Genomic DNA, 536,020 nt, shown 5'->3' with positions numbered 1-536,020 from the left:
ATCGGTGATATCCGTCAGTCGCCAGAAGTAAGTCACGGCTGGCTTGTTCTGTCAGAAGAATAAATCCCGACAACTCTCCTTCCATGTGTTTAATAAATCTCTTTGCCAAGTGACTCCAGCTGGCATAAGAAAATATTACTTCACCATGCCATTGATGTTTTAGGGTATGATAATAATGCAACCTTTCATTCAACTTATAATCCTCTCAGAATCGCTAAGATACCGTATACACATATAATAAAGAATAAAACAGGATACAACGGGAACTGGGTGATCAAATTTGAGTGATACTACCATACTGTCTACCACTCTCTCCACTACCAGTCGAATACATCAGGAATTATCCGCGCATGACCAACTGATATTCGTCGTCCTTTCGTTGAGGGATCGTCCAGAGACCTATAGTCCCAATTTACACTGTGAACAGGTGTTAGTTTAAAGAGAGCAGGATAGGCTAAGAGCAAAATAGAAATAAATCTTCTATTAGCGAAGGCAGTCGGCAGGATCCCAGAGTTGACAATAATTAGCACACTCTTTCAAACTATAGAAGAAATAGCGGCCCTTAATCATATATATCCAGAATATAGCGGGAGGAATATTTATAGGCAAGAATCAGTTAAAGTATATAATTAATTCATAGAAGAGTGTCTTACAACTAAATATACTATTAAGCAGAGAATTTTACAACATCTTATTCAGAGCAGATTATAATTAAGAATATAGAAATTATCTTATAATCAAACTTAATGAATTCATTATTGGAGCTAGAAATCGATACTAAAATAATCCAAGTAGTTGACTACGAAATCAAGATAGCCCTAACCTATAATCTAAAAGAAAGTTTACTTCACTTATATAAATAGCTCGAACCGCGGAAAAGATAAGAAACAAGAAGAATAAAGAGTGACTGGATATTCAACAATGGGATAGTCAAACGATCCGGCAAAGAGATCCATTTTTCATCTGCTCAAATGACTCACTACCCACGCAGTGGTGGCACCAGAGCAGATTGTCCGGATCGTACTTTTGCTTGATCGACAGCATTCGGGGATAATTGGGTCCCCAGAATGCCCATTGCCAGCCGGGCTCCTAAGAGTTGGCCTGATACTAGGGTCAGCATCATAGTCCGTGTAGATATCCGGAAAAGCTGTCAAGTGGAAGTGAAGCATACCTCAATGTAGTATACGCCAGAATCTGGGGCCAGCTGTCTCATGGCATACCCGGTCCCATTCGTCATGGTGATAATGGCTGTCTCAGCAGCTGAATTAGGGAGTCCGTCGGTCCACGACACACTACTGATCATGTGAACAAAGGCCTTTCGCCATGCCGGGTTTAGTGCGCTATCAACTTCTCTATGACTGATAGTCGTAGTCCCGGAGAGGGAAGGACTGGAGACGCCGTCCTATTAAACGCGATTGTTAGTTAGTACCATCTTCGTAAGCAACAAGCGCAGAGGCACCTACAGGGTAGCCTTTATCTCGAGTTCCAATAATTTCAAGCGTCTTTGCAAACATTTCAGTATCTTCAACCGCCCTCCGAGATAGGAGGCGAGTCGCCCTGACTCCACGAGTTGTACCAGCATCCCCACCGGCTGGGTAGAGTTTCTCGATTGAATACCAAGCAGGCATCCAGGAGGATAAGAAGGAGGACTCCACAGTGGCATTATACGTGTCGAAGTGAATCTTCAGTGGCGCGATTAGTCGGTCGATTGAGCCCGTGTCTGTCGTGTTTAACTGGAACATGGTATATTGGAAACTGTAACCGCTGGCAGTGTAATACCCCATTACACCAGCATCCTGAAGCTTAACCATCTCTCTGTGGATGCTAGCAATAATCCTCCACCATGTCGTAGACGATGTCCCGTTTCGAGCACTCATACTCACTGTGGCTGTTGACAGGGATGGCACAGGGTAGACCTTGACTGTAAGGCTCAGAATGACACCAAAGCTACCACACCACCTCGGATGGCCCAGAATATATCACTGTTCTGGCATTCATTGGCAGTAACGATATCGCGCTGTGAAGTGACGATGTTCGCCTCGATGATGTTATCGGCACCCATGCCGTAGACTCCGGTTAGAATACCGTGGCCGCCGCCAGTTGCCCATCCGGTAACGCCGACGTCCTAGTACACGTTTAGTTTAATAGAAATTTGTGATCAACAATAGCTTTGTGCATACCATGTTCGATCCAACGACTGTTGTCAGGTTTCTCTTCGCCAGGTACTGGAGGATCTCGCCATCTTGAACACCGGCGCCAACAATTGCTGCCCCGAAAGGGCTCTCAGCTGAACGGCATTTAGTGGGAGTGAAGTACCGATGAATTTCGATGTGTTTCATGTGGTGTGTCCAAATACTAGTTTGGTCAGCCATCCATTTTGGATTCTTCCGTCAGAGGAAATCACGTACGATAGACTTCCATACCCCGAGCTACGCAATAGTTAGATAATTACCATAAATGTAGTGTAAATTAACACCTACCTCTTCTCGGGGTTGTGTCCAGTATTTTTAATAGTGAGCCTGATATTATGCTTGTTCGCAAATCTCAAAGTGGCTTGCACGTGCTGTGCCATCGTTGCATTCGCAACATAAGGAGAGAGGTATCCCAATGAACAGCCCTGATCGCCAGTATGCGCATCGCCAGAGACACTAGTGCCGTTCGCGTAGATTGGAGTACAAGTATTATTGGACCAAAATGGATCCGAAACCGTAACAGGATTGGAAGAGTGGTAGCGTGAGTCGGACCATTCTCTGATCAACTTTTCACAGGCAGACTCGTCGTAATTTGGCTGATATTTGTAGCAGACGGAACTAGACTTCCGCATAACCCAACTTGGGTCGAAGATCTCGACCCAAAACCCAATCCAATTTGGATCCGGATTAAACTTTTTTAACCTAGATTCAATCATCAAAATATAATATTGTTTTTTATATCTATTTAGATTATATCAACTATCGCTATATGTTTGTAATATAAATCTTTTAAAAATTTAAAAAATGACTTTATATTCTTTTAAATTAAATCAAATTTATAATTAATTATGAATTAAAAAATTATAATTAAAAAATTAAAAAAGTTTAACATTGAAACTTAATATTTTAATTAACAATTATAAAAATATATATTATATCTCAAGAATTTTGTATATATTCTATTAAATATGTCAAGGTGCGGGCTGGCGGGGGTGATAGAGCTGATGGCAGGCAGGCAGGTAGGCTAATAGCTCACAGTATCTCTGAATTGCTACAGGGTCAAGCTATATACAGGCTGATAGACAAGACGTAGCTCGAAGAGCTACAACAGGATCTTCAAGCAAGCGGGAAAATATGCAGATCTCGGAACGGATAATATGGTTTTCCGGGCCATAGTTAGAAGATGTTTCAGGCATCAAGATCTGCACCGTGACAGTACGCCCCCCTTCTATGGCCGAGCTCCGTGAGGCTGAAAGAGACCAGACTTATCAGAATATCGGCGGTAATAGTTCTGAACGATTTGTTTTGCATATTCAAGATATTCAACAGGTTCAGCAGTAAGATCCATGTATTCGATCCATTTGACAACATAGATCAGGCGGCAGTCGCGGCCGCAGCGGTCCCAAAACGAATCAAAGATATCTTCGACTTCCCATTTCTCCAGTTCATTGACTTCCACATGCGGTGGTGGAGGATGGTGTTGGCCAGGCAGAGATTTTGGACAGACAGAAATAAATAGATTAACATTAAATACAGGGTGTATTTTCATGCTGAGCGGGAGTTCCAGACAATAAGTGTGCAAATTAATAACTTTTTCAACACGATATGGGCTCAAGGTATTCCAATCCAGCTTTTTGCTAGGTCGTAAAGTTTTGATATGGCGAGCATCTAGCCATACTAACTGATCTTTTTTGAATCTTCGGACGGAACGGCATCGTTTATCAGCTTGTTCAACATAACGGATCTGAACTGATAACATTTCTGCACGAGCAAATTCTGTAATAGCTTGCATTCGAATAACAAATTGTTCTGCATCTCAAACAACGGGTCGATTGCGATCACAATGATTCTCGATAAGTACTGGTTCAAATCCCATACGAGGATGGAACCCGTAATTCGCAAAAAAGAAAGTTGTCTTGATAGATTCAGAATGCGTAGTGTTTAAGACAAATTCAGTCAAAAAAAGTCAGGTACTCCAATCATCTTGCAGATAATTCACATAAGCTCGCAAATATTGTTCTAACATGACATTCACATGCTCAGTCTGACCATCAATCTCAGAATGATAGACAATTGATAACTTGTTGATGATATTCAAACGTTTGATCAAATATTTCCAGAATTGAACAATAAATTGAAGATCTTTATCGAACAGGATCGACTGAAATAACCCATGTAACTTCCATACATGCTGCACGTACATCGCGGCTACAGCTGGGGCATTGGCAATTAAATTGCATGAAATCAGATGTTTCATCTTAGTTAAGCAATCCACAATAACTAAGATCGCGTTGTAGCTCTCGTTCTCAGACAAATGCATGATAAAATCCATAAAAATATCTTTCTAGACGTGTTTAGATACAGGTAGAGACTTCAAGATATCTTGTTTCGTTTCACGAAACAAGATTATGCAACGGCAGATGTGACAATTTATTGTCCACTGAACCATATATTTATACATGTTAAGTCAGTAATAATCTTGAAACAAAAGTTCGTACATTCGAGCTCTTTCTGGATGTTCGAACACAAATTTGTTATAAATCAGACAAATTAGATCTGTTTTTAGCTGGTCATCGTCAGAGATCCATAAACGATTCTTGTAGAATAAAAAACTGCTTCTTCGCTCGCAGACGGTCAAAGTGATTCTTAAATAATAATCTTTATTTGTAGTTAAGGTCTTTAGAATATCTCGGATCTCTTTATCTTTTTTATAGATTTCATGTAGGCGAAATTGTATTTCAGAAGATAGTTGCAGACTTTGTTTATTTTCAAAAATAACAATTTTTCGAGTTCGGGCTCTAATAATAGAGACTAATCGATCAGAAATCTCATCTATATACGAGATTTCGAGATTCTTAGGTGAATTAACTGGTTCAGACGAGCTTGTTAATTCAAACGAACTAGTTGATTCAGACTGGTTGGTTGATTTAGGCGAGCTGGTTGATTCGGGCGGGCTGGTTCGTTCAACCAGATTAGACAGATCAAGATTTTCACGTTTTAGAACAATTTAGCTTTGATATAACAGACGCTCATCTCTCTCCTTGAAAAAATCTTTTGACCTTCTGGTTAGATTATCAGATTTTATTTCGTATTTTTCAGATCAATAAACAATTTTAAAATTAAAACGAAACAAAAATTCGGATCAACGGGCTTGACGGTGGTTCAAGAGCTTTATCGACATAAAATATTCTAGATTGCAATAATCAAAGATAACTTGAATGAATGAAGAAGCTCTTTCGAGCTTGAAGTGCCATTCTTTAAAACATCGAATAATAGCGAGTAATTCTTTGTCATAAATCTCATAATTGCATTCAGCTGAAAAATGTTTCTTTGAAAAAAATACAATAAGATGTAATATTCCGTCATCTCCGTATTGAGATAAAACTCCAGCAGACATGTAGTCAAAGACATCAGTTTTCAAAATAATGTCACAGATTCAGTCAAATGATTGCAAGATCGAGACATCAATGAAAGCTTTCTTTAGATCATTTAAAGTTTTTTGACAGATAGATGTTCATTTCCACGAGACATTTTTTCGAATCAGGACAACAAACGGGGCAATAAGTTTTGAAAAATCTTTAATAAACCGACAATAAAAATTGTTAAATCTCAGAAACGCTTGTACATCTGTTACACAAGTAAAAATGAATCAATTAACAACTGTGTCAACTTTTGCGAAATCCATTTGGATGTCTTTCCAATCGATAATCAGGCTTAAAAACTTAGTTTCGAGAATTGCAAACTCGCATTTAGAGAGCTTTGCATACAAGTCAGCGTCTCATAACTTCTGAAGAACTAGACGAACATGCTTCATATGTTTGAAGTGGGTGCGGCTATAGATCAGAATATTGTTCAAATAAGCAGTACAGAAAATATCAAGGTAGTCTCGCAAGATATCGTTTATATATTGCTGGAATGTTCCAGAGGCCTCTATCAGTTCAAAGGGCATCATTAGAGATTTATATAGATTTAAATGGGTTCGAAAGACAGTCAACCATTCTTGTCCATTTTTAACACGGAAATTGTTAAACGCGCTAATAATATCGATCTTAATAAAGTAACGCATGCCTTTGAGATTATTCAGGATCTCTTTTACAAGAGATAGCGAATATCGATCTTTGATAATAATTGCATTTAGAACTCGATAGTTGACACAGAAGCGCAGGCCTCTGTCTGGTTTTTTTATAAATAGGACTGAAGATGCAGCAGGTGAAGAACTTGAATGAATAAATTTTTTTTTTAGATTTTTTAACAGTCATTCTCAGAGCACTGAGAATTCCTTTCGAGACATACCGTAGAGTGACCCAAACGGGGGTCTTTTTTTTTGATTCAAAGATAATCGTATGGTCGTAATCTCGATGTGGGAGAAGTTTTTTCGTTTTTTTTGAAAAAAAGATATCTGCAAAGTCTTTAAATTCATCTAAGAACTCAGATTCAGATAGTTTAAAAATAATCTGAACTGCTTCATCAATTTGTTCAACTGTTAAAACATAGACTTTATCTCCTCTGCGGGCGTACGCAGCGCAGGCAGTTAATGAGACTATTTGAAAGTCTCGATCTCTTAAAAATTCGGAAGTCTTTAGATTTATGAATCTGACTCGGGCAAAGACATCATGCAAGATTCGGATTTTAACAGATCGAGCTGAAATATTGCAATGTTTCTGACAATATAGACTAGAAAATTGGAAAATATATTTTGCAAAGCTCATGCGAGGATTATGAATCTTTAATTATGATAAATCAATAATAACAGAAAAATGTGTTAGCTGAATAATTAAAAATGGGACATTCTTTTTGACGTGATCATGGATCTTTAGAATCATGCGGGTATAGTGAATAATAACGCCAGCTTTGTTCTCACGGTCATCAAAACCCACTATAGGCTTAGGCTTGTTCAAGGGATATAAGGTCAGGTGGTGGGCTTCGGCTCAGCTCTTATTTATAACACGGGATATAGAACAGCCAGTGTCAAACATAGCGTAAATGGCAATCTCGCCCTGTCCGGGATTCAGAATAATAGAAATAATTAATAAGTCAGTCCTTCAGAATTCTTTTTCGATTGAAAGTCCTCTAATAGCAGTTTCAGATATTTGATATACTCACACAGAAAGATCCGTCTGGCTGCGACTTAAACCAGACTGATTTTTTTTAACTGTTCGCTCGGATCTGGGGAATATAATCGTTCGGACTGGAACATAGCGCGGGATTGGGGGGCCTAAATTGGAGAAGATACAGGCGGGTTTTGGAACATAAGGTGCGGTACAGAAACAGGTGACCATCTTTTAGAAGATGAAGCAGTCCTAGAGAACGAGACAGAACGGGCAGTATAGTTGATTTGATAAGTGTGATTATCGGGCTCGAAACAGTCTCTAATAAGATATTGGCTAAAGCTACAACAGAAGCATTCATCCCGTTTTCTGCGGATTGAATCACGGAATCTAGAGAACGAACGACATGTGAAAAAGAGATCTATAGCATCGAGATCAAAAATAGCTAAAATGAATTTAGATGTTTCAACAATAATATTCCAAAATAAACTTCTGAAATTTTCGGTGATAAGACGGCACGAGAAGTTTTGAATACCAAAAATTGATTTTCAAAACTGATTTCGAGTATATTGTTTGCGGCGGTTTTCGAGCTTTTGTAAAAAAATAGCAAGATCGATATAGTTGTCAATAAAAAATTTTTGATGTATTATCATATCTTTCAATTCTTAATTTATAACTTTCTCAAAAAACATAAAAAAATCATCTTCAGCGATTTCTCCCTCCATAACAAGGCGTTGAAATTCAGCAAAAAAAACAAAAAATTCTTGGTTCTTTTGCTGCAGACTATAGAAAGCAATTTAAATGTTATGAACGCGATTTGGATTACCATAGACTCGGTTCAGTATCTTCAAAATATCAATATAGTCATTCAATTGGCAGATTTCGTCTTTGATGTACGATAAGACCTAGGCATAGGACAGCCCCTTTAGACGATTAGAAACATAGATCATGCGGGTTTGAGATGTCGGGAAACAGTCGCGATTAATAATTATTTTTTTCTTAATCTGGAAAATAAAACAACAGAAATCTGATCGGATACTTTCAAATTTATCGAGATCGGGTAGACGTTCGGAAAGATAAGCAGAGACAAAAGATCCGAGATTGATTGATATAGACGTTTTCATTGAAGTAACTGAAAATTTTTTAACAAATGATTTAAAGATCTGGGCCAGAATGTTAACTATCGATGTAATTATCTGAATAGTCTGATTTTGTTCTTTTATAGCTTGATCTCTTTTTTTAAAAATCATATTGCGGGCACTTATGGCTTCAGCCAACTAATGGGTCATCTTCATTTCTTTTTGCTGAAATTGTTCAGTCTAAAAAACTAATAATAATTCTTTTTTATTGAAATCCTGGCCGGCATTTACTGCATAAAAATGAATCTTTTTATAATAGCTATATCATTCCGAAACATGTTCAGCAATATGCTGGGCTAGTTCTTCTGGATTGTTCGGAAAAGACGGGGGATTCGGGATAGCTGTCATTTTCGGGCGGACACTAGTTCTAAGAATGAGAGCTACGTAATGTCAAGGTGCGGGCTGGCGGGGATAATAGAGTTGATGACAGGCAGGTAGATAGGCTAATAGCTCACAGTATCTCTGAATTGCTATAGAATCAAGTTATATACAGGCTGATAGACAAGATATAGCTCGAAGAGCTACAACAGGATCTTCAAGCAAGCGGGAAGATATGCAGATCTCGGAACGGATAATATGGTCTTCCGGGCCATAGTTAGAAGATGCCTCAGGCATCAAGATCTGCACCGTGACAAAATAAATATTATATTTTTTTCAAAATTCACATTTATATATTTTTAACTAAATAAAAACTGTTTCAGTCTATAATATTTCATCTAATTAAAAATAATTATCCTTTTTTTTATTATATTCTTCTATTGCTAATTATTACTAACTATTGTTGATTATTGTTAATTATTGTTGATTATTAAAATATTGATGTTGATAAACAATTTCAAATAATTTATATATGGATTTTATCGAGATTTAGAGATAAATTAAAATTTTTTAAAAATCTGAAAAAAAATTGAGATGGGAATTGGATTTTTTTGGATGTTTTGGATTATTGTTGAATTATTGTTAAATTTTTTAGATTTTTTAGATTAGATTTATAAAAGGATAAATCTTATAAATTAATTAAATTTTATTATATTTATATATTATCTTTTTAAAATTAATATATGATTTTTGTTTTAATCTATTTCTTACTTCTAAAATCAATTTATTTTTAAAAATTATTATTTAATAAATATTTATTTTTTTTCTTATTTTTTCAATTATTTACTAAACTAATTGATCATATCGCAAAATCAATATTTTGATTTTGCATTTTTTTTATAATAAAAAATACATAATTTCAATTATTAATATTATCAAATCATTCAATTATTTTATTTATTAATTAACACATATTTAATATCTTTGATCAAGATTTTTTTTGATTAAATATTTTTTTAATATTTTTTTAATATTTTTTTTTTTACACGCGTTGAATTTAATTGAAAAAAGGTCTTTTTTTTATAATAAAATGATATACAATGATTGAATGAAATAATAATTTTAAATTGATTTTGAAAAAAAAAATAAAATTAATTGAAAATTAACACAATATACAAAAATTTGAAATGATTATTATCAAATTATTTATAATGTAAATAATGTGTTAAAGATTATATATCAACATTGTAAAACTATTTTTAAACATTTATATATTATTAGTTTAAAAACAAAAAACAGAATACAATATTATAACATATTAATAATATAAAAGTATTTAAAAACAATTATATATTTAAAAAATAAACGAGAAAAAAGAATAGAAATAATTAAATTTTTAAAAATGATATATGTTTTTTTATATTTGCGGATTCTTTTATGAAAATCTATTTTTAATTATATTTATTTTGTTAATTTATTTTATATATTAATATCAAAAAAATTGTTTGTTGATATATTTTTTTTGTAAAAAATTTAAAAAAAAATATTTTATAGTTTTTTGTATTTAATCGACTTTTATTTTATTTTATCAAATATCTAACATTTTAATAATTTATTATTTAGATTTATTGTATTTTATTATTATCAATAATTTTTTTATTGATATAATCTGTTATCAATTAGAAAATCTTATTTAAAATTGACAAAAACATATTTTTTAAACATTATTTGTTAATTCAAAAATATCAATCGTATTAAATTATTAGATATCTCTATTTTTGCAAATCTTTATAACAATTATAAATTATTTTATTGATATTAATTGGATCTATCACAAAATTTTATTTAAATTTAAGTTTTTGTACAAAACATATATTAATATAAATTTAAATAATGTTATTTTCTAAATGTTTATGAAATATAATTTTGAATTATAAATATTTAAATTAATAATAGATAATATATTTAATAATAAAATTTTGATAAATTTTCTTTAATAAATTTTATTAAATAATATTATTATTATTCAAATTTTATATTTTGTTTATATTATTCAATTATATCTCAATCAACTTCTTGATCATATTAAAATAATTTTATTTAATAATTTTGTTATAACAATTAACAAAATAAACAAAAAAACAATCAAGATTAATTTAAACAAACGTATAGTATCAAAAATAAGAAATATATTATATTTTAAATAAGATTTATTATTTCACAATTTATATAAACACAAATTTTTAACATCAAAAAACATTTTATAATCTTTAAATATTAAACATGAAATTAATATTTATTTAAAATATAAAAATTTAGTGAAATTCAATTTTTTTAATATTTTATTAAACAAAATATTTATGTAATATCTTTGCATCATTTTGTGCAAAATATAATTGCAAAGAAATATTATTTTAAAATAAAAAAGAATATTAGATTAATTATTTTTTTGATATTATTAAATCATTTTTTGATTATACAATTTAATTATTAAAAATTCAAAACATTATAATGCATTATGTATTTAAAATTTGTAATAAATTCTTTAAACATTTTGAGCAATCAATAAAACAATTATGATGAGATCATGAAAACATGTTTTAATAAGAATAATAAATATTTTATATATTAAAAATTAATTAAATGAAATTAAATAAGTATTATTTTTAAATTAATTATATTCAAAAATATATTTATATAATTAATACAATGTTGATATTAATAAACAAATTCAAATTTTTTTTATAAAGACTTGAAATCATAAATGATATAATATCTATTGCAAATTTTTTTAATAAATTCTTATTCTATATTAAAAACAATTTTTAATTTTTAATCAACCTTTAAACAGATTTCATTCAATAATTTGACTAAATTCAAAATTTGATAAAATATTAAATAAAAATAAAATACAATTAAACATAACAATTAATGAAATAATTTAATATTTTAATAATGATATATTTAAATTAAATTTTTGTTAAAATATATTAATTAATTAATAAATATTATTTTTATTGCATTTTTTGCGTTTTAAAAAAAACATTAAATTCATTTTTTAATGATTATTATTTTTGCATAAAATGCATTTTCTTTCTTTGTAACAAATACAAAAATTAAATGATTTTTTAATATTATTGGAAATATTTATTATTATTATTGAAAAAAAATAAAATTGCAAATAATTAAAAAATTAATGATGTTTTTTTCCACATTAAGATTTAATATAAAAAAACAAAAATTGAAATTTTTCGAAAAATTTTTTTTTATAAAAAAATAGAATTTATAAAAAAAAGAATAAAAAATCTAACAAAATTGAAATAAATTTAATTAATGATATTGAAAAATAGAATATTATAATTAATGATAAAACAACATTAAATAAAATATATGAAATATATGAAACAAATAAAATTTAAATATCGTTATTTAAAAACAACATTCAAATATAAATTTCAAAACAAAAACATAAAAATTATGATAATAATATTTTTGAATATTATTAATTAGATTTTAAATACAAATTAAAATACATGATATTTTGTTTTTTAATTTTTTGATATATTATAATTTGTTTCGTTTTTGTTTTTTGTCAATTTAATTATAAAAAAAATATGTAATATTATTAACAAAAAATATATAATTTATATAATTACGGGCTTTGACATATATATTATGTTTATAATTCAAATTAAGATTTTAAATCCAGATTGGATTATTTAATTTTAATCCGGATCTAACGCTAGATCAGAATCTTTGATCTAAAACCCAACCCAGCCCGGATTGGGTCTGGGTTGGGTCCGGGTTATGTTGGGTTGTGCGGAAGTCTAGACGGAACCGGGTGGGATTGTCTTGATGAGGCGACCTGACACAGTTGCATTCAATGCAGGCCATTCAGAAGCAGAGGGCCAGCAGGGGTCTGAGGGAGCCTAATTTTTCTGTTCGCTTGCACTTCATGCTGCTCAACACTGGGCAAAGGTACGTACGCATTTGCATTGTGGGCGGGCGGTAGCCACACCGTGTACTAGTAGCCACAGGGGCAAAAATGAATAGGCCCGCATCCCTAGAATATTTGCAAGTGAGATTCAGCTTTTTCCTTGTTGAAATCGAAATGGATAGGGTATCAGCCGATACTGGTCACTGGGTGTCTGGCCCTAAATACTCGGGTTTGTCCATTCGTACTCGTATCTTCAGCGACTCATTAGTTAGCATGGCGTACATGCATTGAGATCTGCCATACTTGGAAACACATTTCTAAGGCGATGGGATTGAAAGCTCCACTTGGTCAGTGAAGACCGGCTGCATCGTCGGGACCTCTACGCTTTGAAGAAAGTCCCCGAGACTAGACCTCTTCAACTCCCACGGGACCGGTCCCATGGGACTAGTCCCACGGGACTATATGGGAGTGCATTGGGACCAAAGGTTAGTCCCACCAGTGGGACTAAGACCCCTATGTATAAGGACCTTGGGTCTCTAAGGGGTTTGCGATAGGTGTGAAAGGTAATAATGACTAAGAAACAGGTGTCGCGAGGTATCATTTCAAGAATAAGGTCAATATGGTAGATTAACGCTGAAGAAGCCAACGTGGTTCTTCCGCGAGGATGGGTTCTATGTGTGCGATGACTCAGCCCGCAGCTGAGTCATCCGCGAATGGTCTTGTAGCTAGATATATATCGCGAGGGTCTTACAACTGCCCCCCCCTTTCAAAGGCCTTGGTCCCTCAAGGCCAGCTCGCGAACCCCCAGTTCGCAATTGTAGGCTTCGTAGCTTTCTCTCTGCCAGCAACCCTTAAAAAACCTCCCGCGAACGCCAAAAACCCGGTGGGAAAAAATGTGCGGCCTCGCGATAGGAAAAAGGTATTGTCTATGATTTTGCGACTGTTTTCCGCGATCTCCTGTGCATCAGTCTGATTCAACCTTCGCGAAGAGGTGGCCGGCGTCTCGCGATTTCGCGAGGGAGTTATATAGAAGTTTAACCTTTGACTGCTAGGCAGCGTCCGGCTCTACCCTCCTATAACACGCGATGGTCTTTGGCTGCTCTGAACGTCCGATCCTTTCGCTTGCTTCCTCCTTTTCGCGGGATTCTTGGCTGACCTGGCTTAGACCTCCTCCGCGGAGGAGAATGTTCCTTCTGCCGCCGGCCCCGCCGCCCCCGCCGCCACTGCTGCTGCCGCCCCCGCCGCACCCTCCGCCATCGTGCCCCCCGCCCCCTGGGTCGCCGCCCCCGTCCGCTTCGTGCGGACCCGGGGTCGTCGTTTTCGTCTGAGCAACATCTCGCTCTGCCCCGCAATTCCACGGGCGATCATCGCAGGACCTCCTCCCGCTCTTCCGGGCACTCCCAGAAAGGCTTGGGACAGACCGGTTCTATCGGTCGCGACGCACAAAAAGTGGGCTTCGATCCATTTCGTCGAACTGCCTCCCGCAGCCTGGTTTCGCCGGGCCACGCGGCGCAATCCCGTCGCGATCCCTGGTCTCCCCCCATGGACAAAACGCCAGCCTCTGTCGTCCCGCGAGTGCCGCTGGGTAAACGCGCCGGTCTTGCGTTCTGTATTTTGGTGCGGCTTCGCAAGCCTGGATCAGTTGGTAAAACGTGCGCAGATGCGAGAGGCCTTTTTGATCACCCGCGCTGGACAGCAGCCTTCTGATGAACAGAAATGTGAATTGTGTCGCAATTCGTCTGATTCCGTGACGTTTGCGGCGTGTATCTCTGAGGGACTGGGACAGAAATGCAACAACTGCATCTATAACGGTCACAAGCCGTGTTCGCTCCAACGTTAGCTGCGGCAGTTGTTCTGTTTCTATTGAATAGTACTGGACTTCTTTCTGCGGTGATCCGTGTCTCGCGCGTGAGGCGGAAACGGAGGATCATATTGGGCCTGTACCGCGAGTGTGCTTTTTGTTTCTTTTCCCGCGACGGCCATGTTTTTCGTTTTTATTAATTCAATACTGGGGTTTTTGCCGCCGCGAAAATATTCCTTGTAGATTTGTAAATGTTGTAGATTCTTATGAGATTCTTCAATGATTTTCGCATAGCTTGTTCACTTGACTCTGACCTTCGCGGGATCCTTTATTTCTGACTTTAGAATCTTGTTTATTTGGTATTCCGTTTCGCTCTTGTTCGCGAGACGTGTTTCATACCGTTCGCGAGTGTTCACATTCTTCATTTCACGATGTTCGCGAAGCATTGATATATGAAAAACGTCGTGTACGCGAAGGCCCGGCGGAAGGTTCACGCGATAGACGTTTTTGTCTATTTTTTCAACTATTCTTCGCGAACCGATTCGCAGCTGATTTAGCTTCTTGTTTGATCGCACTCGCAATCAGTTTGTGTTAGAAATCCACACATGATCTCCTACCGCGAACACTTTTTCAACTCATTTTGAATTGTAATGTTTCGCTTGTTGGTTTTGAGCCTTCGCAATTTCCTTTTGGGCTTCTTCGCGAAGTTCTTTCATGCGCAACACGCGGGTATGCACATCTTCTTCAATCCTTTCGCGGATTAGCGAGTCGATCGCGATCGCCTTAGGATCTGTGCCGTAGACTAGCTGGAACGGAGTTCTTTTGATAGACGCCTGTTTCGCGTTATTGTACGCGAACTGCGCGAGAAGCAAATAGTCTATTCAGTCATCTTGCGAGAAGTTAATATATTCTCGCAAATATTGTTTTAATATATTATTCAACCGCTCCGTTTACCCATCCGTTTGCGAATGGTAGGCAGTGCTCATCAAATATTTGATTCACAAACAGTAGATGAAGTCTGACCAAAAGCCTTTCGCGAATATGCTTTCGCGATCAGTAACTATCGTTTCTGGCACTCTGTGAAGGCTGAAGATTTCGTGAATAAAAATATACGCGAGTTTCTCTCCCTTCAACGCCTTTCGCGTTGGAATAAACTAAATCATTTTGTTCAAGCGGTCCACGACCACTAACACCGTATCATATAGTTTTCGCGAGTTTTCCAAGTTCTCGCGTTTTACATTCGCGGGAAGTCCCGTAATAAAATCCATCGTGATTTCCTGTCAAGGATTCGCTGGAATCGGTAAAGACTGTAGCAAATCGTATTTCTTTTTTTTTTGTACGTGAGAGTTCTGGCAGACTCCGCAGGCTCTCGTATATTCCACAACAAACTCGCGGAGCTTTGGCCAAAAGAATTTTCGGCTCATTAGCTCATAGGTCTTCTTTTCCGCAAAGTGTTCTGCGATGAAATCGTTGTGCAGCTTCGCGAGAATCTCTATCTTTAATCAGTAGTGATTTAGAACGTACAGTTTTCTTTAATGGTAAAATAGATCCTTCCGCAATTGCCATCTTCTTCATGATCGCGGGATGCTCTTCGTCTGCGAAGGGTCTCTGCCGCAATCATCAAATTCCTTGATCGCCTTCCAGACTTGCTGTGCGAATTCATTTTTTGCAAAGAGCTTCAGAAGCTCTTCGAATAGTCTTTGCGAGAGATCGACACGATATGGCCTTTCCTCCTCGCAAGCCTCGCGCAACTCTTTCTGCGAAAGCTCCATTTTTAAGAGACCTCTGCCTTCAATAGAATGCACAATTGCGAGCCATTTTCTCTTTAATTGGGCTTTCGCGACATCGTCGCTTCTGTCTCGTGCACAATTCACGCTTGCAATAATCTCTGAGACTAGATATTCGCTCGCAAATTCCAGTTGGTCATTCCTGCCTCGCGTTTCTTTGACGCTTGCAATTCAGATTTCACCCGCGATATTCTCCGAGACTGGACGCTCGCTCGCGAGCCCCAATTGATCTTTCTTGTCTCGCGTTTCTTTAATGCTTGCAACACGGGCCTCGCCTGCAATATACTCCGAAACTGGACGCTCGTTCGCGAGTCTCAGTTGATCTAGCAACTTGCGCTTCGCGCGTTTGTTATATTCTTCCCGGTCCTTCTCGCGTTGATCGTTCCGCAGATAATCAACTCTTCGCGAAAAACCATTTGCAGAGTTGAGCTTTTCTGCGTGATAGATGATTTTGAATTGGAATCCAGCTAGGAACTGTAATCAGCAAATCTGCATTCACGAAAGTATCTTGATCGGCATTTGGAAAACACTGAGAGCTTTGTGATCCATGATCATTTACATCTTTTACGATGCCCCTTGGAGATAGTGTCGCCATTTTCTAAAGGCTTCCATTATCACGAGGAGCTCTTGCTCTCCCGCGATATAGTTCCTCTCCGCGGCTATAAACTTTCGCGAGAAAAAGGTCACCGGCCTCCAACTTCGATCGCTGAGATGGAATTGCGTCAAGATCCCGCAAAGCCCATTTTTCGAAGTATCTGTCTTGACTCGCGAGATCAATTCTTCCACGAAATGATTCAATCTAATCATTTCCGCGAATCATTCTTTTAGTCGGTTCACGGCTTCGCGAGTCTCCGGAGTCATAATATTCCCTCAATCCTTGACCGTTCGTATCGCTTCACCTTCAGATTTGCAAAGGAGATCCGTCAATGTGATTGTTATTCTCGCGTAAGCGTAAATGAACCTACGGTACCAGTTCGTGAATCTTAAGAATGCTAAGATATCGCGAATAGTCTCTGATATCGGCCAGTTTTGAATGATAGTCACTCGCGAGGGCTCCATCTCAATCCTGTTAGGCGTAATGATATACTCTAGGAAGTTGATCTTCTGTGTCGCGAAAATGCACTTGCTCCGTTTACAGTAAAGTCCTATCTCGCGTAAACAGCCAAGCACCTCGCGAACGTGTTCGCGATACACATTTTTATTTTGTGAAAAGATGATGATATTATCGATATACATCACCATTATAATATCTAATAAGTCGCGAAATACCCAATTCACATATCTTTGGAATGTTGCAGGGGCATTTGTTAAATTAAAAAGTATCATTAAGTATTCGAACAGTCCATATTTCGTGCGAAATGCTGTTTTCCATTTCTTTTTTTTCGCGATGCGAATACAGTTATACGCGTCGCGAAGATCCAATTACGTGAAAATCATTGCTTCTAACAATCTCGCGATAGTCTTGTTTATGAGTGGGAGTGAATAACAGTTCTTTCGCGAGATCTCATTTAATCCGTGATAGTCCACGCACACGCGGACTCCTTCGTTCTTCTTGGGAACACACAAGAGTGACGCACTCGCGAAAAACTTTGACAGTTGGATTCATCTTTTCACGAGCATTGTTTGAACATACTCGCGAATCGCTGCCATCTCCCGCGGAGAATGATGATAGAGTGATTCAAAAAAAGGATCCTTTCTTTCCGCGAGGTCGATTTTGAGGTCTATCCCTTCACAATGAAGCGGAAGTTCCTGAGATTCTTTCTCTAAAAAAACATTCGCGAATCCCTCGCATCATTCAAATAGATCTTCTCCAGTGTTTTCTTCCTCCGCGGTGACTACGTTGACCCAAAATAGTCAATTTGGATCTTCGCGTATTGCTTTCATAAAGTCTTCCACGGAGATCTTGTCGATTTCGATTGATTTCTCGTGAAAGATGCATTCTTTAATCGCCTATCGCGTTTCTGGATTATGAATCTTCAATCAAGACATTTCTAACAGCACTTGTTTTACATCTAGAGATATCACCGCGAGTATTTAAAACTTTTTTTGATTATCTTGCGAATCTTGTAAGTCAACCTTGATCTCCGCGATACTTTCATTTCGTAATTTCTTCTTATTTATCGTTCGTGTGAATATTTGATGCGGAAGTATTCGCCATCCGGTTTACTTCGCGAGTAAAGACGGCACCACATTTACTTGATTTCCGTTATCAATCAAGGTTTCGCGATCCATAGATATCTCATTAGGCAACATTATCTTAATTGACAAGAACATGCGTTCCGCGATAAGTTGATTTTTGTTTTAAAATAATCTCTTCGCAAGAAAAAATGCTATAGTCGCGAGCTTTTCACTTCACGTTGTCTTCGCGCCTCCTTCCTTAAGGCGCCTCGGACAATTCACGCGAATATGTCCGGCTTCTCCGCAGTGGAAACAGCCTTCGATGAAAGATTTATTTATCTGTTGACCCTTTACTTTTCTTACTTAATAGCTGATTATATGCGAGAAGCCTTTTGTACTCTTCTATTGTGTGAATCCTTTTGAGCTGCCTCCGCGAATCTGCATCGGTCGCAGTGAATTGCTATACTGCTTGCTCCCTTGGCTCGCGAAGATTCCTTTATGTGTGATTATCCGCGGATTTGCCGCTGGCAGGCTCGGTCGGAGTTTTGCGATAAAAGATATCAATTCCGTCGATGTATTCGGGAATTGATTTTGCTCGCGAATCTTTTGTCGAATCGTGAAAAGAAAGGACTCGTAAAATAAACGGAGTAAGATATTCTTTGCGGAGAATCCTTTTGATCTTAGTTCGCTTCACTGCTCGCGTCATCTATTAAGATATGCGAATTCCTCTTTTTCATCATGCGGTCGCATGCGAAGGGCCTTTGTCCATATTACATGCTGCCTATCCGCAGGATCCTTTAACTGCCTTAATAAGAACTGGCAAAGACTTTCCCAATTTTGCGAAGGGTTGATTTCTTTCTCGAGTTCCTATAGACCTTGTAGGGTAGTGTCCAAATACATTATCACAAAATTAAAATAATCTCTTTTCACGAGCTGATTTGTCTCCTCGAATTGTTTAATCTTTCGCGTAAATTCGCAATAATTCTTATAGGTTAAGATTCGGTACTGTTCCTCCTTGGAAGATAGTCGCGAAAGAAGAGATTGTTTCGGCGGAAGTGTCGCGTAAATCTGGGATTTTGCTCGCGCGTGCTTTCGCGAAACTGATACGGTACCTCGCTCAATGATTTCGATGTATTCGACTCGCTTGCGGATAGTTTCAATTGCTTCTGCTCTCTCGCGAAGCTCATCCAGAAAGAGATTCGCGTAATTTACCATCTCTTGGTCGTCCTGGCTCGCGATCGGGATGCCAGCTTCGGTCGCCGATATTGGTAATCGCGAATGGCCGGTCCCTTCGCTAAGATTAAGGATGATTTGATTATCTCTCTCTTCGCGAAGGTAATGAATGCCTTACGGCGAGTTCCCGCGAGACTTCGTATGCTGACGTGTCGTCTTTCTTGGTTTCATTATCTCTAACGGACGTATCGCGAAGTTGAGCGTTAAAATTATAAGGATCTTGGGTCTCTAAGGGGTTTGCGATAGGTGTGAAAGGTAATAATGATTAAGAAACAGATGTCGCGAGGTATCATTTCAAGAATAAGGTCAATATGATAGATTAACGCTGAAGAAGCCAACGTGGTTCTTCCACGAGGATGGGTTCTATGTGTGCGATGACTTAGCCCGCAGCTGAGTCATCCGCGAATGGTCTTGTAGCTAGATATATATCGCGAGGGTCTTACAATTTTGATGTCTTGTTGACGAGTTTCGCAATGTTGTAGTGATTGTGGAATAGTTGGATATACAATTCGAAATTGCTTTAGTAAATAGCTATCTTTTCATATATTTATCTAGTCAATTTAACGGAATTGATGATTGAATAGCTTCATTTAGTAATGGGTGCGACGCAAAACTCGTTGCTCGCCCATATTCGTTGCTCGCCTGTTGATTACGTTAACCTTTTTTGTTTACATAATCAACCAGACAGAGGCAAAAAGAAAATAGAAAGCAAAAACATACAACAGCCGGGATTCGCTGGTGGTCACCCACCCAACTACTAACCGGCCGGCGTGTGGCTTAAGTACGGCTGAGCGGACGGGAAGCCCTGTTCTCCACACCCTGTGGTCGTATGTATTCGGTGTCACTCGAGTGGTGGTATAGAAAACTATCAAAAACATTGAGTCCCAGTGAAAACATGACGTGTCCTACACAATGTAAAGACAAAAGTACTCAACTATGCTAATATCACCTATAAAATTTGTACTGGAGAGGATACCTAACAAGGTATACTAAAACAGTCATGTCAGGTGAGAGGGCTCATTGATAAACATGTCCTATATGCATTTCCTTTTTGGTATTGTGCTACAAGATTTCTGCATTCACCTCGCCTAGTTATGGGAGGGCAACGAAGGAACAAGGTAAAGAGAAACCATATGGGCTCGTACCAGTTATTGCATGCTTTCGACTGGTTCTTTCCTTTTATCTCCGCACGCTAAAGCAGTTATAATAAGCAAGGACTACTATTAAAAGCCCTGGTAATAAGTATAATACACTACTGCCATTTGCCATGCCGTGAATAGCACTTCGGGCCGGTCACGACACAGGGCGAAGGTTTCAAGTGAATAGCAGATCGTAATTAACAAACTAAATAAATACAAAAGGTGTAGCTAGAGATGTATCCTTGGGAACCCAAGATATTGAGTCAAAATCGAATCGCGAGTAGCACATTCATTCATTGACCAAAAGGAAAGAGAAAAGCATATAACGGCGTGCCGTGCGGGGAAGGAAGTTATGGCCAGAGATTTATATGGAGTAGCTATTGCGCCATTCCTGCATTAGGGCTATACGATGTTGTGATTCAGGATCGATATTGCTACCCATCACTAGTTTGTAGGCAATTTTGACACGCTCTTGCGACATCGGCTTTCTTGTCAAGAATATATTAACAGTTATCAGGTCCCGAGAGCGACAAAGTAGGTCAGCTTCAGTAACTCAATGCTGAAACACCAATCACACCGGTACCGCGATTATGGAAAAAGGAGCCACCCTCTCTACCAATGATCCGTCCGTAACCCAATTAGACGCCCAAGTCGTCGAAGTCCTCCACGCAGAGGCCACTCCAAAAGAAGAGAAGGCAATTCTTCGGAAAATTGATATGCAGTATGTCGGCCTTTCTAGCATGATTTCTCGTACGGCGTTCTGGTGATAACTCACAGTATATGCTAGCATCATACCAGTTATGGCTGTATGCTACATGCTTCAGTACATGGACAAGGTTACTTTGGGTTACGCCACCCAGTTAAACATAAGAGCAGATCTTGTAAGTGCAAAAACAATTCCTTTGAAAATGTATCAAAACGACCTGCCTCTAATGAGCTTTTATCCTTTAGAACCTCCGAGGTAGCGAATATAGCTGGTGCTCATCCGTCTTCTACTTTGGGTATCTCTTCTGGAGCTGGCCGAGCAGCTACATCTCCGTTCGCTTCCCGCTGGGCAAGTACCTGGGGGCCTCCGTGGCCCTCTGGGGCGTGGTGCTAACCACCCACGCGGCCTGCACCAACTTCGGCGGCCTGTTAACCGCCCGTTTCTTCCTAGGCGTCACCGAGGCAGCGGTGGCGCCGGGCTTTTCGCTCATCACGGGGATGTTCTACAAGACCTCGGAGCAGCCGTCACGTATGACACTGTGGTTTCTCGGCAACGCCGTCGCCAATGTCGTGTCCGGTCTCATCGCGTACGGAATTGGCCGGATTGACTCGCATATCGCCGCGTGGAAGTTACTCTTTATAATCCTCGGTGTGATTACCGTCGCGTATGGCATTTTCCTGGGGCTCATTCTCCCCGACTCGCCCTCGAAAGCCTGGTTCTTGACCGCCGCTGAAAAGAAGATCGCACTGCACCGGACCTTGGAGAACCGGACTGGTGTGATGGATGAAGGGGACTTCAAGGTCTCCCAGATGCTGGATGCACTGACGGATCCACAGGCCTGGTTGCTGGTTGGTTATAGTCTCACTCAGAATATCCCGAATGGAGGGTTCAGTTCGGTATGTACAGCACAACATACATACAAGACCTCTTACTTCTCTGTCCCGCATGTGCATACCTTTGCAGGACTGACACCGCTGACTGCAAACCCAAACCAAAGTTCAGCAGCATAATCATCAATGGCTTTGGCTTCAGTGAGCTCAATTCCCTTCTCCTCTCAGCCCCCAGCGGTCTTCTCCAGATCCTCGCCATCGGCGGCATCTGCCTCGCGGCCACCTACGTCCCCAAAAGCCGGATCATCACGATGATCGTAGTGATCGTGTTTGCGCTCGTGGGCGTGATTCTGATGAACACCTTACCTGATTCCAACCGCTGGGGACGCTGGGTGGGGATTTTCCTGTTGGGCCCGTTTGCCACTAGTATTCCCATCTCTTTGAGTCTGATCACGTCGAATGTCGGGGGTTTCACGAAAAAGGCAACCGTCTCGGCAATGGTGTTTCTCGCGTATTGTACGGGGAATATCATTGGACCTCAGTTGTTCTTTGCTGATGAGGCTCCAAAGTATCCTGTAAGTTTGCTGTTGTGTGTGCTGTGCATGTGCGTGTGTTTGTTTGTTTAGTTATTTGCCCATGAGCTCGTCGCCCCATCACCATTCCCCTTCGTTCTGTCTCCTGGAATGACTCACCGAACCAACAATGTATAAAATAGACCGGACTGAGAGGAGTTCTAGCTGGATTCGCTCTAGCAATCTTCTTCCTCATCCTTTTATATATCTACTACGAGTACGAGAATCGACGACGCGACAGGAAATACGGCCCCCCTAATCAGGAAGCCGCAGAGGATTACGTGACAGAGGACAGTTTGAATCGTACCGACAGACAAAACCCGTCTTTCAGGTATACATTATAAGTTGGAGAAGGGGGCCGAGGATTACATCCCTTTGGAGGAGCAGAAGGACCTCAGACGCCTCGTCTGCCGGTGCCTCACTTATTTTAGCAATGGTAATATCTCTATGGCCCGCTCAGGTGGTGAAGGTGTCTGGTGTATATCTTGGCGACAAGGATAGCAGAAAAGACGCAAACAAAGGAGCGCGGTTCGCACATTTCGCACAGCTACGACGCAGGTTCATAAAATCGGTTAATCTCATATGGGCAGCCGCAGCCTACGGGGACTTTCTTTGACTGGCCAAGGTGTCAAATACAATTAGGATGAAGCTCTCGTTTCGAAATATGGCACGAAGAACGCAGGACAGTGGTGCAGAACGTCTGAATTATCCCTGCAACATCTCGGACCAAGCCCACTAGTTAAGTCAAATAAAGACCCGATCTGCGAGTCTAAAAGTATGCCATGGCCCCCGGACTTTGCTCGGGCTTTGATCGATGGACGACACCGGGAATGCTCCACCGACTGCTGGCATGCGGATGGTCGGTTGTTGGCCGAAAACTGCATATAAGCGAGAAAATTGAGACAATCCCACACTCCACATGCCGTGCACATCCGGGATATGGTTTGCGCCTCTGCACCTTCTCGCTATTTGTGTATTTTATTCCTCAGAGAGTCATTCCGAATTAGGGACGTGAATCGAACTTGCCGGCTAGGGCGACTGATCGATCGCGATTTGTTGTGGGGCGGAATTCCGTCTCGGCACTCATAGTTCGGTAATCATTCCTGCCCCTTTCTCACCACAACAACAGTTCCAGCAGCTTGTGACGATGCACAAAGCCTTAGACTACCACTGTATGACAGATACGTGGCCCAACAGTACGGAGACCTTGCTTTCAAGCCCAAATGTTGGTCTGATCTGTACCCTTCCCATTCTTCACCTACCAGCGTGTGCCATTTCTCAGCTGGATCTTCGGGCCCACAGTCTCGCAAGGCTATCATGGCGCTAGTGCCGAAGATCTTCTAGATCGGGCACTTGCGAGTCACTAAATGGACCTGATAGTTTGTTTTCTACGGACGCCACCGGTCGAAAACTCAAGATGTGGCCGACCCATCGTCTCGGCGCCCCCATTAGGGTTTGCATTGTAGACAGTTTTAAAGACTCAGAGAGACCCCCTTCCCTTCCGCGCCGGTCGGAAGTTTTTGCATTGAATTTTTAGACGTCCAGCATGGCGCGTTTGCAATTTCTGCTGGCTCTGCTGGCGTCCTTGGTATGCCTCGTGTCTCAGGCGCGTGGACATGACCAGCTGGTCAAGCGTACCGGTAACACAGTGCGCTTCGAGGTTGTTTTGACATGGGAGGATTGGGCGCCCGCCGGTATCTCTAGGAAGACCATCCTCACGAACGGCCAATTCCCGGCACCGACATTGGAATTGCGACAAGGAGACGACGTGGAGTTTTTGGTCATCAACAAACTTCCCACCGCAACAACTGTTCACTTCCACGGTAGCCCCATCCTCCTTGACTTCGAAATGCTTCGCTAATACCAATTAAGGAATTGAGCAATCTGACACACCCTGGTCGGATGGTGTCCCCGGTCTTTCGCAAACGCCCATACAGCCTGGCGACCAATTCCTCTACAAATGGACGGCGACGCAATACGGCAGCTACTTCTATCACGCCCACCGCCGTGGACAGGTCGAGGATGGGCTGTACGGCGCGATCTATATCCAACCCCAAGATACGGTGGAAAAGCCCTTTAAATTCATCACCAACAACACCAACGAGTTGCGAGCAATTAAAGCAGCAGAGGAGAAAACCCGCCCGGTCCTACTCTCCGACTGGCGTCAGCTTACCTCGGAGGAGCTGTGGCATGCCGAGGAAGCCATGGGACGTGACTCGTTCTGCGCCAATGCTCTTCTCGTGAACGGCAAAGGCAACATTGGCTGTCCTGGGGTGGATTTCTTGAATGCCCATGCCACGGCCGCTATGAAACAGGTGCTGGGTAACAGCAGCAAGCTCACGGACATTGGGTAAGGCGGTATTCATGTCAGTTAGGCAACCAAGAAAGACCTTCTGACCGTAACAGATGCATGCCCCCTACCCTCACGAGCTTGCAAGGCAACTTCCCGCACAATCACAGCGCAATTCCGCCATCCGTCTTCTCGGGCTGCACCCCTTCGCAAGGTCAACACGAACGTCTTTTGGTCAACCCCATCGAGAAGTACGCCAGCTTCGACCTGCTCAGCTCAGCCGGCGTGTCCACAATTACCTTCTCGATCGACGAGCACCTCATGTACGTCTACGCAATTGACGGCCGCTACATTGTTCCAACCCAGGTCAGCGCCATCACCATCTCTAACGGCGGCCGCTACTCGGTCCTCGTGAAACTGAACAAGCCGGCGGGCGACTACACGGTGCGCGTCGCCAACACAGGCGTGAACCAGCTCCTCAACACAACTGCCACCATGTCTTACACAGCACCTCTCAAGACCAAGAAAGGCCCCTCCATCCCCCAAATCGACATGACCGGTGCGCCGCTATCCAAGAGCGCCACCGTTCTGGACGAATCTATTATCGTCCCCTTCCCGGCCATCATGCCGTCCCAAGACGTCGTCGCGACACACATCCTCAACATCGCGCGCTACAACGCCTCCTACCGCTGGATCCAAGGCGGTTCTAACTCCAGCTACCCTCTCTCCCTCGAGGACGCCTCGCCACTCCTCTTCTACCCGCTCACCGCAAGCGAGCAAAAGGACCTTACCATCTCCACGAAGAACAACACCTGGGTCGATATCGTCTTCGCCGTCACAGGGCCCATCCAACCGCCTCACCCGTTCCATAAACACTCAAACAAGTTCTTCGTGCTTGGCCAGGGCAATGGGGTATGGAACTACTCGACCGTCGCCGAAGCAGCACAGCACATACCCGAGAGCTTCAATTTCGTGAACCCGCAGATCCGAGACACGTTTGTGACGCCGCCGGCAGCAACGGGGCCGACGTGGCTCGCGATCCGGTACCACGTTATTAATCCGGGCGCGTTTTTGTTGCATTGTCATATTCAGGTGCATTTGAGTGGGGGCATGGGTTTGGCAATGCTGGACGGGGTGGATGAGTGGCCTGAGATTCCGGAGATGTATTGGGAGACTGCGAAAGGGTAGATAGGCAGGAGTGTGCCTCTTTGTTCTTGACTTCTTTCGGTTCTACTTCTTACATACTTGTTGAGACGATATATACTTCTTAATAAGACACGATTAAACGACCTAACCTGCCGCGCTACCACTCGAAGTGTTTGCTTCTCAGATCAACCTGCAGAGACCGAAGTTGATACTGAATGGTGTCCCCACCACCAGGATTGACACCAGTTTACCAAATCGCTTACTGGTCCGTACCTGCCCTACTTAAATGGAAAGCCGATGAAGATTGCTTTCGGCATGCCGGTGCAAGTGCTGCTTGATCCTAGCCGTCTCCGTGTTGTTCTTCAGCTTCCCAGGCGAGCCACCCTCGTTATTCTCGCATTTGCCCTCACCATTGCATTTATGGTAGATGGACATGGAGCTACCACCGCCACAGAACTGGGCTTTATCGCCCGAGCATGCCATCTGGCAATTTCCCATAAAACCCTTTTTCGGACGCCGATCAGCCGGGATCGAATTATCGCAGTAGCACCTATTAAGCATCAGCGACTGCAAAGTCTTTTCCGCGTACCAGGAGTAACCTACTCAGATGAATATTCCAGGCCAGCGTAATCGAAGCCTTTGCTAGTGCAGAATTCCACGCAGCGCTCCACAGTCATTTTGTCGTCGCGAGTTGATTCCCCTGCGAACGTGCGATTGTCATACTTGTCTATTCCACAGCCCACGTATTCCCATGCCTTCTCAGTGAGGTCAGTGAAGTATGGAGCCGCCTTGCCTATGGGAGTTGTGGTGCAGGAAACATGCTCAGCCCGCTCCGGTCCATGAGTCACCGGATTACAACCGGGGAGCTTCTCGAGGATGCCGTCAATCTGCTCGTCGACATAGGAGGGTACACTACAGGCTTGGCACTCCTCGCCGGTGAAGAATTCGAAAACTGATTCTCCGTCGGGGGTGAGACAGTCCTCAATGCGCCCACTGTCGTTCAGACAGACATCCACCGCCTTCTGCAAGACATCCACATCCCACCCATTCACCTAGAGCCATATGTCAGTTTGAAGGAAAATGCTGTAGTAATGGGATCACGATACGTACAAAGTCGGCATGCATTCCATATCCCGTTGGATCACCGTGAGCAAAGACGAATGGCTGATTTTCTCCATACCATTGATCGGAGAATTTATTTGTTTGCCAAATAACCTCATAGAAAAGCGACACCATATGTACCGGGTGGGTTTTGGGACAAGCACCATTGTTATAAGCGCCAGAGACAGGATAGGCCATATGAGAGCGGTGATCAGGAGAATCGAGATTCTTTCCATCCCAACAGGAAGGGAAGAACAGTTGCACACGAAGGCCGTCGGGACAATTGTAATCAGGGAAAGCGTTTGTCTCCGACTTTGCAGGGCCATTATAGTCCAGACAGACATAGCTAACCGCCTGAGATTCGAAGTCATCGGTATTGTTCCGCTTCATGGGGTCGCCCGCGAGCATTCGGAATCCTTTGGGGAAGGCATGAAGTTTGTCATCATTCGGGCCAGGTCTCTGTCTAGTGCCACACAGTGTCAGTTTGCTTTCATTGCGCTGTTGAACACAAAAATACAGGAGAACTGGATGACCAACAAATAATATACCGTCATCCCGCCGGTCATCCCATCTCCATCACCGGCCTGGGAAACGCTGATGAAGCTCCCATTTTCGGCGTGGTAGTAAAGCGTAGGCGTCCAGTAATTAGACAGATCCTGCTTGATTGGACAAGACGAGCACTGTGATGCTCGCGCATCCTCATAGTCCATATCAAACGAGAAACCGCTGCCCCCTGAAATTGTGTGCACATGGGCAGCCACAGCTCCCGGGTTCACGATGGGATCAGCACGCTCTTGGACCAAGCGACTCGGACAAGGCATGCGAAAGAACGCTTCCCCTGGGGCAACCAGCAAAGCTGAAAGCCACAGAGGGGCACTTTGGAACGATATCGCGCGCATTTCGAGGAATTTGCAGGGTTTTGTTTTTCAGCAGCCAGCTGCCTAATCAAAGGTCTCCGAAAAACGAAATATGGTTGAGAAACGAGTGCATAAAATTAAGGAAGCCAGGAAGTCAAGGAACAAAGGAGTGACGAGAAACGTAGAACCAGTCTTCCATGTCGAATTCGTACCTGAGCCGGGCAGGCAAAGCTATTTATCATGAGCCCAGTAAGGCCTCCATTTTGCATATTCGATGCAACATAATTTGCACTGTGTAGAACACTAGAACATATCGGAAGCGCTTGGACGGTATTCCGAGATTACTCAACATCGCCCTGTGATGATCCACCCTGTGGGGTGAAAATGATCGATTGGCTGTCAGAGAACACGAAGGATGAAATAAGGGTCCTCTAATTTCTCTTACTCTCGGCGAACGAGACCACTTTCTCATATAGGCATGTCGGGCGGCATTTTTTGAGTTTAGCTAACGGCTTACCGGCTGCCGAGTGACTGCAGGGTCGTATTGGCGCAGATACTCATCCACACAATGCCATATAAAAAGGAGTCAACTCACGACCAATACCAGCTCGTCAGCTCATTTCATTTTTCGCTCCTTTCTCTCTTTTATCTGTCTCTTTTCGTATCCTCTCCTTTGCTGCTGGTCAGCCGGAACTCGTTAGTCGCTCATTGAAATTATTCAAGTTTGATTTGTTATTGTTTCTCAATCATGTCTCGACCTATTGCTCTCCTGGCCCTGGCTGCCGTAGCCAACGCCCATGTGGCTGCTTGGGCGAAAGGCATGTACTGCCTGAACGGCACTTCCGGCGAGGAGGACCAGAACACCAACACCGCTGTAGCTCCATTGTTCCAGCTGGAAAAATCGGAGTGGTGGTTCCAGCATGATCGTGGCTGCGACAACGCTCCTCCAGCGGATGGTGACAGTCTTGAGCTTCCAGCCAACGGAAACTTCACGGTTGAGCTGGCTCACAACCGTGCCTTCACGACTCTGTCGTTTGATGGCCAGTTCGTAACTAATTGGCCAGATGGCGAGGATCATCCAGAGGACTGGAGTGGTCCCGGTAACCCATCTGACTGTATTCAGGATGACGGCGCCATGCACACGAACAACCAGACTATGGCTGGTGGCACTGCCTTTGCCATCAGCTACGAATCTGACATGGCTCAGGTCACTATGGAGAACCTGGTCGTTTTCTCTGTTCTCGAACAGTAGGTTGCCTTACTCTGCTTCCCAACCAGATATTGTTTGTATTAACCGCTCCTCCTCTCTGAAGCACCCCCTGGAAGCGCCTGGCAACCTACGAGGTCCCTGACCTCTCTGAGTGCCCATCGGACGGATGCACCTGTGCATGGCTCTGGGTAAGATTATATATCAGACCCTCGCTCTTTTCAAGGAATCCCTCCTAACATTCTACAATAATTCAACCAGGTCCCCATCGGATGCGGCCAACCAAACATGTACATGCAGGGCTTCAAATGCCATGTTACCGGCGCGACCTCATCGAAAACCCTCAGCTCCGCACAACCTCCAAAGTACTGTGCCGACGACGAATCCGAGTGTGTTGAGGGTGCAAAGCAGATGATTGCGTGGAACCGTGAGTATTCAAGATGGAATACTGATCGTCACATCTCTAACTTATTTGATTGCAGAAAAATCCGGCGATAACGTCAAACCCCTTGATGGAGTGACCCCGACCTATAGTGAAAGCTGGGGCTGGCAGCCCGGTATGTAATGATCGCTTTTGCTCCTCACACTTACGAGAGCTTGGTTGCTAATCGGCATTGAAATTCTCTAGGCGCCCAGCACGACATCTTCAGCGATGGCCAGTAATTCAAGATTACGTGGCGGGTGGGCCTCCGACGTTGACGATGACATTGAGACCTACTTCCGTACACGGCTTGGCCTTTGTTGTCAAACAGCCGTATGCCTTACTATTCATCTTATTTTGGTTGATACGATCCGAATCTTGCGCTTAGATATAGCCTCCAGTGTGAGGTGTGCATTCTCTCCTAGAAGACAAGTTTTAATTAGACATATTCAATGGTCCATCTGTTCTGGACAAAAATAAAATTAACTTGCTCTCTGTTTACTGTATACGAATTAGGAGATGCTCATAACATCTTTTGGTTGTTAACCCAGCTATTGCAGAGAGAATATAGCGCTTCCGCTGAATTTGTTGATGAAACAGTGGTGCGTGTTTAAAGACCAACAAGGCATTAAGGCACTAACTATTCCGAAGCAAGTTAGTGGAGTGCTGCTCTAGGTTAATTTTGCCGTGGTGGCAAACACGCCCCGTGTGGAAATAGGCCCACCAAGACTCAATCTTTTAATACATGCGAATGACAATATTTGGCTCAAACATGACAACAGCTTTCTCACTGATAGAAACCTCTACGCAAACATCAAGAAACTTATTCTCAATGGGACTTTGCCGGGCGCATTTTGCTTGGCTGGTTATGTGACTGTTTCAACATGAAGATAACGTGAAAATATATTCTGGCAAGACAATAATTAGCTGGCGACGTATGAGAGTGTAATTGTATTCATGTCTAACGTCTCAGATGTAGCAACACGCCACTTAAACAAATCCTTGAAAATACTCATCGACCCACTGTCTGGCCTGATTTCCTTCCTCAACAGTCCAAGATCCAAGAGCACCGGCATACCCATCTGGTCTTACAACAACAACGCCAACCTTCCCACTGTCTAGCTCTCCCATCCATCTCTCTGTGCAGCCCCTTGTATCGCCGTTATCTAGATACATGGTCCAGCGACTCTTCCGAAGTGCCTCTGGTAAATCAGCAATCTCGAACTGGGCTTTCTCTGTTTTCGTGACAAGGGCATATGTGACCAGGTCCGAGATCGGGGTATATCGTTGCGGTTGCAAGAACTCATCAGAGGGCGCATATCCTCGGGGCTTCTCGGCATAGGATTGTGCAGCTGTTGATGCCAAACTGCCCACTGTCGTATCGCCTTGGCAAACCGTTTCCAGAAACCCCATTCCCGCTCTCACATCAGGAACAAAAAAGTATAGTCTGAACTGTCCCAGCATCGGGATGTCGATTTGGATATCCACCGGATTCGCGTCGATGTACCGTGTCACCCTAGCTGGAATCATCGAGGCACCGGGCTTTAATTTACCCTTCCCTATCCCTTGCGCCGTTAGCATTCCAGGACTATACTCCGCACCAATGCCAGAAATGAAACGGATGTTGTCGTCGAAATTCTTGGCAAGTGCTTCATCCCCCCGCGCGAAGGCCTCGCAGTGCCCAGCGTCGAAGTTGATCAGGTCAGAGGCGATCTTCCGTCTTTCCTCCTCATAAGTAGAGAGTAGCGATGGGGATGCAAGGCCGCGAACAACCAGGTTCAGTTTCCAAGCCAGGTTAAAGGCATCGTGCATGCTCGTGTTCGCCCCTTGGGCCGCAAGGGCGGAATGTACGTGTCCAGCCTATCTCCCTGTTAGATCATACAACCCATGGAATCGTATACGCTGAAGATACTCACATCACCTGCGATGAAGATCCTCCCCTCTGCATCGCTAAAATGTCTCGCGACACGCTGACCAACAACGTAGTTACCAAACCACTCGATCGTCTTCCACTTTAGAGAGAATGGGTGCATGGCGTCTGCTGCGCGCTTCATAACATACTCTGGTGTCGCCATCTTTCTGTCGACGCGCTCCCCATCGGTCGAAGATAATTGCACATACAGTCGGGTCATGTTGCGCTCTCGCGGAATCCACAAGATCGACCCTGCAGTGTGCGATCGGACGGCGACCTTGCTCCAGAGATCAGGGAAGTCGGTTTCAATCACTCCTATTTAGTCATAGCGATCGTCAGAGTAAACCCAACAGTGTGTAGAACATCGACCGGACATACCATCAAGAACACCCCACGAGGCATTCGTCATATCTCCCTCCAACTGCGTGTCGGGGATGAACTCTCGCACTTTCGACCGCGCACCGTCACACCCAATCAGATAATCAGTCAAAATTGTCTTCTTCGTTCCATTGGGTGCATTCTCATATTCCACGCGCAGCTTCCCGCCTGGTAACCGCTCGCATCCAACAAACGGACTGCTCCGTCGTACACCCACCCCTCTATCCTCCATATCCTGGATCAAAATATCCTCAATCATCCCCTGATGCGCTAGTAGAATGTACGGATCCGCAGCGCCGACGAGATGGTCTGGATAATGCGTTTTGCGACCGGTTCGATGAAGGGAGGAGTCTGGAGTTGATTCCTAGGGTTTGCCATGTCATGCATCAGTCTGGCCCTTACGCTAAGTAACTTCAGAACATAAAATGGAGGTGGGATACCCAAAAGGCAATGTCATGCACTCTCGCTGCGTTCTTGAGCAATGGGTCTGCCAGTCTCAATTGACGAAATGTTTCGATGGTCTTTGGCTGCATGCCGTCTGCTTTTCCTGTAGAGGTTTTGTCGGGGCGGTCGTCGAAGAGGACGGTGTTGATGCCGTAGCGGACCAGGTTGCATCTTTTCTTGTTAACTTCACGATCGCTTGCCTCTTTGTTGCCTTCGAGTTTGAGTGCAATGATTCTGTGTCGGACGGAACACTTACGCTAGCATTAACCCCGAGGGCCCTGCGCCGACGACAACGACCGTCGTGGACTCCTCGTGAAGGCCGTTCTCTGAGCTGGGAGACATTATTCCTTTGTCTTTCGGTTCAGCATAAATTGACTGTAGCGATAGGAGATTGAAAGACGCGAGGAAGATTTTATTTCAAAGAAGCTATACGAGCGAGCCAGATTTGGAGTAAAGTGACTTCAGCTAAACCAGCTAGAGTTGGAGAACATCGACCGGGAGATTCCCCTCACCCCCACCCTTGGCCCCCCTTGCGTGCATAAGTGGATGGACTCTTTCCCTCTCACAAGCTCCCACGCTAACTACCCCACACATAGATAGACCCTATCGAGTTGATTGATAATCCTCTCCCGATAGATAACACTCGATATGATCCCTGTCAAAGTAGCCTACCACTTCGTCACCCCCCCATCCACGACAATATCTGCCCCGGTCATGTATGCGCTTGCGTCGCTGGCCAGGAAAACGCACGCCCCCATGATATCGTCGGGTTCGGCAATCCGGCCGTTCATCGCGTCGGCTTTCCAATTTTCCACAAGATGGGGGAACTAAATATGTTAGCCGAACATAGAATGATGGCCATCCGAAAGCAGAAACTTACCGCGGCCGTCATCTCGGTGCGGACATATCCTGGAGAGATTGAATTCATTCGGATGCCCTGTCACAGCCTCTGTTAATATTTTGGTCCCAGAAATCCGAAGAAGCAAGCATATTGACAACTCACATAAGGCGCCATCTCCTTCGCAATAGCCGGACACATCGCCCTCACAGCCCCTTTGGATCCACAGTATGCGCTACAAAGCTGATCTCTGACGGCAACGTGGCTCGCCATGCTCGCCACTAGGACAATACTGCCATGTTTGGTCCCGTTGGCGATCATCTGCTTCGCTGCTAATTGGGCCGTGAAAAACAGACCCATCACATTGATTGATAATAGGTCTTGGTGGTCTTTGAAGGTGAACTCAAGGAACGGGAGGTGGCGATTAATCCCAGCACAGGGGACGCAAATGTCCAGGGCATTGGAGAAGTCAGATTGGAAAGCTTTGAAGGCGTTTTCGAGAGACTCTTGAGAGGAAACATCGACTCTGCAGTACACAAAAGATTTATTAGTGGGCGACGTCGGTTTGTAGAGAAGGATGGTGGGAAACGGACTTGTAGAATGCTGTGCGAATACCATAGTCCTTTTCCATAGAATGAAACCCTTCGCTTGGCTCGATAATATCAAACACAGCTACATTGGCCCCAGCTTCAGCGAGCCCTCTCGCGAACGCCAGGCCACAGCCTCGAGCACCGCCAGTGACGAGTGCAGTGCGACCGGTTAGAGAGAACTGCTCGGTCAGCAACCACTATCGTCATAGTCCTGCAAGGGGCCACTTACTCGAGACATGGTGGTAGACAATGTGTAGCTTGATCTTACGATACTCTGGACATCTCTCCGACCTCTCGAGGTAGATATACGATGCCTCCGTACACCCCATCCTGATAAGCGACTAACCCCCATCTTTGGCACGTAGGACAGGCACAAGGTACCATACCGAAGATAAATTGAGAGGCAGCAGCGATGCTGAACTTGGGCAGAATCAAACTCAGATTTCAATCGATCCACGAAAAGAGAGGGCACAATGGCACCACCAATCCATGTCAAGCAAAAAGAGCACCGCGATGAGTCTTCGCGGTTACAGGTACGTTTCCATCCCCTCCCTACCGCTCGTATTCCCCTCACGACAACAGCTGAGCCGGAATCATAGACCATCATCGTCGGAGCTGGCCTTGCCGGCCTCGGCGCCGCAATCAGCTGCTCCCTCGCCGGTCACGATGTTCACATCCTCGAAGCGGCCCCCGAAATCAAGGAAATCGGCGCTGGCATCCAAGTCCTTCCCAACTCCTCTCGCATTCTTCAACACTGGGGTCTCGGCGAGACGCTGAAACCATACATGACCTACCCTCGAGTATGCAATTTTATCGGATGGAAAGGAAACCACATTTCTGCTCTAGACTTCCACGCGTCGGAGAGTCAATACCCGGGGACATGGTATCGTGATTTTCATCGTGCGGATCTCCACCGGTGTCTAGTAGAGCGGGCGCTCGAAGTCGGCGCCAGGATGACTTGCAATACGCGGATTGAAGACGTGAGAGTGTCGCCCGGAGGCGAAACAGCGACTGCTGTCGCTGCGGACGGGCGAGAATGGACGGCCGATTTGGTGATCGGTGCGGATGGAGTGTTTGGCAAGTTGACAGAGGCTTTACTGGGACGGGAAGATCCACCGGTCAAGACGGGGGATCTTGCATATAGACTTCTATTGTCGACGGAGGAAATGCTGAAGGATCCAGAGCTGGAAGGTTTCGTGACAGACCCGCAGGTAAATTATTGGCTCGGACCGGATGCGCATGCTGGTATGTACATTGCGTTGACACCCGAAAGAGGAGAACTAACAAGTAAAGTGAACTACGTCCTCCGCGGAGGCGACCTCTTCAACATGGTTCTTCTCGTACCAGACGATATTCCCGAGGAGTCGCTCGCATCGACAGTTGCAGGGAACGTGGAGGAGATGTGCGCGTTATTCGAGGGATGGGATCCACGGTAAGCGCTGCCTGACACTGTTCTCTCCAGTCTTGATTTACTAAGTTGCTAGGATCCAAAAACTCCTCAAGCTGTGCCAATCCGTCCATAAATGGCGACTCTGCATCCGCTATGGCGACCATGACTGGACCCATCCCTCCGGAGCATGGGTAATGCTCGGCGACTCTGTTCACGCTACGCTACCATATCTAGCATCCGGGTACCAATCTTCCCTCTATCCTAATGTGTTATACTATGAGAACGCCAAACTAACATTAATACACAACAGAGCCGGAATGGCTTTTGAAGACGGCGCCGTCCTCGGTGAATGTCTTTCCAGACTCCCCAACGCCCCTGGAACATCCAAGTCCTCACTTGAATTTCTATCGGCAAAACGCTACGCACTATCAGTGTTCGAGAAGTGTCGCAAACAGCGCACAAAGATGGTCGTCGAGAGAGGAAACACGCAACAGTATCTCTACCATCTTCATGACGGACCGGAGCAGGAAGAACGGGACCGTAAGATGCAAATGGTGCCGACGCCGGAAGGCGAGGCTTTGGCGTGGCGAGATCCGGGTCTGGCGCCGAAGCTGCTGGGATATGATCATATTGCTGATGTAAGTGTTCTTCATTTTGCCTGGCCGTGATTGGTGATACCTTGAGACTGACTATGACATCAGGTCGCTGAGAAGTGGGACGAGACACATGTAACGGAGACAGTAGACAGATCTGCACGATTGTAAGTCGTATATCTACTTGCTAGATAGAGGAAAGAGGATTGATTACTTGCTTAGTTGAATAGATATATTTAACTATCTATACAGATGAAATAAAAGCCTCCAAAACACGCTCTCACCTTCCGGGGTTTCCTTGTACTTTCGAATACAGTAGGTATCATGTGAGAAAAAACCACATTTATTCCCATCTTATGGGTAGGAGCGCATTGTTCAGTCTATCTTATAAAGGTTCGTCAACTGTTTCCGGATACCCACACTGTGACCCACAGGTAAGACATAGCGTGTTTCGCCCAAGGATCTTTAAGCACAGGCCCTTTTGGGCAACAGGAAACACATCGCACATGGAACAAAACTAGAAAACCTGTCCATATAGCGCACCCCGCGATTTTGAGAAACGAAAGCGATTCTTGTCGTCTGAGACGACGGATACACTCCGAGTGACCGATTTCAATTACCAGGATTGGCCATTTTCGGTCTCTTCCTTGAATTTGTCGTTGTGGAAACAATGATCCATTTGGCTCTTTTGAATAAGGGCCTTCCTTGACTCGCCCTGCGCCGCCAAATATGATTTCTTCGTCAATGTTTATTTTGAGCAGATGGTGTTAGAGTATTCTTTCAAAGGTCCGACTTGCAATCTCGTGATGGTTAGAAGGGAGTGTCAGGATTGATTGTTTCAGATCGGCACTATAAAATATTCTGCTGGCCTTAAGGGCCGCAAGTGTGGAAGCTCCACCAGCCTTTCGACAATCTCGGGACTGACGTCGGATATAACAATATATGGGCTATCCATATTCCGTTTAACGACAGATTGGATGGCTTTCACGTTCGTGGCCACCTAATTGGGGGTCCCCGAAGGGAGCTCCGAAAGAAAGTTGTCAGGCATAGTCGATGATGTTGCTTGAATGAAGTCGGGAGTATCGATCGGAGGTTATCTCAATTTAGGGTGGTGGTGAGTCACAACATCATCATCAACAGGTAATTCACCGTGTAATGACGTCCGCCGATAACCCTTGTGCACGCGAGTTTGTTATGGTCTTGAAAAAAGGCCTTCCATAGCCCAGTATACAGAGAAAGTTCAATATTTTCGTAGCCTGAGAGAGTTGCCTAGTTGTTGTTCTAGAATCTCAAGTTTTGGAAACTCATCATTTAACACGAGAAAATAAACTTCTGGGCTATAACCGGATCACAGGTCCGGTAAGAAGTCATACGATTCGTTGGAAAGAAGAAGATGCTCCCTGTAGACTGGCAAATGCCACATCCCTAGCCATGCCAAAGAACCCTATTCCTAGATGGCGGAAGCAAGAAATCGAGCATCTGTTTGGAGCACTTAGGCGTTAGGAAAGGTCTACAAGCCGCGCATTAACGCCAGCGACAGGCCCGATGAATCGTTAAGAGATTCGAATCCCATCTATAATACGTGGAGTAGGAACTTAGATAGAATTTGCCAATAGCTTAAGGGATTCGTCTTTGAATGACTAGACCGGCATGTCATATAGGGGACAGGGGGCAGAGGCTGATACGAATGGCAGCCTTGTGCCAAATTGCAACGCGAAACAGGAAGTTCATGAAAGAGATCTACAGAAAGACACTGAACCAAAGCGAGTGTAGAATTTGAGATCCTTCAAAGCATAAATCACTGATAGTAAACATTGGGACACCTTGTTGACAAGACAACCGGAAAAAGCAACGAATCCAGCAAACCTGGCCACCTGTGATTAAATTAAAAGTGACACCAATCTTTCCCTGACACTTTCTCCATTTTGCAGAACTGCACATCATTAGATTGGAATGTGGGAGCAACTTGGTCATGATGGGTGTAAATATCACTTGTCATAGTTATACGGATTAGCCACGGTGTCCCTTAACGGTGGGCTGGTGGATCTGTGAGTGCGAGGAGGGCGAAGAGCGCGAGGTGTGGGAAGATGAACTTCGACTGGAAGATTGCATAGTTATCCAGAGTGTGGCGACTAGGAGCATAAAGAAACGCATTGTAGTGGCCGGTGGAGGTGGTACGGATACGATGGTATTTGCAAATTTGACGGGCGGATTAAATTGAGTGGAGAACGATATGCTACGACTGAGGAGTGCAGAGGAATAATCAATCTTCTAATCTCCAGGGAAACTGTGGTTGATGAGCTGCACTTTATAGACAAGATTGAGGGACCACAACGAGTAGGGCATAATTACGGTATTGCGTGATGAATGTAGCACTCAGAGTAGTCCAGACCGTGCCACAAACTCTCTTTTCCTACATGCGCGTCAGAGGTTAACGCTTGATTGATATTTTTGTTGGACTATCTCAGCATCCTGACATCACGACGGAGAACAAGAGCCTGTAGGAAAGGTATAGTCCCGTGGGCGAGTGTCTGAGGAATGAGTTAGATGATGACTTGCTGTTCTGTCCCTGAACTTACCCCCGTTAGTGGAATACCACACACTTCTCGAATAGCTTTGATCGGCGGTTTATGTACTTCTGTTCTCAAGTCCAGGGAATTTGGGATTGCATGCAAGAATAATGTCGGTCACATGGAGACAGCTTACCTATCACATGTATTTCCTTTACATGTAGGAGATACATGACGGTATAAGTCAATGAGCTGTAGTTTCATGGCACAGATCGTTTCTTAGGCCCTAGTATTAGGTTGTGTGGCTTTCAACTGTTACATCTGAATGTTTCCTGACGAGTGGATGAACCTAGATGACAGGGTTGTGTTTCCACTTAGTGTCGGTCCGGGCCACCACGGGAAGTTTTCCGGTCCAATCGATCGTCAGCTTCCGTTGAAGAAACATCAAATGGGCACCTCCTTAGGTTTGTATGAAAGCGTGGCTGAAAGTCTCACGAATCGTCGGCTTTCGTTGGTTTCCGAAGTGACGTGTTGTTGATCTTTCTAGCAGACAAGTAGCATATCCCCCTACGCCAGCCCACTCACCCAAACTTACACATACTGTGTATTTTATCCATAGCCGCTTCTGAGCGTGGTCGCTTTCGGTACCTGGAGTACTGTGGAAAGCCTGGATGCCTGAGGGAATCTGCCATTCCCTTCGCCAAGGCATATTCTTGTAAATCGATTGTGCGCTTTCTTGTCGTACCTTTTTCTCAGCGATCATGTTTCGCCAAGCGCTATGTACAGCTATATTGTTGGACGTAGTCGCTAATTTGACCGAATATGAATGTGGATGAATTATGCAGACGTTCCAGGGGCCGGGTGCATCGCAGTGATCAAAAATGACGTGCTAAGTAAACTCGTTGAGAAATGAATACTGAAGTGATTGAACTGACTGATGGAGGAAGCGAGATCTACCACGATGTTGCCTACGTTCAAGGTGCCTTGGGAGGGGCAAGCAAACGGCTTGGCTGCTTGCCTCAGGCACTCACACTTGGGAGAACACCATATCCACAGAGTATACACGATAACTCTACGAAACGTGAACGATATCAGGTGAGATAGAACACCATTGAAGTAACAACTTTCACTATAAATGTCAATTGAAGAACGAACTGAACAGATGCCGCGATCGACCCGAGCCGAGATCCGAAACCGAAATGCGGGGAAACTATATATCCATCGGATTTGAAACGATGGCTGTCGCGGGTCACCGTCTACCCTAAGTATCGATTCAAGAAAGGCACGATGAACTTCGACGTCCCGTTCGATCTGACCCAGTTCCTTGGAAGCCTTGAGTCTGTCATTAATACAGAGATCCTTCCCCTTCAGCATTCAGATGATAACAACCGCTTCTTTGACCACCGGCGTGAATTTTCTCGAACGGATTGGAGAAAGGGCGGGCTTCCAGCGATAGAATGGGAGATTCTTCTCAGTATGTAGTTTACCATTAGATGGCTCTACAAAACGTGGAAATGTCTAACTTTGAACTCCAGCGAAAGCTCGGTCCATCGCAGACAAAGCGGGCTTCTATCGCTTCGCCCTTCCCAGCATCTATGGCGGAAAGTCCCACCCCCAAACTAACCTCTGGATGGCGGTCATCCGGTACCACCTTGCGTCTCACCCAGTCTACGGCGGCGGATTGGGATTAGCCAATGATCTACAGAACGAACACAGCGTAGTCGGGAATTTTCCCGATATTCTGATGATCCATCATTTCGGATCGGAGGAACAGCGCCGCATACTCATTCCTCTACGTCTTGAAGGCAAATTCCGAGCTACGTTCGGGCTCACGGAACCTTGTCATGGCAGCGATGCTACGTTCATGAACACGGTCGCAAGTCAAGTTCCGGACGGGTTTCAAATCTCCGGTACAAAAAAATGGCAGACAGGCGCGCATAATAGCACGCATTTCATCATCTTCGCGAGGACTTCGGGCACACCGGGTTCTAGTCGGGGGATAACGGCATTCCTTGTTCCCCGCGAGACGAAGGGGGTGGGGATTGTGAGTTACGAATGGACGATGAATATGCCGACCGATCATGCGACCGTAACTTTAGAACGGGTTTTCGTGTCACCCGAGGCTGTGCTGGGAACTGTTGGCGAGGGATTGGCGATCGCGCAGACATTCGTGCATGAAAATCGACTCCGACAGGCGGCTAGTTCGTGTGGTGCGGCAAAGTTCTGCCTGGATCGGAGCATTGAGCGCGCGAAGAACAGGAAAATTTGGGGCGGAAAGAGCCTGTCCGAGAACCAGGGCATTCAGTTTCCAGTCGTTGAGTTGGTGACGCAGGTTGAGATGCTCCGACTGCTGATTCTGAAGACTAGCGTGGATATGGATCGGGTAGCTGGGGAGGCGGAGAGCGAGGGGAGAAAGCCTTGGGTGGAGATCGAGAAGAAACTGAGCGATAAGGTCGCAATGTGCAATTTTTGGGCTAACAGATTAGTTTGCGAGGCGGCGGATAGGGCGATTCAGGTATTTTGCAGACTTTTTCTGTTCTGTTCATTATTCGAGCTGGTGAAGAAGGCGGTGCTAATGCGGGCAGATCCATGGGGGAGATGGATACTCGCGCCATTATCCATTCGAGCACATTTATCGGCATTTTAGAAGGTATAGAATTACGGAGGGGTCGGAAGAAATCCAGATGAGAAAGATTGCGGGGTCTCTGTTCGGATTTAGAGAGGGAAACAGGGAGAAGAAGCTGTGAATTCCATCTAGTGGATAGTACGGAGTAGTGGACGGGGCTATGTTGGCAGCAATAATGAGGGGCTGGGAGCTCCTGGGAATGCTAACAGATTGTGACTCATATTGCGGTGAGAAGTGGGAATCGCTCTGTTTTTACCTGGGGAATAGGAGAATAGCATATCCGAAGAAAGCGACGAGCAAACATCCTATTCCAGCGAGAAGCATTTGGGTCTAGCGAAGCGATGACTGATCACCGACTGTTGAGATGGTCTGTGATGTCATCTATCGTCCCACCACCCAGAACAATGCATTGTTCAGCATTAAATCAGGCCTGATCCTAATGCCTCATAGACCTTCCTTATTAATCAAGGCCACAAGAGACGCCCTAGTAGTCACATCCAATGATATCCGGGCATTCTAGGAAGCCTATCGAACACATTGCAGCCGATGATAGGGCAGCCATACCCAACCACACAACGAACAACAGCGCATCCGGTGCCTGACTAACTCCTCGCCTAATGCGCTGGGTAAAAATAGATCCACGCTTCGCAAATCCCTGACAGAGGATCCCTGGTCTGTCCTGGCACCTGCTCTGCCCGGATCTGAAACGACTCGCACAGACCAGTTTCATCGGGGTCTCGTCAGTCGTGGCAGCGTTTCAGACTCGAGGCCTCACTAGCTGCCCAGATTAGGCAAGTAAAATCATGTGAATTTTGGCTCGACTATCGAATCATCTGCCCACTCTTCTCGACCTAGTGAACTAGTCACCAACGGTGCGAAATGGCTTGGTTAGGCGGACATGGCGGCCCACAAGTAGCGGTGAAATAGCATCACGCCTACCTGTCGCCTCATCATAGGTCTACCATAATTGAATCCGGCGAAATTCCCCCTCTCATGGTGGTCGCCCATTCTGTGCCTCACGAAGGAAACGATGCTGTTGCCGGCCTTGCGACTGCCATGGCTCAATCGGTGGTTTTGTCAGTCATTGCCAGCTGGATGCGAATACGCGTCGATAAATAATGGATGGTCGGAACTCGACTTGGGGGAGGATAGAAATTCTCCTATCTATTATTCTCCCTTACTTGGACGTACATAACATCTCTTTGAAAGCTCGAGCTCTTTACTGTCTGTCGTTCTCTTTCTTCCCCCGTTTCGGAGAAAGAAAGACAAGAACAACCTGCCAGTTCACCTCCTACCTTATGCTCTCTGTTCTCCTTGATTTCCTTGCGCAACTTTGTCCTTGTCGTCGCTGTCAGAGCATGGATTGCTCCATTGCCAGACAATCCCGATTTCCATTCTTCTTTCCTATCTGGTCGTCTTCGTCTAAACGGTCGCAGCCAGAATCCGCCGTTTCGGTGTCAACGCAGACCCAGACGCCAACCACACAACAAGCTGTTCCCAAGATGGGGATCACCTCGACATTGCAGAGACGTTCGACGGAGCGCGAGCGCTCAAGTCGTGACGCTGCCAGAAAGGATGTCACCGATGGCATGGAGCGACTTGTCGGTCTGGACAATGTGAAGAGACAGTTGAACGGTGTGCAGAGCTACGTGCAGATCTGTCGCCGACATGGTCGTGATCCGCGCAGTGAGTGGTACAATATCGCAATGCAGGGTAACCCGGGCACAGGTATGATTCCTCTCATCTCATTGAGACACATATACTAACGGCACCAGGCAAGAGCATTGTCGCTCGGATATATGCCAAGATGCTCTATTCCATCGGCATCGCCGACGCAGAGACTGTGAAGGAGACCTCGGGCTCGGAGCTGGCTTCCAAGGGCCCAGAGGGAACTCAGCGTCTCATCCAGGATATTGTCGACGCCGCCCCTTCTACTCAAACTGCCGGTGTTATGATTGTCGACAACCCTCAAACGCTCGACAACTCGACCGACAGTGCGTCTGCCGAGCAGACCCTCTCCTACATGGTGGAGGCCATGGAGCGCCCGACAAACCGCATCATCGTTGTCTTCACTGGTTACCCCGAACAGATTGCCGCCTTCCTGCGCGATCACCCTCGCATCCAGCGTCTGACCTGCAGCACGCTAAATTTTGCCGACTTCGAACGCCCCGATCTCTTGCAGCTGCTGGGTCGTCGCATTACGGGTGAATACCAGGGTCGCATGCAGGTCGAAGGTGGTCTCGAAGGCCCCTATATGCAGGTTGCTGCGCGTCGGCTGGCTCGAGGACGCGGCAAGAAGGGCTTCACCAACGCTCATGCTGTTCGCGACCTCGTCGCCCATGTCGCTCGCCGTCAGGCTCAGTATCTGACTGACCAGACCGGTGGCATGGATGAGGTCGACTACTTTTTCTTTTCCCGTCAGGATCTCTTGGGCCCTAGTCCCGCGGATATTCGAATGCAGAGCGAGGCCTGGCAGCAACTACAGGGCCTTGTCGGACAGGAAGCTGTCAAGGCCTCCGTCCGAGAAGTATTTGACACTCTCGAGGAAAACTACTCGCGGGAGCTGCGCAATCAGCGACGACTCCCCGTGCGGTTGAATCGCGTCTTCACCGGTCCGCAGGGCACTGGAAAGTCCACGGCCGCGAAGCTCTACGTGCAGGTGTTGGCTGATCTGGGACTGCTGAGTGATGGAGAAGGTATTCTCTCCGCCTTTGGCTTCCATGAAAACAAGCTGACAACCACAGCACCGGTCAAATCTCTCTTCGCTCTCGACAACACCCACTCCGACACTCTCATCATCGAGGTCGATAGCCTCGATGGCACCACCGTCGCTATCCCTCCTCGTTATCCCCAGGACGTGCTGGACATTCTGACGACCGAGTTGACCAAGCCCCGAGTTTGTACCGTCCTCATCGGTTCCACATCCGCCGTCAAATCGCTCCTCTCGCAGCTCAGCAAATCCACGGTAGGCAAATTCGAAGGCCAAGTCGTGCAATTCCATCGTCTTACGCGCGAGCAAATGGAACAGCTCTTCCAGTCCAAGGTCCAAGATAACGATATTGACTCAACACCTGAGGCCTTCCAGGCGGCCATGGATATTCTCGACAACGCACGTATGCGTCGCGACTTTGACAACGCGCGCGCCATCGAAAGACTTGTCGCGGTCGCAAATCATAACTTTGAGGACCGACGCGCCAGGGCTAACGAGCCAGTCGAGCGAGTCCTCCAAGCTGAGGACTTCCAGCCCGATCTGGTTGGCGGGCATACCACGTTGGCGTTCCGCGATGAGTTGCGGTATTCCATCGTCCCGGATGATATCATCTCCGTTCTGAAGAGATATCATAACGAGATGAAGGCAGCTTGGATGCAGGGTGTTGAGCCCAGCGCGCGTATTCCGTACGCCTTAGTGTTCAAGGGTGCACCTGGTAAGTTAACATCATCTTTCCTATTCTTCATTTTCCTTTCCTTCCACTGAATGGCCGCTGACTATTCCGCGACCAGGGACCGGAAAAAGAACCGTCGCCCAGCAGCTTGCCATCCTCTACTACAAGATGGGCGTCCTCGAAACCAGTGACCTCGTGGAATGCTCCATCAGCGACCTTACCCACTTTGTTGGTCAATCGCCCCGAGCTCGCTCCCAACTCGACCTCAGTCGTGGCAAGGTCCTCTTCATCGAAGACGCCCACCGTCTCGGTGACAGCGAGTCTACCCTCCAAGCTATGGACGAGCTAGTCTATCTGCTCCCCAAGCACGCCGGACAGACGGTCGTCATTCTCGCCGGTCCAGCCGCCGAGATGGATCATCTGCTGGCCAACCGTCCTCGACTCGCCAGCCTCTTCCAGGAAGAGATTGCCTTCCGGAACCCGACGCCCCGCGAGTGTCTTCGTCTACTAGACAGAAAGCTCGACGAGCAGGGCGTCCGAGGCCCGAGAACGTTCTTGACAGACCCCAAGGACCCTACCCATCGTGAGTTCACTCGCGCTGTCCAGATCCTATCCATGTTCCCTTGTTGGAGCAACGAACGGGACATGGACGTGTTGGTGCGATGGATGGTCTCGGCCTGTATCAAGGACGTGCCTCTTGATAATTCCAACAACGAGAAGAGCAGCAGCAGTGCAGCACAGGTCAAGTTGGTCTTGACCGACGAGCAAGCCATGTCTTGCATGATCAGATTGTTTAATCTGAAAAGAGACCGGTTGCGATTCAATCAGGATCCTAAGGCCAGAACCTTGCCTCGAATCCTCTCTCAGCCTAGAAGCACGGAGAGAGGTGGTGTCAGGTTCCCTGTCTAAGGTGTATACTAACATGCTCACCTTATCACTCGCTCATTTGTGATTATGTGTGCTTTTTGATGACGACTTGATGATGGCGTTGTGGATGTGTGATTGTTTTCTTTTGTTTTGTGTTACGTCCTGACCACAGTCACTCCTTTGACAACCTTTCCTTTGTATACTGCTTTACTTGATGTTATTTGCATTCCGGATTTATCGTTTCAGACTGTTTACATTGTTTGGCCAAATTGCGTTTCAAGTTTCTTGTCTGGAAAATTTGTTGATCGAATTATTCCACCCTCACTCATTACATTAACCTTTCCTTTGTTTTTCTTTTGTACTGGTCAGCATTGCATGGATGTTAGGGCTTTTTTATCTATTTCATTCTCATATATCATATCAGACTGTCGAGAACCAGACTCGCTAAATGAACATGTTACGTTGCTACTACACTTTGACTCTTCCTTCAAATGATCATTTCCGAATTATGCCATTGTATGCTCATCTTGTCGTTTATGAATCATAAATATCTACCTCTCCAATACGCCTCTCTCCCCTGATCAACACCGAAATATTTCGTATGAAACTAAGATGTTAAAGTAAGAGAACTGGAAATTCCACCTCCCTCATGCCACAACTTAGACTCGGCCTTCCTCTCCCACATCCCCCTTGTCTGTTAATCCCGCGCTTCTTTGCAGAGTCCACTCCCTCCTCTCCTCTCCACCACTCCTTCAGAAACTTCAAACTCTTAGTAAATATATCGCTTCTCCATCTCTCATGCGTCTTCTTCAACTTGGTCGCAATAGCACCCCGGTGTTCTTTTTGTATTGCACATAAACCCACAACAACGACAGGCCAGCAGATGAACCCGTCAGACGGGGATTCAGGGAGATAGGATAGGTATGTGATGAATTGGGAGACTAGGGATTGGATATATCGATCGGAAATGGAGGTTGATGGGGCGATGGTATATCGGAGATAGATGACACAGGCGAGACGGTAGCATTCGAACGTTATTCCGTCGCTCAGGGTTTCTGTGTTCATGTCCGAGGTTGGGATGAATGGTGCCTGGGTAGTTTGGAGTTGCGTTTCTGTTGCGAGAAGTTTAGATTTTGTTTTTGGATCGAGTTCCCCGTTAAGGGAAGTTCGTGCTGATGGTAATTGAGATAGGAGAATGCTGACTCGGAAGACGACGAATAATGCCTTCTGGGATGTTCCTAGGATAGCCCCGCCTTGCAGGTACTCCATTAGACCCGGGGTTTCGAAGATTTGGTTGCCTTGGTGCAGTGAGAGGGATGAGGCGTGTGAGAAGGCTGTTAGGGAGAAGAGGTAGCAGAACATTTCTAGTAGGAATTTGCGTAGTTCGGAATTAGCTGGTACCGTGTGTAGGCGTTGCGTGATAAGTGTTGCAGCGGCATTGATGTGCGGAATGAGGCGCTCTGAGGAGGTGTAATTTTGAGTCTGGTTAGGTAAGTTATAATGTGCATCACATATGAATAAAACGTTACTTCCCATACCTCATGTAAACAGAACAATAGGACAGCCAGAAGGTTGTGATCTGTTCGAGTGAGGGCATACGATTAGTACGTGCCCTCGTCACATGTACGAAAGTCACGACCCCGACGAGCCCTAACAGAAACAAAGGAATGGAAGCAAAGGCACAACCTACCGGAGACATCCTCTCTCGATCCCTGTATTCCAACAGCCCCTCTGAGCCCTTCAACCGCTGCCCCATAGAACTCCACCGCGGCCGCCTGAACCCGCACATCGAATGGGTCGTACTTGACCAAATCCCCGGCCGCAACCATCAACACACAGTTCGAAATCAACGGGCTCTCCATCGTCTCGGGAAACAAATGACCCAGGATGCGCGTACGTCCGTTCCCAATCCGGCTCGTCAGCCAGGTTGGCCCGAAATGCGAGAAATGAGTCAGTAGCCGACGCACCAGCTGATCACTTGGCGTCGCGAATACGGTCACCATGGCGGCTAGCTCGGGCGATAGACGATTGCCACCGTCTGCGAGATTCTGTCGTCGTCGGGGCCGTCGTGTCTGTGGGGCTTGGCTGCTGTCGGGGGATTGTTCGGGCCATGTGCAGGTCAGATTGTTGCGCTGGCAGCCATTACAGACGGGGTGCGTCTCGTCGCATTTCTTCTTGCGCCGGCGGCAAGAGCCGCAGCCTGTCTTGGAGCGGGAGGGGAGCCCGGAAGTTGAGATAGGTGCACGTGGCTGTGGCGGCATGCTGGGGACGGATTGTGCGGGATACTGGGTGAGATGAGAAGCTGATGGAATTGTAGGAACGATCAACGAAGAGAAGATGGCGAATGCAGATGGCAACAGCGCGGCTGTTAACTGGCCGTATCGGGTTTAGTGCGTCGGTTAAACCCCCGGATAAAGCGCTAGGCTCGGTGGGTCTGCGACTAGTATTGGTGTTGATATCCACTGCGATGTCCATAGCATGGCATCATCCTGTCGCGGATTATCGCTGGATATAACTTTTCGTTCTGGTCTCTGGGTCTAGTCCAATCTTATGGCAACATGGCTCTATCTTGGCTTTGCGTAAATGATTTTTTAGTATTTTTTATCATGTTTTCGTCAGTAAAATATCTGTGAGCTTGCAAGAAAGCAAGGTAGATAAATCTTAGCGCGCTTCCCCTGAATCCATGAATCAACACGAGCTTGTGTCAAAATCAATAACACTATGGAAGTTGGAGCCCGAGAAGAAGGACCTGAAAGAGAATCCCATGAGCGGTTACCTCAAGACACACAAGTAATAGACCCAACGGCTGCATCTCAACGATGGAATTACCCTCGATCGAATGTTTTACGCATTGCGACAACCTTCTGGTCATTTCTGGTCATGGGAGCAAACGATGCCGCTTACGGAGTGAGAGCCCATTTGATTTTGAACAGAACGGACTGCAAAACTGACAAAAATAGGCTCTGATCCCATATGTCCGTTCACCGTTCCTCTACATTAACAACCTCTAACGATATGCAGCTCGAAGAATACTACGACATTAGCTACATGGTCGTCTCTTGCGTTTTCCTTTCACCTCTCGTCGGCTACGTCCTCGCCGCACTCGTGAACAACAAGCTTCACGAAACTATCGGTCAGCGCGGAATTTCCCTCATCGTTCCTCCGTTCCGACTAGTTGCATATGTTCTTAGTTGCGTTCATCCGCCATACCCAGTTCTTGTGGTTGCATATATTTTCGCAGGAATAGCAAATGGACTGGCAGAGGCAGCGTGGAACACCTATCTCGGGAATATGGATAAATCAAATGAGATCTTAGGTCTCTTGCATGGTGTCTATGGTCTCGGGGCAGTGATCAGCCCGCTTATCGCGACCAATTTGATCACGAAGGCAAATGCACCTTGGTATTACTTTTATTTCTTCATGGTACCTCCCTGATCCCTTTTGACACCAATTGCGATGACATGCTAAAGCAAGACAGATTGGTATTTCCGTGATTGAAGGGATCATCTCGCCAACAATGTTCTGGCAATTTACCGGCGTGGCATTCAAGAAAGCCCATGCAGACGCAGGAGACGCCAACGGTGCCGGGTTGAAAGATGCGCTTTTCAAACGCCCTGCAGCTCGCGTTTCCTGGCTCTGCGCCGTTTTGCTACTGCTCTACGTTGGTGTTGAAGTGTCCATCGGGGGTTGGATCGTCACCATTATGATTGACGTGCGAAAGGCAGCCGCGTTCCCAAGTGGAATGACAGCCACGGGCTTTTGGTTGGGTATTACAGTTGGGAGAATGGTGTTGGGGTTCGTTACGGCGAAGATTGGGGAGAGGATTGCTACTTCAGTATGGTTGACTTCATCCGGGGCTTTTTTTATGTCCGTGTCTAACTCATCATTGCGTTTGCTAACTGTGAAGTAGATCTACATCACCTGCTCTATCGCTTTCTCGCTAGTTGTCTGGCTCGTGCCGAACTTCTACGCATCTGCCGTGGCTGTCTCTATACAGGGCTTCTTCCTCGGCCCATTATTCCCCGCTGTTGTCGTTGTCATGACCAAGCTGCTACCGAAGCATCTGCATGTTACATCTATTGGGTTCGTCGCTGCTTTTGGGGGTGCTGGTGCCGCTGTGCTGCCTTTTGTGGCCGGTGGCATTGCGCAGGGATCGGATGTCAAGTCTTTGTTACCGTTCATCTTTGCGGTTTCGGTCGGAATTTTGATTTTCTGGTTGGGGTTGCCGAGGTCGAAGTCTTGATTCAATCTATCGTGGGATATATAAGACGAAAGGAAGATTCCCGGCTTGGTGGATGTAAATACCAAGGTGCAGTAGTATGAGTGATAGGAGCATACCCAAATGATACAGCACATCATGTATACTAGGACTACCAAGGTAAGCCTGAAAGGAGTGATCTCATTTTCATCATAAAGCTGTTCTAGCATCTTTGTGTCTTCTGCTGCTGCTTGATGGCCATTTTTACAGGTCCATGCAAGGGTGGTCATGCCGCTGTCATCTTGCTCTGGAAGGAGGCCGAATCTATCCCTTGAAATCAAAAGCTGCAGGGCGTGGGCATGCCCATTCTTGGCGGCCCCGTGTAGTGACGTTTTCCTACTATTATCGACCTCGTGCAGTAAGGACTCTCCACCCATGTTGGAAAGAAGCTGTATCATTTCACGATGACCCTGTTTGGCTGCCCACGAAAGCACAGTAAGCATCTCAGTTGAGGCCTCTGAACAAACTGCTGCTCCATCCAGATGGCCCTTGCCAAACTTATAAGATCGCGGTCATCGAATTGAAAAGTGACACCGATGGGAACAGGGTACATCAATAAATCATCGACACAGATGGCAAGCGGCGCTCCTGTAGTGACATGGTCATCGTTCACGAGAGTCACAGTTACTTCCGCTGTTAATTGTGGCGATGGTGATTGAGAACGAAGATGATAGCTGTGGGCCGGAGCCACGGTTTCCCATTTTTCGATAACTATGCGGGGGCGAGACCGGTCAATAGAGAGAAGGATGACAACCTTGACAAGACCACCCGAACGGCCTAGCCACCACCGACCATCGAGTCTGAGCCGACTGAAACACTCAGAGTATCCAACCTCCAATACGACCGTAGGCCACTTCATGTCACGGACTGGTATCACCCGGAGGGGGTAATAAGACTCATCAGGCTCCTTTGCGTAGCCGCCATCTCTCACCTTCCCCGACCCAATGAACCTCACCTCTTCAGTCAGGCCATGGAAACGGAGATGGCCGTCAAGTATTCGGTTAAAGGCCCTGCTGGCTGTCTCATGGATGACGGATGGTGCCTTGATGATCAACTTTCTCAGATTCTCGTCGTAAAAGATCTTGGACGATTTCGCGACACGTAGGTGGGGAGAGTCGACCAGTCTTTCCACAATCTGTGGGCCGATGTGCTCAATGACGATGTAAGGATGATGACTATTGCGACGTACGGCGGACTGGATGGCTTTCACTGTACTTGCAATGACTCGGGGAGTCTCCGAGGGTAGCTCACCCAGAAAGTCGAATTCCCACATGATGAGAGATGAAAAGGGAAGCTCGATCTCCCGCTGGACTTAGGCGAGGTCCCGTGGCCAGAGCCCTAAGCGAAGGTTTAAAATGCCTGCCTGCCTGAGAGGATTGTTCCTTCCTGAAGCTCAACTTTTGGATTCTCATACAATTCACTATGTGACAGGAACAGTGAAATGGTATTGTCAGGAGTGGGTCCCGCACACTAGCGCAGGCTAACCGAACCAATGACATGGCGGCCTTTAAGATACCGTAGTATGGCCGTTACCATAGACAGATGTCTGCCTCAGGTATGTACAAGACCTCAGGGAGAGACACGGACTCCACAAGTACGGTGTTAACACAAGGCCGGGTGGGCGAGGGAGACTTTTCTTGGACGATTGTGGCAGGTGTGTACTGCACCGTTTGGCCAAGGCTCCGTGGTCATTTCTATATCCATCTTGCTTCTACTAGCCACCGTTCCTGACCGGGTTGGACCCTGCTGAGCTGTCTTGACAATCCAAGGCCTGTGTGGGCTGGTGGATAAGGTCGGATTTAGAGCCACCATTTAGAATCGGCATAAAAATAGCGCCCCGCATCATTCGTTGCTTTCCGGGCTACTACTGCCACGGTAGGCCCTGATAGAAATGGGGCAGCGGGTCTCCGGCAAGTTTGTCCGTAGGGATGCCATGCGGAATCATCAGCAAGGGAAATGAGATACTATAGTTAATACAGGTAGACATTTGAGAGATGACTTGGGATGTGATTGAAAGGTTGATAGAAATTGTTGCCAAAAATGGATTAGGGCGAAGAATCGGAGTTCAGTAAGAATACAGGTTCGATCTTAATATAGCAGCAAACTAATAGCCGAAGGAGGCTTCCTGATTGAATCATTACAATCATTATGTAGGTCTAAGATATCCATACTAGAATAAAGTTGAAAGAAGGGGAGATAGATTCGAACCAAGCGAGTGCAATATTATCGCACCATATCAATCAATCGACATTCGAGAATGTAACGAATGGACCGGGGAAGATGGATGTTCCGACAGGGGTCGCGCGCGATAGGATTCACGAGCTGATGAAGTATTCGGCTTGAGCACATTCTTCAACCCCTGACCAAAATTCAGAATACATCGGATCACCGATAGGACCATCAGGGTTGTAAGAGCCAGCGCCATGAAAGCGAAAAGCAACATCATGTCCTTGCCGTCGGTTTTCGCACGGTGACTGTTGCCGAACAGAATGATAATTCGGCTTAGGAGATAGGCTATCATGGCAACGTAACAGACCTATAGCCGCGAAGGGTGGTTATTGGAACGCTTCTTGAACAGTGAATGAGAAAGCCCTTGATACTTACAATGACACATATCATGGCGATTTTGCGTTCGGATCGAACAAAGTATAGTCCGGAAAACATGACCATCAGCGTAGCTGGTATGATAGCCATCGTAAGAGAGTACTCGGGTTCGTCGAAGTGAACATCGATCAAGTTATATTGCAGGATGAAGCCTATAATAAAATAGAAATCGACCTTGAGAAGAACGACGTAGATCTGGGCATTCAGAGTTAGCTACAACACAAATACAGAAATTACCAAGTGTCATTTTACTTCATAGGCTCGATGCCGCACTTTTGTCTTTGCGTCCCCATTGATAGATCTGTAAAGTTCCCACACGAACTGGTGATGTAGCTGATAGGCCAAAGGCCATAAAAGCAAGCTACATAGCCCGATAATTGCTGGGGCCGCAAGCTGAGCCGGCTTAACTTGGGGCCAAATGTCTCGATCCAAATCCACGAATGGCCGGAATTGCCCGTCATAGATGAGAGGGAGGTGGTGGATTGCTGCCCGAATGTGCTTGTATTGCATTATCGAGTAAGCCAACCCGCAGGTATTACTAGCACAGATCGCGAAAAGAAGAATCTCGTTCTTATGATAGACTGCGTCGATTCCAAGGATCGATAGATAAAGGCAAGCGAACAGTAGAATCCCTAAGTTCAGAGGTGTGATATACGAGATAGTGATCTGGATGATATTGGGATGTACCCATGATGCCCACTGTGCTAGAGTGAAACTAAAGTAGCTATTCGTTAGGTAAATCACCCATGGTCCCCGGAGATTACACTTACATCTCTAAAATCAAGATGGTCACCGCTTGTATTGTGAGAGCGCCACAGAACAACCACTCGGCTGTCGTCCTGGGCTTAAACATGGTCGTTCAATTAAAGCCGCGAGAGTGATGGACTGATAGGGAACAGTTACTGAGAGGAGGGCAATTCATTTAATTCTAGTTAGTAGGGTAGTGAAAAGGAGAGAGTTCCATTCTTGGACTAAGAAAAATAGGACAAACACTAATCTGTGGGCCCAACAGCCTTGAACCGTGGATGATCAACTACCGCTTTTTTTTTTTTTTGCCAAGGAATAGCTAGGTAGACATCCTCAGACTTTCGATCACTGCTCCTCCACCACCTGTAAAGAAGCCTGAGGTCGGTCAGCAGCGCGGTGTCTACAGCAAAGGCCTAGAATTATCCGTCTGTCAGTGTGTATCATAGGTTTCTTCAACCAATAACCAATTTGAGCCGTAGCATCAAACCAGATGGGCTGAAGGCTTAGAGATTAGACATGGAAAATGGAATAGCCGCAGATCTTCGATAGATAATTCTTCTAGCGCTGTACTTGAGCATCTAATGATGTGGAATGAAGGTAGTCATAGACTCAACGTGCCACAAGACAAGCCCCCCCTCTGGGCCTGCAGACTGAACTTGGTTCCAAGTGCACTTTGAACAGCTACATTTCCTATAATCTCCACATGGAATTGTGACATTATATATACCTTGCACACATGGACCAGAATTCTAATAATAGTAATCTATCCAATCTCGTAAGTGTGCCCTATCTTACTGGGCAGGTTACAGGGTCGGCTAAAGCCGTAGGATGTCGAAAGTGGATCAATCAGGCCGATGGCTGGCTGACTTGGTGGAGATACAACCAACATCCGCCAATGGTTCGGTATTCTTGACAAAGGTTCCAGCATGAAACATTCATTGTGGATAGGACCTCGTTGATGTCACCTTAACGTGCTTGTAGCGCTTTACGTCTCGAACGAGTGAACAAGATCTGGGATTGACATGGTTCGGGAAATCAAGTCGAGCCATTTTGCCGGTGTCCGTTCCGCGTCATTGGCTTGCCATCTACGGTATTTCTATCCCTTGGTGTGCTCTACCGAGGATACTACCATCTCTACTATATTTAGATTGCCTCCGGCTTAGCAGCGACTATCTTTACTATGTCCGTCAGACTCGCGTATTTTCGAGAACAGGATGACAGCACTGACAGATGGTTGTAAGGCATTGACCAGGCGTCGTGGACACATGGCATAGGATGTATTCAATACGCCCAATTTTGTCATGACTACTTGTTGGCCAACTCTCACGGTGTCCAACGTTCCTAGTTAGTGGCTTGATTTCTCGGTCCTCAGACTTAACATGGTATAATTGGGTATCGTCGGCCTGGACTACTCCTCATTCACTTTTAAGAGTGGGTGAATATCGGAGAACATGAGTCCGGTAGGATTCGTCCTCTAGGCTAAGAAGAAGCAATTCAGATCAAAGTATTGGGTCACTTACATGGTTATATCCGGCTTTCTCAGCGCATGACAGCATACCGTGTCAAGAAAGCGTTATGATACCCTCCAACATAGTCAATTGGATGTATATTATCCCACCTACCAACGAAGCCTTTTGATGAACCTACTTAGATGCAGACAGTGTTTCGGTTACTTGACTAGTTCACGTTCACCTGTCGCATAGATATGGCTCTAGAACTACATCCCTGTCATGCGGAGTGAGACAAAATTGGTCTGGTGGGCCACAACCATAAGAATCCTTCAAATTGAGACACAAAAGTGACTAGCGTTATCCGATATTCTGACTCGCATGTATGCCAGATGATATAAATTCATCGTCCTACTAAGAATTCAGAAGATGCCATTTCTGTGATTTTTATCACGATTGATAATAAGTTCCTACTGCCTGACTCAAAGAAAAGCAACATGGATGGCAATTCAATCAAGCCGCGGTTTACTGACTGGCTGCGCCGATCTTCCAGCCAGACGAGTTCCGAGCCGCTGAACGCGGAACAGCAAATCATGGATTTTCTAGGGGCAGGCTCTAGACATGAAATCTCTAGCGAGGCCTATGAGCAACCACCTGCGTATGGACCAGGGAAATTGGCCATGCCACACCAAGCGGACAGCATTCACATACGCCGTGAGCTTTTATTCTCTCTTCCATAAACACCATACATACCCCCCGCTGTGTGATACTAACGAGCCCTTTCTCTCCAGAACGCCATGACGAGCCCGAAATCGTGTATAAAGCCCTCCCTCCTCCCCTTCGATCCGCTTCACAGCCTCCTATGCTTCCCTCTCCGAGTTCTGTCGGCCATCCCCTTTGGAAGGAATCACGACCGAGCACTACTTCCCCATTCCGGCACTGGGAGAGAGGATCCAGTGTTAGCAAGGTGGCTGTCAATACTGGATTGCATGAGTGTCTCAGTGACTTATTCCAGCCATATGTCGAAACAACCAAGCCAGCACAAGAAATCACAATCGACGACTGGCTGAGAGCAGCGATCTGGTGGGCTGTTCGTGGAAAGGTCATCCTAACGCGTGCACAAACCTCGAGTGACTCAAACTTCTTCACTGACGAAGAGGATGTCATTTCATCAACGGAGATAGCACAAGGTCTGATTGACCTAGGCAAGGCATGGTGGATATGTCACCAGGTCATTGCCCAAGATGACTTTCGAATCATTACTACCGACCCTCGAATCAAAAGCACTCCTCGGGGCGCCCTTCTCGATCAGTACCGCTGTGTCCTCAAATATCTGCGACCGTACGATAGACAGTTGGAAACCACCTTCCTAGGGCGCACAGACTTGGGTCAAATGTTGGATCTTGAGAAATCCATTTGGGTCTTCTATGCGCCCGCCACGTCTTACGATGCTGCCATTCTCAATGACCAACGACTCGCCGCCTGGAGCATACCCCTCGCCTTTGGCGACACAGATGACTTCTTTCACTACGCAAGTGAGTTTGTTATGGTGACCTTGTTTGCGCAGGAGGAATACTCACTGGCACACTCATTTCACTGCATGTTCTCAATTATCCGAACCCGCTCCAGCTGGCAGACCCTGGGTGTGATAGCAAGCCAAACACACCTTGTGCACATCACGATTCAATCAAATGGAAAACAAGGGCCAAAATGGAACGAGATTGAATGGGACGTGGGGAAACTTTCGATGCTCGTCAAGCTTCGCCATGGTCTTTTCCTTGACGTCAAATTCACGGAGGAAAATTTCAAACAGTTCTGGGAGGCAGCTCATCAGACCGTGTTGGCCGAGATAGACATGGTTGCCGGGCAGGATGAAGAGATTCTCTTCGATGAGGCTCTTAAGTGTTGTCATTATATCAACCACGACAAGCCCATCGAGTTTCCTGCCAAGCCTGTAAAGGAATGTCGTGCGCGTCTTTTCAAAAGAACCGCTACAGTGTCTTCAGGACCCAACAACCGTCGAGCACACCGTGGTTATCGCCTGTTCATCTCGACTCCTCCACACATGAAGACAATGCACCAAGTATCTCATGTCTTGGACAATGCATCTCCCGTGGTGTATAGCCTGTTGGATGCTGATGACGGCACTCCTGGTCTGTTATTGCAAATAGTTGAGGACGGTCAAAAGCGCTCCGTGTTCCTCTACTTTCATGATGCTGAATCGCGCACTTTGACACACTCGCTTCTTATCGACCTAGTTCCCGGTCCCGGCGAGACTGCTCTCCGAACGTTTCCCGTTGGCTCATATTTTATCCTCGAATGCCAAACGCGGGAGCCGGGAGCCCAGGGCGCTCGTAATCTTGAGTTCGGTGAAAGCCTAGCGTCAGTGATTGAACAGGCGCAGGAGCCTGAGTTTACCTCCAACCCGTATGGGAAAACAACTCTGTCGGAGACCTTGCGAGTCATCGTTGAATCGGACTGGGGATCTATTACGGACCGCATCAACATCGGTGAGCAGAAATACGAACAATGTATAATCCATGGACTCTTCTGACCGTCAATTGACACACAGGGCCTGGTGAATTAACGATCGGTCTATCGGTCCTCGACAATACTGTCCTCCATCTGCATCGACACCCACAGCAAGACCTCACCATCACAGTTGCTCAGGGCCTGGCCAGCGATGATCTTCAGAGCAAGGTCGCCGACGTGCTTCAAGCAGTTCAATCAGGACCCACTATACGAAGAATCAAATTTGAAACGGAAAAGGGTGAGAGTCCTCCACGTACTAGGTACATACCATTGCGCACAATCTAACCACAAGCCAATCAACAGATTTGCATCAATTCCAAGAAGCCATCACTGGATACAAAGTCATCTTTGACACGTGTGTATATCCCCTCATATATCTTCCAGGGCATTACACTGACTTTCACCTCTCTCGTCTAGCGTCGCGACCCGCTTCTTTATTACACGACGTCGGAAACTCCTCTCGACCCTGAAACACTGGGACGCCAATATAACTCGCATTCAAGTCGTGCAACGTGGCACAAAGATACAAATAGTTGCTTTCTTCCATCAATTCAAACTCTGGAAATGCATAAACTTCGCCGTGAAGAACATGGACGAGTTCGAAAGGGTCGATCGAAAGGGTGAATGGGGAGTGCGGATCAAGGAAGCGAAGTATGCGCCGCCAGCGGCAGACTCGGGGGTTTCCTGGTACGGATTTGTCTGTTTGGAAGAGATGGAATATCCGACTGAACATGACGATATGATTGTCATGTTTGGCCAGCCAACGGGTGAGTTCTCTCTCTTACCTCTCCTTCCTGAGACTTTGATCTTTGACTATGATTCTATTCATCGGTGAGCAGCCTTCAGTCTGAACTCATACTAATACTTTTGTTTTCTGATACATAGTCCGGGAAAGGTTCGTTGCCTGCCTGCCTGGGTCAGTTGGAGATGCGCCAAAGGGAATGTTATGTTGGTGACAGTTGATAGAATTTGTATCTACCAGGCGATAGAACGTGGGCATTCTCCAGCTTAATTCATTGGCATATATATATTGCCTACATAATATCGACATCGCAATACAACTCTGCTGTCCAATATGTTTTTTCCTCACAGTAGCTGCATGAAATGCCTGATTTGTGGTCGCGCAATGGGGATATCGAAGATGCCCATTGGTCAGCTTCAAGTCACAGACGTTGACGAAGCAGCGACGACGTCAAACATACCAGGAAGTGTTTCCTCGATCGGTTCAGCCAGACTTGCTCGTCCAGTTACCCCCGCGAGATTTGCCACATGATCGCCGAGATTACTACTCCCTGCTGGTTCTTCGTCGTTCTTGGTTCAGTCCATCGATTGATGAACTTGGTGCTGGTGGCCCATGGAGCTGGGTCTGAGCCACTCCACGTTCAACAAGAGCTCTGGGTGTTTAAGGTAGAACACCAGGGCGTTCCTTACGTATCGAGAGTCAGCAATAAACATATCCCGTTAAGGGAAGACACTAAGCAATGCCGCATCAATTTGCCATCTCAAGTCCCGTTCTCTGTCGACTATGTGGGTGTACGCGCAATTCAATTCACGAGTCCAGATTCGGAAGCATCGCCAGACGGAGCTCCAGCGTACAGAATTATCATTAGGCACACATACATGACTGACCACTGCTAGTCCGTAATAGCACCAACCACCTTTCCCAGTATCCCACCCCTTTTCTCCCCCTTCGCCTCTAAATCTCTATCCGAGTAGAACCGCCTCAACCCGTCAAGGTCAATCGTACTGGCATCGATCCACCAAGATCCCCGATAATAAATTCTCGCCCCAAGATAAATCACAACGATTGCAACCACACTAACATAGTTGGCAAAGAAGTCCTTTGCGTTCGGATTACCACCCAACGGCCACAAGCTAAGATAGAATTCCGCAATAATGAGCAGAATACACCACAACAGACCCCAGTATGCGCCGTATGGATACGTCCATGATTTCCAAGGGAGCTCGGATGGGTGGCGGCCTTGGAGCCTCCAGGCGTACCGCATCCGAATGTGGGAGAGGCAGATCATACCCCAGCCGAAGAGCGTGAAAAGGGAGGTGAGGTTGGAGAACCAGGTGAAGACTTCAGCGCCGCTGTTGTTGACGTTGAGATACGCGAGACCACCGCCGATGAGGAGCGTGATCCCGAGGCCGGCAAGGGGACGACCTGCCTTATCGGCTTTGCCGAGAATCTGGTCGTGTATTAGCCTCTACTCAAAGAAGATGGGTATCATGATATGAGTTGGCAAGCATACTTTAGGAGCAATGTTAAGATGAGCCATACCCATGAGTGTACGAGCTCCACCATACCCGGAGATACTTCCGGTTGACACGACAGAGATAAAGATGACAGCGTTCATGATATGAGCCAGAGGAGCTAACCCGGCGTTCCGGTAGGCGATAACGAAGGGAGAAGCGTTGACACCTGAAGCACCGAATAGATCCTCGTTCATGGGGTCCACTGTGATAGTGATCATGAGCGAACCCAAGACGTAGAACAGCGACAGACGCAACCACATCGAGCCCACTGCGCGCGGGACCGATTTGCGCGGGTTGGTGGTTTCGGCGGCGACGAGAGCGCAGTTCTCGGATCCGGACATGGCGAAGATGCAGGTCGGCATCACGGAGAGGAACCCTTTGAAGCCATTGGTAAATGGCTCGGAGTTCCAGTATCGGAACCCGATGGGGCCTTCGGCGGGAGCGCCTCCTGCGGATACGACTGGGTGATGTTAGGGCTAATGTTGAGGCAACGAACAAGGCTGAACTCACCGATGAGCGATATGATGACGACAATGATCCACGAGAACTTGATTGTCGATGAGATCACCTCGATTTCGCCGAAGAACTTGACGCCGACCACGTTGATGAGGATAATCACCACCCAGAATATACTAATCCACGCCGCGACATGCACTTTATCCGTCCAGAAGGTCAAGACAGTATTCACAGCCTAGCTCCAATTAACACAGGTCATGGCATATGAGTAAAAGTACCAACCTGCAGCTCATTTGCAATGACAATGAAGTAATTAAACCAATATGACCATCCCAGCGCGAACGCCGCCGAGGGGTCGACAAACATGGAAGTCCACTGCACAAAAGCCGACGGGAGAGGATACATGACAGCCATCTCGCCAATGGAGTGACTGACCGCCCAGATCATGGTACCAGAGAGGATATAACCGATGAATATGGCAGCAGGGCCTCCGTTGGCCAGCGACGTGCCACTGCCCAGCCAGAGACCCATACCAATGGAAGAACCCAGGGCAATCATGGTGATATGCCGGGTGGACAGCGTCCGATGCAACTCCGTTTCAGCTCCATGGTCGACATCGGAAACCCAACCTGAAGCAGTCGGCTCCACTGTCTTTTCGGTCGTCTTGTGGCTCGAAGAGTCGAATGCAGCCATGCTGACTGGCTGTCACTTAGAGAGGGTAGGTTGAGAGTCGAAAGAGACAGGTAGGGGAAAAAGGAGAGTAAAGGAGCGACAGCGAGCACTGAGGAAATTAAATCATATACCACACATACTCAAGACCAGCTCGTGGCAAGAAGGCTTTCTTGGCGGGATTGCCATGCGATAAGACATCTTGTCCGGAGGCTTAGCGTTGCGGGTTCTCAAAGGCTGGAGATAACCACCATTTTCTGGACGTCCCATGTCTACCAATTGCGGAGCGTTATTTGTTATCAGCCACTATCTAAGGTGGCTTTCTCGCCCCTGACGAGCCAACGGAAACTTGGAGCGTACCTAGCTGATGGCGAAATGTGCCATCATTCGTGACAGGAGGTCTGTGGTTCCATGTTACATTTGACATCATGATAACACGGCTCTCCGTATTTCTTGTTCCTCCCCATATTGGTGTGCTACGCGCCTTCTTGGAAACTTTGATAGCTCTTGAATTCAACATTCAACAATAAAGTATTTCGTGAAATGGTGTCGTAGGCACTTCAATATTGAAGGACTTTTCTACTTGATTTTTCATTCAGAACCCCCTTTCCCCATCCCCCAGCTATGCACAGAACTCCCAATCTCTTTGCTAGTTTATGCAGAGATGAGTGTTGAATATCTCTGATCCAGGATTATTGTTCTTGTCTTAGCTCCGTCGCGCGAAACTAATCTAACTTATCCAGCGGAGATGTAACCTTGATAAGATATCACAATAATGCCCCCATGGGTGTCATCAGCCACCTTACTGATGGTGGAACTCAACCAGCTAATAGAATACCAAAGCTCATGTGCACATGAGCCTCCGTCGCGTACCATCGGTTATGTCCGGATATCATGGTGATATCTTGCAAACACCTCTGCCCGGCCTAGCCGCACTATATCCAGGAGGATTCAATTCTATACAAGTCTAGATGAACCTACTGCATTGCTTATCTGGCAATGTTACATCGTACCATCGCCCTGTCCTACCACATAGCCACTGAGTCCTTTGATTGGGGAACAGAGGTTCGTGTTCAGAGTATTTATCTATGGTCTAATCACTCTTACACGTGGGACCGAACCTACTGTACGGACCCTGCATTTTGGGGGAGATAGAGTGAATATGTGGTAAATGATAACTCAATTCTTTATAGCTTTGTGCAACTTTTTCAAATAGCACTAGATTCAAGGGTCGGTGTCGTGAAGATGGCCACGTCCGAATCTATACATTGGCAGCTCCGTGCGCACAATAGCCAATGGCTAAAGTTCTTTCCATCTCTGTTAATTTCCGCAGCATCAGAGAGATAATAGTAAGCTACTAGATGAGCCGACATCAGTTTAAGCTGTTCAATTCGTTCATGTTGTGTTCACTGTCTTATAGCTAGACTACAGATTGGTCTCTTTGGATTTGACGAAGTGTGTGTGTACGTGATCCCGGTCAATCTCAATCATATCCATGGAGAGAAAAGCTGATGAAGCGCCCTGGATATCTCAAACTTGAGCGCTTTCCGAAAATCTTATTCTACTCAGTAAGAAATGTGTTACCTCCGAATCCTTTGTCTTTAAAACCATGGGGCATCCAGCAAATATATCTTCCGCACTTTCAAAAGCCAAAAAAATGAATACAGTTCTACAAAACTACCAAACATTCATTCTACACTGACAGCCTTATAGGAAATGAGTGTAATGTAACAGCAACACTTATATGCTAACGGTAATAAATTTAAGATGATTACACACCGTCTGTAGAATTGTTGAGAAAAAAACAGACAAACAAGGCAGCAAGGCACTCAAAACACGGTTCGGCATTATCCACCTCCTCTCACCGCCTTCCCGGCCCTCTTCTGTCGGTGCCTGCATGCCTGAGGCAGCACGCCAAGCATTCGCGTTTGTTTACGCGTAGGAAATGTGCTCATTATGTCCGCATAATTATTTATGTTCATTGATCTGTCTTCTTATGCACCATCTTTGAGTATCCTGAGGTACCGGAGCGCTTGCTGTCTTTTTCTTTAGGTCTTTTTATAAGCAGAACTGACATTAGGGACCGCAAAAACGCAACTGAGCCCGCATCAAACCGGGTTGAACCGTGGACATCTCTGGACCGAAATCTGCAGCAGCCTGGCGATTCAAGAACTGCCCGAAACCGCACCAACAATAAGTCCACCTTCCTGTGAATTGCCTTGAGTGATCGAAGTGGATAGAAAACGATGACAAGATACATAGTGAAAAATAAAAATAAAAATAAAAAATAAAAAAATAAAAAGGCCAAGACGACACTACAACCTTCATTGTATCGGACCTTTATCATACTGGCTAGTCATATAAACTGTGCCAGTTGCCAATGTACCCGAAATCGACGAGCGAAAAACCCGTAATGTCACCGCAGCAAATGAGGAAGTTTCAAGAAGTTGGGCATATGAGGTAGACCAGGAGATAGTCCCCTTTTGAGTCCTATGCATCTAATTTGTGCCTTCTTGGGGGTTTCTTCCGTCGTTTGAACTAACATTTGCGTTACATTCATGCGGTAGTTTGCACATACGATGAACCTCGCCGAATTAATAGACTGAAAATAAGAATTGAAGTTACCGGGGCCAAAGGCGAGCAAGCTGCGAAAGAGCAAGGTGTTTATTCGAATGCAACTATCAGGGCTAAATCACTCAGGAGAACTTCAGTACGCCTGGATTTCGAAACGTGAAACTGCTAAACTAGATATGGAAAAAGATTCAATACCAAAGTAAATGAACTTGTAAGTGATTGGGTGAGGTCAATTTATTAACTACTAGGAGGTTCTAGAAGCAACAGGTGTGGTTCAATATGCCCCAGTTCTGGATAAGCGGATAAGCAAGACGCAGCAACAGAAAAAGACAATATGTACATGTACAATATTATAATATGGCACAAGTCAACAATAGATGTGACAGATATGGCATGCACGGCGAACCGGACATTTAGTCTCGAAGACCAGCGACCAGCTTGTCACCAAGCTCCTTGATACTTTCCTCGAAGGTCTCGGTGTCATCGGTGGTCCAGTCAGCCTCGTCGCCAGGAACAGCATCCTTACCGGTGAAACCGATGTAGAGGACATCGTCGTCACCATGACCATTGTCACCGGTAATGCCATCATCAGGGTAGCACAGCTGTGCCAGAGAGATGGATGCCTCACCGGTGGAATCTTCACCGTTGGTGTCACCCCAGATACCGTAGTACTAACACAAGTCAGTGTCTTGTCTCACATCACAACTTACACAGGGAAATGACCTACCAGCTGATCACCACAAACAACAGCCATCACACTCAGGGGCTCCATGCCATACTCTTGAGGATCGAAATCCGTGTTACCAAACACGACATACGGATGAACATTCGCGTCCAAGTCATCAATGCCATATTGGCTCAAGGAATCCATGAAGGCAGTCTGGCTCTGACCAGTCTGATCATTGGCGCAGTCACCATCGGTGTTGTTGGCCCCATCGCAGTCCACGTCCATGTTATCGTATTGGCCACCGTTGCTGGAGCTGTGCAGGAAGATAGCGCCGTCAATGTCGCCGCAGTAGGAGAAGCTGTTTTCGCCGTTGATGCCGTCGGTGAAGCCGCCGGCGAGTTTATTGTCACAATTGCCAGACTAAACTGTTAACTTGGCACCTTGGAAAGCAGAACCAGGTAAGTGGGGGGTACCTTATGATTCTCATAAATTCGTCTCAGATTGTCAGGCACATCGTATGCCGACACCAGGCCGGTGGAGAGCAGAGCAGCGAGAGTAGCGTAACGCATGCTGTCAGTGACAGTCAATCAATGAGCAGTGAACCGAATCTTGGATACTTTCCATGAACACAGCGAACCACTGACGTATTTATACCTTTCCATCGTACCCCTCGCGCCCATAGAACAAGCCTAGCCCAAGCATCTGACGCACCATTCCACATCGGGGATATGGATACCTTCAAGTCCGCCTCCAATGAGAACGATCACGGAAGGTCGATCCACCGGGCGATCATCCCGTCGCTCCGTCACTCCATACCCGAAATAGCGTCAGCCTTGGAGCTTGACGAACTTTGAAACCACCAGTCTGGGGGCGATCGCGCCGAAATGAGTAGGGTAGTGCGAAAGGACGAAAAGGGGGCCAAATAAGCTCGTATTGGGGCAGGACGGATTTGACGTTTCCGGAATATGGTCCTCGCTTAGATTCTGGGGGCCGGCTAGGGGTTCGTTAACTAACATAGATACCACGTGCGATGTTGAATCTCTCGAGAGAATTTTATGCGATGGAATGATCTGAGTGGAAAGCCCACACACATCATGGCTTAAGATTAAACGTTTGAACCGTACGGAGGATAATCAATCGCCGTCATTCTGAAACAGATCTAGTCCACTAGCCATCGTCCTAGCCTCGACTTCACATGATAGCGAGGAACGACCACGTTCGTACGAGCGCTATTATAGTAGCAGCATTGGTGTCTGCTAGCGCTTGTTTCATAGTATTGTTAACAGCGATATGGGCCTGTTTACGTCTTTTCGATAGCTCGATGTTGCGTCTTGCGGGTTAGCGATATTTCTGTTCCATTCCTGGTTGATTTGGCGGAGCGACTTTGGAACAAAATCCGTGCTAGGGAAGAGAGGTAATGGGCTTTGCCCCACTCAGGAGGAAAGCGAGGATCAGCATAGTTAGAGATAACCTTGTAAGGACTCATTTTCACGCAAACCATTCCTGGATAAAGTGAGATACAATAGCTGGATTTATTAATGGAAAAAGAAGGAAACGAAGGGTTGGTAGGCAGTTGTGGGGAGAGAGACGAAGGTGGGGATAGGCGAAGCCAGAGGTGTAGAAGGTAAGGGGTTGAAAGGAAGAAAGAAGGAAATATAGAGGTATAGTGAAGGTAGTGAAAAAGATGAACTATGCCTCTGGTTAGTAGCTGTAGTGAGTACGTTATCACGAAGATGGTGCCGGGCCTCTTCCAAGAGAGCAGCTTCCTGATAGGCGGTCATTCCCGATACCCGCCGAGAACAAGCAAGTGATGTATTTCTTCTGTTACTACTTGAAAGAATTAAGAAGTATGTTCTCCCACCGACTCGACCAGAACTTGATTGGTAAAGAGCTAGGTAAGAAAGAACAAGCACCGACGTCAGATGTCAGTCAACCCCACTAGGGTATGGAAGATCAAGCGAGGGTGGTGTGCTAGCATCCGGAATTTGATCCCGAAGGCTGCTGTGGCATGCTTTCAGGGTTGTTATTCAGGTTTGATTAGCCGTGACCTGATTCACATCTCTCCAAGGTATCCAGAAACTTGGATGTCTGGCAGTCTCTGTTGTATTGGCCCTTATTCTAGAAGGTCTTCTTCATACATCATACATGTCTATAGATATAGCCGCCCTCCGTCAAATAACGTAAATATGCATACTAGTCCCGCACGTCCCGCAATACCCGGTCATCAGCTCCACTGAGTCCACCTTCGCATTGATATCTTTGGGACTCTGGCAGAACGATCAAATATTGAAGATATTGCGCATGCCTCAAGAGACGATCCAATCTAGGCAGTGTTGGAATTCACAACGACACAAATTCCATGTTTAGATACTCACGTACAATTTGTGCAAATCAAGACAGGATAAGTCCCCTGTAACTTCCTTATTAACACACTTTCTGCTAGCAATAGTTATAGACAATACTCCGTAGATACGTCCAACCTTCAGCTACCAATCGCTGGCCGAAGAGTCCACTAAAACGCACCATCACGGGATCCACTCCCCGCAACTTCTCGAAGCGGATGGATGGCTGCCTGGGGCAGAGAGACCCACCGCCCGTTTTCCTCGGGCAAGATATCTTTTCCTCTCCGGCGTCGACTCTTCTTTTCGTCCTTCCTCACAAGTTCATGATTTCCCTAACCCCTTTTTATGCTCAGTCAAAATCTGAAGAATACTGAGCATCACATTGTGAGACATTCTTGACGTCTACCTACCAATTCATGTATCACCAGTCCCTAGTCTCTGTTGATACAAGAGCGGTGACTCATGTGTGAAGGGTACAATCGCGCTTATTAGATCTCGGAAAGCCCGGTAGGTAAAAGACTGGAAGATTCCTGCAGGATGCCTTCGTAAATCACGCAATCTCCTGCTCATAAGCAAGGGCTTTTGCCGCGGAAAAGCTTGGGAAGCATGTCATATATCTGCTGAGCCGATTGCTGATCATCAAGAAATTAGACCGTCTGAGCGTCTTAATATATCGTCCAACGAGGACCTGACCATAGCAACAATGCTCCTACAAGTGGCGCAGAGTTTGCTGAACAGCCTCACCCCGACTGTTCTTCTCTATGGCACCACCGCTCTTCTCATCCTACTCGGCTGCGGCCTAACCATTGTACTCCAATCCAGCAATGCATCGACCATCCGCAGACAGCTCAAACACCTGAAGCTGCAAGGCATCAGTCCGTCAAATAGTAACATGACCGACCAGTACGACAGCAAATATGCGATTCCAGAGGACACCAACGCGGTACCAAAAGAGCCCATCCGAATCAAATCCATCTACATCCATCCTATCAAATCATGCGGACCGATCGAGCTGGATCGTGCGCTCCTGACTAAGACCGGATTCCTATACGATCGATGCTTTGCCCTGGCCACAGAAACTGCATCCCCCGGTTCTCCTCCGGAATGGAAATTCATCAGTCAGCGCACCAAACCGACCATGTCGCTAATCCAAACCTACCTATGGACTCCCCATGGATCGAGCGATCCGAACGACCCGCTCGTACAAGCAGGTGGCTGCTTAGTTGTCACCTTCCCAGACCCAGATATTGACAGTCACCCCTTGCGCTGGATCGACCGACTCGACTCTTTTGTTCACACCGGCAATCTCAACCCGACCCCGGAGATCTCATTCATCGTTCCCCTGCACCCAACCCCAAAACAAGTTTCCTCATACGACATCAGCCTCCAGGAATTTGGAATCCACGGTCGCACCGCCTCAGGACTCAACATCTCTGCCCTCCCCGGCATTGTAACTGCGCTTCCGAAGCTGAAACGGTTCCTTCGCATCCCAGACTCCCAGCCTCTCGCATTACTAAGATGCACGCCGGACACGCTACTACCAACGACCAAGAACCTCGCTCCGCTGGAACATATCGGCTCGCGAGCTGTCCACGGATACACTGACCAGCAACCGGTCAATATCAACAGTGTATCCTCCGTGCATGCCGTCTCGGCATTGTTACCACCCGAGAACCAGCCCCTCAACGCGCTGCGCTTCCGCGCTAACATCTGGACCACCGGATCCGTGGCCTACGACGAAGAGACATGGAAACGGTACCGCATCATCCCCAAACGACAGACCAGTTCACCACAAGCCGACAGATACGCCGACGTATCCCCAACCCTCTCAGTAGTATGTCGTACCTCGCGATGTACCATGCCCAACGTGAACCCCGACACCGGAGTCTTCGACACCGACGTGGCCCCTGCGGGACGGAAAAAAGGAAAGCCTCAGCCCAGCACGACGCTGGTGGCGCATCGCACGGTCGAGACGGGGAATGCATCCGCGCTGGGGTATCTGGGAATGCATTGTGTGCCGGAGGATTCGGGGTTGAAGGAGGCGGAGAGGCAGGGACGGGGTTTGGTTGTTAGTGTTGGGGATGAGATTGAGGTTTTGGAGAGGGGGGTCCATGTTTATGGGTCGACCGGGAGTGATTATTAGAGTATATTAAGATAAGAGTCCCGATATTTTATCTTCGATATATCATGTATACTTTACACGGTTTGAACTATGGAAGTGCATATGAAGAGGGACATTTATAGAACCATGATGAATAGCAAGTGTTATCAGTGAAGGAGGTAGTTAATTCCTATAGTATCAATCATAAGCACCAATCAAGCCTTGAACACATACATGGACCATGGATTTACGACCCAGCATTCAGATATAGATGAAGGGCTGCCATGCTTAGTTCTAGGAGCCAGAAAGTGGCGACGTGAACATTTGTTTAAAGAATTCCGAGCAAACTCGTGTCACTTGACTTGGGAGATAGTTTTACTATCGAGCACCAATTGACTCCTACAGCCAATAACAGTACGCTCAGACAAAGCATATCTTACAGCGAACAAATTGGAAAAGTATAACTCGTCAACATCATCTCAAATGCATTACACTATACAAAAAGCGGACGCAGCTCTATCCCAAACTACTCCATCTTCATAAGATCACATCATCACTATACAAATCCCCAGATCCACAGACACCAAAAAGATGAAATTAAGCCATCTCCTGATGACTCGCCTCAACCGCTTTCTCCTCAGCCACACTATGCTGCCTCCTCTCAACCTCCGCCGTGAAGGTATCCTTCGTCGTGGCCGTCTTCCAGGCACTAATATTGGAGTCAAACATCGCATCAATTTCCTCCAGCGAGCGGTTCGACGTCTCCGGATACAAGAAGAATACGTGGAAGGTCATCACGGTACAGAAGACACCGAAGATAATGTATGTCTTCCATTGGATGTTGGTGAATGCGGGCGCGACGAAGTAGGCTAGGGCGAAGTTGAAGATCCAGTTTCCTGCGGCGGAGAGACCGACGCCCTTGGCGCGGTATTTGAGCGGGAAGACTTCGGAGGCGTACACCCATGCGGTGGGGGCCTATTGGAATCAAATACGTTAGATGTGGTTTTTGAATCGTTACGTGTGGTGGGGGATGGAAGGAAGGGCATACCCAGGTGAAGCCGTAAACACCAACGAAGATGTAGGAGCATGCAATGACACCCTTTCCGGGGGCGCCTCCAATAGACCATCGCAGGTTCTCGTTGCCGTCGATCGAGTCGACGGGGTGGCCGTATGTGGCCATGATACCGGCAATAGCGAAGTGGAGGGCCAGGCAGAGGATGGAGCCGCTAAGAAGAAGGAGTCGACGACCGATGCGATCAATGTAGGGGAGGATGACACCGGTAGTGACGAGGAAGATAACGTATTGGATGGCGGACGAGTAAAGGGCCGTGTCACCGGACTGTGTCTGGGTTAGCTGGACATTTCGTCTATGTGTCGAAATCGAAAAGCAACTCACCATGTTGGCCATCTGGAAAATGTACACGACATAGTACATAGCGACGTTACCTCCCAGCAGCTGCTGCCAGACCTGCACACTAACACCGCACAGAGTTCGCTTCCACATATTGGGTCCGAAGAGGGCGAGGAAGGTGACATCCTTCGACTCGTGAGCCACACGGACAGCCTCCTGCACCTCCTCGAACTCCAACTGAACGACGGGGTTGTTGCGGTCGCCGTGTCCATGCAGCGAAGCCAGGGTATCGTGAGCCTCCTCCCATCGCTCCTTTCCGGCCAACCAACGGGGCGACTCAGGGAAGAATGGCAGCGCAAGCAACAAGATCAGACCAGGAATGGCCTGGATACCCCAAGCGACACGGAACGAGGAAGCGCCAGCAAGGCCCTGTCCACAACCGTAGGAAATGAGGTACATGATCAGGATACCCCACTCGATAGCCCATTGCTGAATACCGACGATACGACCACGAATGCGGGCGGGAGCCAACTCGGCGAGGTAGACGCAAACCTGGGACGAAGTGACACCGACTTGAGGATAGGGTTAGCGCAAGCCACATTGACAGGGGAAGGACGCCTCTTCCGTACCGGAAAGACCGCTAATGACTCGGCCAGCGACTAAGTGCGCCACGCTGTGTGCGCTACATTGGATAACGGCACCGATGATCCAGACAATACAGGCAACCATGAGGGACATGCGTCGACCGAGGTGATCGGATAGCCAACCGGCTCCGATAGCACCGGCGAAAGAACCCGCAGACATAGACGCGGTGATCTGATTCGGTCAGCGCGAAATTATGCAGGATAAAAGAAAGAATGCCAGAACTTACACCACCCTGGAGATTCGAGTCGGGATGGTTGAAATAGTCGAGGTACTGTTGCGTGCCGATCCAGGCACTCATGGAACTACACGAGTCAGCATTTCCCTGGCAAAAAGAGACATCAAACGTACCTGACATCGAAACCGAAGAGAGCACCGCCAATGGTGCCAAAGGCAGCAAGGACTGTATTGCATGAGCACGACCGATCAAGATTGTGCAAGACTGTCAAACCTACCGTAAATATTCGTAATCCGATACATGGTGGCAGCTCTACCTCACAAGATCGGGCTGATCGCAAGAACAAAAAAAGTCGGCGCCAGGGGAGCTCCAAGCGAGCGATCTTTTATACGACGAACGCTCATACGGGATCGCATGGCTGAACTTGGCATCCGCGCCCGTTTGAGAGCAGCCGGATTCCGGGGTGGTGCAAGACACGTATGGCGTTCGGCCGGCGGCACCACTGGAACGAGCAAGGATCGGCTTGGAGGGAATGTGGAGGTCCGGGGAGACATGGGGAGGATGGGGAAACGAGCAAATCAAGGACTCTGGGGGAGGAGCGCCAATGCGTCATGAGTGGGGAGAGTGCACCCTCTTGTCCAGTCGGTTCATTCTGGACGGAGATTTTCCCAGTTAGGTGTTAGGGAGAGGCGGATGAATGTTGAATTAACCGAGTAGATGAGACCCTGCCCGGTTGCATTTAAGGGAAATTGCAAGACCGCATGGACTAGTTATAGTGATCCTTTGAGAGAATGTACGGTTAGAACATCCAGCTGGAGCATCAATCAGGGCTTGCGATGCCCAGTGACCGGGAGAGCCTGACTGCCTGAGAAGACAAGGAAAACACCTGAGGCATCAGTTGATGGCTGACAAAGCTCCTCTCCGCGATTTTTCCACCAATAGATAGCAGTGTTTCCACGTGATTCTCCGCGTCTCGGGCAGACCCGGTTCTTTTCCACTGGCGAACCAAGGAACGCCCATGCTCTGGGATGGAGTCAGCTCAATTCTCCGTCCTGGTTAAATACATTTAAGCGAACTTCGCCGAGAGGTCTGGACTGGACCCTGGCAATGGCATCCCGAGAGAAGATGCCCGTGCACCCTGACATCCCCGGACTCTCCTCCCGCGTTCTGATTTCAACTGGGTCTTCCATGACGTGTACTCATCCAGGTCTGTCCACGAGGAAAACCCAGCTGTTGCGGTCTGCTTCACTCGATTACCTCGCACGTCGCTAGTGCGCGATTCGGTCGTCGTCCGCCGTACGCGTTTGCCCGAATTCCGATATCGTCGGTATGCCTCCGACGCCAATCTCACCAGCTAGCCATAGTCATCCTAGTATGGCGCCTTCTACGTCGGTGGTGTCGAATCCAATCTGAGAATTCAACGCCTCCGAAGCCCTTGTTACGCCTCATAAAAGCCTCTTTTCAGCACCGGTCCGAATCGTCTCCTCCGTTGAGATGCATTCGCTCCGATCCAGTCTCCGAATCAGCACCCCGATGCGCTCCGTATCGGCATTGGCATCGGTATCGTAACCGCCATACGGAGTCAGGTACAGGTGCTTAGAACGATCATCTCTTCCGATCGTGACGATCCCTATACGCTTGATGTCACTGATGAGCTTGTACTGCCGAGTGCTCTTCCGTGGCCGAATCCACTTCGGTCGCATCGACCGGGACGATCGTCTCGATGGCCGAAGCATCACTCGGTCGGAAAATGTCTCGTCTGGGCTGCATGATGCCGTTTCCATCCTACCTGTGCCGAGAGAAACCGGCCAGATACCACGCTCAACTGTTGGTCTTGGAATGTACTCTGGGGGTAGCTTGGCCTGCTGAAACGGGTGGGATATACCCACTTTGATGCGTCTCTGCGGGACGGATAGTAGGTCTCACGAATGGCGTCATCGAGTTGGCTAAATGCAATGATATGTGGGAAATCCGTCGACTTGTCCGTCCTATAACATTCTGCGACTAGGATTTGGTTAAACGGCACCCTCATTCCGCCACGTTGGCTGCCAACGTCCGGGTTACCGAGAGCCAGAATTTACTTTGCCGATCAAGGATACCCCTCTGTTACTGTCCTCCACGATAGATGCAGATATGAGAAGATAGACTTGCAATCTCATTGACTTGGATTGGATTTCCACAGTCTTGACCATGAGAATTATCAGGGCTTGACTCCACAATGAACCTAGGCACTCCGAAACTGAAAGTCTAGACACATCTTCAGACCACCATTTGCATTCATCTGCCGCAAATATCTATTGACTCAAACCTCGAAAACAATGCTATCCCACATGAATCCTCTCCACTTCGTCGACTCCGTCACCTCAAAGTCTACCGTGTTCCATCCCTCGCGCAGCTTCCCCTCTGGCACGTCAAATTCGAACAACCGCCACTCTCCCGCCGTGGTCGCAGAACGATACATGCCCGGATCATTCGGCAGAGTCGTCAGGTTTCCGATCGGGCTGTCCGCGTCTCCATTCAAAAGAATCCGCGACTTGGTACCGGATGAATACCCGGCCAAAGAGACAGTCAACAACGCAGACGCTTTCGCGTTCTTCTTATCGACCGGGAACTTAATACTCCAAGTGCCCTTCGCCGACTGCCCAAAACACCAGTCCGAGGTCTTGCTCTTGCCAACGGTATAGACCAGATCCTCAGGACACTCCTCAACAAGAGCATGCTGATACGGCGCCCCACCATGCTTGAAACCCAAAGACTTTCGATCAAAATCACCCACCTGGAAGAGCCTCTTCCGCTCAGAAATCTTCCACTGCAACTTGCCTAGCTGGGTTTGCTTGTCCTTCTTCACCGTCACACCGTTCTGCAGGAACGACGTCGTCACGTCCCGGATCTTGCCCCCGTCCGACCACGCTTGCAGTCCATAGTCGCCCGCACGTACATGCTTGAAGGTAAAGCGGCCTTGGCTGTCTGTTTTCTCGGTGTAGTAGTAATCCGAGCCCATGTCTAGCGCCGTCTTGCTGGGGTTGTTATCGCCCAGGAACACAGACGCGCCGGCGGCAGGTCGGCCGTCGGAGAGGAGCAGTCGTCCGGACACGGAGCCGCGGGTGTGATAGGCCTCATCCTTGAACCACTTGTAGGGCCAAGCTTGTTCCTCTTTCCTGGCTCGGGCTGCAGCGTCGGATTTTGAGCCATCGTTCTGCTATGGTTAGCTCCATTCATATTCTCGTCCATAAGCATGAAGATAAAACAGGAAAAGGAACAGTACAGTACGGAAAGGTGTAAAAAGAACTTACCAAATACCACAACCACGGCCCCCAAACCTTCCCATCGGGGAACTCATCCACCGCAGAGACCTGAAAATGCGTCCCATGAATCATATTCAACTGAACAGCATCACCGGTCGCGCTCTCGCGATGCACAGTAAGTTCCTGCTTCAGGTGATTCCCGTTATAATAGTCTTTCCCAGGATTAATATACCACGACCCGAACTCCTCTCCATAGACACCATAAAAGTCCAAATCCCGAACCCACGCACTAAAGTCGTACTTGGTGATATAAGACCCGTCGGCGCGCTGCCACGTCTCGTCCTGCACCTTCGTGGAGACAGGATACTCGGCGAGGTCGGGGAGTGGGCTGTCCTTGATGTTTGTGCGGCCGTTCGGGAAGGATCCGTTGTCGAGACGCCAGAGGGTTCGGAATTCGCCGAGAGTGGGAAGGTCGTGGTTCACGAAGTATTGGTATGCGCCGGCGAGTTGGTCGAAGATCACCCAGTGGAAGTCGCCTTCGAGGGCGGTGAATTTCACGTCGAGGTAGTTGGGGCCGCGGTGGTGGATGCTGGCGGATGTCCAGTTGAGGTCGGATTGGGCGCCATCTTTTGCCATGTTAATTAGGTGGTCTGTTTGGTTTGGGGCCAAGGCAAAGGTAAGAGTGATGGGGAAGTACTATAGCTAACGTAGTGGCCCCAAGCATTACCGACCAGATCCGTATCCTTGTAGAACAGCTTCACGCCGTACTGTCGTCCGATCGTCACATTCCAGAGATCATTTCCAATAACGTGTGCGGTGTCATTGATTTTCTGAAGAAACGGCTTCGCCTGGACAGTACCAGCGCTGAATAGGGCCAAAGCACCCAATGCAGAGAGAGAATACATCATGAACAGTTACCCACTCTGTCTTTCTCTGTGAACAACACCCTCCAACCCTGAACTCGCCGCACTATTTATACCTCAGAAAACAGTGGAGAAGGAAGCAAACAATACCCCGACTCGGCCTACATTACCGCGAATTTGCGGGGGTGGAGACACGCCATTTGGATAATTGGATACCAGTGGTGGAAGAAATTGACGGCTCGTCAGGCACGGACTTGGCGTGGGGAAGGGCGGAATTACACAAACAAGAAAGGCTTAGTTCTTCGGTTGACCAGTAAGTGTACTCCGTATGCAAACAGTCTACATTGCAGGGATATGGTTGGTTCATCCTCCATGGCATGCCCCGTCCTCCCACCCTGGCTCCGTTCCTAGATAACGACCTAATCCTAACTCGCCGACGAAGATGCCGGCAAGAACGGCGCAGAAAACGCCCACGTTGAAGGTCATGACGGCGAGCATCCTGCACCATGATCAATTAGCATAAGATGCTACTCAGAGAGCAGCCGAGGAAAGAAACAAGGAGAGGGCCAGCCACGTACAAAAAATACCCAATCCCCGCCTTGACAAACTCCAAGACCGAGAAAGGCCCATCTTGACGAATACTCCATGCTCGACTCGCCTGCCATCGTTTCTGCGTTGGGAAGGCCTTTCGGAGCCTACTTAACGAAGAGGCTGTCGCATCATCTGATTCTTCAGTATTTTCGTGCTCCTGAGGGAAATGATCAAGGCGTTCTTCTTCATCGATCCGCATATACCGCGGCAACGGGCTTAGTCTTTCCTTTGCGATTCGAGAGCCGGCCCTGCGTGGGACAGCGCTAAGGGTCACGGTATGAGTCGGTGAGGGTTGTCGATTGTCATTTTTCCATGATCGCTCCAGTTGGGATTTCCAAGCTGTGAGAAAGCGGTTGAGGATAGCTAGGAGGAAGAGGAATAGGAGAGTGAGGACGTAGGACGGGATGGAGGTGGTGGTCCAGCCGGTGAAGAGGATCGTTACTTGTGTGCTGGTTGTGAAGACGGTCGGCATCGACATCGACATTGACATGGACGATTCATGGTGAGAGTTGGAACTGGTGGTTGGACTGGAAATGTCGGTGGTTCTTGTGTGTTGGTGGTGATGGTGCAGTTCCATGTTTATATCCATGTTGCGTTATGGTTATCGAGGACCTCAAGAGGGATGGGGTGATTTTAAAGGAAGAAACAGAATAATTGTATTTTTGATCGCGTGCCAGTAACCAGTCGTCCAGCACTTAACATTGAGCATCCAAAAAAGGTAAGCATGTAGCGTGCATAAAGCACCTGCGCGGGATTGAGCACATTTGAGGATATTCGTGGCCAACCACATGCGGCTATATACAGGCGGAGCAAGCTTACAGGAGCTTTCCACGATCATATCATATGTTCGCTTCTGTTTCAAATACACCTTCAGCATAACTCGTCTTTCTTCATTTGACGATCATATCCCGGACAGTGCCAAATCCCGCAAATCTGCTCTTCACCTGAGGCGGTTCAATCACCGCAATTTCAATCTATCGAGAATGTCGGCAGCCGCACAGACATAAATCAAGCTGCTACCTATCTCTCACCTCTCGATTCATTTGCTATCTCACTGCCAAACACAAACTGTGGGTTAGCAAATTAGCAGATATATTATTACAATCCCTTTTCTATTCGTATAGCAAATCCCCCGACGCCGTCATGATTTCTTTTCGATTGCCACGAATTACACTGTCCTTCTTTTCTCCGAATCCGGTCCCATCGTGCGGGTCCCCAACGACCCGTTCCAGATACTCGAAAAAATATAGCAATCGGAGGTATGTTATACTTAAGCTCTTGCTGCTTCCTGGTCCATTGTGTGTTGGTTCACTATAAATCAAAAGACCCTCGTTTTTCATCTCGAACTATCAGCTCTCATGAATATATTTCTATTTTCTATCATTCTCACACCCTATGTAAGTCTTTGATGGTAAGTTCTTGACTGCGATATTTAATTGACGTCAAGTAGGACTATTTATTCACATTTTCAAACGCTCACAATGCCAATGCATCTTGACATTTTAAGATGTCTTGCCGTGAATTTCATTTTTATCAGGATGCACAAAAAGTCAATAAACCATTTTTGGCCCTTCTACAAATTTATTATCGTCTCTTCAAACAATTTCCTATCGTTTCCCTTTCTTCCTTCCAGAAGCAGGGTCTGCAGTTAATATTAATTCATGGAAATCAATCCCTAGGTTCACAAATTTCGCGTATCTCTGTTAGCAACCCCCCTTTTTTCCCCGACCACCAACTGCTGAGATGGTAGGGGTCCCACTGTTATATCTCTGATACGTCTACAATTGCACAAATCCTTACTACTCATTTCATGAGGCTCAACCATGGCAAGTCAGCGTACGCCAAGAATCGAATATTGACACACGTTTCAGTCCCATCCTTCACCCCTGTCAACCTATGAAACCACAATAGCTGAATACCGGGCTCTCGTCTCCTGCAAATCCGACTCTTCCTACACAGCAGCTTGCGTTGATCAAAAGCTAATTTTGATGCAAGTTTGTAAGCATCTTATCATATATATTATATACATGTTCCCACCAAGACACCATCCACAATTCACAACCAAATATATACAACGCCTCCAAATCCAACCTACTCCCTAACAAACCTCTCCCTCCACGACACCCCCTGCCGAAACCCCAACAGATCTCTCATCTTCTGATTACTGATCGGTGCCTCCCTCCCCACCAACTCCCTCGTCACCGGCACAGCCGGACAATGCGTCCGCAAAAACTCCCCTGTCTGGACATCATTCGTAATCTCGTCATTAACCGCATTGAATACCTGAAACCCCAGCCCATCCGTCTTCAAACACGCCTCAAACATGCCCCCCATATCGCCCGCATCAGTATATGACCACCCGTGAACCTTGAACTTCTCCGGCTCCTTCACATACTCGCAAAATCTCCCCTGAAACTCATCCGGAGTAACGATCGCCCCCAGCCGTAAAACATAAACATCAGCACCGAACCGTCTCGCAAAGCTCCTCGCAACATTCTCACTCGCAACCTTCGACATCCCATACACATCCATGGGATTCGTATCGGCAGTCTCATCTACCGGAAACGACGGGAAGTCCACATCCCCATCCGCATACGTCACGCCATACGTGCAGATCGACCCCGCGAGAACGATCTTCCTGACTCCCGCACGACAGGCCGCCTCGAGGATATTATACGTAGAGAGGACGTTTCCGCGAAACGTCTCATTGTCAGGGACCATCATGTTGCGCGCGTACCCGGCGAGATGGATCACGGCGTCTGGGACGGCGGTGGTGGGTTCGTGGAAGGGTTCGGAGAACGTGAAATGCGAGTGCATGGCGGAGAAGACTTGGCCGGCGTCGGTGAGGTCGAGGCGGAGGGTGTGGACTTTCGAGGCCAGCGGTGGGGGAAGAGGGGCGAGGTCGAGGTTGAGCAAGGAATGGTTTTGGGAGAGGAGGTGGGTGATGAGCGATTGGCCGGCTTTGCCGGAGCCGCCGGTTATTAGGATCCTCATTGTAAATTTGGAGGGAGTGTTCTGGGTCCTGAGGATGGAGGAAATGGGAAATCCGGAGAGTGCCTCGGCAGACGCGGGGTCCTCGTTTTTATATCCGGAGATGGAGACGAGAAGTGGATTAGAGGGAAGATGTGGGGAAGAGAGAGAGCTCAGATCCACGGATCGGCTAGGATTCCGGGTAAAGGAACACACCAGAGTGCTACTGCAGACTAGCAACCAGTCAAAAGTACTGTACACTCCTCATAGATCGTAGAATGCACTCTACACGATAGATGTTCTCCGTATCACCTCACTGAATCTGCAGGGATACAATTAGGGCTGACCTCAGCTCATGTGACCCACTCCGCCCCTCCAACGCAGACAAACGGAGCAAACACCGTCTTATCTACCGGCCACCTTTTCTCTTTTTTACCCCTCAATGATTTATTCCCAGACCACGAGACCGTCCCAACCCTAAACATCTTCCAAAAAAATGTCCCGACCCCGAATCGCCTGCTTCCACGGCGGCGGCTCCAATTCGACCATCTTCTCGATCCAATCCGCACAACTCTCGGAACTGCTCTCGGAATACGAATTCGTCTTCTTCGACGGCCCGTTCGAGCGCGGCCCGGGCCCCGGCGTACTCCCCGCATTCCGCAACGACGGGCCTTTCCGCTCATGGTTCACCACCGACCCATCGGGGATCGAGGTTTCAGATGGCAGCGGCTTCGGCGACGGCGAGGAGGACGGCATCGAGCGGATCTATAGGCTCATGGACACCAAGGGACCTGGCGGCGAGTGGGTGGGGGTGATGGGGTTCAGTCAGGGGACGAGGCCGGCGGGAGGGGTATTGTTGGATGTGCAGACGGGGAATAGGAAGTCGGGGCGCGCATCGCGACGGAATATTCGATTCGGGATCTTGTGTATGGGTGGGGGGATGCCGATGGAGTCGGGTGAGTTATACTCTTTCCCCATATGTCATATGCCGTGTGCCTTGTGCCTTGGCTGTATTCAAACTCCTCTGTCCTCGACACCAAACACCTTAACATCACCTGCTAACAATAATTATTCAAAAGAAAACCAACACCCCACAACCACCCTCATCACCCTCCCAACCCTCCACGTGCACGGTCTAAAAGACATGTTCCTACCTCTCGGCCAGCACCAACTCACCACATACTACGACCCGTCCAGCGCGACTCTCTACGAAATAGACTATCACCATGCAATGCCATGGGTGCGCTCGGAAGTGGAACATTTTGCAGAATTGATTCGGAAGATGGATCGTGAGACGCGATAGTATAGACCACCTAAAAAGTTTGAAGTTGTGTGGGATCGTATAGAACAATATATGTAGCTATACATTGTTGGATTGCTAGCTAGCATAAGTCGGGATAGATAAGGATCTACCTTTCATTCACACCTAGAGGCTCTATGGCTCGCCACTCCAGAACCAACTTTGTCTACTTACCTAAACTGTGGACTGGCAAACCAATTAGTTAAGACAGCCAATCTCAGAAATTCGGACATGCTTATCGGTTATACTACCCGACAGAGCTCGTTTCAAGCTTTGATAAAACTGTAATAGTAGCGGCACTACTAATCCAATGGAGAAAACTTCACATCGTGTAATGTTTATGCTGTTGCAAAGTGTCCAATCAGAAATCGGACCTTTTCGGGAAGTCAAAGACAAAGGGGCAAATGACATTTCAGAAGAACGGCTATGAAAATAGTACTGAGCACTCATGATGGATTATCCTGATGTATCCGCCCCGTCATATTCCGCAAGACATAAACCTGACCGAACATATCCGTAACATCGACGTACACCCTCAACATTCTAAAACTATCCGGTGATTTAGTAACATTGCCCAAACGATCCAAAGCCGGCTGCATACAGCTGCGCTCGAACTCAGCGATCTCCATGAGCTGCTTCTCCAAAGCCAGCGAGACATGGTGCCCCTTATCATATCGTTGCAACCGGCGAATGACTGCAAGAGAAAAAAGCATTGTTGAATAGCGAGGAGAAAGTTCCATTTGTCCTTGACGTTCCTTGCTTTCCATATTTCTAGCAGGTATGTCGTAACCCGTTCGATCTCGTCAACATACTTCTGAGCATTTCGTGATGCCACCAAAGGACGTTGCAATTTGCACTGAAGCTTGGGTTCCGCTCGAGGTCGGAGGTTTTGAAGCACAGTCCCGACCTGAAATACTCGATCATGGGGACGAAGTCGACATCAACGCCGAAGAATTCAAGGGTCATCAATGCCCTTGCGGTGTCACCAGCATCGGCTAAACCACCTGATGCAAACCCTGCCACGCCGTTTTGACTCTCGAGAGTCTTCTGCAAATAGTCTTTCACGTCGCTGAGAAATGCAGTTTCGGCTGGTTTTGGTGGCCCAGAAACCATGAAAAGGGTCGAAAAGGCCTATCCCGTAATATTAGTGCTGTACAAACATGATCAATTCATGAATGTGAGTACTGACCCAAGAGAGCTCAAAGATGCTAGTTGGAAACCCACTAGTAACACCGCCTAGTCAAACTCTGCCCGTCTCCCGTATGCATCCAATGTCATCTTGGTCGTTTTCCGCCTCCCTGTGAGTAATAAAAGTCATCACCCCGTGTGGGGCGGCCTGTCGATTGCTGCCGGTAGAGAGTCAATGCTAGGACAGTTTTTCAAGCCCCTCAGCCACCTATCTCGGGCAAGGGGAAAAGATTGGGAAAACAACTGGCGCACAGGGGTGGGACAAGCGAGACACGAATGCAACCATAGCCACAAGCCTTGGCTTTGTTAGCTTGGCTTACCAGTGCACTACTAATTTTTTTCTTTGTTCTCATAACTCCCTCCAAGCTACCAGAGGTTCTTTTTCGTCTCCTGTTATTTACGTGGCACAATTAAAGCCCTATCAGAGTTTTGGGTTCACGGAGTCCGCAGCTTCCCTGGCGCCGGACTTGTTCGGCGGACGAAGAGGATCAATATCCATGCATCAGGGAGCCATTGAGGACTTGCCGTTTGATCAGTATCTAATTGCGTCCGAGGCAGTGTCAGATATGCGCTGCCACTGAAACCCAGAACATATGGAATGTGCGATGCTCTACAGGGACAAACAAATCTTAGAAAATTGATCCTATCAAAGAACTAAAGAAAAGGATAAAATAAAAAGTCATTCTGAGGCCCCATAGAACCGTGCTTGACATAGCGATTACGTCAATTCTCCTGCTCACTGCCCCTCGGCCTCTTTCGCCATCACCTCCTCAAATTCCTTGATGTTATTAACCCCCTTGGGCATTCCAATGACAGTTAACCCCTGTTCTTCCATAAGCTTTTCCCTTTCCCGAATAGCCTCCTGCCATGACTCGCGCGATTCCATACGCCTCTGCCACGCCTGCACATTCGGGTACGGCGCCAGAGGATCCTCACCCTCCGGGGTCAGCAGCGTGTTATTCAGTCTGGAATTCCAAGGCAAGAAGGCCAAGTCGGCAAAAGTGCATTTATCGCCGACAAGCCATGTCCGGCCTTCCAGTGCGGTATTCAGGACCCCCAAAATGCGGTGGACCTCATTGACATACCGTTCGATGGCAGAAGGCAGGTTCTCGGGGTGGAGCACGTTGAACCTATTACGCGGCGAATTCTTGGGTGAGTAGCTGGTTTCCTTGGTCTTTCTGTTCCGGTGTACAAGGGCTATCTTACCATCCACATTGCCCGAAGTAAGGGCCTTGTCCACTCATCTGAAAGTGAAGCCACTGATTCAACTGATGTTTCTCCTTTAGGGAGGTGTAGGTAAGCTTGTGCTTGGTATCGTAGACCTCCTCAAGATACTGCAGTATGGCACCTGACTCCCAAAGGACCAAGTCGGTGTTAGGATCGACAATCGCTGTTCCAAGAACGAAGGTAACGCCCGGGTTTGCAGTCAGCCCTGGTCATCCATCAAATGTTCCCACTGCAGAGATAACGAACCTGGAACGCGCCCGTTGGGGTTAAGGTTGGTGAATGGCGGCTTCTTCACGTCTTCGAATCTAAACGAGTGAATCTCATAGGGCACTCCCAGTTCTTTCATGACAGTGATGACCTGTAACAGCATTAGCAGTAACGCCTCGAGATCGCTCTATCACCACACGCACCTTCCATGAGTTTGGGCCGGGAGCTAGATATAGTCATCGTGGCTATACATTAGTTTGCCTGTGGCACTTGGAGGGAAAGAGGGACACGAGGTAAGCCAGTCCGGAGCAAGCAACCTGTTGGAAGGGACGTACGTGTCAACCAGACCGTGATTGGCTTCGTCATGGTGGGGGGCTGTGGTTGCAATGGCCGGGGAGGGTCGCGGATGAGATTTGGACGAGATGAGGAAGCCGGGAATGCGAAGGGCTTTTAATACACAATCAAACCATAGAGGGACATCCAGAATGAGTTGGGTGAGGGGGGTGGCTATGATTCGGAATACATCCCTACGGCGCTAGGTATTTAAGGGCAAAAGAAAGTACAGTTCCGGTCTTCCGACTTGAAGTAATAATTGGTGCTTACCGCGCACCACTCCGTACTCTGTTCATGACTCCGTGCTAGTGCTATATCCACTATCCCAGTCCTTATCGATCCCTTTTTGTCTCCATGGGCCCACCCACAACACCAGCCCCACCGTTTCCTAGGCTTCAGTGACAGTCCCAATTTGTGGGTACAACAAAATAGAGCCCTGAACCAACAGGAGAAAATGATTTCAAATAGTACGGATAGATCAAATGCAAAGAACAAAGAGGTTCTGAAACAAACATAATTGAGTTTTATAGAAGCTAATATATCAAGCTAACGAAGTCTATTCCCTGTGGCCAACTGCGGCCGACCCAAATATTCGAAAAACCAGCATTTGGCTGACACCAAGGCTGAAATGATACCAGGTGATACCTTCCAACATAACGTACTTTCGTATTCGATTCTATATTAATACAATATCTGTCAGAGGCAAATAAAGCAACCGTTATTAGCGACCGAGGCAGTTGTAATACTAGAAGAAGCAAGTATGCATGAAGTAATCATCTTCCATCCTATATCAATACACGTGTATCATATATAAAAGGTAGTCTCTAAAGTCAAAGCGGTTTAAATCAAAACCCAAGCAAGGTAAGAATGAATAACAATCCAAGAAGAGTAATGTGAGGCCAAGATAATCTGGCTTACAGCCAGAAGTCTCTCAAACAACCAACATAGTCTAAACAAACCTCCCAGCCCGTTTAGAAGTAGAGTAAGAGCCGGAAATACAAGCGCCATTCCCCCAAAAAGCATTTGCAGCCGATATCCAAGTGGTGGCAGGAAGAACGAGGTTATCCGGGGTATAGAAGAGACGGCAGTCAGCAGCCTCGTAGAGGAACTGCAGCGGCATTTCGTCGTCGCCTTCACGGTAGGCATTCTGAATGTTAAACGCCAACGTATTGAATTTCAGGGAGAAGCGATCGGGTATGGAAGCGTTCAGGCGGGCGTGCTCCTGGTGAGAGAGCACTGGCTTACCATCCGCTTCGGCCTGGAGGGCAGCCCTGTTGGCGGCCTCCCGGAGTTGAAAGAGGCTTCGCGCTGTACCAACAGCGCAGCCCTTGGAGCCGCCGATAGCCTGCATAGGTCCCTGCTGGGGACGACCGCCAAAGGTGATACTCTTGACACCGCCGACGGTTTTCATCAGCTCGGAGAAGATGGTGCACGTGGATGTGCAGAGGCCGTCAGTGAGCTATATTGAGAGAGAATGTTAGCAACGACGGGTAGAAGAAATACAGGTTTTCAAGGGATGGAAGTTACCAGAAGGATATCTTCCGCAGCGAAAGGAGAGGAAGTCTCATTCTGCTTGACAATGCCATAGCCGCGAATGACTGAATACCAATTCGAGGCGCTCAGTTTGAGATTGGAGAACAAACTAGTCTGGTTGGATTGCGCCAGCTTATGGGGACCGTAGAACTCCTCCCAGGACTGGAAGGTATAGGTCTGGTTGGGAGTAACCAGGTTTGGGATTGTGAAGGGAAATCTACCCGCCAGCTCAGAGCCTTGCGGGAGCTTGCTCATAGCCTTTCCATAAAGGTTAAGAGCCTCATGGGCGCGGAGACGAGCTGCGGTGTAAATATCCTTGTCGGGGAAGAAGAGTTTGAACAGGTCCATTCCGCTCGCAATGAAACCTCCGCCGTTGTTTGATAGATCAATGATGAGCTTCTTCTTCCCAGCCTTCTTGGCCTCCTGGATGAACTGGGTCGCGCTGTTTGCAAACGCCAGCGGTTCATCGTTGCCCTTTTCGCTTGTGGCAAAAGAGGGGACCAAGAGCACGGCCAGATCTTTCCATTCCGGGTCCTCCGGGAAATAGCCAGATATCAGGTTATACGGATCCCGCATGACCGCCTTGGGCAGGAACGGTGAGGCAGGCAAGGCAGGCCAGGCAGCGGCGGTTGTCAGGTCTGCCTCTGCATCACCCTCCTGGCCGAATGAATCCGGCGGGATAATACAGTAGTCTTGAAAGAGAGTTCGACTGTCGGTATAGTTGAATCTGTACTTGGCAGTTGGCATTGATTGCACGTGTACCTTCTTTCCGGTTCCATTGGCCCATTTGACGTCAAATTCGACATGACCTGCCAGGAATGCCGGATCGGCGCTCCAAGACCCAAGCATATTCATATTCTCTGGGTACCGGGTAAGTGAGTCAAAAACCTTATTATACCGGGCATCCGGATCCTGATAGGCTTGGTGGTGAGAGATATTTTTGAGGTAACTCTCTGCCTTCTCGCCGTTGATTGAGACAATTGGAGAGACAAGGTCAGAATGCTCGGCAAGCAAATAGACATCGCCTATGCAAAGTATTAGCCAGAGCTCTTTCGTGAAAAGAATAATAATAACACCCGAAAAAGAACGTACTGAAGTCGTAGATTTCTGGGATTTCCAATCCATCCGAAGAAACCGAGGCAATCTGAGTTGGGACAGTGAATTGGAAAATTCTCTGAGAGCAGCCACTGTATACCAGATGTCCATCGTTGGCAGATGCCAGTAGTCGCTGAAGAGCTGTATCAAACTCAAACTGGCTACTGAACTCTTGCTTCAGGGCCTTTTGGTGCAGGTGGTCCAGCTCTCCCAACAAGTCGACGGCAGGAGACAAATACCCGGAAGGAGGGTCTGTTGAGAACTTTAGTGTCAAGGCCTACCATATAAGGGGGGTAACAATGCCTTACTCTTGAGCGTGTCGATAGTTGAATGCCACTGCAAGTTCTTCTTGACCTCAGTCACAAAAGCGGCAGCGCGGCGAGGATCAAATGGCAGCGAGAGAAGACATTGATGAGCCAGATAGGGCGAAACGTAAGGGACGGCTAGAGTATGGTTAGCCTCTGAACTCGACTCAAATCGACTTCGTTCGATGCTTACTTCCGTTCAGGGCAGCGCTTTCTTCAACTTGCTGAGTGACCAAGGCACATGGTTCTTTTGAGGCGGTACTAGGGGCAGCAATGACTGAGAGCGCCTCTGTGAGGGCTAAAAGAACGGAAATCTTCAAGAACATTGTGAAACACAACTTTTTGCAGCGGATGCATGAATTGTCTGGATGAATCAAAACACAGCACCTCCCATCAAGATATCATGGGCTCTTATATCCTTCCTGGCATCCTCGACCAACGAAGTCATGAGGCTATGGCAGGGTATTTCGGTGGATATCCATCCTTTTAGCAACACTGCGTGGATACCTGGATTGGTACATATCTTGGTATACTAATATGGAGACTCTAATTAGACTGTTGTAGCCACCTCGGGCGATCACCAACGGGCAGAGGCCGTTCAAGTCCACGGATTGGCGTGGCGCATTGCTCTGTTTCGGCGGAAAAGCTCTTAAGCTAGTCATGGCAAGTTAAAGAGAGAGACCATATAGTGCAATGGCACAAATGAAGTCTGGGCATTGCACGCGGATAAAAGGGGCTGTCTGAAGGCCATCATGAGTAGGGAGCCACTGACAACCATGAATACCACTGTGGATCAGTACTGGTTAATCACAGGAAAAAACGGACGATTGCTTTTCTACGATCGAGATGCCGAAATGCTCAACCGGTTCCACATGGTCATAATAGAAAATACGCGAGATGTTTTGAGCCGATCAACGAGGTTGGGGGCTGTGAAAAGAGCGACCACTGCTGCGGGGGGTGTGTACACCGTAGGGCTGTTGGTATCCTGGATCCGTGGACTAGTCACTTCTAGTGGCTTTAGCACGAACCCTTAGCGTTAAACCACTGTCAAAAGGAGTATGACTTAACATGACTCCAGTCTCGAGGCCTCGACAGGGGTTGTTGTTGGCGGTTTTTCAACCAGAAGGAACAACCCCCTGCAAAGAAGCTTTCAGGCCAACCCCAGCGATGGTAAAATCACTTTTACGCCAGTAATCCAATCCTTTCGTTTTCGTGTCGTAGTTTATGATAAATGTTAAGCACCAAAGCTATTTCATGTTCCGGTTGATGGCCAAAGGCTTGGCTAATCTACTGCAGTGGAGCCCCGGGTTTCTGCCAGGCTGTGCTGCTTTGTTTGTTTGAAAAAGCTATAGTATAGTATAGTCTATACTATCTATCACATAGACTCGTTTGCCAAGTTATCCCTATTCACAAGGTGTACGCACGGAATCTTCCATTCATGAACGGAGTGGTCCTCATCCGCCCTATTCCGTTTGTGCTCCCTGCACTGCCGCCACCAAACAAGCCAAGGACAATCCATCATAATTCAGATAGAAATTTGACAGTCTACTCCAAAGCACAGCCCAGAATAGCTTGAGTCGCCTACAAGCCGAATAGCCTGCATAATCCCCTTCGCCTTCTTCCGAAGGAACATGGAAATTGTAAGATCCCTGGCATGTCAACAGTTAGTATATCTGCAATCTAAATTATGTCGACTGTGGCATTCATCAAGGTCTCTAACGAATGATCTATATGGGGAGATGACGGGATCACACATATCAAAGGGGCTTCTCATCCGGAGAAGTTTGGGCTGTTTACCATCCTAAAAGCACTAGTTATTATTAGTAACTCATAACATACGCCACCTAAGTATTTATTTGACTCTAGCGGTGTACACAGTCACCCAAACTACTCCAGTTTCTCGGCTAGTCGACTTCAAATTATGACTCTATCTATCACAGCTGAGGTTCTGGGGGAAGTTAATGTTCATTTCCAAGCCAGACAAGCCCTTCAGAAGGCTCCATATTCCCTACGCACTACCCCAGTCAATCTTCCCTTATCTCGGGTCTCCGCTGAGGCTCTTTACCGAAGCATTGCGAGTCTCCGAGCAGGTCTACTCTCAGGCCATTACGATTTATGGCTGCATATCAGGTAGCCTCGCGGAAAGTGAGGTGTTCGGTAGTAAATTCGAAAATAACGTGCCGTTCCTTGTGGATCACGGCGGAGCACGGGCGCTCAAGTCAGCCCATTCGACCGAGTTTGTTTTGATTTGCACATCATCTTTCCGGTCTCTGGCAACGAGCTGGCGCAGCTGAGATAGGCCATCTGTACTATGTATGGCTACATGCAGATTCAGGGGATGGGAAATTGGTGGCTTGTAATGCTAACCGCAGAAGGTTGCTTCAAAGCGGTCCGTTGGTCTCTGTGATCCTTCTGTTTTTCCAGTGAAGCTGAAATCCCCAGTGTGAAGTGATTGCTGCCCACCGTTGCATTGTTGGCCGGTCTTGGAATGGGTATCCCCCCTGGACACATCTGGGGGTTATCGAGACGTCCGCGGAAATTCCCATCTCATACTTTGCTTTCGAAATTTCTCAGTCTTATAGAGAGGCCTTGCCGTACGTGTTTTTATCTAAGACGACCTTTTACCTTTTTTAACGACAAGCCGGCTATTCGTCGACAATTCCGGGTATCTACTTCCTCCAACCTTCCATTCATTATTCAGAGATCCCAAGACATTCTTCTTTGACGCTCCTAGGGCAAGTGCCATGTTCTCTATCTGACAAGCCCATTTACCTCAATTTTTATCCCGTGGTTCCAATGTCGGTGATATATAAGCAGAGCTACCTTGACTCGATCGAAATGTAACTCGCAAATTCATCACCCTCTGCCTACGGCGAAATCAGCGCTGCAGTCTTTAACATTCCAGAATTCCCATATCCTGTGAAATGGCAGATCTGGGCAATACCACGCGTTCCTACGCAAAGCTCTACAGTACCCCTGAGCAGATATCAATCAACAGGAACACCTTCTCCCTTGAGACGTCGTCCATTACAAGCCATGAACTAATTCGCTGCTTCCCTAATTCCCAGATATGAGATGGTACGGCCACAAAGAATGACGAATAGTATGGCTAGCTTTACCCCTAAAACTTACTCAAGCTCTTTATTCAGTACTTGAACTGACTCAACGACTCGCAACAACGGTTGAGTCCATTGTCCATTGAAATAGCTATTCAATAAACTGTCATGGTGAGGTCCATCGCTTACTCTTCAAAATTGACTCGTCTCGATACAGATTCTTACTCGTCTCGATCTATTCATTCAGTTTTGTTTAGTGCTCTGGCGACCGACACCACACCTTCACATTTGATCCTCTTCGAGCGGTTTCTCCTCTCTCTCTTCCCTCTCCTTCTTCTTCCTCAATCTTTCGATCCACTCCACGGTAGACTCATCTGCATCCCAAACGAGACGCCATGTATTCCTATCCTTAAGTTTCAGATCCACATACTCCTCCATGAGCCTCCTCTCTCCAGGTTGCAAAAGATGAAGTCTCTTCCGCCAAATATCACAAACATCACCATCTTCACATATAGTCGAGCCAAAGAACCGCCCGTCAACCTTCTCCCAATATATCGCGTCAAAAGCAAAATTATTCCTCGCAGCATACATGATCCAAAAGTCACCACTTCGCCAACTGTCTCGCATCCGACCAGAAAGCCGCTGTCCTTCAACTAGCAGCCCCTTCTGGATCGCCTCGTCTTCGCATTTTGCCATCGCCACCAGAAAGGTTTCCAGCGCTTTCCCATACTCAACACACCAGTCATCAAGTCCGTTCGGCCAATCCTCCGGCTTCCTAAGAAGAAGCCACCAAGGCGGGGCATGCGAAAATTCGACCGGAGCGGTATATGTAAACTCCCAATCCACGACTCCAGTGATACATTGATTTTCATCGACTAGAACATTTTTGGGTCGGAAGTCGTCACACCAGATAGGAAAGGGACCGTCATCATGGAAGATGAATTGCTTTCTGGACTCCTTGTCCCGAACGAGTTTCCGGAAGAGAAATCTCGCCACGAACTTGCGCCGGAAGGTATCCGCTAGAGCATCTACGTCGACATCCGGCGAGATATCCGCCTCGTTTCTCTGACTGATGAGGTGTTGAAGGTGCAATTCTGCAAGAGCCTCAAAGTACGAGGATGCTTTTTCGTACGTTGTTGTCGGGAGTTGCGATCGGGGTAGGGTCCCCAGTTGCACGATTTCGTTCATGGAGTAGGACAGAGGTCGATGCAGCACATCCCACGTAAAATCGCCATTCTTAGCAATGGATCCGATCCGATTAAAGGAGAGTGTCGATAACGAAAGCACAATCTTCGCTAGTTCTCCGTAGAGCGCTTGCAGCCTAGCCGGTTTCAGCTCCGGGTTGAGTACTGGAGGTTCTCCTATTTCGCGCACAGGACTCTCAAGCAAATCACCCATACTTCCAGTGTGGTTGACATAGTCCATAATAATGAAGGGACCCAAGTCTGAGGGACTCTCTTTCGTCTCCGTCCAACGAACCACCGAAGGCATGGGGATTGGGATCTTGTCTGAAGTTTTCTCCGAGACATATTGCATGACCCAGACTTCATTGAGAACTTTCTCTTCCGGAAGCATGACAGCGCCGGGCACTGGGAACCGGATAACAGCGCCGTAGTTGTTCGTGAACTCCATCTTGAAGCAGGTATTGAAACCGCCTGTGTTCAGGAATTCGAAAACAGTCCATTCAAGGTCGCTGAATTGCTCAGAGAGAATGACACCAATGTCGTTGTAGACGTCATCGTCGGTGCGAAGCAGTTCAGGCCAGTCCTCCCAGATCTGGGTGCTTATTGCCCAAGCAACATCATCGTAGGGTTTACGGGTGAGCATTTTCCGGCTGAGGCGCCCGGATGAATTGGAGGTTGACAGAGCTGTGACAGTGACAAGGACAAAGAGACTCCAGAGCCCCGCGGTGACCACGATGCATGAGCGAATATGAGCAGCTCACAACTGTCGTGCTTCCTTAGCGCCTCGCCCGGCGGCTATTTGGACGGAGGAGCAGACCCAATTGCGGCTTCTCGCACTGTCGCATCTTCTCTGGCATTCATATTGATCGAGTTAAAATCAATCGGGGGATACTTCTAGCATCTTTGGAATTGATTGGTGAGCCCAGCTGCGTGAGACTGCGCGATCCTTTTGCTCGAACAAGCGATGGACCACAGCGTGTCTTGGCTAACATCGTCGCGAAAGATATAGATTGGGGATGTCGAGGATTTGTAGTCTCGAGGGCACATTCTCAATAGTCATGCAAAACAAGAAAATAAGCTCATCGTAGTAAGGTCTGAGACATAACAGGGTGATTCTCATGCGTCCCTGCTTCTGCGCGGTCACTGACTCAAATCAATCTATTTTTATTATCGGTTCAAATTCAAGATCCAAATCGACGTTAATAGAAACGTACCAGCAGCGAAGGCAAAACTCCCAACCCTATATCGTCTACTCAATACGAGTCAGTCCTCACAATAATGGAGCGTAGTTGCCTGGCACAAACCAAGCCTCCCAGTGAAGCGAGCAAAAGAATGACGAGCTGGCGTCGCGACAAGGCAACTTTGACGAGGGAGTCTGACACGAGCCATCCGACCGATGAATCAACAAACGGTTCCCGAGATTCGATGGCTGATTCGAGTCTCATGGTTCTGATTGCAGGGGTTGGGTTGTGACATCATCTGTTAATCACCACCAAGCCAATCGACACGGTTGTCATGTCGTCGCGGGTTCTGGAAGGGATCTAGACCATTGTATATTGTTGGTTGTAGGGATGGACCAAACGCCATGTGCTCGTCAGCATCCCCCAAAAGATAACTTCCATGGAGGGCCGATGTTTGGTTAGTGAGATCCGGGAATCAGTTTCGAAAGTCATAACAGTCCAATGGTTCTCACGAGGGCACCAATAAAAGTGTATTCATTGGAGTGGTACGAACGATTGACCAGATCCTGGCCAATCCATACACCACAGCCTGTAATCTCAAACAGCCGAATAGTCGATGAGGGACAGACTGTATGGATTAAATCTGCAGGGTATGGACACAGCTCAGAGCAATTCCCGAAGAAGGCGACTGCTTTGACCCCACTAATTTATTCGAAGATACTTGGTTCTGAGGTCTTGACTCGCAGTTTCGATCGTTTGCAGCCCCAGGTGTCTGCTTTCCCGATCCGTCACCGAGCCATCTGTTCATTGCCTCAGGCATCCAGAAAACGACCACGACGTCATGCATCGGCCGCCGCAGAATGAAAACAGTGAAAACAAGGCAATAGGGCCGTGGCCCTACTCTGCCTCTCCACCCGAGAAACCTATAAATTGCCCGTTCGCAAACCACTGAACATGAATTCTACATCTCTCGACCAGGAAAATGGCCGGTTCGCAATCGCCATTCAGCCATCTTGCTCACCCACGCCAGTAGGCTTCGGATCCCTGCAATTGCGCCTAACAGGTCACGACACGGCCCCGCCCAGGCCGACGCCGACGCCGACGCCGCCCGCCAGCGGTCGGCAAAGCACGGCTGGCCTCATGGCACTGCCAGGGATATGGGATGGACTGAGTCCCCTCCGCTAGCTAGACCAAATGAGGCATTAAGCTAGCATAGGGACCGACCAACCATCTCCTGTACACTAACAATGGTACGTTCAACTCATACTTATTTCCTCCCCTGCCTTCTCAGTTTCAGTGATGATACCTTTCATCCCTTTTGTTCTCTGAAAATGAATAATTCACACATGTGGAAAAAACTTTTACCTTTCAAGACGGGTCTCTGAATCTTCTGGGTTTGCTTTTATGTTTGCTCTCAATTACTTGGGTTGCCATATTGCTTCGTGTCCATTGAGGCTAACCAGATGTTAAGATTCCTTTCAGGTATTCGGTAAAAACGTCGGTCGCATTGATTTTCTCTCGTGATGTTTTTGGGCTTGGACTATTGGCACAGCCGAGATAGAATACTGCATCAGATACGTAGACATTTTCCAACAAGAAGGTTGTTTATTTGGCTTTAGGGCAGCAAATTAAATTTCTGATCATAAGTTCCGTCCGAGCTTTATAAAGATTCTATCGTACTCCGTAGAACCGACACCTCGGAAAGCGGTAATTCTTGGCGCCTCAGGCAAGCAGGCTAGCAGGCTAAACAGCCTCAAACCCAAATTAACTCGCCTTAACCAAAAATCAAGAATAGTATAACTAATTGATTACTCAGAATTCGCACATCTACGGCCGGCACGCTTGACAGTTCCTGTGAATGAGACCAGCAGCTAGCAGTAATTGACTTACATACCGAGTTAACCCCTACGGCTATACGATTATATATAATGGCCGCTCCGGAGATCTTTATAAGCTTTTTGTTTCTTCACTCCTTTGAGTTGTCTCAAGATTAGTTATACATGTTACTGGTCAAATTATTCTCATAGAGCATCTCTCATTTCATTATCTCGGAAAAGGTGTTTGTCCCAATCGGAACCTGACTGGCATTGATTGCTGTATTCCACCCGGTACCCACGCATCCGGGACATTCTTAGGTTAAACTATAGACATGTCGGATTTTGCCGCGAGCCTCCATTAGACTACTATATAGAACTAGGAACTGCTACTATTGAGAATAGTTTACAGGAGGGAAGAAGAACGTATGATAAATCTCCGTCCTCATTCTGGGTGTGTTATTTGTGCGTCATACGCTGAATGACGATGTTCATACATCATAGGTAACAAACTAATCGAAGGGCTACTTCAACTCCAAACTTGGCCTTCACGGGTTCCTGACGATAATTCCTCCGCAGTGTTTGAAAGAATCACTAGAGCTACCATGAAAGCGATCGTTGTTGAGGAATACGGTGCCATTGACGCCCTCAAAGCCAAGGAAGTCCCGGACCCAGGGGAACCCAAGGGTCGCGATTTATTAATTAGGTAATTGGCCAACGGACAGCGCATTCAATTCAAAATAGCTGAGTAGGTACGCTGATAACATATATGATAGGGTCGAAGCATGCTCCGTGAATCCCATTGACATGAAGGTCCGGGCTGGGAAATACGACGACTATCCAGGTATGTATATACATGTCTCTGTCGGCAGCACAGCGACAAGATCTCGGCTCCTATAACATTAGTACGAATTACTACGATAAGGTTCCCCGTCCATATCAAATCCTCGGCTACGACGGCGCAGGGACAGTCCTAAAAGCCGGTCCGGAAAGCACCATCTTCCGACCCGGCGATGAAGTCTTCTACTCAGGCAGCCCAATTCGACAAGGTTCGAATGCCGAGCTTCAACTAGTCGATGAGCGCTCAGTCGGACATAAGCCTCGGAACTTGGACATGGCCGAAGCAGCCGCAATGCCGCTCACGTATGTCACCGCGTACCAGGCACTCGTTGAGCAACTGAAGATCGAGAAGGGGGAGAAGGCAGCTCTGTTTATCATCAACGGCGCTGGTGGTGTGGGGGCTGTTGCGAGCCAGATAGCGAGACACGTTCTTGAACTACCGGTTGTGATTACAACAGCGTCGCGGCCCGAGAGCGTGGAGTTCACCAAGAAAATGGGCGCAACTCATGTCGTTAACCACAGGGAGGACGTGGTGAAGCAGATCCAAGATCTCAACCTCGATGTTCCGCTGAAGTATATCTTCATCACCCACTCGACCGACCAATACATGGATGTCTGTGCCAAAGTCGCCGTGCCATTCGGCGAAGTCTGTTCGATTGTGCAAGGGCAGGCAAAGATGTACGGCACCGAGTTTATGGCGAAGTCTTTGAGCTTTATATGGTGTCTTATCGGGACCAATCCAGTTTATGGTGTCAACGTGGAGTCTCACCATCAGATCTTGGAAGAGTTAAGGCAGTTCTTGGAATCAGGCAAGATTTCTTGTCATTTGACGCAGCGACTTCCGTTGACATTGAATGGTCTTCGAGAAGCACACCGGGGCATTGAATCTGGGGGGAGCATTGGGAAGGCTACTGTGGTCATCGATACTAAGAGCAATGATGACGCCTTCCGTTAAGCCGAAGGAGTACAGTCTGAGAGTCAATGGTGGATGATTTGTCGCCCTAAAGGTGATTGGAGTTAGATATACATTTACAAGTGTAAAAGTCAAAAGCTATTAGCGTCTTGACTATATAGCTATTATAGGTGTGATTAATGAACTGGCTACTTCAAAGGGCAGCAAGAGTTGATCACTTATTTTTGTTATCCAACCTAATTTATATTTTTTTTCCATTTCAATTGTGATGTCTAGTAATTTCCTCCAGTTCTATATACTTTACAGAAAAGCACGCAGTGGTATCCCTCGTATAATGAATAAAATCAACAAAACATGAAGTCTTATTAAATGTTAGCAGAGTTATTAGTGAATATTCACCTTGCATGAACCGCGGGCCGAGTTGAGAAAATACCAAGCAAGGGATTCTGCAGCCTCACCCCTCCGCAGAAGTACTCATCGATCTCCAGATATCGATGTCGCCCACAAATCCTCCGTCAAGAACATGAGCGCGTCCAATACCTGGGGTAGTATTGACATTCTCGTGACCAGATTGCCGGGCAACGAGTCGCAATACTCGGGGGATGATTGGTCGAAACCCTGGATTCCAGATCGGATTGTCATTCCCGGCCGGCTGTTTGGAATCCGTCGTCGACCACTCCGGTGAATACATGTGTGGCTGGGGTCTTATTATTAGCAAGTGCTGCCAGAGAGGCTGTCTTCTGAGTTTCTCTGTTTCGACTTTCGACAGCGACTTCGACCCGACGAACCGCCACCGTGGATGCAGTAGATCCTGCAACCCGAACTTGCATTTTGGAATCCTACTAACCTGCCGATTATCAGCTTGACTATCTACTCTTTTGTTTCTGAATCACACTCTCTCCTCTCTTTATCAGCTTATACATTCATCCCAGCAAGACGCGTCGAGTAGCGAGCCCACTCCGCCCTTGCTCGACCGAGATACCCTTTCTTCTTCAACAACCTTTCGTTTCCGCCCAATTATCAATGAAGTGATAGCTATCCAAGATCTGCCACCTGTCTACGACGCGTAAAGACCATCTACCACTATCGACCGGACCTATCCACGAATCTATCGATCCATCTCCCCAGAGCATGGCCCTGGTTCGTGACCCCGCCTTCTGGCGTCGCTTCTCGCGCGCCATTCACATGGACGAGGAAGCAAAGTCTTCGGAGAATAAAGACGGAACTTATAACTCGTATGCTTTGCCAAATTCCTTGCATCGTTCTGTCATGACCTGCCTTTTCTCATTGTATCTTATTTCACCTAACCCATGAACCTTTACCTCTTACCACTGTACTCCATCAAATCATCAACTTATACCTCTTTTCCTCCCTTGTTCTCTAAATGTTAATCTAACTGAAACAGGGATACATGGATCCAAAACCAACGACGAAAAAGCCGTCGTTCGATAATCTGCGGCGTGGTTCTCGTCGTCCTGGTCGGCTTGCTGATTGCCGCCGTGGCCGTTGTTCTGTGGTACTTCATATCTCATGATTGGCTGCGCGACCATAAAGATGAGGACGGAGATACATCTTCGTAGCATTTGTGGGGGTTTTTGATTAGGCATGGCGTTTTATTGTCAGTGACTGGGGCTGGCATGGTTATGTTCTTTGTGTGGAAAGAATGGTCGGTGAGATTTGACGCTGCAGATAACCTACTAGACTGCAGACAGGTCCGATGAGCTGGTCTCATTTGGGAGCGTTGCGGTGCGGAGTCTATTGCCTTAGTTTGGTTTGCGATGGCGATAGAAATACCCTACGTGTTCTTGTATATCTTATCTAAACGATTTGGTCGTACACTCTTTCTCCAAGTAACTCCCAATCTAGTGACTGCCTTCCTGATAGGCAATTCACTGCCTGAGAGATCAGGTATCCAAGCGGACTTCTGTCCGCTGCACCGCAAGGACCTGCCCGATCGGGCCTCGCATCCCCGGCTCTCGGCAACTGCAGGGTCACGTGTCGTCCACGTCGCCGGTTGTACAGCGTCTCGATCTTTATTTCTACTTCAATTTCGTCTTCCAATCTCAACCAAAGGGATAGATAGGAACAGGGAATCGACCGTATTTGTTCCTGCATATCATTGCCTGAAATCGAGGTTCATCGCAGAGATAACAATCAACAATCAAGGAACAATCGGCGATCTCCACCCTGGGCGGCGCTTATCAGCGGGTCTTATCGCTTCTCCGCACGGGGTCTCTGTCCCCGCAATAAAAGGGAGCTCCTCCTCTCGTCTCGGTCTTTGTCACGATTACACCTGGAAAGTAGCTGGCTAAGAATCTCTTCAGCTTGATTGAGCTGCCACAAGCCACCATGCTGCCGCCCTTTGATTACTTTACCTATCGGCGCGTGCGGTAAGTCCTCCTCTCCTATTTCATCCCTCGAATCACAACAACAAACCTACATTATCAGTACTAACGCATGCTAGCACCCTCAAACGCAACGAACGCGCCGCCCGTTTCGCCTCCCTCCCAGCTCACTACCACGCTGCCCTCACAAGTCACGACAAGTCCCTCCTCACCCAACCCATCGCGAACCTCGTCCACTCGGTCCAGGACCATTCGCTCAGCCCCCTCGACGTCCTCCACACGTACGGCAAAGTCGCCGTCCAAGCGCAGGAGAAAACGAACTGCATCACGGAGCTACTTCTTCCAGAGGCGGAAACCTGGGCGGAGTCGGAAATCAACCTGCAGGGTCCGCTGGCCGGCGTGCCTGTCTCCCTGAAGGATTCGGTGCAAGTGAAGGGGTTCGACACCTCCCTTGGGTATACGAAGTTAGCGGGGAAACCGTACGCTGAGGATGGGGTGATGGTTAAGTTGTTGAAGGATGCGGGTTAGTACCATGGTTAATTCCCTACTAGAGTGGAGAACATGGGATCGTACTGACATTTGAATGACTAGGGGCCGTACCATACGCCAAGACAGCTCTTCCGATCACGCTCCTCTCCTTTGAGTCGGCCAACGCGCTATGGGGCGCTTGTCGTAACCCCCATGTCCCCGAGTACTCACCCGGCGGGTCTACGGGCGGAGAGGCAGCGTTGCTGGCGCTCGGGGGTCGCATTGGGATCGGATCGGATGTGGCAGGGTCAGTACGGGTGCCTGCGGCATGGAGTGGGATTTACTCGCTACGGTGCAGTACAGGACGGTGGCCCAAGGTGGGCGTGAATACGAGTATGGCGGGCCAGGAGGGCGTGGCGAGCGTGTTCAGTCCCATGGCGAGGACACTGAACGATCTGACGTATTTTACCAAGGCGATCGTGGGGATGGAGCCGTGGAGGTATGATTATACGGTGCATCCGATCGCGTGGCGGGAGGAGCAGGAACGGGAAGCGAAGGGCAAGAAGTTGCGGATTGGGTTGATGGCTAGCGATGGTAAGGCTCATTCGGCGTTGATCTATGGCTCTGAGTTGAGAGATTCTAACGTTGATGCAGGGGTCATCCCTCCTACTCCGGCTATTGAACGCGCCGTGTCCACCTCCGTGGCCGCTCTGACTGCGGCCGGACATACCGTGTCGGAGATCACGCCTCCGGCGACCGCGGACCCCTTCACCGGCCTGAATCTGGCCTCGCAGCTGCTCAACTCCGACGGCTGCGTCACTTTCAACTCGCACCGTCACAGCTTCGAGCCTTCCGACCCCGGAGCGGACCAACTGACCCTGATTGCCAAACTCCCTCGTTTCCTCCGCTACCTGTACTCTCTCTACGTGCAATACATCCGACGCGACCCGGCCTGGGCGACGCTGATCCGCGCCTTCAGCCCCAAGACCGCCGCTGCTCAGTGGAAGCTGGTCGCCCAGCGCGAGTCCTTCCGCGCCACCTGGCACGCGTGGTGGGACGCCGAGCCCCAACGGTACGACTTCATCCTGTGCCCAGCCAATGCGACCCCGGCACTCCCACACACGGCGATGCGCGACGCCGTATCCTCGTGCGGATATACTTTCCTCTGGAACCTACTCGACTACTCCGCGGGCGTCCTGCCCGTGTCTCACGTCGACGCCAAGAAAGACGCCCTGACTCTGCCTTACAAGAAGGCACTCAAGCAACTCGGCAGCGACCATGCCCTTTCTCGCGGAGCCTGGAAGCACTACGACGCGAAGAAGATGGCTGGCCTGCCGACGGCCGTGCAGGTTGTGGGTCGCAGATGGCAGGAAGAGAAGGTGTTGGGATACATGGCGGCAGTAGAGGAGGCGTTGGAACAGTATCACGACGCGGAGACGGGCGAGGGAGGAAAGTACGCGTTGATTGAGCTGGATTAACTTGACAAGCTTACCTAGGTAAACAAACAGCCAGGCATATCCTTTATTATTTCAATTTTCCTTGCCCCGTTTCCCGCTAGATGACAGTGACCAAGGCGTTAATCAATCAACCAATGACATTGGAAGATTAATGCGGGTCTGGGCCAGTCCACTAGCTACCACCTTGGACCTTAATTCTGTAGTTCTCGGTGGATTTTGGAAGTCAAAAGAGATCGCATTAACAGTGATTGCTCGCGGAGGATAAGTTGAGTTCGATGCCTCGGTCACATGCGGCATGCGACTCGGGGAAGGTTAGCCGGCCACCGGTGCCTTGGAACGGGTGGAACGGGAGCTGTCATATTTGTCCTCCACTTGACTTAGCTGTCCAGGAATATGAGTGATTATCTACCTCGAATCGAGTCATTTATCACATGTTATGGTATTGATAAAGGGGATTACCAATGAAGATCTTCTGAAGAAAAAAAGAAAAAAAATCACCCACAGTGAACACCTACAACCCCAATCGTTACACCAAAATAAAGACGCGCAAACTCGCCGATATCAAACTTCCGCCACTGCAGCCATCCATGGCCGTGGTAACCCTCCGCAGTCTCGACGAGTCTTTCCGGCGTTAAGCTTTCGCCGACGTTGGCGATCCCGACCGGCCAAGCGCGCGGGTCACGGGGCAGCCGCCGGCGCCTCCGACGTCGTTCGCTCCTTCCTCTTTCCTCTTTCCTCGCGCTCTTTCCCGTTTGGCCCAACCTTATCACCGGCCGTCCCTCCTTTCCTTCTTTTCCTTCCTGTTCTTCCTTCCTTCTTCATCTCCCCCTCCTGGTCCTTGTCCCCTCGGCCCCTGCGCTGCCTTCGCTTCGACTTGCCTTGCTGACTTTTCGGTCTGGGTTTTCTTGTCTCCTCTTTTCTTTGTCTCTCCTGGCCTAGCTCCCCGTTCTTTTCGCGCAAACCCCCCGGCTGCGAATTGTTTTCCTTCGCCACGTCGCCTTCCCGGTTTCTCGATCGATCTTGCACAATCTGTTCCTCCTCCCAGATCTCCTCTCGGGCCGCATGATGCTGGTCCCAGCATCTGCTCCGTCCCTTCGCCGTATTCTATACTCCCTCTCTTGATGGGCAATGCCCGGAGAAGAAACTTGACATGCCGCCGAACAAAGGTGCCACCGGGCGCAAAAAGGATGCGATTCATTTCGTCAATGCCAGACCCTCCTCCGAGAACGAGCGACTTCGCATCCGCCGCCTCGTTCGCGCTCATGTAGGACAATGGATCTCCGACCAGACCAAGGACCGATCGGACACCGCAGAGACCCAATTGAAGGAACATCATGAGAAATCCGTCGATCTCGACACGGAGGAAACGCTCTTTCCCTCATCTTCGCCGTCGGGTTCGTCGTCCCGCTCGCCGGAATCCAACACCTCCAATAGCACCTCGCTTGTTCGAACCATCGATCAGAAGAATGCGCGCCAGACCACCCCGAAAGCTCGTGCCTGCCCCGTACATACCGATGCCATGGCTAGCACATTCGATAGCAGCTTCGACCACAACAAGTTGGCCCGGGGATCACTGTCCATGTCCGACAGTCCTAGCCCGTCCCCGCCTGGAGAATATGTGGAGTCCTTTGGTGCCAATGTCCTAGACCCTTTTCACACCTCTCCTTCCAAATATGCGCCCGATCTGGTCAGCGCATGTGAGCGATACTGTGAGTTCGATGTGCAAGGCACCGCTCGCAACTCAGCGAATAACTAATCACTCGGTAGGTCTGAATGTCTTGTGGCCTGGACTAACGCCCGGCCACGGCAACGATGACTCCAGCGTGCTGGCTAGTTCGAATTGGTTTCCTCTCTCTCTTAATGACCCGACGTTGTTTACCGCGTTTCTTTTCGGCTCCCTGTCGCATCAGAGAGTGCAGTGGATCAATGGCTGGATCCCGAAGGACTCCTTTCGACCCCGGGACCAGCAGCTGCTTCAGCTGTGTGAGTTCGAGACCATCAAAATGATCAACCAACAGGTCAGCATTCCAGGTCGAGCCGTGTGCGATGCCGTGATTCTCAGCGTTATCTGCATGGCACACAACGCAGCCGACGAGAACGACGAGCGCCTACAGCGGCGGACCCCATTCCACGCGCCGATGCGAAGATTGCAATGGCTGGATGTCTACGGAAGCCTCCCGCCGAATATTGTGCACGTGGAAGGATTGGTTCAAATGGTCAAACTCCGTGGTGGCTTGGAGCAGATCACACTCCCCGGATTGGCCCCGATCTTATCATTGTAAGGAAGCCAGACAGAGTTCGAGAATCTCACTGACTCAATCCAAGTTCCGACATTGTAACTGCGACAACCTATCTGGTCCCGCCGGTCTTCTCGTACATCCCCCTGAGTGACGATCGAAGGAACATGTCTCTACAGACGTTACTCGGCTACGACCCGGTCGAGGTGGAGCGACAGTACGGTCATCTACGACAGCTTGGCCTCACGGAAGAATTACTGAACCTCTTCTATGCTATGCGGGTGTACATGAACAATGTGGATGGGATTCTGCATAAAACGATCAAGGGTGACAATGCACTGCTCGCCGACCAGCGCAACTTGATCCAGCATACCCTCCAGGCTCTGCCTCCGGCCATCCAGACCGAAGCGTATCCGTCATTCCCTGACCAGGGAGTTGTCTACGAAGCGAGTCGTCTTGCAGCACTCGTCTACAGTGTGGGCGTCGTCTTTCCTCTGCCCGCGCAGAGCTCGCCACTGGCCCGGTTAGCCCTGTTCCTGAGAGGAACCATTAACAACTGGCGGTCCAAACCCACCTGGACGCATCCTCAAGCTCTCGTGTTGATCTTATGGGCCTTGACCCTGGGTGGAATCGCCTCGGACAACCGGCCGGAACGAGAATGGTTTGTGCAAGTCCTGGGTCAAACGCTCCGAGAACACCATATTTCCACCTGGGCTGAGCTCCGCACCATGCTAAGGATGATCCTGTGGTACGACACAGCCTGCGATGAAGCGGGTCGAGCACTATTGTTCGAAATTGAGATGGCATTCATGTCTTTTTGACCTGTCTACAACCTGTACAACACATTGTTCCATCGAACGAGGGGCCCATTACACGATGCAAACAATGCCTAGAGTGTCTTCGACGTCACACTTTCGAGTCAAATTCTAACCCCAACAGTTAAGACATTCATTTCCCTTGGGCTCGGTTGAATGCAAACTCGTCAAACATGGGTTAGTCCAGCCTGACCTAAAGACTGTTTTGAGAGAGTTCGAGAGTCTAACCCTGTCAATTCTGAGCATAGCGATTGAGTCAGCCCCGGCGAAGCTTGGAAATGACAAGAATGCACATGAATTATGAGTCACGATGCATGAGCCAAAATGAAAATATGTACAGCCAGGAAAATTTTGCGCAATGATCATGCCCACTTGGTTGGTATACACTTCAACACACCATTATGTATGTGGATTTGGCTACTGTTAATGGTGGATTTCTTCCAGTTAATATTTTATCTACATATATACCTTTCTGATTATGCTGTTACTGTCACTGACTGAAACCTCGGTGGATGACTACTAACTGATAAGTGGGTAATAACAATGCCTACAAACATGAAATCAAATTTAAAATAAATCTAAGCGTCACTGATAAGAAAAGATGTCTCTGTAATGTACATCTCATTACATCCCCTTCTCCTTTCCTAACTACTCCTGATCCATCTATTCACCCAGCAAGAGCATATAGATAGGCATTCCCAATGCTTGAAACATCTCTCTCCCCATTTGCTTACTTACTGAGCCCATCCTTTGCCATGACACTCTTGAAGTAGGTCTTGCTGGTACTGTGGTGATATAAATAAATGTATTGTCCTACGAACCGAGCATATTCCAACGGGGAGCCCGGAACCCTTATGACTGACTTCCCATAGGGCGCTAGGGATGTGTCAAGCTCCAAATGTGTATATAGATAGAGAACACGATTCCAGCAGACAATCACGAATCAGATCCCTGTGTGTAAACTATGTTAATAGGACCTGGATCCTGTCCCTGGGTATGGCCGAATTTGTTGATGTTGGGGTTTAGGTATGAGATGATATGGTATACAAGAATGTTTGTCTATTGATCGGTATGAAAGACCTCATCTCGTTCTTTCTATATGGATTATTTCCAGCTCACTGCCCTGGTCTAGATATCCGTGATATTTTCGTTCAGTTATTTATTCATTGTCACCTTTTACGCTCTAGGGCTTTCATTCATCCTCACAAGTCTAATACAGATCCATGTTTTGGAAAGGAACCTCGGAGGAGAAGATGGTAAAGCAGACACTGTGTTCCTTTTTTATCATTTATGAAATAGACTTAATGGCTTTCTAGAGATCAAGTTTCTATATAGAGTACTCAGGGCGAGGGTAGAGGTGAAATCGTCTATTTTACATCCCGGCTCTAATAGAAATCGACGCTGTATTCTCTGTTCCTCGATTATGCAGTAGGCTTCTGGGAGTTCCATGATATACGGTCTGTTCTTTTATAAAATCACCAAGACAGTCTATTTTCCTTGGTTGTTTCCCTGTAGATTTATCTCTTTGGAGCAAAATTATCTAAGTGCTTTCATAATTTTCCATCTGAAGATAGTCTACAAGACACCATCGATATACTATCATTCCTTAATGACCGATTGATCGAGTTCACTGCGACTAATCATGCTAGATTATGAACCCCCAGAGACGGAGAGGAATGAAAACAAAAAGCAAGAAAGACCGCAACCCTACAGGTCTGAGTACGCATCCAACCGGATACTCTAAGCAAATATGACCATAGACCTGAGTAGGTATATCAAGGTTCCTATTTTGGGAATCTACACGAAGAGAAATGGCTGCTTTCACCTTCAGCGGCGCAGTAATATCCCTCCATCACCTTCTCATGAACGTCACACCCACCCATCCCGTCCATGCAAGCAAGCAAGCCCAATCTAAGATTCATGAAACGAACCCGCAGACAAGAAAGACACGCAGAGCATCCACCCACCACCTACAGAGTAGTTACTCTGTACATACGTGACGCTCCTAAGTCCGTGCCATACCACTACCAAACCAAACCAGAACAGCCCGCATCCGAGGGAAAATCCGAGAGAGAGGAGAAGGCAAGCCCATTTCGCCGAGTTTACCCCGTTAGTCTCGCCCAGAACCTCCGTGGTATTCTGCCACTCACTTACGGTATACGGAGACTCCGCTCTTTACTGTCTAGGACAGAGTAGGTAGGTCCTCCGCCCCGCTGGCACTGCATGGCACTGCGCTAGTTGATGGTTATCAATGACTGATCCATTACTCAGAAAAGTGGCTGTTGCTTAGTGCTGTGAGTATCCGATAGAGAGACGGGTATAGACGGGGACAGGGGAGGATGTGCTGATTAATCCTTGGTATTGGCGCAGGCCTTTACTTATCATTCATAGCTAATCCTCTGCGGGGACTTTACGAAGTACTTGGTAGAGTATGGAGTAGAAAGTGCACCTTGGCGAGGAGGGAAAAAGAAGAAAAAAGGACAGGTGGTTTGGTTCGGGCCAGTTTGCCACAATCAACACGATCCACCACTTATGAGCATCAGAAGGACCAGTCGTCGATCGGGTCAGAACCTGATCCTGAGCGAGACTTGAGCCCTTGAAACGAATCGTGCGTCCCCGTCCGGATCATGCCCGCGATCAACTGAAAGATCACTCCGAGCTGGGTAAGTCCGCCTGTCTGTCTCATGGAAAAGGTCTCCAGCGCGGAGCGGAGCATATACCGTTTGTATATCCGTGGTGCGTACGGTGTACAGTCGTTTTAGGGCCATCGCCTATCGGAAAGAGATATGCACAAATCGTAATTCTTCCGTAGGACGGTAGCTCCTGCGTACCTGTAGCCACAACGGAGAAGGTCCCCACAGTGAAGACCCTGGCAGATGTCTGACCTGACCCGAGTGACTAGACAAGATCCGGTAAAGAAAGCACATGGGGACGGAGGCTACTTAGAATTGTGGTTGGTTTTCTTTTCTTTGTTGGCAGGAAAGCGGCGAAAAATCAAAATCAAATAAACAAGCTTATCGGGACAAGCGGTTAAAACCCACCATCTAGTCCACTTAACAGCACTCGTCGAGGATCCGGATAGGTTGTAGTTAGTCTCGGTCTGCGTAGTGGTTGGGTAGTTACGGATTGTCTCACTGTCATTTAGCCATGTCTATCACTGCGTCGACATCTGCCAGAATCAGGATCAGAATCTGGACTTTCATCTAGCCGGTCCGGTTGGGTCTACGGAGTGTGGCTGATGGCTATGGATCACATCGTCACAATCACAATCACATCATTGCATCCTGGAATCAGACCATGCATGTCACCCTTTACGGAGACAGTTGTGGTAGACCGAGTTCTGGACCTTTCTTCTTGCCATCCTCACAACATCCAATTCCTTCGATCTATCAACATACACAGTATGTCCACAGAATATGTATACATACATCTACCCATTTACTCTACATTTGCAGCACTTAATACACTCTGCCTCGCAACGAGTCACCCGATTGACATACTCCGTAGGAGGACCGAGGAACTTAGGAAACGGAACCCATCATCAACCGATCTACAGTCTACTCCATACTCCGGACCTAGGATCAAGAATCTGCAACGCCGGATCACATCCGTACCCAGATATCTAGACCGCATACCGCTCATCCCCGAGCGCGGTTCCATGGAACGCAACCTGCAGGCCGCGAGACACAGCCCGTGAAGAATCTCACTCTCAAACAGCCGGACTTACCTAATGATATGCGACTCTGCGCGTCCATGAGAGCAGATAGATGAGCATGAGCTAGCTGACACGAGAGAAGGCGCGAAATCGAAACTGAATGGACAGAACAGGGCAGATAGATGCGAGAACTGCAGATGAAGGTTATCCTGACACAGACCAGCGTTTGATGAGTCTAGGTCTCGGACGAAGACACGGAGCGGAGGACCGCCGATGAACTGAACTAGACCGTCTGTGTTCTCTACATACGGAAAGCTCCGTAGGGGTCCATCTTGGTGCATTTGTTTGAGACTTCAACGAGACGATCAGGATGAGGTGCGGTAGAGATGGACTAGTTGGACTGTACACACTGTATGCTTGGGTGAGGGCTTTTACTACCAGACTTTGCATTATTGAAAATTCTGCCATTTTTTGCCCTTCTCTTTTCTATATTTCTCTTGTTCATTATGATATATAATAAGTTCGAAATCTTACAAATAACGTGAGGAACGTATGCCTGCCAGACCGACGGAATCTGGCCCGAGATTGCGCATCCTGTGGGGGTTTTCCCGACGCTCCATCAACCAGATGACTAACACTTGCCCTAACCTTTTCCAGTAGAAGTACGGAGAGGTGGGGGGTGGAGCTGTGTACGGTGGAGACTAAAAGGTGGAGGGCAAGAAAAAAAGAGAAGAAAAAATAACCTGATACTGATGCTATTCTTAGGGATGACAGTCAGGAACTAAGCAGTTAGCGCATCAAGATGCGTAGACTAGCATGCTCCTTTAATGTTATTCGGTTTGGAGACTCCGGCATTAGTTCTGTTGCCGGTCTGTTGCCGGTCTGGTTGGCGGAGATAATTACTATTTTTGATATTCATGCTGTGTGCCGGAGAGATCTTCGTTCCTTGCGTTTACCTAATTACTGGTAGGATTGGGGAATAGGATTAGGTTTGCACGATTGGGTTAGATACGTACCTTAATTGCTCAGATCTATGCATATTGATACTCAGCATAATAGATAGATAGCATGGAAACTGAGCATAGGATATACCAAATACCTACAGACTACTCCGTCCGTGCCTGCTTCTGTAACACTGACAACCCTGACAACTGCCAGCTCACCCGGTCATGTTTCACCTCGCCAATCCTTCTGATGTCAGGCTTCTCGAGCCCCACACGACACGAACCGGCCCCATCAAGTCTGACGTGGGGCTGCCCCGCATGGCGACAATCCATGTGGGATCTTTCTGGACGCTGTGGTAGACTTACAGAGACTGTCTCAGTCTACTTTTGTTCGATTATGATATCGGGAAGTAGAACAAGGCTAATCTACAAGCCCGTTGCGACGATCGTCGGGTCTGCCCGCCTTAGTGATTTTACTGGGATTTTCCCATCTTATTTCTTTTATTGAAGCATACTTAAAATGCTGTTAGTGTTGTGGACTGTCTAACCTTAGACCTATCAAATCCTCGACGCTAGTTCCTTAGCGTACCACACCGCTAGTAAAGTCAACTCCAATCATCGATTCGAACACTGATCGATGATGATTTGCTGCGGATCTTGAATCCGCGGAGAATCTCGGAATTCGGATTCGTGATTTTCATTTTTTTTCATTTTTTTTTCCTAAATGACTATATTGACGATGCACTGCCCTTGCAGGTGTTCGTTCCTTGGGTTGAAGAACGTGGGACACGAAGGATAGCTTGATAGGGTAAGTTTGACGTTGAGTCGATGAGAATGGGGAATGAATTGTCTTTGCTTTTTTTTTTGTCTCCTATTGTGACTTGAAATATTGATTATTCGACACCATTAGGTCATGGGGCCATGCACACGATACTGCTTTTATTTGGATTTTATTTATTTTTATTTTTTTCTTTTTCTGTCTCGTCGTCCCAATCCTCGAACTGCTGATCGATCTGGTTGGATCGGGCCACCCTCCGTATCGGGTAGAATAGGTATATACTCCGGTTGGGTGGGTTCGTTGCTCATCTGCTGTCTCCTTCTTTTCTCTTGTTCTGTCTGGCTCTCTTTGGTTGTTTGGAGGGTTGGTGTTCATGCATGGAAAGTGCGGAACAAATGATAATAGAAAAAAAAAATGTATTAACCAAAATTGAATCCAGCGTGTCCTGTCCGGTCGTCGTATACTGCGTAGTGTGTAATTTGGTTATAGCGTAATAGCAAAGTCGCTGCGATGATAGGCAGTAGGAAGTAGGTATAGGTATAGGTATAGATATAGTATAGGTTGTGTAGTAGGGAGAAGGAAGTGAGTGTGATTGTGTCATCACGCATGCCAATCGTGACTGAACTTCTGCATGGCAAAACTCCAAGGCCAGCCGTTTTCGGCCTCCGTGCGACGAAGCAGATCGAGAAGGGTGTTTTGCGCCAGGGGATCGCGAATCCAGGAACCGCCTATAATGTGTGACCCGAGAAGAAAATTAGCGTGAGTTTGTTTGTTGGGGTTGGGTTTGAGTTGGGGTTGCTTAAGCTTTTTTTTTTTTTTCTTCCTTTGTCGAAGAAAAAAAAATAAATAAATGAACCAGCAAACTTAAAAATTTGCAAGACAATAATAGGAAAAAGGGGGAAGGAGGAAATAAGGTTATTAGTGAGAAAAAACAAAAAGGACAAGGGTCCTTTTTATTGATTGTTTGTCTTACACTCACAGGCACAGAGAGCGTGGCAGGCCATTATGCGCACGGGTGGATCGTCTTCGGCAGATAGAGCAATGCCGAAAATGATGCCTAAGTTTTTCATCACCTCATCCTTTGAGGCGGAGGGTTCGTTAGTATAGAACATTTCGCAAGGTTTCCTGTAATACCAACGTACCGACATTCTTTTCGAATCGAGACTGGATTCCGACCCTCCCATCGTGTGTAGCTCATGTTGGTGGATTAATGCCTTGGTCATGCAAATATGCTGGACCGCCGTAGCTGCTCGACGTTAGTATAACTCGGTAAACACTAATCACAAAACAACACCCCACCACAAACTCACCATGAGCCGAACTAGTAAACCAGACTAGAGGAAATGGTCTTCCAATACTCGTATTCGCCGGAGAAAAATGCAACGGCTGGAAACTCTCCGGCTTCCCGGCCTCCCAGGCACAAATCTTCCGCTTCAGCGCCTCGCCGTCGATCGTGTCCATGTGGAGCGGATGCGTAGCCCCGTAGCAATAGTTGATGGTTTCCGCCAATAGCCAGATCGCCTTGTGCGACCAGTCCCGGTCACTCGGGACGGTGGTCTGCCATCGCTGGCTGAGTTTCTCTTCGAATGGACTGATGGTCAGTCGTAGCGGGTTGCGGTACGCTAGGGCAAACTGAATGTCTTGTTTCACGAAAACCCAGAACGAGGCCTCCGCGAGGCCGCCAGAGATGGCGCAGTCGACGTGTGAACTAATGTACACCGACCCGGCAAGTAGGTGTCGTTGAAGGTCACTGGATGGAGTGTGTGCTGTTTTTGTTTGGTTTGTTAGAAAACCGGCCACGGTGGAATACGCAGGAGACCCACAGGATAACTGCTCGAAGAATCGTAGTATGACGGTTGACGCTAGGAGGATCTCGATGCTGATTTTGAAATCACTGTTTTCAAGGACCGGGAGGAGAATGGCGATGCAGCGCTCGTGATACCCGTCCGCTGCATTGGATGGGATGGTGTTGGTGGTGTGAGAGAGATGCCGAGCGGCGATGGCGAGACAGGCATACAACAACAGAGCACACGACGGGGCGCGTTCGACGACCATAGTAGAAAAATGCCTCTCATGATCGCACACATCCATCTATCTCAAGTTAGTCATGTTTTCGAGCTTGTTTTCTCTTTCCTTCTCCCTGAGCCGTCCGAGAGAGAAAAAGGGGACGGAGACCATACCCATGCTCCCAAGGTATTCCGGAAATGCCTCAACAGCAAGGCCTCGTTAAAATCATTCAACTTTTGGTTATTACCGAGATTTTCGGATGAATAGAGATGGTTAAACATGACAGCTCGTGATTCAGCTACCGGCTGCCCCCTTTGTGCGCCCGGGTCCACCGGCGAGACTGCTACTCGCGAGACAGCGAGTCGGGGAGGGGCAATAGAAGTAGATGACTGACTTTCAGACGCTTCTCTCAAATATGAAGGGGATGCTGCCGATGAAACGACGTGGTAGTCGGCAGCTGTTCGGTCTGTCTCGTCCTCAAAGGCAACTACCTAGTATCAGCGGGTCCGGGACGACCACAAACAAATGACGAAAAACACATCAATCATGAAACAAACCTTCCGAAGGCGTGTGAACCCAGATCTGATCATCCGGAAACGACAAGTCGCTCTCCCCGTATCGAGGGGGGCCCCTTTGTCGTAAAGACGGATTCTGGCCGTGTCGAAATGTGACTTCTTCCGGCTTCGCGGGCGCAGGAATACACTGCCGTCCCGATCGTTGACAACGTAGGCATTCAGTTCCAGTTTTGTCACCTATATCCTGAATGTTAGGGGAAGGTTAAACGTCAAATAAAGAGGATATTTGGTGGAGATGGGGGAGATGGGGGAGAGGGATTGTTGGTTTTCTTGATGGGGATTTACATTTCAGATGGCGCTGACGGCAAGTGAGACTAAGACAAGAGGAAGAGAAGGGTATTAGATAAGATGCTGACTATACCGCAGGAACAGACAAAAACCAGAAAGAAGTCAACGAGAGTCAGGGCAATTTTACTACTTACCATCCCCTCATCACGGTGTCGTCAAGTACTTCCGCTGCTGTCAATTCTAACAGCCATGGATCATCGATGAAAGCATCAACGCCACTGGTGAAGGAAGAGATGCAACTGATTATCAAGATGATACGAGAAAAACCGGAGGTTGAACCCCAATAGACAGAAAACAAGAAGTGGGAGAAGGGGGAAAGGGAAGGGAAAAAGGAAGGAAGAGGAGGACAGAGGAGGAGAATTAACCCCGACTAATATGCAGCTAAAGGTGACCGCTTTGGTGACAGCAACAGCGAAGGCGATGGAACGAAAATAATGTTAAACGGTTAAAATGCCCAACCGGACGGATGGTTCATTCAGAGTGGAGGTCAAGAGGGCTTGATCAGTGGCAGACTAGCATCGGAGGTGACTTGCGACTCTAATAAAAATAAAATAAGGAAAAGTGGAAATAAGAATTAGAAAAAAATAACCATTAAACAAGCTAAGAAAAAAAGAAGACACCTGAAAACCCAGAAAAAATAATAAACAGCACCACTGATAAACAAGATGAAGACAGCCAGAAGATCGTAATTCTTGGCGGCAATCCAGACTTTCAGGCTCCAGGGGCTAGAGACTGGAGACGAGACTGGAGACTCTAGCACAGAGGCACCGAAGCAGGGCTGTTCCATCCGACAGCAATAGGATAGAAGAGGTATGGTGGCACCGTGGCAGCTTAAGTCGGAGCCACAATTGATAATCCGCTCATCCCATCCCCTTCTTGAAACGGGATAGCCAATCGACTCAAGCTTCAGGGATACGGAGCCCTGGGTGTTAAATTGTTTCTCTTCGTGCCCGGCGAGCGCGTGCGATTGACAGACCCGCCCTCTGATCCCTTCTAGAAGTGGCAAATTTGGGATGAGTTAAATGTGAGGCCATGCGAACCAGAGTCTTCTTATTGGACTTGGGAGGGCCGGCAGTTCTCACCATCCCCCCTCTCCTTGGGTGCTTTTCCTTCCTGGGGTCATAATTTGAATGCCTGATTGTCAATAATGGGCACTCTGGGCCTCTGGGCCTCTGGCAAGTCTCCAGGAGACGGTCGCCGGGCCGGGTCTTCACGCTTAACTCCCTTGGGCTTTGTCATTATGTTTATGTTATCTGTTTTTATGATTCGTCTTTCATGCATGGTCCCTGACTGATTAGAGCCTGACACTAAACCATCCCCGTAAAGGGCCTTAGCGGTGTTCACACGTTGCCTTTGATCGCCTGAAGATTTTGGTGAATGGAGGGACAAGCCAAGCCGTGGACTTTCCCGTTATTAATCAATCTCTCTGTTTCGGTTTATTTTGCCTTTTGTTTCCTTTTTTTTTTCGTGATTTTCTTTTTTGTGTTTTTATTTCTCACGCATCCACTTTTATGCGCGTCGAGCGGTGGTAAACCCACGGTTGCCCATTGCGGCCGGCCGGCCCCCCTGCTAGTCAAAGTTGATCTGTCTTGAAACCTGCTTTATTAATGGCCAAGTCCACCCTCCCATAGGCCATCTTTCACTTCATCCGGACCCGCTAAGAGGTCCCATGTGATTGATGTACTCGGAGTAGCGTGAGTGTCTAGTCCTTTTCGAGTGGTGAGCACTCTTGCCGGCGTGTGCCCTAGCTAGCGTTTTGGGTGGCATGCAACATCATTACGGAGTAGAAGGTCAGTATCTTGGCCTAAGGATCTTGGCTCTGTCTTCTGTCGTGCAGCCAGGGACCAACAATGTCAAGGGCGCAGGACGGTGGCGGCTGTAGCCAGAGAGAGCAAAGATCTTCACAGCGCAGGTCAGTCAACTACTTTCTGATGTACTCGCAACGCGCCTAAAAGGTTGCCCAAATCCAATTAGGAATAGTGTACCAGAGTCGGATCCGGAGGGGAAATACAAAGAGGCAAAGACACGGAAAGAAAAGAAAAATATGAGAATGAAAATGATAGTAAAAAGGATAAAGAAAATAAAAATAAAATAAAGTGAGCTTCTCCGAACCTGCAAACCACCAGAACCACGGCTCAACTTAAGATGGCAGTCCGCCAACGGCGGACAAACCCCGACAGAATGGTCATCACTCCATCCGCCGCTGTGAAGACGTCGGACTCGGCTTCGGAGACTGCAGAACATCGACTCGAGGTCTCTGGTGGATCACAGTTGCTGAGCATATTAGAGACTCTGCCCAATGGCACAACAGTCCGTAAGTCAGCTATGGGCCGATAAGCTAAAGACGGGTGACCCTGTCCCGTTGGTTCAGTATCGGACAGAGTCCGTTCGGCATGGAGCCAGAAAGATCAGGTTGAGGATCTCTTCCAGCCACTTGGATAGGAGCTTGGTCATAACGAACGGAGATCTGGTCGTTGTGGCGTTGGACGGAGATACGAGGGGTCGTCATCGTATGGAATTGGAAGAGAAGAGAAAGCAGAACATCGAGAGAAACAGAGAGAAGAGGCTCACCGCCAACTTCTGCCCACTTCTCAGGCATCCGTTGCTGCCAAGATTTCCAGGCCGCCAGGGACTGCTGACTCAACTCCGGGGAGAAAAGAGAAGTCACGTGCACCGATCTCCGCGCTGTCGTCGAGTCGCCGCCGCTTCTTCCTGCATCCTCCCAGCCACCCGCGTTGTTGAATTCCATCGGAAAATGAGATTCCATCATCTTGGCTCATGATGCCGGCCATGTCATCTCCATCGGCCTCCTATCTAGCATTTTTATTCTAGCTTACCATCGACATTCAATTCCATCTCCGTCATTCTTCCCTGTCTGTACCATTCCTTCCCCGCACCAGTACCTTGTAAGAAGACCAGGGGCGCTCCCGATTGGAGCTTGGGGTCTTCCTTGACGTGATACAAGACTCGTCGGAGCTGCTCAGGGAACTTCATTCTGACAGCCTCTCACTTTTCATCCTTCGACGGCATTCGTCGCCGGCATGTCTCTCAACCGTCTCTCCTATCTAGAGTCGTGGGTGCAAAATCCCGCTTCTTTCCGTCGTCGACCTCGCGAACAATCTCCTGGAGATGAGTCTGATGACGATGAGCTAGCATACCACGACCTCCCCGAACCCTCCCTATCGTCCTCGTTTCCTTCGACGTATAGTCATCATTCCTTCCGGCATCGCTTGAATTTCAACCCCTACGCTGGACCCGGCTGGAACGAGCCCTCCGTAGATGAGGCCAATGCCGACAGAATCTCCACGCGAAGAGAGCCGCTGAATGTCCCTGCGCCAGAGCAAGAGATTCAACCCGAGAGAGCCGAGCCGATCCCAGAGGCTAAACCCCTGGATTGGAATGGCTTGGAAACCACTGGAGCATTCGAGGTTGGGCGCACTCGGCGAATCTGTAAGCTTAATGTGACTTTGGTAGCTGTAACGCGACTGATGTTCCCTCAGTGCAGGTTTGTATCGCGATACTGTACTGCTTCTTCTCTGCGGGGATTGTCTTCGGATTCGCCGCGATCAAACCGGTTTTTCTCAAAGAAGGCGTCTATCGTAATCAGTGCTCTACCGAAGAGCTGGAAGGGGGCCAGGCCGTATGCTATGGACAGGAAATCCGGTGCGTTCTTCCGATCGATCAGATGGTGCTGTCAACTAATTAAACAGTCTGAATCTGATGTTCACTATTGCGGCTGTCGCAACTAACGTTTCAGCCTTGCCTGTGGGCACCATTTTGGATACCTATGGTCCGCGTGTATGTGGCGTATTGGGATGCGCTTTTCTCATTCTGGGATCTCTGCTTCTTAGTCTAGCTTCTACCGTGCCTTTCGATGCCTACATTCCTGGCTATCTCGCTCTTTCCTTAGGCGGCCCATTTGTGTTCATTTCCTCGTTTCAGCTGTCCAACACCTTCCCTACACACTCGGGACTTATATTATCGTCGCTGACGGGTGCATTTGACGCGTCCAGCGCTCTCTTCTTAATCTTCCGCCTGACAAATGAGGCCAGCGATGGACATTTCACATCGCAGAAATTCTTCCTGGCATACTTGGTTGTGCCATTGTTCATACTAGTTGTGCAATTAACTATCATGCCAGCCACCTCGTACAAGACCGCGGGGGAACTTGTTCAGCAGGCTGAGGTGCATATCTCCGCAGAACTGAACGACCGGGTTGACGCTGCGATCCAAGACCGCAACGAGGGTGAACGGCAGCGCAACGACCGTCGCGTTCGTCGCCGAAGCATCGTCAGTAAGATTCAAGACCTCCTGGCCGACGGCGACGATGACGCCGCCTCCATCATCGCAGACCCGATCCTCGGCACCGCTCCCGCCGAGGACGCCAACGGCTCCGCACAGACCCGTCTGCGCCAGCAGCAGCAGCAGTCGCAGCATTCCAACACGCATACCGCCGGTGGCGTCTGGGGCGCATTGCACGGCCGCTCCGCCCTGCAACAGATCCGGTCCCCATGGTTCGTACTCATCACGCTATTCACGGTCCTCCAGATGCTCCGGATCAACTACTTTGTTGCCTCTCTGCGCCAGCAATATGAATACCTCTTCGGCTCGCGCGACGCCGCCCGCCGCCTCAATGAATCCTTCGACTTCCTGCTCCCCATCGGTGGCCTCCTCTCCATCCCCTTTATTGGCACCATCATCGACACCGCCAGTACCCCGTTCGTTCTCCTTGTCCTCGCCACGACGGCCACCGTCATCGGTATCCTGGGGTGCATCCCAGATAGCCTGCAGGCCGGATATGCGAACATCGTTCTTTTCGTTATCTACCGTCCTTTCTACTACACTTTAGTGTCCGACTACGCGGCCAAAGTCTTCGGCTTTCAGACCTTCGGCAAGGTCTACGGGCTGATCATCTGTCTCGCTGGACTCGGCAATTTCGCCCAGGCAGGGCTCGACGCCGTCACGTTCAAGACGTTCGAACGGAACCCGATCCCCGTGAACATCGTTCTCACCGGGTCGACCTTCGTCGTTGGTTTCGCGTTGGTCGTGTTCGTCTGGCAGAAGGCCCGAAACATGGCTACCACAGGTCCGGGGGGGTCCGGTCCGGATGGAAATCTAGAACAAGGCGTCTTATCCGAGGGGATCTCAGCACGAGATTGGGAACATGAACCTTTGTTGCAGCGACGGATCTCGCCTGCTAATCATCATGGAGAAATGCCTTCTTACGGAACGACGACAATTTCAAACGCATTATAGATACCCATGTATCTTCTAGCGAGTGTTTGTTTTCCTTCCATTTTTCTCTGGATTCTTTGGGTTGTTTTCTGAATATCACTTTTTGTATCTTTCCTTTTGTATACGTATACGGATGACTGTTTGTTTGTTTGGTTTTGCTTGTTGTGTTTAGTCTACTACTAAGTCTGCTATAAATTAAATATTTCCCTCCTCATTCTCAAGTGCTTCTCGAGGGTATAATCCCCACCAAAAGATAGCAGATAACTCAGATACATGAAAAGGTAAATCCAGGAGGGGTATACAGAACACTTCATCCATAGAAAATACCCTTAATTCTTGATATATCACCACCATAGCCCCTAACACCGCCACACGCCCGGATTGAATCTTATTGTGTTCAGACAATTGCTGAGATTTACCTGATCTGCCAGGTAAGATAGCTGCAGTTAACTAAAACACATGACACAACAACATGTTAGCTAGTTACTTTTCACAATAGAGATGAGTAGGTTTAGATTCGATTCAGATTTGTCATATACTTGCTCCGTATTCTCCTACCTCTTCACCTCTTACCTATCGAAGAAACAATACATCACCCTAGCGATATAACTCTTCATCGATCTATTAACTTACCGTATGTATATCAGACAATATCAAGCAGGCAATACGATACCTCATGTACCTAGCTAGCTAGCTAGTTAGTCCCCGTGCCATCAGCTATATATACCGAGACCAGGCTACTACGGAACAAAGTAAACACTGTAGTCTGTTGTATAATGTGCTGTATATAATTACCAAACCTATATCCACATATACATATCTGGATCTGGATCTGGACACAGACATCCCATATTAGTTAGACATAAAAACCGAGAATCAAACTGAGAATCAAACCGAAACCGAAACTGAATAAAAAGGCGAGTTTTCTTGTGCCTCCACTATGTACTGTATCTTGTGTATCTGCCCAGCGCTTATACCTATCTATTCCTTCCAAAATCTACAACGAAAAGTATTTACAGACACTGATCGAAATCAAATAATATACATATATAACTCCTCCTTATAAGTCCACCATATTTACATACAACCCTACCAATCCAACCAACCCACCCCACTCCATAACTCAATCCAATTTCCAACTCAGAATCAATGAAAGGATCAATAAAACCCCATCCCCTCCCCTCCCGTGCCGTTAAAATCAGCCGGAAAATTGAACACCCCATACCCGAACATACCCTCCAACGCGAACAGATTATCCGGATCACCTCCAACTTGCAGGCCAAGTTCAGGAAGAAAGAAGCCTGGTGTGGGTGTTGTTGTTGAGGGACCGGTGCCGGAGAGGTCGAGGTTATTATTAGGATTGTTAGGGTTGTGGGTGTTAGGGTCTGGATAGGATGATGAAGAAGGGGGGAGGTCTTGGTAGGGAGATGTGAAATGGGGGTTATTGTAGTATTGTCTTGGTGTGGTGGAGGGGTATTGGGTCCAGGGTTCAGAGGAGGAGGTGGTTGTAGTGGTGGAGGGGTCGAGAGATTGAGGGAGGAGGGTGGATGATTGAGACTGGGTAAGGGAATCAGATGTTTGAGGGGTATATGGGGTTTGGCCTCTGCCGTAGGCGAGATGAGCGTGATTTTTCGGTTCGCCCATGGCGACTTCGCTGAGGAGATGGAGGGGAGTAGTGCCGGGTTTAGACTGTGATTGTTAGCTGCTGTATAGATTGAACCTGACGAAAGACATACTTGGTTCTGTTCATCTGGCCCGTCTTGCGATAACACAACGCTGCGCTTCCCGCCCAACCCTTCCTGAAGAGCAGGGATTTGGTCCTTTCGCTTCGCAAACCAGCTGCGAAGCATGCGGAGCACCACGCAGAATTTATTCGGGGTGCGGCCCCCGGGAAGCTCGCCGGCATGGTGGTAGTGTTGGATCACTTTGTCGATGTAATATTCCACCCGGAGACTAGACGGGTCGATGACCTGTCCGATGCGTGTTTCTGGAGCAGACACCAACGAAAATAACTTGATGAGAGCCACGACGGCGAAAGACGTGCGAGCCAGAGCAACCACAGGTAAGGCGATGAGATCCTTCCCGTCGATGGCACAAATCGTGTCCAATGCCTGATGAATAGCCGTGAGACAGATACTCAGCGCGTTCATGTGAGCTGCACTGGTGGGACTCGAATAGTCTTCCGTCTTCGGCTCATCGTTCACTTCCATGTGCATGGCCCCTTCATGCATGTACAGATCGACAATACATTCGGCTTGTTTGAGCATGGGAGAATCATAAGGCCGCGCCTCCCTCCGCCACTGCTCCAGCTGCTTTTCGAAAACCTTGAGCGTATACTGAAACTTCGGGTCGGCAAAGGCAATATTAGCAGTGGTTTCATCGCCCACAAACTGCATATTAATCTCCTCGATGATATGTGCCAGTTTAGCCCAGTGGACCATCACTTTATCCGTGGGAAGGGCGTCGGGCGATCTCTCGAGAACCTCCACACATTCATCCATGTACGAGCTCCAACGGACTAGAATGGGCCGTCGCAAGGAAGTAGACACCCTGTCACTGTTAACGTCATACCTTAACCCAGATGGAAGAAGAGACATACTGCACAGCAACAAAATAACAACCCAACCAAGCACGTCTCGCCTCAGGCGAATCCGGATCCTGACCCGGCGTCTTCTTCTGCATCAGATCCTTAACCAGACTGAAATGTTTATTCCTCGCCCCAACCTTCCGATACATGCCGATATCAATGCCCACCGTCAGGGCCAGATGGCTGAGCTGGTAGAATTTCAACTCTTCAAAGTTATCCGGCGGAGCGTACCAATTGCAAGTGACGAGCAGACCCTGCATGATTTCGAGAGACTTCTCGCCGCGCACGATGATGCGGTCTGCGATGACTTTGTAGAAGTCGTTGACTAGGGGGAGGTGCAGATCGGGCTGGATGGGACCGATGGCGGCGGCAATTATGGCGTGGAGAAGGAGGGGTTTGGACCGGCGGACGTCGGTCATCGTGGTGCCCAAGGGGAAGACGACCATCGGGATGCTGTTGGCCATTTGGTTGACATATCGATTGAACGCTTCCGAGGCGACTTCCACACTCACGAGGCCCCGGTCGATCACGTCCACGAAGTCGCTCGTCTCTGGCCTAGGCGCCAGTTTCGAAGGAGATCGCCATTGGCTCCCACGGTCTACATGATCCGAGCCAGGACTCGCATGCCCATGCCCGAGGATCGACTCGTTCCGCGCATCCTTGATCTCTCCGCCATAATGCCGTTTCATCCCAGACAAAACCATATGCGGATCTTCCGTCGCCGAGCCAGCAACCTGCGTCGTCGGACCCAACCACCTCCTCCCCGCATGTTCCTCGCGCGGCAACTCCACCGGCGCCACCGGCGTCTGTTGCTGCAAGGGATCCTGCCCATGCGACGCCTGCAAACTAGCGGTCAAAGCATCAATCTTCCTCTCCAGCTCCGCGACCCGACTATCCGTTTTCTTCTGGCGCTTACGGGTCGGCACCGTGACGACACAGGACCGTCTCGCCTTAGCGCAGCGCTTACACGAACCATTCGGATTATTCACGTCAGGCTCACACCGGACCTTCAGCTGCCGACAAGCCTCGCAGGCGCGCGGACGCTTCAAATCGGCATACGGATCGTTCGGATCGACCGGCTCCGCTCCCGACGGACCTCCCTGATACAACGAGTGGGCGGACGACGCGCCGTAGTAGTTCACATCATTGGTAGTCGCAGAGGCGGCGGCGGAATGGACATGTTCGCCGGAGAAGTGGGACGGCGGGTCGGGATATTCGCTAGTAGTGCGGGACGAGGAGGCGCTGAGGTTGGCATGCCTGGTGGGTGGGGAGGGAGCGGCAGCATAGGCATGGGAATGGGGATGAGAATGCGACTGCGACTGCGACAAGGCGGGCGCATCAGAGTGACCGTCGCGCAGGCGCGGATCGATCTCCATCGGCTGCGGGGGCGGAGATGTCAGCTCGGCTGATCCGACCAGGTCGCATCACCAGGAATGAGAAAATCCAACCAGTCCAGCCAGCGGTGCATACTGCATACCAAGACAACGACAAGACCAGCGGGCACACGAAAAAGGAATAGATCAGATGCAGACAGGGAGACGGATTCCTTCGGCTTACCAGAAGAGGGCGCAAAGGCCGTGTCTCCGGAGGGTGGAGGAGGCCCTGAGAGTCGGAGAGACGGTCGGGTCGGGGACCGATGACCGATCAGACGGTGATCCGGAGGTTAACCACGCAGCGAGGAATGGGAAAAGCGGGTTCTGACGTTGACGGGTCCGATGAAGCGGGGAATTGTCATCGATGATAAAAACCCAAGCTTTGGGGGGAAGAAACGGTGCATTCGTCCTGCATCAGCGAGAAAGAGAGGAAGAAAAAGAAAAGAAAAGGGAAAAGAGGAGGAAAAAGCAGGTGACCGACGGATCCTTCGCGGCCTGACCACCTTCCCGTTTGGGGTGTGGCAGCCTGAATGGCGGTTCTGTTCGACACTATGAATATACTAAATATACATGATTGTATATTCATCCGGAGTGGTTTTCTTTTTCTGAATTCTTAACCCGAACTAGAGTAGAGACCGACCGACGTAACTGAACCACCACACCCACAGCAAATTGGCAGATTGCAACGGGCAAATTCCGCGTCAACGCAGACATGAGTAAAACCCCCCGCTTAAACGATTCTAAACAAAAACGATCCCCCATGAAATAGAAATGCCGGAGAAAAACAAAAGACCAGCAGGTTCAACGCCATTTACTCAATATCCAGTGAGAGTACCCAAAAGTGAAACCAAATACGAGTCCAAGCTCATGAGACCTTATGCACGGGACACTCCTTCTTCCGCTCAAACCATTCCACGATGCATCGCTTATGGAACTTGCACAGACATTCCAGACGCACCAGCGCCTGGCCAACTTCGTAATCCTCCATACAGATGGTACATTCCTGCGTGGACCCGTCGTGGCCCAGACAATCCTTCTCCGTCGCCGTGAACGCCAGCATGCGCACCGGCAACGCGGGCTGCGAGACCGGACTACCGCTTTGCGACGGCGAGCGCGTCTGTCGGCCGTGACTCTGGATACACCCCCGGATGTGGGCTTCCCGGAGAGTCTCGTTCCCGTCGGCGCCCAGGGGAGGAAGTTCGTGGTCGCAGATCGGACAGAGATCGCGCTCGTGGACGCGGCGACTACCATGCGAGGTGGAATGGTGGCCGTACAACGACGGCGCAGGCTGAGGGATTCCCGAGTGGTGCGGAGCGTAAACTGCATGCGGAGGCGCCCCTATCAAAGGGGGCAGCCGACCCGACATGGACCCGTAATTCATCGAACGCTCCGGCAACTGAGATCCAAGCGAACCTCCTAAGCTGGCAAAGGTTGATGAATAGTCATTCGATCCTACCGTTCGGCGGCCAGGCCGGGAAGAGAAGTTGTCATGCTGCTGTCGGTTAGTTGCTCGTTCCACCTGGAGGTCGAGTATTCTTTCGAGATCCAGTACTCACAGTTGCAGTATAAGACGGTCTACTAGGAATCGACATCGAGTGGTAAGATCGATGCCGGGACTGATTCGTTTGGCCTGGACAAGATCGGAGGGTGGTGTATCCACGGGGAGGATCGGGGTTAGGATCAGGCACACACGGGTTACAAAGTCGCACCTCCTCGCCGCCTCCCAGAGCCGGGTTGATGGCAGCGTTGGGGTTGAGGTCCGCGTCCAAGAGCTGAGCAGCGCGGGGTGGAACCAAGGGCGCCACGGACGAGCGCTGCGAACCTGGCGGCCGGACGATAAATTGCCGCGGAATGGTGATCCGGTGCGGTGAGCATGACGAGCACACTACCCGCCCACACTTTCGACAGTGGTGTTTGCGGTACCAGAAACTGAAGGGTTGTTCGCAGATGGGACATTCCGTCACCTCCGTGTCAGGCTGCCAGCGCGGACGTATATATTCCAAAAAGTTATTTCCCGTGCGAGACCACGAACTACGCCGCTCGCCTGTCGGCGAGTGGTGCTGCTGCCGCGGCGGTGAGGACGATGACAAGTCGATGGCCGTAGCGTACGACGCGCCGGGCTGGTGGGCATCACGTCTAGTATGCGAGGATCCGCTCGAAATAGACCTGCTATTCGAATCCGACAGTCTCCTACTAGGTCCGGCTTCCACGCCGTCTCCGGATTGCGCGCGTCTCAGCCAGGCCTCGCCATCATGTACCAGTCGTCTCTTGCGGTCGGAGCCAGAGAGGGTGGACCGCCTTCTCTCCGCACGTCGTTCCGAAGAATGGGACGAAGAAGGACCCGCCTCGCTGGCCCCTACGACGCTGTAGGAATTCGCATGGGGTCTGGTCGGGGGACGTTCGGGGGCGGCGAAGACCTGATGGGCGCGGGTGGCGGGAGGATTGGACGAGGCTGAGGAGACGGAACTCGACAAGGACGACATGAACCTGGAAGTTGGATCGGTCGCAGCGAGAGATCTTCTTCCTAGGGCAGTAGAGGAGATCAATCTCCGGCGTTTGGAGGACGGGCCGTCATTGACTGGGTGGCGTGGTGGTGCCAGGGCGGAAGGATTCGGGGAATTGGGTCGCGATACAGAGAGGTCGGAGTGATAACTAGTTTGAGGGGGGAGATGATCACGGAGGATCGGCGAGATAAGGAGCGGTGAGAATGGAGGGTGAAAAGCGTGTAACACACTAGACAAGAGGCGAGATCGAAATGGCGCCGTCACTCTGTCCAAAGAGGACAAGACCAGGCCTTATCAACAGGGCGATAGGAGGGAGAGAGACGGCCGTGCGAGAGGAGAGAGAGAGAAGACAGAAGGGAAAGAGAGAGAGAAAGAAGAGAGAAAAGGTGCCGGTCTCGTGACACTCCGGTTCTCCCTCTCACACCAATTTGACTGGTTCTTTTTTTCTTCTTTTTCTTTTCTTTTCCTTTCTCTCCCCTTTTTTTTTCAAAATTATTTCTAGTTCCCAACGATCTAGCAAAGGTTAAACAGGACTGCAGGGCCGGTCGAAGCCGAGGATTTGCCGCCACACGAAAAGAGGCGCACCAGACCCCGCGTGATCCCTGCAGCGACTCGTACTCGACGTGGAAATCACTCTGGAAGTCCGGCTGATCGCGACTCGATGACCGTTGACTGTTCAACTGTCCATGTCAGAGGATTTGTGCTTTCCTCGTGAGGAAGTTCTCCTGTTTTCCTCCCTCTTGAGGTGACATCAAGTCGCCACTCACATAGTTCCGTCCGAGATATAAATATTCTACTCTGTATCTATCTACTTGCTCATTTTAGCTACTTTAACTACTATAACCCATTCCACAGGTCCTCATGTATATCAGATAATTGATTATCAACCGATGACGAAGACGAGCCATCGGCCCTATGTACACGTACATATGTAACAAGATCCAACCGTATATCACAAACGCCACGGCGCACACTTTTCCGATTAAAAAGGAAATTCGTAAGTTTGATATCAAGATACAGAATCGAATGGGAATGAAGGCGCCGGAAATCAATCACGCTGCCGGATCAAGAACCAACGGAATGCAACAAAAAGTAAAAAGTGCCACCGGGTGTATTGCATAGGAAGAGACAATTCGCAAAGGATGGGACGACAGTTTATCGTCCTTCCTCGGAGTGATGGTGAGGCTCGTCGACAAGCTCGGCCGCGCTTCCCGTGAAGGAGGGCTCGTCCGGGCTGGCCTCGTGGATATAGTCGCGAGTGCGATGTTGCGCAACGTACCCCATGCTCGACGGTCGTTCCACCCGGCCCTGACTGTGGCCCTCGTGTGCATGGTGCCGGCTGGAAGAGGTGGACGCCGTTGTGGAGGCAATCGAGAAATTGCGGTCTCGGGACGGCGAACTATTCGCACTGAAGGGCAACCGGCCGGTGCCCGACGAAGAAGGATGGAGTTGGTTCGGGGGGAAGATGGGCTCTCCGTAGTCATGGAAATCTCTAGGATCCCCCGTCGCTACCTCTTGTACGGCCGGAAGGGATTTCTGAGACATATGCTCGTCTCCCAAGTCTATTGAGCGCGCAGACTCATGCCGTTGCCCGGGGTTTGCAGGTGTCTCCAACATCAGGGACGGAGGCCGAGAGCTACGGCGCGAGCCCAAACGGCTCGGAAGCTCAATAGCACCGCCCGCATCAACCTGCGGCAAACTGAGTGGAGCAACATTTGTTGGTCGGTGGTGCTCCTCCTCGGAATCCTCGTCGTCCTGCTCGTCGTCCGAGCTACGATATACCGACTCCCCTTCCGAGTTCTGGCGCTTATGTCCACCGGCAGCACTGGCTGCACCAGTCCCGGCACCGACGGCACCGGAGGCGGTGCGATCTCCAGGCTCGTCAGAGTACGGTTCATTGTACTCTGGTTCGGGGAAGAGACCCGGAGGCGGAGCCCGTGAACTCCGGACAACTTCAAATCCTTTTCCTTTCTCCTTTGTCTTGCCTTGGAACAGGTTCCTGAAAAATCCCGTCGCAGACGAAACAGGGCCCGTCGGGTCTGCCGGGCCCGTTTTCAACTTGCGCGTGCCGGACTGTGATAACGGAGGGCCGCGCACCCGATAGTAAAAGTCCACTTCACGAACGGCGTAGTCTTTCTGTGACTGCCGAGGATCGTCATAATCCAGATCATCCTTGGGCGCCGGAATATAAGCCGGCACCGGGGTGGCTCTTCCCGAAATCGACGGGCCTTCGATTATATCGTCGTCGTCGGCATAGCTGGCCACACGCTGACCGCGACTACTCTTTTCGCCCATGCTCCCTTCTGTCCCCTTCCGACGGGGTCTTGGGGGTCGGTAATAAGGGTCCTGCGGATGCATGGCGAATATAGGCCCGCTCTTGGGAGAGTTACTGCCGGGCGTGTGGTAGCCCGCGCCCTGGAAAGTCGTGTGGCCGCCAGGCGTCGACGGTGCAAAGATGCCGCTGCTGTTAGCCCGGCTGTGCGTTCCGCCGTGAGCGCTCGCGGACTCGTAAAACGCGCTGGTTCTGCCGTCGCTGGCAGTCGCCCGGTTGAGGAGCAAAGCCGAGCTACCCGACAGACTCCGGGGTCGTGATCCGTCGAATTGAGAGGATAATCGATCGTCTGCGTGGCCCAGCATCGCAGCCTCGGAGCCCATGCTTTGACGAGTTCCTGCATCACGCCTTGGCACCCGCCGCGAGAGTTGGCGCATACCGAACACCTAGAGAAACTCATTAGCACAGTCCACTATCTACAAAGGGAAAGGAAGAAAACAGGAGGGTATCAACAAACCTTTGTGAGACCGCCACGGGTAACGCCACCTTCATTACCACCGGCACCAGCCAGTCGTGCAATGACTTCGATCAAGGTTTGCAAGGCATTCAGGAAAAATCCAAAGACGAGAACCAGGGCGTGGAGCAGCAGAATCACGTATCCGATCCATCCTCGCGCAACCTGCGGGACCTGCAAGGAGGGAACAAAAACAACGCTGAGCAAAATCGTGAGGAACCGAACCACAGTGAAGCAGGCATGGTATAAATTCATAGAGGTGGGCGAGGCGAAAGGGCGGAAGGCAAGAAGAGTGAGAAGCGATACGACTTCGCAAATGGCCAGGAGCACGATCTGGGCGATTCCGGACGGCTGCAGCGCGCCGATGGCAACGCCGCGGGCGAACGAAATGAAGATCGGAACCACCGCGTAGGCAGCCGCGTCGTCACAAAAGGTGTTGTACAAGGGGCCATACAACAGCACGGTAGGTAGGTCATCGAAGAGGTAAGATTTAGGGCGCGTACTCGCGATCAGCCGGATCGTCCAGATAGAAAAGGCTATCAATATCAGGATGACTACAACGGCAAGAGCCACACAATAGGCTGGGGATTTGCTGGCGATGACCAGCTGGTAGAAAGAGAGCGAGATGAGCGGTAGAAAGAGGTAGTTGAACACGATCCGGATCACATTGCCCACGGTGAACGGCATGTTCTTGGCACGAAGGTCTTCCTCGGGGATACTCGCAATCTCGCGGTGCAGCCAGCGAAAGGCAAAAGCCAGCTGGATGAGAAGCATGATGATGACCACGATGACGAGCAGCCACACCATCATGTTGGGCCACAGGTCCCGAGGAGACGCCATTCCAACGTAGTGCTCCATTCGGTCCAGACCATCAGTCGCGTTCACACTGTAGACCCCATCCGAGACGGGATTGCGCTCTTTGCCGGAGTCCAAAAAGCTCTGGTTGAACATGAGCGCCGACCAAGCCACTTGACTAACTACGGGTTGATAATAGCCGGGGTAGTTCAGGGATAGAGCGCCCGTCAGCACGGCAAACTGTAGGTATTGGAGGCAATCCCCAAACCCGGGCGTCACCAGTCGTAGCACATCCTCGTCGCGGCCGTAATTGCTGGTCCAGTGGAAAGGGTCCGTCGTACCCCAGGGACTGAAGATTGCCGCAGTTACAGTAGCGACCCCTACCAGGATGAGAATCACCAGGGGCACATATGCCAAAGCGCTCTTCAGCGACGATCCCAGGTCGGGGGTGACGTCGACCGACACGCATCCAAGTATTGTAGCATCGGCATCGCCGGATTTGATGGTGAGAGTAGACGAGAGAGTGGAGAAGTGATAGGATGACAGCATGTCATGCTGGAAGGAGATGGCTCGCAAGGCACTCAGGTCGCTCCTGGATGATCACACAATGTACTTGTCAGTAGCTGTCCATCAGAAGAGACGAAGATTCACTCACGCGTTCGCGTTAAACACCGGCGTCAACGGACAGTCCCCTTGGATGACGGAATTGCAGAAGCGAGACGCATCGCTGTAGGGAGAAAAGCTGACGACGTTGACGGCCGTCAACAAGGTGGAATATTTGTTGTTCGTGGTATCCAGATCCAGGATCTTACCCACGGTCTCGTTTGGATTGGTCCATTGGGGATCATCGGCAGATGGGTACGACGCCCGCCGATCGGCGGTCCCTGAAACGTTGCCGTAGACCGTCATGTTCAGGGCGTGTAGCGGATTGACCAGATCAAAGTGGACTGCGACGTCCAGCGGGACGAATTGTAGCTGGAGCGGGCTCGACTCGATGACGGACTTCCCTAGGCAGTTCTCGAAATCCAACAGCACGGCGCCGGTCGAAGTCACCAGGACCGAGACCATCACCACCAGCATCCACATCCACGCTACTCCACGGCCCATCGAAGCCGGTCGCCGCCGTCGCGGTGGTCGCAAGCTCTGACTCCATGTCCCCGGTTCGCCGCAAGCTTCCGTCGTCGAGTCCGGACTGTCATGCCATCGCGCGTCGCGGTGTTCAACACCCATCACGGCCGCCGAGTATTGATCGGATGACCTCCGCGGGGAGGTCAGCCCCCTCTTCGAGCGATTTAATCCACGTTGTGCACAGGTCGTTCCCGGAAATCTCGGTCGGTCCGTCGAATCGGATGAAGCCCGTAAGGAAACAAGACGCGATCCTCGCAGATAGACGGAACGAACGGTCGGAGGAGAGGGAGGAGAGGAGAAAAGCGAATGTTCGTCGGATCAAGAAATCGACCGACGGTTAGGAATGCGAAAAGGGGAGGAAATGACTCCTCGACCTACCCCGAAATGGTAACGTAGGGGATGCGAACCATAACTTCGGAGGGAGAGGGATGGCGGGGGAGGAAAGGATGGGAGGGAGTTCGGAAAGGAGGGAGGGAAAGAGGGAGGAGAGGCGAAGGAGAGGGTGGGCGAAGAGACCGGGATTCAGGCTTGTTGGGGCCCAAACGGGAGGTTTGTTAGTGGTGGATCGAAAAGCCAGTCAGACCGGTGGAACAATAAGGGAGGCCGTCAGACCGAGCAGAAGAACAAGTCCAAACACACAGGAGAATCGAAAGTGAAAAAGGAAAAGAAAAAGAGGAACGACCTAAAGCTGCGCCTTGTTTGCTCACTTTGTTCCGCTGCTAAACTTGGAAACGCTAAGGAAAAGTAAACAACACCAACTCAACCAGTCGTTGGAGATGTCTCAGCCATGTCACTCTTCTCCTACACCGTCGGATCTCGTATGATCCATTGGACTCTGATTTCTGGCTCTCTCTCTCTCTCGTGAGGTTTTTCGCTCTCTGATCATTATTCAGAATCTCTCGTGGACTCGTTCCAGTTTCCACTAGGCAGACATGATAAAGTGACCCAACTACGGAGTCGGGATACTCTGCAGATCGAACTAGCGCTCACTAACTACTGCTAGGCCGTTGGTCCGTTACTCTACTCCGAATATTCGATCTCATAATCGAAATCCCCTTCTGGATGCTACTACATATCGGAGAAAAACCTGCACTGGTTTAACGAATGCCTATGCTGGTGGAAAACGCCCGGAATCCGACCTTGCGTGAAATACTCCTCCCTAGGAAGTTATACGGAGTCGCCCTCGACGGGTCAAAGGTCGACGGGGCAAAGGATGCATGCTAGTTGTCAGTCCTGCTCGTATCATCGTCCAGTCAGATGCAATCTGACCCCAACTCTGGCCAGGTTCGAGAGGAGAGTTTGTGCCGTGCGACCAGAGCGACACGAACAGGCAGAGATCCCCGACCGGCTTCATGACGGGTGGGTAAGAGACCCTTGAACCGGGATGATCTCAAGGCTTGTTTTGTACCTTGTTTATTTATTGTTAGTTAGACTGTTAGTGTTAGTGGTTGTAGATTAACTGGCGGGCGAACTAGCTCGATCAACAATAACCACAGGGCCCTTGTCCTACTGCTAGCCGTCCCGCCTGCCGGATATATATTTGAGATTCCTCACCCTTGGGTTAGGAGAGGTTCCAGGGAAAGCAGGTTATGTACAGAGGAGAGAAAGCGACTAAGAAACGGAGTAGCTAATGCTTGATTAACTATCAGATAAGAATACTAGAATCCCTTGTCGAGGGATTGGATGGAATGATCTTCCGATCGGACCTTCACAGTATAAACCTGCACAACATCAACTATACGAAGCATCTATATATAACAACGGAAGACATGATTAGAGAGAAACACCATTCATACAGGCACATGTTCACTGTGTACTGAAGTAACTACAGCGTATGTACGGAGTATGCAATGAACGACAACGGTGTACACAAGTGTAGCTGCATAAAAACTTGGCTCGAGTCTAGCGCTCTAGACTACGCGATGACATGCCGGATGCTCGCCTGCACAGTGGCGCTTCTGGTGAGACGCCGCCGGATAGATGAAAGAGGAAAGCCGGCCAGCCCGGTACCCTGCCTCAGATTGGTGTCCTTTGCAAGCAGCAATTCCCACCGGTAGGTATAAATAATAATATTATTGTGTGGTGCATGTAGATTGTACGGAGCAGATGGCCCGGTGGTCCATAATTAGGGTCCTTTAGATTACTAGTATGATACTCCGTAGTATGGTGCCCCGTACCGTGTATGGACTCGAACCAGACAGGTAGAGATCAACATTGCATCAGCTCGCGCTGTCCAGGGATAGGAAGAAGCTCGCGTCAAGCTTTGGTGTCAGAACTCCAAACACCCAACGTCCAGATTCCCATGTTTCAGGAATGGGAAATTGGGACGCCAGCGAAGGCGGAGCGTGGAGTACCCGACGGCTCGTAGATATCCTGAAACGAGCTCGATTCAGAGCTCTTTGCATTAGCCCAGAGTACTCCGTACTGTGCAATGAATATCAACTGAATAATATATGAGGGTCTTCCATACGGTGTAAGCCCCTGTTCTCGTTTTCCCTCCCCCTTTTAAATTTAACTCCAGCCAGCATTGATCAAGCAGATCATGGCATCATTGGCTTTTTCACGCGCGCGGGATTCGCCAGCCCGGGGGGGTTGAATTCCAGGAGGTTGGCCATCCAGCGTCTCCCACGTAATCAGGCGGTTCATGAGCGGATCGAATCCTTTGTTTATTTTGATTCTCAGGGTATTCTCCGAGGGAGCGGGTGAGACAAAGCATTGGAGATCGAAACCGACAATGGGAAGAGTATTATCAGGATTGTCAGTGATTATATTCCCCTCCTATCTGTGTAGATAGAACTGTAGAAGTGTATACCAACTGGATATACACTGGGAACAAACGCAAGAAATCAAATGGAAAGAAATGAGTCGTCAGCGCCCCACCGGCAATCAGCAGGGTTGGCCCGGACGGGACTAGCGGCGTTTCACAATGAGCGAGAGTGGGGCGGGTTTCACCATTCATTGGTTCAGGCACCCCGATTGAGAATAATCATTTCGCTCCGGTTATATTTAGCTGTCCGTAGGAGTACTATGTAGTTGATGTAGTCCTCTGGAAACATGCAAACGATCCGGCCGTTGTTTGTGCTCTGCCGGGAGCATGGAGGCAGGTCTATACAGAGTAAGTGCTGTATACAGCAGTATTGGACAAGATAGGAGTGAGGAATGAGGACACAAAACACCAGCCTTCAAATGATCTCTGATATTGCCCACGTGCCGTAGACCCTAATTGATTCCTTACTAGGTATACTATGCCTACTATACTATACCAAGACTGCCGAGTCACGCGTCGATAGGGCAGATGACAGACTTACGGAGGAATATTCAAGACATTCTTAAGTGATTAAGGGCAACGGAGTGATTCGTAGCATCATTCCGTTATTTGCCTGCTTTGATTATTGCGGAGAACCACGGTCGACCCAAGCCGTCTCTCCCTCGGTCGGCGACGTTTAATACGTACCACTCCCAGTCCACTTCCTCTTCCTCTTCCTTTCTCTCCCCCTCCTGCAGCTTTCCTTCGCCTCGTCCATTTTTCTTTTCTTTTCTTTTTCTTTTTATTTTTTCGTTCTCTCGTTCTCTCCATTCTTCCCTCCGATCATTCGTTCTCCAGGAAATCTTTTCCCTGCGACAGCTGCTGGTCCAGCTTGGCAACCATTCCATTTGGCGCCTGTCGTTCCTGCTCCAGACATCCCCACCGTCCCCTCGCCTCCATTGGGGGAGTGAAATTGGTTTATTCTCTCGCGTGCAGTTGTCCATCCCGACTAGGTCTGTTTAGATCCCTAGCTAAAATGCCCACTGTTCCCCCCCCCTGAACTCTGAAGTCGTTCGCATGGCCCCCCCTCTTCATAGCCGCCGTCTCTGAATGGTCGTCTAATTGATTGGTCTTGGTAGATCGCCCGTTGCCGACTCCACCAAACAGCCAAAGGGAATCGCGCTGTCCTTTGTATTGCACCTGGGGCAATTTATTCCCTTGCGATCATCTACCCTAGTGCCGGTGTCCTATTTCCTCTCCGTCTCTCGCTCTCGCTTCCTCCCCGCCCTCTCCTTTACCTCCGGATCACCCTTCTCTCTCTCTCTCGCGCGCTCTCTCGCTCTCTCTTTCCCTCTTCTTTCCTCCCCTCCCCTCTTCTCCTGATTTCCTTTCCGACAAGCTGCTATCTATTCTTTGACTAGACCGTTCTGGGTCATTGTGTCAGTGCTGCCGTCCGAACTCGATCGTCTTCGCATCCCCGAACCGTCCGTATCGCATCCACTTTAGTTCGCCCGAGCGTTCGCGAAGGGACAAATAGCGCGGGGAAAAAAGTACGGGGAGGCGTTTCTTCCGTTCGGCGTCCAGCATACTATCCGACCCCGTACTGCGGTACTGCAATGCTCTAGAGCAGTGCCTTGCCCCTATTCAGACATAACTTTCTTGTACAACGGTCAAGATGTCGGCCGACGACCCCTTTTCCTTTCTTGATCATAATAATACCGAGCGGAAGCCGCCGAAGAAGGCTCATTGGAGGGAGAAGTTATTCTCCAAGGACAGACGCAACAAAGGTCCCGATGATCAGCAGATCGAAGCCTTCCTAGCCCCTGCTCGCTCCAAATCCGTATCGTACGGAGCGCCGTCCGCAGCTGCAGCCTCGAGAGGGCTGCCAACGCCCCGCTTAGATGTGTCCCAGCGATTCCCGTCGTCCCAGGAGCTCTCGAATACCTCTCCCACCACGCACCCCGCCTCCGCTACTGAACTCTACTCTTCTGTAAACTTCCCTAAACCCCAGAAGAAGCGCAACGGGAAAACATTGAAGGTCAAATTCAGCGACAAGGTGCCAGAATTGATCGGCGAAGGTGGAGATGAATCCGAAGTTCCCACCATGGAGATATCCCTTCACCGTAACACTCGTCACAATGGCGGACCAAGCGGTGGCTCTACGGACGCTGCTCCGTCGTTGCCGCAGCTGCAGTTGGATACTTCCTTCGGAGACGGTCATAAGGGGATCACCCGACAAAAGACGCGGCATCGGAAAGATGTCAACGTCAATGAGGACGAGGATGAGGATACTGGGAACCGCAAGCCATTGCTTATTCAGAATGCGCAGGACTCGGACTTCCTCATGTCGCTGAATCTGGGCGACAAAGGCTCTCGGTTATCATTCCGCGCCTCCCCCGAATCCAACTCGTTTGCCCAGCGGGTGCGCGACAAAATGCAGGCCGAGGAGGGTCGCGCTCTGCAACAACACCGGTTTGATGAGCCGACCTCGCCGAGTAAGGAGGAGACGAGACCGGACAGTCCTAGTTCGGCCTACGATGATACCCCTCCTCTGTCGGAGACCGAGACAACGCCGCCGTCCAACTCCCTGCGGAGCCCGGTGAGCGATACCCAAGGGGGTCAATACTCCGCGCTGCCGCCAGCTTATCAGGCGGGCTCGAACGCCCAGAATCGTTCTCCTACCAAGTCTCTGCCCTCGATCCCAAGCGATTCTCCTTTGGACCGCCTGAGTCAACAGCTCACCAGCGGAGAACTCCGCGATTCCCCCAAGAGTAACCCGCAGCCACCCAAGATGTCTTTGAGGGCTGTTGCGAACCAGATCAATGACACGGCGTTCATCGAACTCAAAAAGTACGTGGCGCAATATGAAATTCTCATTCGGCGGTCCGCCGAGAACGTCAAACCGTTGATGGAAACTTCTCTGGCCGAGTGGATGCGTGCGGCCGTGTGGTGGTTTCTGCGAGGGAAGAAGAGACTGGAAGCCTACGCGCGCGCTTCCCGGCCGTCGAGCTCCAGTGGAAGACCGGCTCGGCGGACGTCCCCGGATGACGCCCGACAGGCAGTGGTGGATCTGGGCAAGTCTCTGTGGATTCTCGACAACATCGTCACGCAACACCCGGAAGTCACTCGCTACGGTGCTATGAGCGTCGACGCCTTGCTTGCGGTGGTAAATACGACCGGCGACCGGCAATTGGCCGATCTGCTGGCGTTGCATCAGGTGCTCTTGAACCATCTGCGCTCGTTAGCCATGTCCATAAAGCGGAATAATATCATCTCCACGATCGGCACCGAGGACGAGGCCGCAAACCGGGGTGACATGAGCGTGTGGGTGCGATACCCTTTTTTCGCGCCCGACGTCTCCGCCGTCCTCTCGGGTACTGCCAGTCGGTCCATGTTGATTGACAGGTCTGGCAAGTCACCGGATCTGGTGAACATGATGCCCCTCGGAGATACGAATCGGTTGTTCAGCTACGGGAACATGTTTGTGGATGTGTTCGTGAGTTCCAACGAGGATGACGCCGATCAGCAATTCTCCATCCCCTGTGTTCTGTCCATCGTGCGCGACCGCGGTGACTGGTACGTATTTGCCGCCATCACCAGCCAGAGCGAGCTGGTCAACATCATGATCCAGTCGGATCGCAAGAAGGGGCCTACTTGGGAAAACGTGGAGTGGCAAGTTCGTTCGCACTCCATGCGCGTGAAGCTGCCCCGTGGCTTCGAGCTGGATGTCAATTTCCAGGAAGAGGATTTCAAGACTCTGTGGAATATTGTCCAGTATACCATGAAGACGGAGGAAAGCCTTCAGCCGGAGGCAGGCGAAAACATGGTCTTTGAGAGCACGCTGAAGATGTTCCACTACATGGATCCCGGTTCGCAGAAAGCTTTCCCTGCGGAGCCCGTGGAGCGGTGTCGCCTTCGTCTGTTCGAGCGTTCGGTGACGGTGACCGAAGGCACCGGCCAGCGAAGCATTCACCAGGGCCACCGACTAACCGTGCTGACCAGCCCCAAGATCAAAACGCTTAGCAACATCCGGCATCTCCTCGGTCACAAAGAACCGATCGTGTTTGGCCTGCTCCGTGGCGAAGACGGAGCCCCTGCCCTTCTAGTCAAGGTGAAGGAGGATGGCAGGACCCGGTCGATGCTGATGACCTTCCAAGATGACGAGGAGCGTAGTGCCATCCATTCCATCCTTCTTGGAACGCTTCCTGGGGAAGCCGAAACGAAGACGCCGGATATCCCGATCCGTGCCTATTCCATCGAACAGCCTGCCGACCGATTTACCGGCAAGCCCGCTAAGACCCACCTTCAATTCCCGGCGGGCAGCGTGTCGGTGATTGATCAGGAGCATCGGATGGTTGATCATGGATATGGTCCCACGATTCTGTCGGAACATCTGCGAGCTTTTGTAGCTACGGAATGGGGATCTGCTACCGATCGTATCAACCTCGGTAGGTCTCGTTCTTTTCCATTCTTCTATTTTGTTTTTGGTTTATTACAGACCGGCTAATATTTTACAGCCCCCGGCGAGCTGAAACTTGGACTTGACATCAACAACCGAACCGGCCTCAGCCTTTTCCGCCCTGGGCAGCAGGATCTGACCCTTTCCCTTGCGGACAACCTCACATCCCCCGACATGCCCGACTCGTTAGCCACCTTCATGCAACTCGCCACGACCAAGCCAACAGTCCGGCGGTTCGACTTTGCGACAGTGAAAGGTAGACATAATCCGCGGCGATTTATAGCATCGGCAACTAATGCAGTGACTAGATCTTCATGCCTTCCAAGAGGCAGTGACTGGCTTTAGGGTGTTATTTGACAGGTGAGAATGGATTTCCTTGACTGGATGACCTCCGACTAAGTGAAACAGTGTGGCGTCTTCCTTTACGATATCCCGCCGCCGCATGGTGGTTCCCATTACGAAGAAGTGGGAGGCCAACATGGCTCGAATCCAGATTGTGCAGCAGGAGAAGGTCGTCCAGCTGCTGGCCTACCTGAACGACTTCCCCTACGGCAAGTGTATGAATTTCGTCCTCAAGTCAACCGACATGCTAGAGAACTTCGGTCGCGCGGGCAAATTCGGCGTCAAGATCGTCGATGCCAAATTCGCGCTGCCGAAGAACGATAATGACCCTGCATCCGATTACCTGTGCCTGGACATGCCGGAGTATCCGATGGAGCATGATGATATCTCGATTGCCTTTGATTCTGAAGCCGGTATGTTTCCTGGGCCTTGATAGCTATGGGCCGTCATACTGACAAGACAGACCGAACCAACTTCCAGACGGCCGCTCCAGGATCCGTTCGTGAAGCGTCACGAATGAGTTCACTCCGCCGGTAGCCTTCGAGCAGAGGATGCCACACACAGTCTTATCACGTAATTGAGTCATTGACGGCCGACCCACTGTCACGTGGGGTCCCTTCCCCACTCCCCATTCCAGTGTCCTTCATCCTTTTCTCTCCACCTTTCCTTCTCCTCACTTTCTTCTCCTGCTCAAATTCACCCCTCTCTTCTCGTATTCGCAATGGCTCCCCTCGATGGAAATGTTGGCGCTTCCACGCGCTCTCTTCACGCCGATGATCCTTTGAACCTGATCACCGATGTGGCCCCTCCCCTCCACCTTTCCACCACATTTCGCTACCCCAACAATCCCGATGATCTTGTGCCGGCCAAGGATCTCAGCGGGGTAAGCACTGGTCGATCTGGTTGCAATTCATAGTGCTAAATGATGCGGTCGTTAGTATGATCAAGACAAGACGAAGCACATCTATTCTCGAGCCACCGCGCCGAACTACACGCGGTTCGAAATGATCCTCTCGTCCTTGCTGAATGGTGATGTGGTCAGTTACTCATCGGGACTGTCTGCGTTGCATGCAGCCCTGACTTTGCTGAACCCCCGTCGTATCTCGATTGGCAATGGCTACCATGGATGCCACGGAGTGATTGCGCTGTTCAGCCGGATAACCGGGCTTCAGAAGTTGGATTTGGACTGTCCCGCGGAGGAATTGCACGCTGGCGACGTTATTCTTCTCGAGACGCCCGTCAACCCCCAAGGAACGGCGTTCAATATCGAAGAGTACGCGAAGAAGGCCCATTCCCGTGGTGCCCACCTTATCGTGGACAGCACCTTTGCCCCGCCGGGTCTCCAGGATCCTTTCCTGTGGGGTGCTGACCTTGTGATGCATTCCGGGACGAAGTACTTCGGTGGACATAGTGACATGCTGTGCGGTGTCCTGGCTACGAAGCGCCAGGACTGGGCGCGGCAGCTGTCCGCAGACCGGGTGTTCCTGGGCAGCGTGCTAGGCAACATGGAAGGCTGGCTCGGCGTGCGCAGCCTTCGAACCCTCGAGATTCGCGTGCAGCGGCAGAGCCAGAACGCCACGAATCTCGTCACCTGGCTCGACACGGCTTTGCGGACACCGAACCCGGCCGCCGGCAGCGATGAGGCCGCGACGCAGAGCGCCCTGCAGGGAGTCTACCACGCCAGCCTGCAGAAAGACGACGCTTCGTGGCTGCTAAAACAGATGCCCAACGGCTTCGGACCGGTGTTCTCCATTATGACCAAGGAAGAGGATGTCGCGCGCAAGCTGCCCAGCAAGTTGGCTTTCTTCCAGCACGCCACGAGCCTGGGCGGCGTCGAGACCCTGATCGAGTGGCGCACCATGTCGGATGCGACGGTGGATACGCGACTGCTGCGCATCAGCGTCGGGTTGGAGAATTGGGAGGATCTGCGGGCGGACTTGGTGCAGGCTTTCCGGGCGTTGGCCTCTGGGGATCGTACATAATTTGATTTTGTTGATATGATATGATATGGTATGATATGATTAGATTTTGATTTGTTTGTAGAGTTGTTGATATCATAGCTAGATGCTAAGAATTGTTGATTTTGAATTGTGAATTGATTGAATGGTGATGTATGTAGATGACCAACTAGAACTAGTCCCTTGCTGTGCATCTGGAATTCTAGGAATCCACATACATGTCTATTTCATGTACTGTGCTGTTGATATTAATGAGAGTTTGGTAGGTACTAGGCATACCCTGCTACCTACTGATCACCTATTTTACAATCCAACCACCATCCACGCTCCATGTATTTAGAATTCCCTAATCCTCACATCCTTCCCCGAAGCCCTTTGCAAAACCCTTGCAAACTCATCCCATAAACCGCCCCATTGTAGTTCCAAAACAAGTTAATTTCCCCATCCCTTGGTCATTCACAGGAACATTTGTAGTATGCAGTAATCAATTGACAATCTGCACGCCCAGTCACCAACCATTCGCTGACCTCGACTTCAGCTATCCCCAGATACATCGTCAAGACCTATCGACAACCCTACCTACCTCGGGGTATTTTTCAACTCCTCTCGTCAACCCTCCCTTTTCGAAACATTGTCTTCGCCTAGCCGCTATGCTGTAAGCTATGACTGCACCAAAGGCTATACCAACAAGTCTCACGCCCCATATAAGAAGAACCAAAGGCTGTTCTCTGAATCACGTAGGTATATCCGGCTTACTACGAGTCTAATCTGCCATATAAGTAACTACTGGAGCCAACACATCATGCACAGCCTTTTATTGAACACAAGACTTTGCCTGGTCACGAGGCTGCGGCTGCGGCGACTATAAATTCAACGCTCCGGTGGGTTATCTATAAAGAGCCTATTTCTCCCGTGAGAATTCCCCCTTTACCCGGCAAAGCTATAGTATATAGTTCTGACAAAGTTCTCAAGAAGGGTACGTGCACTCTAGATCCCCCCCCCCTTGCTATCATAGCGAAAGCACTGACTCCCTCCCCAGGACCAATTCATCTCCCAGACCAACTACCGCCAAAGCTAGCCCACATCACGCCAAAATGTGCTACCAAAACGTGACCTATTCCTGTGGCCATACCGGAAAATCATACTCTGTCGGATGTCACTGCGACACGAACCAAGGCCGGGTCTGAAGTACAGCATGGCATGCAGCGATGGGTGTAATGGATAAGAGGGTGAAAACTAGAAGTCTTGCCTCCGGATTTTGGGGTCGCGGTGTGGTGTGCACTTGGATTGTTTTTCCCGGTTACTTCACCTGGTTCTTGGATCCGGTCTGGTCTTGCTGATTTGTTTGTGGGTGTTGATATCTTGATAACTTGCTGTATGGTTCTTGATGCATGGATCCGTTCTACCTATCCTTGTCGGTGTTTATTTCTCGCTCCCTGAAGTCATTCGAATAGTGATGGGTGTGGAAAAGAAGAGACAAACCCTTCCAACTAAATTCAGTAAGTACTGACTAGGTAACTCTTCAGATCATGGTCTATCTGCCTGTATGTAATACTTTGATTGAGGTTTCGTTTTGTCCGTGGCAGGCTCATTAGAATTCTATTGTACGTTGGCGTTAGACCGAGACCTATTAGTTCCAGCTTTGGTTGCTGGAAAATAATGAGGGACTAGGGGTTGACCTATGCTTGCGGGCTGACGGGCAAAGTAAGCTCTAAATAGTGGGTCTCTGAGCATGGGCAGAAAAAGAAGCTTGTATGGTGTCCTTGGTCTATATTGCTTTGATCTCAAAGTTTACCACTCAGCCCTATTTGTAAAAGGGTCTTTCTGTTCTAGTCCTCTGCTCCGAGTCGTGAGGTCAAATTCCTGCTTAGCCCCTTCTTCAAGTACCCATCAGCCGTTGGCCCCAGATAGGTATCCATTGGCTCGCTACTCTGTCTCATTAAGCACGAGCTAAAGAGCATTCCAACTGGGACCTACATGATATCACCAGTAATAAGAAGCACTCGTCAAAGAAGTCAACGCCCGTTCACAATCCAACTCCGCCAAATACATGCCACCACCAAGTCCAACGACAAAATCATACCACCAGAAGCTCTCGCGTGTAAACATCAACGCCGTAGTAAAGTCCCAATATTCCGGATACCAACCCACCGATTCCCAGTCCAAGAAGCCAGTGATCTTCCCCTTTTCCACTAGAATATTATGATGTTTTAGATCTCCGTGACTGAAAACAACACGATGTGACATCCTCCCCATCCCCTTCGCGCGATCAAGCGCGTTAGTATATGCCTCCTCGGACGGGAACCCGCCCGCCCACGAAGGCCGAATTAGATATTCATTAAGCTCATCCTCAGATTCAAACGGTCCCATCGAGTGATTGGGGACCCGCACACTTCTAATGGCTGCGCCCGTTAGAGAGCAGATCCTATCACCGCCCCATGGATTTAGCCATCCGCGCATAGTCCCCAAATAACGCCGTAGCTCTTTGGATACCGAATCCCTTTCCTCGCTACTCAGCGTCTCGTATACCTGGCCTAGCTCTACACCGGGCAACCGAGTCATTAGAATCGAGACCGGCGCATGCGGCGTATCAGGATGCTCTGCGTAGCATATTACACGAGGAACAGGAAACCCAGCTGCGCGGGCGACTTGCATAGCCAGGACCTCTTCGACTCTGGTCCCGTCGGACCATTTCAGAATGAGGCCGAGTGGTAACTGGGCGATTTGGTTGTCAAAGGGGATGTCGAACCAGGCGCAGTAGAGCTGCGAGAATCGTTGAAGGTAGTCGTGTACGACGCCCCAAAGTCGACGCAGTCGGGGGGAGGTTGGTCGTGGTGTGGTTGGTATGCGTTCAGTTGTGAGAGGGCGGATTGGGTCTGGCCAGGTGTAATCTGGTAGGAGGTAGCGGGGGATGAAGTGGGACAGCATGGTGGATGCAGAACATCGGAGCGATATGGGCAGTAAAAGAAGAGACAGGTTATCAGGTAGGGGAGGTAGGTTTAAAGCAGCACAGATGGGGTAGTTTGCACGGCAAAACGCGGTGAGTGCTTAAATGTATGCAGTCTATCACTAGTTAGTTGGAGATGATAAGTCAGCGAAGTCATGGGAAAGGGATATAGTATAAAACGATTGAGTTTAGCACAACTATTTGATAGAAACTAAGTTGATAACATCTCTCCGAGTACATTGTATGAAAAGAAAAAACGGCAGCCGGCAGTTTAAAAATAGTCAGACAACGCTAATCATAGCCCCTGCTGTGATCGCGTGAATTCGCCTGTTGAGGCCGTCACCCCGCCTTCCCCGTGCAGACAACATTTGATTGATAATACTGCATGTTCAGTGCACTGGCTGGCTGAGGATGTAACATTCCCTGGTGCTTACATCCAGGTTCCGAGCACTCCGACCTATTCATATAGTTACCTCGGAGGCCAGCCACATGTGGGACTGGTGAATCGAACGGACGCGCAGTGTATGGCATAATTCGGACCACTGGCAGCACTCGCCTAGCTCTGGTGTGATAGTGGCGCCTGTGAGGTGATTCTGAGAGGACCTCAATGCAGGTATGTGGCTGGCGTCAAGTGTCAGCTGGTCAACGGCCAGTGGGATAGATATGACCGGGGTTAATGCAGTCAGACGCCTCGTTAATCGGCAAGAGAGTCTTTCTCCATTGGCCGCATGGATGAAGAATGACAACGGACTGAGTTATTTAAAGCGCATCTCGTTTGTTCACATCCATTCTGATCTCCTTGCCATTTCATACCTAAACCACACCCTTATCAGATATCCGATCTCTTACTCATTCGATTGCTTCTATAATGATCGTCAACTTGAACCGTGTCTGGCCCGCAAATAAAGACGGCCAGGTCGTGATCTCCATCGGATATATCCAAGACGACGAATACCATGATTACCGGCGCGACCGAGTCGAAAGTGTCGCAGAACAATGGCTAGATGTATTGCCTCGGAATGTGAGATTCAGTTTTAGAGGCGATCCAAATAGATGCCATGTCCGCATCAGCTTTGCAGCATCGCCCAGCAATGGCAATTGGTTCTCGCAAATCGGCACGGCGGCGCGGAATGTGCATAAGAGCAAGCCAACGACATACCTCAAGTGGACGAGTGACAAGAAGGTGATGAATCGCCACATCCTTCATGAATTTGGCCATATCCTCGGAGCCGAGCATGAGCATTTCTCGTCTGAATTTCCGTGGCAGTTCAACAGCACGGCGGTGTATGACCACTACGAGCAAGAGGTCAAAAACGAAAACGAGAGTAGAACGCCGAAGTGGTCGGATAAGCGGGTCAAAGAGAATGCCGTCGAGCGAGCATACACGAATGTGTTCAAGCGGGTGGATGAGAGTAATGTCCGGCATTCGATTTTCGATGACCAGTCGATCATGCTCTATTACATGAAGAAATCTTGGTTAAAACAGTCCGGCAGTGAACCGACAAGAACGCTCTATGAGAATTACTCTCTTTCATATTGCGACGGCGCGATTATGTACGAGGTTTACGATGAGCCAGACACGTTGTGGTCCTCGGACTCTTCTACGGATGAGGATGATTGAGGCTATATTGATCTACCAGGGGGCCACCAGAATCAAGCCAGATTGAGGGACATTGGTACTGCGTATTTATGGATCTTTCTGTTTTCTGTTCACAGCTTCCTGAATGCATACTTTATCCATGTATCCCGTTATTGCTGGGCCTCTTCAGATGAACTCGCCTGCTCCGTGTTAACTGAAATGCACATAATTAGTTCAAGTACTGTTTTTGTTCGCTGATCACATAATCATCTTAGTTCAACTTGTGCCTTACTGTTTTGATGCTAATCTCTTCACCAACTTTGTTTTTTTGTCTTAGACTCATTATCCTGCTCGTTGTCCTAGTTCAACGAACAGATTCACAACATTGATGCGTTCGAGTCTTGATTAGGATAGGTAAATGATTTAGAAGAAATACCAGGAAGATGAGTATGCCTGGGCGAGATTTCTTATGTAGAGTCAGATCAAATCGCTACGACTTGCAGCTGAGGGGATTCAGCTTCTCAGCGTATTCTAGAATAATCCTACTTTATTCTCGGACTTAAGATATGCGTTTATATTGATCCTAGACTCTGGGGCGCTCAGTGAAAAGTCATAGCAAGTCAGATTTGAAACGGAAAAGGAAAGAGATCCGATTTCCATACAGTAGGAGACTATAGTATGAAATCCCCAGATATCCTTATCGATAAGAGAAACTGATAAGGACTGCCAAGACCCCATCGCATCTTCCCCTCTTCTTCTCTCCCTTCTCCAACTTCCATCTTCCTCCTCACTCAATCTCTCCCTCCAGATTTATATCTCAAACCCCAACAACTCACCCCGCCAAGTAACCAAGAGAAATAAAATCAAGATCCGAAAGGAAAATGTCCACCTTCCATATTCACTACTTCTCCACCGCCTCCACCTATACAGGAAAGCCGACCGAAAGCCTACCCGCTCCGCTCCCGCTCTCTCAACTTTTCGAGGTCCTGGAGTCCAAGTATCCAGGTATGAAAGAGAAAGTGCTGAGCAGCTGCTCGGTGAGTCTGGGCGATGAGTATGTGGATGTGGATGGAGATGGCAATGGGGTGGTGATTGAGGCGGGGAAGGAGGTGGCGATTATTCCGCCTGTTAGTTCGGGGTGATCTTGATTTTGGACATCGGAGGTAGGTTTCTAATTGATGCCTACTGTGGTGGAAACAGTACTGATTATGACTGGTAGTTTGGGTTGAATTATTGTACCTCTATGCCTCAGTCAGAGGGATTGAGTGTACTGTTCATTTGGGCTACGCTATGCTATTCCAGATTAATTAAGCGATATGAACCAACGGCAAAGAACGAGACAAAGATGATCGAAGCAAGAAACAATTAGACACGAGACGAAGCCAACGCGAAGGAAATGGACCGCGAGAAAGAAAAGAAAAGATAAAAGACAGAAAAACAAACAAGATGACAGACCAATTATTAATACCTCCACATTCAATACCGCCGATACCTCAACCCCCAGGGCATCGCATTCTATACCATCCCATTATCCCAGATTATATGCCAGAGATTCACTTCACATATCCGTCATGCCAGTACCCCATGGACATTATCATCGAAGACGCATCACACCCGGTGATGATTCCCAGGACCAAATTCACAATCAACCATCCAATTTCTCCGCTCCAGCAGTAGCAGCCTTCTTCTGCTTCCACAGACAAACGCAGCAGATTCCAGAGAAGAAGAACATAATACTGCACACCATCAAAATTAGCAAGAATCCCTGACTGTCACCCCCAAATCCATCGGAACACAAGGGAAGAGGGAAGAACATACCACAACCCAATACTCAACCCCCACACACTCTTCGCCTCTAGACACACATCCTTCGACGCGCCGATCAAACTCCCATACTCGACCTTCCCATTCAAACTCTTCAAATAACTATCCAGATGCGTGGCGAACGCATACGCAGAGGACCCCTCGCTAGCGACTTTCGCGATCTCATTGCATTGCAGATAAGAAAGCGGTTTTCCGATGATCACGGCCACCACGATGACTGCGATCAGAACGAGGGTGTCGGCGATCGCGGACGCCAGGAAGGGAAGGATATCGTCGAGGAAGAGGATTGTGGTGATGATGCAGTAGATCGTTGCGATGCACGTCTGTTTTTATCAATATTGTTAGCTTTTCACATTGATTGATGGGACGGTTCATCTGTGAGGACATGCAACGGAGAGGAAGTCACATACGATGGTGATGGTACCGATGAAGATTCCTGGAGGAGTGGCGTCGTTGTCGACGATCTCGGCGATGAAGTTGGCGGTAAGACCGATGATGGCGATGAGGCAGCAGGCTTGGACGATGCGGGCGATTTGGAAGGTTGCGCCGAGGGCTCCGTATTTGTTAGGCATTTTGATATTAATGGGGGGTTTGATAGCAGAATCAAGGCAGGAAAGAGCAGAAGAGAGCGTGTGTGCCGCAGAATCAACCTGACCCGATGATAGTGACGAATGCAACAAGTAGAGAATACGAAGACGATCAAAAATCGAGATATAAGAAAATGAACCAGCTAAGGAGAGTATATTAAGGAAGTCGGGATGTCCAGCAACAAAGGAGTGTTTGCAGTAACAATTAGACAAAGGAACAAAGGAACAAACGAACAAAGTAGAGAAATATTATAAAATAAGCTGAATGAATGGATCTGATATCTAAGTATTCTTTCATCTGCTTCAGCAAGAACAATCCTCTTTATATACACAACCCAAATCTCATACCACCCAGACCATACCAGCCAGGATGAACCCCAAACAAACAGCTACAATGATAAAATTAGCACCGGACGGTCTAGATCCCCAAATCTAGACCACCCATCATCATCCCAAAATAGAGCCCACCGAAAAGCTCTAGCAAGCCGCATACAAACCAAGCAGATCTGCAACAAGAGCTTGCAGCTAAACACAGAGCTAGGGCCTAGCTAGACAAGCTGGTCCATGGCCAGCGAGTAAACCCCAACCAACCATCCCCGTCGACAGATCGACCCAAGCGCCAGGCTCACGTCCTCGAACGCAGTTCCTATTATAGAGTCCAGACCATGGCCCAAGTGCAAGCGACCATATGGACCAGAACTAAACGCACTGAGCCTCTGCCGATAGGACGGCGGCTATATCCCGTCTCCATGTTTCGTCTAATCTAAGTAGCATCACTCACCCTGTAGCTAGAAGCTAATTAAGAGCCAAGCGCCTACGAAACCACCCATACAGATCAACCAGCGGGAACAGAGCTATTAGCGCAGCGCTTAAACTAACCCACACAGACCCGTAGAATTACATGTTTAGCCTGACACTCGTACCTGCAGCCGCCCAGCCCGCCCAACCGGCCAGTTAGGGTTCATTCTCGTATTCCCGCCGCGGCCTCCCGTCCCGTCCTGGTCTGTCTTACCCTGCCCTGTTTCAGGACCCACCACGGCGCCTGGAACACCCACGCGTGGGCTTCCGCGCGGGCCTCTCAGCCAACGGATCGACGAGCTTATTTTGATCTGACACAATCAGGGATCTGGGGTTGAAGAGTGGGCTTGGCGTTTCTTTGTGTGGGTTGTTTGGGATTGTTTGGTTGGCATTTGAGGGGCTTTGTTGTTCATTGGTGTCAAGCTGGGCTGTCAGTTTATTTCTGTGAGGAAGGTGTGGGGATGGGAGATGAGGCTGTGTTCTAAGTTTGTATACGTTGGGAGTATGGCTAGTTTTTGGTGAGGGGTTCATGCATTGGGTTGATGCATTGAGTTGCGAGGAAGGGTAGGAGGTTGTTGCGGGCTTGGTTGGGTTTACATTAGGGTGTGGTGAAGATCTTGCTTGATCGCGATGCTGTCAAAGGGATTGGGGGTTTGAACCTACATCAGAGTCTATGCAAAGGTCTGGGGAGATCTGTTGAGAAACTCAAAACGACAAATCGGGTTTAGATAGATAGCGAAACTGCACGGTGCACCGCCCCCATGTACTAGCCAAACATAGACGAATCATAGCGAAACAACAGATTTAGAGAGTCACTGAGATCTTAAGAGAATGACAGAGGAGAGGAAAAAAAATGTGGACCAAGTCGAAAGTACAGCTCACTCTCAAAGCCCGCCCAGTCCACTATCCCAGCCTAAACCCGCCGCTCGTGCGTGTCTGGAAAAACATCTCAGGGTCATACCTCTCTCTCACCTCGCGGGCCCACTCTGTCGTCTCAGGTTCCAACCGTCCCCAGTAATCTTGCTCACCGTCGGCTTCATTCATGAACAAAGGACGGTGCACATCCGGAAGTACACCGTCATCGATGAAATCCTCGATGATGTTCTCGTGTCCTTCCAATATCTTTTGATTCGCGGTCGCAATCGTCTCGTCGAAACTTGCATTAAAGTACGAGAAGTCGAAGTTGACGATGAAGTAGTCCTGATCGGTGGAGAAGTTATAGAGATCCTACGCAGTAAAAGAAGTCACTCCGTTAGTACTTGATCCGGGGACAATGAGAGGAAAGGGCTAATGACGTACACCACCTCTATTCTTAACCTCTCGGGACATCTTGCGAGGCAGCGGCTGCAGTGCCAACGCCCCGATCATGTCTGGCACGTCCAGAACTGTCGCGGTGGTGTTGAACCAGTGATCACGGATTTTCTTCATGACTTGGGGGCCACAGGCGGCGTTGGGAACCGGCATCGTCTCGGTAAATGAGGTGTATCGTCGATCCCTGGCGACTGGTTAGTGGTGACTGAAGAACATTGACGTGTCGATGTAAGTGGTGGTGGCAGGTTAACTCACTTGAGGATGTGGATATCGTTGGCTTTCAGCTGCAGCAAAGAAAGATTATCCATTAACTCAACAATCTACAAGTGAAAATATCCTGGTCCAGACCCACTCACCAGCTCGTCATATGAATCCCACGTCTTAGTCACCTCTTTGGGATGGAGGGCGGTGAAATTGTCGAAGACACCCTTAGGCGGCTGGGGCCCATCGTAGAACGTAAAGATGACCCAGGACTGGAGAGTAGGCGTGTACTGGGTCGTAGCGATGATACCCGCCTTCTCGTCAGGATAATACTCGGCGAAATCGCGAATGGCTTTCATGACCTGGACAGCTTGGCTGGAATCGGGATAAATGAATTCTCCGCCCCAGACCTGGAAGATGGCTTAGAGACTAAGATTGTGCAGCCGGAGAGTGAGAAATCAAACCTTGTGATTCTGAGGCTGGGTTTGAAGCCTATAGGAAGTGACGATGCCGAAGTTGTTGCCGCCGCCTTTGAGAGCACCGAAGAGACCTATACGACTGCATGTTAGGGCTAGCATGGTCAGGTGGTTTGATCCGGGCTGAAGCTTACCGGCGTTCTCCTTCTTATTGGCATTTACGATCGTTCCGTTGGCAAGAACCACTTCGTAATTGACCACGTTGTTGGCTGCCCAGCCATACTGGGTACTCAAGAAGCTCATTCCGCCTAAGTGCAGTTCACAAGTTAGTCAAATACCCCCTGCCAAACCAGAAGATAGACATACCACCAAGCATGAGTCCCCCGACTCCCACACCCCCAAGTCTCCCACCGACAAGTGCTCTGCCCGTGCCCCGAAGCTTCTGTTGAGCATCTTCCCACGAGAGTCCAGGACCAACGAAAGCCGTCTTGTCATCTGGATTGTAAGTAACCTGGTTCAGTTTCTTGGTGGAAATCAGTAGACCATCCCTGACGCTCGCAAATCCGGGACTGGCCATGTGGCCGCCCGACTTGACGGCGAACAGATCGTCAACGTCATGCAGCGCCTTGACAACTTGGGCCATCTCCCGAGCATTGGCAGGTGTAACAATACAGGACGGATGAAGGTCAGCACAGATGCCTGACCAGTAGTCCTTGACAATGCGGTTGTATTTAGCAGTGAAGTGCTTTTCAACGGTCAAGCCTTGGGCCTCAAGCTCGGAGCAGATATTGGCGGTTGCGACCGGGGCGAGGATCATGAGAATGAACATGTAAATGAGGGGATGGAGGGCGAAGGCTCTACAGCCTGATGGGACCGAAGGCATGGCGTGGCAGAGGAAAGGGCAGTTTAGATGGATATAGGAAATTACAATAGAGGAGAATGGTGAAAGACAAAAACGAATGGATGGTAGAACTTGTTAGGTAGCAAAGGGCTCGTGGCAGCATCCAAGAGAACATTTTTATGCGAGAAGGGTGCACGTGCATTTATATTGGAAATCAAGAGAAAATGGAACCATCCGGCGAAAAGATAACCGGATGTCTCCTGTTTGTGGCAGTGACTTGTTTACATTCACCCTCGGAAGAACCACTCAGATGACTGATGTCTCTCAACTCAACAGATCCAAAAGAAAAGTATTTGTTTACACCGTGGCATAACATACCGAAAAGACGTGAATATGATCATCTAGAGCTGCCTGCTCGTGGTCGCGTGCTGATATTTTTAAATTGAGCATGAATACCAAGCATGGTGATGTGAACTCACAAGTCTAAGGGCGACCTTTCTTCATAGTCCTAAAGGAAGTACTAAGCTGCACCGCAGAAAGGAAAACAACAGAAAAAAAGAAAAAAAAAAAAAAAAAAGAAAGGAAAGAAAAGAGAGAGAGAGAAAACACCCCACTAACCTAACACGCAAACAGTACTGGCAAAGAGGAAGATGCTCTCATACAAACAAAACAGACACTCTTGGCTCCTCCAGTAGATCGGAACTCCCGTTGCATCTTCATGCTAAGTTGAGAGATCCATTGTCACCAATTACCTGATTCTGTGCCCACACTTCCAACTTGATGGACCCGTCGCTCTGCCCAAGGATAACGTGGACATTACATTCTACCAAGTAGAATAGGCAGTTATTGATATTTCTCTGAGGCATTGACTCCAGGTCTAATTTCTGTAAGTCGCAGATAACTGGCATCGTCAGTCGCACACCTGCTGGATGTTAGAACAGCCGGCATCACACGGATTGCTTCTGACAAACCTTCGTGATCGAGCCGAACTGGAGCCGCGTCCATTGTTGATGAGTATACATTACAAGACTTTGTTGAGAAGTCATCGTACTTGTGGACGAGGAAGATCGGGTAGTCCTCAAAGTCGTCGGTTTTGTATCGAACCCCCTAAAAGGCAGGAAAGTAAGCGCTGCTGGGCTTGCAAACGATGTACCGCGACCGATGAACTTACCTTAGACACGAGCCAGGTGATGGTATTCGTGGCGGTCCTGCCACTCGATAGTGAACTGAGGTAATGGTAATCCGCAGTATAGAAATTATCCATTGTCATCGACGCTTCGACGCCGAAGTGGCAGTGGGAGACCCTTGTTGCCGGTCGGAGAACCCCTGATCCCCAAATTGCGGCACCCCGTACCATGGACAACTGTCTATCGGTGGAAGATCAGCAAAATCGTTCAAAATGTGTGATGAAACCTTGAGCTTACGCCTCGTCGGGCCTGTAGACGATTGTTGCGCCGTTAACCGCGAAGCGATTAGAGATGGCCTGGAAGACATATGGGGACAAACAAAAGCCTCCAACCAGGAATATCTTCTGCTATTTGGTTAGTCTGTGGCGCTTGTAGTAATGAGTGAAGGTCTCTATAGGCTTACATTTATGTGTATCCTTTGTGGAAGATTGTATGCGGCCACCATCTGACGGCTCAATAGGTTGCAAATAGTACTCAAAGCCGGGTTGAATAACCCACGCAGATCATCTCTATCACCACAGTCAGTACTGATTGTACTTGTAAGAAGACTCATACATGTGACTCACGCGGAAAGAAGGACCTCAGCCTTCCGTATGTTGTACCACCTCGGGTTGTATCCCCGAGACTCCATACGTAGCGGAAGCTGAGCCTTTGACTGGTCGGAACCGTCGAATTTAGCCATGCATTCCTCGAAATTCGCCATAAAGAGACTTCCTGGGGCCCGTAGGGGAAGAGGGGCATCGATAAATGCATCGCCGAACCTCTCTATCATAAGAGTGTACAGTGCGCGCTGTACTGTAGTGGCACCGCAAATTGCACCTGGTCAATGTCAATTCTGCTGGACTCAAGTCTTCTTTCGTTGGGTGTACTGTACCTGAGGAGGCACTTATCTCGCTGTACGAGTAAGGGTCGACCTCGTCTATGTAGTAGCTGACTACATCCTGCATTGGTATACTGTTAGCTCTCGTTCACCTCGTGATCCGTTGCGCTGTACTTACTGTGGTGCCTCCGCCACAGTCGCACACGAGGATCGCATCACCCGCCTAGTGCTCAAGAGTAAGCAGAGATTCGATAAGTAAGACGGGGGATAGTGAGAGCCTACCCAGATTGAATAAGTCGTGGGTGACGCCTGGGCGATGATATCGGTCATGGCCGCATGAGGCTCGTCGATGAGCACTATCTCGGCTGAATATCCTCCAAGTCCTGTGTCAAAGCCTGCCTGGACAGCAGCTTTTATCGTTCTTTCCTTGGCGATCTCTGACCAGGTTGTGGGAACGGCGAACCAGAATTCCACAGGAATTCCGTCGTAATTCCCCCGGGTGACTTTCGCGACATGATCTTTCAATGCCCTCATTATGCATCGGTAGACTTCTCTCAAGAGGTCCGCGATGACTTCGATCGGTGTTTTGTTGTCGGGAATCCAGAGTGCTCCGCCTGCCCTTTCCCACGGCCCAGTGCTCAATGCCCACAGTTCATTGCTGGCCTCGTCATCCAGGAAAAACTTCATCCATGATGATGCCGTCATTCCTGGTTGAATCTGAAATCCCCAACGTCTCTTCTGGGCTCGCGGGTTGTGCACGGGGTACGCAACCGCACTGGGTGCCTTGGGGGCGTGCTTTGTACCGTTGTGGGACGGCCACCGGTTGAAGGTGACAACTTCATCCGGGCGGCGGGAAGAGGACGGGCAAATGAAGGCCGCTCCTACGGCGAAGACTCAGTTAGCTCTCATCCAGGGTGTATGTGCATGCGCATGCATGTGCGTGCAATCTCTGAGCAGGGGAATACCAGTATAAGTTAGACCGAAGTCTATGGCAACGACGATAGTTCTGTTGTCATCCATGTTGATCTTTACGGAAATGGGTTCTTCGTAGGCAAGAGGAAACGAGGGATTGAAGGAAACGAACACTACGAAGAGATAAGTTGTGTAGACAAACACTGGCCTATACTGGTCTTGTGCAGATGGAAGATTCACTTGGGAATTTGGTACTCTTTATATTCCGTGTGAAGAGGTTTGGATTGGCCTATGGACATAGATCCCGATAAAGGCTGGCTCCCCTCAGTTCTCGCATTTGAACCACCGGCTGGTATGGAGTCGTATAAGCCATATACCGTCGCCACTGACTCAGAAATGCTGCCTGGAAATTTCAATAGATGAAGTTTCTGTTACTGCTGCTCGTAAGCCCCTAGCAGCCAAGACATGCTACGAGAGGAGCGTATACCTGCAGCAAACGCCAACACCTGCTCCTGAACCGCCTCCCATTCTCCCATCCCTAATTGTTCTTCTTTGCATGCGTTTCAACATATTGTATCCGATATGGCTATCCCCCTCATTCTATCTTGCCGTAAATCTTGGGGAATGGCTCCTGTATGCCTTCCTGATGATTGTAGGTGACGACTGACCGCGCGATAAGCGAAACCTGAACTGCGCCCTCTTTTTTTTACGAGGTGTTAGACAGTCGCGAGATCCTCAGACACAGAATGCTCCAGATCAGTTTAAATCCCAAGACATGCCAATGGTGGCGTAACATGGCAAAGACTCACGATTCGCTCTGCCTGTTACCCTCGCCATGATTCCTATCCTCTTCAGGCTTGTCCGCCGCTCTTCCCGTTCACTCCAGGCCTTCCCCGTTGGGCTCCTTTCTTCAAAGTTCTGTTGACCGCTTCCTGTCTTAGTTATGACAACAAATCGTTGATGATCCTTCAAAGTGGCTACCGGTGGCACGAGACAAAGAGATGCGGTCAGTCGGCGAAACACGGGACGAAGGTGCTTAATCGGCGTTTTGAGTGGAAAGAATAAAGAGATCCCGAAATAACAGGACAAACGGCAAAGGTCCGTTGCGTTGTGGGCGCGCTTTGTGAGGCGAAGCCCGAAATATCCTCAGAGTCCTTCTTTGAATGACCTAGGCATGAAGGTTACGACACATACTTTCTTCTAACTTTCTTCTTTTTCGCCGAAAGTTGTCTCTTCCCCTTGGTTTGCGTCACCTCCTCGTACATTTCAGATTGCAGTTATTCTGTGATTCCAAGATTTACGCTCTACAAATTCCCCCTGAGCTCCCGACCAGACAGGGTTGGTGAGACATGGGAAAACGCCGAGCAAACGCTGGCGCGCCACCACCGACGAAAACGAAGGTAAGGCAACGAGGAGAACCCTTCCATTGCGTCCCAATCTATGTGGCTCTGGCTTTGGGCCGTCGATTCTATCCCTGCTTGGTTCTCCCAATTTCCTCCGGCCTATGATTAGATGTACAAACGCTCAGTGACATATCAAACCACACAGAAAAGGGCCGCACAATCAACGTCCCTGCCAAAAATGTCACAGGTAACGGATCAAGACCGTGATAGAATTCCCTACCATCAACCAGTATACCCCTCTCCCTCGAATTGTTGAATGGTTCCACTTTATCTAATATTCCTTGCTCCGTTCGAATACAGGACAGACGTCGTTCTCCTCGTTTGAATCCCGATCCTCCCGATGTCAGCACAACTTCAGACCCCAACCCTCAGAAAACGGAAAGGGGACAGGGCTCAGACTGCCATCGGGATATATCTCCCAAGCACGACGACGGAAAGGAATCAGGCGAGCAGACCCCCCAGTATGACACGTACGGATCCGATGATGATGACATTGGTGGACGATTGTATTCTCCTGGGTATATGTGCCCTATTGGGACGCGATGGTATCCTCCTAGTCATGACGATATAGAGCCCGATTGCTCTTTGTATGATCTTTATCAGTGGATCGGCAACCACGTGGAGGGGGATGATGTCGTCGGGGAAACAATATTGGCCAGTGAGAAGCAGGCAATTATGGACGCCTTGGACGGTTGGTGTCTTTACAAGAACTGGGATTCGCTGGCCGATGCTCTGCCACAAAGGTCTCTGTGGGCTATGCCCGAATTACTTGCCCGAGCCTTGGTTGCCAAGGATATCGTCGAGACGATCATGAAGAACCCCTTTCTCTACATGGACTTAGGTGATGATGTTTCTGGTCGAGCCGATGCTCTACCGCCACCTCTGGGACTGGAACTGTATCTCCTGTGGCAAAAGCTTCAGAAAGGTATCTGTACAACCCCGCAAAGACTTTCACCCAGCTAATTCTGTGCTATTATAGTCGATCGGGTTGCCGCACATAAATGGCGAGAACAGACTGTTCACCTCATGAATAAGGCGCTCCCCCACCAAAGGCCCAAGGACACATTTGCAGGGGTACGAAGTCTGAGGCTTCGACGACGTATTGCCAGACAGCTTGCCACCAAGATGCTGGACAAGTCCAGCCCCCTATATCCTTTACTTCGGAAAGATGTGGACGCCCAGACCAAGCTTGCGCTATTTAAATGGATGCTGCGGATCTATCGCCATGCAGCCGAGAGATCGGTCAAAATGTGGGTTGATGAGCTCGGCTATCAGTTCTATACCGACATCCACCAGATTGGCCTCTACGACGAAAACAGCGAGCTCTACCATATGGAATGGCAAACCTGGCTTACTTTCAATGACAACAACCCGAATGGCCGGAGAACGGTACTGCTTCTCGCACCACTCATCTGGCAACTGCAGTTCGGCGTCGAACCCACTCCTCGGGAGGAATTAGACGGCTTCTCGCCAGCTCCGGTGGATGAGGATGGTCATCCGAATGTGATTGTTTGTCGCGGCCTGGTCGTGCTCTCGAAGCACGTTGAGTCGGAACAAACGGAGGAAGTCTAGTCATGGCGTGGTGTCTTCGATGCGCAATTTTGTTGGTTTTGTTGCCGTAATTTGCTTTTGCTTTCGGTTCATACATCTTAGCATCGCTTGGTGGTCCCCTGTTAGCTGATAGGGGTAGATGTTGTCCATTCCTTCGTTTCGGGTATATATCTCTGTCTGTTCTAATGATCTTTGTGCGTGCGTATCGAAGAGTCAAGATGTTTGTGATGCCTGATTTATGTTTCAGCTCTGGATCAGGAGAAAAGTCTTGCGACCTGATGTCTCTTGCCATGAAATTTTGTAGAGTATCTGAGAAGATATTTGAATCGTAGTTCCAACAAGCCTGACGATGCGCAGGCAACAAGGCACTGACCCTAGTCGACTTGGAGAAAGTCATGACGTGGCTAAGGCTCTGCACCGCCACAGCCCACGGATCAGGTGACCATACCTGACCGCCTAGGCGGTGAGGTGATATGCTGCCGGCAGAACATCCAGATTTTGCGGCCTCCGCGGGCCTTCGCGATGTCATCCGTTGGATTTTCCCTTCAGGTCGGCGCATGTACGAAGGCTCGAGAATGACCTTGAATCTGTTGAGGAGTCGAACCTCCCCAGGAGTGGCCAGGGTAAACTGCTCAGCGCGACCTAGTAGGTCCCTTTTTTCAATCTCTCGCTTCAATTCCTCATATTCCAACACACGTTTGCTTGTATCGCGGTCGCCACCTCGGCGATATCTAAGCAGCGACGCGAATGTAAGTCGGCATAGTGTGGCTGGATCGACTGATTCAATGGTTTTAGCTGATCACCTTACAGAGCTCTCCTGCAAACCCGAATGACCTTGAATCGTCAGCCTCGATCGACGACATTCGCCTCAAAACAGAGTTCGAAAAGCACAAAGACATCCGAGACTACTTGCGCAAATGGCAGAACAACAACTTGAATCCCCTGGATCCGATCCGGGGCGCTCAAGCGACAAATGTCCCGGGTCAGTCGTCTCCTTGGATCGGCAACATGCAGAGCGATGCGACGGAATCCAACGATTATGGTAGTGAGGCGCTGCGAGAAGCCGATGAAGACGTTGGAGAATTCGACAACCTCGCTGACGAGGGTGATGGTGCGCACGACTTCCTGGAACCGGGAGATCTGGTGGCGCTATCAGCGTACGTTAATTCTCAAGCTTTGTACTCCTTATGACCGTTGTTGACTTTGTCCTTTTCTTCGTATGATCTAGCCCTGACGGTTTGATGTGTTTCTCCATCTATGTGCGATCGATGTTCAAGCAACAACAGTTCTACACTATACGGGGGAAATGGCGCGTTGCCTACGACAGGGATATTGAATATGTGAAGAAGGGGTTTGCTCCCAGAGAGTTGGTGGATCCGCTATATCCGCATTTCCCTGACACCATTGCACAATTGAGCCCGCACCTGCAGTCAACTATTGAGGGTGGCGTGCCGAGGCCAGTCGGGGCGCCTCTCGTGAACATGATGAAGACTTTCGATGAACAGGCGCAGGAAATCTTCCAGAACCATTCGAGTCGATTGTTCAACATGCATGACATTGTGGCGGACGAAAACGATAAATTGGAGTTCACTCTCAAGGAACTGGCATGCAAGGCATTGAACCTTGAGAAAGACCAGCTAACGCCTGCTGCACTCTGTGCCGTTCACCACGCCACCCGCCGAAATCAATTTCTCATTCAGAGGGACCGCAGCTCGCCGTTCTCCGATAATTATCTGGTACTGCCGAAGCGTGTCGCTCAAATACTGGAAACGGTGACCAACTGGGTGCGCGACCATCAGAAACACATAGTTCAGAGTGGAGGTTTAGCGGGAATGGGGATACCACCAGAAAATCGCTTGCCTCAATTTATCCAAAAAGCCCGTCGTCTCATACAACACAGCCGAAAGATGCGCTCTCCCACGACAATGGCGTCGGTTGGTCCAACCGCACATCGGTTCCAGCCTGGCGAGGGTGGGACATCGGTGACTGCTCGCACAGTTCAGACAGAGCGCACCGAGGCATTCAATGCCAATGATCGTATCATAATTGAATTCCTCAAGTTGTGGGCCATTTCATCTGATCAAATGACCCTTGGGACTTTGCGATCTGCTGGGTCGCATATTATGCGAACTACTGGAATGTATGAGTCACTAGATCTAACAGCCGCAACTGTTCCGTTATTCCTGCAAGAAATAGGAGCCATTGCCCCTTGGGATAACCTACGATTGCTGGATCCAAGTATAGCTCTGCCCGGACATGGAGTTTCGCCCAGCTCTGATGCGGCTTGGGCGGATGTTCAACAAGCTTCCGAGCAATTCAAGTCTGATGGCGTCATGGACACGATGCAGGATACCCGAACGGACTGGGGTGACCTGCCAGTGTACTGTGTGGACAGTCTGGATGCTCAGGAGATCGACGACGGCATTTCCCTGGAGCGCATCCCGGGCTGCGATGATACCTTCTGGATTCGTACCCACATCGCCAACCCGTCAGCGTTCATCGACTCGAAACACAGGATAATGCAATACGCTGCATCTCGTGTCCAGACCCTCTACACCCCCGAACGTACTTATCCGATGCTCCCCGAGACACTGACTCAGGAGCACTTCAGCTTGGCCCCTAATCGTCCCACCCTCACATTTAGTGCAAAGATGAACCTCAAGGGCGAGGTTCTGGAAACAGACGTTTCAAACGGCACTGTCAGGAACGTCGTATATATCACGCATGACAAATTGCGTAGTTTATTCGAGCCTGAGACACAAGGCTCTATGGAGTCACTGGCTGTTGGAGGAAACTTTCAACCCGAACCCTCGCGCAAAGAGATGCGAGAAAGCTTGTCTTCCGAAGATGAGAATACTTTCCACACATTGAGGAAATTGATGCTAGCTTTTCGAGAACAGCGTCGCAAGAATGGTGCCATGGAGTGGCCCTCGCCGGTCGACACCTCAGTCTCGATGACTGTAGGGTTGGAACCATTGAAACCTCACCTTATGCCAGTCGAAAACGCGACTTTTGTTCTGGGTGACCCCATTATTCGCCTGCGTCAACGCGAGGTGGATCCCCACGAAGTGCCCGATATGTCGAAACGTGACTTGGTCTCTCTCCTAATGAACCTGGCCTGCTGGGTCTCTGCTAGATGGTGTGCCGAGCGTAACATCCCGGTCGTCTATGACGGGACGTACTATCATCCGGAATATCCCCAGCTGACCAACCGCAACATCGCCAAGTTTGGTGGGCAAAGCTGGTTCGAATTGGCCGCACCCAAAGGAGTCTCCGCGTCAACAGCAGTTCGCCACGTGCCACTAGGACTTGACGCCTATGTCAAGTCTACTAGCCCGCTTCGACGATACACCGACTTGTTAGCCCATTACCAGATAGAAGCTGCACTGCGGTTTGAGCACGAGAACGGTCGCCGCCTAGATGCAACGACAGACGAGTCTTTTCTCCCTTTCTCTCGCGAATACGTGGACAACTACATCGCCAGTTCCCGCTGGAAGCGTAACCGCCTCAGGAGCGTGGACCGCGCGTCTAAGCAGTTTTGGGGCTGCATGTTGCTCTTCCGAGCCTTCTACTTCTCGGAGTGCGCGCTACCAGAAACCTTCAAGTGTTTGGTTCACAAGCCTTACAGCAGCATCGCGCTTGTAGGAACGCAATCTGGACACGGTTACGCGGGCGTGATCACATCACTCGGGATCCGCTGTCAGATCCTGGCCCCTGAGGGATCGCCCGACATTGACGTTCTCAGCGTGGTGGAAGCCAAGATTCACCAGGTCGATCTATCCCGTCTGGTCGTGGTTATGGAAGCTACGCGGGTATTGAAGCCGTTCGAACGGGTGGGTGAATGGCGTTGATCGTGTATATTTTCTGTCAGCGGCACCAAATCACCTCACATATTACGATTGCGGATTTTGTTCAAGGCGTTCTTGAATGCATCGACACTTCGCAGCAGGGGTGTGCTAGCCTCTCCTTGCGGGAACCAAATCAGCATCAGCCCGGCGTTATTCGTGTATCTTTCTCCGTATGTACCATATCCCCTCTACTTCAGTTTCATGTACTATCAATATCCCTTGTGTATAAAAATACTATAAACATATACCTCACCATCTTTTAAATCCAATATCCCCAGCAACGGTCTCTGGGCATGCAAATGAACAAACTGAAGGGGGAAATTAAGCGTACGCACAGCACGCATTATACGCTAGGAGTACCATCGACAATATAGGGTCAAATGACCTGAAGAAACGACAAGCGATCATCTAACGCTAAACCGAAAACTCCGCCTGCGAACCTACAGCACTCTACTGTTAGCCATTCTGATATCTGCAGTAGCATGCCTGTCCTCCAGCCCCCAATCCACCAAAACGTGTACGCCAGGGACCACCAATACATCCTAGCCGTCAATCTATTATCGCACTTGCAGCATGGAGGAAAAAGCCACACGAAATGCGACTATCACGCGCCCCCATAACAAGCTGGGCCCAGCACGGAGGCAAACCCACCCACCCCCGTACAAGGAGCAGAATGCACGAACAAAGACGCCACGACACCACTGGGTGATGTGCTAATTAGGTATTCCGCCACCACCAAGCTCCGTAGACCAGGCGCGCGGAATGTCTCACGTATTATTTATTTGAATTCGCGTTTATTCGCTACATTCGGCGGAGGGAGTGGCGGGACTCGTATTCTGCATGCAAGGAGCGCATGGCACTACTTACCGGGAATGTAAGGGGGCTGTGGAACATTGGTGGGGATACAAAGGGATTTTTTATGCGAGTACGAGTCTCTTGGAAGCTTGTTTCCACTTAGGTGCTGGGCTTGTGCGGGTCGAGGGGTTGGGTTGAAACTATCTAACTATGCACGTACAGTACAGTCTGGACGTCGGTGGAAGTTCACTTATCACGAATAGGGCTACTGCTATTCTTCCGCTCACGAGACTGTTACATTAGAGAGTTGCTGTCAGATTGTGAGGCAAAGAAAAAAACGACGTTAGACATATAGAACATGTAGATCATTTGGAAGTAAATAGCTGGAACTATATCCGCTCTAATCACTCCCCACCCCCGACATCAACCCTCGAACGACCTCGGCGATTTCCCGACATGTTCCCATCTCCCGAGGAACGGCATGACCACCGCCATGATCAAAGATCTCGGCCTGATCGGGGTCCCAGAAATTGTATAGCGCCATCGAGGCATCAAGGAAAGGGTCCTGCCCGCCCACCACGTGACACGCCGGGATGGTGATGACTTCATCAGGGAACCGATCGGTCAACATTGTTTGCCCCGTCACCGGATCCATAGGCGGCCATCCACAGACCAACACCGCGCATTTGATGCGTGGTTCGCGATCGGATTCCCTCTGCCGTCGCGCCTCCTCAAACAGAAGCGTCGTCGCCATCACCGCCCCCTCGGAGTACCCAATCACGCCATCAATGTCCCCCTCGCTGTCGAGGATGCCAATCAACCGATCCATGACCGCCGTGATATTCGATGGCCGTGGGTCGTGAAGCATGTCGACTACAAGACGCATCGTCTCCTCGGGAGTTTCGCGCTTCGGGAACTCGCGGATGTTGAATGCCGTGGTTGCTAGGTTGACTTCGACGAAGCTGTAGTTGGGCGGGGGTCCGAAGAACCCTTCAAAGTCGGCGGGCAGCTTCTTAACTGGGATATCGCCCTGCGTGAAGTGAAAGCCGGTCTTTCCGTCGGTGTTGAGAGATTCGCAAAATGGTCCTAAGTTGCATCCCCAGTGAGTCGCAAGTCCCGCCACGAGCGCCTCACGGACGTAGTGACATACCAAGTTGTGCTTGAAAGGTCTGCTTATGTCGAAAGGAAGATGTTAGAAAGTCTCTAGCTCGAAGGCCTCTGTGGACGGACGCGAACGAACCTTGGAGTTGCAATAGCCCCCAGGCAAGCACAAAAACTTCATGATGGATGTTGATCTTGAGTGCTGAACTTCACGATCAGAATGTAGGCGAGAACAGACCCAAAAGATTCTCTCTGAAAAGAAAAAAGATCAACTGTATCAGAGTCTTTCGCAAGGTTTCAGACTCTGAGAATGCGGGCCTGATGTGTTATTTTTGAAACACGACACCATGAATCAACTTCCCAAGAAAGGTTATGACGGCACAGCGTCTAGTCCTTCAAGCGATAAGGATAGTCAAGGATTAAACTCGCGAAGTGGTTTGAGATTCGCAACGAACTATGCTTCCCCACTCGGGATCTAGGGATGAGCGTGCGTACTTGATGGCTGGTTGGGTTCAAAGCGGCCACGAAGGGATATGCAAGGCACGCGAGGACGTTGCCAGAGGCCACAGAATGCGCATCGACCGCCTGATCTGGATAAACGATTAGGATCGCCTCTAAAGGGAAGGGGGCCAGACCTCATCAAGCTTTCATCTTATGTGTGCTTTGGGAACACGTTATCCCCGTGCGTCTAAAGAATATATTCAGATAAACCTCCATTCCGTGGGGATTCTCGTGCGAATTGTTTTTGTATACATATTGTTTTATTCTTGTTGTTGCATTCTATTGCTTCTTCTTTGCTCTTTAGACCCGGGATGTTAACCAGCACAGAGTCTGCAGATGGACTTCTCGACTCGTCGAGTCAATCCGACCGACCTCACGCGATGCATTCTCAACACAGTTCCGCAGCTAATTTCACAGAGAATGGTGCAAACGGGGATACAAACGGGGATGGAGGCAAGCAAAATGCAGGGCCGGAACAATTAGCCATCGTGGGCATGGCCTGTCGCTTGCCCGGTGATGTCTCCAGCCCAGAAGATTTCTGGGAACTGTGCTCCCGAGGCAGAAGCGCCTGGTCACCAATCCCCGAGTCCCGATTCAATGCCTCTGCGTTCTATCACCCGAATCCAGATCGCGCCGGATCGATTAACACGAAAGGTGGGCATTTCCTCAAGGAGGATGTCGGGTTATTCGATGCGCCGTTCTTCAACATCACACTCCAGGAAGCGCGATCCCTCGATCCCCAGCAGAGACTGGCCCTCGAATGTACATACGAAGCACTTGAGAATGCGGGAATCCCCAATCATTCCATCGCAGGGCGCAAGATCGGTGTCTTTGCAGGCGCGTCGCTCCCGGAGTACGACATGAATAATTTCAAGGATACGGAGGCTAGTCCCATGTACGCGGCAACGGGAACTGCTGCATCGCTTCAGTCGAATAGGATTTCATACTACTTTGATCTGCAGGGGCCAAGTCTGACGATAGATACCGCGTGCTCATCTAGTTTGACTGCTATGCATCTCGCGTGTCAAAGTCTTCGCGCCGGAGAGTGTTCCGCAGCGATTGTATCTGGGTGTCATTTGAACTTGTTCCCAGAGGGGTTTATATCAATGACGCGCTCAAGGTTCGAAGCCCAATATAGCGCAGTGAGAATTCGACAGTATACTAATTGTGTGATGAATCTTCAAACAGGTTGCTTTCGGAAGAAGGACGTACATACGCATTTGACCAACGAGGAAACGGATTTGGACGAGGCGAAGGCGTTGGATGCATCGTGTTGAAAACACTCGAAGACGCACAGAAAGCAGGAGACGCCATAAGAGCCATCGTCGTGAACAGCGGGGCAAACCAGGACGGCCGAACAAGAGGAATCACCATGCCGAACGGCGCAGCTCAGGAATCATTGATGCGCTCGGCCTACGAGGATGCCGGAGTCGACCCGGCACTGACAGGATACGTTGAAGCGCACGGCACAGGAACCCAAGTTGGAGATCCGATCGAAGCGACGGCACTGAATACAATTTTTGGAAAAGGTCGTACAACCCGCCAACCTTTATTCATTGGCTCCGTCAAATCAAACCTGGGCCATCTAGAGGGCGCGAGTGGGGTGGTTTCGATCATCAAGACTGCCTTGATGTTGGAAAGGGGGTTTGTCTTGCCAAACTGCAATTTTGATAAGGCAAATGAAGACATTCCCCTGGCCAAATGGAACATGAAGGTAAACGGGAGGTGCTCATCACGGCACGAGAGATTAAGGATTAAGGTCATGGCTGACTGGTTCAAACAGGTCCCGAAGAAATTAGCTCCCTGGCCTAGAGGCAAGCCCTATGCAAGTGTGAACAACTTCGGTTTTGGAGGATCAAACGCCCATGTAATCCTACGGGCTGGACCCCGTAGCAAAGGGGACGGAACCATCAAGCTTGATCCATTACCGCGAAAAGTATTCGTTCTCACGGGACACGATAAGCAGGCGCTTGCTCAGCGGGCGAATGATCTAAATGCCTACCTTGTGAAACATCCCGCAATCTTCGACAACCATCTGTTGGGAAACATTGCTTACACTCTTGGACAAAGGCGAAGTTTCTTCCAATGGAGACTTGCAGTTTCCGCGTCCTTTGACAAAGAGTTGGTGGAGTTCTTGACTAGTAATCCTGAACCACATCGAGCGGCGCAAGAGCCTGTTCTCGCGTTCGTTTTCACTGGTCAAGGAGCACAGTGGCTTGGAATGGGGAAGGAGTTGATCGGGACATATCCTGTGTTTAAGCAGACAATGCAAGCTGTAGATGCTTGCCTTGCAGCTCTTGGTGCTGGATTTTCAATGATCGGTATGGCTGTCTCTACATGAACACTGGGAAAAGGGGTCCCATTCTGACACATGGTTGACCTAGATGAGTTGCTCCTTATCGACCCCGCTACAAGCTCTCTTTCGAAGGCTCATATGAGTCAACCAGCTTGTACATCCGTCCAGATAGCACTGGTCGACCTACTTCGCTCATGGGGAATAAAGCCCAGCGCCGTGACTGGTCATTCAAGCGGCGAAATAGCGGCAGCATATGCAGCAAACAATCTGACACTCGAGGAATGTGTCCAGATTGCATATGCCCGTGGCCTTGCATCTGGCTTTTTGACTCAAAGCTCTAGAACACAGGGTGCAATGTTGGCCGTGGGAGCGAGCGCCACAGAAGTACAGCCCTTTGTGGATGCGCTGACGAACAAGCATGCCGTCATCGCGTGTGTAAATAGTGGTTCCAGTGTCACGGTATCCGGGGATGAGGATGCCATCGTTGAGCTCCAGGGGATCCTGGATAGAGAGCAAATGTTTACCCGTCGGTTGCAAGTCGACGTCGCTTACCACTCCCACCACATGAAGCAAGTAGCCCAACAATATCGCCTCCTGATGGGCAAAATTGTTCCGAAAGAGTCCGGCATCCCCTTTCATTCAGCAGTGCACGGCCGGAAAATACCTGCGAAGGATCTGGATGCGTCATATTGGGCCGATAATCTTGTCTCCAGGGTGGAATTCGTACAGGCTCTGCAGAACCTCGTCACGGAAAACCCGAAGGTTACTACGCTTATCGAAATCGGCCCGCACTGTGCTTTGCAGACGCCCATCAAGCAGATCCTTTCGCAAAGCTCCCCAAACAAAACCATTCAATACCTTCCGAGTCTGAAGCGCAAAGTCGACGCAGTTGAAGCGGCCCAGCAATTAGTGGGCGCTCTCTTCGTGCGAGGGTATTCAGTTGACCTGGGTGCCGTGAACTTCCCCGACTCCGGTGAGAATGCCCGCAAGCCTACGCTGTTAACGAATATGCCAAAATACCCCTGGAATCATTCCGAGCGATATTGGCACCTGTCTCGCTTGGCGCATAATCTGTATTATAGACCGACACCGCGCAACGACCTACTAGGCTCACTCTGTATGGAAAATGTTGAATTCGAGCCGCGCTGGAGAAACATCCTTCGGTTGGATGACTTTCCCTGGATTCGCCAGCACAAGGTCCTCGGGAGCAATGTGGTACCGTTAACGGCATTCCTGTCCATGGCAATTGAAGCTATGGCCACGCACGCAGCACTTCATCACATTACCCTGGAGAAGGTCGACCTTCGAGATGTTTCAATATCGCGTGCCTTGACGATCGCCGAGGGTGCTTCCGTGGAGACAATGTTCACATTGAAACGCGTCAATGAATCCGCCAGCAAGCCTATTGATAGCTGGCATGAGTTCAAAGCCTTCTCCTGGGTTGAAACGCGTGGCTGGGAGCAACATTTTCAAGGTTTCGTAAAAGGCCAAGAAAGTCAGCATGCGAATCCTGTCGATGGACAGCGACGACAAGCAGCCATTTCAGCAGAGATATCGCGCCAACTATCAGACCTCAAGGCCTCATGCACTGTACCTGTTGGCTCAGAGACTCTTTACAGCAATGTTGGGAGCAGCGGGGTTGAATATGGGCCGCTTTTCCGGTGCTTGTCTAACATCTTGGTCAGCGAGGACTCGAAATCAAGAGCCACGTTCTCTGCGCCAGATACCAAGACCTGCATGCCTCTCGAGCACGAAACTGATTGCATCATCCACCCGGTCGCATTGGACCACTGCCTCCAACTACTGTGGACACTACTAGGGTATCAGCACGGCCGATTAGATGTAACGCACGTCCCGTCCCGGATCTCGCAGTTTTCAATTTCACTTAAACGCCCCTTCTCTGCAGGCACCCAATTTGAGCTGTATGCGCGCCCCCCTCTGCCTTCTCCAACACGTCGCCCACGGGGTAATCGCATCCTTGTCATGCGGCCCGAAGACCCTCAAAATCCAGCCATCGAAATTGACGGGGTAGTAATGATCCCTTTGACGAACGACGGCGGCAAATCCTGGGCAAAAGAGCCTAATGCCATGTGCTACAAACTTCACTGGGAGCCGTGTCTTGACTTTCTCTCCACGAAAGATTACAAGTCTCTTCTGGAAGGAAGCAATGGAGATCCACATGGTGTTCAGAGGATGCGACTTCTGGACCGGTTGGCGGAACATTACCTTCGCAACGCCCTGGAGCAGGTCTCGCATGAGGAAGTGCGCAATCTGGAGAACCATTACCTCAAGTTTTATCACTGGATCCAAAAAGCTTGTAAATCCGCCCGCCTTGCACAGCCCCTGTCGGAGCAGACCATCGACTACGTTCGAACCATGAATGGGTCTGGTGCTCTCCTGTACCAAATTGGCTCGTCACTTCCCAAGATCCTTCGGGGTGAAGTGGACCCGTTGAATTGTATGCTCGAGGACGACTTGCTAAACAGATACTATCAAGAGATCGATAACATGCGTCAATCCTACTCCCAGGTCTCGGTTTGCATTAAGCAAATGGGACATCAGAACCCCAACATCAACATCCTCGAAATCGGTGCTGGCACAGGCGGTGCTACTGTACCTATCCTCGAAGCCCTTGGAGGGGGGAAGTCCGGAACAACCCCACGATTCAGCCAGTACACCTACACCGACATCTCTCCCGGCTTCTTTGAGAAAGCCAAGATTAAGTTTGAACCGTGGGACCATCTCATGACATACCAAACTCTCGACATATCCTCCGATCCGACAAAGCAGGGTTACCAGCCTCATTCATACGATCTAGTCGTTGCCTGTAACGTCCTCCACGCAACTCCAGAGATCAACAAGACAGTCGAACATGTCCGGATGCTGCTCAAGCCAGGGGGCAAATTGATCCTGATTGAGGAGACTTCGTTCAAAGCCAGACTTTTCCCTTTCGCAGCTCTGCCTGGGTGGTGGCTAAGCCAGGATGCGAATCGCGTTGACGGGCCACTTCTCGATCTCGATGGGTGGAACAGTGTCCTAACCGCAAATGACTTCTCGGGGATCGATGTCCAGCTCGACGACTATCCGGACTCGGAAGATCGAAGCAGTAGCATCATGGTTTCTACGGCCAAGGGATCGAAGAATGGACCCGAGAACGATGGTGATATTGTCATTATCAACAATGATAGGAGCCACAAGTCCCATTTAAGGGATGGCTTGAAGAAGTCCATAAGACAGACGACAGGCGTTGATCCCGTTGAAGTCGCACTAACCCAGGCGAATGTTACTGGCAAGTGGTGCATCTTCCTCGGCGATATGGAACAGCCGATCCTTTCGCAATTAGACCCTGGACACTTCAAGAAGATCCAGAATCTGGTCAGCGGCGCTCGAGGGCTACTATGGGTCATCCAACACAATAACAAGGATTCACGATCTCTCGCCGAGAACATGGTGATAGGTCTAGCTCGAACGGTGAGGTCGGAAACTGGCTTACCATTCGTCACGTTGGACCTGGGCGAGAAACTGAATATATCAACCGTGGAGGCTATTGGTCACATCGAAAAAGTGTTCAACGGTGCTTTCTGTCGAAAGTCACAGCTCACTGAAGCCGATATGGAGTTCACAGTTCGCCAAGGGCGTATCTGCGTATCTCGTCTTGTCGATAACGATGCGCTCAATTTGAGCATCCAACAGGAGGCCCAGGAGGCGCCACCACAATTGCAACTCTTCCAACAGCCACAGCGACCCTTGAAGCTGACCACCGGACATAGCAGAATGTTGGATGAGTTGTACTTCACGGACGACCAGTCTCTGGCAGCCCCGTTGCCTGAGGATTATATTGAAGTCCGCGTCTCGCATGTGGGACTGAACTTCAGAGATGTTCTAGTTGCGATGGGTCAGCTCCAAGAAGGCATGCTCGGTCAGGAGTGTAGTGGTGTCGTTACCGCCGTTGGAATGAAGGTGACTGACTTCCGAGTTGGGGATCGTGTGTTTGCAATGTCGCCTGGATGCCTTTCCACAATCGCACGATGCCCGGCGTATTGCGCCTGCACTTTACCCGAGAATGTCTCCTTAGAGCTAGCAGCCTCTATTTCCACAGTCTTCAGCACCGCATACTACTCCTTGATCGACCTCGGACGACTACAAAAAGGGGAGAGCATTCTCATTCACGCCGCCGCCGGAGGTGTCGGACAAGCAGCCATCATCATAGCGCAGTCTATCGGCGCCAAAGTCTTTGCCACAGTTGGCAGCCAAGAGAAGAAAGAATTCCTGATAGAGACTTACAATTTTGACAGTGACCAGATCTACTTCAGCCGAGATACCTCTTTCGCTCGGGGGATCCTGCACGCCACGGACGGCGAGGGGGTAGACGTGGCCTTGAACTCCCTGGATGGAGACGCGTTACAAGCGACTTTTAAATGTGTTGCTCCATTCGGACGGTTCATTGAGATGGGAAAGAGGGACATCGTTCAGAACTCCAGATTAGAAATGGCGCCTTTTGATCGGAACGTGTCGTTTGCCTCGGTGGATATGAACATTGTAAGGGAAAAGCGACCGATGATGTTCAATAGATTGTTGCGCAATTCTGTCGACTTGTTCGTGCGAAGCCAGGCCCTAACGCAGTGGCCCGTCACCACAATTCCCATCTCAGAAATTGAATCCGGCTTCCGCGCCTTGCAAGGTGGTCAGGTTATCGGTAAGATGGTCGTCCGGATGGTAGACGATCCAGACGGTGAACATGCCATGGTGAAGGTATGATACGTTTGATTGCCACAATGACATGGTCTCAAGTACTAACAATCTTGCAAAAATAGGTTCATCCAGCCAGAAAGCCTGGCGCCCTCGTCCAGCCGAATGCGTCGTATATCATCGTCGGAGGAACAGGAGGAATCGGCCTCGACCTCGCCAGCTGGCTCCCCAGCAAAGGCGCCACACATCTTATTCTAGTTTCTAGAAGTGGCGCCGCAAGCGACAACGCCAAACGAACTGTCCAAGAGCTGACAGAGAACGGCATTATAGTCGAAATCTGCCGCTGCAACATATCCAACCAGGCAGATGTGACAGAAAAGCTCGGCCATATTCTGCGCCAAATGCCCCCCGTCCGTGGAGTCATCTACGGCGCTATGGTTCTTCGCGTATGTTCCCCTAGATTCAAGCATATCCGGAAAAATACATAGCTGACGGATTTCAGGACATTCTCTTCGAGAAAATGACCCATAACGACTACATGGCGGTCATTAAGCCCCGAGTCCACGGTATCATGAACCTACAATCTCTCCTCAAATCCTCATCCACCCTCGATTTCTTCATCAACCTCTCCTCCGGCGCCAGCTTCATCGGCAACATGGGACAAGCCCAATACGCCGCCAGCGGCGGGTTCATGGCCGCCCTCGCCCAATATCCGCAAGCCTCAGGCCTACCCTGCACAACGCTCGACCTGCCCATCGTCCGGGGAGTCGGATATCTCAGCGAGGACCAACAGAAGCTCGAACAAGTCTCCGCACAGCTCGGCACTTCAGCCATCACCGCAGTCGAGATCCGATGCATTGTCGCAGCCGCGATACGGAACGAGATCCGCGAATCCAGCGAAGGCCACTGCGTCATTGGATTCGATTTCATAAAATCGACGCCCGTCGCCGAGCTCCCACACTGGGTCAAAGACGCACGTTTCTCGAACCTCACCCGTCTCTCGCAACTCATGGAAACCGCCGCGTCGAACAGCGCAGCGGCGAAACAGACCGCCGTCGAAGTCTCCCCGGCTACTGCTGTGCGCTCGGCGCGGGCCCTTGATGCAGCCGAGAGTCTGGTCGTCGACGCGGTAATCAAGAAGCTGTCGAGTATTTTGATGCGTCCGGCAGAGGAGTTGGATCCGTCTGTCCCGATCTCTGTGTATGGGTTGGACTCTTTGGTTGCGATTGAGGTCCGGAATTGGATTACTAGGGAGTTGGAAGCCAGTTTGCAGATCTTGGAGATTTTGGCGAGTGATTCCCTGCCTGTGTTGGCGCGGTTGATCTTGAAGAAATCGGGGATCTTGTCGGTTAAGGTCAAGGGGGAATGGGGGTTGATTGGGAATGAGAGTTAAGTCGCTGAGGGGATGGTGTGGTTTGGTTTGATTGGTGATGTTAAATTGCAGTTTATTTCGTTTATATTGATTGATGTTAGATGTTTTGTGAATTCGCTGTAGATGCATACGTTATATACGATAATATCATTTTTGCTGTTTCCCGAACTCTATAGATCAGATCTGTTGCCTTGAATCCTTGATTGTGCCGTAGACAGAGACAAGATAACAGGTCTACAGACAGTTTATGAAGGGACCGGTCCTCTGAATCCCATTTCAAACTGAATTCATCAAATCTATGCCACACGAGCTTTCTCGATTGAAGAATAACCGGACTAAACGACCAAAGCCCAGCCCATGCCGTTGGCAGAATCAAACCCCAAAGGAACACTTAGTTATACGTTGGTCACGAGCATTCCATACAACATAGAACCTAATAGCTCCCCGACCTAATCCTCCAAGTGTCGCCCTCCACAAAAGACGGCTTGCTGTAGCCACTCTGAATGATGGCATCAGTCTCAAGCTCCAACCCACATAGCTTCAAGGGCGAGTCTTCCTGAGTCCACACAATCAGAGCCACAGTGTTAATGCCGTCATACTTCAAGATTCCCTCAGGAACAGGGAACCTTGTCTGTGGTCCAATATTGTTGACTACCCAAATCAATCAGCTCGAATCCTTAACCAAGCAAAGTGAACGTAAAACATACCATATTTCCCAAACTGCCATCCATTCACGTACAGCACCACACGAAGTTTGGCAGGAGCCCCGTCAGGCATACACTTCTTGAAGACAAAGCTGAGCGGAATGTCATAACCAGCTGGAATAGCGAGGTCGAATCGCGTGGCGTAATATCCAGCCCCATTGGCCGGGAGTTCCTGGAAGGGAGACTTCTTGGGGAAACGTGTCAGTAGTGCCCCGGGGAGATGATAGCCCTTCCGTTCGGCATAGGTGGCTCTTTCGTTGAGCGGTCCTCGACTATGCTCGTAGTAGTTTTCGCCTCCGAAGTTGCCCGTGAGCTTCCAGGAAATGGCGGATTGGTCGCGGCCGTCTAGGTTGTAGTCAAGAATCCCTCGGGGCTCTTTCATTTGCTGAGAAGCTACGAAGAAGTTTTGCTCCAGTCCCATATGGTCAATCAGTATGGTCAGCGTGTAAGATGAGTCGGGGTCTAGTTTGGAGGGGAACTTGAACGTTTGCTTGTGGGACTTCTCCATCGGGGATCCAGGCCATGATCTTGGATAGGTTGAATTCAGCCATACAGAGTAGGCGAATGCATGCCCACTTTGGACCGAGAGGTCTATCGCCGCCTCCTTTCCTGTGGCTACAAAGCTGCCACGGTACAGCAAGGAGCCAGCATGATAGCCATAGTCCGAGGCATAGAGAGAAGTAGGTGTAGACAGCTTTATAGGGTTGTTTGTATCAGTGAGATTGCACGGAGTCCAAAGATCATCCTCGTATGGATTCTCGTCGCTAATCTCTGGCAGTGAGTTGACATAACTCCAGGACGGGCTGTCTTGGAAGTTTGGGAGCGTGATGGTAGGCGCCTTGAAATCCACTCTCCCCATTAAGCGTCCGTTGTTAGACTTGGTGATAACTTTCTGGTCGTTGAAATATAACGAGGAGATCTTCTTTGGTGCAGTGATCAACTCGATCTCAGTTGTACTGTTAATGTCTCCTGTCAGACGCAATGTTTCACCATCAATAGCCGCCGTCCGGAGCAGGTATCCTGCTTTCACAATAACCGCGTCGTTGGCCCGAGAGGGCAATGCGTACAAACCTTTAGGCTGTGGAGCACGGAGTGGAATGACCCAGTAATTGTATGCCTGATTTCGAGACAACAGATGGACCTCAAGTGAACCAAATTTGACAACACGGCGGCGATCGTCTACCTTCCACTGGACCACGGACAGTGAGCCAACTTTCTTGCTTGTGACACCAGGGCCTTCGGCTTGCGTGAAGGCTCCAAGGCTTGCTTTGACCGCGAACTCGTGGGTCTCTCCCGCGCCCCCGTAAAGCACAAGAACAGACTTGGAGCCAGTCCGTTTCCAGGATAGCATCTCGAAGGTCGAATAGACCAATTTGATACCTCCAATGTCGTAGTCCACTAGATGAATCTTGGCATCTCGACCGATAAGCGTGAGCGAACCTCCGAGCAGTGGAATGACGAGATTACCAAGTGAAGTTTTTACTTTCAGCTTGTAAGACACTGCCTTCTGCGACTTAAGGTCGCGGTGGTGAACAACATAAAAGGATGCGGATGATCCTGATAATGGCGTGACAAGCAGGTCACTAGTATCCGTGTAAACCCCAAAAGTGCCGGGTTTCGGCTTCATCGTCAGATATTCTGGGGATGCAGATAGAAAATTGACTTGCAATCTTATCTCGCTGTATTTCTCACGACTGATCCCGCGATTCTCATCGATGGCTGCTCCAACGTCGTAGGACGTATAGCCACCTGGATGGCCGATATTTCCCCAGTTGGTTCCGCCAAAGATCTATACAGACGATCAGTGAATTGTCTTCTTTGATGGAACGCGGGAAAAACTGACAAACCATGTAAAGATTTTGAATAGCGATCCGTAGGCCATAGTTGAGTTTGTATAGAACTCGGGCGAACTCGTGGTTGATAAACGCCGCCTGCTTCTCAACGCCAACGCCACCCCTATAATCAAGTAGTATTAGCAAAGAACAGGCCAGCCATAAAACACTGACAGACATGCCATGCATCCGGAACGCCTCCCTGAAACTCCTGAATTGCCAATGGTCCACCCAGGTTTATCTTCTCTCTGGTAGCGGCGTCGTAGGCTTGAAGTGGGTTTCGAAGCGACGACCAGTTGGTAGGATCAGAAGCTAGGTACTAGTTACCTAATCGCCCATGGAAGGTGGAAGGTATACCTACGACCAGTCTCCCAGCCGAGCGGATAAAAATCGAAACCGTAGATATCTGCGGCGCCGAGACCGGTCCCCGGCGCAAAGTTGCCTACAGGAACAGCATCGTTCACGATAAACGGGACCTCGATCCCTGCATTTCGATATTGTTTCTGAATGTAGGCCATATACTCCTTATCAAGGCAGGATGTGTCAGACGAAGCCTCGCACAGGGAGTACTCATTCTCAGGCTGCAGGAGAATGACCGGTCCACCGTTTGTGACTTGTGCCTTCGCAATAATGCCTCCAATGGTCGTAATGTATGGCGTAATGGCATCTACATAGTCTTTGTCCGATGATCTCACTCGGCCTTTAAGTCGCGATAGCCATCCGGGGAACCCACCCCCGGATACCTCGGCGTTAATGTAGGGTCCTGGCCGCGCAATTAGGTAGACACCGGCTTCGCTAGCGGCCGCAAAGAATTTCTCCAAGGCAAACACCCCGTCGACTCTGACTTGACCAGGTTCACCCTCGAGGAGTGCCCAATCCACGTAAAATGAAACGCACGAGTACCCTAAGGCACGAACCTTTTGGAATACATCCAGCCACAGGCCAGGGGAGGGAAGGCGGAAGGGGTGAAATTCACCAGAAAGAAGAAGAAGACGCTCCCCTTGGACTGAGATTGAGTACTTGTCCCACGTAACTATATCCTGTGCTGAGGCCTGTCCCTGTGCCATCCCGGTAAAAGTGATCAGGGAGATGCACAAGGAGGCGAGAGTCCAGCATTGTGGCCAAGATAGGCCCTTCATTGTGATAATTAAATTCCTTGAACTGTTTCTCTTGTTATGAAATAAAACGTGTCTTGATCAGATAACAAGTCACAGTGGGAGGGTAAGGCAATTAAATACCAGCCATGAGCATGAATAAGAAAGGGACGTGCTATACTTGCAGATGGTCTAGCCGCGCCTGTCCCGTCGGTTCAGACGGTATCCAATCGCTTCTTTTACGGATGCTTAATTTAGCCCCCGTCTTGGTTTGTCATGCGCTGCAGAAACAGTCTATCGCGGAGAACCCTGGCATGAACATTCTTGTCAGCCATCCTGCATGAGCGAATAAGAGAGCTTGTTTGGTGCTGTGACAATGCAAGAACCTGCATGGTCTCATCCTTCTGTTTCTTGATCTCATGCATGAGCAGGTTCAACTGAGGGGTGAGCTAATAAAAATGTCAGTCCATCATGGCCTTCTGTAAGCTATGGCCTCATTGTTATTGGCGCCGTGAACTCCTCGATGACCCAGCTACCCAAACGCCGTACACTCTCTGGTTTTAGTAAAGTGGTTACCTCGTGTAAATAAAATATTGGTAGCGAGAGCAGATAACGCCAAAAACTTTAGACCACGGGGTACTTCAGACGGTTAAAAGAAGGTGGCGGGACTCGGGTCCGACTCGCAGCAAGAGATACTAGCGCTGTATATTAATAGGTATCAGAGCGATCAATTACGCCCCAATCACAGTAGTTAATGCGATAGAAGTTAAACTAGTGCTCGTATCCGTACACGTACCTTTTTTCAAATTTATTGGCTGCGGGGTTCAACCACCCTTGTCATCTCCAGCAAAGGGCAATGAATCTGTGAAGAACGTAAACCATCCATGGCCGCTCTTTTGATCCCTGCATCTAGTGACCGTCATTCGTGGAGAGATTCAAGTATAGAGTAGATTATAGTGAAGGCGGAACTTGGGCTGGACGGCTTAGCTCGCAAAGCCTGCAAACGTAGGTATGGCTTGGATTTGGAAGAGGCCACACGGAGCTTAACCACCTAATTAACGAGAAAATTGCGATTTGTATAGCTAGCGAGACTCCAAGGTCAAAAGAGAAGAAAAATATAAATAATCTAGCGCTTGACTGTTTCGTATGTACGTTTTCTCCTCGATTTGCTCTGGCATTGTGGCAGGGTTATGTCACACCATGAATAATGGGATGCTTTAACGCCTCAGTTGTCAATTAAAATGGCAATTCTCGACTGAACTGTACTTTCCTGTTGGAAGAGTTGCATATGTTATCTATTTATAATCAGACTTGGGGATGGATTTCGGTGGGAGAAGTCGAAAGAAGCCATTTAGGGGAATCAAAGAAGGTGATTGTGATTCGGAAGGTAGCGCTTTGGGGAATGTGAAAAGCATCAGGCGATCTGCCCTTCTACATAGTAGACCATTGAGGGAAGCTAAGAACACTTTAACAGGCCACCTTTCTGTCGACACACTAATACTAAGTTGTGCTCTTCCAATGCTGCATACCGTCGGACGAGTAGAAGCATGGGAGGATCGGCCGTAAGTCACAATATATAGTTCGGTAAAGCACAGTACATACTGCCATGATATAACAAAAAGCCAAGTAATTGATGACTTACATATTAATATTACAACGGCCTTGGAAATGTTTACATATAGAATCAGCTTAACATTCTAGTCGCAGCGATAAGTAGTGGTTGTTTCCCCACGTACTGGGGCCGCATACTTCGGAATATTGCAGTTCCGATCGCACGATCGGTTGGGCTTCTTCTTTGAGCAATTTAATCCGGTGGAGCCACACTTGCTGTTTTCTCCGGGGTACCAAGCCTACTCCGTATGGCGAATTTGGCTTGTATAGCTCCATTCCGCTAGGGAAGGTGAATGCAGGTGAAACAGTATGGCAGATCAAGCTCGGACCGCGAAAAGGCACACCAAGGTGGCAAATGCGTGCCTGCGCTGTAAGCGCCAGAAGCTGAAAGTTAGCACAATCCAGGCTTCGGTTAACCTCGTGAATTGTCGTTAATGTACATGTAGTGCGATGTCCAACGCCCGTGCACTCTTTGCGTCAGAGCTGATTTGGACTGTCAGTCTGGTCCAAACACCCGGTGGAAGCCATACCAGCCCTCGGAATCAACCCCTAGACAGGCTCCGACGGCGTCCCACACAGCCTCCGATGCAGCCCAGTCTAACCAGCCTCACACGAGTAATGTATCTGGGGTCAGTCCCAGCTTTCTTGGATCAGCGGACACTGGGACAGCAACTCATGGCAACGGTCGATCTTGGAATTCGAGTTCCACCATGTCCCTTGTGAACGGGGTAAGTCTTATCCAACCCATAGTCAGGCCCATGGCTTAGCTTCCCAGGCTTTCCAGCTGCATAATGTATCCACTCTTGGAAACCCGGCCACGAATGCTCTACCTGGTGGCCATACCCAGGAAGTCGGGCTGGAAAGCTCAAGCGACGAGGCGGGGATGAGGGCTGCCTCACCAAGCACAAATGCCGGTGAGATACTAGATAATACCCAAATAGTACGACCGATGTCTCTCTTTTCAAGTCCGGCTTTGACAGACATGATTTCCTTGTTGCCAAACATCGAGGCAGCTTCTCTGCTGGTGGACACCTATTTCGATCGCGTCCACTGGTTCATGCTTATCTTTCACCAGGATGAGTTTCGTCAGCGATGGCCCAAGCTATATCAACTGTCTCGGAGACAATCACGCCAGAGTTCTCACTGGACTGGGTTCGTAAGCACGTTGCTCATGGTCATCGCCATCGGGCTTCAGTATGCCGGGCCGCATCGACAGCGACTCCTGGCCCGTCATGGTGTCTCCCAAGACCTGAAAGAGCGTATTCTTTCCACAGTTAGAGCCAGGCTCCTTGATATAGTATCGCTGGGATCACTCGAGGCAGTTCAAACGTGCATTCTGTTGGGGACCTTTTATTTGTACCACGGCGCGCCCCGCTTGGCTTGGCCTGTATGCGGATGTGGACTCCGTATTGCACAGGCTCTTCAATTGCATCGAAAGCTGCGGCCATCCGGGACACAAAACTTGCACATGCAGAAGGAGACTCGGAAACGGTGCTGGTGGGCCATATATGAGATTGAAACATTCTGTGCCGTCTCATATGGCTACCCCCACAGCATCAGAGACGCCGATTGCGACGTCGAGCCGCTTGATCCGTTGGCAAAGCTGCCAGTATCTCAATCACCGAGCTCCTTTGACGAGCCGCTCACCGGTGAACCTACTTTACTCTCATACAAATACTTCATGTCGAAACTATCGGTCATAACCAAGCAAGCGTTGGCGGAGCTGTATCGTATCGGTCCTGATTATGCAGAAAATGCAGCACGGGTCCCACCATCCTCAGACCTGCGAGGCATAATTCGAAAAGTGGATGATTTCGATTCCCGCCTTCGCCAATGGGATACAGAGATTCCAGCGAAGCTTCGATGGCAGAATGTAGCCCATAATATCAACTACACATCACTGGAAGAGGTTGACGAGGATATTGGAGCATCTGGGCCACGATTCGAGAACCATATCTACCAGCTTCAAGCTTTAGCTCTTACCCTGGCCTACGAGAGCTCTCGAATCTTGATCTACAGGCCGCTTCTGTCTTATAAACTCATTAACAGGCCCGGAACTGAAAGCATCTCGGATGACTTCGAATCTGCTCCGGCGAATCCATTAGAAGCATCATTGAGGAGCTGTCGTGAGGCTGCCATCAAGATGTCCGAAATATCATCTAGTGCTATTGTCGATCTGGTGTCAGAAACTTACGCCGCGGGCTTCGTCAGTATCCACACATTCACAGCTGGAGTGGCACTAGGAATCATTACCAGTATGGATCCTTTGAATTCACATTCTGGGGATACGAAGCGTGGCCTACGTCAACTCATGGGGATTCAGGAGAAGCTTAAGTCGCGATCTATCATGGCAGAACAAGGGCTAGAGATTTTGCAACGTTTAACAAAGTTGGTCATGGAGAAGGAACTCAGCGTAATGCTAGATTTGTCAAAGCCAGGAACAACAAGTTCAAATACGCCAAGAGCAGATGTTCCCAGCCAAAGTGTGACCTTGAACGATAGCTCCGCCGTCGCAAATCCCACCATGGCACCCCGTTATCCAAACACTGCACCCAGGTCCATTGGTGATCCAACAATGCCACCGGTGGAAACCGACCTAGCTGATACAAGCACCATGCTCAACGATCCACCCTTTCAATATATGGAAAACTTTGCATTCTCCGGTGCTCTTGATGATTTTGACCAAGGTCGGACTCCCATGTGACTCCCTTGCCGCTATCATGGTATCTTACTAACGAAAACAGCCTTATCGACATATATTCCTCGACTACAGCCGGGTGGTGACGATAGCCTCCTCGATTGGTCTTGCATATCGCAGGACCAGGGATTTCCAATGTTAGAGCAAACGTGGTTCTGGGGTCTGGATAACGTTTCTTCTCACCTCGGCAGTGAGGATCAAGAATGGTGAAACGGGATTGCTGGCAATCTTGAACAATGAAAAGGCCCATTTATTTATTCGCATGGTTCATGGCAGAGCTACACAAGTGTACCTGCGGCGACTTATGCTAGGCTGCTTCTTTGAGTGTATTAATATCGGATAGCATGCTATCGGGGCTTGGGCTGAGTGACGAAAAGGACATAGTAATCCGATGGTCTTAACGCAGAAGAACCAGTCATGAAACGATCCGACGATCTCGGAGTAGTGCAGAGTACATGTATCGAAGACCTTTCCATATTGAGGAGGGACAGATGTATCAATGTCGTTATGGGAAAGATGGGATGCATCGAAACTGAAGTCGGGCATATAGTGCAGATCATATTGGCACAGGGCCCCTATCCACAGACTAGACATCAAAAGGGATACCCGAAACTAGCCGTGTGGGTCTCCCGCACGGCTCTTACGCGCGCTAAAGCCTTTGCTGGTAAATGACGCAACGTACGCAACTCAATTCGCAACGCGTCCGACAACATCTACTTGCTAGCTGGCGCATAAAGATAGTATGCTGACTAGATTAGATTCTATTCGATAATGTTTTTCAGGACGGGAGTCTGTAGTTCTTTGGCGAATCTACGATTCAGTCGGACACATCAGACAGTAGTTATCGGTGTCTTCTTGTTTTGTTTTTATAGAGTCATAATGTCTTCGCTATGGGATATTAGTACATCTTCGCTCAAATCATTTTCTATCATGCCGCAAAGAGCCGCGCTAGAGAAGTCACGGGTTTTATCAACGAATAACTATATTACTATCGATGCCGATACGTTGGTTGAAGAGGAGGAGTTGTTTGATTATCAAGCTGATCGATTCTATCCCGTTCAATTGGGCGAGATTTTTTAAGATCGCTATCAATTTGTGGCAAAGCTAGGATTTGGTTTTTCATTGATCACTTGGCTGGCCCGAGATTTGAGGTAAGTTTTTCGAGAGGTTTAAATTGGACGATAACTGATTTTTATAGGTATCGCCAATATGTCGCATTTGAATTATACGTTTATATCTCGCTTCATCATCGGGAATTGTCTGTTTATGACTGTATTAATAGTTGTATGGCCGAAATGTCATTTAAAGGGCGAGGAATAAATAACATTCGAAAGCTGCTGGACTCTTTCGAGGTGACTGGTCCGCATGGCAAGCATGCTGTTCTTGTTTTTGAGCTCGCGCAAATGAGTTTGCGTGATATGAAATTTGTTTTTTGTCGAGAAGGGTTTGAGGAGGAATTTGTCAAGGGTGTTATTATCGAATTTCTTAAGGCTTTAGACTTCCTGCATTCCCACGGAGAGATTGTTTATACTGGTATAGTTCTTTTCGGAGATCGTGGGCTTAGATTACAAGTTTTTCTATTGATATTTAGCAGACGTACACTCCGGTAACATGTTACTTGGCCTTTACGATAATAATCTCCTGCGTTTATTGGAAGACAAGGAGATGACATTTCCTGTTATTCGAAAGATCTATTCCGATAGAATTATATATTTCTTACGGTTATCATTATCAAAGGAAGGACCTATGCTTCTTTTTGACTTTGGAGAAGCGAGAATCGGACCGGGCTTTTACGCAGGCGATATAATGCCATTGGAGTATCGGGCACCTGAAACACTGTTTTACGTGGGATGGAGTTATCCGGTTGATATATGGAGTGTTGGTCTTACAGTGAGTCGCTGTTGTATTGGATTCGATTCCCATAATTTCCTGTTAAAGAATTCATAGGCATGGGATATGCTTGGATCGAAAAGACTCTTCACCGCGCGTGACGAAGATGGTGATCTGTACGATGCCGCTCATCTGGTTCAGCTGATTGCTGCACTGGGCCCACCGCTTTTTGAGTTCTTGGCCAGGAATCCGGAGAGATGGGCGGACTTTTGGAATGATCAGAGTATGCCTTCCTTCTACGAAGATCACTTGTGTGCGTTGCTAATCCATTATAGATGAGTGGCTGGGTCTGGCATCTATACCGCATGACCGGACAATCGAATCTCTTGAAAACAAACTCGATGATAACTCGGGCTTTCTTCGCTTCCTGCGGAAGACTCTTACTTGGGAACCGGAGAAGAGGGCGACGGCTAAGGAGCTTTTGGAGGATCCTTGGCTCATGGGGAAGGAGGGTTGAATGAACACAAGTTGCTGTTTTAATTACACAGATTAAAGTGGCAATTGAATGAAGGAAATGAGAAACAGGATCTCTGAATCTTTGGGTACTCTGCCTTCTTCTACTCCTTCACGAGGCGTTTCTGAAAACATATCTTACGATTTTGACGTCAAAGATCTAGAGACTTTACGCATTGTAGTAGGTAGAATACTGACATGTTATAAGGTTATTTCAAGATGAACCAGGAACAATACAAGGGTAACTGCGAGATAAGCAGCTTATGAACATTCTTATACAGAGCTCGTTCGTTTGCACCCACTCATAGCTAACCAGCTTCGATGAAATGTTTCAAGACCCGATTGACACATCCCTTAATAGCCACCAGTCTCACCCTCCTCCTTCATCGGCTTAAAGAAACCTCAACAGGCTCGTTCCCAATGCCCCTCTTCTTCGCATCCTCCAGGATAGCAATGGTAGCGGTAGCCCCAATCCTCGTAACACCCAGACTCATGACATGCAACAAGTCATCCAACGTCCTCACACCACCCGCAGCTTTAATCTGCACTTTCTCACCCGACTTTTCGCGCATCAACTTCAAGTCTTTCACCGTCGCGCCCTTATAATTATACGACCCATCCGTCTGCTTCACAAACCCATACCCAGTCGAAGTCTTAACAAATGCCACACCAATCTGTGTGCAGATCTCACACAACCGAGCAATATGTTCGGACTGCAAATAATCATTCTCGAAAATGACCTTCAGGATCGCACCATTGGTCGTAACAGCTTCGTTGATCTGCCGGATCTCATCAGACACATAGTTCCAGTCCCCACCGAGGACCTTGCCCACGTTCACGACCATGTCGATTTCCGCGCCTCCTTCCTGCGCAGCTGCCGTGGCTTCGGTGACCTTGATGGCGGTGGTGCTGTTGCCGTGGGGGAAGCCGATGACCGGACAGACGAGGACGTCGGAGCCTGCGAGTTCCTGTTTGGCGAGAGAGATGAGGTAGGGTTTAACGCAGGCTGTGGCAACGTTGTTGTCTCGGGCTATTTTGAGGCCGGCGAGGATGTCCGCGTCGGTCATTGTTGGGTGGAGAAGGGAATGGTCGATCATTTTAGATAGTTGGGTTAGGGTGACCGTGATAGTGTTGGTTTGGGTGGACATGTTGGTGTTGTTGGTTGGGGATTGATGATTTGGATGTAGGAATGATTTGGGGGGGGGAGGTCAAGGTGGTGAGTTTAGTTGGTCTTGAAGTTAGACCCCCTCAGGAAGGGTATCTAGTATGTTTAAATATCCTATGTCTACGCATTGATGTATATAGTGCTCATAGGTGCAGCCCTAATCTTCCGGCGGATTCATAGCCATATGCGGTAACCCTCTCCACCGGAGATCTCTACCCTACCTCATGAGCTGCTCCACCAACTAACTACTACTGGTTAGCTAGATAATGTCTAGCTTCCACCGGAATCAGCTACCTTGACAGGGAAACCGGAAACACACTGCTTACTGCGTGGGGGTTCTATAAAACCTAGGCACACGCGGGGATAATCCAAGATCGCTTCTACCATTCCAACCTCATATTCCACCTTCCCCTAACCTCAAAACCCCCAACCCACCATGCGCGCAACAATCCACCTCATCCGCCACGCCGAAGGCGAACACAACCTCCCCTCCGCACCCCCCAATCTAACCGACCCACTCCTAACACCCCACGGCCGGTCCCAATGCCTCACACTCCGATCCGCGGCATCACAAATCCATCCACGGATCTCCCTAATCACGGCATCTCCAATGACCCGAACCCTCCAAACAGCCTATCTAGCATTCGAACCTGCCCTGGCAAACGGGCACTGCAAGCCCAAGATCCTCGCTCTCCCTGACGCGCAGGAAGTATGCGATTATCCGTTCAATACGGGGTCGGATCTCCCCATCTTACGTGAACGAGTGTCCCCGGCACATCTGAACATCCCTGTGGATCTATCCCGTGTCACCGAAGGATGGAATACCAAGGCCCCTGGGTCACGATATTATCCCTCGCGAGTGGCGCTGAAAGCTCGAGCTCGGGACTGTCGGAAGCAGCTATTCGATCTTGCAAGTGAGTTGCACGATGAAGGGGTTAAGGAACCAGAGATCGTGGTCGTAGCGCATGTGAGCATTTTGCATTTCCTCACGCAGGATTGGGAAGATGCGGGAAAGTTCAATGGGGGTGGGTGGAGCAATGCGGAGATGAGGTCTTACGATCTGAAGCTGGATGAGGACGGAGCTGGAGTTGCGCTGGTTGAGACGCCTGAGTCGAGACGGGGCCGAGGGAAGGACGGGGTGGCTTTTTCGGCAGATGAGCAGGAACAGATGTTTGAGAGGGCTATGATTGAGTGGGAGGAGCAGGGGCTTCATCCTATCCATTAATGCGTGGGAGGAAATATCGTATTGCTAGGATGGAGGCTTGGGTTTGTGGACAGTGCTCGCACGGGCTATGGTGGCTACACAGAAATATACAATAGACAGCCTAGACAATATTATATCCCCCAGTCTTCGCAGATATCATCTAGAAAGCTCACGCGACGAAATATTTCTGGAAAGAAAAACGTTGCGAAATTCCAATAGATGTAAATGGCCAGCAGCCAGAAATGTCCGGGCCACAGGCAGGGTACGAATTTATTTCAAGGAGAGCCTTTCCCGCGCCTTACTCATATATAAGTATGAAGTGCAAAATACACAACCATCATGGCGAATAGACCGCTCATCTTGCCACTAGCATTAATCACTCTAGTTTTTTAAGCACTGGGGTTATATCCGCATCATTCCCACAGAGTACTAATCTCTGGTATTCAGTAACCTTGTAGTTGTATAGACGTAGCGGCTGTTTAAAGTTCGCGGTGGAAGTTGGGTGAGCCAAACAATGCACCATATGCCAAGAAGGGCTGTGCAAGTTGTCATGGACAAATCAGAGCACTTGATTACGCTAACCAAGATCAACGTCTTGATTCTTTAACCAAGTTACTACTGGTTATGGTACTTTCTCAGCTGCCGGGAGTAGCTACGTAGTCATTGCGTGGGCTGAGAAACGATACCACGGACCGGAGATGAATCATGTCATCACCATCGAGACTTGATCAACCGTAGCCCAGAAGGTATACGTTGTTATAGGCGGCGACCAAATAGCGTGAATACGAATCTGAACCAGGTCTACCTTCCACCACCAAATTACATATAAAGTCATGCTAGAAACCAGATACAGACGTAGGAATGTAACGCCACGTGCATGATTCCTTGCTTGATTAGTGCAAATGGCCAAACCCAGCATACCATTGTACACAAACGAGCCTTTGCCCGAAGCATTGGCTCTAGACCTGCAAGATGAGAAGGAAAAGCACATACCCGACAACAAGTTTGCTTTCTCCCCAGGCCAACTGAATAAGCTTCTGAATCCAAAATCCCTCTCTGCTTTCCACGCGATGGGTGGGCTTCAAGGTCTTGAGTACGGACTGCAAACCGATTTAACGGCAGGTTTGTCGGCGGATGAGTCTACACTGTTGGGTTATGCCACATTTGGGCAGATCCGTGAAATTGCCGGGTCAAGCAAGAATAACTCTCCGGAATACTTCACAGGCGCTTCAATGTCGCTATCCGGGACGCCACCATTGCCGTTCTCGGATAGAAGGCGAGTTTTTGGGTGTAATGTCGTCCCCGAGGCCAGAAGAAAGAGTTTTCTGAGACTTCTCTGGGATGCCTATAACGACAAAATCCTTATTCTCCTGACCATTGCAGCTGTCGTGTCTTTATCCCTTGGAATATACGAAGCAGCAAGTGGACAATCTCAGGTAGACTGGATTGAGGGGGTTGCCGTGTGCGTTGCGATCCTGATAGTAGTTGGGGTAACGGCGGGGAATGACTGGCAGAAAGCGAAGCAATTTGCGAAGTTGAACAGGCGGGTACTGTTCATGTGGCTCGCGTCCTAGCATTGTTCTAACCTCTATAGAAATCTGATCGCCAAGTGAAGGTGGTACGATCCGGGAAGACCGTCCTGGTCCATAGCAGCGAATTAAACGTGGGGGACGTTGTGTATCTCGAGGCTGGGGATTCTGCTCCCTGCGACGGCGTGGTTATAACAAACCATGGAATCAAATGCGACGAATCGTCAACAACCGGCGAGTCGGACCAGGTTGAGAAAGTCAGCGGGACTGAAGCGTGGACTGGACTCAGTAGTGGCGGACCGTGTGAGGAGTTGGATCCTTTTATAATATCCGGAAGTAAGGTTCTTGAAGGGCTGGGAACATACCTGGTCACCAGTGTCGGAACTCATTCAACGTATGGCAAAATCCTGAGTGTCTTGGGGACTGACTCCGACCCCACCCCGCTGCAGGTAAAGCTGAGTCGCCTAGCAAACTGGATAGGATGGTTTGGATTGAGGTATGAGGGACTTACTTGCAGGCCAATATGAGTTATACACTGACACAAAGGAATACAGTGCGGCTTTGCTGTTATTTGTGGTCCTCTTCATCCGTTTTCTAGTTCAGCTCCGTGGAAATGACGCTACGCCTGCGGAGAAAGGCCAGAATTTCATGGATATTTTGATAGTAGCGGTTACCGTAATCGTCGTTGCAATACCTGGTACGGAAGAAACCTTCCTGAAGTTGGAGTAGACTTACTAACGACATATCAGAGGGTCTCCCACTTGCAGTAACGTTAGCATTGGCATTTGCGACAGCTCGTATGCTGAAGGAGAACAACCTTGTGCGGCTGTTACGAGCATGCGAAACCATGGGCAACGCCACAGTTATATGTTCTGATAAAACAGGAACCCTCACAAAGAACAAGATGACCGTAGTTGCAGGTTTGCTCAGCACTCATGAGCTGTTCGGGGAGCTACCCGCGGGTTCCCCCCTACACAAAAGAACAGCTACTGTTTCGGAAGCTTTGCAGAAGTTCGGAGGTGCCTTTAGGGAACTGCTTTGCGCGAGTGTCACTCGCAACTCTACTGCGTTTGAGTTGCAAACTGACAGTGGAAAGGAGTTCAGTGGAAACAAGACAGAGGTAGCTCTCCTTCAGTTTGCGGAGAGTCACCTTGGTATGACAAGCCTCGCCGAAGAACAAGCAAACATGCAATTAACCCATGTGTACCCGTTCAATTCTATCCGCAAAGCGATGGCGGTGGTGTACAAGACATCAACTGGGTATCGATTGCTCGTGAAGGGGGCGGCCGAGCTTGTACTTCGGTCTTCCACAGAAGTGGTGTTGGCGCATAAATCAAGTACAGACATGATTGATAAAGCGCAAATACGAGAGGAGGATCACCGGGCAATATCCGACATGACTGCCAAGTTTGCGGAAACGGGCCTGCGGACCATAGGAGTAGCCTATCGGGACTTTGACGTCTGGCCTCCCGAGCAAAATAACGGCCTCGAGACCAATCCAACGGGGTTCGAATCGGTTGTCCATGATCTGACATGGATTGGAGTACTTGGGATTCACGACCCACTGAGACCGGAAGTTGCGGAAGCGATTCGGACATGTCATGCTGCTGGAATCCAGGTGAAGATGGTGACTGGTTGGTTCTTTAGTCAAACGCTGCTCATTCACCCTGAGATGCTAACATAGAAAAGGTGACAATCTCGGCACCGCTCGAGCAATTGCCACATCGTGCGGCATAAAATCCGAAGATGGGTTGATAATGGAAGGGTCTGTTTTTCGGAAACTGGGAGAAAGCGAATTAGACGACGTACTTCCACGACTCCAGGTCCTAGCGCGGTCATCCCCGGACGACAAGCAGCTCCTCGTTGAACGTCTAAGATGTCTTGGGGAAATCGTTGCCGTCACTGGCGATGGGACCAACGATGGTCCAGCTCTCAAGTCGGCCGACGTGGGTTTCTCGATGGGGATGACTGGTACCGAAGTAGCCAGAGAAGCCAGCTCCATAGTCCTTCTCGATGATAGCTTCAAATCTATTGTGACGGCGATTGCTTGGGGGCGGTCAGTTAACGATGCTGTCGCCAAGTTCCTACAGGCATGCTTCACATCCTGGCAGCCTTCTTTGAACGATTGATGCTGACACCGCACAGTTCCAAATCACGGTGAACATTACCGCTGTCTTGATAACGGTAGTGACAGCGATCTACAACGGGGAAAATGAGAGCGTTTTCAAAGCGATTCAGTTGTTATGGCTGAACTTAATTATGGATACTTTTGCTGCATTAGCTTTGTGAGCATCCCTGGTGCATTTAAGCGACTTCACCTCCCGGAAGAGTAAGAGTCCAATATTTCATTCTAATTTCTTATATCCTAGAGCTACGGATCCGCCTACAGCGGACATCTTAAATCGAGCTCCAACTCCGAGGAATGCCCCGCTGTTCACCGCGACGATGTGGAAGATGATACTGGGACAGTCTGTATACAAACTCGCGCTCTGCTTCACCCTCTATTTTGCAGGTGGTAGAATTCTTAACCTGAATACACAAGAGCACACAGAACAGCTAAAGCTCGACACCATTATTTTCAATACTTTTGTCTGGATGCAAATATTCAACGAGCTCAACTGCCGTCGTCTCGACAACAGGTTCAACATCCTCGAGGGGATACAGAGAAATTATTGGTTCTTTGCGATTAATGCCGTGATGGTGGGTGGCCAAATCCTGATCATATTTGTCGGAGGGGCCGCCTTTCATGTCACTAGACTTGATGGGCCACAGTGGGCTCTATGCATAATATGTGGCTTTATTTGCATTCCGTGGGCTGGGATTCTAAAGTTCATTCCCGACAGTTTGGTGGACGGCCTTCTAGGGGGCTGCATGAAGGCAATCAGAGCGCTTGTTCTACCGGTTAAAAGGGCATGTTCCTTTGTATGGAGGGCTATCATCGATCGTCCGGGCTTCTTTAGGATCAGGTCTGGTTCAGGAGCACAGAACCACTGTGTTGACTAGCTGTGACCGCCGTGGTATTACATTATGGCATTCAGCACTGTCCGCTGCCCTTTGCCTGTTCGGTAGCCCTCCATTCCGGTCTGGACCATATGCTGAGTGTTAAATTGAATATATTAGTCAAAATAACGGAGGTACTTCATGGAGAATCTTTGATCGTCAACACAAGCGAAATATCACGATATTATGTTCCGAGAAATGCCGTAGGAATGTAATAAAATGGAAACTAGATGCAGCAAATATGCATGGACCAAGTATCAAACATAAGTTCTTATATACAGTGAACAACCACCACTGATATCTCGATCCACAATTCAACCTCCTCATAATCCTGTCCCCCTTCCATAGGTAGCCCCAATATCACCCCACCGCACATTCGCAAACGTCACCTTCGTATCCGGGTACAACTTCTCAATCAACTTCGGATCTCCCTCGGTGGCATTACACGGGCCCGCATCACCACCATCCAACCACTGCATGAACGAGCCGGCGTCATTCCAGATACTGAAAGCAAGAGTCATGCCTCGGCCCAGAGCCTCGCCCATCTGCTTCAGCCCGCCAAGACGAGTGAACGCGGAGGCAGTTTCCTTACAGAACGGCTCCGTAAGAGAATCAATCTCTCCGTCATCGAACTGAACGACAGCGTTTTGGACCACGCGGCCGGATTGGACATATAGACGGCGGATCTCAGAGAGTGCGCTGGTGGACGTGTTGGCCTTGGTAAGGAATTGTGTGACGACAGTGAACGGGCGAGTAGTGTCAACGGTCATGTCGTATCCGTAGAATGATTTAGCGCCGAGCGCGTACGGGTTGAATCCGCAGCCGGGCTTATCGCAGACGCCAGCGTCGCCGCATTCTGCGCCGGTGCATTCGTACAGTCGGGTCACGTTGCACGAATGAGGGGTGAAACCGGTGGCGCGGGCGTTCGCTTCCCAGATATCCATTTCGTTGCAGCAGGAGCCGCGGTCGGCGATGTTTGCTTCGCCGTTAATCCACGGGGTGGAATAGCATTGGGCGTCGCAGTACCCGGTGCCGTAGGTAGCACCGGCGGGGTTGAGGTCGCTGCGGCCGCCGGAGGGAAGCATGTCGGAGAAGTAGAGGGCGCCGTTCATGCCGCAGACGAGGGTGGAGACGTCGACGTCGAAGGCGAATTCCTGGTTCAGAAGGGATGGCGTGTGGTAGGACTCGCCGTCCTCGGCGAGGAGGTAGACACGCGGTGAGACAGAGCGGGTTTGGTTGGTGCTGGCATCGCGGAGGTACTGGCGGAGGGTCATGCGCGAGCCGCTGGTCTGCACGCCGTACTTGCTATAGTCGGTGATACCTTCGACAACGCAGTTCTGGCTGCAGGTTTCTTTATCGGGGCAGATGGAGGGGTCGAGGCCGGAGGCATTGGTGCAGGAGGTGTTGGCTCCGACTTGGTGGATGGGGTGCGTGGCAGCGTCGAGCACGATGGAGGTGTTCTGTTTCACGCAGCCGTTGCGACGGGTACAGTGATAGGTGGTTAATTGAGGGTGGACCTCGGGGATATTGCCAATCTGCTGTGCGGTGATGAGAGGCAGCAGCGCAAGAAAGGCGAGAGTCCGCGCCATGGTGTTCAGGTATTGCTTGCTGTGATTTGATTGATGGCGTTGTTTAGAAGTAATGCTGCCTCTGCATTTTCAGGGGAGTACTTCTATTTATACCCAAAACCAAACCCCATATAGCCAGTGACCGACCGACATTTTAATCGGTCACGGCCCCGGAAGTTTGCAAAAGCACGAAGGATCAGGTTAAAATTCTGGCAAAACCAGGGTCAAACTATTCATCCCGATGGCATAATACCCTCACTCTGACAAGTGTGGGGAAGGAGATAATCCCGGCAAAATGTCTCGGTCCGCTGGTCCGTACTAGAGCCTAATTGTCAGTATGAGTCCCAGTTTGTCTTATATGCAGTGTTATACACGGTATTAGATTAAGATCAACAGGGCGGGAAAGCTCCGCACGGGTTGAAGACCGGGGTAGTATTGTGAACGGCTGATTGACGGTCCAGCAAAGAGGAGGGGCATCGGAAGACACTTGCAGAACGGGAAAATAGATGTGGAGAAGCTGTTTGGCATGCCTTGGAAGGCTTGGGAGACAGTCTGTTCCGTGTCGAATTCGGCAGTGGAGGATCTTTTCCCGATGGGCTGATGGCCGAAAACACGGAGATCGGCCGGCGTTCTTTATTTGAAGCACACTTGCACGGAAGGATGCGGATAACAATAGGCAAAACGGTTCGTCCTTTGTTTGAGAAAGGACCTTCATATCGTGTGTTAGGCCAGGCCGTAAAGACTAGGGTAGGAGGTGAAGAATCGTGATTGCGGTTAGCCCGAGCGAACTCGAAGTCTAATTTCCAAAACATTATGATACAAATGATTATAGTACAGATGGTCGCGAGGCTCTCGTCTATACCTCGAAGACCTCTTTGACGAGCGTTTTCTTGTTTACTAGACGCAATGTTAGTGCCAAACAAATCACCCTGTATGCAAGGAAGACTCACCCTTCCCCATGGCATTTCTCGGAATCGGCGTATCGAGAATCTTCATTTCCTGCGGCATCTTATAGGCTGCCAGTCGGTCCTTCAACGCCCTTCGCATATCCATTGGACCCCATGGTTTGCCATTGCGACCAGTAGCAGCGCTTTTGGCGTTCAGGACAACGATCGCAGCAACTCGTTGACCCCATTGATCGGACGGAAGGCCAACCACCGCAGCTTCGGCAATCTGAGGACTATGGCCCGTTAGTACGTTGTCGCAATACGGATTGGATATGACTAAACCTACAGCGAAAGCAACTCCCTCTCAACTTCGAGCGCGCTGACTTTCTCACCACCGACTTTGATAATGTCCACACTTTGTCTTCCCTGGATGAAGTACATCGGGCCTCGCGCCCACTCTCCACTGGTGCCTTTGCCAGCATCCTCGACAATGCGTCGCGTCGCAACGTCGCCGGTCTTGAACCACTGGCCTTTGCCGTCATCGCTGTCGACGAAGGCCTCCTGCGTGGCTTTTTCGTTGGCCCAGTACTCGCGGAAGATGGTAGGGCCGCGAAGTTGGATTTCGCCTTCCCGTTCGCGGCCGTTCTCATCCAGCTCCTCGCCAGGCTTGACGACCTGATTCGTGTCTGCGTCTACCAGCCTGGCTTCCACAGACGGTAATGGCCAGCCAACGCTGCCGTCGACACGGTCCCCGAAGTCTAGACCGCAGCTGATAGCCATTCCAACTTCTGTCATGCCGTAACGTTCTAGGAGGACGTTGCCGTTGCTAAGATCTTGCCACGCCTGCTTGGTCGGGGTTGGGAGAGCCGCCGAGCCAGAGATGTTAAGGCGAAGGTTCTCGGGAGAAATGCCCTGCCTAGCAGCCTCTTTAAGCTCAGGGGATAAGCTCGGGAATGACGACAGTAGCCGATTATAGATAGTCGGAACGGCTGTTAGGAACGTGATCGTGCTCGTCGACGTACTGTTCGGCAGGAACGGAGCGGCAAGTCTCTTCCACACGGCATCGGTGTTGAATGGGAACATGAATTCGATCGACGATCCGGCGAGAATAGGAGCTACGATGGCATTAACGGTTCCATGGATATGATGCAACGGAAGGAGATGGAGGAGTCGGTCTTCCGGGGTGTATTTCCACGCCTCCAGCAACGAAGCCGCTTGCGCGGTGAGCGCAGATTGAGGGATCAGCACACCTTTCTAGACAATTGTCAGCATGAGCGGTATATCTGCGCGCATATTCCCTACCGGTCTATTAGTCGTGCCTGAAGTGTACAACATCATGCCACCTTTGGGTGTCTTCGTGTAATCCTCCAATGTCACATTCTCGGAGATGTCCGCTCCGGCTGTGATTTTCTCCCGCACATTCAAGATAGGCTCTCGATTCAACCCCGCCTTCAAGATATTCTGAGCTTTATCCGCGTACTTCTCAGTGGCAACAAGTATTTTGGCACGTGAATTATCCATGATATACTGCAATTCGCCGATCGGGAAGGCCGGGGAGAGAGGAAGGGCGATCGCATCGTTCGCAAGGATGGAAAGAAGCGTCACTGTAATGGCAGTTAGCAAGGCCTAATAGTAAGTCATTGAAACAAGATAAACAGTACCTACGTAGTCGTAGCTATTCTCCGCGAGAAATGCGACCCTCTCTCCTGACAGACCATCGTGATGGCCGCCCGCGGACTCGAAAAGCTGCTGTTGCGCGAGAAGCACATCCGCGACCAAATTTCCATAGGTGAAGGAACGCGACGACGCGCTGTGGACGACAGCCGGGCTGGATCGATCGTGGCCCTGAAGGGCTCGAAAGAGCGGTAGATTCGGTAGAGATGATAACGATCGGTGAAAAGGGGGTGTTGACAAGGATTGTAAGCGATTGAAGCAGGATTTCGAAGCTAGGACGGTCGGGATGGCGCGACGTGACGCGGGGCCCCGCGAGAGGGCTGAGAGTAGAGTGCGCCCTTGCATGGCGATATCGAATTACCGGAGCATGTTCAAATTGATCCGGATCTAGGATTTGATTGGAGACAATGACATTGAGAGACTCCGTGGACGAGATGAGGATGAAAGACGAAAGATGAAAGATGAACAGAAAACAGTTGATGTCATCCGCCTTCGGAGGTTTGCGGCCTCGGGGGAACCTCGGCAGTTCTCGGAGACCCTCGGCGTGACTTTGAATGCCCTAAATGGAACTACAGAACTACAGACAACTCTCTACCCCTCGCCAACTACAATCTAACGCAGCCTTTCTTCCTTCAACATCAAGACTATCACAAGAGCAAGCATAACACACGCCGTGGAGAGTACTTGGACATGTTAGCCTTGGGTCATGGCCTGCTAAGGGTTGGACTTACAAGGTGCAAATTGAAAGGCATATAAATAGCTGGATCGAACAACCTCTTGCATCGGTTGTGGCAGCTTCTTAGAGAATCGAGAGTCATCGAGGACCTTTCCGATAATCTGTTTATCTGTCAACTGGGAACTTTATTGGCCAGTATCATATAAAATGTGAACTGCCATCAAAATGAACACAACTTACCAGCTCCTTCCTTGGACTGTCCAGCAGGTTTTGCTCGAGACTCTTACTAAAGAGCCCTTGCACTAAAGCCAATCCTACTGCAGGTCCCGCAACAAACCCAAGTTGTTGGTATACGTAATATGTCCCAAAGCCCGTCGTTTGGCGCCTCTTAGGTAAACTTGCAGACATCCCAATGAACTGCGTTGAATAGAAAACACCCAATGTGGCGCCCATTGGAAACAGGAGCAATGTCTCCCAGATGGTACAGCCGTCTCGCCATTGGAAGAAAATCGCCAACGTTGTCAGCATACAGAAGCAGAGTGCAATGAGTGTCATGTTTTTGTACCGTTTTGTGCTAGATGTATCATGAGTTGTCAGTGGATTTAGGACAGGGTTCCTATTATGTCGAACTCACCTCTTGATTATATGACCGGATACAATTCCTCCGATAGACACACCGAGAGAGAAGAGAATGTATAACACTGAAGCACCAAGATCTGAGGAATTCTCGACGCGAATGAAATACGGTGCGAGACTGCTCAGGACCTGCCATTAAATCAATCATCGCTCATTTGCAACAGAGTTAATCCCTCTTTAGATCCTCGCGTGCAGAGGAAGCTTACCGCAGAACGTCCCATAACCAACACTACCTGGCCCAGGCAATAAGCCCCAAACGCCTTGCCCATCAAATCCATTGGCACTAATGGTTCCTGTGCCCAGAAAAGCTCTATCGCGATGAATGCAACGATAGACACTACAAATATGATCGAAGTAGCGTAGACCCACTCGGGATGGTCGATTATTTGTGCCCCCGCCGCTTGGAGTAGGAACAAAATAGAAAGCACAGTAGAAGCAAGAGTGAAGAGCCCAGCAAAGTCAATATGCCAGACTCCAGAGGCAGGTGGTGGCGCCTGTGATTTAGGCTCCGCTCTACTCATCGAGCTTGGTAGTTTTCGAGCTGCAAACAATATGCAGGCCAGAGCCAGTGGGACCTGGCCGTAGAAAGACCTGACTTGGTCAGTTTGACGCATCCGACGTGCAGGACTAGATTACTCACCATCTCCATCCGATTGTATCTAGGAGAAAACCGCCGATAGGGGCTCCTAGACTGCGACCAACGATGCACACCAAGTTTTCGTAACTTCGAAAGAGGGCAACATCCTCTGGTGGCATCACATCTATAATGAATTAGCAGATCGTTCTCATGTTTGACGGCATCTAGGACCTAGTGCTTACCGCTAATAACGATAGAGATAAGCAAAACCATTCCTGCACCACTAAGTCCTGCGAACACTCTTGCTAGTACCAACCAGTAAAGTGATGAGCTAGCACCGCTATACGAACCACATCAGTCATGGAGATAAGCCGCATTGATGCACAAACTTACCAAGCAAGACATGAAAGTGTGAACAGGACATATGAACAGAGAAGAATCTTCTTGCGACTGTACACATTGCTCAAATGGCCATACTGCCAGGTCACAATTAATAATCCATCCATGAATCTCTTCCATCTTCGAAAGGGTGCACTCACAACCGGCAAGGACATACAATATCCAAAATTGTAAGCCACCAACAACCACGAGCCCTCAGATAAACGATCAAACTCTGATGCAACGGAGCTAAACGTCGAAACCATGATTGACTCATCGGCGCTTGCCAGAAAGGCACCTATTCAGGTGTTAGCTAACCATTAGCTGACGGCAGCGCTGGACATACCAAAGAAAGTCCCATAAACGATGGAGGCATTGGATTGCTTTCCGGTCGCGATTTGCTCTTTAGACTGAACTTCTGCCGGGCTGGACGGGCCCATCAGAAATTGCTCTTCTTCCTCGCCTGACGGCATATTCAATTATTTCTGTCAAACAAGATATTGGCTTGAGAAGTTACAGGGTTGAATTAGTCGGAACCACTAAGGCTGGTCTCTTGAGTTAAGCCAGAGGGACAAATATCCTGCTGGGGCCCGGTCGCAGCAAGGGATAGTCTGCTATGCATATCACCGCCTCTGGGGCTACTCCCTCCCTTGCACAAACGACCCGCAATCTTCTTTGTAAAGAGAAAATGCTGGATAAATCGGCGTTGTAGGTCCGACAAGATGGGGTTATCTAACCGACCTGCATCTAGAAACGGTGTCTTGATTTCAAGGCTTTAGAGAAAAGAAATAGCATTTTCCGGGGCTTTTCTTATCCAGAGCAACTCATCGAACTGAGATCCAAGCACCAATTCTAGACATTCAAGAACAGCATGCAGTAAAAATGTCCACCCGAACTATTCCGCCCTCCAATTGATCGGTGGCTTTTCACGGATTCAACACATGAGCAATATTCAAAGGTGCGCAACCATTGGTATCTTTAGGACACGACTACCTAGCTCCTATGTTGAGCGGACAGCCAACTACATCCACCCTATCGATAGCACTTATGATTCAGAAGACTGATAACGGCATGGAGGTACCGCGCTAGGCTCGCGTTATATGGTCCGGCCAGTTGTTATGTATGGCTGGAGATTAGCCATACCGATTCATAAGCGGCGTTTGCGCTACTTCTCCAGCCAACCCTTGCGAGAATGCAGTCTACTCTCTACATTCTCGGTTACAACTTAACTCGTTAGCTGTTCTTAGCCATTTTGACGCATGGATCCTCTGATCTACAGGCGCGTTGACTCGCCAGCGATCCTGTGTCCGTATTGATCTGTGTGTCCTGATCAGGCAGTTGTACTAGTCCAAAAGCCCATACCCCTGTGTAGTTGGGCCCAGCGTATCATCCCGGGACGAGGCATAAAAAAGGACCACTTGGCTAACAATTCATAAGCCTGGCTATAGAAGCCAGGGGTACATATATTAGCTGGGATTGACTTGCCAACCAGAGGGAACGGTAATATTTATATTAAGAAGCTTATTGTGCGGGGAAATGATAATAGAAGGCCAGACGTGCCTACATTATATTAGAACGGTAAAGGAATCCTGACTCAGGAACATCCACAAAGCTAGCGCCGCTATTAAACACGAGACATATTTTAACCAGTGTATCTAGATGTAGTATGATATTATAGCTAGTCTAATTACTTCTAAGAGATAGTAATATTTTATAGCTCATCCTCAAAGTCGTCCTCCGACAGAGTTGTGGGCATATACCTAACAATAATGGCGCAAGAATAACATGGTTTGTTTTTCTGCTTTACATCTCCACAGAATATAAGCTGAACAAGCCAGATCTGGGGATACTGCCCGAAGTTCATATCCTTATTGAGTACATACAGGGTTTGCTGGACGGAAGAGACATGAATGTCGGTGTCATATTAGCCTTATCGTTACCGAGAGCACCCTAGTATGCTATCAATCCGCTTCCGATCAACTTAATCATCAATCACAAGATGACAATACAACCCCCCAGTATGAAGCCAAGTGCGCTCACTGTAGTCCAGCCGACAAGGATCGCTGTGCTCGAAGGTACAGAGGTCTGTCTCTTTGTAGCCCGAGAATAGAGACCCTCAGTAGGAGAGCAGTACTCCGAAGTCATTGTGGTCAAGGTTTGAATGGGATAACTCGCGTTACGAGTGGCCTTCGTTGAACCATTCTTCAGAGTTCCATCCACCAATAAGGTAGTCTCGCCTTCCCTATCAATGACGCACAGTGAGCTCCGATTGCGCGGTGCCGTCTTCTCATCATGGCGAAGATAGGTGTCAATCAGCGCCGGAACAAAGCTTCGATTTTCGTGGAAATCGTCGCAGCCGCAGAGCGATTCCAGTGCACAGCAGCAGTATACAGGGGCAGTAATAGTGACATTCTGTCCCCAATTTTCTGTGTCGTCGCTTGGTTCCGCCCAAGTGTAGCGGACCTGGTATCTGTACGCGTATGTGGAGTTTGGAATGGCGCACTCGTCGTCCTCAGGTACCCACGTCCCCACTATTGTATGCATGTCGAAAAAAGGAATAGGTCCTAGGCCGTTTGGAGACGTCTGCCCAGACAGATATGGCACGGACGCACCGCCAGAGTAGCTCAGGTGATTTTGGTCGTAGTCGATGGCATTTACCTCGTAGGCCCAGAGACTTACCCAGGCTCCTGTGCTATTGTCCCACGTTGGAGCGGAACCAGAGCCATCGGGTGTGTAACCACCATCGGTACTGTCCAAACTAGCAAGATGGTAAATCCGTCAGCAACCTTCCACGAAACTGTGGGGATCGGCCCCTCGTGAGTGAGATAGGAACTCACGCGCCGTTGCCAATAGGGTAGTGGCTCAGGTAACTGTCAGAATTATGCGCTTCCCGTGTATAGGTTTCCCTCCGCCAGCAGGTACAGCAGTCGTTGTCGCCGCTGCTGTAGTCCTCTGAGGAGCTCGTGGAGGAAGAGTCATCATTATCTGAACCACTGCCTCCTCTTCGGCGCTTCCAAAGAGCGTTCAAATCTGTAGTTGGCGCTTCCAATGCATCGTAGTTACTACGCTGTTCTGGAAAATCATAGTAAGCTTCACAGGCAATGACTAAAGTAAAAAGTACGAGGAGAGCATTTGTGAGGAAAAGGTGAGCCATGTTGGGGCTGTATGAAATCAATATGACGGCTGCAAGAGCCACCCGGTGCTGTTCCGTAACGTAGGGCTACTTTTAAGGAAAACATGCTAAACTGCTCGCCGAGACTCTTAGGCGGGATCCATGGCGGCGGAGTTTCTCAGTGGCCCTGCCCACGGGGGAGAACGGGGAAGATAGGGTTCAATCCATGGCGCCACGGAGGATGCAGCCGCCTCGTGTTACAGTAGGGCAATTCTGGATTGTTCTCCGACAATCTCTTGGCAGCAAAGGTATTGTAAGGGCTAGGAAAGGAGTACAAGAATGATTCTTCGTCCAATGTGAAGAATGTCAAGGCCTGTTCCCTAGGTAGACCGGCATAAAAGTGCTTCATTCCTCCCATTGCTTTGAACACGCTATTCACAGCTCCGGTACCAACAGTAATTATAAAGAGGAGCCACACGCTGTGTTCAGATACGAAAGCCAGCGTTTACTAATATACGACATCTCAAATGTTCAGTCGACGCCTGGCACCTTCAGCATCGGCGTAGCCTACAACGCGGATCAATCAGTTACGTAATTGTAGACAGGCTCGCTCAGGTCTTGCAGAGTAACTCGGTCTTTTTTCCTTTTACAAACCCATTCCTAGCGTGTCGCTTATGTTCGTACTCGCTAATATTTCCATATAGGTCATCCATGTCCTAGATATTGTTGTAAGGGGATGGACCAGTGAGTGGCGGCACCTATGGAGCAAGACGAGTACCTGCACGGAGCACTCATAAGGATGCTTGAGCCCCGTTCCTACTCTATGGGTCCACTGTCTCCATTGGCGATAGAGGACTTGGAGGCCGAGCTTGGCCCTCGGCAGAGGCTTATCAACTCTACTATCTGCTCCTGAATTGTACGAGACAATATTGTTTCCATTTAGCCCTACCGGCTCTCGGGAGTGTACCAGTGTCTTGCGTACGATTACATTGTCAGCCTCACTCCCCCAGCCTACTGTTGCTTTCTTGGCATGAAATAGCCTGTTTGTCCTGTCGCCGCGACTTGGGTCCTTGAGTCCCACTTATGCACTGCACAGTGCGACAGCGATGCTTCGTATACAAACAACGGATCTTGACCCTGTCAGAACTCGTACCCAATCGTGTTGTCCAACGCAACGTTTCCTTGTCTCGCCAAATGTGTTGGTCTCTCTGACTCGTATTTGACTGTAGATCATAGCCTAATCCCATCCTAGCGCGGGCCCGCACCTGAGCAGAGCAATATCCGTGGCCTTCAGGATCCTGCGGACCACTGTATTTTTAACACTCGAGAGCGCTGGTCATATCCGCCGCAAGAGAACTGACGACTCGATCTTCTCTGGCATCCGGATCGTAGTCAATTCCTGGTCGTCCGTGAGGTTACATTTGCCCATTGTCACCGCCCCAAGTTGGCAGGAGATTCCATACAAGAATTGCCTCTATTGACCGGATTAAACAATTCATGACTTCCTTCTGAGCTAGTCGCCCGGAGGCTTTTTATGTGCTTGAGTCGAGTTATGGTACTATGTCTTCTCGTGTTTCTCGGTATGTGATTGGGACATTCGCCCGAGTGGAATGTAACCTGTATGCTGATCTGCACTGCAACGTGTATTGGTAGGATAAATAAATGAAAGCCATCAGCTAAGTTGTCGTTGTCTGTGCCTAACCGAATCATGTGTATATAGTATATACCCTGGCAGGAAGAGTCGTAACAGTGCCTATTGGCGGATTCGACTTCCATTGGAGGTATTAGGATCCACAGAGTATTAGTGTGTGGAGTGAGGACCGCTCTGTCCCTCCATTTCCTGCCAAGTCCTGAACACGAAGATCTACATGAGTGACCTGAGCCGCCTGATGTGTCTGGCGAGTGGTCTGTCCTCGCTCGTACACTACAGTCATCACTAGGACCCTCCATCCTCCGCAGTGACTCAGACTGCTCAACAGGGGTAGATCAAGCTATAAACCTTAAGAAGCTGGAATAGAGTTGTTGTGGCAGCTATTGTCCCGTTATTATGATTATTACACCTCTAGGCTTTTATACTAGTGTTCTCCTAGCACCTAATACTAGTTACTTACTTAATATTACATTAGCAACTTCCGTGCGAACGTTGGTTTACATCTACTCGCATGTACTGCGTACTGACTATCTACATGTTACTCTAGCAATATCCTATACTTCACCCAAGACTTCAGACAGTAGAGAATGATGCCTATTGTCATACTTATAAATCTCAGAATAAACCTGACGCCCCTATTGCCACAGCTAATAAACAGCGTGTCTAAACATTCGAACCTAATCCTTTTACTTGGCAATATCGGCATTCAGTATTACATGTTTTCAAAGAAATTCATTGGCCATATCATTTTACCCAGTAGTTGTTCACAATTAAAAGTTGGGGAATGCCTTGATAGGCTAGCGCAGTTCCCCATTCCAAGGGTCCCTTAACTCTTAAGATGACCAGTGTTCCTCTCATAAACTTCTAGGCTTTGTATTGTCTGTCGCCGGACAACCACAGCATTTTCCTAGGTACTAGGCTTTAGTGGAGCGTGGCAGGCAAGAGCGGACGGACTGCGACGGCAAGGGGTGATCATTAATCGGCGTGCAGTTTAGTTAACTAGTGAGGTTACTCGCTCAGGGCACTCGGTCTCCCACTCACCCCGTGCTCAGCGATCGCCTCAGAAACGGAAAGAGTAGGTCATCGACCGTCCTAGAAGATCAAGTACATATGCCTTGCCTGAGGATCCCTCTCTGGTCCCGAGAAAAAAATATAGTTGGCTGTTGTAATGCAATGATCGTGTTTTTTGGAAGTATCATCGACGCACGACTAGACTTTTTCCGTTCAGTCGTTTATCCCAATTCTTGTGTAAGAACAGGTTCGTGTGAACACCAGAGCAGAGAACTTTTCACGACAAATAATTGATCACAATGCCACTCGCAAACTCATCCAGTAGATGCAAAGATGACCAACTCCGCCAACCTGATTGCCCAGTCACCAAAACCAGCTGACTCATCTTATCAACCTGAGGCACCAACCTGCCCTCCGACCCAAACAGGCAAGTCCATTAATCTCCGGTCACCTGCAGTAGTTTCGCATCTCCAACTGTCACGCGGTACCTTACATCGTCCTCTTTCTCTCTTTGAACCACCACATACCTGCGACGACCTTTGACCAACCTGTGATCTACTCCGTACACCGGTCCATCCTTCAACCAACCCTCAATGCTCCTCCGCACCAGCAGCTCAGGCCTGCTATCTCGCCGCTTCCTTTCCCCGAGTCCGCTCGTTTCTCAGCTTCCGGTTCAGTTCAGAATGGCTTCGACATCGAATACTCCGATGGAGGATACGATTCGGGAGAAGGTATTTCTAAACTTATACTATACACATGCACCTACACTCTGTTCGCTCCTGCACTTCCCTGGATATGGCTATCTGTCTATCTCAATCCAATCCTCCGACTCCGACTCCGGTGTCCTACGCCCTGTCCTACCCTCCCAAGAATTATTATCATTGTCGTTATCATTGAACCAAGCAGAGAATAGTACGAAGCTAACATGGAATGAACCAAACAAAACAGCTCACGGCAGCCCTCTCCCCCTCCTCCCTCATCATCCGCAACGACTCGCACAAGCACGCGCACCACGAACCAATGCGCGGATCGACGTCCAAGGAGACGCATTTCCAGTATGTTTTTCTTGACATGATTCGACCTTCTCCCTCTGGAATCTTGGCCTGGACAGCACAATCTAGTCCAGCCCAGTTCTCTACCTCTCTCCCTTTCGCTCTCTTCGATCTCATACTGGTCCCGTCCAGTTCAATTCAGCCAGTCCATTTCGCAATCGCGATACCACAAACCACAATTTAAACCACATGCCCAAATCCACTCACAAAGCTCAACACTCCCCAACTGAACCTCCAATGCTATCAATATCCATCCGCCTCCCTCCCCTCTACCCATATTCCTAGATCCCTATACTAACAAACACCTCCACCTGGCAGCGTAACAATAACCTCCCCCCAATTCCAATCAAAAATGCAACCAGCACGCCACCGACTTGTCTATGGCCTGTTGAAAGAAGAAATGAGTCGCGAGGGCGGAATCCACGCGTTGCAGTTGAAAACGAGGACGCCGGAGGAAGAGGAGAGGCAGAATCAGCGGGAGAGGGAGGGACAATAGGTGTAGGAATAAACATTCTCTCGCTAGGATATGGTTTCTTTGGGTCAGGGATAGGTAACTTACCTAGGTTATAAAGAAGGGTCATACATATAAATAGGTATGATGGGTGTAAATATATTATTCTATATTATTTATATTAATCATGGTATGTTGTGCTGGCTTAGTTTTGAAGTATGCTTGTCGGTGATACCTACCTATTATTTGAGTAAACTGTGTTGATCTTAGGTATAGATGGATAGGCCTGGTTCAAGGGTATGACTTATCTATACCATCCCGGATAGGCTATGTGAGTTATACCACCTAGAGCTATATTCATTTACTATAGCTATGTCTATGTAGTCGGACAGCTCGAAAGCCAGAAACAGAAACCCGGATGCCTAGATACGCGGCAAAAAGGATATGTCATTAGATTAGAAGCCTTACCTTTACCTTTAATACCAATCCCGTACCTACATATTCTTCGAATCAAGTGTCAACAGCAGATATATGCAAGCATGCATCCAAACATATGATACGTCTACCTGACTACTTCCCCCGCTCCTCCGAACTGAACGGAAGATCTACATATGACATCGCCAGTGGACCTCCACTAACTACTTGGCTCATGCCCCTCTATCATTCCATCGATCTCAATTCAAATCCCATCATATCTAATCACTCCCATTTATCTATCATCTACAGCCTACCCATACAGCAAACTCTTACTTACTTCATCAAGGCAATCAGATTAATATTAAAGCGATTATTACATAAATCTAGCGCCAAAGAAGTAAACAAAGAGACTCTAATATATACATGTGTAGCAAGCATCAAGCGCACCTAGGATAGCCAAGGCAAGGTAGTCCAGACAGACCACAAGTCGCGTAGACCGGAGATGCAGAACTATACACGACCAATCAGTGAATCAAAGGAGAAAAGAAGAGAGGAACAAATTGCATAGCGTAGACGAGACAAAAAGCATTCGACTAGCTTTTTGGTTCAGACAACAAAACAGACGGTGGTATAACAAGCTTAGAAATACAAAGGAAACAATAGCGAACGGATATCGAGCGACTCGGCTTACCGTGGTCCAAAATAACACGACAGTAAAGCGTAGACCATAAGAGACGCGGGAATCGATAACAAAACATTCATTTCGACCTTGATCAAGAACAAGGCAAAGCAAAGACGAGCAGTGGGAATTGCAAATTATCGGAGATAACAGTCGTAGTCGAGCACCGAGTCGGCGCTTACGAGGACTTGTTGGCTTGGGTGACACCGACAGCCACACCGACAACGATTGCGATAATAAGAACTGCAGCGATTAGCGTTGCCGATAGAAATCTGAGAGAAAGGGTCTGACTTACTGACGATGAGCAGGGCGTACCACTTCCACTTCCGGGCGCGACGGGCACTGTCAATGGCATGGCTGATCTGGGTGTTGGCTTGTCCGACGTTGTCGGCAACTCCCTCGGCGTCGTGGTTGATCTGCTCGATGGCAGGCTCTTGCTGGTGTACAAGTTCCGCCACTTCCTGGTACAACCGACCCAGCTCCGTCATATCCTGCTCAATCTTGCGGATCGCGGCCGATCGCTCCAAAGCGGCCTTTCGGGCATCGTTGGCCTGTCCAGTCCGGCTGCCAGAAACCTATTCACTGTTAGCACCCAGTCTTGCTAGAGTCTAGTCAATACTCTAGTAAATCGTACCTGGAACATCTGCTCCTGACCCAACAGAACGTTATCCACACCGGCATCCAATTCCTCGGGGGTGGCATCCGGGTTGGCGATCTCGTATCGTCGGCGCACCTGCTCGCGCAACCGCTTCTGGAACTCGGACTGAGTCTTCTGGTACTGCTCGATTTCCCGACGCAGGTTCCGACTGGCGACGTCGATCTGGGTCTGCACGCGGCTGTCGCCAGAGCCGGGGGTGCCCTTGATCTTCTTCATCAGATCGCGGAGGTAGCGGAAGCCATTGTTGATCTCATCCTCGATGTAATCCAGGGTTTGGCGGGCGACCTGATCCTCCTTGACGTTGCTGGAGTCGAGCATGCCATTCTGGGCAGCGGCCAGCTGGCCCTCGCGCTTGGCCCGGATGTCGGCGATTCCCTCGTTGATCTCACGGCACTTGTTCAGCAGGGTGGTGGGGTCGGCGGGTTGTTGTTGGCCGTAGGAGCCCATCTCTGCAGCGGCCCATGAGTTAGTCTGTGTCAATGGTGTCGGTGTCAGTCGAGCGGGCGCACATACCGTAGGTTCCGTTGCCAGCCTCCGTCGCACCGGCCTGGTTGTAGGGGTTCTGGCCATAGCCTTGGTTGCCGTACGGATTGGGTTGCTGCTCCTGACCGTAGGGGTTGTAGGAGCCGTAGCCGCCGCCTTGGCCGCCTTCGAGGTTCTGATACTACCAAATGGTGGTCAGTCAGTGGATGCGAAGCTTGCGCGCCCGGTGGGTAAGGAGGGGAGCAGGAGGGGACAGCAGGGGCAGGAGAGGGGTATTGATCCAGTGAGCGGGTCAAATCTGGGGGAACGAACACTCATGATGATATTTGGATTCGAATATTCGAAATTTCAGAGGTATGGGGTTGTAGAGGTCTGCGAATCGCTGGAACGGCGAGAAGAACCAACGGGGGTCGGGTCTGGACTGAACTGGACCGACGGATCGATGACAGAATCGGGTCGTACGGGAAACGAGTCGGACCGGAATGATCAGAAAAGGCGCGAGAGACGGGGAGAGGAGAAGAATGGCCGCGACAAAGGCAGAAAGCGAGAAAAGGCAAGGGTTCACGGGGAGGTTGAAGGGAAAGTAAGAAAGCGAGAACAAGTGGATGAAAAAGAGATGAGCGTCGGGTGAGACACGCGGCTGAGCAGAAGGCAAAGGAGTGAGTGGCTTGGCGGCAAGTCGTGACGATGGGAACTGCTTCTCGCTGCGCCCGACAATCCAGGTAAAAAGAGTGTAGTAGTTGGAATTGTGTACAAAATCAAAATGGGAAACAATTCAATCAATATTTTTTAGGACGGAATTTTGTTTTCCTCGTTCAGGGGCGAATCTCACGAAAATTATGATTGTCGGGGCGATGCACAGACCGATCGTCGAGTCCCCTTTTCGCGCTGGTGAAACGGCCGAAACTACGGGCGGTCCAGGCAATAGTTTGACCGATGTCTGGATTGATTGAGTTGAATTGAATTGATTGAGTTGTGGTGAATGAAGAGTGAAGATATACTCCGTACTCCGGAGTATACCAAGTTCCAGTCTCGTTGCCTGATTCAGGCAGTGCCATTCTTCCCTTGACCTTCTCTACGGAGTCTTGACAAGACCACCGCTAAGCCTTCGCGATGGAGTCGGATCATATCTCGCTATAGGCCAATAGACGGACGAGTCTGCACGTCATGTCTGCAGCTCGCTATGAGATGAGTATCAGAGCAATTCTACTAGAATACACAAGAACCGAGTATCTGATAGATCTTCCAACATCCACCGTACACCGTTCTCTGTCTGCCCCCACCGACCATGTCACCATGTAAGACCTAACGGCTGTCGACTTCCTTCGCCCTTCCAAACATTCCTGCGACCATTCCACGAGATCCCCGTGTACTCTCAGCTCACCGTTCTTCCGTCAACCTACCGGGGAGCTCCACCGAGACCCTGAACACCGTTAGACGGACTACCAATTCTCGACCCAATTCTCTAGAGCTAGACACTTAGACAGGGTATATAATTAGAACGGATGCCCTCCGACTCAGGCGCTGCACTGCCACCATCCTGCTTTGTCAGCCGCGGCTGTCTTCTCCGAGGCCTGAGGCAGACATTCAGACTGATCCTTGTTCGATGAATATGGATCATTCCAGCGGAGATGGCAGATGGCAGATTTCATCAAACAGATTAACCTTCACAGAATGGTTTCAGCTTGATTCACCTGTGCAGATGCCAATTAGCCTGAAATGAACGGCAGCGCCCGGTGGAGTCTTCCAATCTCGGGCTCCACCGCTGCACAGTGACCAATTTACCCTCATCTCGAATTAAAGCCCAATTCCCATAGAATGATATTCTCATACCTTGTACTGCATCTTCTATCGTCCTTATTGTCCCTATTAACCCTAGCATCCATATACAAACAATCAAGATGAGAGTCTTAACCGGAAAAAGATATATACATACAGCAAAGCACTTGTCCCCTTTCGGTCCGACTTCTCGCCGCTTTTGGGCTCCCGGAGATGTCCAACAAATACATCCGCACAAGCATGATAAACTCGCTAGTTTACCCTGTTTTAGACTAGTTGTCAGATAGGTATCTGACAGATTGAGTTAGAGTGATAGACATCCCAGTCGCATAATATAGTCAAGGTCGCTGGATGCTGCCGTAGGTAACCTGAATGTCCCTTCGAATCATTATCCTACCCGGAAAGTTGCATACCATCTATCACTTCGAACTCTCCCACAGTGGTTTCAACACATATTCACACACCGACTTCCTGAAGGTAGAATCGCCCCAGTCAGGCTTTGCGGATGTGGTGGCAAATGTGCATTCAATGCACCGGGTTACCAGCTCCAGGTGAAATGGAAGCATATTGTCATCGTTGAACTCGAGCCATTGCCTGGCGATCTCATAGCGGGATCCATAGCTGCCGTCCGTTTTCAACCCTCTCTCAGCGATATAACTGTCCATGGATTTGACAAGCCATATCTCAAGCAGCATTATTCCTAGCTCAAGGAGGGATTCCTTCGCAGTACATGAAGGTATCGAACGGCTCTGCGTAGGAAATGTGCTCACGATAAACGGCTGAGGAAGGTTTGAGACCATCGCAGAATCTGACGGGAATATTATAGAGGAGCTGGTCAGTGGAGATTGTAACCATGGCGTGGAGTGAAGTTGCATGATGGATGATGTAATATTGAATGAAAGGACCATTCGTTGTCGTATTGGCCATTCACACGTGGTGGATCTTGAGTCTCGCATTCGGAACAAGAAATCTCTCAGTGTAAGGGTGCCACCAGACGTTTGATCATTGACATTTATGTGTAAGTTCTGATCTCCCGAGCCACTGTAATAGCAGAGTTTGGCACATCGTGATAAGTAGAGATCAAGGGACTGTCTGCTCTCGTATGCTCGATGTAGGGATTGACAGAGATCTTCAATTTGTTGCGGCGGAGGTCTGGGGGTTCCCGGGGGACTGGGAAGATTTATTTGCACCAGTGGTTTATTCGCTCGGCTTAGTTGAAGACTATTTTTTCCTGTTAGCCTTCGTCGAGTTGACCCCGAGAATGATGTTTCACCTGTGTTCAGAATAATCCAGGTCTTCTTCTAAAACCTTCACTTCATACCTTCTGTGCAGCAAGGATGGGTGTGAGGGGACTGGACGAGGTGAAAATGTCACTATAAAACTGACGGTTACCCTCTTGAGTGACCTTGCGTGTTTCCTATCCATTTCTGATGATCTCGGTTGCAGAAACAGTCTCGCCTCATGCTCTGAGTGACACCCTGTTACGCAACCCCATGAAATAGCGGAATATAAACGCTGGGCATGATTCTGGATTATGTTCAAAGCTGCCGTGAAATTCCTGGTATCTCTGGACACGGACTGAACTGTAACATTTTGCCTTGCTATGCTGCGGTCCCTTAGTCGGCTTAGTCTTTGGGTGGATTCATCCAAGTCATGGATTCGCCGTTGTAGATCTTCTTTTCGGGCGCTGAATCTGATTCTCTTGGTGAATTCAAATTTGCTATTTCGTTTCGGTTGACTGCGGAGAATCTTTGGGAGGTCAATCCTGTCATGCTGAGACGCTTCGTGTCAGTCTGGTGTCAGATACTCGAAGCAGAGATGGGTACCTCAACTGTGGATACAAGACCGCCGATATTGGCAACAATAGTGCCGAGAATATACTCGCATCGAGTGACGGCATTGAGGTACAATGCAAAGCCCTCGCCAAGATGCTCTTTGAGAGCGTCTGCAATACCTGGATCCTGAAACAGATCGAACCCAGTTTCGTCTATCAGGGCGGTGATTTCCTCCTCCTCCAGGTGGGTTGGCTTAAGCGCCAAGCAGAGATCGGTGTGGAAAAAGAACCTTTGCTCTTCTAGCGATTGGATTAGCTGGTTCAGGAGCAGCTCTTTCTTGGTCATGAATTTAATCCTCTGGCTAGTGACTTTGTAACATTCAAGGGCCGAGATGATGAGCGGAATTGCACCCAGCACGACGCCAACAACCTCGAAGCCTGACATGCTGGACCACCGTCTGGATGAAACACGAAGAACGACGTGCTATGCAAGCGCAGGCCTTCGCTTGATAAAGGCGGGGTAGTCAGTGAGGTGCGTGCAGGGATCGGTTGGATTGCTTGCTTTTTTTTCCCATTAAACCCAACTCCAAGCCGCGTCTCTGCGATCTTTCCCATAACACCCCGTGTGTGAGCAAGTGAGATAGAAATTGTCCCTGCTGTCATCCAAGGAATAATGGATGACAAACGACCAAAATTGGAAACTCTGGCATCCATAGCCACAAAGGTCAGAAATGGCTTTGTCCGGGCGGGACATTCGGTCGCTGGAGGCAATTTGGAAGACAATTCGAGGCTTGTCAATCAAACCCAACGGTTTGAACTTTGGGCGAAAAACCTGGGTCTTTACCATCTAGGGCATAGCTCGCTCGACTATCGTTTTCGAGATGCCCCCTCGCTTTTTGGATACACTTTTGGTCTGTTGCGTAACCTGGATGGGCTTCTGATACAGCGTGAGTTGTTTGCTGTCGATTCGAATGTTTGGCTTCTCTCAGAATGCTAACAGAATTCCAGTCATAAATACACTGAACTCTGGACATGAAACTTGTGTAGATGCGACAATTGGTCCCGTTGAACCCAACGACCAGTTGAGCGACGACTCTGAAGAAGATGACTTCGAATCTTCGGATGATGAATCTGTTACTGATTTATTATTAACCGGTGTGACTGCGACTATCGATAAACTGTATCGTCTCTCCTTCAAGGTTCGCAACCCTACTGTGAGGCTGGGACTGTCCAAAGCGCTCAAGTATCATGAATTTGACCCGGAAACCGGCGTGGATATTATAGACCAGTTCAAGGAATATGATCAACGTCATCTTGAACAGCTTTTCGCCTCCTACCGCTCGATCTCCCCGGAGGTCTTCGAACAGGATTTCTTGGCGCGACGCCTGGCCAAAGCCAACACCAGACGGCGACAACAGTTTAGGTATTGGAAGGATAGGAGAGCTCGGTTCGAGGCTGTGTCGAGACCGGAACTTATTGAAAACATAGCGAGCGACCCTATGCTGCAAAGAGCAGGATATAGCCCGATGGCACCTTCACGTCCTTCAACCGCAACCTATCTCGATACGTCTAAAGTCAAGCTAGACGATGATTCCTCAATTATATCAAGTTCAACCACGGTGAATATACAGGATGATATGCAGAATGAGGAGGCCAAGGACTTTTTTTTCATTCCACCACCCCCAAAGCATCTATGGGACGGAGATGAGGTCGAATGCCCATATTGCTTCACTCTTTGTCCGCGCAAAATCCTTCGTCAAGGGTCCTGGGAGTAAGCAAAACGAGACCTCCTACATTTCGGAAGGGTCTAGAGCTGACCATACGAAGAACTCATATTCTGCGCGACTTACGTCCGTACATCTGCACTTATGAGCACTGTAGAGATGCAGATCAACTGTACGACAGCTTCGGCGACTGGGTCAAACATGAAACGTTGTCGCATCGGAGCAAGCCCGACACGACCAGCGGTGAAGATAAGACTTTGTCTACTCAAGCGTCTCGAACGTGCCCGTTTTGCCTCGAAGATGGAGGAACCCATCATATCGCGATGCATCTTCGCAGAGTGGCCTGCTTTGCCCTTCCACGATCGGTTGGAGGTGACGATGAGTCATTGCAACAGAGTCAGGCATCTGATAGAACAGATATTCAATCAAGCCCTACAAGGGTTTCTGACATAACAGCAGAGGCTTCGTTGGTTGGAGCAGAGTCTTTGCCCGAGGCCGATTTGGAGGTCGATTCGAACCATAATCCAGCCACTTTGGAAACCATCCAACAGCGAATAGATTCCCAAGGTACAAGATCGAGTATGGGCCAATTCTTGGAAACCCTCAATAACGAGTCAGCTGAGTCACGAGAGGACCTTCGTAGCATTGGTGCCACTGAAACGGATGATAATGATTCGGCCTCGACTTTTAACCTAGACGGCTCAGACAATATCAGGGTAGAAAAATATGCGGCCAAATCCGCATTGGAAGCGGCTATTGCCCTGCGATCCAAAGCACTAGCCAACGAAGATATGACAGGGGCTGCCCTGACCCGAGCAGATACTGAGAAAACATTAGCCGAAGACACAGCTAAGCTTAAGGAAGAAGCAGAAGCAGAAGCGTTTGCTCCAGCGGATGCATCAGCTGCTGCATCGGAGGCAAGAGCATCAATATCTGATGAACGATCTGCTCAAATGCCTTCTCCGGAAAAGAAAGCGGCTATCCGTTTCAAAGACGCTGTTGGGAGAAAGTTTAGCTTTCCCTTTGAATTATGCAACACATGGCAGGTAGGATGGAACCTCGCACTACTGGTTCTTGATTGGCATGTTTGGATACAACTAAAAAGATACTATAGGGGATAGAAGAACTCATCAGGCAAGCCTTCTCGCGTATCGAGGTTATTGGCCCCCAGGTTGCTGAAGGTAACTACGATCTACTGGGCCCGGATGGCCAGATAATCCCTCCACATGATTGGGAAACGACGATTCAGCCTGGCTGGTCTATTGTTATGCATATGCGGCCAATTCCTGAAAGTTCCAAAAGCGCCGATCCAACACCAGCGGGAGAGGTGGGAAAGCGCGCAAGAGGTAAGCCAACCTTCATATCTAACTTGTCTACGCTGCCCAATATCATACAAAATTTATATAGAAGCTGATGATACATTTTCTTTTTCTTTCTAGCAAAAGCGCCAGGCCCTAAGGCATTTGCTAGGTGGATGGCCGGCGCAAACAGACATCGCCTCAATACAGCCTTGAAATCAGGTAGAAAGGCTAGTGTGTCTCCATCTGGTCCATCGTCAGCTGCGGGAGAGGCAAACCCAAACACTACCCCAGCTAGCGAGCCCTCGACGGACAGTAATGCGTCTCGTCTATAGAGGAGAGTCAGGCGAGACTCTTGAATAACAGTGAGTTAACCTTTATCCCCATACCTTGGAACTTGCTTCCCGAAAGTTATACTTATCACCTCCTAAGGTAGCAGGGGCACAAAACAGCTGCGTTGTTAGCAATACTGGACCGTAGCTATGGCGGTGTCGGCCCGGAGCACACCACATGTTGTTAGGCACAAAGCCCATGAAACGTAGGTATGAATCAACGAAGGATAAGTTGCTGAGTGTAAGGTTGGAGCGCCTTATAATCTCGCTGGAATCTTCCGATGAATCGTAGGCCACGTCAAAGGCATGACCGCAGCCTTCAGGTTTCCGAGCGCGTCGAGAAGATCAGCGGCGATCTCAGCCTCGCATAAAAGTATCGATTCTTGATCTAGAACGTTCGTCACTAGGAGACGGGACTGGAAAGAACACGGGTTTAGCATCGATATTGACCAGAAGATGAAAAGAGCGAGCGCATAAACAAACGTACAATGCGAGTTTGTAGTCTGGATTCAGCAGGTTTCATCGTCCCAGTTGATTATTCTGGGTATCCGTGGGTGATCCCCGATCAATGCATAGATCTCAGCTTCGAGCCGCATATTTCGCCGGTGGTCCCTCTCTTCCGGGGGGCAAAATGGATTCGGGATGGGAGTCTTTACCACCGCGCCAGACGGTAACCGCTCCAGGATGGCTGTGCCGCCCCAAGCGAGCATTTCACCCTTGGAAACATAGACGACCTGACCATGTCGCGGGTCGGGAGCCTTAGCGGTGCTGGAAATGCAGATGTATGTAATATCATCGACACACTTAGAAGTCGCGTCGCTCTTCCCCTGCGTAGGCAGCTACACGTACATCGTTAGAGATGGGAATATGGCTTCGAAGCAACTTACTGTGCCCTTTGCTACTTCAGGGTCGCTTAGCTCTTGAACCTCCTTTTGTCGACTCGGACGAATGAACAGGGTTGTTAGGAGAGTAGTGAGTGAGGACCAAAGGAAGCGAAGGGGAGAGAGTACTAATCCATAAAGGAGCCGCATTATGAAGAGCAAAGAGCCCTCATGCCCTATTGTGCACGAAAACTATCCCGACGCTGATTCCGTGGTGAAGGGTACGGGAAATGAACGTTCCCTATCAAAGATGCAGGGACATTGGAGATGGGGCCCATATGAGATTTCTGAATAGGTTCAGATATGCGCGCTGGTGAAGGGTTTGCGTCTTTGATACTAGTTTGGGGTCAAGTCTTTCAGATTGTTGATGTAAATCTTGATTTGATGGATGCATGAGCAAGATCAAATCTGATTGTTCTATGATCTCGATCTTTTCTTCGAGAATGACTTCAAGAGACTCCATTGGAGCTCTGCAATCTCCGAGTCATCGCATGGATCAGTATCTCTAGACACTTTTGCTCGAGTGCCTGGATGAGCGTTACTAGGATGTGTTTGTTGATCATGCTCACCAAAAGCTGTTGAATGGATGGAAACGTTTGGCAGTATGTACCTATGTCTCAAAAAGCCAAGAACACAACATCTACCAGGCGAGAGAACCTGGCTTGTAGAAAGCATCTGAGTATCTAATTGGCAAGTCAGTACATAAACACGTAGCGTATATCCCAGGAACTGGTCAATGGCACAATATCAATCACCGGTCCGATATACTATCAAAAAGGGCAGTAACCAAGATGCATCCAATTCCAAAGATCAACATAGTCTTTGCAACACTAAACATATAGTTGCTCATCTATCAGCATTCGCCACAATGGAGGCGACTCTCAATCAATCACGATATTCATGTTGTAGTTGGCTGTGATATGCATGTTGTGCTCAGGGCTTTCTCAGAGGCCTAATGCTCTACACTCTCCAGCGTACAAGGAAATAGCTCTCGCAAACTCCCTACTGGTGTCTGGTTTCATTCCGGGAGTTGTAAGTCTGTAGGTATAAGCGGTAATATATCTTGACTAGCTCATAACTCTCTACATTTTATTCTGACAGATCACTGGAAAGAGCCCTATATATTCAGTTTAATCCAGCCTTATCTTACTATACAAGATAGAGTAGCATTGCTTCAACACTAGGATAAAGTATAGAGTAAAGACACAGAGACAGCAAATGAGTCATGACTCAATCCTAACAGCCAATGGCATTACCTTATTCAATCTCTTAACATTCCCATGAAAAAACAGAAAAATTCAACATCAAAAACGAAAGAAAAAAAAAAATCAGCCACACCATTCCAACCAACCACTCTGCAGTTAACTAACCCAAACCCGCCTAGCCGGTCCCACCCGTCACGCTAAACCAAACTAATCCCAAGCTAATCCCAACCAAGAAAGCCAAGCCAAGCCAAAAAGAGACAAGACATTTTCTGTCCCCGCTTAGCTGTCCAATCCAAGTCTCCAGAACTAGACACAATTCCATTCAACATCCGTCTTCGCCTTCGCCTTTGGTTCACTCCGTTGGACAGTGGGAAAGTGGGACCCTTTTTTCTACGGTGGACTCGGATTTCGGAGTTGTGCTGCAGGTCCGGCAGACCTGGTTTCTTTTTGGGCTAGACTATGTACATGACCTTACCTAGTCTAGTCTGGTGCTGGGTTAATCTAACTCCGTGACTAGTCCCTAATCGATGATTCTCACCGAAGAGAAGACACAAAAGAAAAGAAAGAGAGAGAAAAGAAAAAAGGTACCCGGATGTGTGGATAGAATCTTCACCTATGAAGATGATTCATGTTCATGGCGATGAAGCTAATGTAGGTACTGATCTTGTACCTGACTTCTGTACGTAAGGTAGGTAGTTCGTAGTCGTACATTTATTATTTACCTTATTTTATTCTACCTTAGTCCGGTTGGAGAACAGTCAACAGGGCTAGTAACTTCGCTGGCTGGTACACTACATGTCAGAATTCTGGGGTCCTGCCCTAAGTCTGACTCTGTCTCTGACAACTTTCTGTCGGCCTCGGTCCGCTCATAGCTCGGGATCCAGGCGGGATTCAGTCGAACGAGCACAAACGGCGTTTCACTTTCAGATCCTCGGCGATTGATCGATTGATTTCCCCAACCTCTTTTATTTTATATCAAGTCTATGTCAGCTGATGGTCTGTCTCGTTTCTCGCTAAACAGGACTCTATACCATGTACAGTGTGTACACCTGTTTCAATGATATTCTTGATAATATTAGTTATGATTACTGATAACTGGCACCTCGAAGCTAAGAAGTAAGAACGGTGGTTGACTCCACTCTACCTCCTCAGCTAAATTTCATTTTCTTATTGACTCCGTACGGATACTCCGTACTTCTACTTAGTCCGTACTAGGAGGAGACCACTCCGGAGTTCTGGTTCTAGTGCCCTGTCACGAGGGCAGTCAGTCCAAGACTGAATCTGAAAACAGTCTCCATAGATCAAACCAAGTAGATCTACCAAAATCAATAGCAAGGATCTTGTTCAATGTTTGATATTCAATATTCATAGAACGAGCGTAATTCATGTATATACATCTATCGCGTCACCGTCTCACGTCACCATCACATCTGCTCAGCAGGTTGCTCTCACGCGGACCTGCGCGAACCATCGCTCATCCCATTCCAAATTATGTATGCGAACTCTCTGAGGTATATATTATGATACAACGAAAAGGAAATAATGTACGAAAAGCAGTTATGCAAAATTATGCTTTTCGTTTTCTTTGGGTTTCTGTTTAGTTGTCCTGCTTCTTCTCGTGATGCCAGTCCTCCGGAGTCTCGGAGTCATCGGCATCCAGGGCGTTCATCTCGTCTTCCTGGGCGTTGAGGTGGTGGAACACCAGCCAGAAGACGATACCCGCGATAAACGAAGCGCAGGCCAATCCGACAAACATCCACATGATGGCCGGGTCGAACGCAGCGGGCGTCAGGGCCTCGGCGATAGCGGATCCGAACGCGTTGGTGAGCAGGTACATGGACTGCACGAAAGACTTCATCGACGGAGGCGCCTTGGTGTACGCGTACTCAAGACCGGACACGGAGGCGAAAATCTCGGACAAACCGATGAACACGTAGGCCGGGGTCTGGATGGCGATGTGGACGTCGTTGCCCTGGGTCTGGCCGTCGACGATGGAAAGGTCGCAGCCAGGCGATCCGTAACAAGGTCCGGCAACGTAGATGAGATGCTGGACAATGGCAGCGTACATCATGGCCAGAGAGGCGACGACGAAACCCAGCGAGATACGGGTGATGGGGCGGAAGCGGATACGCAAGCGGCGCAGCAAGGGGTACACGAAGGTCTCGAGCAGAGGGATAAACACGATGATCGAGATGGGATCAAAGTTCTGCATCAGATCGTTGGGGATGCCGTGACCGTTCATCTGACCGGCCTGGGTGACGAAGTTACTCGAGAACTGGCCGTAGACGACCCAGTAGACAGGGTAGAAGGCGAAAACACGGCAGGCAACCAGGGCACGCTTGAGCTCATCGATGAAATGGTCGTCCCACGGCACGGCACGAGAGCTGCCGTTCTCGGCCTGCCAGGTGGGCTTGGGAGCGTCCATGTTGCGGTTGACGATCATGATCCACAGCGCCTTGAAGGCGTCGGTGATGATGGATCCCTGGGGCGGGCGGACGACGTAGTACTTGCGGCCGACAATGAGCACCGTGGTACCGACAGCGAACATGCAGAGACAAAGCAGGTATCCGGACCAGAAGCCGATGTCCCGCTCCATGTAGGGCGTGGCCAGAAGCGAGAGCGATCCGAGGTTGATACAGCCGTAGAAAATCATGTAGATACGCTGGATGGTCAGGGCGGGATCGATGATAACCCGCTCACCCTTCTTCGTGGTGGACATGGCCATCTTCTTCCGCTTGTATTGATCGGCAATCTGGGCAGGTTAGTCTCTCTCCGCAGATGCACAGGCCAAGATGGGGAGGTTGCTTACCAGAGGAGCAACGTTACTCTTGATACCACCAGTTCCCAGACCGATAATCAAGATAGCAACGATGAACCCTCCCAGACCAGCACCATGGGCGAGGGCGGTAGGAATCGACGTGCAAACCAGGATAAGCAATCCAACCAGGTAGACGATACAGAAGAGAACAATAGTCTTGTATTTGCCAAGGTACTGATCGGCAACGATGGCACCGATAATGGGAGTAACTAGAAGGGTCAGTATATCATGACGCGCCGAGGACGCAAGTGCGGAAACCTACCATAACACCAGAATTGGAAGAAAGTGGTCAAGCCAGTAGCACCCTGGTGACCCATACCCAGAGCACCACGACCCTGACTGCCGTCGAGAGGAAGGTTGACGTAGTTCTGGAACATACCAGACATTCCGTAGTAGGTGAAGCGTTCACTCAACTCGACAATGGCCACCAGCCAGGCCGAGATGGGCAGGTTCTCGGCGACGTGACGCAGAGCCTTGGACTCGTCGTCGGTCGGCTCCTCGCCATCGGGGGTAGAACCGAGGGGTTTCTCGTTGGCATCGGCATACTTCTCATCCACCACGGGTTGTGGTCTGCAAATGTTAGTGACGATTCCACGGACGGATTGAGTCACACAGCCAGCCGAAGAGATGGGAAAGAAAGCAAGGGAAAAAAGTCAAAAAAGGCAAACTCACTGAGTAATCTCAACCTCTTGATCTCTGACAGACATGTTGCTGAGGTGGACGAGCCAGGAGAAATCCCACGGCAAGAGGAAAACTTTGGACTCAAAATTTCCTCACAGAAGATGCGCACGAGACAGCGAGACCGAAACGGACATGGACCTCACCTTATAAGCTCCAGGTATTACTCACAGTGGGAGAGACATGGGCCATGGTAGCCGATGCGGGACCGTCTTATCGCAAGAAACATGGGAAGGCCCCATCGTTAGACCATGACCAGAAAAAAAAATAAAAAATCCAATCGCGTGGTGCGAAGGAGGCTAGTCGGATCCACGAATGTAACCCCAGAGGCGTCGAGGGCAGAAAGCAAAGATATGACAAGCCATGTTAAGCATCAGCCGAGCAGCCACGGAGATTGGGGAGACTTTCTGGAAGCGGCCAGTCGGAGGAGGCCGATGAGTCTGGGCGAACTGCCTTGTTCGGGATGGTGTCAAGTAGTCGGGTCTTAGTCTCGTCGACTAAACGACCAAAGCCCGGAGTTTTTCCTATCGTTTTTCTTTTTTTTCCTTAATCGGCGAGAGTCTGAGGGCGAGAATTGGGGCAATCAAACGGACCCCCGCCGTCGCCACCGGCACCACCGCTTCCGGAAAACTGGAACCCGTTAGGTAACGGATTGCCTTTCGTGCTGCTCACGGCTTTAGACAAGGGCAGATAAGCATCGCTCATCTTATTCGTAAGTCTGACAAAGGATCCCGGAGCAGAGATAGCCAGCGAGCCGCCAAATCCTGGAGTCCTGGAGTCCTGGAGTCGGCGTGCGAAGGTTCTTCCTGGCCAGCGTCGGTTGAGCTTCTCCCCGAGGATAATCTTCTCGGTTATGCCGGCTGTTTCCTCCACCAATATTTCCTTGGATATCCGACCGAATATCACCGTCCATCGAGTAACGATAGTCGAAATCATGCTGATGATCCAATCCCCAACTTCCTTCCAACCTCCAGGATACCCACGCCCACTTCCAATACCACGTCGCTACCCCGGAATGCGGAGAGGGCCAAAGTCAAACCCAATCCCAATAGCCCGATATGGGTTCCCCGTAGTGCCCAATCATCGTCACATGGTTGGTAAGTTGGTTTAGAATTAGTTGACTTCCCCGCCAGGGATGAGGCCAGTCGTAGGATCAAAGCGAGGCCATTGATTATCGAGGACAAGGGGTGTGGAGTTCCATCGGATTTCCGACCGGTTCAGGCCGCCAGCACCGTGTTCGGCTGGTGAGAAGAGGGGTCGTAAGGTAGTATCGACTATCGAGATCATCTGAGAGGACAGGCTCTAGGAAGGAAGCATGTCTCGCGGCAATAAGACGGACCATCCATGTCGTGTCACCTGGATCATCCCGCAGAAGAGGTCAGCAAAAAGGTCCAAACACCCCGAGTCAGTGAAATTGGACTGAAATTGAACGATTGATCCGGTTTTCTTGGCAAGAACGACAAACGAAGAGAAATGACCGATCGGAGCAGCGACCGGCCACATTAAGTACCCCTGGTGGTTGAGGCCTTATCTCCCAGGCCGCCCTGCTCCGACTTCGCATCCCCCCAACGATGCGTCACCGCCGACTTCCCTTCGTGAGAAACAATAAACATGTTGGAGAATTGGAGTCATGTCTCTCTCACCTATTCCTGATAGGGTTATTTGGCCCGATTATTCCGGTTTTTGCATGCTGTTGCCATTGTCCTGAATCCCGATCTGCCGTGTCTATAGGGTCGAGGCGTGAGGACCGCAGGAGGCATCCTTTCTTCCAGACACAGGCGAAAGAGGAGGGGGAGAGCATCCCTTTATCTTATAGACGAAGGTTCATGCCCAGCTTTTTTCCGCGTGTACCAAGACGGCCGAAATAGTGAGGTTGTGATACTGGCCAATCTGGGCTGTCTTGACTTTCTTGGCTGGCTTACCGACGAGCTCGGCGTCTTGGAAAGAACGCCATCGCCTATCACGCAGCTCGGATAAGTCGCACAGGATGGCTTGGGTGGAAGGGGCGATACCTCTGTTCATATCTAGGCCATGGCGATGGATGTCGTGATTGATCTTCGGTGCCCCCCCCCCCCCCCCCCTGCGGAAACCGTCCGAAGGAACTGGACTATGGGGTACATGTCTGCCTTTTTACCCGGAAAGATGATGAAAGCGACCAATAAGGCAGAAGGTGGTGCCGATTATCCCCAAGCCTTGTTGGGACTACATAGATCCCTGCCGTTGGACTTGTCGTACAGTACAATCTGGACGGTTGCTCGCAAGTCTTAGACATTGTGTAACCATCTTCAGAACTGTCCAAAAATGATCCATCATGCTGTCAACCAGTCTACGGAGTGTGGCTGATTCTCCGACGACTGTTTAAACCCGTCTCCAGTTCATCATCAAGATGGCGTGCTGCGAAGGGCGTAAGCAAGTGGATCATCTGCCTGCGGATGACGGACGGAGCCTTGAGCGGACATATCGGAAGTCTGGACGTTTCAAATTGTCCCTCATTGGGGTGACTTCGTCAGGATTGTCGACACTCGCGCAGAATTGACCTGATTGAATATCAAGTCTACAGGGATGAAGAAGTTTCCTTCGACAATTATCGAATGATTGTGTCCTCCGTTGTCAAATCCATGGTGATGGGCAATGGGAAGGGAATGACCGTGCCAGAATAAGAGGCAAACGGCCAGCGATATCGGACCTGATGCAGTAGCTAGAGTATTAGCCCGTGCTTTGTCCAAGAGTCTAGAAGCTTGAATTAGGATCAAAACCTCGACTGAGTGATTCATGCTAAACCTCCCTGTCGATAAACAAGACCATGGGCTCACCGTATCCATGCGAAATGATGGATGGGGCCGAGTGGATGCTCCTGCCTCATGTAAAAGACGCCAATCGTCTGGACTCATCTCAGGATCCTTTTTGTGGACCAGTCAGGTTTAATATAAGACCTGTGCTGGATCCCTGATGAAATCCTTAAAATGGCTGCTGGAAGGATGCATCGATGGATGATGTGAGGATCTACGAAAGACGAGGGAGGGGGCAGATGACCTTCAACAAACGTTTGCAGGTCTCGAATGCCTGAGGCCCTCAAAAGCCCAGGCATCTCTTGTAGTGGCCTAAGATGGAAGGTGCAGTTGTACCGCTGCCAAAAATAGACCTCATTCGGGTAGAATTATATACAACATCTTCCATGACACCGTTGTGATCTCTTTCCATCCACTGAAAATGCTCATGAATCCAGTCAACTCGGACATCCAACCCACCCATTCAATCCATCGGGTCTTGTTCGATCGGGCGGTGGCCATCTAGCACCGATATTTCTCATCCCAACAACGTACGACTGACCTATAACGAGGATCCCACGGCAGCTCGTCCAGACCCCTATGAGTATTAGCAAAGTCGCTCAGCCTTCTGAGTCAGTCATCGGAACCACTAGCCTTTCTTCATGGACGGAAAGAATTATCCCAGGCCCGACCCAACCACCCAACCACAGGGCCCTGGAAGAAGAAGCTGTCACTAGTTAGTTCTACAGGGTTAGTGAAGGTCCCAGGCCCATCCCAACCACCCAGCCACAGGGCCCTGGACGAAGTCTAGTTAGTCTACGGGGTTAGTATGCGAGCAAAGGTCCCAGGCCCGACCCAACCAACCCAACCATGCGGCCCTGGGAAATGGAGCGTAACTCCTGTGAAAGTCGTTGCAACAAGGTCCCTCACTCAACGCATTAGCAATGTCACTAGATCCCCTAATTATCCGCGTTCACTCACCTGTCCCCAAGGACGAACAGATTTATCCCAGGCCCAACCCAACCACCCAACCACAGGGCCCTGGAAACAAACTGCACAGCTGGGTTAGCTCTACGGGCTAGTATACGAGCAAAGGTCCCAGGCCCGACCCAACCGACCCTACCATGTGGCCCTGAGAAGTGGAGCGTAACTCCTGTGAAAGTCGTTGCAACAAGATGCCTCAACGCGTTAGCAAATCACCTGATCCTCTGATTAATCAAGTTCACTGACCTGTCTGTATGGACAAAGCATCATCCCAGGCCCGACCCAGCCACCCAGCCACAGGGCCCTGGAAGAAAGCTGTGTGGGTTAGTTCTACAGGTCCCAGGCCCGACCCAACCAACCCTACCATGCGGCCCTGGGAACTGAAGCGCAGCTCGCTGAGTTGTTGCTACAATCACCTAGTGTGTACCTAGGTAACTAGGTTGCTAGGTAAGGAGGAGACCGTTCCAGATCGCTAAGTGCATTAGCAATGTCACATGGTACCTTGATTAGATATTCAGGTTCACTGACGTGTCCTTATAGGCAAAGAATCGTCCCAGGCCCGTCCCAACCACCCAACCACAGGGCCCTGGAAAGAAGCTGTGTGGGTTAGTTCTACAAGGTCCCAGGCCCGACCCAACCGACCCGACCATGCGGTCCTGGGGACTCATCAATAAAAGATGGGATGGATGAAACAGAAGTGATGAGGTAGATATAGTCGCAGCGAGCGAATTTGCAGAACTATTCGCTGATCAGTGGATGCCAACGAAGCAAGATAGCCTACTGACCTGTCTTCAAGAACAGACGAAATCATTCCAGGCCCAACCCAACCACCCAACCACAGGGCCCTGGAGAAGCTGTAGCTAGGTTAGTTCTACGGGTTAGTATGCAAGCAGGTCCCAGGCCCGGCCCAACCACCCTACCATGCGGTCCTAGGACTCATCCATAGAAAATGAGATGAATGAGGATGAAACAGTCACAGCGAACCGAATGTGCAAAGCGTTAGCAGATCAGTTGATGTCAACGTAAAAAGGTGGTCTACTAACGAGTCTCCAAGAACAGACAGAATCATCCCAGGCCCAACCCAACCACCCAACCACAGGGCCCTGGAGAAGCTGTAGCTAGGTTAGTTCTACGGGTTAGTATGCAAGCAGGTCCCAGGCCCGACCCTACCACCCTGCCATGCGGTGTCCTGGGACTCATCCCTAGAAGATGGGATGAATGAGGATGAAACAGTCACAGCTAACCAAATGTACCTGACAAGGTCAGAGTACGAACGGGGGACTGTATGTAGAGAGAAGGAGGAAACGAGATATGAAGTCGGATGCAGCCCAGGAGGTCAAAGGAGAAGAGTGGTGAGAGAGGAGAGCGGTGGAAAGAGAGGAGAACAGTAGACAGAGAGGAGAACAATAGGCAGAGAGGAAGACAATGGGAAAGAGACCACCGGAAAAGAGATGCGAGTGAGTCACAGCAACTGGACAACTGGACGTATGCATGACGTCCATCCATCATATGAGAAAAGCTCATGAATCTGATGAAGAGAACAAGCAGGTTGATGAAGAGAGCAAGTAGGTTGAAGCAGAGAAGGAAACAGCAGAGCGGAAGATGGAGAGAAAGGAGATGAGCTTTTATGTGGGAGGACGGAAGAGAGAGAAGTGAAGAGGGAGAAGAGAAGGGAAGGGTTGTAAAGGAAAGTTCCTGTAGCCCTGTAGCCTGGAGGTGAATGACGGTTTATCTTCATCACAGGGCACGCGACAGCAAATCATTTTACGCCGTAGGGAGTCATCTCCTGCTAATCAAGGTAGCGAGTTTCCAATAATATATTCCGATTTAGTTGAACTATTCACTATGTATAAAAGTATCACATGAAGAAATAAGGAAATAGAAGAGAGAGAGAGAAGCAAAAAGGGAAAAAAAGCGACCCAGTAAAGTCCTAAGCAATAGCATGAAACATATCGTAAAGGTGATCTCTCATCCTCGGTTTTTCTTTTTTTTTTAATACCTGAAACGAACCCCAGAAAGAAAAGGAAACAGAACTTGAATCGAAATTGGTATAAACCTCGTCAGATAACATATTGAGAGATACATGCCGTCGGTTTCTATGATTGATCATCACGCAGTTTGTTGGCCAAAGTCATGTCCAGCCCAAATCTGCTTTCCCTCATGTAACTTTTCTCGTTTGTGACTCGCCCATCACAAGATTCCTTATCATCGCATGCATGGTAAGAGAACGGAGCGTATCCGGAGTAAATCGTAAATGATCGAAAGACGCAGAGCTGATGATGCGCTTTAGACGGTGTACTTGGCCTTGGCCCGTGTGCTGCCGCTGTGGGCGCTGTCCGTGTGTCCCGAGAACTCGACGACATCGCTCTCCTTGAGGCGAAGGACCTCCTTGAACCGTCTACCGATCGACTCCAGGACCTCCTTGCCCTGAGCGGGTGTGCGGGTACCGGCCTTGTCGCCAGGAAGACTCTTGCCGACAGTTCGCGTCCACAGACCAACACGGTAGAAACCCTTACGCACGTTCACCACGACGCCCATAACCTCGCTGTCGCCATCGTTCTCCAGGGTCTCGCCAATAGCGGCCAGCTGGGCGTGAAGCCACAGCTCATCGATCGGGACGGAGCGCTTGTCCTTGAATGAGTACGACCATTTACCACCGTGCTTGTTCTGGGGGTCTTCCCACTCGGGCCGGATTCCCTTCTTGAAGAGGTGGTAGTCGGCCTTGAGGCCCAGTTCGGAGGTTGGCGTGATGTTGTTCTAGCAGAGAATCCGGTCAGCCAAATCTGAGGTGTGAACCACAAATGAGAGAGATCATACGTAGATGCCCCAGAATTCTTCGACGGAGTTGAACGTGACAACCTCCTTCAGAAGATCGTTCCAGTTGTCGCCCTAGAAAGGAAATATTAGCAACCCTGTCGATGGTTCGTCGCGTCGATAACTTACCTTTCCACTGGGAGGCTTTGTGAACCAGAGAGTCCAGTCGTGCATGAGGGGATGCTTCACGTTGAAGTTGTCGGCATCGTGGAACACCGTGACCGAATCTCCGTTGGCCTTTTCGGTCTGTTCGGTGGGTGCGGTGTTCTCGTTGGTCACCGGTAGGGGAGGGTTTTCAGCGACAGCGGCCATTTTGAATGTGAAATTCGAGTGAGATGAAGGGTTCTTTCGAGCGACTGAGATAAAGCGGGGGAGACTGCGGTGATAGAAAGACCGAGTGGATTATCGGAGGGGCGAAGAAAAAAGTCTTGGTGGGAGCGGCAAATTCTGAGCGAAAATCGACCGTCGGAGAGGAAGGAGCAACCTAGGAGAAGAAGGTTGAGGAAGAGCAAGTAAAGCGCGAGGCGACGAGGGAGACAGGTATCTGCTCCAGGCAGAATCACAACAAGGTGTGGTGACGGAGGCTTTGGAGGATTCTGCGGGCGAGAGACAATCTGAAGTTTTGAAGCGTTTGGAGCCGCCGCAAGCTGGATGGGCGACCAAACCTTTCCCGATCGGGCCTCCGCCTTCTGGCCCTTCCAAGCCCTAATGAGCAGTCATACGGAGTACACCGGAGTATGAGAGGGTGGACTGGACACAATCTAACCACCAGAAAATTATGCCAGAACGCCATTATCTATCGATTAATTTGACAATCACAGTTGTTTCTCCCGGAATCAAGACATAATATAAAGAAAGGAGAGGAAATTAACCTCGGGCTACCACTGCAGACAAACTCCGGCAAAGAGAACAAGAATTGAATTTAAGAGAAATAGAAGAAAACAGGCAACACCAAATATCCCCACCAGCTCTATGTAGTTCTGAATATCTATATTTAATCGAAAATGTCTAAAAGCGGAAGCGCCAGATGATGTCCAGAAGAAAGGAAGGAAGCACAGCGGAAAGACCTCTATGACCCCAGAAGAAATCGAAAACAGATGCCGACGTTTGCCAGTTGTACAACCAAGGGTATCACTAAATGCAGGTCTTGAAAACAAGATATGAGACAGACTATTGATCGTCGCTGGTGATCATACTGAGAAGGCAATTCCAGCCTATTGACTTGTCAGCATACTTCAGTAAACCAAAAGTTCAAGACACGTACCCAAGCTGACCACGTTGACGACCAGTACCCGGAATTCAATCGGGACAAAGGCAAAGTTGACGCCTTGGACCAAAGGCCAGATGGACAGGTTGGCCTTGTATGTGGGAAGGAAGGCGTTGCGCCACTTCTCGACGGGGTCGGTCCCTTCCATGATAGCCAGGGAAGACAGCAGGCAGGACAGGTTGATGGGCGTGAAAATGGCTTGATCAGCGACGACACGGGCAACGATGGTGCTCTTGGTGCCTTTGAGGACGACGTGACGCTGAAGGAAACCGAACCATGTCGTAGCGGCGGGGCCGAAGATGGCTATGGAGAGTCAATGGACGTCCAGCAACTTCGACAACCAAACAGGATCGAAATGACAGAGGATGATGTTCTTACCTCCACCATAGATGGCCAAACGGGCTGTCCGAGCTAGATCGTGCTTCTCCCAGCCCTTGCGATCGACAGCCTGCTGAGCGAGAACATCTCCGCTACCAAAGAGAATCTAGACCGGATGAGTATAAAGATCGTGGTGCAAGTTGAAGAACGAGAGGAATCGTACAAAACTGGTAGCACTGGCGGTGAGAATGGGCGACTTAGCCAGTTTAGCCTGGTACCTGGTAGCAGTGACGTTAGCTTGGAGCTTTGAGACATGGGGGGACGATCCAGGGAAGAATAGACTTGACGCACCAACGCAACATCTTGACGAGAATTGAGGAGTGAAAAGAAGTCCAATTGATACAGTTGAAGACAATTGATGCGACTGGAAGCGAAGTCAACGACAGCGAATGGTGGATGGAAAGAAATGACGGAGATGATCGATCAAGGAACCGGGACAGAATGATATAAGAGAACGGAGAACCTCCCCCAGACCGCTGATAAGAAGAGGACGAACCCCAAACAAGCAAAGGCGCGACCGCCGACCGCCACGCGGGCCACTCATTGGCAGCCGCCGTCACATGACGTGGGTCCCTGGACCGGGTTGCAGCCGTTGCCCAAAGGGGCGAGCCGCCTAGGGTATAGGGCTCAACCTCGCTTAGCGCACCCGCCGGCGAAATTTCGCTCCCCCAAACAGTTGTGGATAGCGAGCGAAAAAGTCAACCTCGACGTCGACAACCCTCAACGAACACCCCTCCCGTTCAACTCCCCCCCAATCGCCATATAGATCAACATGGCTGACGCCGCTCCCCGTGGACGTGGAGGATTTGGCTCGCGCGGTGACCGTGGTGGTGACCGTGGCCGTGGCCGTGGTCGCCGTGGTCGTCGCGGAGGCGCGAAGGAGGAGAAGGAATGGCAGCCCGTCACCAAGCTCGGCCGTCTCGTCAAGGCCGGCAAGATCACCAGCATGGAGCAGATCTACCTGCACTCTCTGCCCGTCAAGGAGTACCAGATTGTGGACTTCTTCCTCCCCAAGCTGAAGGATGAGGTTATGAAGGTACGGAAACGATATTCTTTCAAACAGCGACCGATATGGTGCGGAGGACAAATTGCGCATTGCAAATGGTGGAATCAACCGGAATTTCGATACATTGGCAACAAGGGAAATTCGACATGGAATTCGCAAGGGCGTTGAAAGACAGGATTTGAATGACGCAGTTGCTGACGGGTTATCAAAAACTACAGATCAAGCCCGTCCAGAAGCAGACCCGTGCCGGTCAGCGTACCCGTTTCAAGGCTGTCGTTGTCATCGGTGACTCCGAGGGTCACATCGGTCTCGGTATCAAGACCTCCAAGGAAGTCGCTACCGCCATCCGTGCCGCCATCACCATCGCCAAGCTGGCTGTCCTCCCCGTCCGTAGAGGTTACTGGGGTACCAACCTTGGTGAGCCTCACTCTCTGCCCGTCAAGCAGAGCGCCAAGTGTGGTTCCGTCTCCGTCCGTGTACGTTACGATTTTCCTGTCCTTTGAAGTGGTAGGGAAGACAGCAACTAATTCTACTAGCTTATCCCCGCTCCCCGTGGTACCGGCCTGGTTGCCTCCCCCGCCGTCAAGCGTCTACTCCAGCTTGCTGGTGTCCAGGACGCCTACACCTCGTCGTCCGGTTCGACCAAGACCCTTGAGAACACCCTCAAGGCCACCTTCGTTGCCGTCGTCAACACCTACGGCTTCCTTACTCCCAACCTGTGGAAGGAGACCAAGCTCATCCGCAGCCCTCTGGAGGAGTTCGGTGACGTTCTGCGTCAGGGCAAGAAGTACTAAAAAAATAGTGCAGTGATGGGAATAAATTTGCATGATTGTTTTTGAAATCGAATCATTTTCCTACGGGGTTTTCTTCTACTTTTTTCCTCTTCTTTTGGCTGTAGGATCGGCAAGGCTCCAGCGAACTCGACACTTAACGCTTTTACGGGATTGATGGTGTCTACGGTTGTAATATTCGAGAGAGAAGCACGATATAATTAGCGTCAAGTCAATAAACTTCCTCTCGCCAGTCTTGGTCTGCCTGCATCTCGACATCAGATGGTTCTACAAGCCTACAGTAGACTACATATTAGACGTAGAACCCGCCAAACGCAGTTCCCCAAAATATACGTAGCTCATGGTCATAACCCAATGCTCTGCGTGCCTTCAATCTACACCGTTCTTCAACTCATCTACTGTGACATATCAGACTTTCTAATCCACCAGTCACAGTCCAGGCTGCATGACATCTGTCCACCTGAGCTTTCATTAGGAACCAGTATCAACCGGAGCATAGAATGATTGAATTCAAGGCCCAAGGATTTAACTCCATAATTCGCACGGGCAACTGTGGGTCTGCTGATATGCGGCGCACGGAGCCCATCAATGATCGGTGACCAATAAAGTGTAGTAAATTCATCAGTATGATTTCACTGAATTGGATTTTGTACGTGTGGTAGTGGACGAAGGGTTTTATTAACTTGTTATATAAGAAGTATAGTTCCATTTGGAAACTCTACACAGTTATGAAGTTTAATTGAATGGTAGTCTCTTGTACCTTGTAAAGTGTATTGCCTACAGATCATACTCGAATATATATTTTGTGCGGATCGGAAGATAAGGTCCTTCTAGATCTTGGTCTCCACAGTTTATCCTTTCCATGTCGTTGCTTTTCACTAGCATTCTTTGATTTTGATTCATATAGCTTGCAAATAAAATAGCATATAAATGTGCGAAACACAATCAAACCCTCCAAAGAAGCAATTTCTCTCGGCTGTCCCGATCTGGAAGGCCGCTAAAAATCTTGCAGGTCACCCAGACTAACCGAAAAGGGACAGAGCTCAGCTGCCCGGATTGGCGGGGATACGCGCCCTTCCCCATGTCTTCCTACAGCTCATGGAAGATCCTGGTCAAGCATGCACCTCCCCTTTTTCCGCATCGTCATCTGTGTCATTTGGACTCTGCTGAAAACCGGCTCTCTTCCCTCCACAATGACTTGACCTTGATCGGACTATTTTTATCGTCCACACCGTGTCCTTGCGACCCATGATATGATCGTGTACTCACTCCTCCTGGGCCTGCTGGCCCTGTACATCGTTGGTTATGTTCGGCGCTTAGTTACGTATACACGTCGCATTCGACCGCTCAAGCTGCCATACGTGGTGGCTTTGTTCTCCGACTCTGATCTCCCCGTGATCATCCTGTACGGATCGCGATCGGTTCGATATGCCATCAAAAACTGGCTGCCCGGGTGGTTATCCGACCAGCTGAGCGAGGCGAAAATCATCAGCCGCTGGTCGGTCAAGGATCGTATGGCGAGGAGGCTGGGCGGTGTGTTCTTCAGAGTCACCCCTAAAGGCCCTGTCTGCAATGTCTCCGATGCGTCGGTTGCTTCTCAGATTTTTGGTAATCGGGGGGAGTTTCCTAAGCCGACGCAGCAGTATGGTTGGTTTATGCCTGTGTGCTTGATATTTAGGTGGATTTAAATGCTAATTGCGAAGATCTTTTGGAGTTGTACGGTCCGAACATCGTCACGGTAAGTATTGCTCTAGTATCTTATACTAGGACTGAACTGATGAGTACAGGTCGAGGGCAAAGAGTGGCAGCATCACCGCCGCCACACGGCCACCACATTCAATGAAAAGAACAACGCGCTGGTGTGGAAAGAGGCGATTCATCAAACCACTCAAATGATCGAACATTGGCAGGAGACGTCACCAACTGCGACCGAGACAGACTTCCTGGTCGAGAGAACCAGAGAAGATGGCCTCAAGCTGACCTTGAATATCCTATCGAGGGCGGGTTTCGGAGTCCCAATTCCTTTCAAACCGGTGCAACAAGGCCAGGACAGCGACCCGGAGGATATCTTCAAAGATTCAAGTACTCCGCCAGCAGGTTTCGACTACACGTTCAGCGCCGCAATAGCGTATGTGAGTATAAAAATCATCACGGTCATCCTGGCGTACAAGATGATTCCTCGACGGCTTCCACGACAGCTTGTTCCGTCGTTTGTCCGAGAGAAGCTAGCAGCGTACCGGGACCTCGACGCGTACTTGCATAAGCTGGTTGCTAAGTCGAAAGCTGTCGTGCAACATGCAGACGAGAACGCGGGAAATCTGGTCCACGGCATGCTCCTATCTCAGATGCGCGGGGATCAGGAGGGGGGCGATAAAGGTCTGACCGATCTGGAAATCATGGGCAATATGTTCATCTTCGCGATCGCTGGACATGAAACGACCGCGACGACCTTCAGATACGCACTTCTGCTCTTGGCGCTCCATCAGGACGTCCAGGACTGGCTTTATGAAGGTGTCGTGGAAGCTACGCGTGACGAGCCCGTTGAGGTCAGCGAATGGGATTATGACCGCTTGTTCCCTAAACTTATCACTCCATTATGCGTTATGGTACGTCAGGCCCTATATCAATTCCAGCTACACATCTATACTAACGAGTGATACAGCTGGAAACTCTCCGTCTTTACCCCCCTGTCATAACCATCCCCAAATGGACCGGCTACTCACCCAGCACCATCACCTACCGCGAACAAGACTACATCCTACCCCCCAAAACCAACATCAACATCAACGTCAACGTCCTCCACTTATCTGAAGAGTACTGGGGGCCCGATGCCGAGCACTTCCACCCCCAACGATGGGACGCATCGAACAAGGAAAGTTTCCTGGCCAAGAACGCCGACACGCCGGGTCTGGTCGCTGCTGGCTTAGAGTTCTCGACTATCCATCGACCTGTTCGCGGCGCGTACGCCCCATTCAGCGACGGCGTGAGGGCCTGTCTGGGGAAGAAATTCGCCCAGGTGGAGTTTGTGGTCGCGCTGGCTGTGATTGTCAAGCAGTTTCGGGTGGAGCTGGCGGAGGGCAGTGTGGAGTCTCGGAAGAATGCCGAGAGGGTGTTGGAAGGGGGGATTTCGGTTTTGACGTTGGGGATGGAGGAGAATGTTCCGCTGCGGTTTCGTAGGAGGTAGGATTGAGGGTAATGATCAATAATGGAATGGCTTTTGCTATGTTTTGCCTTGTTTGGTTGTCTGTTTGGGTATTTTCCTTGTGAACCTTCCGTGCTCGCTAGGGCATTGTGTAGCAATTTCATCCAGAATATTATTGGATACAATCGTGTGTTTTCTTGCAGATATCTCACTGAAAGATGGAATATGGGAACATTGCATTTTTTGGTGCAGCATTGTAGCTTGCAGGTAGACCTGTAGACCTCCAGATAGTTGCCAGACCTGGTCATTGTAAAGCTATTTAGACATTGTTCATAGATAGGTCTCTGGTTTCGCACTGAACAAATGGAATGGCTAGAATCCCTTATGAGGCAACAAACAAGATCATATACTACTACCTCCTACGATCTTGCTGTATCATGGCACATGCTATCTGTTTGTTTTGTTCTTTATACTTAATAAAGACGTTGCTATTACAAACTACCATAGATCACAAGGGCTCATTTACATCAATATTGTGTTCTACGTTAGTTCCCAATCATGCTTGAGAAATAGACTCAATATTGCAAACAATTGCATCCATAAATTTGCTCTATACAATGAACCAAATCACAGTCCACATAGCATGGTGCAGCCGTAAAGTCAGGCAATCCACTGAGTTTGCCTTGTTCTCAAAGTCATTCACTGATGGAAGTCGTTTGTCTCTCCCTCTTTCAAACCAGGTGAATCAATTCACCCTTCCCTTCACATTTCTTTGCCTGCCTTCTCAAGACCTGCCAACTTCCCCAACCCGAATTCTTTCTCTTTCTTCACTCCGTTACAACCCCCCACGCTCCCCTCACGTTTTCCCATCCTCTGCGCAATGGCGACAAACGAACTCAAGATGGACGACTACCCAGCTCACTGGAAAGCCACCCTCATGGGAGAAGCGTTCTGGAAAGACGCTGAAGAGTTCAACCAGCCCATCAGTGATAGTATTGACGCGAGTGAGTTTCCTGTTTGCTTCCTCCCACTTCTCACCTCACCTTCCTAATACCTACTGACCCTCTCCCCTTCCTCATCTCCATCTCAGATTCCCACCCTCCTCTTCTTTCCAGATTCCCCTTCAACATCGGCTCCGAACAACCTGCCAGCTCTTATCATCACCATTATCCTCATTGTCAAGATCCTCAACAACAGTCCCCCCAACTCGCAGAACAACCTGAAAAGCGCCACCGACGCTTCAGCACCAGCGACGCTCTCCGATCCTTCGCGTCAAGAGCATCAAGCCCGTTCCCTCCTACATCTCGCGCCTTCGACCTGCGCCGGGGCCGCTCTCAAACCCGTCCAGCATCCCCGTCTAGACCGCGTCGATCGAGCTCCATTCTCCGCTCCACGTTCAACATGCTGAGTAGTAAGGCTCCGGAGTCTGTGGATGCTTCCCCTGAGCCGAGAAAGAGTGCTCGCATCCCGGCTAACCAGGCGACTCCTATTCATCCACTTGAGGGCTTCCGTGGCGGAGAGACTTGGGCGTTGCTTGATAAGGGAAGACGGAGTTTGGGCTTGGATTTGTTTTTGCCTGTTGACGTGCTGAAGGAGGAAGAAGATGCAGCAGCAGCGAAGAAAGCAGAAGGTGAGACAGGGCAACAGGAGGACGAGGCATCTGAGCCCGATATCATCCAACGAGCCGCGTTTGAGATCCTGCCCAGCAAAGAGCTCGAGCCACTGAACCAGTTCCGTAAGTTACGGATGCTGAAAATCACGAGCATGATACAGTCGTATCAGAAGGAGATCTGGCAGGCTGCGTGGCTGAACGTCGAGTTGGAGGAGCTGGAGTTGGAAATGGTTTCGCAGCCGCGGATTCGGCGTCCGTATGTGGACCATTGGCCGTATATCAAAGGCGGTTGGAAGATGAGTAAAGAGGTGTATGGGGAGCCTGTTTACTAGTGAGCTTTCCATTTTCATTACACTCGGGCTTCTTTCTGTTCATTCCATGCCTGTCGTCGCTTTTCGGGATACTATTGTACACCATCTCCAGCCGGTGATTCCCCAGAACCAAATTAACTCAACCCCTTCCAGTGGCACCGACATGAGCACTGGGGTCCTCCACCGCAAAGTCGGCCGCGGCGAATATCTCGACAAAATCCTCATGGAAAAAGCCAAGATCTGCGCACTCGCCGTCGGCCGCTGCCGACAGCGCCTCTCGATCAAGACCCTCCGACTAACCGGGTTCGTTGTCGACGCAGACCCCTTCCTGCACTGGTTCGACCCGAAGCGTCTCAAGACGATCGAATTCAAAGACTACTGCGTGGACGCGGGGTTCTATCTCTCGGTGCCGATGGCAAAAGTCTCGGTGCTGTTTCCGCGCGAGGTCAACAATGACACCGCTGTTGTCGCGGTGCGTGCGGTCTCCATGTACAAGGATTTGAAGGTCGTTCGGTTCGAGGGGGGAAAGAAAGTGGGTGAGATTCCGTATCGTGGACCGGATAGTTTGAAGGAGGAGATTCCGCGGAATCTGGTCCCGGGGGAGCTGAAGGGCGAGGTTGATGAGGATATTGAAATCGACTGATTGATTGATTGACCGACTGTGTTTGGTCAGATTGATGAAGTGTATCTCAACAGTTTACAATGGACAAGAGGAAATTTACGCCCCCAGGTGTTCTTTATCGCCCCGTTTCGACAGCTCTTTTACTACTGCCTGTAGGATCCGACGCATTCCGTCGGTCTTTGGCATCCTGGGTAAATCGGTTTGGACCTAGGGCGTGCCGTAGGTAATATTTTACAAAACGAGTTCTGTCCTAGTCTCCATAGTCCTTGAAATAACTAACATAAATGATTGATGGTATACCGTACAGCGGCGGTGGGTTTACCCTCCTTCCTGATGAATGCATACTTTCGTACGATGCACTATTCACTCTTTTCTTGCCCTCTCTATCCCTTCACTCTGCTACTTAATTCATCTAGTCTGCCGATTCGGTGAATATGGACATTGCTGTCGGAGAAGAGATCCTGTCTCTCGCTGAATTTCAAACCGCTATACCCCCTCCGTCCTTGACACCAAAGAAGCGCGGAAGGCCAGTATCATCATACGACGAATATCTGACGTCGCAAACCAAGGCGCAGGCCAGGGAGCTTGATAACAGCTCTATCTGTTGGAACTGTGAGCATCGTCCACAGACGTCTGCCATGTGATTCAGAAGACAGACCGAGATGTCCGTAACTCCTTCTATATAACCTTCATCCCCGTTCTAACAAACGAGCCCTGTCGTTATAGTTCGAGGTCTACAGGCGCCGTGGTATGCTTAGCATTGGCTCGGTGTCCGATGTTAATAACGACATACCTCTACCTCTGTGCGGTCTTTGTCACAAAACCTTCGACGATCTAGTCAATCCAGGATTTGTCTTTATACCCACAGAACTGGATTATTTCCGAGAACATGAAGCGCAGGACAAGATCCGCAGAGCAAATCACTTGCTACAGAGGCGGACGCTCCTGCAGAAACAGAAACTATTCAACTGATACCAGGACAACGACGACTGTCTATGTAGTCTGGCTGATCCCGCAGACGATCGAGATCCGGACAGCGTACATCGCACATCCGCTGGTTCCCCGGAAGACCAATATCCTGCAATGGAGACTCGCAAGGAGTCACCTTCTGCTAGGGCCGTTGAAAACAACTTGGGCGCCACTTGAGTCCTTGCATCTTTCTCATACGTCTCCGCCTCCGTATCCTTGCGCTGATACTGCGAAGGCGGAGATCCCAAGGAGTCTAGTCCCGTCCTAGGGAACACTGATAGCGGGGAGTTTACATGGCTGGCTTTTCTGCGCATGGTTTCAAATTCAGCGGGCCCATTCGTTGTGCGGCGTTTCAATATGGCAAAGGGGGCGACATCTTTATGGTACTCTTCTCATATATGCAACTGCGAAATCATAAAGGTGCCCAGTGGTGGGATGAGCGCATGAAGGGCCATAGAGATAAAGAGGTCGAAAGATTTGTAGCTAACAAGCTGGAGGATCTGGCAGCATATGATGAGGTCAAGGATAAGGTCGACCACTACAAGGCCCTGATGGACAACGAGGAGGTAGCAGCAGAGGATTTCATTTCCATTGTATCCTCCATTCTTGGCATTGATTGATAGCTTTGTGCCAAGTTAAAAGAAAACCATTGCATTTGTGTCCCTTCTGCAGGCTAAGAAGCCCGGTCTGCTTTATTTTCTTTCTTTTCACTTTCCAGCTCCTCCTTCAAGTCTCTGGCCATAGGGATTGCGGCGAAAGCTCGGGGGAGCGTTGAATAATATTTCAGTTTACTGTAGACTCTCATTCTATGAGAGGCCTATGGATCAACGCAGTAAGAACATATAGCACAACATGTAACATTAAAAGATAAACTCACTAAGAAACCAACTACCAACTAAAGATGTAGGAGAGATCCGCTTCAGACTCTTCCTAAAGACATACCTAATAACGATACTATACACCAATAGATCCAATTCAAACAAATTCATAAGACATTAAGTAAAAGATAACAATTTAACAGAATCAACTACCTGCGTTACTAGAATCTCATCTCTCCCTCTTCCAATCTGTTCCGACCATGACCAGCGGACTGATCGACATGACGTCATATTATCATACCACCTCACCACATCACCTCATTCCATCACATCACGACTCTCCTTTTCTCCTACTTCTTCTCTCTCATACTTCCCCACTCCTGATCTCGACCCAACTCGACTCCACTTCCATAACCGTATTCACAACATAAGTTAATAAGTCCAGAATCGATCAAGCACCCTCCTCATCACCAACCCGAATGGCGCCCTCGTTGCCAATTCCATTAGTCCAGAAGCCGTCGACGTAGAGGGTTCTAGTATCGATCGTGAGCGTCAAATTCCAGCCCAGTTCACAATACAGAGGATTACAATATGAAATCTAGAAAGGGGAAGAGGATGGACTTACATTCCAGGCGAACTATCATGCGCAATCAACAGCCAGTAGCCGAGGATACCCTGCTGAATGATATCATACACGGCGAAGAGGATACTCTCTGAATCGACGTTGACTTTCAAGGCGAGAGGGCCGGCGGCGAGGGCACTATTTCTGGTCAGTTTCGGTGACTCACATTTTCAGATAGACATTTAGGATTCAAGGAAAGGAAGTGGATGGGGAGGAACGAACATCGGATACAACGCCTTCACCAACAACGCCACCCCCGAGAACGCCCCAAAGAACCTCTTCGTCTGCACATCCTTTCTCTTGGCCGCCTTGCCACCATTCACACCGACCTGATACACAACCACCAGGTACGCAATCGCACTGATTGCAAACCAAACCCATCTGCGCGCCGTATGGCCCGCATAAGTCGCGAACAAGCCGGAGCCCAACATCGCGTAGTCGGCGGCCACCGCGACGAGGAGGTGAGCGCCGGGCAGACCGGAGACGAAGGACAAGTTGATCAGGGTGAGCGGCTCGGTGAGGAACCAGTTCACGTAGCGCAGCCAGAGCACTTGGCGGTACCAGTCTGTGGAGGTGTCTGGGACGTGCTTGTGCGTGTGCCGGATCAGGTCGTGTTTCCAGGTGATGCCTTCGCCGGTGGCAAAGGCGAGGTAGACGAGGAAGGAGATGGTGGTGGTGAGGGCGATGAGGGTGTGGAAGACGCGTTTGGGCTGGGGTGGTTAGCTTAGCTTTGATGGGTTGGAGGATAGAAAATGGGAAGAGAGGGGACGTACTACGGGCGACCGGCTGGCGAGAATGTAGAAGATGACGGACGAGAGGGCCATGAGAACGGTGACGACCCTGATTAATCGTTAGATGTCTTCTATGGTGTAGATGGGCGAGGAAGATACCATAATGTGCGCTTTCCAGCATCGTGAATCTCCTGCAGGATAGGAGTATCGCCCGGGATGACGGTCGGAATAGGAGAGACAGGCGAAGTAGGAGTCGGAGCCGGCACAGGCACCGGCTCTGACTGAAGGGCCTCGAGCATATCGATAACAGCCATGGGGACAACTATAGACGATGAAGCCGTAGAGTCGTAACTGCACTCAAAAGAGGAAACGAACACAGAATGAAACACAAGATGAACGTCCAGTTCACACAATAATCAGAAACAATCCAGTCAAGCAGAAACCCACCCCCCGGACCATCATTCCATTATAAAGCCGAGACAACGACGTTACGAGCGACAATCGTCATGCTGACCTCGACGGTGTCGTCATCGAAGACCGGGTCCGAGATGCAGCCAATGCGGGAGACGCAACCCCGTCCTGATTCTAACGGTCGCGAATCCTGACTTTCGTGCTGCGACGCTGACTTGGGAGACGTGGCCGGCTTTTCCTGGCTTGGAGTTACACCGGTCTGCAGGCGACGGCGTGAAGGTTGGCACGATGCTGGTATTGCCACGGTGGATGGCTATGGGGACGTCGGGAGATCGACTTGTATATGGATCTTGTAGATCCCTTGCATACTGTCTATTTCTGGTTTCCAAGATAAAGTAGTAGTCACTGACCGCTTTAACTGCTAAAGAACTCTCTGTACTGCTGACAGGGCTGGGGATGATCAATGATGCCCATGCCCATGACTCTGGATATCCGTTCGTCTCGGATCCATGGAACTCCACTCCTGTCCAACGGCGATGGATTGGAACGCCATTCAAAGTCCTACTGTGGTATGACCCCTCAGGTTCAACTTCGACTCCAGCAAGAGCTGCTTTACGCTGAAAACGGGAAAGACTCTGATGACTGTAGAAATAACGTCACGATACCTAAAATTATACCGCAGCCACTCCAAGAACAGCGTGAGCCACAAGCTTGATAGCTGCCGGATTGCTAACAGTGGAAGTATCCCCAATCTCAGCCATCTCATTACTAAGGATCTTCCTCAGTATCCAACGCGTGATCTTCCCCGAGCGCGTTTTCGGAATATCCTCTGTACGTCAGGTAAAAGGGTGACGGACCATAGGGTTGACGGCTCGGTAGAGCTCGCGATATGGGGAATAGAAGACATCATGGCAACAGTGTCCTAGATCCAAATTTGACTTGGGAACAGAGGTAGTAGGGGTAGTGTTGAGATATTCTCACTATGGCCTTTGTGGAGATGCAGAAATACCACTGAGGGATCACCCAGGCCTCCATAGCAAGTGGACAGGCACGATTGTACCGATTGACCGCCATCTTGTGCTTAATCCTCTTTATATCATGCAGAGCTTCATCACCGATTGATCAAATCGATGCGTGTCAGAATCGTGTATGTCCTATTGAAGAGAAGATCGGAGGAACTCAGCGATGTGGCTTAGTGCATGTGACTGTAGTCTTTGGCTGATCAGCGACCCTTAAGACCTTTCATCAGTCCAAGACCTACACAGTACACCTCTGCAGTTTCATCAGTATCTAGCACTCATGTACGGACAACATGGGGTAGCGGCCACAAGGATGAATCTGGAGGGGTTTTCTCCTTTCTGCGATCAACTGTATCTGCTGAATGTGGGAGATGGAAAATCGAATTGATCTATCCGAATATCCCAAGCCAGTGCGTCCTGAGTCGATCGTGTCGTCCCAGAAACCGCTGATTAGGCCTGACCGCCAGTTTACATGATGTACTCAGGTGATACGTACTCCTACTTATCCTGCTACACAAAAGAGCATCCATTTGGGTAAGTCCTCGCCAGTGGCAAAATGACTGACGTGTAGGCACGGAAACAAGCTCCGAAGACATACAAAACGAAGCTTCCTGAACACGGAGAACGAGATGCAGAGGTAGTTTGACGGGCTGTATGAAACAGCGCCGCAGTGTCATTTTCTGAATAGAGCAAAGCATACGTCGTCATTCTGCACCGTTCCTACCACCACCATGGATCTCATTCTCAAACGTCTCTGGGCGCAAGTGCTGGATGCGATGGAGGATCATCTCGAAGACGACGACAAATTCTTTGAGATTGGAGGAAACTCAATCAATGCTGTACGGCTTGCCGAAGCTACCGAGGAGATGGGCTATGCCTTAACTGTGTCGGACCTTTATCGCCATCCAGAGCTTTCGCAGATGTCCAGCATACTCAAACCTAGTCACGGAACCCCTTCGCAAGACGCAGATCCGGCTCCTTTTGAGCTTCTTGCGAAGGGAAATGATCTGCATGGAACTTTAGCACGCCTCAGCACGATCCTCAGGGTCTCTAAAGTGTCTATTGAGGATGTTTACCCGTGTACAGCGCTACAGGAAGGATTGATGGCCCTCTCCATGAGGTCCTCAGGAAGCTACATACTCCAATACACCTTCCGATTCCCTGTCAATCTAAACACTGCGCGTTTACAAGAGGCCTGGGAAAAGGTCTTGGCCAGTAGTGATGTGCTTCGCGCGCGAATAGCTCGCCTCGATGACCCTGTCGGCCTCTTCCAGGTAATCCTCAAGCCTCCAATCGAATGGCAGAGTGCTAGCGGACTTGAGGCTTATTTAGCGGCCGATGCGAGAATGTCAACCCTCTGATTCGCCTCGCTATTGTCGTGGAAACACCAGAGGACAGGTATCTCGTGTGGACAATACATCATGCAATCTGTGACCGATGGTCGATCGCATTGACCTTGAACCACGTTGCCGCGGCCTATCAGGGAGCTGAACAGACGCAGCTCATACCTCCACGATTTGCTGCGTTCATAAAATACCTCAATAATGCAGACCAAGCTGCATGCCAGAGATATTGGGAGAGGAAACTAGCGGGATGCCATGCTCGACAGTTCCCAAAGCTTCCTACGCCGACTCATCAGCCTCGGACGAGTGGACTATTCCAACACTCTGCGAGGATCTCTTGGCGAGATTCCTCTGCCATCTTACGTTCCACGATCATCCAGGCTGCGTGGGCCGTGACACTGAGCAAGCACTCGGATTCAGATGACGTTGCCTTTGGCGTGACTCTAGCTGGGCGGGATATTCCAGTCAAAGGGGTGGCACGCATGCATGGGCCGACGGTAGCCACTGTTCCAGTCGCGATCCGTTTGAACTACGAGGAAACGAAGAAGGGGTTTCTAAGTGAAGTTCAAGCCCAGATGCACGAGATGATCCCTTTCCAACATTTCAAAATAGAGCGAATCAGCGGGTTGAACAGTGACACCAGATATGCGTGTCAGTTCCAAAACCTTCTGGTCATTCAATCTACACCCGATGAGTCCAGCGTACTTGGGTGGGAAAGAATCGAGGCCCAAACGCCCGATCTTTTCAACTACGGAATTACCGTGGGATGTGAGCCTGGTCAGGATTCACAGACCCTCACTATCCGGGTGCATTTTGATCCTCAGATGATCACTGCTATGGAAGTGGAAACTCTCGTACACCACTTTGAACGGGCAATATCTCAGCTCAACCAGGGGCCTGAGGACCTGTCACTTGGGCAGATCTCGCTTTTGGGACCTTACGACCACTCAAAAATATCCGAGTGGAATCGCAAGGGGCCACCACCGCCAGTGTAAATGTGTATCCACCAAGCGTTTCGAGATGTGGTGGGTCGGCGTTCGCAATCAACCGCTATCGAGTCCTGGGATGGAGTCTTAACATATAATCAGTTGGATCAGCTTTCTTCTCGCCTGTCACATTACCTAGTAAGCGAATATGGCGTTAGGCCAGAGCATCTTGTCGCGCTGTCTTTTGAAAAGTCCTTCTGGATGCCAGTGGCTATGCTTGATGTGTTGAAAACAGGCGGAGCATTTGTGCCCCTTGATCCATCTCATCCTCGAGCTCGTTTGCACCAGATAGCCGAAAATTCTCGAGCAAAGATTGTTCTTACGTCTGCCCAGAACGATGAATTATTTACCGGCAGCATGGCGGCGATTTTGTGCTTGGATCAAATCCGATTTGATGATCTGTATCCAGACCAACTTCCAGATCTTCCTAGCACGGCAGGGCCTCAGAATGCCGCATATGTTATATTCACGTCCGGAAGCACTGGCCAGCCTAAAGGAGTATTTATCGAGCATCAAGCTTTCTTGACGAGTGCTTTGGCCCACGGAGCAGTCATGACTATGAGTGAATCCTCACGGGTGCTTCAATTCGCCTCGTATGCCTTTGATATGAGTCTGATTGAGATACTGACGACGCTTTTGTTCGGCGCATGCGTATGTATCTCCGGCGAATACGAAAGACTACATACTTCGTCTGAGACGATGAATCTAATGCAAGTCGACTTCGCAATCCTCACTCCTGCAGCCTCCCGGGTTCTGATTCCTGCAACCTTGCCACACCTACGAACTCTGGTCCTTGGAGGGGAGGAGCTGTCCGAGGCTGATGCGGAAAGATGGACTCGTAATGGCCTGCGCGTCATGAATGCATACGGGCCCACCGAATGCTCTGTGGTGTGTAGCATGAATGCATCCGTGGTGCCGCAAGCACCCGAAAGCGTTGGCAACGCCGTTGGCTGCAGGATCTGGATCATCGACGAACATAATGCCAATCGTCTGGCGCCTTTGGGGTGTACCGGCGAATTAGTGGTGGAGGGTCCGATCCTGGCCAGAGGATATATGGACAATCCATCGCTGACGGCAGCGTTTTTTCTGGAAAATATGGATCTTCCACACATGGCTGATGATCACCTGGGGATGTCGTCCAGGCGCTTTTACAAGACAGGTGATATCGTGCGGTATGGTCCGGACGGTTCTATCTACTTCGTTCGCCGCAAAGACGAGCAACTGAAACTTCGTGGGCACCGCTTGGAAAGTTCGGATATTGAACACCACATCAAGTCCTACCTAGAAGACAGGGCTCACGTCGCTGTCCTGAAACACCGTGTTCCTGATCTGATGGAGAATGAGACAAGCTCGGGAGACTTTCTCGCTGCACTGATCTGCAACCTAGACGACGATGAAGACCCGCCGCAGCAAACCCATCAACAGCAAGTATTGAAATCCACGGCACGCCTCATTCACGATTCCTGTCTTTGCGAAGCCACCTAGAAAGCCACTTGCCGTCTTACATGGTCCCATCAATATACATCCCATTCAAGTCAACGCCCCTAACAAGCTCCGGAAAGCTCGATCGGGCATCCCTTTGCCATGCGCTTTCCTCAATGACCAGAGAGCAATTTTCCCAGCTGTCTCTAAACACTGGACAGAAGAGACAACCCCCCAGCACCAGTATGGAGCATAAACTGCATGTATGGTGGGCGCAGGCGCTTCGTTTACCCCCTGACGCCATTGGCGTGGACGATAGCTTTTTTCAATTAAGGGGTGATTCAATCCTTGCTATGCATTTGTGCTCTATCGCTCGAACGGCAAATTTCAAGTTGAATGTTTTCGATGTCTTTTCGAATTCTTCACTTGCACAGTTGGCTAGAAGGGCTGAGGAGGAAGGTAACGATCAGAAATGCTCCCCCGAGTATGACCAGTAGAGAATTGAGATTGCGTGAGCTCATGAGCTTACTTTCCTTTATTAAGATGTTGAAGATTCTAGATGGAACTTACTGTTTGTTTGGCCCGTGCAAAGAGTCAACAGTTCTAGCTTCATGTTGATACTAGCCTTTGCGCGTTGAACGACAACGAAGGTCAAGTGCAACTCATGTAGTTCGAACAATACTAGCACGAAGATCCCAATAGAGCAGTAGGAGCATGCCATATCACCTACCTGATCACCAGTACTATCACCACTCTGCCAGGAACCAGTGATCGACCTCCTGCACAGCCGATGACGCAGACGCAGTATCTAATGCGTCTCTAGGTTTTGTGACCTCATTCTCCTTCACCGCTGTCCTGATCACACGATTGCGTTGGGAGGGTTGCAGTTATATAATAGCAGTCATCTCAGGTCTCGAAGTCTTTCACACAATTATCTTCTTGCTGCTCCCACAACCACTCTTATATTTGTTTCATGTCTGACCTATCCCAAACCGAACACAATGGCGCACTATGACAACAAAATCAACCCATCTCCTCTGCGAACAAAACCCATGAAAGTCCTCGTCTTAGGCCTCCCCCGAACAGGCACCACCTGTACATAAACCCTTCCCCCTCGCCAACCAAGCACCAAACACCCCCTACAGAACCCTAACATGAAGACAGCACTATACTCCGCCCTCAACCACCTCGGCTACAAAACCTACCACTACGCCGAGATCCTCAAACCCCAGAACAACCACCACTTCACCCTCTGGCTCCGCGCCCTCGACTCAAAATACTCCTCCACCCCCGACTCACCCCCAATCCCCCTATCCAAATCCAAATCCAAACCCTCCTTCGAAGAAATCCTCGCCCCCTACAACGCCGCAGTCGCCGACCCCTGCTGCTTCTTCGTCCCGGAACTCCTAACCGCCTACCCCGAAGCAAAAATAATCCTCACCACGCGAAAAGACGCCGAAAGCTGGCTCAGATCCATGCAGAGCTTCCTCCTCCCGATCCTCTCATGGCCGTCATGGCCCTTACTAAGCTACTTCGACCCGCACTTCTCAGGTCCCTACTATCGGTTCCTAAGTCGTACGATGAGTATCCTCTCGCAGGGCCGCGTGCCGTATAGTCCCGAGGCAGGGCCGGTGTTGGTGGAGTCGTACAGACGACATAATGAGTCTGTGAGGAGGTTGGTGCCGGAAGGGAGGTTGTTGGAGTTTCGGGCGGAGATGGGATGGGGCCCGTTGTGTGGGTTTCTGGGGTGTGAGGTCCCCAAGGAGAGAGAGTTTCCGTGTCTTAATCAGGTGGGGGAGGCGGTTTGGAAGGAGGATAGGCAGTATTGGGTGAGGTGAGGGTTTGTTGTTCAGAGGGTTGGGGGGAGGGTTTTGGGGGTTGTGGTGGTGGTTGGATTGTGGTGGTGGGTGTTTGGCAGAAGGATTGAGGGTGAGGATTGAGGGTGAGGATTGAGGGTGAGGATTGAGGGTGAGGATTGAGGGTGGATGACGGAGTTCTGTAGGTAGAAGGTGGGTATGTATGTGTACATATGTATTAAGAATGGATTTGTCTAAGGTGATATACTATATTACAGAGTTCTGGGGCATCATATTCAAGATTTGACGGCATCCAACTGTTGAACGACGTCGTCGCAGCGACCACACAGCGGTTCTTCTTCAGCCGGCTGTTCGGGCACGACGTAGCGCCAGCACCGCGAACATTTATCTGCCTGCGGCGTGAAAACATGAACCGTGCCCGTCTGTCCGCTCAAGAGCTGGTACTCCTCGGTGTAGTGCCATTGCGCGTCAGCAATAGCGCTGGGGGTGGCCTCCCCAGGAACTCCCAGGGTCACAGACGAAACGACAAACTGATCCGGCAGCTCTGCCAGATTGCGCTGGAACACGGAATCGTTGACCCCCTCCGGAAGAATGATGTGGACGAAGGACTGCAGCGAGGAACCCATTTCCTTCTTGGCGCGGGCAGTTTCCTGCGCGGTTTTGATGGCGCCGTGCACCGCGACAAGGTCCTGGTAGTCGGTCTCGAGTGTGGGAGTTTGCCATTCCGACTCGGGGACGGCCGCGACGCGTCGCAGAGGGTGTTCGCATTGCGACTTGATGGTCTCCGGCGTGTGCTCCCACGTCTCCTCCACCAGCATCGGGGTGATCGGAGCCAGGATCTCTTGGAGGTAGTGGTAGATGTGGAACAGCGTGGTCTGCGCCGCGCGGCGGCTGGGGCTGTTTTCGCCGTAGGTGTACAGTCGGTCCTTGATGGCCTCCATGTAGAAAGCGGAAAATTCCAGGTTAGCCCATCGGTTGATAGCGTTCACGGCCTTGTAGAATTCAAAGTTCTCGCAGGCCTTCTGGCTAGCGACGACCATCTGAGACAGATGCATCAGTGCGATGCGGTCCACATGCTGCAGCTGGGCATACGGAAGGCGGTTTTCTAATCGGAAATCCGAGAGCGCACCAAGGAGAAGCTTGAAAGTCACACGGTACTTGTGCAGACTGGTGTTGACCGTCTGAAGAACCTGTTTCCCTATAACCACGTCCCGCGTGTAGTCGCTGCTGGCTGCCCACATGCGGAGTGCGTCGGGGCCCAGCGCGTCGTAAACCGGTCCCTTGCTTTCGGCCTGCTGCTTTCCCTTGCCTTTCCTCGGCTTGAGGGGCGGCAACAGCGTTCCGTCCATAATTGCCTGCGGTTCGATGGTATTGCCAATGGATTTACTCATCTTGCGGCCTTCTTCGTCGAGCGTGAACCCGTGGGTGATCAAATGCTTGAAGGGCGCACGAGGAGCGTCGGATTTCCCGGAAGCGAGCTGGTGCGCAGTGAAAGTGAGTAGTCCGGATTGAAACCATCCGCGGTGTTGGTCAGTGCCTTCCAGGTAGACGTCCGAGGGGTGCCCGTTGCTGTAAGGCGTGTCGATTTCCGCCCAGCTGGTGCCGCTATCGAACCAGACATCCATCGTGTCGGTTCCGCGACGATAGCCGGGTCCAGACGCATCTTGCAGGAACGGTGGGATCCAGGCCAAATCGTCTGCATCGTCGGTCCACCATGCGTCCACCCCTCGCTGCTCGATCACAGTCATGATATGGGAGACGGTATCCTTGGTGAGGACCGCCTCGCCCGTGCCTTGATGGTACAGAGCAGGAATTGGCACGCCCCAAGCACGCTGACGCGAGATACACCACTCACTCCGGTTTTTGACAAAGTTTTCCAAGCGCTGTCGGCCAGAGGCGGGCACGAAGTTGACATCATCCAGCGCCTTCACGGCGCTGCTGCGGATGTCAGCGACATCGGCGAACCACTGTTCCGTGGCCCTGATGATGATGGGACGCTTCGATCGCCAGTCGTAGGGGTATTTATGCTCGTAACGATGCTTGGCAATCAGATGACCTTCAGACTGAACGTATTCGAGAGCAGCGGTATTGCCTTCATCCAAGACGCTCTTTCCGGTCAGTTTCGTGGGGTCGCTGGGCATGGCTTGGTCGGTGAATCGGCCCTGGTCGTCCACGGGGGCGAACGCCGGAATTCCACGCGAGACGCAGGCTTCGTAATCATCCATTCCATGCCCCGGAGCACAATGCACCAGACCCGAACCCGAGTCGGCAGTGACAAAGTCCGCGGTAATGATTGGCTGCGCGTCTGCATCTGGTCCTTTGAACAGGGGTCGGTAGGTTGTGCGATCGGCCAATTCCGAGCCACGGATAGCCGGAACAATGACCGACAGGTCCTCTTTCAGGATGTTCTGGAGATACTCGATGCGGGTTTGGGCGATGAGAAGATGACCGTGCGTTTCAGACTGAACAATCGTATACTCGAGATCCGGATGGACGGCGATAACGGCGTTGGCAGGAAGGGTCCAAGGAGTCGTGGTCCAAATCACAGCGCTGAGGTCCTTGACCTGCAACAGAGGGTTCTGCGCAAGATGCGGCGGGACCGAAACCAAGGGAAACTTCACCAAAGCAGCCGTAGAGGTATGATCTTCTTTATACTCCAACTCGGCCTCTGCCAGGGCCGTCCCTGTCGACGGCGACCAGTACACAGGTTTGAAGCGTCGATAGATCAGACCCTTCTCGACCATCTCGCGAAAAATGCCTAGCTGCCTCTTTTCAAACGCCTTGTCCATCGTCTTCCAGTGATTCTCCCAATCTCCCATAACCGCGAAGCCACGGAACCCTTTCATTTGATCCTTGACGGCCTTCCCGGCCAGCTTGCGCGCCGCCTTCCTTATCACCGCCGCACTAACCGGCCCGTTATTCGCCTCCCCCAGCTCCTTCTGCGCCTCCAGCGCCTTCAACTCAATCGGTAACCCATGACAATCCCAGCCGGGGACGTACCGCACCGCCTTGCCCTTCCCCAGCTGCATGCGACAGATGATATCCTTCAGGATCTTGTTGAGGGCGTGGCCGACGTGCAGCCCACCATTCGCATACGGCGGACCATCATGCAGCACGAAGGGCCGGTCGGCGGGCCTCTCACGGCGCTGCCAGGCGTAGAGGTCGTCGGTGCATCGGCGTAGGTATTTCGTCTGATCGGCGGGCGTGACGCGAGCGGGGAATGTCGACTTGGGGAGCTTGAGCGTCGACGACCACGACCGAGTGAGCGACCGCGGCAGTTCCGGCATCCTACCGCTCAAGCATATCCTATTTTTGGTGGTTGGGTCGAGGTCAATTGGTGAGAAGATGTTCGGAGATGGGCGGAGATGGAGGACGCGGATTCGAATCTGATGAAACGAAATCGCAAGACTCATCTCGTCACATGTTTACTTACACCGCATTCGGGGCGGGTCTTGGCGGGCAGAAGTGGTATTGGATTACGCATGGTAAATTACCGAATGTTCTGAACTCTGGCAGCTTTTCAGAGACCTCTGTTCTATTTTAAATATTTATTGAATTACGTAGGGAGTTATGGGCAGCCCAATTGAATACTAAGTGGGCAATATGCTTAAAGAAATATACATTGTGTGAAGAATAGACTCGAAAGGTTGCATTGACCGATCTATATATAAACACCCGTTCAGTAACTATCCGGGGATCTTTAGCTAATGTTTGGAGCATGCGGACAAAAAAGGAACTCATACATGACAAATTGATATTCCGAGTAGTATAATTAAATGGCATATACAAATTAAACCGAAAGCAATCACTACAATAATGCCTAACGCCGGCAATCTAAGTGTGTCAATATATGGTCAAGCAGCTGACAGCGCCATTCTTCAGAACCTCGAAAAGAAGTCCAGGAAAACCAAATAACTCCGTATTACCCAGTCCCCCGTCGTGGTTATCATGGCCGGTCCGGTGACCTTTGCCCGTACTTTCCTCCCACCCGCCTAGAAACTCCACGCTACTCTCAGGGCTGTCGCCCCAACCGCGGTTCAGCACCATGGGCCTCTGCAGAGCTCGCTCTTCCGCAGAGTTGGCATAGTAGCCTTTCCAAACACCTCGGAGTCGCTCGGAGATCTCATCGTAGCGGGTTTCGGAGGTGATGATTTGGTTGGAGGGGTTCAAGTTGACCTTCCAGCGACTGCGGCGGTGGCGGTTGAAAGGATATGACCCAGGCACATTGCCGTGCAGAACGATCTTGGTCACGACCAGATTAGTTGAGGGGGATGGGGGAGATGGATCCGCGAGAGCGGACCCGGGGAACGCAGGCCCGGGTGTGGTAGGGTACGAGATGAAGGCATCAAAGCCATGGTGGAAGTAATTGAAGAAACATTCAGTGGGAAGCGACATGGGGTCTAGGTTGTGGATTTGAGAGAATTCGTCATCCGAGTCATCCGTGCCGCTGTTGGACGAATGATCGATGTCAGTTACATCCATTCCCCTGCCCGGAGACGGGCTTATGCGAAGAGGATCGTCGCCATTGGTACCGCCAGCGGCACGGTGGATCGAGATTCTTCGATCATTCTTACGGTAGATGGCGTCGGGCGGACCAAAGTCAGCAATCAGGTCCTGCGGTGTGGTTTCGGCTAGGCTGATATAGGAAGACGGCGTGGATCGGCGAACCGCTTCCAGTTTGCCAGCACCTAAGATGAGGAACTCTTCCACCTCATCCGGCACCGCGTCTCGAGTCTTCCCGGCCAACGCAGGAAAGCGAGGATACTGCGGTTGCTGAGTAAATAATTTATTTCGAGCCTCAGGCCACGACGCGCCTTGGAATATGGCCATCGAGGTTGCCGGCAGCGCCGCCGACGAGGACAGCAACGCTACAAAGTCGCACTGATCGGACCATGCGGAATGCTGCAGGGGAAACGAAAATGAGACCCCGGGGTATGAAAGCACGTATGTGCCATAGGGGGACTGATTGGTCGGAGGTATGTATTCGCCCGGGTAGGAGGGACCGAAGAGACGATTGTAGACATGTCGGAAACTAGGCCCTTGCTGTGAAATCGGCTGTTCCTGCGGCTTGACTCCCTTCAGTACCTCCTGGCTCTTGTAGACAAGAGTGATCTTGGAGAAGTCCAGAACTTCGATCAGACGTAGCCGTTGGTCAGGACCGTCGAAGCGCAAACGGAGACCGTTGGACGGCAGCTGCAGTGTTACGGGCTTCTGGATGGGATCCGAGGGAGAGTACGCTATGTCGATTGCGGGGTAGGTCTGGGGATGGGACTTGACGCGACTGAGGACATTATGTAGCGACGCACCGAGGGCTAGCAAAAGTTAGCATAATACATGAGCTACATGAGGTCAAGAAATGTAGACATGCTTATGAACCCCAGTCCTTTCCCCGGGAATATCTGCGTCTGAGTTGAAGGTCTGGTGGCGGTCATGATGATCTACAGCCCGTTCTCATCCTGGAGCTGGAATGAAGGGCAAAGGAGGATGATTACTCCATGAATATAAACAGTACAGATGAGTCTGTAGTTAGAATAGTCAGAATAGACAGAGAAAGGATGAGACAGGATTCTGAACCGGAACAAAACAAGAATCAAGACTCAGGGCAGGTCAGATCAGATCAGGAGGGACGATGAGCGCATGGGATCATGTGAGCGGCGGGACTGACCTCCTGACGCCCGGGCCACATGACGGCACGTGCCCGTTTGTTTACGTTTTCCCCTTTGGGCCTGCCGAGAAACAACATCAACTTCCACTGTCAGAGTCGCCCTCGCCAACCTCCCCACCTTGCATTTTGTTCCGCACAACTGATGCGGTAAATGCAGCTGACTCAATCTCGACACTGATTTATCGGAATTATCCGTTGAGTCTCCTTCTTCACCATGGCTGGCCCCCAACGGCCGACCTCTGGCCTGCCGACCAGGAGAACCACCACCACTCGCACGACTGCTCAGCCAACGACACGGAGAATGAGCTCTGCAGTCCCAGAGAAGCGATCTCTCAAGTCACCAGCGATCTCGAGTAGAGCGTCTACGGCGACATCGCGCGCGATCAAATCTCCTAGCGAGCCGGCTAGCATCACCGCGAAAAAAAGGGAGAGAGACTACGAGCGCGAGATCAACGAGGACACCAGCATTCACGTGGTCGTGCGCTGCAGAGGTCGCAATGATCGCGAACTGAAGGAAAACAGCGGAGTGGTCGTGTCGACCGAGGGTGTTAAAGGAAAGAACGTGGAACTGTCAATGGGCCCGAATGCCCTGTCGGATAAGACTTATACGTTCGACAAGGTTTTCTCTGCGGCTGCGGACCAGGTGACAGTGTATGAGGATATTGTCCTTCCAATTGTCAACGAGGTGAGACTTACCGGGAGGGAGTTAACTGAACCTTGCTGACAAGTTACAGATGCTGGCAGGATACAACTGCACGATTTTCGCATACGGACAGACGGGCACCGGAAAGACGTACACCATGTCTGGAGATATGACAGACACGCTAGGAATCCTATCCGACCATGCCGGTATCATCCCGCGAGTCTTTTACTCGTTATTCAACAAGCTCGAGGAGACCGAAAGCACCGTCAAGTGTTCGTTTATCGAATTGTACAACGAAGAGCTGCGCGACCTGCTCTCAGCCGAGGAAAACCCCAAGTTGAAAATTTTCGAGAACGAGTCGAAGAAGGGCCAAAACAGCAGCACTCTTGTGCAGGGAATGGAGGAGACCTTTATCCACTCGGCGACATCCGGTATCGAGTTGCTCCAACTTGGTAGCCACAAACGTCAAGTGGCGGCGACCAAGTGCAATGACCTGAGCTCTCGAAGCCACACGGTGTTTACCATAACCGTCCAGACCAAGCGAACCTCAGAATCGGGCGAAGAGTACATCAGCTCAGGCAAGCTCAACTTGGTCGATCTTGCCGGAAGCGAAAACATCCAGCGCAGCGGCGCAGAGAACAAGCGAGCCGCCGAAGCTGGGTTGATCAACAAGAGTCTGCTCACGCTAGGTCGCGTGATCAATGCTTTGGTTGATAAAAGTCCCCATATTCCTTACAGGGAATCGAAACTCACTCGACTGCTGCAAGATTCTCTGGGAGGACGCACAAAAACGTGTATAATCGCCACTGTCTCGCCATCTCGGAGTAACCTCGAAGAAACGATCTCCACCCTTGACTATGCGTTCCGAGCCAAGAATATCCGCAACAAGCCGCAGATCAACTACATGTCGAAAAAGACGCTCCTACGCGAATTCACCTTGGAAATCGAGAAGCTAAAAGGAGAGTTGATTGCGACAAGACACCGGAACGGTGTGTACATGACCCCGGACGCATATGAGAATTTGACCATGGAAAACGATTCGCGCCGGATTGTCAACGAAGAACAGCGCGCCAAGATCGAGTCTATGGAAGGAAACTTGCGTCACAAGGTTCAGGAGCTGTTCACATTAACCAGCAATTTCAACAACTTGAAAAAAGACAACGAGGAGACTCGCGTGTCTCTTCAAGAAACAAATGATTTACTCGAACAGACCGAAATCGTACTGAAGGATACCAAAACCCTGCTTGAAGAAGAGGAAATGTTGCGGAAGGCGCATCAGGATACCGAAGAGAAACTATACGATGCTGGCACAGGGTTGCTATCGACTCTGGATAGCACTGTTGGGGATGTGGACGGACTGCATGCCAAACTCCAGCGGAAAGCTGATTTGGAAACCGCCAACATGGAAACGTGGAATACGTCGACTTCCGAAGTATCACAAGTCACTCAGAGAGTTGATATGAGCGTGGAGAACTTCCAAACTCACCATTCGCAGCTCCTGAAGAACATGGCGGAGAAGATCAACGGCTTCGTGGCCAATGAACTGAGCAATATCGAACAAAATGGGACCGACCTCTTGGAACGCACTTCGTCTTTTGAGACAGCCGAGGCCGAGGCGAGATCTCAGACCCATGGCGCGCATGATGAAATGAACGAAGTGCTGGAAGAGATCAAGGACCTGCGAGAGGATGTCAAGTCCAAGGTGGGAGAAGGCCTGAACGGTCTCTCTGCTGCGGCCGCTCGCATCTCGAAAGAGGTCATTGGGGAATTTACCGATTTTCATGCTCAGCTACATGCATCGTACAGCACCCTTGGCCAGGAGTTCAAGGCCATGTTCGAAAACATGGTGGCACACCTCAACGGGCAAAAGACGGAGATAAACCGGTTGAGACTCGAGATTCAAGAGGCCAACCTCCGAACGGTAGACGCGAACCGGCGCGCTTCGTCCCACCTGGCGCACACTTTGGAAGAAGAGCAAGCCACAGCGGAAGCGGAGCGAGACGTGCTACTCTCGCAGATCAGAACCCTCATTGAGGATTCCCGCCAACGACAGCACGGCCGCTTGAAGGGCAAGGTGGAGGATGTACGGAAAGAGATCGCTTCCTCTGGTGACAACTTGGAGCATATTACGACCCATTATGATCGACAGGTGGACGAGTGGGTGTTCAAATCGGAGCAATTTGCCAAGGACGTGAACGCTTCACGAGACGAAATTAAGACGAAGATGCAGAATGACTGGGAGGTAAGTGTTTCTGTCAGCTCAGTTTTGGCCATTTGCTAACTTGTTAGGACTTCGACCAACGGAATCTCTCCATCCAGAAGGCAACCGAGTCGGTGCACGAGGAAACTGTGCGTATTGTCAATGCTCAAATGAACAACATGGACAAGCAGATGGAAGCCTTGGACGACTTCGTGGACAAGGCGCGATCTCAGAACGGCCAGTATCGCGACGCACACATCATAAGCTTGGAGAACATGGCGTCCAACGTCCACGACTCATATTCGTCGATGCATGACCAGATTTCCGGCTTGGGTGACCGCGTGAACCAGCTCCAGCAGGATGCGACGCAGCAGCATATCGATCTTGAAGAATCTACCGCGCCCTTGTCCGAGGAAGTCCGCAAGCCTCTCCAGACGCTCCGCACAAACATTCTCCAGCGCCCTCTCGAGGACTATGTCCCTACTGGTGCTACTCCGCAGAAGCGGCAGTATGAATTTCCTTCGGAGCTGCCTCGGACAGAGCCCCATGATATTCTGAGATCTCGGATGCGAACGTCGAAAGACCTTACCGTGCTGCCGTTCAATGATGAAGAGCAGCTTTCCCCGGACAGTTCTCCCGAAACATCTTCTCCTACCAAAGGCTTCGTGTACAACGACGCCGCGGACGAGGTAGGAACACAGCCATCTGCCACAGCCATCGTTACTCCTTCCAACACGGGCCTTAGGGAAGTCGATGCAAACGTCGCCAAACCACGCGTGTCTAGTATTGACGAAAACTCGCCCAACAACCCTCCGTCCGGCAAGAGAAAATCGTCATCATTGAACACCGATGGTTCGGACATTGACGACCTGGATGAACAACAGCCTGCGAAACGGCGCCGCTCTAGCCATGCTCTCGAGGCCAAGCTTCCACATAAGATGATTTCCAAGCAAATGGCCGGCATGATGGAAGGGAGGGAGAATGTGCCTCCACCGGGCCTTTCGGGCGGCCGAAGACTGCGAGGTAGTCCATCTACCTGAGCGAGTCAACATTGTATTCTTTGTTCGTCATTTGCTTCTTTATCTTATACCCGATATCTCTTTCTCTCGGCACTATATTGATGGGCGTTTAACAAAGGAAATTGGAGTTTGTGTGGTGGTCTGCATGAAGCGTCCCAGTCGCTTGGGGTCTTGTGTTCGTGGCTTTTCCTCGATTGGTTTGGGCTTTGCTATGGTGATTCCGTTGCTTACTGCCGATCATTTCGGTGCTTGGAGTTTTGTTTCTATTCGTTTGTTTTCCCGGGACACTACTAAGATACCTGGTACTGTTTTGATTATCGTTCTAGATTTCTGTTCTTTTTTGGGTTGTTATTGTTCTATATTCCTGTCGTGGAATAATTTTATTACCACATCAGCCGATGCAGTATTTCTCTTGGATGAATCAATCTCCGAAATATTGACTGTCGAGTGATATTGTAGTAACATGCTTCCTATATGAGAACAAATATGTTTCATGAACCCTATCCCTCATTTTCCATACCATCCTCACCATTCCCGTGCTCCGCACCACTTTCAAAATCAACCCCAAGAGCATTATCAGTTCGGAATCCCTCCGCCGGCATAGCATCATCCGTATCCCGTTCCACTGTCCCCTCCCCTCCCCTCTCCTCACAAAACTGTCCCTGCTCCCCAGCTTCAATCACCTGCCTCAACTCCCTCAGCCGCTTCGAGAACTGATCCATCATCTCCTCCAACCGCTGGCTACTCCGCTCTTTATCGCGGTCTTTTCCGAGCTGCGTGATCGGCAGACCGGCCGTTCCTTGGATCTTCAGCATCAGGCCACCGTTGACGGGTTCGTTGGAGGTGTTTTTCTCGAATGTTGGTGCTGGGATTATTTGTGTGTTGAGCACTTGCCAGGAGGGGGTCAGGCTGTGGGCAGAGGATACGGTGATTTGGGGTTGGGGGGCTTTGTGGTCGGGTGGTTGGGTCTGGGCCTGGGTTTGTGGGTTTGTGGTGTTTGGATGTTGTTGTTGCTGTTGTGATTGGACTCCTGTCGGATGTGTATGTGTCTGTGTCTGCGACGCGAGGCTGGAAGAAGCACCGGTGGTAATCTCGCGGTTTACCGGATGAGCCGTCTCATCGGACGCAGTCTCCAAGTCCAGAATGATATAGTTATCACGCACACCGGGGATAGGAGGCGGAAGGAGCGGATCCTTTCTTGCGATGGCGAACTCGTCATCCTCTTCGTCGTAAACCTCTTCGCCCGCTGTTCCTCCTGCTCCATCTCTGGTGCGCACGGGCTTCGATTTTCCCTTGGCGCCCTGCGACAGAACGTCCTGGTCGTTTTCGAGCGAGCGAAGCGCAGCTTCCGTGACGATGTCGGTGTCGTCATCGGAGAAGATGTAGTGGACTGTGGGGTGGTAGTATTCGGAGGTATTGGCGTCTTCGATTAAAGTGAAGAAGGGCTGGAAGGGTGGTGATTGGTGGTGGTGTGACGGGGCTGATGGAAAGTCATGATGCCCGTCGCCTTGATGGGCTTGGAAGGGAGGGTTATCGAGGGGAGGATCGTGGGTAGTGGCTGATCCGAGAGGATGGTGTGTTTGTTGGGCCGTCGGGGGACGGTCGATGATGCTCTGGGGGCGGGACGGGGCGTTCGAGTCGGCATCCCGTCGGATGGATTGGCGGGATGGAGAGGAGGATAGGGAGGGAGATGTGGTATGTTTCGGAAGAGACATGTCCAGATTTTCAGGCTACATGATTGAAATGAAGCGGATGGGGAGAGTTCGTGATGATCGGGAAAGCTGGAGGAGCTGGAGATCACCTGGTGCTCTTATCGATAGGGTCAGGTGACTGCAACTGGTATTGCCCGACAGGGAATTCATTCATGCGATCAGAACATATATACAAGAGAGTCCGAAGAAGAAATCAAGGAATAGAAAGGGGTATCGTGTGCCATGGAGCTTTTTAACGCCATATAGACTGCCAACTTGCGTCAGTATTGGGGTTCCTGGTGCTTGCAACGCATTATTCCTCGTTTTGTTTCCATTCAAATTCTGTCCACATTAGTATAGTAATATGTTAAAGATCCAGTAGTCTTACTTTGTCTGCACATCGGACAGAGCCCCTTCGAAGACTCCTGTTGAATCCAAGTCATCAGGCAGTGCTGTCATTATCATTATCAGTAATCGGTTCTATGAGCACATGCAGATCCACTATCGCACCATATGGAAGGAGTGGCCGCATTTGCCAAGTACTAGGAGACAAGGTTGGTTAGCATCCCTGACTTAGCTCCAAATCCTCGGGGCAACAGCGACACTTACGCAGCGAACAGTCGTCGCCTGGAAATTTACAGGTCGGACAAGTGCCGTCAAACTGAACGCGACAGATACCGCAGACCTCGTCGTCGGGCATATCCCATCTCCAGGTCGCGACGGCGTTCCACTCTTTGATGTTGACTTTCATGGTGGGCTGTGTAAATCGATTTGGGCTGGACTTGATATTCTCCGAGAAATTGGGTCTAGTGTTGGAAGAGGAAGGACGAGAAGTACTTCGGAGTAAAGAAAGATAAGAAGCGGAGTTGTTTGTTTTTCACATGGCGGAAGAGGAGAACCTCAGGCGACCATCGACTCCGCACTCCTCTTTCCCCCCACACCACAACAACGCCCTGCCTCTTCCTCGTTAATCCACCATTAATTTCTCCTTCACCGGATTACACAATCTGACGACATTGTGCTTTTCGGAATGTAAATATTGGGTCTCATCTCTATTTCTCCAAGAAATTCCCCTCCCCTTCTGTGACCATGGCTTTCGCGGCCTTTCGTAATTCTATCTCCTCTCCCCTTCGCTTGGGCCGCTCCATGATGTCGGTCTCTCAGCAGCAATGCCGCCAGGCCTCCTTTTCTTCCTACCTAGTTTCTCCTAAGGAACTCAGCGAAGCCCTGAAGAAGAACCCGCCGACGAAGATCTCGACTTCTCCCCGTGTCGTTCCCATCTGCGCGGCGTGGTTCATGCCCAATGACCCCGAGGGTCGCAAGGGCATTGACATCTTCCGGAAACATCGCATCCCCCAAGCCCGCTTTTTCGATCTCGATGCGATCAAGGATCCCGAGTCGCCGTACCCTCACATGCTTCCCACTGCCGAGACCTTTGCCGATGCGATGGGGGAACTGGGCATCCGGAGGGACGACGAGGTTGTGGTTTACGATACGGAAGAGCTGGGAATCTTCAGTGCGCCCCGTGTCGGATGGACCTTGCGCGTCTTTGGACATCCTAAAGTCCACGTCTTGAACAACTACAGACTGTGGGTTCGTGAAGGATTCCCGACCGAGACGGGCGAGCCTCAGCAGGTGGAACGAACCACCTATCCTCTCCCGACTTACGACTCGAAGCTGGTCATTCCCTACTTGGAACTGAAAGAGATTGCCAAGGAACATAGGAAAGAAGGGGCGAAGGAGGTGGAAATCCTGGACGCGCGATCCTACGGCCGCTGGGCGGGAACCGATCCTGAACCGCGCCCGGGACTCTCCTCGGGACATATTCCTGGCTCCAAGAGTCTGCCTTTCCAGGAATTGCTGGATCCGGAGACGAAGACTTATCGCTCTGGAGCCGAGTTACGCAAGATCTTCGAGGACCGGGAGATCGATGCCTCCAAGTCGATTATCAGTTCCTGTGGCACCGGAGTCACGGCCAGCATTATTGAGACTGCACTAGGCGAAGCCGAATATGGCGACCCCAGTCTTCGGAGAGTGTATGATGGAAGTTGGACGTAAGTGTTTGATTTACCGAGGTGCAAGTGGTTCGAGGTTTGCATTGCTGACCATGAATCTTCTGTTCTAGGGAATGGGCACAGCGTGTCAAGCCGTCCGACGGTCTGATTAAGAAGGTAACCTGAGGTGGTCACCAGGCAACGGAGGAGAAATTGAGAGATGAATGACCCGATGCTGTTCAAGCAACTCTGTATGACATAGCGTTCGTATTCCCATGCTTTGCTTCTCTTGTGGACTGGTGGATCTGTGTGACGGCGACAGCACACACCTTGAAGGTTGCAGCTGGTCGGTTTCCTGTTTGATATAGAATGTAGTACAGACCAATCTCCCATAGACATTATTGACTTTCAGTGGAAGTTGCGCCCAGTAGAACCTGATTATGCGGAGAAACCCGACACTGAAAGCCTGAGGACGACCGCCGCTTAGTCAGTGCAAAGTCCCGCGGCTTCGAGTTGATCCGCTGCTGTTCGGATCGCTTCTCTCTCTCTCTCTCTGTCTTCATCTCTCCGCTCAATACATTCCTTCAGCGCTAGTCCAGATTTTTAAAGATGCTACAGATGATTCTTCTTTCTGAGCCAGGGTCCCGTTGTGAGTAGAGTCAGAATCCCTTCATTTATTTTTTCAGCTGTCTTTGTCATGGCTTTGGTGCCTAGTATCCCGGACCTATGCTTCTCATACCACACTGGCTTGCCCCCACATCAGATCCATCCGCCTCCATCAACCCAAACCTCCTTCGTGGATCTGTTTCCCGCTAACATCGCCGTGCGGCTCGGGCGCAGTCGTCAAATTTAACTGTTTGGTGTAGGATTCCTGCGCCTGTTTCCGAATTTATCCTCTTTCGCCTTCAAGTCGCTTGTGTCTACCGTCGACCGCTTTTCGAGTCATGTCGACAGGGCGCAAGGTCTTCCACTGTGCTGTGGATGAGACGGCGTTGACCACGAATATCAGCGAAATCAAAAAATGGACGACCAACGGGGCCATCACCTTGGTCGTTCCTCTTTATAGTAAGTATAGTTTCTCTCCGGAAGTCGGTGTTTCCTTGTCGCTCACCAGCGATTGCTATTCTCAGCCCTTGAACGCCTTCATGCCTTGAAGCGGGCGGGATCTCAGGTCGCCATCAACGCCCGCGAGGCCGTCCGATTCCTCGACCGAGTGACGTCCGGAAAAGACAATGTGATGGCCGAGCGAGTTGCCCTGCAGGGGCCCATGGAACAATACGAGAATTGGGAGGAGGCCGAAAAGTACTTTCTGCCGGAGTTTGAGGAGGAGCCAGAAGCGCTTGACGGCGTGGCGGCAGCGGAGGATCAGGCGCTGCCTGCGAAGCGCCAAGGGAAAGGGAAAGACCAGAAGAAAAACGGTGTCAACCACCAGGACGATTTGTCGCAAATGCTTCTCAACAAGCTAAATTTCAAAAAGGAGTCGGATGCGGTTTCCATCACCTCGAACGGTACCCACAGTGCCCCTGCGTCGCGCCCGTCTTCCAGGAGTTCCCGGACGAGCCCCGAGTGCGCCAATTCCCACATGGTCGAAAATGGAGGAGGGCCGAAGGACCCCAAGGCTAAGCGTGTCAACGGACATCGCCGTTCTGCGTCCGGTTCGACCATTCCGACGGTTCCCCTGGTGCTGCGACCGTTGCTCAGTGCCCTGTTGTGGCGACTCCATAGCGGTCCCGATGCCTCGAATGCGGCCAAGAACTGTATCTTGGTCACCAACGATCGTCCTACCCAGGTCTGGGCGCAGAAGTTTGGCATCGGGGTCAAGAATATCCACCAACTGCGCACCTCCATCCAGTACGAGGAGCGGGAGTACAAGAACCGCTGTAAATATGTTGAAAAGACCCAATCCACCCAGCCCGCCGAACCGAAGTCTTTGCTTTCGTATGAAGACGAGAGCGATGAGGATGAACTGGTTTTTGTCCCCCGCGGACGTGGTAAAGGAGCTTCCAGAGGTGGCCCGTCGCGCTCCGCAAACAATCGCAAATCGGCCACCGCATCCAAGCCGGCCGCGCCGCCAGTGGAAGCTACCATGGAGATTCCGACGCAACCTATCGATCCCAATTCCTTTAGTCGGTCCCTCAACGGTCCCACTAAGCAACACCCCACGGTCGACCTCAGCACCCAGTCTGGAGCTGCACGCGGCATCGCAGGTGCGTCTCGACATCACGCCAATGGTCGCCGCGGTGGTGGAGGCGGCGGAGGCGGCGGTCGTGGTTCCTCTCGTGGAGGCACTCGAGGTCGTGGAAAACTTTGGGTTCCTTGATCGGATTCCAGTGCACCGTTGATCCAACATGTGTCGACGGGCGTGACTTTGCGAAATCCAACTTAGACCATTTCGGTTGCTACTCGAAGCAGAGAAAAAGGAAAGGAATTTTTTTTGCTATTCCCGGGCTGCTCCTTGTCAGACTATCAGCCTCAAACAGTGACTCGACAACGGATGAGGTGATGGGACTTGGAAAGATGCTACGGATACGATGAGTGCGAAACGGATATGGCACGGTTTCGATCCAAACCACGACGACCATTCGAAGATGAGAAGGACTACGGTACTCGGAGCTCTGGATCCGAGTGGATCTCTTGAGCCGACGTGCCTTTTCATCTTGTCATTGTCCGTTTCCTTGCCTACCGTCGCAATGGAGATTCAGGCTGTTTGCTTTCTCTTTCCTTCCACTTGCCGGTGGAACATAGGAACCACAACGTTCGGACCGGCTTGCTTTTAAACCAGCTAGCTTTTCTTTCTTCCGGAATCCTGCTCTATTGTCAAAAAAGAAAAACCAAAAAAATCTCCTCATACGGCAGTGCTTTTATGATCGCTTGATATTTCATTGGCATATTTTTGATTGTTGTGTGCGAGTTGAGAGGAAATCAAGTAGAGGCCGACAATGCTAGGATCGCTTATACTATTTATTCCGGGGCGAAAATTTATTGTGTGTATGGTTAACTGCTAGATAGCCTTTCGATAGCTCTTTAGGAAAACTGCATATAATGAAGTGACTCTGCCGGTACAGGTGCATACGTGAGCATTAAAAGCATAACTGATTGAATTATGAACGATGAGCTAATCAGTGCGGGACGGGATGACATCGTCCATCTGTTGGTTGCCCCGCTGATGAGGCACCCCAGGTCCCGTGTCTCCGCATCGATCACTTGACCTGCCATGCCACTTCTTCCATCTGACTTTCGCTCTTCTTTCTTCCTTCGATCACATTGTGTACCTGTCTGTGACCTTGGCTACTTTATTTATTCCGTACATGACCGATGTAAGTCACCGGGATGGAACCTTTCTTTTCCTTTCCTCAGTCGGTATACTCCGTCTAGATACATACTAACTACTATATCTACATTTACTACATAGTCAAGCACATACCCTTCCTGACTTACCTCACAACAAAAGACTGTTGACACTACTCTATTTTACTCTCTCAACCAAATAAAATCATACAGGAAAAATGGTCTCCTCCACTATCGACGATACCTCCCTCTCCGCCTCGCCCACTGAGCGCCGCAATTCGCTCGAGAAACACCTCCAGAACCGTCCCGAGCCGCAGGACCTCAAGGAGAAGCATATTTTGCTGGACACTAATGTTGCTCCGTACGTTGATCCCCGTTTCTTCGTGTCATGAGTTTTGGGTCTATCGAGACAGGATATGGCAGTTGACAGTACTTCGGATCGAATGTTTCCGACTGACAGCATGACGGTGTATAGATCCATCCAAGCCGCTCGTCAGGAGCTCGCTCGCCAGCGCGCATCAGACAGCTTGAAGAAGCATCTTGAGCATAGACCCGAGAGGGAGGAGTTGGTTGAGAGTATGTATTTTTTCTTTCTGATTCTAAATTTATGCTTATTGTTTTGTTTATTATTTCCGTGCATTCCCTTCCTCCTCCCGTTTGCCTGATCTTATGTACTGGACCTTCTCGTGCCCTGAAGTATACCAAAATTTCATCTCCACCAAGCCCCTCCCCCAAGATGAACGCTATACTAAACTAAGATGATAAAAAATAGGAAACATCCTCCCCTCCACCAACGCCGCCCCCGCCCTGCAGGCCCATGCCCGTGAGCTCGAAAAACACATGATCGCCGACCAACTGGACCACAAGATCCAAAGTCGGCCACAGCCAGAAGAGCTCATTTCTCAGGGGATCTTGGATGAGGAGGAAGATCCGAGAAAGCCGAGCGTTTAGAGAATGCGTTTAGGTAGTAGATGGGCGTGGGATGGATGGGTATGGTACTACTGGCTGGGATTTATATTGTTGATAGGGAGGGCGTTTGTTTGTTTTTGTCATTCTTCTTTTCTTCGTGGGTTTGGCTTGATGGGATGGATGGGTTTGATTTGATTTTGTGTGGAATAATTGAACTGGACAGACAGACGACAGACAGGCAGACACAGTATATGATGTGATCTGCATGTGAACATGGATATGAAAACATTTGTATTGACCTCTGATTTCTCATCACAATGGCCCTCCACTCACATGCACACCAAGACGGAACGAGGAAGATAGATCAATAACTCTCCATGTCAACCTGCGCCGACGACAAATCCGGCATCCACCCCGCCGGCCTCTCACTCCCTCTCACCAAGATGCCATACGCAGCACGCTCCACCTTCTCCACACTATTCTGCATAACATCCGTCTTCTTCCCGAGATCCTTAAACATGAAATGTCTCCTTGGCACACTCAGCCCCTCAAACAGAAACCTCAAGGCCTGCAGATCAACCACAATCCCAGCCTGCGAGCTACTCAGCGTCGGTTTGGACGGACCAGCCGCCTCTCCCTCTCCCTCAGCCTTTGCCTGCTCCTCAGATGCCTCCGTCTTAGACTGAGCCTGTCCACTCGACAACGCCATAACCGCGAACCGCATCATCTCGCCAGTCAAATCAAACAACCCCATCAAATAATCCTCCTCCGAGACAAGGATCCCATCCGGAAGACTCTCGCGGACCTGAGGCAGGGAAATCAAGCTCTGATGACGAAGATAGTAGTGGAACGACAGCGCTTCGATATACTCCTGCACTCCGGAACTGATTTGGCGTTGGTAGCGCCAGCTCTTTAGGGCGTTGAGTTCGGGGACGGCGGAGAGGAAGAGCTCGTGGATTTGGGCGAAGCGGGAGGAGGTTTCTTTTTCGATGGAGGGGGGGAGGGTCGGGGTTGGGAGGGTTCGGACTCTGTTTTGTTTATGGGGTTAGAGGGGGATGATGTTGGTGATGTATGGGAGGGAGTGGACGTACCGTTGTAAAGAGAAAATACTACCAAGAGATTAATCAATCGCGATTAGCCACTTTCTTTCAAGACTCGGCATATAGGATAGGATGCTAAGCGCGAACGTACATCTTCTTACTCAACCCAGTAATATCCCTCGATATCTTGATCAGCCGTTCCCGCCGATCATGGTGCTCGTCTAGCTCGTCGCGAAAAGTGCCGAACATGGCGAGGATCGGGGTCGCGGGTTCGTCGCTGGTCATTGTGATGGCGGTTTGGGAGCGGGTGCCGTCGTCGCGGAGTGGTTTGCCTTCCCAGGAGCGTTTTGTGCCGGCCATAGATTGGGGGTGAAATTGGTTAGGGAAGGAAGAGAAGAGAAGAGAAGGGAAGTGAAGGAGAGGGAAGTGTTGAAAGTGAAAAGGAAAACGGCGGGCGTCATTCATGGTCGCGGGGCTAGCCGTTTCAGGGTGATGTTGTTATCTGATAAGATCTAGATATTTGGATGGGATCTCGGGCATAGTATACCCATTCTCAAGGTAAAGAGCAGTAAATAGTGTAGCCTACGCACTTGATAAATACGAAACCGAGATCATCTATCTCTGTCCTGTTTCGCTTTGGCCAGAATTGCCTGCCACTCCAACGCACCTGGCTGGATTTCTCGCAACACACCCCAACTATCCTCCAGCCTCTGCAACAGCGTCTCCGTATTCACCCACCGATCCCATTTCACCGCCCGAAGGAACTGGCTCAGAACCCTGTACGCGCTATCCAGCGATCCTGCAATCCATCCGTGATGCGCACTACACGCCTCACCAGCCAAAAACAGTCGCCCGTCCGCAGCCGGCCTGACCAACTCGGGATAATAATTAGCGAACTGGCCGGGTCCGAACAGAGCAAAAGCTCCAGACGTATTCGGATCTTGAGACCAGTCATACGCATGAATGGCTTTGAATTGCCTCTCTATCTCGTTCCTCATGTCCTGGTGCGAAAGATGGGCAGATTCATAGTGCAACAGGGCTAAGTCATGAACCAGCACTTCGTTAAGTTGGCTGGAATCTGTCATGAGCGAGCCCATAAGCTGTGCGTCCCTGGCCCAAGTATACGAGCAAAGCAGAGTAGCAGGTCTTATGTTCTCCGTCACATAGGACGGGTAGATGCAGATCCGAAGAGGAAGGTCGGTGGCTGCGTATCCACCACGGGTGATATTGCACATAGTGATCCACCACGGCGTTTCGAACTCGATGGCAACCTTGACAGAAGCGTCATAGTGCAAAGTGCGGATTGCGTCGACCTGGGCTCGACTCAGCCCTGCGCTGCTAAGCTCCATGCGCTGCATACAGGGGAGACTTGTGGTGGTGAAGACTGCGTCGTAGGTTTTTGTTTCGGGGGTGCCGTTCGCTAATACCTTGACCTTCATGGGCGTGGATTTCGAGTGAGGATCGTGTTCGATGCTGGTTACGCGGGTGTTGAGGTATGGTTTGTAGCGGATTTGATTCACCATTTTGTCGGTTATGATGGATGCACCGCCTTTGATGCAGTACCAGTTGATAGGGCGTTCGTCAGAGAAGTCGAAGGATAGGTTTTCGAGAACGCTTTCGGTGAACGCTTGATCGTAGTGGCCGGTGGCGCTGATCTGGTTAGTTTTGTGTCATTCCAGTCTAGGGTGGCTGACTTAGATGTTGTCTCAAGGTACTGGACCGAGTAAAAGTCGTAGCCCCTACTAGGTGTAAATAGGTGCCGTGAACCTGAGGTGGAAGGCCGCATACATGACCTGACGGATGTAATCCCTTGTAGAGAATTGATCAACTCTCATGAGCGTCTGGAAACCCTTTTCAAAATTCCGTTTCAGCCTGTCCTTGTAATAACCGAATGCGTCGTCGAGGATAGCTTCCGCTCCCTCGTTGACAGTCCTAGGTTCAGTCAGCTATGAACCATGCATCCGCCGAAGACTCACGCGTCAGGAACCAGGCCATTGTTCGAAACACCGAAGTGGAACGGATCTCTAGGTCCTCCTTCTCGAGGAATGTAGCTGATACCATTGTACCTCTGAGGACAATTTAAACCTTGCAGATAATAAGGGATGAGAAGCCCGTTGTCCTGGGTTATATCGAGCTGCCTGAACAATCTGAATACCCTGGAAAGAGTCAATTAATGCAACAGTTGACCTCTCACTGCTATGGACGAGGACCAACCGATCCATTATAGGGATCTAATACCGTTAGAAATCCGCTGCATATACACGAAGAGAGGGTACATACATCTGGAAATCGCATAGCCCCAACATCATAATACTCACCCCATACCCAAGCAGAGACCGAATCCCTGGGGAACCAATGCGTATAGACCCTTCCACCTACTCTGGGACTCGACTCGAGAATATCATAGGTAATAAATGGATACATTGGATCCATTATCATGGCTAAAAACAGCCCCGTAATTCCTGCACCCACGATACAAACATGGAACAGTGTTCCGTTTGGCAAGTCGTCGATTGGCTGCTTGGGTTGCGCGATCCTGTCTGGGGGCGGGGGTAGATTCAAGGGGCCATGGGTGTCACTCAAGACAGGGATTGGGAGGCCAGGAATACTGAGGAAGTCCTTGAGCCTCTTGTAGCCTTTGGCGTTCTGTTCTTTGTCAAGAGTTGTTTTGAGGGTTTTGAGGACATTTTGCCCGACCAGATACTGGGCTGCGCGGTCTCGAATGAAGTAGGGAGGGGTGTCTTCGGTGTTTAGCTTGGAGATCGACTCAATGACGGAACTTGATTGATGAAGTTATGTTTGAGATGATAGTTAACAGAGAGTAACCTTGGAAGGGGCATTGATATGAAACAAGGGACAACTAGGCCTTGACGGGCAAGTCATTCAAGAAAAAGCGCATGCCATTTATACTGAAAATGATGCGTTTGTTCTAGTGGTGAGCTAAAAGGATATTAGGCCAAGCAACGAGAGCAGATGACATGATGAGAGTGACTGAATCGGTGCATTTAGTCGTGAAACCTCTAATAGTCATCACCCATCTCCTGGAGTATAAATTCTCCGAAAGGATGATGGGCACATGTACCACAAGTCTAGATAGGGACTGCGCATGCCATGAGTGAGTGGATACCATCTTCCAATGTCCAAACAAGACAGAGAGGGTCAAGAGCTGTACAAGTCTTTAAGCTTCTCCGTCCTAGATGTTTAGCAGCTGCAGGAACCGAGCAGTTGATTGGCGTTTCATGGCTTAGCCATTTTGGTGACTATACTGAGCTGTAGAAAGCTTATTATCTTAGGCTGGATGGTGAAATATCCGCAGATCAGGAATCACAAGAAAATGTATGTTCTACTAGAAGATTAGTTGAAATTCCTCTTCGTTGATACCGAAAGATGAACACGTGATGTCAGGCGGACGAAGCGGCCTTTTTTTCGGCGGAAGTGAGAAGTCAATCCTTCCATCGTCAACATCCCGGACCATCTTGGTGTCAGCATCGTGGAGCAGCACCACATGACGCACGACGGCAGATCGGTTGACACTTGACCCTGATATTCTACTCCAGTATTCTCCCCATCTGCCATCGGTCCACCTGCCCCGTTCTCCGTACCTGTTCATCCGTCGCTCCGCCCTGGAGCCAAGACTTTATATTAAAAGCACGCGCCAAGACGCATTCCATCGGGAACTACCAAAGGCTAAGCGAACAATGTCCATTGACAGATGCGGGGAAAGGGGTAATTCAGCTTTCATCACATCGGCAAAATGGAGCAGCATACGACCCCCAACCATATTCCGAGGAGCTACATGAGTAGTGTTGATGTAGATCAATGCCCAGAATGAACAGACGACACGGGGCCTGCATGACTAGGGGCCGTTGTTGTTAGGACGAACCCGGGCCATGGCAAGCTGGAGGAAGAAGCCCGATTGTATTTGCCATCGACCTTACGCCCTGCTCGCCAATGGCGTGGCTGATGACCTCTGGTCTTTGCATCATACCGGCTGATCATTTACCCTTCGTGTCGTCTTCCTCCCTCCGCCTTCGGTATGATTGAGGGCCGAGTACGGAGTACTCCGTGTTATTGATAATTTCTGACTATCTGATTATGGTTAGCTACAATGCAGATCAGGCAGAGCTGCGTTGGTACTGACTCCTTTCATACCTCTACCACACAATGGTCTTATCCACTCACCCGGTGGTAGGAATGATCGGCCTTGTTATGCTCCTTATGGTATCTGCCCAGTAGTGGTCTCCGGACAAGGGGATAATACACATCAAGGAGAGAATGGTATGAGCGATGCATAGCCGGATGAGTGGCAGCTGGGCGGCGTTCCGGATGAACTATAGCGAGGCCTCTCCTTAATATGCCTCGATACGAAGATGGGACGGGCCAAAAGCTATATAAAGGCCGTTGAGTACCCCCTCCGCCACTAAGCCCGACCTCAATCGTCAAAGAAATCGAGTCGAACAGATACATTGATCAACACAATGAGAGCGTCCTTCGCTGCTCTGGCAGCGGCCATCCTGGCTTTCACGGACATCGCCACTTTGGCGCATGCCCAAGACACTCGGCCGATGGAAAACCTGGGCCGCGGTGTTGTGGCAGTGCGCTCTGGAGACGAGGAGGTCCTAGTCACTTGGCGGCTTCTGGGACTTGACCCCGAGGATATTGGGTTCAACATCTACCGGGCGACCGGCGACGGGGATGCAGAAAAACTTAATTCCAAGGTGCTTACGGGTGGAACGAACTATGTCGACTCCAACGTCACCACCAACAAATCGAACAGTTACTTTGTGCGTCCCGTGGTCGACGACAAAGAGCAAGACAGCAGCGGAAAGTTCGTCCTTCCGGCGGATCAAGAGACAGAGCCCATCGTGCGAATCCCTCTCCGTGATAGCGGCAGCATAAAATATGTTTGGGTGGGTGACCTCGATGGGGATGGAGAGTACGACTACGTCGTCGATCGGACCAACGAGAGACAAAGCATCGAGGCCTATCTCGGGAACGGCACCTTTTTGTGGGAGGTGGGCTTAGGCACCAACAGCGAGAACCAGAACAACATCTCTCCGGGCTCGACGGCCATTAGTGTTGGCAACTGGGACGGAGTGACGGTCTACGACTTCGACAGTGATGGATACGCCGAGGTGGCCATTCGAATCGCGAATGGTGTGACCTTCGGGGATGGGGAGACCTTCAGCAACGACGACGATAACGAACAATGGGTGGCCATCCTTGACGGAAAGACCGGCAAACTCAGAGCGAGGAGCAAGATTCCCGATGACTACATCGAGAGTGGCCCACTGGCTGCTCGGTTCGGAGCCGGCTACCTGGACGGTAAGACACCTCATCTCTATGCCTTCATGAAGAATCGCAATGAGGACAAGTCATTCAACCGCGTTCTCGGGGCCTGGACATTCGACGGTGACTCTATAACCGAGCAGTGGATCCTGCTGAACAACGCAACTGATGGCGCGGACGGCCACAACACCCGTATCATCGACTTGAATGGCGACGGAAAGGACGAGGTCGCAGAAATTGGCTTCGTCGTCAACGGAGACGGCACCATCCTCTATGAAATGCCTGAGCCTGTTATCCATGGCGACCGGTTCCACATTGCCAAAATGGACCCCGAGCGAGACGGACTGCAGGGCTACGGCATCCAGCAAGACAACCCCGAGAACCTGATGGAGTACTACTACGACGCCGCCACCGGCGAGTTCATCTGGGAGCACTACGCAGACGAGACTGGCGACGTCGCGCGTGGCATGGTGGGCGATATCGATCCCACGCACCCCGGCTACGAAGCCTGGTCCTTCTCGGGGGTGTACAACGCTCCTTCCAACGAACTGACGGTCGAGGATACCACTCAGTACCCCTGGCCTCACCTCGGCCTCTGGTGGGATGGCGACGAGCTGCTGGAGCTGCTCAACGACGGCAAGATCGAGAAATGGGACTGGGAGAACCCAAGCGTATCGGGCAGCGTTCCTCGACTGGTCACAACTAGTAAATTCGGCGCGACCAACCCGGGTGGTCGATACCCTGGCTTTGTGGGGGACATTCTCGGCGATTGGCGCGAGGAGGTGATCATGACCAACGACGCCAACGATGAGCTGGTCATCTTCACCACCGACCAGCCTAGCGACATCCGACTGTATACGCTGGCGCATAACCCGGCCTATCGCAACGCTATGACTTTGAAGGGTTACATGCAGTCTCACCACGTGGATTATTTCCTTGGCAAAGACATGGAGACTCCTGCGCAGCCCAAGATTCACTACGTGGGTGCTTAGCTGCTAGACCTTTGGATGTGATAAGATATTTGAGGGGAAGCGACTTGCCATGCAGATGAAACAGGCTGTTCGAAGGTAGCTTTTAGACAAGTTGAATCAAGTGTCTCATTGACAAACTTTGGAAGGGAGCCCCAAATAATACGACGGTGGCTGGTGGACATTTGTTTAAAATGAACCTTCGTACATTCTCCGATCTTAGTCGTAGACATGTTGTATTTTGCTCTTGGTTGATGAACGAACCTCGCGGATGGTACGGGGAGAATAGGCATCCCTTGCACATCCTTCCTTTCCGCCCCGCACTACCGATCATGATATTTATTCTCCAAAACCCGTACCTGCCTCCGCCATATTCTCTAGCCTCGTGTATTCGCTGATTCAGACGAGTCAACGGTTCTCATTATCTTTTCTTGCTAAGGTGTTCTCCTAGAATGTCGCATTCTCCACAGCCTGATCATCCGGAAGCCCAAGACCTTCAAACAATCCAAATGAAGCCTGAGTATCTACTCAATTCTCAAACAAGCACGCCTGGGCAACCTCGCAGTACCCAAGATTCAAGTACCGATGATCCCTACCCTAATCTCCCATTAATTGGGACTGGCATGACCGGGATTGTCCTTGATATAGGAGACGGCCATGTGGTTAAAAAGCCAAGAAATATCAACCGGGGCAAATTCAACGACCCTGATGATCTGGAATATATGGATCAAATTAATAAGCAAGCTTTGGAGAATGAGATCGAGGTCTTCAGGCGGTTGGGAAGCCATAAAGGAATCATTCCTTACTTCCAAATATCCCAGTATGGGATTGAGTTAGCCCGTGCAGAAGACGACCTTGAGTCCTATCTTGCAACGAATGCCTCGGAGCCCAAGGATATCTTAAAAATGGATTGGATTATAGGACTTATTGAGGCCTTTACTTATATCCACTCTCACAGGGTATTTGTGGATGATATTGCTCTTCGCAATATCCTAGTCCTGAATGAGCAGCTCAAACTTGCCGATTTTGGGCAATCCATGTTATTACCACTTGATATCGACATGGCTTCTGCAAATGATAACGGCTTGGATGTCCGGATTGAGATACTCCATGTTGGTTGGGTTCTCTACTCTATTGCAACCTGGCAGATCCATAAGTACTATTTTTTCGGCCCCGAGAACCCTGATTTCTGTTGGCCGGAACCGGAATCATTCCCAGATGTTGATGGTATTCTGTTTGGCAACATCATCAAGAAGTGCCAATTGGGGTGGCGACTATGCGAGTATGGACCATGTTAAAGACGAGGCTCATCAAGTTTGGACGAGCCCCAGGTCATCCTTTACACGGGCCTGTCCCTGATATCGTGCTCTTATGTACCTGAATAGAACTTTGAGCTCTTCCCTTCTTTTGGTCCGAGAACAATTTTTCCACAGTTGACCAAGCCCGTGATTCATTGTCAACTCTTTTACGGGTTACGGTTTGTCTTGGAGCCATGACTTCCCTTTCCGAGGATTCTCGTCGCGTGCCAAACTGTCATTCTGAACTCTGGGGTTGGCCCTTTGATTCTGGGTCCGGCGGTGGACGAACTGTACATTCCCTTGAACCTGGATGTCTTTGAAAGGCGTGACGGACATTGGTACATGATGGCCAGCCAGGAGTTGACCGGTTACGGACGTGAGAGATCCCGGCGGCGTCCTTCATGCAGGGCTCACTTCTTACGGAGTGCCACGCTCGGAATTATCGGAATAGGGGTTCTTCGTTTGTTGGTTTTCTGGCTGACGAATTAGGAACACGGCTTTGCCTCATTGAGTGTTTTCCATTGTTGGAAACATGGCTAGAATTGGTTGAGGCCTGGCTATATTCACTTCCGATTAATAGAGGATGTTGGGCTGGAGGGCTTTGTCGACGTAGCGTGTTGCCAGACCGGATTTCTCGAGGGTACTTTGGCCATAACTGTCTATAGATATGAAGAAAGGCTATGGGTACTTCCAACGGAGGATGTCCACCCGGACAAAATATTCTATTTGGGATCAATAGTGCGGGGACTTTGTAGAAAGCCGCTAATGATTAGATATAATGAGGTTATGAATTTACTACAAATATACGGTATATAAAAAATGCGAATCAAGAAAGAACTGACTGTTCTAAAAACTGTTATCTCAATCTTTAATAAGAATCACACCTCCAAAGTCCTAGAGACTTAGGGCGAATATGGTGGCGGCGGATCGTCATAGTGCACCTGTTCTCTCTCCAACTCCCTCTCCGTCGGAGGTCCTTCGTCACGCCCATGCTCTCTGTTTCTTCTCCCAAGAAACGAGATACTACTTTCCATCTCATCTCCAAGCTCCCCTTCCTCCTCGCTCTCCGAGCCCAGCTCCATCATCCAATCCTCCTGGTTCATTTCGCGCGTACTCCCCACAAACCTCCCGTTTTGCCAGATCTCATTATGAATATCCTTATTCTGATAATCGCCTCGCAGCAGCAGACTATTCGATACTTGACAATTCTGCACGGTGGCCCTATCCAGCCGACTGGTTCTCACCCGACTTCCACGAATATCGCTCCGCCGCACCCGACTTTCTACAATATGTGACCCCTGCGTCTCACTTCTAGATAGCCACGAACCGACGACACGCGAGCCGTGCAGTAAATTCCGTCGCAGGCTTGAAGAATTGACTTCCGAGCCCTGGATTGTACTCCGTAGGTCGTGTACCTTCGACATCTTCGCGTTCTGGGCAATTGAGCGCTCAAGTGAGACCTGGTTGAGTTTGCTATTCGCGATATCGCAGTTGTAGATTCGTGTCTGGGACTCTGCACCTGCAAAGCGGCCGCCCTTTATGCTTGAGTCGTGGATAGTGCTGCGAGTTAAGGTGTCTGAGCTGCTTAGGTCCAAGAGCTCGCTCTTAACAATGGTGCACTTGGACATAGAGGGCCTAAGGCCCGGAGGGGGGATCGTGCTTTGGACGATGGTGGTGCAATCAGTGCTTGACAATGTGACGTACATGATGCCGAGTTTTTGTTTTTTTTTGTTTTCTGTCACTTTGTTGCGTTCTCAGCAAAGGCAGGTGCGCTATGGGTGGATGATGTGATAGAGGAAAGTGGTCGATGGTTATATTTATAGTGTAACCCTGTTATTTGAGCACGATGAACAACGTGTAGATTAGAGGAGGTTTCCTTTGTATTCCGTTCGCGAGGGTGGATTGAGGGTTGACTCTCAAATCCTGGGGGGTGCCGGCAGGAGAATATCTGTTCTCTTTGTGGGCTGTTCAATTTAGGTGATCAAGTGTTACGGGCCTGGATTGGGCAGGTGCGCTCCTACCCCAAGTCTGCTCTCCAGTAGGCCTGTGGGACAGTTATCGACTGAGCTACTGCCTTAGAAGGACCAGCATATCAAGTCCCCGACTTGGCACGCGCATTGCTCTATATAGTGGTTCATGGTCAGTTCGTTACAATTAAGTAGCATGGCCTAAAACCACCTTTCCAGGAGTTTTTTGAATAGTCATATTATACTCAAAGCGAATAGAAGAGGCTCGATAGAATTTAGTCGGGGCGTGTATGGGCAAAGCTGACAGGATTAGTTTAAAGTCGAACCTCTCGATATCATCATGTTATGGTTCGGTTTAATTAATATCACTTTCCGGGATCACCCATTGCTACTGTTCATAGTGTCTCTATTACGGTTAGTGTAAACTTATGTCTAGATGAATCCAGTTAACAGAACAAAACAAATGAGGCTTCACTTATTATACGAGCTAGCATGATACCTCTATGGCAAGGCATTGTCCTAAATTTATGGTGACTATCCCTTTGTGTTGATGAAAAACCTCATTCCCTTCGAGGGGACTACGGAGTACTTCTTTTTTTGTATTGTAGTTTATATCGTATAATCCCAACAAACTTCAAGAATATTTACCGACTCACGGTGATAAGAAGCAATTTGTTCATAAGAAAATGGGAGAATAGGAGGAATACTTGCGTTCTGCTTCAATGAGCGGATTGATCCACATGTTGCAAAGCTCTCCATCTCCAGTATACTTCGTCAGTGAGTACACTATGTATGCACTCCGTCATTTTCGGCATCAATTCCACAGGTCCTGGTATTCTATATTTTATATAGGTAAAGCAGACATAGTAGGGGAAATTCATAGAATAAAAATACAAGGAATTAATGTTCGCGAGTAAGAGGGAATAAAATTTTTGGATTTTCGAATTTTGCCATGTGCTTCTTTCACCATGTTGTATAATGCCTGCTAATTTAATACTTCTAAATAAACTGTCTAATTGAACTTCATCAAATCTGTAATACTTTTAGAGAAACATTAGTTTTTTTTTTTTTTTTTTTTTTTTTGTTTTGTTTTAAAGGAAGCTATTTTCAAGACCGTTACTCAGCAGGCACTAAACCCTTTTTAGAGGAAGAACTCGCGGTCCTCGGAGAAAGGTGAAAAGGTGAAGGCAGACAAAATTCGATCGAAAAAAGTCTGTGGACTGTCGAAACTCTACTTTATGGTTTTGGTGGTCTGGATTCCTCGTGCTGATCATGTTCGCAAGCTGTATATACAGGTGAAATAGGGGAAAACCAGGCAAGCTGCAGAACCGCGATCGTGCATGTGCTTTCCACGCCCACCACGCCCACCACGCCCACACCGTCATGCAGATCCGATCAGCCTTGTGGAGCCTATGTCTCTTCCTTCAGATCTATTCTGCTCGGGCCGCGTGGGTGAGGAAGTTTCATTGTGCTTCATCACAGCGAACAGATCCTGCGGAGAAGGCCTTCCGCATCGATAGCCTTCATGGTTCTTTCGACACCGTTGATAGCCCGACGCGATTCATCCTATCTATATTGGGGGTGCACAATGTCTCGCGGTTTGGCTGTAGTGACCTTGAATTAGCGCGAATTGGGGATTCTGCGCGGTTCCATGTGCTCGGTCATCCAGTTGGCTCTGTAGAGCATGTTACGAGCGAATGTCCGCTGCCCATAACGGACACACTGACACCGTAAGTACATTGGCCCAAGAGATTTCTTAACTATCTTTAACCTGAGCTTGCCCATATATCCAGGCCTGAAGGGCTCTTGTTCTCCAACTTTGAGATCGGCTACTCCTTTGATCATACTCATCGACTCCAGACCCTGGAGACGGAAATCAGCGTTCCATCGCAGAATGGTGTGGAACTAGATTGTGCCGCTGTCAAAATAACCCCGGACATCGGCAAAGAAGCCTCTGTCGCTTTTGCTGTCATTCCCGTCGCTGTAATGGTGCTCGTTGGCCTGGCGTCGTGGTACAGACGCGTCCACGCATCAGGGAGTGACTCGCTTGTTGAGAATCAAAGCACACGTGCTGACCAGAGCCGCATATGGGCAGTCATTCTCGACGTCTCGGATTACATTCGGTACTTGCAGTTTGTCTTCCTAGCTGGATCACTTACCATGGAATATCCGGGGTTTTATCAACCCGTGGTAAGCCAGGTGGCCTGGTCCTCCCTCTTGTACTGGAGTGGCCCGATCGATCATGGATTCACCTACAGGGGGGTTGAGGACGGCATGTATGTCAGTAACGCATCTTATGGACTAGAGTACATGTCGCAGATGCTTGGGTTTCCTCAAATGCCCGACATTATGTTTGACGCATTTATAAATCTGTTTCTTTTGGTAACGGGGTTGGTCGTCGTTCTTGTGGCTCTCTATCTAGGCACTTTCGGACCGAGTCAGAAGCTACCGTTCAGTTTGGCTTTCCGCGATGGGGGCTATATGGTCATCGGCTTGGCGCTGTCCTTCTTCAGCCTTCCTCTCTTGTCGTTCATGTCCTACGAGCTGATTCTCATTGGATACCTGCCCAACTACCGAGTCATCCTCGTCGGGATCGCCATGGCCATTATCGTTCTCGCGAATTATCTCATCACACGCCGTTTCAACCCACTCGAGGAAGTAGAGGTTGGCTCACAGTTGGGTGGCAACATGGAAGACCATTTCAGTGTTTCACGAGAGGTCTTCAGGGCTTGCTCGCACTATCTTCCGCACGCCATCCCTCTGATACAAGGCATCGTGATTGGTGGCCTACAAGATTATGGCTTGACACAGCTTTTAGTCTTAGGAAGTTGCGAAGTGATATTCCTCGTTCACTTAGCAGGTCAGCAGCGTTTACAGATCCTCACGTCTAGAAATGCCTGGTGTGCCTGTGTCCGACTTCTCACGCTGTGCCTGAGCACCGCATTTACCACATCCCTAAGTGAGACGGGTCGGCAATGGATTGGATACCTCATCTTGTGTCTCCATGGTGCAGTGATCTTGACCCATTTCGCGCTTTCTATTTGGCAACTCACTCGTGCATATCGGAAGAGCAAGTTGTTTCCGGGGCAGACTTCACAGTCTCTTCCGCTCACAGACGTTGATCCATTCCGTCCAAGCACCAACAATGGATCTGCAGCGGACAACAACTCCTTAGCCCTCCAAAAAGATAGCCTCGGGAGGTTCGCAGACTACACTCGTTCCGGATCATCGGGAACATCTTCCTATCGAGGAATTGAGATTAGAACCAGCTTCAACAACTATCCTAACCACAGAGCGCCCCCGACTTCAATGCCGGCAAATACACAACACGACGCCACTGAGTTCACGGACTTCTATCGAGCCCCACGAGCACGGATTGGGCCTCAATCGTCGTGTACTGATTCCGGACGCAGTTCAACCTCCGATGACCTCAATGAGTCCGCACATTCCAGCGATGAACCATCATTCGAGCTGACGTCAGCAAACCGTGTTTCTCAGAATACCCTCGACGAATGGCTAGATGTCCCAGGGCGGTTGAATGTGGATTATTCTGTTCGAGAGTCTGATCAGTTCTACGGCAGACAGAAACCTAGTGACACGGTGTCGGAATCCTCCTCGACCATGGGGTTAACCGGAATTGTCGGTAGTGAGGCATCCGGAAAGGATACGCTAAAGCACTGGACACGGAGGGCTGTGACGCGATTAAAACCACCCAAGAAGCCAAAGGAGAAGGGCTTCAAAGTTGTCAGGCCGGCAGGGCCGGCAGGGCCGCCGGGTCCGTCTGAGCTACCTTGAACGTGACATATTGGTGATCGACAGTCCTATGACCATTGAGTAGGACTCAAGTCCGCACGATCCGGACCGGGTTCCTAACAATGAAAATCCCCACACAAATGCTTGACTTTCATGGGTTCAAAGCGACCTACAAAATATCTTGGCATGCTAATAGCGGACACATCCGGCATTCTGAAGTAGGTAGGTAGATATGTTGACCCTTGCATAAACCCCCGTGGTATGGCGTGGAGCATGACCGACGGCAAGGAGGTCCGGGAAGACTGCTATGGCAAAGGGATGGTGTCGGGAAATATTTGAGACTCTCTCCTTGCATATCTAATGCATTTGGCATGCTTTTGGTTTAGGGCCGTACCCAGAGGTAAGTTTATACGACAACCGGTTATTATCCTTTTGAACACAAATAGGAGATCTCGTCTCCTGTTTTCTCATGAATTTCAAGACCTGCCTCTCTCAGCTCAGACTCGAATATTTCAAATTACACTCCGATATCTATTTCATTCTTCAAATATCAAGATGCTTTTTTCTAAGACCCTGCTTGCAGCTGGTAGTCTCTTTGCTACTTATGCAGCCGGGCAGGATCTGGACTCCTGGCCGAGAGACCCAAGCAGCATCGACGGGGCTACCGCGACCAAGCATACAGTATGTCGACACCTTTCCCGCTGAATGTTTGCATGTCTAAACATAGAGGATTTTAACGAATATTAACCGTACCGTACCATATAGCTTGTGCTTTATAAATGGCCTTTTGATGAGGGCATTACAATGTATGATTTGGAAAGAGGACATTGCTACAGATGGACAGATCTGGTTCCAAGGTATGTCGAACCTCATTATTGTACTAAGTTTTCAGAATTGGTTCACTGAGTCCTTGTTTGCAGACTTATCATGCGTCGGTGGATTCAGGCAAGGCCATCACCCAGCTCGGTCTCAATAAGTGTATACAGGTATGTGATCGCACGACTTCGCTCTAATCGGTCAGAAATTTTATCTAATAGCAACTGGTCTGAAATAACAGGTCGACTGACGCGTCAGGCTCACCGTATGAGCCTATCTGGGAGGGGCCAGGTGGGGACAGGCCTTTTGGCCCTGATTATATCGGGTCATGGTGTCTTGACTAGAATTCGGTTTGCAGATGGCCCAGAATAAATTAGGGTTTCTGTAGTTGAAATCATATGGAAGAACTATGGGCAGAATACTCTTGCTGCAAAGTACCTAGCTCAATAGACAGCCTCGATTCCTCTCAACTGGAAAGAGGCTTCGTTCCTCTGTACTCGTAATCATCAGGTCGAATCGGAACTAAACTGGAGACACGCCATTTCAAGTTGACCGTGGTAGATTCTGCTCGAGACGAGACGTTGCTTATCTTTTCCATCTTTAATTGTTCTACTATTTGGAAATAGGAGTCCTTTCTGGACCCTTCCGTATGTTTGGAAGACGGTATGATGCTTTTGGATTCGTTTACGGTTTTCTTTGGCGTATTGGTATCTATTGAAGGTAGTCATAAGTTATTTGTCAATTCTGCACTAATCCAACGATCGTACCGTTTCATGGACTCTGTAAGCTCACTCAGGTTTTTGCACCTTGGGATGATCCTTGCGATGCTTCCAGAACTCTTTTTGCTGCTTCTACTCGCGTTCCTTCTTTGCCCTTCCTTGTCCTTGGAGGTCCTTCAAAGCCTCTTTATGTCCTCTCATTTCATCTTCCTTCCTTTCGCCCTTGCTTTCGCTCTCTGTGATCCTGCTGTTGTACTCATCCTCGATCCTCTTCCACCCCTCCTCTTTCATTCTCTCTTTCTTCGCAGTCGAACTTTTGGCTGCCAATTCCTTCTTCTGGTTCTTCTTGATTCCTTCGTTTTGACGAATCTGGATTCTCGTCTCTCTTTTGGATTTATCGAGTTCAGTCTTACTGCGTAAAGCTTCATCTTTCAATCGAGTGGTCACCGCTCGATCCACCATGGCATCCAGATAGGAGGTGTACTCTTCGCCATCGAACACGCTCTCTGCTTATTGGTCGACAATATCATGAGCTATCTTGACAGTCGCCTCAGTATCACTATTGTAAGCCGTCCCGTATTCATTTTGGCTTTGTCCGTCGACCTTGCTGCGCATGTAATTCTTTCACAGCCTCCAAAATATTTGGCCTCGCAAGTTTTTGTACGTCCACAGGGTCCAGCTTTCCCAGTCGGTTGATTGGCCGCTTAATGACCTCTTCTGCTGCTGCCACACTCCGAGGATGTTAATCCCCTGTTTATTTGGCATCTGCAAGTGCAATGCAGGTTTCTTCAGGGATGACTTTCCTTTACCTAATAGTTTGGACCATCTCCGCAGTTTAGCATTTTGTTTGACCTTCCAAAAAAGAATTAGAACTCATAAATTTTAACTTGAAGAAAAACGACAGAGGACAAAAATTGAATGTGACTTCTCCAAGGCCTGCATTAGTAAATTCAGGTGGAAGTCGGCACGACCCCAGGGTCATAGTTGGAGGGGACACCCCCTGACACAGCTGCAGTTCTTGCGAACAAGCCACCAGGTCGAACGATCGGTACCTTGGTCCAGGGAGGTGTTGCGGCCATCGTGAACACAGGTTTGGCCCGTGTTCTTGTCCCTTAACTACTAGGTAGATCAGTCGATTCTCCATAGTAGTTAAACATGCCGGCTTCTAGACCTTTTTTGCCCAGACTAGCTCTCCCACTTGAAGGTAGGCTACTAGGTGGGCGGCGGGCAAGGTCAGAAATCCAAAGCAGTTCTGTCCTGCGGCATTCTGCGGGATATAATTTGCTTTACTGCTCTTCATTCGCGTTCCTATGCCGGAGGCTTCTTCTCATTATACTATTAGTACTACTACACAGGGGTTCGCCGTGTTGATTGACAATTTCTCTGCGGCAAACATATTCCCCATTCCATTCACTATGCTTAATCTGGTTCATGAGATCGTATCCTGTACTTGCTTTGTGTATCCTGGCCAGATGGGTTTGAATAGCTGATGACCGTAGCGAGATTCGTAGAGGCAATATCATCACAGTAGAATAAGCACAAATGCATAAGCACCTCCTGTTTACCCTCAGCTCCGTCCAGAAGTGGCAAGGACGATATGCAAGGGGAGATTTTCCCGCCCCGCCCCGTTAGCCCGCGGGATTGCACAGAGTAGGATTCAACAGTTTGAACCCCGGCCGATAACCGAGCCATGTAGCAAACAACGGGTGGTCTAAGCCCCCTAGTGAAAATCTAGGCCCGACCGATGCGAACAGGCATCCCGAATGTATCCCGTTCCCAAAGACCAGACTCCATGCCGGCCCCTGCCACCAGCATCACCAGTACAATCCATTATATAATAATGGTACGATCCAAAGCAGCTAGGCAAGACATACATCGTGGCTACTCCCAGGAGCGGAATGGAATGGATATCTCATTTTTTTTGAACCCCCGAGGATATCCGGACCAAGAGACCCTTCATATTCGTGTATAAATATTGAGATTAATCACCTCATTCATTGCGATTCCAAGCAAGCCGCAGACATCAAGTTCAAACCATCGAGACCACACAACAAATTCTAAACAGAAATCCTGCACTCCAAATCCTTCAACATGCTCCGTGCCCTTTCTATTGCTATGCTTGCCCTGGCGGCCGTTGCCCTGCCTCACAACGCCTGCACCCTCGATTGCAAGCTGGAGAAACCGGAATGTGCTTCTGGAATGGTACGTTATCTATCAAGTCTTCCGTCACATCTGTGCCTATATTAAAAGTACGAGTAGGTTGCCTCTGGCGGACCCGTAAGTAATTGTCCCTAGGTGGAAAGGTCACGGTACTGACATCTTACAGGGCTGTTGGGGATGTTGCGTGGACATGCCCGAAGAGATCAAAGAGGCCCCTCAAATGTGCACTCTTAAGTGTGCACTGGAGAAGCCGCAGTGTGCTGCTGGAAAGGTGGCCTCCGGAGGTCCTGTAAGTGATTTTCCTTGAGTCAGAGAACGACGGTAGTAATACTTTCCAGGGCTGTTGGGGATGCTGTGTAGATAAGCCCGAAGAGGCCGAAGAGACCAAGGAGACCCTGGAAGTCTGCACTCTTCAGTGTAAGCTGGAGAAGCCACAGTGTGCTGCCGGAAAGGTTGCCTCGGGAGGACCAGTAAGTGATTATTCTATCCCGACTTGAGAAGATGACAGTAGTAACAATTTTAGGGCTGCTGGGGATGCTGCATGAAAGCTCCCGAGTCAAACCCGCAGGTCTGCACTGCCGACTGTAAACTAGAGAAGCCGCAGTGCACTGCTGGAATGATTGCCTCTGGAGGACCGGTAAGTACTCATCCCGAGCGAGAAAGTGTTAGTCGTAACAATTTTTAGGGATGCTGGGGGTGCTGCATGGAGGCTCCTGAGGAGAGCCAGACTGAGAAGAGCCAGAACTGAGAGGGGGCAAATCAGCCTGGAGACAAAAGTTATTCTGCTATAACACTCTCTCTTTTGTCTGATATTTTGAAGGACTATCAAGTTACATGGGGACTGGATTGGGTGGTGTTGTGAAGGCGGAAAAAAATTGATTAAGAGTTATAGTTCTTTGGGAAGCACTGTATTGGATTTAGCATTCAAAAGCTGGTAAAGGCATACCGCAGGGAACTGTTGGGATTGTAATGGTGCCTAACCGAGATCATGAATGTGAATAATGATAAGAAAACATTGGTTATATTTCTATAAGTGTTAAAAAGACAATATGAGAGAGTAGGACTGCAATATCAAATGTCAATACGAACTGCAAAGTAGCTTTGGAATCTCCTTATGTAGGCCGATTAATAGCGCTGCAGCGCTTCTCATTATTCTTCACGTAGTTCAACAAATGGGGTATTGATTTAATGAACCTGATCCATAAGTACTTGGATAGGTAGAAAGTGAGTCCAGTGTTGCTGTTCAGCAATTTTACCGGTGCAAAAAATGTCTTCATGAACAGGATCAATCAAATGGCCAATAACGCTCATACTCAGCCCTTTCCTCATCAGTATCAGCCAATTGCTCTAATATCTGGTCTTTGACCTCGTCCAGAGCAGCTTTGCATTCATCGTAACGCTCTGGCTCGATAAAGCCTTTATCGGGCCACAGATCGCCCATTCCCTCTTTCACCTCTGCGACAAGCTCGGTTCCAGCGACCGCACCATCGCTATCTAGCTTGATGTTCTCCACGTCAGCTTCCGAGAAGTCGAACGGGAATGGGACATCATGCTTGACGGCGGGCAAATCTGCCCACGTGTCTTTTAGATCGACGAGGAGTGATCGAAAGTGAGCCTCGCCGTATACGAACATGCGGTGCGCAAGAAAGATCAAACCGTATGCTGGCGTCTTGCGGAACTCGACGACTCGATAGAGATCGGGGTTCTTAGCGTTCATGAGATTCCGCCATCCAAGGAAGACGTTCTGGACAGAGTACTCGCGCACAGCCGCGGCCCTTTCCTCTGGGAAAAGCCCGAAAAGGTTCGGTCTTGGTGCTAGATCGGGTGTCTCGGGCTCGAGTCCATCCCAGTCGAGAAAGGCTGGGTCAGGGTTATGGTTGAAGAGCGGCGAGACGTGGCACGATTGCCAGTCAATGATACCCGTGATTCTTTCCGGATCGTGTGGGTCAACGTAGATATTGTCATCGTGTAAGTCATTGTGCCAAAGGTGCGGTTTGGTGATAGTAGGGTCTTTTGGGATCAGAGCGTCGACGATCTGTTGGTACCATTCTAGAGCACTAAGCTTCTTTTCTTGATCGGGTCGGTAGAGCTTTGCACCGCAGAACAAGGCAGTCTGCTTGGGGGATTCAAATATTAGATTGCTTTCATCTCTCGCGCCCCCACCGCTTGCAGATACTGTGATAGAGAGTTCCCTAGGACACTGTCAGTTGTTGGATAAACCCAACTGGGATACGTTAGCGCACATGGTCCCCGTTCAACATTCAATGTCGATCGCTCCCCATCAGACCAATCCTGACCCGTAGCCGGACCGATGGCAAAATCTGAACCATTAACAGCATTGCCGTCAACGAGGTAGTGATTGTTGGTTCGTGACTGGACGTCCCCGGCGTAATACAACGCCCCGTAATGTGAGAACGAGACGCGCAGCCATTGCTTCTGGAGTTGAGTCATGGCAAGAAGTACTCGGAGCTTCTGTGTTAGTCCCATTGTGTCCCAGACTTGAGATAGCGGAACGCCCTCGGCTTTTTCCATGATGTTGAATTCAGCTCCAACAGGATGTGACCCCGCGTGTGAGTTCCACGAGTGAACACGAGGTGCTGGGGTGTCCAGAATCCTTCTGGCCTGGCAAGTCATCCTCGTCAGCAAGGCCTGGCCAGCATTAATGCGAGGGCTAGAGCGGACATACGAAATCCATTGTGGCAACTTCGCTAGCCGTCGTAAAGTGTGGAATGCCAGCATTCGGGTTAGGCACTTTGGCTACAACTTCTTTGCCGTCATTCATAGACATGAGGAAATTTTTATTGAACATGCCGTCAGGGTACTTCGTAATAAAGACGCATCGAGCGGAGCCGACCGACTCTGCTGCGACACTTGCTAGCCTATTCATGTCGAATCTGACCTCTCGTTTTCGAAGATTCTCCGCCTCGTCCATGATGAAGCGACCGCGCGTGAATTTGAAGAACTCATCGTTAGAGTTCCAGTCTGCTATGCATGAGAAATATAACAGAACCTTCGGATGGGTATCCTTACCTGGGTGAGAAGAGTTGAAGCCAACATTGCCATTACTGTAGAAACGTGGTGCAGATCCTTGAAATGAGCGACTGCCTTGCGTTGAGCATGGGTTTAGCCTGGCGCGTTGGATGTAGCGCCAAGGTCGCGCTGCTTGGGGTCGCCCCATTTGTTCACAAAGTGGCGTTGGCTCAGCCGAGATCTGGATTTGGTTGGGGAAGGCAGAGCGATCACTCAAGCCGCGAGAAAGGCTACTTCACTGCCAATGCAAGGAGATGTCAGAAAGGTGATGCAGGTACCCCTGTGGATCGGCCCTTGACAGAACGTTATCACGTGACCGATGGAGACCTACAAGTCTTTTGTATTGTACAGGCTGCTTCGTCTCTGTCTCCTGGAGAAAACGAGATATAGTTGTGATATTGGGAATGATTCGGTAAGTATTTACGGGCATCAAATGTTCCGGGCTATTGTGTGATTAGCGATGGAGAAGACTGTGAAAGTCCTCATTAAGCAGATAATCATGTACAGTACTTCTGCTATGTTTCCGGAAGGAGAAAGTATGATGCCGGAATTTATGTCCGAAGTGTGGGTGTTTCATGCTCTTCTAAACCGTGGAACTATTAATGGGATATGATCCGTGGGATAGCAAACGCTCTTACGCAGAGATGACGATGGCAACAAACCCCTCTACAAGAAACCCAACTACCGCGCTGCGGCCTTACATCTATTACAAAATTCTATCAACTCCGTCGCAATGGCCAGGGAAAGATCATACGACATTGCCATCATCGGCGGGGGTCCAATTGGCCTCTCTACTGCCCACGAGGCCGCCAAAGCCGGCCAGTCAGTCGTCGTTCTAGAGCAGTACTACTTCTTCAACCAGGTGCAGCAGCTGTCAATTTTCCCTTGACCCCTCATCCTCCAGCTACTAAATATCAGAATCAATTAGGCGGGTAGCTCTGGCAATCTCCCACGCATGTTCCGAACGATGTACACAGAAGACTTCATGGCCGATCTAGCGCACGAGTGTATGGGCTTATGGGACAATCTTGAAACGGAGGCTGGGAAGAAGCTGCGCTGGATGGCGGGATTGTTAAATTTCGGGAACCCGGATTATAATGAGAGAGGGCCAGAGGGTATGTATTCCGCCTCCTTGTCTACCTGGTGCTTTGGTCCGTCAGCATGCAATGTCTTTGAAAACAGTTAGCCCTGACGCGAGGTGATACAGGCACCCTCCTCGGCCCTATTAAGAACTTGAAACGGCTAGGGATGAAGTATACAGTATGTATGCGCATCGTCCCTTCTGCCCACCCCAGAAATGATGGAAGGGTGTACTGATGAATTGGGAAGACACCAAATCCGACATCGAGAAATCCTACCCCTTCACCAACCTCCCGGACAACTACATAGGGATCTATGCGCCTGACAACGGAGTTATCAACATCCCTCTTCTATTGCGAACCCTGCACCGCCTCGCAAGACAGAATGGCGCACATATGCATGGAAACACGCGTGCTGAGAAACTACAACCTCACGAAAAAGGACAAGGCTGGAGGATATCTGCTGTCCAGCAAGGGCGACGGATCACATATCATGCGAAGAAGATCGTCTTGGCTTGTGGAGCATATATCAACCACATTCTACGTGCAAGCTTTGGAATCCAGTTGAGACTCCAGATCTGGGAAATGGCAGGGAGTTATTTCAGCGTTGATCCTGGGGGTGGAAATGATCAGGGGACCGAGATTCCAAGTTTGTGCTCACCTATAACTCATTGAAAGACCAAATCCAAGGAGATAGCAGACTAATTGATTGCTAGTCATGTGGTTCCACTTCCAAAACCACCTACCCACCGGCCACTCTCAACTCTTCTACGGATACCCCGTTCTACCCTGGGGACCGCCCGATCTAGCACGCATAACAGTCGACACAGCGACACAACAAATCGCCGATCCAGACGAGCGGAATGAATGTGTCACCAGCGATGAAGATATTGCTAATACCCGGCGCTTTGTGCAGCGGTTTATGAAGGGTATTAATCCCTCTATTCCTGTGTTCGAATCGGTCTGTTTGCAGGGTAATGTTTTTGGTATGGTGATCCTACTCTCTACCCTCTATTCTGGCTACATTATTCATATTAGCTGCTCCCCAGCTCGTTGACCTTCGGGAATGACTGTAGAAGCCTTTTTATGCGGATACCGATCTAATTGATACTAGATAACATGTTCGTCCTCGACCATCTCCCCACCCAATACCTCCAAGGTGGAGATCCAGGCTTTGTGGTGTTGTTCACAGCCGGCTGGGCAATGAAATTTGTTCCATTGATTGGTCGTGCTCTAAAGGAGCTGTCTGTGGAGGGGAGGTCGAAGTATGCGAGGGCTGAGTTTGCGATTACCAGAGAGGATGCGAGTGGAAAGGGTTTGATTGAGGAGATTTAATATCGGCCATATTTCTTTATTTATGTTTTTTATAAGAATGCAGAGAGGCCTTCTGCACGATTACAATATTCCTTAATTTGGTAGAGCTTTGAATATTCGAGGTTCCTTATAAAGATGTGCGTAGGCTTTACGTGGGTAGTCTGGATGGTCTTTTGGATGATACTGTCTACTGATCTTCATCGCTGATTCTAATTTGTTAATTTATTACAGAGGCACCTCGGCAAATGGGAGATGGTGAATAACTGTGTAGAGTGACCTTTGTCGGACTCGTTCTCCACTTGGTGAATCTGTCGCCTCGAGGAGGGAATGAATCTATTACGAGAGGGAATAGCATGCTTCTTCCACGCGGACCTCTTTCCTGTATACCTACACCCATAGCTCTTCCTGGAAGTTCTCAATAGTCTTTCTTCTTCCAAAAATAAGCCAATATCTTGGTGTAGAGACTGCAGTTCTCTTGAACGTGATACCGAGTCTGTTCCAGCATCGTCCGTTGCAGTATTTCAAGACAAATCCGAAACCCATAAATGCACAGTTCCACTCGCCTGGTTCTCACCTTCTTCAATACATTGAGAATTAGCATTCTACCAGACGTGGCTCTGCTGCCGTAGGGTGGCGTGGTACCTTTTGCTCCATGCTTCCACGATCAAGATGTCAACCCTGCAGTTCGTTTGCCCATCAATAACCAAAGTGCTATGTTTCATACTGACAACGCAACGTACTTAGTATCTGTTTTACGAGTTGCTGTGTCTCTTCATTGTGGCTCTTGAAGAGCCACATGTAGATGAGAAGGAAGCCGCCAATGCAGGTGATTGCAACAATCGATGTTAATGCATAGAAGCGGTCCATTAAACAACCACTGACAGTCTTTCTTCCTCCTCGATTCCGAGAATCCTTCTGACGTGATCGTCTCTTCATCGGTCCCTATCGTCGTCAATACCTCTGACTTTACCAAACCCGAAAAGCTAGGCATTGCATTCGGAAGTCCGACGCTTATTACAGACTTAACGGTACTCGGATTTGGCGCCTGCCTTTTCTTTTTTTACCTGTAAGAACACTACAATATCTTTTAGAAAGATATTATTCAGATACTAATACCTTTAATTTAGTTACCAACGGTCCAGAGTCATTCAAGAAGACGAAAACAGGAAGAAGAACACTCGGTCCTGTGCTTATTGCTCTCCTCTTCATTCAATCACCACCCAAATTACGCCCAAACCTACTCCAGGAGAGAATATCTACTGCAGGCAATCAGAAATTATTGCACAAGGCATAGCAAGGCAACGAGCAACGTACCTCTGCTCGAAAGCGTTCACGACAAGAACATATTGTGCTTCAAGAAGAGGGCGATGATTTGTGTATTCTCCATCGGAAGTGGCATCAGGCCAGAGCCGTCCTGATTTCCAAGCTATGTCAACTCAACATGCAAAGGGGCCGCCGAGACAAAAGGGGATGATCAGGTTCGTAAGAATCTTAGAACAGCCGTAAGTTTACAGTGCTCATGCAGGGATTCATTAACAATATAAACACTCTAGCATGGGATGGCAAGAATGCGTAATAAGCAAACAAGAAATCCTGCTTCACCATATCACAATTATCCTTTTCGCTCTTCAGAAGGCCCAAGTTCCATCTGAAACATATTTATCTATTGTAGATATACCTGAGTTCAGGCCAGAAGCGAAAATAATATCTTAGCAAGAAAAGATATTCGGGCCAGAGCGCTATGAAGGCCTATCCAGTCATGATCAACCAGCTTCAACCATTCTCCAATCCAGTTAATAACAGGATCAGGATCAGGGACACTGGGAGTGAAGAACACTTGCTAACTGCTTGTCGACTGATTAGAAAGGTACACGGCAACGAACAATTCGCGCAGCCACATCAAAGCCGCTAGGGTTACCTGAAGCTCTGGCTTGGCAGGGCGATATTGGTGACGCCATTGGTATGAGAAGAAAATAAAATACCGTATGGTTTTAAGTAGTTGTCAACTAACTTTAAGCCGCTCAGGCAGAATACACCGCAGTAACACCCTCTGAGTTTATTTCAGGGATCATGGCGAAATGGACTTAGAGGACGAGAAACAAGGGAGGCCGTGTCCTCAAGAAAGGCCTGGATCGTGCAATCAGGATTGCTATACTGTTATAAATTTGACTACTAACCAGGTATCCATTAACAGCTTTCCAACTGCTTAAGATGGTACAAGGGTTACCAGACCCCGAATATCTTCCACTGTTTGACCATAGTCTACAATTGCAGTGGTTTCTCAATCGGTCCCTTGGTTTTGTCGACAAACAGGAACTAGAAAAGCCGAACAGCGCTCGTTCATAGCCGGATATTTTGAGGAAGTTCTTCCCGGGCCAAAGGATTCTATAATTGACGAAAGATTTCCTTTCTATGGATTCCATCACAACCAGATTATACCCGGTCTGATCGGGAGGGACAAACTCTGCTACAATACCCACGGATACACATAACATTCCCACCGGCTTTAGCCTCTCTAGTACGATAACGATACTTGTCGACCGACGCTATACAAGATGAACGACATCCGGAAGACGAAGACCGTTACGGAGGCGATTCAGTCATGGGTCAGCCCAGCAAACTCTCTGCCGCCTCCGAGTCTGTCCAAGAGATGAGGAAGAGAAATCGTAACAACAAGAAACGCAACGTTGAGCTCATAGGAAAGCTAGACCTGGTCCATGCTGCCACCAACAACGTTACGGAGAAAGCCCTAGTGGGTATACGCAATATTCCCTCTTCGGAAGATGATACCACATCCTCTACCTCATGTATCTCCATGCAATCAGCTTAATTCTATTCGCAAGTTAAATCCTTGTGGTCAAATTTCCACCATGACTTTTGGTTCGTTTGTAGTCCTCTGAGACTAGGGTGGAAGGCCACAGCGAAACATCAGTGCTTGCCTAGGTCTACACTGGCAAGTATTCAGACTTACTCGCTTGAACAGAGACAACATCCACAGTACAGGCCCAAGTATAGGAACAGATACGCCCAATGACGTGGCTACATTCTTTGACCGTACATGAGCAGAGCAGTTCCATCTCGGAGGTCCTCACTTATGGTTCCTTGGAAGTTGAACGATATGGAACAGGTTAAATTTCAAGGGTGAGTAAGGCACGAACTAGCCATGGAAGCCTTTCTAGAGCCATGAGGTCCACATTGCCTCTGTGAGCGGCCTGTCCCAACCCCCGCCGCAAATGTGACCGAAGGGTGACGTGGAAAAGACCCGTGGCAGAGAGGCTAGGTGTGGTATAGCCTTCCCGACTTGGCGGTGTTTGGAGAGGATCCAGTTTTGGAGAGGTATATATTGTTCTGGCTACTAACACTAACGTAGCTCATCGAGGAACACCTTCAATCTCATACGCCTACTCTAGTAAGATTGGCTAACTTGCTACTCCGGAGGGAGGAGTGTGCTCAAAATTCAGAAGTTATTCTTATTGCAAGGAATTAAATGGTGTCGGCGTTTCCTACAGTAGCTGAAGGTTGTGGCTTGGAATAGTCTCTGTCAGGCATATTTGATTCCTTCTAACATATATCAAGTAACACATTCACTCATTGACCAAGGAACTTGTACTTCAAAGGTGCATCATTCTCACCAAGCCCCTTGATGGTGACGATCTGCTCATCTCCCGGCACGATATCCATGGCACTGTCGCTGACCCGCACACCATCCCGCTCCTCAAAGACCAAGCACTTGACGGGCTTCTTGGCAGTGATCTTGAGTGTCTGCCCAGCATCAGATCCAGATCCCTTCGTCACTTCAAGTCCACGGTCCGATAGATCAAGGTACTTGAATGGCTGGGGCCAGTCGACATCACGCGCAGCAACGCTGCCGTCCACCCACAGGCGCGCTGCAAGGACATGCGGCTCCGGGATTTCGACATGGTCAATGACTCCGTCGGCGATGTTGGTGGTTCCGTTCGGGACGATCTTCACATTATCGTGCACAATGCTCTCGCGGACCTCGAGACCCGTGTTGACGGAGAGGAACCGCAGCTCGACCTTCCCGGATACCTCTTTCTGCTGGCTGCTGGCAATCCAGAGCTCAAATTTGCTGGTCTTTGGGGGCTGGGCGTGGGTGACGCTCCAGTCGTGATGCTCACGACGCACGCCCACCGCGATAGGGTTTAGGACCCGTGCGACGGCGTAGAACGCGGGCTTAGGCCGCAGGAAGTAATCCACGATGGCCCAGGAGATAGTGGGCCAGCAGTCGTTCAACTGCCAGAGAAGAGCGCCGCCGCAGTGTCGCTCGTCACCCCATTGACGACGCCAGCCGCGGTAGCCGAACATCATGGTTTCGGCCTGGACGACTTGGGTCAGGTAGACGTATGTCTGTGGACTTCGATTAGCCCTGAGCATCAAGTGATGAGGGTTAGAAATGAAATACCTCAAGGTCTGTGGCCGTTCGAAGGTTTTCAACGAGGTAGGTGGCGATTCTTCGTTCGTGACCATCGGCCTTGTTATGGAAATCGAGCACGTGAGATTGGGGATACTTGTCTTTCTCATTCTCCACGAAGTAGTCAATCGTCGAAAGATGTGGGAACGCCTCCATGCCGAATTCGGAGTTGAATCGGCCCCCAAGAGTATCGAAGATTTGATATTTTTCTTGCGTTCCATGCCACACTATGCTACATGTTAGCAAATATATTGGCAAAGCCAAATGTAAGACATACCATTCCACTGGTGCATGTCTCCAACCGTAGGATCGGAAGTGATCTTGCCATCTCCCCAGGGACTGCCCGGGTGGTAGAAGACCGAAGGGGTCAGTTTTTCAACGACGTTAGGAAGCAGCTTCTCGTAGATGTAACGAGCGGGAAAGTCGGTCTTAAGCCAGTTCTCCGGGTTCTTATCCTCGTAATCATATACCAGGCCTGCCTGTTCTTGTACTTGATAATCTTCGTTGTTGCCAACCCAGATCACGATGGAAGGGTGGTGGCGTAGTCGGCGGACGTTGTAGAATGCCTCTTGCTCAATGGACTCAAGTAGATCGGGCCATGTCGGATAGTTGCCGCAGCCGAACATGAAGTCTTGCCAGACCAGCACTCCAAGTTCATCGCAAGCCTGGTAGAAGCTGTCATCTTCGTAGCTTCCTCCACCCCAGACCCTGCAATCTGTTAGTATACTTTCGAAAATAAATGGCAAGGATGAGTGCATACCTGATCATGACCTGTCGTCCAGCGACCATCAGTTCGATCCATTTGCGATAGCGTTCAGCACTGATGCTGGGAAGGAGGTTATCGGCGGGAATCCAGCAGGAGCCGCCGCAGAACACATCCACTCCGTTTATCCTGAAAAAGAAGGATTTACCGTGTTTGTCGGCCTGTTGAATCACCTCCGCAGTGCGTATGCCGATTCTCTTGGAGACACGGTGAAGCTCGTCGTGTCCCTTCTCGAGTGATACAGAAACGTCATACAGTGTGGGATCACCATAACCATTGGGCCACCACAGAGACGGCTGTTTCACGTCGAATATCACGTTTGCGAGCCTGTCCTTGGGCTGCGTCACCTCGCGAGCGACCTCTTTGCCGTCAAGGCTGAGTGTGAATGTAACATTGTATGACCCGTCCGATTCGACGCCTTCAAGTTGCGCGAACGCAGAGACCTGGGCTGAGTGGTGATCCGAGGCCAGGTTCAATTCAGTCCAAAGATCTTCGACCCGGGCCGTGTAGACCTCAAGTCGCACGTCTCGCCAAATTCCGGCAGTCATCAAGACCGGGCCCCAGTCCCAGCCCCAGTGGTACTGGGCCTTTCTCGCCGCCATTCTTGCCGGGTCACCATTGAACGAGGCCCAGTTATGCTTCGGGTCTTTTTCCTTGAGTTTGCGAGCACGCAGCAAGGCACAATCAAAATCGATCTCTAGCACGTGCTCGCCCTCGGCCTCTAGGGCCTTGGTAACATCTACACGATGAGCGAGAAACATGTTGTTGCTTTCCAGGATCACCTTGCCGTCCAATTTGACGGTTGCAAAGGTGTCTAACCCGTCAAAGGCCAAAACAACCGACGATCCACTTGGGATCGCGGGTTTCTGGAACGCATTGCGGTAGGTCCAGGACTTCTCATTCACCCATCTGGCGTCCAACTCATTGAAGCCAACGTAGGGATTTTTCAGTCTAGATGGTTCAGCATTGGGTCAAATATCATGTCTCAAAGATCGTACTTGTTATTCGCCTGCAGATCCTGGTGAATCACAGAGGGGACCACGGGCACAGGCAACCAGGCTTCTGCCGATGCATCCTCACTGTCCTTGAAGCTCCATCCCGTGGAGAGAGAATGCTGCGAATAAGCTGCCATGACGAGCTGTGCAAGCAGAAAGGACAAACGAATGGCAATTGATTCCGAACTTCCGCAAAGGTGAGATTATAATCCTCAGAGCTACAGACATCAGCTTTTAGACGGGAACCCGTTGAATTTAGAGGCAGAGCCTCCATCGTCGTCAATGGCGCAGCGAAGTATGAGCGAAGAAGTCGACGGAGATACACGGAGGCCCCTCCGTTCCCCACGTGCCGCCCCTTCCTAATCGGGTCACGTCCAGGCGGGGTTGTGACCGTGCCCAATTGGGTTAGCGCCACCTGACTCTCGTCCCCTTCAGTCTCTCCGACATCCGTAGTAGTTTCTCTTCGACTCGCATCTTCAGGAATTGTTCGGGGTTCATCATTTTGACACATTCTTCTTCACATCCATCACTGCCACGTCTCCTAGCCCGTCTCAGCATCTCAATAGGAAAGATTTCCGGAGATTCATAAAGTTAAACTGCCACCGGTCTCGTCCTCCCGCCCTCTGAAACCAGCCCGTCTCTTCTCTCCCGGCACTTGTCTCTGTTAGGCACGGGAAATACTCCGTCGAGCTCTCTTTTGGGCGAGGAATATCATTGTTCCTGGACTCGTCTTTCACCGGTCCTCTGAGGTGCTACGACTGACCGAATCTAAATAGCACCGTTCGTGCCTGTGCTCCCGACCCTCCAATAGCCTGCCTACTTCCATTTGGTTCCTGCTGCCGTTTAAACTTTCTCGATCTTTACAATCCTTGGGTTAGGGTAGCATTCTGAGCTTTGACTCCCTTTCCATGCGCCTATAATGGATGTCTCCTGACACCCGTTCGTCTCGGTTCTGTCGGTCCTTCTTTTTTCCCACGTTTGCATAATCAAGACCCATCCCACCTGTGCGAGCAATCCTTCTTGTCCCCTCTGTTGGCACTGAAGTCGTGGTTGAGTTGCCCGTTGAAGGTTGTGGGCCATACACGGCATATGGCGATGACAACACCCCTGCCCTTTCTCTAACAGAGACCCATGGGTGACTGCACAGATCGTATGTCGCTGCTTCCTGCCAGGACCCTCCAGAACAAAGAGGATCGTTTCCACCTGGGTGCCGACGGGCATACCCCTCTCTGTTCGGGTTTTTGCCACTAATGACCCCCCTGGTCGCAGTAGTCCAGGGTCGCTTGCAGACATTTCCGCTCTTCCTAGGGCGCTAGAAATGGTCTGACAGCCTAAATCTCCCAGGGTAATTACGGAGTACTCGACCCTGGCCGCCCTGCCCCTCATCGTACCATCATGTCCTTTTTTTTTCCTTTCTCCATCCCTTGTCTCCTGGCCATTGGCCAACCCGTCGTCCTTCATATCCCGAACTTAAATTGACAGGGCCGTGTTCTATTTTCACATGGCGGAGCCGATATCAGATTGGGAAAATGTCTCATTCTTGGCAAATCCGCTCCCTTCACCCCGTCTGATCACGTTGTGGGTCCTTGAAATAAATTTGGCTCTTAACGATCGACGCCACTGGTGAGTTCTAACCGTCCGGAGACACCGGGGCGAATCTCCTGAACGAGGTGCCCAGTGCGCTGAGAAGGTTCGGATGATCCCGAATCGGCGTCGATGTGAGAGTTTGGCCTACGGTGTCCTCTTCATGTCTACGGAGTATTTCATCTCCTTCGCTGCGTCTTCGATCCGCAAATCACTTTTGGTTCGCGTATCAAACTTCCGGGCGATCCGGGGCATATGTGAATAGTCTTACCACCTCCATCTTTCTACACGGTGTACTTTCCCATAGTGTAGTAAGGGCAGCGAGGTGGGGGGCGAAACACATCTTAATGCTTGCAAATCCAAATGCAGTCGCTTGTCTGCCCTCAGGCTCAATGAATCGGATTGCGTGGACAATCAAGAGCTGGTCTATTAAATGACATTTCACGCGGGGTCCCACCTGCCGATTGGAAGGGGTCCGGTCCCTTCTGGGTAAATAACTCCCCTCAAACGTCGCTCTGCTAATCTAACAGCCTGCCGAACCCTAGTCGGGTTGCATTCTCAGGGAATTAGATATAACCACCAATGCCAGCGTGTCCTAGGCAACACTAGGCGCTTGGACTTACGGAGAAAAGGCCACCTTCTCAAGTTGGTCACCCGCGGATGAGACCAGGCAAGGTACATTGAGATCCTTGAAGAGCGTGCTTTTCACGCCCGGGAAATCTCCGAAGCAGCTCAAGGATCATTGATGCTGCTTTCTCTCGAGATGACGAGGTGAGGCTTTACAGCATGCATCCATCCTTTTGTAGAAGGGAATCGAGGCGCGGCCATCGCGGTGGAGTCTACACGGTGGAGAGGCCGTTGCCACTTTTCCCGGTACCTGAGGGACCTGATTTGGTCGGTGCATCTTCTGCAGCGGCACGCGCCCATCACTCTGTGGGGCGTATGGAAGCAGTTATGCAAGGAATCAATTCCTCAGCACATTCGACCATACGCAATGTATTGCACCTCACTGCGGTCGAACGTTGCTGGTCTCCGTTCGCCTGCAGGGCCTTTTCCTTGATACTTGCAGACGCAAGCCATCCAAATCGAGGAGGACCCAGCGCGTTTTTTGCCTCATCCATGTAAGAATTGGGCGCCATTGTAGACAGGGGTAGGAAGGTGAGAAAGCCACGAGAAGGACTCCATGGGGGCGAAGGTAGGGAGGGGAGATGAGCCGGACGGGGGATAAGATAGGATAAGCGAAAACCTGGGGAATATGCAAACATAGGACCCCCGACAGCAGAAATTCTCCGCGATCAGAAACTGTCCAGTGACCGAGAGCGAAGGGGGGTGCCGGCAGTGGGCGAGTCATCTCCGAGGCTTTTCACTCCAGGTACCTAGTATGTGGGCGTCCCAATCACCTTGCAGACTGGAGCCTCTTGGCCATGATCCCTGGTTAAATTAGAACCAACCAGCATTGTCAAAGGACACGGTCAGAAGGACCGGGAAAACGGCGCCAGCCTAACAGAAGTGCCGGTTTTGTTCACGATACCCGCCGGGTTCATTTCAGCCAGACAAGCACAGGCAAGTCTTTGGTCAGACTCAAACTGGCCGGTTCTTGCATAAAGGGATTAATCTATTTTCATTCATCCAGCCCCGAAAAATGCGGGGGAAGCGAAGCGTGAGATGATGGTCTGGCGACGATCTCCCAGGGACTCGACGCCAGTTGGTTCGGAGTCTCTAGCCTGGAGCGAAATACGAAATCGGGGATCGATTTGTATTGGACGTATGGAGTAAGGCAAGTGGGAATGGATTTATTTCTCTTGCCTCCATTCACAGTAAGTTCAGTGGATTTGATTAAATGGGGATTAGTTAGTTGGCAGCCTGCCCTAACCATTCTTAGTTTTGGGAATTATTTCCTACCGTTATTATTTTTTTAATATGTTTTATTTCATTTATTTTATTCTAATTTCTTTTTTTTTTTCTTGTTGGATCTCCGTGCACATCATTTCTCTTTTTCTTCCTGCCGACTTGGTCAACTCCTAAACACTCCTCTCGCTCTGCCCATCCGGGTGGATCTTATATTCTAGACATGTTTGCTTCTTAACCTTCCTCTCTTCTTCCTTTTTTTTGCACTCCTCAACCGGCTCACCGCGCCTTATTCCCGACTTCTGCAGGCTTGTTAATTGCCGTGCAGCGCCGCTGAACGGTGGCGACTTCTCTGCTGGGTTAGATCATTTCCGCCTGCTGCTTTGTTGCTATTATTATTTGCTACTACCGCTGCTGGCGGTGGTGCTATTGATCCTGCCTGCTTCACGATCCCTGGTTTTCGTTACATTCCAGCTGCTGTCTTAAACTATTCTGCATACCGAGTGGTCTTTTGCTGGCTGACTTGGGACCCTTGAATGCTCCCCAGCTGAGCGACCTGTTTCCCGGGTCGCTTGAACTTGACATTGACAGACAGAATCCCAGCAAACTGATCCCTGACCATGTTCCATACATTCGAGGGATTCGAGAACCCCACGGGTATGATTCAAACCCGGGGGCGTAACGAACGTCAGCCTTCGGTCGGTCGGCGGGTTACGACGCTTCGCGCCTGCACATCTTGCAGACATCGGAAGATCAAGTGTGACGGGGAAAAGCCCTGTGAAGCATGCAGGTGGTATAAAAAGGCAGATCAATGTCATTATTCCGATCCTCGACCGTCTCGGAGGTATGTCTTTCCCTTCCGCCTTGGTCCGGATTTCCTTCTCTTTTGTTACGGGCACAACAACAGTGAAATCGACCATCATAGCTTACCAAAATCTGGGAAACAGACATGTGGAGAAGCTCTCTACCACACTCGATGAGTATCGAGGGGTTCTCGAGAAGCTCTTCCCCACGGTGGCACCGGAGACCCTGGTCAATTTGCCACGCGAGAAGCTCGTGGAGCTAATGGCCAAGGGTGCTTCACCGGGGCATGCTCAGGTGCCACAGCCCCATCATCCAGCGTCGCCGGCTACCTCTGCCTCGGTTGACGCGCATGTGTCGCCCATGTCCCATGAAGATGGCAACCTCGAGTCGCTACAGACGATGCCTGAAGATTCCGACGTTCGAAATCTGGGCGGTGCGGAGATGACCAACGGCATTTCTGACGATGTAAACGCCCTTTCCCTCTCCGCTCGACAGGCCTCCTCATATCTGGGGGTCTCTTCCATAAACGCAGTGCTCAAGGTGATTGTCTGGCTCGACCCTGGCTGCTTGGGCTACTTTTCTCGCACTCCGGCTGTCAACCGCCAGGACACGGCCATGGACTACCCTCCCCCTCCTCCTCTTTCAGACACCCAAACTTGGGGGTCCTCTCAAGCTCAGCCCGACACACCCCCGCAGCCCCAGTTGCAAGTCACCGATCAACAGCTCCTCGACGCCTACTTCACATATTTCCACCCCTTCGTTCCCATGCTAGATGAGCAGTGCTTCCGCGAGACCTATATCTCCGGTCGGCGGAAAGACGATCGCTGGCTGGGGCTACTCAACATTGTCTTTGCGCTCGGCAGCATTGCCGCGGGCACAGCGGACGAGGTGTCTCATAAAACATATTATGCACGCTGCAAGAGATACGTGAGCCTGGAGTCCCTAGGCTCCTCGCACATGGAAACCATCCAGACACTCGGTCTTCTGGGTGGCTTTTATCTCCACTACATCAGCCAGCCAAACCTGGCGTACTCGCTGATGGGAGCGGCACTGCGCATGGCTGCCGCCTTGGGATTTCACAAAGAATTTTCGGACAGCCCAGACGGGCCTAAGAAGCAGATGATCTCGTCGTCCGATCTTAAACGGCGAGTATGGTGGTCTCTGTTCTGCATGGACACTTGGGGTGGGATGACTCTCGGTCGTCCAAGCATGGGCCGGTTTGGCCCGACCATCACGGTCAAGTTGCCCCATTGTCGAGAATCTGTATGTCGCACCGGTGATTAAACTTTCGATATTCAGGACTAACAGGCGGCAGGAAAACGTGCTCGATATACTCCCACTACTTGAGAACGTCCGGTTTTGCAAGATCGCTACTCAGATACAAGAAGTCCTGGCTGTGTCGCCGTTGACGAGACATCATGAGATGTTCCATTTCGATAACCAACTCCTCGAATGGTATGAGAATCTTCCGTACATTCTGAAGGATCACGAGCCATGCTCCGAGTCCATTGCGATCGCAAGGACGGTGATGAAATGGCGCTACTACAACCAACGCATGCTGTTGTATCGGCCAACGCTGCTGAGCTATGCCATGCGTCGGGTTCCCTACATCGCGCTGCGATCTGAAGAGCGTACCTCAATCGAACGGTGTCGCGAGATCGCAGAGGCCACCATCCAAAATATCGCATCCACAGCGCAGTCGCATGGGATGTCGGGGTGGAATGCCGTCTGGCTTCTGTTCCAGGCCACGATGGTTCCGCTCCTGGGGCTGTTCCTCAACGATAGCACCACCAACGACCCTAGAGCAAGCATCGAATCATGCCAAGGACAGGTAGAGATGGCAATGCTTAGTCTCGCACAGTTGCAGCCATGGAGCCCGACCGCCAAGCGAACGCTTGATGCCGTCGCCCGCATTTTCGAGGCCAGTAAACGAGGACCTGACATGGGCGGCGACATCAGCGGTCACTACGCGACTCCGCGGGACAGCATTATCTCCGGCGTCGTTCCTCCTGCTATTCTGCCCTCGCAGAATGAATTCGGCCGGGGAGTCATGGTGGCCAACGAGGTCAGTTTTACGGATCCGTTTGCGCCGTCGTTCATGGACGACTCGGCTGGACAGCAGCTGTGGGACTTTCTCAGCTGGAGCGACAGCAATCTGTGGCCTGGCATTGCTGATCTGGACTGTTCTCCGGAGACCAACCTGTTTGGGTCGGATGAAAAGAGCCTGAAGTACAGCAACAATGCCTCGGCTTTTTTCGGCGTGAACGATTCTGCCTATTATCCGAATCCCCCGCTAGCTTTTTACTAGTGCAGGCATCGGTTGAGGTCACTACGGTATAGTATGCCATTTGATCCGACTACCCGTCTGGGCACTTCATTTCCGTTCTGTTGATCTTTCTTTTATTTTGTTCATCTCCTTCTCCTGATTCCCCACGTTTGCCTTGCTATTTTTTTTATTTTACTTTTTCTTTTATATTTCCTTTCGTCAATCGTTACTAGCGAATGCATACACGACGTCATGTACCGAATTGATCCCACCAGGACTGGGATATGAATACAGTGAATAGCGGGAATTGTATATTGCATGCCCGTCGGCAGTCCAGCCGTCCAAATTGGGCTTAGTCTTTCGTTTATGGAATTAGCCAGGTGTTGATATGAATCGAAATTTTCAGTTTCTAGTTTTCCCTTGAGTAAAATAACTCCACAATCTGTACACTGAGTATGGAAGTAGTATGAAAGTTGCTGTTGATGGCATAACACAATGCGGACCACGTGACCTATGACCCGTATGCACATGACTAATCAGTCTCCCGACAACAACTCCCACCAAATCTGGTCTGGATATACAACTTAGCGGTGTCAACTGCGAGCGAGCACATCGCCCACATCCATGGCAGGGTAAAAACCAGACATCCTACTGTATCCACCAAACATCTTCCAAAACTCCCACAACCTAATCATCCCATGAGTCCCTGAATCAGCACATTCAACCCACCCAAAAAGCCACCATGGCTTTCACGTCATTCTTCCAACGCCCTTCACTGGTCTATGGCTCTGCCATCGCCCTCCGCGCCGTCCTCCTCATCTATGGCGCGTGGCAAGACGCCCACTCAGCCGTTAAATACACCGATATCGACTACATGGTGTTCACTGATGCCGCGCGGTACGTCGCGCACGGGGCGTCCACGTACGCGCGAGACACGTACCGCTACACGCCGTTACTCGCGTGGCTGTTGATCCCGACGTCGTGGACATCCGACGGCGGCAGCGGCGCATTCTTTCTCTTTGGGAAGGTTCTGTTCGCGCTGTCAGATGTCCTGGCTGGTTGGTTAATTGTGAAATCCCTGACCTCGGCCGCGTATGGCATGGATGTGGTGAGAGCGCGCAAGTACGCGGCTGTGTGGTTGCTTAATCCCATGGTTGCGAATATCAGCACCAGGGGCAGCTCTGAGGGGCTGCTTTGTGTTATGGTGATTGCGTTGCTGTGGGCGGTCCTGAGGGGGAAGGTTACCCTGGCAGGGGTGTTGTTGGGGTTGAGTGTGCATTTTAAGATTTATCCGTTTGTGTATGGGGCGGCGGTGGTTTGGTGGTTGGATGGGGAGAGAGAATGGAGTCTGAAGACTAAGTCTGAGGCGAAGGCCTCTATTGCACCTTCGAGAAAGAACCAGGAAGACGGAGACATCCTCTCACAAATCTCCTCCTTTCTCACCCCCTCCCGTCTCCATTTGACTCTCACCGCGCTGGCCACTTTCTCGGCCCTCAATCTCTCCATGTATATCCTCTATGGGTATCCGTTCCTGCATCATACCTACCTGCACCATGTGACGCGCATTGACCATCGACATAATTTCTCGCCGTACAGTACGCTGCTGTATTTGTCTGCGTCTGCTATGGGGGTAGCACCAGGAACAGAGGCAGAGGCAGAGGCAGTACACGGCTCCTTTGAATCTCTCGCTTTCATTCCTCAGTTGTTTCTCTCTGTTGTGGCTATTCCGCTTGTTCTGGGGAAGAAGAGTTTGCCAGGGACGATGCTCGCGCAAACGTTTGCCTTCGTGACGTTTAATAAGGTTTGTACGAGTCAGGTATGCTCTTCACATTTTTTCTTTCTATTATTATTGATTGGGTGTGATGCTACTATGCGGACCTACCCCTTGTTCCTTAACCACGATGCCACTGCTCATTCTCGAACTCCCCATCTTTCCACCTCGCTTGTTGATAGCTTGAAATTATGCTAACAATCCAATCATTGGAACACAAATAGTACTTCCTCTGGTACCTCGTCTTCCTCCCCTTCTACCTACCGGAGTCGTCTCTTCTCCAAAGACCCAAACTCGGTCTTGTAGCCGCTGCGTTGTGGGTTCTTGCTCAGGTTCGTTTGTCCTTTCCTTCTCTCCCTTTCCTATCTTATCATGGAGTGTGTATCATATATAATCCCTTTGTGCTCTTATCTATGCATTCTTCTGAGCCCGTTACCCATTTACCTACCTGCCTCCCTCGTATCTAATCCCACCCCAACACAACCGTACCACAAGCCATCCCTCCCATAAGGAAGAAATCCAGAAAGAACACCTCGACTCCCCCCAAAAAATATCTAACAGAATAACTAGGCCGCCTGGCTCCAACAAGGCTACCTCCTCGAATTCCTCGGCGTGTCGAGCTTTGTCCCAGGTCTTTACCTCGCAGGACTAGGATTCTTCGCAGTGAATGTTTGGTTGTTGGGGATTATTGTTGGGGATGTTGGTGCTGTTCCCTGATCTATTCATTTGTTTGTTGATTAGTTAGTCGGCGGATGGGCTGGGCTGAGTATGGGTGGTTGTTGAAGAATCACCGGCCTCCTCCTCCTCCTCCTCATCATCATCATCATCATCATCATCATCCTGTATTCAATTAGAAGATTCAGAGTGCAAAGTAGACCAAAAGTCATCGTTGGGCGAGGTAGACAATGGTTATTTTACGATTTGTTGTAGTTCCCTAGAGTTGAAGGTTTTCTAATGATAATCTCCCCTTGATATGTCAAAGGCTCTGTACGTTTGATCCCAAATCGTAAGAAGAAAGAATAGAACTTTCAATATGGAGCAGTGTAAGATATACATATAACTTGATTAAGAATTTTATATTGCCCCTGTCTGTAAAAGAAACAAGCTTTTCTAGATTTGCGATAAAGCAATAAATTTGTTATAGAAATCAACCCCCGCCGTAAGCTGTCTTCACCACTTTCGACATGAAAGAGCACCAACTCTATATCATGGCGCTGGTACTGTGAGTTCATGTACTCTAGAGAGCCGGCCTCCCAGCTACATTCCGGTTCCAGGTTCAAATGGCCTAACCGCCTGCTGCTTTGATATCGACCACAACGTGCTCTATGCCCATGACACCGCAGGGCCTCCTCTATTTACCGAGGCCCTCGACGTATACATGAGTCGACCAATATCCCAACGGTTTCTGCAACCTAGGCCTCAAAGCCCACTTTTACGATCCTCGAATACTACTACGGATATGTCAGGTTCTGGGTCCAATACGATATCGATTGTTCCATTGTCAAAAAAAAAAGGGGCTGCGCATTGGGTGTACGTCTACTTCGACGAGAATGAAAACCACGTTGCGACGTATACGTTCACTGCCATGCCTTTCGGGCCAACCATCTGTCTGGCCCTGTACACCATTGTTCACGGAGATAGGAGTATTGGTATCCGCGGCCATCTAACAAGGAATGGTGTTGCTGGGAACCTGGAGGAAAGATTTACCAAAAACGATCGACTACCCAAAACTACACGACGCCCTGCGAGGGATGCCACTCTGCCCGGCCCGTTAGAGCAGGAGGATGTTGCGCCAGTACTGGGATTGATTGCCCGGATAGACTGTTTGATGTAGTACCTGGAATTGCAATCTTGCGAGGTCTTTTCATGTGGTCCCATGTCCTGTTGTTCATGATTTGTGCTATTTCCATCGAGTAGTAGATGTCTACGAAAGAGAATGTGTGTGGACCCACCTTGGACTCGCCGTGTTATTCTGTGCTTCTGGCGGTCATGCTGAGATTACACAATAATGTTGTGCGGTTAGGCAGCACCAGGCCTAGGTGACTAGGTTAGCTAATGAGTGAAAAGGATCACTTGTTCATCTTCCCAGAGTGTGGAAGTGAAGTAGCCTTCGTAGAAGGAGTTTTTATTAACTGTTCGCTTTTGTTCCAGCCCCGTTCCTCTTCAGACAAGACCGCACAGAAGTGCTCGGAGAGGTGGGATCCCACTTGAACTGACTGAATTAATATTAGTATGAGGCTGCGAGTCAACCAGCCAGAAGGAGAGATGGAAGGAACAAAACGTTCGCCACTTGATGTTACTCCCACATCTGGCATAATGGCGATACGGCAAAGATAGAATGAACAAGGCATTGCCATCAATCAATCAGTCAGCCTGGAAAGCGCCTCTCGTCATCGGGTTGCCAGTCATAACGCTCGGCTAGGATATGGATTTGACTCTCGGTTGGCAAAGAGAAGAGGACGCAGCCTGGTAACCACTGATTTAGTACAAATCAAGAGACCAACTCTTGCAATGAAAACAAAGAAAGGCAGTGAGCATATTACCATATTGGGCCACTCGGTTCGTTCGCCATGAGATAATTCGCTCACGCAATTTCGATCTCGATGCACGATCCACATCCGCCTGGCGGTGATCTCCCCCATCTTTTTCACCATCGTCCCCATAGTCATCGTTGACACTCTCGACGTGCTGTAACATAGCTGCCGTGGAATTAAAGCGCCCCTGCCAAGCCTTCTCAATCAGGGAGTCGAGATGGCGATTTCCTGTCTGAACAACAGGCAAAATCAAACCCCCCGCAGCGTCAGCGGATACAATTTCAGGGCGACCTCCGGTTTCGAGCTCGTATATCATCGAGGCCATCGCGAACCGATCCGTCGCATCCGAGACGGTCTCCGACGGTCCATTCATCAGCACCGGCAGAGAAGGATTCGGGTACCCGAAGGGGCAACTGGCGCCGAAATCACTCAAGACCGCGTGGCCATTGGCGTCGAATAAGACGTTGTCGGTGCGGATGTCGGAATGCGTAACCCCCAGCGTGTGGAGATGCAGAAGCGCCCGGATAAGATCCCGATACCACAGGATGCGATCGGACTGGGATGCTGGCTGTATGGCGGAAAGCGGTCGGTATTTGCGGAGATAGATCCCCTCGGGTTGATCCACATCAATGACCTCGATGATGTTTGGGTGGGGACGCTCCGCTAGTAGACGCAGGATGGCTCTCTCGTCTTTCAGAAGGCCAAAGTGGAAGATGGTTTCCGACGCATAGTCCCACAGAGCTCTGGGTGTCGCCTGCTCTGAAGGGGGCTCGTAGATTCGACACGTCTTTAGAACAATGTCCTCATCGACATTATACACTTGACCGGCTGCTCCAACGCCTATGATGTCCAGACCTGTCTGATGTTGAACGGTCAGGCATGTATCTGCATAGCCCGACGGGCCATTCGGCTTGGGGAGATCCTTTGCTGGATGTTGCAGCTCCGCAAGTCGGCTTCCTTTGAGCTTGAGCGCAGTCTGGAGGAATTGGATCAAAGGGAAGACCGTCCAGCATATGGCAGAGTGTAGAAGGGACCAACAAGACGCAATGAACGGGGGCATCTTGCCGGGCGAGTCTTGCCGAAGCAGACTAGGAGAAAGTGAGGGATCAAGTTGAAAAGTGGTGCGCCTAAGGCGAAGGGGATCACGTGCAGAGGGGAGGGTTCATGAGAAGAGGTATCTTCATATAGACACACAGCAGGATAATCGAAATAGATGGAGATGTATATAAGATGTGACGTATCAATCTAGATGCAACCCTCACTAACGTTCAGATAAATATCACGACCGACTCCACTACTCAAGCACTATGGAACCGCTCTCGCAGCAATCTACAATGAGTAACGAAGAGCGAAATCGAATCCATGAGTGGCATTGATTTGAAGAGAGATAATATTATTCGTAATCTTGTTTTAATCATACTGATGATAATAGGCATTCAAGAAACCCTCTCAGTAATGTGATAAGACTGGCAAGATGATACCTGAACATCGCACTGGGGATCTGATGATCTGCATCTGAGCTTGATTTTATTATGTTGATTCAGTCGATCTGATTTGATTCAGTTGATTTGATGGATTGCTGACTGTCGGTCAAGTAATGAATGGTAAATTGCTAAGATTTGAATGGGTATGGGTATCGGCAAAGGTACGGTACTGCTTGGAGATCAATAGATCAATATCCAACAGACAACAGAAATTAAGACCACTCAAGTTCAAGGTTTGGAAACGTCGGCAATAATCTTATACGTCGACGCATGAATACTCAGTGGTCGGGTGCGCGGATATACCGCCCCTACGATCTGATGGTTGAGTCCGTACTGCGGATAAATGCCGTCTGAGAGTTCGACAAAATGCGCCTGCGGACGACTCTCGTACAGCGTCTCCAGAATGCTCTCGCTCCAGAGTCCGCAGCATTCCGTCCCGACGAGCTGGAAGTACGGGTTCAGCGGCGGACAGGCAGAGTCGAGATCGATGAACCGAATGCGCATGTAGTCCAGGTCCTGGTGCAGGCGGAGGCTGTGCACGGCGCCGACGACCAGGTTCTCGAATGAGCGGATGAAGTTGAGGTTAGTGATGCCGGAGAAGTCGTCAAAGAAGGGGAGGTTGGAGGACGAGCCGGTGCGTTTCTCGCGGCAGCAGGTTTTGACTACCAGGTCGAGGGACTTGAGTTTCGATTTGGAGGTGAAGAGCGTGTTCGTCGACATGGTGCGCGCCGCCTGGAAAATCGACGCGCAGACATTCCCCGTAAAGGCCAGCGATTCGACTCGCGGCGCCACGTCACCCAGCAGCCGACACAGATGCTGCACGTTGATCCCCTCGCCGAGCCAGCCAGATTGCGAATTATCCTTGTTGTAGAACCCCTCGAGACTGATGTTGACGTGCACCAGGGACGAGGGCAGTCGGCGCAGGATGGCCGCGATGGTGTCGTAGCCCTCCACCTTGGGCTTGGCGTAGGCGCAGTGCCACTCCCGCAACCCCGGCAGCGCGTTCGACAGCGTCTGCCAATGCTGCGGGCTTCGCATGATGTTCCAGGCGCCGCGCATGACAAACGCCTGAATGTCCGGCAGGCAGGGGAGAGCTTGGCCCGACATGCCGGCGGGGTCGTCGCGGAAATGGTGAATCATGGGAGGTCGCTTGCAGTGACCTCCTTCCAGGGTCAGAATGCGGGCCTCGGGGAAGCAGCTCTTGACATGACTGAAAATCTCGGCCAGCGTCGCGTTGTGACTGGCGTAGTGATATTTATAGTCGCCGCTGCGATTGGGAGGATCGGCGACGTCGGTCTGCGTGCCGGCCACGTCGGCCCAGTCGACGCTGCCCTCCCAGCCGTGATACCGACGCGAGGGGATCTGCTGCGGGGCGCTCTTGGTGGTCCGTTTTCCCCAGACGGGGATCCACATCTCGATCTGACGGACGTACGGGGCGAGATGAGGATGCAATGCAAACCAATGAGCACATTCGTCCAACTCGTCGGTAGTGCCCTTGATTTTGACTGTTTCCAATTAGATAGACGCCGAGCAAGCCAAAGTCAAGAACTAACCGTGTCTGTAGATCCGCTCCTGCACCAACGACCTCCATACCGGCGAGATGAGCGACAGGTTCGACAGAGCCTTCCGACGCGGATGACGTAGGGATTTGTTCCAACTCCGAGCCGACGATTTGCCCGGACCTGCGGTGGTCAGAGCGGATGTGCGTTCCCCGAACAGATAGTCCAGGATAGCCTCGTGAATCTCAATGGGCAGGTCCTCAAATCGCAGGTCGGGCTGGTCGGACGTCTCGACGGGGTCGATCTGAAGGACGGCCTCGTCCATCTCGGTATCTATGGGAGACTGGCAGGCCAGCTGACCAGGGGCGGAGGGCGGAGGAAGAGGCGGGGAGGGATCATCGTGGGCCTGATATTCGGCGCTGGTGCAACGGGTGGGTTTGGAGTATGGAATGGACGACACGGACGCTCTCGCCAGCGAATTGACCGAGACGGGACGGGGAGGCGGAATAGTGGATAACATGGGGGGCGAGCGGATAACGTGGTGGGGAGGATGGGAGGATGGAACGGAGGAGAGTAGAAAATCAAATAGGTATCAAGGAATCGTAACTCGTAAATAAGGCTGGAGAGGAGGGAATTAGCGAGAAACACAAAGGAGAATAGAATAGGACAGGGGAGGAAATAGTGAGGGCGGACCTAGCGAGAGAAAGGAAAAAGGTCGTATGACAGATGGGCAGACTTTCGAGCAGAGCGAAGCGATAAGAATAAGAACGAAGGGCCCCTTCAAGAGGGGGGAGACAGCGAAGAGGGCGAAATCAGCAGCCAGCGTGGTCCATGGCGGAGGTGATCAGGCAGTCGGGCAGAAGAACAGAACAGAAGAATTGGAGATGAATGACGACGATGACGGAGATGGACGGAAGGGGATTTAAGAAGTATGGGATGGGGGAAGAAGGAGAAGGAAGAGAGAGAAAAAGGAAGAGAGGGAGGGAGACAAGAAGAGAAAATGGAGAATGTCAGGCGATAAGAAAAAAAAAAAAAATTAAAAAAAGAAAAAAGAGACAAAAGAAAAGAAAAAGAATTTCTCCGCTCAGCTGAACAGCAGCAATCAATTGGTGAAACCGCCGACGATCGAGAATCAACGCAGATCCATTCTAAGAATATCAGGCCTGCACTTTGGCTCAAAAGGATGGATTAATTACAGAGTAACTCAAATCATTCATTCTGCACTCGTCACTCTGGTGAAACCGACTATCGACTGTGCGACGTCATCTATTTGAAGGGATGTCAAGGGTTCACTCAATTATCGATCCCTGGCCGATATCCCTCGTCTTCCTCCTCTCGCTTGGGAATCAGGATCCAGGATTTGGGAACCTGGATGGTCAACAATTAACTTAATCCTCCGTAGCATAAAGATCAGCCAAGGAAGGCCAGACCGACTGCTAAAATGTGGGCGGACCCGCAGCGTTATTCGGCTCTCCACCCGCTTCGATCTCTGGAGTATTGGCTTTGAAGACTAGACGGGGCTCGTGAAAGAGCAAAGAATGGAATAAGGGCAATCAGCGGCGTCGTCGGAATCGAAAGCGCATCTCATCCTCGCTATCAGAATCTCGCTCCTGGCGACTTCGTTTCTGACTGACCGCTGGCGTCTCCCGAGCCACCGACGTAGCGCGAGATGTCTCCTCTGCCGCATCGTCCTGTTCCTCCTGTCCCTGTCCCTGTCCCTGGCTGATCGCGGGCGGACTGCGCTCGGTCGGTCGGTCGCTAACCCAGTAGTGCTCGCCAATGCCGAAATCCTTCCGACTCACCTCTTCCAACGGCACAATCACCGTCTGGATGCGATGACGCGCCTGCCCGCCGTCGCCTTTGCGCCGGAACTTCTTGAAGTTCTTGCGCCCGTTCCATCGCTCGTCCCAGCGCTGGTCGCGGTCGACGTCCCGGCGCGACGGCACCTCCATTTCCTCTACGATGGCCAACCCCTTCAGCTGCTCCACGTTGACGTCCTTGAGGGAATCCTGTAGCGACGCCGCCTCCTCTTGCCGTCGCAAACGCTGCGCATCCTCTTCCGCCTCGCGGTGCTGACGGGCGGCCTCGCGGATGTCTAATTTCCGTCGCTTGGGCCGCGGCGACTCCTCCGCTTTCAGCTGCGAGGCCGGCTCGGAGGTTTTCTTCATCGTCTCAGCACGACGGCGCTTCATCGCTGCGGCGCCGGGGAGTAAACTCGACAGATCTTCATCCTCCTGCTGGGTGTTGTCGAGTTGAGTCTGTGACTCGATGGACGGTTCGATCTCCATGGACGGGGCGGGATCGTCGTCATCATCCGGGGCATAAGCGGGGATGGCGTTGATGTCAAAGCCGTCGTCGAACGTTTTCATCTTGCTCTTAAAGCTGCGCACGCGGGGACCTGCGCTCTTGGTCGACGCCTGCGTGGGGGGTTCGTCGGGCTGAGATTGCGGCACCATCTGGACGTCGGCACTTGACGGCGGTGCAGACGACGGCACTGCAGGCAGCGGAGGTTCTGATGACGGCGGTTCTGGCGACAGGACCGACTCGACCTGGCTAGCTGGCTCTGGCTCCAGCGTCATACACAGCGACGTCGCGTCGTTGGCCAGGATGGCATCCAGAAATTCGCTCTGTTCAATGACGCGCTGCTCCGTCAAAACAGCCACTCGGTCGCTCAGCTCCTGCGACCATTCCTCGTAGCGACCTTTTCCGCGGTAGCGAACGAGAACCACTCCTCCCCGACCCCTCCTCTGTCTGCCCAAGCCGTTGCGACCGGCCGTAGTGCGCATAAAGTGAACGATGTCCTCGGCAGTGGTGATGCCGTTCTCGATCCGATACAGTAGAGCCTTCCCGTGTCCATTCGTCACGGCATCCTGTAAATTCTCAAACTGCGTAGAGTCGCCAAACAAAAACGTATATCCCTCGAAGACGTTGATCCGGTCGGGATTCGGCGCAAACGCCTCCTTCGGTCTCTGGACAGCCTCTTTGCCCGGTGGCGGAAGATGCTCGGTCGGGTCCGGCCAGGCCGAGTCAAAATCAGCCTCCAACGGCGACAACGACTCCAGATTATCCAGATCACTCGGCGTCGCAGCATAAACCAGCGCGTCGATATACGAGTCCTGCACGATGTGCCTGCCGTTGACTAGCGCCTGCAATCCCTTGGCCGTATTGCGCTTGTTCTGCACCACATGGGTCGTCTGGCCTACGACGTAGGGTATCACGGTTTTGACATCCAGATCTTCCAGTCGGCTTCGGACGCGGGCCAGCGGGTCGTGGGCTTTGAGGTCTTTCGAGGAGAAGGAAAAGCTGAGGACGACGGGTTCCCATTTGATTCTGCATCAACCTGTCAGTATCTCGCCTGGGACGAATGGCCATCGCAGCACGCACCGCAAGTCATGCTTGTACTTTCCCAGTCGGAGAATATGCTCATCCTGCGTCAGCTGAATCTGGCGGCCCTTGATATCCTCCCCGTCGACTGTGGTGCCGCATTTCGAGTTCTCGTCGCTAACGGTGATATCCGATTTCGTGTAGATGTGAGACTAAACCATCAGTTAGACGGGTTGCGGAGGAATTGAAGCGGACCCTTACGCCGTCGCCGGGTTTCACAGGAGCAACTTCGATGATCATATGTTTGCGGGAGATGGAAGTATTGGCGATGGCATGTCGAACTGCGATGAATCAGCGAGTGAGAAGAGCAAAGTCAAAGAGTGAAATAAAGAATGTAGATACCTCCATCTTGCAAGACCCGACCGAAGAGATACTTCTTCCCAGGCCGCAGCCACACGCGCCGTCCTGGATCAATCAGCATCGAAAATGCATCACAATCTGACTTCCGGCACACTCACCTCCCAGAAAATCGCCCGCCGAGTCGAGAATCCACATGAGGGGCGAATGCGCAAGACAAACTGCGTGTTTGTCGCAGCGACTCCGAAGACGCTCCGCGGCACGTGAAACACGGGTCCGCCGACGCGAGCTCACGTGACGCCACGGATCAATATCTGCCTGGTTGGGAAGGCTGCCATTCTCTCTCGTTCCCCAAACCATGGACGATGGACGCGGCAGAGCCCATCGGGGACGAAATCCCGTCAGAAACGAAAGGAAAGGAGAGGGAGGAAGGAGATGACTACAAAACCTTGAAATATTCCCTACTGGGCCCCTCTCTGACGAAGGCGGGACAGGATGCCGTCGACCAGCAGAAGGTGTCGGAAATCATCTACAATGCGTCCAAAGGGTCCAAATTCTTTAATCACGAACAGAACCGCGATCGGGTCCTCACGGAGAAGATCGCTCGCATCTTGAAAGAGAAAACGCGGTTGGAAAGCCACGATCTCTCGCACGATCTCCGACGAGCCGATCAGCTGCTGACAGAGCTGGAACTCACCCGCGATCTGACGCAGTATGTTGTGCACGTCGACTGCGACGCCTTTTTCGCGGCCGTGGAGGAGCTGGATAGGCCTGAGCTGAAAACCGTACCGATGGCCGTCGGCAAAGGCGTCCTGACGACGTGTAACTACGAAGCCCGCAAGTTTGGCGTGCGCAGCGGCATGGCGTCGTTCGTGGCCTTGAAGCTCTGTCCGCAGTTGACCCTACTGCCGCAGAATTACGAAAAGTACGGCGCCAAAGCCAGGGAGATCCGGGCCATCTTTGCCGAGTACGATCCGCTCTTTGAGAGTGCCAGTATCGATGAGGCGTACTTGAATATCACAGCGTACTGCGACGAGAACCAGCAGGACCCGGAAGAGGTGGTGCAGCGCATGAGGGCTGAAGTGTTGGAGAAGACCAAGGTCTCCGTGTCCGCAGGCATTGCGGCGAATGCCAAAATCGCCAAGATCTGTTCCAATCGCAACAAACCCAACGGGCAATTTCGTGTTCCCAACGACCGAGAAACCATTCTTAATTTCATGAAGGAGCTGCCGGTGCGCAAAGTCAACGGCGTCGGGCGCGTGTTTGAGCGGGAACTTGACGCGATCGGCATCAAGACCTGCGGCGACATCTACCCCCAACGCGCGCTATTAACCAAGCTGTTTGGCGAAAAGGCCTTCTACTTCTTGGCGCAGTGCTATCTCGGCCTGGGAAGAACGAAGATCCAGCCGGTAGAGAGTGAAGAACGCAAGAGTGTTGGTACCGAGCGCACCTTTAGCGAGATCGGAAGCAAGGAGGAATTCCGGCAGAAACTGTGGTCCATCTCGCAGGAGCTGGAGAAGGATCTGGCCTCGACGCAGTTCAAGGGACGCACCCTGGTCCTCAAGGTGAAGCTGGCTACGTTCGAGGTGCTCTCGCGGCAGTGCCAGCCTCCGCGGGCGGTGTCGGTGGCCAAAGATCTGTATTCATTTTCGCTTCCCATGCTGGAAAAGCTGGAGAAGGAGGTTCCAAACTTAAAGCTGCGACTGCTCGGACTGCGATGCACCAACCTTGTCAGCACCAAGAAGGCCATCGACTTTTTTGGTTGGGCCACCCAGCCCAAACCTGCCGAGCTCAAGCCTGCCGAGCCCAGGCCCGACTCTGCTGATGCCAGCGAGCAAGAAATCAACGCGGAAGAGGCCTTCGAGCGCGCGGCACATCAGGAAAGGCAGGAGGAAATGAACGAGCTGGAGCAACTCAGTCAGGAAATCTCCGACCCGGCAGCCAACGAGGGTGAGGCCGAGGCCGACGGTGCCCTGTCTGTCGAGCCGTCAGAACCGGTTTACTGGGAGTGTCCGATTTGCTCGCGACCTCACGCGGCCGATGATCGTGCGTTCAATGACCACGTCGACTATTGTCTGTCGAGGCAGACGATAAAGGAGGCGGTTCAGGGAGCGTCCCGAGAGGTGGAAGGGAGTCCGAAGCCTACTCAGATGGCGACGCCGCAGACACAGACACGCAAGAGGAAGCCGACGTCAACCGACGATCCGCGGCAGAAGCGGCTTTTTTTTGTTTGAAATTGATGTGGTTGAGGTTTGTGATTCGGGTTAGGGTGTGGCCATTGTTGAAGTCATTGGAGTGCACGTACACAATGTCATGGAAATGTACATACTTGAGTGGCAGTGAATATCATCTTGCATAGAAGTACATAATTGAAACGAATATAGATCTAATATAAATAAATACCTTGAATAGTCCAGCAATCAAGATAAGATCGTCACATGGATGTCCTCAGGCACTAAGCCCGTTCAGGCACATCAGCCCATGCAGCGTCGAATCTGTGAATCCCGGAAACTTCCTACTTCTTCCCATCTTCCTTTTGAACGTTGCACATTAAATCCTCAATTCTTCGGTCCTCAACCCTCTTTCTTCATCCCTTTAACAGGTCCTAATATACTTGCGGTGTACCAGGGGCCACTAAACGCAACGGGCGGGGAGACTTCCACTCGACTAACACCGAACGGTACTAGAGTCGCTCTGGCGGTGTTGTTGGCACCTTCGACTAAACTATTCTTCTTCATCCTCATCCACCCTCTGTACCCGATCGTCTATTTTTATTTTATTCTCTTCTTACTCGTTTTTTTCTCCCTGTTCTCCTTCCTCATTCTCCCGGCTGGGCCATCATGCTTACAGATCCCCGGGGACTGTCGCAATGCCATGAGAAGTCGCTCTCCTTTCCGCCCCTCGACTGCCGCAAGTATGACCTCCGATAAACAAAACAACAAACCCTTCACTCCCACCCTCAGTGCCGCCTTTCACCGTTCCAGCAAATCCCCCTTGACCCCGAAGCTGGCCACTCCAGGGGGGTACCGTACTCCGAAACGATTGGCTCCCTCCGACGTCTCCTCGTCCTCCTCCAGACCCGATTCCGATTCCCTCCTGAGTGCCAACGTTACCCCACGGTCGGGCTCTCGCATCACCCGACGAGATGGTACCCCGTCCACCACCGGACGCAACTCGCCCCAGACCCCCTATGTGCAGGCCAGCGTCGTACACCACGGCTCCAATGTCGGATCATACCGGACGGATCGCAGTCCTGTCCGCGCAGGGCCAGGGAGATTGGAGCCGGCCAGGGCCACGAGAGCCAAGGCCTTTACGAATGAACCTCACCAGCTGTCTCGCTCGAATTCCGCCTCGGAGGGTGCGTCGGCCTCGCCCATGTTCTTCCACGCCTCTGACGCGCGGTCCTCTCCTTCCGAACTAGAACCTCATGCCCCTCCTGCTTCTGCTCCTCGGCCGCGACCGGGAAAAGCACCCGCGCAACAGACAACCTTCATCTACGCCAACGGAGCCGAGGAGCCCAAATCCGACGGGCCGGTCGAGTCTACGGCCTACAAGCGACGGTCAACCGGGCTGTCTCGATCGGTGGTGGGTGCCAAACCGCCTCCCTCCGCCTCGCCACGCATCATGTCGCCGAAACTGGGCCATGCCACGCCGCGGCTGTCCGACGGACTGCTGCCCTCGCAAGTTGGGTCGCAGGTAGGGTCGCAGGACGGCTCGTCGGAGGTGGGCTCTCGCGTTCACAGCCCTCCCTCAGGGAGTTACTCGCCGCGACTTCCGGCATCGACACCACGACACTTTAAATCCTCGAGTATGGACTCCGGTCCGGGGGCCGGAGCTGCCACCTCGCCGCGAGAGGCTCTCCGACCGAGTCCGATCATCGTCTCGCCAGGGGACGCCAAACTCGACGCCGGCGGTCTCGCCTCGGAACCGATCCCCCTTCGCCCGCGGATTTTCAGTAATGGGTCGACCGCGTCGGCAGATACGTACGCCTCGGCGCAGCAGAGCCCGGTGAAGGAGAACCCCGCGCCGAAAGACGATGCGGCGGCGACGGCGCGCACGGAGCGCAAGATCATGGACCTAGAGATCAGCAACTCCTCACTACTAGCGATCAACCGCACGCTCGAGCGCGAGATGCGGAAACAAAACGCCGAACTGCGTCGATTCCGCCGGCTCAGCCGGTCCGGTCGGCTGTCCGTGGCGCCATCGACGCGCTCGGTGTCGGGCACCTCGCTTGGCATCATGAGCGAGCTGGACGAGGGCAGCGAACGCTCGTCCATGCGCTCGCCTGACGAGCTGTCGGACTTTAGCGACTCGGAATCCACGGCCGACGACGGGGTCATGAGCCCGGATTCGCTGGCCGATCACGACGCGCGACACCAAGCACGCGATGAGAAACGGTTCTTCGTCGACCTCGCCAAGCACCAGGAATTGCTGGCGGATAGCCAACGCATGAACCAGAGCCTGAAGCGCTGTCTGGGGTGGACAGAGGAATTGATCTCCGAGGCGAAGAAGGCCCTGGAATACAACGTGCATGTCAACGACGTAAAACTAGGCGGACGAGTCCTGTCACCAGAAGAGCTGAACGAGATTGGCGAAATGGCGCGGGACATGGCGCTGCCGGAGGATTCTGACTCTCATTCCGATTCCAATTTCGAGCACGAATCTGATCTCGATCTGCCTGCATCAGAGTCCGCGACCGTGACAGCAGAAACATAACTAAATACCCAACATCTACTTCTTTCTTTCTTTTGTTTCTTTTTACTTTTTCTTTTTCTTTTTCTTTTCTTTTACTTCAAGGCCTGTTCTTCCGAGCCAGCGAATACCCTTTCATTCTTTTGATTGACTCAGTTTTTCTCTATCTTTTATCCTTCCGTTTCACTCACAGCAGAGCAGAGACAGAGATTAGACAGCCGGCCTTGTCTTCTTCCTTCTTCCATCTATCAAATCGATCTATGGACCTTAATACGCATACACATGGTATCATTTCCTTGCTCTTTTTCCTTCTCATTCTCATGTTCTCATTCCATTTCCATTTCCCAGTTTCCTTACTATGCTCTGCTTCGACTTTGTTCTGTGCTCTTCTGTTCTACTGTTTTATTTCGAACGTTCGGACTCTGTAAACGATAGAAAGCGGCGATTAGGTTGGGTTAGGTCAGGTTAGGTTCTGCTAGATTAGGGCGATATGATTAGAACTAGTACAGGGAGATCTGGTACTTTAGATAGATACCCGATGTTTTAATGATTTGATGTGAGATTTTGATTGATTTGACTTCTCGTCAGGAACTGGCGTCTTTATTTCATCCTCTACTTCTCACCCTCTCTTGTTTGTTGGTTTTTTCTTTCTTTATTACCTTCCCTTCTCGCTCTGCTTGGGTTCCTTGGAGACCTGACTTTATAAAGACCCGGTTGGCTAGGTTACTACTGACCACCATGGCTCCAGGGGCACCAAATATATATAGTTCAGACGGTTAGCGTGTTAACACCCCTAAACATTGTTAACAGTCTACACCGAGGACACCGCAGTGATCAAAAACCGACAAAGATGATTAAACAGAGAGATCCCTCCATCAATATCAGTGATTGGATTGATTGCATGGTTTTGGTGTTGTTGCCTACACGAGATAGATGCCTGGGGCAAACATCGGAATGCTTGGCATCGTGCCTTAGGCATCATATCTACCGTCACGGGTAAACTTTCAACCACCTCGATGGCCGCGCCTTCTAGATTCTACACTTCCCTCACCTGGTTGAGTTCACTTCTCCTGCCCGAGCAAGAGCCGAATGTACTCCAGTCAATCCCAGAATCAACGATGCTATCAAAGCTGTCAAAAGCCGCGAGGTCTGGCGCACCAGAGAACGCACTACATCTTGTCCACCTTCCCGGATCGTGTTGAGCTTTGTGACTTCCGCCTTGGGGGCGAAAGACAAAGAATGGCCAACTTCAGGCAGTAAATTGGCTTTCATCTCAGTCCGATCATCACGTTCATTCGAGGACCCGGACTCGACTAACGTGGAGCTGGAGCTGGAGCTGTCTTCTCTTTCTGTGGAGATGGCCGCCCTGCTTCTGGACACTGCCAATGCACCAGATGGCTCTTGTCCGGTCAGTTGCCGCGCGAGCGCGAGTAAAGCCTCATTGGGAAGATATCGAGAGTCGGTTTCTAGTTCACTATCGCTCTCCTGGATCTCATCGGGCAAGATCGCCGGCTTGGGGTCGGATACCTCTGTGATGGCTTAACGGAGGCCTTTTACGAACTGGTTGGCCGGGGAACTTACCAACCACCGGATGCAGGTTTTCCTCGATCAGAGCCTGGTTTAGATTCCTAGCCAATGTGGGAAATAGCGGATCTGCTGACCTGGTGTCGACTGGCTCGATCTTGGCTCTGGTTATGGCCTTCCGATTCCGCGGCGGACAGATCAGGCGCTGCCGAAATCGCTGGTGCCATCGCTGCATCTTGACCTCGATCTGTAGGTCCAGGTAGAAGGGCTTGGAGTCGTGATGAAAAGCAAGCGCAGTGTGGATAATGGAGTGGTGAACGGCCTGCCGCTCCAGTTCGTTTTCTTCCAAGTGCCAAACAAGCTGCCGATACCGACTGCTTCGAGAGTATGTGTCGTCGGACATGTCTGCTGCGAATCGCGTCCCGGTAAATTTCCATCGCGAGGCATAGTTAACTTCGGAATTTCTTGACAAGCCAATCCCTTCGAAGCTGGCATTGGCGGCTGCAATCTTTGGGCTGGCCTCAATTGTTTGGGATATTTGTCGCTCCCTCTTTTCTCCACTCAAAGTCTGGGGGCCAAAAAACTCGGTGACTTCGAGATCTGAACCGCCAATCCTAACGTGCCTTCTAAAATCGCTTCCAGCGTCGTGAAAGTTCATGATGATGGTTGCTTGTGCGAGCTTGCAGTCGGCGGGTTGGTGAAAGGTGAGATCCAAGTACATCAGGCCGGAATCTCGACCATGGAGCTTCCCCCAGCGCATCTTGGACATGAGAAAGCAACAATCGACCCGAAGCTTCTCGACCTTGAGGTCGCACAGACTAGCACTCGACTGCGTCTGGCACACGTCGACATATTTAAACGGTTTGGTTGAGGGCATTGTCTTGAGGGTTATTCCGACGTAGGGACGTGAAGGGTGGGTGTTCCGAGGCTGAAATAAATAGGAGCGATCGACAGTCTTTCGTCCTGGATCGCTGTGGGGCTTTGCTGCAGCTCTTCGTTGCCCTCTCCTCTCTGATTTGTGCCTGCGACGGGCCTTGGCGAGGCTGTGCGCAGACCCAGCTATCGCAGCTGAAGGACCTTCGTTTTGTCATCTACCAGCAGCTAGCAGCCGTCATGACTTTCAATATCACCATAGGTCCAAGTCCTCATGCATCGGATCATTCTATCTCCGACGAAGAAGATACGTCTGGCATTCAAGACTCTCCACCGCCCGATACTGGGAGACGCGTTTACGAGGACCCGTATGATGAATGGGCAGATATCCCCTATCCGGACAAGCTGAAGCCTAGTGATTCAGTCTCAAGACCTCGAACAAGCTATAGGCTACGAACAAAAAGGACACCGTATGTTGAACGCAGGAGAACATCTATGGAAGAACGAAGAAGAAGCAGACAACGAGACGCAGCACCAATCCCGGAATCGCCCCCATCCGTATCCACCCATCGCGACGAGTGGCTGATCTGTTCCGGCGACAACGACAAAGACATTACCGTCCACGTCGACTTGGACGTAGGGCTGGACATTAACCATTACCTAGACCGTCTAGCTCGACTGTGCCGACTGGGGCATTTCACTCAGGGAGTCCGGCTTTTTGAGGAGCGTCTTGTCCCCCATGTTGATTTCTTCCCCGTGGTAGCCGAATATGCAGACCTTCTCCTGGAGCAAGAGAGCTTCGGGCGCCTCCATGAATTCATCTCCGGTCGCCTACTTGATCCTTACGTTAACCTCTCAGATGAAGAGGTTCTTTTACTTAAGACCCTCAGATCTCTTGCTGGCATCCATACAAGAGGAGCATTGATACCGGCGTTGGAGATGACAGCAGAGGCGTTGGATTATCTCACGGGCAAGTCCCCCAAGAGTTTATCAAAGTCTACAACCGTATCTGGGCTCAAGGTATGGTGTCGAAGCCTGGCCATTGAGCATGGCTAACCCTGTTTAGATCCAGTTAATGGAGGCCTGTGTACGCATCATCGCATATGCAGCTGCACACTCAAACTTCCTGGAGACGGAACCTTTCCAGTCTCTCTTGCATTGGTCAGTCATCGGCGATAGGGTAAAAGGGAAGGATGACGATAAGAACATCAAATATCTGCGCTATAATGAACCTAAGTCAACCTTTGACCCCTCTCAGTCGGAGTCTCGTCTCCAACAAGGATCTGCTGGTGATAACGCTCAATCCAGAGGCAAGGTTACTCGGCAGAACTATCCTCGAATGGGTGGCTGGTATCATCACCTGGTCAGTCAAGGCTTTCTATGGGAGTCACACCGGATCTTACGAGCTGTGTTGCCTTTGCTTGGGGGTAGTGACGGGAATTACATAGTCAATGGTGGTTTCGAAGAATTCGTCCAGCTCGACGACATATCCAAAGCCGGAAAGCTATTTCATCTGCCTGAAGAGGGCTCGACGGATGAGCAGCTTCTCCTGACAGAGTTTGCAAATGCATCTCTGCTTGCGAGCTTTTTGGCCCCTGATTCTTCCCTCGAGACCGTCCGTACGGCCCATAAGCAATTCTATAAGAAGTCACACACTCTAGCGTCGACCATACTCTCAGCACATCCTTACTTGGTCAATAGTCGACCATATTTAAATTGGGTGTCGTTTGAATGTACTCGGGGGTTACGGGCAGACAGTCAGCTTCAATTGCCGGTCAATCAGCAAAGACCGATTTCGGAGATATGGTCCCAGGGTGTTTTGAGCAGAGTGCAGTTTCTCCAACAGAATAGCCTGTTGAACTTTGGACAAGCAGAACTGAAAAAGGCACACGGTAAGCTTGTATCTTACCAGAGTCTTGAGATTGTTTCTGCAAGCGCCAAAGAACTCGGGGATTATAAGTTGGAGAGGTCTGTGCTTGAGAAAAAATACCAAAGCTCTCACGACTCTAGCGAAAGCCTTCAGGTAATACGAGATCTAGCCCGGTTACATCGCGACACGCGGCAAGACATTTCGGGGTATCTTCAATGCTTAGTTGACGAGTATCTGCTGCTGACGACTGGAAATTCTACTGATCGTGAAACGATGCGCCAAGATCTTCAGCGTCGTCTTTCTGAATTTGACAGCGCCTTCCCTTTCCGCTTCGATTACGATGCAACTGCGCATCGCAACTTGGCAATTGTCTTCTTCGACAACCCTTTGTTAAAGTGGATGGAAAGAAGGGTTTGGTACCCATTGCTCAAAAGCTTGGGTCGAGACGTTGAAGCGGAAGTAGCGCGGGTGCAACTGCCAAGTGCCGAACGTTATCTTCCGAAACATATTCTCTCTCAGATGAATCCTCTGACTCAGTCTCCGGTGGTGGAATTGGATAAAAGACCAGACCCAGCGCCTGGGACATCGGTTCCGGAACGAAATAACCCAAATCGAACATCGCGCGCGATTCTACAGGAAGGCTATCGCAGCGACGGGGCGACGGACGATGGAATAGCCAACCTCGAAAAAGCGCTCCATTCTGCGCGATGCATGAAGAAGGAAAAAGAAGCCAAGGAGCGTGACGAGAAAGAAAAGGAAGATCAAGAGCAGGAGCGACAGATGCTTGAGGAAAAGCTTGCCGAGGCCGAGAGAGAACGGAGAAGTGCAGAAAAGCGAGCAAGCGCGGCAGAGGCAGGAATGCGCGGTATGCTTGGGCGGGAGCAGCGGCTACTGATCTTAAAGGATCCAGTAGGCAGAACATTCGTATTTCCTTTTGATCAATGTAGTAGCATTGCGGTGAGTTGTCCACGCTCCACGCTAAGATTCAGAACTGATGTCTTCCCACAGGCAATGAAGGAGCTCATGCAGCAGACCTTTTTGGATGATCCTTTTCTTTCGCCCTATATTGCCAAGGGTGATTATGAATTCACTGATTTTGATGGTAAACCCATATCACAGGACGATTGGGCGTCGGTCATTCAACCTGGCGGGACAATCACGATGCATTCCAAGACTAAACCGGAGGAGAAGATATATCAGGGCCCAGAAAAGGAAGACTTGGAACCTGAGGGTCCGAGGAATGACCGGCAATCAACGGATGAGGGTGTCTATCAACCGTACATTATTGAAGAGTCAGATGAGGAGTTGGATGACAAGCAAGACGACAAGCAAGATGAAGAAGCCAGGGATGATGATAGCGAAAATCGATCCGACGATGAACCTCTACAGTCTCCACGGTACACTGGGAGGTACTGAAATATTAGAATTTGTCTGTCTACCGTCTTTCATAGAAATGGAAGATAGAATAAAGACAATAGTCGCTCGACTAAGGAAAACGCAGACATTTCTTTAATCTGCTCATGACTACCAACTTACAGCCAACCTATCAGACTATCTAGATAAGTACATATCTCTGCCTGCACATTTCGAGTTTTCCGGTATTTCAAGGCAATCAACTCGTCACGCAGCCCACGGTCCCTAGCCAGAGTACTGGGTACTGTTGAATGTTTAGTTCTTGGCCTCTTGTCTAGTCGTATGTACAGTAGGTGTAAACACGTACAAAGTAGACCTTGACTTCATCAACCATTCTGCTTCATCTGTTCAAGCACTCTACATACAAGGACCTATCAACTTTCACAGAGTAGACGTCGTTCACCTTTGTACCATGTAGTTGAATATTTAATTAACGCCCCTAGTGAAAGTCAAACATCCAGTATAATGAAAATTAGCGCAGTTTATTCTCATAAGATCCAAAAAGTTCAGCCCAGGGGGTTCTATAACTCCCCATACCCTGTCGCGAGGTCTATTACCTACCTACACCTCCGGCCTCCCATCCCCAACCTGCTTGTCCAGATCATACTCCCCAAAACAAGCAAATTGATACTCAGCATCCTCCTTCAACGTCCCCACACCCGAAAGGAACCCATCCACACCACAAAACCCATTCACGGCGTCTTCACACCCGACCAATCCATCCAACGGCACGGGGGCCCCATTCAGCACGAACCGCAGATAATCCTTCGTGTTGGCCGTGTCCGAGAGATCCGGATTCCGATACATCGAGCTGGCGAGATCGTCCGTCTCAAACGACGTGCCCTTACCATCTGCCGGACAAGTCCAGACCTCAGTGACGATATTCGCCCCAAACGGCGTAACCTCATGTAAATGGAAATTCCTCTTCACCTGATGCTCAACATTCGCTGGGAGGCCGCCCGGCCCGTAGTTGAACCATTTCAACCCCAATGCCGCGAGAACGGCCACGATGACCGTATCATGCGACATGTCCATATACAGCGGCTGATTGAGCGGGAAGGTATCCCTCGAGGAATCCCACGTTGCGTTGATGCTCGTATCACTGCCTCCGCTATTCCCGTTTACTCCCTCTTTCGCACCCGGCGTCCTCCCTTGAAGTCTGGCCGCCAATTCTAGGATATATCCAATCCCCTGCGCGCGTCCAGTGGGTGAGCCGGGCCCAAAGACACCGTAGAATTGGATGTCGATGGCGTAGGCGTAGTCGAGCCATTCTTGTTCTGTGAAGAGTGTGCAGAAAGAGGAGTGTTGGGTTGTTGTGGCGTATTCGTAGGGGCAGAGGACCATCATTGAGGCGATGTCGAAGGCGGTTAGGTTGAAGTCGGTAGGGAGGTGGGGGGATAAGCGTTGGACGGCGGATTGAGTGAAGGTGGTGATGAAGTGGGCGCCGTCGGTGTTTCTGCGTTTTGGTTAGTTGGTTTGGGGTGTGTGTAGGTGGGTGAGGGGATGGTAAAGGACTTACCCTCCAGATGGACTGTTCTCGCACGAATGATCAGACCCAAGAGTATTGTTATATCCGTCTCCTTCTGGGATCACGACGAGATCGTATTCCGCGTAGGAGCTGTTAGCACCTTCATTATCGAAGAATCCACCTGTAGTCGTCAATCAGCACCTTCTCCTCATCACATCCACCCATCATCCCAACAAATCTTCACAGAGTAGGATAGGGAAATAGAGAAAGAAACATACTCAACCACCACCTCGCACTCTCCAAAATCCTCGCCTGCCCCGTCGTCCGAAATACAGGCTTGGCCCTAACCGTCCCATTCGGCCAAACATTCAAACTCGTATTCCACCTCTCCACCCCGGGCTCCTCAACCGCCCGATACAAATACCGTCCATACTTGGACCAAATCCTCGCCCCGGACGACGCCTCCGTCGCGGCGCCCGTCGGCAACAACGTATCCTTACCGAGGAGATCAACCCAGTCATTCAGGAAGCGTAGCGGGCCGGATGCGATCTCCGTGGTATTATGCGCTCGGCTATAGTTGGTGAGTTTCTGCGTGAAGGCGTCGATGCCCCCGCCGTCGAGCTTGAAACTGGTTGGGTAGCGTTGTGCGTGGCGGTGGAGGACGTGTGCTTGCGAGAGCTCGCAACCGCGGGGAACGCCTTTGGGGAGGTCGGCGAAACTGGGGACTTCCTTCCAGGGAGCGAGGTTTGCCCACGAGGAGACGATGTCGAAGCCGGAGGGGAAGACGGAGCCGGTGGGTGCTGGAGCTGGGGTGGAGGGACTGGGAATGGGAGTGGGGATGGCGGTGCTACCGATAGCCAACAGAGCCAGTGCAGTCGCAGTCACCGAGGAGAGGACTGGGGACATGGTGGATGGGATGGGAATCGAGAAGGCCTGACTGACAGGCAATTCTCCGGAACTCTCACATGTTTAAATATACGTCCCTTGCGCGCCTAGCGACGGACTCGCCCGATGATAAGCCATCAAGCGGTCAAGGGAGGAGTTCAGATTCGAATCCATGGCTGGCTGGTTGGTGCTTGAAGGGAAAGGAAACTCGCCGATAGGAAAGGATCCGCTGGTTGCTGGCCCTACCGGCCACAAGGTATCATCGTGCGTGGCGGGCTGCAGGAATCCGCCAGTCAAGGCTGATAAGCAGGGCGCTAGGAATTAGCGGCGTTGGTTTGGGGAGGAGATCGCGTGCCGTGTTTCTTGTTAGGAAGTGGTGAACAGGAAGTGGAGATGAATTGAGAAAGAAAGAGATACTGCGATACTGCGGGGTTGGCGGAGATCTCCGATGCGATTGCTGGCATTTGAGAGGAATGCATTGTCGATCGCTACATGACATGAAGCTACAGAGCACATCCAGCAGATATTACAGGAAGACCAGTCTATTAAGTCATCACTGGACATTATTCGTTAAGAAGTATGTCCATGGAATCAATGAATATCAAACAGTCGTATCCAGTCTTAACAACGGAACACAGAGAAACGCAGGGGAATGAGGTTAACGCAGGGGAAGGCAATGGGCAATAACGATGAATTAGTCTATGCGGAAGTCGGCTCCTCCTCGTGCTCGTGCTTTTTCTTCTTCTTCTCGTCTTTGCCCTTCTTCGTCATCGCCTCTGCCATCAGCTGCTCAAAGGCCATGTAGTCGCCCTCTTCCTCGGGATCGCGTTCCGCCTGCAGTAGCATTAGTATGATAGAACTCTTTGAATGGATCGAGGGCAAACTGACCTTCTGGTAGATGTTGCCCGCAATGATCAGCGCATGCGCCCGCTCCACCCGCTTGTCCAGCTTGATGCGCTTGTCACCCAGGACCTGGTCGCACACGTCGCGTAATACGCTCTGGATCTCAAACTTGCTGCCGCGCCACGCCGCCGCCAGGATCTTCCCCGTCACCTTCTTCTCGTACTCGGCCTTCTTCTCGTCCGTCCAGTCCTCGCCGCCGCGCTCCTCCAGTTTGGCCATCTCTTCCATGGTCATCTGCGCGTCGATGGCCGTCGAGATGGTCGTCCACGTCTCCTTGGCCAGCGTGCCCTTGTCCTTCAGCCGGGAGAAGAAGCCGGAGATCCCCAGGAATTTCTGCGACTTCAAGAACGAGCTGGCCTTCTGCACGTACGTCTGTCCGATGGCGTGCAGGATCTCCAGACCGAACGACTCCATCTTCAGGTTCTCCACCTCCAGACGGATCTTCTCCTCGAAGGCCTTTGTGACGTCGGCGCCCTTGTCGGTCTCGGTCCACACGCTGATTTTGTCGACCAACTTGGTGGCCAGCGTGTCGACGCGCTCCTCGCGGGCCTTCTTCCGTTCGAGTTCGTAGGCCGCCAGCCGCTCCTGCTGCTCCCGGGACAGACCCTTCTTCTTCTCCTTCTTGCGAAGTTCCTTCTCCTCGGGCGACAGACCAGCTGCCTCCATGCGCGCTTCCTCCTCGGACTTGTCCATGATGGCCTGCTGGCCGAGCGGGCGACGGGGGGTGCTTCTACCGGAGCTGGAGGCGGCGGGTTTTTCCGTAGTCTCAGGTTCGGGGGCGGCGGCGGGAGCCGGAGCCGGAGCTGCAGCAGTCGCCGCAGCAGGATCAGTCGAAGCAGCGGGCTGCGCGGCGGGCTGGGTACCTTCGGCGGTCTCCCCGGCCTTGGCCTCTTGGTCGTGGATGTTCAGTTTCTCCTCGGCCGACGCGGCCAGCTCCTCCTCTTCCATCTCCTGCATCGTGATGTCCATCGTGGCAGTGAGGTCCTTCATGAGGGAGATTTCACCGATCAGGTCGACGAAAGCGTTTCCGCCGAAGATCATGCCGAAGAACTCGGAGGGGTCCTCTGATATAAGTTAGCATGCAACCATAACACCACCTACCGATAGAAGCCAGACATACCGAAACCACTAGCGGGAACCGCATCCTCCTTTCCAAATTTATCATAGCGCTTTCGTAGATCTTCGTTGCTGAGGACTTGATAGGCTTCTCCGATCTATGGCCGTTAATTTCCGATCCAGAGGTGTGACAAGGCCAGGAAGCTTACCGCCTGGAATCGGGCATGCGCGGTCTCGTCCCCGGGATTCTTATCTGTCGAGGGTCAGATGAGCAGCGTCAACGAGCAGGACAGCGCAGGACAGCGCACCAGGATGAGTGACGATGGCCAGTTTGCGGTAAGCCTTCTTGATCTCCAGTTCGGAGGCCGTGGGAGGCACTCCTAAGGCATCGTAGTAGGTGGTATCAGCGACCATGACGGGCCGACTCGCCGGGGGGAGATGTGTGGGACTGCGAAGGATGGAGATACAGGAAAATATTGGTAAGAATGGGGGGTTATAGAGGGAATGGAGGTGAATGGAAGTCCCACCTGATAGTTTATTTTTTTTCTGCCTGGCGACTTTCGTCATTCGGCGGGGGGCATTTCGGGTCTCTGTCGCGCGCCGTAGCTGCGTGGGTGGTCGGGTACGGTCACGTACGGTCAGACTGGGGATAATTACGCAGATTTCTATGGCAGAAAGCACGTGTGGAGGCCGTGCATCGGTAAATACGGTACCCGGGGACTAGCGCGGCCTGGCGGCCCCTAACGAGCCACCTCATTTTAAAATCCTTCTTGGGCTTCTTTTCTTCTCTCTTCTCTTCCACTCCTCTTCTCGTTCCCAATTCCTCCTCCCCTTCCTCTTTTCTCTTTTCCTCTTTTCCGGATCTCGCCCTAATTCACTTCACTCTGATCCTGGAACCTTCCTCTTCCTCTTTTCCCTCCCCCCCTTTACGCACTGATCTCCTACCTTCTGTATATTATTTACCCTGATCTACGTTCTCCCACAATAATTCTCTCCTTCACATCTCTCTCTCTCTCTACTACTACTATCTAATACTGGCATTGCGTTCTTGTCTCTGCATTTCCGTCTCCATTTCTGTCTCCAATTCTCCTCAATCCCCTCCATCATGTCCCTCATCTCGAATATCTTCTACTACTCTCTCCATCCCTCCGAGTTGAGGTCGATCCTGCAATGGTTGGTACTCCCGCGCCTATCTTAGTTGACGATTGTGCCAACGCTTATGGAGGTCTAATGGTCCTTGGTGATAGGAAAGTCTGGCACAACCCCGTTCATGAGCGCGACACGACGAACGAGACCGAGACTCAGAAGGAGTGCTTCAAGTTCCTGGACTTGACCAGCCGCAGTTTCAGCGCGGTCATCAAGGAACTCCACCCCGAACTGCTGCTGCCCGTCTGCGTCTTCTACCTCACCCTGCGTGGATTGGACACCATCGAGGATGACACTTCAATTCCCCTAGAGACCAAGGAGCCGTTGCTGCGCGGGTTCAAGGATTTCCTGGAGCAGGACGGCTGGACCTTCACCGGAAACCGCCCCGAGGAGAAGGACCGGGAACTGCTGGTTCAGTTCCACAATGTCATCACCGAATACAAGAACATGAAGCCCGCCTACCAGGCCATTGTCAAGGACATCACCGACAAGATGGGCAACGGCATGGCCGACTACTGTCGCAAGGCCGAGCTGGAAGATGCCAGCGTCAAGACCACCGTCGAGTACGACCTGTACTGCTACTACGTGGCCGGACTGGTGGGTGAGGGTCTGACGCGCTTGTTCGTCGAGGCGGGATTCGGTAACCCGGCTCTGTTGGAGCGTCCCCGTCTGCACAAGTCGATGGGTCTGTTCCTGCAGAAGACCAACATCATCCGTGACGTGCGCGAAGACAACGACGATCGCCGTCGCTTCTGGCCCAAGGAGGTGTGGTCCAAGTACGTCAGCGACTTCGACGACCTGTTCAAGCCCGAGAACCGCGAGGTGGCCTTGAACTGCAGCTCGGACATGGTGCTGAACGCCCTGGAGCATGTCGAGGACTGTCTGTTCTACCTGGCTGGATTGCGCGAGCAAAGTGTCTTCAACTTTGCTGCCATTCCCCAGGCCATGGCCATTGCCACGTTGGAGCTGTGCTTCCGCAACCCGGCCGTCTTCGAGCGTAACATCAAGATCACCAAGGGTGATGCCTGCAGTCTGATGACCGAGTCGACACAGAACCTGCGGGTCTTGTGCGAGGTCTTCCGTCGGTATGCGCGTCGCATCCACAAGAAGAACACCCCTAAGGATCCCAACTTCCTCAAGATCAGCCTTGTTTGCGGACGAGTATGTCCCTGACCCACCAACTAGATTATGCTGTCGATGGAGTATGCTGACTTGTTAGATTGAAAAATTCATCGAGAACATCTTCCCGTCGCAGAATGCTGAAGACGCCCAGCGCAAGGTCGTTGGCGCGCTCACCGAGGAGGAGAAACAGAAGGCGCAGGAAGAGGCTGAAACACGCCAGGATGTCTTCTTCATGATGGCGCTGATGGGCGTGATCATTTTCATTGTTTCTGTTCTGATGGTAGGTCCACCTGGTTTTCGAATCTCTCTCTCTCTCTTTCTGACTCTCTCAGATTGGTGTGGCCTGGTACCTCGGTGCTCGGTTCGATCTTGCCTGGCAGGAGCTGAAACAGGGCAACTTCAAGCCGCCCAGGGAGAACCGTCGGGAGCTCTGAGCGATTTAACGTGACACGACATGTCTACTAATTATGTATTCATACCCGGGCCTGCTGTATGATACCCGAGTTTAATTCTAATGACTTTTCCATCCTCTTCCTTCCCTTGACCTAGGTATTGACAACATCTCTCTGGCAACGTAGCTAGCACGGATGTCAAATTGCAATCCAGCCTGTCTATGACTGTGGTTGTGCCGAAGAAGTGCTGATATTGAGGATTACCAGTGACGTACTAGATTTATGTCCTGCAGTTCGCTGAGATGGCATACGTCCATTGAGGATCTGGTACATCATACTACTAACTAGTCAATTGATTTGATCTTATCTTTTCTCCCGTCCCTCCGTCCCTTGAAATCACTCTAGTCTTCGTAGACTAGCACGGATGTCAAATTGCGATCCAATCTTTCCATGATTGTGGTTGTGCCGAAGAAGTGCTTATATTGATTTTCTTACCAGTGACGTACTAGATTTATGTCTTGCAACTTGTTGAGATGGCATACGTCCATTGAGGATCTGGAACATACTACTACTAACTAGTCAATTGATTCTATTTTTCTCATGCTGATTTCTCCGGTCCTACCATGCCTCCGGGCTCGTAGACTAGCACGGATGTCAAATTGCGATTCAGTCTTTTCATGACTGCAGTTGTGCCGAAGAAGTGCTTATATTGAGTATTATTTTACCAGTGACGTACTAGATTTATGTCTTGCAACTTCGATGTTGGGATGGCATACGTCCATTGAGGATCTGGTACATTCATTGTAGAGTTTTGATGTATGCTTTAGTTCGTCTGGAGTAGGATATTCAATGTTCAATTAATTTACTTTCTATCTGCAATCTTCTTACCATCATTGAAAACGTGTACCTCTGTTCCTGCAAGACCAATCCTACGATGTGCATCATATGTTCTGTGTTTGACTCTATTACTATCCTAAGATGATCTAAATATATATTTAGCTTAGATAGTTAATTATTAGATTGATTTCTATTATATTTACTATTCATATACTACTACCATTTCGCTATCTTGTACTAGATCCTCCTATCTTCTATTCTAGATAAGATATCTCTTTTAAGATAGATCTAGTTAGACATCCCCTCACGATAGCCTCAGGCCGGGATGACCCCGTTTCGGACACTAAAACTAACCCCGACGCTGGACTCTTGACTCAAGAATACGAGTCCTCTTACCCCCCTCCTTCATATTTGATCTTCTCCACGAGACCAACTCAATCCAACCCAAACCAACACCGAATAGATGATGTTCACCCCCCGCCTTCTCATCCTCCTAATCACCATCCCCGTCCTCATCCTCCTCGAAATCCAGCACCTGCATCTTCTCACCGACCCCTCCTCAATCTCATCATGGATTCCAGACGTCCTGCGCCCGAGTTCATGGCAGCGTCCTCGTGTCCGAATCGCTCAAGGCACGTTGCTGGGGTCCACCATCGCCGAGAACCTGAACGTCCCCGTGGAGGCATTTCGGGGGATTCCGTACGCGGTGCCACCGGTTGGTGAGAGACGGTTTCGTCGCGCGGAGGCAGTTCCTGTTCCTGAGAGAGTCAACGGCGATGGTGATGCCGAGGAAGTCGTGATTGATGCGGGGAGGTTGGGGAAGAGGTGCGTTTACCTTCCTAACTCATCTGTTGAACCGTGTTCCCCGCTTTGGGGGCGGGTTATGGGTGGTTCTACTGGAGTCCGATTCTCTCCAGATAGGGAAACTAGCTGATGGATGGAAATTGGCAGATGTCCCGGAAAGCAATTGATTCCGTTGAAAGGCGACACGGGCAGCGACGAGGATTGTCTGACGGTGAACGTCTTTCGGCCGAAGGGTGTCACGGACAAGGAGAAGGTCCCTGTGGCGGTGTATATTCACGGGGGGGCGTATAATCGGGGGTCTGGTAAGAAACCCTCTCCATTGAAATGCGACCAAGAAGATGAGGAGTAGATTGATGAGTTCGGATAGCCCTGATGCACAACACGGCGTCGATGGTCGGATGGTCTGCGCAGCCCTTTGTCGGCGTTTCTTTTAATTACCGGTATCTTATCTCTTATCTTTATCCTATCGCTTATCTCCTGTTTTATCTTCTCGCTGCTTCCGACTGACAACATCAGGATCGGCGCCCTGGGCTTTCTGCCATCCTCGACCACTGCCAAAGAAGGCGTGCTGAATCTCGGTCTGCATGACCAGCTACTGCTGCTACAATGGGTCCAGGATAACATTGCCTCGTTTGGGGGCGATCCGTCGCAGGTGACATTGTTTGGTGTCTCGGCCGGCGCGCATTCGGTATGTCTACAGACCATACTCCAGCTGCACAGCAACTATACCAAATAACCCAGACTAACAGCTGGATAGATCGCCCACCACATCATGAACACCGACCTCCACCACTCCCTCTACCACCGCGCCATCATCGAATCCGGCGCCGCCACCTCGCGCGCCGTGCACTCAATCGACTCGGCTCTCCACGAGGCCCAATTCCGACAATTCGTGGAAGCCTCGCACTGCGACAACCTCCCGGACAACGAGATCTTCCCCTGTCTCCGTACCCAACCCATCGACCTCATCTCCAACGCCTCCTCCACCGTCTTCGACCGCTACAACCCCTCCGTCCGCTGGGCCTTTCAACCCGTCATCGACCACGAACTCATCAAGCGCCTGCCCATCGACGCATGGCACTCGGGTGACTGGAACAAAATGCCCATCCTGACGGGCTTCAACACGAACGAAGGAACCTACTACGTGCCGGTGAACATGAGCACGGCGCCGCAATTCAGAGATTTCTTCCATACCTTGCTCCCCGCATATACAGAGCAAGATCTGGATACCATCGACGCGCTGTATCCGGATCCTGCAACCTCCCCGGCTTCCTCGTCACCGTATAAAGAGACGAGACCGATTGCTGTAGGAGCGCAATATAAACGCGTCGAAGCAGCATACGGTCACTACGCTTATGCCTGTCCTGTGCGACAAACCGCACATTTTGCTTCTTTGGACCCGGGGAGTAACGAGAATCCTGTGTTTTTGTATCGCTGGGCACTTAACAAGACCGTCCAGGGAGGTGCGAATCACGCGGACCAGTTACCCTACGAGGCGTATGACGCGGATGTTCGGGGTCTGTCCGAAGCGCAGGAGGAGGTGGCGGGACAGTTGCATGCGTATTTCACGTCGTTTATTGTGACTGGGGATCCGAATGCTATTTCTGGACGGTTTCCGGATAGGCCAAGGTGGGAGAGATATGTGGGTGAGCAGGGGAAAGGGAGGGTGATGGTGTTTGGGGAAGGGAATGATGAGAGAGCTGGAGGGACTGGGAGAGGCGTTGCGGCGAAGGTTGTGGATGATGAGTGGAGTCGGAGGGAGTGTGAGTTTTGGTGGACGAAGGCGGGGGTATCAGATTGATTGAATGAGGTATAGAGGTGGGTAGATTGGTGTGATAGGGAGGTGGGTAGGTAGGTAGGTATATGATACGAGATGAATGACTCCAATAACTCCATTTACACCTAAACTACCAACTCAACTCCTTTCTACGCCCCACCTCTTCAACATCCCAAATAATCCATAAACACTTAATCTCTTCTCCCTCCCTTTCACCACCTCATTCACCCCCTTCTCAGACCTATCTACCTTCTCACCTTCAAGATCTACCATCCCTCCATAACCAGGAAAATGACCATTAGAACAAGACCCACCAGAACCCGAACCAAAATCAACCAGAAACCCACCCAACCCCAACCCACCTTCCTCCAGATCTATATCAGAATCCAATCTCTCCAAACAAACCCTCTCATACTCCTCCACCCCGGCTAAAAAGGTAACAACCTCCCTCTTCTTCCCCGGCACATTCCCCCCATTCCACCATGAATCCGTCCTATCGAATAACGTCCCCTTCGCTTGGGATTGGATGAGTTCGCGCCAGGCTGATTGGGCGGGGAGGGTTGGTTCGAGGATTGGGTTTCGGTTTCGTTCACTGCTTTGGGTTTTGCATGAGAGGGGGGAGGATTGGGGATGGGCTTGCGTGGAGTAGGTGGGTGAGGGTTTTGGCTGAGGGTGGGGTTGAGGTTGAAGGGAGGTGAGCCGGGTTAAGAGGGTTGATATTAAGGATATTTGGGTTTCTATTATTGTGGGGCCGTTGGAGAGGGGGGTTGGTGCTTTTTTGTTATTGATAGTTAGTAGAGGGAGGATAGGTGGGTGGTATGGTGTAAGTGTGAATGTGTGTGGTTCTTTGTGTTGGGTTGAGTCTGGGGCGGGAAGGGGAGAGGAAGGTAGATATAGTGGTGGCCATGCACAAAACAGAGCAGTGCAGTGCAGAGTTGTTATGATAAGGAAAGAGGATAAGCATAAGGACAAGCATGACAATCGAAATGTGGAAATGCGTCTCGTCAAAGAACAGATCCACTAGCAGGAAATGACAAGGTGATAAGAGAAGGAGACTTACCATGCGGCGTATAACTCATAAAGCAATTCGGAAACCCATGCACCGTAATCCCCAAATAAGTCTTGATACCTGACTGCCAGTTCTCAGCCAGACTGATGTCGTTGCGGCCGCGGATGTTCATGTCGGCCATTCTGTAGATCCGTAAAGTTAGTATAGGTAGGCCTCGTGATCAGCGAGCCCTAGTTCGTATCCCTTTCTTGCCTTCCCATCCAGTTCGGATTCTTGGCCATCAGAAAGAAGGACTCCAACAATAGAAAGAATGGAGAGGAAAAGGATACTCACGCCCCAACATAACTGTCAAACCCCGTAGCCAACACCACCACATCAAACAACCTCTCCTCCTCCTCTCCATCCTCACCTAGCACAACAATCCCCCCTCTCTCCGTAAACCTCAATCCCATTTCTCCCGCCTTACCCTTGATCTTCACAACATCCACGTTCTCCCTATCCACGCTCTCATAGAAATCCCCTTCCAGGGGCACACGCCTCGTAAACAGAAAGTTCACCGGCTCTTCCGGCGCCACAACATCCCTCTTCCATCCATCCTTCATCCTCTCTCTCGTCTTCTTAGCCCAAAACGCGTACGCTAGTTTATTAGCCTCCTCAGACACATACGTCTGCGGGAAATTCCTCGCCCCGAAGTTAAACGATCCTGATTTCCACAGCTCCTCGTAGTATTCCTCCCTTTCAGTGTCGGGAATCTCAAAAATCGACCGTCCCGGTCCGTACGGGGCAGCCACAGAGGGAAACGGGACCCCAGATCGAGAATGTCTCGACGCGTGAAACAGTGCCGGCAGGAAAGGTTGCCAGCTATCCTGTTCAGCACGCGTCAGGGGACGATTGCGCATGGGAAGACAGGGGCTAGGACGACGGATGAAGAGGGTTAGTTGGGAGGCGGTTTTGGAGAGGGATTGCACGATTTGGACGCCTGTGGCGCCGGCGCCGATTACGGCGATGCGTTTGCCGATGGTGCTGAGGGTGGTTGGGTAGGCGGAGGAGTGGAAGATTTGGACTTGCGGGTTAGTGTTGGTGGTGTCGGGATAGGTAGTTGGGCTGGTGCTGGTGTTTATAGTAGCGTCGTCAGGATGAAGAGTTGGGCTAATGCTGGGATGCACATGAGGATGACGCTGATGCAACGGGTAATGGCGCTCCAGACCCGGAAAAGAAGGAATATATGGACGATGCAACAGCCCCGAACACAACAGCAGATAGGAAGCATGGACTTCGAGCCCTGATTCTGTCCGTACAGTCCACGTAGCGGTTGACTCATTCCAAACAGCCGAGTTGACCCTCGCATTGAAGGTAATGTCTTTCTTCAAGTGCAGCTTCTCCTCAAGATGAGCAAAGTACCGCCGCAGCTCGGTATGATCAGGAAACCGCTCGGTGAAGTAAAAGTCGCGCCAGGCCGCCGGGATCGTGAGCTGGTAGAAGGGCCATTCCGAGTCGACTCGAGCGCCGGGGTATCTGTTCCAGTGCCAGACGCCGCCGATGTCCGAGGCTGCTTCAAGGATGTGGACGGTGAGGTTAGGGAACGCGGTGCGGAGGGTGTGTAGGGCGTAGAGGCCGCTGAAGCCGGCGCCGATGATGAGTATGTCAGGGTTGGATGGGGCCATACTGGCTGGACATGGGATGGAATGATTCTGGAGGGCGAGAACGGAGAATGGGTTTTATATCAAGGGCTTGCCAATGCAGCGATCGATCAATACCCCGCTATTGTCTGAATATGCACGTAGTAAATATACAAAGTACTACGAAGGCCTTGGCCCGAAGAGTACTGTGCAGAAGAGTAAGTGGGAAAATAGAAGGTCTTGTTGATGAGCAGCTGTTAATAAACGAACGAACGCTTAATTGACAGGAATGGAATCATGCACAGACTTGAGCGAATCACGCATCATATAACTCAGAAAGGCAGGTTATGTATGTGAAGAAACAGGTTTGAGTGCTGTATAGGGTTTGGCGATCAGGTGACTGGCCTGCAGGGAAGACATGTCGACGACTTAGAAACAACTGTTGGACACGGTGTAGTCAGAATAGCCCCGCATGGATACACCTTTCATCTGTGCCCAGGATATTGTCTCTAGAAAATAGGCTGGAGCATCCTGATCACAGACCACTACCTAGTAGAATCGTATACGCCATATGTTTACAGGCCCTACCTCGTTCCTATAGCATATTTGAGCTGTAATACTCCCACGTAGAACAACCTGAGCACAAGTATCAACACGCCGGAATCAAACACCGACTTTCAATCTCTGAGGTTAACCCGTCGCCGCCCTATCCCTCCTCCGCGGCTCCCTGGCCCGGAATTAATTACTCCAGGTTGTCCCGGAGAGGTTAGACGAGATAACATAAGAATGGAGTAAACAGAGTCTCCGAGGGGAAGGGAAGGAAAGTGGGACGATAGTAATTAATCGCGCAGTTTAATCGCAACCAAAGCTTGGATGACTCGGGGTGACTATACTCCCGGCCATGTCGCCACCATCTGGCCACCATAGATCGGGGAAAAGACAAGTTGTGATCGAGTAATGCACTGTCATGGGTACGTAGGGACCAAAATTGGGGCACATCTTATGGTGATGTGTGACTGATGATAGGTGCTTAGGACGCGGAACTGGGGACGATTTCTCATAGCATCGTAGATATGACACATTCTAAACCTGAAAGACATTTAAGCGTTTTGACAAGAGGATAGGAATTAACGAGTGAACAGAAAGAGGGTAAGAGTGACGGAAGATGAGAAATATGGTTACCTACAGCCCGTCCAGGGACAGTGCCACACCAAGCTAGCACTCAATGGGTCACCAAAAGGAGAGAACAATAGGCCAGAAGCCGATTGACCTAGAACTTCTCTGCTCTCACGTCAATAACCCTCGGAGTTATCCGGGACATGGAAACGGAACCGGCAAACTCTTCCCGTGGAGGCGCCAGGCACGAAAGTTTGGTTGGTTTTGATGCAAACAAGGAATTCCGATTCGCCCTAACACTAACGGCAACGTAACCACAGTGTGTGACTGTGTCATCTGCCTGATGGATAGACGCAGGGGAAACTACAGACGGAGGACAGAGGTGTGGCATGAGTAACGGGTTAGTGAGAGGAGAAATTGGTAAGTGGACAGGTAGGACAGAACCCATGTAACCTGCTGTGGACGGCGAGACAAAAGGATGAAGATGCAGGCAGAATTGGGGTCGTAATGTTGTACATACGTGAGTCTATCAAGATGCATGGGGAAAGCTGAGTTGGGTCGGTCGAAACTCGACGGACAGACCGCGTATGCAATGAGACATTAAAGAAAGTTTCAGTCTGTTCTAGTCACTAGTCTGTCAGCCATGTGAAACGTTCTATACCTTCCAGACCCAACAGGCCTGGATGTCGTCACCTGTAGCAGGTAGACATTCTGGCCAGGCGTATGCCACGCCCAAGGGTATCCAATGTTATTGACTCCCTAACGTTGGCCATGACCAACTTCCCATGTCATATCCTAACCGCCCACCTCCTGAGACATGATGTGGAAGGAATCCCCGCAGCGACATGCAAGTTAGGTTCAGCGGAAGAGAGTTAGAACCGGTAGGAAGCATGTTGGCCCCTTGAAACCAAGAGGGCCGGCGGCAAACCCGTGGAGATGGATGAACATGTCATGCCGGCCATGTCATACTGACTCTACTCTCATGATCGTAGAAGTATACTTAATTCTGGTGGAAAAAAACCGAAAATATTCCAAATAGACCTAAAAACACCAATTAAAACAGTCTAATATTAGCACCAATTCTCCCCGCACCAATCCCCTCGTCCACAGAAATAGTCCCCTCCTACGCCGCATGAAAACGCCCCTAATTACTACGCGCTCAGCCAACTAGCCGCCATTGCGTGCATTGGCGTAGGTTAAAAATATCCCATAATACTTCCCTAAATAGCCCTTCCACTGTAGGTTTGCATTCTCTTGGTACCCAATCATCCCCCATATATGCCTATTGTAACACAGCCCGGCTGGGAAGAACGGGAGAGGGGAGAAAAAAGGAGGCCCGTGTGATGATTAGGGGTTCTAGATGGAGGGAGCAGAAAATAAATAAACAGTTTTAATTAAGTAGCTGCGGCTGGGTCCAACAGCTGGGCTTTTGGGATCTTCCGTCGTCCTTTGGGCGAGGAAGGGGAAGAGATGGCCGGGGACTTCCCCCTGTTGCCTCTTTTTTTTTTTTTTCCCGACTCTTTTTACCTCATCGCATCCTTGTTATAGGTCGATTATGAAGTGTGTAAGAAGTCAGGATCGGAACTAATCAACTTTTGTATTCCGTTTGGACCCGTTGACCTGGTATAGGATAACGTCAGAAATCGGGCCTTTCTAGCTGAGCTGCTACTGTTACTACATCACCAACCAGACTTTCACTGCGCTGAAAATTCGCGCAAACCAGCAGGGATTCATCCATAAGAGAAGAGTCTTCCGCCGACTTCTTCTCTGTCCTGTAAACTACTGTTGCGCAGGGATTCATCCTCAAGAGATTACTTCCCTCCGTTCCTATCTCCATTCTGTGCAATCCTGCCAACCTAAGCCATGTCGGACAAACTCCCCAACCTTGTGCCCGATGACGAGGAGCTGGACTTAGATACCGTGAACCAAGTCAAAGATCGACTGGCGCATATCCAGCTGCTCTATGATACCGGCAAGCCCTTCTTCCCTCGCGCCTTGCTCGAAGACCTGAGCCGCCAGATCGACCAAGGCGCAGAGGAAGTGGTTATCAATGATGTGGATGACATGCCGCAGAAGTATAGTCTCAAGGTTCCGGCGTGGTGTGCTGATTTCGCGTGAGATGTCCTCCCTTTCCCTGTCATACCTCATACCCATGCTGATAACTCATACTTATACCTCATACCCATACCATACCCATATCTCATACAATCCAGATGAAGGCTGACACACAGCAGGAGCACCTACCGCATCAACTACGCCACCACCCAACACCTCACCCACCTCACCCTCATCTGCCCGGAACAGGCTCTTCGGACCGACCACACACCCGTCTCAATCGTGTATGTCCGCTCTTTGCACTCTCCATCCAACAATACAGTGGAGCAAGTGCGCGAGCGATTCAACGAGGCACGCGATCTCTGGCTCGCAAGTGCCACATACCGCGACCTGGACCGCATCATCTCAACCCTGTCGCTCACCGTCCCGATCACCAAGATCGTCTGCTTCGGGCTGGGCTCGTTAGCCCCTCTCATCGACGACGACTCAGACACTGATGAGTCCCTGTCCCTGTCCATGTCCATGTCTATGTTGCTTGACAATGACACTGGCATTTCCCTCTCGGACGCAAGCCCGATCAACTACACGTTTGATTGGAATTTGACCCGCGCGCATGTGCAGCATGCCGCTGTGGAAACGATCCGCACGGCATTGCAGAATCGAGGCATGGCCGATGCGTCTGGCGTGGAGTGCTACGCGCAAGACCCGAGCTATGATGCCGTCGATCGTGAATTTTTGGCAACTATAGGCATCACGGCGTTGGATGACCCGAAGGGGTTTCTGGAGCTGGATGCTAATACCCTGGTCTTGTCTGTGAGCCCCAATGTGCCTATTAAGCAGGTCGTGGCGGACGTGCAGTGGCCGGCAGCCATGGTGTGGAATACCGTGTTGTCGGTGAAGGACGAGCCGGAGGAGTGGGTGAAGAGGATCATGGGGAATGGGGAGGCGCAGTGGGCGAGGTATTCTCTCTTCTCTCCTGTTACAGGATTCCCCCTAGGGCATGGATATAAGCTGACAGAATCAGTCCGTTCACTACCGATCCCGACTCTCAGCGCGTGAGAACCATGGTCGAACAGTATGCGACCGCTACGTTGGACGATGCCAATGGCTTCTTTGGTGATATAACTGTCTACATGAGATGATAGAACGGAGGATAGATGCGAAATTGTTTGCCGTAATGTTGGGGACATGACTGTCTACATGAGATGGTTAAACGGAGGATAGATGGGAAATTGTTTGCCATACTTTTGGTTTCAAACTGCGTAATTTGTCTCCACTTAAGTTTAAGAATGTGACATTTTTTGAATTGCTTTGCTCTTCGCACGAATCGTCCGTCCCTTCCACAATAGCACCATAGGAGCCAGAGTTAACACTACCGCCACAAACGCCAACAGGCTGCTGGCCCATTCATATCCCAGCCGGACATACATGGGCTTCGCAGCGAGCGGAAGGAATGCCGCAAAAATATTCTCGCCAAAGGCAACTGCCGCAATGGCGCTGGCCGCGAACCCCGCGTACGAATCCGTGACGTAGATGCTGGCGGCGGTAACTATAGTCATGATGGCGTAACCGATCAGACCGAGTGCAATCGCCGGAACGATCCAGTGCGTTTGGTCCGTCGACCAGCCGTACATGAACAATCCACCGGCAAGCGCAATGGCTGTACTGGGAATTGACAGATGAAGAATATACTCGGGGATCGGAGTGCCCGGTGTCTCCGGGTTATGAGCAGCACTGTTTATGTAGATGCGGTTCTGGAAGCAACAGGCGATGAACCCGACAATTTGGCCGACGCCAATAGATGCCTGCACCAGGCCGTCCGTATACGAGGGCCAGTCATATGTTCCGCTGAACACAATCGGGATGGACTGCGTGGAAATAAACACGAGACCGAAAGCAAAGGATGACCAGACGGTGAAAGACGTGACCGTCGGCTCGGTGGTGAGGAGTACGGCTGAACGCAAGATGGTCTCTTTGAAGCTGTCAACTGCCTCGGATTTATCGACCGTAGAAACTACCTCGGGCATGAGCTTTGTTCGTAATATCGGCCCGCGTGTCTCTTTCATGCACAATACAACAAGCGGGATACAGGCCCCGTAGAGGATCAATTCAATCCAAAAGACCCTGATTGTGTCAGCCGTGACCTGCCATTGAACCTGCCAAACGTACCACCGCCATCCTAATGGCTCTACTGCAGCACCGAGCACTGGTCCCATGGTGACACCAAACAGCAAGGTGAAGGTGTACAGGGTTAGAGGGAGTACACGATCCTTATGGTCCAGGAACATGTTCGACGCAAGACCATCCGCGCCATTTTGAAGCGTGCCTCCGAAAGCGCCTGCGATGGCCCGACAGACCACGAGAGTCGCAAAATTGTGCGCTAGAGCCTGGGGGATTATAAAAATGGTGAATAGAACGTATGCCGTCTGTGTTCCCGGGTTAGAGCTTCTGGCTGAAGGCATTTCGAAGGACATACCACATATCCATTCCTCATCCCATACGTATCCATCAGAGGAAGAGCGACAAGGGGAACCAATGCAGCTGCCGCGTTCCACGCCGTCACGGCAAAGAAGTTGTACTCGAAAATGCCATTGCCTAGATTGAATTCTTCTGAGATAGACTCAGCCGCGGTGGTGATCGACGTAGCATTTAGTCCGACCATAAAGGTGACCCAACAGGAGGTCAACATGGTCATCCATTTTTGGCTGTCGGGCCAGTTGAAGGGATTTTTGGGATGATGGGCCCATTGCACGGCGGGCTGCTCATTCATGTTCGAGACTCATTCCAGATTGGAGAAATTACTGCATGGCTAGACGGTCTTACGAATCCGACAAAGCCAGGGGGGCGAACAAAGCTTGATTATCCCTTGCGCCGGCATTACCGGATACAGAAGCCCAGCGGAGACACTTTTTGTGGATCGACCCAGTTTTATGATATGTTATTGGCGTGAACTTCGGCTAAATGAACCTCCTACAATAATGAACAGCTGCTTGGCGAGGCGCTAGTCGCATGTGCGATCGTCGGCCACATTTCTGCGGCAGCAACAACAACGCGTCCACTTCATATGAAGTCCAGCATCATGTACGGAGTACCGTCTTGTCGTTTGCCAAACGTCAGACCTTGACCTCATTATATTCCTGTTGCAAGTGCAACGGCAATGGCCGTGTCTGCTGAATGGCTGATCGTGACGTCGATCTTACTAATGCCCTTTGTAGCAGCGATGGCTTGAACGCGGCCGTGGAGCTAAACGAACGCGTTAACTCTGACTGTTTAACCGGAGCGTTCTAGATTTACCATGACCATGGGAATCCCGCGATTGCTAATAATCTCAATCTCTTGCATGGCGGCTCCTGCGCCCATGGATTGAGTTTGTAGGCTCTTGAAAACTGCCTCCTTGGCGCTCCAGCGACCGGCAAAAGAAGACCGTGGGTCGGCCGCTTTCGAACAATAGTCTCTCTCGGCCGGTGTGAAATTGCGCTCGATAAAAGTCGAATTTTCCGTATTGACACTGCTGATGCTTTCGACATCGACACCCACGCCCGCGATTGGTGATGTGCTGGATCGCCGGCTCACCTCGTCAAGCATCGATTGGACGAGGCTGGTCACAGTATCAGACTCGGTGGGGTCACGGTCTTTAACTGAGGTTCCCGAGAAGTCACTGGCCTTGGGGCATACTTGGGCATGGCTGGGCTCTTTGCTAAAAGTATACTGGTCTCCCATGAGACGGCTGTTAGGGTCCAGAAGGACCCTCCGCATGGTCTCCGAGTCCTTCCAGGGTGGCTGGCTTTTAACTTGGACCAGCGATTGCTTGAGTACGCGTGACACAAATTCGGGGTTGGTGAAGCGTTGTCGTTGTTTGACACGGTCCCGATAATGCTCATAGCCCGTGGATGACAGAGAGGCGAAGAGGTATTTGGGTGCGACAATGATACTGATTGCCCCTTTCTGGCCGAACCCGAAGGATGTGATCATGACTGCATTGATGTCCGTCGTGTGAATTGACTCCATTGGATACACTAAATGCTCGTATTGCCTCAGCTGCTCATCAACATTGTCGGCGTTACGGTTGCCAGGCACGATTCGGTCGCGGATGATCTGCATGCAGCCATTCAACTGCCACGCCCCTGCAGCAGCCTTGGGATGGCCAGTAAGTGACTTTTGACAAACACAGAGCAGTGGATTTCCTTTGCGACGCCCAAGATGGTCCATCTGCGTGTTGATAACATCACCTTCATTGATCTCGTTGGCTTTGGTTGAAGTCCCATGCATCGAGACAACGGCGATATCTTCAACAGTCAGACCCCAGTTCGCCAGTGCCGCATTCATGGGAGCAATAGAAGGCTCCTGTAGGCGAATCTGACTCGTCCAACGATTTTGGATCTCTTTCGTTCTCAGTGAAAACAGATGCTCTCTCCGCTCATCCCGCTCTGGGGACACGTCCGGGGGTCTCAGTGACTGACAGCGCTGGAGACTCGCAACATCTGCGTCAAACTGAGCGCGCCGGAAATCAAAGTCTCGCAGCGCCGAGCTCCTTGCTTCCGGGGCTTCCCGTGCTGCTGTCAAAACACCCTTTCCGGGCGCGGGAATGGAGCGACCGATCTGATCACCCGCCATCTGGTTGTAGGCGAGAATGCCATATATTGGCAAGCCCATGTCCAAAGCCAGCTGGGCAGTCATAAGAATCTGCACACCGCTGCCCGCCGATTCCGCGAACCCGCTACGTGAACTCGCAGTGGGCCGAGAGATTTCATTCGGAAGACGTCCCTTGGCCAGCTCCTCCGTGCCGTTTGCAGTTGCCTTGATATTGGAAAACTCGTATGCAAGCTCCTCGGTATAGTCGTCGCAACCTCCTACAATCGCCACCTTGCATTTTCCAGTTTGGATGGCGTCGCAGCCGGTATCCAAAGACTCAAGCGCAGTCGCACATGCTCCGACAGGTGTCTTTATTGGTCCCGCGGCGGAGAGCAGCAACATGTTGACCCATGCTCCGGTAGTGTTGAGGAAGTGCTCTAGAATAATATCACCTCTCACAGACCGGTCAAGGAAACGGTCGCGATAAAGACTGCGAATGGCTTTCATCGGCCCTCCACCAGTACCGAGACAATTTGCCACTTCAGAGACATGGATATGCTGGTAAATTTCGTAAGGATCATGGATACCGGCTGCCAGAAAAGCTTCGGATACACAGCAAAGTGTATACAATGTCGTGTCGTCAACCTGTCGCACAATATCCTCCGGAATTCCATACCGCAGTGGGTCCCACCCCGTCGGGATTCTACCGGCTACCACCTGATCAAACGGAATTCTCTTGGGGATCATCAAGACTGTGCCCTTCTTCACAAAAACACGGCAATTGTCGCTTTCTGCGATCGGGTGCAAGCTCACGTTGCTGCCATGACGCAGTCTGAATGCCTCGGCTGTTGTCTTGGAACATTCAAAGGGAGGAAGATCTTCTTCTACTGCTACCTCGTGTAGGTATTCCTTTCGAGAGGGGTCATACCCGTCTCGTTCATCTGGGCTGATCAGCCTTAAGCCGACGTGTTTCATGATATGCTCGTGGTATTTGTGAGGAACGTCGCTGTCGTTCACGGGCGACTCCGTCTCTGTGTCTACCCAGCCCACGTATGGCTCACCTTTCAGTTCACCATCAACATGCTTGATCAATCCCATGATCCATGCCATCTCTAGATAGCCCTCGAGCGAGAACTGCCCTTGATGTTCCATCTCCCATCGAGTACGAGCATTACCCCAAGGGCCTAGCTCGGAGAATCCGACCACGACCACTGTCCGCGACAAATCGATCATTCCCTCGAGTCGGGGAAGGCCGCTGGTCACCAGTAATTCATGGTTCACCAAATGAGGGAACCCGAGGTTTAGGTTTGCTCGTTTTATTGGTCTGGACTCGTCAGTCTGATGTTGGGGTCCAAACGCGACCTCATGTTGACGGGCGTCCTCTTCTGCAAGCGCGTTTCGTAGGTCAAGCTCATCGGACAGTCTGTGACGCGCTGCAGTAATCTGCTGCTTCACGTTCCACATCCCCCCAAATCCGCCCGTCAGATCTGCATACACCGGGGAGTCTTCGGCAAACACTGCAATTTTGGGCGTCATCAAGCCAAGTATATTGAATGCCATCTCGGCCTGGGTAAATGTGATAACACCGATTTTCTCCATCTCCGCAGCCAGCATGTTGGATGTCCGCATCAATCCAGTGCCTCTGGTCCAGCCAATAACCGCCCCGCATACAGTGATATACGTTGACCAGTTCTCGGAGTGAAATCGGTTGAATAATGTTTTCAGGCCAAGTTTGGATTCACCGTACAGCCCGTCCCCACCAAATGTACCCTCATTGCAGGACATCGGGAGTATGATCATTGTGGGCCGAGTGTCGATGCGATGTTTCTCTTTAGCTCGCCGTACGAGACCGGTGAGTCGCATAATGTTGGTTAGCATGGCCCTGAATGCTAGCTCATGCTTGCCGTTCAACGTGTCAAGCTCTCCTGTCTGAGGAATCGCGGCGAATGGTACGACATAGTCCAGGTCGCCACCAGTCGGGGAGTCATCGCCATATATATATTCCACCAGTGCGTCGCAATCTTGTTTGCTGGCTTGATTCATCGGAAGAAGCGTCAAAGACGAGCCTCGTGCTCCATATTTGCGGTAGACTCTCTGGTAGAATGGAGCGCAATCCGAGACAGCCCGGCTGGTGGTGACAACCACTCGCGCGCCGCCGACGAGCAGACCCTGTACTACCTTGGCCCCGATCGAGTCCGGTCCAGCACCAGTGACGAGCACCGCCTTGCCACTATATGTCAGACCAGTTGTAGCTCCTACATACAAGGTCTCAAGATATGCCTCTGTCATGTCTGCATCGTACTCCCACTCCTCTTCGTCGCGGCGAGTCTTTATGTGAACAAACGGGACCACTGAGGTTCTGTCTTTGGAGATCGCGCGCCCGTGCCGAACAATATCGGTGTAATTGCCGGTTGTGCGCCGAATCTCTTGATACTCCAGACGGCCTGTGCTTGAAACGACAGTTTTCGGACCAAGTGGTGGTTCAGTGTAAATGAAGGTGGGTTCGACAAGCTGGGCTTGGGTCCCACTAAAGATAATCTCACTTAACGTCGCGCGAACGTCGGAGCTCATTGATTGACCTGAGTCAGTCGTGTCCAGGAAAGCCCTGATTATGTTTGTGCAACTTGGTTCCCATCGATTCAACGTCCTATGCAGCTGATGGTCCATGCTGGAGTGCTTAACATTAGCGCGGTTTTGGGAGATTACGTTCACCCAGCTGATAAGCTCCTCTCGAGCCCAGTTCCACCACGAATCATACTGCCGAGCTTTGTTCGCATCGAAAAGCGGTTGAATACCCTGGAAGAATTGATCGTCCAACTCCGCATCCCATTGCTGCAGCCTTTTTTCCAATTCCCGCGTTTCAATTTGCGCGTCTGCGGTCTGATTTTCAATATTTATGTGAAGATGCTTCGCTAGTAAATTCAATTGTTTGCGCTGGAAATCTCGCTGGTCTTTGTTCAGAACCTCAAGGCTGGCAGAGTCAATGACCATCGACTGACGCCTCGAATTCTGGTTGTTTTGGTCAGTTGCGGCAATGAAATCGACCCCTTGAAAGGCGCCATAGCGGTTAACTAGTTCATCGAAATATGTCTGAGCCGTTTCCAAGTTTGGCAATCGGGTTTGCGGCTCGATCGTTGTCGCGAAGCACATAGGAATAGTGGAATGCCCTTTGCTCAGACCCCATCGTGATTGCAAGTAGTCCTGGATGGCATTTTGATTGAACCCGGCAGGCATCCTCCCAGAGACCAGTCTGGAGACCAACGCGGACATTTGCTTCCCTGGCTTCCCAACGAAACCCCCTTGCAAGACCTCCCCGAGAGCGGTTAGAGACATGTCTTCGACTCCTTCTGGAACCTTCCCAAATTCAGCTACCAGGTCCCCTGTTAATTCGTTTTGGAGGGTTGATTTGCCTTGCACGCATTTAGTACCGTGACAACTGCTAGAATGTTTTAGGATGATGACGATGATGACATACCCCCAGAAAGGTCCCGAATTGTTTTCTGAGTTGATACCTGGTCAAAGGGTCGCTGGAGCTTTTGCGCTGTCATGGCAAGAACGATATGACCAGCTGAAAGTATAACATCTGCACTAGGAATACAACCAACAGACTTAGCCGACTCGTCTTTTGGTTGAGTTTGCGCCACCGAAGTCACAGCTGGAGTTGCAGACGAAGATATTGGCACCGGGAGGCTTTTCTCTGTGACTCTATGGGGCTCCGGCTCCGGGTATCGAAAAAATATCTCATCCTGTTGATCCTGATAAGATAGAAACTCCAACTGGGACCCTTCCGAAGGGCAACTCAGCGCATGCTTGGAAGCTGATTTCTTGGCCATTGTCGCCAACGTGGTCCGAGGGCCGATCTCGATAAAGCGCCGAATTGTGGGATGCTTTTTGAGAAGCTCGTTTTGCGTCTCGATCCATCGCACGGGCGATGCCAATTGATATCTACGTTTGGTCAACTTTTTCCTTCCGACCCCATTCAGCAGAACACTCACGCCAGAATCTCAATAAACAATTTATACGCCAATTCTCTTTTCCCATCAGAGTCGGACACTCCCACGGCTGACGGATCTGGTATGGGATGGAGAGTCATAACGAATCGATTCTGGTTGCGCCTTGATCAGTGTGAGAATGCTGGTTCGGTGGTATGATTTACCACATAGACAGACTGTCAGCTTTGATATAATCACTACTCAGCTGATCATCCCTTTAGCTTAATATTCTACTCGGCACGTGTATCAGATCATCCTATCGAACCAACGCGATATATCATTCTCGGATCAGCCGCTCTACTTTAAGTTGGGCAATCCATGATGATCCCGAGAGGCGAGAATTAAGTTAGCCTCGCCTTTCAAACACCGATAAATATCGTGTACGGGTCCTGCTCGTTATTGGAACGCCTTCGTATCCGGGTGGGACAGAGATTTAAAAAACTCCGCTTGCGAAACTCCGGCGGCGGGAAGACGTCAATATTCAGTGTACTGGGACCAAAGGGAATTCTGGCCGAACTCCGACGACAGGTGGCGACACGATGACTTTGAGTACCGATAGGTTACTGTGAGAGGAAGAAAAGGTCAGCTTTCCGGTTGTTCCAAGTGGTCTGGAGTGTGTCCAATGCCTGTAAGCGTTGTCCTCTCGGGGACCTCTCGGCAGGCATCCAATCACTTTATATACGCACTGCAGGAAAGGGACCCGTGGGACTGGTGCTGACACAACGCCGGGATAATGCAACCGCAATATATGGAAGAATCGCCGGCATTTCCTCGCCCGGTGCGGTTTAAGTCTTCTCTTCATGCCTCCAAGTTCCCTGGCTACACCTTGTCTCCCACACAGGATGAACTGAGTAGGAAAGGCTTTGAATGCTGCTGCCGGGATGAAATATTGTCTCTCCAGTCTCCATTAGTCTCACTCGTTTATTGCTGTCGTTGTTGTGGTCGTCGCGAATACTGTCGTCGATGAGAGAAAGACCGAGAGAGATGACCCGGACGGAGGTAGAAGTGCCTGCCCTGTCACCTGACACCCCGGTCACGATGTCTCCCTCGACCTCTTCTTCTCCCTCGCTTTCTCGCTCCTTGTCGGTCTTTCCCGCGTCTACTACTGTTGACATTCGCTTCCAGTGGAACGATATTCAATTCGCGCTATCCGTTTCCGGTGAACACGTCTCGTTACTACAATCTCTCAAAACTTCCTTTCTGCTTAGTCCCTCGTTTACGTCTACCAGCACAGATGAGCCTCAAACCCCGATTGAATTGGCGCTTGCCTTCGTCGAGTTCACCATTCATCAAAAGGTCCCCGACATAACGCTGGCAGCTATCATGCGTGCCTTTGAATCAGAATTCCTGCAGACCAACACAGACATCCATACTGTCGTTGGTGGTCTGGCAGCAAACCTCGAGCAGCGTCAACACCTTTTGCACGTATACTTTACAGCCTCTGCCGTTAAGGGTGACAATGAGCCAGATGACGCTCCTCCGGCCTCTTCTACGCTTGACAGTGCTCTGTTGCACCAAGCACAACGGGGTCGATTCCACATAATGGCGGTTTTTGGCGGACAGGGGGATGCGAGCCGTTCCTGTGTACAAGAGCTCTCGGAGCTCAAAGCCACGTACGGCCCAATGTTGCGAGGCTTCTTACAGGTCATGGGAGCTCATCTCCATAACCTCTCACAGCTTTCGGAAACAGCTCACTATTACGACGGGCGGCCATTTCACCTAGAGAGCTGGATGTCAGATCCTGGAAGTATCCCGGGCGGTGGGTTCATAGCCAGCTCTCCAGTTAGTGTACCTGCTATCGGCTTGTTGAGTCTAGCTCGATACGTGGTTATTTGCCATGTTCTCGGCCTCACCCCCGGCGGACTCCGAAAGATTCTGCGCGCGACCACAGGTCACTCACAGGGACTGCTGGTTTCTATTGCCGTCGCCCTCTCAGATTCATGGGACTCTTTCTACGAAAGTTCTCAGCTCATTTTGGAGGCGTTGTTCTGGTTGGGCTGGGACTGTCACTTCAATGCTCCGTGGAGCAGAGTTCCCGCAATGGCCATGGGTCGCCCTGAACGAACAGCAGACCCGAGCGCGCCATCGTACATGCTCTCTGTACGTGGATTAAAACGAGAACAATTAGATCCCATTATTGCACATGTCAACAAACGCTTCTCGGAGGGCTCAGAAGTTCATCTGGCATTAGTTAACGCCCGAGATCAGTTTGTGGTCGCTGGTCCAGTTGCTTCCTTGGTCTACCTGGAAAGTCATCTCCGAGAATCGAACAGCATCTCCGACAATGACCAGAGTCGAATCCCCTTCAGCAGCCGAAAGCCGTCAATCCAATATTCTTTCTTGCCGATCAGCACGCCATTTCACACGCCGTACCTCCGAGCGGCTGCAGATTCATTAAAGTCACGATTTTCAAACCGACCGATTTTCCCACATCAATTGTTGATCCCCGTATACCACACTCAAACCGGTCAGGACCTTCGGGCCGTAGATGCGGACGTTTTGCATGTTGCATTCGATGCGATCACCCGCGAACTATGCGACTGGCCCACAGCATTGGCGGGGGCTACTACTCCTACGCACAGCAGTTTCCAACTTTTGTCGCACATCATAGTTTTCGACAGAGGAGGGCTGGCGCCGTTAGTCAAAAGGGTGAAGGATGGCCAAGGCATCCGGATCATTCAAGCTGCCGACCTTGACTCCCGAGACCCGACTGTAGGCACGATGAGAGATCTTTTTTGTCCCAATTTGTTGAACACGTCGACCAGGCTTCTGAGCTGGAGCCAGCGGTTTCAGCCGAGATTGACCGCCGGGAATCCCATGGGGATTGAAACACGCCTCAGCCGGTTACTGGGCACCCCTCCGGTCATGGTGGGCGGAATGACTCCTACGACAACTCATTGGGATTTTGTAGCAGCTATTATGAATGCTGGCTATCACGCCGAATTAGCTGGAGGTGGCTTCCACAAACCCGCCGACATGGCCGCAGCCATCCAACACCTCTCAAATAGCATTGCTCCGGGGCGTGGCATCACTTGCAATCTCATATATGTCAATCCTCGAGCTATGGCCTGGCAGGTATCCCTGCTCCGTCGTCTATCACACAAAAAAGTCCCAATAGATGGCCTTACCATCGGAGCGGGTGTTCCATCGCCGGATGTTATAGCAGAATATATTCAGACTCTGGGAATCCGCCACATCAGCCTCAAGCCAGGGTCTGTGGCATCCATACGCCAGGTTGTCAACATTGCCAAAAATCATCCGGACTTTCCAATCATACTCCAATGGACAGGCGGGCGCGGGGGAGGCCACCACTCTTTCGAGGACTTTCACGCGCCGATCCTAAGCACATATGGTTCTATTCGTGAGCATGCCAATATTTATCTCGTCGCAGGTAGTGGGTTTGGGAACGGGGAAAGCATTTATCCCTATCTTACAGGGTCATGGTCTGTTCCAATGGGTTACCCCGCGATGCCATTTGATGGCATCCTACTTGGCAGCCGCATGATGGTTGCGCGGGAAGCTCATACCTCACCAGCCGTGAAAGATATGATCTGCCAGACGCCTGGAACTCCAGACAGAGCTTGGGAAGGAACGTACAAAGGCTCTACAGGTGGGGTCATTACTGTGCAATCTGAAATGGGTGAGCCGATTCATAAGATCGCCAATAGAGGGGTGCTCCTTTGGGCCCAGATGGATAAAACAGTTTTTAGTCTGCCTCGGAAGAACCGCAGACCATACCTCTTACAGCATCGTGATTCGATCATAAGGCGTTTGAACAGTGACTTTGCGAAGCCTTGGTTTGGTCGTAACTCCCAGGGAAAACCCGTCGATCTCGAAGACATGACATATGGCGAGGTTCTGGCCCGTCTTACTGAGCTGATGTATGTTCGCCACCAACGCCGTTGGATCGACCATTCTTACGTTGATTTTACCATGGCATTTGCTCTGCGTGCACTGGAGAGGTTTCGTGCGACGTCGCATAGCAACCTGAGACTTACTCGTGCAATTCTCAGAGAAGATCCCGATACATTCATGCATACTTTATTTACAGCCTATCCGGAAATCGCCCGCGATTTGTTGAACCCTGAGGATGTGTCATTTTTCTTGCTTCTGACCAAACGACCGGGCCAAAAGCCAGTTAATTTTGTCCCGGCATTTAATGATGACTTCGAGCTGTATTTCAAAAAGGATTCCCTGTGGCAGTCCGAAGATATTGAAGCTGTGATGGACCAAGACGCAGAACGGGTTTGTATTCTTCATGGTCCTGTTGCGGCGCAGTACTCGCATACCGGAAACCAGTCGGCCAAAGAAATTCTAGACAACATTGCATCAACCCTGATCGACCTTCTTCAGCGGGACCTCTCCCAGGACGACGTCAGCTGCGGCCCCGACAGTGGTCTGGTCACGCCAGATTCCTGGTCAACCGTCTCATCAACCGCACAGGACTTGCCGTTGGAGGAAATGTCTCTTCCCTCGTCAGTGACGATTTCGGAGTATACGGACGAGAGCTCCTTTTCTCCTATGGGGCTAGGTAGTTGTCGAACTGTGCCTGTCTGGGTCCAAGCAGTTCTCGGCGAGAGGCTGGTACTCCAAGGCCGGGAACGACAGAAGAATCCTGTCCGTGATTTCATCACGACTTATCCGCGGTCTATTGTATGCTTGAATGCAGACTTGTCGGAGTTGTCGATAATGTCCGAAAAGTCCTCTCGGTCACAATCCTCTATGACGCTCAGGTCCGAGAATGGAATTGACATTGTGGTCGAAGTCCGGCCGGATGAAGGGGCCACGGCACTAAGGCTTCTTTATCAATACAACCCGCATAGCGTTCCTTCGAAACTGACTGAAGTCATGTACTGCCGTAACGAGCGGATATGCGAGTTCTATAGTAACCTCTGGTTTGGTGCGACACGAGGAAATAATGCTACTCTCAACGATGTCTTCCATGGCCCTGAAATGACACTTACACCTGAAGTGCTCAATGACATGATCATGGCCGTGGGACCCGCCTTCCCGGACCACAGAGTCATGTTTCCGGAGACAGATATCATTCCCATCGGCATGTGTATCGTGATAGCCTGGGAGGCCATCTCGCGACCCCTGGTGGCAAAAGGTGTCAATGGCGATCTGCTTCGGTTGGTTCATCGTTCGAATACGTTTGAATATCACCAGGATGCCACACCACTACGGATTGGCGATATTGTCCGGTCGCAATCACAAGTTCGAGCTGTGTACGCCGAGGAAGGAGGGAAGGTCATCGTCGTGGAGGCTACCATCAGTCGGCTTGCTAACCCCGTGATGACAGTCACGTCTACTTTTCTAGTAAGAGGGTCGGCCACAGAAGATTCAACGACATTCCAGCACACCAAAGAACCCGAAAGAACGCTCTTCTTGTCGACATCTCTAGACGAATCGGTTCTTCGACACCGCAGTTGGTTCCAACTGCATGAAAATGCTCCCCCGCTGGTAGGGAGATCAATCGTTTTTAATTTGGACACCCACATCACTTATAAAGGGGAAAAGATCAAAACCATGAAGGTGACCGGAACTGCAGCCTCCCAAGTTCAAGGACATCATCGCATGCAAGTGGGAACTGTCAACTTCGAATGTGACGAGTGTGTTGGTAATCCTGTGGTTGATTTCCTGGTACGCAAGGGCGTCGCGTCGGGCGGGCGGGAGGCCCTCGATGCGCCAGGCTGGTCCGGGCCATCAACGATGGAGATTCAAATGCCTGCCAGCAACCATGCCTACTCACAAGTATCTAAAGACTTCAACCCGATTCACACGTCGACAATATTCGCCACCTTAGCTCAACTACCCGGGACGATCTGTCATGGCATGTGCACGTCTACGATTGCGGCGTTCGCCTTGGAACACCTTGTGCTTGATGGGGAGCGCAGGCGGCTCCGCCGGTTCAAGGCTACCTTCACCGCGATGGTGCTTCCGTTGGAGAAGCTGTTGGTGAAACTCAATCACACCGGTATGGTCGACGGACGAATGCTGTTCTCGATCGAGGTTATCCGCATCCACAACGGAGAAGTCGCTCTACAAGCCGAAGCCGAGGTCGAGCAACCAGGGACAGCGTATCTCTTCACCGGCCAAGGTAGTCAGAGCAAAGGCATGGGTATGGATCTGTATAGTGCAAGTCCAGTAGCAAAGGCTTTGTGGGACGACATTGATGCGCAGCTTTATAAGGCTTATGGTATGTTTTTCCTATTCGTTCTTTCCGTTGTCGACACCAATAACGAAGGAATAAAGGCTGGTCGGTTCTTGATATTGTCCGGAACAACCCAAAGACGCTCACGGTCAACTTTGGTGGCAACCGTGGCCGGAAGATCAAACAGAATTACCTCGCCATCACGGCCGAGGCGACGCTCCCGGATGGCAGCCGGGTCCTGAGGCCTGTACTCGCAGGCCTCACACCGGCATCGACTTCGTACACGTTCACCGACTCGCGAGGTTTGTTGTATTCAACGCAGTTTGCTCAACCGGCTATCCTAATATTCGAGGCCGCGGTTTTCGGCGAAATGCGTACCAAAGGATATGTCTCTCGGGATGCAGTCTATGCAGGCCATTCGCTCGGAGAATACGGTGCTCTCAGCGCACTATCTCGTTACGTTCCGATCGGCGCTTTGGCGGAATTGGCTTTCTATCGGGGATTGATGATGCAAGCGTCCGTGGACGGACAAGGTAGCATGACCTACGGCATGGTAGCTGCCAATCCCAAGCGTGTTGGATCATGTAAGTTTTCTGTCTTGGGTCATATGGGCGATAGCTGACCGGGAAGTCTTTGATCAATCGGCACTGGCCCGCCTCGTCGATATTGTCGCTCGCGAAAGTCAGGAGCTGCTAGAGATCGTTAATTTCAACGTGGATGGGGAGCAATATGTCTGCTCGGGAACGGTGAGCTCTTCCTCTTCACATTGTCTACCACCACATTAATGTCTAACAGACCACCAACTTGCATGTTCTGGGGAAGCTCATGGACCATATCGCACAGTCCACCAACGGGTTCGAAGAAGTTCGGGCGGCCGTAAAATCGGAATCCCCAGAGGCGAACGGGACTGAACTTCAGCGGGTGATACGGGCCCTACTCGCGGAAGCCCGCAGTCTTCCGCGTCCCATCGAGCTTCATCGCGGAAAGGCAACCATTCCCCTGCAAGGGATTGACGTGCCGTTTCATTCCAGCCACCTGCGGTCGACTGTTGATCGGTTCCGACAATGTCTGCTGAAACCAGGGTTCCTCGATGTGAACGTAGATGTCAACGAGCTGGTCGGAAAGTATATTCCTAATCTGATGGCGAAACCATTTTCACTAGACGAAGCGTACATACGAGAGGCATATGAACTGACGCATAGTCCGATTCTGGCGCAAATGCTGGGAGGATCGTAATGAGGGTGGCAGACACAATTAGACCGAGCATGAAGGGAATAGGATGAGTATTGTTATTTTAATAGCTACTGCATGTGCATGGATAGATGTTTGTGATTTGTGAATGTCAACTAGCGGTTCTTGGAGCGCCGATCGTCTACACACTAGTACCCGCCTGTATGTAAAGCTTGGGGCTGAGGCTCGGGTTTTGTACGTCCGATCCCCGTTGTCCTGGTCTCGCAAGGCTGGTATGGAGTGTCTTGTTTGTAACATTCCCTTGCCTTCTTCACTTTGTCTTGTGGCTAATGTGTTCAGATATCACCGCCCGAATGCCTAATGCACGGATACCCACCGCCAGATGGCACAGCCCAGCGTGTGCATGCAGGACTGGTTTACACAGCCTTACTGATAATTAGAGCAAAAGGGGAAGAGACAAGAATGAGAAAAGAAGAAAGAAGCAATTGAAGCAGAGTCTGTTTCAACTGAAGCCAACGCCAGGATTCAGATGGTTCCACCACTATTGTCAGACTGGCGGCGGTGCGCTGTTCCAGCCCTTTAGGCCGACCATCATCAAGCTGCCCACCAATAGAGCCCCTTGAACTATTTTGGTATGTACGGTGTATCGACCGTTCCAATTCCGTGAAAGACGACTCGTGCCGGCCTCCCCGGCGGTACATCGCACAGATAAGCTGATTTTTGCGGAATCAACCTTTTGAACCGAGGATCGGCTCTGATGCATCATTTCCACCGCAGTCCGTGCGACCTGCAGCGAAAACAATGGCCATTCAAAGCGGTTTAGTGGTCCCACCGATAGTATTATAAGTTGAAGCTATTGAAAAACGGTTTCTTGTTTCTATCCTTGAATTTGATCCTTCGTTTCGACGAAAATTCCACCATCCTGGCTGACCGATCCTTCTACCACCACGGGGTACCACGATAAAAGACGACGTACGGAGAACACCGGAAAGATATATAGCTGGAGTACTCGAGTGGAATCGACAGTCAGAGTGAGTGAGACAAACTCATTCGCACTTAGACTCGGTAAGTAAGGTACACACACATATGCCCTATGCTCTTCTGAAGAGCAATATGATATTTCCGCGGGAGCAATCGGCCAACTGCTGAGGACTAATAGAGGTAGGATGGCTCCCGGATAACCCGGAATTTATTTGCCTAAACATCAACTAACTACTGCTACCAAAGGATCCTATAGTTAATTAAATCGAGCGTACGCGAGGCTTAGTCCCAACTCGGTGTCCTTTAGACAACCCCGGAGTCCCTCCGCGATATACAAGCTTTATCCCAATGAGGCCGTAGTGTGGCTCTATGTGGGCCCTTGTTCTGACAAGGCTGCACAATCCCTCGAATATTCTTCTTTCGCCCCCAAAACACACTCTATTTGGCTAGACCGACGATACCTGGTTTGCCTCCAACGAGGCATCCATCGTTCCATGTAATAATATGACCTTCTCGCCCAGACCGTCGATCTCTGGTCGGGTGAAGATCAACCTTTCTCATCTGGCCAGGTCCCCTCTTTTGTCTCACTTTCTTCTCTTCACCTTCCTTTTCTCTGGCTTTTTCGCGACCCCATGGCCATTCCCCGGGTTTTACTGGTATCGGCCCTTGCGCTGCTGGTCCCAGTGACCGCTCAGCAGGGGAAGGACCCTCTTAAGGACTTTTGTAGGCGATTTGGGCATCAAACGGCAGTGATTGATAATAAGTAAGAGTTTTCTGGGGCTATCATGAGTTTATCGGCGACTCTGGAATTACTGACTAGGACAAAGGTTGTTTATCGATGGCGGTTTCGTGAACTACAGCCCTCTCGACCAAAATCCTGAAAATTATACCAGTATAGTACCCCTTCTTACCTACCCTCCCACCCAATCTCATCCTACCACTAAATATCAGCAGGGATGATTGAAGCTAACGTCCCCAATCCTAGACAGCCGAATCCTCTATGCCGACTTTGACGTCAACAACCAGGGCATGCCCCAGGCCTACGCCAACCTCAGCAAACCCAGCGCCGTTCCCTCCGTGAATGGCGGCATCCTATGGCCCGACACGGTGAACAAGATCCTGTATCAGTACGGCGGCGAATTTGACGACAACGATGACTCCTCGAACTTCACGTTATGGATGTACGACGCCCTCTACAACACCTGGAACAAGACCAAGGAAGACGACACACAGGACGGTATTCAGCGGGCCAGCTACGGTGCTGGCGTCACGGTCCAGGACCGCGGCGTGGGCTATTACTACGGCGGATGGTTAAGTAATGCCTCGGTTCCGGACTGGGGCGATTCGGATCCCATCGCGCTCTCGCATTTACTGTCGTATAATATGTTAGAAAATACATGGACGAACTCTTCGGGGCCGGATTCTGTCGGTCGCGCTGAAGGTGTCATGCTATATGTTCCGGCGAGTGACGGCATGTTGGTTTATCTTGGGGGTGTCCAGACGCCGAGTAAGAATGGGACCATGACAGGCCAGCCGATGAATGTGCGTGACAGATCGCAAACACCTCTGTTGCTCGTGTGGACGCTGACAAAATGCAGGAAATTCTGCTTTACGACATCGCTAACAGCAAATGGTACACGCAAAAGGCGACCGGGGAGGTGCCCGAGCAGCGCAGACGGTTCTGCGCCGGTGTCGTCTGGGCGGAGGACCGATCCTCGTACAACATTTACCTCTACGGGGGATTGGGAGTGCCAGGGGGTCTCGGGTTCGATGATATCTATATTTTGTCGATGCCGTCGTTTCGCTGGATTAAATGGTATGCCTATCCAGCTGCCTGGGGTTGTGTCGCTTTGCTAATGAGAACCCAGGTATCCTCTCAGTCCGGGAGAGGGATTTCCTCATCACTCGCTAACCTGCGATGTTGTAAATAATGCACAGATGATGTATGTTTTCTACCTTAATCTCATTCTTTTGGACAGGCATTCTAACTTCTCGGACAGCGTCATGGGCGGCACCTTCACCAACTCCACGTCCTGCGACGTCCCACCGATCTACGGCATGCACAACATGGACCTAGGAAAGCAGAACTCCCTGAAACAAAATTGGGCCTCCTTCAATCCCAACCTGACGACCTATAAAGTCCCGTCAGAAGTCACTGACGTGATTGGAGGATCGTACGTCCCGTCCTTACAACATCCCCATCCTCATCCCTCTCTCCCCACCCCCTACATACCTTACCTGATAACCCCCACTCATACCTAACCAAAACACAGCACAACCGGCGGCGCCAAAATTAAAACCCCCTCCGGCGGCTTTAGCGACCGCGATCTGCAACCCTACTTCGAACGCCAATACACGCCCGCCACGCGGTCCCCAACCCGCCCCATCCCCACGGCCACCGCACCAGCCGACTCATCGTCCTCCTCTAAGAAGCCGGTCGGCGCGATCGTCGGTGGCGTAGTCGGTGGCGTCGCCGGTGCCGCCATCATCGTCGGTCTCGTATGGTTCCTCCTGCGACGCCAACGCAAGAAGAAGGCCGGTACTGCCGGCGCCACGCCCGTCCCGACCACCAGCGAGCCTCCCACGGCACTTTCATCTCCCACGGCAGGCGGATTCGGGTTCTCGGACCCTAAACACGTGGTGGCGGATCCGTATCCTCTGTTGGGAGATAGTTACGCATCGCAACATACACACAACGAACAGCAGGGGCAGGGGGCCGTGGAGACGACGCATCAGCGCTCACCGAGTGAGCTTGAACCCGCCCCGTTGGTCGAGCTGTCATCCCCTGACGCGGAGGCCGTCGCTGCCTCGAGGGCCCAGTATTCCGCGACCACCGTTGCCCCGGAGGGATCTGCCCCCGGAGGATGGTGGAAGCCAGACGGGAGTGTCGGAGATTCGGGTATGCAGCGGTGATGAGTCCAGAGTGTTTTTGATTATGTGATCTATTCCGGGGCTCAGTGGCGTAGAAAGACTCAGTATGCGAGATTAGTTGGTGGAGCTATATGATTGTAAATTGTAATGTATCTAATATGGAATGTCATGACAAGATTTTATATGTTTAGTTTGATCCTGGATCGATGATAGGGGAGGCTGTGAGTTGATTAGAATCTCGCGTTTGTCGCAACGTCTCGGATAATACTTTCAGAGATATTGCTTTGTGTAGCATTATTCAATCTATCTCAATGCTTAGATTCCAACCAATGTGTTCGCTCACCAGACCATAATTTGTTGGAGTTTGGATGCCTGAGGCAAGACGCCAAGCATCTCGCCGTTTGTTTACCCCTAGATCGGCAACACCTTGGAAGACGTCTTTTCTTCGTACATCCATCAATAAACAATTTGGTATTAATTGAAAGCATGTATTTCATACTGCAGTGTACTCGGTATCTGGAACGTCTACATAAATAAGTGTATCTGCGTGTAGGCTTAGAAAACACGGGTATTAGTTTGTGAAGGGGATATGCGAATATATAACTACAGGAAGCAGTATGGCATCACTCGAGGGCGAATCCTATCGGCATAAGCTATGATTGCATGCCTGTATATTAGAGCAAAACTTAGATTTTGTTTTTCCTCAGAAACCTGTCGCTTTCTGGAATTGAAGATAGTGCGCAAGTGCAGCTAGAGTGAAGGCGTGGCATTAGGCACCAAGGCAAAGAACAACGTAGGGTGACGCCCGAAGCGGCTAGCGTGGACAAGGCGTCATACAACTCGACTGTGGAAACTGCAAACTGTTCGTGGCATTACCTACATCCAGCTCCCCAGTGAAGTTATATTATGGACACCACTGTTAACCTAGCCCAGACCAGCCCAATGTGTCTCTTCCCCCGGTTCCGACGGCTTTATCTCGGATGCTGTCAACCCTCCACATCCTACTAGTATCAGTCCCTGAGCACAGGATAGCCTAGTCCCCGAACTCTATTGACACTCGAACCAGGGTATTGAAAATCCCTCATCCAGAATAGATCCGTCGGCGCAGAAATCCGCGCAAAAACAACCAATCTTCACTGGCTCGGGACGCGCGCAGAAACTTGCTTGTCGTGTTACTGTGGCTGGCGTTATTCGGCCGCCGAAGTTGTCAGTGCGGGTTTGAGGGAGGGGGGAGGATAGGGTGGGAAAGGACCCGGAGGACGGAGGGATTTGTGACCAAGAGTTATGAGGTATTTAGTAGATTGTAGTCAGCGTGTGTTATGTTTGAAGATGAAGCTGAAGCTAAAGCTGAAAAGGCTGATTGTTTGTTTGATTGTCTCGCACGCGCCCGGTCCCGTGGCCAGCCGTGCCCTACTTCCAGGTCGATCAACGCGGAGTTTTGTCAGCCCGAAGACGTTGCACGCTGTAATACAGATGTGAAACATGTTTATCCTGTCAAAGGTCGTCTGAGCTGCATGGTCTTGGCTGGTCACCCAGTCGGGAGAGGGCCATACCAAGCATTGGAGTGTTCTTTCTTGTCGAGACTTGGCCTTCGATAGGCAGGTCAGGTAGGTCAGTGGTTCGATCGATCTTAAGGGCTACTATCAAGATGAGTGAAATTACAGAAAGTGCTGGGCGAGTTCAGCCTGGGATCGAGAAAGAGGTTGGTAAGAATGAAGGCACGGATGATGCTGCATCTAGAACGGACGAGCAGAACCCTTCTATACAGGAAAATGCCGAGGGCACGGCCAACTACCAAGACTTCAAGCTTTCTCTGTCTGGGAAACTCATCTTCTTTACTCTGGCCGTGCTGACGTTAATGGTCTCGCTGGATGGGACGTCTATCTCGGTGGCGTTGCCAGTATGTCCGTCAAAGCAACTGCGCAAGTCAACAAAGGCTAAAAATGAGAACAGAAAATGGCAGCCGAATTGAACGGCTCTGCAATGGAAGCCTTCTGGAGCGGGACCTCATTTCTGCTCTGTTCAACGGGTGAGTCTCTGCCATTTGCTGCATTGCGATCGCAACCGTTCTAACCAAAAGAATAGTTTTCCAGCCCAGCACCGCCACTCTCTCCAACATCTTCGGTCGACGTCCACTCATCATCATCTCCATCGTCTTCTTCTTCGTCGGTGCGCTCGTCGCCGGCCTTGCACACAACTTCACCGAGATCCTCGTCGGACGATGCATCCAAGGCGTCGGCGGCGGCGGCATCGCCATGCTCTCGGAAGTGGTCGTGACGGACCTCGTCCCGCTGCGTCTGCGTGGGAATTACTACGGGATCCTCAGCGCAGCGTATAGTCTAGGCTCAGTTCTCGGACCGATCGTAGGAGGTGGATTCTCGGAGAACGTCACCTGGGTAAGGCCATTCGAACTCTCCACCTTCTATATCCTACATGCTAATTCTGCCCCGACCACAGAGATGGATCTTCTATATCAACTTCCCCTTCATCGGCATCTCCGCCTTCTTCATCGTCTTCTTCTTCCACCTCCCCAAACCCCCAGGCTCCCTCCGCCAAAAGCTCCTCCGAATCGACTACCTCGGCACGATCCTCTTCGTTGGCAGCGTCTCCTCCTTCCTAATCCCCCTCTCGTGGGGCGGGATCATGTACCCCTGGTCCTCCTGGCGGACGCTCGTCCCCCTGATCGTCGGCGGCTTGGGCCTCTTCATCTTCGTCAACTATGAGATCTACACCCCCAGCGAGCCGATGATCCCACACTCTGTGTTCACAAACCGCAGCGCCGTAATCGCGTTCATCGCATCCTCCCTACAAGGTCTCATCCTCTGGTCCGCGCTCTACTACCTCCCTCTATACTACGAGGCGGTCAAGGAATTCGAACCCATTTTAACTGGCGTCGCCCTTTTCCCCGAGACATTCACCGTGGCTCCTAGCGCTATCTTCTGCGGAGTGATCATCACCGTCACGGGTCGTTATCGATGGGGTCTCTGGGTTGGATGGCTTCTGTCGACCATCGGGCTAGGTGTTACCTGTCTCCTGAAACCGGAGACTAGCACCGCTGGATGGATCTTCCTAAACATCACTCCAGGACTGGGGCTAGGGATCCTAACAGCCGCAATTGTATGCACGGTGCAAGCCTCCTCCACGAACCGCAACCTCACCGTCGCAGTTGCGATGGTAGTATTCTTTCGAGCATTTGGCCAAGCAATTGGTATCGCCGTGGGAGGTGTGATCTTCCAGAATCAGATGAAGCATAAGTTGTCAAATTACCCAGCCCTCGCGGGACATGCTGTAGAGTATAGTCGCGACGCAGCGGCCCTCGTCACCGTCATCCAGGGAATGGGGGATACGGGAGAGGAAGGGATCAGGAAGGGGGAGTTGAAGGAGGCGTATACGGATAGTTTGAGAGTTATTTGGGGTGTCATGTGTGCTGTTTCGGGGGTGGGGTTGGTTATGAGTGCGTGGGTTGAGAAGTATGATTTGAATCGGGCGTTGGGGGAGGATTTGGAAGAGGTCAAGAAGGATGGTGGGAGGAGGGACGAGGAGATGGTAGAGGGATGTGAGGGAGGGGGGGGGGGGGGGGGGGGGAAGAGATAGAGAAATAGTGTGTTTTGATAGGGGGGCGTTGCTAGTTGAGTATGGAGTAGACGGCATAGAGAAGAAGGAATAGAACGAATGAAGGATAGGATCAGGCGTTAAAAATAACAGATAAATGTGTAGAGCCGTGAAGGCGATTGGATGAGAATGGCGACCATGAATAAAACCTAAATTAAGGGGTGCCACTTTCAACACGCTACTTGATCTCAAGACGTATGTTATTCCCTACGAGATCACTAAAAAGAAGGTAAAGCAGTAGCAATCAACCTTCAACTAACCCTCTAGACCTCAAGACTACCCAACATACTCGATCAACTCCCTCCAAACATCATTCCCCCTAAGCAACTCCATCTCCTCCCCCAACAAACAAATCAAAACCTCCATTCCCTCCCCATCTAACATCGGCGCTGTATACGCCGAGCACGGCAACGGCCGATACGTCGGCCTCCTCAACAAGTCCGGCTTACCCAGGTCCCCAAACACAGGGACACGGATATGCGCAATGCTCGAGCACGACAAGTCCGTCTTGGGATCGAACCCGCCCCCGTAGGCGATATTAGCCTTGTCAGGTTCATTGGCGATATACGTGACGTAGCTGCGCAGGGAGTATTCGTTGGTGATGTCGAGGACGCTTTTACGGAGGAGGGAGGCGAGACGGGAGAGACTGGAATTGACGATGTCGGTGAATGAGAGGCGGAGGAAGGCTACTCGGATCATGTGTCCCAGGTATGCTGGGGAGAGGCCCATGACGCGACGGAAGTCGACGGCGCGGCTGATGCGTGAGATGGCGTCGGGGGTCTGCAGCCGGGCGAGGCGGATTATGGTGAGACGTTGCCAGATGAAGGCCGTGAGGGCGTCGTTGGTGGAGACGAAGGGCGTGGATGGGTCGAAGTCCTCAGGGTTGGCATCGGCCATGGCTTTGATACGTGCTACAGCGGCGGCGGGGATGCGGAGGTAGCGCCATTGGAAGAGGGCGACGGCGGCCAGGGGTGGAAGGTCTTTGATGACAAAGGAAGGGCGCAGGTCGGAGTGGTCGAGGAGAGGCTCGCACGGGCCTAAGAGAGGGATGATCTCGCGACGGGGCCGGTTGGCTTCGTCGATCTGGGCCTTGGGGATCGGGTCGCCGCGCATGGCGGTGGCGAGGAGGTTGGCGATCTGGAAGATGCCGCCGGCATCGATAATGTTGTGCTGGGCGGCAATATCGAGGAGTAGGCCGCCGTGGATCAGGTTCGCTTGGATGTCCAGCACAGGGGCTGGGTCGTCCTCGCGCTCGTCGTACGGCTCCGGGAAGGCCTTCCTGGGACCCAGCACGTAGCCCGGTAACATGGCGGAGGGGCCGTGGGCGGCGAGAAGCTCATCGTACGATGGACAGACAGCGGAGCGGTCCTCAACGCGGACGAAAAGGTGGTCCGGGGATTCTTGTCTCGGGAAACGTGCGACTTTGAATACGCCGGAGTTATTGGGCCCAGCGCCTTCGTTGATGACCCTGCCAGAGAGGAAGGGCAGGGCAGAGATGACCGTGTGGGCGGCGGATTCAAGGGAAGCCAGGATAGAGGTACGCTTTTCATCTGCCAGGGGGAAGCAGAGGAGGACGTGAGTATAACTTTTGAGAATGGGGAGCTGACCGATCACATCCTGGATATGATCGTAAGTTACGGTGGTGGGCTCCATAGCTGATACTAGAACAAGAATGGTAGGACCTAGAGTGAGGACGCAGTCAGAGGGACAGAACGAGAATAGAAAGGCGGGATGACCAGAGATAGCAGCGATTGCCGTCCTTATCCAGGAACTCAGGACACGAGAGGGTTACACATGGTGACGCAGTCGAGATGCAGAAATAGCCCGACCCGGACTGGACGAGCTGGTCTTGGAGTAGTCATCAGCGCGAGCGGCTAATGGAGATGGTCTTATAATAGCGTCTCCTGGAGTCCGTGTCTGCATGCGTCTTCTCTGTACGTTGGCTCCATTCTGGCCAGAAGAATGCCATTGTTGTGCAAGGAGACCGTTATGACTGGGTATAGAGAGAAAATGGGCAAGGTACATCCTGGCGGAGGGTAATCGAACAGCTTACAATTAATTCATTGAGCTGCGTATCAGCTGGTTCACGTTCGAATATATACTAACTATGCTGAGTTGTCATCCTTTCAGTGCTTCTCGTCGACTGTTCATATGCTGGGCAAGTTAAGCATCGCTAGTCAATACCCATAGATCACTCGGGCCTGACCGTTTAGTAAACGTTCATATCAGCCATCCCATTAAGCATCGCAATGATCATATAGACTTTCGCCCTGTCTCTACTAATGTTACACATGCCACCTCCTTACATCTCATTGATCTCCACAGATCCCTTGATCCCAGATCCACCTGCTCATGAAACCCCCGATCCTCTTAGCCATTTAGCCACTCAGCAGAAACTTCCCCTTTAGACTTCAGATGATCAAGCCTGCTTTGTTCTCAATCAGCGTTAGATCCCTGATTTGTTCAACCCGAGTCGGAAATCTCCAGCCTGTCAGACGCGCTACTTGGATGTGACTGGACCGTGGAAAACAATCGGAACTCAAGCCGACGCTGTGTCGTCGATCGTGGAACCTGTCGATAGAATATTGCCCGCGCTCAGTGCTCGTGCGAAGAAGGGTGCCACGAGTAGGGCATACAACAGGAGATTATTCGATGTCGTGTTTGAGCGTGGATTGTTTGTTGGGACTGGAAAGAGCACGGCAGGAGTGGAATGCAACTGGTCTGATTGTGCCATGCTGGTGGGCTGCAGTCGCGGAGCGTTGCAGGTTTTCTGCCGCAAGATGTTTTATATTATGTTCTGTTTGACGATAGTGAGTCCTTAATATGATAAAGCCCTAACAGTGCTAGAGCAGGTATCCGATCGTATAATCAAACGAGCCAGCCCAATATCCTACTACCAACCCGTATTCCAGACCATCCAACCCATACGAATTGACATCCCCTGCAGTTCGATTTGATATCGTGCAGACGTCCATCCACACGAAGCCAGAAAACAAGCAGAGCCACCAGGCCCGACCAGACCAGTTCCTGAGAGTGGAAAACCCACCATTTGCCACAGCGCACCGGCAGGGACCCGACAGGCGTTCTGGACCAGTCATGTTTGCAGATCTAGCCCGTATGGCAATCAATTTAGACGCAGTGTCATCACCATGAAGGCTGTCCCAGCAGGCGCCGGCCCTGCGGGCTGGGATATGGCCGGGTCTGGTCGTGGCCTTTTGTCCTTGTAGTGGCAGATTGTCTTGATCTGATCTGAATCGGCGTGGTTTGACCTGATGAGATTGGGCAGGAACATACTAGAAAAGACTAGGCCATTAGTCCATAATTGATGGGGAGCTTCGTAAATAACAGTCATGGTGGTCTAAGGGGAACCGATAGAGTCTTGAAGTGGTGCAGCAGAACTGAACCATCAAGTATAACCAGCGAAGTTGTAACAGCCAGATAATCGATAACTTGAACTCTATCAAGTAGTTCATCCCAGCAAATACTACCACTGCTCAGAGTGTGTTCAACGCAACGCAGCGTAAGCGCAACAGCAGTTCGTACCAGGCTTCAGGTCTCTCTCGCCCAACCAACCAGAGTTTGTGTCTCTTTTTCCTCTGATCCCACCTTCATCTGGTACTTCGCTCTTTATATTCCCTCCCACCCAGTAGATCGACCGGCCTCCATCGCACAGCGTCAATCAATCATTTCCCTTGCCCCTACCACGCCCGGCGGTAGAGAAACAGCGACCCGCAGCCTAGACATCGCATAGATTAGGAAACCGGACATGAACTGCAAAGGCCGAGGAAGAAGCTAAAATGGTTTCGACCCCCACTATATCTCGTCAGCGCCCCGGTTCGGCTTGCGAAGAGTGCCGTCGTCGAAAGGTCCGGTGTGATCGTCGTCGCCCCCAGTGCCAGGTTTGCTTCGAGACGGGTATCGAGTGTAAGATCAACACCACTAGATTACCCAGGGGGCCTAGAAAGGGGCAGTTACGGACTTTAAGGACGAGGATTGGTAGGCATCGTTTATTTCTTATATTCTATTAAGTCTTCTCTACCGTTGTCATTATAACAGCTGATCTAATTACTCGATAGCCGCCCTGGAAAGGTGCCTTGCCGACCAGCACCCGCAGATAAATCATCAAATGGCCAATCTATTCAACAGTTCTCTAGTGGACATGGATCCAGAAGATGATCCTTTGAAGGACTTACCGTCGTTACCGGACTTTTCTGATGATCGCGGAACGGACATCAAATCCCCTACTTCATCGGACTCGCAGCCCCGAACAACAGGCCTTGTTTCCGAATTCATGCGAGCTGATCTGTAAGTCCCCCTCCCCCCTCTATTTCTTTCAATTACCATGGATGTGTCTGATAGTGACAGGGACCAACTCTACTTCGACCGCGTACACCCATTCGCCCCTATTCTTCAACGTTGGCGCTATCATGTCTGGGCCAAACAGGGCAAAAAGACCGACTCACAGACCTGTCTTCAGTATGCTATGTGGACTGTCGCAGCCTCTTTGTCTGCCCAATTTCAGTCCTTCCGCGACACACTGTACCAAGAGACTCGGCAGATGCTGGACAGTCTTGACGTGCGGACGCCGCGGTCCGTCACTATGAGTGTTAGCTCAGGTCCCGGCATCGAGCAAGCGCAGGCATGGGTGCTAGTTTCCATCTACGAATATATGCATCTTTCGCCGCAGCAGGCGTGGATGAGCGCTGGGCGATGTTGTCGCTTGGTGCTGGGCATGCGTCTTTATGAACTCGATGATCCGAATAATCCGATTACGATGGCGAGGGAACAAGATGGGTTGGTGGACTGGACGGGGCTTGAAGAGCAAAGACGGACTTTTTGGATGGCGTACTCGTTGGACCGGTTTATCAGTTTTCATAACGGGTTGCCGTTTACGTTGAATGAGAAATTGGTATGTATGCGGTCGGCAGCTGAGGATTAGAGAAACTGGACAAACAAACACAGCTGACAAGACAAAGCAGATCTCAACACGGCTACCAGCGCCCGAAGAAGAGTTTCAGGCCGGTCAGCCGGTCGTCACTCGGTTCTTGGCTGAGGTGATGGCGCGCAGTTGTTTGGGAGGTGAGACTGCAGGAGGAATGGTAGTCTCGCCGTTTGGAGAATGTATTATTCTCGCGACGATCTGTGGACGAGCGCTATCGCATCGTCAGAAGCTAGCCGTGGAGCAGATTAATGGCGACGTGTTTGATGGACTCTGGGCGAGGCATCAGTGGCTGCATGAGCTGCTGAGCCATCGCATTCAAGTTCTTTCGACGTCCACGCAAGTCGATTCGATGCTGATATTTGCGCGAATCGTGGCGCAGACCATGGTGCTGTATTTGCACAACGTACTGGAGTCCATAGTCTGGAAAACGGGTGATCACTTGTTAGGTATTATCGAGTATGAGAGATTGTGTATTTTGGCGGCGCACGAGGTGGTGAATCTGGTCAGGTTGCAGGGCCAGTTGGGGTATTTCAAGGTGAGCCCTTCATACGTTCTGGTTGAATGCAAAGCTAATGATGTAGGTTCACCCGTTAACACCGATTCCCCTGATGATGTGTACCGAGTTCTTCACAGCGCATGGGTACCTCGATTCGTCGTTCGATGGCATGTTGCGAGAGCTGCTCGAATGTCTGCAAGACTTGGAGCGAGCCAAGAACCCTATTCAGAGTCCGCAGCTATCTGTGACATAATGTCTGTGCTTACTCTATTCAATCGAAACGAAAATGGTCACGGACCTGTTCAGCTGTAGCACACCCTGCATAGTATCGGACGAATCAGTAATCTGTCCAGAGGCCCATTATAGAAACATTTCAGATCATTACAGATTTCAGTAATGCCTTTCGCTTCTACATTGAACTCCTTATATACTCACTCCTCTCTATATTCGCCTACCCCCTCAGAAATCGACATGGATATGTTTCACTATACTCCGACCAACTCCTCCCAACAGCCTCTGGACCGTAATTTCCCGTCAATTTCCGATGCTCTGGTACTACCGCACAGTGGCTGCTGACATATAAGGAAAAGAAATTACAGGGCGTAGACAGGCCGAAGAGATATGCCGGCCAGGAAACTCCGGCCGACGTGTCCCCCGAAAAAGCAATATATGTCCATCATTAGCCCTTGAGCTTCGGTATGACTGTACTGAACTGAATAAATATAGAATGTTCTTGTGGTTTGTAGTAGCGATTGTATATCAAATGGAATAGTAAGGACAGACACGGACAAAAGTGATGAGCATCTACTTCTCCAGCCAGCCTTAACGTGTACCTAGCTGGCTTTACTCTCATCCCCCATCCTCATCCCTATCCCTATTCCTCCGCGCCAAAATGAGCAGCAAACTCTCCCCTCCGAAAGGCAACAAAACCGTACTCGTCTTTGGCTGTCAATGTCTCACTTTCTCAGCGGAGGACTTTCTAGCTCTCCGCGAAACAATATCCTCTTCACCAGAATATGCATGGGCGCTTGAAGTCCTCGCCGAACTCCCCGTCTACTATCGCACCGCAACACACCACCTCCCCAAACTCACCACAATCCCTGGAGATCGACAACTCCGCTCCCTACACGAATGGTTCCGAAGAGGCGATATTGCGGGCGAGACGTTTCCGCCTCCGTATATACAGCTGGCCCCGCTGCTCATGTTGACGCATTTCACGCAGTTTGAGCAGTATATGCGACTGACGTCTCCTGGGTATCGGGACCATGGGAGGATACATGCGGAGGAGAGCGAGGTTGGGGAAATTGTGGGGTTTTGTATTGGGTTTTTGAGTGCGGCTGTGGCTTCAGCGGCGGACTCGAGGGAGAGGTTTGCTGAGTATGCGAGCGTCGCGGTCCGGTTATCCATGCTGCTGGGTGCAATTGGGGATGCACAAGAGGTGGAGGAGGAGTGGACATCGCTGGCCACGGTGTGGAAGGGGGAGGATATGGAGGGAGAGTTAGAGGAAGTGCTAAAGAGGTTTCCTGAAGTATGCTGTTCCTCGTTTGCTCTTTCGCTACATCTTTGAGGCTACAGGTGGATGGATGCTAACTCTACAGGCATATGTAACCGTTCGCTACGACGATAATCGCGCCACGATCATGACACCCCGGCGCAATCTGGCCCAGCTTCAAGAGTCACTTCAATCCGCAAGCTTCGGGTGCAGCCAAGTCGACTTCAACGGTCGATACCACTGGTCTGGGCATAAAGACACTGTACGCTCACTCTTGGCCATGTGCTCTACGGATCCATCACTCCAACTCCCCGACGCATCGCAGCTGGTGCTTCCCACGCGCGCCAACACAGGCGGCCAGCCCGTTGCCTCCGGGCCCTTGACGACGCTGGTCCTAGAATCCATCCTCTCGCAACAATGTGACTGGCAGCGCACATTCTCAGCCGTCTACGAGTCCCAACTCAAGATCAGCGACTCGATCATTGTCGAATTCGGTCAGGAACGCTGTGTCCCGCCGACATTCATGCGCAATCTCCGCGGTCGCGTCATCCACTTCGCAGACCTAGACCTAGACCTGACCTCTCGTCTCTCCCCTCTCAACTGCAACCCTAGAACATACGACACCGACATAGCCGTCATCGGAATGGCCTGTCGTGTCGCCGGGGCCGACGACCTACCTGAGTTCTGGAGCCTGTTATGCTCGGGGACCTCGCAGCACGAAATAATGCCCGAGGCGCGATACAAGGATTTCGAGACGCCGTGGCGCCCGGGGGCCCAGCGACCCTGGTTCGGGAATTTCGTGCGCGACATCGACGCCTTCGATCATAAGTTCTTCAAGAAGGTGCCTCGCGAAGCCATGTCTCAGGATCCGCAGCAGCGATTGCTTCTACAAGTCGCGTACCAAGCGCTCGAGCAAGCTGGATATTTCCACGATACCAACCAGGACAAAAATATCGGGTGTTATGTGGCGTGCTGCACGGTCGACTACGAACATAATGTGAACTGTCACGCTGCCACGGCGTACGCAGCGACGGGTCTCCTGCGCAGCTTCATGGCCGGGAAACTGAGTCATTATTTCGGCTGGCGAGGCCCCGCGTTCTGCGTCGACAGTGCCTGCTCCGGCTCAGCGGTCGCCCTTCATCAGGCATGCCAGGCCGTCTTGAAAGGCGAGTGTCGGGCAGCGCTAGTCGGCGGGGCCAACGCCATCATGAGTCCCCTGGCGTTCGATAACCTGGCAGGCGCCTCATTCGTGAGTCCCACGGGTCCGTGTAAGCCGTTCGACGCAAAAGCGGACGGGTACTGTCGTGGCGAGGGCTTTGCGGCCGTGTATATCAAGAAGATGTCAGATGCGTTGGCGGACGGGGATCCCATTCTCGGCACGATTGCCGCGACGGCGGTCGAGCAGAACAATAATTGTACGCCGATTGTTGTCCCGGATGCGGCTTCACTGGCTGGTTTGTTTGAGAAGGTGACGAAGACAGCGAGGGTTCTTCCGCGCGATATTTCCGTCGTCGAGGCCCATGGGACCGGAACTCAGGCGGGCGATCCGGCTGAGTATTCGAGCGTTAGGCAGACGCTGGGCGGCCCGCAGAGGGACAGGCCGCTAGCCTTGGGCTCGGTGAAGGGCCTTGTGGGTCATACGGAAGGCGTGTCAGGGTTGATTGCCCTGGTTAAGGTCCTCTTGATGATTCATGGAGGCATGATCCCGCCGCAGCCGAATTTCGAGACGCTGAACCCGTATATCCAGGCGAAGGAGGACGATCAGATTGAGATCGTGAAACAGCTGAAGCCATGGAGTGCAAAGTTCAGAGCAGCCCTGATCAATAATTATGGTGCGTCGGGGTCGAATGCGTCCATGGTGCTCACACAGGCGCCTAGGGATAGTTGCTCGTCTCCAATCCATGAAGATGGACTACCATTCCCAGTGAGACTTTGCGGCTATGACGAAGGTCGGTTACGAGACTACGCCGCAAGGCTTGTTGAATATCTGCGTGATCAACGGGTGCCAGGCTCTCTAGCCCTATCCCTAGCGAATGTAGCGTTCAACATCTCGCGGCAGACAAATCCAACCTTGGACAGACACGCCTTGTTCAGTTGTCGATCTGTCGATGAGCTAGAAACGAAGCTTCAAGGAATCGCCGATGGTGACGAGTCACATTTCATTCGATCCAAGAAAGACCAACGCCCGGTCATTCTCTGCTTCGGCGGACAAGTATCCACATCCGTCGGACTAGACCGAGCGGTCTACGACGCGATGCCACTTCTCCGTCGGCATCTTGATGAATGCGACTCTATCCTCCAGGAGCTAGGACACGATAGCATATACCCTGCAATTTTCTCTCGCACGCCCATCACAGACCAAGTTGAACTGCAAACACAGCTCTTCGCGCTGCAATACTCGTGCGCCAAATGCTGGATAGACTCCGGAGTTGCTGTAACCGCAGTTGTCGGACATAGCTTCGGGGAGCTGACGGCGCTATGTGTATCGGGTGTGTTGTCATTGACCGATGCTCTGGCCTTGGTCGCTCGCCGAGCAGCCCTGATCCGAGACAACTGGGGCTCTGATAGCGGCGCAATGCTCGCCGTTGAGGGAGAGCAAGCGGAGATCCTAGATCTACTAGATGAGTCGCATAAGGCGGATCCGAATAGTGCTCCGGCCACTATAGCCTGTTATAACAGTCCTCGAAACTTCACCTTGGCTGGTACGAAGGACTCCATTGACTCGGTCCAAGAAACGCTGAAGCAGCCGACATATGCCCATATGAGAACTAGGAGGTTGACAGTCACGAATGCGTTCCATTCTAGCCTAGTGGACCTGTTAATTCCTGCTCTCGACCACGTCACAGAAGGTCTAAAACTGGGAGATCCGTCCATCCACCTTGAACGCGCGACAGAAAATGCTTCGACTGGTGTTCCGCCCCTAAGCATCGTATCTGATCATCTTCGTCGACCGGTATATTTTCACCACGCGGTTCAGCGTCTAGCGGAAAGGTACCCATGCAGTGTGTGGCTTGAGGCAGGATCAAATTCTACCATCACGTCCATGGCAAACAGGGCTCTCGCCAGCACGGAAGGACATCGTTTCCAGCCCGTCAATATCACTAGTTCCACAGGGATCCAAAATCTCACGGATACCACGCTGGCCCTCTGGCGAGAAGGCATTCATCTACGGTTCTGGGGATATCATCCAATTCAGACAAAAGAATACACTCCGATGCTTCTTCCTCCGTACCAGTTCGAGAAATCTCGTCACTGGATGGACAATAAGAAACTCCCTGCCTCCACCACGATGGGTGCTCCTAAAGCATCCACTGAGGAAAACAACCTATTCAACTTCCTGGGCTATCAGGATAAAGCGCAGCAGATTGCTAAATTCCACATAAATACCTCTCATCCGGGATATGTCGACCCTGTATCCGGTCACATCGTCGCATCCACAGCGCCTCTCGCACCCGCTTCATTCCTCCTCGACATTGTCATCGAGGCACTGCACACTCTCCCCGAAGCAAAGGGCAAGATACCCCAAGTCCACTCCGTTACCAGCGACGCACCGCTTTGCCTAGACCCATCCCGCACTCTCTGGATCGAGCTACACGCGACCGATGATGCCAAACAAACCTGGGACATTAAATTCATCAGCGAAAACCCCGCTAAAGGCGCCCGATCGCAAATGATGCACTGTTCAGCCCGCATCATTCTCTTCAATTCAGACTCCTCCGACCTCGCAGCCCAATTCGCCCGATACACCCGCCTGATTAGCCACGCGCACTGTCGCAACCTCCTTATCGACCCTAACGTCGACGACATCCTGCAAGGCCGGACCATCTACCGCGCGTTCTCCGAGGTAGTCGCCTACTCGCCCCCATATCGCGGCGTAACCAAGCTCGTCGGCAAAGGCAATCATTCCGCCGGCCACGTCGTCAAGGAATATACTGGGGAAACCTGGGCCGATCCTTATCTCTGCGACTCATTCAGCCAGATTGGTGGCTTTTGGGTAAATTGTATGACGGACCGCGCGTCAGACGATATCTACATTGCCAGTGGCATGGAGATGTGGATGCGGTGTCCTGAGTATGCGGACAAGAGGGCACCGAGGCCTGAGAACTGGGATGTTCTGGCGATGCATCGACGCGAAGATGGTATGTATATTAGTGATGTGTTTGTGTTTGAGTCTGAGAGTGGGAGGCTCGTGGAGATGTTTTTGGGGTTACAGTATTCGAAGATCGCGAAGGTGGCGTTCACGAAGATTCTGAGGAGTTTGGCGCCGGGGGCTTCGGCTTTGACGTCTTCTGAGGGGGCCAAGGGAGGGGATGAAAAGGCAGCGATCGCTGGAAAAGGAGGCGCTGCTGTGAAGATGGACACGGAGACGAAAGCTCCCAAGAAGAAGGCTACAGTGAGTATTGCCAGTCGGGTCAAGGCAGTAGTTGCAGAGTTCTGCGCCATGAACCCTAGCGAGATTCACGATGATGGTCATATGGCCGATGCCGGCGTCGACTCGCTCATGGCGATGGAGCTAGCTCGCGAGATGGAAGAGGCGTTTGGATGTACTCTTCCAGCGACAGATCTGATGGAAGCCGAGACCTTCCGAGATATGGTCAAATGTGTGCAAACGGCGTTAGGAGTGGAAGGCGATGATGCCAATAGCAGCACGACAGAAGAGGAACACTCGGAAAAAGTGATTGACACGCCGCCGCCGTCAGAATCAGCGGCCACCAGTGTCTCAGATGTTCCAGAGCTGTGCCTCTCTCAAGATGGAGTCCTAGAAGCGTTCGGACAGGTGAAGGCGTTGACCGATGAGTTCCTGGCCGATAATCATTGCAGTGGACGTGTTCATGCTTTCGCTCCTTTGCAGATTCAGCTTTGCGTGACATTGACGCTCGAGGCCTTCGAGGAACTAGGCGATACTCTTCGCAAGGCTCAACCAGGTCAACGACTGAAGCGGATCTCGTATGATCCCCAGCACCAAGAGCTCGTCGACTATCTCTACAAGAGGCTTGAAGAAGCTCGGTTGATCGACCTTGATGGGTCTACTGTCATTCGTACTGCCATCGCAGCTCCGATGCGCTCCAGCACTGCTATCCTCGAAGAAGTATCTCGCGATTACCCTGAGTACGCCGGTGCCAGCAAGCTTTCCTTCTTCACTGGCAGCCACCTCGCCAGCGTCCTCCGCGGCGAGCAAGACGGCCTTCAACTGATCTTCGGCACCAAGGAAGGTCAAGAGCTTGTGTCGTGGATGTACGGTGACGAGCCCCACAACGTGTCAGGATACAAGCAAATGCTAGAGTTTATCCAGCAGCTAGCCGGTTTAATCCATACCACACGGAGCCCTCTCAAGATCCTCGAAATGGGCGCCGGAACAGGTGGGGGAACAAAATGGTTTCTCCCCGGCCTAGCCAAGCTCAACATTCCTGTCGAATACACCTTCACCGACATATCAGCCGGATTCGTCGCGCAGGCTCGTCGCCGATTCAAAGACTACCCGTTTGTTCAATATCGCGTGCACGATATCGAGAAGCCCCCGGCCGACGATCTTCTTCGCACTCAACATATCATCATCGCGAGTAACGCCGTGCACGCGACGTCGAATCTGCGGCAGTCAACGCGTCATATGCGCCAGGCTCTCCGCGATGACGGCGTGCTCATGATGTTAGAGATGACCAGGCCCGTGTTTGCTATTGATATCGTGTTCGGTCTGTTCCGCGGATGGTGGGTGTTTAACGATGGACGGCACCATGCGATCACGAACGAGTCGCGCTGGGAGGCGGATCTACATGCAGTCGGGTATGGACATGTGGATTGGACTGATGGGTATTCGCCCGAGGTCAGTGTGCAAAGAGTCATTTTTGCAACGGCTTCGGGGGAGCAGCGCGAACGGTTACCGTTGGGGAAGAATCTTGCTTCGCCGATGGTGGCTGTTGATAACCTCGCTCGCGGGAAGGCGACGGAGGGGTATATTCGACGTGCTGCTGAGAGGTTTGAGGCCCCCATCAGACCTGCTTCTGCCATCTCAGATGAGAGTTACAGCGTCTTGGTCACCGGTGCGACAGGGAGTTTGGGAAGCCATGTTGTGGCGCGATTACTTCGAGATTCTGCTGTGAAATCGGTTGTATGTCTGAATCGACGGTCAAAAGGAGACGGATTTGACCGTCAGATGCAATCGTTCGTGGACAGAGAGATTGATCTAACCCCGCAAGAACTATCCAAGCTCGAGGTTATCGAGTCGAACACCTCGGAGCCCAATCTTGGACTTTCCACCGACCAGTTATCCGACCTCACGCGCTCAGTAACCCACATACTCCACAACGCCTGGCCGATGAACGGAATATCCAGACTTTCTGCTTTCGAGCCGCAGTTTAACGCGATGCTCAATCTGATCGATCTAGCCCGCGACGCCGCCAGCTTCCGCACCAAGCCCATACGTTTCCAACTAATCTCTTCTATCGGCACTGTTGGACATCGTCCACTGCTGTCCGGTCAACCTATCGTCTCAGAAGAACCTACCAAAATTGAATGGGTTCTACCAAACGGTTACGGCGAGGCCAAGTATATCTGCGAACGGATCCTCCACGAGACCCTCCATCAGCACCCAGACCGCTTCGAAGCCATGGTGATTCGCCCAGGACAGATCGCCGGATCAAGTGTCTCTGGATACTGGAATCCCGCCGAGCATCTACCCGCCATTATCAAGTCTGCCCAGACATTGAAACTTCTCCCTGACTTCCAAGGCGTGGTTTCATGGACCCCTGTTGATGCTGTGGCGGGGACTGCTGTCGATTTACTTCTCGGGACCCATAAGCCCCACCCTGTGTACCATATTGACAATCCCGTTCGGCAGCTGTGGAAAGAGATGGTAGCTTTGCTGGCAGATGAACTAGGGGTGCCGAGGAGTAACATCGTGCCTTTCCCCGAGTGGATCCAACGCGTCAAGTCCTTTTCTGGCTCAGCTGATGATAACCCTGCTGTTCGGGGGGCGGACTGGCTGGAGGACAATTTTGAACGCATGTCTTGTGGTGGATTACTATTGGATACCACTAAGGCGAGAGAGCATTCGTCGACTCTCACGAGAGTTGGAGCTGTTAGCGACGGTGTGACGAGAGGGTATATACGTTGGTGGAAGGAGAGGGGCTTTTTGCAATAGAGGTTTCGGTTGGGACTTGGATCTTTTTTTGCTTTCGGCTGTTGAGTCTGATGTTTGTTTACATAAAAGTTTTAATATAGTTATCACACAATTAACACTTTGATTCAATCTGTCCAGTAACCTCTCTCCCTTCACTCCCTTCGACGCAATGTCTATCCCTTGCTGCACATTCTCCGTGCAACAAACCCTCCCTTTAAGAGGCATAAACAATCCATCTCTCCCAGATCGGAGCTGACCCCGTTTTCAGGGACGCATTCTTTTTCTTGTATTGAAATTCGTACTTTTTGAAAAGTAAAACCGAGACTATGTATGGGGAAAACTCCATTCTTTTCCACATAAGTGCACTAGTTTACCCAATAGGGGCGTGCAGTGGGTTCCTGAGCATGTTAAGTAGGGCTTTTCCCGCGAATTTCTCGCATGGAAAACGAAGCCACAATTAGAAATTATCGTATCAATGAAAAGAGAACACAAAAAGACAACATCCATTCTCCACGCGGGACAAATCTCCTCTTCTCGGCCCCCGAACAAAATGCGATCACCGCTCGTAAGATCACACATTAAAATCCGATAAATTGGTTGCAGGGTGGGAAATGCGCAATAGAATGCTCAACTTGACCACGAAGCCTGAGACGGTTGGGTCATGGAGCCAATGGAGCCATCTTGGGCCGGACCTTTGCAGGCCAGGCTGAATGGCATTGAGCGCGTAACGCGAGTGAGGATAGTTTGTTGACTTGATTTCAGGTTGGACTAGTAATGTCTGTTATTGTAAACGGGGCTCGAAGTGCGGTGATGGAGGCTGCTTTGTTGAAAGGCATTTCTCAGAAGTATTCCCTCGGATTTCTAGATTGTATCTTTGAAGTTTTCGGAGAATATGTATCAACCCCGGAAGGAAAGAGGCTCAATCGTCCTGCAACTAACGAAGATTATATCCCCGAAACCCAAAAGGTGGATCAGGCCTTGACAAACAGGCATTATATAACCGCCGGAGAACAATCTTGATCTATTTACAATATATCTTAAGGTCGCCACCACCGAGTGAGCCCAAATCAAGAGCAGCAGTCAAGAAGCCCCATCTCCAAGTCACGAAGTACAAGAGATTGCCCTTGTAGCCATGTGCGCTACTTCTGAGTGATCCGCCTACTATGCCCTATGTTGAAGGCCCATCTCTGACAACTTCTCCTGTTCTTGCCGAATGGCCTAGGTTGGGAAGCGAAATCCAGTATTCGTCATCGACGGACTCTTGGTATTGTTGGGATTGATCTTGGAAGCTCTTCAAATAATTTCCGAGCCGGTCTGGTTTCCACTCCAACCGAGTCAGAGACTAGAATGTGCCGTGGTTGACCATAGACAGGTAAGGTTGCGAATCGGGCCGATGAAATCACTGGCGCATATACATCGAGTGGCCAAGCCGTAGACTTCATCGACTGAATAGATGCTGGAATGGCTGTAGGGTCGGCCACGTCTATTAAATTATTTGTCATTATGATTCGTACGAGTTCATGGAAGCTTGGCCAGCGATATTGAAACCAGTAAGTAGTCCTGGGGGCTGCTCTGTGACACGATATTTAGCAGGCTTTTGTCTCTTCCGGAGAGCTATAGGGATCGGTCAAATACGCCAGTCCCCATAAAGACTACGAAATTTGATCCCCATACTCTAGGCTGCAGAGTAAGCAACATGTCTCTCGACGTGTCCTCGTTATTCTCTGTTAGAGACACCGTCGCTGTCATAACGGGTGGCGGATCCGGTAAGTCTATCACCCCCTTTCCTTATAGCCTGACTATCAACCGTCAATCTAACTAGCCATGCCTCGGCCGCACCATTGCTCACGCTCTCGACGCCAACCACGCATCTATAGTCTTCATCCTCGGCCGTCGGGAGCACGTTCTCCAGGAAGACTGCGCTGAAGCACAGAACCACTCCCTCATCCCCGTCCCAACAGACGTCACCTCAAAGGAGTCTCTCGAGGCAGCATACCGCACCATCGCATCCCAAACCAACCACATTGACCTCCTCATTGTGAACAGCGGCATCGTGGGCCCTCCCACCTCCCTCCCTCCGAATCCCGCTGCGAGCCCTTTCACTCCACCCACTCTCCGTGAATTCCGCGACCACCACTTCTCCCACCCAATGGAGTCAATCACCAGCGTCTTCGACGTAAACATCACAGGAAGCCACTACACTATTCTCGCTTTCCTCCCTCTCCTTGAAAATGCCAATCTCTACCGCCCTTCTCCCCAACCAGACACAGTGTCTCCACCTCGCCCGCAAGTCATCATCACCAGATCAGAGTCAATGGGATTGCACCGGGCTTGTTCTATTCTGATATGACTTGCCCGCTATATCAGTGGTTCAGGATCCCTGGGACAGGCGTGTCAGACGGGTCGTTCCCGGCTACACACATTCCGCTCACGAGAGGCGGTGGGGAAGTTGATATTGCAGGGCTGGTGTTGTGGATGGCGAGTTACTCGGGTGGGTATCTAAATGGGGAGACGATTGTTTTGGATGGTGGGAAGAGGAGGGTCGTTATCTAATCACAGTGTTCATTGATCTGGTACTGGTTATGATCCTTGTTTGATCTTGGTTTACGTCCTCTAGGCCGGTTGATGTGCTCTTTTAAGGTTTGAATTTGGATGTAATATGGGGCTGTCTGGGTCTTTTCTGGATTTAAATTGAGGTAGCTAGACTCTAGTCTTGATACGAAGGCAGTCTTCGGAGTATTTCCTCTCTCCCGATCTATATGTGCCCCAAGTTGGCTACGATATGTCTTCGGCGGGAGATTAAATTATCGCATTTCGCAACCACCAGAACTGCAAATTGCTATTTGAGATAATCCCCCTCGATTCTCCCTTGCTATTCACTACAACCATAAGATTCTATGATAGATGGCAGCTCACAGACTGCAATCTATCTTCGTCAGCGACTGCCAAGGGCTCGGCGGGTCAGCTGATTCGCTGACTAACGCGCACCGGAAGGCAAGAATACGCGACCAATCAGCAGCGGAAGGGAACTCTACGCGAGGGGAGTATCTATAGCTTCATGTATGCTGTTTGGGGAACTATAAATGGGCCTAAGTTCAGTAGCCATTCACTTCATTCCACGGAAGCAGCATTCAAGAAGCCTTTCTTGAGTACCCAAATCGAATTGAGAAATCACAAGCAACAAACCGATCAACCTCCCATCAAACAAGTCAACCAGCCTTACCACCAACCCAACCAACAAAATGTCCGTCTCCACTACCCAGCCCGGAAAGAAGTACGTCTTCGGCGTTCCCCTCTACGACTTCCAAGCCCTCGACGTTGTCGGTCCAATCGACCTCATCCACTCCTCTTCCAAGCAACTCCTCGCGGAGATGGAATCCATCGGCTTCCTACCCGCCGGTCTCGCCCCCCACGCCATCGACGTCGAATTCATCTTCCTCGCACCAACCCTCGACCCAGTGAAGCTGCACTATGGAATGACCCTCGTCCCCACTGCGACCTTCTCGACCTGTCCGCCCCTAACGTGTCTCCTCCTCGGCGGCCCGGGACCACAGTTCTTCAACAATATCCCGGAATCGTACGTCTCGTTCCTCCAGGAGAGGGTGAAGGAGGTGGAGTTCCTGTTCACGACATGCACGGGCGGGATCGTGGCGAGTAAAGCGGGGTTGTTGGATGGGGTGAAGGCGACGACGAATTGGGAGTTTCTTGACGGGGCGAGGAAGGAGTGTCCTGCCACTGAGTGGGAGAAGGAGAGATGGGTTGTAGATGGCAAGATTTGGTCGTCTGGGGGTGCGTTTGCGGGGATCGATATGTTTGAGAACTGGTTGGAGGGGAGGAGGGGGGAGGCGTTGAAGGGGTTGGCGAGGAGTGGGTTGGATTATTTGCCGAGGGGGCTGGATGGGGAGGTTATTAGGGATTAGAGGGGGCTTGGTGAGGCTTAGGTTGGGGAGGCAGATACGGCTTTGTTTGGCTCGGGTGTGATGTTATGGGGTTGTCTGCATTTGCTGTTCAAGGTCAACAGTTGCGTTTAGAGCATGTGTACTATAACTTCGTAAATCGTCATATGAGTGGAGAGCTATCCTGAATTAGCATACATTCTGATAGACCTCACCCGTTCAAACAATTCGCAGCATCAATCCACTCCTCTTGGGACAGTTCCACCCCTGGTCCATCTCCAAACAGATCTCCAAAGTCGATCCCCAGATCATACGAAGGCACATCAGCCAGGCTGTTCTGATACGCACTCCAGAAGTCGGTTTTTCGCATACCTACCATCGCAGGACACTGTCCTGGCTTAAATTGGGGGCCTATATGTGCAGCTTGGCTTGGATCCTGCTCATCTTCGGCAGGTAATCCAATTTTTGCTTCAACAGGAAGCAGAAGACCCATGACCGATTTGAAGAGGTACAACATATCCGGAAACTCACCAGGGTTACAACCCGACTTGGATCCTTGCGCCAGGCGGTTGGCGAGGCATTCGAGCAGGGTAGATATTTTTCGGGCGCTCACCCGAGCGATTGAAATAAGCTCTGGTTGGCCTGCGGCAGCTGAGAGGGCTTCTAAGACGTTGCGGATAACCACTATAAGTCGAGACCATTCCACGGCGCTGAAATTGAATAGTTGGTTCATGGGAAGGGATATGAGATAAGTTAGGAAATCGTTTCCGGTGGTGATAATTGCCTGGAAGCCGGCCGTATTGCTTTGCTCTGGGCGGAAGGGGGTATTGCTTGCTTTGAAGAAAGCGAGGAACAAGGTTGCGGTTTTGATCGGAGCTGATTGAATATTCGTCAGCTCGGTTCCTGCGTTCAAGGGCATGACTTACGGGTGTCCAGAAAACCATCCAGGGATATGTCATGGACTGGGTTCTCATCCCGATATGTCGACTCTATATTCATCTGCACTTGAAAACAGCGCAACATGATTAGTGTGTGTGGAGAGTCCGACTGAGCGAGTTCAGACAAGTATAATTTGAGAGTTTCCGGAAGAACAGCAATATTGGGTCGTTGGTTTTGTGTTGACATCCTAAAACATCAGATCGATCTTTCAAATTGCAGGTGGTTACTTACAGTGACGAGAGAAAGTAACATCCAAGACAGGCATTCTTGATTTCATTGATGGTACAAGAATTCTGAGTGGTTAAAAAAGCATCATCGTTATATCGAAGCTCAGCCACCATGCAGACAGCAATGTGCAGATACTGATGGATTTGCAAGTTCGTGGGACGGACATTCATGTTATACCTGGTCTCCATTAGACTTCCCGCTCAAATGCAGCGATCGAAGCTTACCAGGCAATATAAACAAGCAACCCCTGGAGGTAGTCAAGGCTCTTCTCCCCCGCAACAACGACCCTGTCCGCCAACACAGCCCGAAACCGAGCATCGAGACTTCGCAACAATGGCATATCCTCCGTAGCAGCCACTGTTAGGACCGCCAGATAGAGAAATCGATGCTCTGGGGACGCAATGTCCTCCGGAGCAGTCACAAACGGAAAATAGCTATTCTTGGCACGAAACCTCTCTACTAGCTCATCGGCTCGCTTCTGATCTAGTACCCGCGGTCGCACGCCCAGTCCATCGGGAATATGCGGTGGTTGATCCGCCGGAATCGGCTCAGACCTTAGAAACTTCTCCTGGAATATGCGATTATGAAAACTGACGAGGTTGTCAGATGGGGGCGGTTTTTGCGACGCGGCGAACAATCCTGAAACCACGTCGATTTCCTCTCCCTTCGACACAGCTGGACGTGAAGCCTTCGCAGGTACAGTACCCTCGCCGATTTGACATTGTAGATGCAACGCTTGACAGCTTCGCGCCTGTCAGCAGTTATGATCAGGCTCCCGGATTCATCAAGCTTACCGCCGACACGGCGAATGTGCGAGTTCGCGCAGGCAACGCGTGCGCTTGGCGCGACAGTGGGCGCATGCCCTGACATTCCGCGGCCTGGGGCACTGGAACTTGTGGCTTGATTCCATTGACGGTGGGTGAACGAGCTTTTGATGGAGAAGGATGCTAAGGCTAAAGTGGAGAGTGCCTGGATTGCCAGCGAGATTCGGATTGATGCCTGATCATCTCTTGGCACGGCTGGTTGACTTTGGCCTGAGGCACGAACTCCGAGCATGTTATTTATAGATCTGATCACCCTAGGGATAAAGAACCACATCGCAGTAATGTGGCGATTGTGAAATATTAATATTTCGAGCATGAAACCATTCTCCAAGTTCTCATGTAGTTTAGAGCCTTTTTACATTTAATGAAACGTGCGAATGATCGTGCAGCACCGATTCTCGCCGTCCATCAGCAATCTCGGCTTCCTAATGTGGTTGCAGCTGACCTGACCTCTTGAAAGTGGGTCCCGATAAGCTCGCGTGAACTGTATCCACCTTCCTAATGTGACAATGTTGAAGTGCGGAGTTGACTAAGCAGTTGCGGTAAGACGATCATCGCCTTGCTCGGCTGCGAAATTGCGGTATTGCGCATTCTGCAATATTGCAATATGAAGCTATAGAATAGCGGTGAAAATGAGCGATTCTAGCATTATAAATAGATCTCTTAGATAGTCAGAAAGGAGGTCTTCAACATCTTCAATCTATTTGTTTGATATAGCCAATTCAATTGCTTCATTTAATTGTTTTTTAGTGGTTCAATCTATCCGGATCCTTAGTCATTTTGCTTGTCAAGTCTTCGTTCTTTTACAGTTATGAGTCCGGTGACCCTCTAGATTTAGAAATATGTCGATAAGGATTTTTTTGAGCAGTATTCTAGCGAATTGGAGGATCATGGCTAGCAGAATCAATACGGATAGCGTTGTGAAGGTGAAAATCGTCTTCAACGGATCGGACGATTGGCGTGATTGGATTAAGGAAATAGAAGTGTATGCATATTGTCTTGCAATATGGGATCATTTCGATTTTGATCGAGAGGAATATTCAGAGGAGTTAGAATGTTTTAAAAATCTGATTGAATTTGACAATAAGTTTTATAGGAAATGGCAATATCAGCTTCAGAATTGGAAAGATAAGACAAATGCTATAATAAAAGTGGAGAAAGAAATTTGATTTTTTATACTGATCCGGGCAAGATCGATAATTGAAAATATGAAGAAGGAAGAGATGATTAAGGCATTGAAAAAGCAATTTAAGTCGAGCAAGAGATACCTTGACAATAGGGTTCTTAAGTTATATAATACGGTTAGCAGGAGATCTCTCAGAAAGGGCAGGATAGAGGCTTGATTGGATGAATTTATTTTTGCGTATGTAGCGATCAAGAAACGAGGCCTTTCAGAAAGTCAGAATAGATATGTGAAACGGGTATTTTTGCAAGTGATTGGATTTGTATCATTCATATTTAGTGATCTGCAATTGCAGGCAATGAATGACGAGGAATGCAAAGACGAGACATTTTATAAATTGTTCGTGCGATATAGAAATTATTTTATGAGTCGGCAATATCAGGAATCAAAGGATCAATTTGCAATGGTTTCATTAAACGGCCATTCGGACGGAAAATTGAGTGAAAATCGAAAGAAAAGTTCTCAGGATTGCATATGTGGAGAAATTCACTGATTCGTGGAATGCGCATATCTCAATTTATTGGAAAAGATTGCTTTATTCAAGACAGATGAAGCAATTATCAAGAAGATTAGAGATTTAGTATTGTGAAAGATTAAGTTCGATGCAATGATTAGGGGCTATATCGATCGGAATTGGAAGGACGAATCGCTTCAATTTTTTTATACAATGATGCTTGTATTCAACGCAGGGATCATTTCATTTTTAAAGAACTGTTTTATTCTTGATTCAGGAGTGTTCACGCATGTATGCAATGATATTTCGCGATTTGAATCATTGGACGAAAACGTGGTAGAAGATCTGCAAACAAATGATTCAATTATCAAGATCCTAGACACTGGAATTGTCAGAATTTGTTTTAATTGCGGAAGCGATAAAGGCAAAGAAATGATCATTTTAAAGAATGTGGCATACGTTTTCGGTTTGTATATCAACATTTTAAGTGTCAGAAAGATTTAACAAGCAAGATATGAATGGGAATTTGGTTATAATTGCATCACAAAAAATGGTAATGTTATATTTCGACTAGAAGATCATTTCACAGGATTATGGATTATTGAGAAATCGAAAGGATTGAGCGAGGATTTACATGTATATGTGATTTTTATACAGACGATCAAGAAGTCAAAAAAATCGTTCATCTTGAAAGGAAGAATGGAAGATTGGTATTGTCGAATGGGTCATGTTCATCGAGATGTAATCAGACGCTTATTTGAAGCTGTTATGGGCATCAAAATTATCGATTGGAATGATCACAATAGAAATCAATAAATATGCGAGCCATGCAAGATCTCATGGGCTCTTCAGCAGATATCTAGGCGTTTTGGAATAAAGACAATCTCGTTATTCGAGAGGGTGCATTTTGATTTCATACAGATGAGATCAACACTCAATAGAGATCAGTGGATTTCACATTTTTATGACGAATATTCATATTTTCACGCAATGAGTACGCATTCGCAAAAGAATGATTGCGTCAATGTTATTAAGATTTTTGTTAATCAAAGAAGAAATCTTTTCAAGATATGGATTAAATTTATAAAAAACGATCAAGAATAAACGTTCGAGAATGAGATCAAACACTTTGAACATCTCAAAGAGATTGTACACGAGTATTCGGTGATTGGAATTCTGAATCAAAACGATTCAGCAAAACGTGTAGGATCTATATTGATTTTGAAGATGAGAAAGATGATATTTAGAGCGAGATTACCCTGGGACTTGTGGCCATGGGTCTTTGCATTCATTGCAGAGATAGTCAACCGGACGTCTATTGCTAGTATTTAGTGGAAGATATCTTTCGAATTATTTTATGGAAAAAAATTAGATTTCGCGGCACACCGCACAGTTGATTGCATTGTTTACACAAAGCAGGATCAAGATCGAAGCAATAAGATGGCTTCACGCGCGTATCGTGGAATATTGCTTGGGTCAGTTGCATTGAATATATGGCATATCTGGAATTTGAAAAAGCAATTAGTAAAGATCGCGAGAGATGTGCAATTTGATGAAAGCAGGTTTTATGATTTCAACGAGCCATTCTTTGAAGATCTACTTCGCAAGACCTTTCTTATATCGTCGTTAAAGATCGCAATTCCATCGCAAGGAGAAGAAGATCTCCATCAATCGAATGACGCGATTGATTTTGCGGAAAGAGATGAACACTTTAGAGATGATGATTCTGACGGGTTGAATGAGGTTTTTATTAGTTAAAATAATGAAGATTTGATTAAAAAAGAAGGATTTGTTGAATTGAGCGAGTTGGACCGGCAATTTAGTAAGGAAGTTAGATATTAGATGATTATTTCGGACCGCATGCGTACTGCAGGATTTTCAACATTTCAATTAATGTTTTAATATTACAACCAGGATTATCGGCAAGAGGCAGAGAGATCATTTTTTCATATGTTAGGAGGATTTGATGATGAATTACCGTTTCACATATCCGTACGCCCACGAGAGGAAACCCCGGACGATTTTCTAATGAGATTATTGCAGGAAGCAGTAAAAAACAAAGATTTTACATTCATTATATTTCATGAGGATTTTAGCAAGACAGATGCAACGGAAGATCTCGATTCGTATATTTTATCGAGATCAGAGGGTGGAAGATTAGGGAGTGAAAGATTAAGAAGATGAGGATTTTAGGATGATGGGACCCGTTCTAAAAATATTGTTTAAGGTAGGAGATTACAAAGAATACGATTCGATTCGCAATATATTATTCATTCGATTATATAGGATTTCTCGATTATTGAAATGCTGAATCAAATAGAATACGTTTTCTCGATTACTTTCAATTTAATAGAGATTAATAAGAAACGATGATATCGAAACGATCTTTTTTTGTTATTAGAAACATATGCAGAGATGCTGTAGCATCTGTTAAAAAACGAATTTATTTCTGTTATCTGTGTAGAGATAGGAAATCTTGAATTGATGAAAGCATACGATTTCGCATATTACAAAGAAGCGAGAAATGCGTAGATTTTATCATTGAAATGGGTCTTCACATACAAATTTGATGAAAATGGACAATTTCTGAAAGTCAAGACAAAAATCTGTGTACGCGGTGATTTGGAAGAAGATTTTATGTCTATTAATTATGCAGTAATCGCGTCTGTAAAAGCATTTAGAGTAATTATGGCACTTGTGACAGCATTTGATCTCGATATGGATCAGCGCGATGTTGTAAACGCATTTTTGAATGCATTGTTTGACAAGATTATATATACAAAATGTCTGGACAGATTCAAAGTCAAAGGAAGAGTTTGAAAGTTTAGAAAGGCACTATACGGATTGAAGAAATTGGGATATTTTTGGCAGAAGGATCTGGCAATAACATTGCTTGAATTTGGTTTTGTTTCCGTTTCGGAGGAAGAATGCTTTTATTTCAATGTTTACATGATCGTTTTTGTATATGTCGACGATATCATTATTATTAATTTATTTACAAAGATCGCACGCGAGGCAATTGATTGATTCAAGCACGTTTTTGCAGAGAAATACGAATTACGCAATATAGGAGAAGTAAAGTGGTTTTTAAAAATCAGAATTATTCGGGATAGATTTTAGCGAAAGGTCTGGCTCTGTCAGAACGTTTATTTCGAGAATTTTGTTACGAAATTTCATTTTAACAATTTAAAGATCTGGTCAGCGATCTTTCATTCAAGCGCCTATGATTTATTTTTATACACGGAGCAGGCGCCGTCTCAGAGGATCAAGAAATACAAGATAAAGATAGAATTGATTCAATATTTCATTGTGATTATTCGCGTTGATGTTGTCTATATGATAAGCTGTTTATCTGAATCACTGAAGAATCCGTTTTTGAATCATATTTTCGTTGTGAATTGAATTATTGCATATCTTTACGTCACGTGTTTTTTAACAATCGAATACTCAGGCAATTAGAAGATTAAAGAGATGGCTGTAATCGCTTTAGATGCAGCATTTGCGGATTGATATGATTGATTAAGCTCTGCAGGATTTATTTGGAAACTATACAGAGGTCTTATTGAATGAAAATTAGACAAGCAATGTGCAATTATTATCTCTATCATTGAAGCCGAATATCTTGCGCTTTCTGAAGCAGCGAAGGCAATATATTGGTGAAGAAGAGTTTTCAATATCATGGGATTCGACTCTGATCATAATTTGATTGTACATTGCAATAATTAACAGACTATTCGTTTAATCACTTCAGCAGACGTTGAGCAGAGATTTAAATTATATTATGTTGATATCTATCGATTCTGGTTTCGTCAGGAGATTCAGTAGGGATATTTACGCGTTGCATGGGTTTCTATCAACGAGATGATTGCAGATGGCCTCACGAAGGCATTTTTCGTTTAAAGATATCGTGAATTCGTCAGGATGCTTAATCTAGTCAATATCAAGGATTTTATCATCGATATAAAAGAAAATTGATTTCGCAATGCGATGAGGGAGTGTGTTGAAGTGCGGAGTTGATTAAGCAGTTGCGGTAAAACGATCATTGTCTTGCTCGGTTGCGAAATTGCAGTATTGCGCATTCTGCAATATTGCAATATGAAGCTATAGAATAGCGGTGAAAATGAGCGATTCTAGCATTATAAATAGATCTCTTAGATAGCCAGAAAGGAGGTCTTCAACACCTTCAATCTACTCGTTTGATATAGCCAATTCAATTGCTTCATTCAATCGTTTTTTAGTGGTCCAATCTATCCGGATCCTTAGTCATTCTGCTTGCCAAGCCTTCGCCCTTTTACAGACAACAATCAATTGATATTGATTATGCTAGAACTCCGAGATTAGTATACATCTAAACACACAGTAGCCTGAACCGGAACAACATCCTGATACCACTTTGGAGAACACCGAATCAGTCGGTCTTCGGTCCAGTATTCAATTTCTGCCGTGCCAAGGAAGACCTCGCACTGTGGTTTTAGGCAATCGATCATATTTAATGACTCCGTAGGAGTAACAACAACAAATCGCAGAACTTCAGCTGTTCGATGGCCAGGGAGAAGTAAGGGCGTTATGTGGCGCTCGTGCCGGATGCTTCTCTCCCGGCTCACCACCCTTCATACACTCGATGTCCCCGTTTGATACCACTGACTGCCGGCCATACTTTACTTCGCCCAGTGCCGATTCTTCGTCCTCTGCCGATACAAATGGTTTGCCCTTGGCCCATTGGAGTGCCCGGAAAGTTAGATAGGCACCTCCAACAGCACCAACAGTGGACACGAAGGCAATCTTGCTGAATCTATCTCAGAGTATTGTTAGCCTAGTAGATATCAATATTAGACTTGATGGTAGCCCGAGATACCTGAATGCAGCAAATCGTTTGTGTTGTTTGCTATCGGTAGGGGCGCGAGAGGTCATGATGAGAGTTCTTGGATAATGTACTAATGTTTGACTACTTAGGAATATGACGGATGAAGACATGTTGTTTCTTATATGGAGCGTTAATTCCTGCAAATATCCAATTGCACAATAATAAATATACAATTCCTCGATTTGCCTCCGCGTTACCTCATCCGTCTTCCAATTAGCAGCGGATCCGGGCACTGATAGCGGAGTCGCTCGGAAGGGGGGACCCGAAAACATCATCAATCTGGTAGAAACCATCCTTTTTTCTCTTCGTTTGACGGCCCGTTCAGTGGATTGAAACATCCAATGGGAAGACTATCCGGTGATCGGGATTTGGAAAATCACGAACAGGTCATGACATCAACCATCGCGCTATACAATGGACTTAAAGCCTCCCTTCCTAATGGCTCTTCTGGCTTTTTTCTGGAATGAACGATTTAACCTGGCTATGAATAGCCGTGTTCGAAGGCGGCGGTGGCGAACTTCTAATAGATTGTGTGATGTCCTTTTCCATACTAGCAGTATGTTGGTTAAATCACATTCACCACACTCAGCTGGCCAAATAGAATAAAATAAAATAAAAATAAAAATAAAAATAAAAATAAAATAAACAGAACTATTAAAGGTCGTAAATGGTACAGGATGCAAGCATTTGTGTCCGCTAGGCATGTTTTGTCAGGAAATGCATTGCCATCAACATTCTGACGAGGTTCTAGCCTTGCTGCTTAAAATCACAGTGGCCAGTAGGAACGCGGTCCGCCCCATTTACTACTATCCACATGACGTAGAAGATGTGCCTCTGGGGATCGTCCCTGGGATCTAGAGCCGTTATTCCAGCTGGCGATATCGACTGCGTCATGAGAAAGTCTCATTCTTTCCGAATTGACATTTTCGTACGAATACATGTTTGTCGCCACGGTTCTCTCGACTATAAAGGTATGGGTTACAAGACCAGTAGTCAAGGTCATACTTCCATCACATAGGTCATAGTCAATCTTCTCCCCGACCAATCTGTTAATCATGGCCCCTGTACGACTTGCCGCTCAAACATCCCTCTTGCGGGCAATAAAGCCCTGTCCAGCTGTCGTCAGCGTCTCACAGACCGGCATTGTACGATCAAATATCATTTACACATGCTGCTCAAGACGTTTCATCTCGTCCACTTCTCAAAATCAAATCAAGGAATATTTCCCAGCCCCGGACACCCCCGGAGTCAAGGAAGTCACAACGGCATGGTCACACCCAATGTAAGTTTGTTTCCACAACTTAACACATAATATGGCAGCTAATGCGACTGGCAGATACACCGATTCCCAGATGCGCGATGTGAAAATCGCACATCGAAATGCCAAGAACTGGTCAGACTGGGTCGCGCTGAGCACAGTGCGATTCTTTCGCTGGGGCATGGACCTCGTAACAGGTTACCGACATCCAAAGCCGAACGAAGTTCAACCAGCCCGGTTCAAAATGACCGAGAAAAAATGGTTAACTCGGTTTATCTTTCTCGAAAGTGTTGCCGGCGTCCCAGGGATGGTGGGCGGTATGCTGCGACACTTACGCAGCCTTCGACGTATGAAACGAGACAATGGATGGTACGTACTGACACCCTATGAATTACGGACCGGTGGATCTGATTTGTCGATATATAGGATCGAGACTCTTCTTGAAGAGGCGTTCAACGAGCGCATGCATCTGCTTACATTCCTCAAACTCGCCGAGCCAAACTGGTTTATGCGACTCATGGTTCTTGGTGCCCAAGGGGTCTTTTTTAACGGGTTCTTCATCTCCTATTTGATATCGCCACGGATCTGTCACCGGTTTGTGGGTTATCTCGAGGAGGAAGCTGTCATCACATATACCCGCGCCATTGAAGAAATCGAGGCAGGTAATCTGCCAAAGTGGACAAACTTGGAGGCTCCTGAAATAGCAGTACAGTACTGGAAGATGCCAGAGGGTGAGCGGACAATGCGCGATTTGATCTTATATATTCGCGCCGATGAAGCTAAACATCGGGAGGTGAATCACACACTGGGCAACTTGGATCAACTGAAGGACCCGAACCCATATCAGATCCAATATGTGGACCCAACTCAACCGCACCCGACTAAGAGTCTCGACAATTTGAGTGGAACGGGGTGGGAGAAGAAAGATATTTACCACTCAACATGATGCTTCTAAAAGTCTATGCATGGAATGGGTCTATTCTACCAATACGAAGTACTATATTGTTAGGCAATTCTGTACAGTCTGAGCTTGCGATCAATGTTGTAATAGTTGCTAAAGTTCCGACAAAGCAAATTGAAAAAAAGGCGCAAGTTTCCCATACAAAGTAGTAATGGTGTTCCCGTGTGGATAACGACTGGACCTCCGAAACCCAGGTTGAACCATCCCTAGGGGGAAACGTATCTTTCTCGGTGGAACACAAGACGCATTGAAACACGCCAAAACTCCTCACATGGCTATTGCGGTGGCCCATCGGTTGAAGACAATCGCACATGCAGGCGAGATCTTTGTTTTTGGTCAAGGGTGTATTGTGGAGAGAGGAACTCACGATGAGCTGATGCTGGCGAAGGACGGTACTGGGATCTGACGTGGTTACAAGATTCTGGTGGTCATGGCAACTAATATAGTCACTTGGCTCGATAGGCTCTAATACAGTATCGATCTATCTCTCATCACGACGGTTTCTCTACTTAGAATAACTTAACTGAACTCTCCGGGTTTGAATTGCCATCTCAGAATTAAAACGATAAAGTCCACAATTCGTATGAGATCGTTGAGGTCTTCGTGGCCATATCTAAGTTACAATCTTCTAAAGTCTTTAATATACCCCGTTATACAGTTAGCATTTACTAACTCCTATACTTATATGTGATATTGTAGTATATAAGGAAGGCATGTGGCTCAAGCGCGCAGAATTTTCGAATTCAGTGCGGTTATGGCAAGATACAAGGGCTCTATGAATACCACGTTCTACAAGAAAACACTGGTGGTTATATAAAGATTAGACAACTGTCTCCTGCGATGACTACTTCAAGCATGTTATCTCATCATCAAGGAATCTTGTAATTCTGCTTGTTCTCTCATAGTAGGATCTCGCACGGATCCCACCAACATATATTTATTTGCGGTCTTGAAAAAGTAACAAGACCAATAGACAGTGTAGAAGCTCTGCAGAGACCGCTTGCACAGCAGTGGTTAAATGGAGGATGCAATGATGCGCTTGATCAATCCTGAAATGAATGATTTTGGAAGAGGCAAGGTCTTCTAGAGTGTTGCATATCTAGAAGGTGCCCTGGAAAGGGTAAGCAAATGGCGAGATACTTGGCAGCTTGCCTCAGGCATCCAAATGCCTACAAACAAGGCATTCCGAGCAGTATCTGACAGGCGTACAAAATAAAGCACAGTCTATTCCGGTTGGAAAGGTCAATGTAATCCAAATTCCTCCCTCAAAGCCTCAGCAAACAATTCCACTCCTGTTTTCAGATTCTTCTCCGGCGCGGCCGCAAATGTCATTCGGAAATGCAGCTGACCATTCGGTTTCTTGTTAAAAGAGAACAGTGACCCTTTGGTGACGAGTACACCTTTCTCCAGAGAATTGGTTGCAATTTTTGCTTCCACTTCAGTCATTTGCAGGTCAATGTCCTGCTGCGACCCGCATAAAGACGCGAGCTGAGGGTGGTGTCTCCAGTCCAGCTGGATCCACAGAAACATGCCAAACTCGGGTGGATTCCAACGTGCAATTTCCCTTGGCAGATAAAGCTCACAGGCGGCAAGAATAACATCACGACGTCGTCGATACTCTTGAGAGAGGTGGCTCAACCATGAGGCAAATCCGTCGTGGCCTCAAGTTTCGTCGAGCAGGTGCCAAAGCATAAGCTGGGATGGACCGCTAACAGACACGGTGCTCACTTCTTGATAAGCGAGAAACTTCTCAATAATTGGAGCTGATGCAGTGACCCAGCCGGCACGTAGACCAGGTGCGAGTATCTTGGCCGCAGAATCGAGACGCACGACTCGACCAGAGGTGTCTAAGGCGAGAAATGAGGGGATGGTCTGGAAATGTGATGTCTCGTTCGACACTTTATCTTCCGTCGAATGGCTATTACTACCATTGGCGGCATGATAGGGACCCATCCGAAGGAAGTAGTACGGATCGTCCTCGATGATGATGAGGTCATGTCGTTCGGCGACGTCGTATATTGCCCTGCGTCTTTCCAGGGGCTGGCTGAACCCGGTCGGATTCTGACCGGTGGGAATTGTATACAGCACGCGCGGTTTTGGAGATTCTAAAACATCCCAGGAGCAGAGTATCGCGTCCAATGCATCGGGTTGCAGGCCATCCTGATCCATCTCAACACCTTGGACTTTGATCCCATTCAAGGTGGCACTCTCCAGAGTTCCGGGATATGTATATTGCTCCGTGAGAACGGTGTCTCCCCGGTTGCAGAAGATTCGAAATGCTACCTCCAACGCTGCGGTCGCGCCACAGGAAAGGAATGTTGCCCAATCTGAATAAGGGGGGTTATGCACGAGCTCAACATGTTCCGTAATGAATCGGAGGAGGTGTGCTGAGCCGTTCGCATGACCATAATTCAACCCGATCGAGAGGTTGTACGTTGCCCCTTGTTTGGATATAGTGCCCACCGATTGTGCCACACCATTGAAGGAATCAAGCTTCGTCAGCCCTGCAGTAGCTCCATGAAGGGACATATACTCCCATGGATAATAGTCTGCGGTGGGTCGGCCTGTCCCGAGTGAGATAATCTTGCGCGGACCGGCTGGACTGGACCCCTTTTTCAAAGCAGAGCCGGCAAAGTCCCGACTTTCGGTGCTGAAGTGATGCTCCAAGGGCTTAGCCAACGGCTTAACCCTCGCGTAAGATGATTTGAACTGGTCAGAGGAAGTGAAGGGAGCAGCGGTGAGCGGGAGAGGAGCGGCGTTGGCCCGAAGGGATTCAATATCCGCGGGTTGGAGACGTGTCATGGTCGCAAACCAAGGAATCTCCGAGATGTGTTGGTGACTGCAGCATGTTATGCGCGATTCCTAACCTCCTTCATTCAATTATAAATAGTTCACTGGTGGAATTGCGCAATAATCCGTATATCGCTGATCTCGGAGTGTTCGGAGTGATGTGGTCACAACACGCCGAATACCCCGATCCTTAGTTCGTTGTTCTGTTGGAGCCAGCCTTTTTCCTCGGACCTCTTTCACCCGCACCACTTGACCGATTAGAACAGTTATTAGCGCAATACTCCACTAGGTCAATGTTACAGGGCATATCAGATCCATTATGCAGCAGACTCCGGGCGTGGTGTCGACATTTCCCTTAGACAACCTCTTTGTGGAAATCAACAGTCTCCTTGGTCCAGTCTGGACTTTTGCTTCTTGTTGTGATTTTTTGCCCTCTTATATTAGCCCACTACCCCCGCGATTAGGCCGGGATGATATTGACTACCTTATCAGAGCGGGTGCCTTTGATACGCCAGACGCGGTGTTGTGTAACGAACTCGTGCAATCCTACATCCGCCATGTGCACCCTCATATTCCATTCCTTGACCTGAATTGGTTCATGTCGGTGGTTATGGAAAATCACTATAGTCAGGAGACCTGCGATGGGGAAGGCTCAACGATTAGTATTCTCCTGTTCCAGGCTGTGATGTTTGCAGGCGCGATATTTGTGGATGTTAAGCACCTCTATGGCGCCGGCTTCCTGTCCCGACGAACAGCATGCACAACACTTTATCGCCGAGTTCGGGTACATGAACTTCTATCCCACTCTCAAGCAAAGGTCAATACTAATGTAGAATTTCCGATAGGCGCTTTATGACCTCGACTGCGAAGATGACCAGCTGAGCGTGATGCAAAGCCTCCTACTCATGTCTTACTGGTACGAAGGTGATGATTCACAGAAGGGCGGCCGCCACTGGATAGATGTCTGCATCTTGCTAGCAAGAGTCAATATACTAGGTTTTGACTGGCCTAAGAAGCAAGGTGGCCAATGGAGGCTGCGGAAGCGACTCTGGTGGTGCATTTACACGCGAGATAAACTTGTCGCTTTAGGGCTACAGCAATTTCCGAGTATCGAAGAAGAATTTGCTTCGGAGATACCAATGATCACGATCGATGACTTTGCCCCCCTTCTGTTGCCAATTGAAATGGAGGATGTTACTGCTCATCAAGACAGCCTGAGGCGGATTTACATTGAGAAAGTGAAGGTCTGTCGGTTCGTTAACCGTGCTCTCCATCAGTGGAGATACCAACAAAATCCCGATGACCAGCTTCTGATTAGAATCGCCGAAGCAAACCTGGATCTGTGCCGACAAGACCTGCTTCAGTGGCAAATGAATCTCCCTCTAGATCTCGTTTATCACGTTGAACTATCTCCTCTGCAAAATCAAGCAGACCGTATCCTTCATTGCCACCGAGCATGGCTCAGGCTAGCTTTCCTCGAGATTCGCTTTACCGTTCATCGCCAATTGCGGGCACTCCACGGAAACACAGGTTACCTTTCGCATGAGGCAGAACAGTCGCTGGAAGAATCGCTACAATTAGATGCAGTGCAAGTAACCGACGTTCTTCAGGACCTGTATTATCAGAAACTTCTTTACTCTCTTCCAACGACTAGTGTCGCCGTGATTTGCCGCACGTGTCTCACGCTTTTGGGAGGAATGAACTCAAGTTTACCCGACAGTGGCAGGGCGCTAGTCCAACGCTTTAATCTTTGCACCTTTGCATTGAAGCAACTGAGTACGTTGTATGGATCAGCTGTCTTCCTAGTCTCAGTCCTGGGTTTGAAAAAACAACGGTTCAGACACAATGGGTACACATCCATGAAAGATATCTTGTCTCACATTGATCTCGACACCCTGAGTCAACTGACCTTACTGGGTTCGGATTATCCGGCTTCAACAGTTCTGAGCATTCGCGATCCATACTGTCTGCAGGTTGTGTCAACTTTGAAGTTACAGCGGGACAGATTGAGCTCTTGAATTTGCGTTGGGCGTTTCTGAACTCCAATGTCAGAGCAGCCGCTATGCATGTAGTATAATGTTAAGAAAGCGACGAAATATCATGGGGTGGTCTCACCCTCGACTAATTTGTTATGATAAAAAGCTTTAGGAGACGACGATATCAAAGTATAGAATAATAGGTTTGATTGATAAGCATTCAAAGGACGCTGTACAAAAAGATTGGACCTCTTGGCAGGTAAAAGTCTCATAGCCATATGTATTATAGCGCACACTAGAGTTATTCTTTGACCGTAGATCATTCACGTTGGTGTTTCAACCCCTTTGCGAAACAAAAAGACTTTTACACACTCCCACCTCTATATATTGCAGTACCTGGTAGGAACGATCTTTCCATCAATCATGAAACGATATTCTAGTTTCACTTTCTGACCAGCCTCTATCATTCTTCCTATTTTTCTGAAAGGTAAACGCTGAGGACTGTCACATCGTCGATGCCTCCGCCATCATTCGGTTTCTGCCCGGCTTTGTCAGGCCATTTTTTACTATCCTACCATGTTATCTCGTATCTCCACAAATTCTCCGATTGATAGGAACCGTCGGCCCTCGGTATATGGGCGTAGGCTGGACAGTTGCACCGAGTAATGATGATAACCCTGCATCAGTCATATCGCGTCCTCGGACTGCGCTAGCTTCATGGCTTGTTGCCTACTCCGAGGCTATTACTCCGACAACGCATTCTAGGCAGCTGGCAGTTCGGTGCGGAGAGCACCGCGTTATCTTCCCCCCTTCTTGACGCCCTTCCAGTAGTTGAGGCCAGTTCAGAAGTAAGATCGTCGTCTGGGCTATAAGAGTTCTTATCATAAGAGAAATCATCTCATTGGGCTCTTGAGCATTCGTAATCGAGGACGCTCAGTCATACCAAGGATCCTTCCCCATGGGGTCGCAGGGTGGCAATACAATGATAAGAAATTGCTAGGCGATCCATCTACCCCCGCACGCTTCGTCTTTAAGATAAAATGTCCCTATAGATAGTTTGCTGTTATCTTGATCCACCAAGTTACTTCGTTTTTGCTTCGTGACTTGACGGAGCTCTTAACATGTCGGCAAATAACATCATGCTAAAAGACACCTCTGATATCGAGAGAAAGCCTAGCAAAGACAATAATGGCCCTCCCTCATGCGAAGCCCACACGGGCACCTCCACTCCCATCCAACAGGATCGGCTTAGTCGCTCTCTTTCCGCACGTCAAGTGCAGATGATTGCAATCGGAGGGACAATTGGAACGGGCCTATTCTTAGGATCTGGGAATGCCTTGGCTAGTAGTGGACCGGCTTCCATGCTCATTGCCTATGCTATCTGCGGAGGGATTGTGTTTGTGACAATGTTGAGTCTTGGAGAGATGGCGGCGTTTATTCCCGTCGCTGGGAGCTTTTGCACGTTTGCTGGGTGAGTTATCTTCTACACACCGTGGATGACCTATGCTCGCAACTAGTTCTCATAACCGTGCATTGCAGGAGGTTTGTTGACGATGCTTTCGGGTTCGCACTTACCTGGAACTATTGGTTCAATGACGCTGTCACCACCGCCTCGGATCTGGTGGCTTTACAGCTGATCTTGCAGTACTGGGTAGATCATTTCCCTGGATGGGCTTTCAGTCTTATCTTCTGGGTTGTTTTGATTTTGATCAATGTCCTTGCGGTTAAGGTTTATGGTGAGGTTAGTCAGAACTTTCCGATGATTTCTTGTGGTGATATTGACATAAAGATGTTTACTTCAGGTCGAGTACTGGCTCAGCGTGCTGAAAATTATAACTGTTGTGGTAAGAAGGCAACAAATCAGGGAATTGGTTGATGCTCATGGTATGACTTTGCAGGTCTCATTATCCTAGGGATCGTTGTCAACTGCGGAGGCAACTCATCGGGCCGTTATATAGGAGCAGAGAACTGGCGCATTCCTGGGGCTCCGTTCGTTGGTGGAATCGGTGGTTTTGCATCCGTATTCGTCACTGCAGCGTTTTCATGTATGGCTCCTTTTTCCTCAGTCCTGACGACAGAGGTGGTATTTGTTAACGTGAACAGATGGTGGTACAGAGTCCATCGCCATCACTGCAGGAGAAACCAAAAATCCTGCAAATACTCTCCCAAAAGTCGTACAAAATGTTTTCTGGCGAATCTTGATCTTCTAGTATGTTGCCTTACGCCTCTTTGCCATGGAGCCAACACTTACAATCTCTCTCGATACGTGAAGCTTCCTTTCGGTGCTGGTCATCGGTTTGAACGTTCCCTACAACTACCCCGAACTGGCTGAAAAGGAGGTCAAGACCTCTCCGTTCACCCTAGTCTTTCAAATGACAGGAACGAAGGCTGCTGGTAGCGTCATGAACGCAGTTATCATGACCAGTGTGATATCCGCAGGTAACCATGCGTTATTTGCGGGCGCTCGACTACTTTATACTTTAGCCCTCGCAGGGCACGCTCCCAAGGGCTTCGGTCGGCTTAATCGCCAAGAGGTGCCCTGGGTTGCTGTCATCGGCACAGGAATAGTGAGCGGGCTTTGCTTTGGGTCCAGTAAGATCGGTGCAGGTCAATTATGGCTTTGGCTACAAAAGTGGGTCACTTACGCTTTCCACCCATTAAACCACCTAGGGCCTAACAGAGAGAATTAGCATCGTCGGAGTATCAAACCAGGTAAGCTGGATTGCTATTGGGATCACGTCGATACGATTCCGCTCCGCTCTCGCAATCCAGGGAAAGACGCATTTGCTACCGTTTCGTAATTATACATACCCCGTTGGCCCTTGGATATGTGTGATTCTGAACGGTTTTATCATCCTCGTTCAGGGATGGAGCTGCTTCAGTCCGGAGTTTTCAGCTGTTGACTTCGTAAGTTTCTATGTGGAGATACCGGTGATGCTCTTCATGTACATAGCTTGGAAGGCTGGCAAGAGAACTAGATACGTCCGGTTGTCGGAGATGGATTTGGAAACAGATACGTACACTCTGGAGGCGGAGGAGGTGGAACTGGCGCTTACTGGTCGGGTTAGGAGGTTCATGAACTGGCTTCTCTAATCGCTACCTTGCTCCTAGGAGCTCAGTGTGACCTTCTATGCATAGAGTTTCGTTATGTGCGCTTCTTCGGTGCTCATGGACAAGGGTCAAATCACATTGTCATATGCATTATCCGTATCTAAGGTAGACTAAACACCAGTATTAAACGCGCTTATAATATCTACATCTGCGGGTTGAAAGCTCTGGGACAATGGCTGAAGTCTGTATGGATGTGCAGTGAGACACATAGAGTTTGTGTATAAGGTCTATCAATAATTTATGACGTAGATGAACAAGAGAGGGAATACGCTTTCAGCCAGAGAAGGATCCAAGAACACAACCTTGAGCAACGATCCTGTTCATCTTTCAACATTTCCTAAAGTTCTAGTTACAAGCGAGTTCCCATGTTCACATGAACTGCCTTGATCTGGGAATAGGCCTCCAATCCAGCCTCTCCCAGCTCCCTACCAATTCCACTCTGCTTCACGCCCCCAAAAGGAATCCTAGGATCGCTACTAGGACCACTATTGATCCACACCATCCCGGATTCCAACTCTTCCGCCAAACGATGTGCACGCCCAATATCCCGCGTAAAAATGCCTGCACCGAGTCCATACATACTGTCATTCGCCATCTCAATGGCTTCGGCCTCGGTTCTGAACGGGAGGATCACCACACACGGACCAAATATCTCTTCACGGTAGATTCGCATGCTCGGCGTCACATCGGTAAATATTGTTGGAGCAATAAAGAACCCCTTGCCGTTGACATCGTATGGCCGGCCGCCGGCCGCCAACGTGGCCCCTTCTGCTTCACCACTCATCACGTATGAGAGAACCAGCTCATGTTGCTCTTTACTTACCTGGGGCCCCTGAAAGGTAGATTCAGCGAACGGGTCAACGACCTTGCTGATATTAGCGACCTCATCTTTAAGTAACTTCAGAAACTCCGGGGCAATTCGCTCATGGACAAGAACGAGGGACGTAGCACAGCAGATCTGTCCCTGATTAGACATGACGCCACGATGTGCCCACTTGGCCGCTTGCTCAATATCGGCATCGTCGAAAACCAGAAGAGGCGATTTGCCGCCCGTTTCCAATGTCACGTTTTTCATTGTGAGTGCTGCCTGTCGCATGATTTCCCGGCCCGTCGCCGTTGACCCGGTAGACGCGATTTTATCAACATCAGGGTGTTGCACAAGGGCAGCGCCACATTCACTTCCGCGACCATTGAGCAGGTTCACCACTCCTGGAGGGAAACCGGCTGACTTGATTAAGTTGGCAAAATAGAGAATGCTCAACGGTGTCTGCTCCGCAGCCTTCAGGACTACTGTATTTCCACATGCCAACGCTGGGGCAAGTTTCCATGACGCCATTCCAAGTGGATAATTCCACGGAATGATCTGGCCCACCACTCCTATTGGCTGACGGAGGGTATATGCGAATTTGGCGTGTGTAGTGCTGATAGTCTGCCCAAACATTTTGTCTGCCCAGCCGGCGTAGTATCGAAACGTTAGGACGACTTCGTCGATGTCTCCGTTGAGAGCTGATAGATAAGGCTTTCCTGATGGCGGTTTAGATTAGCTCCACATTGACCTGCAATTGATACTCATACCATTATCCCAGGTTTCAATGGTTGCTAGAACTTCTCGATGCTTGTCGATCAGATCCGCTAATTTGTTCAGCAGCTCCCCGCGATCCGTAGGCGATAGATCACGCCATGTAGGATCTTTCAATGCTCTCCTCGCGGCTCTGACAGCCAAATCCACATCGTCTGTCCCGGCGGCGTAGACTTTCGTGATTATTGTATCGTCACTATGATATGGCTTGTTAATAGGGCAATCCGAGAGAGAGGGTGGCAAGGAAGACAGAGGGAGTTGGCTCAGCCTATAGGCAACATACGAGGGGTTGATCGACGTTATTTCGGCACCAGAAACAGACTTGACAAATTCATTGTCGATGAACAGTCCGGTGGGCTGTGTATATTGTCGCCCGTTCGGGGCCGTCAAATCCACAGACAGAGACATTTACTGCGAGCTGATGGTGTTCGAGTGTGTTATGTGAAGGGTTAAGCACATTCTTGTCCCTATTGCTAACCTCATATCCCGCTTACGTTGACCTTGGTTCCCACGACCTCAGCTTTACTAAAAGAATTCTAATTCTATCTAATCATTTCGGAAATGAATGTGCTCCACATCGGCGTCGGAGAGAGCTTCGGAGAGAGCTTCGGAGAGAGCTTCGGAGAAAGAGTCGGAGAGCGGAGAGACCCGGACGGGGTATCGGAGTAAAGACAATTTTTTCGCTCAATTACGCCATCAGAGTGAGAAAAAAGAGATTGCATTTAAGAGAAGCGCGATAATGAACGGGCTTATATCTATAAGAGAGTAGAAATCAAATTTATCAGCCCACGTGGGTCAATTACGCGGTCAGCTAGTGAAGAGGGCCATCTCAACACCCATGCTTCAGGCCAAAACACCGTCCTATCCGTTCAATCTCACATACATTCTTCTCTAAACATGCCTATCAAACTCGCAGAGTACCTCTTCCGCCGCCTACGTGTTCTGGGCATCGGTTCTATCCATGGCGTACCCGGTGATTACAATCTGACTCTGCTCGACTACGTGGAGCCCGCTGGCCTACGTTGGGTCGGTAATGCCAACGAGCTCAATGCCGCCTATGCAACTGATGGATATGCTCGAATCAAAGGACTGGGGGCCCTCATTACGACATTTGGTGTGGGAGAACTGTCTGCCGCCAATGCGATAGCGGGTGCGTACACTGAACTGGCTCCTGTTATTCATATCGTTGGCACTCCCGAGCGAGCGTCGCAGGATGAGCGGAAATTAATCCACCACACTTTTAACGACGGCGAATATACTCGCTTCGCAAAGATTCATTGTCACCTAACCGTGGCCCAGGCCAGGTTGTCGGAACCCCGGGCGTGTCCAGAGCAGATTGATGAGGTATTAAAGCAGTGCCTCATCCACAGTCGGCCCATTTACATTGAGATTCCCGTCGATCTGGTCGATCAGGAAGTGTCCGATGAAAGGCTTTCCGTTCCAATTTCTTTACCGGGAACAACGCCTTCGGCAGCTCTTGACCGAGTCTTTGAACGCGTTCTTGAACGAATCTACACCGCCAAGCAACCCATTGTTATCGTGGACGGAGAGAGTAGGCCACTAAGAATCGTCGAATTAATCCAGGAGCTCGTGCAGAAAACGCATTGGCCCACCTGGTCAACGGGCTTTGGAAAGGGTCTTCTCGATGAAACACTGCCCAACTTCCACGGAATCTATCCAGGGAGTCATGAAAGTTCCAACACACAAGGCTTCGTCAAACAGGCCGATCTAGTGCTCTGCTTCGGTCCTCACCATAGCTCTAGCAACACCTACGGCTACTCCAACATCCCCAACCCAGAATCCACAATCTACTTCACATATAACGCGATTAAGTTTGGCACCGACGTTGTTCGCGACGTTCCTCCAAAATATATCATCTCCCAACTAGTCCAAACTCTCGACTTCGCGAAGATTGCGCGCTACACGTCGTGTCCTGATCTGCCACGGGACTACAACCTGTCATTCTCCAATGTTGACGGCAGTCAACCAATCGAACAGTCAAAATTATGGCGTCTTCTTGCCAACTTTCTCCGCCCAGGGGACATAATCCTCGGCGAGACCGGTACGGCAGGCTACGGTGTTCGCGAAATGGCCCTACCCAAACACACCCGAGTCTTTACCCCTGTAACTTGGCTATCCATCGGCCACATGTTACCCGCTGCGCAGGGTGCGGCACTGGCGCAAGAAGAACTAGTCGCTTCATCCAACTACAATGGTGTCCAGAATGCACGGACAATCCTCTTAATCGGCGACGGCAGCTTCCAGATGACAGCACAAGAGCTCGCCACCATCATTCGACACAGGCTCAATGTTGTGGTCTTTCTCATTAACAATGATGGGTACACTATTGAACGCTGCATCCATGGCCGCAAGCAGGGTTACAATGATATCGCGCCATGGAGGTATCTCCAAGCACCGAGTCTGTTTGGGGCCCGCGAGGACACTTTCACGGGCTCAGCGAGCACCTGGAAAGAGCTGGAGGATATACTTGCAAATAACGAGGTGAAAGACGGCAAGGAACTTCGAATGATTGAAGTGTTCATGGGCCGAGAAGACGCCCCCACAGGCCCGCTAGCAGGGTATCTACAGGCGCAGATAGAACGGGGGGTCGTGGATAATACTGTGTGATCAAGAATATATAGTAGCTCACAATTTTGGTCAGAGAATTTTAGAATCTGCTGTTGGCGTCTAGATGCCCGTAGCAAGCTACCAAGAATCCCGCCCTTTGCTTACCCCTTCAATGACACCTTTTGAACAGACAACACCGGAGAATATCTTGGTTCTTTCTACACCAATCAATCGTTGATTCAATATTGATAGATGTATCCTTGTGTTCTATCATTTCATCGATTTTGACCACTGCGATCCACCCGGTCCCTAAAACGCCTACAACAGTGCTTACTTCAATAACCATGCAAACTTACACGACTTAAATCACATAATATAAAGATGAAGAGAGACACTGTATACTTTAAATCACTATACTATGATATAACTATCCAACCTGATCTTACACGGAGTACAATATAGTAAAGCAACGCTAAACCGACTTAGACTGAGCCCCAGTTCGGAGAGAAGTGTAACACTGTGCTCCGGACACTCCGAACACTCCGAGACCTCCGAGAGCTCCGAATAGACACTTGCTGGAGGAAGTGAATTTTCCGGTTCTGGGACAGCTGCCAAATTGGGTTTTTCAGCAAGGGAGGCAGGAATAAACACATCGATGGTTGTTTGCAATTGTGAGATGGCTTAGGGCCATCAATTCAACAACCACCACTAGTTCTCCACTGAGTTTATTGAGGTATCGCTCATTTTCATCGTGTATGACGGATTGACAGTACGGCTCGATGGTACTCCGATTCTCCGATTCTCCGAAAGGCGCAATCCCCACGTTTCCAACTCCTGCTCTACACTCAGCTATAGTCATCCAAGGCATGTAACAATGACATCCAGATTAGCAGCTTGTGAGGTCTGTAGAAAGTCCAAACTTGCATGCGACCACCAGCAGCCGGTCTGTAGTCGTTGTCGGAATAGCAACCGACCGGAGCTTTGCACTTACAGAACTGCGCCCTTTAAACGAAGAAAAACGGGGAATGTGGTGCAATTGCAATGCACTTCTCGTCCGTATGATACTCACTCTTTCTGATACGATTCATCATTTACTAACACACTGTCTCTTGTGTCAGTTTCGATAATGTCAGCTCTCCAGACCCCACCTCTCCTGCATCATCCCCGCCGTATCCCGGAGATAGATATCCAAATCCAGGATACATTGGGTCCTCGAGCCACGTTACGATCTTCAATCATATCACTCCCTCCGTTGATCAGGGCTCCACGTCTCATCTGGCAGCTGGTGCGGCCCCCTCGGCAGCTCCAAGGTCCCAGCCCGATGATGATCTTGTCATTTACCACTGTGCGGATGCCCTCAAGCTCCTCCTCAGCGAGTTTTCCTTCTCTGCCATGAAAGGACTAGTCAAGTTCTGGAGAGCAAGGGGAACAAATTTAGCTTTGACAGGTGCTATTCTAGACCACTGTCTTGACCACATTTGTCTCCCAGCTATAGCGACAGGCGAAGATGAAGATTGGCATTTGCAATACAGCAAGTACCTGCTCGCGAGTTCAGCTCAGCCACTCAAATATACCCACCACTCAACTCTTCGCGACTTCTGTGCTCAATTTATGAACCAGAAGATGCGATGGGAGACGCTGGCGATCTTCCTCTCGGCAGTAACCCGAGCCACGATGGACATTCCATTTTTCCCAATGCTTTTCGTGACTGAAGAGAAGAAATATAGCCTCCGAAGACTGTGCACGAGAGTGATAGATTATGCGCTTGAGGCCACTCTCTCTCTTGATTGCCTCAATGATCTTCAACCTTTCTTACAGTACGAAAGCTTTATTGTCCATTCGCACGTAGATGGAGATCATAGTAGGTTTTGGCTAGTTGTTTTCCACGGTCAAGCGCTGACGATCGCCAGGCTACTACTCATGGCGAAAGCTCGGAGACGTTATATCCTCAATCTTTGCCTTAGGCTATCACGAGAACCTTGAAGAAAAGCCCGGAGCCCCTCGCTTCCTGACCGAAATACGCAAAGCCGTCTTTGCCCGCGTGTACTCGGCAGACAAAAACGTGGCCATCTTTGTCGGGCGACCACCGCGGATGAGTAAACTATTCTGCCATTTTCAAGTCCCATCTTGTCCTCTCCCCGATGAGCCTTGGCTTTTATCCAGTATTAGGCCGGATGATGGAATCGATCATTCTCAGTGGAGCCCCTTGAGTAAAGCCAGCTATATGGCCGAGTCTCGATGGAGTGCATTGTGCGCTGCGATCAAGGAGGATGTACTCACTTTACAAAGGAACCGACCCAGTGACAGGGAGACCCTTTATCGGCGTGTTTAGTAGGTTTCATTCGTCCAAGCCTGTACTTCTGGCCGTTAACGCAGTTAGTGACCTAAAGACCGAGGCCGAGAAACATTATTCATCGCTTCCTCGGCATTTTCAGCTCCGTGGCAATATCAGAGAATGTACCCATGACCCTTTTGAACGGGACTTCATCGGCTCAGTGCGGCTGAATCACTTACATGTGCTCTTCCTGCTGAATTTAATCCTATTACGTAGCCCCGCCGAGCCCGATGCCGCTATCGTCAATGTTGCAGATCAGATACTCAGTATCACAGTAGACATGATTCTCCTTCGAGATCAGCTCACGAACTCTGGGACGTGTCTCGTGTGGAAGGTATCCATTTCGACGCCCCATAAAGAGCCCTTGAGAGTGACACTTCCTTTTTACAGGTTGCCTACTATGGTCTCCCCGCTGCCGGAATACTGCTTCTCGCTCTGCTCGACGAGCGTGCCTCCCCAAGCACCCCTCGCTTGACAGAACCCAGGACGCTCCAGCACCTCACAATCCTCGCCGCCGAGCTCCAAGCCGGATCGATCATTCGACCGAGAGAACCAAACTTTGAACTCATGTCGAAGGCGATGCAGACCATTCAGAGCTTTTTAGATACAATCACTTCCGAATCCTTGCAACCGATGCCGATCATCTCGCCCCGTGAGTCTATTGAATGGCCAGGCCCGTACCAGCAATAATTAGATTTTGAGATTGGGTTTTGGCAGAGTCTTGCATCTCATCCTCTCTTGAACTTTCACCCGCCTCCTGAATAGCTACGAAAAACGGTTTTGTTTTCGTGCGGCTTATGAATTATGTGTATACGACCGAAGTACAGAAGAGTATTTGAAAGCAAATACAAGGCTGGTGCTAGACATCGTACAGGGTTATCCCGTCGACGCAGGGATAGAACTCCTCAAATGAAACGCACTGCACATCCCTGAGTAGAATGTACCGTCGAAAGAGATAAGGAACTTCGACGCGGATTCGATAAGAGGCAAGCCTGGTTAGAGGTATCGCGAGCTTGGCTTCAAGCTCCTCCAAATGGAGATCCCAGGTGTTTATCATAAATAAAAACACCAAGACCAGGCCACTCGCAGTCATAGCACTGGGAGTGTAAATAGAGATCAGCCTATCTACACGCAGTAATCGAATCGCTGAGAGAAGGTCGCAAGGTCATCCGGGACCAGAAGCATTGTACCCACCTAGAAAAGACACTAGAGAGAGCATGAGATCCTATCTCAGGAACTGACTCTACGGCCAAACCAATGCCATAATAGAGTAACATTACCAGAGGCACACCGAATCCTAGTGAATAGTCAGATTCAGTTCACGGTACCACATGAATTGACTGCTTTATAAACTCACTGCGATTCGAACTTGAGAGGCTTTCCGCTGTTAGAGTGAAAAGTGCCGTCTGCGAGATAAGATGTGGGACAATAGCAGGAGCAGTAGGGTATGGATACACAGATTTCGATAGCTGCATCACATAACCTGCTAAGAGACCAAACAAAATGATTGATATGAGACCACGCCGGGGTCCATACTTCATAAAACGAGCACTAGGGAAGAATATTTGCGTGCAGAGTACTATGAGGGCCAGACTGTTTATCATAGGCTCATCTGGGCGTATCAGGTCCATTGTCCTTTGGGAGATGTCGTATTGGTATCCAAGTAGAGTCAAGGCCAACACTAGTATGGCTGGAGGTAATAGCCCTCGTCGTATGTTAGTTATGTCAACTTGCCACCAGGATAAATTTGTTCCGTGAATCTGGCAGCGGTCGATTTGAGATCGGTAATATATTCGGAACAGATCCCGAGCAGCAGCGAGGTCGTTGTTTCGGAGAGACTGTAAGGACCAGAACGCATGACGCATTCTTCCCCTGGAAATGAGAAGATAGGGTGACTTGGGCGAGGCCGTCATCGCCAACAAAAATAGAAGGCTGGCCACCGCTGTGGGTATAAGGAATTCCGAGTCAAACTTATCCTGAAGGATGGCTCTCCCGGTACGGATACTGAATATGATTCTATCGGCGTCTATGGTTAATGGCTTTGTAACCCTGGCTATCTTGAGGCCGCTCCCGGAGATACTTACCCTATCCACGCAGAGGTTAAATAGCCCTGTAGTTCAGGTCCGCCAGCCTCAGCCAGGTATACAGGTACCGTACACATATGGACTGAATCAAAAACAAGGAGAAACGATCTTTGAATATCAGTGTCCCAATAGTTCATCCAGTTTCCCCAATACAGCTGACGTAGGGAGCTAATGAGACAACAAATTCCAATGACAACGAGAATATTCCGGGACGTCAAACACAGGCTCCAAGGTATCGTAAGTAAGAAGCCCGCTAGACGCATCCTGTTGTATTGTTTAGACAGGCCGGGTAGACTTTGAGTATTCAGCACTTACATGTGAACCCATCTTGCATCCAAAATGTCGTAGTAGCCATCAACAAGGGCATATGGTCCAAGCATCCATCCGCTTCATAACCAGCATCAACCGTTAGCAGACTCAGCAGGAGGTTGGTCGACAATTTGGTTTATAATTAGAACATACCAAGTCACAGCCGCTACTGCAAGCCCTAGATACCGTAAAAAGGATTGACGCGAGGGCAGTCCAGTATTAATTTGTGCCAATTCTTCAACATAGGTAACATTGGTTGGGTCGTGAGCGAAAAGAGCACCTTTTCTTAAAAGGTCGCGAATTTCATGAAAGTTGTACTTGGTGATAAACTCGTCGGCATTGTGTAATACTTGGTGTTCACTCCAGTCTCTGTATCTCCTAACGCGGAGTAAGTCTCGTCCAACCGAACTATCGCAAACCAATATGGAAAGCAGCTGCTGTGCAGCTGTTGAACACTTACTGGTATTCCTCGACTTCAGGGAGGGGTTCCCGTGCCGTGTGAATGATAGGATCCGTTTCACTATATTCTCCTGAGCTCGTCATCATATATAGAGACTCAAACTCGGTGATACGCGAATCGAACAATCAATACTCGAGAAACTATCGATGGGAAGGTATACGAAAGATGGGAAGGGATGGTTGACACTGCAAATGCTCAGCCACACACGTGATCTGAGTTGGCCCTCAAGGCAGCATTTGGCTACATGATGGTGAGGCTGTGTGTTGTCGGACGGTAAATCAAATGTCTTTTGGATAATGAAGTATTAGCGCGGGCGCGTAGTGCGGGGAAACGGGATGGTTTCCCATTTGTTCAGCAACGACGGCAACTCCACCTCCTCCAACCAAAATATTAATATCTCTAGAGCTCTGTACAGTTCTGTTTTTCCCGACAATAATATTTACAGGCTGGCACGAAGCTAGGCCCTGTGTGGTTAGCGCATCATGTGACTCTCAGCGGGCCGGTCCTCTTGGCATTCCCGCTTCCGACCCGCCCGGCGCTTCCCAGAACTTCATCACTGCTGCATGAGTCCATCTTGTTTCGACAGGGCCGCCTATTCAGGTCAACTTTGAATTGATGAAAGGTCTCGAGAAGCCCGCTGAAGCGCCGACTAGCTGAAGCCTATTGTGGGTCCCATGCATTAAGCCATATCCGGAAACGAGGCCCTACAACAGGTGGTCCAATAGAACAGTATATTTTGCCATGGTGGCGTCTACTGTAACTTGATCGGACTACAAGGAAAGTAATGACAGTACGCAACGCTCCACCGATGAAATAGTCCTGTGAAATCTGGCACATCCGATTGGGACGGGGGAAGTTGTTGTGGGTTGCCATTAGTGCCATGTTAGGACCATGCAAGGTCCTTATGCCACCAATGCGATCGTTCGATGAAGCACCGAGGCTGCAACACTCTGATTCCCCTACAAGGGGCTGAGTGGTCAATAGCTGTGGGACAAATGCACATCAATTCCGGTTTGCTTCTTGTTTCAAGTGAGCACAGCATATCATACGTCAAAAGCTCGGAAATAACCTGCCGCCCTGAAAAGCGCTTTGGTCTCCCAATGCGGGAGAATGGCATCGGACTTGAGCAAAAAAAACTCCGGTGTAAAGAGCCTATTTTCCCTAATTAATGCGCAACCCATCACTCAACTTCGGCGCCTAAGTCGATCTGGCTATGCGCAGTGGACCTCCAAGCGCTGCCCCGTTATTTGTCGGACTGGGTTTCCTGCGGTCTTTTCATCTGACAGCCCACGCGCGAACAACGACCAATCGTTTCTCTGGGCGCATAGCCCACCAATGAGATATGCACTTCATCTCCACGATCACTCATGATGTACATAGTAGTCTCGTAGGGGTGGGGGGTTGTTTTCGTTCAGGCGAGCGCTTCAAAGACATATATAGTCTTATCCGTTGAAGTTCATCGAAGCTGGTGGTTGTTAATTGCTTTGTCTCCAGCTATCACACCATGTCTTTGGCTCTGTCGGACCCGATGAAAAAGGGTATCCACGATCCTTCTAGAGGCAGTATCTCAGCAATCGCCGCCAACGACTCTCGACAATTTATTGGCACGGCCGAAAATGTCCACTTCCACGGTAAGGTATCCGACCGACCCCATCACCAGCCACAGCTAATCCATTGGAAGGAGACGAAACCCAGTTCGTGGATGATGCGCATTTACCATGCGCGAGGAATGCACGGTTCAACTCGCTCGTTGACAGCGAGGAATCTCTCTACTGCCTCGAAAGCACCCGCGTCCAAATCTTGCGGGACATTGACAATTGGGTTGATGACCGAAAAGGTCGTTGCATCTTCTGGTTAAGTGGTTTGGCTGGTACAGGGAAGACAACGATAGCCCGTACGGTGGCTCGTAAATGCGACAAAAAAGGGCGGCTCGGGGCCAGCTTCTTCTTCTCCGCGATCCATAGTGACACTAGATGTGCCACAGGCTTCGTGACTACGATCGCGCGACAGTTAGCTGACACTGATGCTTTGCTGCGTGGTGAGATTAATCAAGCGATTCGTCAGAGAAGGCAGATCTCTAGTTATGCACTGGAGGATCAATGGCGTCATCTCATTCTTGAACCTTTGGTTCAAGTTAACCGAGAACAGCGTCGGTTACCATACATCCTTGTCATTGACGGCCTGGAAGAATGCGCTAGGACGGCTGGAATTGCCACGGTCCTCCGTCTGCTAGCTCAGTTACAAACAGTCGGGTCAGGGAGTTTGCGGGTACTTCTCACAACCAGGCCTGACACGAGGATTGAAGCAGGGTTTTGTGACATACCAGATGATACGTGGAGTTGCTTCAAGCTTCACAGCATAGACAAGGAGGTTGTGAACCATGATATAAGCAGTTTTCTCTCCTACGGGTTCAAGCACATTGCGAAGAACCATCAGCAGGCTGAGGACTGGCCCGGGCTCCGCACTATTGACCTCTTGACACAGAGGGCCGGCGGTCTGTTCATATGGGCCGCGACTGCATGCAGATTTGTTGGGTCGGACAGTCGATTTTCTCAGCAGCGACTGATTCAACTTCTTGATGAACATATTTCCATTGATGACCCGATATCCGAGCTTGACAGAATCTATCTCACCGTCCTTCGTGGTACTGTCTCAGAACAGCACACTGCGGAGGAAAAGGAGTCCATCTACGACATTGTCCGGCTAGTCCTAGGGAACATGGCTGTGCTTGTTTGTCCGCTTCCAATCACTGATCTTGCTGCTTTACTTCAATTTCCACCCCAATCATGTCAAGCGGGACCGCCAAGGACCAAAGGTATTAACGCGCGTGAAATCTCCATACATCTGAAACACTTGGGTGCAATTGTGGACTTCCCTGAGGAAGCGGATCAACCCCTTCGCCTCCATCATCCCGCCTTGCATGAATTTCTCTTCGACTCAGCGAGATGCACCGAGCATGCATTCCATGTCAGCAAGAGACAAATACATCTCACCTTGGCTGGTTGCTGTGTGGATCTCATGTCCCAAGCATGGAATTCCGTTCCAAGTGGACGAGAAATGTTCGATATGAGGAAACCCGGTGAGGTTATTGCCGACAGAAACCTGACACGGTCAAAACAGCGGCTACCAGCCAGCGTGCGGTATGCATGTCTCTATTGGGTTCACCACTTACAACAGAGCGGTGACACACATCATAAAAAGGACAGCTTTGATCAGTTCCTTCGAAGACATGGTACACATTGGATTGAGGTTCTAATCTCAAAGGCCAAGCTTTCCCATGCTCATCATGCGATAGCTTCCTTGGAAGATATGACATTTGTAAGTTTTCGGTATACTAGTGCTATCATTCGAGCTGACCATTTTGAAGAGTGACAGCGTCGGTACATATATTCGGGCCACAAAGCGGTTTTTGCTATCTTTAGAGAACAGTCGCTAGCCAGCGCCGGATATGATTCAGTAGCCAGGTAGCATATTATAACTTGTCTTCGACACGGAGAGTACGAGCGGAAGAGCTTCCTCTTCATTACTTCTACCTTAGTTTAGATAAACTCTATAGTTTACGATTCGTTCGTTTGAAGTGTAGGGCCACATCAGGAGAGACTGGTGGGGGCATTGGGTTTCTTTTTCTTATGTGGGCTAGATATGGACAGTAAAACAGCAGAAAAGGAAAAGAATAAGAAACAAAAAAAGGATGACCCCGGGGATATGAAATAGGGATGAGCCCTTATCTCACAGCGCGGCTGTGAGTCATTTCCCCTCCAGAACGTTTATCAACCCCCAAAACAATTGAGGAATCTCATAGCATTCACAAGCATCGTCGGAAGCGCCCGTATCCGAAATCTTCGCGAAATTTATAGCCAGTGATGCTACCGGCGGTCGGTTATGTGAATCGTCAAAGTCAGGATAATCAGGCCTAATATTCTTGCTCGTCCATGTCGTCATTGCATAGGCGATCTGCCAGCTGATTGTCATCCCTTGAAATCCAGACATACCTCACTTCCCCAACATTTTCCACTCTATCATGAAGATCGGAAGCCTCCTCAATAAGGTCTCGATTTGCAACCTCAATGCCTCTCGAATTTTTCCATTCGTTTTCGCGCCATTTGTCAATCCACTGAGTCATACAGCCGATTGCATATTTGGAATCCGTATTGATCGTGACACAGAGCCTTGGGTATGACGCTAGATCTTCATACCGTTCCAGAGCGAGCTCCAGTGCCAGGATGATGCCCGTGATTTCGGCCCGTTGGTTTGTAGGCGGTGGATATGTTGGTAGTGTTCTTCTCCACCATTTATTCCTCCCCCATCTGAGCTGGAGAACGGCAGCAGCAGCGCCGATTGCACCTAGCTCTCCATTGCCTCTGCAGCCACCGTCGGTATAGAAGTGCATGATGTAAACCATCTTGGTGGAATGCGCTGTTGAAGGGGATGTCACGGTTTGATAGAGGTTCAGTGCACTGCAAGGATGGGCGATAGAGGTTTATAAACGGATGACTATCTTTGGTAAGCGTCTTGGATGATGAAGAAATGAAACGAATGGACGGACGCGATGATCTATCCAGATGGCCCATGAGCATCCTTTTATGGCAAGCGTCATATGACTCAGAGATCATCTGCCGTGGACAGATGGAATCATCCAGCCACTTCCTGGAGCGATGTCAAAGGGATCTCCCATTATTATCTTCTCCGCAGTTGTTTCCATGGAATGGTCTTGGTGGGGAAGGCAAATGGGGAAATGCTTGGCAACGCACCCCTGAGGCATCAAAAGAACTCACCTATCTTCTGAGAGCAGACAGATCCCGTATCCGTTTGGGCAGTTATGGTGGAGGAAGAAAGGGTTGCTGGAAGAAATGTCTCAGATGAGGCGATCTACCTACTGTTCTGTTTACTGCAAGGATACACTGTAGATCACACGACTGCTAGCTCGTTGCCTGGACAGGCAGCCCATCTCAACCCCATCAACGCAAGTCACTACTATATTTACACGCACTACACTTATTGAAACATATATAGGGGATTTGGTAGGTCTAGAAATTGCATAAATCCGACCTCCTCGGGTGTTAAGAGGTAGTAGAGTCGAGAGCGATGTACACAGTAGTTTTCCCGTATAGCGCTGTGTGCCTTGCGCTAAGCCGAATGTGGCCCGGTAGCCGGAGCCAGGCAGCAATTTCTGAGATAGGATTCTACTGCGTGGAAACAGAAATTAAGGCACTTTGCGAAAATATAGTGGTGGTTTACGGCTATAACCTGTCTATCGAGGAATTATAAAATGTACAAGGCCGAAGATGGACACCCGCTATTGATGCTTTGGATATGTAGAATTGCTACAAGACATTATAGTCCGAATGCAGCAAAGTGAACAGGCACCTAGTGTATTCCATGGAAAATGCCATCTTATCAGGGCAGCTATCTGCTTCTTACTTCATTTTTGGGGGCGTATTCAGGGAATCTTTAGTGATGAGCATTTATAAAGTGACGGGTTCTTTTTAGGGGGCACATGCTCGTGGTATAGACCTGATGGAAGAAAGGGCTGTATGCTTGATGCACCGAATTCCAACCTAAAGCCGATCCCACCCGGTTCCAGAGCCTGTTATCCATGGAGTAGGCCAATTGTGATGCTGGCGTTTTGCCAATCACTTCGCAGAAGCGAAGTCACGTCATGAGCTCTCACTATTAGCATCAATACTTATAGCCGTACTCGTCCTTGGCGCTAAAGACTCCTATGCTTCCCGGATCTCTTCGAAGCCTCTCCCTGTGAACGTTCTCGTACCCTTTGTTCTACATAAAATGTAAGCGCTAATGCACACGTGACAGATATTGCGTCTATATCATTTCGGAGATAGGCCCTCTACCGATACCAGACAGGCTAAGAGCGAAGCTAGTATGTATTCGTACTCGAGCCGCGCGGGCAACCTTGACTTCCTTACTACTCGCAGGACTAGGCTAGTAGACTAGGCATATAAGACCCCAGCCCTGCCAACATACGCGCAGTCTCCCTTTCATTCTTCCCCGATATCCGAATAGATACAGCCGACAGCCTACTTTGCTTTGGGTCATATTCTTTTTGCATAGAAGGTTCCACATCATTTGCAATCTTCTTATCAAGAACATTATGTTCCTATATCGCCGCCTCGCTTCCATTTCCCGTCCATGGAGCATGATATGGTTCTCCTTTTGGCGTAAGCCGTGTCATCATCCCGTTTCTCAGGAATACTAATAACCCGACCATACAGTCCACTGGGAAGCTTTGAGAGAAGCAGTTCGTCGAGACGGTCTCGCAGCAATCGTGCGCCCACAACAGATTCGTGATGCTGCTGCAGCGAAGTTGCTCAATGTAACCTGTAACTTACCCATCGTACCTCCCATCAACACGTCTACAAACTTACCTCAGCATAGCCGCTGGTTTTATTGCATTCGAAGACACAACCATTGTTCCATCGCTCGTGAAAGCCGCTAGCGGCGTTGTCCTTGATCTGGGTCCCGGGCCAGGAAACCAGATTCATCGATTTGATACCACTGTTGTCGATCATATCTATGGTATTGAACCTAATCCCCACTTCAAGAGCGCTCTAAAAGCCAAGCTGGAGACACATGGCTTACAGGATAAGTATAAGCTCATCGATGCTGGTATTGAAGATAGCGATATTCTGAGGGAGGCGGGAATCACGGAAGGGAGCGTGGACACCGTGCTATGCATTCAGGTCTTGTGTGCGGTTCAGGATCCACGAAATGTGACGAAGGAGATTTGGAAGCTACTTAAGCCCGGGGGCAAGTTTATATTTTGGGAACACGGTTGTAGTAAAGATCGCTTGACGAATGTGGCGCAAGGTATGTTCTGCCAACTCCTCTTTCTTGGGCGAATTGTCGTAGGAATCAAAGGGTAGCGAAAGCGAGCTAACATGGAAAAAGCTTGCTTCAACCCTGCTTGGAGTACATTTGTCGGATGCCATTTGACCCGGAATGTATTGGCAGACATTCTCAACAGTGGGGAGTGGGAGAACCCGGGCGCGATCGAAGAGCCTGAGGACCCGTTTAGTTTTCTGCCTAGGATTCAGGGTGTTCTTGTTAAGAAGGCTTGATTTACCGCAACTAGAGCGGGTACCTGCACTCATGGATGCGATTAGGGAGGAGATGCCTTATGTCAACAATGAACAATCTATAATAAATTGTCTACTAATAAAACTGGAACGAGGTCAGAGGTGAGGAGACTGGCAAGATGTTTAGGTGTTTGCGTCGATCAGTTGGTCTATACAATCCCACCACTTCTGAGTCTGTCCACCCATGTGTGTGCTCAAACGCCGAGTCAGCGCGTCCCCCTCTGAACGGCCTTTAATTTGTGGTTCCTTAACAAAAGACCGTTTAGACCCAATGGTAGAAGGACCAGAGCCTTCCATTTGGCGACAGTTCATCTGTTTGAACCGTTCCACCTCCTGCCTATCAAAGACTTCATTTTCATATTGTGCCGAGTCGGGGTCCGACCATCCCCCAGTCAGCCTGAGAAGTTTTGCGGCAGCGAAATGGCCATTATACTCAGCTAGCTTCACGGCGCGCACGTACTGAGATCTGAACTGTCCGGTAAAATGCGCGCCTTCATTCAGCAGAACTTGGAGCATATCGAGACGTCCGTACTCGGCTGCACCTTCCAGCGCCGTTCGGCCGTAAAGCATAGCCCTAGGGGCATTGACATTGGCACCGGCTGCAACGAGCCTATACACAATGCTGATATATCCCATAATCGCGGCAAATTGCAAAGCGGTCGCCCCATGGTTGGCGTCGATGTCCGCGCCGGCTGCGAGAAGAATGTCGATTAGTTCCACGTTCCCTGCCTTCACGGCGATCTGGAGCGCATTTGCTGCGGGCGAGACTGATGGTGCTGCATTTATATCTGCTCCCGCGTCTATGACCATCTTGACGGTCTCGGGATCATTGTTTTCCACGGCCCGTTGTAGAGGCGTTGAGGTTGTCCCGGGAGGGTTGACATTTGCGCCGTGGCAGATCAGAGTGTGGACTAAATGGCTATCTTTGGCTTGTATTGCGCAACAAAGCGGAGTCAATGTTGTTTCCTGAACTGTTAGTAACTGATTCACATCGGCGTTTATCTGTATCAGATCCTGGGCTAATCCCGTGTTCCCGGAGTATAAGCTGATTGTAAGTGCACGCCCAACATCAGAACTGGTCCATGAAGCTGATTTCAGAAGGAGGCGTAGAAGAGTGCGATCTCCCTTGGCGGCCGGAATAAGAAGCACACTTTGACCTCTTAGAGGTAGCGAGTCATGCCACCATCCTGGTTTGTGTAGAAGGCGCCGCTCACCCGAATCATTAGATGAATCTTGTCTGGAACCTTGATCCTGGCAGATATCACCATGCACGGCGTGATGTAGAACCTTTGGCTCGCCTGCAGGCTTGATACCTGCGGCGAGCAAAAGCTCAATGAGAGGAACGTCGTTGAAGTATGCGCCCATGGCGACTGCAGTTGGCGCCGTCAGTTTTCCTTGGACTTGCAACAGAATTTCACGAAGTAAGGTGTCGCTCTGGCTCTGGAGAGCGTCCCACACAGCAGCATTCAGTATTGACTCAGTAACGGTAGCTCCTCGTGCAATAAGTAGCCTAACGAGTGGATAGTCTCCGCAGTTAATGGCTGCTTCCACTGGTGATATGAATCTGACTAGACCGTTATAACGCTTTCGCTGGATTGAAGATACCCGTGAAAGGGTGCCAGAAAATAGCTTCTGTTGCCAATGCACGGTTTCCTCGCGTTGTCTGTCAACATTATGACATAAGAGGTATTGCACAGTGTCAGTATCCCGTGTGAGAATTGCTGTTGTTAAAAGGATCTGCCCAGAGCTAAAAAGAACACGGTGTAAAATGCCCGTGCTTGCCAGGTGGACAGCGGTCTCCATATTGCCAATCGATGTCAGAAGGTCGTATCCTCTGGCTACTGCTCCTGACTTGAGTAGCAAATTAATTGAGCCCACACAGCCAGCCTCGATTGATGCCCCGAGAGCCGTGTTGGGAATTTTTGTGTGCAAGTCGTTGACCCTGGCCCCCAGGCCCAACAGTGTCTGCGCACCGTTGAAGTCCCGCTCGCTTAGGCTGTGGATTAACTTGAAGGTGTAGAAATCGGGGAGCAGCTCAATCTCAGTTTTATACGAGGCATGCAGAAGGGCCCAGTAAAGCTCGCAATCTCCTGTTTCCATTGCCCTTTGAATGAGCGATCGCCCGATAACAATGTCAGTGGGTTTGAACCGAGTTCCCGCTCGTACAAGTTCTTCCACGACGCTTTTGTGACCGCCAGAAACGGCTAGCACAATTGGCGAGATGAATGTAGTCTCCGTAATTGTAGGGTTGAGATCTACATGAGCGAATAAAATCTGCAACATTCTAGAGAGGCCCCTCCGAGCTGCTAGCCCAATGATAGTGGTGCAACAGGCATGGCCCTCAAAGGATATTTCCTGCAGAACATTTGCATCCACGTTTTGCTGTAGGAGGAACTCAACTATTGGTACATTTCCCGATGCAACTGCGAGCCCAAGAAGAGAGACTTTGCCATGTTCCGAGTGGAACCGTTCTTCAGTGTCCCCGCATGCATCGAGGAAGATTCGCAATATTTCCGGGTCAGGCAGAGGACCATATGAAATTATCGACGCCCGGATTGCCTTGGGTGTTGTCCGTGCTCCAGCGGAGAGAAGAAGCTTGCATACTTCCAGTTTGCGACCTCGTCCAGCTATTACCAGAGCTGAATTAAGCAGACCTTGCCGCTTAAGGCCTGGTTCGTACGATAGCAGGAGGCGCGTAACTTCAAAAGAAAGTACATTGTCGTGAATGGCAGCAGCAAGCTCCAACGCCTTTAAGCCACCCTCGACGTAGGTATCAGGACGTACACCTGCATCTAGCAATAATCTCATGGCAGTGAAATCATGGAACCGGAAAGTCGCTCCGAAAAGCCCCTCGGACATCGCTTCAGCCGCTATGCCATTGAGTGAGAACAATCCATGTATTTTCTGGATCGTATCAATCCCAGCCTCTTGGAGCAACCCCAGGACCATGTGGTCCGAGCCTTGCCGTCGTAGGCTTCCGAGCTGTATGAACTTGTTAGAGAGTACATACAAGAAGACCTGATATTTCTGCGTGTGGGGTTCGTTGCCGCTCGGAATGATCTGATCCATAGTGAGAGAATATCGATCATCGGCTAACCCCGGCATCAATAAACGCATCATTGCTATCGCCTTAGGAGTGCTGAGAGACTCCGAGGGCGTGGATACGACTGGTTCTGTTAGCCATGAAATTAAACAGTGTAGGCTGCCTCTATCGGGGCTGTTCGTCGATATTGCACTCTCTCGAGGCATTGACAAGAACGATATGGGATTTTGTACCATAAGCCCTATCAAAATGTGTTAGTAGGACCAATGGCAAACGATAAGATTGCAGCATTACCTTTCCTTCTCTTGGTCAAAAATGCTTGTTGGAATATATACCATGGCAGCCTTGGTGGCCCTGTAAGCTCAGCATGGACTGACAGAGGAGAGCAGATGTCTATCCCTTCGGGTGTCCTTGGTGATGGAGCTGTGTATTGTGAGAGACGCCGAAAGCGTTGGGACGACCGATGATACATGCGTACCAGATATGACCCTTTCAATTGTTGATTCGAATGTCCTCGACAATTCCCTTCTTAACTTTGGTGACGGACACTTGACACCATTAATGTATACTTCGCTGTGTTTATTATCCTTGCGTCGCTTTTCGACTTTTCTTCGCACAATTTTCCATTTCTCTGACGTCATGTTGTTTTTCTCCAGTTTCCACATCTTCAGTCGCCGTTCATATTGGCGTCGTCTACTCTTCGCACTTAGGGAATGAATTGATCTAGAATGTGGGTGGTGGGACTTACGTCTTGCGAAAACCTCTGGTGATTTCAAGGATCTGCATCACCTGGGACAGTTTCTTGTTCTCCTTAATATAAAGGCGTTCGATTTCGCCCTTCAGGGCATTCCATTCAGAGCTGTCCATGCCGCGTGTGTATCAACTTTATCAGAAACGGCGCGTCACTGACAACCGGCCCGTGATGGAGATTGAGAAGAGAAGTCGGAAATTCTTCTGGGCGCCCGCTTACAGCAGATCAGGCCTTCAGCCTCATCGATGACTTGGAACGCCCCGGGAATCTCTCGGCGGTGGTAGCCGAATTAAAGGCCTTGATTGGTGCTTCCTTGCATTCTGCATGACCCTAAGCCCCGTTAAAGTAATCATTTTCGCCGATCCTTCAGAGGGACAGGGCACTTAGAGCCGTTTATTGGACCAGGCAAGAATATTCGGCATGTTCATCTTGGCGCTCGACTACAAGGGTCCGACATCTTTTGGTATTACGTCTGGCCCCTCGCAATTTCCAGTAAGCACTTCGAGCTAAGCCCTGCTAGAGATCAGTGAACTTGATTGGCTCTTGCCAAAATCTCCCCGGAGTATTCAGCCTCTCCACGCGCGTCCCGGAAACGTTTTGGGTGCTTACATGTAATTCCTCAAGGCGTACGTTCCATGGTGAATGGGCGTCAAACTGATGTTTAAAGGCACTCAGAACCCCCAGAGGTAACCCATAGTTTACTATCCTGGAGTGTCAGTTGTAAGTGGACTTTAACTGACATCTTTACCTTCCTTGAACCAAACATTATCGAACGACTTTTTTTGAACCTGTCTTCCATGGCCTGGAATCCTAGTCTTGTAACCACAGCCGGGCCTGAGATTCGTTCGGGAGACAACGTCAACGCAGCCATGACACCTATGGGATTCCAAATCAATAGACCATCAACGAACCGCAAGCGAAACCGACTCCAACAACCACCGATCCACCATAACAACCATCAATCATCTTTGCCTTCGCATCTGGCCCTCTCAGACTCCATGATTTCCACGAGCGATGTCTCGACCGCCTGGAACAACGCTTCCTCTGCGCCCCATTCTTGGCTGACTGGCCCGAACGCACCCATAATGGAACATACACTGTCCCCAAACTCTACCATCTCATTTCAGCAGCCAATGCAACCAACCTTGTCGATCCCTCAACCTGAATATAACACAGATGTGTTTGGTCTCGGCCCTGAGCTTGGATACAGAGGAGATCCGATCGGACAAAAGCCCTCGTTAATCTTGCCTAGGTGTGTCGATCATATCCGACTGAAATCCTCCAATATTCTCTAATATATTTTAGGGCTCAGGGATTGTGGCCACGCCGATGCGGGTGGATCGGTTGTGAATATTCAGGAACCTTTGCTCGCAAAGCAGAGCTCATGCGTCATGTAGAGACAATCCATGTGGCTCCGGGCGCATATAGATGTCCGGTCTGTGACATGCGTTTTAATCGGGGTTCTAATATGAGGAGCCACCTACAGAGGAAACATTAAGAAACATGGTTTTCTAGGGTGACATGTTCCTCCCTTTTTCCCCCCCTCATCCTGCTCCTCCTCCTTCTTTTTTGCTTTACTTCTTTTCCCCTCTCTATTTCTATCTTTTTTTCTTTTTCTTCTAGTTCTTCTGTTTTCTTTGTCTTGTTCTTCTCTCATCGCTTTTAGCCTTTTTCCCTTTCGTTCTATCAATCTATTATTCCCTGAATTGCTTTTCTTCCCGAACTTCTTATTAGTACACTTAGACCATGGAATTTCAGAAGAACACTATAACACACTGATCGTGCCTAGAAACATTGTAGAAAGCCAATGGCGCATGCCTCGGGGAATTCCAAACACGCAAGTGGAATAATGGGGCGGCTTTCCTCGGCACTTACAGCGGCCTGCATTGGGCCGGCCCGTCGGCGAGCTCCGACCGTCTTCTTTATTTTATCCTCCGTCTTTCTTCCTACTACTGGACAGAATTGACTTGCAAATTAATCCATTAGGTTCCTAGTAGCACAGGGCTCGACATGGTAATGGGAACAATATCCTTCGTTACCATGCATACGTAGGTTTCCTGTTTTCTTGCCCTAAAACGTTGGAAAATATTTAGACCAAAAACGGAAAGAGAGAGTAGGAAAAGAAAAAGGACCGCACGTTTTGGGGAAAGCGATGAAGGATTCGCCACAAAGTGTCAGACGATAGACCTTCAGCCCTGCGAATCCACGCAATGGAACATAGCCACGAGGAAAACGCCTGGAGGTTATCAGCGCCCCACAGGTCTAGAGCTTGCTGGGGTCCCCTTTAATCTAACCAGGAATGTCAACGCCGGCAAAACCCCCAGTGTTATCCGGACCTGGGCTCTGGCCAATCCACCCTACTTTCTTGCTCATGGCCCGATTATCAAGTTCTAATGTTGACATCAAACCGGGTTTGAGGTCGAACTTGCGTAATCCCGCCCCTTGCTTGTTGTCTGATAGAAGCGCGAGGTTCCCTGCGTGCTCCAGGCCGTGGACACGTTTGACATGATCAATTGGTTAGTACCTTGGGAATGTGAGCGATGCTTCGGTAACTAGGAGCCGGGACGATCTTAATCTTGGAGCTCAACGGATTCTCTTGTTATCCTCCGCTTCGTACCGAGGCTCACCAAACCAATTTTTTGCACAAGGACGAACTGGAAGAAATAACTTAGGAGTAAGAATGTACGCCTCTCTTACGAAAAATGGGTCTTGAATTTGTCTATAGGGGGCGACATTGAGCATAAAAATAAAGCAATAATCAGACGTTAGTCATAACACAAGAGGACAAACGGTGGAACAGGAATATGTCCTTCGCATGCCTATCATTGCACCGGCGACACGTGAATCTGCCAGTATCTTTCGACATCAGGGTGTTGCTCTTTCCTCCTCTCTTCATCCCGGATGTCCTGGTCGTATTCAGGATGACTCACCCGTTCTTGCAGAATTCCCCGCTTATCTGAATCCTGCAAATACTTTAGGAATTCTAAGGAGGTCTGGACATACTGCTGAACCCCTTCCTTGACGTCGATCGTGGCTCCTGTCGTCCAGCTCAGCAACAGTGGCTCAATCAGAGGGGCATCCGTCACTGATGGATGCGATGTGCCGACAGAAGTCATGAACCAGGCATCTTTGCCTCGCTGGATGATACCCTCAACCAATGCCTTGACGACGTCAAAGTGGGGTCGTCCGGTGAAGATGGTCACTTTTCGGGACCAAGAGTCGGAATGTACAACCAATGTCGGTACATCAACGTCGTGGTTCAACGGCCCACTGGACTTTCCAGGATCCAGCACGATGGCCCCTTTCGCAGGAAACAGATCGGACGGAGCGCCCTTCAAAGTGCGCAGAGCAAGCGTCGCACCAAACGAATGGCCTCCCACCGTTAACTGATCCAGATCAAGTCGGCCTTTCCAGTCTTCTAAATCTTCGCCTTCTTTTCGACTATTTGCACTAAGAATCTCGTTCCCCTTGCCCTCGTTTATTTGCATCAGTACTTGATATGTCTCCTCCATCTCTAACTGCCGCATCTCAAGCTGTAACTGCTTGAACTCCGCGCGATCCAGGTCCTCCATTCCTTCGAGATCGCTCGGTCCGAAGGAGTAGAGGGGCCTCTCGGTTCCGTCGTCCGTCCTCATAATCATTGTCCCTGGGCAGCTCCCATCTCGATGCTCCACCGCTGCAACGACGTACCCACGGGACGCGAGTTCCCCCAGGTAATTTGTATAATCGGTCCTCGAGGACGCGAATCCGTGCGAGAAGATAAATACCGGAAATTTCGATTCGGGCTCCACCGCCAAGTCGAGTGTGCCCTCGCGATCCAAGTCCTTCACGCTCGACGCAAGTGGAACATCCACCTCAGCCGGTATTTCTCTCCCACCCACGAGGCCCCAAATAGCGAGTGTAGCGATTGGGTTGAGGAAGAAGTTGTTCAGGTTCGCGAACGAGAGATACCCTTCCGCCGTCAGGGAGACCGGCTTTGGGATCCACGGGTGGCGAGGTTTTGTACTGTCGACGCCTTCGGACGCGGGATAGAAGAGGGAGAACAGGACGGTTTCGATCTCGAATGCCGGCGAGCCATCTCGGAAGTACTCTTCGCCGGCGCGGCGTGACGGTCGGGGGACTTCAAGATCCACGGTACCCACCGCGTAGGGCCCTGAGTAAGGGGGCATGTCGGAGGAGAGGAACGGCTGCCCGGTAAGGAGGCAATAGGTGATGTAGAGAACGACGATGAACGAAAGTAAGTAGCGCCATGTGAGTCGAGGTCGGAGGAAAGGAGGAAGTCGAGGTCGTCGGAACATTTTGTCGGCCAGGGCGTAAGATCCTCCAAGTTATTGATGATGCGTTTCCACTGCCGTCGTCTGGGTGGATGACGTATCCGAGATGGACCCCCGATGGAGATAAGACGGAGATAGGAGCCTGTGTGGATAACGTGACTGCTGCCTTACACTAAGCCATCTTTGGACTAACCCCTGGATTAGGCTCGCTAAGCCCGATCAAGGTTTCCCTTCAAAGCTTCAATATCGCCAAGATAATAAGGTTAATGGAGAGGCTTATATGATCCAAGACTCTCTTGGCTCCCGCTGCTTGATAATTACCGGACATACTGTGGTTTCTGAGCAGATCATGCGAGACCATGACTGCCATCATTCTGCTCACATCCCATTGACCCAGATTCCAGCAAATATATACTTCGATATTGGGAAGAATGAGAGTGAGGTATGTCGTACTAGCAAATGAGAAATAGAAAGAACACCACTGAATATATTGATGAAGTACATATCAAAGTCACTATAATGTCTCAGCAATCCAAATTGTGGTTTTAACCCATATTGGAAAGAGAACAGAATCTCTTAGTCTCTTGTATTCGTGGGCTTGAACAAGTACCGCACGCATCCGACATCTATCCAGCCCCCTGCACCTCCATTCTTCGCGTCCCCGTCCATGCCTGTTAGGAGTTAGCAATGATCCTCAGTAAATGCTTCAACATGCATATAACTCACAATCAAAGTAAGTGTTCTTGAAAAGGGTACCGCAATGAGCATCAGAGTCGCTGCCCAATGGGTCCGTTAGGTCTTGTTCCGTCTGGTCTTTCAATTGACACCCGGGAATCCATTTCACATCGAAATGATATTGTTGCCGGCCGTTGTCGCCATAAAATGAACTGAGTTGGTGATCAGCCGATACTTTCTGGTGGGGCATGGAGGCGCCACAAGCGTTATGCAGAAAGTACTGGTCCCAAGAGCTATCGTCCTTGGATGGCATTTTGGGGAAATCTCCCCATTTGTCGGCAGGGAAGCACTTCTGCTCACCAACCTCCAGCGTGGCGTATTCGGGCTCATCCTTGTCTCTGATCACATAAGACAAGGTACCGCAGTTGATATCAATTGATGCTTCCTTTGACATGACGTTCTGCTGGCTTCCGGCTCGGCCACACGGGCTCTGCGCGATGGACTTGAAGGCGTCCGCGCACGACATGGAGCAAGACATACTTCCCGTTACATCAAATTGCAGTGTGGTTCGGTAGTTGCTATAACTGTTAGCATTAGCAGGGGGTGTGCGTCGCTGCAAGCCTCGCTTCTTTGTGGGATTGTCGCCATTCTGGTTGACGACCCATGTCTGCTGTTTCCCTTCTTGGAAGCTGTCGCAGAACTTGTCATAAATTCCGCTTGTGAAAACATCTGCCGGGAGGTCCACACTCTTGTCCAAATCACAGCTCGGGGTCGGGTTGGGCTGCTCAAAACTATACATAAAAGATGCCCCACAGCTGTCTAGGGAGGCGCTGGCGCTTGGCTGAACACTGTGGCTGTCTAGTCCTTGACCTGGGGGTAAAAGCCTCGCGTGTTAGTGGGCCAAGGCTTATAATCGATCAGGGCAAGAAGCAAGGAGGCATACAGTTATCAATCATGGTGCTGAAAACATCCCCGCAGCTTTGAGAGCAGTTTTGACCAGCGTCGTACTGGAAGTGGAAGCGGTAATCCTCGTAACCACTCAAGCCAACATCGCTGGAGCTTAAGTCTGCGCTCTGGGAATCACCGCTGCAAAACTTCTCGGCGAATTTCTTGGCGAAATCGGTATCCAATCCAATAGCCTTGCTTTTGTCATCTGAGCAGGAGATGCTACTTTTGATTTCCTCCTCTTCAGCACTCTTCTGGCCATCCTCCAGAATTGTGCTCAACTCGGCCATTGCCGCATCCATAACTGAAATATCCATCAGCACAGGCAGATCATCATTCACATCATAGGCCACAGTGCAGCCACAGCCATTGTAGGGCCCTTCCTGTTTTGATGTAAGCACTTGATGAGAGTATACTGCCCAAGTAGGGATGATGCTTACAACTGTGCATTTTGAGTCATCCCCTGCCTTACAGTCATCAGCAGAACAGTCCAGCACTGTTTCATCCTGGTTAGGACATTCCTGCTTGCAGCTGCAATCCTGAAAGCGCCCCTGTGGAAAGAAGTAAGCTAGAGTACCCACAGATAGTATATAGTACTTACTATTGTGCATTTCCCTCCATCGGCACCCTCGCAGCTTTGATCAGAGCAAACGGGAAAGTCATCGTCACCGTCCGCAGGACACTGATCCTCTTGGCAAGGACAGCCAGCCTTAAGCCCAGTTGTACACCATCCTTCGATTGAGTCACAGTCCTTGCACTTAGTTTCTGTGAAGTCTTCAGGACAGGTATCAGAAGCTTCTGGGGCTGGAACCGCTGGTGGAGCAGCCAAAAAGCCTGGAGGAACTATAATGGGAATTGGGATAATGGGTGCGACGTGGCTGCTAGAGTTACTACCGCTGCCGCTGATAGAGTGCCCACAGAATGGATTACTCACCTCCCGTCGTCGTCTGTTGAGCACTCGCACTTGACGGACTCAACAAGGATGGCTTGTTTACTTAAAAAACTCTCGCCAGACTGATAGATCCAATTTAGGCATTGTCCCTTATTATCGGGATCTTCGCCACCACAGCGTTCATCGTCACATTTCCACTTATCCTCACCAACCCTGACAAACAGTTAGTATGAGGTAGGTGGTAACGTTGGTTACAAATTCGTAAGAAAGGACAGGGGCATACTGCTCGGGACAGTAGTAGACATGTGGTATAACATGGCCGTCACGCTTCTCAAGTGACCGGGTACGGCCTGAATGGCTGTGGGGAATCGTTGCTGCCCAGGTAGAGAAGGCAAAAGAGCCCATAACAAGGGGAGCCACGCGGATATAGACCATGGCAGAATTTCTTTTGATTGAGAAGTTTATTGAGTGAGGAAAGAGCCTTTGGCTTTGCTGGAGACTGTTCAGAACTCGAAGAGGTGTTCAGGATGGTTTAATATACCTTCAATTGCTATCAGTATCCTCTCTGTCCATTGTTCTGGACTATCCGAGGCTGAGTCCGCTATCCAACACTCCCGCAGGATTTTGTTGAGGCAATTCCATATTTAGAACGACCATCTCGTTCTACATACATGCGGTGAAGGCCAGCGAGACCCAATTTTGGCGAGGCTGTGAAGTTTAGACAAAAGATAGCGAGTTCTAAGAGCTTGGGAGTCCTGAATCGGTCCACAGCCTCAACGAAGAGGAAGGCCATATACAGCCGTGTAGGAGTTGCAACAATCCTACGGCACCAATCAATCTAGGGCTGACTATCAAACTAGCTGTTGGACTGGCCCTAACGAGGCCAGGCACGTGGTAGGGACTCAGCCCACCCACACAACTGGTGGCAGTTGGGTTAGCCCAACAAGTTGGTTTTATACAAGTTTGTTGATTAAATGGCGTGCAGTGCAGTGGCAGATCCTACGAAGCGCTGCCGACCAACAAGCCAGGATCACAGTTGGCGCGATATCGGAATTCAGCGCGGCGTTTTAGCGCTAAATATTCGGATCTAACATCGCGTGAGGAATCAGCTAAGCCTGATGTTGTTGGACTGGATCCTGAACCCGCACCAACTATATCCCCAAGCAAGTCAAGCACCATCATCGGACTCCCGCCGTTATGGGCCCTAGTCCCCGCACGAACGGTCGTCTGCGCTAATATCACCATTCGCTACTGAGACTAGCAGGAATCCGTGGGGGCCGTAGTGGCAGGACACCCAACTAGACTATACCGTATTCACTTTTTGGACAACACCAACAGTCTTCCCGTGAGATTCATTGGTCGGCGCTTACTATCTGCGAAAGATTCTCAGAACAGCTCTCCATATTGCTATGGATCTCTGGCCCCCAATCCCCCAAAAATACACTGGTCTAAAAGGTGCCAATTTTAGTCCCAGACACTAGGTAGCCGATGAGCCTCATACACTGAGGTAATCGAAAGGAACACCGTTATACCTCATCGTCGTGCTTGTTGGAAACTAGCCCGCTCCTTCGAGATGATTAGAACAAGCAATTGATATGAAGCTGGGAGTGATGATATTTAAAGATAGATCTCGCACCAAGAAAGGTCCTTCAACACAGATATCATCAAGCTCTTTTCTCTTACTCCGTATAACAAACCATGCCGTCTCTCCGAGGTCTTTTTCTTGTTGCCGTAGTCTTCCATCTATTGGCATTGGCGGTCGGCTATAAGTTTGATCCACATGGGTCATGCGATAGTTTGTCATTTCCTTGTCTTCCTTCCTGTTGCTCAATGTTACTGACATCTCATAGGCAGAAAAGGCGACCTTAAGAAGATGCTAGATAGAGCCAAGGAAATGGCGAAGGACGGGGAAGCGGCAATGAGAAAACGCCCACTAGACCCCGATGTGAACAACCTACGAAAGATGCTGTTTTCCCCAATGACCGCCAGTGATCTCATGGCCAGTAGGTCCTACCTTTCCTTTTTCATGAATCGCCCACAGATCCTAACCAATCGACGATCAACAGACCAGCTTGGTCTTGTCTACAAATCGATTCAGCGCAACGACGATGACGCCAACAAAGACGACAAACGTTCCCCGGTTATATATTGCAACTTCGACCGTTGGAACGAAATCCCTGGGACCAAAGCTGGCGAAGTGTTCTGGAAGGACAAATACAGCACTGATGTTTTTAGAGACTCCCAGGTTATCCAGAAATGTAAAGATGGAAGAGCAAAGGCCTTTCTGGTAGGATGGAACTCGGTCCAAGGGGCTAGGCCCGAGTCACAGGACTTTATCCAGCTCTGTCCCTGGTGGGTGGAGAAGTCACTCTCCGATAATTATCGCCAACTGGAACAAATCCCGGACAAGAAGATCAAGCAAATTCCCATTGGCCCTCCAGATAATGGGCAACCATGGATGGACCTTATAATGGCGTTCGAAGTGACGCTGATGCACGAGGTTTGTTCAATGGTACCCTCCACCCCCTGGACAGGAAATAATCTTACTTCTTTAGTTCTCTCATTCCCATGATGGTGCCATGACTACTGACAGGGGCGGATATGGGTGGAAAAACATTATTATGACCAAGGATAACCCACTTGCGCCACCATACTCAAATGCTGATAACCTGGCGTATTTCAACCTTGGTTTGTTTGGTTCACATTCCACGCTGATTTCATTGCTGCTAATCTTATGCTATAGGAGTCAATCTCATCATGAAGAAGGGTCAGGCCGTTACAATCGATGGAAATCTGAAGCAGATATGTACGAAGGAGAACAAATCCAGTAGTAAGTGCAGCACTCAGTAGATGCTGCTCGGTCGGTTTCACTGTCTGTATGTAGTATATAGCTTTACTCCTAGATTACCTGAACTCCGATCGGTCGGCCGAAACAATACTGTCCTTCCAAGGTAGCCTAAACTTTCTAGACAGCGCATTCCAGTATCATAAATACCTCATTAATGTCTGGCTAGCATGACATGTTGCAGTTGTCATCTGCGACGTCGAACGGAACTGAAAGCCTAGTTTTCGCAAGGATTACTCAGCACGCCCTCATGCCCGCGGCCTCAGGCAGTAGGCAATATAAAAGGCAGTAAACATTCCTAGTAGTAACTTCATCCTTTGTCCCTACTTCCAAACTCTTGGTAAGAGCGCCCGTCAGGACAGCCGGCATAGTTTCCTTTTCCCTTCCAAGATGACCTCCGAGCAGCGGGATCTTCTGAGTCAATCTCAAAGCCCCCTTTTCCGCTTGCCTGTGGAAGTTCGGCAGCAGATCTACGAGTATGTCTTGGGCGGCACGACTGTCCATTTCATCATGACTGATGCACACGGCCTCGAACACTGTGCTTGCCTGTATGGAAAAGAGGTCGTTGACACGTCTGCTTGCCCAACTCAGGACCAGCCCAAGATCTATTGTCTCGGCCCTGGACTCATGTATCTTGGTGACCCCTTTGCCCATGCGGGTGTCTCCCAGAAAAGACGTCTACGTGGGGAACCAACGAAGTTGTCTTTGCTAGAGACCTGTCGACGGATGTAATTTCTTTGTCGCTTCAAAGTGCTCATAACCGAGGCTGACGTTCCAAACAGTTACCTCGAGGCCATTGACATCCTACCGTCTCAAAACACAATCAGCATCATCGCACAGTACCCTCGTGGCCTCGACACACTGTCCGAAATCCAAACCCAACTCGGTCCGGAGCATTTTAAAAAGATTCGGTCTTTGGAAATGTCATACGTCAATCATCTCCGCCATATGGAAAACGATCCACAATTTTGGTTTGCACAATGGGCACGGTTTTGCGCAACACTGGCCAACATGAATGGACTGGAACGCCTTCACATTGGGATTGTATTTCATGAAGTTACAGCTGGGCAACTTTCGTCCTCCCACGAAGCCAAATTCTTCGGGCCTTTGCTTTCTATCAAGGGGCTGAAAGAATTCTCGGTGAATGTGTCATGGAATGCTAGTCCAGTTGCTGAAGGTCTCCTCCAGGATGCATCTTTTACTCTTGTGCGGGATGGCAATACCCCATCTCGGCGGCGGTTCTGCTGTCGATCAAAACCAGGACTTCTGATTGGAGGTGCTGAGCAAAACAATGATAGTCTACAAGTAAGGGTTGTTTACTTGTCGGTACGCTTGAGAAAAAGGCTCGCTTATTTCAATCCCTTCAGGAAGTTCAGAACTTGACGTCTTCCCTCCCCAGCACATCCGGCACCTGCAGCTCTGATTCTTGATACCCCAGAGTAAGACAAATAAATTGGTTCTCCCGAGAATCCGGGAGATGCAACTTCAACCTGCAGCAGGATGTTAAAAGTTTTAGAATGGTGGCTTTTTGTTTAATCTCATGTCAGGTTATTTGATCTTATAGCTACAGAATGACATATGCTATTTTACGTTCCCAGCCTCTTCAGATGCAACCCAGCACATATTTCAAGAGACAGGGAATAGAACCAAGATGGTGGTGTATACGCCGCGATACGCCCACTCCTCTTCCACTATCCTTGACGCCATCCTTGGATTTAGTCAAGCTTGTCACCTAGGTCGTTACCTTCCGGGTATTGAAGGCGGAGGGTAATGTGAGAGGTGGTTTGGTGGAGGGTGGAGGACATCACAATGGTGTGGTGAAGTTGATTGGTTTAATGTGTCCGAATGTTTGATGCTGGAAGCAAGTAGGGTTTTAGACCTATTCTTGCTCGCAGGAAAACGCTCATCGCATCTCATGCCCGAAGCCACTTTTCGGAGCTACAGAATCGAACATTGAGCTTCTTTGTTTTTACCCCTCGCTCAGCATTCGATGAATCGCGCTACCGTTGTCAACATGACCAACTCTCCCCTTGGCGGCAGGGCCAGGAGCGAATACCATTCCGTCTCAAAATGCTTTTCTTTGTTGTTGTGGAGATTGTGTAACAAGTACCCTTGATGTCTCTCAAGCCACCGTGAACAAAACCTTCTCTCGCATCAGTATTGTCGCACCGCATGATTAGTTTTGCACAGTACTGATGATCTTTTCTTTATTGGTGCTTCGATTTCGGACGGATTTGGTCTTGGGGTTAGGAGTCAGAGGGGGGATTGACAGGCAGAATACCTTTTCAATCCGGAACGATGAACCTTATACGCCCCGGCAAATCAGTGTCGAAGGAAGCCTAAGACCAGTCCTCTACTAGGCTGGATTTGGTCCTCATAAACAAAATCAATCTCTTCATTTCTATCAATGGAACGTTCGAGCCTTTGACCGGGGATTGCTAGATAGCCCATGTCAACCAGGCAGCACCGATACCCAATAACAAAATACCCCCAGCCCATCGCATTAAACCCCGTTTCATGTGATACTGAGCAGCTCGATAAAATGCTTACGAGGCATTGATGCGCGGGAAAGGAGTATCCCCCTTCCCCAGCGCCCCGAACAACGGTCCTCCTTAACATCAGAGAACACCAGACGATCTGCAGGGACAGTCTCCTCCAGCCAACCAATGTTTCTACGGTAGACTGAAGCCTTCTTCCTCTCCTCTCCGTAGATCCCGTCCCACCTGCACATGCAACGGGAGGATGTAGACGACGGAATGCCGCATTCCGTGGAACGGAAATACCACCGCGCGAAGAAACCATAACTTTGCGAAACTTGCGTTGTGGCCATTCTCAAGAAGCCAGACCTCGCACGTTACTATCATGGCGTCCGCGTAGGGGTCCAGCAGTCCCCGACGAACTGAGAACCCCGAACGTCGGGGATTGCGACATCGCCGTCCAAGTGTTCTTCCATTGGAGGAGAACCTCCTGGTTTTCGGTGGCACAGGTGTCTCAGATGATGATCCATGGTTTGATCTCGATGGGACCACCCATGTCAGAGGCCGTCGAGGGGAACACTGAGCGCGGGACCGAGCGAAGCCGTGGCTGGGCGGGTAAGTCCTGCGCCCATGACTTGAAATCTCTTTCCTGGCTTTCAGTTTGCGGCTTGCTGGCCCACCTTGGAGACGACAGGGAGGATCTAAATGAAAGTTGCCTGGATAGCGGAAAGGGCCGAGGCAAGTGACTCTGTCATGTATGTCTGCGGCTTCGATCTACGCCAAGCACCTGCCATTTTGTGTATGCATAAGGTGGACTATGCTGGCAGTTCTGCAAAATCAATTTTTGCTCTTAAATTCTGCCGGTAGTATCTTTAAATATACGGGTCAAATACAATGATACCTTTTACCACTACCCCTCCATACTAGATCCACGCAATTTCTTCCCTTGCTACCTCTACCTATTGCCTACTCAGCCTAATTACCCTACCCACCCTACCTACTGTGTCTACCCTGCCTACTCTGTTTACACAAACTACCTAACCGAGATCATTGAATCTATCTCCTACCTACCTACTTACTCTTAACCTGGCAGGTAAAGTAGGTAGAGTAAATAGAGTAGGTAGGGTAGGTAGGCAGACTGGGTTGAGTAGACAGGGTGGGGACTAGGTAGAGGCAATAGAAGTGTGTATTTAGTATGTACAGGTAGTGGTAATAAGGATTATAACATTATAAATATAAAAAAACAGACATATATTTAAATTACTATAGCGGTGCGCGCGGGAGGGTCCTTAGTGAATTAGATAAATGAAAATTGATCTTGCATTATGGCCGGTATAGTCTGCCGTAGTATGCAAAACGATCAAAAGCTATTTCTATCTTTCAATAAACAGCAATCAATTCAATCCTGTTAGGGCGTCTGGATAGTTGAGCGTTCAATAACACCGCGGCTGAAAGTCATTGCCTTGACCTGCAACATCCGGGGAAGGTGATCCTTCTAGATATACTAGTGCTGAATGGATCAGACGTGCTCAAGCTTATTTTGATTAGGACTCCAGGTGAACAGGTCCATACGATAGCCACGTGATCAGGCCTCATGGTGAGTGGATGGGAATATATCCTCTTGCCACCCTAGTATACATGCAACCCATTTTGATGCGCCCTTGGTCCTTTCTCCATACACTTGTTGGCCTGGTAGAGACCAAATTCCAATGATTTCGAGCTCTAGCTGAGGGTGCCTTGTTGGTCCAATCTTTGGAATTTGAGATAGCAGCGTTCTAACAGATAGCCGCACTAATATACAACGTCCAGATTGAATGTATTATCCTGGGGTTTAAATTCCTTCATAATCTGCTAGCGGACATGTAGGTTTAGGATACTTGACTTGTATGTAGTTCTCGAGGGCTACTGAGTATCTATATCCACTGTGGGTCATATAAAGCGCTAGACTATAATAGGCAGGTGTCAGATTCTATAAGAGAGGATTAGTAGTCAAGTGAACATCTGCGATCACAACTTAGCCAGCAGAAAAGGACTAATACTGACGCCAGAAGAAAAGGATCCTAGATGGTCTTTCTATTCCCTACCCTTACTAGATCTCATGTATATCTTGCTTTCAGGGATGGCTTCGTTGTAGTATTTATTTTGGTCTGTAGCTGTTAAGGACCACCTGACGCCCTCGCGTGATATATTGTTTACTGCGCCATGGCGGCCTGCAAGGAAGGATTCTGCACTCGATATGAAGCTACCTCTATGCTAGCATGAACGGCTTTCCGGGAGACTTCATCTCGTATCAACTTTAAAGAACCCGGTTGGCTTGACTGTAAATGTGGGCCTTTCAAAGAACCCTTCTTTCCGAGCTTTAGGTGAATAGTCGAATGGACAGGTGTCAAACTCAGGCTAATCATCGATAAGGCGCGTCAAATACTCGAGATTGGCCTTCAAGCTATGTGACAAGCTATAGCCAATATGACGTGCTATGCCCGTTCCTAGGCTCCCCGGCTGTTCTGGCTATTAACGGAATATCAGAAAGTATATCCAAGGAAGGGGTTGTGCGATAAGGGCAATCGGGACATCTCCGATGCGGATCATCCCCGCCCAGTAGATTATCTATCTGGAGATGGGCCTAGGCCGACGTTATCATGCATGTCAGTTGTTGCTGGTGTGGTGATGTCTGCCGGTGATTGCATCATCTGTGCTAATGCCGCTAGACAGGACACCAGCCCATCATATCGCTAAAACTTCGGCCATTGTTAACTTCTTGCTGACTGAAAGACGGCATTAGTTGGACCATCCCCATAATGGTTTCGATCATACCTCCCAGAGTAATCACGCTATTCAGAGTTATGTTTACGAACTCAGTATCCCGCGAATTTATATTCGAGCCTGACCCCGGCATTATGAACAGGTACTCTTGGACGATATCAATTCCACACGACTGCTGGTCTTTCAATGGCTGGTATCACTAGCAACGAGGCTCGTGTGCCTCGGAACAGCTTGCATGCGTTCTATCGAGGCACACTCTTCAACTCGATCCTCATCGGTCTAGTCAGCTTTACACAACCAGGGATATGGGGTGCTCTATCAAGTTAGTTTACATCCCCCATAGAAAACGACCATCGCTAACCAGAGCGGCGGGATGAAGACCTTGGAGCCGGTGGGCTGGCGACTCCATTTTTCGTTAACGCGGCAAATGTCATCACCTTCGCGATTATGATATTTATGAGTCCACTGTTCGCCGTTCTGAGTAACCGATGGAGTTTGAAGTGGGTTCTGGTTTTCGGAACCCTTGGGTATGCGCCTTATTCGGCATCCCTGTATACGAACAGTGTTTACGGGACGCAGTGGTTCATGCTATTTGGGGCGGCGACCTGTGGCTTTTCTGTTAGTCAACTAGGTCCATGCAATGGTATTTCCGACCATAACTGACTTACTGTAGGCGGCAGCGCTCTGGGTCTCCGAGGCAGCGATCGGTGTTGGATATCCCGAGGAGCATCGCAAAGGAACATACAGTATGCTCAATTCTAGCGGCCCCTGTTAAGGCTATAGACTCAGCTAACGATCCTTACAGTTGCCATATGGTTCGGCCTTAACAAAATTGGTTCCATCGTGGCCACTTCAATTGAACTAGCCTTGAATGTCCAAGGCGACCAGAAGGGAACCATCAGCCCAGACACATATCTCATCCTGATCGCACTGCAGTGCCTAGGTCTTCCACTCGCCTTCCTCGTCAGTCCGGTGAACAAACTAATTCGCAGCGACGGCACACGACCGACTCTTCCCCGTCGAACCACCATAGCCGAAGGATTCCGCGGCTTCTGGCACGTCTGCAAAAGACCCGAAATCGCCGCTCTGATTCCCATATTCCTGACTAGCCAATGGGCACAGACCTACGAAGGCAATTACCTAGCGACATACTTCACCGTGCGCTCGCGAGCTCTCGCAGCATTCGTCGTCACCTGGGTCGGACTAGCCGTCAACATCGTCTACGGCTGGTTCCTGGACAGCAAGCTTATCGGTCGACGGTCGACGCGCGCGCGAGCCGGCTGGATCCTGCTGATCGCATCATATACCGTCACCTATATTTATAATCTCGTCGTGCAGGCCGAATACGCACGCACAAACCCGACATTCGATATCGGATCGCCCGGCTACGCCCGTGCCGTGGGTGTGTACTGCCTCTTTTTCGTCCCTTACAATGCTTTCGCGGTATTGGGCTATTGGGTTCTCGGAACGTTCGACCGGAGTATCGAGAATTTGACGTTCTCGGCGGCGTTGCTCCGTGGGAGCGAGTCTCTGGCAAGCACGATTTCGTATGCGCTCGGCGCGTCGAAGGATGTCTCGCTGTTGACGAATCTGATCGTCGCCGCGGTGTTGTTTTGGGCGTCCGTTCCGACAACGACGTGGAGTACGTGGCAGGTCAAGGATGATGACGAAATCCAGAATGAGATTGAAGAGACGGCGAGTACCGGTGAGAGTGGAAGTGAGAGCCACGGTCAGACGGAGGGTGTTAGTGTGCTTGTTAAGGGATCAGGGGCCTGACTGACACGGCTTTGTGGGGGTGGGTCGGAAGGCGGAGGAAATCATGATCATAAATGTATCAGCGGCGCGAGCCTAATCATCTAAGCTATCTGTACCTGAGGGCGATTAGATCATGGTGTGTGAACCGTTGAGTTCTTATCATGTGATGTCACACCGCTTAGGCAGCCCTAAGTTCGGCCATACAATCTGGTGTAGAAAGTACCAAAACCACAAACGCCACTCAGTCATGCATCTGCACTTGTGATCCAGCAGTTCTGTGTCAATTCGAAAGCTGCATCACAGAGTCAAAATTATTACAAAGAGTGTGTTAGCCATGGGGCCGTGATCTAAGAAGTAGAAGTGGATTGATCGTCTAGAATGGTACGATAGTAGAGTCACTTGAAGGCAAGGATGTTGTCCTGAAACGTCTGTTGTCCATTCAAACATCTTAACGGGGTCAGTAATGGTCTCATTGTACACCATACGGAGTAGTTTACTGCTTCCACTTGCTCTAGTGGCACCAATAGATTGTCGGGTTACATGCGGTTCCTTCAATTATTGGTGGCCTCCGTATGGCACTTGTACAAGAACGGCACTTTCCAGCATTTGTCCTATTGCTGATCGGCACCAGTAGAGCCAATGAGAGCGAAGATACTGTGTGATATCATGATGGCGCATCCCATCAATTGCCGCAAACAATAAGTTCCTATTGATGGACGCGGTCCCACCCGGGCAAACAGGGGCGAGATTGAGTGGTTGGAACTTATCACCGTCGGATGTGGCCCCACTACATAGTGGACCCTGTCAGGGATAAAATCATAAAATCGGGATACTAGTAACAGAAAAACAAGGACATCGTATGTACGGCGTAGTACACACACGGCGTGTTGGGGACGTTCGTTAGGGTGCAGCGGGGTGACAGCCAATCATCCGTCAGCGAACGGCAGGATACTAAAGTACCTACTTCCCTAAGTACTGAGTGATGTGATCACACCGTAGAACGCCTTCGCAGCCCCGGCTGGGGTTGACCCAGACGAGACACGAATGACTTGCTAATGACACGTACCCCGCCTCACCCCGAGTCATCCCCTTTCTGGAGTAGTTAACCCAGTGACTGGTTGGCAGCTGAGACGGCTAAATTTTCCCCCCTACTCCGTACAGCACCGATTTTCTCAACCTTCATCTCCCCTTCTTCTACTACAGCCCCTACTACTACATTAACTGCGATCCGTGTTTCTTCCTGTGCCGTTGCAATACCCAACAGATCAAGTGAGAAACTGGGAAAAGCCCTTTGAAATCCAAGAAACTGTCACTTGTTCGTTTGCACCACAGTCTCAAACAAAAGGAGAGGACACTAATGTTTGCCAGCACCATGCCTGCACCTGTCGAGAGCGAGCAATCGGCTGGCCCCAAGATTCCATTGTCTACCGTGACGCAAGAGCATTATTACTATGCAGTCCAATCGCTTCTAGCGGAGATACGCCGCAGCAACAATGCAGAGCTTCAGGAACTGTTGGAGTGGCTTGCGCAGCCGCGGACTGATCCTGAGGCGATGGCAATGGTTCTGGAGAAATATCGCCCGTAAAGTATCGAAGGACACGTGGTCTGCTATAAGTGCCTACTCAGACTCTCATCATGTGGTGTTGCTTGTTTGTTATCGGCGATGAGTATAGGGCGCATGAGATTGCGATCGCAGTTCTGTCATTAGTGTTGCCAGCTGGCTCTGCGGCTTCCAGCTGAGCACTACCTACGTATTGGAGTATAAAGCAGTATGCGCTATGTTACGGGAATTATTGAATAACGAGGACAAACCCACCGCATAAGACAACTTCAGCGTAGTGGACTAGATAGATGTCTAGATGCCAAGTGCATCCCATCTCTCCAAGAATCTGTCAAGTTCCGCTTGCTCATTTCCATCTGCTCTCAACGCAAAATTAGGATACAAACTGCTTAGTCCATCCCGGTCTTTTTGAGACCAATCACATGTCTCGAAATCCATGAACAGGGCATCAGTCTCTGGAGGTAGTGTGATGGCCAATTTCCTCGCCGTAAGTTGGATCCCCCGGAGCATTGCCTTGGCAAGAGCCCAGCGTCGCGAAGCGGCTTTGGCGGCAATACATAAAATAATGAATGCATCCACGCTTTCAGGTGTCTCGAGATCCTCGAGCAGAGTATATAGAGATATTGTAACCCACTGAATGTGGCTCGCCGGAAAGATATCGATGCCCCAAGAATCACGGTGCTGTTGCATCAATTTTGCGATCCGGCGTGCCGACCACAATATGGCCTTCTGTGAGTTAGTATCGGACGGTTCTGCTTCTTTCTCGTCATTCGCATTATCCTTCGATGTTTTTGCCAGTCCATGGACTGTAATCAGGGCGTTGTGGTAATACATACTGCGGAAACCTGTTAGGGAGAAAGTCCCAGCGATGATAGAACACTTACTGAAGACATAGGACTTGAGGAAGCGGCATAACAGCGTTCTCTACACGTAGGCACTCGGGGAGGCTCGCCTCCCACTTTGATAACCTCCGAACCACTTCGTTTGTCGTCGAGAGCACGTCTTCTAGAGACGGTCTCTTTCTTCCACCGAACATTAAAGAGCACCAGTCATTCAGGATCGCAGCCATATCGCAAAGACAGCCAAAATGACATGAGGAATGCCATGAAATTTTGTCACTTTTGACTGGATAGGAGTTCCATACGTCGGTACAACCCTCATGATCGCGCTTCGGAATTGGTACATCAGGGGTTTCGATCATCGGAGCTTTCTGGTATGCCATGGAACTTGCCCTGCCAACTTTTAGCGTATTTCTCCGAGCACATGTGATAACCGTTCCTTACATCGTTATGCTATATAATCCCCAGAGTGTAGATGTACGAACGCGTTTTTCTTCAGTTAAATCGCTGTTCTGCATATTAGAAGTGTCGTAGGTATTGTTGTAAAGCTCCTTGGCTACAAAGGCGAGTTGACCCTGAAAGATCCAGCCAACGCGATCCTTGCCCGTGAGAAAAGCACTACAGGCGCCTTAGAATCAGCATTTGCCAGATATTTCTGGGGTTCTTGGAATTACCAAATGGAAAGACCACATAGGCCCTGAACTGTGGAAATGGTAAAACGTCCCTTTTCCTCTTCAAGACATTTTCGCGCCTCATCATAGAAATGCTCGCCCCTTGTTGATGGATCTTTGGGGTATTTGTAGGCTTCTGCGTAATCGGAATAGGCCTAAGCTTTTGTTAAAGGAATGTATCTGTGTGGAATCTCACATGAAGCGTCGACTCACACAAGCGTCGGCTAACAAAACATTCACGAGGAATGGTGAGCAAAACTTTGAATCAAGATTTTCGGCTTTCATGTCACGGATGAAGAGCTCTCGGTCAATCCATGGAAAACAAGGATGATACCAAGTAAAGTATAGGGATATCAAATGAGATACAAAGGTATCATCCTCCGTTACACTTGTCCAGGGTTTTGCAGGGACTTGCAGAGGGGGCTGATCGACCAGTTCCTTAACGCTGAGGACCTTTCGAGGGACCTTATTTCCAACGTCTTGGCTTCCGCACAGTGCTTCATGGGCTTCGACTATCTCGGGCGAAGCTCCCTCTTTCATTCGAGCGTCGATGTAGGATTTCAACTCCTCAAGGTCAGGGCCACTGCGGATCAGGTTGAGGATAGCGTAAGCATTGCTGTCGCTACCGTTGCGCAGAGACAGGAACAAGTTGATTAATAAGTCCCGATCCTCCTCCAGGGTACTGATCTTCCGTTTTATGTTGATACGTCGACGCTGGTCGGCATTGTAATCGTAGAAGCATTCCGTCTTTTTCGCGATACATCTTTCGCAAGGTTCCTTACCATCACACTGCCAGATAAATCAGTTATCTGATCTAGCCTGCTCGCGATATCGTGCATTCAGACCTTTGTTTTCCGCACCTTGCAAGCAGTACAAGCCAAAGAGGAGTTGGTCCTTCGCGGAACAGATCGATCATCCCGCGACGAATCAAGTAGTGGTGCAAGGGGCTTAGGTGCTAGCTTTTCGGCCATTTAGTGTCAGACTAGAATTTCCAGATTTTTCAGTTCATAGGCTGGTGACGGAAATGGCTATGCAGGACAGCATGGGTGGAGGAGGTATTTATCTTCAAAAAATCCCACAATAGGACTAACCTGGGTTGGCGCTTGATGATGTAACACCTTCTTAATGTGGCTGTAACTACACCGTGTACTGCGGAATAAGTACATCTGAACTATAACCGCTCAATACGGTAAGAAATAGCGCTGTAAGAAAATCGACTTGTTAGTGGGTTCCTCACAAGTTTAGTGTTAATTCGGTGGCCACTTAGAGCCACTCTAAGACTTGAGTTGTCGCTAATAGCAGATTGTGGGACATAGTCGAGACTAACTAGAAGGGACTCTTGAATGGATCAATCATTGCTGCGAAAATTGGCATTAAGATCCAAGTTTGTATCTTTACAACTTCTTTAGAAATCTACTTTTTGCGTAGTTACAAATGATTGTTATACCTCAGGTTGTCAGCATGTCGCTTCCATGGAGTACAGTACCTATTATTTACTCGTTTCCCTTTGCTCTCGTTCTTTTTCCGGATTAATCTTCCCACGTATCCACTCTGACAGATCGGTGTTCGTGTCTACACTCTACACACCTGTACGGAGTATAGAGTTTGGACCCTTACAAACCCAATAGAAAATTCCATTGAGCGGGGTGCGCTGAAGCCTGCGGTAAATCCCGAATCCCAACATCGAGCCATAAGTGGCGTCCGAATTTATATCTTTAACCATTGATCCAGCTTGAAACAGAACTTCTGGAACAGTCACGTCAAGATACAGAACGCCACATCCGCGTTTTGTCCTTCCGCACCTTATTTCAATGTTATAGGAAAGCAAAGTTTGCCCGACAACCAATCTGCTGCTTTCCTGGGATGCAGCCGCGCGATGGCTTGAAGCACATTCAGAGGTTACACATTCAAGTACGAACGTAACTTCAACCCGCGCCCTTGCATGATCGAGAGAGAAGATGGGTTTCTCCATGTTAGGACGAACCACATTTGAGAGCGCTATTATCGGACACCGACTGGCGCAGCTTTGTCGCTCCTGTACCTTCCCTTGGTTATCAACAGAACCGAGCTAGGGAAGAATTTCCCCCTCAGGGCTAACGTGACACTGTTGTTTTCACATGCGACCTGCCCTTGCTCCGTCACTATCAAGTAACGCTGGCGCTCTAGACTTCCACTATTGTATGGATCTGTCGTGCTCCTTTCATAGGTACTGAGTATGCGGAACGAGCTCTGTAGGAGGCGATATCCGTAGCTATCAACCCAGATGATTGTCAAAGTTATATGTATTATCACGTAATGGAATCCAAGGGTAGGCCAACTTAGTTTGGGGATTTGTTCTAGGAGGGCTCTTAACTAATATTCTGGTAATACCAAGCTACCTGATTCGTCGAAGGAGCTGAAACCATATTCTTTGTCCATGGCAGAAAACAAGAATATAACGTATGACTATGGTTCGACGGTTATGAGCGCATTATTGCAAACCGAGGTGTTTACTAAGAGCTATACGTAAAACACATTTTCATTTCTTGGGTGCCGAGTCGGAAGTAGGAACCTAATCTATTACGGTTGTTGATTTGCTGCACCAGAATATATCTTTGCTGTTTAGCCTTCCCACCTCCGTCAGGGGTCTAAGCCTAGGCCCGGGCCTCCTAGCAACACTGATCTGTCTTCTCCGCGGCGTTCTTAACTTGAATGACACATTCTTGGCCGACCGCGTTGGCCAATACTAACCACTTCGTTCCTTACTGAGTCTAAGCTTTGCAATTGCTTTAGCGGAAAGTCTCCGCTCTATGCGTGTTCCTTACCGTGTCGCGAGTGCTTCGTACATTCACAGTAGTTACTGCATACTCTTTGTTGAGCTTCTAACGATCTTGCTCGTTCATTAACTGGTTTCAGAGGATAGCTAGGTTTCTCCATGCATACCATCCCCTTCTTTGTCATACCATTTCATTGCGACCTACATATACCAAACCTAAGCTCTAGCAAGTACATACGACCACAGGGTGAGGAGAACAGGGCTTCCCGTCCGCTCAGCCGTACTTAAGCCTCACGCCGGCCGGTTAGTAGTTGGGTGGGTGACCACCAGCGAATCCCGGCTGTTTGTATGTTTTTCTTTTGTTGTTTTTTGCTGGAAAATCATGGGATCGTGTGAATTGACCTATTTCTGTTGTTTTTGATTTATTTATATTTCTTGCCTTGTCCTTTCTAGAATCCCCTCATCTATCCCTCGTTCATTGTAATTAGTGATGTATCCTGACAATGTCGCCAACCAGTTGGGCGATTAGTATAATCCTTCCCAATCAGTGATCTACACCTCAACTCACGAGTTGGACTTTTTTGGTGCTTTTTAGAGTCAGGTCCTGCCACGAGTAACGTCGGGCCAATTGTGCTTGCCGCTTTCGGAGAATCGCAGGTGTTCGGAGATTATTCGGGGTACATCCAAGTAGCGTCTTGGGAAGTTGGAATAGGAAACCAAGCGCCGGGCGGCTATAAACCCCTTTCCAAGTTTACTATATAGAATATTTCCACGATGAGTTTAAATGCGGTCGCTGATATAGTGTGAAACATTAAAGAGTTAATCAAGATTAATCTCATGTTGTCTATTTTGTTTCTCCTGCCGGTAATTGAGCGTTTACTAGCTCCACCCAATATCCAGATCAAGATAAGGCATAGGGCTGTGGATCAGGCCACATCCATTATTGATGGCTTCCTGGATCGAATATTCCACAACGGCAGAAGTTTTATGATTGCTGCAAAAACTCGAAATTGGCACAAGACATCCCTGAGTTTCAACCTCCGTCCGCTCTTAACTGCGACAAGCTTCGGTCAATGTCTCCACCGTATTTAATACCCGACAAATCACGTCCGCTGAACTAGTGCTCTGAATCATTTGAACCTCCTGGTGATTTCAAGTAAATTATTTCCTCCTCCACTGCGGAACTACCGAACGCTCCACTCAGGAGCCTTAGTGGGCATTCTTCTCCGTGCAGCACTTTCCTCTCGAACGAGAGCCGGCCATCTTAATCGAGAACTGTGAATTATAAAGACGGCAAGGCATCTTTGTCCTGTCATGATGTTCTTCCTCATCCCGTCCTTTATCCCGTCGATCTTGTTGATCTTTGCCCCTTGTTCGTGAAACCTGAAACTGAGCTCTATCAATATGTTCAAATCAGTTATCGCGTCTACATTCTTTGCGGCTACCGCTCTGGCAGCTAGTCGCATGACTGCTCCTGCGGGAGCCATTGTCGTCGCTAAGTCCGGTGGTGATTATACTACGGTACGTCGTCTGAATTAGGGTATGTGTGAATCAGGTGACGTGTAGATGCTTATGGAACATAGATCAGCGATGCAGTCGGCAACCTGAGCACCACCGACACCACCACGCAGACTATTTTCATTGAGAAGGGTACCTATGATGAGCAGGTGTACATTCCCTCGATGGTGGGAGAGTTGATCATCTATGGTCAGACGGAGGAGTATGTTGAACTTATTGCGAACCCCCCAATGAACTTTTGACTGACGGTATGGAAGCACCACCACCTACGAGCAGAACCTTGTCAAGGTCACTCACGGTATCAAGCTGGCTGATGTCGAGAATGATGATAAAACCGGTTTGTGTTTCTTGGCTCTGAATTTCATCATACTTCCTAACACCCTCTACTTCTAGCCACCATCCGAAACCACGCCGAGAACTCTTCCATCTACAACCTGAACATCGATAACAGCTGCGGTCAAGTCTGCCACCAGGCTTTGGCTCTCAGCGCCTATGGCGGGAACCAGGGATACTACGGATGCAAGCTCACCGGATACCAGGGTACGTTCTCGTAACCCGTACATAGAGCCACAAAGAAAAAGATGAAAGGGAATGCTAACCTCAAAAAAAGATACCCTTCTCGCCCAGTCCGGCAACCAGATCTATGCTAAAAACTACATTGAGGGCGCTGTGTATGTTCAAACCCCATCACCGATTGGATACCTACGAACTAACGGACCAATCTGTCCAGCGACTTCATCTTCGGCCAGAGCGCCCGTGCCTGGTTCCACGGCTGCGACATCCGCGTGTTGGAAGGGCCCTCGTCTGGCTACATCACCGCCAACGGTCGCCGATCCGAGTCCGACGAGTCATACTATGTAATCCACAAGTCGAATGTTGAAGCCGCCGAGGGCAGCTCTGTCTCCGCAGGAACTTACTACCTTGGTAAGTTGCACCCATTCTACCCCTGTTTCCTGTATTTCCTATGCCTCAAATGCTAATCATCGACTACAGGCCGTCCCTGGTCCCAGTATGCCCGTGTTGTCTTCCAAAAGACTGCCCTGGCCGACGTGATCAGCTCCGCCGGCTGGTCTGAATGGTCCACTTCGACTGCCAACACCCAGAACGTCACCTATGCCGAGTACGGCAACACTGGCAAGGGAGCTAAGGGTACGCGTGCTGACTTCTCGGAAAAGCTGGATGAGGCTGTCTCTATCTCGGAGATTCTGGGCGCTGATTGGCAGAGCTGGGTTGATACCGACTATGTCATTTAAGTGTGAATTGGCTGCTGCTCTTGAAGTTCATTTCGAGCGCTCGAATCTCTGTTAAAGGAGCTTTTGTTTCTGAAGCATGTATTATTAGCTAGATTCAATTCTAATTTACCTTGACGGTTATGCAAACGTTTTCCGACTTTTCTAACGGTTCTTGTTTCTGGTCTGTCGCCAGGATGGAGAGGGTTCAACAGCCTCCAGTTGTATATTGAATCTTTCATAAAAGTATGGCTTGATTCGGTCATTCCTCCTTTTGCATCGAACGTTCTTGTCAGGGCCGTGTCTTATTTGGACAGGGTATCTCCGACTTCCCATGTAAAGTAAATGTTCCCAAAAAGGGAGAGAACAAAGAGAACGTGAGCCTTAATGCATGGACGGAACTGTTCAAGAGCCTCTCTTTGTAAGTGCGACAAGTAGATACCCTTATATTCTTCCGGCCCATTGTCAACGTCTACAATGGCATTTGGGACAAACAATGACATGAATATCCTGTCCCGCATATAAGGTGAATACCCCCACGTTAAGGACGTGGGAAAACTTGGAGGTGCATTTATTTCAAGATTTGTCAAGTTGTTATACGGAATACTTCGGTTCTACATCTTTCCTAAAATTACCCTTCCTATCCCAGCAAGCTATAAATAGAACTCAAGAACAGTCCCGATTGCTTCTCATCTAAATCCTGTCTAATTCCCAAGTATTTATATTTTCCTTCCCAAGCCACATCGCGCACTCACGATTCGCCCTAATTTCCGAACGGTCAGTCACCATGCGTTGTTCAATCTGCCACCACTCGTACAAGTACGAAGTCCAAACAAGCTGGCTGGTGTTCGAGAACCAGTGTGGTTGTGAGTGTCATACTTACCCTGGGAGATATCCCAAGGCCATACCGGGGTCCTTTCCCGACGACGAGTTTGTCACGGTACCGCTCGACGAAAAGGCGAACAGCGAAGGACAGAAGGTGCTTGCCGATAGAAGAAGACGTCAGGCACAAGAAGCAAAAGAGCGAGCTGCGGAGGAGCGCGCCAGGGCTGCGTGGGACTCCCAGGAGCCCATGCCCGAGGAACAACCCAAAACAGTACGCATCAGGGCGCCGTATGTCGACAGCCCGCCGTTCAATCGCTCGACCGTCTTCGTCCGTCGGCAGACTAATTCACTCCCTCATCTAACCGAATATCGCCGGTCAGGTTTCGAGACACGGGGATATGTCAATCAGCTTCCGTACCGCCGCGTCCCGAATTGGTCGCGCGATTCGCGCTGCACTGACCGCCGCAAAACGGGGCTTGAGAAGCTTCGTGAGAGAAGCAGTCAGCTCCGGGCTCTCCAAAGAGGTGCGCAGAATGGTCGCATGGTATAACTTGGTCAGGAGTATCGAGCCGATAATGGCGAGCCGCCGGACGTACTCGGTCTGGTCACTACCTGGCTCGGTGGTGCTGGAGCTTAGGCCAATTCGATTGCTTCCTGGGGTAGGACCGACAGGACGACTTCGAATAGAGTCTGGGATCATGCGTTTCGATGTCGATCTGGACTTAGATCAAGGGGCACCGACTATTTCCTTTGCGCTGGTTGTATGGTCGTTGGGGTGTCGTGTTTCCCTTTCGCTTTTCGGATACTGGTATATCTCTATTATTGGTCTCTTCTGGTTGGATGAACCTTTTCAGCTTCATGCTTGCAAGTCGAGCATATAGCAAGTGGACAATTTGGGAACAAAAGTTTTGCTTAATGAGAATCTATTATAACATTCATAATCTCTCACATATTTCGTAGTAAAATGCTCAGTTATAGTTCCTGGTCATATCTGGCAATACATACATCGCCTGGTAGCCTTTCATGTTGCACCTGAATCCATCTTATGAAGCTTAATCAGTATTCATGAACTGCTCTTCTTGAAGGCCTCTTGGGGAGTAGAACGACATCGAGTCCTTTTGAGTTGACTGGGATGAACGGATTATCATAGTAGGAAGATCACATAGGAACATCCACCCAGCAGCCACTGGGCGTTTTAAATAGAGTATAGATCTTCCCACAGTTGTATTGGTTTGCTGCTTTCGAAGTGTATACCCTGGGGAGTGCAAGTCAACCCAAGACCTTCCCCCACGAATGGCTGTAATTCGGTGCCAGTGGGGTTTCGGAAATCTCCATGAATCAAACAATGCTTGATATACTATAGATGGAGTTTGCCAGCAAAAGAAAGAAGGCAAAGACGATTTTCAAATCGGAAATAACCGCACAACTACTGAGCAATGAGCATATAAACAGACCTTGTATAATGGGCGGTCAACTGCAACCTTATCAAGGCAGACGCTATCACAGCCCTCTCGTTTTAAGATAAGCTTTTGTCACGAAACAACAATGGCCCACCAGCAGAAATGGAACATGGATCGTCGCCAGTCAAAGGGACGTTCTAGCGATGAGGACAGCTACGAGATCGTGGAGATGCCATATACTCGTCCTTTGGCCAAGTATAACAGCAAAATGGGAGGCTCACCTAAGCGCACTGAAGAGGCTAAGATGGCTAAAAGCATCCCCCTGATCTGTCTTGACAGTGACGAGGAGGGTGTGTCTAAATTCAATCACCAGCCCAAGAAGACCGAGGCCTCCTCAAGCCATCATCACGAGCCTAGTCTTGTTGACGCGGAGGAAGAAAACAAAACGCCAATCAAAGACGGAAAATGTGATATCGACGACAATGAACCGGCGTCCTTGTCCCACTTTATTGGGCAGATTGAATCGCTCCAGTCACAGTCTCCAAGGACCCCTCGTTCTTCGAAGAGTAACAACTCCTTGAAATCCTCCTCTAACGTCGGCCAAGGATCTTATTTTACTCAGGAGTCATCGAGCCATCCTTCGATCAACCCATACAAACATGAAGGGGACGTGCCAGGCCCTACTGAGGAAATTGGGGTAACTGAGACTTCAGAACTTCATTCTGCGCGCATTCTGCAAGAGGAGATCAAAAAGGACGTTTCAGGCCCCACTGAAGGGGTTGAGGCAAATGAGACTTCAGAACCTCGTTCTCGAGGCAGTCTTCAAGACGAGATCGAAGACGTCTTTTCTGACTCCGCCAATGAGTCCGAGGTGCTTGGGTTTCTGGAGAGTCTCGAAGTGTTGGACTTCGAAGAGGAGCTCCGGCGTATTGAAGAGGTCTTGGGAGAGTCTTCCGGGGAGAATGATAGCTCTGGAAGCCCGGCTATGCAGCATTCAGTGGGCTCTGAGGAGCTCAGGCAGATCGAAGAAGCGTTGAGGCAGCCTTCGCTGAGTAATTGTATGGTTGCAAATCCACCTTTTCAGCATTCGGCGAGCTCTGGGCAGTTAGACGAAGCCGAAGAGGCCTCGGTGGAATTGACTGAAGAGCTTAGGGATGCTGAATACCCAACCGAGCCGTCGCAGCATCATGAAGAGTCCAGTATTCCCGGATCACCAGAGATAGAAGATTCTATGGCCTCTGAGGGGCGTCAAGATGATTCCTACAATTCTTCCTTTGAGCCTTCTGAAGAGGCTATTATCTTCCAAAAAACAACCCCTCAATCGGACAGACTCGCAGAGAGCTTAGACGAGTTGTTGCAGCACCCCCAGGAGCCCGCCCAAACGAGCAACCAGGAAGGTGAGGAAACGACGTCTCGCCCCGAGAGCCCTCAAGCCGACGAGCCTAGCGATCATGGAATCCAGATCCCTTTCGAACCGACCGGTGATCCAAATTGGGATCGAAGAGTGGTGGAGATTCATAGAATGCTGCAAACCATCAATATGTCTCCATCCCAAAATTTCGCAGTCCTAGCCACAATAATCATGCGTCGACTGGCAGACATGAGCGATGCTGAGCTTTGGGATGCCCTACATGCGGTTTTCGGGGTCACTACATTCTCCGATGTTGAGTCCTCCAATTCCCAGTCTCTGAATGCCCGAGTCTTCCATGATGGAACCGCCCAATCCGAGTCCGTTGATGCTGAGTCCTCCAATACCAGAGTCTTCCATGATGTATCCACCCAAGCTGACTCTTCCAATCCTCAGTTCTCCGATACCCAGGGCCACCGTGATCAATGCACCCAAATGAAGCCCCGCAATACTCAGGTTGCTAATGTGAAGCCCCCAGTTGCTCAGCCTTCCAATGTGATAAGCCATCATAATCAGGTCACCCAGATTGCACCAGCTGAGGGAACTTCCGATGTAGTTTACACCCCCAAGGTCTCGGTCGTGAACCAGTCTATGAACTTGACGCCACTGTATGAACGGCTTGATGACGATACTGTTGTCCTCATCATGGTTTTCTTTTCTATGGTTGGAATTTTGAACGGTCTTACCTTCCTCTGGGTTTCCCTAGCCAGCGCCAACCGGACCTGACCTTGACTTTGATCTTGGGCGTACTTCCTTTCTGCTACTTGGTGCTCTCTGGCTATTTGATGTTGGAGAAAGGTAAAGAATGAAAAGGGTTTAACAAAACAAAGATAAGATAAATAGTGAAATAAACATGTTTCTTTTCGATAAAAATGAATTAGGTGCTTCATCAAAGAAGCGTCTATCCCTCGTAGCTTTCATAACAAGTCGATAATCCTGCATCTCCGGAAAACTCCATTATGGGCAATACAGGGATTGTCCCACTTGAAAGCTCTCACGTTTGATGAGACATGACGGTAGCAATCAGGGATCAATCCCTATCCGGACTTTAACGATAATTTAGTAGGAGGCTTTCCTTTTGTTTCCGGAAACCACCTCTCCAAACAAGATGAGATGGTCATTTCTACGATATAGATAGGATATAAAGACCCTTCTACTCATCACTTGATTTCTTTATCTATCCTAATCCACAATCATTGTTCGGAGCCGCTTTCCCCACGGTATCAAACCAATAAGCTTTGTCTGTCTATCGTGAAACCCCAAGGTTCTTCAAAAAAGAAATCGTCACCATGTCCGGCAGCAGGAATGAGACCATGGAGAACTTGGCTATCACCTTGAGGAACGAGCGTATTGCTGACGCCGAGGAAGACCCTTTTCATCTTTCGAACGAAATGGAAGACCTCTCGCTCGATGATGCTCCACCTGCGCATACCGAGCATGAAGGGCCCCAGTCCACCAACCTTTCCCCGGTCGACTATGCTGAGGGTAGCGGTGAATGGCGTGAACTAGACATACTGCCCCAATACACCCCTGAAGAACTTGAGCGTATCATGCAGGACGTCTACAATGAGTACATGGGCGACTCTATGCATGATTCCGATCAGCAAGAGGGTGATGGCGAACATCGCTTTGATGAAATAGAATTGATCCCCGGATACGCAGCCGTGAATGAATATCTGGATACCTTGCCAGATCCGGCTGTCTTTGAGGTGGACGGCAATTTTTCTCAGGCCCAGAATGGAAATACTGGCAGTGAGATGCCGAATTCCTTGCCAGACCCGGCTGTTTTTGACGTCAATGACAGTTCCCCTCAGGCGCTGAATGAGAATACTCGCAGTGAGACCGTGGAAGACGAATCGGATCAACTCCCTGAGCCCACTCCGCCAGTTACTCATACCGAGTCCTCGGGCACTGACCAGGTTGACGATGCCAACGGAAGCAACAGTGCATCGGGTCCAGCAAACGGTCAACCCTCTGGTCAGGTGCCATCCGGAAATACCCCTGTGGATGAGCCTGCACATCATGAGACAGGCTCGATCCCAGAGCTGGTGGTGAGCGATTACGACAACGATCATCCCTTGGCTTCTCGTCAGCCTGACCATTCGGATTTGCCCAATGGTCACCACATTATTGATCTCGACTGTTCTACCGAAGTATTGTCTGAAGCGGACTCGCTCCCGGAGTTGGAGCGCGTGCGTGGCAACCGTACTCGACCCTCCGGCACTCATACTAACCGTAATGGTGTTGAGTGTGACATTGAGACTTCTGATCCACTGGTTAATGAGATCGAGTCATTCGCCGCTCTGGTTACAACAGATAGCCATGGCGTTGTGAACTCTGAAGATCGTGAAAGAGACACTTACCAGTCGGAGGATCCAGTCTCTCTGTCTGAGGCCCTGGTCAACGACACAATTACCATCCCCCACTTGACTAATTCTACTAGACTTATAACCTTGGAAGAAGTTCCCGAGGATGAAGAACCTTTGGACCCCTTTCATCCTCAGAACGAAGCTTCGACTATTCAGGGGCCGGTGGATATGCGACGATACATGTTGCCGCATTGGTCTTGGGATAGTGAAGCGATGCCTGGTTATGAGGTTTTCGTTGATAGTTTGAGCCCTGATGAATTCGACGTTACCAATGACAGGGAGGACTCTCAACGGGGACGATTTGGGTATCAGGGAGATGAGGACGATATCCCGTGGGATGCGCAACCACTCTTGTATTTTGATCTTCCGATTCGTCCTCGCGATGGAACCCCCAGGACACCCTTGAGTCCTATTTCCAATGTCTTTGAGGATCTGGCGGTGGCCCTGGACGATGGGGAAGTCATCGATTATGCAGCATTGCCGGAGGGGAATATCAGTGAACATGAGGCGCAGGCAGCTGGTATGACGACCGAATGGCGCCTTCCGGCAGACGAAGTGGTGACCGTAGCTGGATGGTAGGATGTAATCATGAATTCAATGACAAGCCTGGTCTTTACGATACACATGTCATGATTCTATGATCTACAGATTCACAGTGGACGCTTCTTCCAGCTTTCCTTATCAAAATTGAAGAACATAATTCACAACAAAATCCACTCTTTGCAAATATTGATTTCTTTTCCCTCATAAAAAAATCCCACTACTAATACTACGTTAAAGTCAAAGTAGCCAGAGTTTCCTTGAGATACACAGTAGAGACCAGTAATTATATTCCCTAAAGAATAAGAGCCAACCCAATTTGAACAGCCCATGTCCTGAATTGCCCGATGATCTTGGTTTCTAGAAGGTCAACATTCTATAGAAAGAATTGATAGACATTTAAGACAAAGAATGGGCAATAAGAACGTATTCATTATAGATCCTTGGTGATGATCAGAATATCCATTATCTTCTAGGCACTCCACTCTAGGATGTCAGAAATGGAGCAGCTCACCTTACTTCCACTTCCCTTAGACTCTTTAGTCTAATGCATGTGCTCTTGCAGTATAAAAATACGGACAAAGCATAGTTCACGAACAAGCGCACATTTCCTATTGGATCAAACAGCTGTCGCTGATAATTTGAATCTCTCAGACATACGCAGTAGCTTCCGTAACTGTCTTTGGCCATGTCCTATTCGTAATATAGGCTTGATCGTCAGTATCGCTCATTCTGCTTGTTCGGCCCGTTGAGCCCATAGCTACTTTACTATACTGCGCCTATTTAATAAGGAAGCTTCATGTCAGAAGCTACATATCCTATTTCTATTTTCTAAGAATCCGCTATTTAAAGTTTATCGGGGGTCTTTCCGGATGATGTTCCGTTGAGAAATGGACTGTGGTGTTAACTTCCACTGTTATGACACGCTTCCCTCCCTATCTAGGAAAAGCTCTAGGAAAAGCCCTTCATTATATCCGAGACCTTTCACCAATCCAACGAGTCTCCATAGTTTGACACCATCGAAATCTACTATAAATGGCGGCGTGATGTGTGTTCTTGTTGTCTCTTCGCCATCACTCTAAACTCAGTAGCCTAACACAGCTCTGAGATCGCCTACTCTCTACGGACTTCGAAAACTGAAAGTTTCAAGCGCACCAAAGGATTGAATGAGCTCTTCCAACTCATTGATCCAACTAAAACAAGTGATCTTGACTCGGAAAATTTTGCAGGCAAGACTTTGTCGCTCACAATCCCGCAGAACCTATCTAAATCAAACTTCACGTTTTCGAACTCCGGTATAAAAATGCCTAGAACCTCCAGCGCAATGTGCAACCAGGACTGCCGTGGCTGCTCTAACTGCCTTTCGATGGCTTCTGGTAGCGGTGGAGGTTACACCTACTACCATCACAGCGAGACTGTGATCGTGAGCAATGGCATTCCACAGCGGATGGAGCCTATGACTCGCACCATCCGAGGATCCGGTAATCTTAATGATATTCAAGACAAACTCAGCGAGCTTTCCATGAACAGCTCCTCCAAGCACAAGTCCCAGTCCCGTCGCAAAAGCGGTGTGGCCAGCTGGCTTGATAATATTGGCGAGGATCAGGTCGTCAACTCCAGAACTCCTGACCAGCATCTCCTCGAAGCTCCCATGGGCCGCTCTGGTAGTCGATCTCACGTCTCCTCCTCTACTCATCGCTCAAGTCGCTCGCGTCGTTCGAGCCGCGATGATGATGATGATATGCGCACTGTAGTCACTTTAAGTAGTGTGACTCCCTCCGAGAGCGCCAGCGGTATTTCCTCGCGCCGCAGCGACCACTCTCACGCATCTCGCCGCAGCTCTCACCCTGAGTCCAGCCGTGTTGGCTCCCGAGTTAGCACCCGTACCCGCGACGACGATGAAAGCACGATTCGCGCCTCTCGCCCAAAGGACAGCATGGTTTCCTCGCGGCGCGGCAGCGGCAGTGAAGCTTACAGTCGAGTCTCCTCTCGCCACCCCGACGATAGTAGCCTGCTTTCCTCCCGTCACGGCGGTGCCAGCACTGTCAGGGGATTTCGCATGGATAGCACCCTCAGCTCGCGCCACGGCGGTGGCAGCGAGATTACTAGCCGAGTTGGCTCCTCCCGCCACGGTGTCAGCGAAGTCGGCAGCCGGGCGAGTACTCGCCATCGCAGAGATGGCGCTATCATGCTGTCTTCTCACATTGAAGATATCCCCGCGACTGTGCTCAGTTCTCGCCATCCTAGCGAGACTTCTAGTCGCCGGTTCTCCAAGGATGAGCGCAGCTATGTTCATCCTCGGTAGATGATCGAAATGAATACCACTATCGTAAAGGGTCTTTCAGCAGATGTGACCAGTTGGTCTATAACTGAGTGATTGCGAGTGATCACCTGTTTCTTTCTGTTTTCTAAATTATTAGCACGATGAATACCTAAGGCTAATGAGAAATCGTTGGTAACTGACACCTTTTCCTGTCATCTTTCGTCGTGTCGAAGTTTGGATGCTGATAATACAAAAAAAAACCAAATAAAACATTTTACCAAAAGTAATTTCCAGAAACGTGGATCCAACCTAATAGTAGAATTAATTTATTAGCGTGTTTGTAGAAAACAAATCTTATCAAGTTTCTAAGGCACTTACGAATGAACTTTTCCAGCGACCATCATGTGTCTGAAATCACAAGACCTTCTCAAGCCTGTGGATACAACACTCTGCATTCATATTTTCCGCCCCTGGGGCCTGAGCAACGTAGAAAGTCCGCACGATATTAAAATCGAGTCATTTGTCGCCCCAAATTGCTTCTACATAAAAACGCAAAGGCGCCCATCAGCCGCCACATTCCATGCCTACCAATCATGCGTAGAATCAACAGCGCTTACATCGCGTTTTCCGAGCTGATAAACGAAGAAGACCTTGTGACAATAAACAACTTACCGATCCAAAAACTGTCTCTTTATATCTCAATGACGCTCATCTTCCTGGTTGTCTCTGTTACGTCCCTTGCGTATCACCAGCATGGATGAATCGAACGACGTTCATTTCAATCCGGGTGTTTGTGCGGTAGTGGAATTCAACCGCTACACTGTATGGATTTGTGTGGCCTTGAAATATAAGATTGCTTGCTAATTTAAGGGTGTTCCGATAGTCTCAACGGATCGAATATAACAGAAAAGAGTTAGCAGAAGATCTAATTGGTGATTGGATACAAACGCACGTTTCTGTAGCTATGCCTTGCCGAATTGTGTAGCTATGCAATCTGATGAAATATTGTAGGAGGCCTCTTCCAATTCTCCAGAGATTGCAGGTCGAGTACAATGGATGTTAGTCCTCGATTTAACTAACAGGCCGTCACACTCATGCTCACAACCGTTAGCTTTGCCTGCACAGTGTCAACCGATCTTGATACACATGGGGACTTCTTGTCAGCATCAGAGAAACTGGAGCTTTCCATAAGCAAAGAAACATTCTTCATGCTTACTCAACGCTTCCCTTCGTTTGATGGTTTGTTAGATGCTTGGAAATATCGAGCATCGGCAGGCTGCGTAATTCGATATATTGACTACGATGAGACGACTGGCCGTGCAATTTCAATTAGTGAGTCTCTATCCTACCTTCCGCGATTCATCCATTTAGAGCCATTAACGAGGAGCTATAGATTTCATCATTTCCATCAGACTATCTAGCAGCTTTACGTCTTTGATTGCAGTGTACCATAACTTTGCCAGCAGAAGCTCTATAGTCTTAGCATTGAGAGTCAATCCACACGATCAGGATTTCTTCCAACGGTTCCAGGAGCGTCACCAGCGTTTCGTCGGTCACCCGCTCTTTGTTATAACCCTCCTATTCGAAGTCAGCCTTGCCACGAATTTTCTTTACATGCAGAAGATCCGTCGGGAGCTGGGTGTGATTGAGAAAGCGACGGGGCAGCATGGATGGCTCGAGATTCCAGCGATCGATGCACTGGCTCACGATAGCGAACTGTCTCGACTAGGCCACGCGGCGGAGATTCATGTATCGATCTTTCGGCGTCGGTTGGACTACCTAGAGCATCATCTTAATTTGAGTCAGCAGACACTCAACGAGTTGGAAAATTTAATCTCAAGCGCCGTTGGCTTGCCAGTGGGTCTGAAAAGGGAATACGAACAGTGGCTTCGAAATCTCGCGATGCAATTCCAACTGCGACAGGTCGATCTGACTTACTACCAGCGACGAGTGGATAATCAAATAACGGCTGTAAGCTATATGCAGTCCTTCGAATAGCGGAGACTTTGCTAATGTCGATAGATATATGGATTGCTGTCGCAACGCGACAATATGCTCGGTGTGTCCGTTGCCATCGAATCGAAGAAGATTTCTGAAGCGTCTAAGCGCGATGGATCTTCTTTGAAATCGCTCACCGTGCTTGCGACACTATTCTTCCCGGCGAGCTATATAGCTGTGAGTGTTCCACATAGTCCACTGAAATTCAAAGATCTTGGCAGGTCTCATCCTCGACTAGACCCTTTTCACCCTTCCCCATTTCACCAAAACACCGTTGTGGGTGTACTGGACCGTCGCGGTCCCTTTGACCCTCCTTGTATTCATCTCTTGGTCTAGTTGGACGTTCTACCGCCAACGGCGGATTGCGCGAGAGACAACCGATCAGGAGATCAATCGTGATGTGGAGCTCGATCCAGAAGTTGCGTTCGCGTCGTCATCGAATGCAGCATCTTCGACGTTTCTGGTCTCCACGCTTCGACAGATCAGGTCTCATACGAAGGCGTTGAATCATTCGTCTGTTTCGTCTAGAGACGAGGCCAAAGGGGTGGATGTTGGAGGTGGGCTTGGGATGTCGCGTCAGTCAGAGGGTTGAGCTGAGCTGAAGAAGTATGACCTAGGGGAATGGAGCAAGGTTGCTGTGTAACGATGAACAATTATCGCAAGCACCAGCTAAGGAAGAGATTACGAAGACCACCATCACTCTTAAACTGTCTTCTACGGCCATGTCAAGTTGGTAAGTAACAGACCTGCTCGATGTGGTCGAGATAAATCTCCTCAGACTCTTTGAAATCGAAAGGACAAAGTTAATATAACCAAGGTTGCAACTGTGAAGACAAAGCTTCCCCAGTAAGCCATCGTAGGAAGGGAATACCCCATGGAAGTCAGAACCCGAGAGGGTATTGAATGCCAACCAGAAGATGGAAAGAAACAACAGTAAATTATTTCCTAAGCAAGGCTCATTCGAAAAAATAGCAACCTCATGAATTGTACCAGGTGAGTGTCAAATTGAACATCACCGGCCAGGTGCCAAAACCAGCTCAAGACTCAGCCCTCCTCACAGCATTCCCAGAATCCCAGAAAGCAAAACATTCGAAACCAAGTTCCCTGCCCAGTCCGAAAAAACTAAGCATATCCGTCCTCGCTCTCCTTCATAACCATGCCATCCTCAGCAGCATCGCCCTGAGCCTCCTTTCCACCTTTCTTAGGGGTTGCCTTCTTAGGGGATGCCTTCTTCGGGCTGGCCTTCTTGCGAGGGGTAACGGGACCAGAGTCATCTGCCTTGCGCTTGGCTCCGCTGAAAGTGACCTTGTTGGTCCCGTTTCCGTTCTTTCTGTACTTGTGCAACTGCTCGCTCAGAGCCTTCGGAGTGGGCTTCTCATCGCCGGCTGGGAAGTGCGAGATATTAGTTAGCATGGCGATGGAAGGTAGAGGAAGAGGAAGACTTACGCCAGGCCTCAGCAATCTCGTCAAGGTTGAGGTGAATGTCCTGAGTAGCGAAGATGGTTCTCAGCAGCTGTAGATTGTATCAGTATGTGTTTTCATGTGATGGGTGGGAGGGAGCTTGTCCGTACAATCTGCTCGTTTTCTTGAGTCCAGCGCATCTTTGCAGCTTTCCAGAAAATAGATTAAAGATTGTAAAGAGTTAGTGGAGTGGGAGTAGGAGATAGCAAGATTGCCCAAGAGATGGAGTAAGAGCAAGTTTGTGGCGGAGTACGCTGAGATGATGGGACAGTGGACGGAGAGAGGGTAAGAGATGATGAGAAAGTGGGGGTTGGAAGATAGATGTAGGTGGGTGGGCCTGCCGTTTCTCCACTGGGTTTCCGTGGAAATCTTGGTCAACGCACGTCCTGCTATGGTTGATTAGTCGCTCTCATGTCCTTCACTGGTTGCTGTTAATCACTTCTTATAGTTGGAATGTCCTGCCATGCGGATGTCGGTAGAAGTGACTTGTCCTATTGTTCAGCCAGTGGCTTTTTTCACCTCCAGGGACGACAACTCTCTCATTGTAAGATCTCTGGAGAAGACTCTCTTTCTGGGTCTAGAATGAAGTGAGAATGTCACATCAAAATGGCCTGTTGCCTCAGGCTCACATCATATCTTATCTTATCAGTGGTCAGGTGACTGCGGAGGATCGACCGGAGTTCGGCCTGCCTTCGCTGCCCATTGGCCAATTCGCTCCTGTCAACCACTTCATCCTCCACTTGGGATACTTTTCTGTCATGATCCCGGTCATTTAGGCTTCGTCATGGCGTCGGGCATTAGGCGAAAGCCAATTCCTGCCCCAGTTCCTTACGATGATTCTGGTGTTACACGTGGTGTGACGTCCGTCCCCACTCCACCCCCTGAATATAACGGCCATCACATCCATGCGTCACCAACGACTTCCGCGCGACCTCTCCCTCGATATCCAAGCCAGCCTCAGTTGCGCACTCCGTCTCCTTCGAGAAACCTTCCTCCGTCGTTGACCCCTGGATCGAATCATTCTCTGCCGCGATATCCCAGCACTGTCGATATTCGTCCCTCAACTGCACACAACCTCCAACCCCCGTTAACGCCTGCCTACAGCCCGCAAACGCCACCAAGATACCCCAGCATTCCCGACCTTAGAGCCCCCAATGTTTCTGATAGTTCCTATCGACCATCGACATCAAGTGGTCCCTCTCACATGCATTCTCAGTATCCAACCCAACCCGTGCTCTGCTCCTCCAAGTCTTCAAACAACCTCCGTCCGCCATTAACCTCCACCGTCTCCGCTCAAACGCTGCCTCGATACCCCAATCCTGAGACTCTCACACCCAATCCCTCCAACCCACCTGTCCAACGCGCTGCCACCGATGTCCTTCCATCAAGCACACCACCCCGTTCAGCCACATCTGCGACATCCGAGCCTTCCGCCGTTCAAAAAGCCTACGGCGAAGCGCGCCATTTCCTCGGCGGCCTTATCGCCCACCCCACCGAATCAACCAAACACTACACCATCCTCCGGCACTCCCACGGCATCGTCTTCTACCGCGGCAGCACCACTTCCGTCACGCTCTCCATTTTCTCCGATGCCCCCCTTCCCCCCGACCGAACCCTCTGGCTCCAAAGCAAAGGCTGGACCGGCAAGACCGGCATGCGCACCAAGGCCCTCCTCCGTCTCAACGACGACTGGATCAACGTGACCCCCACCCTGGCCCTGCACGCCGACCAGGTGCCCCCAGCCGACGAACGCGCCTGGCAGCGCGACATCGACAAATTTCGTCGCAAGAACACCTCCAATAAACTTCGCTCCCATGTCCTCCGCGAGACCGTCGTCGCCCGCATCCCTGCCGAAGCGGGGGACGGATATTTCCAGCTCGTGCTCTGCGGGCCCAAGAAGAAGGTCCTCTGCGGGAGTCCCGTCTTTCGTGTCCTTTCAACCTCGCTCAGCCCAAGCTCCGTCCGCGGCGCGAGTCTCAGCACTCTGCCACTGGAAATGGGCGCCATGGTCCTCGGTCTCTACGCCCAGGCCACAGCCAACAGAGTCATCGGGCCCGCTGCCGCAGTCATCCAGTCAAAAGTCGACACCTACTCCCCAAACCCGATCAAGAAGTACGCCGCCGAAAAGGCCATCACCGTCAGCGGCGTCGGAAACCACGTCGCCGGCATGATCAAAGGGGCGCCAGAAACTGCGAACGCACAACTGCAGGGACAGTTCCAGCCTACCGAATCACTCGATTTAGGTCCCCAGGCCCCGTTTCCGATGGACTTCAAAGCCCGAGGCACTTCATCCCCATCCCCCCCTTTATCGTCGGCAGAAACAACCGACGACCGATACTCTCTCTCCAAAGTCCCCGATTCCATCACCGATCATCTTCAAGGTATCTTCTTCGGCTGGGCCCGGTTCCTCGATTCCAAGATTCAGAACCATCCTCAGCAATGGTCCCAAGCCATCATCTCAATTCAGTCCCTCGACCCTACCCTCCAAACCCGCGTCAACATCTCCCAGACCCTCCGCAAAACCGTTTCTCTTCGTCTGTTGGACGTTGAATACGATCACCCACCATCGCCACCTCTTTCACACCCACAAACCCAGCTCCAAACCTATACGCCCCAAGCACCAACCCAGACACAAACCTCTACCTCTATTTCAACACCACCACCCCAACAACAATCCAAATTACAAATCCTTATCCTCGGCTTCCTCCGCCAAAACCTTCCCCCTCCCACCGCAAACACCGAAAAAGACCTCCTCATAGCCCGCGAACAAGCCACCGAAGCGACCCTGTTAGCTGAAGCCTGCGACGCGACATATGCACAAAACATCCTAGATCATCCGGCTTGGGGTCCAGATGGCATACCTAGCCTTAGCAATGGGGATGGGGTTAGGTCTGGTCCTGGTCCTGGTCCTGGAGGATATAATAACGGGACGTGGATGGAGAAGACTCGAGGGGGAGTTCAAGGGGCTGTGGCGAAGGGGCAGAAGATGGTTGAAAATGTGCCCTTGCATTGGATCGGGGTGAGGTCTACGGCGGCGGAGATCAGGGATCGGGGGGTTGAAGGGAGGGGGTTTTTTGTTGTGCGGTAGTCATCTGCTTGTATAGTAGGAGAGGATGTAAATTGTGATTCATATACGTGTGTCAATGAACGTAGATAGATAATGTTTAATATGCCGAAAGATTTGAAGTACCGAAAGAAAAGAAGTGACTGACTGTACCGAAAGAATCGAAGCCCGAAAGAACGAAAATCACAAGGTTGCAAAGTAACCATCAATTTCCCACGCCGTCCGGCTCACGAATTCATTTTCACTCTCCTTCCAGTCCTGCAACATATTTTCCACCCTCGCGTCCGCTCGAATATCATTCCTTTTCACCTTTGACAGCAACTTCGCCACAACCCTCGCTGTCAGAGAGGTCTGCATCTCGATACTGTCGACATCCATCCGTTCACCCATCTTCAACGCAAGAGGCAGAATCAAATCCCCTTCCACTTGCTCCATCATGTCGTCGATATAGTGAGAATCGAACACGGTCACGGGATCACTACATTGATCGATAAGATTGGCCACATTGTCTGCAAACGCGTTCAGCGGGTTTGAATTGAGAGGATTGTAATGGGGCGAGGGGATAAGCTTTGTCTGCGAGTATATAGCGGACGGAAGTCTTGAATTTAGAGAATGGTTATTCTCATCTCTCCTCAGGTCCTCAATAACATACCAGATGTCACGCAGCAGATCGTGAAATAACTGGTAATGTTCCAGTTGATTCTCTGGGCTTCGGGATGTGTTCTCACGCGCTTTCCGTATGTTTTTCAGGCCCTGAATGACGGTCTCATGGGATACGATGCGATCACCAAAGACCGTGTCGAATCTGACGGGCCTTTGGGCGAGCATACCCATGCGGTTCTGGTATTCCAAACAGATGTCTATGTCGTTGATTCCTGTCTCCCCCGGCAGGGCGGGCTGCAAGTCCCGCATGAGGAGGGAGTTCAGGTGGTGGAATGGGTTGGCCCTGCGGTGGTAGCCGAGAACCACGTTCCAGTGCTGTATTGCGGAGGCATATTGTAGAGAATGAGCTCTCGCGGACCTGAAGATGTGGTCATTTATTTCTTCAAATACAGGGTTCGTGGTGTATGCTAGGACAGATGATCGATGGGTGAGTAGAAAAGATGCAGGAAGATAGTCGTGCCAGATGTTGAGCACGAAGTCAACTGCGTCGGGAATAAAAGGGCCAAACTCGATTCCGGAACCTAGCCCTAATACCCCAAAGTGAAAAAGAAACTGTTTCATCCACCTTTCGTGATGAGTAATGGATTCGTCAACCATCGGTAGCAGGATTTCCTGGACGTAGCGGCTGCGGTGGTTTTCGGGCAACTTGTGGAATGCAGTGCGTGTGAAGAGCTCGAGGTTCCGTTGAGAGCAAAGTCCGGAGATGTCAGGGAGCTCTCTCTCTAGTTCTTCCCTGGTCGGTTCCGAGCTTTGGCTTGTTTCGCTGGTCCTGACAGTCGAAAGACCGAGCTTTTGGAGAAATAAAAACGAATTATCAGCCTTTTCAGAATCTCGCTCGAGAAGAGACAACATCGATGAGATCACTTCGGTTTGCACGTCAAATCGGGACGACGCGCCATGAATTGATTGCAGGATAGACAGGCTTCGTCCAGTTGGGATAAAATCGGCGGCTGCGACAAGTTGAGCCACCATCTTGACGGTCGTTATTTTCACAAGTGCAAACGGACTGCTTAGCCTTTCGCAGACAACGTCTACTAATGACTGTACCAGACGTACTGCCTTGTCCGGATGAAGAGCCTTTCCCAGGCTGATCAGTCTCAAGTGGTGATGGTACGTTGAATCATCGGGGAAGTCCTCAATGATGCGCAGGATAACGTCAATCCCCATCTCTGGCTGATCCGTCGAGGGAAACAGCTTAGTGAGCTCCACAACACACTCCAAGAATATTGAATATTCTGAGCCCAAATCTGGTGATAGGTTGTCTAACAAGGACATTGTCAAGCGGCGTAGTACATGAGTTGGAACGAATGTGATTCCATCACTGATGGCTTGGATTGCGCTGCCCATTGCGCCTGGAACGTCCGTGTTTGCGAGTGAGAGAAACCGGCTGCCGAGAGCGATCGGGGGCCATCGTGCAGCCTCTGATCTTGGGAAAGCCTCGGACAGAATTGGTTCCTTAGTGAAGTTTCCGAGGAAAAGCAAGGCCGAAAGAACAGCAGCGTCGCAGCCTCTTATGCCGAGAGTTTGCGAAACGTGCTTGGAATAATCGGGTGACCACATTCGCTCAGGGCCAAAGTCTTCATCCACTTGCTTCATGACGACATTGGTGGATGGCATTTTCCCATACATTCGACAGAAAAGAACGGTCAGAAGAGCAATTTCATCGTCCTTCTGTCCTGCAAGACCGAAGGGTTCCCACTTCATCGCGCCTTTTTCCAGAGGTTGATCTAGATAGCACGTTTCTGGCATTGAAGTGGAGTCGATCATCCGGCTGGCCTTCCCCCAGCCCCATTCACTGGCAAATCCAGCCAGCCAGTGTCGGAATATGGTCAAGTGCAGTGGATGCGGTGCGAGAACGGTCGCGTAGTGCTTCCAGACACGCATAAGTCGCTCATACCGGTACTTGCGGCTGCAACGACAGACAAATGAGCGTATGAGATCCTCAAGATCATCCACCTTCAGATCATCTACATCTTCGGGATCTATAACAGGCCGCATCAACACCTCAACTGGACCAAAGAGGACGTCATTGACTTTGGCCGCAGCATATGGGATCGAATCTGGCCTTTCCACAGCAAATGGTACCAAATATGACGGGATAAGATCCTGCACAGCGAGACCCATTGGAGATCCCTTTTGAGGCTTATCGTCAGGCGCTTCATCATCGGACATTTCTTCGTCATCGAACATTCCTTCCATCTCCTTCGAAGCCCAGAGCTTATCACGGCGTTGGATCAACTGATCCATGAACGAAAGAAATGTTGGGGAATTGAAGCGTTGAATGTCCAGCCCCGACAGCATCGGACGCCCTTCCACCCACCAGTTGAGTTCATGTCCTTCTTCGTCATATCGGAGGAGATTTTCGATCAACGGACCTAACATCATGACGGCGAGATCGACCTCGCTTGCGGCAAACTGCTTTTGGTGCATACGCAATGATCTCATTCTATTCGCCACTACGCTTTCGAGGAACGTCATTATGCCACCAGTGATTCGTGTATGGTCCAGTGGCTCCTTGGATGCTTTCGTCAAAATGGCGAGTATGCGCATTAGGTTGTCGTCGGCTTGTTGTGTTCGTTGTAACGCAGCCAGTGTTGTGGGTCCACCCGTCGAGCTTGATTCAACACATCCCAGCAGTTTAGATGATTCAGAGCCGAGTATGTAAGACTGGACCAACTCAGGGAATACGATCTGTAGCTATTTTAGCGAGACAACTTTGAAAGTGGAATGGGCAGCATACACTGTCCCGTATGAACCGTGTGGACCATTGCATAACTTGGTTGAAAATTGCCAATGATGTGCTGACCAGCGCAGTTTCTACAGCTTGGTTCGCCCAGAATGACCTCATTGCAGGGTCTTTGTCGTTCTCTGCTCGTTGTGTCATCCAGAAAATCCCTGTTCTCGTTAGAAACGCGGGTGGGACAAGTTATGAGATGAACCTACCGGCTTTTGTCGCTGGGAAATCATCATCCGTCCTCGCCACGGTGGCCTCGCATCGAGCCTTCAGCTGACATTGAGCAGGCCATGACAGCAGGTTTCCTTCTCCATCAAGTACAGGTAGATACTCGGTATAGCCATGCAGTAGTGGCACTCTGTCGAAGAGCTGCCTGATGTCGGTTGCTGGCAGAAGATTCAAGATGCTGTGGGGCCAGAAGGCAAGGAACCTCCGTTCTCTTTCGGACGGAGGAAGGTCCAGGTCTATCTCAAGCTCTTGGGAATGGCGACAGAATAGCTTGATGAGCGGCCATCGCACTTCCGCTGCGGTCCCTTCCAAGACTGTTTGTATGGGCTCAAACAGTGATGGGCTGCGACCAATGTGCGATACCTGCACTGGACACCGGAATCTTATCACGTGAACCAACAAAGCCTCCAACCTTTCTCTATCATCCGCCGAGGGCCGTGATGGATGAGCCCGATGGAGTAACCTTTTCGTGGGAGATTCTGTCTCACTAGCTGTGCCAAAATGGGCAATCGACCAGTAACGGATCAACTCCGTGAGCAAGAGCTGAGTAAGATCATTGAAATTTTCAATGGCTATGATCGGCAGGGTCCGGTCAATCAAACGAAAGATCTGTTGGAAGGAAGCCTTTTGCTGGCAGACATGGCGGAGTGTTTCATGAATGTATGCGTTGATTTGGGACGGTTTCAGCCTCCTCGACGCATCCTCATGCATTTTGTAGAGCAGGTCCAAAGCAAATTCAATACCCGGCAATGTGTCCAATGTATCGGGCTGGTAATGCACAGGTGTGTATGGCACAGAAGAGCAGATCATGGCTCTCACGCAGTTCTTCGCTACACTCTTCTGTACGTAGCTTGGCACTGTGACATCGCCCGTAGCAATACGTCGCAACAAAGCTGGATGGCGCAGGGCAATCCTGTCCAGCAGCTTAGGCGTCAACCGCACTTCTGGAAAGGAAGACAACACTTCCGCCAGGAACGACGAGCTGCATAACGGTAAAAGCGTGTCCAAGTGGTGCCAGAGCGGCCGAGATGCTTTGTCTTGCTGAAGGAGATGGACCAGCTGATCAACATGAACTGGCAACTCATCGTCCTGTCGGTGCACGCTTTTCGCAATGGCATGCAGCAGGTTTGCTGTGTCAGCAATAGACAGGCCCCCGATGATATCTCTGAGTCCTTCTGCACCGCCCAAGGTGTCCCACACTCGACCTCCAAGTGGACGTGCGTGAAAAGCGGGCGACCTGCTGGATACCGACCGCTCGAACGTTATGGGAAACCGGGTCGTGCAGAGCGGTAGATAGCAGTTGCGGGGATTATTTCAATGCAATCGGCAGCCATATTTTGTAGGCATCCGATGGCAAGGACTCGCTGTGGATCAGGTCCAGCAACTGGGTGTTGACGGTGTTTACGTGCTCAACGGAAGGGTGGTTGCCGATGAAATCGATGAAGTGGGCAGCGAGGGCGGGGTAATTCAAGCGTAGAAGGGTCTTCAGTTGGAGGGCCATTCCAATCGCCATTATGGTATGATTTCAAAGAGAGTGGAAATGGAGGAAGAGGATGGTGGGAAAGGGTAATTCGGACGGTTATTTCTGCGGCCTAAAAGAAGACCGAACTGAGAGAGGCACCGTCCCGTGATCGAAGGTATGATCCACGGCAACGGTGGATCTTCTCTCTTTGGCCCCTCTCCACCCTGGCCTTGTTCACGTTAGTACGGAGCACTATCTCGAGTCACACTTGCCTAATTGGTCCGGCAACTTGATCCCCCAATTGAGTTGGATAGATCGTCAACATTTCCTCCGAAGTGGAGCGTTAGACTCCGTCGACTGCAGGATCTAGCCTCTGTGACATTGTTAGAGCATACATGTGCCATGCTGACACCCGTCATCAGCCTCTATCCCAAAGACTACAGGACAGCTCCTCTCCACCTACTCCGTACAGAAGACTGATTGAGGATCTTCTATTGGCATTGACCATATCCTAGACGGATCATGCCCCTCCGGGCTTCCGAGCAAACACCGGGGCACTGCGGGTCTTGCGCATTCACATCGAGCAAACAAACAGGGATTGACAGACCACACCGCTTGTTCCGTACTTTGTTCTCGAGGGTGTTCAATGTTTTACAGGCTGACCGAGGGGTTCTTCTAGGCGCTGCGTTGATCTCTGAGGAATCAGGTTTTGTGGAAACAGGGAAACAATGCAAGCGCCGAATCTGACGAGAGCTGAGCACTGGGCCCTCGGGCTGGGTTTCCCAAATCCAGAGGGTCAAGTACGGAGTGCTACTTACATACGAGAACTATACTCAGGCGTCTGCATGTTTGCTTAAGAAATTACGCCATCAGTTATAACAGGGGTTGGATAATGCATACATCACACGCCTGCATGTTTGCTTCCTTCTCTATTGACTTGTTATCTATCAACTATGGATTTTGCTTTTTCCCTCTTCTTCTAGATCTTCACTCTTCTTGTTTCTCTGGTGGTGGATATGACCTGTACATTCGTGAGGACTTGCCAAATATTGATGGCTGTCCCGTGCTTTGGGTGGTTTAATTATATCCTCCCTAGACTTTGTTTGTCAGTTGCTAGGATTGAGACGCTCAAAGGATCGAAAAGAGAAGACGATCGGCAGGAAGTTAACATGTCAACTGCCCATTGAAACGACAAAAGTACGAGGACTCAGGAATTAACCCAACTGAAACTAACAACACGGAGTTCATTTCCAGCGAATCAACCTGACAACAGAATGGTGCGAATAAAGTGGTGGAGCAACGGGGGATTCCGTGTGGAGAAGCGGGAGAATCCGGAGAGATCCAGAAACGTGGAATGTGGAATCTGGCAGCTCTCAAGTCTCATCCACGGATCTATCCTGCCTTCCCGTCATTCATGCCTCATCCTGTCGTCTGCCTCTATTGCCAAGGTCAATGCACCGGATACAAGCCGGAGGTGAGTCCCGGTCGCAGATGTTATCCTTTCCCGGCAATGAGCTGATACAATAAGGCTTCAAGATCCCGTTCCTATTTGCAAGATAGGATGATATCTCTAAGCGAGCTGCTCGCTTGCGATAAGCCTGTCAGGGCTCCGGACCGGTGGCCGGACCGGTAGACGGTGGTTTCTGATGGGCTGGCGATACGAGGATCAGCGTGATAAGTCTGGAGGATCGGTAGTTAGGCTCCTGTCGCAGGCAAGGCCGTTAGGGCACGAGAGTCACCTGGTCGACGGACCATGCTGTATAGAGTAACGCTTGAGTTGCACTCTCATACATTCTCTCCATTTCACCAGAGAATCAATTCCAACCATCGCCAACCACATCTATCCTCGAGACCAACGACGCCGTGGCGCTCCCGTGTCGTCTTATCGTCGCCATGCTTGGCTGTCCAACCAGACCGTGCGGGAGTTCCTGGCGGCCTTATCTGATCTTGGAGAATGCGACCGTAATCCGACTCGCTTATAACGCTCCGTTCCCCTTCGTCTCTCCTTCACTTTCGTCGATTTCTCTAACGATCAATTCCTCAGTCTATTGATCATGGCCGCCGAAAAACCCATCGCCGAGACCCCCTACCCCGTCGACCCTCCCGGCGAGGTCAAGTCCGGCACCATGAAGGCCATGGTCGAGGCCGACCTGCTGGACGAGCGATACAAAGTAACCCAGCGAGGGCTAAAGAACCGCCACGTGCAGCTGATGGCGCTTGGTGGCACCATCGGCACCGGTCTCTTCGTGGGATCGGGCCAGGCGTTGAACATCGGCGGTCCGCTGTCGCTGCTGCTGGGCTACATCTTCATCTCGGCCCTCGTCTACGCGCTCGTCACCGGCATCGCGGAAATCGGCGCATACCTCCCCGTGCACGGCGGCACCATGTCCTACCACGGCTTCCGTTACGTCTCGCGCAGCCTCGGCTTCGCCATGGGCTATCTATACTGGTACTCGTTGGGGATTCTGGTGCCGTACGAGATCGTCGCGGCCTCCATGGTCATTGAATACTGGAACTCTGGCGTGCACCTGGCCGTCTGGATCAGCATCATGCTGGTGGTCATCGTGTTGCTCAACTTCCTCCCCGTGCGCTTCTACGGCGAGACCGAGTTCTGGTTCTCGGGCATCAAGATCATCACGCTGATCGGCCTGCTGCTGCTCTCCTTCATCCTCTTCTGGGGCGGCGGACCCAACCGCCAGCGCCTCGGCTTCCACTACTGGAAGGAATCCGGGGCCATGAACACCTATTTGGTCGCAGGCGACGCCGGCCGCTTCGTCGGTCTCCTCCAATGCATCGTCAAGAGCGCCATCGCCTTCATCTTCGCGCCAGAACTCATCATCATCAGCGGCGGCGAGATGGAATCCCCCCGACGCAACGTCCCCGTCGCCGCGCGCCGCTACATCTACCGCCTCGTCTTCTTCTACATCCTCGGCGCGTTGGCCATCGGCGTCATCTGCTCCTCGCGCGCTGACGCCATCATCAACGGCTCCGGCACCGACGCGTCCTCGTCGCCGTTCGTCGTCGCCATCGCCAACGCGGGCATCCCCGTCCTCGACTCCATCGTCAACGCAGCCATCCTCACCTCCGCCTGGTCCGCGGGCAACTCCTTCCTTTACATGTCCTCGCGGTCCCTCTACTCCCTCGCCGTCTCCGGCAACGCCCCCTCCATCTTCAAATCCTGTAACCGCTCCGGCGTCCCCTACCTCGCCGTCTTCATTTCCTCCCTCTTCTCCCTCCTCTCCTACCTCGCCGTCTCCAACGGCTCGAACACCGTCTTCAACTGGCTCATCAACTTCACCAACACCTCCGGTTTCATCTCCTGGATCTGCTGCGCCATCGTCTACTTCCGGTTCAACCGCGCCATCGCCACCCAGGGGGTCGAGAAACCGTACTCCTCGACCCTGCAACCCTACGGCATGTACATCGGTCTGGCGGGGTCATTATTCCTCGCCCTGATCAACGGGTTCACCTGTTTCTTTCCGTCCGAGTGGTCCGCCAGTACCTTTTTTACCGCGTATATCGGCATCCCAGCCTTCTTGGTCCTGTACCTGGGTCATCGGGCAGTGTTCTGGTCTGATCCGTGGGCATGGAGACCGGCAGATGTTGATCTGCATACGGGATTGGCGGAGATCGTGGCGGCTGAGAAACCGCCTCGGGTGAGGGATACGTGGTGGAAGAAGGTGATGGTGTTGGTGGAGTGATCCTTTTTCCTTTTTCGGTGTGATATGTCTCGTTCTGTTTTGTGGGTGGGTTTTTCTTTTTTTTGCGGGTGGGCTATTTGTGCTTTGTTATTGTAGTTAGGTACTGGCTCCTTCATACGTAGGGATGAGCTTCATGAGTACCTAACTAGCTTGTGTATGATGATCGGGAGAAATCGGAGAATGAGTATCCAGCTAGTCACCTACACCGTGCACTACTGTACCTGGTACTGGTAGTCATAGTATCGGACACTATAGGTATCCCCAGAAAATCTAATTTAAATATAAATTCAATCCATACCTTCGACGTGAAAAAAAAAAGTACAGTAGATAGATAGTAACCCCACAATAGCAAACAAACACAAAAAAAAAAGCAAATAAAAAATCCCAAGACTAGACCCGGGACTAACCATCCCACAATCCTAGCATCATGCATAATAGCAAACAAACAAAAAAAAGAGTCAATAAACGCCCAAACTAGACCCAGACTACCTACCCCTCCCTCCAAAGGTAAGCCATCGTACAGAAGAATCCCCTAGTCAATCGGCAATCAAGCAAACCAGGCAGCCACACTAGTAGACTCCGTACGGAGTACGGTGAAGGCAAATTAGGCAACCCATGCATCCATCAAACAATCCAACCACCTACATACACCGAGTACGCCATTGACGTACTCCGTCCGCAGACAGGAAACCAAATCCCATACCTAACCAGCCCTCAAACCCTAAACCCACACCTCTCGCCTGGCCATTAATATCTGGGAGGGAAGTGTACGGAGTACAGCATGCAGCATAACAGGATTTCTACGGACAGGGGTGTGTTTTTTTTTTTTTTTTTTTCTTTCGCGTCTGCCGCCATCAAGCAAACAATTTCATTTACAAAAAACAATGGCGCAGTGGAGAAATTGTCGTTGACAGGGATTTGGATCTGTGTTTTCTTTTTGGATTATCGGGATTCGGGGGACCAGAAGGGGGGGGATGGGTCAATTTGGGAGTTGTTTGCTTAGGGGGTGTGTGCGAGGGAGGTTTTCGAGGTTGGGAGGGGAAGGTGGGCGGTCTGGGTTTTCGGTCAGGGGTCTAAGTCCTGGGTTTGTGGATTTTGCCGGTTATGCGCACTCCGTACTTCTGCGCCGTCGTCTTCTACTGTACAGGCAACTACACGGATGTTTGGGAAGAGTGTGATTTCTACTGTAGATTTAGAGTCTGCATATTCAAGAGTACTGAGATTTCAGAAGAGGGTTGTAAACTATTGTAGATGGGGTTCTCATTCTGACAAACAGGAAAAGAATACTATGCTGCAAACAGCGAGGAAAAGACAAGAACTGTATGAATAAACAAATCATCCAGCAAACGTGTGATGATTATTCCCCCACTCGCCCATATCCCCAAAGTTGACCACCATGACTCGTCCTCCCCTCTGGCGTCCCTCCAATTCCAACCGTCGCAACGTATCCACCTCCTCGGCCGTCAGGATATTCCCCGCGCGTCGCCGCTCCCACGCCGCCTGGGTCACCACAGGCGCGACATCCTTCGCGACCTCGGCCTCGCTGCGTCCCTGCGCGAACGTCTTATTGTTGGCCCCCGACGGGCGCGAGAACCGCCACTCCGACTCCACGACGCGGTATTTGCGCTCCAGCAACCACAGCACCGGCCATGTGAGGATCCACAGCTGCAGCAGGAGACAGCCGTAGAAGATCCACGGGTTGTTGCGCGCCCGGTTGATCCAGTGCGGCGAGTACACGGTGAACGAGCGGTTGGCGACGGCGGTCGACACTTCGACTTTGCCGCGGTAGTTGAGCGCGCGGAGGTGCGATTTCAGCGCCGATCGGATGATGTCTGAGTCCAGGCCGGAGACGGAACGTTCGAAGGTGAATCTGTTGACGGTAGCAACCCGTTAGTCCTCGTCCAGGTATCCAGGTAAGTCCTGAGAAGCAAAGTAGGAAAAACATACGATTTCACCGGCGCAGGATCCTCGCAGAATCGATGACACCAACCGATCAACCCGGGACTCCCCCGTCCCAGTCCCTCCTCGACGTCTCCTCGACCCTCCTCCGACCCTCTCACCAAACCAACATTCTCCTCGTCTCCGTCCCCCTGACCACCCAACCGGATCGCTCCCCGCTTCTTCTTCCCGCAACACCCATGTCCCTTCCAGCGTCTGGACGGAAACACACCCCCGCGATACCGCTTCACACCATCCCCATCCCCGACAACCTTCAACTCATGCCATCCATCCTCATCCCGATCCCCCTGCGGCCCCGACCCCACCACATACGGCGAGAGGTCAACCTTAAAGTCAAAGTCCGTGACGTTGCGACTGCGGTGTTTCCGCCCGTGGTTCTCGGAGCGCGTCACGGTGTGGGTGCCGCGGATGGTGAGGACCGGACGAGCAGGGACGTCGGCCTGGCGGGCGACGAGCGCGTGGAGGGCCGAAGGGTCGGCGCTGAGGTCGGGGTCGAGGGTTACTTGGTTGGCGGCGCGAGTGTTGGCGTTGATGCTGAGGTAGGGCTGTTCGGAGGGGATGGGAGGGGCGAGGATGGGGGATTGGTAGTAGCTGTTGCTGGCGGCGGAGGAGGAGGGTTGGATGATGGCTTGTTCGTAGCTGGGAGGGGGGAGGTCGTCTCCGTCTCCGGGGATGGGTTGGGGCGGTTTTCCCATGATGATTTGATATTGTAGATGTGTTATCTGGTAAGAATGTAAGAATACTGGTAGGAGAAACAGGAAGTAAGTGAAAAGGAGAGATGACGATAAAAGGAGATGTGCTGCCTGTCAGATGTTACTAGACAAGAAGGGAAATGCGCCAGGCTGAAACGGATCCTTTGGCCCCCAACTTTGTCCCCAACTTGGTACACTCACACTACCTCCTAGGCTACTATATATCTACAAGTAGTAACTCAGGCACAGAGGTCACTACGGAGTACTCCTCCGATAACTTAAAGCCGCCCAATCGCTGCCACGTGATCCGTGACCAAGCACTTAAACTCGTCCGATCCATAGTAGATCGTGTTGCCGTCGTCCGGCGACTGACCCGAGCTAAGCGTGTCGCCATACTGCCAGTACAGATCGCCCGACACGGCCGTCGTGTTCAACGCCGTCTGCTGCCACGGCTTCTCCAGACTGCAGTGGTTCGACGTGACACCATACTCCTCAAACAGACACGGCTTTCCGGCCGCCTTGCACGCCGCTCCGTGCGAGCTAACCCAGCCGTTGCCCCATGGGTTGGACACACCCCCTACATCAACTTATCAGCCGGTGACTCTATACGATTGGGTCGGAAAGGGAGGACAGGCTTACAGCTATCCGGGTACAGGTGGAAGGTGCCAAAGTCGATGGTCGGGATGGCCAGATTCTTCGCAAAGTCGGATCCCTCCGAGTACTGGTAGGGGTAGCTACCGTCCGACTGGACGTCGAGCCCAAATCCCTCTGCTGGAGTCAGTGTCTTCGACCGGGTCAACAAATAGGAAGATATCAAGAGATCAACGCACCATCACCAATGCAGACCATATGCTGCGAATCCAAAGACTTGATATACTTGCTCGTGCTCTCGATCCAGTCATACAGCACGGTGGTATTGCAACCCTGGCAGCGAGGCTCATTGGCCAACTCCCAGGCGAAGACAGCCGCGGAATCAGAGTACCGTGACACCACGGCCTCGATGTACGCGCGGTACGCCTTCTGCATCTCCTCGCTGGCGTAGAAGTTGGCCTTGTCCGACCCTCCGCCGTACGCCTTCAGATACGCGCTGATGCCGCCGTAATCGTCCCAGAAATTCACAAAGTTGATGATCAGCTTGATGCCGTGCTTCTCCGCGGACGCGACCACCACGTCCAGGCGCTCCAGGCCGTCCGCGCCCGTGTTGATCGTTGATTTGCCGTCGGCGTGCTTCTGGTACCACACGGTGCCGGCCTGTGGCTCCTCGTTCACGTCGTTGAACCCCCACACCCGTAGGACCTTGAGGCCGGATTCTTTCATGTGCGAAAACACTAGGTCCACGTCATCGTCGTTGGTCAGGAATCCGATCCAGTACGAGTTAGATCCTGCGAAGTAGCCCGTCTCGCCGTCAATGGTGAACTGCAGGCCGGAAGTGGATGCAAAGGCGCCGGGAGTAGCGGATGGGGACGGTGCGACGCTGGACGAGGAGGCCTGGGGAAGAGCCGTGGCCAATTGGGCCGACACCAGGCCGGCCAGGGTGACGAAGGAGTGTGAGAGCTTCATATCGAGAGAGTGAAAGAGAGTTGCGTGAAACCTGCTACGGAATAGACGGAGGGAGTCATGCTGGACCACGGGACTTTATATTTATGCCTCAACCCAAGTACAGAGTACTCCATAGCGACCTAGCTATACCCTTCTCCGAGATCTACTAACGCAGAATGGCCTGATGGACAAGCCTCCGTATTAGATTGAGTAATTTCTGCTTCTAGCAGACGTCTTGGGCGCGGAGTGCCGGACGGGACAGAATTGGATCATCTCCGGGTCCAGAAGGGAGGGCGATCGTCAGGGCGATTAATTAACCTGCTTCTGCAGCGGTTTTGTCCGTGCTGGATGGGGAATGGCCGCTAGGCTGAAACTCCGAGTGGTGGAGCTGATTCAGGTGAGTGTTTCGAATGGACGGAAGACGGGTATTGTTCAGTCTGGATTGACTGAGTAGAATGCAATGATTATGCGGTAGATGGTGATATGGGAATGCTTTGGATGGTATGATAGGCGAATGTCATGCCGTCTCTAGAGTTTATTCGTCTATGCTTGCACCAATACTTCCCACATGTGACAAGGACATGATAACGCTTCACATTGAATAATCCAAGTAGCGAACATTCTATTTCCTAGACTCTGGAATAACACTGTTAACAAATTGTTCTCTATAGGCTCTCGAATAACACTGGTGATCAACTGCTATCTGCTAGCAAGTCTCATCACCCAATTCCCCACGTCTAGACCATTCACTCATCTACAGCAACACATGCAAACATGATCATTTCCGCCTGAATCAGGCAAGTCTTGTCTTGATTTCTTCCAAGTACATCTCTATCGTCATCATCACCATCTCATCTCATCATCTCAAAATCACAACCACCATCAAACGCCTAGATACATACAACCCGCCAACCAACCCATCGCCAAAAAACCTCATAATACAACCCCACCAGTCGACTCACTCATTTATTGTTTCAAACCAGAGAAAACACCATCACCACCCAAACCTCAAACCGACTCGACCAAAAAAAGAACCTAGAGATGAGCCGGCAACTTCCCAGCCTTCTTCGCCGTAAACGTCGCAATCAAATCCATCAACGGCGGCGACAACGCATCATACGTCTCGAGCCCAACACTCTTAAACCTGCCCCGAACCTCATCCATCCCATTAGGATTAAACCCCTGCTCAATAATCGAGCTCACGAACCCCGCAAACTGCGGTTCCTGCCACCCCTGCTCATCCGAAAGCTCCGCATGCACGAAATCCAACCCCTTGAACGGATGCTCCTTCTCGATGCGCCCGAACAAGTGCACCCCGCAGCCGGTGCACGCGTAGCGCTGGATCGCGGCCTCCGGGTCCAGGATGGCCAGTTTGTGGGCGTTCGAGGTCACCGAGACGGCTTCGCGGGGCACGACGCCGACGATGGAGAACAGGGCGCCGGACGGCTTCCAGCATTTGGAACAGCCGCAGGCGTGGTTGTGGGCGACGTTGCTGGCGACTTTGACGGTGACGCGGTCGGAGGCGCATTTGCAGTGGAGAGAGCCGCCGGGGAAATCGGGGGTGCCTTTTTTGAGGCCGTTGTCGATGAGGGGGTGCAGGGAGGGGGCCATTTTGGTGGTAGCTGGAGGTTTTTGTGTTGTTGTAGAGGGGAGAATTGGAGGACGGTGGTGTAGCACGGTAGATAGTAGAGATATAATTTAGTATAGGGTAGAATATGGGATAGATGAGAGGACGGATGGGGCCAGTTACTTATATAACCAGAATCCACAATCGCGATCTTAATCTCTTATCCCCAGACTAAACCCCTCATCTCCTGGCTAGTCCTACCAGTGCATCCCCTCACGCGGGGAATCTCCACCCTGGTGATGGATTCTCCACGAATGTCGCAATGCCGTCGGGACGCGATTACTCGACTGGTATATCGCTTCCGGGATGGATCGTTTACCTGCTTCGGGGAGGCGTCCGACAGGTTGGATTGATGGCGTTTGGAGTACTGTGTGCATGGTGTGACTATGAGGGTTTTCTCGTCTTATCTGAAGATATGGTATAATCTATACCGTGGTCTAGAATATGGTGTACAGTACATGCATGATTACTGAATATGGACTGATTCTCGGTATAGTTCTGGTCATTAATCATCCGCTCTATCTGCATACATCTACATCTACTCGACACTTTTACAATGTAGTATCCACCACGCACCGCACGCAATCCCCCTGCTTCATCTGCTCGAATGCCGCGTTGATGTTGCTAAGGGTCTCGCGGTGCGTGATGAACTCGTCCACCTTGAGATCCCCGTTCAGATAATCCGCCACCAGTCCCGGAAGTTGTGTCCGTCCTTTCACGCCCCCGAATGCGCATCCTTTCCATTGGCGACCGGTCACTAGTTGGAAGGCTGTTCATGTTCGTCGTTAGTCAATTGCACGATTCCCATAGACTGAAAAGAAGAAAAGGGGGACTCACGTCGAGTGCTAATCTCCTGACCCGCCGCCGCAACCCCAATGACAATACTCTCGCCCCAGCCCTTATGGCACGCTTCCAGCGCCGCCCGCATCACGCTGACATTGCCGGTGCAGTCAAACGTGTAATCGCATCCTCCGTCCGTCATATCAATCAACTTCTCCGTGATATTCTTGCGGCCCAACTTCGCGGGATTGACAAAATGCGTCGCCCCGAACTTATACGCCCACGGCGCCTTATCATCATTCAAATCCACGGCAATAATCATGCCCGCTTTATTCTTCACCGCACCCTGTATCACAGACAGGCCCACGCATCCGGCCCCGAACACCGCCACGCTCGACCCCTCCTCCACCTTGGCCGTCACCGTCGCAGCGCCGTATCCCGTCGTGATCCCGCATCCGAGAAGACATGCCCGGTCGGTGGGACACGCAGGCGTGTACGCGACCACCGAAATATCCGCCACAACGGTATACTGCGAGAAGGTCGAGCAGCCCATGAAATGGAGGAGGTCTTTGCCGCGGGCCCGGAACCGAGACGTCCCGTCGGGCATCACGCCGCGTCCTTGCGTGGCGCGGATCTGTCCGCAGAGGTTGGTTTTGCCAGATTTGCAGAACTTGCACTGTTTACATTCTGGGGTGCTGAATCAGGGGGACGGGGGCTGGTTAGTTCGGTCCGGTCTGAGGCGACGGAGGAGGAGAAAAGGAAAAGAGAAAACCTACTAAAGCGCGATGACGTGGTCGCCCACTTTGACATTGGTCACGTCTGGACCGACGGATTCGACGATACCGGCGCCTTCGTGGCCGAGCACCACGGGAAACGCACCTTCGGGATCCTTGCCGGAGAGGGTGTATGCGTCTTCGGGTGTGGTGTCACTATTTCATCTGCGGGACAGGACTCGACCGGGCATCTTACCGGTATGACAAACACCCGTGTGGAGGACTTTGATGCGCACTTCATGGGCCCTTGGTGCGGCGACCTCCACGTCCTCCACTGAGAGCGGCTGTTCGGCCGCCCAGGCAATCGCGGCCTGAGGTTTTGTTTAGCGTCAACGTATGCGGGTGTATACTAGAGAATGTCGCACCTTGCAAGTGATGGTCTAGTATGGTTAGCAAATAGACGAAATCGAGCATATGTAGGTGATGAATACCTTTCCAGCAGTCGTAGCCATCTCTAAACCACGCAAATCAATCGATAACGATACTAGGTGATCAGACAGGAGAGCAAAAAGAGGGGAAACGAAAGTCGACCGTGGAGCATGTTGTATATGCTAGGCTTTATACCTTCGCCCCAATTGACAAGTCAACCCGTGTGAGGAGATGCACGAACCGAAGAGGAAAAAATTCCTTACGTCGATGCCAAGCTGGTGAGGGGTGAGGGGAAAGCAAAGCTGCGAGTCAGAGAGACGGACCGTGTAGAAGAATTAGTCCGGAGCTGTTATCGCGATGGATGCTGGCCGTCAGATCCAGTGATCGGGAGCCCTTCCGATCAGGTGGGCCCGGCCACCCGGTCCGTCCCTCCGTAGTCTTTCTCTGCAACTATGCCGATACCGCTGTCTATCACTTATCCAAGTTACCTATCTGTGGATTGCATTTCAAACCTCGACTGGTTCATTGAACATCTTAGAAACATTGTCAAAATTGCTTCTATTACATCCAGTGCGGTCACCATCAGATATAGATATCACAACCGAATGAGCATTGTAGCAAGAACGGGGTCATCCGGTTTGTCTTCCACAAGATGAGTGACCAGACCAATTTCTTAACACTGAATAGGAAAACCGCCCACACACTATGCACCATACAAAAACCGTCCCCCCTGAGCAACTTCCGGACACCTCAACGTTTGCCCGCACAATTTCAGACCGAACGACGTCGGGGTATACTTGTAGGAGGGGAGATGGTCGAAACGAACCCCGGAAACGCAATCCCCCTTCTATGTTGACGGGCGATCCGGTAGTGTCTCGCTGCCACTTCTCTGGCTGGTTCCAGTGTGGCTGTGTCCCCCGTAGGCCCTATCAGCCCTGTGGCGTTCCCCTGTGTTCGCCCTACCGGCCCCAGCATCTGCCCTGCTAAAAGGGCTGCCTCTCCATGGCTCATAGTGCACAGGTGCAGTGGGCCTCGCTCGAGCTCATAGGGGTAGCTAACCGCCGTAGTCCTGTGCTAGAGGAATGGCGCCTGAAGCCCAGGTGTTCCTGAGTGCCTGGCGCTGAAGCGGGCAGTCCCTGCCCCATATTCTAATTCACGGGTAGTATAGTAGAGTTGGCACTGCTAACTCACCTGATGTTCTTTGAGTGCTTGACGTGAACCATCATTAATCCAATAGCTCCTAGCAGAGACTATGGGGGAGCGCGGATCGAACTGATACTTGTAGCGGGGCGGATACTCCCTTGGTTCTAGCCGTGAAAACGGAACTCTAGGATGCTCTGTAGAAGTATATACGGCCCCCGCCAACACACACTTGTATTATAGTCATGGTACCCAGGCCTTACGGCCGTGCATTATTGTATCATGGCGCGCCTGTGAGGCCATACTATATGAGCTATGGTGTAGTTACCAAGTACGGACAGCTCGCGAGCAACACCTATTATCACCAGCCATTGCGGGACATATGACACTGCGATAAAGACGAGGCTATGATATTGAGCGTTCCAAACGAACTCCAGCCTCTGCCGTATTGAGCAGCTCCTGGGAAGATCATTTTCGTCAGACCGATAGACCATATCTTGTACGAAGAGGTCGGGTTCTAGAAAGGCTTTGAAGGTTCACATAAGAAGATGTCTATCTCTGGTCTCTGGAGGGTGAGTCAAGTTGGGCTCGATCTAGCCGATCCTAGAAGGGAACCTGGTGATTTAACCAGGAAGTTGGGTTTTTGTCTTGGACAGAATCATCAAGGCAAACGCTTAGATAACGGGCAACCTAGCGATGTGTTAATAGTCTTGATGTATAGCAACGAAGAGGGCAATGATCCAGCGAATCCACCCCTTCTCTACCTGTTTGAGTAGGCTGTCGTTCTAGTATTGGAAGTATATATTTACTGGCAAATGGGGAGAGGTAGGTCAAGCAAAAACAATACAAAATGGAGGGACAACGGAATTTGAAACTATAATTAAAATAGATAAATAGCAGTGTTTGGTAGCAAGTAATGAATAACAAAAAACAAAAACATACAACAGCCGGGATTCGCTGGTGGTCACCCACCCAACTACTAACCGGCCGGCGTGAGGCTTAAGTACGGCTGAGCGGACGGGAAGCCCTGTTCTCCTCACCCTGTGGTCGTATGTACCAGACAACCCTTTACAATAATTTATATCCTATGAAACCAATTAATTTTCTTCTCCCCGCCTTCGTCCCACCGTTGTTTATCGCGTCCATCAATCCAGGCGAATCCAGTCAATTGTTGGAACCAGAGTCAAGCACCTCCAGCTCCTCGATCTTTGAAGGACATCTCTTTTGACGCGTCCTCTCCCAAAGGACACCCCAGATACTCGCCAAACCCCATCAAGGCCACCTCTGGTTCCATCTCTACAGCGCAGAAAATGCAAGATCTATAGGCACAATGAGTCGCTATCTAACCCCATCTAAAATCGCCCTCCTGTGCCTCGTCTCCATCTACACCGAAGGAGTCGTGCCCAACTCATCCGCCATCCACGTTCTCTCCTTCCTGGTGTCCTGTCTGAGTCCTCTGGACGCGAGCAACCCGCATTCCACGTCGGGCCCGCGTGAAAAGCACTCCTCCGTGTCCATCACCGACCTCGAGGAAGCGCTCTCCGCCCAGGCCTCTTCCATCCCAGGTCGCTCCGTGTGGGACCTCTTCCTGCGCAAGGTCTGGTCCATCGACTCGTGCGATGCCCTGGAGGTTTTCTTCTCCGATGTCTCGGACATCCTGGTCAAGACGCGCGACGAGCAGCTGCGAGATCGCGATAATGGTCTGGCGCCGGAGTCGGGCGTCATGCGGCTGTCACGGTGTTCGCCGCTGGGCGTGTTTGTGAGACGCGCGCAATTAGAGTTTACGAGGTTGCAGTTTCATGATTCTGTTCGGCTGTGGAAGGGGTTTGTTAAGTATCGGTTGCCGACGTATCGCGCGTGGGCGAGGAGGAATCCGGCTGAGGAGCAGGCTACGGTTGATATCAATCTTCTTGAACTGGGTCTGGATGCGAATAGTCCCCTTGCGAGAGTTGCGTATGGGAATATCGAGGACGAAGAGGAGAATGAGGAACAGTACGTCAGTACGAAAGATGTGGAGCGGTTGCTGGAGTTTCAGATTGGAGAGTTGCAAAGTACGTGACAGGCCCTTTTGCGTGTTGGTTTTCTAACAGTGGCAGGACTGGGAGGGAGAGTTCCTGACGGCATGAAGACGACGCTGGAGCAAATCATCAACTCTGGCGTGACGCTACCGAACCTGGTGTATTATCTACGGTAGGTTTCCCTCCACAGCACAGTAGGCAGATAATTGACGGATCTAGATTCCTCGACGCCTGGCGGGCCGGAGACTACCCGTCTTCCTTTGACAATCTCCATCGCTACTTCGACTACACGATGCACAGTCGGGATCGCAGCTCGTACCAGTACGCCTTGCTGAACCTGGCAATCCTGCAGGCCGATTTTGGATGCTACAGTGAGGCAGTCTCTGCGATGCAGGAGGCCGTATCCATCGCTCGCGAGTCTCACGATATGAACTGCCTGAACTTCTGCATGAGCTGGCTGTATCATTTCGGCAAGGCGTTCCCGGAGCAGATGAAGGACGTGCAGAACACCGGCATGCTGGGCAATGAAAAGGAGGGACTTGCATTCCTCAAGGCGAAGGCAAAGGAGACCGAGATGTGGAGTTTGTTGAGTACGACCCTGCTGAGCGAAGCCAAGCTCGAGCTGCAAAATGTACGGAGTGTCTCCTGCCTCCCACTTGCTCTGTGCCAGCGGTACTAACAGTTCCAGGGCGAGTCGCTGTCGTCTTCGATCGAGAATATCGTCCGGGCTTCTCATCTCAACGTCACCAAGAATCTTGTCAACTCTATGGGGCCGCAACTTCTCCTACAGGGAGCGTTGTATTTGCGAATTGGTAGGACTTCCTAGTTTAACAGACGTGCCACCCTCTAACCAGCCCAGGCGTCTCGCATCTCTCCTGGCTCAGCAACGAGATCTTCCGCGAATGCTACGCTGCTCGATCTCCATTTGAAGACTATCTCAAAAGCACATTCCGCAGCTGCCAGCTGGTGCGTCTCCCCAACCCTAGTACCTAACACATTCTTACCACGAAGGCAGCTCTCCCAACAAGGCTGTTATAAAGAAGTCTCGACTCTCATGAACCAGGTGGCCCCCGAGAAACTCCGACCCCTAAAAGCCAACCAATACTGGACCTTCTTCTCAGGGCTCCTACAACTGAAGCGTCAAGTATACCGGTGCGTCCTCCATCCCTTCCAACCACCCCACCATAACATACCCACCTGACAAACAACACAGCGACAACAAAACCGCCTGCACCTCCCTCCTCTCCCAACTCGAAGCCATCCAGCTCCCAGACACCGACATCTCCCTCCTCGCCTTCCAAACAACAGACTACCACATCCGCCAAGGCAACTACACCCGCGCGCTCTCCCTCGTCGAATCCACCGCCCAATCCCTCCACCCGGAGAACTTCGACATCAACTCCCAAGTGAAACTCCTCTGCCTGAAAGCCTCCATCCTCGAGAAAACCGGCCAGCCACAACGCGGGTTCTCCCTCGCCATGCGCGCCGCTAGCATCGCCCACCGCGCCCGTCTCCTCCCGGGTCTCTGGGAATCCGTGACCGTGCTGGCCGCCGTGTTACTTGCGCTGCGGGAGTTCGAAGCCGCCGCGGAGCTCGTGGAGAGCGTGATGCCGCAGATCTTGGAGTCGAATGATTGTGATCTGGCGGCGAGGGCGTACTCGTTGCTCGTGGATGCGAATATGGGTGTTGCGGGGAAGTTGAGAGCACAGGGTCAGGACCGGGCTAGTAATACTCATGCGACAGCATCGGCGGGGGCGGTGGCGACGAAAGAGTATATGAATCGCGCGCTGGAGTACCTGGACTGTGCATATGAACAGTTCGAGGAGATCGAGGATATCAAGGGACAGTGCGAGATGATGGCCAAGAAGGCGACGGTCATGCATCTGACGGGGGACTTGGTGCTGGCGAATGATTATGCCGCGAAGTATCTGGATTTGCAGAAGCAGGGGAGGTCGGATGTGTAGCAGTGAGTAGATTACAATTGTGATAGTGATGGTGATTAGTGGTGCTGGTGCTGCTGCTGTATGCTCGCATCTTCGGTTCATAGAATTTTACGATTAGTAGTGCTGTCAGGTATGCCCGTATACATCGTAGCAACGCCAGATGTTTACCAAGCAACCGATTACAACCAAATCAACAGATGAAATTTCAACCAACAAAAGAAAACAAGTCAATAAGTAGGATAGTGTGTTCAGATATCTCCATTCCATTCATCTGTTCCCATTCCGTCCCCTTTTGGTTTCTGAGTCCTTCCCTCCCTTCCGGCATGGCAGGCAACTCACATCTATCTTCGAAACCCCAGCGATAAATATACATGTGTTTCCGCCCTTGTCAAACAGCCCAGACTATCCGACGGAAGCCATAACCTCATCCATCAAGGATCAGATTTAGGTGGTCTTGTCCTTGTTGTGGTAGTTGACGGAGCTGTTCCAGCTGTTGGGGAGTTAGCTTGCTTGCCCTTGTCTTGGCATTTTGGGTGTGGTCGACCGAGCATGTCGACGCGCATGAGTTCAACTTACAAGATGGTCTAAATCGCATCGTATGATCAGCATATATTTAGAAAACACAAAATCCAGATAACTAACCTTGTCACCGTCTCCCCAGGGGTAGTTCTTCACCCGGATGTTCTGGTAGGGGTACTCGGTGCGCTCTTCGAGAGGGGGCATGTGGTCCCAGTGCTCCCAGTGCTCCTCCCAGAGGTTGTAGGCGGTCAGGCTGCCCAGGACGAGGGCGGGGATGACAGCACTAGAGAGTGTAAGTTATGATCTGCGGTGTTCGCTAGTCCTCGAGAGGACTCAATTGGGTCGGTTTGGTAAGCTGAGAAGGGAGGGATCGTACTAGATGGAGAGCTTGCGCCAGAGGTCTAAATCGAGTCAATTGCGTCAGCGTACCCAATTCCTGAAGGTCATTGCCCCCCCAAGCTGGGTAACAGCTCAATTGGCCCCAGACAGGAAAAAAACATACCACTGGTAGCAGCAGCGTGGTGCTTCACAGCCTCGCGCTCACGGTTGAACTCGTTGTCCACGGCCCAGGGAAACTTGCTGCCCTCGGTGCTGTTGAACCGACGCTGGACGGCAGCGCGGACGGGGGCGGAGCGAGTCTGCTGCGCAGAGCGCTGAGCCAGACGAAGGATGTTGCGTTGAGGGAACATGGTGTTGACACGGAGAGAGCAGACGTTGCCTGATTGCAGCGGTGCAGGGGAGGTCGGAGCGAGAGAGAGAGAAAGGGAAGTGGGATTATGTCGGAGGTCCGCCTTTCCGGTTAACGAAGGTTTAGCGGCCCCGTGATTTCATTCCGTCCGCGCCCATTTGTTCGGGGTGGATTATGTCAGCGCTTGATGTCAGGTCACGTGGGCATCCGTTCCGTCACGGGTGTTACGCTTTTGGGTGATGCTTCTCGACGTCAACTATTGGAGGTGTTCTTAGGGTTTGTTTTCTGAGGTTGATTCGTCGGGGTATGTTTGTCTGGATGTGATTCATTTACCATGGGGTTTCGCATCACCACCTGGAACGGTAAGTTCGTTCCCTCCGTCACATCTATATGCGCTAATGCATTGTTATAACAGTCAATGGGATCCGGTATGGTCTTCTAGCGAGATTAATCATCCGTCATGCTGAGTGTCTAGAAACCCATTCTCGTATGAGCCATGGCGAGGGAAACGCACCTTCGAGGTACGACGTCGCACCCCAAGCCATCCACTTCCACTAATGACAGCAGGCCATGTTCGACATTCTTGAAGCCGACATCGTCGTCTTCCAGGAAACTAAGATCCAACGTAAGGATCTGCGAGATGATATGGTCCTAGTGCCTGGATGGGACTGCTACTTCAGTCTCCCGCGTATCAAAAAAGGTGTGCCCTGCTTATCGCCGGTTCGCCAACCCAACTAACCAGGACAGGCTACTCCGGAGTTGCCATCTATACTCGCAATGCAACCTGTGCTCCCATCCGCGCCGAAGAAGGTCTCACTGGTGTGCTCTGCCCACCTAACTCGTCGACTCCGTTCCGAGACCTCCCCGAGGACCAGCAGATCGGCGGGTATCCGACCATGGAGCAACTTTCTCGGCTGGAGCTGGACGCCGCCACGCTGGACTCGGAAGGCCGCTGCGTCATCTTGGAGTTTCCGGCATTCGTCCTCATCGGGGTCTATTGTCCGGCTAACCGGGACGAGACCCGTGACTCCTTCCGGCACGGCTTTCTGGATCTGTTTGACGCGCGCATCCGGAATCTGGTGGCCATGGGTAAGCGCGTCTTCGTCACGGGCGATATCAACATCTCTAGAGAGCAGATTGACGCGGCGCATGCGGCCGAGGCTATTCGGAAAGGCGCCACGACGGAAGACGAGTTTGTGTCTGCGCCTGCGCGTCGGCTGTTTAATCAGCTGCTGGCCGGGGGGAAAGTCGTTGGTCCCCGCGATGAGGACCGAGAGCAGCCCGTTCTGCACGATATCTGTCGCTCGTTTCACCCAGATCGGCGGGGCATGTATACCTGCTGGGAGCAGAGGATCAATGCGCGGCCAGGGAATTACGGATCGAGGATCGACTACGTTCTGTGCAGTCTGGATATCCGGGAGTGGAGTTGTGATTCTAATATACAAGAAGGGCTGATGGTAGGTTCTCGTCTAGCATGAACGTCTCCGTCCGTCTAACGATGGCAAACCAGGGATCCGATCATTGCCCGGTATATGCCGTCTTGAAAGACTTGGTCCCACACCAAGGCGCCATGGCCAATATCCGCGATCTCATGAGCCCCTCGGGCGTGTTCCGCAACGGAGAGCGCCAGGGCGAGTACACATCGAAGCTCCTCCTGCCTCTCTCCGGACGATTGATCCCGGAATTCGACAAACGAAGGAGCATCAAGGACATGTTCACGCGGAAACCCAGCACACCAGCTGTAACTCCCAACGAAACGCCGACAACATTCACAGCCGAACAGCCCCCACAGCCACCCCAAGGCACCGTCCGCAAGCGCGTGGAAAGACCTGATCCTCCTCCGGCCGTCAAACGCACAAAGTCTACTCTCGCGTCCTCGCCCGCAGCACCCATCACGGGGCAGAAATCCCTCAAGGGCTTCTTCAAACCGAAGTCCGGTCCCTCCCCCCGCCCTCCGCTCAACTCCCCCCAAGAACCAAAAAACAACCTTCCCTCCCAACCCCACCTCCAACCCCAATCACCATCACGTGGCACCGACGCAGGACCCGACACGGTTATTGACCCCATCGCCAGCCAAGAAGGCTGGTCCAATCTCTTCGCCAAGAAGCAGCCCCCGACATGCGAGGAACACCGAGAAGAGTGCATCCGCCTGAAGGTGAAGAAGCCGGGCATCAACTGCGGCCGGGCATTCTGGATCTGTCCGAGGCCGCTCGGTCCGAGCGGGAATAAAGAGAAGGGGTCCGAGTGGCGCTGTTCGACGTTCATTTGGGCGAGTGATTGGAATCCGTAGGGTTTGATACTGGTGTTGGGTTTGTTAGTGCTGTGATTGATGAAGGATATACATGGATGGAGGGGTTTGGATGGAGGGCATGTAGATGGATGGATGGATGGATGGGGAATGCTGATGTGATACTCGGATGGCAATACCCGACGATATATGCAGAATCTGTGAGGGAATGTATTCGTAGAGTGGCGCAGAGAAAAGGGAATGCAATGATGCAGGAAGCAGCAAGGGTCTATCTATGCGTTATATTGGCAAAGAAAAGAAGGAAACACAACGATCCAGGAAGTATGTATCACGAAATCTCTGAGGGAAATGTATTCGTGCAGTGGCAGAGAGAGAGAAAAAAAAAAGGGGGGGAATGCAATGGTCCTGGGATCTATATACCTCCCAATCCAGCAGCACATGCTAACTAGCTAGCACGGGTTGCAATCCCCCTCCAATCAACCGAATTACCTCAACAGACAAAGAAAAAAATCGGGGACAGAAATAAAAAAATGAAAATAAAAAATAAAACCCCGGAGGACAACCAATTCCAAGCCTCGGTGCCTGACCTGCGTCCTGCGGAGGTCAATCCGCAAAGCTTTTGCTCGAGGCGTCAACACCAAACCCTCCGCTCCACTAGTTATGAGTGCTTGTGTTACCACACTCCCTTGATTTCTCTCTTTCCTTTCCTTCTTCGGTCTAGTTGATCGCCCTTGACTCATCTCAGATAGCTAGGTAGATGCGTTCCCGCCATGGTTACCTTGGATTGGCGTTGTCCTCGAGGGAGAGGTAACATCGTTCGACCCGTTCCTCTATATTATAGACTATTATTTACCGAGTGGGCCCTGGATAGGACCTTCTGTACTGGTGGAGGCGTAGACTAGGTTCTAGACGATGGGCCAGGATAGATGACAGACAACGAACTGTTTCTGTACGTGTGAAACGAATTCCCCCGTTCCTAGATGCTTGTGACTGCACTGACTCGCGCATTTCCATTCTGAGTCTAGTACATACGTAGACTACAATCTCCACGATGGACCAGGATAGATGACAGACCTAAATGACATACTGGTCTTACACAGTCCATGCCCGGGTCTGATTCAAAGAGGTGAGGGGAAAGAATAAAAAAATTAGCAGACAATCAAGTTTGACCCCTGTCACCAGTGATTGCCGGATCATGACCGCCGTGAACAGAAGGGGATGAAGACCACGGTCCTTCAGAAGTAAACCGGCCAGAACAAAAATAGACAAGGGAGGTCGGAGAAACATTCATGATACACCGCTATAGACCCTGGGGCGGATGTGCATGCGAAAATGGATATGTGTACAGGGGAAATGGCAAGAACGCAAACCAGCCGCCGTAAAGTCGAAGCAAAAGAAAAAAGACGAAGACATGGAAGGACAACAGGAATCTTTCCCTAGACTAGCCAACAGAGCCCCGTCATGATCAAGGGTACTCGGTCATATACTCGGAGAAATTCAGATTCTCAGGAAATAGATTATCCCGACCACTATCCTGCCGCATCTGCTCAAGCAATGTGTCGAAGGCCATGTGGTCGAACTCGAACGGCTGCTCAGGCATCGGTATGTCGATTCCGGCGAGGCCGTCGTCCACGGGCATGCACAGGGGTTCGGTATAGCCGGGTGTCGAAACGTCCGAGACTTCGTTGGTCGACATGGGGGACTTGGGGGATTTGGCAGACAGGCTCGTCTTCCGGTCCTGGCGCGACGAGGCACGGCGCTTTCTTTCGGAGGGCTTGCGAGGCGAGTAGTGGTAGTCGGGGTGCTCTTCGGCATGCTTGGTTTTTAAGTCTTCCGCCTGTTGGCGGAATTGCCTCTTCACTTCCTCGGCTTCGCTTTCTATTGTTCATTCAGACCAAAGGATAGTCTCTACCACGTACTAGATATAAGTTGTCGTAACTTTTTTTCATAAATGGTTTCAGGTTCTACAAGTCCTACATTATGCTGGCTGAACAATATCAGGTGGGGGTGGTGAACAGTATTAACGGGCCTGGAACAATAATAACAACCATTAATATAACCCCGGATATTCCCAGTAAAGTAGGATACCTGAAATCTCCCTGGCAATTATTTTGCCTCTGGACAAGTGGGTCTGTAAGTTGGAAGGTACACGGCGACACGCAGTGAATGGGCCGTCCCAAGTCTCAGTGGCATATAAAGGCGCTCCTTTGTCTTACCAGCCTCCCACAGACCCAATGTGGGACATTCAACTTACCTTTGTCTCTGCCGAAGAAACAGTTGGAGACATTTGTTTTATTTTTGAGTCCTCCTTTCCTTTCTGCTTCTTCAGCCTCTTCTTTCTCACCAAATCACCTCACACAACATCCCTCTCTCACCGTCTCCATTAACTCAGCCTGCTTTCCTCTGGCAAGATCTCAATTCTCACTCTCTTTTCATCAAGTCCTTCCCATCTTCCCCTCAAAATGGATGGTGGAATCCACCCCCTTCAGGCTGCATTCAATGCTTTTCTGATGACAATCCCCCCCAATCATCTCGAGGAGCTTTTAAAGTACATTCGAGACGCCCACCCGCCCCAAAACAACCAGCTTGTACGCCCGAACGGAAATAATGGTGCTCGTGCTGAGATGAATTCGGACAACCATCGTGGTGCTGCGGTTCCAGCTGATCCAGAGCAACGTCCTCAGTCAGCACGAGGAAGACGGGCCAGCGAAGGAAGGCGAAGACCTCTCAACAGTTTCATAGCATTTAGAAGTAAGTGGATATAACGCTACTCTTTGAATTCAACCCATGAGCTAATAGGAGAAGGTTATTACTCCACCATGTTTCCAGATTTGACTCAGAAGATAAAGTCGGGCATCTTTCGGTTCCTGTGGCAAAATGACCAGTTCAAAGCCAAATGGGCAATTCTTGCAAGAGCATACTCTATCGTTCGTGATGACCATGTAGAAGAGGTCACTTTGGAAACTTTCCTGGCCCTTAATGCTGGCTTCATTGGCATCATCCCTCCCGATCGCTACCTTGACGCCATGGGCTGGCAAATTACAGCTGATCAACAACAGTACACAATGGCTCGTGTCGGGAATCCAAAAATCAACGAAGCCGACGTGGCAACCAACTATTCCGTTGATGACATTGTCAACAATTGTTATGAGAATGACTATGTCACTGCTAGAAATCGCAGAAATAGGAGGGGTCGTGGTCATGCTCCTGTCATGGCATTTGCTGCTCAACCAAACTTGAATTTCCCTCAGAAAGACAACATTCAAATCAATGCCAATGATGCCGATGTTGCCGATGTCGACCAGCCGAACGTTGATACGGGGTTGATTTTGATTCCTCATGAGCGAGATGAAGAGGTAGCCACAGATGATAGTGGTTTGACTGTGGCTTCTGATGAGTTATTTGATTTTGCCATGGAAAATTTTGTCCAGCATGGTGTCGAGGATGTCGACACCGAAAGCATTAACGTCATTCACGATGCTGAGCAAGAGCCGGTGGCTCAACCGAACTTCAATACTGATCTCGACGACTTCAATCTTCCGGACATTCATGAAGAAAATTTGTTTTTATTCGACCCTTCCCTTCGAGCACATCTGTTTCCCTTCGATCCTGCTTCCGAGGCTCACCAATTCGACAACTTGGCTAACATCTAAGCAACGACTGTCGTTACCTTAACTGATACCACGAAAGATCCTCCTCCCCCCCCGCCTTAACGCCACGGATACGACCAATTCCCTCGTTGTACAATATGACGGTTGCTTTTATGACGTCATGTACTTTCCTCGACCTCATGAGCATACGGCACGATCACAGCTGTCCAGCATGACAACAATAGCCATCATGGTACGGTCTACGGAAGCATACAAGCGGAGCATAGCGATCAGTTTTTCTTTTTTTCCTTTTTTCTTTTCTTCTACGTTCCTCGGCGCTGGAGTCTCGCTTCTATTTTCTCCATACCCTCCGTGTATTCTTTCGTTTCTATTTGTCTATAGTACCGCACGTCTTTCTCGGCACCAGCATGGCAATTTCATCCGACTGACTCGTATCCCTCGAGTCGATATGATGACGTCGAACGTCCGTCTGGCATGATGACAAGTCCGTGTGCATTGGGATTCAACTAGCGTTTCTTGTTTATCCTTACCCTTTCGGGCTTACTTTCGGGATCTTATTCTGTTTTAATCGTCTTGTTATTTTGCTTCTGTTCATTTTTTTAACTTCCGCCCGGTTCGTTTGTTCTTGTCTTTGCTCTTGGCTCGATGGCTCTGCCTTGTTCTTTGATACTGTCGAGCAGACGACGTCGCTACAGTACTGTTACAGGCTGTTTGGAGAGATCATTTGAGTTCGGACATCAGGAAGAACAACAAAGCGATCCACCTGGAAGGGCGGTCTCGCCAATCGATGACGGGGAACTCGATCTGGGGTATTTCCTTTTCCTGTTCTGTTCATTTGTTCATCTTACAGGATGAAGACTTCTGTTCTTTGTTTCGGGAGGCACCGATCTTCACGAGATTTGCTCTATCTGGCATGGAGTTTAACTGGAAGAGATCATTTCAGTTGACTACTGTTCCTGTCCTGTTTTCTGTTTCTATCTGTTACAGTGGACATCCGAAATGGAATATATTACAAAGACGCCACCATCATACATGCCATGAAGCTATCAATGAATGTAGTAAGGACATCCAGGGGGCTGGCTTAGTGCATTGGACGTGAAATTCATATTCAGAGACCAAAAAGGGGTCAAGTATCTAGCCACATGTCAATTAAAAGAAATAAAAAATGAAAAAAAAAAAAAAAAAAGTTCCCCCATGGATGACACACCTTGGCTCTTCTTTGACCCTTCCATCTGCCTTGGCTTGTGGAAGTCGAGTGGAAACGTAGACTGACGGATGCTGCATGATGGCTGATGCTGGCTGATGGTGGCTCATCCCGACCTACCTTCTTTGTGTCTTACTTTCCCTCCTCCACTTTCTTCGGCGTCGACCTCGCCTCGTCCCGTCCTTGTCGATCAGATATTGGATGATGGATGATGGATGCAAGTGATACATGGCTCCATCGAACTCACCATTATCCCGCATCCGCTGTCATGTCCATCTGCGTCCTCGTTCTCGAACAGGCAAACTGAAAGAATGCACGAACGAAAAAGAAGCTCTCGTCGGGATTTTAGGACCAGATTGGGAAAGGTACGTCCTCTCCATCTCTCCCTGTCCCCGTTCCTTGCCCCATCTCGTGAGCGAATGAGCAAGCGAGCAGGAATATTTTACAGCTAACTGAACTTTCTTCCTCCTCCTAGATCTTCGTCGTCGAGTCACAGGAATCAGGCACGGTCATGTCATCTACGCTATCCTGTCCTACCCAACCAGCATACCGGAGGAACCGATACCCAGACCAAGCAGAGATGAGCGAATGGACGCAGACCCATCTAGGCAGACAGAAATGGACCCTGCAGGAACACACCCCTTCCAGACCAGTACCCAACAACGCTAAAGCAAGCCATCCTGACACCCTCAGACTTTGGGGCTCCCAGAATTGCGCTCCCCACTACAACCACGCCCACACGTCCGACTAAGCTAGGCTAAGATCATCATTCGGCCGAGGAACGTACCAAGGAATCAACCAGCTAACCAGCATGGATTTCTCCAGGCTACAGGCCCAACCCCACTTGATCCCCCTGATCTTCCTTCCCTCTTGCCTGTGGAGCCTAGCATCTAGCTACAGCGTCGAATCGAGACGGGATCGAGAGCGTCGAAAAGTTCAGAATTTGGAATTCAGACTCCTCAGTCTTTGACTCCCATGTCTTCTATGTAACCCCCTATGTTACATCCAGCCCTCGTCCCTGTTCGATCCAAGTCGTACGAACCGAACCACCAGAACGCTACCTGCCAATCGCAACCTCGCAGAACAAGAGGATAAAGCGGGAAAAAAGAAGTCCAGGAAGAACCCAGACCACATCCATCCATCCATGACAACAAATACACATCCATCGACACCAGACAGATCAACACCGGTCCAGACCAGAATGGACCAGACCACCTCCAGAAAACCCCGCAGATCAGACCACCCCCAGAGCCTCCAGACCATCCCCAGATCAACCTCGGCCCATACGAACTCCCTACAGTACCTGAACGATCTCGAGGACATCGGAAATAGATAGTACAAAGAGCCATCCTCCTGCATGCGTACATTCACAGGTAAATCCACGGGACGGGAAACCAAAAAAAAAAAAGAAAAGAAAAAAAAACGGCGACGTCAAAATGCAAACAAAGAAGTGTCAGCCAAGTCGCCAAGACACGGGGACTTTCAAGGCTTGGAATTGCAGAGTTTCTTTCGTACTTTTTTTTTCTTTGTTTTTCATCTTTTTCTTTTGGATGCATGTACGGATAAGCACGTGCAAATATCGGAATTAGGAACAGACTCGGTTCCGAAGTCGGAATTGAGGTTGATGTGCAGGTCTAGATCCGGATCTACCTAGTCTAGTAGGTGTGTTTGGGTGTTTGTTTTTTCGCCTTTTCGCCTTTTCATCTTCTCATCTTCTCATCTTTTCATCTTTACATCTTTACATCTTTACATATTCTCATATTTACATCTTTGAAACATTTGATCGTTCGATCGATGGATGTTGCGTAGCACAAACTAACTACATACCTCAAACCTATACCTATCAAGTACAACAGCGCAGGAGTACAGTAGTACAGGCTCTAGGACAGTAAGTAGCACAGTAGCACAGCACAGTAGCGTGGACGTGCAGTGTAACTGTGCAAGTTATCAAGTTACTACCTACCTAGATAGATAAGCCAAGTTAACTAACTAACTAAATTCCCAAGTAACTAAATAATAGTAAGTTACCTAAATCTGTGGCTGTGCGCTGTGCTTAGCAGTTTTAGCACACACTTAAAAACCCAACTAGTCCCGCTCTCTTGGCTTTCTCCTTACTCCTCTCGGTGTTAGTTAGTTAGTTACCTTACTAACTAGTAACTACGTACGGAGTAAGTTAGTTAGTGACTGGATGCCGGATAATTCATGCGAAGTGGGGAATCTGTCGATCAAGTTAATTCCGATGACTCGTGTCTTTTTTTCCTTTCTCTCTCCACCAGTTTAGCTGGTCTTGGCTGCTGATCGGAGAAATGATTACTCTATATCCAAGGGGAATTTCATTCAGCTAGTTATGATAGGCAATGGGTACAAGAAGGGAAGAAAATCGATGGGAAAGAAGAGGAAAGGGAAATATAAGGCTAGCTAGATGATGGATGAGAGGGAAACTAGGATATGAAAGACCCTCAAAATAATAGATCGCCTAAGAAAAAGAAAAAGAAAAAAATGAGAGAGATGAACTAAAAGGCAAGAACAAGGGGGAGAGAGAGAGGTGTGTGGATCAAGTATTCCACCTCATCAAATCAACCCATGGTTGATAGGATCCCCTGACCAAATACCAATTCAACTCGCCTTAATCTTCCTGGTACGAAATCTTACGCATCTCACCCAGACGCTGTCGAGCCCGCGCGAGATTATTCTCCAGTTGAAGGATTTCGACCTAGGAGTGGCGTTAGACTAACGGTTCCATCATAAAGAAACAAAGAAAACCTCCTCTTCCAGGGACCAATGGGCAACCACATTGACCCCCGGAAAAGCAAGAAACGTACCTGCTGCTCCATCTCCTGAACCTTGAACTCATGTGAGCTTAACTTGGAATAGTCGACTGCTTCCGTCTCATCCTGGTTCTTCTCCCGAATGATATCCTGCACCTGTCGTACGAGAGCCCGGCACGCGGCCCCAACGGCCTTACTGGCCGTCTCCAGTCGGTCCTGCGTCTTGCTCATGAACGTCGCCTTGACGCGACTGGCGGCCACCAGCTGCGCCGTGCTGGCCGCTACGTCGTTACTGGCAACGATCAACTGTTCCGGCGAGTTGCGTCCGGAGATCACCCCGTCGGCCGTCTCGATCAACGTGTTGGTCGACGCTGCCACGGCCTTGGCGGCCGAGATCAAACCCTCCGTCCACCGGTTGTTCTTCTTGTAGAACGCAGTGCGCGACGAGCTACCCCGCCCCTCGCGTACAATCTCCTGCTGCGAGTCGGTGGCGGCCTTGATCAGTTCGGCGATGGCGTTGGTCACTGCGATCGCTGCCTCCAGAATCCAATCATGGATGCGCAGCTCGTACGTCGAATATCCGTCACGCGGCTTGTTCTTCAGCTTGGCCAATCGCTGCGCCGCCGCGTCGATGGCATCGGCCGCCTTGAGCAGTTCTTTGTCCACCAGGTCCCCGAGGTCGCCGTTCGTCGTCAGCTTACTGCTCTTGGGCGCGAACGCCTCCACCTGCTTCGATAGGCTCTGCAGGTCCCGCTGCACCTCCAAATTGTTATTAATAACCACGTCCGTCTTCTGAAGCGCCTCCAGGCCCTCCAGCCGGAACGACTGCAGCCCCCGGAAGAAGCGCACCGTCGCCTGGGCGGACTTGCGCGCCCCGTTGGTCAGCTGGTCGGCACTCTTGTCGTCGTTGGCGAACCGAGTCAACCCCTTGGTGTTGCTGAGCACGTCGGCCACCGCCCCCGAGAACACGGAAACGGTCCGGATGATCTCGGCGTGGGTGCTGTTGGGGCCGTCCGCGATGAAGTTGTTGAAGGCCGTAGAGAACTCCGTCGCCGAGGCGGATGCCTTTTCGATCTGCGAGAGCACGTAGGGAGGCGACGCGTTCTGGTTTCCGGCCTGGTTGGAGGAGTCCAGCTCGTACAGCGCGTCGTCCACGCGTTGCACACCAGTCTGGAGCACGGAGTCGATGATGTCAGTGATCTTCGACACTGTGCTGTGCAGAACGGCATCGATCTGATCGTCCAGTTCGTTGTCGGCATCGCCTTGGTTCTACTACAGTTAGCTTGGAAAGATAGAACGCAATTTTTGTTCACGTACCAGCTTCAACTCCTCAAGTTCCATAAGAGCCTGTTCCATTCCCGATTTGTAGACCTCAATCTCCTCGTCCTTCTCGCGAAGCGCCACGTCCTGGTCACCCTGGCGCTCGGAGTTCTTGGTACTATATTCCTCCAGTGCACGGCTTTTGTTCTATAGTATTGTCAATATCACATATCCCAAACCCACAATTAAATGCTTACCCTCAGCGCTTCTTCCAGATCCGCCATCTCCCGGTTGTACTTCGACAGCAAGGTAGATATCTCCGTTCCCTTGGCGCGTTCGGCGTTTTCGGCCCGCTCAAGCGCAAAGCGGAGCTCGCGCTTCACCTTCTCCACCTCCTCCTTGTTGTTGCCGGTCAGACGATCCCGGTCGTGCAGGGCACGGTCTCGTTCGCGGATCATGTCCGCAAGCTCGAGGTTCTTGGTCTTGAGCTCACGCTCCAGCTTCTCGCGCCGCTCGATCGCCTCGTGCGCCGACGCCGCCTTGATCTTCAGGCTCTTGGTCGTCTGCAAGAGGTCAAGGTGCTCCTGGCGCAGCTGCGAATAAAGCTTGGCCAGGGCTTCGTACTTGGACCGCCAGGTGTTGACTTGCTCCTGCAGCGACCGGATCTGGTCGTCACGTGAGGCGTTCTGCATGTTCAGGTTCGAGGTCAGCTGGTTCATCTGCTCCTCCAGGTCCTTCACGCGGCGATCGTATTGCTGCAGCATCAGCTGGTCACGTTCGAACTGCGCCCGAGCGTTCAGGTTCTCCTGCTCAAGCTCCGCCAGACGACCCTGGGTCTGAGTGCTAAACTGGTCGCGCAACAGCTGCTCCTGCGCCAGCCGGGCCTGCTCGGCCTGGAGACGTTGCTGCTCCTCGAAATCATTCTGGGCCTGCTGCTGCGCCAGGATCTGCTGGCGCTGTTGTTCCTCCCACTGCTGTTGCAGGCGGCGCTGCTCCGCTTCGAATTCCTCCTGCTGGCGCTTGGCCTCGGTGGTCCAGAAGTCGTTAATTGGCTCGGGTTCGGCGGCTACCTTCGGCGGCGGAGTGGGCTCGGCCTCAATCTCCTTGGCAGGGCGCTTAGGTAGAGCGGGGCGTTCTTCATCCTCTCCCAGCAAGTTGGGAGGGTCCTGGGGCAACTTGGGAATTGTGATCAGGCTTGTCAAGTAGCGCAGGTTCGAGCATTCGTAGTAGAACCGAACCAGACGGTAATGTTGGGCATCGTAGCGGCCTCGGAGGGGCTCCAGGGCCTCGGCATCGCCAGTCGCTATACAGGTCCAACCGTTAGCTCCGAATCATAAACAGCAACCGTAGTGCGTACTTGTATGCATGGCCCTCAGCATGCTCGTAATGAACTTGTAGATGCCATAACTCTCTTGCACCAGCGGCACCAGCGACGAGATCCGGCACTCGTTGTTCGTTCCCGACTGGAAATGCGAGAAGATCAACTTCTGGAACGCATCGATCTGATCCTGCAGAGTCATGAGGTCGGTAATCGTCTCGTAACTAGTCCCATTAGCCACTCAGTTATCCAATGTAGGTTCGAATAGCACACGTACCCCTCGTTCGGATCGTTAATCGTCTTCAAACTGATATACTCCTCGTACTCGAACAGACCTATATCCCTCAGCAAGTATCCGGCACGTCAAGCACAAGAACTCCATACCATTGAACTCAGGGTGGTTGCGATGGAACGCCAGCTTGGACTCGAGGAAAAAGACGTATTCGCGAATCAAAGGACCATATCCTAGTATCCAGTCAGCAATCAACCCTCTTATAACCAAAACACAGCCACCGGCGACTCCCCCTGACATACCGCGAATACCATCACCTCCGACACCGCGCATCAAGCTGTCCACCCAATTGACATGCTGCTGAGCCTCGCGAACCACCGCCGGGTGTCCCTCCTGCAAAACCTTATGTATTGTGATGAGCGCTTTATAGGTCTGGACTTCGTCGGCGAGGACAGGCTGGCTAGACAATTTTCAAAACGTATCAGCTACCACCAAATCATGCCATTCTAGCAGCCACCTACACTTTCATTCCCGCCCAGAATGCGGCGGAGGACTTGTGGTCCCATGTATACACGATACAGCTCCGAACATGTTTACCTGCGGGAAACGGAATCAGCGGACCGACAATTCAACGAAGGTTCGAATCGCGTCGACCAAAACGGGGACAGAGAGGGAAAGGTAAAGCGAGTATTCAGGAAAGGAAGCCCATGCATACGTTTAGGAGCGGTTTCCTCTAGAAAGCGAATCAAGGTCAGTTCATCAAATCGCGCGAAATCACCGTCGTCCAACGGGCCATGTGTTGGGATGAGACAACTTACCGATGCTGGTGGCTTTGCGAATGTTAATCGCCAAATCGGCCTCCGTTCTATCCCCGGCAAGTCAGTAGACTATTCCGATATGTCTGTTTCCTCGGCGATTTCTCATCCAGCTGTAGATGCAAACGTACCGACTCATCTTGGCGGCTGCAGGCGAACTCGCTGCCGACGAGGATCAGGGGAGTGTGCGGCGGGAGCCGGTGGACCCGAATACGGACGGCGCAATTCAAAAAATCCGAGGTAGATGACACGGACGGATAGATGAGAAAGGAGGAAGGAAAGGGGAAAAGAGTGGATAGGGAGGAGACACGACAAAAGAGAGTTAAAGAGAGGCGTGATGGGGAGGGGGGAAAGAGGGAGGAGGAGCATGACGTTTGGCGGGAAAGCTGACGCCTGCAGGGCCCATCGCGGGTCTTGGCACCGCCTCCTGATCGAACCCCCGTTTGGGTCTTCTTTGGGTCGTCAACCTCGTTAGGCAGCTTGGTTCGTGTCCACAAATGTGGTTGCACCGTTGCTGCGCTTGCGTCGTCAATCTGCAAAGGCAGTTGTCTTCCGATCATGCGAAAATGGCACGAATTCGTCACAATTCTCCGGAAAACTGGGTGCTCCCTGTACTGGATATATATAGTTACCTGATCTACACACATCATAGTCGCTATACCATCGTCCTATAAGACACATAGAGGCTGTGTAAATGTCTGAATCTGATGTATCCCATTAGAGCCAATATCGCAATAATTAAACGCCCGCTCCAAATACATCTGTCTGTTCTGCCAGGATATCACGGCCAGTTCGCAAAAAGAAATTATCAAGACTAGAACACCGACTCGCCCCCTTCTATATACTCCATGAACCCTCGACACCCACGTCTTTCATCGTCTCCGTCACGGAAGGATCCCATCGGTTGCCGATAAGATCTCCATCCCATGTTTCCCATGGCCCAGCGAATCGTGATCTTCTGTTTCCTGATCATGTTTCTCGACACTCGGAGCGTCCGTCTGCGTCTCCTCCGATGAGGGCGAGTGCTCCTTCTTTGGCTCGGGCAGGTCCACTTCAGGGGTCACGTCGACGGCCGGACTATTAGGCGTCGAATCGTAGGGGGCCTCGACAACCAGGAGTTCATCCGGAACGTTGTCGCCGTCTTCCGGGTTGAAGACCGGCTTGCGTCGGGGGGGTAAAGGTGGCTTTGGAACGGGCCTCTTGTGTCCGTCTTCGGTGGATCCGTGTGAGGTATCGAGGTGAACGGGTTTGCGCTTCGGCGCTGCAGAGGCATTCCTCTTGAAGGCATACCTCGCGGGGGATGGCAGCGGAGTGCCTGGAGGAGGGAGAGGATGGCCGCGCCCGATCGGTTCCTCCGGGGTGCCGGCAGGACGAGGCGCCTCGGGTTGGTTGTTGTGCTCGCTCTTGCCAAACATGTTCCAGCCCCATTTCTTGGCCACAGAAGTTGCCGTTCCGATCGAGATCGGTCCCGAGGCCCTGTTGTCCGAGGATGCAGACGTAATCGATTTGGTCAGGGTCTCGAAGGTGGTGCGTCGCCGCGGTTTACTGCTGTTGTTCAAGGATGTAGTAGAGCTGCCGCCGCCATTTCTGAGGTTCAGAGACGAGTCGCTCGCTTTGTGTTGAATGGAGGAAGACCGCCGCGGCGAATCATTGCTGAGGTCCCCAACGCTCTCGATGGATTCGACGATCGACGGATCCCGACTCTGTGCAGCGGCGCTGTCGGGCCCAAGTTGGCTGTCTGCAGGCGGCGAACCGTTAGGCGTCCTGGTCGGCGACGACGGTGGTGACCGGCTGGTTATTTCGATCATGGCACTGGTGGCGCTACTTTTCTCGTCATTCCTGCCGTCGTACGTAGCCTTGTCAATGTTCACGTTGTCCGCCGTGAGCACCGGGTCAGCGGCATGGGAGAAGGTCTGGGATCGAATCACCCGGGGAGGGGAGCCGCCAGCTTTCTCCATGGCGGAAGTTAAAGCACTGGTAGCATGACCCAAATTCTCCTTGATGGACCCTTTGGAGCCCTTGCGAGACTTTAGAGCCTCGGAAGGTATGGGCTCGGAAAGTGTAGGTGCACTCATTGTACGCTCGTCCTTTGCTTTCAGCACGTCGATCGAATCCTCCTTGGGACCAGTTGTTTCTTGAGGCTGTTCGCCAGATTCATCAGGTATATCCGTCTTGGACTCAGGCTTTGGGATGTCCCGCTGCCAAATTCCTCCACGGAAACGCTGCGACAAGGTATCCAAGAACGGCACGTCGTCCCAGAAAGGTTGGACGATACTCTCTGCGACAACCTCGCGGATCCGGCTCTCGATGGTACGTAAAATGATGCCGTATGTAATTTGCTTCGAGCTGACGATAGGCTCAATGTCCATCACCATGTTCGGCATGGACTCGAACGAAATCCAGGCACGGTTGCTGGGCGGGGGCTTGAAGCGGATCAGCAAGTGACCCTCGAGCTTTTTCAGCACGACAGCCAGAACGATGTCGACCTCCCTGGCCTTGAACCGTTGACCCAAGTCGATGCGCACCGTGGCGGAGATTTCCACGCGGAAATTGCCTGTATACTGTACGTCGGTTTCCACACAGCAATTGCCGTCCACTGTCAAGTCCTTCAGCCTCGGGTTGATGATGAACGGAGCTCCTTCGCCCATGTCGATCCGTTGCAGGCCGATCCGGCTGATGAAATTGGGTTTGTTGACTCGAGAGATCTTTTTCGTGATTTTCTTTCGAACAAACTCCTCCATTTCAGGCGTCTTGTACATTGCCAGAAACAATCGACCCAGCACGGCGTTGATCCACCGAGTCTGCAGCTGTTCCTCGGAGGAATGCAACCGCTGAACCAGGGCAACAATATGCTTCGTTTCGAAGGATTGATGCTTGGGCGGACCGTCCGACGAGTTCCCCATTCGAGCCTGATTCTGAAGCATGGCGAAATAGAAATCCTCCTTCTCCGACAAATTCTCAGAGAAGAGGTAGAACGGTGGGGTCGGTCCGCCGAGGTCTGCCAGCGATTCCAGCCGCCGGGTGAGAGAGATGGCATTCCTCTTCAGCCACAACTCCCCCTCCTGGATCTCCCCCTCCCCGCCGTAGATACTCACGTCATGGTGGGCGAGGGAGATGACATAGCGCACCTCCACCTGGTGTTCATCGTCATACAGCATCAAGTGACCGTGCCTGTAAGTATGACGGCGCTTATCAGCCAAACTCGGAATTGTGCCAAGAACAGAAAGGAGAGAAACCATACCGCAAGACAATAAAGAAGACATTCCGCGCCCGTTTCCCGTTTCTTCCGTTCGCTTTGGCCGGCTCGATGGTGGGGGTCTGCTTGCGGTCGAACAAACTCCGGTACATAGTTTGGTAGACGCTGGGGCTCTCCGCGGCGATCACCTCGCCGGCCGGCGTGGTTCGTTCGGGAGGCTTCCCATTGACTCCACCAGGCACATATTCACGACAGACGGCGAAGTATCCGGCCGCGACATCGGGCTCATGGGTGCGGTGGAATTTGTCTGCCAATTCATCGGTGCCGGACTTGAGACTGAACTGGTCGTCGGTGGGACGCCGAAGGGGGTCGTGAGGCTGGTCGCATGGCTTGTCGGCCGGCGGTGGGGGGGATCGGAGGGTCAAGTACGCATGGAGGAAGAGGAGTAGCAGGACGAGCGGGATGAAGGTGAGTCCCCCAAGGATGTAGACGAAAAGAAATTTGGCGAGCAAACCCATTGGGAAGTGGTCGGATCAAAGGTGCAGCAACGAAAGGCCCATCCTGGAGGGAGGGTGAGACAAAGCAGGAGGTTGGTTGGTTGGTTTGCTTAGTAGGTAGGTGTACGGTGTACTCCTATGGTAAGACAGATAGTGAGCAGTAACGAGGAAAAGTAACTGGGGAGGTCCTGCCCGGATACAGCACCAGATGAGACCAGCTCTTCAGAGAGACGGAGAGAGAGAAGAAGAAGACAGGGAGAAGATGGAAGGATGACGGGGTCTTGTGCAGCAACAGCAGGTCTGGTCAAGTACCTGGAAGTACCCCGTTTGTACCTCCGATGAGACCGCCCAATGATTTCATGCCGCTGCCGAACCATCCGTCATTTCCGGGCCGGAACAATATCATCCCGTCGGCTTTGGACCCTGACCGCCCTGTACTATCAGGTATTATAGTTTACCGTACTGTACTTGGTAGCTGGCAGAAGCCTCGGCCGTACCGCGGAGGTACCCACCAGGTACTCTGTTTGAAACGGATTGATTCATGATTCATCCCTTTTCTATAATTCCTCTATAGGACCTGCTGGGTAGGTAGCTCTCCTTTCTAGACTATGTACACCCAGACTGAGCTGTTTATCACGGAATACCCAATTGCACCTCGGACTTCTATCCCCTGTATAAGGGAGAAGAAAGAAAGAAAAAGAAAAGAACAAGGATTCCCAATCACCCATCCCGACACAAACCAAACTATAGAACATTGGACAGGGTCGAAGTAATAAGGAAGAGTAAACATAGGCACAAACTGGCACGAATACAATGGTACAGATAGAAAATAGTGGTGGTACATTGACCTCGTTCGAAGAAAAAGTGTCAATAGAGGAGAGGTTTCTCACTCGGATAATATTATCCATGGACTCTGCGGTATCCCGTCTTAAGTCGTGGTCTCGCATATGGTCAGGCAATTCGTCGAGTCGGATTTATTTCCGTCGGTTCATCGTCTTCTCGCACATCTGGATAAGACCGGCCTTCGCTTCGCTATCGGGGAATCCGCTGATGGCCGCAACAGCCTTGTCGGCGTACTCCTGGGCCAGGGCACGTGTCTTGCCCACGCCATCACTCTGGAAAACGAGCTCACGAGCCTAAACGAAGGTCGAACTAGGTTAGCCTCACGTAGTCACAAGCATCGACTACGCTAACCAAGAGTCAGGGTCAAAACTTACCCGTTGCACATCGCCCTCCCGGCTGAACTTGCGGCCAACCATCGAACCCAACTCCGGGTTCTCTTTCCAAGCAAACAGAAGCGGCGCGGTTGCAAGTCCCAGCTCCAGATCCGCTCCGGCAGGTTTGCCCAGCTCGGCGTCGCTGATCGAGTAATCCAACATGTCGTCCACAAGCTGGAAGGCTAGCCCCAGGTTCCGTCCGTACAAGTACGCGGACTCGACCACCTCGGGCGATCCGTCACCCAACAGAGCGGCCGCACGGCAGGACTTGCTGATCAAGCTGGCCGTCTTCAAGTATGTCTTCTGCAGGTAGTACGAGATGGTTTCGTCGGTGAAAACAGGGTGTTTCTCGTCGGCGGCCGTGTTCTTCAGTTGCATGAACTCTCCCTCGACAAGGTTTGCGATAACGGTGGCCAGCAACTCCGTCACCTCCGGGTCACGCAGGCGCGCCAGAGCGACGGAGGCCCGGCCCAATAGGAAATCTCCGGCCAGCACCGCCATTTTGTTTCCGAACTGCAGGTTGGCGGAACTAGAGGACCGACGAGTGACCGCATTGTCAATGACGTCGTCGTGAAGAAGCGAGGCGGTATGGATCAATTCGGTGATTTCGGCCAGCCGTCGTTGAGTAGGCAGGATGTTCTCGTCGCCGGTAAAATCGTATTGGCCTTCAGCAGACGATGCGAGCGGGTTGAGGTCGGGGTTCGTATCGGCGAGCACGGCGGAGGAGCTAATGGACTCGTTCACGGTGTTCGAAGGCGCGGAGGTCGCCCGGCCATTTCGAGGAGTCAACGCCGTCGCCTGGGACATCAGCAGCACCAGCATGGGGCGCATGTGTTTTCCCTCGCTCTTGGTGTAGTACTTAGCCACCTTATCTAGTGTGGGATGGCCAGATCCCAGCAATTGGCGAATATTCTTGGTCAAAAACTTGAGTTCTTTTCCCACGATCCTCAACGGGTCGACCGAGATCCCCGGCGGTGCCTTTGGTAGGCCCTTGAAGATCGTTTGGGCCGCGGAGACGGCGGCCCCAAACGGCGAGGCGGATTTCCGACGTGTGGGATGATACTTGCGTGTCTGGAGGTTGATTTGATTCGAGAAAAGATCATTGCGAAGGCATTGCCAACAAACTAATGCCGAAGGCGGGATTCGTGCAGCATGCACCAGCCCGGAGGCCGAAACGGCTCGAGCTTTCATATTCCAACAATGGAACAATTAGGGGGTAATGGATAGATTAGGAAGACATAAGAATGGAAAATAATTCAGGTATATAGTACAGAAAGGAATGGAGAAAAGCAATGGTGAATAGAGAAAGAAGGTTAACTCTGGCAGATCCGAGCGGATGGACGGCGGAAGTGAGAAGCCGCAAATTATCGACGGCCAAAAGAATTTCGACCGGCGGAGTTGGACTCGGGCCGGAACGGGAAGGCTGGACCATGTCAGTATCAAGTTTATCAACACACCTTGTTTATCTTTTCTCTACATCATCATCTTCCGTTCTCTTCTCGTTCTGTCTGTTATCTTTTCTATTCTTTCCTCAAAATGATTAGAATACTGCATTATACAATAAACGAAATTGATGGCCCTAGTCTAGATTATCGACGGAATTCAAGAAAGCCAGCAAGACAAACCCGACAAGCTGGACGGAAGCATCTACAAAACGACTCGGTCCTTCAACATTCAAGGTAGAAAAAACCAGTATTTGGTTTATATGGGGAACAAAGACATGCAAAACCACGCCGGCAAGCTCAATCCTGCCTTTCCCCCTCAAAGTACACACCCGAACAACAATAGAAAATGAAAACTTGCAGATAACGCACACATACACAGAAAAGTCTCCGTTGTCAACCCGTAATTCGAAGGGAGATGGCAGGATCCAGGTTGCTGAGTGATTATGATGATCTTCGGACCGATTAGATGGCATCGAGATCACCCCCAGCATCCTCGTCATCCATGTCTCCTTCCTGGATCTCCTTCGCCAACTCCCGCTCCCGTTCCCGGGCCTCCTGTGCGCTCTTCAACTCGAGACGGTGCTGGTTCATGGGGAATCTCATGGCCTGGGAAGAAATCGGTCAGTAGGCGTTCGAAGTTGAGAAGAGATCGGTAGTAGTAAGAGGGGCCAATGGCCTTTAAACTCTTTCGGGACATACCTTGACACTTTCATCGTGGAGAGCCAAGCAGGCTTTGATACGCTCGTGGAATACCTCGCCAGGCTCCCGAGTGGCGTAGATATCACCGACTTCCTTGCTCTTCATGAACCCTCGCTCGTGGTCCAGACTGGCCTCGATGACACCGTCTCGGATGGCTTTGGCGACAATGTACTCTGCCGACTCTTCACTGTCCAGTCCCAGTCGAAGACAGATGTCTCGTAGGGAAATGCGAGAGTACGACAGCGACATCATACGGATACCGGTCTTGATCACATTCTGTCGCAGACGCAGGATGAGCGTGTAGGTGCCATCTTTCCGGAACGTCGCGCTGTGTGTGTTGACGATGTTCAAGAACCCATCCAGGTCACCCACGCTGACGGCCTGCACCAGTAGAAAGTAGGGGTGCATGGCGCGCTCGAGGGCGGCCTGGCGGAAAATGGCTCGGTCGGGAATGTCTCCCATGAGAAGCTCAACCACCACCAGCAACTTGTGAGAAGCTTGGTAGAAGCCACGCGCAACGTGACTCGACGGCGACTTCCGAGTAGCACCGATCAAGTGTCCGTGAGCATCGGTATACTGCAGCTGGATGGCACGGATGCGACCCAGATAGTACAGGTACCGGGCAATCTGGTTGTTGGATGCAGCGGTGGGGAAGCGGTTGTGAGAGATGAGCAAGTCTGCCTGCGAGATGTGAGATGTAGACAGGTAGTTACGCAGCAGCAATGTCATCACAGTAGCCTGGGTGTCGACATCCTTGCGAAGCACGGCTGTCCTCAGAGCCCCAAGCAGCGGCTGGCGGATCGAGGTGACCGTAGCGGCAGGAGATGGGGGGAGAGGTGCAATCTGCTCAAAGAAGAGAGAGTAGTAAAAGTACACGCGAGCGGCCAGCGAGTCGAGAGTGCGGCGGTTGATGGTCCGCAGACGCTCGATCAGGTTCGTGGAGAACTGGGCGCCCTTCTGAATCTCCTTCCGATCGTAAAAGTAGATCTGGACGAGTATAGATAGATAGGTATCGATCTCGGGCAAGATCTCTTTGGGAGTCGACTTGGTTTTCTCCAAATCGACCGCCATCTTGGAGCTATCCGACGATCCAAAAGCACCCGCTTGGTCAATCGCCTCGAGCAAGAAGGACGCTGTGGAGTTGGAGGAGGGATAGGTCTCGACTATGATTTCCGCCAGCACATCGGAAGTGATGTGCTTGCGCATGGAAGATATCGATCGTAGGACACGCAGGGTAAATCGAGGATCGAAATGGGCGACGGCACGCTCGAGGAGTGAGAAGTTGGTCTTGATATCTGCAGTCGATCGAGGCGATATGTGATTAGCGCATTTGATTGAGTTGCGCCCCCGGGAGGGAAGCAGTCAAGGGGAAAAACTGGGGAGAAACCCACCTTGGATAGCCTTGGTCTTGGGGTCAACCTCGGATTCGGGATTCTGGGACTCATCGCCCTCGGCACCCTCCATCGCGACATCACCTTCCTGGTCCTGGCCTTTATCGCCGGATAGCCTCGAACCCTTGGTGGGGGGCACTACAACAGTCATCTTCTCGTCACCTTGCCGATCCTTGCTGGCGTTGAATGAAGATGTAGGCCCACCTGCCGTATCCTCTCCCATCTCCACGTCCTCGACGCCATTCACGCCATTCTTCGTCGGATCGGAGCCGTTGGTTTGCGGCTGTTCTCGTTGTTCGCCCATCCCGGAGTTGGACGCGCTGTTGTTCGATGAAGCAGCTTTGGATGACTTGGCCTTGTTGGCAGCGGCGCGGGTAAGCGCGGGCTTGTCCTTGTTGGAGCTTGAGCTCTGCGAGGTAGAGCGACCCTTGTCACCGTTAGCAGACGAAGAGGTATCTGACTTGCTGTTCGATCTCAAAGAACGCCTCTCGGCCGGCATATTTCCGATTAGATGTATTGAAGGAGTCTTCTTTATTTCTTGTTCCCCAAGTGCGAGCTCAGCTAAGCAACGAGGACCGCGGGTACCGGAAACAGAAGAAGGGGGAGAGAATTGGAGACCAGAGCACTGGAAACAATCCCAAAGGAGCAATAAAAACAGGGTGTAACTAGGGGAGGAACACTGGGGAGGGATGAGATGATGGAAAAGATGGGTTGTGTAGAAGGGTTGGGGGTGATGAGGTGGTGATGTGATGTCAAGGTTGGTTTGGGAATGAGACGCAAGAGAACCAGCGCAGCGAGGAGCTTAGTCAGGAAGCGGCGAGTTAAGAGAGAGCTTACCTCAGGTGAACGGGTCAGCTGCAGACCGGATGGAAAGGACGGGGGGGAGGCTTGTCTGGGCGGATTGTCGGGGATTGGGAAGCAGAAGTTGATTGAGGACGAAGTTGTACACCGTAGCGGTTCTCTCTCTCGTACAGAAGTATCCGTTTGATCCTTGTCGCTGCGGTTGCCACTGCAGAGGGCGAAGGAGAGGGAGAAGAAGTCGCCGACGCCGCGAGAAGGTCATGGATCACCCCAGGGGTGCCTGAGGCAGTGGGAAGCTGCCGCACCCGGGTCTTGGCATTGTTTATCCGTTTGTTCGTCCCTCTTACTCAGACAGGTCCAGAGTACAGACAGATTCCCCCTACCATCATTCCTCCTTAGCCATGTCGCTTCTCGACAGTCATCTGGAGCAGATCGCGCTCTCGTCCCAAGCCATTGCAGACCTCCCGTTTGTGCCACCATCCTATGCGCAGTTTTGCCCTCGTCCCGCTAATCCTCAGACAGATTCCCCCCACCTCGCATCTTCACCAACGCTTTGCTCGGGTCCCATGACATTACGGCACTGATTCGCGATACAGAGGCTCATGAGCGAGCTCTCTTCCAGACCGACCCCTCCGTGAAGTCCAATCCTGCGCAGCGACGAAGCACGCGGCGTGGCACCACATTGCCGTCGGAAGCGGAGGGGGAGTCCATGGCCAGTCGCATCTACTCGGCCAGAAATAACAAAAACCAGTCGGCCGTTGCCAGGGTCCTCGGATCTGACATGATGGAGGAGATCAAGCGATCGACCGGTACTTCCAGCCGGGGAACCCGTAACGAGGTCAACCTCGACGTGCTGCTTCGGGGGGCGGAGATCCTCTGTGGTGTCTAGTAAGTGACTTTTGATCCGAGTCCCAGCAAGTTCCACCTAACCGCCGACTACAGTCCTGTTCCAGGGGCACAAGAAAAGATTACCAGCCTCCGATACCGTCATGAATTGATAGCAGAGTCCATTCTTCAATTAGAAGAGCGTGTCGCCAAAAACTCGACTGAACTAGAGCAAATGAGTCACTCATACGGAAATGAGTATGATGACTACGATATGGCCCCTGCTGCACAACCCGAGACGGCCGACGTCACTGACGCCGATATCGAGCGCGAGATGGAAGAAATCAGAGAACTGGAAAGGAGAAAAAGAGTCTTGGAGAATCGTGTGCACGGAATGGAACGCGACTTGGGAGAGCTGATGGGGTAGAGGCTAAACCTCATCAGCCATGGTATATGGCTGAGACTCTGTCAGAAACCGGGGAGGTCGGCTGATTAGCGCGACACCTCACGTTCTGGTTTCGACGTTGAAAGAACCACCACGATGCTCTGCGGCCAAGGCTCCCATGGCCGATACTCGACGACAGTGCACGTGAGCTCCGGAACCGAAACCGACGCCGCTGCAAGTGAGCAAACTTCGAGTCAATAATAAACTGCAGACGATAACAAGCTTCACTTCGCTTAGCACAGGCGTACACTGCGTACGGGGTCTGTATGCAATACGAGCGGGCGTCAGCTATACGGCTCTCGTCCCCCTCGGTGTCTTAGTGCTTGAGGAACGATTGGAATGGAGGTCTATTTCTGGGGAGGTCTTCATGGTAGGGTGGGATCTTGGACTTTGCATGGTCTGTTTCATTTGAGAGGTCAATGCCTTACAAGTGACTACTAGCTCAGTGAATCTTGATTTACATGGAATAAACAATGTGGTGTTGATAGAGGCACACCGAATTCACTTTCAATTGACAAAACAATACCCTTAGAAACAATAGAGATTCTCGACTTACTTTGACCTCAGCCTCATCTGCCATGTTCATAGTCCCGATAGTGACACGGATGCCTAGGTGCCTGACGCCAAGACTGCGGCTCCGCGGACCATCGATTCCTGCTCGTTCCATCCGTCAACCTTCCCATCCTTCTCTCTCCCGTTGTCGGGGACAAGCTGTGTTCCATCCAGTTGTATCTTCTGTTCTTTCATTTAGCCTCCTTCGAAACCCCGGGACACCTCAGTCGAGAAGCTTCTCTCGACGGAACTGGTCGCAACGGCACGCTACTCGCTAGTGCGCATCCCCAGCCCCCCATCGCGGAAAGTTATCCCAAGTTACCTCCTCGCTAGCTTCCTATTAGCCCGTCACTCGACCGTCACTCGACCGTCATTTCCGACAAACTCGGTCGCTTTCATCACAGGAAACATGGACGGCAGTCAAGTTCCAGCACAGGCCCCGCCGCAGCCTATGATTCCGCAGCATTCGAACCTTATCCGCACCGACCAGGTGCAGAAACTACCGCATCTGAACGACCAGCAGAAGACTCAGCATACGCAGCTCGTGCGCAATTTCTGGGAGGTCCTGAATAGTCGAGATCCGAAGAGCTCCGAATATCAGCATGCCCATACCCGACTCACTCAGATATCTCAGAATCTGATGAAGGGCATGCGGGCCTTTCAACAGAATCGCCAACTACAGCAGCAGCAGCTCCAGCAGTCAGCAGCGGCGCAGGGTGGCCAGCCGGTCGCCCGTGCGCAGTCGGTCAACCCTCAGACGTTTGCCCAGCTTCTCCCTCAAATCCAGCAGAAAGTCAACAGCCTGCACTTCTTCCTCCCTCCGAACATCAGCCACGAGCAGGCGCAGACATGGCTTCCGGAAGCCAAATTGCGATACGGAATCGCGCTTCAAAAACAGGAGATTGGCCGGGCGCGAGCCAACGACCTACGTCAACAGTTCGCCCAGCGACAGGCATCCGGAAGTCTGTCACAAGACGATCTGCAGGATTTCAAGACTCGACAGGTAGCGGCGGAGAAGCTTTACCGGGAGGGCGGTGACTTCTTGACCAAATTCAAGGAGCAGCAGGAGAATTTCAAGGCGCAGACCCATCGAACGGGGGTGCAGAATGGCTCAGGTCCTACGCCAGGTCCGCCTACTGCTGCGCCGGCTGCCGCGCCGAATGCAGGTCCCGCCGGACCAGCAAATGCCCCTAACACGCTGCATCCCGGACAAGCGCCAACGCCTGCGCCTCATACCATCACCTCTGCGGTGAGCGCTGCCCGCAATCAGGCTGGGCAGGTGTCGATGTCCCCATCCACTTCTCAACAAGGTCAAACACCTAATGGCCAAGCCCCGGGTGCTGTTCCTGCTGTCCAGGGTATCCCTCCGCAGCAACCACCTCAGCAACCGCAGCCTGTGCAAGCCCAGTCACAGCAGGCCACCCCGGCATCACAGGTCACATTCACTCAAGTGCCTGGTCTGGATGGTTCCACTCCCACCCCTACATCCACACAATCAGTCACCGTGCAAGGCCCCCCACGCCCTTTGTCCCAGCAGGCTGCGATGGCCCAGGCCGCTCAGAACTATTCCAACAGCAATGGCAGTAGCACTCCTCCGAATACGATGAATCAGCAACAGCCCATGACGCAAGCTGTGAATAATTCTCATGCGCATCCCCAAGGCTACATCCCCAATCGGTCCACTGAAAATTCCGCACGCAATATCAACATGGCTATTCCCAAGAACTTGAACGTTCCTCCCCCTGAGCCAGTCAATATGGCACCCTCTCGGCCAACTTTATCCGGGGGTCCCAGCCACGGGGCGATGGGTATGATGGGCCAGCCTGCGATCCAGAAACATCCTGGCTATGTGCTTGAAGGTGAAGGCCAGCGCGTACTCAGCAAGAAGATGCTTGATATCTTGGTTCGCCAAGTCACTGGAGGGGGTGAAGGCGAGGGGCTTACCCCAGATGCTGAAGAGGTATGCTTTTAAGGTCAATCCGCGCCCTTACATCAACTAATTCCTATTTAGTTCATCATTCAAATGGCTGATGATTTTATCGACGACGTCATCACCGCCGCCTGTCGTCTCGCCAAACTCCGCCCCTCGTCTACTCTCGAGATGCGTGATATCCAGCTCGTCCTCGAGCGCAATTACAACATGCGCATTTCCGGATTCTCCACCGATGACCTCCGCACTGTGAAAAAGCCTCAACCCACTCAGGGGTGGACTCAGAAGATGTCCGCCATTCAAGCCGCCAAGGTCACCCAAGGCAAAGCCGAATAATTTTTTTTGTCATTTCTTTTCTGTTCAGTTCAAATCTTGTTTTCTGTCGGGCAATTCAACAATATACCAGTCAGTGATGGGTTACGCTAGGGTGCAGGTTTTTTTCTCTTCCATTATTCTCTTTCTCGTCCATGCTTTGAATCCCCTTTCAACTTCGTTTCACTAACTATTCCCCCTGAATCTTGTTTATCAACCCGATCCTCTGATATCTTCTCCCCAAATTGACAATGGAAAATGGGCGTTACGTGGCGTCTTCCCCTTGTGCTGTCTATTTCCTCTGATCCACGTGAAAATAAATGATGGAGTGGTCTGTCTGCATGTATTTTGGCGTTTCAGTTCTCCTACTTGTCGAGTATATTTTTTTTTTTCTTTTAGAATGGTGTATTTTGACGGTTTCACGTTGATACTGATCTGATAACTCCTGGCAACGGCAATGAATGCTACGTTTATATTGAATAACTACCTAGCGACTCACATTCCTCCTTGTAGAGCCTATAGTATCTATAGAACATATAGTACCTATCTAGCTTACGTTTACTTACCTTGCCTTCCTAGATCTTATCCTACCTCACCTTCCCATTATTAGTTACCGACTGCGAGTCCAACTAAATCGAGTCCAAAACCAAGAAAGAATAAGATCCGATCTGAATCGAATATGCCCTAACAGACAGACAGGGCAGACAGATGAGACAGCAACATATCAGGAACATGCATAGATAGCAGGGACTTTTTTTCTCTTGCTCTTCCCATTTCGATCCCTATTTCTAGTGTTAGACCTAGCTGTAGTTCTAGTTGAAGTTCAAGTTCAAGTTCTAAATCTACTTGTAGTTCTTGTTCTAGTTCTAGTTCCTTTCTGGGCTATTCTATCCTATTCATCTTTATTCCTCACTTGCTTGCTTGCTTGCTTGCTTGCTCATTCCACTTCCTTACTAATATACATACATACATACATACATACATACACATCTATTTACTTCCTTCCCCAAACATAGACATACACACAATCGGTCTAAATGTCACTGATTCTTTAGTTTAGCTTAGTCGCTTTAGCTACTGTACCTACCTACCTACCTACCTACCTACCTATCTATAGAGGTAGGTAGGTAGGTAGGTAGGTACTCTGTCTATTTGTCAAGGATGGCTAAATATGCTTGCTATTCAGGTGGATATAGATACCATTTCTAGGATAGAATGGAATCAACCAAAATATTTGATGTGTTGATACGTTCTATGGTCTGGTCTATGGTCTCCTCTCGTCGTCCTGCTGTTACGGAAAAGGGCCCTCCCTTCCTTCTCCTAAACTACACTTACAATAAAAGAGTGGGAACTACTAAACAAGAATAGATGGTATCAATTCTCTAGCAGGTAAGGCAGGTAAGGCAAAGGTAGACATGCTTTGCTCGCTGTACTTCTTTCTATCAAACAATCTTCTAAAACAGAAATCAGGCAAGAATAAGGGAGGTACAAACAGATAGAAGGACTAGACAGGATTCACAAACATGGACATAATTAAGTCGCTCAAACCTGCTCACGACAAACGATGCTTTCGCTTCTCCCGTTCAAATTATACAACAGAGAATAGAAACAGTAATGCAAGTGATGGCAAACAATATTGGGTAGACGAGGTGATGTGAGTAGGTCAGACGAAGACGCAAGGAAATGAATATCAAACGGGAAACAAAAAAAAAAAAAAAAAAAAAAAAAAGAGAAAAGAAAATAGTGAGTGTAGGACAAACCAAGGAAAGTATAATAAATCAGAGAAGAGAGTGAAGTGCGGTCGACGCGTCGACCACTAATATAGTAGCTGGACTCGAAAACAGATAAGGAAATGATAGATGTGGTGTATGTAGTACAAGTAGCTAGGGCCGGGACGACACCACTAACCCATGTGATAAAGAGAGATGTCTCAACAATCAAGGAGATCTACACCCCTTGAAATATCGAGTAAATTGGCCCTAATATGGGCAGACGAAAGGACAGACGAAAAGGAAATAGCGAGTCCCCGCAGGTCCTCAAAAGATAGTACACAGGATCAAATACTGCTTGCCAGGTTGTATAAAGGGTGACCAGGAGCGAAAGAAGGTGTTTCGTGGACAGTGTGACGCTTGACCAAGACGAATTCAAAACCAAAGCTGAGAGGGATATCAAGTGGACAGAGATAGATACCGAGAAGGGCGATAGGTGCGCCCTGGGAGAAAGAGAAAACAAAAAACAAGAAACTCACATCAATCGTGGTAACATCAACACTATCACAAGAGTGGTTTCCGGGAGAAACAGGTGGGGAGAAAGATGCATCGCAGAATTAGGAAGCCAAGAATCCGGGGCGCCAAAATGTGTCGGTGGGCAAGCAGAGCATGACCGGGTACGAGGAGTGGGTATCATGAAATCGACCAATTGGCCATCCTGACGAAGAAAGGTCGAAGATGGTCTTATATATAAGGCTTTGGAGGGGAGACTCGATTCTAAGCCACCGCCTTGCCTTTCCCGCCGAAACCAAAAGCGTGGTGATGATGGTTGGGGGGATGGTTAGGCAACGGCGGTAGATCTTTCTCTGGTACTGGCGACGGGCCTTGTCGGCTGTGTTGACTTTGACCGCCAACACTGCTGGCCTCGCCGGCCTCGTCCACAATGGGTAGCGTCGATGCAGGGACACTGCCGCTGGGGTCGGCCGGATCCCGCACAGTCGACAACGTTCGGGGGTTAGCTATTGTCACATCTTTAGCCGCCTCTTTCTCAGCCGCCTGCATTGTCCTTTCAACGGAAGACGAACGCTGTTCCGATACCCGAGACTCCCGGTGTCGCTCGGCCTCCTCCTTCGACATGGTGATACCCTTGATGAAATGGATGAACCGATCTCCGTAACCCACCGGCGGAACTGGAGAGATTTGCGACCGATCATTGGAGAGCCCCTTGAAGAAATGTTCCAATTTTTTCACGGTTCCATACTAGAGCAGCGGAAGATGGGATCAGCAATTGAGGCTCAAATTTCAGAACAGTGGTCAAACTCACGTGGGTCAGGCAATCAATGATCCCAAGGTAGTAGATCTCCTCTCCGGGTTGACCGTTCTCATGGGTCGCGCGGAATCCGCCATCGTCGGAATAGAAAACATGGAACTTGCGTTCGTCAAGGATCTCCTCCGGCATCTTCGCCGCGGCCCTGTCTAGCGGCACCGGGCGTTCTCGTTTGAGAGACAGCCGCAACTCGCGCGCCTTGCGCTCACTCTCCAATTTGGAAGGTGTCCGCATTAGCATGTTGGGCGCTGCCTCTTCTTCGCGGTCACCTCCGGGTGAAAAGACTTGCAAGGTCTTGTCCCGGAGCCTCTCCTCGTTTCCGCGTTCGGCATCGTGGATTCCCACCAGAAGAGAATAATCCATGATTCCGAGCCGCTTCAGCAATTCCACATCTCGCTGAAGCTGCGCCAGGAAGAATTCTCGTTTGGACGGGCCGCACTGAAGTTGTCGGTTTCTCCGAACCCAGTTCAAGTCCTTCAGGGTCGCTCTGGGGTTCTTTTCGAGGTCATCTTCGCGCAGGTCACGGCCGATGGTCGATCCTTTCAGATCGAATGTTTGGTGAATATCCCGATGGGGCGGAAAAAGGTTGTTCATCACGACGAAGTGGATCTTCCGGCCATAGGCCATCTTAACGCGGTGGAGGCCATAGAATTGGGATATGAGGGTGTTCGGGTTTTGTTCGACGTGCTTGTAGTATTCGGGAAGGATCTTGCGTAATAGTTTATGTTCCGAATGGTGGATCGTTTTGATGATATACTTGTAATCACGCGAAAAGTAGAAGAAACTTCCACTTTTTCCGGGCGAGCCCAGTTCTGACAGAATATACTTGCTGGTGAGGGACATCAAATAGTCGGCGGGATCGATGCGGAATTTCGTTCGCAGACTCCGGAAAACCCACGGCGCGTAGTCTTTGAACTTGAAATCGTACTTGGCGGAGGGCGTCAACTCATTGCCGGTTCTGTTGTCGATGGCATGATCAGCAGATGAACACAAAGGATACAAATCAGGGGAGAAGCAGTCGACGCATACATGTCGAATGAGAACTTGTGCTTGGCTTCAAAATCAGCCGGCGTTAGTTCCCGTTCCATCTTCGCATTGATCCGCGACACGGTGAATCGGATGCCCGTAAGCATGTTATACGCCGTGACCCAATTTACGTGGTTCTGGTCCACCTTCGTTCCGACAATGACGCGATCGTCGTCGTCATCGTCGCGGCGCCTTCGCCTCGAAGCCCTCCTGTGTTTGATGGCTTCGGCCCATCGAGCGGCGTCGTCTTCAGGATTCATCTCGTCCGGGAAGGTGTCGGAGCGATTGGTTCGACTGGCCCGGCGGCCGAGGGTGAAGGACGGACGGCGGCCGTTCGTCGTAGGCGATAAACGGCCACTGCTGTAAGCATCTTCGGAGTGGTCGCGGCTACTGCGGCGGCCGCTGGTCGTTCGAGGTACTTGAAGGGTATGACGCTGTCGAAGGCCAGGGTGGTTCGGATCCTGCTGGGCAGAGCTATCCGCGCTCGGCGGCACGGGCGGGGAAGAGTAGCGATGAGGTCCTTTTTGCGAAGGGGATATGCGGTCGGCGTCCGGCGAAAGGTACCCACTATCTTCGGGCTGCGAGGATGACAAGCGCGTTCCGTTTACGTTACCCGACGTATCCAGGGAGGCCAATTCGTCGACGGAGGCGCGAGAATGGTCACCGTTCACCATCGGTTTGCCGCCGAGCGAACGAGGACCCAACGACGTGCCATTGGGCTGATGACCAGAAACCGAAGTTATCGAACCGGCACCAGCGCCGACATCCGAGGATCGCGGGGTGTAATCCCTGTCCGGCGTCATCGAGGGTCTCCCCCCATCTCGAGGGTCTCGAGCGGATCCGTTGCCTAGCGAGTGCATGCTTCCATCTTTCGAGTGAGGGAGATCTCGGTGGTAGGAGCTGGCGCTCGATCGGGGCCCATTCAGAGAATAGGCACTGCCATTGGCGAGGTGTTGACGGTCGTTCGGGGGGGCGTCGTTGTGGTTGGCGTCTCCGTTGGGCCAGTTGGTCCAGAGAAACGTGTTGCCGACGGAAGCCTTATCGTGCGGTTTCCCTTGCGGCGAGTCGAAAGGTCGAGGATGAGTGGCCGTGGCGGTGGCTGTTTGATAGGGGCCGTCATTCGAGAAGGACGGCATGGTCGCTGGGCCTGCACTCCCGGCGGAGGAGAGTGCAAAGAGGGGGAGAGGAGCGGGAGATGAGAGACGAGGGGGTGGAATCCAAACAGCGGCGCAAGAGAGACCAGTCTCCCAGAGACTTAGTTTTCACGGATGATCGGGAAGGAAGGGAGATCTATGGAAAGGACAACAGTGGGTGGCCAATGGCGGACGGACAATAGCAAGAACCAGGTTCCTGGGACGGGCGGAAGTGGCCAGCCGGATAGGCAGGAAATTTAGCGACCGATAGGCATGGTCATGTAAAGCGAGAGACGAGAGAGTTGGTGGTCAATCCGGCACCGTCGACGTGTCCGGTGTTCAGTGAGGGGGTGGAAGAGGGTGAGAAATTCCTTGGTTGCAGGCGTTGTCCCGAGTAGGAGAAAAGAAGACGGAAGAAAAGGGGGGTGGAAAGGGCGAATTAAGGCAGCGGATATGCAGGCGGGAGATGATCAAAGAAAGAGGGAAAGATGAAGAAGGAAGGTGGGTTGGAAAGAGGAGGGAAGAAAGAGAGAGAGAGAGAGAGAGAGGGAGAGAGAGAAGGGGGGAAGAGAAGATGGAATGGATGGGATGGGATGGGAGAAAGTTGGCAAAAGGCTGAAAAGTGACCGAGTTGCGGGTATTCGTAATTCGCCCGCAGCAGAGGCAGCACCGTATTGCGCCCGGATAAAAAGGAATGGAGTCGAGTAATGAAGGTATTCCCGCTCAGTTGGGGAAGGAAAGATTGATGAATGGCCAGAAGAGAGAGGGAGAGAGACAGGCAGAAAGAGAGATGATTAAACGCTTGACGATGAGCGCAGAGAGAGAGAGGCTGGAGGGAGTTGAAAGAAGGGGAAAAGGACCCAGTCAAGTGGAGCTGCTCGATATTAGTTGGTATTGCAGCAGTTATGGAGTCTGCACAACATTACGGCGTCGTACTTGATAAAGTAGATGTAGATATACTTTGTAGATACTATAGAGCGACTGGACAGTCCATTCTTGCTCTGTCCATCTTCTCGAGAATTCCCCCTTTCCTAAAGATGCAATCCTACGTGCCTACAAGAGTATAGAGATATACTCCGTAAGGGACATGCATAATTTTATGTCCGACGGGCGGAGGTTCCCCGTCCTGGTCTAGCGGTATTATTGTATTGTGGTATTGTGGTATGACCATCCAGGCACGGATCCGAGATACGATACGGTATCTACAGGTCCTCTCTCTGGAGATATCCCACCTGGACATACATGCAGAGTACTTCACTTATTCCAATCGACCTCAGCTTATACGGGAGGGTCCATCCTACTTGCACCCGTTTACAGGGGCAGTACCTAGATGGCCGATGCTCATGTCTATCCTCTCCGGGGATCGACAAAAACGTCCCCCGAAGTTCTAAGTAATTTGCCTCCGCGGCCCTGACGCAATATGCCCATGCCCTACCTAGCAAGTAAGTATGCCCTTTCTTCCCACCTGCACCCACACGCAATTCCTGCACGAAAAAGCCAGCAACTCGGCGGGACGGGACGGGCAGGTGTCAGTCAGATGATCTATCTATCTACAATATCTAGATCCCTCGTGTATGTGCCATCCCATGCAATTCGTGCAGAGTTGCCTACCTAAATACTCCACCTCCACATAGGCCCTATACCCTACCTAGGGTAGGTACTAGGTAGGTAGGAATACAGTGGGTACGGTAAGATTTAGCAGACGATAGTGCTCTGTCTGCTATTTTTGGAATGGATTACCCTCTTTCCTGGCCGGATTACGGTTACCATTCTCCGGGTATACAGTCTCCAGAAATTAACTGCTACAGTAGGAAGTAAATCCTCGGAGTTGTGCTCCCGCCGGGTCCCGTGGATCGTGCCGTTGTATACAGCTCCAGTATATAGTATATAGAACATTGGCAGTGGGATATATCTACAACTTGAACTATCATGACCACTTAACCATGACAGGAAGAATTAGTAGCCAGTAAGTAGCTCGGTAATATCCACATTCTTCTCTATCTCGGCGTCATGCTACCACTGAATCCGCATCGCCAAGTTCAAGATATATACTCCCCCTCTGCAATGCTACAATCTCAAATCAATGAACTGGTCAAGAATTCCATTCGTTACACCCTCATCCGAAGACAAGTCCACAGACCAAGTGGCAAGCAGTTAAAAACAAGATAAGATATTCCCGTTGCAAGATCCACCACAAGACGCCTTTCCTGCCGATAAAACGAAAGAACAACCAACGTATCCCAGAAACAGTGCCCTCGCCGAATGAAGCAGCGAGTCAGAAAAAAAATTACAACCGAAGAGAGAAGGGGGTAACCCCAAAAGATATCACCCAAAGCATGTCAAAAGCAAAAGTCAAAGAGGGATAAAAAGAGGACAAGACAAAAGGAAAAACATCACGCAATCGCTCAGAAATCTCAATCGGAAATCTCAGCTTCAAGTGGCCTTCTTCTTAGGAGCCGCTTTCTTGGCCTTTTCGGCAGGCTTGGCCGTCGTCTTCGTCACCCGGCCCGACTTGGTTGTCCCGAGGACCTTGGGCTGGTCGACAACGGCGGGCGCCTGCTTTGCGGTCAGTACATTCCCCGTCAAGAAACAGAAGAGACATTACTCACAGTGGTGGACGCCTTCCGAGGCTTAGCGGTGTTGGCCTTGGGACGGCCAACAGGCTTCTTGGCAGTAGTAGTGGTGCTGCTGGTGGTGCTCTTCTTGGTGGTCTTGGGCTTGTCGGCCTTCTCGGTCTTCTCGGTCTTCTTAGCAGCAGCCTTCTTGGGGCCAGGCTTGGCAGCAGCGGTTTTCTAAAGGGCGTTAGAAAGAGCAAAATATCCTGACATGGATCAAACTTACCTTAGGAGCAGCAGGCTTGGGAGCAGGTTCCTTCTTGGCGAGCTTCACGGGGCCGGAAGGTCCTAGCAACAAGACGCGTCAGTCGGCACCCCATCAAAGATCAACAAAAGACGGGGCAGCGATAAGGAGCCCCGAGCGCACGCGCAGGGGCGACGGCGACGAGGTGAACCAAAAAGAATGGCAGTTGCGAAAGGATTGGAACGACGCGCAACAACGCGAGACTAAAATTAAAAAACTTACCCTTGGGCTGGGTGAAGTCACCCTTCTCGACACCGGTCTTGATGGCCTTGTTGAACATGCTATCAAAGGCAGCCTGAGTAGCCGACGAGATCTTGTTGTTGGCCTGAACATATTTCTTGATGGACTGGCGGCTGTGACGAGCGTTAGCTTCGAGACGTGAAGGAGGGGAAGGAGACGACTGCCACGTCGGCAACCCAACAACCCCGGTCGGGAGACGGGGGAAAACAAAATTCAGCTTACCTGCTACCGTTGCGCTCTTTCAGCTGCAGTGAAAGGAAAAGTCAGCGATCAGGATGATTACAAAATTAAACTGGTCCGACAGGGCGTTGGGGGATTGACGACGCGGAGGCGTGGTCCCGGTCGCAGACGGTTGACGCCCGCGCTCGTCATTCCCAAGGCCCGTTCAGGACGGCGTGATCAACTCACGTTCAGGATAGCATCCTTGATCATATCTATATTACACGAATCAGCATACATTCGCGACGAGAACAGTACTTGAATCACCCCTACGCGATGTGGTGGTGGTGAAAGATCAGGGGAAACATACCACGGTAGGAGGCGTGACCAGAGCCGGCAGCCTTCTTGGTCGCGGTGGAAGCTTTCTTAGGAGGCATTTTGAGGGGTTAGAGTGGGAGTGAGAGAAAGTGAAACAAGTGGATAAAAGTAGAGCGACAGAGGAAGATGAGGATAATTCCAAGAAGTCTGAAAGTCGAGTGGATCGAGAGTGGGAAAGGAAGAGAAGAAAAGCAGACGACGGCGGAAGGGATGGAAGGCCGCGGGGCATGCGCGCTTTATAGGGCAGCGGGTGTTGACACAAGATCACTTTCGCTCTCCCTCACAACACGTCAAGTCGCTCTCCTCTTTTTTCTCCCTCTCCCTCCCTTTTCTTTTCTTTCTTTTTTTTCTTCTGTCTTAATTTTCCCTTTTCTTTTTCTCTTTCTCTATCTATCGAACTTTCTTTTTTTGTGTTTTCTCGGTTGTTGTACGGAGTAGATTGTCTCTTATCTTCTCGTAGTTAATTCTGTAGAAACTAGAAATTGTGCACCCCCCGTTGGAATGAATTCCCTCGCGCATGATGCCTTGACGCGTGCTGCTCTCTTCCTCTTCCCCCCATTCATGATTATCTTTTCAGTTTCCCCTTTCTACTGGAATAATTGAATATGATGTTGGTCTATGCACATTCTCAAGTCTCCACTTGGTTTGAAATAATTTTTTCCAATTTTTTTTTCTTTCAGTTTTTCCCTCTTTTTTCTGCACATTCTATCTGTTCGGATGATCGCGTTGTTGTGCCTTTCGCATGCCCAATTTCAATCCCCAATGCGATCCCCAAAATAAATATCCTAGTATCTTGAGCTACTTTAGAAAATAATACATCTGTCAAATTACAAGAATATTTCTACCAATCATACCGACTAGTGGGTGGACTTCCCCTGCATCCTACAGAGTCAATGTGCTACAAATTCTAGCTCATGGCTGGGCTGGGGATATCTTCACGGGACTGCCGTTCAATCAAGCTCATGACCTCCTCACAGCTTGCGCAGGAGCTGTTCCTGTTCGACAAGACAATGGAGAAACAGAAGTCAGATCCAACCCCTGAGCCGGTTAGACCCCTTGCATCGACATTCGAACCGTGATTCCCCTCGTGAATTGATAAGTACATACATACATACATACTATAGTATACCTACCATCTAGGTAGGAGGGAGGTTACGCAGGGTTTCACCGGACCTCGTGCCCAGTTCCCCCCTCCTATCGGTCACGAGGGGGTGAGATGATGTATACTTTCTTATCCGTGGATGTTGGGCCTTGAAACGGCGTAGTTTGAACTTTGTGGATTGGGAGCGCGCTGTCGGGATTGGTTTGTACGCCCTATGTTATAGATCATGATCCATGGATGGCCCTGGCTTGGTTTGACTGCATTTGGGAACCTGGTCTGAGAGACAATGGAGCTTGGGGGTGAAAGAATTACAGATGTGGATGTGGGAAGTTGAGAAATCAAGCCATATTGTGATTCAGGTTATAGCTAGCTAGGGAGTAGTTACGGCGAACTATGACGGATGGGTCCCCCAACGGTCCCCAGCATGCGTTGATCTACTTCCGTCTTCCTTCTCGCCCTCGCCCGGCTCATCCGCGTCTTGGCTTCCGGTCCCGATTTGATGGAGGCATCACCACTTTGCCTTGTCGCATGTTCTTCTAGCTAGGAGGGTAGCTCCTGATTAAGGTATGAAGAAGAGATCGGTTGATACATAATACACAACTACAATGAAACCCGATTCAAGCCCTGTCGGACCCAGGATCATAATTCACCTGAAGCACGGCCCTTCTCGCTTCCCGAGATGAGTGATCTGGCGCACACTTTGAATAGCTGATCTGTCCACCAGGTCAGGGGTTATTGGGTCTAGATTGGAGGTAGGGGCTTTGGAGATCTGTTTATCTTGTTTCTTGTATCATTGAAGCGCAATGCTCTCATACTGGTCTGTGTGGTTTGGTGGGAGTCGTATCTCCATCTGTAGTATTCGGCTTCCGAGGATATATATAGTTCCAGCCCTCCCGCGACTTCGATCATCAGCGTAGAACTGCGCGTAGCTTATTCTATACTGTGCAAACAATTAAATATCACAAACCACAGCAACAGTAAAAACAATGAAGATAAAACAAGGACACACAATTATCTCAGACATTGTGCCCCCTCCAAGGAAGACCCTCCCATCCCCGTCCACTCATCACACAGTACACCCAGACATTCAATGCACGCCACACTCAAATCCCAACAAGGCCAGCACAATAAATACTACAACCAGAAATAGACACCCAAGAGACAAACCCAATCAAGGATGATTTGGCGCGCCTAGAGCCCCGAGTGCCTCAGGATCACAGCCAATGGGTTTTGTGCCCAACACCTCTCTTGCTGGCGAAACCCTGTCTGCCCGGCCCCGATTGATTTCCTCGGCAGATCATGCAGAATGAATGCCCCAAAATAATACCCAAACATTGTCTTTCTTCCCCACAGTGTTTCGCCTGGTGATTATTTACTACCTATGATTCATACGGATTAATCCTACTTGTACAGCAAATTACTAGGTACTAGGTGGAAGTTGGACGGTTGTCGTTCCAATGGGGAATCGCCACGCCTTGTTTGAAAGTGCTCCGTAAGTGTTGTCAATTGATTCCGATCTCCACATAACGCCTTGATTCTTCCGGTTTCCTTTTGGGTTGATTTTGAATTGTTATCATTCGGCCCGTAAATATTATTCTGTTTTGTCTCCGTAATTATCTTGATCCCTTGTCATCGTCTGTCGGTCTACCCGGCACCGCGAGGTCTCGACTTGGCCTCCTTCTTGGCTTTCGCCTCGTCCTTCTTGCGCTTCTTCTGCTCCTGTAGTTTCTCGTCGTGTTTGCGCTTAAGGTTCGCCTTCTCCGCATCTGTCCGGGCCATTGGCTTGAAGAAGCCCTCCAACCGGGATTGCTGGGCCGACTTTAGGTTCTTCTGCAGCCGAGCAGCCCCGTTTCGCACTCGATCCTCGTTGAACCCCTTGTCTTTGACCAGGAAGTCAATGAGTCCCTCGACGTCGGGCGCATCCCACTTGAAGTCGCACTCGGGGGCACTGGCGTCCCGGACATCCGGGTTGAGGAACAGTTCTCGGGCGTCCTGGTACGGCCAGTCTTCGGGAATGACGTATTTCTTCTTGGGGTCGCTCTCGATCGCCTCGACCACCTTCTCCAGGCTGCCGTGCTCCCGAATCAACTTCAACGCCGTGTTAGGTCCCACCTTGGGAATGGGTTCGAGGTAATCGCATCCTAGTAGGATACATAGATCGATAAACTGCACTGCGTTAGGATGGGTCTGCCTCTTGCCGGACGACTTAGCTCACCTGGTTACGATCCATGCCGAGGCCTTCTAGCGCACGGTTCAGATGGATCTCCTGAATAGGCTCCTTCCGCTGCTCACTGAACGTAAGATGCCGCAGCAGAATAGGCGCCTCGAAGCAAAGTGTATCCATATCCTCCGACGCAGCCGCATAGACCTTCCCCGCCCGCGCGAGCACGGCGCACTGCGCCTCTGCCTCCGTCGGGGCATCAATGTAGGGAATGCCCATTAGCTTGATAAGCTTCTTGCACTCCGCATTATGCTCTCTCGTGACACGCACGGTCCGTCGCGAAAACTTCTCGACATCCTCCGCCGTTCCCGTCTCCTTGGCCTCTTCGTGCGCTTCCGTGGCCTCGCTTTTCCGCGCCGTACGCTTGGCCAGTTCGCCGGATTTCAGCTTCGGCGGGGCGCCGTCGAACACGTATAGAGGCTTGATGCCGTTGTCCACCATGCGGAGGGTGCGGTAGAACATGCCCATCAGATGTGACGTCGTCTCGCCCGTGTCGCTCATGAGCTGCTGGCCTTCCGATCGGACGGCGATGAGGAAACTGTAGATGCTCATGGAACTGGTTTGATTTGTTAGTGTTTGCGGGGGGGTTCAAAGCTCGGAGACAACGCACGCGTCCTAAATTCCAACGGATGTCTGTTAGCTTCCATTCGTCAAACGGCGCATCAATGCCATGTCAGGAATACTGGGGGATGACATACAATAGCGACCTTCCGGCCGAAGTGGTTCTTAATGTCCCCCGATTTGATCGCATCGGGGGCATTTTCTGAAATGACCTGGTATAGCTCTAGAGCACTCGATTAGACGGAAAGCCCACGTCATTGATGGTAATGGACTCGAAAGGGTCGACTCACGTTTAATACCCATTGTGCTTGATTTCTCCCTTCCCGAACTTAAGAGAAGATCAAAAAATCAAGAGAGGAAAAGTGCTGGTCATGAACTTCAGAGAGATTGCCAGGTCGAAAGAAGCGCAGCCTTCGAGGCAGTCGTCGTTCGCGCGAAGACGCGACTTGGCGCGCCGCTCCCATTAAGCTCTATCGAGACTAGCGCCCGCGGGCTGGGTGCATCACGTGGTCCGCAGCACCCCCGCAGCTCCGCGTCTTTCGCTCCGTCTTCGGGGAAACTGCGAGGAATCACCAGGCCTGGGCGCTCCTCGCTATGGATCACTCACGGCCGTGGATGGCACTAGTGCCCCTACCTACCAATGCATCCGATGTTATCTAAGCGCTTAGCATCTAGCACTAACCAGTTAACTGTCTCCTCCTTCCCCGATTTGCTCGCGGTCTCCGAACCCCTCCCCTCACTCCTCCAACTCTCCGTAACCGCCTGTTCATTGCGGGCACAGCGGGGTGACGGCCATAGACACTATTTAATGCCGTACGCACCGGCTCTGGCAATGAATTTTCTGGCGTCATGAAACGAAGCCGCCCTCATTTTGACGCCAATGACGATGCGTCGTCCGTCTCCTCCCCCCAGGGTGCATCGGCGCACCATCCGGCGCTTAAACCAGATCCCCAGCAGAACATCGGCCATATTCCCAAGATCAGTCGGAAGATCAAGGCCTGCTCCGAGTGTAAGCGGCATAAGGTGAAATGTGATATGAAAGCAGGGGAGTCGACCTGCCACCGGTGTCGGCGCATGGGTCTAGATTGCATCGTCAACAAGAGCCTCCAGACCTTGTTAGATGACGAAGCGGAGTAAATCTGCCCCGCTCTGTAATGCATCCCCTGGAGTTGGCGACTGGAATTAACTGACCGGTTTCTATTTCCGTAGGTGGAAAACTACCATCGAGCTCGCCATGGCCGACCTGCTGAGCAAAGCCGATTTACCAAACCTTTCATACTATCAAACGGCGGGTAGGGCGACCGAACCACCGTCGAAGAAAAAGGATCGGAAAGAGTCGACCGTGTCCACGGAGGATGCTGGGCTGGCGGTTGGACACGATCGGAGAACCAACTCCGTAGATATAAATGCCGGCGCAGCGGTAGACGGACCCGAGGCGGCTCCCCAGTCCTTTCAGCAAGAGTCGCAGTTTGCCCTCGATCGGGAAGAAAACGGGGTCTCTTCGCTAGTCAATGCGCCGATGGGGAGTCTATACGAAGTGACGCAGTTGAGCGAGATTCAGGCAAATACCCCCAAGCGACAATATGCGCCGGACAGGGCACTTGTCACCGATTTCATCTCCCGCGGTCTTGTGGGTATACAAGAGGCGCAGGAGCTGTTTTTCTATTTCGATCGCGTGCTCAATCGCTATCTCTGGGACGGCATGGCGCTTGTGCACAAGGATCTGACGTCTGTCCGCAACTCCTCCACGATGCTCACGGCGGCCATTCTAACCGTGACGGCCCTCCACATCCAGGGCAAAGAGAGCACCTTCGACACTTGTTACAACGAATTCGCCCGATTAGCATCGGCGTCAATGCTAGACCACCATACTTTGGATGACTTGCGCGCGTTATGCATCGGGGCGTTTTGGCTTGCGGATATCAGCTGGAAACTGTCCGGCCACTGCGTGCGGATAGCCACCGAGCTTGGTCTCCATCAGTCTTATCGGAAAGCGACACAAGGCTCTCCGGAACATATAGAGCAGGCTCGATTATGGTATCTTCTCTATGTAAGCTTGCTCTTCCAATTATGCCTTTTTGCTGCTAATTGCCACTAGACATTGGAGCACCATTTCTCGATCGCGTACGGGCGCCCGCCGATCATCCACGAAGACCATGCCATTAAAAACCATAGCGCATTTACCCTATCCCCTACAGCCACACAAGCCGAGCTACGCCTACATAGTCAGGTGGACCTGTTCATTATCCTCACCCGGATATATCACGCGTTCGGTCCGGATGTCGACTTGGAAGTTCCCGAGAGCGAGTTTGACACCATTGATCAATATGATGCTGACTTGGAAACCTGGAAATCGTCGTGGCTGCCTCGATTAGGTATGTCTAGCCGCAAACCTGTCCTTTTCTCTTTCTTTCTTTTTTTTTTTTTTTTTTTTTTTTTGGCCTCCTCTAATGATGGTATAGCCGGAAGTCGATATGTTGGTGCGTATCCTTACAAAGCCGTCTACTTGCACTACCATTTTTCTCGCCTGCAACTAAACTCCGTGGCATTACGGACCTACCATTCCTCGTGTTCTTCCCGTTCTATGTCTCAGGAGCGCAAGAAGCGCGCGAACCTGGCTATTGAATCGGCCATTAAGACACTGCTGGTCGTCCTTGACGAACCGGACATTCAGACCGCGCTGGTCGGTGTGCCGTTGTACCTCCACAGTATGATCACCTTCGCAGCCGTATTCTTGCTGAAAATCGCGGCCAAAGGCTGCTCGAGCAACATCCCCGGCAGTCAAGGCCAGCAAAACTCCATCGCATCGGCCGGCCTGCTCATCAACGTGGCGTATGTGCGTGCGCTGGTCGGACGAGTTGTCGAGCTGATGGTGTCTTGTAGCCGAAGGGCGAGCGAGCGCCATCTCAGCCACCACATAGCCCGTGGCTTGCGAAAAATGCTCACCGGACTGGAGGAATGGGAGAAGCGGAATGCCGGTACCCAGCAGTCGGCTGGACAGCGCTCGCATGAACAGTCTATGTTTAAGCCCATCATCATCCCGGGTGCCCAGCCACTGGGCGAACGGGACACTATCCTTACCCATCCGCCTCCGCTCCTAGGGGTGGCCCCTTTGTCTGCCGAGCGGGGAAATGGCTTCGATCCCGAAGCCGCGCAACTTCAGGCGCAAGCCGGCCTCTCGGAAGGCTCTCTCGATCCCATGATGCCGGACCTGTGGGGATTCGACGAGGATTACTTTCCTACGGGGGTTTTCGATTTCCTACAGTCCCAAATGCCTGCTTGATGCGATAGGCCGGGCATGATCCGCTCCTGGCATATACATAGCCACATCTTTGGAAGATGTGAGCACAGCTATGGGCCTGCATGTTGATGTCTATACCCAGTCGAGGATCTGAGAGATCCTCGACGGTCATCGCAATGCGGCCAATGGTTTTCATTCGCCAGACCGACAGTACAGTAACACGGCGTATGCCTTGACCAGTCTGGAACAAAATCCAAGGAGCCGCAGAAACTCTGCATCTTGCGGAGCTGCCATTGTCACGCTCTTCGGGGCATTGTAGATATACACCTTCGTGACTAATATGTTTTGATTGATTTTGCACGTTGAACATAAGGGCCACATTCTCAGACACGGTATTCGGAGGGGAAGTCTAGGCGCATTATAGTAGCGATATACATGTCCATACTTTATAGAATATATAGGTTCTCACTTACTGTTTTATTTCAAAAAGTAAGATGAAGTCAAACCATGACTTAAAAATACTATAAGCTATTTCGAGGCAACTGACTCCTATACTTGACTAACAGGGAAGAGTTCCGCGGGAGAGCCCCAACAAGCGGGCCGAGTAGCATTGCCGAGGTCGAGGCGGCCCCTTCTTAACCTTCGGAAGGCAAGTCATTACACTTCACTCCGTACTGGGGACGCAGGTCGTCTACTTAAATCGAGTATCGTCATCTGCCAGAGATTCGGAGTCCTTTTACTTTCTTACTCTCCCCTTTCACCTCCTCTGACTCCATCTTCTCAATTTCCCGCAACCATGCAGCCATCCATGCTCCGCACGGCCTCGCGCCACCTTCAATCGGCAACCCGCCGCTGCCAGACTCCCACGTCGGCGCGGGGGTTTGCGACTGCGTTCAATTGGGAAGATCCGTTAGCGGCGTCGGAACTGTACACAGCAGAGGAATTGGCGATTCAGGACACGGCCAGACAATACTGCCAGGAACGCCTGCTCCCGCGCGTCCTCGGTGCGCTCCCCACCATGCTACGGTCTGCACGGAGGAAGAAGCTAACCTTACTGCAATTGCCACAGATGCCTACCGCCACGAAAACTACGACCGCAAGATCTTGGAGGAGATGGGCGAATTGGGTCTGCTGGGCGCCAGCATCGAGGGGTACGGCTGCGCCGGAGCCAGCACCGTCGCGTCCGGGTTGATCACCAAGGAAGTCGAGCGCGTCGACTCGGGCTATCGATCGGGGATGTCGGTGCAGAGCTCGCTGGCGATGACGGCCATCCATGATTTCGGCACGCAGGAGCTCAAGGATCGTCTGCTGCCTGGGTTGGCCAAGGGCAAGCTGGCGGGCTGCTTCGGGCTGACTGAACCCAATCACGGCTCGGACCCGGGGTCTATGGAGACGGTTGCGCGCGAACATCCCACGAAGAAGGGCGTCTATCTCCTGTCCGGCTCCAAGACCTGGATCACCAACTCCCCTATCTCGGACGTCCTGATCATCTGGGCCAAGCTGGAGTCTACGGGTAAGATCCGCGGTTTCGTCGTCGAGCGGGACCAGTGCCCTGCGGGGACATTGGAAACGCCCGCGATCAAGAACAAGTCTGCCCTGCGCGCCTCCATCACGGGGATGATCCAATTGGACGACTGCCCGGTGCCTGCGGAGAACATGTTCCCCGAGGTGCAGGGGCTGACGGGTCCGTTCACCTGTCTGAACAGCGCGCGGCTGGGCATCGCCTTCGGGGCCATGGGCGCCCTCGAGGACTGTCTCAGCCGGGCGCGAACCTACGCGCTCGAACGGAAGCAGTTCAAGGGAAACCCGCTGGCCAAGTACCAGCTGATCCAGAAGAAGCTGGCCGACGCCGCCACGGACGCAGCGTACGGAACCCTGGCCGCCACGCAGGTCGCGCGTCTCAAAGACGAGGGCAAATCGACGCCGGAGATGATCTCGATGGTCAAGCGACAGAACTGTGATCGGGCGCTAGCGAATTCCCGCATGTACGTGCCTTCACATTCTTTAGGTCCAGATCCGGTATGTACTAATCTTTGCGCGAAATAATAGCCTGCAGGAGATCTTCGGCGGGAATGCAACCTCCGACGAGTACGGGATTGCGCGACATGCAGCGAATTTGTTTGTTGTGCAAACGTACGAGGGCCAGAGCGATATTCACGGTATGTACCTTCTGATCCATGTCTAGTTGGTGGCTGTGATGGCTGATGATTGGTGTAGCGTTGATCCTGGGACGCGCCATTACTGGGGTCCAGGCGTTTGTCTAAAAATATCCAAGTTGGTGGTAGATTGTACATAGAATTGAATACAGACTTGATACTTATTCTTAGTAACTACGTAGAAGTAGTTAGACGACAGTAGATGACAGTCTCGAAGTAAGACGGAGAGCCTTCGAGAAGCCACTGCCACGTGACCCTTGCGCCACGTGGGTCCTGTGATACCCCAATACCATACCCAGTACACCATACCGTGTACTGTACGGTAATTCCCTCCGCCGACTCGGGTACCTTGAAAGAAACTGAACAAGTGAACATTCATTTGATATATTCAATATTCAATATTCATTCGACAAGAATGATTAGTTCAGTCAAAATCCCCACCCTCCGAACCGATGACGATGATGATCCGGGCTCCAACCCGGGACTAAAGATCTTAGCCGTCGCCACGCCGAATTCCTATTATTCATGCTTGCAAAGATTTTACTCCGGACACTGATGGTAGGAGTACGGAGTAAGTAAGAGAAAATGTGGGAATTAAAATTTGGTCTTCTTGCAGGTCGGGGAGTGAGTGTAGTATGGGTTCTGATCTATCAGAGTACTTTATCTTATTGTAGATATTATATTCTATCTGTATACGTCAGGGTGCATCCTGTAATACCGAGTGGCGGTGGTGGCTGGTACTGTCACGGGGCGGAAACGGAACAGAAAAAAAAAATCGCAATCTTCTTTTCACTTTTCAGCCCAAAATCCTTCCCCTCTTTTTCTTCCTCTTCGCCTCCCACGTAATCATCGACGGTGAGTCTACCCTCTTCTCTCCCTTCCTCTCTCTTCCCTTCCCCTCCACCTTTTAACCTCTCCTCCATACGTTTCCTGTATATTCCTTTCTCGTACGTATTATTGCTTTTTATCTCCCTTTCTGTATTCCTCTCTCCCTTCCCTGTCTTCCCCTCCTTGCGACTCTCGAACTTGACCGACTAACGAGGCGATTGTGTTGTGCAGATTCCCCCCTTCAGATTCGATACCCGCTCTTTCTCCCCCTCTTTCTCACCCGAGTGGAAGTCTCCTCTCTCATTACACATCCTACAAAATGGCTCTCAAGAGAATCAACAAGGAACTCGCGGATCTAGGCCGGTAAGTCCTGTTCATCACGGATAGGGGAAGGCTGGCATGTCCTCACCGTCTGGCGGTGTCACCCCACCACGACCGCGGGGCCTCAAGCCGCCTACCCTTCGCCCTGTCTATCCGCCTGGTATTCGATAGCGACTGACATATTTTCGCAGTGATCCCCCCTCCTCCTGCTCTGCTGGTCCCGCAGGAGAGGATCTGGTACGACTCCCCTGTCCTGTTACCCTGTTGTCTTGCCGCCTTGCCCCTCGTGCCGTTTGCGGCGGGCGATTGAACAAGGCCCTACGAATATACAACATCGCAACTTCACTTCAATACCAGTGCTGACATTGTCTTCGGTTTTAGTTCCACTGGCAAGCGACGATAATGGGTCCTGTGAGTATTCCAACACCAACTTCTTTGTCTGACAGCCGTCGGGTGGGGTCTTTGTGCCTTCCCGGGCGCCAGATCCCGACCGGCATCCCCCGTCGGTCATCGGGCTAAAATCAAGTACTCTTTTGAACCTCGCTAACACAACTCAGGGTGACTCCCCATACTCCGGAGGTGTCTTCTTCCTGTCGATCCACTTCCCTACCGACTACCCTTTCAAGCCCCCCAAGGTCAACTTCACCACTCGCATCTACCACCCCAACATCAACTCGAACGGCAGCATCTGTCTGGACATCCTCAGAGACCAATGGAGCCCTGCTCTCACGATCTCTAAAGGTTTGTTTGTCATTCCTATGGATTCTGTCCGACAACTAACACCCCCGTCTCCAGTCCTGCTGTCGATCTGCTCGATGCTTACAGACCCCAACCCCGATGACCCGTTGGTGCCCGAGATCGCGCACGTCTACAAGACCGACCGCCCTCGGTATGAGGCCACCGCCCGCGAATGGACCCGCAAATACGCTATTTGATCTTCGCTCTTCAATCTTCCACGGCCACCCCTTGGTCTTCCCAATCGCTTCTGCGTCTTCTTTCGTTTGCCGTTAGATCAGATCCGAAGCCTGGCGTACCGTGATCGTAGATCCGTTTCAACTTTTCGTGTTTTCAACCATGAACCTATTTGCGCGTTGTCTTGAAATTTAACTACCTTTTTTTTTTTTTTTCTTTCCGTTACCCCCCTTTTTTTTTCTCCTATCGGCAGGAGATGTCATATCCAACGATCATTATGACCAACATGCATTGATGGCATTTTCTTTTTTTCCACACGACGGAGTCGGACAAATTACGTGATGAATACACAAACCCAAGGATGGCGTTTCTTTTCTTTGGGTCGGGGTTTGGGCGGAGGAATGGAGGATGCTGGTGCGGTCGTTGAGGCTTGCCGGGATTGGGGATGCGAGTGAGGGACTGCTGGGGATGAACGGTGTTTGTATCAGATAGCACGTATTGGCAAGACCGAATCAACATGACCGGTGATCTATATGATTAGAGTAGCACTCGGCACTCGGAGTAGAAGGGAAGAAGTAACGTAGTCAGCAAGAGTAGATACAGAGAAAGTGAACTATAAAGCCAGAATAGTCAAGAGAATATTCAAGAGATCTTCACACAAGAGAAGAACTACCGACCTGATTAATCTAATGTCAGACCAGCCGTAAAGCACCGGAAAAAAAGAAGAGAATGATGGTATATCCATCCGTCTCCTATACTTATCTTTAGAAGTTATTCTAGGCTAGATAATCTAGATAGACTTCAGAGTAAGAGATACATTATATCTAAAAGATGCAACTCGGTAGCAAATCATACAATTAATTCCCTATCACTAGGTAGATTGTAGATATAAGGAACGTAAGGAAACAAAGAAGATAGATAGATAGATAGGTATACTCCAGGTCGTACTTCTTCAGCTCTAATCTAGTTATAGTCGTTAGGACTGAGGTTGGTTGGTTATCTAACATGCAATCTGCGTCCTACCTACCTACCTAGCCATCTATTCGTTTTGCCCTACATGAATACACCGTGCCATTCTATGACTATGTTATGTATGTAGTGTATGTAGTGTATGCAGACCTAGAGGAAGATCTCATCGACTTGGGATTGTTGGGTTTGTTCGTCTAATCCATTCTCGGTAGTTCACTAGCTTGTTCGTGATTTCGACCTTGCAGAATGTGTCAGATTAGATGGATGGATGGATGGATGGATGGATGGATTGAATGTAGTAATGCCCTTTAGAATCGGACTTGGTTTGTTTCGAATACCGTAGCTTTCCTTATGCTATGCTTAACACTTTAAATATGACTCGCTGTCCTGGTTTATCCAATTTGCGGTACTTTTGAAGACATTTCATTTCATTTTCATACCCTACCTGTGCAGACTGACTAGTAAAAGAGGAAAGGAGTACCATTAACAAACGGGTCTCACTTCTGGAGAGATACTTGGCCAACATATATTCACTTAGTAATAATAGAAGTATGTAGTCAAACAACCCCCGCCCCCCGAAGAAGAGAAAAGTAGATCAAAGATCCTCCTCAACAAGCAAAACACACTCCCCACCACCAGCACGCATAATCATCCCCGTCCCCTCCACACAATTCACATACTCAAACTGCGCCTCCCCGCGCCCTAGCACCGACACTTCATGCCACGTGCGGAACTGCCGCGTCGCGCCGAATGTCTTCGCATGCCGGATGGCCCCCGTGTAGATGGCTAGATGCGAGGGGTGGCGCTTCGCCCAGGTCTCGAGGTCGGAGAGGTTGCGGAAGAAACCGGTCACGCAGGATTCGTCGCTTTCGCTTTCGCTCTCGCGTAGAGGTCTTTGAGATGGAGGGGATGGGGATGGAGAGGATTCATGGCTAGGTCTCGGGGATATAGGAGAAGAAGGAGAAGGAGGAGATGACGGAGGAGGAACATTCAGAAGATATCGTAACGCCATCGACCCCGTCTCGACGGGGTTCTGCCATAGATACGCAAGACCGTTTCGAAGGGTCGGTTCGAGGTTCTCCTCGTAGGATCGTCGCTCGTCGTCGGGACAGTGTTTCCAGAATTGGCCGGACCGGATATGTGCTAGGTTATGGGTTGTGTTGGTGCCGATGAGACGTTTGCCTAGTGAGGACGGGGGAGGCGGTGCGGGTTGGGTATCATGGTCCTGATCCTGACTCTCATCTTGATAATGATCTTCATCTTGATGCTGATGCTGATGCTGATGTTGATCTTGATATTGATGAAGCAGATCCGGTCCAAACTCATCAACCGCAGAATCAGGAATCCGATCCCTCGCCGCCCCCCAGTATCCCGTATACGAATGCCCCTGCGTCCCCATATCCGGCAACCTCGCCAGCCCCGGCAGATAATCTGTTCCGGTGTAATTAGTCTCCAGACGCGAGACGTGACTCGTGAATCGCTCGCACCAGAGACCGATCTGCCGTTGCCGTTGCCGTTGCTGTTGCTGTGGCTGCTGGTCCGGTAGATCTACCCTATCCAGCGCTCGATATATCCCCGACAGATCCAGCCGCTGAACCGCCTCATCGTACTTCGCTCTGTCGGCCCAGTAGCACACGAGCACGAGAGATCGCGGGACATCGTGTCCGTCAATGACCCGGAAGCGTTCCACCGATGCAGGCGCATGAGTGGGTTCAGAGATCCAGTGTTCGATAGACGCGAGACATTTCTCGAATGCAGCGTTGTTGTGTTGGTCACCGGTGTGCTGCTGAACCCCAATATAGGCCGTGAATACCTGGTCTATGGTCTCTGGAAAACATGCCCACCAGCGAGGGATGGGAGGTTTATGGCCGTCTGGGCGTCGGAGAGGATATTTGCGGATAGGACATTCCATGTTTGTTTGTTGACTGCCACCGAGGGGGGTTCAATAGCTTGGTCCAGGGGATGATGCTGGAGTAATGACCTTGAGCGGGGTGGCTTGGAGAAGAGTTAGGGCAGGGTCAGGTGATGCGGAGGGTTTAGACAATCAGGATGCATGATTCGGCTATAGATGAAGGGCCGATGGTCGTGGTCTCTGCGATGGCAATGCAGACCGAGTCTAACCTCGGGAATTGCGGAAATTGCGGAGGGGGATGCATCTACTTGTTGATCGTCATGTATAGAACCCTGTATTAATTATTTCTATCTAATCGTCATGGTTTACAGTCCTCTCTAAATGCTGAGTATCTTGTAAAGCTAGATAGAGGTGCGCTGCGGAATACTGCGGTCTCGGACCGGAGCAAACGTTTTCCTCCGTCAGTTGTACGTGATCGCTATGACTGCATACAAGATGTACCTCTTATTCACCGGGCTAGATAGAGAGCGAGAAAAGATGCTAGATGGTGTGAATTGCCATGGGAGAATGATTGGAGAGCAGGTTGGTTTATTTATCGTAGATAAGATAGGTGAAATCTTATGGAGAAACTTACGGAACAGGAAAGATATCAACTCGAAAGTTCCAATGGCTTGATTGATTGACAAAGATTAAGATAATATAGAAAAATAGAAAAAGAAATAACCACTCTATGCAGAAACATCATACTATAATATTATATTGCCAACAAATACTTCTCAACAAGATCCAAATACCCAAACGCCGTAATGCCCCTTGAATGCGGAAGATCATGCTACATGCAGGTCGTGCTGACTGTTGTATGTCTCTCTGTGTGCTGGTGACCGGAGTTGATATGCAATGAAGAAAAGACAAGATGTGTGAAACTGTGAAACCAGTAGATGAGAACAAATTAAGATCTCTAGGCCACCTGACTCCCCCGACGGCTGGGACTGATCTTCGACCCGGCCTTGGAACCCCCCGCTATGCTGCCACCGCCAGCCTTGATCGTTCGCTGCGAAGCCTTGGAGGCTTGACTAGGGGCGTGGCTGGAGACCTGACTGACGCTGTCACTGGGTCGGACGGGCTCGTCGAATTTACTCGAATGTTTGGAGGAAACGCGGGAGGCCGGTTTGGACGCATGGGATCGGTGGGAGGCGTGAGAGTAGGAGGATCGTCGCTCCGAGTTGTCCACCTGGCTGATGGAATCGTCGGGGGTGACCTGGGTGTTCACGTCGCAGCCATCGATGACGCTGCCGGGAAGGGGCACATCGCGGGCCGTCATCTTCGACTTGGCATCGCTGCGGTAAGATGCGACGGAGCCCTCGGGAGCATGACGGGCGCTGCGGACGGAAGAGGCGGCGCTGCCAGAGTGCGATCTCGTCACCGAGTGGCGAGAGGAGTGGTGTGATGACCGGTGAGTGCTGTGGTGGGAGGAGTGGTGGTCCTGATAGTTGGCCTTCGATGGCTTGATGGTGGACGAGGAGTAAACGCTGCCGTTATCCATTGCCCGCGAGCGATCGGGGAAGCTGCTGATAAAAGTGCTGGCATAGCCGCGCGAATCAAGCGGTGGCGGATACTCAATCGCCCGCAGAGGCATTTCCTTCGAGGCCGAGGTGTAGACGCTGCCCTCTGAAGCTCGACGGCCGTTCTCGTCCATGTAGACACTGCCGCCACCGCCCCGGGGGACGTACTCCGTACCCTCGTAGATGGTGCTGGCGCGGGGGTTCTTCGAAGTGACACTGCGAGTCAGCGAAGGGCGGAACTCAGACTGAGAGTAGGTGCTTCTGGCAGGAGGAGCTTCGATGGCCCTGAAGCCCTGGGGCTCGTGCGTCTGCGACGAGGCCTGCGAAGGCGAAATGAGCTGCGCGATGTCGCGGGGCGAGTACTGAGGCGGCGGCGACATTTCGGACGACTCGGAGTCACCCTTGGAGGTCATGGCATAGGCCAATGCTGCACCCGCAGCGGCTCCGATCAGGGTGCCGACAATGGTTTTCGAGACCTTGCTGTCATCGGACTTCTGGGTGGTGGTGTGATGAACAACGTACGTCGGCGACGGGGTCTGTTGGATCTCTCGCGGGGAAGACGAGGGCGCGCCTCGTTCGGAGGGAGGAGAGCGGTCGACGGCGCTCATTCCTCTCGACACATGAGACCGGGCCTCGGATTTCGGCGGCGCAACGCTTTCCGGCTTGATCGAGCTGGCCTTGCTGGTGGCTTTGGAGACAACGGATCCGTTTTCGAGCAGGGCCAGAGCCGGCCTGCTGACTTCCGATCTGGCCGACGAGCTGCTGGGTCGGAAGACGGCCTCGATGCTGTTGCCGTCAAAATCGATAATCGCTGCGCTGTAGTAACCGGAATCCGAATCACGAGTTTTGGGTTCGCCGTGGATCTTTCCGCCAGCCTTCAAAGCGGAGATGAAGAATGCGCCCACTGCATCCTTGGAAGGAGCAGGGAAGGCAACGTGTGCGGCACCAGCTGGGACTCTGCAGTAGAGTTAGTCTGTTTGTTCATCGGAGTTTCACGATCCCCGTGGGGATTACTAGAGATGACCTACCCAGGCTTTTGTTCTGTTATCCAGAAGTCGGCCGGCTCACCGGCGTTTTGTCCAAAGCCAATATAGTCATCATGACGGCCAATGAACTGGTAGCCCAAGGGCTGTAGGCAGGAGAGGAAGAATGATGTCGAGGTGGGGAGGTGCGAGACCGTTAGGGTCAAATGAGAGACGGGCATGTCTGTGAAGTGCAAGTTGACTCGCTGGATTCAGCGAGTCTATGAAAAGGTAACAAGCCCAGAACTGAAGACGTGGTACGACACGAAAGGGAAGAATATGGCCTGTTCAACAAATGTTCACAGGCAAGAGCACGACACGACTTGAGGTCGATGACAAGTTTGCTCGAAGGGAGAAAGAAGTAATTGGGAAGGGTGGAAGAGGTAGAAGAAAGAACACACGAATGATAGAGTGACAGCAGTTTGATGAGTTGACAGAGACAGAAGATGTGAGAAACCAGGAGGGAGGATATATACTTGATATTTCCAGACCAAGCTCCCAAAAGGGGGTTAACTATTCTTCCCAAGAATGCCCAACATTGTATCCAATCACAAGTAGTCAGACGCTAACCAAATAATCCTAGTTTTAATAAACAAAAAAGGGTTTATGCCGAAGAAAGCCACCTGCTCCAATGATGTAGAGTACGGCTTAGCACCGCCAGTATGATTGCATAGACCCGCGAAGCGTCCGAAATGCTACCCAGTCTCCATGAGGCACCCTAGCGACCGAATCCGGGCTCTGCAGGCTTGGACCGGAAAGGAAGTGTTGCTAATTCCTACCTATCGGTGAAGCCAGGGGAAATCAGGAGGAGGGAGAAAGCTCGTCCCTAGTCCCTAGTTCCTACCCGCCAGGTCATCGTGGGGGAGGCCCGACGGACGGTCCTGTAGGTGGCCCTGTCTACATCGGATGGGGCGCCTATCAGAAAACGGTGGATCCTGCACCAGAGGAGCCAAGCGCAAACCGCATCATGTCAGAAGTCGGAAGAGGTGAGGCGACAAAACCCAAGTCTGAATGGAAGATGGCGATTGGCAACAGTGGAGACCGGATGGACAAAGAGGGAAAAAATCGAAGGAAAAGTTGAAAGTTGAAACTCGCTATGGAGTGGAATCCGCGGTCAACAGAATAATATTATTAGAAACAGTCCTTCTTTAGTTGATTTTTTAGTGTTTTTCTGTGTTATTCTTCGCAAAGCAAAGGCCACCATAATTCGGGTTGGGCTTGGGAGTCGGAAGCCAGTGCGCTCTTCTCATTTGCAGGGCTGGTCATAAAAATCACCAATGACGGCGGGACAACGAAGGGGCAGATGGCGATGTCAAGTGTGCACCACCTCAGGAGCCCACTGAGGGGCAGTTTGGGAACTTTCCTTCCCTTTCGCTGGCTGCACCCTTGGCTGATGGTACGTTTCATTGCTAGTTTGGGCACTGCTGCTGCGGTTAGTCGCCGAGTAGTGGTATCTGACCGCCAACCGACATCCACTCCGTTTCTGCGTCGTGGATCAAACGCCAGCAGGTCTGGACGAATGAGGCCCCGCGATGGAAGAAAGCATACTTTTCCCGGAATAATATCGCAGAAAGAAGGCGAAAAAAAAGGGCTGCATGTTCACCAGGCCTTACTTCCTTAGAGAGAACAATGGGCCCATGCTGATCTCATCGAAACATGTCCTTCCAGCATTATCTAGAAGATAATCATATGCGCTCCGTACTCCGGAGCACTACCCCGGTGATTCGATTAGATTAATTTTCGCTTGTCAGTGACCGAAACTTCCATCACCGAATCTTGATCCAGTTGACCAACGGCACAAAGTGAAGCGGAGATCCACCCAGGGAGAGGTCCTGGGATATCTGCATGCCACGTTGAATAGGGGCGACTCCATCCCCAGCCACCGGAACCACCCGATCGTAGGATGTATTTCTCCATGTTCACTGACAGGATGGATTGGATGCGTTGAGAATCCACCCGTGTAGCCCGTGAGTCAGTCGTCAGGGAACACGAAGGGGGGTGAGAAAAAGGGGGAATAAGTTGGATGAAAGTTGAAAGAAGATGATGGAAGACGATGCAAGATCGGCCTGAATGCCTTGGGGCATCCATCTTCGGCCTCAGGCAGCGGCCCCCTCTTCCCCCTTCCTGACTGCATTCCGACTCTTTCTCTTTCTCCCCTCCACCTTTCTTTCGATCATTTCCTACTCTGTTCTACGGAGTGCACACCAAGTATATCTAGGTTTAGGCCTGTTTTTTTTGGCCAAGCTGCTGCAGAGGACCGTGGCACAATGATATCATACAACACAGGAAGTTAAGCATATTTGTTTCGAGGACTGTTGGTCCCCCCCTCATTCATTGATCTGTTTTCTTTCAAGATTTGATGTATACCTATTTACCTCTCTCTATTGGAATATATCGACATGGTCTCGTGATGAGCATGATTGCAAGGTATGAACAAGAAGGCCTGAGAGCCGTGCAACACCCCCTTGCCCCTGCTATAGATTAAACGAGACGGGGATCGTGGAAGAAAGCAGAACCTTGGCTGGAGATTTGGACCCGGCAAATGCTTTTATAAGAATAAAAGGGCAAAGGGAGCTTAGACCGCCGCCGTACTGCGTGGGGTCAAGCATCGACCTGTTGCCTGCCAGAGGATGCTGGAATGTCCAAATTCACCAACCAAAGCCTGGATTTGGTGATCCTGGGCTCTAGGGGGCACGCAGCTCTCAGAACCACCAAAACGCACAAGGAACGAGAAACGCAAGAAAGAAACCAAAGTTCCGAAATGCATAGGAGATTTGTAGGCAGCGTGCTTCCCCCACCTCGTTGGCGCTCTCCATCGGATGAATCATTGCAAGGAAAAGTCGTTACCTCGTCAAAACTTAGGCTGCGTCTCTCGAGTAAGATAGAACCGATAGCGCCTGGAGATCAGACGATGTCCCACACTTCCTCGGCGGCGTGGCAGAACTTGCTACAGGCCACACTGGCACTCAGACTATAGTTACTGATACTGATGGTGTCGTCCTTGAACGAGTCGGCAAAGTCGTCGTGTCCCTTAGCCATGGCTCCGACGAAGATACAGACGCTCTCCTTGGGGCCCAGCGATTCGATATAGTCCCGAGTGCGTACCACGGGGGCTTCGTAACTGAGGGTGACCTTGCGGCAGTTCGGGGGCAGGTGGTCGGTGATAGGGTTCTTGATCACCTTGAGCAGCTTCTCTTGCGAGTTGGTGGAGCGAATCGAGAGTCGGTGCAGCAATTGGACCATCAGACCGGCAAATCGCTTGAAAGTACGAGGAATGCGAACGCTGGGGTTCACTTCGATCAGGACACCTTTAGCGGTGTGAATGTAGATCTGAAGTTTACCGGCCTTGTTGACGGGCGAATCGAGGAGGGTGAGGAGACACTAGCGGCGGTGGTTAGCCTTCGGTTCTGAAAAAGACCCTAACTCGGACATGGGGAGGGATGAAGGACCGTACCTGATGGGTAATATCCGGTCGAGCCTCGCTGATGTCTCTGTTCATCTTGCGCATCACACCGATATGCTCGTCGCTGTTGAGCAAGGAGTATTTTTCATCACGGTTGGTGCCGCTGCGTCCGCCATGAGAGGCGCGGAAAGTTTCCAAGCTTGCATGAGACAGAACGACGATCAAACGCTGGGTCTCTTTATCGTGGGCGGAGATGGGGACATGTTGCTCGGCGACCAGCTGAGGCAGTTCGGGAGGAGGGCAAGACTGAGTCCCTGAGGGTCGAGCTTCGTTAGCATCCATGAGATGTTTCAAAAAAATCAAATCTTCGCCAAGCTGGAGGTATTTGCGCGATAAAGCTGCGGGTTTTTTTTTTGACGATCGCGAGGGGGGAGATTCAAGACGAGGGAAATGAATCTAATTGATGGAAAGGCGGGGGAGGGAAAAAGGTCCAGCCAGCCGGCTGTGGCACAGACGGACTGTTCCTTGGGACACACCCATGCAAACGATGCGAAGATTCCGTCGTACCATCGAAGACCCAATGTGGTGATGGGTAAGGGGACAGAGCAGGGCACAATGTGATAGATAGATCTCTTTCGCAGCTTGCATGCCAATCAATGGATAGAGTTGGTTTACTTACTGGCACGCTTTCTCTTTCCTGCTACTTGAACAGAATCCGACATAATGAACCGATGAACCAATTGAAGACTTTTTTATTCGAAGAATGGTATTATATGTAATTCGAGACTCGGGACCGATAAGAAGAATCGAGAGGAGATGAGACGGACGACGGACGATTGAGAAGAGCGACAAACGGTAATAAAGGAAGATCCGGAGAGGCGCAGAGAGAAAGGAAGCGGCTGCAGGATAAGCTGACAGTCGCAGGATGAGGGGATTTCAAGTGGGGATGTTTCTGCTTCGTCTTGTCTTTAAACCCCGGCAACTTTGAGTCTTATTTGAAATGAGACCCTCTCACTCTCTCTTTCACTTTCTCTATCCCGTGCAGGCGCAGTGCAGAAGGAGAGAAATGTTGGGGGATCGAACGGATTTGAAGGTTGAGTCGATTGCGCAGAAAACGGCAAGGAGGACGGAGGAGGAAAAAAAAAAAAAAAAAAAAAAAGACCGCCGAGCGACTTTTTCCGCCCGCAAAATCAATGAAATCGAATTCAATCAATCAATCCCCTTCCCCGTTCCTTCTTTCAATGGAAAGTCTCCGATCGGCGGCGACTTCTTTCTATTCCACTCCGTCGGCCATCTCTGCTTCCCCTCCATCTTCTTCCTCAGCAGCACCTGTCCATTTAGAGCGCACTTATGATTTCACGCTCCCACTTCTTCACACCCTCCCGTCCCAAATCCTACATTATCTATGCATCCAAGGACCGTTATGATTGATAGAATCAAGTCCGACCACTCACCCCCAAGATGAATATCCTGCTTTTCTGTTTCCTGCATTGTCTCACCACCATAGAGAGGAAATCGTGGCTTTCCATTTCCATTTCCATTTTCATTTTCGGTGACTGACTGAGACTGTTTACCCCCGTACAACTCTCTCCTTCCTATGAAACCATGGTTAAGGCACACGGAGTGACTCAAACACATCTCGTATTGCTCAAGTCCGCCGGAGTAGAATCGCCGTTTGTCATCCCCGAGCCAAACCCTACCTACCTGTTGGAAATCAGGAAAAGCTGGCTGGGCTGGAAATCAAGCAAGCGAACCCATCTCAAGCTGCGTTCGAAGCAATAATCCAGAACTACCTCACGAAGAGGTCCACGATAGCACAGAGCTCAAGTGGCTTATCAAAATCCTTGGGTCAAGCAATGCAGTAACTTCGTATTCGTCCTTTCTGGCGCTTGCGATCGGGATATACCCTATCGTATTCTTCCTACCGGTAGAGATGATACCTTAACGTGCATGAACAACTGACCGGCTGCGTCTGTAGCTCTGCTTGGACTGCATTGGATTGGTATCTATGTGGTGGAGAGGAGAACTCAGTTCTGTAGGCGTGGTGTTAGGCTTCTTTTTCTCAAGTCAGACAGACAAACGAGGGAATGCGTCTGTCTGCTTGGATTCTTTCGGCCGGTGATACTGAACTAGTCTACCTACCAGTTACTAGTCACTACAGATGTCTCGGGCAACTACGCAAGGGACGCGGAGCTGAGGACCGTCCCGCGCTTGTCATTCAAGATATTCAAGTTCAGTATCTCCGGGGAAGATCCCTGGATCCCTTACCGGAATGCTCCTTATGGCATGGCTGGTGTGGTAACGAAGGAAATCGGAAAGGGCGTGCAGGTAACACTTCGGAGGCTGTTCGGAGTGTATGTAAAGAGGCCTAGCTAGCTAGTTATGAGCTGCAGCCAGCCACACTTTCTCTCTCTCTCCCCTTGACCATGTAAATGGACTGGTTGGCTCGCGATGGGCGAGCTTAGAGGCTAGGTCTCATGGTGGTAGACCTTGATCTTTTCTTCTGGTGGAACTACTATAGAGACACAATAATGAGCAGTAATTACGTACATTCAGTGGACTAACCGGACTAACCAAGGCGAGCCGTTTCTAGAATTGCTATGAATCCTGCAAGAAATATCAGGAACAGTTCATATCCCCTGACTCTGGACTGAGACAGGCCTATGTCGACAACATCAACTGAGTGTCTAGGAAAGGTCTCCTTATAATGGCATTGTAGACGTTGAAAAGCAGTCAAGATGCGATGCTATAATATGTAACACCGACCCAAATGCCAGGTTGTGCCTGCTGGGACCTTCTCACAATCCAGAATCGTTCTATAAACGTATTGTATTCATCAGAACCCCAGGGTATGGGTTGTAGCAAGCTGTTTTGATAGGACATCTCCGGGTTGCTGGCTTCGTTGCTTAGAACGAGGCTGTTGCTCACGAAATGGCTGGCCGGTCCTTTCCACTTCATAACGCAAGATGAATCAAACCCTGCCGTTTATCAACGGGTACGATCCAGATGATCAAGCCATTCGAAAACCATCGATGGTGAGGGACAAGGTCTAGCACTCATGATACAGGATCCTAGCCATCGCGACCTTGCACATTCAGAGTCACCTTACGGTGTGCACCGTAGTTGTTTGACAGCTTGACACTGATGTTTGCCACTTGATGGCGATGCCACCTGAGACCATGGATTTCATCTGGAGACATGCGAAATCAGTCAACTCAGGACCTTCCGCCGTATGCTGGCTCGAGTATCAGACCCTTTCAAAGCCCGTATACCCTACTTTTCATGTTATCTTGGTCGGTTCCTATCAAGAGCGCTAAAGATATTGCGGATATCTGAACATAATGTATATCTCGCATCTGTAGAGCATATCGTATCCCACTTACCGTGATGATGCGATTAACTCTCCCGATTCGTCATTGATCACTCCTCCCCGTTGGTCATTTCATCAGGGGCAGAGCTGCATAGGTCATGGATCGTCATACTGTCTACCAAGTGACAGAAGAGGGGTACACTTCGACTGCCTTGATCCGTCATGAAGCTTGTCCCCTGAGTGGCGACATGTAGTCAGGCCATTATCTGAACAATCGGACAGGAGTGAAACCTATCTTCTGTCAAAGACATCCGTAAATGTAAAAGGTTGCGTCTCGCCACCGAAGGGGCAAAAGAAAAAGGGGGGAAGCTTGTTCAACAAAGAAAAACCCACAGCAACATGTCGTCGTACTTGAGCGACTCACCCTCGTGTTCACATTGTGCTTCGTAAACCGCGACCCAGAACATTCTCAAGACGGGATAGGTAGGTCTGCTTGACAATGGCTGCACATCCTCCAGTGAGAGCTGATGAATCTAAGTGGGAGAAGGCGATACAGGCGCGTTTCAGGGCCAATCCGCGGGCTTCGGATGACTTGATGTGCGACGCTGTGTGATGCAGCTGCCCCTTTCCCCCCGTCCACTGAGGGCTGCCTTGTCCGCCCCCGTCTCACCTTCTCTCCAGTCCGTCGCACGTCGTTAAGCAGAGGGGAAGCGTTCCCGATCGGCCATTCGTGAGATTTCATTGCATTTTTTCGAAAATCTTGCCACACTTAGATTGGTCCCGGTCTGTTTGCTAAATTCGATAGCGTCTTGTGTTCTACTATGAGAGAGAGAGCTATGGCATCGGCCATGTCCCACCCTCGGGGTCTTTTGGGCTCCTCGTTGATTATGAGCCAAGTCGTGCCAGTGCAGCCTTTCAGAATCGACTCCGTGGGGGCGAAGCTTGCAGCGAGTGTTGATGTGAATGAGATAATTCTTCTGCTACAGATAAAAGACGCCCAGCAAATCAACGGACTGATATATCAAATCACAAGTCCGTGTGTGCGCGCCTCCCTGTCGGATGAATCAGTTCAACGTAGGCTAACCGGCTGTTTCACAAACGGAAGAACCAGAAAGAGGCTTTCTTTCCTGACCCGGCTTATGTATGGACCAGTGATCCAGTATACACAGGATGCAGGACAATCAAAGACCAATCGACCGTTGATCCACTTGGCGGGGGGCGGTGATCCGATAATGTTCGGAAAGAATCCAGGGTGCTTGCATCGCAACGAACGGAGAGTACCCAGGATCAGATGAGATGAGAGATCATGATGATACTGCGTAGAAGCGATGTAATGGATCGGTCAGTTGAAGCTGTCCAGCGGTGGAAGGAAATTAAGATTGACTGGGTGGTTACTACTTTTCGACCGGGCGCCCATTTGGCGGTGATGACAGCACCGATGAGTTGGAAAAAGAAAAGAGTCGAAACGAACAGATGATTACTTGCTGACGACTGGAATTGGATCTCTCCTGTAATCGACAGCTACTGTACTTGTATGCACCCTGGATACTTGGTTCCCCCGGGCCTTGGAGACCGGGTGGAATGGCGTCTCCTCGCACGGTTATCCCCCTTGTGGAGGATTTGATTGGAATGCAGTCAAACGAAGGGTCGTTTACTTTTTCGTTTGCTTCGTTAATTTAATTTTCGCTCCTTCCCAAGACTAACGGGAAGTTAGAGGAAACAAGACAAAAAGCTACAAAAAGAGCAACGAAAAGGCAAGCGTGACGACACGCATGCAGCGGTGGTCCAGTAAGGACGGAGGAGGTATCAGCAAGGGCACAGCGAGGCTGGGAAAACCGTCTGGCATGAATGTACACAGCATCAATAGTGTGGGGAGAAAGGTGGTAGGAAGCATCATTCTGAGGTAGATTAGGTTTCCCCAAGCCAATTGTAATTATTCAGGAGGTGATTTGCCACCTTGTCAGCTGTCGACAGGCCTCCCACTACGGAGTAGGATGCCTACCTAACAGGACTAACAGGACTAACAGGCGCACCACGCAGGTAGGGCTGATGTGGTTGGTGGCTATGGGGGTTGGTTCCTCATTATTTAAGGAGGCGAAGTCCAGAAGGAAGACGAAAATAAAAGAAGTAAAAGTAAGACAGGCTGCTGAGACCGTGTTCGAAGTTCCACAACCGTCGCCCGATTCGAGCGCCTGACTGGCCCGCGAGGAGTTATACTTCTAGGCACTGCGTTTCTCTGAATGGATTTGATTTGATTGCGACTGTTCTCTCCTTATTCGATTAGATTTCTCCCGATCCTCATCCGCCAAGAATTACCGTTGGGGGGATATATAGCTCCTGGGATGGCCCAGTAGCTGGCGGGTGGAGCAGTATCCCTTGATTCCTCATTCTAGTTTAGGTTTCGGTATAAGAGACGACACCTGTTGATCGAGTTGATTCCACGGCAAGAGATCAAGCGACGGGAAAGAGAAAGAGAAGGTTCATCCCAGGTAAGGCCTTCCCTTCCCTTCCTTCCAAAACAAGAGCAACACGGCCAAACGAACACAAACACGGCAAACCAAACAAACCGAACAAACCCACCAAACCCACCAGAGCAATATGACTAAAAGCGGACTAGCTCCCTAGGCACGCGTTCCGTCACCTGTCGATCAGCGCCGAAGCCTTCCGTGGAAAATAAAATAAATCATCATTCGGCATCATAATAGTCCTAAATTAATCCTATAATATTAACACGCCCTCCCCACACCCCTTTTTTCGTCGCCATATTCCTCCCCCTCCTTTTTCTCTCTATCTTTGCCTGGAAAAGGTCATCAATGCTCGGCTCAGTCCAATTTATGACGTGAAAGAAAGGAGATGCCGTGGACTGTAACTAATTCATTCAAGCGGTGCGTGTTGCCCCCCCGGTTCTTTCCTATCCCTTGAATCCCGCCACCCTGGACTAACGTTCGATTTTTTTTTCATTTTTGTTCCAACAGAGGCCTTATGATGAAAACATACGGTAGACCGTCATGGCGTGTTTACGACGATGATGACCAGCACCCGGCCGCCAAAAAAAGACGCGTCCAGCAGCCGTCCGGCAACGAGTCCGATGAGGCAGAGAATAGCTTGCAATACGCCATTCGCGAATCCTCAGCCGCCGTGCTGTCCAGTCCGTCGCGTCGCAACTCGGTTCTACTGTCGGAAGGCACGCAGGAAGACGATCTATCGACCCCACCGTCATCCCCTCCGCCTCGATTGTCGCCTCCCCCGGCGAACACGCGAAAACCGACTTTTTCGTTCCTCAAGCGCAAGCAGTCCTCCACCAAGGACTCCGGCAATGGCACTCCACTCACCGAGGTCAACTCGAACAGCGTCCGCGCGTCGACAGACCCCCCCAAAAAGAAGGCGGCCACGTCGCAGCCCACGTCGCAGCAACAGCAACCACAGCAGTCACAGCCGCCCCCAACCGCCTTGAAGCAGATGCAGATTGACTTGGGCCACGAAGTGAGAAGGACGTGTTCGACCTGCGGGATGGAATATGTTCCGTCGAATTCGGAGGATGCGTCGTTACACAAAAAGTTCCACGATATGAATTCGACAGGCGTCGATTTGGGCAAGGCTTTTATGCGAGCGAATGCGTCGCGATGGGTCTACGAGGCTACTCGGTTCGAAGAAGGATACGTGGTTATCGTCGATCGGAAGGCATCTCCGACCGCGAAAAATCAAGCGAAGAAGGTCCTGGAGGTGATTGAGAAGGAATTATCATCCCCGGAGATTCAGGATGACGTGCTATGGAGCCAGGTGGAAGCGCCCAAACACCTACGCACCAACGGCACGTCGGAGAAAGTCGATCGCTACAAGGTGTTTTTGCATATGAAGGACAGTCGATGCGTCGGGGCGTGCTTGACGGAGCGAATCTGGGAGTCACGACCAGTCGAGAAACCATCCGCCCAGCCAAATGGGACCGACTCAGCCGTCACAGCCCGCGAGGAGACGCACCCGGCGATCGTGGGAATTTCTCGCATCTGGACATCCGGCTCGTCCCGACGCAAAGGAATCGCCATGGATCTCCTCGATTGCGTCGTGAGTAATTTTATTTACGGCATGGAGATCCCCAAGGAACAGATGGCGTTCAGCCAGCCGACGGAGAGCGGCAAATCTTTGGCTCAGTCGTTCTTCGGGGACGGCGAGTGGCATGTGTATGAGGAGAACTAAACCGAGGACCGATCTTCCTGTCGACCATACCTGCAGGATCCGTTACAGAGACAAACGGTTACTATTTTCTTTAGGTTTCAATAATAGACGGGCGAGTTGATACCCTTCTTTCTCGGACATTGGATGGCGGGGGATGAATATTGTGATGACCATTTATTCAACTACATTGTGTACCACACAAAGGTGTTTTGTTTTTCTTTTCGTTTCTCTTATTTTTGGGACGGTGGTTATTGCATTTGCCTTGTGCCTGTTATTTTCTTCTTGGGTTTTTGGTTGATTCGTTCTCCTATTGTT

General features: G+C 50.2%; 178 protein-coding genes across 181 annotated transcripts; 88 read left to right on the top strand and 90 right to left on the bottom strand.

Moving 5' to 3' along the window:
- Nucleotides 1–1,089: 1,089 nt before the first annotated feature.
- On the bottom strand, nt 1,090–1,811 carry LDX57_006817 (uncharacterized protein; the record flags this gene model as incomplete). Its single annotated transcript, XM_046088535.1, has 3 exons — nt 1,090–1,101; nt 1,172–1,402; nt 1,464–1,811. 3 exons carry the CDS (start codon nt 1,809–1,811, stop codon nt 1,090–1,092), a joined length of 591 nt encoding a protein of 196 aa, XP_045944505.1.
- A 119-nt stretch (nt 1,812–1,930) lies between these two features.
- Nucleotides 1,931–2,572, bottom strand: LDX57_006816 (FAD-binding oxidoreductase; the record flags this gene model as incomplete). The annotated part of the gene is made up of 4 exons (XM_046088534.1): nt 1,931–2,125; nt 2,181–2,355; nt 2,409–2,429; nt 2,481–2,572. 4 exons carry the CDS (start codon nt 2,570–2,572, stop codon nt 1,931–1,933), a joined length of 483 nt encoding a protein of 160 aa, XP_045944504.1.
- Nucleotides 2,573–13,719: 11,147 nt separating this feature from the next.
- On the top strand, nt 13,720–14,474 carry LDX57_006815 (uncharacterized protein; the record flags this gene model as incomplete). The annotated part of the gene is made up of 2 exons (XM_046088533.1): nt 13,720–13,722; nt 13,800–14,474. 2 exons carry the CDS (start codon nt 13,720–13,722, stop codon nt 14,472–14,474), a joined length of 678 nt encoding a protein of 225 aa, XP_045944503.1.
- A 1,532-nt stretch (nt 14,475–16,006) lies between these two features.
- LDX57_006814 (uncharacterized protein) lies at nt 16,007–16,207 on the bottom strand (the record flags this gene model as incomplete). Its single annotated transcript, XM_046088532.1, has 1 exon — nt 16,007–16,207. One exon carries the CDS (start codon nt 16,205–16,207, stop codon nt 16,007–16,009), a length of 201 nt encoding a protein of 66 aa, XP_045944502.1.
- A 5,095-nt stretch (nt 16,208–21,302) lies between these two features.
- Nucleotides 21,303–23,164, top strand: LDX57_006813 (uncharacterized protein; the record flags this gene model as incomplete). The annotated part of the gene is made up of 5 exons (XM_046088531.1): nt 21,303–21,433; nt 21,500–21,593; nt 21,664–22,314; nt 22,416–22,823; nt 22,964–23,164. The coding sequence occupies 5 exons, from the start codon at nt 21,303–21,305 to the stop codon at nt 23,162–23,164; spliced, it is 1,485 nt and encodes a 494-aa protein (XP_045944501.1).
- A 1,202-nt stretch (nt 23,165–24,366) lies between these two features.
- On the top strand, nt 24,367–26,298 carry LDX57_006812 (uncharacterized protein; the record flags this gene model as incomplete). Its single annotated transcript, XM_046088530.1, has 3 exons — nt 24,367–24,643; nt 24,693–25,170; nt 25,227–26,298. The coding sequence occupies 3 exons, from the start codon at nt 24,367–24,369 to the stop codon at nt 26,296–26,298; spliced, it is 1,827 nt and encodes a 608-aa protein (XP_045944500.1).
- Nucleotides 26,299–26,538: 240 nt separating this feature from the next.
- LDX57_006811 (DUF1996 and WSC domain-containing protein) lies at nt 26,539–28,256 on the bottom strand (the record flags this gene model as incomplete). Its single annotated transcript, XM_046088529.1, has 4 exons — nt 26,539–26,806; nt 26,860–27,308; nt 27,367–27,820; nt 27,895–28,256. The coding sequence occupies 4 exons, from the start codon at nt 28,254–28,256 to the stop codon at nt 26,539–26,541; spliced, it is 1,533 nt and encodes a 510-aa protein (XP_045944499.1).
- Nucleotides 28,257–28,962: 706 nt separating this feature from the next.
- Nucleotides 28,963–30,084, top strand: LDX57_006810 (lignocellulolytic auxiliary activity family 14 protein; the record flags this gene model as incomplete). Its single annotated transcript, XM_046088528.1, has 5 exons — nt 28,963–29,462; nt 29,528–29,612; nt 29,683–29,848; nt 29,904–29,978; nt 30,050–30,084. 5 exons carry the CDS (start codon nt 28,963–28,965, stop codon nt 30,082–30,084), a joined length of 861 nt encoding a protein of 286 aa, XP_045944498.1.
- Nucleotides 30,085–30,832: 748 nt separating this feature from the next.
- On the bottom strand, nt 30,833–32,918 carry LDX57_006809 (uncharacterized protein; the record flags this gene model as incomplete). Its single annotated transcript, XM_046088527.1, has 5 exons — nt 30,833–31,702; nt 31,759–32,069; nt 32,133–32,496; nt 32,573–32,747; nt 32,833–32,918. 5 exons carry the CDS (start codon nt 32,916–32,918, stop codon nt 30,833–30,835), a joined length of 1,806 nt encoding a protein of 601 aa, XP_045944497.1.
- Nucleotides 32,919–33,244: 326 nt separating this feature from the next.
- LDX57_006808 (uncharacterized protein) lies at nt 33,245–34,242 on the bottom strand (the record flags this gene model as incomplete). Its single annotated transcript, XM_046088526.1, has 5 exons — nt 33,245–33,403; nt 33,457–33,513; nt 33,580–33,940; nt 34,008–34,183; nt 34,234–34,242. The coding sequence occupies 5 exons, from the start codon at nt 34,240–34,242 to the stop codon at nt 33,245–33,247; spliced, it is 762 nt and encodes a 253-aa protein (XP_045944496.1).
- Nucleotides 34,243–34,477: 235 nt separating this feature from the next.
- On the top strand, nt 34,478–36,158 carry LDX57_006807 (uncharacterized protein; the record flags this gene model as incomplete). Its single annotated transcript, XM_046088525.1, has 6 exons — nt 34,478–34,537; nt 34,604–35,249; nt 35,298–35,436; nt 35,489–35,635; nt 35,705–36,032; nt 36,096–36,158. 6 exons carry the CDS (start codon nt 34,478–34,480, stop codon nt 36,156–36,158), a joined length of 1,383 nt encoding a protein of 460 aa, XP_045944495.1.
- Nucleotides 36,159–39,784: 3,626 nt separating this feature from the next.
- Nucleotides 39,785–41,244, top strand: LDX57_006806 (acyl-CoA dehydrogenase; the record flags this gene model as incomplete). Its single annotated transcript, XM_046088524.1, has 3 exons — nt 39,785–39,971; nt 40,033–41,012; nt 41,083–41,244. 3 exons carry the CDS (start codon nt 39,785–39,787, stop codon nt 41,242–41,244), a joined length of 1,329 nt encoding a protein of 442 aa, XP_045944494.1.
- Nucleotides 41,245–42,625: 1,381 nt separating this feature from the next.
- GbpA lies at nt 42,626–45,654 on the top strand (the record flags this gene model as incomplete). Its single annotated transcript, XM_046088523.1, has 3 exons — nt 42,626–42,851; nt 42,899–44,548; nt 44,625–45,654. 3 exons carry the CDS (start codon nt 42,626–42,628, stop codon nt 45,413–45,415), a joined length of 2,667 nt encoding a protein of 888 aa, XP_045944493.1. The 3' UTR covers nt 45,416–45,654.
- A 1,320-nt stretch (nt 45,655–46,974) lies between these two features.
- LDX57_006804 (Zn(II)2Cys6 transcription factor domain-containing protein) lies at nt 46,975–47,634 on the bottom strand (the record flags this gene model as incomplete). Its single annotated transcript, XM_046088522.1, has 1 exon — nt 46,975–47,634. One exon carries the CDS (start codon nt 47,632–47,634, stop codon nt 46,975–46,977), a length of 660 nt encoding a protein of 219 aa, XP_045944492.1.
- Nucleotides 47,635–48,253: 619 nt separating this feature from the next.
- LDX57_006803 (uncharacterized protein) lies at nt 48,254–49,616 on the top strand (the record flags this gene model as incomplete). Its single annotated transcript, XM_046088521.1, has 5 exons — nt 48,254–48,280; nt 48,334–48,348; nt 48,395–48,796; nt 48,852–49,208; nt 49,284–49,616. The coding sequence occupies 5 exons, from the start codon at nt 48,254–48,256 to the stop codon at nt 49,614–49,616; spliced, it is 1,134 nt and encodes a 377-aa protein (XP_045944491.1).
- A 409-nt stretch (nt 49,617–50,025) lies between these two features.
- Nucleotides 50,026–50,904, bottom strand: LDX57_006802 (uncharacterized protein; the record flags this gene model as incomplete). Its single annotated transcript, XM_046088520.1, has 1 exon — nt 50,026–50,904. The coding sequence occupies one exon, from the start codon at nt 50,902–50,904 to the stop codon at nt 50,026–50,028; it is 879 nt and encodes a 292-aa protein (XP_045944490.1).
- Nucleotides 50,905–51,867: 963 nt separating this feature from the next.
- On the bottom strand, nt 51,868–52,745 carry LDX57_006801 (uncharacterized protein; the record flags this gene model as incomplete). The annotated part of the gene is made up of 3 exons (XM_046088519.1): nt 51,868–52,167; nt 52,236–52,430; nt 52,509–52,745. The coding sequence occupies 3 exons, from the start codon at nt 52,743–52,745 to the stop codon at nt 51,868–51,870; spliced, it is 732 nt and encodes a 243-aa protein (XP_045944489.1).
- Nucleotides 52,746–54,927: 2,182 nt separating this feature from the next.
- On the top strand, nt 54,928–57,824 carry LDX57_006800 (uncharacterized protein; the record flags this gene model as incomplete). Its single annotated transcript, XM_046088518.1, has 6 exons — nt 54,928–55,144; nt 55,222–56,940; nt 57,003–57,200; nt 57,266–57,317; nt 57,380–57,729; nt 57,802–57,824. The coding sequence occupies 6 exons, from the start codon at nt 54,928–54,930 to the stop codon at nt 57,822–57,824; spliced, it is 2,559 nt and encodes an 852-aa protein (XP_045944488.1).
- Nucleotides 57,825–58,596: 772 nt separating this feature from the next.
- LDX57_006799 (putative amino acid transporter) lies at nt 58,597–60,370 on the bottom strand (the record flags this gene model as incomplete). The annotated part of the gene is made up of 4 exons (XM_046088517.1): nt 58,597–59,154; nt 59,218–59,681; nt 59,732–59,912; nt 59,960–60,370. The coding sequence occupies 4 exons, from the start codon at nt 60,368–60,370 to the stop codon at nt 58,597–58,599; spliced, it is 1,614 nt and encodes a 537-aa protein (XP_045944487.1).
- Nucleotides 60,371–63,333: 2,963 nt separating this feature from the next.
- LDX57_006798 (glycoside hydrolase family 75 protein) lies at nt 63,334–64,156 on the bottom strand (the record flags this gene model as incomplete). The annotated part of the gene is made up of 3 exons (XM_046088516.1): nt 63,334–63,591; nt 63,648–64,007; nt 64,061–64,156. 3 exons carry the CDS (start codon nt 64,154–64,156, stop codon nt 63,334–63,336), a joined length of 714 nt encoding a protein of 237 aa, XP_045944486.1.
- Nucleotides 64,157–66,228: 2,072 nt separating this feature from the next.
- On the top strand, nt 66,229–68,277 carry LDX57_006797 (uncharacterized protein). The gene is made up of 2 exons (XM_046088515.1): nt 66,229–66,436; nt 66,581–68,277. Exon 2 carries the CDS (start codon nt 66,633–66,635, stop codon nt 68,070–68,072), a length of 1,440 nt encoding a protein of 479 aa, XP_045944485.1. The 5' UTR covers nt 66,229–66,436; nt 66,581–66,632; the 3' UTR covers nt 68,073–68,277.
- Nucleotides 68,278–68,496: 219 nt separating this feature from the next.
- On the bottom strand, nt 68,497–70,520 carry LDX57_006796 (sugar porter family MFS transporter). Its single transcript, XM_046088514.1, has 7 exons — nt 70,479–70,520; nt 70,375–70,426; nt 70,253–70,328; nt 70,011–70,197; nt 69,427–69,953; nt 69,079–69,369; nt 68,497–69,005 (listed from the first exon to the last, which is right to left on the bottom strand). The coding sequence occupies exons 1-7, from the start codon at nt 70,501–70,503 to the stop codon at nt 68,628–68,630; spliced, it is 1,536 nt and encodes a 511-aa protein (XP_045944484.1). The 5' UTR covers nt 70,504–70,520; the 3' UTR covers nt 68,497–68,627.
- Nucleotides 70,521–72,503: 1,983 nt separating this feature from the next.
- Nucleotides 72,504–74,354, bottom strand: LDX57_006795 (putative rhamnogalacturonase; the record flags this gene model as incomplete). The annotated part of the gene is made up of 3 exons (XM_046088513.1): nt 72,504–73,397; nt 73,495–74,072; nt 74,144–74,354. The coding sequence occupies 3 exons, from the start codon at nt 74,352–74,354 to the stop codon at nt 72,504–72,506; spliced, it is 1,683 nt and encodes a 560-aa protein (XP_045944483.1).
- Nucleotides 74,355–74,672: 318 nt separating this feature from the next.
- crmD (putative copper transporter crmD) lies at nt 74,673–75,489 on the bottom strand (the record flags this gene model as incomplete). Its single annotated transcript, XM_046088512.1, has 2 exons — nt 74,673–74,808; nt 74,888–75,489. 2 exons carry the CDS (start codon nt 75,487–75,489, stop codon nt 74,673–74,675), a joined length of 738 nt encoding a protein of 245 aa, XP_045944482.1.
- A 1,376-nt stretch (nt 75,490–76,865) lies between these two features.
- On the bottom strand, nt 76,866–78,134 carry LDX57_006793 (NAD-dependent epimerase/dehydratase family protein). Its single transcript, XM_046088511.1, has one exon. It carries the CDS (start codon nt 77,892–77,894, stop codon nt 76,992–76,994), a length of 903 nt encoding a protein of 300 aa, XP_045944481.1. The 5' UTR covers nt 77,895–78,134; the 3' UTR covers nt 76,866–76,991.
- Nucleotides 78,135–78,310: 176 nt separating this feature from the next.
- Nucleotides 78,311–79,527, top strand: LDX57_006792 (uncharacterized protein). The gene is made up of 2 exons (XM_046088510.1): nt 78,311–78,826; nt 78,950–79,527. Exons 1-2 carry the CDS (start codon nt 78,367–78,369, stop codon nt 79,171–79,173), a joined length of 684 nt encoding a protein of 227 aa, XP_045944480.1. The 5' UTR covers nt 78,311–78,366; the 3' UTR covers nt 79,174–79,527.
- A 414-nt stretch (nt 79,528–79,941) lies between these two features.
- On the bottom strand, nt 79,942–80,283 carry LDX57_006791 (uncharacterized protein; the record flags this gene model as incomplete). The annotated part of the gene is made up of 1 exon (XM_046088509.1): nt 79,942–80,283. One exon carries the CDS (start codon nt 80,281–80,283, stop codon nt 79,942–79,944), a length of 342 nt encoding a protein of 113 aa, XP_045944479.1.
- Nucleotides 80,284–81,094: 811 nt separating this feature from the next.
- Nucleotides 81,095–82,158, bottom strand: URE2_2 (glutathione S-transferase family protein; the record flags this gene model as incomplete). Its single annotated transcript, XM_046088508.1, has 5 exons — nt 81,095–81,488; nt 81,565–81,748; nt 81,832–81,943; nt 81,996–82,018; nt 82,128–82,158. The coding sequence occupies 5 exons, from the start codon at nt 82,156–82,158 to the stop codon at nt 81,095–81,097; spliced, it is 744 nt and encodes a 247-aa protein (XP_045944478.1).
- A 916-nt stretch (nt 82,159–83,074) lies between these two features.
- LDX57_006789 (uncharacterized protein) lies at nt 83,075–85,384 on the bottom strand (the record flags this gene model as incomplete). Its single annotated transcript, XM_046088507.1, has 5 exons — nt 83,075–83,584; nt 83,653–84,683; nt 84,751–85,005; nt 85,062–85,196; nt 85,252–85,384. 5 exons carry the CDS (start codon nt 85,382–85,384, stop codon nt 83,075–83,077), a joined length of 2,064 nt encoding a protein of 687 aa, XP_045944477.1.
- Nucleotides 85,385–88,396: 3,012 nt separating this feature from the next.
- Nucleotides 88,397–89,941, bottom strand: LDX57_006788 (uncharacterized protein; the record flags this gene model as incomplete). The annotated part of the gene is made up of 1 exon (XM_046088506.1): nt 88,397–89,941. The coding sequence occupies one exon, from the start codon at nt 89,939–89,941 to the stop codon at nt 88,397–88,399; it is 1,545 nt and encodes a 514-aa protein (XP_045944476.1).
- A 2,940-nt stretch (nt 89,942–92,881) lies between these two features.
- On the top strand, nt 92,882–94,088 carry LDX57_006787 (zinc-binding alcohol dehydrogenase family protein; the record flags this gene model as incomplete). The annotated part of the gene is made up of 2 exons (XM_046088505.1): nt 92,882–92,999; nt 93,070–94,088. The coding sequence occupies exon 2, from the start codon at nt 93,150–93,152 to the stop codon at nt 94,086–94,088; it is 939 nt and encodes a 312-aa protein (XP_045944475.1). The 5' UTR covers nt 92,882–92,999; nt 93,070–93,149.
- A 1,089-nt stretch (nt 94,089–95,177) lies between these two features.
- On the top strand, nt 95,178–95,626 carry LDX57_006786 (uncharacterized protein; the record flags this gene model as incomplete). The annotated part of the gene is made up of 2 exons (XM_046088504.1): nt 95,178–95,281; nt 95,452–95,626. 2 exons carry the CDS (start codon nt 95,178–95,180, stop codon nt 95,624–95,626), a joined length of 279 nt encoding a protein of 92 aa, XP_045944474.1.
- Nucleotides 95,627–96,395: 769 nt separating this feature from the next.
- Nucleotides 96,396–98,337, top strand: LDX57_006785 (putative acetamidase; the record flags this gene model as incomplete). The annotated part of the gene is made up of 4 exons (XM_046088503.1): nt 96,396–96,436; nt 96,511–96,914; nt 96,983–97,453; nt 97,514–98,337. The coding sequence occupies 4 exons, from the start codon at nt 96,396–96,398 to the stop codon at nt 98,335–98,337; spliced, it is 1,740 nt and encodes a 579-aa protein (XP_045944473.1).
- Nucleotides 98,338–99,466: 1,129 nt separating this feature from the next.
- Nucleotides 99,467–101,374, top strand: LDX57_006784 (uncharacterized protein; the record flags this gene model as incomplete). Its single annotated transcript, XM_046088502.1, has 3 exons — nt 99,467–100,025; nt 100,084–100,594; nt 100,642–101,374. The coding sequence occupies 3 exons, from the start codon at nt 99,467–99,469 to the stop codon at nt 101,372–101,374; spliced, it is 1,803 nt and encodes a 600-aa protein (XP_045944472.1).
- Nucleotides 101,375–107,345: 5,971 nt separating this feature from the next.
- Nucleotides 107,346–109,033, bottom strand: LDX57_006783 (uncharacterized protein; the record flags this gene model as incomplete). The annotated part of the gene is made up of 6 exons (XM_046088501.1): nt 107,346–107,473; nt 107,725–107,824; nt 107,888–107,991; nt 108,056–108,511; nt 108,569–108,836; nt 108,926–109,033. The coding sequence occupies 6 exons, from the start codon at nt 109,031–109,033 to the stop codon at nt 107,346–107,348; spliced, it is 1,164 nt and encodes a 387-aa protein (XP_045944471.1).
- Nucleotides 109,034–112,656: 3,623 nt separating this feature from the next.
- On the top strand, nt 112,657–114,871 carry LDX57_006782 (putative MFS transporter Fmp42; the record flags this gene model as incomplete). The annotated part of the gene is made up of 3 exons (XM_046088500.1): nt 112,657–113,065; nt 113,116–113,278; nt 113,326–114,871. 3 exons carry the CDS (start codon nt 112,657–112,659, stop codon nt 114,869–114,871), a joined length of 2,118 nt encoding a protein of 705 aa, XP_045944470.1.
- A 1,137-nt stretch (nt 114,872–116,008) lies between these two features.
- LDX57_006781 (putative C6 transcription factor (War1)) lies at nt 116,009–118,813 on the bottom strand (the record flags this gene model as incomplete). The annotated part of the gene is made up of 3 exons (XM_046088499.1): nt 116,009–116,539; nt 116,587–117,400; nt 117,450–118,813. The coding sequence occupies 3 exons, from the start codon at nt 118,811–118,813 to the stop codon at nt 116,009–116,011; spliced, it is 2,709 nt and encodes a 902-aa protein (XP_045944469.1).
- Nucleotides 118,814–119,675: 862 nt separating this feature from the next.
- Nucleotides 119,676–121,293, bottom strand: LDX57_006780 (phosphatidylinositol-3-phosphate-binding ubiquitin-protein ligase; the record flags this gene model as incomplete). The annotated part of the gene is made up of 2 exons (XM_046088498.1): nt 119,676–120,302; nt 120,367–121,293. 2 exons carry the CDS (start codon nt 121,291–121,293, stop codon nt 119,676–119,678), a joined length of 1,554 nt encoding a protein of 517 aa, XP_045944468.1.
- A 1,176-nt stretch (nt 121,294–122,469) lies between these two features.
- On the bottom strand, nt 122,470–126,125 carry LDX57_006779 (uncharacterized protein; the record flags this gene model as incomplete). Its single annotated transcript, XM_046088497.1, has 3 exons — nt 122,470–124,032; nt 124,104–125,487; nt 125,551–126,125. 3 exons carry the CDS (start codon nt 126,123–126,125, stop codon nt 122,470–122,472), a joined length of 3,522 nt encoding a protein of 1,173 aa, XP_045944467.1.
- A 4,319-nt stretch (nt 126,126–130,444) lies between these two features.
- LDX57_006778 (uncharacterized protein) lies at nt 130,445–134,107 on the top strand (the record flags this gene model as incomplete). Its single annotated transcript, XM_046088496.1, has 5 exons — nt 130,445–133,217; nt 133,287–133,484; nt 133,537–133,588; nt 133,637–133,983; nt 134,034–134,107. 5 exons carry the CDS (start codon nt 130,445–130,447, stop codon nt 134,105–134,107), a joined length of 3,444 nt encoding a protein of 1,147 aa, XP_045944466.1.
- A 184-nt stretch (nt 134,108–134,291) lies between these two features.
- Nucleotides 134,292–135,552, top strand: LDX57_006777 (cystathionine gamma-synthase; the record flags this gene model as incomplete). The annotated part of the gene is made up of 2 exons (XM_046088495.1): nt 134,292–134,453; nt 134,509–135,552. The coding sequence occupies 2 exons, from the start codon at nt 134,292–134,294 to the stop codon at nt 135,550–135,552; spliced, it is 1,206 nt and encodes a 401-aa protein (XP_045944465.1).
- A 1,959-nt stretch (nt 135,553–137,511) lies between these two features.
- LDX57_006776 (uncharacterized protein) lies at nt 137,512–138,456 on the bottom strand (the record flags this gene model as incomplete). Its single annotated transcript, XM_046088494.1, has 1 exon — nt 137,512–138,456. The coding sequence occupies one exon, from the start codon at nt 138,454–138,456 to the stop codon at nt 137,512–137,514; it is 945 nt and encodes a 314-aa protein (XP_045944464.1).
- An 887-nt stretch (nt 138,457–139,343) lies between these two features.
- LDX57_006775 (uncharacterized protein) lies at nt 139,344–140,096 on the top strand (the record flags this gene model as incomplete). Its single annotated transcript, XM_046088493.1, has 1 exon — nt 139,344–140,096. One exon carries the CDS (start codon nt 139,344–139,346, stop codon nt 140,094–140,096), a length of 753 nt encoding a protein of 250 aa, XP_045944463.1.
- Nucleotides 140,097–140,935: 839 nt separating this feature from the next.
- LDX57_006774 (MoaD/ThiS family protein) lies at nt 140,936–141,196 on the top strand (the record flags this gene model as incomplete). Its single annotated transcript, XM_046088492.1, has 1 exon — nt 140,936–141,196. One exon carries the CDS (start codon nt 140,936–140,938, stop codon nt 141,194–141,196), a length of 261 nt encoding a protein of 86 aa, XP_045944462.1.
- A 503-nt stretch (nt 141,197–141,699) lies between these two features.
- On the bottom strand, nt 141,700–142,450 carry LDX57_006773 (uncharacterized protein; the record flags this gene model as incomplete). The annotated part of the gene is made up of 3 exons (XM_046088491.1): nt 141,700–141,790; nt 141,873–142,201; nt 142,289–142,450. The coding sequence occupies 3 exons, from the start codon at nt 142,448–142,450 to the stop codon at nt 141,700–141,702; spliced, it is 582 nt and encodes a 193-aa protein (XP_045944461.1).
- A 1,716-nt stretch (nt 142,451–144,166) lies between these two features.
- Nucleotides 144,167–146,074, bottom strand: LDX57_006772 (FAD-binding oxidoreductase; the record flags this gene model as incomplete). The annotated part of the gene is made up of 7 exons (XM_046088490.1): nt 144,167–144,490; nt 144,563–144,758; nt 144,830–144,858; nt 144,931–145,185; nt 145,240–145,325; nt 145,386–145,499; nt 145,558–146,074. The coding sequence occupies 7 exons, from the start codon at nt 146,072–146,074 to the stop codon at nt 144,167–144,169; spliced, it is 1,521 nt and encodes a 506-aa protein (XP_045944460.1).
- Nucleotides 146,075–146,748: 674 nt separating this feature from the next.
- On the bottom strand, nt 146,749–149,059 carry LDX57_006771 (Hsp70 family protein; the record flags this gene model as incomplete). Its single annotated transcript, XM_046088489.1, has 10 exons — nt 146,749–146,954; nt 147,004–147,139; nt 147,204–147,399; nt 147,457–147,566; nt 147,623–147,728; nt 147,786–148,038; nt 148,094–148,160; nt 148,218–148,262; nt 148,322–148,920; nt 149,005–149,059. The coding sequence occupies 10 exons, from the start codon at nt 149,057–149,059 to the stop codon at nt 146,749–146,751; spliced, it is 1,773 nt and encodes a 590-aa protein (XP_045944459.1).
- A 1,473-nt stretch (nt 149,060–150,532) lies between these two features.
- LDX57_006770 (uncharacterized protein) lies at nt 150,533–152,237 on the top strand (the record flags this gene model as incomplete). The annotated part of the gene is made up of 3 exons (XM_046088488.1): nt 150,533–150,541; nt 150,655–151,279; nt 151,334–152,237. The coding sequence occupies 3 exons, from the start codon at nt 150,533–150,535 to the stop codon at nt 151,924–151,926; spliced, it is 1,227 nt and encodes a 408-aa protein (XP_045944458.1). The 3' UTR covers nt 151,927–152,237.
- Nucleotides 152,238–152,378: 141 nt separating this feature from the next.
- On the top strand, nt 152,379–155,756 carry MSU1 (exoribonuclease II; the record flags this gene model as incomplete). The annotated part of the gene is made up of 3 exons (XM_046088487.1): nt 152,379–152,528; nt 152,716–153,062; nt 153,134–155,756. 3 exons carry the CDS (start codon nt 152,379–152,381, stop codon nt 155,754–155,756), a joined length of 3,120 nt encoding a protein of 1,039 aa, XP_045944457.1.
- Nucleotides 155,757–156,948: 1,192 nt separating this feature from the next.
- Nucleotides 156,949–157,830, bottom strand: LDX57_006768 (uncharacterized protein; the record flags this gene model as incomplete). The annotated part of the gene is made up of 3 exons (XM_046088486.1): nt 156,949–157,634; nt 157,699–157,717; nt 157,789–157,830. The coding sequence occupies 3 exons, from the start codon at nt 157,828–157,830 to the stop codon at nt 156,949–156,951; spliced, it is 747 nt and encodes a 248-aa protein (XP_045944456.1).
- A 700-nt stretch (nt 157,831–158,530) lies between these two features.
- Nucleotides 158,531–166,777, top strand: LDX57_006767 (type I polyketide synthase; the record flags this gene model as incomplete). Its single annotated transcript, XM_046088485.1, has 5 exons — nt 158,531–159,270; nt 159,339–160,471; nt 160,535–165,198; nt 165,261–165,581; nt 165,638–166,777. 5 exons carry the CDS (start codon nt 158,531–158,533, stop codon nt 166,526–166,528), a joined length of 7,749 nt encoding a protein of 2,582 aa, XP_045944455.1. The 3' UTR covers nt 166,529–166,777.
- A 163-nt stretch (nt 166,778–166,940) lies between these two features.
- On the bottom strand, nt 166,941–170,182 carry LDX57_006766 (glycoside hydrolase family 35 protein; the record flags this gene model as incomplete). Its single annotated transcript, XM_046088484.1, has 4 exons — nt 166,941–167,158; nt 167,215–169,000; nt 169,059–169,167; nt 169,401–170,182. 4 exons carry the CDS (start codon nt 170,180–170,182, stop codon nt 166,941–166,943), a joined length of 2,895 nt encoding a protein of 964 aa, XP_045944454.1.
- Nucleotides 170,183–172,458: 2,276 nt separating this feature from the next.
- LDX57_006765 (transcription factor domain-containing protein) lies at nt 172,459–174,452 on the top strand (the record flags this gene model as incomplete). Its single annotated transcript, XM_046088483.1, has 2 exons — nt 172,459–172,476; nt 172,524–174,452. 2 exons carry the CDS (start codon nt 172,459–172,461, stop codon nt 174,450–174,452), a joined length of 1,947 nt encoding a protein of 648 aa, XP_045944453.1.
- Nucleotides 174,453–176,402: 1,950 nt separating this feature from the next.
- LDX57_006764 (uncharacterized protein) lies at nt 176,403–176,793 on the top strand (the record flags this gene model as incomplete). Its single annotated transcript, XM_046088482.1, has 2 exons — nt 176,403–176,559; nt 176,612–176,793. 2 exons carry the CDS (start codon nt 176,403–176,405, stop codon nt 176,791–176,793), a joined length of 339 nt encoding a protein of 112 aa, XP_045944452.1.
- A 379-nt stretch (nt 176,794–177,172) lies between these two features.
- Nucleotides 177,173–177,856, bottom strand: LDX57_006763 (2-deoxyribose-5-phosphate aldolase; the record flags this gene model as incomplete). Its single annotated transcript, XM_046088481.1, has 1 exon — nt 177,173–177,856. One exon carries the CDS (start codon nt 177,854–177,856, stop codon nt 177,173–177,175), a length of 684 nt encoding a protein of 227 aa, XP_045944451.1.
- A 534-nt stretch (nt 177,857–178,390) lies between these two features.
- Nucleotides 178,391–179,179, top strand: LDX57_006762 (uncharacterized protein; the record flags this gene model as incomplete). The annotated part of the gene is made up of 1 exon (XM_046088480.1): nt 178,391–179,179. The coding sequence occupies one exon, from the start codon at nt 178,391–178,393 to the stop codon at nt 179,177–179,179; it is 789 nt and encodes a 262-aa protein (XP_045944450.1).
- An 881-nt stretch (nt 179,180–180,060) lies between these two features.
- LDX57_006761 (uncharacterized protein) lies at nt 180,061–182,816 on the top strand (the record flags this gene model as incomplete). The annotated part of the gene is made up of 5 exons (XM_046088479.1): nt 180,061–180,705; nt 180,753–181,183; nt 181,242–181,384; nt 181,437–182,321; nt 182,377–182,816. The coding sequence occupies 5 exons, from the start codon at nt 180,061–180,063 to the stop codon at nt 182,814–182,816; spliced, it is 2,544 nt and encodes an 847-aa protein (XP_045944449.1).
- A 1,194-nt stretch (nt 182,817–184,010) lies between these two features.
- On the bottom strand, nt 184,011–185,276 carry LDX57_006760 (glycoside hydrolase family 7 protein; the record flags this gene model as incomplete). Its single annotated transcript, XM_046088478.1, has 1 exon — nt 184,011–185,276. The coding sequence occupies one exon, from the start codon at nt 185,274–185,276 to the stop codon at nt 184,011–184,013; it is 1,266 nt and encodes a 421-aa protein (XP_045944448.1).
- Nucleotides 185,277–186,111: 835 nt separating this feature from the next.
- On the bottom strand, nt 186,112–188,161 carry LDX57_006759 (acyl-CoA synthetase; the record flags this gene model as incomplete). The annotated part of the gene is made up of 5 exons (XM_046088477.1): nt 186,112–186,152; nt 186,206–186,435; nt 186,489–187,396; nt 187,445–187,746; nt 187,804–188,161. 5 exons carry the CDS (start codon nt 188,159–188,161, stop codon nt 186,112–186,114), a joined length of 1,839 nt encoding a protein of 612 aa, XP_045944447.1.
- A 2,242-nt stretch (nt 188,162–190,403) lies between these two features.
- LDX57_006758 (uncharacterized protein) lies at nt 190,404–190,556 on the bottom strand (the record flags this gene model as incomplete). The annotated part of the gene is made up of 1 exon (XM_046088476.1): nt 190,404–190,556. One exon carries the CDS (start codon nt 190,554–190,556, stop codon nt 190,404–190,406), a length of 153 nt encoding a protein of 50 aa, XP_045944446.1.
- A 1,519-nt stretch (nt 190,557–192,075) lies between these two features.
- Nucleotides 192,076–193,237, bottom strand: LDX57_006757 (uncharacterized protein; the record flags this gene model as incomplete). Its single annotated transcript, XM_046088475.1, has 2 exons — nt 192,076–192,841; nt 192,921–193,237. The coding sequence occupies 2 exons, from the start codon at nt 193,235–193,237 to the stop codon at nt 192,076–192,078; spliced, it is 1,083 nt and encodes a 360-aa protein (XP_045944445.1).
- A 5,397-nt stretch (nt 193,238–198,634) lies between these two features.
- SSO2 (syntaxin) lies at nt 198,635–199,915 on the bottom strand (the record flags this gene model as incomplete). The annotated part of the gene is made up of 5 exons (XM_046088474.1): nt 198,635–198,699; nt 198,752–199,031; nt 199,091–199,563; nt 199,628–199,778; nt 199,910–199,915. 5 exons carry the CDS (start codon nt 199,913–199,915, stop codon nt 198,635–198,637), a joined length of 975 nt encoding a protein of 324 aa, XP_045944444.1.
- Nucleotides 199,916–203,175: 3,260 nt separating this feature from the next.
- LDX57_006755 (uncharacterized protein) lies at nt 203,176–203,595 on the bottom strand (the record flags this gene model as incomplete). The annotated part of the gene is made up of 1 exon (XM_046088473.1): nt 203,176–203,595. The coding sequence occupies one exon, from the start codon at nt 203,593–203,595 to the stop codon at nt 203,176–203,178; it is 420 nt and encodes a 139-aa protein (XP_045944443.1).
- A 228-nt stretch (nt 203,596–203,823) lies between these two features.
- Nucleotides 203,824–204,925, top strand: SKS1_2 (Serine/threonine protein kinase; the record flags this gene model as incomplete). The annotated part of the gene is made up of 2 exons (XM_046088472.1): nt 203,824–204,097; nt 204,159–204,925. The coding sequence occupies 2 exons, from the start codon at nt 203,824–203,826 to the stop codon at nt 204,923–204,925; spliced, it is 1,041 nt and encodes a 346-aa protein (XP_045944442.1).
- Nucleotides 204,926–210,187: 5,262 nt separating this feature from the next.
- On the bottom strand, nt 210,188–212,115 carry PTR2_5 (peptide MFS transporter; the record flags this gene model as incomplete). The annotated part of the gene is made up of 4 exons (XM_046088471.1): nt 210,188–211,342; nt 211,400–211,617; nt 211,671–211,978; nt 212,081–212,115. The coding sequence occupies 4 exons, from the start codon at nt 212,113–212,115 to the stop codon at nt 210,188–210,190; spliced, it is 1,716 nt and encodes a 571-aa protein (XP_045944441.1).
- A 517-nt stretch (nt 212,116–212,632) lies between these two features.
- LDX57_006752 (uncharacterized protein) lies at nt 212,633–213,022 on the bottom strand (the record flags this gene model as incomplete). Its single annotated transcript, XM_046088470.1, has 1 exon — nt 212,633–213,022. One exon carries the CDS (start codon nt 213,020–213,022, stop codon nt 212,633–212,635), a length of 390 nt encoding a protein of 129 aa, XP_045944440.1.
- A 4,616-nt stretch (nt 213,023–217,638) lies between these two features.
- On the bottom strand, nt 217,639–219,273 carry TIF45 (eukaryotic translation initiation factor 4E). Its single transcript, XM_046088469.1, has 3 exons — nt 218,782–219,273; nt 218,656–218,727; nt 217,639–218,595 (listed from the first exon to the last, which is right to left on the bottom strand). Exons 1-3 carry the CDS (start codon nt 218,962–218,964, stop codon nt 218,125–218,127), a joined length of 726 nt encoding a protein of 241 aa, XP_045944439.1. The 5' UTR covers nt 218,965–219,273; the 3' UTR covers nt 217,639–218,124.
- A 549-nt stretch (nt 219,274–219,822) lies between these two features.
- Nucleotides 219,823–220,599, bottom strand: SYM1_1 (Mpv17/PMP22 family protein; the record flags this gene model as incomplete). The annotated part of the gene is made up of 5 exons (XM_046088468.1): nt 219,823–219,866; nt 219,917–220,222; nt 220,298–220,403; nt 220,461–220,515; nt 220,589–220,599. 5 exons carry the CDS (start codon nt 220,597–220,599, stop codon nt 219,823–219,825), a joined length of 522 nt encoding a protein of 173 aa, XP_045944438.1.
- A 470-nt stretch (nt 220,600–221,069) lies between these two features.
- Nucleotides 221,070–222,097, top strand: RPS2 (40S ribosomal protein uS5; the record flags this gene model as incomplete). The annotated part of the gene is made up of 3 exons (XM_046088467.1): nt 221,070–221,333; nt 221,522–221,779; nt 221,840–222,097. 3 exons carry the CDS (start codon nt 221,070–221,072, stop codon nt 222,095–222,097), a joined length of 780 nt encoding a protein of 259 aa, XP_045944437.1.
- A 1,250-nt stretch (nt 222,098–223,347) lies between these two features.
- LDX57_006748 (cytochrome P450) lies at nt 223,348–225,278 on the top strand (the record flags this gene model as incomplete). Its single annotated transcript, XM_046088466.1, has 4 exons — nt 223,348–223,741; nt 223,798–223,832; nt 223,882–224,700; nt 224,757–225,278. 4 exons carry the CDS (start codon nt 223,348–223,350, stop codon nt 225,276–225,278), a joined length of 1,770 nt encoding a protein of 589 aa, XP_045944436.1.
- Nucleotides 225,279–226,116: 838 nt separating this feature from the next.
- On the top strand, nt 226,117–227,802 carry LDX57_006747 (uncharacterized protein; the record flags this gene model as incomplete). Its single annotated transcript, XM_046088465.1, has 3 exons — nt 226,117–226,240; nt 226,327–227,179; nt 227,313–227,802. The coding sequence occupies 3 exons, from the start codon at nt 226,117–226,119 to the stop codon at nt 227,800–227,802; spliced, it is 1,467 nt and encodes a 488-aa protein (XP_045944435.1).
- A 1,346-nt stretch (nt 227,803–229,148) lies between these two features.
- LDX57_006746 (uncharacterized protein) lies at nt 229,149–229,370 on the top strand (the record flags this gene model as incomplete). The annotated part of the gene is made up of 1 exon (XM_046088464.1): nt 229,149–229,370. The coding sequence occupies one exon, from the start codon at nt 229,149–229,151 to the stop codon at nt 229,368–229,370; it is 222 nt and encodes a 73-aa protein (XP_045944434.1).
- Nucleotides 229,371–230,019: 649 nt separating this feature from the next.
- Nucleotides 230,020–231,235, bottom strand: LDX57_006745 (opsin family protein; the record flags this gene model as incomplete). Its single annotated transcript, XM_046088463.1, has 5 exons — nt 230,020–230,101; nt 230,194–230,328; nt 230,413–230,900; nt 230,964–231,030; nt 231,081–231,235. The coding sequence occupies 5 exons, from the start codon at nt 231,233–231,235 to the stop codon at nt 230,020–230,022; spliced, it is 927 nt and encodes a 308-aa protein (XP_045944433.1).
- Nucleotides 231,236–233,082: 1,847 nt separating this feature from the next.
- Nucleotides 233,083–233,712, top strand: LDX57_006744 (uncharacterized protein; the record flags this gene model as incomplete). Its single annotated transcript, XM_046088462.1, has 1 exon — nt 233,083–233,712. One exon carries the CDS (start codon nt 233,083–233,085, stop codon nt 233,710–233,712), a length of 630 nt encoding a protein of 209 aa, XP_045944432.1.
- A 464-nt stretch (nt 233,713–234,176) lies between these two features.
- On the top strand, nt 234,177–234,689 carry LDX57_006743 (uncharacterized protein; the record flags this gene model as incomplete). Its single annotated transcript, XM_046088461.1, has 1 exon — nt 234,177–234,689. The coding sequence occupies one exon, from the start codon at nt 234,177–234,179 to the stop codon at nt 234,687–234,689; it is 513 nt and encodes a 170-aa protein (XP_045944431.1).
- A 192-nt stretch (nt 234,690–234,881) lies between these two features.
- On the top strand, nt 234,882–236,165 carry LDX57_006742 (non-ribosomal peptide synthetase; the record flags this gene model as incomplete). Its single annotated transcript, XM_046088460.1, has 1 exon — nt 234,882–236,165. One exon carries the CDS (start codon nt 234,882–234,884, stop codon nt 236,163–236,165), a length of 1,284 nt encoding a protein of 427 aa, XP_045944430.1.
- Nucleotides 236,166–237,103: 938 nt separating this feature from the next.
- Nucleotides 237,104–237,940, top strand: LDX57_006741 (sulfotransferase family protein; the record flags this gene model as incomplete). Its single annotated transcript, XM_046088459.1, has 2 exons — nt 237,104–237,197; nt 237,267–237,940. 2 exons carry the CDS (start codon nt 237,104–237,106, stop codon nt 237,938–237,940), a joined length of 768 nt encoding a protein of 255 aa, XP_045944429.1.
- A 170-nt stretch (nt 237,941–238,110) lies between these two features.
- Nucleotides 238,111–241,267, bottom strand: ISM1 (isoleucine--tRNA ligase ISM1). The gene has a single exon (XM_046088458.1). It carries the CDS (start codon nt 241,204–241,206, stop codon nt 238,195–238,197), a length of 3,012 nt encoding a protein of 1,003 aa, XP_045944428.1. The 5' UTR covers nt 241,207–241,267; the 3' UTR covers nt 238,111–238,194.
- A 247-nt stretch (nt 241,268–241,514) lies between these two features.
- On the bottom strand, nt 241,515–243,630 carry LDX57_006739 (UPF0183 domain protein). Its single transcript, XM_046088457.1, has 2 exons — nt 243,288–243,630; nt 241,515–243,231 (listed from the first exon to the last, which is right to left on the bottom strand). Exons 1-2 carry the CDS (start codon nt 243,349–243,351, stop codon nt 241,763–241,765), a joined length of 1,533 nt encoding a protein of 510 aa, XP_045944427.1. The 5' UTR covers nt 243,352–243,630; the 3' UTR covers nt 241,515–241,762.
- Nucleotides 243,631–243,798: 168 nt separating this feature from the next.
- Nucleotides 243,799–247,467, top strand: LDX57_006738 (putative kinesin family protein (BimC); the record flags this gene model as incomplete). Its single annotated transcript, XM_046088456.1, has 3 exons — nt 243,799–244,269; nt 244,319–246,469; nt 246,517–247,467. The coding sequence occupies 3 exons, from the start codon at nt 243,799–243,801 to the stop codon at nt 247,465–247,467; spliced, it is 3,573 nt and encodes a 1,190-aa protein (XP_045944426.1).
- A 479-nt stretch (nt 247,468–247,946) lies between these two features.
- Nucleotides 247,947–249,161, bottom strand: LDX57_006737 (uncharacterized protein; the record flags this gene model as incomplete). The annotated part of the gene is made up of 1 exon (XM_046088455.1): nt 247,947–249,161. The coding sequence occupies one exon, from the start codon at nt 249,159–249,161 to the stop codon at nt 247,947–247,949; it is 1,215 nt and encodes a 404-aa protein (XP_045944425.1).
- A 289-nt stretch (nt 249,162–249,450) lies between these two features.
- On the bottom strand, nt 249,451–249,888 carry APC11 (anaphase promoting complex subunit 11; the record flags this gene model as incomplete). The annotated part of the gene is made up of 4 exons (XM_046088454.1): nt 249,451–249,479; nt 249,526–249,589; nt 249,648–249,679; nt 249,747–249,888. The coding sequence occupies 4 exons, from the start codon at nt 249,886–249,888 to the stop codon at nt 249,451–249,453; spliced, it is 267 nt and encodes an 88-aa protein (XP_045944424.1).
- A 147-nt stretch (nt 249,889–250,035) lies between these two features.
- Nucleotides 250,036–251,545, top strand: LDX57_006735 (sulfurtransferase). Its single transcript, XM_046088453.1, has 2 exons — nt 250,036–251,191; nt 251,263–251,545. The coding sequence occupies exons 1-2, from the start codon at nt 250,227–250,229 to the stop codon at nt 251,315–251,317; spliced, it is 1,020 nt and encodes a 339-aa protein (XP_045944423.1). The 5' UTR covers nt 250,036–250,226; the 3' UTR covers nt 251,318–251,545.
- A 530-nt stretch (nt 251,546–252,075) lies between these two features.
- LDX57_006734 (uncharacterized protein) lies at nt 252,076–253,451 on the top strand (the record flags this gene model as incomplete). Its single annotated transcript, XM_046088452.1, has 2 exons — nt 252,076–252,196; nt 252,262–253,451. The coding sequence occupies 2 exons, from the start codon at nt 252,076–252,078 to the stop codon at nt 253,449–253,451; spliced, it is 1,311 nt and encodes a 436-aa protein (XP_045944422.1).
- A 1,186-nt stretch (nt 253,452–254,637) lies between these two features.
- LDX57_006733 (RPEL repeat-containing protein) lies at nt 254,638–255,370 on the top strand (the record flags this gene model as incomplete). Its single annotated transcript, XM_046088451.1, has 3 exons — nt 254,638–254,780; nt 254,895–254,995; nt 255,192–255,370. 3 exons carry the CDS (start codon nt 254,638–254,640, stop codon nt 255,368–255,370), a joined length of 423 nt encoding a protein of 140 aa, XP_045944421.1.
- Nucleotides 255,371–255,692: 322 nt separating this feature from the next.
- LDX57_006732 (translin family protein) lies at nt 255,693–256,728 on the bottom strand (the record flags this gene model as incomplete). Its single annotated transcript, XM_046088450.1, has 3 exons — nt 255,693–256,356; nt 256,420–256,437; nt 256,520–256,728. 3 exons carry the CDS (start codon nt 256,726–256,728, stop codon nt 255,693–255,695), a joined length of 891 nt encoding a protein of 296 aa, XP_045944420.1.
- Nucleotides 256,729–256,979: 251 nt separating this feature from the next.
- Nucleotides 256,980–258,590, bottom strand: LDX57_006731 (flavin monoamine oxidase family protein; the record flags this gene model as incomplete). Its single annotated transcript, XM_046088449.1, has 4 exons — nt 256,980–258,018; nt 258,112–258,300; nt 258,345–258,524; nt 258,583–258,590. 4 exons carry the CDS (start codon nt 258,588–258,590, stop codon nt 256,980–256,982), a joined length of 1,416 nt encoding a protein of 471 aa, XP_045944419.1.
- A 2,256-nt stretch (nt 258,591–260,846) lies between these two features.
- On the top strand, nt 260,847–262,649 carry LDX57_006730 (uncharacterized protein; the record flags this gene model as incomplete). Its single annotated transcript, XM_046088448.1, has 1 exon — nt 260,847–262,649. One exon carries the CDS (start codon nt 260,847–260,849, stop codon nt 262,647–262,649), a length of 1,803 nt encoding a protein of 600 aa, XP_045944418.1.
- A 2,176-nt stretch (nt 262,650–264,825) lies between these two features.
- On the bottom strand, nt 264,826–265,629 carry LDX57_006729 (uncharacterized protein; the record flags this gene model as incomplete). Its single annotated transcript, XM_046088447.1, has 1 exon — nt 264,826–265,629. One exon carries the CDS (start codon nt 265,627–265,629, stop codon nt 264,826–264,828), a length of 804 nt encoding a protein of 267 aa, XP_045944417.1.
- Nucleotides 265,630–267,876: 2,247 nt separating this feature from the next.
- LDX57_006728 (uncharacterized protein) lies at nt 267,877–269,685 on the top strand (the record flags this gene model as incomplete). The annotated part of the gene is made up of 1 exon (XM_046088446.1): nt 267,877–269,685. One exon carries the CDS (start codon nt 267,877–267,879, stop codon nt 269,683–269,685), a length of 1,809 nt encoding a protein of 602 aa, XP_045944416.1.
- A 3,584-nt stretch (nt 269,686–273,269) lies between these two features.
- On the top strand, nt 273,270–274,086 carry LDX57_006727 (uncharacterized protein; the record flags this gene model as incomplete). The annotated part of the gene is made up of 6 exons (XM_046088445.1): nt 273,270–273,380; nt 273,438–273,455; nt 273,505–273,627; nt 273,677–273,808; nt 273,862–273,975; nt 274,024–274,086. The coding sequence occupies 6 exons, from the start codon at nt 273,270–273,272 to the stop codon at nt 274,084–274,086; spliced, it is 561 nt and encodes a 186-aa protein (XP_045944415.1).
- Nucleotides 274,087–274,623: 537 nt separating this feature from the next.
- Nucleotides 274,624–275,677, bottom strand: LDX57_006726 (uncharacterized protein; the record flags this gene model as incomplete). Its single annotated transcript, XM_046088444.1, has 2 exons — nt 274,624–275,530; nt 275,673–275,677. 2 exons carry the CDS (start codon nt 275,675–275,677, stop codon nt 274,624–274,626), a joined length of 912 nt encoding a protein of 303 aa, XP_045944414.1.
- Nucleotides 275,678–277,101: 1,424 nt separating this feature from the next.
- On the top strand, nt 277,102–278,782 carry LDX57_006725 (uncharacterized protein; the record flags this gene model as incomplete). Its single annotated transcript, XM_046088443.1, has 6 exons — nt 277,102–277,230; nt 277,297–277,483; nt 277,576–277,632; nt 277,698–278,096; nt 278,164–278,433; nt 278,562–278,782. The coding sequence occupies 6 exons, from the start codon at nt 277,102–277,104 to the stop codon at nt 278,780–278,782; spliced, it is 1,263 nt and encodes a 420-aa protein (XP_045944413.1).
- A 3,513-nt stretch (nt 278,783–282,295) lies between these two features.
- Nucleotides 282,296–285,389, bottom strand: LDX57_006724 (beta-mannosidase). Of its 2 annotated transcripts, XM_046088441.1 has the most exons (5): nt 284,955–285,389; nt 283,954–284,907; nt 283,471–283,901; nt 283,185–283,420; nt 282,296–283,129 (listed from the first exon to the last, which is right to left on the bottom strand). In XM_046088441.1, the coding sequence occupies exons 1-5, from the start codon at nt 285,086–285,088 to the stop codon at nt 282,350–282,352; spliced, it is 2,535 nt and encodes an 844-aa protein (XP_045944411.1). In that variant the 5' UTR covers nt 285,089–285,389; the 3' UTR covers nt 282,296–282,349. The 2 variants fall into 2 exon arrangements, with proteins under 2 accessions (XP_045944411.1, XP_045944412.1); XM_046088442.1 differs by having other exon boundaries at nt 283,954–285,389.
- A 3,614-nt stretch (nt 285,390–289,003) lies between these two features.
- On the top strand, nt 289,004–291,495 carry LDX57_006723 (putative C6 transcription factor; the record flags this gene model as incomplete). The annotated part of the gene is made up of 3 exons (XM_046088440.1): nt 289,004–289,227; nt 289,331–290,450; nt 290,503–291,495. 3 exons carry the CDS (start codon nt 289,004–289,006, stop codon nt 291,493–291,495), a joined length of 2,337 nt encoding a protein of 778 aa, XP_045944410.1.
- Nucleotides 291,496–292,195: 700 nt separating this feature from the next.
- GPI14 (glycosylphosphatidylinositol-alpha 1,4 mannosyltransferase I) lies at nt 292,196–293,941 on the top strand (the record flags this gene model as incomplete). The annotated part of the gene is made up of 3 exons (XM_046088439.1): nt 292,196–293,269; nt 293,449–293,556; nt 293,795–293,941. 3 exons carry the CDS (start codon nt 292,196–292,198, stop codon nt 293,939–293,941), a joined length of 1,329 nt encoding a protein of 442 aa, XP_045944409.1.
- Nucleotides 293,942–295,705: 1,764 nt separating this feature from the next.
- LDX57_006721 (uncharacterized protein) lies at nt 295,706–296,818 on the bottom strand (the record flags this gene model as incomplete). Its single annotated transcript, XM_046088438.1, has 1 exon — nt 295,706–296,818. One exon carries the CDS (start codon nt 296,816–296,818, stop codon nt 295,706–295,708), a length of 1,113 nt encoding a protein of 370 aa, XP_045944408.1.
- Nucleotides 296,819–297,470: 652 nt separating this feature from the next.
- On the bottom strand, nt 297,471–299,261 carry LDX57_006720 (uncharacterized protein; the record flags this gene model as incomplete). Its single annotated transcript, XM_046088437.1, has 2 exons — nt 297,471–298,747; nt 298,796–299,261. 2 exons carry the CDS (start codon nt 299,259–299,261, stop codon nt 297,471–297,473), a joined length of 1,743 nt encoding a protein of 580 aa, XP_045944407.1.
- A 55-nt stretch (nt 299,262–299,316) lies between these two features.
- On the bottom strand, nt 299,317–302,620 carry LDX57_006719 (DNA damage response protein RcaA; the record flags this gene model as incomplete). The annotated part of the gene is made up of 5 exons (XM_046088436.1): nt 299,317–302,071; nt 302,126–302,277; nt 302,327–302,406; nt 302,468–302,530; nt 302,584–302,620. The coding sequence occupies 5 exons, from the start codon at nt 302,618–302,620 to the stop codon at nt 300,295–300,297; spliced, it is 2,109 nt and encodes a 702-aa protein (XP_045944406.1). The 3' UTR covers nt 299,317–300,294.
- A 167-nt stretch (nt 302,621–302,787) lies between these two features.
- On the top strand, nt 302,788–304,656 carry LDX57_006718 (Y-family DNA polymerase; the record flags this gene model as incomplete). Its single annotated transcript, XM_046088435.1, has 1 exon — nt 302,788–304,656. The coding sequence occupies one exon, from the start codon at nt 302,788–302,790 to the stop codon at nt 304,654–304,656; it is 1,869 nt and encodes a 622-aa protein (XP_045944405.1).
- Nucleotides 304,657–305,040: 384 nt separating this feature from the next.
- Nucleotides 305,041–307,874, top strand: LDX57_006717 (uncharacterized protein). Its single transcript, XM_046088434.1, has one exon. It carries the CDS (start codon nt 305,297–305,299, stop codon nt 307,136–307,138), a length of 1,842 nt encoding a protein of 613 aa, XP_045944404.1. The 5' UTR covers nt 305,041–305,296; the 3' UTR covers nt 307,139–307,874.
- A 287-nt stretch (nt 307,875–308,161) lies between these two features.
- On the bottom strand, nt 308,162–309,515 carry LDX57_006716 (uncharacterized protein; the record flags this gene model as incomplete). The annotated part of the gene is made up of 2 exons (XM_046088433.1): nt 308,162–308,643; nt 308,696–309,515. The coding sequence occupies 2 exons, from the start codon at nt 309,513–309,515 to the stop codon at nt 308,162–308,164; spliced, it is 1,302 nt and encodes a 433-aa protein (XP_045944403.1).
- Nucleotides 309,516–309,751: 236 nt separating this feature from the next.
- On the top strand, nt 309,752–312,797 carry LDX57_006715 (uncharacterized protein; the record flags this gene model as incomplete). Its single annotated transcript, XM_046088432.1, has 3 exons — nt 309,752–310,531; nt 310,578–312,338; nt 312,390–312,797. The coding sequence occupies 3 exons, from the start codon at nt 309,752–309,754 to the stop codon at nt 312,795–312,797; spliced, it is 2,949 nt and encodes a 982-aa protein (XP_045944402.1).
- A 558-nt stretch (nt 312,798–313,355) lies between these two features.
- Nucleotides 313,356–315,168, bottom strand: LDX57_006714 (histidine phosphatase family protein; the record flags this gene model as incomplete). Its single annotated transcript, XM_046088431.1, has 3 exons — nt 313,356–314,250; nt 314,314–314,443; nt 314,541–315,168. The coding sequence occupies 3 exons, from the start codon at nt 315,166–315,168 to the stop codon at nt 313,356–313,358; spliced, it is 1,653 nt and encodes a 550-aa protein (XP_045944401.1).
- A 678-nt stretch (nt 315,169–315,846) lies between these two features.
- LDX57_006713 (DnaJ domain protein) lies at nt 315,847–317,520 on the bottom strand (the record flags this gene model as incomplete). The annotated part of the gene is made up of 5 exons (XM_046088430.1): nt 315,847–315,981; nt 316,036–317,114; nt 317,171–317,264; nt 317,316–317,359; nt 317,415–317,520. 5 exons carry the CDS (start codon nt 317,518–317,520, stop codon nt 315,847–315,849), a joined length of 1,458 nt encoding a protein of 485 aa, XP_045944400.1.
- Nucleotides 317,521–318,211: 691 nt separating this feature from the next.
- Nucleotides 318,212–319,808, top strand: erg9 (bifunctional farnesyl-diphosphate farnesyltransferase/squalene synthase; the record flags this gene model as incomplete). Its single annotated transcript, XM_046088429.1, has 4 exons — nt 318,212–318,279; nt 318,354–319,413; nt 319,472–319,654; nt 319,707–319,808. The coding sequence occupies 4 exons, from the start codon at nt 318,212–318,214 to the stop codon at nt 319,806–319,808; spliced, it is 1,413 nt and encodes a 470-aa protein (XP_045944399.1).
- Nucleotides 319,809–321,066: 1,258 nt separating this feature from the next.
- LDX57_006711 (uncharacterized protein) lies at nt 321,067–321,537 on the top strand (the record flags this gene model as incomplete). Its single annotated transcript, XM_046088428.1, has 1 exon — nt 321,067–321,537. One exon carries the CDS (start codon nt 321,067–321,069, stop codon nt 321,535–321,537), a length of 471 nt encoding a protein of 156 aa, XP_045944398.1.
- A 242-nt stretch (nt 321,538–321,779) lies between these two features.
- Nucleotides 321,780–323,208, top strand: LDX57_006710 (putative extracellular lipase; the record flags this gene model as incomplete). Its single annotated transcript, XM_046088427.1, has 3 exons — nt 321,780–321,847; nt 321,924–322,095; nt 322,165–323,208. 3 exons carry the CDS (start codon nt 321,780–321,782, stop codon nt 323,206–323,208), a joined length of 1,284 nt encoding a protein of 427 aa, XP_045944397.1.
- A 980-nt stretch (nt 323,209–324,188) lies between these two features.
- LDX57_006709 (flavin-containing monooxygenase) lies at nt 324,189–325,857 on the bottom strand (the record flags this gene model as incomplete). The annotated part of the gene is made up of 2 exons (XM_046088426.1): nt 324,189–324,375; nt 324,527–325,857. The coding sequence occupies 2 exons, from the start codon at nt 325,855–325,857 to the stop codon at nt 324,189–324,191; spliced, it is 1,518 nt and encodes a 505-aa protein (XP_045944396.1).
- Nucleotides 325,858–328,706: 2,849 nt separating this feature from the next.
- Nucleotides 328,707–330,203, top strand: LDX57_006708 (SRR1 family protein). Its single transcript, XM_046088425.1, has 3 exons — nt 328,707–329,042; nt 329,163–329,942; nt 330,008–330,203. The coding sequence occupies exons 1-3, from the start codon at nt 328,792–328,794 to the stop codon at nt 330,123–330,125; spliced, it is 1,149 nt and encodes a 382-aa protein (XP_045944395.1). The 5' UTR covers nt 328,707–328,791; the 3' UTR covers nt 330,126–330,203.
- A 63-nt stretch (nt 330,204–330,266) lies between these two features.
- Nucleotides 330,267–331,753, bottom strand: LDX57_006707 (uncharacterized protein; the record flags this gene model as incomplete). Its single annotated transcript, XM_046088424.1, has 3 exons — nt 330,267–331,107; nt 331,153–331,409; nt 331,460–331,753. The coding sequence occupies 3 exons, from the start codon at nt 331,751–331,753 to the stop codon at nt 330,267–330,269; spliced, it is 1,392 nt and encodes a 463-aa protein (XP_045944394.1).
- A 500-nt stretch (nt 331,754–332,253) lies between these two features.
- LDX57_006706 (uncharacterized protein) lies at nt 332,254–336,888 on the bottom strand (the record flags this gene model as incomplete). Its single annotated transcript, XM_046088423.1, has 1 exon — nt 332,254–336,888. The coding sequence occupies one exon, from the start codon at nt 336,886–336,888 to the stop codon at nt 332,254–332,256; it is 4,635 nt and encodes a 1,544-aa protein (XP_045944393.1).
- Nucleotides 336,889–338,585: 1,697 nt separating this feature from the next.
- LDX57_006705 (uncharacterized protein) lies at nt 338,586–345,078 on the top strand (the record flags this gene model as incomplete). Its single annotated transcript, XM_046088422.1, has 4 exons — nt 338,586–343,746; nt 343,803–344,285; nt 344,332–344,447; nt 344,497–345,078. 4 exons carry the CDS (start codon nt 338,586–338,588, stop codon nt 344,935–344,937), a joined length of 6,201 nt encoding a protein of 2,066 aa, XP_045944392.1. The 3' UTR covers nt 344,938–345,078.
- Nucleotides 345,079–346,505: 1,427 nt separating this feature from the next.
- On the top strand, nt 346,506–348,786 carry LDX57_006704 (uncharacterized protein; the record flags this gene model as incomplete). The annotated part of the gene is made up of 7 exons (XM_046088421.1): nt 346,506–346,636; nt 346,701–346,765; nt 346,859–347,415; nt 347,472–347,689; nt 347,742–347,816; nt 347,874–348,047; nt 348,147–348,786. 7 exons carry the CDS (start codon nt 346,506–346,508, stop codon nt 348,784–348,786), a joined length of 1,860 nt encoding a protein of 619 aa, XP_045944391.1.
- A 1,606-nt stretch (nt 348,787–350,392) lies between these two features.
- LDX57_006703 (uncharacterized protein) lies at nt 350,393–352,388 on the top strand (the record flags this gene model as incomplete). Its single annotated transcript, XM_046088420.1, has 5 exons — nt 350,393–350,644; nt 350,698–350,773; nt 350,830–351,140; nt 351,202–352,290; nt 352,374–352,388. 5 exons carry the CDS (start codon nt 350,393–350,395, stop codon nt 352,386–352,388), a joined length of 1,743 nt encoding a protein of 580 aa, XP_045944390.1.
- Nucleotides 352,389–352,632: 244 nt separating this feature from the next.
- On the bottom strand, nt 352,633–354,009 carry LDX57_006702 (uncharacterized protein; the record flags this gene model as incomplete). The annotated part of the gene is made up of 1 exon (XM_046088419.1): nt 352,633–354,009. One exon carries the CDS (start codon nt 354,007–354,009, stop codon nt 352,633–352,635), a length of 1,377 nt encoding a protein of 458 aa, XP_045944389.1.
- Nucleotides 354,010–356,515: 2,506 nt separating this feature from the next.
- On the top strand, nt 356,516–358,047 carry LDX57_006701 (fungal specific transcription factor domain-containing protein; the record flags this gene model as incomplete). The annotated part of the gene is made up of 4 exons (XM_046088418.1): nt 356,516–356,661; nt 356,722–357,265; nt 357,336–357,833; nt 357,880–358,047. The coding sequence occupies 4 exons, from the start codon at nt 356,516–356,518 to the stop codon at nt 358,045–358,047; spliced, it is 1,356 nt and encodes a 451-aa protein (XP_045944388.1).
- A 639-nt stretch (nt 358,048–358,686) lies between these two features.
- On the top strand, nt 358,687–366,424 carry LDX57_006700 (putative polyketide synthase; the record flags this gene model as incomplete). The annotated part of the gene is made up of 2 exons (XM_046088417.1): nt 358,687–359,322; nt 359,393–366,424. The coding sequence occupies 2 exons, from the start codon at nt 358,687–358,689 to the stop codon at nt 366,422–366,424; spliced, it is 7,668 nt and encodes a 2,555-aa protein (XP_045944387.1).
- A 1,675-nt stretch (nt 366,425–368,099) lies between these two features.
- Nucleotides 368,100–368,753, top strand: LDX57_006699 (uncharacterized protein; the record flags this gene model as incomplete). Its single annotated transcript, XM_046088416.1, has 2 exons — nt 368,100–368,169; nt 368,281–368,753. The coding sequence occupies 2 exons, from the start codon at nt 368,100–368,102 to the stop codon at nt 368,751–368,753; spliced, it is 543 nt and encodes a 180-aa protein (XP_045944386.1).
- Nucleotides 368,754–369,645: 892 nt separating this feature from the next.
- Nucleotides 369,646–370,323, top strand: LDX57_006698 (uncharacterized protein; the record flags this gene model as incomplete). The annotated part of the gene is made up of 1 exon (XM_046088415.1): nt 369,646–370,323. One exon carries the CDS (start codon nt 369,646–369,648, stop codon nt 370,321–370,323), a length of 678 nt encoding a protein of 225 aa, XP_045944385.1.
- Nucleotides 370,324–370,510: 187 nt separating this feature from the next.
- Nucleotides 370,511–372,336, bottom strand: LDX57_006697 (uncharacterized protein; the record flags this gene model as incomplete). Its single annotated transcript, XM_046088414.1, has 5 exons — nt 370,511–371,175; nt 371,226–371,425; nt 371,470–371,643; nt 371,691–372,201; nt 372,261–372,336. 5 exons carry the CDS (start codon nt 372,334–372,336, stop codon nt 370,511–370,513), a joined length of 1,626 nt encoding a protein of 541 aa, XP_045944384.1.
- Nucleotides 372,337–378,457: 6,121 nt separating this feature from the next.
- Nucleotides 378,458–378,838, bottom strand: LDX57_006696 (uncharacterized protein; the record flags this gene model as incomplete). The annotated part of the gene is made up of 2 exons (XM_046088413.1): nt 378,458–378,719; nt 378,783–378,838. 2 exons carry the CDS (start codon nt 378,836–378,838, stop codon nt 378,458–378,460), a joined length of 318 nt encoding a protein of 105 aa, XP_045944383.1.
- Nucleotides 378,839–379,573: 735 nt separating this feature from the next.
- AOX2_3 (alternative oxidase) lies at nt 379,574–381,557 on the top strand. Its single transcript, XM_046088412.1, has 3 exons — nt 379,574–380,073; nt 380,128–380,418; nt 380,476–381,557. The coding sequence occupies exons 1-3, from the start codon at nt 379,847–379,849 to the stop codon at nt 380,993–380,995; spliced, it is 1,038 nt and encodes a 345-aa protein (XP_045944382.1). The 5' UTR covers nt 379,574–379,846; the 3' UTR covers nt 380,996–381,557.
- A 1,115-nt stretch (nt 381,558–382,672) lies between these two features.
- On the bottom strand, nt 382,673–383,945 carry LDX57_006694 (uncharacterized protein; the record flags this gene model as incomplete). Its single annotated transcript, XM_046088411.1, has 1 exon — nt 382,673–383,945. Exon 1 carries the CDS (start codon nt 383,810–383,812, stop codon nt 382,673–382,675), a length of 1,140 nt encoding a protein of 379 aa, XP_045944381.1. The 5' UTR covers nt 383,813–383,945.
- A 453-nt stretch (nt 383,946–384,398) lies between these two features.
- Nucleotides 384,399–385,818, top strand: LDX57_006693 (fungal specific transcription factor domain-containing protein; the record flags this gene model as incomplete). Its single annotated transcript, XM_046088410.1, has 2 exons — nt 384,399–384,584; nt 384,646–385,818. 2 exons carry the CDS (start codon nt 384,399–384,401, stop codon nt 385,816–385,818), a joined length of 1,359 nt encoding a protein of 452 aa, XP_045944380.1.
- A 1,079-nt stretch (nt 385,819–386,897) lies between these two features.
- ALP1_2 (Basic amino-acid permease) lies at nt 386,898–388,466 on the top strand (the record flags this gene model as incomplete). The annotated part of the gene is made up of 6 exons (XM_046088409.1): nt 386,898–387,247; nt 387,316–387,517; nt 387,579–387,660; nt 387,735–387,821; nt 387,880–387,985; nt 388,049–388,466. The coding sequence occupies 6 exons, from the start codon at nt 386,898–386,900 to the stop codon at nt 388,464–388,466; spliced, it is 1,245 nt and encodes a 414-aa protein (XP_045944379.1).
- A 770-nt stretch (nt 388,467–389,236) lies between these two features.
- Nucleotides 389,237–390,874, bottom strand: ALD2_3 (mitochondrial aldehyde dehydrogenase; the record flags this gene model as incomplete). Its single annotated transcript, XM_046088408.1, has 3 exons — nt 389,237–390,411; nt 390,463–390,662; nt 390,750–390,874. The coding sequence occupies 3 exons, from the start codon at nt 390,872–390,874 to the stop codon at nt 389,237–389,239; spliced, it is 1,500 nt and encodes a 499-aa protein (XP_045944378.1).
- A 489-nt stretch (nt 390,875–391,363) lies between these two features.
- Nucleotides 391,364–393,094, top strand: LDX57_006690 (alpha-keto acid decarboxylase family protein; the record flags this gene model as incomplete). Its single annotated transcript, XM_046088407.1, has 1 exon — nt 391,364–393,094. One exon carries the CDS (start codon nt 391,364–391,366, stop codon nt 393,092–393,094), a length of 1,731 nt encoding a protein of 576 aa, XP_045944377.1.
- A 2,555-nt stretch (nt 393,095–395,649) lies between these two features.
- LDX57_006689 (uncharacterized protein) lies at nt 395,650–396,059 on the top strand (the record flags this gene model as incomplete). Its single annotated transcript, XM_046088406.1, has 2 exons — nt 395,650–395,703; nt 395,760–396,059. 2 exons carry the CDS (start codon nt 395,650–395,652, stop codon nt 396,057–396,059), a joined length of 354 nt encoding a protein of 117 aa, XP_045944376.1.
- Nucleotides 396,060–399,726: 3,667 nt separating this feature from the next.
- On the top strand, nt 399,727–400,080 carry LDX57_006688 (uncharacterized protein; the record flags this gene model as incomplete). The annotated part of the gene is made up of 1 exon (XM_046088405.1): nt 399,727–400,080. The coding sequence occupies one exon, from the start codon at nt 399,727–399,729 to the stop codon at nt 400,078–400,080; it is 354 nt and encodes a 117-aa protein (XP_045944375.1).
- Nucleotides 400,081–404,379: 4,299 nt separating this feature from the next.
- On the top strand, nt 404,380–405,301 carry LDX57_006687 (class I SAM-dependent methyltransferase; the record flags this gene model as incomplete). The annotated part of the gene is made up of 4 exons (XM_046088404.1): nt 404,380–404,401; nt 404,456–404,563; nt 404,619–405,050; nt 405,132–405,301. 4 exons carry the CDS (start codon nt 404,380–404,382, stop codon nt 405,299–405,301), a joined length of 732 nt encoding a protein of 243 aa, XP_045944374.1.
- Nucleotides 405,302–405,442: 141 nt separating this feature from the next.
- LDX57_006686 (uncharacterized protein) lies at nt 405,443–409,229 on the bottom strand (the record flags this gene model as incomplete). Its single annotated transcript, XM_046088403.1, has 4 exons — nt 405,443–408,486; nt 408,596–408,603; nt 408,657–408,716; nt 409,111–409,229. 4 exons carry the CDS (start codon nt 409,227–409,229, stop codon nt 405,443–405,445), a joined length of 3,231 nt encoding a protein of 1,076 aa, XP_045944373.1.
- Nucleotides 409,230–411,723: 2,494 nt separating this feature from the next.
- LDX57_006685 (uncharacterized protein) lies at nt 411,724–413,829 on the bottom strand. The gene has a single exon (XM_046088402.1). It carries the CDS (start codon nt 413,409–413,411, stop codon nt 411,936–411,938), a length of 1,476 nt encoding a protein of 491 aa, XP_045944372.1. The 5' UTR covers nt 413,412–413,829; the 3' UTR covers nt 411,724–411,935.
- Nucleotides 413,830–413,963: 134 nt separating this feature from the next.
- Nucleotides 413,964–415,309, bottom strand: LDX57_006684 (uncharacterized protein; the record flags this gene model as incomplete). The annotated part of the gene is made up of 3 exons (XM_046088401.1): nt 413,964–414,058; nt 414,114–414,932; nt 415,006–415,309. 3 exons carry the CDS (start codon nt 415,307–415,309, stop codon nt 413,964–413,966), a joined length of 1,218 nt encoding a protein of 405 aa, XP_045944371.1.
- A 2,568-nt stretch (nt 415,310–417,877) lies between these two features.
- On the top strand, nt 417,878–418,749 carry LDX57_006683 (uncharacterized protein; the record flags this gene model as incomplete). The annotated part of the gene is made up of 4 exons (XM_046088400.1): nt 417,878–417,902; nt 417,966–418,399; nt 418,455–418,587; nt 418,643–418,749. The coding sequence occupies 4 exons, from the start codon at nt 417,878–417,880 to the stop codon at nt 418,747–418,749; spliced, it is 699 nt and encodes a 232-aa protein (XP_045944370.1).
- Nucleotides 418,750–419,134: 385 nt separating this feature from the next.
- On the top strand, nt 419,135–419,476 carry LDX57_006682 (uncharacterized protein; the record flags this gene model as incomplete). The annotated part of the gene is made up of 1 exon (XM_046088399.1): nt 419,135–419,476. The coding sequence occupies one exon, from the start codon at nt 419,135–419,137 to the stop codon at nt 419,474–419,476; it is 342 nt and encodes a 113-aa protein (XP_045944369.1).
- Nucleotides 419,477–424,170: 4,694 nt separating this feature from the next.
- Nucleotides 424,171–425,760, top strand: LDX57_006681 (uncharacterized protein; the record flags this gene model as incomplete). Its single annotated transcript, XM_046088398.1, has 4 exons — nt 424,171–424,306; nt 424,364–424,602; nt 424,658–424,730; nt 424,790–425,760. 4 exons carry the CDS (start codon nt 424,171–424,173, stop codon nt 425,758–425,760), a joined length of 1,419 nt encoding a protein of 472 aa, XP_045944368.1.
- A 1,351-nt stretch (nt 425,761–427,111) lies between these two features.
- LDX57_006680 (uncharacterized protein) lies at nt 427,112–427,324 on the top strand (the record flags this gene model as incomplete). The annotated part of the gene is made up of 1 exon (XM_046088397.1): nt 427,112–427,324. The coding sequence occupies one exon, from the start codon at nt 427,112–427,114 to the stop codon at nt 427,322–427,324; it is 213 nt and encodes a 70-aa protein (XP_045944367.1).
- A 270-nt stretch (nt 427,325–427,594) lies between these two features.
- LDX57_006679 (uncharacterized protein) lies at nt 427,595–429,781 on the bottom strand (the record flags this gene model as incomplete). The annotated part of the gene is made up of 6 exons (XM_046088396.1): nt 427,595–428,135; nt 428,185–428,532; nt 428,584–428,757; nt 428,814–428,965; nt 429,024–429,599; nt 429,656–429,781. 6 exons carry the CDS (start codon nt 429,779–429,781, stop codon nt 427,595–427,597), a joined length of 1,917 nt encoding a protein of 638 aa, XP_045944366.1.
- A 3,129-nt stretch (nt 429,782–432,910) lies between these two features.
- On the top strand, nt 432,911–434,484 carry PME1 (Pectinesterase 1). Its single transcript, XM_046088395.1, has 7 exons — nt 432,911–433,086; nt 433,149–433,285; nt 433,341–433,420; nt 433,477–433,623; nt 433,694–433,754; nt 433,814–434,007; nt 434,077–434,484. The coding sequence occupies exons 1-7, from the start codon at nt 432,970–432,972 to the stop codon at nt 434,334–434,336; spliced, it is 996 nt and encodes a 331-aa protein (XP_045944365.1). The 5' UTR covers nt 432,911–432,969; the 3' UTR covers nt 434,337–434,484.
- A 615-nt stretch (nt 434,485–435,099) lies between these two features.
- On the top strand, nt 435,100–435,687 carry LDX57_006677 (uncharacterized protein; the record flags this gene model as incomplete). The annotated part of the gene is made up of 1 exon (XM_046088394.1): nt 435,100–435,687. One exon carries the CDS (start codon nt 435,100–435,102, stop codon nt 435,685–435,687), a length of 588 nt encoding a protein of 195 aa, XP_045944364.1.
- Nucleotides 435,688–436,682: 995 nt separating this feature from the next.
- LDX57_006676 (uncharacterized protein) lies at nt 436,683–438,671 on the top strand (the record flags this gene model as incomplete). Its single annotated transcript, XM_046088393.1, has 1 exon — nt 436,683–438,671. The coding sequence occupies one exon, from the start codon at nt 436,683–436,685 to the stop codon at nt 438,669–438,671; it is 1,989 nt and encodes a 662-aa protein (XP_045944363.1).
- Nucleotides 438,672–439,234: 563 nt separating this feature from the next.
- On the top strand, nt 439,235–440,893 carry LDX57_006675 (uncharacterized protein; the record flags this gene model as incomplete). The annotated part of the gene is made up of 1 exon (XM_046088392.1): nt 439,235–440,893. One exon carries the CDS (start codon nt 439,235–439,237, stop codon nt 440,891–440,893), a length of 1,659 nt encoding a protein of 552 aa, XP_045944362.1.
- A 1,285-nt stretch (nt 440,894–442,178) lies between these two features.
- LDX57_006674 (uncharacterized protein) lies at nt 442,179–443,159 on the top strand (the record flags this gene model as incomplete). The annotated part of the gene is made up of 1 exon (XM_046088391.1): nt 442,179–443,159. The coding sequence occupies one exon, from the start codon at nt 442,179–442,181 to the stop codon at nt 443,157–443,159; it is 981 nt and encodes a 326-aa protein (XP_045944361.1).
- A 1,572-nt stretch (nt 443,160–444,731) lies between these two features.
- On the top strand, nt 444,732–445,707 carry LDX57_006673 (uncharacterized protein; the record flags this gene model as incomplete). Its single annotated transcript, XM_046088390.1, has 3 exons — nt 444,732–445,088; nt 445,140–445,292; nt 445,354–445,707. 3 exons carry the CDS (start codon nt 444,732–444,734, stop codon nt 445,705–445,707), a joined length of 864 nt encoding a protein of 287 aa, XP_045944360.1.
- Nucleotides 445,708–446,237: 530 nt separating this feature from the next.
- LDX57_006672 (uncharacterized protein) lies at nt 446,238–446,716 on the bottom strand (the record flags this gene model as incomplete). The annotated part of the gene is made up of 3 exons (XM_046088389.1): nt 446,238–446,500; nt 446,562–446,628; nt 446,687–446,716. 3 exons carry the CDS (start codon nt 446,714–446,716, stop codon nt 446,238–446,240), a joined length of 360 nt encoding a protein of 119 aa, XP_045944359.1.
- Nucleotides 446,717–447,360: 644 nt separating this feature from the next.
- Nucleotides 447,361–449,664, top strand: LDX57_006671 (uncharacterized protein; the record flags this gene model as incomplete). The annotated part of the gene is made up of 1 exon (XM_046088388.1): nt 447,361–449,664. The coding sequence occupies one exon, from the start codon at nt 447,361–447,363 to the stop codon at nt 449,662–449,664; it is 2,304 nt and encodes a 767-aa protein (XP_045944358.1).
- Nucleotides 449,665–449,823: 159 nt separating this feature from the next.
- LDX57_006670 (uncharacterized protein) lies at nt 449,824–454,075 on the bottom strand (the record flags this gene model as incomplete). Its single annotated transcript, XM_046088387.1, has 3 exons — nt 449,824–452,994; nt 453,044–453,198; nt 453,247–454,075. The coding sequence occupies 3 exons, from the start codon at nt 454,073–454,075 to the stop codon at nt 449,824–449,826; spliced, it is 4,155 nt and encodes a 1,384-aa protein (XP_045944357.1).
- A 49-nt stretch (nt 454,076–454,124) lies between these two features.
- LDX57_006669 (uncharacterized protein) lies at nt 454,125–454,812 on the bottom strand. The gene has a single exon (XM_046088386.1). It carries the CDS (start codon nt 454,776–454,778, stop codon nt 454,575–454,577), a length of 204 nt encoding a protein of 67 aa, XP_045944356.1. The 5' UTR covers nt 454,779–454,812; the 3' UTR covers nt 454,125–454,574.
- Nucleotides 454,813–456,781: 1,969 nt separating this feature from the next.
- Nucleotides 456,782–458,428, top strand: LDX57_006668 (proline permease PrnB; the record flags this gene model as incomplete). Its single annotated transcript, XM_046088385.1, has 1 exon — nt 456,782–458,428. One exon carries the CDS (start codon nt 456,782–456,784, stop codon nt 458,426–458,428), a length of 1,647 nt encoding a protein of 548 aa, XP_045944355.1.
- Nucleotides 458,429–459,763: 1,335 nt separating this feature from the next.
- Nucleotides 459,764–461,082, bottom strand: LDX57_006667 (uncharacterized protein; the record flags this gene model as incomplete). Its single annotated transcript, XM_046088384.1, has 2 exons — nt 459,764–460,298; nt 460,376–461,082. 2 exons carry the CDS (start codon nt 461,080–461,082, stop codon nt 459,764–459,766), a joined length of 1,242 nt encoding a protein of 413 aa, XP_045944354.1.
- Nucleotides 461,083–461,357: 275 nt separating this feature from the next.
- Nucleotides 461,358–462,639, bottom strand: LDX57_006666 (glycoside hydrolase 5 family protein; the record flags this gene model as incomplete). Its single annotated transcript, XM_046088383.1, has 3 exons — nt 461,358–461,656; nt 461,719–461,847; nt 461,910–462,639. 3 exons carry the CDS (start codon nt 462,637–462,639, stop codon nt 461,358–461,360), a joined length of 1,158 nt encoding a protein of 385 aa, XP_045944353.1.
- A 1,014-nt stretch (nt 462,640–463,653) lies between these two features.
- On the bottom strand, nt 463,654–464,229 carry LDX57_006665 (S-(hydroxymethyl)glutathione synthase; the record flags this gene model as incomplete). The annotated part of the gene is made up of 1 exon (XM_046088382.1): nt 463,654–464,229. The coding sequence occupies one exon, from the start codon at nt 464,227–464,229 to the stop codon at nt 463,654–463,656; it is 576 nt and encodes a 191-aa protein (XP_045944352.1).
- A 567-nt stretch (nt 464,230–464,796) lies between these two features.
- FDH1_2 (formate dehydrogenase (NAD+)) lies at nt 464,797–465,632 on the bottom strand (the record flags this gene model as incomplete). Its single annotated transcript, XM_046088381.1, has 2 exons — nt 464,797–465,014; nt 465,083–465,632. The coding sequence occupies 2 exons, from the start codon at nt 465,630–465,632 to the stop codon at nt 464,797–464,799; spliced, it is 768 nt and encodes a 255-aa protein (XP_045944351.1).
- Nucleotides 465,633–465,800: 168 nt separating this feature from the next.
- On the bottom strand, nt 465,801–466,250 carry FDH1_1 (formate dehydrogenase (NAD+); the record flags this gene model as incomplete). The annotated part of the gene is made up of 3 exons (XM_046088380.1): nt 465,801–465,937; nt 465,995–466,109; nt 466,230–466,250. The coding sequence occupies 3 exons, from the start codon at nt 466,248–466,250 to the stop codon at nt 465,801–465,803; spliced, it is 273 nt and encodes a 90-aa protein (XP_045944350.1).
- Nucleotides 466,251–468,637: 2,387 nt separating this feature from the next.
- apc5 (putative anaphase-promoting complex subunit Apc5) lies at nt 468,638–471,289 on the top strand (the record flags this gene model as incomplete). The annotated part of the gene is made up of 7 exons (XM_046088379.1): nt 468,638–469,358; nt 469,404–469,497; nt 469,545–469,956; nt 470,014–470,137; nt 470,185–470,291; nt 470,341–470,477; nt 470,539–471,289. 7 exons carry the CDS (start codon nt 468,638–468,640, stop codon nt 471,287–471,289), a joined length of 2,346 nt encoding a protein of 781 aa, XP_045944349.1.
- Nucleotides 471,290–471,712: 423 nt separating this feature from the next.
- Nucleotides 471,713–472,476, bottom strand: LDX57_006661 (cytochrome c oxidase subunit VIa; the record flags this gene model as incomplete). Its single annotated transcript, XM_046088378.1, has 5 exons — nt 471,713–471,758; nt 471,845–471,852; nt 471,911–472,070; nt 472,164–472,188; nt 472,290–472,476. The coding sequence occupies 5 exons, from the start codon at nt 472,474–472,476 to the stop codon at nt 471,713–471,715; spliced, it is 426 nt and encodes a 141-aa protein (XP_045944348.1).
- Nucleotides 472,477–472,809: 333 nt separating this feature from the next.
- On the top strand, nt 472,810–474,765 carry APN2 (DNA-(apurinic or apyrimidinic site) lyase APN2; the record flags this gene model as incomplete). Its single annotated transcript, XM_046088377.1, has 6 exons — nt 472,810–472,837; nt 472,891–472,903; nt 472,951–472,996; nt 473,043–473,175; nt 473,223–473,932; nt 473,986–474,765. The coding sequence occupies 6 exons, from the start codon at nt 472,810–472,812 to the stop codon at nt 474,763–474,765; spliced, it is 1,710 nt and encodes a 569-aa protein (XP_045944347.1).
- A 1,423-nt stretch (nt 474,766–476,188) lies between these two features.
- Nucleotides 476,189–476,672, bottom strand: LDX57_006659 (uncharacterized protein; the record flags this gene model as incomplete). The annotated part of the gene is made up of 2 exons (XM_046088376.1): nt 476,189–476,601; nt 476,663–476,672. 2 exons carry the CDS (start codon nt 476,670–476,672, stop codon nt 476,189–476,191), a joined length of 423 nt encoding a protein of 140 aa, XP_045944346.1.
- An 870-nt stretch (nt 476,673–477,542) lies between these two features.
- Nucleotides 477,543–478,376, top strand: LDX57_006658 (uncharacterized protein; the record flags this gene model as incomplete). Its single annotated transcript, XM_046088375.1, has 1 exon — nt 477,543–478,376. The coding sequence occupies one exon, from the start codon at nt 477,543–477,545 to the stop codon at nt 478,374–478,376; it is 834 nt and encodes a 277-aa protein (XP_045944345.1).
- A 3,788-nt stretch (nt 478,377–482,164) lies between these two features.
- Nucleotides 482,165–486,070, bottom strand: SLA2 (putative cytoskeleton assembly control protein Sla2; the record flags this gene model as incomplete). The annotated part of the gene is made up of 12 exons (XM_046088374.1): nt 482,165–482,251; nt 482,361–483,575; nt 483,624–483,773; nt 483,824–484,869; nt 484,924–485,108; nt 485,162–485,219; nt 485,269–485,349; nt 485,419–485,576; nt 485,638–485,713; nt 485,832–485,849; nt 485,935–485,981; nt 486,063–486,070. 12 exons carry the CDS (start codon nt 486,068–486,070, stop codon nt 482,165–482,167), a joined length of 3,129 nt encoding a protein of 1,042 aa, XP_045944344.1.
- Nucleotides 486,071–486,815: 745 nt separating this feature from the next.
- On the bottom strand, nt 486,816–489,645 carry LDX57_006656 (SMP domain-containing protein; the record flags this gene model as incomplete). Its single annotated transcript, XM_046088373.1, has 2 exons — nt 486,816–489,102; nt 489,173–489,645. 2 exons carry the CDS (start codon nt 489,643–489,645, stop codon nt 486,816–486,818), a joined length of 2,760 nt encoding a protein of 919 aa, XP_045944343.1.
- Nucleotides 489,646–489,930: 285 nt separating this feature from the next.
- On the bottom strand, nt 489,931–492,179 carry COQ1 (trans-hexaprenyltranstransferase). Its single transcript, XM_046088372.1, has 2 exons — nt 490,842–492,179; nt 489,931–490,760 (listed from the first exon to the last, which is right to left on the bottom strand). The coding sequence occupies exons 1-2, from the start codon at nt 492,030–492,032 to the stop codon at nt 490,599–490,601; spliced, it is 1,353 nt and encodes a 450-aa protein (XP_045944342.1). The 5' UTR covers nt 492,033–492,179; the 3' UTR covers nt 489,931–490,598.
- Nucleotides 492,180–492,748: 569 nt separating this feature from the next.
- Nucleotides 492,749–495,129, bottom strand: RPN3 (proteasome regulatory particle lid subunit RPN3; the record flags this gene model as incomplete). Its single annotated transcript, XM_046088371.1, has 4 exons — nt 494,581–495,129; nt 494,377–494,514; nt 492,986–494,280; nt 492,749–492,892 (listed from the first exon to the last, which is right to left on the bottom strand). Exons 1-4 carry the CDS (start codon nt 494,873–494,875, stop codon nt 492,749–492,751), a joined length of 1,872 nt encoding a protein of 623 aa, XP_045944341.1. The 5' UTR covers nt 494,876–495,129.
- Nucleotides 495,130–495,578: 449 nt separating this feature from the next.
- On the top strand, nt 495,579–496,429 carry LDX57_006653 (uncharacterized protein; the record flags this gene model as incomplete). The annotated part of the gene is made up of 3 exons (XM_046088370.1): nt 495,579–495,643; nt 495,700–496,065; nt 496,120–496,429. 3 exons carry the CDS (start codon nt 495,579–495,581, stop codon nt 496,427–496,429), a joined length of 741 nt encoding a protein of 246 aa, XP_045944340.1.
- A 979-nt stretch (nt 496,430–497,408) lies between these two features.
- TAF12 (putative transcription initiation factor TFIID subunit 12) lies at nt 497,409–499,265 on the top strand (the record flags this gene model as incomplete). The annotated part of the gene is made up of 2 exons (XM_046088369.1): nt 497,409–498,959; nt 499,011–499,265. The coding sequence occupies 2 exons, from the start codon at nt 497,409–497,411 to the stop codon at nt 499,263–499,265; spliced, it is 1,806 nt and encodes a 601-aa protein (XP_045944339.1).
- Nucleotides 499,266–501,727: 2,462 nt separating this feature from the next.
- Nucleotides 501,728–502,087, bottom strand: MSS4_3 (Phosphatidylinositol-4-phosphate 5-kinase; the record flags this gene model as incomplete). Its single annotated transcript, XM_046088368.1, has 1 exon — nt 501,728–502,087. The coding sequence occupies one exon, from the start codon at nt 502,085–502,087 to the stop codon at nt 501,728–501,730; it is 360 nt and encodes a 119-aa protein (XP_045944338.1).
- Nucleotides 502,088–502,160: 73 nt separating this feature from the next.
- Nucleotides 502,161–503,120, bottom strand: MSS4_2 (1-phosphatidylinositol-4-phosphate 5-kinase; the record flags this gene model as incomplete). Its single annotated transcript, XM_046088367.1, has 1 exon — nt 502,161–503,120. One exon carries the CDS (start codon nt 503,118–503,120, stop codon nt 502,161–502,163), a length of 960 nt encoding a protein of 319 aa, XP_045944337.1.
- A 98-nt stretch (nt 503,121–503,218) lies between these two features.
- MSS4_1 (Phosphatidylinositol-4-phosphate 5-kinase) lies at nt 503,219–504,439 on the bottom strand (the record flags this gene model as incomplete). Its single annotated transcript, XM_046088366.1, has 1 exon — nt 503,219–504,439. The coding sequence occupies one exon, from the start codon at nt 504,437–504,439 to the stop codon at nt 503,219–503,221; it is 1,221 nt and encodes a 406-aa protein (XP_045944336.1).
- A 2,430-nt stretch (nt 504,440–506,869) lies between these two features.
- Nucleotides 506,870–508,401, bottom strand: LDX57_006648 (histone H1/H5 family protein; the record flags this gene model as incomplete). Its single annotated transcript, XM_046088365.1, has 7 exons — nt 508,065–508,401; nt 507,944–507,969; nt 507,758–507,780; nt 507,518–507,648; nt 507,278–507,339; nt 507,046–507,228; nt 506,870–506,992 (listed from the first exon to the last, which is right to left on the bottom strand). Exons 1-7 carry the CDS (start codon nt 508,129–508,131, stop codon nt 506,870–506,872), a joined length of 615 nt encoding a protein of 204 aa, XP_045944335.1. The 5' UTR covers nt 508,132–508,401.
- A 1,349-nt stretch (nt 508,402–509,750) lies between these two features.
- On the bottom strand, nt 509,751–512,374 carry fen1. Of its 2 annotated transcripts, XM_046088363.1 has the most exons (5): nt 512,247–512,374; nt 512,094–512,179; nt 512,006–512,010; nt 511,390–511,951; nt 509,751–511,340 (listed from the first exon to the last, which is right to left on the bottom strand). In XM_046088363.1, exons 1-5 carry the CDS (start codon nt 512,257–512,259, stop codon nt 510,819–510,821), a joined length of 1,188 nt encoding a protein of 395 aa, XP_045944333.1. In that variant the 5' UTR covers nt 512,260–512,374; the 3' UTR covers nt 509,751–510,818. The 2 variants fall into 2 exon arrangements, with proteins under 2 accessions (XP_045944333.1, XP_045944334.1); XM_046088364.1 differs by having other exon boundaries at nt 511,390–512,010.
- A 431-nt stretch (nt 512,375–512,805) lies between these two features.
- On the top strand, nt 512,806–515,239 carry LDX57_006646 (uncharacterized protein; the record flags this gene model as incomplete). The annotated part of the gene is made up of 4 exons (XM_046088362.1): nt 512,806–513,089; nt 513,166–514,006; nt 514,055–514,331; nt 514,419–515,239. The coding sequence occupies 4 exons, from the start codon at nt 512,806–512,808 to the stop codon at nt 515,237–515,239; spliced, it is 2,223 nt and encodes a 740-aa protein (XP_045944332.1).
- Nucleotides 515,240–515,760: 521 nt separating this feature from the next.
- On the top strand, nt 515,761–517,502 carry LDX57_006645. Of its 2 annotated transcripts, XM_046088360.1 has the most exons (4): nt 515,761–516,201; nt 516,267–517,182; nt 517,247–517,356; nt 517,415–517,502. In XM_046088360.1, the coding sequence occupies exons 1-4, from the start codon at nt 515,994–515,996 to the stop codon at nt 517,459–517,461; spliced, it is 1,281 nt and encodes a 426-aa protein (XP_045944330.1). In that variant the 5' UTR covers nt 515,761–515,993; the 3' UTR covers nt 517,462–517,502. The 2 variants fall into 2 exon arrangements, with proteins under 2 accessions (XP_045944330.1, XP_045944331.1); XM_046088361.1 differs by having other exon boundaries at nt 517,247–517,502.
- A 998-nt stretch (nt 517,503–518,500) lies between these two features.
- UBC4 (putative ubiquitin conjugating enzyme (UbcD)) lies at nt 518,501–519,437 on the top strand (the record flags this gene model as incomplete). The annotated part of the gene is made up of 5 exons (XM_046088359.1): nt 518,501–518,544; nt 518,694–518,739; nt 518,884–518,913; nt 519,060–519,243; nt 519,298–519,437. 5 exons carry the CDS (start codon nt 518,501–518,503, stop codon nt 519,435–519,437), a joined length of 444 nt encoding a protein of 147 aa, XP_045944329.1.
- Nucleotides 519,438–520,978: 1,541 nt separating this feature from the next.
- LDX57_006643 (phenylacetaldoxime dehydratase family protein) lies at nt 520,979–522,295 on the bottom strand (the record flags this gene model as incomplete). Its single annotated transcript, XM_046088358.1, has 1 exon — nt 520,979–522,295. One exon carries the CDS (start codon nt 522,293–522,295, stop codon nt 520,979–520,981), a length of 1,317 nt encoding a protein of 438 aa, XP_045944328.1.
- Nucleotides 522,296–523,193: 898 nt separating this feature from the next.
- Nucleotides 523,194–525,001, bottom strand: LDX57_006642 (VOC family protein; the record flags this gene model as incomplete). Its single annotated transcript, XM_046088357.1, has 2 exons — nt 523,194–524,754; nt 524,826–525,001. 2 exons carry the CDS (start codon nt 524,999–525,001, stop codon nt 523,194–523,196), a joined length of 1,737 nt encoding a protein of 578 aa, XP_045944327.1.
- Nucleotides 525,002–527,723: 2,722 nt separating this feature from the next.
- NEP1 (18S rRNA pseudouridine methyltransferase) lies at nt 527,724–528,944 on the bottom strand (the record flags this gene model as incomplete). Its single annotated transcript, XM_046088356.1, has 3 exons — nt 527,724–528,200; nt 528,274–528,536; nt 528,902–528,944. The coding sequence occupies 3 exons, from the start codon at nt 528,942–528,944 to the stop codon at nt 527,724–527,726; spliced, it is 783 nt and encodes a 260-aa protein (XP_045944326.1).
- Nucleotides 528,945–534,385: 5,441 nt separating this feature from the next.
- LDX57_006640 (ESCO family N-acetyltransferase) lies at nt 534,386–535,726 on the top strand (the record flags this gene model as incomplete). Its single annotated transcript, XM_046088355.1, has 2 exons — nt 534,386–534,417; nt 534,508–535,726. 2 exons carry the CDS (start codon nt 534,386–534,388, stop codon nt 535,724–535,726), a joined length of 1,251 nt encoding a protein of 416 aa, XP_045944325.1.
- Between the last annotated feature and the right edge of the window lie 294 nt (nt 535,727–536,020).

This window comes from Aspergillus melleus (assembly GCF_016097325.1).
Source record: "Aspergillus melleus strain CBS 546.65 chromosome Unknown contig3, whole genome shotgun sequence".
Classification (NCBI taxonomy): domain Eukaryota; kingdom Fungi; phylum Ascomycota; class Eurotiomycetes; order Eurotiales; family Aspergillaceae; genus Aspergillus; species Aspergillus melleus.
Note: the sequence above shows the minus strand (reverse complement) of the source record. Positions and strands in the feature narration are given on the sequence as shown.

What these genes read in the sequence shown, in the direction of transcription:
- LDX57_006797 (XM_046088515.1), top strand. Translation starts at nt 66,633, where the DNA reads ATGCTCCTACAAGTGGCGCAGAGTTTGCTGAACAGCCTCACCCCGACT.
- LDX57_006796 (XM_046088514.1), bottom strand. Translation starts at nt 70,503, where the DNA reads ATGTATCGGATTACGAATATTTACG. An exon ending in AGTCATTAGCGGTCTTTCCG is followed by an intron (nt 69,954 to 70,010) that starts GTACGGAAGAGG and finishes CCTATCCTCAAG; the next exon opens with TCGGTGTCACTTCGTCCCAG. An exon ending in GTGTTTACGGCTTCACCTGG is followed by an intron (nt 69,006 to 69,078) that starts GTATGCCCTTCC and finishes TGATTCCAATAG; the next exon opens with GCCCCCACCGCATGGGTGTA.
- LDX57_006793 (XM_046088511.1), bottom strand. Translation starts at nt 77,894, where the DNA reads ATGAGGATCCTAATAACCGGCGGCTCCGGCAAAGCCGGCCAATCGCTC.
- LDX57_006792 (XM_046088510.1), top strand. Translation starts at nt 78,367, where the DNA reads ATGTCCCGACCCCGAATCGCCTGCTTCCACGGCGGCGGCTCCAATTCG. An exon ending in GGGGATGCCGATGGAGTCGG is followed by an intron (nt 78,827 to 78,949) that starts GTGAGTTATACT and finishes ATTATTCAAAAG; the next exon opens with AAAACCAACACCCCACAACC.
- TIF45 (XM_046088469.1), bottom strand. Translation starts at nt 218,964, where the DNA reads ATGGCCGCTGTCGCTGAAAACCCTCCCCTACCGGTGACCAACGAGAAC. An exon ending in CAAAGCCTCCCAGTGGAAAG is followed by an intron (nt 218,728 to 218,781) that starts GTAAGTTATCGA and finishes TTTCCTTTCTAG; the next exon opens with GGCGACAACTGGAACGATCT. An exon ending in AAGAATTCTGGGGCATCTAC is followed by an intron (nt 218,596 to 218,655) that starts GTATGATCTCTC and finishes ATTCTCTGCTAG; the next exon opens with AACAACATCACGCCAACCTC.
- ISM1 (XM_046088458.1), bottom strand. Translation starts at nt 241,206, where the DNA reads ATGCCGGAACTGCCGCGGTCGCTCACTCGGTCGTGGTCGTCGACGCTC.
- LDX57_006739 (XM_046088457.1), bottom strand. Translation starts at nt 243,351, where the DNA reads ATGACCGCCACCAGACCTTCAACTCAGACGCAGATATTCCCGGGGAAA. An exon ending in GAAAGGACTGGGGTTCATAA is followed by an intron (nt 243,232 to 243,287) that starts GCATGTCTACAT and finishes AACTTTTGCTAG; the next exon opens with CCCTCGGTGCGTCGCTACAT.
- LDX57_006735 (XM_046088453.1), top strand. Translation starts at nt 250,227, where the DNA reads ATGGCTTTCGCGGCCTTTCGTAATTCTATCTCCTCTCCCCTTCGCTTG. An exon ending in GTGTATGATGGAAGTTGGAC is followed by an intron (nt 251,192 to 251,262) that starts GTAAGTGTTTGA and finishes CTTCTGTTCTAG; the next exon opens with GGAATGGGCACAGCGTGTCA.
- LDX57_006724 (XM_046088441.1), bottom strand. Translation starts at nt 285,088, where the DNA reads ATGGCAGCTTATTCGCAGCATTCTCTCTCCACGGGATGGAGCTTCAAG. An exon ending in GGACGACAGGTCATGATCAG is followed by an intron (nt 283,902 to 283,953) that starts GTATGCACTCAT and finishes AACAGATTGCAG; the next exon opens with GGTCTGGGGTGGAGGAAGCT. An exon ending in AGACATGCACCAGTGGAATG is followed by an intron (nt 283,421 to 283,470) that starts GTATGTCTTACA and finishes CATGTAGCATAG; the next exon opens with TGTGGCATGGAACGCAAGAA.
- LDX57_006717 (XM_046088434.1), top strand. Translation starts at nt 305,297, where the DNA reads ATGAGAAGTCGCTCTCCTTTCCGCCCCTCGACTGCCGCAAGTATGACC.
- LDX57_006708 (XM_046088425.1), top strand. Translation starts at nt 328,792, where the DNA reads ATGTCGGACAAACTCCCCAACCTTGTGCCCGATGACGAGGAGCTGGAC. An exon ending in GCGTGGTGTGCTGATTTCGC is followed by an intron (nt 329,043 to 329,162) that starts GTGAGATGTCCT and finishes GACACACAGCAG; the next exon opens with GAGCACCTACCGCATCAACT. An exon ending in GGGGAGGCGCAGTGGGCGAG is followed by an intron (nt 329,943 to 330,007) that starts GTATTCTCTCTT and finishes TGACAGAATCAG; the next exon opens with TCCGTTCACTACCGATCCCG.
- AOX2_3 (XM_046088412.1), top strand. Translation starts at nt 379,847, where the DNA reads ATGGCCCCTGTACGACTTGCCGCTCAAACATCCCTCTTGCGGGCAATA. An exon ending in ACGGCATGGTCACACCCAAT is followed by an intron (nt 380,074 to 380,127) that starts GTAAGTTTGTTT and finishes TGCGACTGGCAG; the next exon opens with ATACACCGATTCCCAGATGC. An exon ending in ATGAAACGAGACAATGGATG is followed by an intron (nt 380,419 to 380,475) that starts GTACGTACTGAC and finishes GTCGATATATAG; the next exon opens with GATCGAGACTCTTCTTGAAG.
- LDX57_006685 (XM_046088402.1), bottom strand. Translation starts at nt 413,411, where the DNA reads ATGTTCCGACGACCTCGACTTCCTCCTTTCCTCCGACCTCGACTCACA.
- PME1 (XM_046088395.1), top strand. Translation starts at nt 432,970, where the DNA reads ATGTTCAAATCAGTTATCGCGTCTACATTCTTTGCGGCTACCGCTCTG. An exon ending in ATCTATGGTCAGACGGAGGA is followed by an intron (nt 433,286 to 433,340) that starts GTATGTTGAACT and finishes ACGGTATGGAAG; the next exon opens with CACCACCACCTACGAGCAGA. An exon ending in AACTACATTGAGGGCGCTGT is followed by an intron (nt 433,755 to 433,813) that starts GTATGTTCAAAC and finishes CAATCTGTCCAG; the next exon opens with CGACTTCATCTTCGGCCAGA.
- LDX57_006669 (XM_046088386.1), bottom strand. Translation starts at nt 454,778, where the DNA reads ATGGCGATTGGAATGGCCCTCCAACTGAAGACCCTTCTACGCTTGAAT.
- COQ1 (XM_046088372.1), bottom strand. Translation starts at nt 492,032, where the DNA reads ATGAAAGCTCGAGCCGTTTCGGCCTCCGGGCTGGTGCATGCTGCACGA. An exon ending in GGGAGGGCGATGTGCAACGG is followed by an intron (nt 490,761 to 490,841) that starts GTAAGTTTTGAC and finishes ACCTTCGTTTAG; the next exon opens with GCTCGTGAGCTCGTTTTCCA.
- fen1 (XM_046088363.1), bottom strand. An exon ending in TCGGCATGGATCGTAACCAG is followed by an intron (nt 511,341 to 511,389) that starts GTGAGCTAAGTC and finishes AACGCAGTGCAG; the next exon opens with TTTATCGATCTATGTATCCT.
- LDX57_006645 (XM_046088360.1), top strand. Translation starts at nt 515,994, where the DNA reads ATGCAGCCATCCATGCTCCGCACGGCCTCGCGCCACCTTCAATCGGCA. An exon ending in GCGCTAGCGAATTCCCGCAT is followed by an intron (nt 517,183 to 517,246) that starts GTACGTGCCTTC and finishes GCGAAATAATAG; the next exon opens with CCTGCAGGAGATCTTCGGCG. An exon ending in GGGCCAGAGCGATATTCACG is followed by an intron (nt 517,357 to 517,414) that starts GTATGTACCTTC and finishes TGATTGGTGTAG; the next exon opens with CGTTGATCCTGGGACGCGCC.